Source organism: Marmota monax, unplaced genomic scaffold (genome assembly GCF_021218885.2).
Source record: "Marmota monax isolate L192 unplaced genomic scaffold, Marmota_monax_Labrador192_F-V1.1 WCK01_AAM20220418_F8-fsc00011, whole genome shotgun sequence".
Taxonomy (NCBI): Eukaryota; Metazoa; Chordata; class Mammalia; order Rodentia; family Sciuridae; genus Marmota; species Marmota monax.
The window spans coordinates 21,169,193-21,651,062 of NW_026693082.1; the positions used below are offsets into that span (position 1 = coordinate 21,169,193).

The 481,870-nt window shown below is 38.4% G+C and overlaps 7 protein-coding genes, 3 long non-coding RNA genes, 2 other non-coding genes and 1 pseudogene across 26 annotated transcripts; 6 read left to right on the forward strand and 7 right to left on the reverse strand.

Annotated features, from left to right (window-relative positions):
- Window positions 1-3,255: 3,255 nt before the first annotated feature.
- On the reverse strand, window positions 3,256-55,604 carry Cog3 (component of oligomeric golgi complex 3). 3 transcript variants are annotated; one of them, XM_046454028.2, is made up of 23 exons: window positions 55,434-55,604; window positions 46,817-46,963; window positions 45,036-45,097; window positions 43,678-43,843; window positions 42,557-42,631; window positions 41,357-41,449; window positions 40,238-40,363; window positions 38,858-38,938; window positions 35,988-36,031; window positions 35,410-35,536; window positions 34,706-34,797; window positions 33,527-33,666; window positions 31,502-31,662; window positions 29,665-29,770; window positions 26,051-26,175; window positions 23,567-23,656; window positions 20,267-20,387; window positions 17,777-17,865; window positions 17,538-17,672; window positions 11,549-11,624; window positions 7,106-7,233; window positions 6,132-6,230; window positions 3,256-5,188 (listed from the first exon to the last, which is right to left on the reverse strand). In XM_046454028.2, exons 1-23 carry the CDS (start codon window positions 55,602-55,604, stop codon window positions 5,159-5,161), a joined length of 2,484 nt encoding a protein of 827 aa, XP_046309984.1. In that variant the 3' UTR covers window positions 3,256-5,158. The 3 variants fall into 3 exon arrangements, with proteins under 3 accessions (XP_046309984.1, XP_046309986.1, XP_046309985.1); XM_046454030.2 differs by lacking the exons at window positions 3,256-5,188; window positions 6,132-6,230; window positions 17,538-17,672; window positions 17,777-17,865; XM_046454029.2 differs by lacking the exons at window positions 3,256-5,188; window positions 6,132-6,230; window positions 7,106-7,233; ... (1 more) ...; window positions 17,538-17,672; window positions 17,777-17,865 and adding an exon at window positions 17,872-19,045.
- A 46-nt stretch (window positions 55,605-55,650) lies between these two features.
- LOC124099063 (uncharacterized) lies at window positions 55,651-59,408 on the forward strand. The gene is made up of 3 exons (XR_006853814.2): window positions 55,651-55,944; window positions 58,212-58,293; window positions 59,246-59,408. It is a non-coding gene; the product is annotated as an uncharacterized LOC124099063 (long non-coding RNA).
- A 19,389-nt stretch (window positions 59,409-78,797) lies between these two features.
- On the reverse strand, window positions 78,798-98,637 carry Slc25a30 (solute carrier family 25 member 30). Of its 4 annotated transcripts, none has more exons than XM_046454031.2 (10): window positions 98,481-98,637; window positions 92,834-92,941; window positions 91,118-91,265; window positions 90,299-90,393; window positions 89,375-89,460; window positions 85,962-86,057; window positions 85,143-85,267; window positions 83,201-83,339; window positions 82,800-82,880; window positions 78,798-81,463 (listed from the first exon to the last, which is right to left on the reverse strand). In XM_046454031.2, the coding sequence occupies exons 2-10, from the start codon at window positions 92,895-92,897 to the stop codon at window positions 81,422-81,424; spliced, it is 876 nt and encodes a 291-aa protein (XP_046309987.1). In that variant the 5' UTR covers window positions 92,898-92,941; window positions 98,481-98,637; the 3' UTR covers window positions 78,798-81,421. The 4 variants fall into 4 exon arrangements, with proteins under 4 accessions (XP_046309987.1, XP_046309989.1, XP_046309988.1 ...); XM_046454033.2 differs by having other exon boundaries at window positions 98,429-98,637; XM_046454032.2 differs by lacking the exon at window positions 98,481-98,637 and adding an exon at window positions 98,098-98,345.
- Window positions 98,638-122,132: 23,495 nt separating this feature from the next.
- Window positions 122,133-122,201, reverse strand: Trnaa-agc (transfer RNA alanine (anticodon AGC)). Its single transcript has one exon. It is a non-coding gene; the product is annotated as a tRNA-Ala (tRNA).
- Window positions 122,202-125,025: 2,824 nt separating this feature from the next.
- On the forward strand, window positions 125,026-126,237 carry LOC131424540 (uncharacterized). The gene is made up of 3 exons (XR_009227790.1): window positions 125,026-125,126; window positions 125,296-125,369; window positions 126,134-126,237. It is a non-coding gene; the product is annotated as an uncharacterized LOC131424540 (long non-coding RNA).
- A 35,638-nt stretch (window positions 126,238-161,875) lies between these two features.
- On the reverse strand, window positions 161,876-163,483 carry LOC131424543 (sperm motility kinase 2B-like). The gene has a single exon (XM_058582618.1). It carries the CDS (start codon window positions 163,481-163,483, stop codon window positions 161,876-161,878), a length of 1,608 nt encoding a protein of 535 aa, XP_058438601.1.
- Window positions 163,484-193,565: 30,082 nt separating this feature from the next.
- LOC124099163 (sperm motility kinase 2B-like) lies at window positions 193,566-248,253 on the reverse strand. 2 transcript variants are annotated; one of them, XR_009227769.1, is made up of 4 exons: window positions 247,928-248,253; window positions 220,444-220,602; window positions 211,291-211,396; window positions 208,719-209,696 (listed from the first exon to the last, which is right to left on the reverse strand). XR_009227769.1 is itself a non-coding variant. In XM_046454192.2 (3 exons), the coding sequence occupies exon 3, from the start codon at window positions 195,301-195,303 to the stop codon at window positions 193,753-193,755; it is 1,551 nt and encodes a 516-aa protein (XP_046310148.1). In that variant the 5' UTR covers window positions 195,304-195,334; window positions 220,444-220,602; window positions 247,928-248,253; the 3' UTR covers window positions 193,566-193,752. The 2 variants fall into 2 exon arrangements, 1 of the variants encoding a protein (XP_046310148.1); XM_046454192.2 differs by lacking the exons at window positions 208,719-209,696; window positions 211,291-211,396 and adding an exon at window positions 193,566-195,334.
- On the forward strand, window positions 225,802-227,083 carry LOC124099020 (glyceraldehyde-3-phosphate dehydrogenase-like; annotated as a pseudogene).
- Tpt1 (tumor protein, translationally-controlled 1) lies at window positions 247,665-251,409 on the forward strand. Its single transcript, XM_046454229.2, has 6 exons — window positions 247,665-247,820; window positions 248,092-248,165; window positions 248,707-248,897; window positions 249,186-249,291; window positions 249,890-250,006; window positions 250,876-251,409. The coding sequence occupies exons 1-6, from the start codon at window positions 247,793-247,795 to the stop codon at window positions 250,876-250,878; spliced, it is 519 nt and encodes a 172-aa protein (XP_046310185.1). The 5' UTR covers window positions 247,665-247,792; the 3' UTR covers window positions 250,879-251,409.
- On the forward strand, window positions 250,679-250,808 carry LOC124099287 (small nucleolar RNA SNORA31). The gene has a single exon (XR_006853917.1). It is a non-coding gene; the product is annotated as a small nucleolar RNA SNORA31 (small nucleolar RNA).
- Window positions 251,410-256,326: 4,917 nt separating the features above from the next.
- Window positions 256,327-388,000, forward strand: Kctd4 (potassium channel tetramerization domain containing 4). Of its 5 annotated transcripts, none has more exons than XR_009227771.1 (5): window positions 266,045-268,054; window positions 273,619-273,681; window positions 282,496-282,568; window positions 282,674-282,811; window positions 283,334-283,924. XR_009227771.1 is itself a non-coding variant. In XM_058582584.1 (3 exons), the coding sequence occupies exon 3, from the start codon at window positions 383,806-383,808 to the stop codon at window positions 384,583-384,585; it is 780 nt and encodes a 259-aa protein (XP_058438567.1). In that variant the 5' UTR covers window positions 256,327-256,446; window positions 266,547-268,054; window positions 383,622-383,805; the 3' UTR covers window positions 384,586-388,000. The 5 variants fall into 5 exon arrangements, 2 of the variants coding, with proteins under 2 accessions (XP_058438567.1, XP_046310057.1); XR_006853862.2 differs by lacking the exon at window positions 273,619-273,681 and having other exon boundaries at window positions 266,048-268,054; window positions 283,334-283,451; window positions 283,609-283,924; XR_009227770.1 differs by lacking the exon at window positions 273,619-273,681 and having other exon boundaries at window positions 266,051-268,054.
- Window positions 269,123-271,196, reverse strand: LOC124099185 (uncharacterized). Of its 5 annotated transcripts, none has more exons than XR_006853858.1 (3): window positions 271,112-271,196; window positions 269,682-269,873; window positions 269,123-269,397 (listed from the first exon to the last, which is right to left on the reverse strand). It is a non-coding gene; the product is annotated as an uncharacterized LOC124099185 (long non-coding RNA). The 5 variants fall into 5 exon arrangements; XR_009227773.1 differs by having other exon boundaries at window positions 269,682-270,749; window positions 271,112-271,190; XR_009227774.1 differs by lacking the exon at window positions 271,112-271,196 and adding an exon at window positions 270,893-271,068 and having other exon boundaries at window positions 269,682-270,749.
- Window positions 301,891-464,632, reverse strand: Gtf2f2 (general transcription factor IIF subunit 2). Its single transcript, XM_046454102.2, has 8 exons — window positions 464,374-464,632; window positions 441,707-441,780; window positions 429,534-429,552; window positions 428,271-428,415; window positions 371,068-371,149; window positions 326,528-326,627; window positions 315,481-315,624; window positions 301,891-302,447 (listed from the first exon to the last, which is right to left on the reverse strand). The coding sequence occupies exons 1-8, from the start codon at window positions 464,437-464,439 to the stop codon at window positions 302,328-302,330; spliced, it is 750 nt and encodes a 249-aa protein (XP_046310058.1). The 5' UTR covers window positions 464,440-464,632; the 3' UTR covers window positions 301,891-302,327.
- Window positions 464,633-481,870: the final 17,238 nt, after the last annotated feature.

Consider the following 481,870-nt stretch of genomic DNA (forward strand, 5'->3'; position numbering starts at 1 on the left):
CTCCCTTGTGAGAATTAATAGGCAGCAGTCACCTGCCTCCAATTCCGGAAAGCAAAAAGGTTCAGGATCCAGGTGGAAACCACACCAATAATCAGAACAGGGAAAATGTAATGTGCATTATTACCTGGTTAATAAGAGAAAATTCACAAGAAATAAAAGAGCAGCAAACAGCACCGTTCCCTCTCCCCCTCTCCCCTTCTTTTTCTTCTGCTTTTCTGGCACAGAAAAGACCCTCTGTTCTCTGCTTCTGTACTCAGGGGAGGCATAGAAAACCAGACTGACAGAAAGATCCACACACCACAGGGAGTTAACTTGGCCAACATGAAAGCAGAGGCAGCAATGCCCAGTCCAGGCCCTGCCACAGCAGTGGGAAGAAAAAAAAAGAAAGAAATCCAACTCTTTTACTCAAAAAAACAAAAAAACAAAACAACAAGAAACCAACAATGCTGTGCTCACTCTGGTTCTCCAGCCTCTGGTCTGCATTACGAGGGACAACAGCTCCTTTTCATCCTTCCAAGGTAGTCCTTTCCTGCTCAAGTTAGACAGTGACGTCTTCTGTTGCTTCTCATCCTGATTCAGGAGGGGCAGCAGACAGGGTCGGCTGAACCTGTGCACCAGGCAGAGTTCAAGGCTTTCTATTCCAGGAGCAAGGGGGATGGGAGGTAGCCATCTCTCACGCTGGGGACTGGGCTCTTGTAGTAAGAATGTTACAATATTCCAAGCCAGAAATACGAAAATGAGAGTTGGCCCAGGGCAACTGCTCTGAAACTACAGAAGGAAGGAGGGAAAGAACTATGGGGGGTGGAGAACAGGCAGGACTTGGAAGGAATGGGCTGGGTGGGGAATGCTGAGTGACTTGGGCACTAGCTCCTTCAACATATGCTTATTAGGTACCTATCGCAGGCACTGGTCTAGGTGCTGGGTATCCATGGAGCTTCTAAACTGGGTTGATGGCAGAAGGGCTAGCAAAAAACAAAACAAAAACCCCCTCAAGCAAATTGAATTGTATGTCAGGTATAAGGGTAACCAGGCCAGGTGTGGGGAGCATAGATGCTGGGGTTTGAGGGATGCCATCACATGGAGCAGGGTGTTGCAACCCCTGCACTATTAACATTGTGGGCTGGATAATTCTTCCTGTTGGGAGCTGTCCTGGCATCGTGAGATGGTTAGCAGCTCTGGTCTCTAACCACAAGAAGCCAGAAATAACCACTCCCCCACCATCAAGACAAAATGAATGTCTTCAGACATTGCCACATGTCCCCTGGTGCTGAGACCACTACAATAGACCATTTGAGGGTTTTTTTCTTTTTTCCCCTCCTTTTTAGCCCAACACATATCTACTTTGGCTAAAGTTCCATGTATTTGAAAAAAATATTTATCCTGCAATTTTAAGGTATTTTGAATTTACTAAAGAGGAAACTCAGTAATATCCAGGTATGGTTCATTGTATAAGGTAACTGGTCTCTTGAAGAAAATGAAAAGAACAAGCTCTTTAAAAACAACAAAAAGTCAATGCCATGAAATCAAGCAAGCAAAAAACAAATTAGAAGGGACTAGAGAGTGAAAACCAAATAAAAATGTGTAAACCTGGACTTTTAAAAATGCCGTAAGAGATTTGGGTGGTGGTGGGGGGTAACTGGGAAAACGGAAATCTAGATACTCAATTTTTTCGCTTATTCATTTTTTGCAGCACTGGGGATTGAACCCAGGGCGTTATTCACATTAGGAAAGTACTCTACCACTGAGCTACATCCCCAGCCCCTGAATTTTTTTAAGATGTGAAAATGCTATTGTGATTATGTAAAAGAATATTCTTGTTTGGAGGTAGATACTGAAATATTTAGGAACAAACTGTTAATGAAGACTAAAATTCACTTTCAAATAGTTCAGCAATAGACAGTGTGTGTGTCTGTAACACTGACAAAGCTTACTTTAATTCATTAAAATGTATTCAAGAGCCCAATCGTGTAAGAAAAATTATTTTAAAACACGCATAGAAAAAACCTGGAAGCTGCATTCCAAACATCTAACAATGGTTTACTTCTGACGGCTAATTTATGAAAGACTTGCATGTTTTACAATAAAATTCAAACATTCGTGAGCATATATGTATAATTGCAAAATGTGTTTTTAAAAACACACTTATTATTTAAAAAAAAACAACACATTTATTCTAAAAGGAAAAACGGACATTTAACAAATGACTATTTAACAGGATGCCACTGTCCCACGTTCAGTAGCAGCTTCCTTTCTCCGGGGGTTCATGCCCAAGAACACAGTATAGACAAGTTAGCTAAAGAACCACACAGCAAAGCGCCCCAGAGAGGAAGCAATAAAGTCCCTCTTTTCTGAAAAGGATCTCTCATTATCTTCAGTTCCTTTACTACAGCTTCTTTTTAAGGGTTTAAGTCAACGAGGTTGACTCTTCAGTCTTTCTTATAAGATAGTCAACAGAAGAGAACTTAAAGATATGGGGTTGTTAAGCCAGAGAAAAAACACAAACCTGTTTTTATTATATAGTTATAACACTACTGAATTTTAATACAATTATCTCTGCTGGCTGTGCTCAGGAAATTGGCACTTTGCAAACAAAAAAAAAAAATTTTTTTTGCTAGTTTGAATCCACAGTGACCCCCAAGGCTTGGAACCAGCCCATGGCGCTACTGAGAGGTAATGGAACCTTTAATAGGTGGGAACTAATGAGAGGTCTTTTGGTCATGGGGTGAGCCCTTGAAGGGGACAGGGGGGCCCCAGCCCTTTCCTCCTCTTTTTTGCTTCTTAACCATGAGGTGAGCATCTTTGTTCTCCCTCCATGACATGCTGCCTCACCAAAAGGCCAAAAGCAATGGAGACAACTGATCATGGGCTGAGATCCCCAAAACTGTGAGCCAAAAATAACCCTTTTCTCTTCATAAGTGCTTTATCTCAGATAACTGTAATGCAAAGCTGACTAGCACATCTTTTAACGAAGGAAGTATTAAGATGCTTCAAAAATGTCCTTTCAAAATGATTTATCTTGTCAAAGAAATTCATATACTACAAATAAAACTGGAGAAGTCTGAGTAAAATGGGTAAAGTGTATTGATGCCAATATCCTGGCTGTAATACTATGCTACGGTTTGCAAAATGTTGGGAGGAATTGGATAAAAGGTACACAGATTGCTATTATTTCTTACAACTGTTTATGAATCTGTAAGTTATCTCAAAAATTTTTAAAAGATATCCACATATATACCAAACACACAAGCACAAAAGTAGGAAGCAAAAATCTTTATTTTTTAAAAAAATTCATTTATTAAAAACAGCAATTTCTAGCTAAATAATATAAAGCATTTTAAATTAATTATTTGAAAGTATGTACACTCTTTGTATAAGTAAACACTTGAAACTGTACAGATTTAAACAAATATTCATTTAGCAAACAAGTTGGATCACTATCACCTACTTAGCACTTTGTAAGGTGTTTGAGTGTTTCAGAAACAAAAGATCAGAACACAAGAAAAAGTGCCATTAAATATTTTTATCCCAAAGAACAAATCTGCTCTGTACATCAAACTACACCAGTCATAGTACTGTACAATAATCATGCCCTCATTTCTTTGGAAAGGCTATTTAAAAACCAAATGTACATATAATACACTAGCTGGATATTTACAGTTTCATTAAACATGTATTTAAAAGAGTAAGTGGAAGTAAATGCAATCTTCCTAATTCATTCATTTCACGGCAAAGAAAGAATATGGACCCTTTTTCCTTCTACCTTCCCAAAACATAAGAGTGGTAAGTTCTATCGAGCAATTTCTACCTCTGACAGGGTTGAAAACAGATGACCTGTTACAAACGACAGACATCAGTTTAGGCAGACCACCCGCACACTGTGCAAGAGCCTGCCTTAAGCGCACAAGGAGCACTGCTACAGCCGCACCACCTGCACCACAAGGCCGTTGGCCCCATTCCAGAATCCTCAGCAGTGTCCCACCTCCAGAGTTTAAATGACTCAGAATTCTTTTTGAACCCCACAACAGGTTACATTTCCTATAACAGCAGAGAGAAAACCAATCCAACTCCAAATTCAAAAAGGAATTTGTAGAAACATTTACAGATGTGCACAATTTGTGATCCCTGATATGGTATGGTGGTGCTAAAGTGTGGGCAGTGTTTGTATCCTTGTGTGTGTTGATAACATGTCCCGCTGCAGCAGGGCTAGAGATCCTCAAGGCTGGTGCATAGCATAGAAAACACACAAGTGTTCACATTTCAAAGAATGGTTGGAATCGAAGGTGGTGTGCAGAAGGCTGTAACCCTAAGCTTCACTCCTAAGACAGGGTACTCATCCTATGCACCAGTTTCCCTTCTCATTTTTATGTGCCAGATTTAAGACACCTCACTGGTAATTCCTGCTCCCTCATACTCACTGAGGCTCTGGGAAGCCCATATTAAAGATCCCAAACCTATCTACGCCAGGAGGTTGCAGCTACCTGCTTTTGAACACTCTGCACCTAAGCAGTTCAAGGAGTAGAGATGGCAGGCCTTACCCGAGATCCTTGATCTTTAACCACCTTACATCAAAAGAAGAATGATAACACCCTGAATTCCCAGGAAAGCAAGATGCGTTCTCAGAAGCAACCAATATACTCCCAACTAAATTTCAAAATGACAGGAGAAATATTACATTAAATAGAGTATAGAAATAAGATTTCTGGAAGTAAAAAAATAGTCACTGTGGAATGCTGGGTGGTTAAAAGTGTTGCAGTGTTTCACGTATTAGCAAACCTTACCCTTAGCAGCTTTCTGGATAGCTGGATATCTGTAAAGTTCTTTGCACTACTTATTGTAATCTATTTTTATTGCACAACTTTTGTGAAGAAACATTTCACTGTGAGCCCTCCATGGCTATGTCTTAAAAACTTACATTTCTTGTTACCATAAATAAGGCAGCTATCACTGCTCACCAATTAATCTTTGGCATTTTGATGTTTTTAAAAGGGAAACACCAAACTCTAAACACTTTGTTTCCTTCTGTAGTCAGCACTGAGCAGCACGCATTGAGGTTCTTGGGGACATTTCATGTAGGATCCTCAGTGTCCTGGCAGGCTGCAAGACTTCTCATCCCGTTCCCACCAGACAGACCGCTGATACGTACAGCCCAACCAGTCTGCTATTTAGAAACCGAAAGCAGCAGGTTCAACTGAAAAGCAAGGTGAAGGGCTGTTAGTTCTGCTGTGGGACCACCCTTGAGAGAAGTCCTCTAGAGCCTCAAAAACAAAATGAGGAGAAAAGCCCAAGATTTTTATAGCTACTGGGCCCTGAGCTTCTGGAGGAAGTGTGGGGAGCTACCACCATCATGAAATCCAGGCCCCTGAGTCACTTAAAGTCCAGGGACAATGATGGCAAAACAGAACACCAACACTAACAAATGACAGAAATGGATCTGTGTCACCAACGGCACCTTTTCCTCTACCCTCCGGCTTTCTCCTCCTATTCAACTCCTTAAAAGTTCCCATTCTCCCCAGTCTCTACTCACTTCCACCAGCTCTCCCAGCTTTACCTCTATTCAACATTCTCGTTCTTACTATATACTAAATTTCCAAATTACACTAAACTTAAGACCATAAATAAATATTCTCCCAAGCACTAGGCCACTCCTAATACATAACAGGTACTCGGTAAAAAAACTGCTGGCTGAATTGAATAAATGAATGATAACTAACACAAACTGGACTTTATATTCAATTTTTTATAAATTTAGGAAGAGAAGAAAAAACAAATACTTCAAGCATCTATTCTTATCTCTCAAATAACTTTCATTTTTATCTGAAATTTTCACATTATGAATATTCTGAACAAAATGATTCAGTACATTAAATGCCAGTATTTGAGTCCTCCACAAGAAGGTCATTTGTCTTAAACAGCAATTTTCACCACTGGAAAGGACTAAAATGCAACTGAAAACTCTAAAATCATCCCCAAAAGTTAGAGTAATTCAAAGTTTGAATTCTTGTTTATGAGAATAAAACAGTGTGCAGTTTTTAAAATTAAAACTAAAAACATGTTTGCTCAAATATATTACCTACTGTAGTGAAAAAAACAAGGGGCATAAAACTACTAACGGTTTTCAGTCTATGCTTTACCTGTTCCATGGAAGGACAAGCAATGATCTGGATGTCTTCAGGACTGAACTCTTCCTTTAACAGAGCATGAAACTTCTGGAAGACTTGCTGAATGTTATTCTTAGAAGAGGAGATTACATCAGATAAGTCAGAAAACATGCACATCTTACACATGAAGTACTATGAAAGCTAAATCGTCATAATGTTTGCCAAAATGAATGGAAGAAATCTTTCATAAGATTGCCACTTAATATTTAAGATTGCACTTAATATTTCACATGTCAGCACAACCTGATGAAGACTTACCAGATAACATTTCCTAGAAAAACTAAACTCTAGCAAGCCCTGTCCCCCCAGAGAATAAGAGTCGTCAGCTATTTCTTACATAAAAGATAAAGTTCTAAGACATACAAAATGTACTTTAAAAATCAACCAACGCCCTGGGTAAAGATGTAAGCTCAACAAAGAACTATAAGTTATGAAATTTTCTCTGACATTTATTCCTCGGTGGCTGCCGCACACCATTTATTTCCACCACTCATTAGAAAAACAGGGTTCCTGGAATACTGCCTTCACCAGTGCTGGGCCACAAGCAAAATGTGAGGGTCTGACTTTTTTATCTATTTAATTATACTTTCAAAATTAACATTAAAAGTCAGCCTCAGCAACTCAGCAAGACTCTGTCTCAAAATAAAAAAATAAAATGGGTTGGGGACATGGCTTAGTGGCTAAGTACCACTGGGTTCAATCCCTAGTACCACAAAAAAGACAAAAAAACAAAACATACAAAGTTAACATTAAAAACAGAAGACAAAGTGAAAGTTGGGGGAAAAAAAGACATAATCAGAAGCTGGCTCTGAATGTCTTTCAAGAATCACAGCAATTATTAATCAACTTCACTAGAATAGTATATCAACAGTTTTAAACATCTACAGGAAAAGAAAAAGAACACTAGAAGTCTAGCCAACTTTCAGATAAATTATAGTACTACTCACCCTAACAGGTTTAAACAAGATGAACTCGGTGTCTTTATTGGACAGGTATAACGACATACTTCTCAACGTCAAAGGCAGCTTTGCTTTTATTGTCTTAAAGGCAGTCACCACAAGGTCACTGACCTTTGCTGCAAAGCAATTAACCTGGTTAGGGTCACAAATTCAGAAGGGAAGAAAGAAAAAAATAGCAAAAGTCTCATTTCCCCAAAGAATGTGTCTCATTTTCCTTGTTTATCAAGTTTAACAATTAGCTCTACAAACATTAAGTATCTGCTATACACAAAACTCTAATCTCAACCACTAAGGCAGTAAAGAACTCTCCCAGCATGCTTTAAGACATCCGTAGGGGCTGTAATATATGCGTTTGGAATTTAGATGAGAGATAAGTGAGTTTGTTTTTTAAAGAAGTCATTCTTAGATACTTGTGAGAAACCATACTAAATGAGCTTATCTATCTACAGAACTGACTCACAGTCAGAGGTGCTGTCTAACAGTCTCACTCAGAACACTGAGAAGATATCCACACATATCTAAGGAAAACTAAATATCCATTTGTTGTATTCTTATACCACATTATCAGACAGCAAATAGAATTCTATAAGTTTTTAACTAAAATAACTATTTAACCTGAAAGAGCTACCTGGAAAGGAAGAGTAGTCATCTGTGAGGAAACTACCTAGATAGCTACAGAGGAAAAGATGGTTCCACACATGTTCAACATCACTCAAAATTAAAGAAATGCAAATGAAAGCAGTGAGATATTTACAAATTGACAATGATGTGGGGAAAGAGGTAGTTGGCCCTCCATATCTGCAAGTTCTACATTCATGGATTCAACCAACTACAGATCAAAAGTATTCAGAAAAAAACTGCATATGTACAGATATTTTTCATTATTCCCTAAACAACATCATATAACAACGATTTATATAGCATTCATGTTGTATTAGGCACTATAAGTAATTTAGAGATGACTTAAAGTATACAGAAGGACAGTCACAGGGTTTTTGCAAATAACCCATTTTATGTGACAGACTTAAACATCTTGGATTCTGAAATCTGTGGTGGGGGAATCCTGGAACCAATCCCCAATCAATATGGAAGGACATCTGTATCTTCATCAGTTGCTGATGAGTGTCCAATCTCTCTGGAGGGACACTAGGCAATTTCTAGCAAAACTGAAAATACACATACTCTTTCACTGATTTTCACTGCTAAAAATTTATACTATTTACATACTCACAAAATAAAAAGATGTGTGTATAGGGATATTTGTCAAATAATATATAGAAAAACTGAAAATAATTAAATATCAATTAATAAATTTCTAAAGCTATCATGCTATACTGATGCGTTCCGTGTGTCCATTAAATACAGTGGACACAGAAGGATATGCTGGTACAGGAAGGGCTATAAGACACACAGTAAGTGAAAAAGTAAGAGGTATAGTACAATCTCATTTGGATAACATTTTCTAAGTCCATATGTGCTAGTATACACAATGCTGGGAAAGAAACTACCTTTGAGAGCAGCACTAGTATGCAAGTGGAAAAGAGAGTTATTTTTTTATTTTATACACCTTGAAAATTTTTAGACCATCCAAAAACACTTTTTTAAATTGAGGAGGGTTGTGATAAGACAAGGTAAGAAAGTGCATTGGCTCTTAAGAAGAAAGAGTCCAGAATTGTTTATTTTTTCATTGAAAGCTCTTCAAGACACTTCCTTCGTGGGTTCTGGCTCTGTGTGTTAACAAACACACTTCAGAGATCACTAAATGAGTTTTCAGAGCCCTTGATAAGCATAAAGTAGCTGTGCAGACTAGTGAATATAGTATCCTTTAATTGTCTAGAATCAATTAACAAAACAGCATTCTCTCCTATGAGTTCCTTCATTACGACTTGATCCAAGAACCTGACAGTCTACATAAACCAGTCACCCTGGGTTTCTGGGGCAGAAGAGATTGCTCCTGGACTGTTCTTGATGCTCCCACCCCAACAGGCCCATAAATCTCTTTGACACTGAAGTGTGGATGTCATGCATTACAGATCATGAAAATCCAACTCCACCCTCCACTGTGGCTAAATGGGCAGAAGATACACAAGACAAACTGAACTGTCATCTCTATATACACTAAGATCTCCTCACTAAGAAAGAAACCAAATGAGTTATGTGACAAAACAGCAAACCCATTTCAATCTGTCCTTTTCCTTTTATCAGGGAAACTGCTGCTTACTGATAATTCTAGTAATGCTTAAGGGTCCATTACATCTAACACTGAATTCTATTAGAATTCTGCTTGAGAAAATGACAACCACTATTTTGAGAGAAAGGATCTTTCCAAAAGGGAAAGAATAATATGTTAATTAAACACCAAATCCCTGGGCTTAGTGTACTAAATATGTCTGTGCCTATTTGCTGTTTTTATCTATTTTAAGAAAAATTTATTACATCCAAGAGGTTTCATTTACATAAACATTCAAAATACAAATCAACTCCTATTTCTAAATAAGCCCTATGAGTGGCTGAAACCTTAAGCCAAAGGCTCCAATTCATCCAGAGATCATGAGAGTTGCCTTGAGTTGGGAACTAGGAAGTCTGCTTCCTGACTATGAGGAATAGGTGGTTGACAAAAAGGCAGCCTATGATCAGAATTCCCAATACTATTGGTAAAAAAAAAAAATCTGATTTTCTTTTGACAAAGTGTACTACTCCATCAAGTGTGCTCTGCTTTTAAAAGATGTTTAAGATTTCACTCTCATGCACAATCCAAATGTTTAAAATAATGAAGACAGAATATTCAGTTTCCATTAAAATATACAAAAAGGTATTTGCAATAAAACAAATCATTGCAAACCTGTATTGACATCCTCAAAATGTACATGAGGAACATTTGAAATACAATTCTGTCATCCTTTCAAAGATAATATTTACACATCTTCATAAGAAATACATAGCTATTCTTAATTTCTTGGCCCAACTTCAGATTAACCTGAGGGGTTCATAATAACTGAAAAATCTGTAGGCTTACAAGAGTTTCAATCCTTTTTCTCAAAGGAAATGAATACCTGTCAACACAACATCCTTTCAATAGGAAAAGCAATCATATTAAAAAGTTGATTCCAGATTAGGTACCTGCAGACAGCTAATTTTTATGGGTGCAAAGCCTACTCTTTGGAACTACTTTTTGGAACTCTCACTACAAGCAAAGAGCTACTTTCCAACTTGGGCACTGCTTACACATAATTAAAACTGTTCTTTCACCATTTTGTTCTTTTCATTTTCAAAATATGGGTCAGGGGAGCCAGAAATATGCTTAACAAAATTATTTATTCTGGTTTAATAGCAACTTAAAATGTCACAAAATGTACCAGAACAATCCACAAATTTAGGTTCAGTTTTAAATGTCTAACATATAAAAGTAAAGAACCCTCCCATTAGACTCTGGGTATAGCTTAATGGTACACTGGGAAGCTGGGCACGGTGGTGCACACCTGTAATCCCAGCAGCTCGGAGAGCTGAGACAGAAGGATTGAGAGTTCAAAGCCAACCTAAGCAATGGCGAGGTGCTTAGCAATTCAGTGAGACTCTGTCTCTATAAAATACAAAATAGGGCTGGGGATGTGGCCTGGTAGTTGAGTACCCCTGAGTTCAATCCCTGGTACCAAAGGGGGAAATTAAAAATAAAAGCAAAGGGAAGGGGACAGGGCAAGTAGAAGAGAGAGGGGGAGAGAGGAGCCGGGAGGATAGATATAATCAAAGCATGATATATGCATGTATGGAAATGTCACAGTGAAACTTATTGATATGTACAATTAATAAAAGTTAATCATAATGAACAAAAAAAGTCTCTCCCAAAACAAAACCTCTAGCACACACATACACACAAAAATTTACATTCAGGGAAGTGTAAAATTGGAAACATCTCAAATATATCTATGAATCAGGCAATGATATTGCCTGCCAACTCCCACTGATACCTCAATTTTTATGATTCTTTTTACAAACACTCCAAAATATCAACAAAGAATAGAACTTAGAGAAAATGTGTAACAAAATAGTGGCCCAATATTTCTTCATATACTTGAAAACGGGTGTTTTTCTCTCCACAATTTGACTGTGTCAAATACAGTATTTTCAGAAAGCTATAAACAAATGAATGGCAAGAGTAGAGAAATCAGCAGACTCAAAATGTTTCCATCCATACCAGATTTTACTTTTAACTAGGTAAGTTTATTTTTAATTCTTCCTTCCTTGGAATGCTTATTGAAATACCAACAGTGCTGGCCAATTAAGATCTGTTTGCTCCAAACTGAATCTAGATTAACTCAGATGTAGAACCCCAAAGTGAATAAGAAACAAATCCAAGCTGTCCCTGCAAGGACTATATAAATGCAAATTAATAATATCTTAAAAAAGAAATCCAAAGTAGTAAAATCTGATTACCTGGTTGTGCCCAAGGCTGCTGTGAGAGGGTATACTTGGGACCTCCCTGACTGGCCATTGTTCTTAATGCTGAAACCTAGTGGAGGAGACAAGAAGAAAAGCTTCATTTCACAGGTGACAAATTAAACTGGTGCCACTCTCAAAGGATACAAAACACCATTTAAACCTACTAAAGCATACTGATAATCAAATGTGCAACTGCAACAAAATTGCACCACATCTCATATTCCTTTAGAGCTTATACAATTTTTCAGCAAAACTTTTTGTTATTTCAAGGCATATGTTAGCTTGCAAAAAAAAAAACACAAAAATCATATATGGCATTCTGCCTAAGACATTTCAGGATAGGAAGATAAAATTGAAACCCTAGAGAAATGTAAACACAAAACAGATCTCTCTAAAATGGACTGTTAATATTAAATTATTATTGTATTTTATTAGAAATGTCATCCCAGCTGGACAAAAATCTCCTTTATATACCAAGAGGATCTATTTCTTACTATATCATAGGCAGAGAGAATGTCATTTAAAAAAATAGGATTTTTCAATACCATCAAAAGGCACACTTGACTATAAAAGCTAAAAATACAGACTTGGGAGCCCATCTTCTAGTCATCTCTTTCCATTTCGTAGCAACAATATAGAAAAGTGAATGTAAAAAAGTGTATTTAGCTGCTTGGACAAGACTGTTGTGTCAAGAGTCATCACACACTGTGATGGGAAAATGGGTGGCTACACAGGATGAGAGACAGAAACTGCATAAAACATTTTTTGTTTGTTTTAATGGACAGTCATGTACTGCCAAAGCCTTGGCCCCACTGGAAAGTCTCATTAGAAAAACCTTAGCACAGACTCTAGCTTCTCTTGAAAAGGGGCAAACAAATAGGAGGGAAGAGACAGGCATAAGGTTAAAGCTGATCTCTCCAGCCTTCTTCACTGCTGGTTTCTGTGCTGCCCATGTGCGTGAACTCGCTCTTTCCTCCTCTCAATTCTTCTCCATGTCTTTATTTTTTCATTGTGCGATTTGTTTTTAAAAGACACATTTCACAGAAGATTACAGTTTACTTAGACAATGCTAAAAGAAAAAAAATCCACACTTCAGTGTACATTATTTTGGGAATACATTCCAATTTAAAAGTATATATTCATGTTTATATATTTATAAAAATGAGAATGTATTTTTTCCCACTTAAATCTATATTCTGGACATTTTTCTGGGTCTGACAGTTTTAATTGTAATGGCTGCCTACTATTCCACTGATTGTCCCAAAATTTAACCAATTTCAAGATGATATATATTTAGGAAGTTTGTTTTAAAAACAAATACAGATTTGTACATTCATTTTGTGTTTACTATCCAGATAATTTACTTATCTTTAAATCACACCTCAAGGAGTATTCCCTTCAAAAGTTTTCCTGGGTATGTAGAGTTCATGTCTCCTGAGAAAGAAACCCAGAGAAGGAACAGGAAAAGGAAAAAAATGTCTGGTACTCAGGGGAATAAAAAATGTTCTCCCCAATAATTCTCATCTTTTTTAAAACCCCAGAGATGAACAAAGACCCACTGTCTCATGCTGACATTGCCATATACATTTTAATGTTCAGATATCTTCCTATCTTGATTTCCCACTAGGTTATAACTCCTTGAGAGCAGGAATTAAATTTATAGATCAAATTCTATTACATGCACTACATCAAGAAAAATTTATAGGGTTACAGAGGAAATTAATAACACTTCAAAAGGAATATTAAGAATAAACTTGCTTATTAAACTGCTTGGGAAAAAGTGGTATTTTTTACATACAAGCCTGGGTTTTTAGCATAAACTGGTCCCACCAGAAATACTTATAGCTTAGCTATAAACCTAAAATTATACTTCCTTTAAAATGCCTTAATTTAGACTTTTGGCTAATGTAAAATCTTTACCTCAACTTTGTCTACTTTACTTTAAAATAACATTTCCACAGCACTTTACAATTACAAAGTGCCTTTACACATGATATTATTTGGTCCTTGCAGTAATTGTAAGACAATAGGACGGATTCTACAGTCATCCTGATAGAGGTTAGAAAACTAAGTCTCAGAGGAACAAACCTACTAACAGTTTCATTCAGCAAGTAGAGAAGAGGGCCTGGGACCCCACCTTCTCAACTTCAAGTTTTTAGCTCTTTTCGCTACACCTACCACCATCCCAAGTCCCATTTAAGAGTTTCAAGCAATATCCAGTACCATAGAATTCTAAATAGTAAAAATGCATCAACAGTTTTTAAAATTTGAAAAAAATAATAATCTGACTTAAATATTTTCACATGTACCTCTATCCCCAACACTCAGAGAAAAAAAAAAAAAAAAAATATATATATATATATAGGCCATATATATTTAGGCCATTCAAATACTTAGAGAAAAGGCTATTTTTCCAAGGACAGGAAATAAGAAATGAGCATGTGTATGTTCTTCTTGTACTCATTTTATTTTTCTCAAGAAAAACAATAATTACACCAAAAATCAGGAAAGCAGCAGATGAAAAAGACATAGAAAAGTTATCTCATGAACACTCAGCCACTCCGTGAGACATCAGTTTCTTAGTCTATGAAATGAAGATGGCTTCCCTTGGGAAGCCAGGGTTTGTGGGTAGAACTAAGGAAAATGAAGCATCTCAACAGGAGAGCCTAGAGAGAGCCATATAAAAACAAAAAGGCCAATCTACAGCAGATAAAAGGGCATCAGAATCATACATTGAGTTTTTAGGTTAAAAAGTCTTTGACATACAAAGAATGTTCTCTACACACAAACACAGTTTCATTGTGCCAACCCATATATATAAACAAGCTGAGGACCTTTGTTGATAAGGCTTACATCTAAAATGGTAAGTACTGAGACCTACAAATTTACATTTAAATGAAAAATGAAGTCCTGTCTCTTTTCTATACCTATGGATATTATAATCATTTATCAAGGTACAAGCACGGTTGCCTTATAAAATACTAACTAAATAAAAAAGCCTGAGGTTCTGAACCTGCAGGTGATAATGCTGAGGCATACCTTTAGAGAAAAGCATTTTGAAGTTCTAAAATCTTTTTTCTCCTCTACTACTCAGAATGCTAGAAACAGTCACCAGATAAAAAAATAAAAATGCTGGGTCAACAAATTCTAAAACATAATGTCTTAAATGATCACATATGTCAGTGTGAACTCCAGTGTTTGTGTCTGCCTGCCTGCCTGCCTGCCTATCTCTCTGTCTCTGACTGACTCTATGCCAGCAGGACTGGAAGGAACCTGAATTTGGAATAAGACAATAGAAAAAGGAGGCTCAGTCCTCTACCAGGCTGTGGTGTCTACTAAATACTAGGTCTAGAAACTCAACAAGCAGCAGCAAAGGACAGAGGCAACTGTGTCTGATCTGAGCAATGACACAGTCAACTGACACGTGATGTGACATTGGGCTCTCCGTGATGATAAGACACAAGCCTTTCCCTTCTTTCCCCATAGCGAAGGGGATATAAAAAGAGGTCCATAAGCCAGAGGCTGAGGCAGAAAGATAGCAAGTTCGAAGCCAGGAAACATGGTGAGACCGTCTCAAAATAAAAAATAAAAAGGACTCAGGGTGTAATTCAGTGGTAGAGCATCCCAACACTAGAGAAAGAAAGGGAGTTGGGGAAGAGGTATATGAACAGTTAGCTGTCCAGGGAATTGCCTTTATGTATATACAACATGTCCATGGTAAACTATTATATAATTCAGACTTGGAAGATTTTTTTTCTATAACGACATCCATTTCAGGGCCAGGGCTGTGGCTTAGTAGTAGAGCACTTGCCTAGCATGCGTGAGGCACTGGGTTCGATCCCCCGCACCACATAAAAATAAACAAATAAAATAAAGGTATTGTGTCCGTCTACAACTAAAAAAATTAAAAAAAAAAAAAGCAAAGAAAAAAAAAACCTCTCCATTTCCTTTTTAAATGCTCTTAGTCCAGAGTCTTCCAAAATATACAACTGTCCTGTTAGACCAGATTTATCAAGCTTGTACTAAAGCCAACTTGGACAACTTTATTAATAAATTTTGACTCTCTTGCTTTCTAGAAAAACTAATCTAGAACAAGCATTTAATCCTAGATTTCATTATAATCAACTCACAGATTTCAGAAGATTCATTTGACTGCTATTATTGTATAATGTTTGTCTACAATATTTCCTATCAGTACTAATGTGAATGTACTCTCAGAAATACACATTACAGTTTATAAGCCAATTTTCCTTGAGAATAATTTCAGTAAAAATGATAACTTTTCTGTAAACTATAAACTGTCAACTCTTGTACAATCTCCCTTTTTTAAAATCAAAATTTGGTACAGAATATTTCTACCACCCTTCTTTGTTTTGTGGTAGGAAAAAAATACACAAATATTCTAAATACTTCATATTAATGACTAAAATCCATCAATACAATAAGTATTTAAAAAGTGATTATTTTATCATTTCTGCATTTGCTTTTTGTTCTTTTTATTATTTTTAACTTAAATCTTCTTTTTTTTTTTGGTACTAGGGATTGAAGCCAGAGTTGCTTAACCACTGAGCCATTCCCTCAGCCCTTTTTGAAACAGGGTCTCAATAAATTACTGTAGGGCAGGCCCAAAATGGCTGTAGTTAGGCTCTCTTGCTGAGGCTTGGGGATGGGATTGGGGCTATGATTTTAGTATGAAGCCAAGGCCAGAAACACCCAGATTCAGCACACTTACTCAAGGTCAGAAGCATTTGCTTGTGAGCATGCGCCCACTTATGTAACCTGTTAGTAATGTGACTTCTTTGTCTGGCCTGCATATAAAAAAAAAAAAAAAGGCTTACAGAAGTGGCTGGGGGCTAAATGAACTGGCTGAGGGTTAAATGGGACTGGTTGGGTTCTGTTGCTGTCTCTAAATAAAGAAAGTCAACCATCCCAATCATCCCAATAGTACCTTCTCATCTTTTTTCAACTGCAGGAGTCCCCTAACCTTACATCCTGAGCCTGAGCCACAGCAGTGGCAGGTCAGTTGCTTAGGGCCTCACTAAGATGCTGAGGCTGGCTTTGAACCTAAAATCCTCCTGCCTTAGCCTCCCAAGTCGTTGGGATTACAAACATGCACCACCATGCCAGGCTTAATTTATATCTTCTGTCTATCTAGGCCTCAGGCATATTAGAGTTGATAACCCACCAACAAGTTACTAAACAACAATATGCATAGCTATTTATTGATTATTTTATAGATATATCTTGCCTAACCAGTTAAGACTACCTCAACTTGAAGAAAATGCCACCATGTTTTTATTCTTTTTATGAAGTCCTTTAATACAAGTCTGGGGTAGACACTAGAGATTTAATAAACAAAGGTTAATTTTAAGACTTTTTTAACATCTTTAAGACCTCAGTGATGACACTTTTTAAAAAATAATTAGGTTGAACAAAAATGTTAGAATGACCATGATCTGCTCTGCTCTTTGCCAATCGATAGATTTTCGCTTAGGAGACAGAGAAAGAGTTAGCCTGTCATATATATGTATATTAAATCCACTTATATGACAGTTTACAATGTAGTGATAGAAAATCTTCAATTCTCAATTATGCATGCAAAAATGAAAGGGGCAAATAACAAGGCAAAGCAAGAAGAAAAATAAACCCTCCATTTTAAGTAATAGAAGATCTGCAGTTGTTGCCATGCAGGTGTAGGAAGAAGTGAGCATCCAGGAGACTGCGAGCGGTGGCCCACATGCAGATCACTCAATGCAACAACAGCTATGCAGCATTTGCTATCTTCCTCTTCAAAACAAAAACTCTCAAGCATATCTAAAAGTCCACATAGCAAAGCTCTTGTAATAGGAAACAGAATGATTTCCTAATTACTGAGACTTAGACTATCATCTCCTTCTGCCAGAGTTTTCACAAGAGGGTAATTCAAAAGCAAAGCCAGGGAAGAATGCAAAATGACTTTACCAAGCAGGCACCCCGTCTCTACCTTTGTCATGAACTCCTCCAGCTGCTCTACAAACAGCTTGGTCTGCTGCTGAATAAACTGCTCACAGGCCGATTTCAGATGCCGGTCTACATCTTTTTTAGAGTCAAGATAATGTTCTCTTATCTCAGGAGTACCCTTAAAAAGAAGATGACAATTTCCTCCTGTTTTTATGTGCCGAAATTACCAGACACATAAAGAATGTCATTTATCCCACCACCAATGAAACAGACTCTTCTCACCTCCAACAAGAACTCTATCAAGGCATTGTTGCTATTCAGCCTAAAAAATCTTGGAACAGTCATAGGGTTCAGGATTTTAAATGCTGCATCTGTGAAACAAAATTTCTCATCCAGTAAACATGTCAGTTTCAACAGAGAAGCTCTGTGTAACATCAGTTCTTTACTACCATGAAGCCACAAGGCATTCATCTTCACCAACCCACCTCCACAAATGACTAAGGGTGAGATGAACGTCAAATATGGCCACAGTACCCACATAGTTATTTTCTAGAAGTTGAATTGCAAAATGACTATTAATTTTAATTTGCCATTTACAGAAAAAAAGAAAAATGATAAATTATACTTGATATCATAAAATTTCACTTCTTTATTTTTGGGATGTTAAATGGTTTTTAAAAAACATTCACATACTTACCCAGATTTGTTAAGATCCTGACTGGCACAGAAATTTATTCACTTGAAGGAGTGTGAATAAAACAATGTGTCAGCCAGAAAGAAAACACCAAGAGGACATATTTACCCCTTAACCTCCAGACTAACTAGACTCTACACAAAGTACTAACTGAGGTCTCATTGATGTTCAAATGCAATAAGATATAACATTAGTTGTGAGAGGTTAGAGGCTTAAAAGTAAAGATAGCAATTAAATTAAGTGACAGAAAAAAAAAGGCCATTTCTTTGCTTTGCCCGACTAGAGAAAGCAAAGCATGAAATGCTTCCAACCCTGGTTTTGCAAGCACATGCCACAATAAATACTGCCTTGACCCTGGTCTTAATGAAAAAGAACCTCTCTCTATCAGATTCAGGCTTCACAGAAAAACGTGAGTGACTCTTTGTGTCTGCTATCTTTTTGTAGGATACCTGAAAGATTCTGTTTGCAATAAATAGAATCAAATCACCATCTGGTAGGGTTACATAAGCTTCACAATACATGGGGAAAAACATTCTTTAAACCAAATTTTGTCAAAATCTTAGGATGTTTCATCTTCTCACACCTCAGTGAAACTAGACTAGCAACAAAAACTAAAAAAATAATAAGAAGAAGAATTAGAAAAAAATAAAAATAAAGTAAATTAACCTCTTTTCTATCTCATTACTTAAAACAGACATCAGCAGCCAGGAATTCTTCAAGACAAGAGCACCATTCCCATACCTCACACTGAAAGAAAAGAAGGAAATCACCTGGAGAATTGGGAGGTAAGAGCCTCAAAGAAAATGCCATTTGAAAATTATGCATTATGTAAAGGCAAAAGCCAGAAAATCTGGTTCCTAAAAAAAAAAAAAAAAATGATACACACAAGCTTTATAAACCAAAAAAGTATTCTCTGTGGTGGACAGGTGAGAAATTAGGGGAAAAGAAGCAAATGTTTTAATATGACTCTGCAGGAGCCACAGTGGATCTCAGCTGAGTTAAACCAGACAAGCACAGTAATTAAGGAACTAAAATCCTGCTATATTTGGAATTTCTGTATTTGGGGTTGCTCTGAATCACAGAACACAGAAAATAACTTCAGTGACTACTTTCTCAATTGCCCCCATACATTAGAGAGACAGTTAATTCATTATATAAGCAGACTGCTTAAGGCATAAAAGCATAAACCTTTTAGAAAAGATTAAGAAAAGATAAAGTTTACAAAAAATTTGTAAGTAATTAAAAGAAATGAGTGATGTTTATGGTATATCCTTAATTGCTGAAGACCAACAGCTTGGAAAGTAGCTAATCTTTTAAAAGTCATCTCTCATTAATTCATAGACAAATCATCAGGATGGATGAATCATCTTTCCCACGATGAGTCAATATTTTTTACCAATTCCAAGACCTCATATCTACATGATTACTTATCAACCAGCAGATTTACAAATACTACATAAGCTCACTTTAGTACCCAAAACATGGAAAACACCTTAACATATTTTCATTCTTAATGATCTTGACAACCCAGTTAGAGAATCATAACGAGTTCATTACGCTCGTTTTACCTAGAAGGAAGGTCGGGCAGGGAAGACAAAACACCCATCCAAGATCACACAAGAGCTAGGAAATGATGAACAGGAAAAAAAGAAAATCAACTCTCAGACTCTTAAACAAGTACTCCTCCCATTTTTACTCTGATTTCCTGAATTTTCACAAACTGACAAACTCAACTCCAGGTTTAAAACATACCAATTAGCTATCAGGTACTATTTACTAAGTAGCTATTACACTGATTTTTCATTTTGTAACTGGTTGTAAGTAATATGTGGCAGAGTCTAAGACGGTAATAGTACATCACAAATTGAAATGCTCATATAAAACTCTCTTAAAGAAAATACAGCAAGTTAGAGTAATTAGGATATTGATAGCTCAGCTTAGTGAGAACAAGATACACACTTAGCAAGCAAAGCATGCAAAAACATTGCAGATGAACATAAAATAAACCTATAACCTGTGCTGACACATCTGGACAGGTTCAAACACACCCAGGTGTGCCAGCCAGGACAACAAAGTACCTCTAGTTTTCTTGAGGTCCAGGGAAATTTCCTTAATGGTGAATTCAGTGTGAAATGGAGCAATTTGTTCTCGAAGAATCAAAAGGTGCTTAATTAAGAAAAGCTGTCCATCAATCTGAGTCTAAATTGTAAAACAGAAAAATTAATATTATCACAGATTAAATCAAAATAGGAGCATATAAGACACGTTATTAATCAATACTAATCTACCTAATTTTATAGCCTTATGGCACTAACATGCTTCTAGTGTGCAATGAGCTCTTCCCATGCTACCCATGTTAGAATTACATAGAAAAATCTTGCTTCAAACTCTTTTTTTTTAAAAATGTTGTTCAGTTGTCAATGGATCTTTATTTTACTTATTTATATGTGGTGCTGAGAATTGAACCCAGTGTCTCACACATGCTAGGCAAGCACTCTACCACGGAGCTACAACCCCAGCCCTTGCTTCAAACTCTTAATACCACTTGCTCTACTTAGGAAATCCAAGAAAGTAAATTAGACAAAAGACAATAAACACCAAATGTAGAAAGAGAAGTCAAATCTATTTTCATATGGTGCAGAGGTAGAAAAGATGATGCTATCCAACACTAGCACAGAGCAGGAGGTACATAGGAATTCTAAGTATGAGCATGATTCTGCCCTCTCTTGGTCTTCTAGTTCTTTCTCTTCAGGAAGATAGCTTTCATTGTTTGATCAAAGCAATTTCAATATCCAGAACATCAGACATACTCGATACTTTTTTACAAAAGTACAAAAGGAATCTCTAAATGTAAGATCGCTTGGGGGTCACCATTTTGGATTATCCTGCCACCAAGAGAGTACTAACTACCTACATCCTTGGGAGTTCCATATGCCCTTTCACCCTGTCAGAACCTATCTCTAAGAACCCTGTGTTGCAACTGAGTTCTCAAAGTTCACCCAATTCTAAAAAATAAATAACCACAGCTCTTATTTTCAAGAGTCTGTATCTTAATAAAAGCAAGACCAAATGTGCACTTTCTTGCTGCCTTTCAAGGCAAAATCTTATCTCAAAAATACTTCAAATGAAATATTTTACATTAGAAAAAGTTATCCTTCAGTAAAGCATTATAAATTCAAAGGGATTATTAAATAAAGTGACACCCCATTAATATCTCCCTCCCTACTTCTAATAAGCTTCTAAGTTTGACTTATGCAATGAAAACTCACTTTGCATTCTGAACACAGGGCATCAAATAAGTATAAATGTTACACTTTAAGATACTTTTAAAAGAACTAAGACTTGAGATCAAAAATAGTATCAAATAAATCTCTGTTTTACTAAAGTTATTGTAACCTAATAAATAGTATCATGTGAATTTACTAACAGACTAGGTGATCAACTTAAGAATGTAATAATTATTTCCTGCCTTAAAAACTAGAAAATCTAAGACCCTCGTTGTTATACAAAATTACATATAAGATGGTGTAAGGGGGAAGAAAAAAAAAGAGAAATGTGTTACAGCAGATGCGGTAGAGAGAGGTGATGGGAGGGGAAGGGAGGGGGGCATACGAAGGGGACAGGAAGGGCAGCAGAATACAACAGACACTAGTATGGCAGTATGTATAAACGTGGCTGTATAACCAATGTGATCCTACAATCTGTACACGTGAGAAAAATAAGAATTCATACCCCATTTGAATCAAATGTATGATATATGATATGTCAAGATCATTGTAATGTTTTGAGCAACTAATGAAAAGAGAAAAAAAAAAAACTAGAAAATCTTTCTAGGGGGCTCCAGATGTGGCTCAAGTGGTAGCAATGCTCACCTGGCATGCGTGAGGCACTGGGTTTGATCCTCAGCACCACATAAAAATAAAATAAAGATATTGTGTCTACCTAAAACTAAAAAATAAACATTTAAAAAAAAAAGAAAATCTTTCTAGCACATCAAGCCATTTCATTTTTTTTTTTTAACCAAAAACTAAAAGGCAATAGTACACAAACTCAGCAATGAAAATAAGTAAGCTAATGCTTACCAAATTTAGGGCTTCCTCACACATACCTAAACCTCTTATAATATGTAGGAAACAGAATTAAATAAAAGAGCATGGCCTACAGATAATGAAGACAGAAGGATGAATGATCAAAAGCTTAATAGAGAAGACAATGATACAAGAGACATCAGCACATAAACTTTTTCTTAATTAGACCATTCTTTTCCTTCTGGTGATCTAAGACACATATGCTCCTAAAGAAATGTGTAGGAAATAGGGGCAAAAAGCACCCATAGTCACACAAATGTTTTTACTATCACATATTTATTTTAATACATTTTTCATTATCTAATTAGACTATATATCTAATTTGTATCCTTTCTTTTTGCCTGAACATACTTAAGGTAAATCTTGTCTCATTTTTTAAAAATTTAATGGCTGTATAAATTTCCACCATATAGAATATGCCCCAATTTACTTTACCATTTCCCTAATATTAGATATATTCCTTAATTTCATCTACAAAAAATGTGAGAAGTCAGACTTGCAAGTGCTATTTAAAACTTAAATCTTCCTATCTATATTCTTATTCTCCATCCTCTTCTAGTCCCTTTGTCAAATTTTAATTTCAACTCTCCATTTCTGACTAGAATATAATGATTACAAACAAAGGTAGAATCTGGAAGTCAGAGAGTTCAAATCCTCCAAGCAGTAATGAAATTCTGGGTGGAAACAGTCCCCACAGCTCCCTCCCTAAAGGTGACAGGTATTTTAAGTGAAGAGTTAAGCTGAGCAGTGCTGTTGAACATGCTCTACTTCTTGGAAAAAAAAAAAAAAAAAAAAATCTCAGTGCCATGGAAGAAGCACAGCCAGCAGTTTTCAACATCAGATCCCATCCTGATTGAAAATCTTAAGCCACATAGTCATGGCAACTCCTTCTATTCATACAACCCAAGGTTGACAATTGCCTTTCCTCAAAATTGACAGGCTAACTTCCTCCTGGTAAGACTATTCAACTATTTAAATCACCATTGTGATAGTTAAATTGCTAATATCCTTAAAAACAGTTTCTTGGTATTTCAGGGAATCAGCAAGAAACCTTTATCCTATAGAACTGATAAACTAAGTACCAATTTTGGTTTAGCAAAGCTAGACTCTCTTAGGGCAGTCTTTACTGAGCACTATAATGAAATACTAGCTTCTCTCAAAGGGTCTCAAAATTCAACCATATTAAACAAATCTTATTGTCAAAACAGCTTTAAATTTCTGTGCCTATAAATAAATGCTATATTGCAAAATATTATAGGTAATATAATTTCACCTAACACTTCGTCAAACCTTGTTTTTGCTGATAGACTCTGATGCTCCCAGTAAGGACTGAATGCAGGCAGACAATGCTTCCTGTGATAATCCCTGGAACACCGCCCTCTGGTGGAATAAAAGAGAACATCAGCCTGTGACACTTGACAAAACATATAAAAGGAAAATCCTAGGTCCTGAGGGCAGCAAACCAAATGCATGCTTGCCTTCACTACTGTTTATTACTGATACCATTCCTCTTGGAGCTTTCTATTCCCATGCAACCTTTCTAGACCAACATATAGTTTTGAAATGTGCACTCACGTCTGGAAGCACTCATGTGATCTTTAATAAAAATGTTCTACCACTTCTTGAATGCCATGCTAGATGCTGGGAAGTCATGGATCAAGAGGCAGGCAGGGTACTGACCTCATTCCAACATGATCTCATGTTGTAAAGTGTTTTAAACTAACTGTAAAACAAACCTTCAGTGCATCTACTTCTAAAAACAAATCCCAGGCAATTAGTCAGCACTGCATTTTAAGATTCATACACATTCATTATATATATATATATATATATATATATATATATATATATATATTATAAGATTCATATTCATTCATTATATGGTATTATTTAAAACAGAAAATAAATAAACATAATGGAAATGTTCAATGATCAATGATGGGAGATTGACAAATAAAATACCAGTAAATTAAGTTACAAACTACTGTGCATAAATAAAAAGAATGCTGAAGTGGTAAAATTCTTATAATTAAGTGGGGGTAAAACAGGTTACATATAATTAAGTGGGGGAAATATAATTAAGTGGGGGGAAAAACAGGTTACAAAATGGAATATGAAGTATGAATCCTAATTAGGATTAAATTAAATGGCAGTGGCATGTTGGTCAGACAAGGATTCCCATCAGTTCCCTTGCTGCCCTCCCTGCCTCCTTTCTACCGAAGACATGACATGGTTGTGGTTGGTTATGTACAAGACATTTATTATGAGCCACAGTCCTGGTCCTGGCCCCCTACTTGATGTTATTCTCTCTGTATTGCTTCAACCTGTACAGAGGCTACTATGGGAAGGAAGGATTAGAGCTGTCCCCTACTGTGTCACTGACCTGCCCAGAAACTTAAAAGATGGGCAGCTTAGGAAAATATCCTCTCCCTCTCCTGCTCAGTCTTAATATGGTTTGTGTTGGATATGTCTTTCCTCACTTTCAGTAAGACTGAAAGTTTAAGACTTGGATGTGAGCTGAGTGAAAAAATAAGTAGGTAAGCCTAAGGCATAAAACAAAATCAGGCAGAGTAACTTCCTTAGGCCTACTTCTTATTGGGCTACAGACCCTATTAAGCAGCTCAGAGACTTCATTCATTGGGGTCTGTGATAACAAAAGATTCTGTGTGGAATAGCCTCCTGCACATTTCTCTTGGGATCTTGGCTCCAACTGTAGGAAGTTTAAAAATTCCAGTCTAATGCCATTATTCGATATACCTAATGTGGAGTTTGGGAAAGAAGAGATGCCAAATGTCCACAGTTCCCTCTAAAAGAGATCTGACAAACTATGTAGTTTAAGTAGAGCAGTAGGATTCAAATGCCCCATGTAATACTGTGCAACCTTGTTCAGTCCTAGTATTCTGCAGTACAGAATACCTTTGGCACATGAGGGCATATGCACACTCCTTCTGAAACACATCCTAAAGAAACAGTGGTACCTGGACAATTCACTACATGACTACTATATGTAGTCACTTCTCTCTTTTTATGCAGTTGGACTTACAGCAATCAAATTAAGCAATGAAAAAGTGAATTTCAAATGGTCAAATTTTATGAACTATTTTGGCTTAGAAACAAACCACTGATAGCAAATACAGACAAATCGGCTGTTACAGGGAATGACAACTGTGTATGATTAAAATAACTCTCTTCTAGGAAATCAATGCACAATCTAAACTGGTGCTTTAAAAAAAAAGTACTGCCAACTTTAGCAATAACTAAGTTTACGGCTAAAACCACATGTGATCTTAATTATTTGTTAAGGATATCAATTCAAATTGAGTGCAAAACTAAATTATAGTAACTGCATTTAATACTAAATGTAGATTATAACTACATGATATTGAATATATCACTTTCTGCACCTCTTTTTCATCATTTACAAACTAAGATGAACAAAATGAACAGTGTTTTTAAACTTACTGGTGATCTCAGACACCTTTAAGAATCAATGAAAGCTGAAGTTCTTCTACTTAAAAAGTCACAAATACATATATACAAAATTTAACTATATTTATAAGGCTTCATAAAAGTCCTTTAGTGGATCCTAAGGGCCTACAGAATACTCATATTAGGAATCTCTAGATTGACCTTCAAGTAATCTCCATATCTAAAAATTATAATTCTAAGAATAACAAATAAAATACATCAAGATCTTAAAATAAAAATTTTAAAATATTCAAAGTGAAAGAGTAAATAAATTCACAGTAAAGATAAAAGAATTTACACACATACATCTATGCATCTGTATAATTTGGAGAGACAGACAAGAGTTCTTCGAACTGTAGGATACCACATTCCATGAAGATCTGCTGGAGAAATCGTGGTATGTGGTCTAGGATTGAGGGATTCTGTTGAACCTAAAACCCAAATGGAAAAGAAAACACATTTCATGTACGTGGATGTCTGTCTTACAATAACTTACGTGGAAACTATAAACTACTCCTTCTTGTTGGCTAACAATAACTGGAATGGTGTCAATTTTTTTCTAGCCTTTAATCAAGAATGCCCTAAGAAATCTAAGTGAGGTTTAACACAGTCAATGAGAACACAAGAGTATATACATATATTCCAGTTTCATATATATGCCCAACTCAAATTGCTTATGGAATAAACACAATTCCTATTTTAAAACAAGATCGAGATCTAGATCTGTATGTGATACAGATCTGACAGGGAGAAATGTCAGCAGTGTTGTGGGTTAGTGCTTTCAACTTCCTACTTCATAATTTTTAAGTTTTTTTATTATTAAGTAAGCACTATCTGTATAATTTTAAATCTCTTCCATAAGGCCTCAAAATTTAAAATAAGATCTCCTTTATAAAATTTCTTAAAGAAAAACAATACTAAAACAGATATAAAAGAATATTAAGCATCTACAGTTTTGCTAAGGATTTTGCTATCTGTAGGACCTCTCCTTCAAATAAAGAGCCGAAGGGCTGGGGTTGTGGCTTTGCAGTAGAGCACTCATCTAGCACGTGCAAGGCCCTGGGTTCGATCCTCAGCACCGCATATAAATAAATAAATAAAATAAAGGTATTGTGTCCAACTACAACTAAAAAATATTTTTTTAAAAATAAAGAGCCAAAAAAGTAACCCAAATATAAGTTTAGTGAAATAAAGCTGGAAGTCAACTTTTGTGTTCATTTTTTTTTCATTGTCCTGTTTTAACAGCTGTTGACAAGCAGTGGGGGTTGGTTTACTTCCACAGCAAGCCATCGAAAGACAAGGGTCTCCTGGTTGTCTCTTCTCAAGAGCACAGGTCCTCGTCTATCACCCTTTGTGCCCTCGTCCCCCTTCACTTTTCTACACATAAAAGAAAGCCAGCTTTTTGAAGAGACAAATAATTATTCTCTTTAAAGAATGGTCTCTCCATCAATGTGCTATGTCACCTCGTTCCACCCCAAGAACCAAATCACTAAAAGCCCTCATTTTGAAACCCTCATGATATTATTCTCCCTGACATACCTAGAAACCAGAAAAAGTGGTTGTTATGTATTTCAGAGTTGCTTTTGGTTTGGGCTCTGCATGCCACCTAATTCAGAGTCTTGCTTTCCACCTCAAATTCTATCACCATTCTGGTAACACCAATAAGCATATGGATGAACATATGACCATATGACCTTGACCATTTTAACTCCAAAGATTTTTACTCCCATGATACCCGCTACTCAGAGACAAGTTTTCTTATTACTTTCAGAATTACATTCTCAATACTTTAAACAGACTTTATTCTTACTCCAAATTATTCTAACTCATATTATGTGAAGCCTTCTCTATCCAAAATGTCCTTGTAATTTCATCTTTCTCATTTGTTTCCTCAAATGGCTCTGCCAAGCCCTCCTCCCTGGTTTCAGTCATAACCCTCTCACCTGCCTGTCTCTGATCTCATTGGCTGTTCTTTCTCAGCTCAGTTCACTCCTCTGTCCCAATTTGCTCCTTAATGTTGGCACTGGCTAAGTCTCTCCCCAGACCTCGGCTACAATCAATCGCTCAACTCTATAGAGTGGGGTGATCATATAAAAGTCCAAAGCATCAACTGCTTCTCCATTTTTATCTCTATGCTGGTTCTACTTATAACTCTAGAGCAGTGCTGCCCAATAGAAATATAACATGAGTCATGAATGTGACAGAGTAAAATGCCACATTAAAAAAAGGAAAAGGGGGTTGGGGATGTAGCTCAGTGGCAGAGCATGAGTATTGCCCTAGGCTCAATTTTCAGCACCACCAAAAAAAGAAAAAACAAGTGAAATTAATTTCAATATATTTTCTTTAATATACCCAAAATACCATTTTAACATGCAATCAATATAAGTTACTAAAAAGACATTTTCTATCCTTTATTTCATATTAAGTCTTTGAAATCTGGTGTATTTTTAACACACTTATAGCACATCTTCCACACAGCACATTAGAACGAACTAGTCATATTCTACATACTCAATGGCAGGTGATTACTGTATTGGCCAGCACAGCTCTAGATCCATATAAACAGATCTTCTCAGTGATTCCACATGAACTTCCACAACTCTTCTCTTAGCCCTCACTTCTAGTGTGCATGAAATTCTTTGGACTCAAGACTTCTAACTGTATCCCTCTACTTCACACTTATCTTCACTGGCTCATCAACACCCTGATTCAAATCACGTGTGTCTTTCAAATGGCAAAACACAACAGCCTCCAAACCAGCCTTTACAGTTCTGTCAACATAGCTTCATTGTAATGCCAGGCATGCATTAAAGAACAGGCTTTACTGGGAAGAGAAAACATACAAAGCCAGGGTTGGCAAGACAGGGATATACTATTTTCTCCAATAACTCTTAGAGGTTTACTAGAACCAAGTTATAGTGGACAAAAGGGACACTACAATGTGACATGGTTCTACTCACAGGAGGAAATTTCCCCCATAGTGAGTCTCCCCTTCTATGTGGTAAGTGTGATAAAATGTCTTTATCAGATAGGGAATGCCCAGGTTGCCTGGCAATATGGATTTGGGATCCTAACCATCTCTAGAGCTGACTCAAAATACCTGATAATGCTCTAAAACTAGGGATCTTGGGGGGAGATTGAGGCTTTTTAAAGCCCATGGAGTTATTGTTCCTCCTCTAACCAGTCCCACAGTAAGCTGAGTTTGAGTGTCACCCTTACAGCTGGGGAGGGGGTGTCTTACTTCCTATGCACCTTGTTATCTAGGTCACTCCTGAGTGCTTCTTCAACAATTTTCCTCCTTGCATAACACACATTCTACTCCAAGCTATCCCAAACATTTAACCCCAATCCCAGCCACACAATACACAAAATGCAAATCTGATAGTACAATAACCCTGATACACTATACTAATAGCTAGAAGTATAAAAGCCATGGGACTATCCCACAACACTTACTACAGTCTGGCTTGCCTTACCTGCTTCTTCCCCACAGACAACCTGCGTCCAAACACACTGAGCCACTGCACTTTTCCACAGCAGCCCTAGTCTTCCATTCTAGCATGCCTTTCCACATGCTGCTCTGTATATCTTAGACAACCTGAAGTCACCTGACTCTCACATTCTTCATAAAAACCAAAGCTTTCAGACGCCACACCTCACCCCGACTCCACCCCCTTGAATTCACAGTGCATTCCCTTTGTAATTTCCTTTGCCCCAAAGATTATCCATGATCCAAAAGATCCCTGTGCATCCTCTGAGCATCTCACTCAGCAATGAATTATGTCAATTATAGATCTCCCCCCATAAAGTGTAGGTTCCTCAAAGATATAAACTGTTTCATGCCTGGGACACAACGAGTACTCAGTAGAGGTTTCTAAACTGAATGAATAAATGCTGGAAGTTAAGACATGATTACATACCAGATTTTGTGAGACTGTTAGACTCTGTTTCTTCTAGCCGAACATCTGAAAATGAAGCTTCTGAAGGTAACTTCTTCTGCTCATCTTTTAAACTCTGAGCAATTTGCTGCATAGAGAGATCAGAAAGATCATTATAGTCTTGTTTTGAGGAGTGTGTGGCAATATGAACTGGCTGAAAAGATGTTGGGGAACTCACATAAAATCAAAACATCATCCTATAAGTACTTCCTAATTATAAAGGGGGAAGTATACTTTTATAATCATCACCTAATCATTCATGGAACAACCTGTCATTACGTGCCTTGGATGTACGGAAGTAAAAAGTACACATAAGCTATTTGGCATTCTTACAAAAAATAAATAAATAACCTGAATTTAAGCAAGAGGAAACCATCAGATAAATCTATATAATGTGGCATATTCTACAACAAAGCTGGTCTGGTCTCTCTAAAAAAGTCATTCTATAAAAACAAAAAAACAAAGGAGGTGGGGAAGGAAAGGAGTCTTAATTTGTTCAAAAGAGATTAAAGAGACATAAAAACCAAATGCAACACAGTAAACTTGATGGATCCCATTTCAAAAAGCTTTTGGTCCAGTTATAAAAGACATTTGAAGGACAAATGAAGAAATTTTAATATGAACTATATGTAAATAACACTGCTGAATTAATGTTAAATTTCTTTTAAGTGTGCAAAATGGTATTGTGGCTATGTGGCAACAATTCTATTCTTAGAAAAAGTACTTAGGATGAATTATCAAGATGTCATCAACTTATTTTCAAATGACTGGGCAACAAAGCATACATTCAAAGACAAAACAAATGTGATAAACATTAACAACTAGTGAATCTTGAAAAAATTACAGATTTGACTGGATATTTGATGATAGCAAGGAACTAAAATGTAAACTCATTTTAGGTGTGAAAATGGTATTATGGTTGTGTTATAAATCAAAGGGCTGGGCTGGGGCTGTAGCTCAGTGGCAGAGCACTTGCCTAGCATGTGAGAGGCACTAGGTTCGATCTTTAGCACCACATAAAAAATAAATTAATTAATTAATTAAAGGCATGCTGTCCATTTACAACTATTAAACATTTTTTTTTAATTAAAATGCCTTTTAGAGTCACCTACTGAAGTATTTACATATTGAAATAATGTTTGAAACTTGTTCTAAAATAATTAATGCGAGCAAGAAGAAGTAAGGAGGTACAAAAAAAATGAGACTGCCATGTTGAGGGTTGGGTAATGGTATGTAAGAACTCATAACAGTATTATCTATACTTTTGCTTGTATTTAAAATTTTCCATTAAAAAAGTTCTAGGTTCTAATTATAATATACTAAGCATTCTTTAAACTCTGTCCAAAATTAAAAGAAAATGAAGGTACAATATGGAACAGAAAGACCAGAAGATAAACCTAGGCCTTCAAACCATATATAAGAACTAGACATTTTCTAATTCTGAGATGACTCCATGATTTACGAGAATATGACAGTTCTACAATGTCAGCCAACTACAATGGCTCCTATTATCGACTCTCTTCTATGACACTTATAAAGAAAACAGAAAAATCACAGAAAGCACTAATTGACAATTTAAAAATTAAGAATGCATATGTTCTGGCAAAGGGGGAGAAAACTGAATAGAATGTTTAAAAAACAGAACTTAGTGTTTAATTCTTCAAGGTTTTAAAATTATTATTTCCTATGATTTTCACAGCAAGTTTAACTTGATTTTACATTTTGAGTGAGAATTAAAAAGAAAAATCCTATTTTAACTAGCATGAAACATTCAAAAGCTGTGTGGGGGCAGGAAGGAGATAAGGTGTGGAGCCCCTACCTCCATCATGACTAATTTATCAGGATATGCCAGGTCTCCAGGAGCTGGTTTATAGCCTGTGATGTCTGTCTGAATGTAGATGTGAGTTCGGTACACAAGTCGCTCTTGTACATCTTCCAACATCTGCTTTACTCCAGCTGCAAATGCCCCCAGTTGTTCAGCTAATAAAAAAAAGAAACACATCATCTACTCCTTTAGACTAAGGAAACTATTTTCTTCTCATCAAGCAGAAACAGTATGAACCATTTTTGCTCCAGAGACTGTGGTTGATTCTATTTCAGAATAACTCAAATGACCTAAAATAAGTTTAATAAATGTTTTCAATTTCTTCAATTTTAAAATTGGCCCTTGTATCTCCTTCCTGGGACTCTGCAAAATTATTTTTATTATTAATATGAATAATAAATATGAATTCTAAGAGTGCTTTGGACTCTTCAAAATTCTTTTAGCCAGGCACAGTGGTATATGCTATTATTCCAGTAATTTGGAGACTTAGACAGGAGGATCACAAGTTTCAGGCTAAGCACCTTAGTAAGACCCTCTCTCAAAAAAAGGGGAAGGGGTAGTGGAAAGCAGAGGATGTAGATCAGTGGTAAACTGCCCTAAGTTAAATCCCAGTACCAGAAAACAAAGAAAAAAAAATTATTTTATATAGCTTCAGACTAATCCTAAGAGATAGACCTGGCAGCTTATTAATTGGGTTATAGTCTACATCTTATAAATAAATTGAGTCCCACATATACTGACTTAACATTTTCACAAAAACAAAAAGTAAAAAATAAAAAGACATATGAGTTTATAAAGACTTCTTCATTTCTAAGATGCCATCAATGTTAAGACAACCAGTATTTCAGTAATATCTTTCCAAGGGATAGACAGTTGGAGACAGTATATAATAACATACATAAAACATTCATTTTAATTAAAAAATTGTCTTATGTTCAGAAACATTAATAAGGGAGAAAATGTATATATTAGACTAACTAAATACAACAGGAATGACTATAAAAGAATAACAAACTCATAGAGTCTACTAACAAAAGCCAAGGTGAAGACAATAAATTCTGCCAGTACGTGAAGGGTATTTTTTATAAAGGTATCTAAGTATATGATTAAGAAAATCATGTTTTCTATGACAATCAAACCAAATATCAACAAAGTAATCAGATGGATGGGGCAGAGATGTTCCAGAGAACTGCTTTCCTTTGTTTGTAACTATTTGAGATTATTTGTAATCTCAAAAATAATGAATCATTAGAAAATTGTTTTTGTTATTTCAAAAATTACTAGGTATAAGTCTGCTAAAATAATTCCAATTTTTAATCAAAAGTATGCGATACAGCCAGGCACGGTGGCGCACATGCGTAATCCCAATGGCTCAGGAGGCTGAGGCAGGAGAATCTTAAGTTCAAAGCCAGTCTTGCAACAACAAAGCATTAAGCAACTTAATGAGATCCTGTCTCTAAATAAAATTCAAAATAGGGCTAGGGATGTGCTCAGTGGTTGAGTGCCCTTGAGTTCAATCCCTGGTACCAAATAATAATTATTACTATTATTATTATTATTACATAATATAGTCAATTGCTTTATATTCTGGTAACACTGTAGTAGAAATGCCTAATCCAAAACTAAAAGTCAGTTCTCTCTAGATTCCAGATGCCAGAATGAAAAGTGACTAATTGGGCTGCAATGTAGAAATGGATGGCTTGCCTGCCATGTGCAAGGCCCAGCGCCACAAAAATAATAAACATGATTCTTTATTTTGTTACTAATTTTGCCCAGGTTTTAAAATTCTTTTCCTATTTAATTTGTAACTTTAGTCACAGAATGTTGCATCTTGATTCAAAAAGGGGCAAGGCATCAACCAAACCTTCAAAAATATTTTTTTAAAAATTAAAAATTAAAAAATGCATAAGTATTTATGCATTGGGATTATGGGAGGAAAAAGATCTAACTTTTTTTCAAATTCACTACATCACAGACATAATTAAAAGACTTTTAAAATATTCACTTCTACTTATTTACCATTGTTCTGTACATGATCTTCAAGCACTTCATTTTTAAGAATTCCACAAAGTTCCGACAGAGTCTCTAAGTGAATAACATGAATTATCAGTGGCCTGAAGACATCATATAATGACACACACAGTTTCTCCAAAAGCTCACTAAAATGAAAGAATAAAATATGGTTATTAGCAGTAATCTTTTCAGGACTTTCTAATACTTTAAAAGCTTCATTGATTACTTCTAGCCAATAAAAATAATAAATATCTACTGGAAAACAGCATCTGGGAACATTATAGAATGAGAAATGATAGGCTGAAAGTATTTTTGTGAAACTTTTTTCTTTAAAAGCTCAGAATCAATAAGCAATCCACAAAAGACAGTTCAAATTTAGCTTCCTACAACCAAAAGTCAACCTATTATAACTTTTATTTATTTTAGTAATAATTTTCTGTATGTCCTTTCAAAAACAAAACTATTTCAGTAGAATTCGATTACCTTTTATATTTCACTTCACTGTAAATCAAATGGTATGTTTCCTCCTCAAAACTTTTTAATATGTACAGGTTTAGATAAATAAAACTCAAAGTAATATAGACACATACCCAGTATTTTGAGAAATTTTAAACATTTGAAAAGAAAAAAATTAGGTTGTCTATATTCTTCATATAGTCAACAGTACATTTCTATATATAGTATTTCATCAAAAGTGATCCCTCAACCAAAACCATAAAATACATTTTTTCTCTTCCTCATTACTAAAGTCATAAATAAAAATCTTTAAGAGTCAAAATAGCCAACATGAAGAAACCAAAAGGGACTAACAGAAATGAAAGACACTTTCAGAAAAAGAAAAAGTTATTAAATAGTATCTGTATTTTAAGTACCTTACATTAGAATCATGAAATTTTTTAACTAGAAGGAATTATTTTACTAAGTGCAAACAGGAGATCTAGATTCCTTGCATAGAATTCTTCCTGTTGTACCAAAAAAGTCTCCATAATTATACTATGTCAGCCTTTAAACCACATATTTATTTTAAGAAAATAACCTACCCCATCCATCAATATTCTGTTCACAAACATAAAAAAGTTAAAACACTGCAGTTAATTATATAATACTCCTATAATACACTACTCCATCATGGCCATTAGCAAATTAAGTCTTATCAACAAGAGTTAGATCCCATGTACTACCTACTCTAATTTTGATGTCGGTTTTGTAAAAAATTCATTGTAAAGTTGGTGCTCATCCTGGCATACATGGACCATAAAGGCACAGCCACCGCGAACCTGCAGTAAACACATACACCACCTGCAGTTAGAGACACATAACATTCCAGCATTTGTGATATAAAGCCAACACTTTTACTGCAAAAAAGAGTATGCATACATTTATAAAACAACTTATCAAAGAACAAAAAAAAATGATTCGCTTCCATGGATTAATGCCCAATGGGATTATAGGTGATTTAAATTTTTTATTAATGCTTAATTTTCTCAACTTCTGATAATAACATAAATTTGTAGTTGAAAAACAGAATTTTTTTAAAAACAACCTTTATGTTTTTCTATAGTATGAATTAAAATTGCAACTAGCCAAAAAAGTACTTCTGCAGCACAAGTGAAGCTAAAATTAAACTGTCAAAATAAATCCACTTTGAAGCCTCACCTTTCACAGAACAATACTTACTGATGAATCTTCATACCTCAAAAATAAATTAAAATGAAAATAGTTTGCAAAGTTAAATAAGGCTAATACTAAACTAGATTTATAATAACTGAAAAAAAATTTTTAGTTTTCTGACATGGGAACCAAAACTGATTTACCCAAGTAAATAAGGGGGGTTATCAAAATAGCTCAGAGGAAGGATTAACATTAAACCAAAACAAGGAGAAACTTACCAAGGCACAATGATCTCTGTTATTTTGGCTGGTTAACTCTGTGACAGTACAGGCAATACTAGGGCCCAGAAGGAGCTCCCGCTGATCAAGGTAACACTGGTGGATATCATTAAGCAGTTGCTGGTATCTGGTGGAAAGCAAGTAAGATTGGGATCTGAATCTTTAATTTCTAATATGTAAACTAAATCTGGTCTTAAATCCCAGCATAGGTTATTAAATCTCTAAAAGCATAATGGTCACCTCAGTTGCCTCTCAAACGCTTAGAAACACAGATATAAAATAAACCCATAATTAAGTAATGCCGTAAGCTTCAACTTTTAAAGGATTTCGCTTCCAAGAAGAGAGACATCAGGTCTGCCCAAATGAAAAGGAAATACTGCTTTGGGGAAATCTGCTGCCATTTAAACTTTCCAAATCAGGTCTAAGAACTTGCTCCCCCAACTTGCTCCCCCAAGTAAGTTATATACTGCAAGAACAAGATTGGAGGCTTCTGCTCAGAAGATATCAGTGACACAACTAGATCTGGGAAAAATAGTACAGGAGGAGATAATCAAATCAAAGAACATCTGAGTACTCACTCAGGTATTTTTTCAGATCGCTGTTCTATTTGTTCAATAAGAGTCTGCAGAATAAAGAAAAATACATTGAAAAGCATCTTTTTAATTGTACTTTCAATTACTTTCTGATTATAACAGTATCACACACTCAAAAAACTTTTTACATACAAGTTAAAATAATAAAAAACTCCTGGATAGTACTAAAAAGTAAATACACTTAATATTTCAGTATATAGTCTCAGTTCTTTGTACCCACTGTTACTATATTTTTCTTTAAATGTAACTGGAATTATACCATATATTTGGTTTTATAGTCTGTTTTTTAATTAACACTATTTCAAAAGTATTTTCCTATCAAGTAAATCTGGTATTAGATGAAAATGTATAGAAAGTCTTAGCATGGTACCTGATACCTGAATGAATGAATCATCATTATAAATAAACATTATACAAATTATTACACAATATTCTATACCACCCTATTGAGTAGATATATTCTGAGTCAATTATTCCACTGTTCAACATTTCAGTTGTTTCCAAAGAATCACAATCTACTGGTCAAGAGCCTGAAGTGAAACTTTGGGGGTTTGAGTGTCTGCTCCACATAGCTGTATGAGCCCAAGCAAGTCTCACATTCTGAGACTCCACTCCCTACCAAATAAAACAAGTATCATAAAAGCACCTACTTCTCAGGTGGGGACCCCAACAAAATGGATCAAGAGAGAGATGTATATTAGGCTTTTGGTCTTTTCTCCTAAAAAATTTTTAGAAAGGAATCCACATACATGCCTACCAGCAGTCCTGTCTCACCAAATCCTCAAAAGCACTATTATACCTTAATGTGCCAATTTCTGACAAACCAAAAACAAACAAAAAAAAGCCAAACCATAACTTAATTTTTCATATTTTCTGTGAGTACTCTGGTCTTTTTATAATAGATCTTCATCTTTCTTATACTGATTAATAAGCACATAGAATATTTAAAAATATTGACCTTCTTACCTGTTGCAAACATTCTAGTGTCTGCCTTTGCTTCTGCTATTTAAAATTCAGAAAATTTAAATTTTATATCCTTAATCTTTTCCTAATTTTTTCCAATAATTTTTTTCTGGTTTTTTTTTTTTGGGGGGGGGGGCAGTCTGCTTATTACTTTTTTTCTTTAATTTATGGGTTCACTTATTATAATGTGAAGAGCTTACTTTTTTTTTTCCCCTCAAATACTTAGCAAATTTTCCCAATGTGCCATGTAGAAAACTCCAGTCCTTTTTGATTTGGGATGTTTGGGAACATATAGAAGAAATTCCATTGGAATTTTTACTAGGAGTACCCTCCAACCAATAAGCTACCATGGGAAAGAACTGATATTAAAAAACAGTCTCCCCAACCAGAAACAAAATAGTCTTACCCTTCAGTCTTTCATGATTTTCAGTCTAATTTTATCATTGTCTTCATCTCTGTAATTCCGTTAAGGTTACTGCTAGGTGAATGTTATGCTGTCACTAAATGTATTGCTAGGTGAATGTTATGCTGTCACTAAAATAAATGGGACCCCATGACACACACTAATTGATTTCTAATAGTACATAGGAAAGCATTTTGTAATCACCCACCACACTAAGCTGTGTTATACATACCATTTCTTTCCTAATCACATTTTGTCATTGGTATTTGGCTAATAAACAAGCAATCAATCAGGTACAATCTATATCTCATACTACCAATTAACCACTCTTTATGTCTTTTATTTTTAAAAAAAAAACTAAGTTAAAAAAATTCCCTTTAATTGGCTGACTTTTAAGAAAGAAACAAGAAAGAGAGTGAAGAGTCAGCAAAAAGTAAATTATTCTTTGTAATAACTTCACAATGAGTAAAATTAACTGTATCTCAGATGTGTCATATAAATAACACACATGCACACGCACACACACACACAAACTCTCTCTAGATAGGTAGACAGACTTTTGCTCCCCCCATTTCCAATTGCTTTATCAAGATAAATATAAAGTGAATTCCTTTTAAGGAAGCACATTCCCAACCTCATGAAATATACTGCCAATACAACATCTACTTCTCACTGAATGACTGCAAAAATCTTCCTTGTTAATCATGCCTCCCTATCTCAAATCTCTCTTCAACATAATTCATTTTTATACTGCATCCTTAATCTTATGAATTGGCAAATTTGAACAAATCACTCTCCAGATTAAGACATCTCACTGGGGGCTGGGGATGTGGCTCAAGTGGTAACGTGCTCGCCTGGCATGCACGGGGTGCTGGATTCGATCCTTAGCACCACATAAAAATAAAATAAAGATGTTGTGTCCACCGAAAACTAAAAATTAATATTAAAAAATTCTCTCTCTCTCTTTAAAAAAAAAAAAGACATCTCACTGTTCTCTAATTTTCCTTAATTAGCCTGACATTTAACGTCCCTTGTGAGATGGTCTTTGTTATCTTTATTGTCATCTTTCCCATCACACACCACTAAAGTCCTGTGTTTCAATGAGAAATTGACAATAAGAAATTACATGGAGTCCTCCCAAAATACAAATCTTTTGTCTCTAACAACCTTCTCTATAAAGCCATTCTCTCTATATATTATTTAAAAAAAAAAAAATTCTTTTATCAACCCTCTTAGGTCCACTAAATATCTGAACTTTTTAAGCTCAATTATCACCTTCATCTAGAAAGCTTCCCCAAGCATCATAGAAGAGCTGGGTGTTTCCTGCTCTTTGGACTTCGGAACACCCAGCACCAAGCACCTAAGACACAGTGCTAAAATGTGAAAAGACAATGCCTATATTTCATTCATGTTCATTTTCCCAGGATAAGCAAAGGGCTGGCTAAATAAATGTCATAGCAAAATATGCTACTTATGATAATAGACTTACTCGGACTTTGGGGGCAGCAGTTCGAAATTTTACATAAAATAATGTGAAGGCATTGTCTGCATTAGGTACAGATGAAGGATCCTAAAGAAACATGAGGGAAGATAGGGAAGAAAGATAATTAGCAAACAAATAATTATTCAGAAAATGTAACATTAACCATTTCACAAGAGTCTTGATTGGCCTCTAGAACAATCAAAAGCTTAGAGAGAAAAATCTCAAAGATTACATATTATTATTGTTATGAGAAACAAGTAAGTGGAAATGTCACCTCTCCTCCCTTATTGTCATTAAAATTTGCCTTATTATTCAAATATTAGCAGTAAACAGACCTAAATTCAGCATATGACAGTGGCCAAATTATTTAACCTCATTTTGATTCAGTGCATTCATAAAATTTCCACAATACATACTTACAGAGGTTTTCTGCAGTTCAGTAAAGCACTAGTGTAGTAGGTACTAGTACTTCCTAAACTCACTGAAAATTCCACTAAATAGAAAACTACAGTCTGGCTGTTTCAACTCATCTAAAAGCAATGTGAACAGTAAAACAACCCAAATCACTGGCTTTGAATTCAAAGTTAAAGACACTCCATGTTCTTCAGAAAATAACCTTAAAAAATAAAACATAAACTTTAGGTTTTATTTTCTTAGGAAAGAAATATGCTCAATGAACATGGTCCTAGCTAATTCCATTCTTGTTTTCTAATCTAACACCCTGCTAATTTCCCACTGTAACTAATAACTGCAACCTGTAACCTGTTTCCTTCTTTTACTGATTAATTCTCCTAAATGAGTCCCTTTTGCTACTATTCTCCTGAATATGAGTTCCTTTTGATACTAAACACCTCTTAATACTACCAAGCATTAGAACATACTCAATAAAAATGTTTGGTAAATTTAAAAAAATATAAAGACTATCAAAAAACAGATAATAAGGTAAAGAAAACGATTTGGGGCTGGAGAAAGGGCTAAGTAGTACAGCACTTGCCTAGCATGCATTAGATACTGGGTTCAACCCTCGGCACAACAACAAAATTAAAATTAAAATTATTCATCACACAGACTAAGCCACTTTTACTATTTTGATATATTTTCCAAAATTTTCATGAGAAAGAAATGTTTTAATATTTTTCTCATTTTGTTATTTATTATGTAATAGAATATGCTTATCACACTGTTAAATATTATTTGAAAATAAGACTACAATGGATACTTATAAAATAACCATTTTCCCTGTTATAAATAAAACTGCAGTACAGATTCTTATTTAATAAAAGGTAAAAAAAATTTTGAATAAAGCACTAATTTCAAACAAAGTTTATGGAAGATAAATGTATCAATAATAAAAAAACAAGCTGACATTGGGATCAGTTAACTCACCCTTCTTAGTAACTGATTTGTAAGGGTCTGTAGTGTATTCACAGTATATGTCTTCATGAGGTGCAAAGCTTTAGAAAGACATTGTTTAAACTTCAGTAAATATACAGGGTAATCTTTAAAATTAGGCTGTAAAAGAAAGGGAAAGATTTACAAAGAGGAAACAAATGCTAACAGAAAGCAAACTTTTAATGAAAATCAATGTGTCTTTTAAGTAATATATAAAACTCAAAAGTAGGTTTCATGTAGATCATAAGCTTCACAAAGACAATCAATCTGACTGACTTGGTCTCAGCCAAATACCCTACATCTGGCACAGAAAAGAGGTTCAATCAATATTTGCATTTGTGAGCAAAATATATTTTTATCACCCCAAACTTGGAATATGTAAAGTCCGTATAGAAAAAGGACTTAGGAAACATGAATACAGCAGTAACTCCTTGGGGGATAGGTTAATCAGAGAGTTTTGTCTTTATTTCCCCCAAGTAACATTTCCTGTTTCCAAAGAAAAATCTCACACATCAGGATATTAATAACTTAAAAATGGCTCATCCTTTTAGACAGGATAAAGCTGAGTGAGCCAGGACCCTTTCCATTCCAGGAGTCACCTTGGGAGCTAAAATTATTTTTTATATCACTACTGATACCAATAAATTTACTAGTTTTTATTCAACATGCTACAACACATACAGCCATCCCTCAGTATCCAAGGAGGACTTGTTACAGGATCCCCAAGAATATTAAATCCATGGATGTTCAACTCCTTTATATAAAATGGTATAGACTTTACATATATCACCTTCATACAACCTCCTGTAAACTTTAAATCATTTCTGTATTACTTATAATACCTAATACAATATGATTCCTACATAAATAGTTGTTATACTATATTGTTTAAGACCTAATGGCAAGAAAAAGTTTGTGTGTGCTCAATACAGAGACAATTTTTTTTTCTGAGTCTTTTCAATTCTCAGTTGATTGAATCCACAGGAGCAGAACCCTGGATACACAGAGCTGAATATATTTTTCCCTTCAGGAGAAATAAATATTTTACAACACAAGAAATAACAACAGGAATGTTAAGATTTCTTTAAAAAGATATAAAATACCATGACTTACATGAGATGAGATATATGTTATACAATCATCTAACTTGGCCAGCATAGGTATAAATCCTTCACTATTCACAGACAATGTAGGGGAATTCAATTTCTTCGAGGAGAAAAACAACAACAAAAACAAATAATCAATTGACCAAAAAAAAAAAAGTCACATACGGAAAAGTTAAAAATTACAAATTAGTTTATATATATATATATATATATATATATATATATATATATATATATTCCTTTAGGATTTGATAGTGTCTTTACATTTTAAAAGTCATCAAAATATCCTTAAATATTTTCCATGCATAAGAATAAAGAAGAAACAAACAAACAAAATATTGATTCTGATTATTCCTAATAAGCTCTGCAAAATTAGAAAATATTTTTATTAAACACTGCACAATGTTATATTGAAATAACACATCGAGTATCCAAATTTCCCACTTTCTAGCACTTGACAATGTGTATACAATGTGTATATTTCTACTTTTGAAGACTGATAATTTTCTTATAAAGGTTTAACTAGCAGTCACACTAAATTCAGCAATCATATTATGAAAGTAAAATATTATCAGGCAATTATGTCTTATCTTGAATTCAAACAGCATGGCAATAAACTGTTTCCCATTGCATTTCATTGTTAACTATTAGTTTTATTTCAGTGTCTTTATTAAACTATAATAATTATGATTATTTTAGTAACTCAACACTATTTTTACATAATTATTATGATTAACTTATGGTTAAGAAACATAATTTACACAGCAGTCTTTATTGAGTCTATTATTTGAGATATAGCATATATTATGAGAACTATACATTTCTTCAAACCAAACATGAGAAACAGTTTCTAAAACTTTGACTACCATTTTACAGTAATACAATCACAGCAAGATTTAAAATTGAATATTTCTTATTATAATCCTCACAGTTTACAAATAAGATGTTATAAGAAGAACAAATAAGATTTTAATAACAATAACACAATTTAAGAAATACTGCTTAAATCATGTTTAAAAAATTCTGAATTAGTAAAGGTATCTCCATGGGCTACAGAAAGGAATATCTATCAGTAAGCTATTACCTTAAAATATCACTCAAGCCAATTTATAAGTTTGAAAAGCCAATTTATAAGTTTATACTAAAAAAGGAAAAGATGAAATAAAAATCATTAACTTTATTAAAAAGTAAAAAAAAAAAAACTTACTGTGTTAATAGTTTCCAATTCATTAAAATAAGAAAGCTTTTGTTGAATGTTTTCAGCCAGACTGACAAGTTCCGACTTGCATTTTTTAAAAGAGAAAAATCAATTATTATATGACAACTCTCCAGTCATAAAGTTACTTTCAACAAATTTATATTAGACATTTAGGTTTATATCAGATATAAGATTTCAGAATAATGCTCAAATATTTCTGCAGTCAGGACAAGAATTACTACCAATTTCATATTATAAAATAATAATTATTTTTAAAAACACATAAGCTGAGCACAGTGGCACATGCTTTTAATTCCAACAACTCAAGAGGATGAGTCAGGAGGATGCCAAGTTCCAAGCAGTCTCAGCAACTCAGTGAGGCCCTAAGCAACTTAGTGAGATCCTATCTCAAAGGGGTAGTGATGTAGCTCAGTGGTAAAGTGCCTCTGGGTTCAATCTTCAATACCAAAAAAAAAAAACCCACAAAACACATGGAGAGAAAAGTTTGAGATATACTAACGTCAGTGTTCAAAGTTACAAGTTTAAGTGAAACCTTGATCAACTGATTTTTTCAAAATTTCCAGCATTGGGCTGGGGATGTGGCTCAAGCAGTAGCACGCTCGCCTGGCATGCGCGGGGCGCTGGGTTCGATCCTCAGCACCACATAAAAATAAAATAAAGATGTTGTGTCCACCAAAAACTAAAAAAAAAAAAAAAAATATTAAAAAATTCTTTCTCTCTCTCTTTAAAAAAAAAAAAAACTCCAGCATTAATACAATCACTCTGTTTGAAAAAATGTTACTACTAAAGAGTAGACAGAACAAACTAGTAGTGGGTTTACTAAAATCCATTAAGCTCTGACATTATACTGAAAGCTACAAACTCAAAACCTGGGGAAGCTTGTCTTTGCCCCTATTCACAAGCTTATTTGGAAAAAAGTAGGTTGTTTTCATAAGGACCTGCATATTTGTCACAAGGCCTCATACAGAGCAGGGTTCAACATCTACTCCAAAAAATTAAGGAAACTGTAATTTTATTACATTTATAATACAATAATTTAATATAATTTAATTTACTTAAAAATAAAGTATTTACTATAATTACTGACCCTCTCTCCTATTCCAAATTACCTGTTCTTTTAGGAGCTGTTCACAGGCTTCATGTAGGGTTCCTGTCTTATTGGACACAAAAAGATACTGTTTCTGCAATGACTCCAGATGCTGAAGGGCACTGTTTACATCATTCAATATAGCATCACACTGCTCCTGAAACCCAGACAAGTAATCCCTCATCTGTCTAGAAAACAGAACCAAAAGGGGATTGGCAATAATATTTTCCCCCAATAAACATAGTCAATAAATAACAATTTCCCAAAATGCTTGAACTTTAGGAGGAAAGTATAACCTACTAACAAAAGATTATATTAAAAAATGTAGCAAAAGCTATGTCATAATCTATAAGGCAAATCACTGATACTACAAGCAATGAAAGAAATCAGCCTTGAAGCCATAACCTGACTTTTTACACACAAGGCAATAAAAACTGACAACTTTCAAAAGCTGGGACGCTAAGCCATCCTTAGGAAGCAAGTAGGGTTGATTCTTCAGATCACTGCCACCTTTGAAAGATGATGTGATGTTGTAAAAAGAACTCTGGATTTGGAATTACAAGATCTGGGTACAAGTTCCAGTCTGCTTCAATCTACATGACATTGAGCAAGTTGCTTAATATTCTCAGGTCTCCGTTTGCTCATTTACAAAATAAGAATAGTATTGTCTTTCCTCACACAGCTACTATGAAAATTAAAAGGAATCATACATCACACAGCTTAATATACTGTCTAGCAAAACAGCCATCAATAAATGTTAACTGATAGCCAGGTGCAGTGGCTCACGCCTGTAATCCCAGTGACTTGGGAGGCTGAGGCAGGAGGACTGCAAGGTCCAGACCAGCCTCAGCAACTTAGTGAGAACTTGTCTCAAAATATAAATAAAAAAGGACCTAGGTTATACCTTAATGGTAGAGCACACCAAGTTAAATTGCCTATACCTCAAAAAACAAAATAAAATAATAAAACGTTAACTGAATGTGAGTGTTCAACCTACAGTTCCAAAGTCAGCTAGAAAATTGTACACTGTCCTTTTTTCCCATATACATAAACAGAAATACATAGCTACACTCGATCTAGATGGCCATCCTTAAAGCTTCCTGTAGAGGTTTCTCCTTTTACAGAAAAGCAACAAACACCTTGTAAAAATCCTGTAAAATTCCTACTACCCAGTCTTCTCTGGAGTTGTTATTATTTTTTAATCATACAACTTCTAATGCCAGCTGTAATGACCCAAAGCCTCTCCAGCTATTCTTAAAGAAAATGTGGTTGCTTGGGTTTTCTTTGCACCTTAACGTATTTAAAGACAGAATATGGAATGCTTGAGATGACTATGGACTAAAAATTAGTATATCCAACAAATACAAAAGCCACACATACCTATATTTAGTTCCTTCATCCTGATCCATCTGAGTTTGCAGTTTTGCAAACCATGAAAAAAACTAGAAAAATAAAGAGTATTAGACTGTGAACCAAAGTAAAAAAGATAAAATGAAAAGTGACTAGATACTAAACAGCAAGTTAAAAAGGCAGACGCTAACTCTTACTTTTGAGGACTCAGTCATTTACCATTAACTTTAAGACAAGAGAAGATAAGTATTACATATGTAATATCTATATGCTAGGAAAAGCAAGGAATACTAAAAACATTGGCCATTTCCAGAGTAAAATAAGAGAAAGTATTAAAAATATAATATGTACAAAATAAATTTCTTCCTAAGAAGGTAATGCCTACTATTTTCCAAATTTAAATAGTTAGCATAGGGTTTGGGTAAATATCAATATTAATGTTACCTAATCAGAACTGTAAAAATTTAAACTCAAAAATATTAGAGTGGTTTAAGAACACAGATTTTGGCATCATCCAAACCTTAGTTTGAATCTACTACCAATCTTAAAGAAAATATCTATTTAAAAACAGGTATATGGAGGTGGGGGTTCATCTTAAACAAGCATGAAGGAACTTTCTGGGGTGATATGAATATTTTAGGCCTTGAAAGTAATAATAGTTATACAATCATTTAAATCACTACATTTAAAATGAGTACATTTTATTATATGTAAATGATAACATATTAAGATTCTTTTCTATTTTTAAAGAGAGATATGCAGGTACAAATTTAATATAAATGATTTTGCTTTCAAATAGTCCAAAGTTTGCAGACATGGTGCAAGACTGCCTTCTACAATGCTCAGGGGGGATTCAATGTCAAGGGCATGTAGTTTGGCCGTGTACCTTGGCTGTCACTTAGTTAACGTTTATTGTGTGCCTGCCACACATTGCATTTACATGCATGTAATGCATGTAATTATTAATTCTCACAAAAATCCTATAAGACAGGTATAGAAACATCCTTGTTTTACAGATTAGTCAGGAAACTAAAAACCCTAAAAGGTTTTTTAAGTGATTTGCCTAAGCTCATAAAGATGGTTAAGTGGCTTTCACATGCAAGTCAGAATAACTCAAGAGCCAGAGCTCCCAATTGCTATACATCACTGCCTTTCTTGACTTACTCTAGACACAATTCAGTACATCTGCTTTATATCTTCTGTGGAAAATGCCTTACCTTTAATTCTTAAAAAGACAGAAAGAGAAAACAAGGAAAGCCTATGCATTTATGTCTGAAAATCAGCAACAAGCAGAAACAAAGAAAAGATTACTCATGCTATATTACTGAAAAATAACTATAAACCTTGGTCAAAATAAATGTTCAGTAAGTGGCAGCCAAGGTATGTATTTAGGTTTTTGTAAAAAAAAAAAAAAAAAAAAAAAGCCAATAAGCCAAGGGGTGTGTGTGTGTGTGTGTGTGTGTGTGTGTAAATATGCATGTGCTGGAAGGACAGGTTAACATTTATAATATATGCATTGAGGGAAATCAAATTCATAGTTCATGAAATATTAAAACCTTAATATAATCATGTATCAATATTCAAACTTGGAATATTCTATTTTTAGCTATATTTCCAATATAATTTGGTCATCAATTCATTTAAAACACTTAAGAAACAGCCATAACTAACAGAAAATCATGAATGGTCTAGAAAGATTTGATGTCAACAAGTATCAAATATTCAGACCCTTTAATCAGAACCTTTTTCATTAGCCTATTTTGAGACGTCTAAAAAAATTAAACACCCTTAGAAAAAGTAATGCCATTCACCTGCTGTGCAGTTTCAATTCTTTCTTCTTCCATTCCTAAAGAGGTAAAGCCCTTCAAGAGAATGTCTTCTGTAGATTCAGGCACTACTGAAATCAGCTCAACAGGCAGGGAATGGGATGTTATGCTGCACAAGTCTTCAATTGGGAGCTTGAAAAAGAGAGCCACAAAATATTTAACTAAAAAATTCTCCAAATTTAACTCAAGGTTGGGCTTCCATTTTAGTTGTTTTCAAAGAGAAAAAAAAAATCTCCATTAAATCATATGAGGCTGAATAAATGCTATACAATACAACACTTTTCACTAAGTTTTGTTAAATTTTATTCTCAAAATGTAAACATGACATCAATTTCCCAACATTAGTAAGGTATGATTTTTCAGTTAGCTTTCTAACAATGGACATAAGTGTCTGCTAATCCACACACTTTTTTGTCACTTGAATTTCTTGTGTACCACCAGACAAAAGGGAAAGCCATGGGCTGCTACAAGTAGACTGCTCTCCCAGGCTCTAACATAGAAAACTGATCAACCAACAGAATTAATAAATCACACCCAAGAACTAACCAACAAACTCTACCTCTTCCTATCACTTCCTTCTACTGGCACACATCACCTACCTTTCCTGTTGACAAGTTTTGAAATTACAATGGAATAGGAAGAAATTTTAAATTTCCCATAATTTCATAATAGCCTCACAGATAAGACCTCACCTTGACACCAGTAGACCTAGTACTGTCCTAGTTCTCCACTACTAAAGATAGCCCAGGTATTAATTTACCTGTAGCTGTACAGAAAAGCTGTTTTTAGACCTAAAAGAAAGGGGTAGCAGATGCTGGGGAAAGCAAAAGGGCCAACTGTTTAGGTTCCTTCTAGTTTTCAGCCCCTAGTTCATGGCATTTAAGGTATGAAAGGCATGATCCAAGGTCTTAGAAAATTGCTTTGTCCATTTTTCTAAACACAGACATTTTATCTAAACAGTATTTTCTCTTCCAAGTAAAAATAAGCTAGATGCAAAATATACCACCTCTAATTTAGAAACATAATCCTTTAACATGGAGTTTTGTTGTAGATGGGTTCAAATGGTGCTATACTTCTTAATGGCATGGTACTCTTGTTCACTTATAAACTGTGTGATACTGGGCAAAATACTTGCTGCTTCTTTTCCTCAATTTCTTCTCTTATCTGACACAGATACAGTATTTGTATTATCTAACTATCATGAAGAGCAAAGAAGATAGCACAGATGTGGGAAAATTGGCTTCTTGGGAGTGCTAGGAAGCTACTGACAGGAAGTGATCAGGAAAGTCCTTGATCCACTTTTTCCCCATGAATGAGTCTGACTCAAGAGCCAGGAGGATCCTAGGTGTAGGTAATACGTCTTACTAGGGGATCATTTGTTTATGTAAACTCTTCCTAAATGGCAAAAGAATCTCTGAACCACAGGACTGGGGCTCAGCAAGAATTAAGTTTCTCCACAGCAGTAAGAATATACCTGGAGTCTAATATGTCGCCAGCAACTGTGTGCTACCACTAGGGATTCTGTAGGATAGAGGGAACTGTGCTGAGTTAATGGCATGCACTCCTGCTCTGTGGAACCACCCCAATTACCAAGGAGCAATTTCCTGAGGAAGGGGTCATAATCCCCAGAGACAATGCTGCACGTAAAGCACTTAGTGAAAGATTGCCACATAGTAAATATTCAATAAATTGGATCTACTGCTATGATTAGTATTTTTTTTTACTCTTCTTATTAGCAGCAGCAATAGAGTAAATTCATAAATCTGAATCTATACTGCTTCTTGGGAACGGAACAGTCACTAAGCTATCTTTACAATATTATATTAGTAGTAAATTTTAGGTGTATACAAGCAGACCATAACACAATTCAATCATATAATTCAATCAGCACAGTTTAGAGAATATCTAAACAGATTGAAGGAATCATGGATGAGGACTAGATTTGAAAAGTACACCAGAAAACACATGGAGAATAGGCTAGAATGAAGAAAGATAAAAAGAATGTTGCTTGCAACCTAACAACAGGAAAAAGTCAAATAATCTAGAAAATCCTAAGCATTCTTAAATCCATCAGGGCTGAGGTTACAGAGTAAACTACATAGCTTAAAATCTGGGGAAAGAGGCATTTCCAGGAAACGTGGAGTTTTGGCTCACTTGTAGGAGATCACAGGAAAAATGGATGACAAGCACCACCCAATCAGGTAACAGAATTCAACTAAATTTTTTTCACAAATTTTTTCACTGACAAAACGGGTGTTCACAACCACTAACGTGGTCTCCTCTACAGACTTCCACTGCCCAGTTTGTGAGTGACAATGTAAACACAATGGTACAGGCCTGCAAGAGAGCACTGCTGCTGTGTGGGCAAGCAGAACACAAAGCCCCACCTGAACCTTTCTCTCCAGAGGAACAAAAGCCTCAGGCCACTGGGAATAGGGATGACAGGGCAGCAAATTCTGTCAACTGTAGAGCATCATTACAGTGAAAAAAGGAAAAAGTAAACAACTGCTACTGTGGAAATGGGCACATAAAAGAATCAGTAAACTTGAATGTAGGTCAATAAAACCACACAAGTACATGTATGATTGGATGAATGGTGCGTCTCTACACCATGTACAACCAGAGAATTGAAACACTGCACTCCATTTGTATACAATGAATTGAAATGCATTCTGCTATCATGTAAAACTAAGTAGAACAAATAAAAAGAATAATAATTAAAAAATAACAAAAAATAATCAGAGAAAAAATAAATTTAAAAAAACCACCCAAAGTGAAACATAAAGGAAAAACAGAATACAACATTTAAGAACTACAAAGTGGTATTAAATGATCAGGTATGTGGGTAATTGGAATTCCAAAAGAAGAAAAGAGAAAGCAATAGCAAGAAACAGAAGAGACAATAGAAATATTTGAAGATATAAGAGTCGAGAGTTTTCCAAAACCAATGAAAGTCATGAAATCACAGCTCCAAGAAGCTCAGAGAATCCCAAATAGAATACAACATGCATATACACATACCATGCACGCACACACATACATTTTCTAGATATATTATACTGAAACTCCTGAAAACTAAAAATAAAAATGTCAAAGGCATATATATATATTCTCTATATAATAATGTACATTATTATATAGAGAACAAAGACATGAACAACAGCAGACTTACCAGAAATTATGTAAGTTACAAGAGAGTGCCATCTTTAAAGTGTCAAAAGACATATATGAATACACAACCAGTGTAACTCTAGATCATGTACAACCACAAGAATAGAAAATTATACTCTATGTATGTGTAATATGTCAAAATACATTCTATTGTCATGTATAACTAAAAAGAATTAAAAAATTTTAAAAAATAAAGTGCCAAAAGAAAAACCTGTCACCTCAAAATTCTACACCTAGTGAGAAGACCTTCTTATTTTTGTTTTGGGCATAGAAAAATTGAACCCAGGGCCTTACACATACTAGGCAAGCACTCTCCCACTGACCTATGCCCCCAACCCAAGAATATCTTTTTAACATGAAGGGAAAATAAAGACAGTTCAAACGAACAAAAGCTGAGAAAATGTATGACCAGAAGACCTATACTAGAAGAAAAGTTAGAGGAAGTTCTTCAGGCATATGAAATAATACTAGGCAGAAACCGAAATGAAGGTAAATATGACAGTATTTACTTTTTCATAATTCAGAAAAAAAAATGTCAAAAGGAATACTAGTGGCAATGTATTGTTGGTTCATAACATATGTAAAAATAAAATGTCTGGCAACAATAGCATAAAAAAAGGGAAAAGAAGAAATGAAAGCATTATAAGGTTCTTACACTATACATGAGTTAATATAATATCTAAAGGTAGACTATGACTAATTAAAGTGGTGTATTGCAAACCTTCAGTTCTACAATACCACCCAGGCCTTGAATTCAATCTCTCTGAGAAAAGATTCTAAAACTATCTTTAAAGAATATATAAATCAATGACAAAATCAAATTCCTGGTTGTGATACCACATACTACAGTTTTGCAAAATGTTATAAAAAAAGAAACTGGCTAACATGTACAGGGGGAATTTCTTCATGTAGAATTTACAACTGTTTCAATTTCTTCAATTGAGAAAGTAATGTAATAATCACATTCTTATGAATTCAAAATTCCAGACAAAAAGTAAAATTCTTCTTGTTCCAGAATCATTTGGACTATAAAGAAAAGTGCTTTTAAATGTGTTTATCTGAATAGGTAAAAAATTCTCATAGCATAAAATTAAAGGAAAATCAGTAAAGAGTTTTCTTTCCTTGGACACATTTCCCAGCCATTCACTTCCAAACTTTGAGGCAGGATATCAATGCTACTAGTTTATTATGTATCTTTCCTTTTCTTTAAAAAAAAAAAGTACTTTTTTTTAACCCAAATAACAGTTCACTATACATATCTTGCCTTTTTCATCTAATATGAAGCATTTTCAATTGTCTCTTTAATAAACAATAAGGGAAAGATGGAATTACTTTTACTTTAAATTCATAGTTCTGTCACTAAACTATAAAAAGCTCATTCTTTTAAAAGTCTAAGAGTACAGAATGTTTAAGTAAAAAGTAGAGATCTCCATTCTTCCCCTCTTCCCTATCCTTCCAATTTCTCTCTTCTGAGGCAATACCAATGCTTATAAATTTGAGAACTACAAAATTTGAGGGCAGGATAAAGACTCTAAAAGTAAAAGAAAACCAGAGATAATTTCTAACTTTTATCAATCTTTCTTTCATAAATATTATTGAAAAAACATAATCTTTTAAAATCCAAATCAACAGCAGAGTTAAAATGAAAAATAACATTCTCCCCACCTTCATTTTAACCATTTTCAATATTTTTGATATTCTATAAATCTAAAAAACAAATTTACAGCTTCATGTATAAATTCATCAAATAGGTTCTATCCATTGACTCCTCCCTATGTAAGATAAGGAAATTAGTACCCCTATATTTTCTTCTATATTTACTTTTCAGATATATCAACTATACCACCTCTCTTTTACTGTCAAAATTTATAATTACTCCTTATTCTGTGATTAAGTCTTTGGACTAATTTTTATACTATATGCTTATATATGTTATACTATATGCTTCTTGCCTTCTATAATCTGCCAGAATTGTAGGTTCACTGAGAGCGTCTTTGGTTTTGGTGTGCCACACACTTTTACTGTCATTTCAAAAGGACCCAGGGGTGCCATATACGTGTGCTCAGTGTTATTTTGAATTTTAAAAAGTTTATCTTCTAATTTACTTTAGAAAATAAAATCATGAAAACTCTAGATACCTGAGAAGCTGTCACAGATATTTCAGACATATTCTGTATCTAGATGTTGTTAAGTAAACAACATCTGATTACTTCAAGCATAAATACTACTTTTCAATCATAAGGACTTTAAATATCAGAAACAGAAGGCAGCTTCCTATTCCCTTATTCTCTCTAATATAAAACCATTTTCTCTCCAACCAAGCACGAGAGAAACCACAATATAACTACCTCAAATAAATCATTTTTTAAAGTAGCAAAACAAGTTGTTTATTAACAACATTAGAGAAAATTCCCCCATTAGATACATTTGCCCAGCCGACTACTTTTCTCAAAACAGCTGGGATAGAGTGACTAGTCGAGGAGGGGTGTGGTGGTGTCATGTGGTGATGTCTCAAACCTGTCTGTTCTGACCTCTCATTGGTTCTGAGGAGGAGGTAACTCACCGCTTCTGGCTCTCTCACATTGTCCTGGCTTCTAGATGGGACAGCTACCACAAGAGAGAGAAGAGCATAGATCTTAGTATGGCTGGAGAGCTACAGTATAGCTTATGCAAATGGAGACGCTAACATATTAAATAATGACAAAAAACTATCAAGCTTTGCTTGACCAGCTCCATAAATCCAGGGGGCAAGGAAATAAAATAATAACAAGCTTTACTTCTTTTGTAACTCTGAGTTAGAGAAAAATCACTTTTATAATCAATTGGATCAGTTGACTCCATAAATGAAGCCTGATATTATTTTTTCTCTTTGGAGCAAATCACTGAAGAGCTACAGATGAAATCTCAGAGCCTTCCTCTTCTTACCTTTGGTCTGAGTGACACTTATATCTGCTCAATCTCAGGCTTCAAATCTATTCTCTTAATAAGTCACAAATCATTTGAAAGAAAGCACATAAATAATATATTAACAAGAAGCTTTCCATGTGTACTTCACATACCTGACTGCACTGATATTCTCATAATTCTCCATAAGTTTCCATTTTATAAAGAAAATAGAGGCTGTGTGTCTAAGCCACACTGTCTATAAGAAAACAACAGCTATAACAGTAACTTACAGGTAAATTTCAGGGTAAATTATTTTAGCATTTACCAAGAATTACTAAATTCAGCAGAAATAAAAAGGCCCTAACTACTAAAAACTTTCCCCTGGATATAAGAAACTAGTCTACTGCAATTTTTTTTTTTAATCTATGGGGAAAAGAATATATAACTCCTTTAAAAAAATTTTAAATAAAAAATAAAAAACTCCTTTCCAAAGGAAAGGAACCAAACTTCTAAAGAATTTAATGGCTTTATGATATTTACTGAGAGTTAGCTGGCCTCTTGCTATTCCACTAACCTGCCCAGCTCCAATTGTTCAGGAAGTAATTTATCTTGTGAAAACTGTGAAACACTACAGAAAATTCTTTAGGATATACAAAATGAAAATTGAGGCTTTTTTTTTTTCCAACACCAATGTTAAAAGGATGTAAAGACTTAAAAAATTAATTACTTCCCATCAGACAAACACTTTAGTAAAGGAAATGAGGGCTGCAGAGAACTTAGAAGCAATAGACTATCTATCTCCCCCTTAAAGATTCCAGGATGGGTAAATAACAGGCTGCTTCCTTCTCCCAGGAAGTCAATTCCAAGACTGCATTTTCCAGGGAAACTCACTGAATTTCTGAATTTATAAAGCACATACCTAACCATAACTTGGTACTACTTTCCCCCCCCCCCAAGGCTGGCTTCTTATTTTCCATAGTCAATTCTCACCTTAGACTGTCAATTTCTCCAAAAGGCCTTCCTCATTGTCTAAAAGGGCACATCTCATTCCTTTTGGTCACACTATCATATTTGATTTATTTTTCTTATGTCATGGATCACTGTCTGAACTCACTCTCTTGTTCTTCTTCTTACATGCTCATGATCTCCAAAACTACGTGAGCTCATGATCCCCAAAACTATGTGAACTTTCTTATTTATCTTCCTATCCCCAATTCCTAGTTCAGCATATAATTTAGGTTAAATGATTACTACATGCAGCTAATAATAAGTATCACTGCATAATGTGGAAGAGTGAGGTGGAAATGACAAGATTCCACTTACTTCAAACCTACCCCATGCTCAATACCATTAAAAAACTAAATAGTTTATAACCGCTTACAACAAATTTTCCTGTAGAACATGCCCTCCACGCTCCTCTGGCACTATGAAGTACAAGCATCCTGCTTCGGTGACAAAGTCTAATCAATTATAAACAGACAGGAAAATTTACAGAGCAAACAACTTGAATTATCCAGAACATAAAAGACTGATGGCCAAGTCAAAGAAAATTCCACTGGCTTCCTTATTTATTTCAGATCCACTTCTTGCACAACATCCTAGAGAACCCAAGAAAGAAAACTTATTTTATGGCAGAGCACACAATAGGAAATATGAAGAGAACCTTTCAAATCAAACCTCTAAAGTCTGAGAGCAGAAAAAGTTGAGGACACTGAAGTCAATCTGCACTTGGACACAAATTGTATAAAAAGAATGCTTTCAACATCAGAAGTAATCACGACTTCTTATAAGATAATCCTAAATCTGGCCCTCAAAACTAGAAAAAGTTGATCAAATATAACAATTTGTAAAATGTACTTCCTGCCCTTATAAACAGTTGGACAGAATCCCACATGCAGTAACATGCACAATACCCCCAAATTAATTGGATTAAAAACTTTGACACTAAAACCGAAGAGTAACATTATTTAGTAATGTACTGCCTCAGATTTTAAAAGAAAATTCACTTGCATTGCTTTGCTATGGGCCAAATAAATCTCCCATAATCTGCACTGATCAATGTGCGATGAATGAAAACTGCCACTCAAGACCAAGTTTTGGTCTATCCGAGTCTTCCCAAGGAAAAAGAAAGCTAGATTACTCATTAAAGTGGTAAACGAGCATCAGCTGGAGAAAGTGCAGCAGCAAAGCACCTCAGGATCAGTGCACGTCCTGGGAGACAGTGGACTCACACCAGAGACACCTAGAGCAAGAGGCCAGGGGCAAGGCTCCAGGCCAACCGTCCCACGCCTCTGGGAGCGGGCTGGGTGCTGCCCGGCACCAGCGCCCAGACACTCTCGCAGCCCAACCCCCGTAGAAGCAGAGTCGGGGTCGTCGGAAGTGCTAGGCTGACAACCGGGGGACCTGCGAGGCCCCTCCCACCGGATCCGCCACCGTGGCCCGGGAGGAGTGGACAGACACCCGGGAAAAACGCTGGCGAGGCTGGGGTGGCGCCGGGGCGCCCGAGGTGTCCCTTTGCCCCAGCCCGTTTCGCCCGTCACCTCACCTCGGCCGGCACCGGCAGGTTCTCCGTCGCTGCCTTCAACTCCAACACCGAGTCTGTCTGCCGGTCGGTCAGCGGCGCCGTCGTGTCGGGTCTCCGATCCCACAGAGCCAGCTTCTCTCGAGCGTCCCGCTCAGCTGCCTTCTCCGACAGCAGCAGCGCCGCCTCCGCCATCGCCGCGGCCCCGGCGGCCCTCAGCAGCAGTGGCGTGGAGGGGACCCCCAAAGAGAGGCCAGGACAACTTCCGGGAGAACCCGGGCTTCCAGCACCACAGCGGTGGCGGGGCGGGGCGGGACGGAATGCCCTGACCCCGGAAGTTCTTCCATAGAGTGTGGGTGGGACGGAAACCAGGAACGACGTGGCTTTAAACGGGGGTGCAAATATTTCCGGCTTGGAAGCAGAAGAGAGTGAAGGAGAAAGGTTCTGACGGAAATAGAAATGCCCCTACCGGAAGTCTTTTCTTTAACATCAGTAACTTTATTGTTACGTATTGTTATAATTATTGACAACTGCCGTAAGTCACCTCGCCCGCCGGAGTCTTGGTGAACTCCGGCATCTAGTGCCTTTCTTCTCACAGCTGAGTAGTCTGGGAGCATAGTGTGATTTTCATGTTGGTGTTTCCGCCACTTAGATCAAAACCTATAACAGCAACTTTTCCAACATCCGATAATATCTCTGTTACAAAACCAATTTATGGAAACACATTAAAAAAATTGTATGTGTTGTGTGTGTGTGTGTGTTAAACCTTTTCTCTGTATAAGCTGGTTATCTCAGGAATTTATGATAGTGATGGAAAGACATGTAAAGGGTATATTATTCTGCCACTAAGTCAATGCAGAGATTTGAGCCACAAAATAAATGATGATAGTATCGGATTGTAACCTATATGATAAAATAAATACCCTTTTGTCTATACTGATATAAAAACAGGGAAGAGACAACCTTCTAACTTAGAGAAGAATTTCAAATCAATAAACAAAAAAATTAGAGAAATAGAAAATCATCAATAGGACATCAAAATAATAATTGTAGCAGGCAAGATAGATGAATGGATATTAAAATGAATCAGCAAAAGTTTAAGGAGAAATGGAAATTTGCAAACACCCAAATGATATTGCCAAGGTATATATTAATAGCAAGGGGAACAGTAACTTCAGAGGGAAGAAACCTAGTAAACCACCTTAACCATGTAATCTAAGTCAACATCATCATAAAACTCCTTGACATAACAATTTGAAAGCATGGTATACCTTCTGTGGCATTCCTACCAAAAATGGGAAAAACTTATTTTAATCATGAAAAACATCAGATGAATTCAAATTGAAGGACATCCTACAAAATATGGATCAGTATTCTTCCAAAGGTCAGGAAAGACCAAGGGAATGTTGTTACATATTGGAGGTGACTGGGGAAGCATCCCAATACAATGCGGAATCCTGGATTGGATCCTGGGGCAGAAAAAGGAAGATTGTGGTGAAAATAATTACAAAATACAGAAATTCAAATAAAGTCTGTAGTTAGGTAATAGTATTGTCCCAGTGTTAATTTCATGTCTTTAATTATATCCATGGTTAGGTAAGATGATAACATTAGCGGAAGCTGTGCGAAGGGCATACCTGAACTCCCTGTACAATTTTTGCAACTTCTCTAAAGTCTAAAATTCTCTTCAAAAATTTCATGTTGTAGAAAATGTTTATCTTCTTGGAGAAAAATGACTGGGTTATAATTAAGACAAATGAAATAGTGTGTGGTCCTATTAACCAAAGTGAACACTCCCAAAGCATTAACAGATCGTTCTTTTTTCTTTGTTTCTTGTGTGTGTGTGTGTGTGTGCATGCACACACATTGACTTTTACACTCGAGAATAAGTATGTTAATCAAATTTCCATTACTATAATAAATTCCAGAGATAATTAACTTATAGAGAGAAAAGTTTTATTCTGACTCACAGTTTCAGAGGTTTCAGTCCATGGTCACTTGGCTTGGCTGATTTAGTGAAGAAACACATCATGGAGGGAGCACGTGACAAAGAAAAACTACTCGCTTCATGGCTAGGAAGCCAAAGAAGGAAGAAGAGGAGGCCAGGATCCTACTGTCCCCTTCAAGGTCATACCCCAGTGACCTAAAGACCTCCCACTATGCCCAAACTCTTAAAGTTTGCAGAAACTCCTTAGTCAGATTGCTGTTGCTGTGACAAAATATCTGAGATAAGCAACTTAAAAGGAGAAACAATTTATTATGGGTCATGTTTCTGAGATTTCAATCCATGATTTCTCGGCCCATATTGGCCTTGGGCCTATTGCAAGGTGGCAGGCACATCTCAGCAGAAGTACTTGGCAGAAAGGAAGGAGGGAGAGAAAGAGATCAAAGTGCGTAGGTCCAACTGTCTCCTTGAAGGGCATGCTCCAGTGACCACAATTCCTTTCACAAGGCTCTACCTCCAAATGGCACCACAGACTGGTGACCAAGCCATCAGCACATGGTCTATGGGGAACAAGGCTTCAAAACATGAGCCTTCTGGGAGGACATTTAAGATAAATTGTTAGTTTTTGTTTTATTTGTTTGGAGGATGTTTCAGTCTTCCTGCCTCAAACTTCCAGGTAGCTGGAACTACAGGTACTTGCCACTGAGTTACCTTTTAAATTATTCAACCCAGCTTCAAAACACTATTTCTCTAGCACATTAATCCACCACCACTTCCTAAAGAAAGTCATCTTATAGATATTTACAGACGTGGCGCTATTTGTCTAAATGCCTAAAACTCACTCTCTTTTCTTCCAGGTAGACTAATCTCTACAATCTCAGATATAAGATTGAATTCTGTGAAGACAATGCCCCAGATGTTATCCTTCAAGTGCCAAATGTAAGCATTTTTACAATGTGATTTTGGTTTGGGTTTGGGGAGGTTTGTTTTGTTTGTTTGTTTGTTTTGATACTGGGGATTGAATCCAGGAGTGCTTAATAACTGAGCACCATCCCCTGTCTTTTTTATTTTGAGACAGAATCTCACTAAGTTGCAGAGGGTCCCCTAAATTGCCAAGGCTGGCCTCGAACTTATGATCCTCCTGACTCAGCCTCCTGAGTTGCTGGAATTACAGGCATATACCACTGTGCTGGAGTCTCACAATGTGTTTCTACTGCAGATTTTCCTAAATCCATGATCACTGTATTTTGATCTAAAGATCATTTTTAGTTCTATAAAAAATTTTTTTCAACTGGTGTTTCATAAGGCTAACAGTGGACAGTGCAGATGATGATACCTAGGAAAAGACTTGGGCCAAGGCTAGATAGAGTTCTACTCAGCTACTGTGAAGTCACTTGAGGGGAGAGGAAGGCAGACAGGAGCACAGTGATGCCTGGTCTATTTGTGGGAGGGCAGCAGGGCCTGGAGGATCCACCAGTCACCTGCTGGCTCTGCAGAGAGGAGAAGGGGAGACAGTGAAACAGAGACATCAGGTTTTATGGGGTATTTTTATTCTGTAGAACATTAGCATAGAAGTACAGACATTTAAACAATATGGTGTTGCTCAAAATGTAGTGGAAAATGTGGCTTACCACATACGGTGGTTCACCCTCTGCCAGACTCTAGTGTCTTTTCTGTATGGATAAACATTGTCTAGTCTCTCCCACCCCCAAAATAAAAATTGCCTATAATGGATTCACTGTTATACCAGGGAAGTGAAGGGGAAAGAGTCCTCTTGTATTTTATTTTACTTTATGTGGATGTTGAAATGTCCTTTCAAGAAGGAAATTTGTCAACATCTAGCAAGTGAGTTGTACAAATCAAGTTTCTTATTATTATGTCATTTTTGTAGGTGGTGATGAGCTTTTCCCTGAATCACTGGACACTATAACAGATACAATTACAGTGTTAATTTCCTACTACAATTCTCATAGTATCTTTATTCAAGTGTTGGTAATTGTTTCATAAATCATTCGAATTGATACAATAAACACTTCTATTGCCTATGTCCATAAGTACGAGGTACACATATATATTCATGATGTGTGTGAGAGAGAGAGAATGAGAAGAAAACATTGCATGGCCATCTTCAGGAGAGGACAAAATGAAGTCGGAGCAGTCTCGTCCCCAAGTGATGGAGGTCCCCCTATCAGCAGGAAGAAGAGGAAAAGGAGAGGGGGAGAGAAAACAACAAAAAAAGGAGAACTGACTAAAAAATGTAAAAACAAACAAAAGAGTGACCCCCCATTATTGTGGACAACTTCTTGTTTCTAAGATCTTATTCAGATTTTTGTTGTTGTTGTTTTGATACTGGGATATTGAGCCTCGGGGCTCTTTACCACTAAACTATATCTCCAGCCCTTTTTATTTTGAGATGGAGTCTTGCTAAGTTTCCCAGGCTGGCCTGCAACTGGTAATCCTCCCTGCCTCAGCCTCTCTAGTAGCCGAGATTACAGGTGTGCACCATGGCACCTGGTTCCCAGATTTCATTTTTGGTCTCTTGATCGTAACTATAAGTAGGCAGGGTACGGGTTGCCATCTTCCATTTAGAGATAAGCAAATTAAAAACAGGGAGATTAAAGGAATTATTGAAGAGTTAGGGGAGGGTAAAGGGGAAAGAATCCTATTTTATTTTATGTGGGTATTGAAATGCCCTTTGAAAAAGGAAATTTGCCAACATCTATCAAATCAGAGACTGGAGAAATGGACAGAGAGAGGGAGTAAAAGGGCAGAGCCATTTGATCCTGCAATTCTATCTCTGAGAATGTATCTTAGAAAATCTCATGTATTTTTTTAAAAAGAAGAAGAGGAGGAGGAGGAGGAGGAAGAGGAGGAGGAGGAGGAGGAGGAGGAGGAGAAGGAAGAGGAAGAGGAGGAGAAGGAGGAGGAGGAGGGGAGGGGAAAGTATACACATAGGATACTTTGTTATTGGGAAAAATTGGACATAACCTAAATATTTATCAACAGGGAAAGAGGTTTTATTTTTTTTTCTATTCTCAATTGCTACATAAAAACAAACTCAAACCAAGCATGGTAGCAGACACCTGTAATCCTAGCTATTCTAGAGGCTAAGACAGGAGTTCAAATTTCAAGTTCAAGGCCAGCCTGGGCAACTTAGCAAGAACCTGTTTAAGACAAAATTAAAAGGGCTGGGGATGTTTCTCGTTGGTAGAATACTCCTGAGTTCAATCCCCAGTACCACCAGGAAAAAAAAAAATCACGTCTAAAACAGACACCATTTTACGATTACCCTTCATGATTTTGTGGGTCAGGAATCGCCAAAGGGCACATTGAGAAAGACCTGTCTGTGCTCACAGTGTCCAGAGCCATAGCTTGCGTGACTAAAGTGGCTAGAAGACCAAACCATTGGGGAGTGACGGCCAGTCTCCACATCTTCAAGTGGTCTCTGGGCCTCTCTCCACTTGCTCCCTCCAGCATGAAGACCTCAAGGTATTTGGACTTAAATGGCTCAGAGTTCAAAGAGATCCCAGAGGCTTCTTTTGACATTGACAGGAGGTCACTTATGCTCATTGTCAAGTAAGTCACTAAGGTGGCCCAGATTCAAGGGAGGGAAATTCACTCCACCTCTCAATGAGAAGAGCAGCCAAGAACTTACAGTTCTTTTAATCTGCACAGATCCCATACTTTGAAATCATTAAAGGGAACAAAGATGCAAGAAGATGTGCAAAGCTCTGAGCTCCATCCCCAGAACTATGGAGGAGGAGGAGGAGGAGGAGGAGGAGGAGGAGGAGGAGGAGGAGGAGGGGAAAAGTATGATGTGGGTTCTGCTTCTATTAATCTGCAAATTAACTAGGGACATGAGGAAATTGTCAGAAGTAATGGAAATGTGAGCTTGATGTGGTGAGGGTGTTACAAGGGTACACATATTCCAAAACTTGATCCAAGTGTACACTTTAAATATGGATAAAGTCCATTATACACATGTACAGTGTACTTCGATTACATCTCAATAAAACTGAAAGGGAGGGGAGAATGAAGATCTGTAAATACTGACATGGAAGAAAGTTCACTATATATTGTGGAATTAAGAAAGGGCTTGAACAATGTGAATGCAATCTCATTTTTGGTTCAAAACATACCCTTCCACACACACAAAAAAAAAAGTCTAAAAAGATTCACAGCAAATTTTTTGAGTAGTTTTCCTCTAGGAGAGAATTGGTAGAGCAAGTAGAAGAAGGTGGGACAATGTCATTATTTTGAGATTGTGTATTGGAAAAGGATTGTTATTATGGGCTGGGGCTGGGGCTCAGTGGTAGAACACTTGCCTAGCATGCTTAAGGCCCTGGGTTCAAACCCTAGCACCACATTAAAAAAATAAATAAATAAATAAAGGTATTGTGTCCATCTATAATTAAAAATATTTTTTAGAAAAAGGAAAAGGATTGTTTTTTAAAAAAATGAATAGTGGATTGGAATCAGGCAATGTGAATTTTATTTCCAGTTCTCCCACTAACTTGTAAATTTATTTCCTAAAACAAAACGTACTTGTTTATAGCAACATCGAAACTAATACAATACACCCTCTGTTCACTGAGTCCCTGCTGGCTGAGACCTAGGCAGCAAGCCACCGTCTGCAAGGCCAGAGGGCACAAACAGTCACCTACAGTAGGGGAGCCCTCTGCTGCCCCAGCCCAAGTAGAGCTGGTAAGGCAATATGGGCCTCCCTTCAGCCACCGAACTTGCGTTCTGGGGATTATTTTAACCCACAATGTTCTACAAAATGTGTGCAACTATTGTTGAAAGACCTGTCATAAAGACAGGTTAGAGATGGTTAGAGATTTTTTTTTAATTCTGACATTAAAAATAGTCATTCATTATGGGGGAAAAGATACACTCATACATTGTTGGTGGGACTGCAAATTGGTGGAACCACTCTGGACAGCATTATGGGGATTCCTCTGAACACTTGGAAAGGAACCACCATTCGACACAGTTATCCCACTCCTTAGCATATACCCAAAGGACTTGAAATCAACATACTACAGTGACATGGCCACTTCAATGTTTATAGCAACTCAATTCACAGCTAAGCTATGGAATCAACCTAGGTGCCCTCCAACAGATGAATGGATAATGAAAATGTGGTGTATATACACAGTGGAATATTACTCAGCCATAAAGAAGAATGAAATTATGGCATTTGCCTGTGAGTGGATGGAGTTGGAGACTATCAAGCTAAGTGAAACAAGCCAGTCCCAAAAAAAAACAAAGGCCAAACATTATCTCTGATATGTGGATGCTAACACACAATAAGGAGATGGGGGGGGGGTGGAGAACAGAAGTTCATTGTATTAGACAAAGGGGAATGAAGGGAAGGGAGGGGGAATGGGAATAGACAGTAGAATGAACCAGACATAACTTTCATATATGAATATATGAATACACGACCAGTGTAACTCCACATCGTGTACAACCACAAGAATGGGAAGTTATACTCTATGTATGTATGATGTGTCAAAATACACTCTACTGTCATGTATAACTAAAAAGAACAAATAAAAAATAAAAAAACAACAACAGCATCCATGCCTGTAATTCTTGCTACTGGGAAGTTTGAAGCAAGAGGATCACAAGTTTCAGGCCAACCTGAATAACTTATCGAAACTCTGTCTTAAAATTAAATTTTTTCTTTTTTTAATTTATTCATTTTTATTTATATGACAATGGAATGCATTACAATTCTTATTACACATACAGAGCACAATTTTCATATCTCTGGTTGTATACAAAGTATATTCACACCAATTTGTGTCTTCATACGTGTACTTAGGGTAATGATACCCATCACATTCCATCATCATTTCTAATCCCATTCCCCCTTCCTTCCCCTCCAACCCCTCTGCCCTATCTAGAGTTCCTCCATTCCTCCCATGCTCCCTCTCTCTATCCCACTATGAATCAGCCTTGTTATATCAGAGAAAACATTTGGCATTTGTTTTTTTGGGATTGGCTAACTTCACTTAGCATTATCTTCTCTAACTCCACCCATTTACCTGCAAATGCCATGATTTATTCTCTTTTATTGCTGAGTAATATTCCATTGTGTATATACGCCACTTTTTTTAATCCATTCATCTGCTGAAGGGCATCTAGGTTGGCTCCACAGTTTAGCTATTGTGAATTGTGCTGCTATAAACATTGATGTGGCTGTTTCCCTGTAGTGTGCTGGTTTTAAGTCCTTTGGGTTTAGAGCGAGGAGAGGGATAGCTGGGTCTAATGGTGGTTCCATTCCCAATTTTTAAAAAGGGCTGGGGATAAAGCTCAGGGGTAGGGTGTTCCTAGGATTCACCCCACCTATTGGGGATTGGATGCTGATAGACATTGTGGTTTCCATAGCCTGTTACTGAGCTGAACTGCATAAACTATGAGAGAAGAAAGCAAAGCTGGACTTCAGGGAGTTGAGCAGGGGCTGGGAATTCAGGACAAAGGGACTGGGCTGGTACCAATTGCCCATGCGCGCCTCAGCTTGCAGCCCCAATGCAAAGGAGCAAAAAGTTATGCCTATAAACACGCGAAACTCATGCATATTCACTAGTGGTAAACCTGAGATAACTCGAGGACTGAAAGCGACCCAACGACCCAACGCACTAAAAGCAGGTCCTCCCGGGAGGTCCCACCTCCTCCCAGGAGGTGGGGTGTTGGCAATCTTCCCAGGATGCTCCTGGCCTTCTGCTGCAGAACTAACAGCCTGCCCCGTGAATTTTTTTGTGAGTGAAAACAAAACAAGAAGACAAAACAAGTCATTTCTTTTTCCAAGCTAAGAAACGCTCATTATTTTGTCGTAGACTAGCAGGCAGTTTCCCAGAATAATCTGAGCATCCTTACATCGTGCTTTTAAATTTTCATATGCAAATATCACCACACGTGGCTAGAATCCGAGGACAAGATGGAGGTTCCCGGCTCCCTACCTCACCTCTCCCAAGTCTCAACTTTGAGCTCTTACAGCTTGTCACTCAGCGCCCAGAGATGGTGGCAGGTGAGGTGGCAGGTGAGGACGCTCATGGGTGGCGGCCACCAATTCGGATGGGAGCTGTGACTGGGGCCCAGTGCAACCCTGTCCAGCTGCAGGAAAGGAGCGCAGTGCCTGGGTAGCACCACTTGCAAGGCCTCTGCTGCCCCTGCAGCTTAAGACAGCCTCCGCCCAGCCCCAGCCCAGCTCCTGAAAGGACAGCACCAAAGGGCAGTCAAGCACTGTCCCAGGGGCTCTTTTGAGCCACACCTTTGGACTTGTGAAGCACCTGGGAGTCTGTAAAAGTCACAGAACTCACCACCAAGAGTGCTCCCTGGCCCCCCTCCATGTGCTGACGCGGGCAACTTGAATCTTTGTGCCTTGGGAGCCTGATGTAAAAATGTGCACGAAATAAAACGAAGGACCTGCCTCAGGATGTGGTAAGAATAAAACAAGGTGAAATGTGTGAGGGCCTTCGACCCTAGATCTCAGCTACTGAAGAAGAGAGAAGGAGAGGGAAAGGAAGGGGAAGGAGGAGAAGGAGGGGAGAGGGAGGCAGCAGGAAGGAAAGAGGCAAGAAGGAGAGATCTTCACGTTGTCTGGATTTTAACCCCACTGGAATTCTCCAGGCCTTCTTCCAAAGCTCCTAGGAGTTGGTCCCCACGATGCCGCTGGCTGCCTGTGGGCATCTTCCCAGGTGCACTGAGCAATCTCCAAAGACAACATCCCCAACTGCTTTCCCCCCATTTCCCATGTTATACCCTGCAGGCATTCAGCCCCAGTAGCAGCAGGGGTCTGTGGTCATTGTGGTTTGCCAGGGGCCTGTGTTCTGGACACCAGGCAGCCGACCCCTCCAGCAACAGTAGGGAAACCTCTTCCTGCTCCCCTCTAGAGGGTCAGGGCACCTACAAGCACCTTCCTAGCTTCTCAAGAGTCATCAGGCAAAAGTGATTTCAGGCTTTATTTTGAGAGTATAAAAGGCACCAACCAGTGCCTGGCACGTTCCCAGTTGACGGTTCTGATCTTTTATGGATGGTACTTAGGGAGCTGGGGTTGTAGCTCAGTGGTGGAGCACCTGCCTAGCACACGTGAGACACTGGGTTTGATCTCAGCACTGAGGAGGGCTGCCAGGCAAGTCTCTGAAGCACCCACTGTAAGGATGGATCCCTCCTCTGTCTTTTTTCCTTTCTGCCTTCTTCTGACTTGGAATACCCCTGCCCCCTGCCCCTGAGGCATTTTTTCCATTTCTGGGGCCTATTCTAAGACATTACCAAGGAAAGTCAAGGCTCCAGAATGTGGACTTTCAGACATTTTTCAATTTGTTGTTTTTAAATATACATGACAGTAGAGTGTATTTTGACATATTATACATACATGGAGTGCAACCCATTCCAATTGGAATCCCGTTCTTGTGGTTGTACATGATGTGGAATTGTACTGGTCATGCATTCATATATGAGCATCAGAAAGTTATGTCCAGTTCATTCTACTGTCTTTCCTATTCCATCCTCTGCCCCTTACCTTCACTTCCCTTTGTCTAATCCAGTGAACTCCTATTCTTCCCCTCCCACCCTCCCTTTTGTGGGTTAGCATTCACATATCAGAACACTCAGTTTTTGTTTTCTTGGGGGGGACTGGCTTATTTCAGTTAACATAATATTGTCTAGTTCCCCCCATTTACCAGCAAATGCCATAATTTCATACTTCTGGCTGAGTAATATTTCATTGTGTGTATATACCATATTTCCTTTATTCAAATTTCAGACATTTGTAGCAGATAGTAGGGAAGTTTCACCACTGTATGTGCCTTCAGAAGACTAGTAATAGGATATGGTGCAATATTCTCAAACAAGAGCCTGTAGACAACTTTTTAAAATGTGTATTTTGATTTCATTATACTCTTAAAATTATAATCATGCATATTCTGGATTATTAACATGACTTTTTTATAGGTGAGGATTACTCCATGACTTCAGCTTTTACCCGCCTGTCTGTGCACACAGATTATTTTAATTAAGCTACTAAAAAAGAGCAGGGTTGTTTTAATAAGTACAGGGTATGTACAAGTCAGTAAAAGGCAAAATGATGATCTACTTTGAGTGAAGGCTTCCAGGTAATTCATGTGACTGGGGTGCTGAGCATGTTGCTGGAGTAACCTAAGCAGAGTGAACCCCAAAGCAGCTGTGTGGCCGTATCCACACTGTCTTCATGGTGCCAGCAGTGGTCTAATTTCCAGAAAAACAATACCTGCTGCCTCAGTAATGGGGCTAGTTTGAATGTTTTTGGCTGCACATTGTTGTATATTATGCTTCTGTTGGCATAGAACTTGTAATTCTATTGCGGTATAAACATGCAAAGCTTATGCCAAGTTTTATTATTGCTCATACTTAGGCACCATAATACAATTATGTACCTCAACATTGGAGATCTGCAGTTTTTTCTAAAGGGCTTTATACATCACTTGGAGAAACTTCACTGTAGTACAAAAAACATCTGCCACAGCCGGGATATCTAAGTTCCAGTCGTGGTCTTGACATTGACCTGAAGGAGGCTGAGTTGATCATCTCTCCTCCATAGGTCTCAATTTGCTCATCTGTAGAATAAGGAGATTGGATATCATGATCTTTAAATTCTCTTCCAGCTTGAAATACTACTTCAAAAAGTACCTTATTTTACTAATTTTTTAAAATAGCATTTTTTAAAACATTTATTTTTTAGAAGTAGTTGGACATAATACCTTTATTTTATTTATTTATTTTTATGCGGTGCTGGACACTCTGAAGGACCCTGTTACCCATGGAGTGCTGCCAGAATAGCTTACATTATTGCTTCCAAAGTGCCTCTCACTCTGCCCCTCACTTAAATTCAGGGGGAGGTGGGTGGCTGTTATTATCTCCATCTAATGAATGGAAAAACCAACCCCCAAGATTGTTTGCAACTTGCTCAGGATGACCATTGGAAAAGGCAGACCTGTCATTAGAACCAAGTTGCTGGACAAGACTTTTTCCCCCTCTACACCATTATGGATGCATGTGGACCATGTAACATGGACATTTGACCTTGTTAGAACCTGTTTGTAATGGGGCATGAGGCCTGAGGGTCAGCATTGCAGGCTCCCAGAAATGCCTCTGAGCCCCCGCTTGTGCTATAAAGTACTAATCACGGCACCAACAGGGAGGAACATTACAGCACGCTGGCCTCTACATTACGCCCCATTTTATTTCATTGCTTGTAAAGCAGTGAAATCACAAAATGGAATAAAAAGAAAATATCCTTATACATAGCTGTGTGTTTGCAATGGCTTCCTGGATTTTAAAGCATATTCATTTGAAATTGATGAGTTTCTTTATGTACAATTCTCCCGACTACTATTAGAAGCATTTCTCTTGGTGTTGCTCTTTATGGCTTCATCAAGTGTTTGAAGATCTATTTCCCTTTTCAGATTGTTTCCTTGCTTTATCAAGTCCTCATTCACACATCAGTGGACTGTATACATCATCTTAAACCTGGATCAAAACCACGAATCAAAATTTAGCATCAAGGCATATTTTGAAGAAAGATATAATTGACTTCCAAGAATTTCAACCTCAAAAAGCTCTGAGCTGTACCTTTGCTAGTAATAAAATGAAAACAAATGCAATAAAAATCACATACTGCTGATAAGAATAAACACTGTAAAACATCTTTGAAATGTCTATCAGTAGCTTTAAAATGCTCACTTTAAAAAAATTTCCTCTTCTGGGTATTTTTCATAAATTGATAATCTCAAACATATTTTAAAAAAGCTTTATGTACATCCCAGCTACTTGGGAGGCTGAAGCAAAAGGATCAAAACTTTGAGGCCTGCTGCGCCCCTCCCCTGACTCAGGCAATGGCAAGGCCCTACTGAGGTGGATGGCACAAGGCATCCATCCTCTGGAGGAGCGCAGTATGTTTCTGGGAATGGGCTGGTTTGTTTTTGTATTCCTTTAATAAGTATAGTTTCGACTTCTCATATGACCATTAAGTATGAAGGAAAAAACATGACTTTCCCAATTAATGCAACTACTTCTAAGAATAGATCTGTTTGCTCTAAATGCAATGATTCAGCTGTGGAGCATAAATTGTTAATGTCTAATGAAAAACTCCCTGTATTCCTGTCAAGGAAGTTTTTGAGAAATTAAATTAAAATCTAGAGAAGAAGAATTAATGTTAAGAAGACAGATTAGTGCTCAGTACTGGGCAACTTGTTCTTGTTCCTGTGCACAATGGTTTGTGCTCTTACTCTTGTTTGATTAAAATTAATAACAAGTCAACCACTTGCCGTAACCATGGCACCGGTTCCAGTCAGTAAGTCAAGAAAGAATAGTCAAGGTATAGGCCAATAGTTGGGACATTTCTAACTATTATTAAAAGTTAACTAAACAGAAACAGCTCAAAGCAAAACGCGAACTAAAAGGAAAAATGCTTGCTTATGCATAAGCCAAGATACATTCTTCTATTCTAATTGTAGCTACGTAATATTTTGTTTCTTTGAATAATGATTCCTGTTTTGTAACCACAAAGTACTGTGAGCCTGCCAAAATGAAAAGTATATATGATCAACTTCACAAGTAAAGATTGAGATCAACACCTTCACTTTGGTGTCTGTGTTGTTTCTCCACCTCCCTTTCGCCGACTCCTCACCATCCGTTCATCTCCTGAGACCCCCTGTTGGAGCTGGTCTCCGACAGAGGCCAGCCTGGACAACTGGGCAGGACCCTGTCTCAAAATAAAATTTAAAAAAAGGACTGAAGCTGAAGTCGGTGGTAGAGTGCTTGCCTAGCATTTATGAGGCCACAGGCTTCAATCCCCAGAACAAACAAACAAACAAATAAATAAAAAGCTTTACGTACAAAGATGTTCAACACTTGGAAATAATTTAAATATATAACTATGATAAATTTGATCATTTATTGAAATAGTACTGAGACTGGCAGCAGTGGTACATCCCAGTGACTCAGGAGGCTGAGACAGTATGAGCTCAAGTTTGAGGCCAGCCCTGACAACTTAGTGAGACTCTGTCTCAAAATAAAAACAGCTGTGGGTGCAGCTCAGTGGGAGACTGTCCCTGAGTTCAATCCCTGGTCCTGTAAAAATCATATATATACATACATATATAGTACCTGAGATTTATTGGTTTGGTGGCATATTAGAAGTCATTTAAATTATGTTTACATTTTACTTGTATTGTTAGGATTTTTCACATTTTACATGTGTATGCATTATTTATAATGATGTGCATATATCATCACATCCCTATGTACATTGGTTGCATGTGTTCATGCACGAATGTATATACATGTTGTATAGCATCTCATAACATTATCAATTTCCCATTCATTCACTCACTATTCCATTTACTTAACATTTATTTTGTGCCTACTGTGTGCCAGGTTGCATGCTCACCTGTGTATTCAATACTCAGGGGCACACAGAAGATGGCTTGGCAGAGAGTGACAAGTCCAGTTTTGACATAAAGTATGCCAAGGGACTATTTGTTCACTCACATGTATCTCCTTGTCCATCCTAAGGAGCTAGACCAAGTATCTTCCCCTACCTGAGGGAAGAATCAACAAACAACCATGTCAAATTAACCACTTTTGAGCTTCAAAATCAGTCACACATAAAACAGACACTGGAAAAACATATCATCCATTTTTGTCCTACCTCAGGAAAAGAAGTTGTTTAGAGAAGAATGGGAGTCAACAGAAGGGATCAGGACAGTTTCTTGCTGCAAGTGCTTTTGAGAAGGGGTCTTCCTCTCTGAGTGATGGGGACAAGGGTGGTTCATGAAAGTTCTAAGACTGGAGACAATATATCTCTTCCTAAATATAGTGGTAGAGAACAGCAAAATTCTAAGGTACCCCTAACTCCTAGTGTAGAGTGTGAGTGGTGGGGTACACATGCCTGAGAAATTCTGGAGGCAGCTTCACAGAGACCCTCACAGAGATTCCAGAATGGTACAGGCAACAATCAGATTTGCTCTATTTCCAAGGATGATAAAAGAGACTATGAAGTCATATTTGGGCCCAGAGAGGCCTAGGGTCCAGCAGTTTGGATGCAGCTACAAATGGCTAGGTGTCCCTTTATTCTCAAATTTAATATCTTTTTCAGGGAGGTCTTCTCTGCACCTTGGGTGAGGTTCAGCCTTCATCATACACTCCTATGGAAACCTATACTTACTCCTCTTATAGAATAGTTTCTAGGAAAAATATAGAAGCATGGCTGTCATATGCATATAGAATGGAAAGAGTAAACCAAATAGGGAGAGAAGACTATCAAAAATAACCAAGCAGATTATGAAATAATCCTATAAAAGTATAATAAAATCATAGGTTTAGAAATAAATGTAATATACATTATATGTATTATATATACATACATAGTTTTTTGTTGGTGGCACTAAAGAGCAAAACCTGGGCCTTGTATGTGCTAGGCAAGTGCTGTACCACTGAGTTAAAGCCCCAAGCCAAAAAACTAGAATATGTTTAAAACAACCTTAAAACTGAAACAGATAGTTGGAATTAAAATAAATGGGGAAGCAGTCGAAGAGAGAATTAGTAAACTGAAAGACAGATGTAGAGAAATTTCCCCAAACACAAGACAAGACAAGAGGATAGAAAATATGAGAGGTTGAATCCTCTGGAGGAAAGAATGGAAAGGTTACATTTAACCAGGACCCCATCAAGAAACAGAATTTACCTGAGATGATTCCAATAGAGACTTTAATGAAAGAAGTAATCACAGAGTTAAAGAGACTCAGAGTAATGAATGTTAGGAAGAGCAACAGTGGGAAAAATTACTTCCTGTAGGGCTGAAGAGAAAATAGTGTTACCAGAGCCCTGTGAAAGTTACAGCTGCTGACAGGGAGGCAGTGGAGGAACACATCTATTGCCAGGGACTCAGCAATGAAGATGGAAGAAAATGAAAACAAAATGCCCTCTTTTTCCTCCCCCTCAAATTTCCTACTGGTAATTTTTCATCAGCTAAACTTAACCAGAAGCTAGAGAGTAAGGGAGACCGAGTGATACAGTCTACACCCAGGAATCAGCATCCAAAAGCACCGAGCAGAGATGTACTGGATCTGGATCTGAGTGAAAATAGAGATCAATCACCTTGTCCTTATTAATGGATTCAAAATTCCAGTCCTGGAAGTACGCGTGTGCTGTTAAAGTTCTGAACACTTGGAAGAATTTTCTTTCCAACTATTTTTTCAGTGACACATCTGATCGAGGCTGTCACAATACAGAAGGCCATTTATATCTTGTATATTGTTCAGAACCATCTATAAATTGGGCCTTCATTTTTAATTCCTCTGTGAACTGACCATAGGGAAATCCCCGTGATGCCACAGGGGTGATCTGAGAGAAAGACAGCCATCAGCGGAACTGTGTGCTGTGAGGTTTGAGCCACCTACTCAAGCCTCAGGGAGTGCTCAATCTTACTACTTTGTATACCATACAACTTCCATTTGCTGACAAAGGGATGTGAGAGTGATCTGCCTGTGACATCTGTCACCGTATTGATGGCCAGGGTTGATTTGGCTGATCTGGCTGGCTAGGCAGGAGACTGCTTCCTCCCTCACCTCTCCGCGTGCTTCCCTCCTGAAGCTGTGTGCTCGGTGGAAGAGGACGACATTCCCTGATATAGGAGGACCTTTCTTCTGTCAAGGGTATACGAGTAGCTGGACTCCTCTGCTAGAACCTCCAAACAAGCTCTCAAGGCCCCATTTGCTGACAAAGTGCTGTTGTGCACACCCAACTTCATGGCTTGGGGGATTCAATAGCACCCAGTTCATGGCAGACAGCTCAGGTCATGTGATCAGATGTTGGTTTCTACCAGGGCCCAGTAATGAGTCAAGAGCTGTTTCTCAAAGGAAAAAGTTACTTGCAAAGGAAGACATGGTTTTGTTCCACACCCCTGGAGGTCTGCACTGTGAGTCTCCTATCCCCAGGGCTTGCTGATAGCATTTCTACCTCTGTTAACCAGTTTAGGCAAATGTCCCATGTGATCATGTGATAGATCATCTTGTACAACAGCCTGGACTTACTGCAACCTTTCTCTTTCTCTCTTTCTTTTTCTGGGACCCACTCAAAATCAGCAAGCGTACAAACTGCTTCATGAATGGGTGAAGGCAGCATGCTCAACTGTGCTGTATGTTATGTCCAAACATGACCATCAAGCATTTTAACTCAAGTGTAGGATGTGTGTAGTGCAGCAACTTGGCTTTACTTTGATAGGGGATACCAGCCTCAGGCCACCAGACTCCTACAAATGTCACATGCTCATCATGTTATCTACATAGTAAACCAGTTCTACGTTTTGTGGGATATGTGATTATTAAGACCACCAAAACCTTGGTTATGACAAAGTAGGAGATTTGTCATAGGGTTAAGCCATTCCTGACCCATGAAAGCAGTTTCCAGAGGGGCCTGCTAACCACTGTAAAGGAGAAAAGACTTTTCTAGATCAATAACTGCATCACAAATGCCAAGAACCATCTTGATTTACTCTGATAAGCATAATATTTTTAGAAGAGCAGCAGCAATAAATCAAATTTTCTATACTCTCTAAATGGATCTCATTCTTTAAGACCTATTTGCTTTTGCACAGGCCAAATAAGCAAGTTAAATGAAGAGAAATCACCTGTGTGGTAAAATGTATCATTGTATGCCAAATAGTCTGATTTCCTCCATATGGAACAAGGAGTGCCTGAGTTACTACTTCATTTTTATAAAGGAGCAGTTTGCCATGAGCTGCTCCATTTTGAGTGCAAGTTCTAAAGCAGAATGATGTGGTGACTCATCTGGGCAAACAAACAGATAACCACCAGATTTTGGACATAACAAAATTTATTTATTTATTTATTTATTTTGAGAGAGAGAGAATTTTTTAATATTTATTTTTTAGTTTTCGCCGGACACAACATCTTTGTCTGTATGTGGTGCTGAGGATCGAACCCGGGCCGCACGCATGCCAGGCGAGCGCGCTACCGCTTGAGCCACATCCCCAGCCCCAACAAAATTTATTGAAAAGAATAATCCCCAGTTGCGCAGCAAAATCACAAACCGATAAGTTAATCATGCTAATAAAAAATGACGTGTAAACTTACCGAATTGAATCAGAATCACATGGATGTATGAGGGTATGAAACCCAAATCAAGGAACCCAGACCACCAAATGATACAGCCCCCTCAAACACATAAAAGGAAGGGCTACCTGAGACAGTGGCATGGCGACACACTGACCCATCATCTTATCAGACCATTCAGTGAACACGTCCTGAGGTCCTCAGTGACGAACTTTTGACTGTCCCCGGGGTCTTCAGTTCAGCTTGATCTCCCTGCTTGACGTAGCCCACTTCAAAATTGCCAGCGTTCGACATCTTTGACTTGAACAAGTTCTTTGCCCTGCCGTCCTGTTCTCCTAGGCCAGCTGTCTGGTTTTCTTAACTTTATCTGACCACCTGCAGTGACTTTGCATCTGGATCAGTCCCCTGCCTTTGCTTTCACTTCTTTTGAAAACTTAACTTTCTTAGCTTTTCTGTGACACAAATCATTGTGTGAAGTTAGATGTGTGACTTGAGTGTTTACGGATATTAGCAAAGAAGCTTGGAATGGAATAAAAAAACCTCGGGATGGCTTTAGTCTTGACACTAAGTGAACCATGAGTCCAGTCCGTGTCCTGCACAGGCGGTGGAAATGGGGTTCCCTTCAGTGGAATGAGCTGGCTGAGAAATAAAAGCCAGGACAAACAGAACAACGAAAAAACCACAGGTCACAGATAATATTTCAAAAGCAGGGGTAGGATGGGCATGTCCACCATACGGATCCAGCTTCTATACTATGGCAAAATGGAGCCCACACCTGCTTTATTTATATTGGAAAACATCAAAGGCCTTCCATAGCATGTTCTTCACCAAAAAAGGTTAAAGGTGGGCAGTCTAGTTCCCAAAGGATTACGCCCATCTACTATGAGGGAATCTTCCTAGTAGAGCTGAGAATAAGGTCACGTGCACTGGGCAATCTGTTCTGGGGAGAGCCACAGATAGTTTGCAATTCCAAACCTAAGTCTCCCTGGCTACAATACCCAGAGAAGACCCTCATGTAAATCACGGATGACTTCCTGCACATGAGTATTTTGGTGAATTAAAGCCAATGAAAATTAATAAGACAGTGCACTATAATCAAGTGAGGTTTATCTCAGGGGTGCAAGGTTGGTTCAACATATGGAAATCAATAAATGAAATTCATCACATCAATAGACTTAAAAGATAATAATCACATGATTATCTCAATAGATGCAGAAAAAGCATTTGACAAAATTCAGCATCTATTCATACTCAAAACAGTAGAAAAACTAGGGATAGTAGGACATATTCAACATTGTAAAAGCTATATATGCTAAACTCAAGATCAACATCATTCTAAATGGAAAAAAATAGAAAGCATTCCCTTTAAACACTGGAACAAGACAGGATGCCCTCTTTCACCATTTCTATTCAACATAGTCCTAGAAACTCTAGACAGAGCAATTAGACAGAAGAAAGAAATTAAAGGGATCTGAATAGGAAAAGCAAAACTCAAAGTATCCCTATTTGCTGATGACATAATTCTATATTTAAATTTAGAAGACCCAAAAAACTCCAATAAAAAACTTCTAGAACTCATAAATGAATTCATCAAAATAACAGCATATAAAATTAACATCCATAAATCAATTGTGTTCCTATATGTTAGTGATGAATGAACTGAAAGAGAAATTAGGAAAACTATCCCATTCACAATAGTCTCAAAAATATTTATATTTGGAATCAATCTAACAAAAAAGGTGAGAGATCTCTATGATGAAAACTACAAAACTCTAGAGAAAGAAGACATTACAAGATGGAAAGATCACCCATGTTCTTGGATAGGCAGAATTAATATTGTCAAAATGGCCATACTACTAAAAGCGCTATATAGATTTAATGCAATTCCTATTAAAAGTCCAATGACATTCTTCATAGAAATAGAAAAAGCAGTCATGAAATTCATTTGGAAAAATAAGAGGTCTAGAGTAGCCAAAGCAATCCTCACTGAGAAAAGTAAAGCAGGAGGCATCACAATACCGGACCTTAAATTATACTATAGAGCTATAGTAACAAAAACAGCATGGTATTGGCATCAGAACAGACTTGTAGAGCAATGGTATAAAATAGAAGACACATGTGGCTCAGTGGTAGAGCACTTGCCTCACATGTGTGAGGTCCTGAGTTTGATCCTCAGCACCACATAAAAATAAATAAATAAATAAAATAAAGGTATTGTGTCCAACTACAACTAAAAAATAATTTTAAAAAAATAGAAGACACAGAGACCAAACCCACACAAATACGGTTATTTCATACTAAACAAAGTTGCCAAAAACTCACTTTGGAGAAAAGATAGCCTCTTCAACAAATGGTGCTGATAAAACTGGAAATCCATATGTAACAAAATGAGATTAAGACTCCTATCTCTTACTCTGCACAAAACTCAACTCATGGTGGATCACATTAGACCAGAGACCCTGCACCTAATAGAAGAAAAACTAGGCCCAAATCTCCATGTCAGCTTAGGAATCAAATTCCTCAATAAGATCCAAAAGTGCAAGAACTAAAATCAAGAATCAATAAATATGATGGTACCAAACTAAAAAGCTTCTTCACAGAAAAGGAAACAATCAAGAATGTGAAGAGAGAGCCTATAGAATGGGAGAAAATCTTTGCCACCTGCACCTCAGGTGCATTAGTCTCCAGAATATACAAAGAAATCAAAAAACTTAACACCAAAAAAATCACAAATAACCCAATCAATAAATGGGCAAAAGAACTGAAGAACAAATATATGAAAAAATGTCAACAAATATTTGAAAAAATGTTCGACATCACTAGCAATTAGGGAAATGCAAATTAAAACTACACTTGAGATTCCATCTCACTCCAGTTGAAATGGTAATTATCAAGAATACAAAAAACAATAAATGTTGGTGAGCATTTTGGGGAAAAGGTACACTCATACATCGCTAATGGGACTGCAAATTGGTGCAACCACTCTGGAAAGCAGTATGAGATTCCTCAGAAAACTTGAAATGGAACCACTATTTGACCCAGCTATCCCACTCCTTGGCATACACCCAAAGGACTTAAAATCAGCGTACTATGGTGACACAGCCACATCAATGTTTATAGTGGCTCAGTTCACAATAGTAAAAGCTATGGAACCAACCTAGGTGCCCTTCAACAGATGAATGGATAAAGAAAATGGATATATTGGGGCTGGGGATGTGGCTCAAGTGGTAGCACGCTCGCCTGGCATGCATGCGGCCCGGGTTCGATCCTCAGCACCACAGGGATGGTGTGTCCACCGAAAACTAAAAAATAAATATCAAAAATTCTCTCTTTAAAAAAAAATTAAAATTAAAAATTAAAAAAATAAAGAAAATTGATATATATATATATATATATATGCACACACATATATATCACATGTATATATATACACATATATCCACATCTATACCAATATGTATATGTATGTATACATATATATACATAAATGGAATATTAGTCATAATAAAGGATGAAAATATAATATTTGCCAGTAAATGAATGGAACTAGAGACTATCATGCTAAACGAAATAAGCCAATCTCAAAAAATCATATGCTGAATGTTCTCTGATATGTGGATGCTAACACACAATGTGGGGGAGGGGAGATAGAAGTTGATTGGATTAGACAAAGAGGAATGAAGGGAAGGGAGGGGGCATGCGAATAGGCAAGACAGTAGAACAAATCAAGACATAACTTTACTATGTTCATATATGAATACACAACCACTGAAACTCCGTATAATGTTCAACCATAAGAATGGGATCCTAATTAGAATAAGTTATATTCCTTGTATGCATAATGTCAAGTAAATAAATAAATAAAATTTTGGTTAAATCTCCTGCCCTGGGCATATCTTTTAACTTGAAAATGTGTTTCAATGAGGGTCTCCAGCTACTTTGATGAAGGGATGGTGGTTAAGATCTCCCTGTATCTGTTTGATTTTTGTTGTTATGTATTTTAACCAATGTATGTAGTTGGGAAGGCCTTTTTACGATATAACTTAAGCATAAAGCATGCAGTGTGCTATCACTTAAACTTCATACTCCTGCTTTGGTTTCCAAGTTTTTGATCTTGGTGTTCTCAATTCCATTATTTGCATCTAGTTTGTGAGACAGATTACTACACCAGCTTTGCCTTGCATTCCCCTGCTTTGCTCTAGAATGGATCTCCTTATAATGTGCCAAAAATTTACCCTGTCACATTTTCCCAGCTGCCAGTTTTAAAAATTCATACCCTGGCTTGAAAGCTAAATGTGTCCAACAGGTGGCATCATGCAAGTGAGAGTCCCTCTGTCCACAGGCATTTGAGGCACACCAGCAGCCAGCTGTTCCCACTGACCTTCATATGTAGTCAACCATGTAAGGCTATATCATCCAATTGCTTAAATAGAACAAGGACAAGGTTTTAAACTGGAAATATGATTCAATGGCGGAGTGCTTGCCTAGCATTCACGAGGCCCAGGGTTTGATTATCAGCACTGTAAACACCTCCCTTTTTTAGGGCAATGAGACTATTCTGATAATATAACAGTGATGGATACCTATGTCCAAACCCACAGAATGTACAAAACCAAGAGTGAACCCTAATGTCAGCTATGGACTTTGGGTACTAATGATGTGTCAATGTAGGTTCATCAGTTCTGACAAATATACCCCTCTAGTGTGGGATGCTGATAATGGGGGATGCAGAGGACAAAAGAGAATTTCTGTACCTTCCACTCAGTTTTGCTATGGATCTAAAAAATGAAGTCTAAGAAAAAAATTTCCCCATTTTACCCATTCTGGTGTTTCCATAAACCACTGTTTAATCCAAATATTAAGACAGGCACCTAGAGAATATTTTTAAGTAAAAAAATTAATGAACCAAGTTCACATTCATTCACTGGTTATTTTCTGCCAACTGGGTATCCTTGCCTGGTCCACAGTGGATCAAGGAGCCCCAGTCTTGCTTCTAGCAACACCCAATGTTGGAAGACAGGTTGAGGGGACTTGATAATTCACAATGGTGACCTCAGTCATATTAGTGTTTTAAATGTCCAGGCTGCTGACTTGCCAAACCAGCCGCAGGATCAAGTTCACTGGCCTCTACTGAGCTGCAGGACATTTCATACAATGGAGGGGGCAGGGATGTTCCACGCAGGTACCAGGCATTAAGCAAGATGATCCCTCAACTTCTCCAGCAGAGAGAAATGTCCTTAGACACGGTATCTTCCCCAGCCTTTTAGACTCTGTGTTACCTTTGTTTAAATGTTTCTAATTATCTGAAATAATCACAAACTGTTTTGTTATTATATATTACTCTAATTTATTAAATAAATGAAACAAAAGATTTACACTACATATTCCAACAACATTTAAATAAAGAGCTTGAGATATAGATACTTGTGACGTGTATACTCTTTGAATAATGAATACTATTTCTAGCACATGAATAAATATGAAGAACAGGAGCCATTTTTTATATGACAGATCAGCAACATTTAGCATCAAATTACACAAATCCATAAGCTTACAAAAACATTTTCTTCAACTTGGTTATAAAAACTAGAAATTCTTTTGCCATTCGTAAGCAACATCCAAGGGGTGGGGACTAGTGATCATCCCCTGAAAATAAGGGGATCAAGCCTCCCAGTTCCTTAAGTTGTTTCGTGGTTAGACGCTTCCACAATTGCATTAACTTTCATAATTAAGAAAGAGAAGACTGAAAAAAAAAAGCAGGTTAGGATCCTGTTCTATAAGGCACTTAATAAACCTATGCTACATTTTTGTCTTATACATGAGGTTTTGATTTCCTTTCACCTGGTAGGGACACATATAATTTGAATAAATGTATAATAATGACAGATTGTCCGACATTCACTCTATATGGTTTTCAAAACAACTTGTTTCCATTTTAGAAATTTTACGTGCTTTAAAAAATAAAATTTTTTCAACATTAAACAAAGAGTGGTTTGAGAAAAGCAATCTTTTCAACTCAAAGGTGAAAGTCTCTCTACAGAAGTCTCTCACATTAATGGAATGTCCGCTAAGGAGAAAAAATCTCCTATAAGATAACATTCAGTGCCTGCAGACAGTTCAGGGTCCTCTGCTGCCATCTAGTGAAGCCAGGGGCATGTGGCCTTTCATCTTGGTCTAGGTAGTCAATACCTACAAACCATCAATGACCTTTTTTCTTTCCTTGATTTTTGTGTGTTTTTTTTTTTTTTAAATGACTTTTACTTTTGAAGATAAAATTCTGTTTCACAAAATGTTTTCCAATTTCTGTTTCCAAAATGTTTTCTAATAAAGACGACAAGGTAAAAATGGCTTGGAGGAAAATTGCCTGATCCTTCAAGAAAACTCATATTCCCTCTCTTCCAAGGAGGAAGGAGTCATGGGGCTAGACAAACTGGAAATCTCTCTGGCACATTCTGTAGAAATGGCCTGCCCTGGAGCCCAAGTTAGAATTTAATATGGTTCTTAAAGGTTGAACCAGAAAGGATCCAACCCCCTTTCTTAGGCTATCTTCTAGAAACAGAAAATTCTTGGGGCTCTGAGGGACACTTTTGTTTTGAAAATACAGTGAAGACGAGAAGGAAGGAGAATGATTTACTATAGCACTAAAAAAAGAAAAAAGGAAAATGTCATGTACCTTTTATTGGAAATGAGATAAACAGGTACACTAAAGAAACTATTTTGGGCTGGGGATATGGATTCTCCATGCATGAAATGTCTTCTTCAGCTGTCTTTGAGGTCCTGGGTTCAATCCCCAGCATCACAAAAAAAAAAAAAAAAAAAATCTAAAAAATTTCAAGCAAGTATTTTCCATCCACACTAACTAGGAAGTCTAAGGCAGGAAACATTTTAACAAACATGACATGAACTAAAAGTAAAAGCTAGAAATTGGAAAAATCAACTCAGTTCACTAGCAACATTCTGTTAAGATAAACCTTCATTTATATGTTCTTCTTTTTTAACAAAGGGCTTCACTCATGATTACTGTGAGAAGCCCATGGTAATATGACTTTCTTCGAATCCGCAGACTGTTTAGAGATTAGAGCTTCAACATGATGTAAACATACTTCACTTCAGGCCACATAGCAACACCTGCTCTTTTTTCTTCATTTGACCCCAACATCATTAGATATAATTATTCCCTTTTCTAGATTGGGAAGTCATAAATTTTGCCCAAAATCACAGAGCAAATTACTCACATTACCTAAAACAGGAGGCAAGCACTTGAAAACATCTCCCACCCACAGACCTTATAACCTTGGAAGCCAACACAGCACTGGTATTATTACACTGTAACAATTCCTCACAAAGGTCAAGTCTTCAATGATTTAAAATCACTTATTATAAGTGAAAGATCCAGAAAAGATAGGAGATTATAGAGCAGTGCAATATCCCAAGGATCTATTTCCTCCACTGTCTATTCCTGGGGTTAACAAGTCCAGGTCTCCATGCATGAAATGTCTTCAGCTGCCGAGAAGCAAAAGCTCCCAGCACTTCAGGAACAATAACACTGTCTTGGAGGCTCCACTGCATCATTTCCATGAGCTGTTTTAAAGCAGCAGACATCTGCAGCTATAAGCTGAGAGGAAGCAGAAGCTGCTCTCCCTGAAGAAAACAGCACATGGTACCTGATTTTCTTGCAAAATTTCTTTGTGTATTATCTTTGAAGTTGAAGGGCACTTAAATGGTAAGGACTAGTGTTTGGATGTTACAATTTAGGCCATTAAACACGGATGAAGAGCGTCCGATGCCAACAGCAGCAGTCTGAACCACCCCAGCCTTCTTCATCTGTTGCTGCCATCCCAGAATCTGTGATGAGCTGAGCAGTGAGAAGCAGAGTGAAACACAGGAAGCTCTACCATTGCAGAAGTTAGCATTTTCAGACAGATGTCTTGTGTAGCCCTCACTTGTCACAAGTCCAATTTCTTCAGCTGTTCATATGTCACAAAGAACTGCAGTGATGGATTAAGGCTGCCAAAAAAATGTCATCTTACCAACTTCAATTACTATAAACAGACTTACAACTCTCACACCTGCTAATAAATATGCCCAGGCACAATTAAATATGAGGAGCTACAGCCTTAACCATCTCTCCAAAAGCCTGCCCAGAAGGTCAGCATGGAACAGAAAGTCACTGCTGAGGACTGAGATCTGCAAATCCCCGGTCTCAGCCTCTTCTGGAAAGACACCCACACTGATTATCTTTTGTCATTTTGTATGTGATAATGTGATTTTGATTAGTATGAAGGCTTTCTGGAACAGTAAACTTCTTTGTGAAAGATGGAGACAGTTAGCAATCCCTGGGAAGCTCTCCTCTGGGTTTCTTCTAGGCACCCTTTCTTGTGAGGAAGGAGCAAATAAAGAGAATTAAGAGAAGGGCAAAATCCAACCCTTCTGCTTCTTCATTCTGCCTTTTCACCTCTATTCATGTTTAGACATGTGATATCCCCAATAATCTCATGTGTGAGACAATGAAGAAAACTCAGAGGTGAAATGTTTAGATTATGAGGGTTGCAATCTAATTGGTGGATTGATCCACTGATACAAATTAACTGGGCAGTAACTGTAGGCAGATAGGGTGTAGCTGGACGAGATAGGTCAATAGGGGCATGCCCTTGGGGTTTATATTTTGTCCCTGGTAAGTAGAGCTCTCTCGCTGTTTCCTTGTTGCCCCGTCCTGAGTTGCTTGACTCTGCCATGGCCTTCTGCCTCCTCTGGTGCCCAGAGCGATGGAGTCAGCCATCAATGGACCAAAACCTCTAAAACTGTGAGCCCCAAATAAGCTTTCTTTCCACTATGTTATTCCTGTCAGGTCTTTTGGTCATAGTGATAAGAAAGTCAAATAAAACACACTCCTTTTCTGCCTCCTATTTTGGAAAAAAGGAATAGTGTAGACCAGCCAAACAATTCCAGAGTTGATTTCCTGTTATCTCCAGGTAGCCTCAGCAATAAGCATTTTTAGACCCTGTTGCCAACCGTATCCTTCTCCAGAGCAGTTAGATATAAACTCAATCCTTGTCTCTCTCTGAAATCATAAAATCTGATGAGAAATTTCACTAATCTAATTACCTTTCAATAACACCATTATTAAACTAAGATCATAGTATCTAGCAGAGACTTGAGTAGAAACTAACTCTAAAAAAGAAACTGAGTAGTTATTTCTTACAATGAGAGGAACTCAAAAAGGGTAAGAAACCACTTCCAAATTATAATTGATAATGACAGTTTACATAAGCAATATTCTTTGGCTCCATCTTTTTTCAGATCTATTACGACATAAAAGGATACAATGATATTCCAAGGACCAAGTCTCAACCAATTTGGCCAAAACCCTTTATATAGAGCAAAAAAACCTTCATTCTTCCATGTCTGTTAAAAACAAAAGAAAAGAAAAATGGAATTAACTTCCAACTTTCCAATTATGTCAAATGCATTAATAGTGTTTGCAGCCATCCAACACATACACACACACACACACACACACACACATACACATACACAAATATATATATGAAATAACTAAATGGACCAAAACCTCTAAAACTGTGAGCCCCAAATATCAGAGTGGAAGCATGTAGAAAATGAGCTTTTCATTTCAATATCTGTTTAGATTTTATATTTATAATAGTTTACCCCCATGCAGCACAAAAAAAATTCTCAACCCTGCACAGACATTCATCCATTCTCACCTGTAACAAGCAATCCAGGGTACCCCTGTAGCCAGAGCATCCGCCATCTCTAATAACTCTCTGATTCATCATACGGGTTCTCACAACATCAACAGGGTTTGAGGCCAGGGCCCCCACCAGACCACAGGTGAAGCTTGAGCTATGAAGATTTAATTGGAAAAAAAAGGCCCCAAAAGTTTGTCACCACTCAGCACACATCAAAGAAGGAAACAACCTCCTCCCAAAAGTGAAGAGACATGTAATGACATGAAATATATCAAATAAAAGGTCCATATCTAGAAAGCTAGATAAACTTCTTTAAATACCAGCACTGATTTTATTGGCTTTTAAATTCCAGCCACAGCTAAGAGTACTCTGAGGTTCTGCAAAGTCAAAGAATCATAGAAACATGAAGGAACATACTCCAAGGATGAACTATTTCATCTACTTACCTGTAAGTGGCATCAGAGTAATTCTAGCCATATTATATTCATATTATTCATGAAGATCAAAAAACAAGCTCTCCCTAGTGGAATAACTACCAGGGGTCTTAGGTTCTCCTAGACTTCCACTCTCAAAAGACTACCACAGACCACATTAGGTATTATTCGATTGAACTGTGTTTAACCTAAAGCATCATCTGTACATGACTAACTGAAATCTACCTGCAAACAAACGTGCAAACTAATGTGACAGTCTACTAGTAACAAGTAGCCAAGTCTCAGCCAAACATTCAGTCAATCATAAGCTGAAAGCTGCCAAAACATGTCCAAATAGGGTCAATGCAGAACTGCAGTCAATCAGGCTATTTCTCAATTTATGATGGTGTTGTGTTCCAATAAACCCATCATTAATTGGAAATATAAATTATAAATAAAAAATGCATTTAATATACCTAACCTGCTGAACATCATAACTTAGCCTAGCCTACTTTAAACATGTTCAGAATACTTACATTAACCTGCACTTGGGAAAAACTGTCTAATTAAAAGCCTACTCTATAATAAAGGGTTGAATATCTCATATAATTTACTGAATTCTGTACTCAAAGTGAAAAACAGAATGGATGTATGGGAACACTTTCTTCCCATTGTGAAGTTGAAAAAGACTAAATGAAACCATTTGTATCCCATTTCCATTTCTCTGACTATAAATGTTGCCTGCACACTTTGTGAATCAGAGCTTTCTGAACCACTTTTGGTCATGAGTGTGATACCTGTTTCATGAATCTTTTTCCTGCTCAAGAACTATGCTAAAGGTTACTTGTCTGAGGTGTTTCTTTCAAGAGAATCAATTACTCACAGAAGGTTTCTAAACCTCAGCACTAATCACACTTTGGATGAGGTCATTCTTTGTTATGGAGGCTGTCAGTTGGCTGCCTGGGGAAGCTCTTGTCCACCAGAGGTCAGCAGTGCTCTCCCTAGTGGTCACAGTCAGATCAGTCTTCATGCTTTGCCAAAAGTCCCTGTCAGGGCAGTCACCCCTGCTACTTTAAGTATTAAATAATCTATAATATGTTTATATAACATGATAATCTGAAGCTATTAAAAATAAATTAAGTCTGAAAGAACTGACATGGAAAGATGTGTGCAATTTATTGTTAAGTTTTAAAAAGCATGTACAAATGGCTGGAGGTAAAGTTCAGTGGTAGAGCACTTGCCTGGCACACTCAAGGCCCTGGGTTTGATCCCAGTAATGAAGTACATGTAACATACTTTTGTAGACATTTATATGCACATTTATATACACACAGGTACATATGAAACTGTTAACAATAGCTGCCTATGTATAGGGATAAGAACTTATACTCTGTCCTGTTTGACTTCTGTGCTACACATTTTCAAATGTGAAAATATAATACTTTTATAATAAACTTTCTCTAAAGTGTCTATAAATTTATATTAAGTTGTCACTCTAAATTGCATACCTAAAATATTAATTTTAAAAAAACCCATAAACATACAGGAAGTGGGTATACACAGTGTCTCCCATCAGGCCTGAGAGAATCAGATGCTTCTTGGTGATGTCATAGACTGGCAGCTCCACACCAACAACAATAGCAGCCCTTTGAGCCGTAAGGGACACACCCTGTGTAAAAATAATAATAAGATGATTTGGATAGCCCTCCATAGAATGCAAACGTGCAAAGTTCTATTCCACACACTATAACCACTTTTCATGTGTTCCTCCTGTGGACCGACAGACTGAAAAGACCACAGAGAAAGCACTCCAAAGCTCTAAGGTCTAATTCTGACTCTGGCACCATCTGCACAATTTTGGGCCAGACCTTGGCCAGGACAAGTCACCTCTCAGAGCCTGAAGTCTCCTTGTCATACTGAGAGATCATACTACATGATATTTAGGGTCTCTTCTATGAACAGACAAGTCATTAGAATTCTAGCAAATAGCACTCCACACCAGCACTTGCCTAATATCCAGATTTCACTTCAGGGCCTTGAAACTATGTTGCGCCAGTAGAACTCAAACCTAGATACCTTCTCCATAAGGATTTAAACAACAAAAAGAAAACACATGCTCAACTTTCACAAAATTTCTTACACATGAATTATTCAAAAGGTATTTTAAAATCATGATATATTCTTTACATTTCCATTTTACAGATAAGGAAATAAGGAAGATCATATCTTCGAGGGCAGAAGACACCACTCTTCCGTTATTCCTTTATGCCACTTGGGTTAAAATAAAATGATGGAAATAGGACAAATTTTAAAAAGGAAAAATGGTAAGAACTAAGTCAGCTGGATCTGTTCTTTAAGCTTACCTTCCACAGTCCTCTCGTCCCTTCCTGCTGGTAAATGTTAATGAAGTTGCCTATCATTCCACCTTGAATATTACTGTTTTGTGCTTGCATTCGTATCTAGAGATGATTTTAAAGACCAATAAGTGAAGGAAAATTGCACATTCTCCCCACCACCACCCTTGTATGCCTCTGAAAATCAATCAACTTGATAACCTTAGAAAAAACTGTAATATAAATTATTACTGTAATGCTGCTTAAAAGTTCTCAGTAGACTAAAAACATACAATGATTGGTTCTTGGGAACTCTGGAATCTCCAAAAGGCACCAAGGAGAGTCCAGGAATGAAATACTATATACAGTATTTCATACTATATACAGTATTTCATTAAGTCTCAATAAATTAAATTTTTAAAAGTCTTTGGGAAGGACAGAAAATAGCATATTTCCCTGTAGGTGACTAAGCAGGAAAGAAAGTGATGGCAATTCTAATATAATTAATAAGAGTTATCCAGTACACTTAGCTGCATGAAACACAGGCAAGCATGGGTCTTAAAATGCTCCAAGTCACTACTATTTCCAACCCGCTGAACGAAAAGGTATGCAGGCAAGCTGGCCACATGACGACCACATGATACTGTTAGACTCTGTTACACTTGAACTTAGTAGTGAACTTCAAAAGGCCATGTGATCCACATGACCAAGATTCCACCAAAATATCATGTTTGATGTAGCTCTTTGCCTTCTTTAAAATGAAAAGGATTTCAACTAAAAAAGTGGTTACTCATATTTGTTTAGGGAGCAAACACATTACTACCAGCTTCTAAAAGAAATGGTTAACTGCCACACTAACATGGCAAAATAAACCAAAATATAGGAACTGCCTTTCTCCTAAGCCCTGGGGTATGTTTAAAAAATAAAGATATCCTGCTCTAGCTCTCTTACCTCAAACAGAAGGTAAAAGAGCCTTGTATTTTTTCTTCATACATGCTGTACCTTCACTATAGCACATGTACCTAACATGTGGTATGCTCAACAAGCTGCATATAGCTTTGATGCTTCTTAGAATCTTCTATTAGATTGAAGTCTCTGAGAGCAGGAACCTTTTCTTAGTCATTTGAGATGCTAAGCATGTAGTCTTTGTTAAATAGAATACTTATTAAATGTGGGGATAGGAGAAAGAATAACTCAAGGGGGTTCAGAAAATGATGCATGCCTGTTTTTTTTTTTAATATTTATTTTTTAGTTATAGGTGGACACAATATCTTTATTTTATTTTATGTGGTGCTGAGGATCGAACCCAGTGCCTCATGCATGCTAGAACGCTCTACCATTGAGCCACAACCCCAGCCCCCACTTTTTAAAATATTTTTTTTAGTTGCAGATGGACACAATTTCCTTCCTCCCTCCCTCCCTCCCTCCCTCCCTCCCTTCCTTCCTCCCTTCCTTCCTTCCTTCCTTCCTTTCTTTCTATGTGGTGCTGAGGATCAAACCCTGGAACTGCCTTTCCTCACACATGCAAGGTAAGCACTCTACCACTGAGTTACAGCCCCAGACCCCCTGGATTTTATTTAATTACTTATGCCCTTGCTTATTCCAAAAAGGATTTAAGGGTGCTTGTGGGAGACCAACCTCGCACGTGACTGAGTTAATTCCCCTGCTGGGCAATGTGGCATCAGGCACCCATGCTGCTAGACTGCCCCGCTCTTCGCTCTTCGAGGGTTCGAGTGACTGTGTCTTCCTACAGCCCCATGGGTGGAGCTATGCTCACCTGTTCCTTTGTAATATAACTCCTTACCCTGTTTAGGACAGAATGTTCCTTGGAAGTGCCTTGTGTGTGTCCCCTCCTCTTACTGTGCCATTGGGTGTGGCCTACCCAGGTGTCAGTCAACCTGCTGACACTGGACATCATGAAGATAGACTCAGCCCCCTGAAACCTGACCCCTTGCCTCTTTTGAATAGCTTCTCCTCAATAAAAGGGGTCAGCACGTGTGCTCTCTCTCTCTCTCCCTACAGACCCTTAAGGTCAGAGGAGCCGTCACAGCCCCAAAGAAAAAGATATTTGTGTCTCTTGTGTGGTTATTTTGCGCAGCCCAGTTAGCCCAGTTCAATGGAGCGACCCCTGAGCCTTTTAGTCGCAAGAAGAGAAACCTGGCAGGTGCTGTGTCTCTAGTTGTTATGGTTTAGATATGAGGTGTTCCCCAAAAGCTCATGTGAGACAATGAAAGAAAGTTCATAGGTAAAATAACTGGGTTATGAAAGTCTTGACCTAATCAGTGCATTAATCCAAGTGATGGATTAACTGGATGATAACTGTAGATAGGAAGGGTGTGGCTAGAAGAGGAGGGACACTGGGGGGGAAGGAGGAGCTAATGCCTTTGAGGCTTATATTTTGTTCTTGATAAGCAGAACTCTTTTTGCTTTCTGTTGCCATGTCCTGAGCTGCTTTCTTCTGCCATGATTTTCTGCCTCAGTTTGAGCCCAGAGCTACAGAGTCAGCTGTCTACTGATTGAGACCTCTGAATCTGTGAACCCCAAATTAACTTTCCTATGTTGTTCTTGTCAGATATTTGGGTCACACTGACAAAAAAACTGACTAAAATACTAGTTTCTCAATAAGGTTATCTAATATGTTACATCTAATTACAATAAGTAAATATCTTGTATTTCTTAAAACAAATTAAAAGGTAAGAAAATGCATTCAGAAATAGTTATTAATGAGCAGCTTGCATTTGTAACCCTTTCCTTTTTTTTTTTTGTACTGGGGATTGAACCCAGGGATGCTCCACTGAGCTAAGTCCCAAGCCCTTTTTATTTTTTTATTTTGAGATAGGGTCTCATTTAGTTGCTGAGGCTGGCCTGGAACTTGTGATCCTCCTGTCTCACTCTCCCCAGTCGCTGGGATTACAGGCCTGTGCCACCACACCAGGTTAGCCTATCTATTGTTAATAAACCATTAAGACAATGAAGATTTTTCTATGAAAAAAGAAATCAAATGCATCTATTCAAGCTTAAAATTTTTTCTTGCTCAGTCACCAAGATCCTTGTCTCCAAAATGAGCTCTATTTTTGAGCACATCTCTATCAGTGGGAAATGCACTTAGTGGATATTTAGTCTTTGTAACCTTTACAGTATAAATAGATTTGCATATACACAGAATTTTATATTGACAGATTTTCATTATCTAAAATCTGTTGTTCATATGGCAATATGTAAATCAATGGATGTGTAACTGATGTGATTCTGCAATCTGTATATGGGGTAAAAATGGGAGCTCATAACCCACTTGAATCAAAGTGTGAAATATGATATATCAAGAACTATGTAATGTTTTGAACAACCAACAATAAAAAATTAAAAAAAAAATAAAATAAAATCTGTTGTTCTCAGTAAGAAAATATAGAATGTTCCTCTCAGATGTAACTAGCACTGCTTACTTTCAAAACATCCGTTGGATTAGCAATGGCTGAGGATATGACACCAGAGAGAATTCCACATATGACATTGATCAGTAGGGTTTCATCTGTAAACAAAGACATAGTATTTGACTTTCCATATATACAGAATTCTTCCTGTCCATAACCCAAATAAGTGACTTATTCACCTTAAGATAAATTTATCCTTTATGAATCAACTCATTTTCAAAGGAATTCTGCTAGCTAACTCTTAGTATCTGAAAAATAAGTTTGAATGATCATGCAAAGTGAGTTACCATCTACCAATTCAATTTTGTGTGTAAAGTCAGACCATCATAATTAAGATGAGCTGTATCTGTTAGAAGAACAAAAAAAAGACACATTCCTATGAGGTAACATGGAGCTTTGTTTGGCACAGATTTAGTTTGAAATATGCCAAAGTATTTTCAAAGTGTTTCACCACTCTCATACAAGTGACTGGTACTCATTCCATTGGTGGGGGCGCGGGGAGAGGAAAAAAAAGAGAGAATTCTGTGGATTAAAACAAAGTCATGGAACCAATCAGACATGGAGTATTGGAACTCAAGAGCTCTTAATGCTAAGAACTGTATTCAATGCTGTCCTGAAAAAATGGGTGATAATTCATATGTTTTTTAAAATTTTAAGCTAGATTAAATGGTAACAACATACCATAGGTCTAGGCATTTTGGAAATGAGGACAACTAATTAAAACGTTTATAGAGATGGTTCTTTGTAAGTATTGCTCCTCTCAATTCAGCTGGTGCCTGACTTGACATAGCACAATTCTTTTAGACTTTACACTCAGACTTCTCCTTAGTCATAGTAAAGTCACAAAGAAAAATTCTTTCCAAAACCACTTGAATAAAAAGATCAAAAACCCCATCTGCTGGTGGACCCCAGGTGGAAAACAGATTCCCCACTCACCTTCTGGGCGTTCAACAAACAATCTCTTCAAGCTCTGGTAAGTGCCTATCTTGATGGTGCCATAGGAAGCCTGGCGTAGCATGGCGGGGGCAATCCTGCCAAACCAACAGGCAAGGGGTCACTTGATATCCTCAGGGAGAAACATGCAGAGACACACTCAAACTACACCAAAATGGATTTCTTAAAAGTCAAGATCCAACAAAAATACAAGTTGGTTCAGTAAAATTTGTGCCAATTACCAGTAAGTTCATCAAGTGGAAGCTTGGCCCCTCATATTTAACCTCAATGAAAATGTAAGTGGAGATCATTTGCCCATTTGTATGAAAATGCAAGGGCTTTCCTTTTTCTTCATTTAAACTATCCAAGTAAATTCTGTTTCATGCAAGAACTGACTGAGTAGGACCTTGGCTCATTCACTCTCTCACCCAGCACCTTACAGAACACTGTTTATTAAATACTGAACAGTGTTTAAATAGTGAAAATTAGTTCAATGCAACTCAGCCATACTGTATCATTTTCATGATGGCAAAAAAAAACTAGATAATTCAGAATAGCTAAGGAAAAGGACTGTTCTTTCAAAGTGTGAAAAAGAATACCAAGAGGCTATTGAATACAGGAAAAACACAATTTCACCAAAACATATACTACATAAAATATGTATTTAGAAAACACCATTGAAATTAAAACTGAAAAGTCTACCATGCTAATTGATCTTCAAATATACCTTGAATCTTTACTTTTTCTTGATGAACGCTAGTCTTAGGTCTATCTGTTTGAAATGGTCAATAGTGAAAAATAAACACTCAAAAATTCACTCACCCTGAATACAGAGCCTTCAGCCCTTCTTCTCTGCCTATTCTCACCAATGCATGCAACATTCCTCGATACCTAATTTCTTTAAAGTTGGCGTCATTTGTCTGGCCTTGAATCTGAAGCCGTGTCTTGGTTAAATCAATGGGGAATGTGCCTTGAAATGTTAAAGAAATAGTTCACTTAATAAAAAGAAATTCCACTAAATAAAGTATCCATGGTGATATATTACTAAGGAAGCATTCAGACTATAATATGAAGTCAGAAATATTAAGAAATGGGAGATATTGTGTAATCTTCTATTAAAAAAAAATAAGAAACCAAAAGATTAGCATAACTAAAAAATACACAAATGGGGCTGGGGTTGTGGCTCAGTGGCAGAGCACTTGCCTTGCACTTATGAGGCTCTGGGTTCAATCCTCAGCATCACATAAAAAAATAAATTAATTAAAGGTATTTGTCCATTTACAAATAAAAAAGAAAACAATTACACAAAAAATACACAAATGTATTTTTTTCTTCACATTTTTATTCACACCTCATCTTACTCTACAAAGGGTCTGAGGAGATTGCATTGCTATAGAAAGTAGATAAATAGAATTACTATTACAAACAAGAAATGCACTTAAAAATCAAAGTGACTGGGCTGGGGATGTGGCTCAAGCGGTAGCGCACTCGCCTGGCATGCGTGCGGCCCGGGTTCGATCCTCAGCACCACATACAAAAAACAAAGATGTTGTGTCCGCTGAAAACTAAAAAATAAATATTAAAAAATTCTCTCTCTCTCTCACTCTCTCTTTAAAAAAAGAAATCAAAGTGACTATTCTGTATGTATGTAAAAAACTAAAATTGGGTACAATGTGACTGAAAAGAGGTTCAAAAAAAGTTCATTTTCTAAAGGAATCTTTACTTAGGAAGAAGCAGTGTTTTATAGTCTAAAATTAAATCTAATAACACAGGTAAAGATGTTTCACATAGTATCTAACAGCTAATCCAAACATATAAAACCCATTCTTCAAACAGTAACTTTGACTCACTGAATCAAGATTAATTCATTCAGTATAATGAAACATTCACTGAAATTCATCAATTAATTCATTGAAAGCCCCCCAGCAAAGAGACCTAGGAAACTGGGTTGGGGGTTAACATGTCTTCTAAGGCAACTGAGTAAATGAAGCGTCCAGGCCAGCACTAGTCACACAAAAGGCCTCAATCCATGTGCTGAATGACTGATTCCAGAGAAAAAACCAACAGAATCAGATGTGGAACTCAAATGATGAAGTCATTGATTGATAGGATACAGACAATACACAACTAAGAAGTGACTGAATGAAGTCCATCTAATAAATCAATCTCCTCAGGATCAGAGAAGTCCCTTGAACTTCCCAAACCTCTTTTCTGCCAAATGGGTTAACTGAAAAAGTAGGGGAAAGGGCGAGGAAAACAGAAACAAACGCAATCCAAACAGGATTCGTAAAACTTCTGTCTGGCTGGCAGGCTCAACTTTGTCCCCACTGAACTCTGAACCCTAAACTGCTAATAAGTAGCCAAAATGACTTATCTGTCTTTAAAATTAATTAAAAGGAGGCATTTTTAAATTCTGGGATTAATGTTTCCTAAGTTCACCTTCTGCCTTTGAGCAACATTCACATCAAACAACACATGGCAATTAAAACTCTATCCCAACGCAGTAGGCAAGGTGACTTGGGGACCTGCGCTCCTTACCACATTCAGCTGTGATGGAGGCCAGACCTCCGTAGACAAATGGCTTCCAGTTAAGGGCTGACATTCTTGCTGTCCCTTCTCCTTTGACTTACACAAACTGGGTTTTTCCTGGGCACAAAAGAAAGAGGATGCAATGTAGTAACTTCTCTCACAGACAACTTCTTTTCTTTCCTGGGTTTTATTTGGAACTATCAGGGCTATTACCCACCCCCCCAACAATCCCAGGGTGAGCCTCACCTAATAAAGCAAAGCACCCTGTGTCCTAAGCCCGAAATCAGCAATTTCTAATCTCACTTCATCAGTGGTCTTAATTTTTTTTTTTTGGTTGGGTGGGGGGGGATCGAATCCAGGGCCTACCAATTGAGCTATATCCCCAGCCCAAGTGGCCTTAATTATTACTCCAGCCTCAAGAAGTCATCTGCCAGGCTAATATCTCAATGTGTGCTTATGCATCCAGTGCAAGGCAGGGGAGACTGTTTTCTGAGTAGTCTATTTTATCTTCATGCAATAAATATTTGGTATTCACCTGCCACTATCTTAGCCAGTCCCTAAAGGGAGGCATCACATCCCTCAGGTGCCCTGGAGCAGAAAAGTGTTGCAAACCTGTGTCATATGGTAAAATGATAATTACTTAAAAATCACCACTATATACTTCTTTTTTTAAAAGAAAATTATATACATATTTTTGGTTGATGATGGACATTTATTTTATTCATTTATTTGTATGTGGTGCTGAGAATTGAACCCAATGCCTCACACATGCTAGGCAAGTGCTCTACCACTGAGCCACAACCCCAGCCCACCACCACCTACTTCAAATGTATACTCAGTAAATGCCAACTCAGTTCTCTTGGCCACATGATGTTACTAGCTGGGAGGCAGCTTGGCATGAAGGAAAGAGGCAGACCTGGGTCAGGGCCACATTCCTATTTGTAGGGAAGTTCCTGTTAACCTCTCAGTCTAGGTATTTTCTTTAGCAACCACCACCATCACAATAGCCAAAACAACAATTAAGAGTACAGCATATAAATTTATTCACCAAGATGAATTATATACCAGCTATAGGCCAACTTTGAGATTAAATATATGTGATTATATATATGTGAAAGATACTCAATAACTTTCTTCCCTTTATATGTCCCCACTCAATGTGGTATACACTCACATGCCACAGCCCAGCTCCTGCACATCTGTGGTATGTTCAACAGTTGTTATGTGATCTGAGTTGGAAACAAAGGCCTCCTTGTGCCCATTAACAGGAAACACAAGTTAATACATAGGAGTGCATGTAATATCAACTATAACTTTTATCAGTTTAAAGTAAAATTTCTAATTTATTACAGTCATTACTGGTGGTAATATGTCCAAAGTTTTTATTTTGCATGTGTTTAGGAATTTCCCAAATCCACATGTCCCAGAAGCCTACCCCAAGTCACTACTATCTAGAATGTCAGTTCTCAGCAGAGCCAAGATCAGGGTCACACACCTGATTTACAAAGAGGAGCCTATGTAAATCTAATAATAGTAATTCCTCATTTAGGAATATTAAAAAAATCATAGTTACAAATGAGTAAAGTAGAAGGCTCCTAAGCATAGAACCTGAAGGTCATCATGCTTTTATGTATTTTCATGTTAAAGAGCGAGCTCTGCCCCACCAAATTCCTCTAATCTCCCTATTATCCTTGAAAACACTTAATACCTGCACTTAACTTATTCTTAGCTTCACTAATATAATGATTAACATTATAAGTTATAGACTCTAAGAACACATTAATAATAAATCTAATGATTCATTTTTTATCTTCAACCCATTTGTGGGTTTTGCTAATTGCCAAGTTAAAAAGCAAAACATGGATTACATAACACTGGCATGTGAAATACCATAACTAACAAAATGGTTATGTAAATGATTTCAGTGAATCACCCCAAAGAGCTTGGGGTAGGAAAACAAATATACCGTTCTCACACACAGGCTATAAAACCCAGTTGGACCAAGTTGCTCTCAGCCTAATCCACACAGCAGGTGGGGGCGGAATTGGCCTGACAACCCAGTGTCCAGACTCCAGATGCAGCATTCTTTCTGCTACAGCCTGAGGCTCTACAGTCATAAAGGAGTGAGAACATCTTAAAAATAAAGAACCCATAAGAAGGTTGTGATGGGTAAAGATATTCTCTTAATTTTAATGAGGGCAGAAATATCGCTAAGCAGAATACATCATATAAACAGGATATATCTTATAAACAATAAAATGTGCTTCATTTCGGAGAAAAAAAATCAAAATACTCAGAAGATAATCATTCTAAAAAGAAATTATTTATTTTTTTTCAACAAACAGTATACAAAGATGGTATTCATGTGATTTTTTTCAGCAAGTTTTTTACTGAGATGAAATTCATATAACATGAACAAACCTCTTTGAGGTGAACTCACACTGAGTGGCACTTCAGGATTGTGCAACTACCACTCTATCTAGTCCCAAAATGTTTTCATCATCTCACCAGGAAACCATTTAGCAGTTGCTCCCCTTCCCCTCTACTCCTACCCTCCTAAATGATTTGTATTTCGGGGGATGAGACACCATATACACATCAAGCACCTCTGTGGAACATGGGATTCCTTGGTAGTTCTGAACCTGCCTGCAGAGTTTCTTAATAGGACAGCCACCTAGGCCTCACCTACTGAATGAGGATCACAGGAACACAGCCCAAGGATCTGTGTTGCTACTGAAAAATCAGCAAACTAAATAAATGGTGGCCAATTATACCATGGGACATGGCGATCATTTAAATTCCTGTTTTAAGGAATTAATTTTTCAATGAAGAAATTATAGCTGATTGTCATTTTCACTCACCTTGTTTACAAATGAATTTTTTCCACATGAATACACACACACACACACACACACACACTACAGCCTCCAAAAATTTATGGGAAGTGAGATTATAACCGATCTTTAACTTTAAAAAATTTACCATATAACTTCATACCATCTCACTAATTAATTTATAATTTCTGCCACTACTTTTTTTTTTTTAAAGAGAGAGAGAGAGAGAGAGAGAGAGAGAGAGAATTTTTAAATTTTTTTCCGGAGGACACGACATCTTTTACTTTATTTTATGTGGTGCTGAGGATCGAACCCAGTGCCTCATTCGTGCTAGGCAAGCGCTCTACCACTGAGCTATAGCCCCAGCCCCTCCTCTGTCAGTTTTGATATTAAGTTTTTAGTTAGATTATAACCCAAAGGGTCTGGGTTAATACTCATGCAAATACTCAACTAAAGTCATTGTGCAATTGCCTCTTTGCCATTTTGAATCACTAGGGATGGATCACATCTCATTAGTTTTCAGAAGTACTGCCAAAATAAAACATCTTCCAAAATGGGTGTCCACTCCTGTGTCAGCATCCCTGGTTAAATTATGAGAAAGTTCTTTCTATTCAATTACATTGTGTTTCAAAGCTATCTAGTAAGAGGTTAAAAACAACTTTGTGGCTCTTTTCTTTTCCTAAGGAAAAGAAGATTAAATCCTTAAGATTAAAGGATTTAATCTAAGCAGTTAAGACCACTGGGACGTCCCAAGTTAATGTTTGCTGAAAAGAAAGAATAATTTGGCTTAAGAACCAGAAAGCCTCAGGAGGTCGACAAACATCCAAATAAAATAGGTCCCCGTTAAGGTTAGAATTAGTCACCTGTGTCTGATAACCTGTCCTGGCCATAGCAGTTATTTTGAGCTGGATCTCTGTTCAGTAAACTAACTCATTTCTTTGTTCATGAGCACTCTTTGGAGATCCTTAACTTCCAATAAGTTTGAAAAAAATTCCAACTGTATCTACTAAAACATCTGATAGTCAGATCTTTGAATCGAGTCAAAACAGTCAGAGATGGATGTGTCCTTAGCAGCATCTCAGCCCAAGACCCTGGGAAGGGATTACAACTTTGCAGAAATCTAGGGTTAGGCAGTGTTTGTAGATCACTTCCCATTATGCTCCCTTTGGGTCATACTCTCGAGGACAGACTAAAACCCATTATGTTGCATTATGAACTCAATACTAACAACAGCTGTCATTATTAAACACTTGATGTCAGGCATTGCTACACATTGTTCACACAAAGGATTTAACTGAATCCTCACAACCCCATGAAACAGGTATCATTATTCACATTTCACAACTGAAGCAACACAACCTCTGAAAAGAAAAGTAACTTTCCTCACTCAGGGATACAGGGTATTCAAACTATATGTGCCTCTGAAGATAGTGTGATCTTTCTGCCATGTACTACTTTGCAGCAAAACACTAACTTCCAAAGGCTGTTTTAAAATACTGGGATCTGAGGGTATGGCTCAGCCGTAAAGCACTTGCCTAGTATGTACAAAACTCGGGATTCAATCCCCAGCACTCACTCACACACACACACACACACACACACACACACACACTGCCGTTTATATACATCTTGGTGGGAGGGGAGAGAATTCTACACATTCAGAATAAATGTAGGATTTTTCTGCACGGAAGATAGAAAACCTCTGATTTTTTAAAAAAGTGTTTGCTGAATGAAAATGGCCATACAAATTTTAAAATTCCAAAGATTCTTCCTACACTTAAGATACATGCTAAGTTATCCACCCTCTCTGATGATATTTTCCCTTACATGACTACTTAATATTTATTTTCCCCTGACCTTATTTGTATAGGTGTAAGGAGTGGTAATTAAATATAGCTGTACTTCTGAAATGCTTTTCAAGTTTCTCTAATTAATTCTTGATAAATCCTTTCAATTTCACTTGTGTTTCCTTTTCCATCTGTAGTTTTAAGCTGTAATCAGTTTCTAAACTTTTGGGCTCTCAAAGATCTTTGTTCCCTGCTGGACTGCCTTTTCATGAATTTTTCCCTTTTCCTATTCTTTTTAAAAGTGCAAAACGAAAAATAAGCTCAACACAGTTTACCAAACGTGGAGTTAAAAGGAATCTTGGAAATTCCATCTCATTTCCCATGAATTAACTAAGCCCAAGGTCACAAAGATTGGCAGTAGCAAAGCCAGGACTAAAATTCATGCCTGTCAACTTTCTTACTGCACAAGTAGAGACGAATGTAGAATCCACAGAACAGTTTCAACACTGTTTTGCTCTTCTTGGGCAGAACAATACTACCGACCATTGCGATTGCTTTATATAAAATTACACCTGGAAAGACTTTAAAACCCAGAGCTACCTTAACTTTCTGATCAAATTCATTCGACCGGTTTTTGCAAGTATGAACCAACCTGGCTGATTCCAGGAGCAAGTCAAAGAGTAGAGTGTTCTTTCTCAGCCCACGAAGCCGGCCGGGCTGGGGCTCTACAGTCTAAAGGAGTCCAAGAGGGGAAGAGACGCACCGGCAGGAGGAGCTAACTGCTCCACCAATGGCGCAAACGCTGAAATGCCAGAATTGGTTTCACGCTTGCATCCCAATGACTGGAGAACAGGAATCACTCCACACCAACAACACAACCCTCCAGATCCACGGCAGCAGTAGCCGGGCAGCGGATCCTGACCCCGGAACCTCGCGCACCACGGAGCCCAATCCTGCCTGCGAACCCTAGAACACCCGCAGACCTGAGCACGCCCAGCTGCGTCAGCTCTCAGGAGATCAGGGCCCCAAGGATACCTCCAGTCCTCGGTTCCTGGGCACCACGCTGTAAAGAGGACGTGAGCGAAGAGAAGCTGCCCAAGAACTTAACCAGAGGACCAAGGCCTCCCACCACCTCCAACGTAGGCTCGCACGCGGCCAGATAGGGCGGTGCCGCAGAAGGTGGAGAAAAGGCTGCGGAGCCCTGGGGCTGGTCTAGGAGCCAGAGCACAGCCCCGCCCCGGCCACGCCCCCGCCTCTGGCTCCCATTGGTCGCTGCCAGCACCAGCCCCGCCCAGGACGCAGGCTGCCCGCGAGCCGGGTGTGGAGGGCCGGGGGCGGGGCCGGGGGCGGGGCCGAGTTGCACCCCGATCTCCCCCTCCCGGCTCCGCAGCAAGCTGCCCCAGAAGCCAGGACAGCTCACGTTCACTCTCACATCTCGATTTCGCAGGGAAAGAGAAACCCGGAAGCCGCTAGATCCGCGGATAGGAAGCCTTCTCAGGGGTAGTTTCCGGTCTGCGGGAACCTCCACTGTTGGAAGGAAGTAAATTTGCATTTATTTTTATACCCCAGTTTTTTAGTTTAAAAATCTACGAGCCGACCGAAAAATGGAAAGAACCGTACTATGAAAAGAATGCTCTTTACCCAGAGTTATCAGAATGCTAACATTTTTCAACATTTGCGTTCTCACTATGTATTTTCCCACTGAACCAGTGGAAAGTTGACATCATGTAACAAGACATTAAATATATTTTCAATCATATCAAATGTACCATTCATGTTTAAATTTCCTCTCCTGTCCCAAAATTTCTCTCTCTCTCTCTCTCTCTCTCTCTCTCACACACACACACACACACACACACACACAAACACTCTTCAGGATCTATGGAGAATCAGCTTGATGCAGTTGATTTCACATCCCTAAACTCAGTCTGGAACAATACTCTCACTTTTTTTTTTTTATTCTTTATAGCTTTCACATATTTGAAGTCCAGGTCAATTGCCTTGCAGACTGCATCACTTCTGGATTTATGGAATTGTTTCCTCATGATTAAATTCAGGTTAAATATTTTAGTGAGAAAAGTAGGAATGATGATGTGTACTTCCCACTGCTTCACTTTAGGAGGCCCACAGTGTTCCTCTGACATCATTATACACCATGTCAAGTCCAACCCCTTTGCTTAAGGTTGCTTCTGTCTGTCAACAAAGCTATCTGCTGCATTTGTATTAATATCTGAAGGGATAGGCTGAACCCCAGTGAATATTTGTCCCCATTTTCTGACTCCAAATGCAGCATTTCAAATGCAGCCTGAGGCTCTACACTGTCATAAAGGAATGAGAACATTTTGAAAAAAAAAAAAAAAACCCATAAAGAGATTGTGATGATTAAAGAAATTCTATTAATTTTAATTAAGGAGCACAATCAAAAAGGTACTGCTGATAGGATGTGTCTTCTAAACAATAAAAATGTGCTTAATTTCAGACAGAACCTTAAAATTTTCAGAAGTTGAAGTCATTCTAGAGAACATTAATTTATTCCAACAAATAATATACAAAGATAGCATGCATGTGATTTTTTCCAACTTTTTTTTAAAGGTGAAATTCATATAACATAAACCTCTTTGAAGTGAACCACTGAGTGGCATTAGGGCATTCACAATGTTGTACAACTAAATGACTTCAGTATATACCTATGGACACATTATATCCATTGTAATATGGTGGCTTTCCAACTCCACCATTTTTTCTACATTTTTAGCTGACATTCCAATCTTAAAAAAATGAAAGAGGAGTTCTGCCTTTCTCCCTCCTCTCTCTTTTCTCCCTTTCCCATCCTCTTCCCCTTTCACACTTTCCCTCTTCTTTGTTTTTGAGAAATGGTGTGGACTCCTGGATTCTTTTTACGTTCAGTCCTTACAATCAAATGCCATTATTATTTGTTGGTGCTCAAATTGACCACATTTGACCAGTAGAAGCCCCCTGGCCTGGTTCCTATGTCCTTTCAAATGTCTGAAAATCTTTGAGCTCTTCCTTGCAAGAGATCTACCAGTTCTCCTTAAATTTCCTTGTATTGTGCACTTTTAGTTTTATATTTATAATTTTAGGGTTTTGTGAGCCCTAAAGTTCTTTTTATACTTCACTACAATGAACAGTACAAGCCTTTACCCAGATACATATATATGTGTGTATATATAGGTCTAGAATTTTTTTTTTTTTTTTTTTTTTTTTTTTTAGATTGGGTCTCATTATGTTGCCTAGGCTGGCTTTAACTTCTGGGCTCAAGTAATCCTCCTGCCTCAGCCTGCCAAGAAGCTGGGGCTATAGGTATACACAACTACCACTGGCTTCCCTGATCCCAGGTGTGTGTGTGTGTAAAATATCATGTAACAAGACATTAAATATTAAATATATGTATATATACATTTTAATTTTTTTTTAGTTATACATGGACACAATATCTTTATTTTGTTTATTTTTATGTGGTGCTGAGGTTGGAGCCCAGTGCCTCACATGTGCGAGGCAAGCACTCTGCCACTGGGCCACAACCCCAGCCCCTCAGGTATGTCCCCACCCCCTCTCTACTTCCTCCTTTCCATGTTTGTATCTTCCGTCTCCTCCAGTAAAAATCCTGGTTCCCATCAGCATCAACAAATTTACTCATTTGTTCTATTCTACAATCTACACAAAACTTACTCACCAGTACCACCAGCAGCAACAAATCTTCTAGGTTTAAGATTTCTTTGCTGTTCGTTTTTGTCTTTATAATATATCATTTTAAATCATTCAGTTAGTGTATTGTATTCTGAAATTGCTTGAATTATTATATGCTTTTTAATATGGCTATATTATCAACTTATGTTTTCATTTTTATTTGTGTCAATTTTAGAATTTTGTTTTTTCATCTTCTTAATTTTATTTTTTGAAAGTATAAAACACTCATATAGAATAAAACAAAATCTTATAAAGTTATACTCTGAGAAATCTTACTCCTATTCCCATTCCCTGAACTCCCTTCCTATTCACCCCTATCAGAAACCATCCACAATCAGTAACCATCAGTTATGGTTTGAATATGAGGTGTCCCCCCAAATCCCACATGTGAGACAATGTAGAAATGTTCAAAGATGAGATGAGTAGATTATGAGAGCTGTAACCTCATCACTGGGGTTGACCCATTTGATAGGTCAATAATTTGAAAGAGCTATTGGGCCAGGTGGTAACTATAGGCAAGTAGGGTGTGGCTGGAGGAAGTAGGTTATCTAGGGGCATGCCCTGGGGATTATATTTTGTCCCTGGTGTGTGTGTCTGTCCCCACACCCTCTCTTTCTGCCTCCTGGCTGAGCGGAGCAGTGGTCCTCCACAAGCCTTGTACCATGATGTTCTGCCTTACAGAGCAATGAAACTGTCTGATCATAAACTGAACCTCTGAGACAGCGAGCCCAAAATAAACTTGTCCTCCTCTAAGTTGTTCTTGTCAGGCATTTTGGTCACAGCGATGTAAAGATGACCAACACACCATCTCCTATCAGTTACCAACCACCATTAGTTTATAGATTGTCTCTCCAAAATTGAGAGAGAGAGAGAGAAAATGTGTGTATCTGTGTGTGTTGTGTGTGTGTGTGTGTGTGTGTGTGTGAGAGAGAGAGAGAGAGAGAGAGAGAGAGAGAGAACCCAATGGGAGGGAGGAGGGAGATTGCTATATAACAAATCACTCCAAACTTGATTAAAACAGTAAACCTATATTATCTCACAGTTTCTGCAGGTCAGAGATACAGGAGTCACTTGGGTGGCTCCACATTTCTCATAGGCAACAGTCAAGGTGTCCCTTGGGGGTGCAGTCATCACAAGGCTTAACCTAGAGAGGATCCATTGCCAAGTTCACTCAACCCGGCTGCTGGCAGGCCTCAGAAGATCCTCTTTCAAGCTTATTAGTGGCTGTTGGCAGGACTCAGGTCTTCTCTGGCTACTGGCTGATGTAATAGTTTCCTGTGGCTACTATCACAAATTAACCATAAACTTAAAAAGATCAGAACTTATTCTTTCACAGTTTCAAAGGCTCAAGGCCAGAAATCAATATTTCAGGAATGGCCACATTCTCTCTGAAGACTCAAGGGGAAAACTCCTCTTTGTCAATCTCCTGGCACTTCATTTTCTTGCATCATGAAACTTTCCATAAAATTACAACACAGCAACTTGCCTCACCCTAGAAAGAAAGACTTCAAGACAGGCAGGGTGGCATGTAATCCCAGGAACTCGGGAGACTGAGGCAGGAGGATTGCAAGTGCAATCCTGGGCAACTTAGAGATATGCTGTCTCAAATTGAAAAAAGGTCTGGAGACATACTGCAGCTGTAGAGCACCCCTGGGTTCCATCCTCAGTGACCCTACCACACACATGCACACACAAAGAGAGCCTTCAAGACAGAAATCACAGTCATTTAGTGAGAATGCTGTAGTGACATCTTATTATTTCTGTTGCATTTACTAGGAGCAAGTCAATAAGTTCACCTCACATTCAAGTGGGAAGGAATTATATTCAAGCATGAAGTACAGGAGATAGGAACCTATGGATGCCATGTTAGCGGCCATATGACACATTACATGTCACCTGGAGAGGGCTCCCTGGCTGTATCAAAACATGATGGTGGCATCACATGGTTAGGACATATGGTGGAAGCTCAGGAAAGAGAGCTCACATGGCAAGAAAGAAAGCAAGAGAGAGCAAGCTGAGAAGGCCAAACTCACTTTCCAGCAATCCATTCTCCCAGGAATTAATCTAGTCTCATGAGACCCAACCACTCTTGGAGACAGCATTAATTTCGCCTGGCACGTGTGAGGCACTGAGTTCGATCCTCAGCTCCTCATAAAAATAAAATAAAGGTATTGTGTCCACCTACAACTAAAAATTAAATGTTTAAAAAAATTTAAAAAAGAATATTGGGAGGAGGAGATTTTCCTCCTCAATTCTCAGAATGAGAATTCAGTGCAGCCAACATCTTGATTTCAGTTTTGTGGTACCCTGAGTATACAATCCAATCATGCCAAGTAAGACTTCTGATCTGCAGACTTGTGAGCTAATAAACGGATGTGATTTTAAACTGCTAAATTTCTAGTAACTCATTATGCAGTAATCAAAAACTAATATAGATGGCCTATAGGTTGTTGGCAATATAGTGGCATAATGAACAAGCATATATGTAAGTGTGTGTATATATGTATACATGTACATATACACACATATACACACAATAAAGCTATACCTCCTCGAATAAAAACAATGCATGTATGTGTGTGTATGTGTATATATATATATATATACATACACACATACATATATGTGAAAATATACACACATATTGTTTTTATTGGAGGAGGTACAGTCTCAGGATAAATTGCTGGGAGTGGGATTGCTAGGTCAGAATAAACACATAAGCAAAAACTTTTAACTATGGATGCATAGTGCTACTCTCCAGGAATACATTCATTGGTTCATTTAAGCCAAAGAAGTTTTAGCTCCATTTTTCAGATGAGGGAAGAGAAGATTTAGGTGGTAACTGGCCTATGCCATGGCCAGGGCCTGGAGCCATCTCTCTCCCTTGTTCCTTTCTACTGTTTCTCTAGCTTAGATTTTAGGTTGGGCTAAGAGCCCCTTTCCTGCTCTCCAACTTGAACTCTAGGTGAATCCCTGTGTTTTTGTCCACACCGAGTTTTGATCAATACATCTTAGGTCTGTTTAAGGTATCACCTGAATCCTGACCATAAAAACAAACACAATTCCCAGTCTGTGGGGAAAGTCATGGGAATGCTTTCTTTTCCAGGGCAGGGAAACAAGTACATGCCTCTGTCTACCCCTACATTCCCCTCACCAAGTCCTGACTCTGTGGCACATGCATACAAAGATGCTAGATTCCTCCCTTTCCTCTAGAGCCTTTAGTCACCCAAACTCCACCACCACACTCAGCCCCAATAGCCTGTGCCCATACACACATAGCACAGTACTTTGTGACATAGTATAAAAATCCCTTTGAGAGTAAACTGAATTTCTAAAAATCTCAAAGTTTCTGTAAAATAGATGGTAGTATTTTCAGCATCCGTTATGAAAATGCATATTGAATCTGAAGATCTCCTGAAGTAAACTTGGGTCCCCATGATGGTCTTAGTGCATGGGTTGGAAACCACTTCTCCAAAGACTTGTAACTTGGTTTCGGTAGCATAACCAATTTAGAAATATCCAGAATACAAAAAGCAGTATAATCTAGAAATATTCCTAGTAAATATTTAGTGCTAGTTCCTGCTGGACACAACTTATTTTGTAGCTATTCTTTGCCTTCAATGTTACCCCCATACCAGCTGTGTTTATGTGTGTGTGTATGTGTGTGTGTGTGTGTGTGTGTGTGTGTGGTGCTGGGGGGTCAAATCCAAGACCTTGCACATGCAAAGCAAGCACTCTACACTGAACTACATCTCCAACCCTGTATTTTTTTTATCTAACTACAGTAAACACATCCAGATGGCAATATTAAATGAAGACTTTGTTTCTATTCAGTTCTAGCTACAGCCCCATTAGCTCTCTGACCTTGGTTAATTAATGTCTCAGTTAATTAAAGTTCTTAGTTGCAAAATGGAAACAATGTTTACATTAGAGAATGTTAAATGAGGTAATGTATGTTTGTTAGCATTCTGTCATCCTAACAAATACCTGAGACAATCAATTTACAAAGAGAAAAAGTTGATTTTGACCCACAGTTTTGGAGGTCCCAGTTCACATTGCTTTCAGCCTTCTAGTGGTGTGGGCGGCAAGAAAGAAGGCAAGAGAGAGCAAGCTGAGAAGGAGCATGTGGTACCACATAAGTATGTGGTAGAGCAGAACCACTGCCCTTGTGGCCAGGAAGAAAAAGAGAAAAAGAAGAAGAGTCTGAGGTCCCACAATCCCTTTGAGGACAAACCCTCAACCACCTAAAGACCTCCCACTAGGCTCCACCTCTAAAAGTTTCCACCACATCCCAAGTGCCAAGCTGGGGACCAAGCCTTTAATACATATCTACCTTTGGGAGATATTTCAGATCTAAACTATAGGAGTGTGCATGTTTTGTGAAATGTTAAGTCCTGTAGAAATATCTTCGAAATTTATCTTGTTGTGTCACTTGCCAATTTAAAAGTCTTCAATGGCTCTCCAGTGTGCTCAGGATTATGGTAAGCCCCGAGGCTGCCTTGCAAGCCCTAGCTTTCTAGGCATATAGGGATCCTGTTTCCCATCCTCCTTTCCCTTTCACCTGCCTCTTAACCGTGTATTCTGAAGTCTGACCATTTTGTGGGGAAGCTGGACCTTTAGGCTTCTTTTCATTTAGGCCTTGTGTTAACACACTGTGCATGCCATTATTGGTACAGCAAGGTGGCACAGCTGTAAGCCAGCACTGCATTCCCTGAGGTGGACAGCGGCCATCCCTGTGAAGAGCTAGGCAGTCCTCACCCACACGGTAACTTTCATCATCTCTGCAGCTGCATTTGAACACTGAATAACAAATGCCTTGGAATTAGCTGAAATTTAATAGATGTGTGTCCAACTACATTGGGCTACAGGAATGAAGCTGATGCATTGTAATATGGCCTCCATCTTGTCAGGAAAGAGTCTCTTGGATGTTCCTGGATGCTTGGTGTAATGCACATTGAAAGGCTTTAATCAGACTCCTTTTAGGAGGAGTCTTCAGTGGTTGGTGGAGGGAGGAAGTTGTATCTGACTGAGACATCTGGTCACTTTCTCCCTTTGAGTAATTAGAGATTGCTACTCCTAACAAGAACACCTATACTGACAAGAGTTCCCAGCTGGTGTACTGGGATTGAGCCAGTGAAATTCTTTGTCATATCATATAGAGGAGGTTCCCAATCAGAAGATTTTGCTCCCCAGGAGACTTCTGGCAATGTCTGGAGCTTTTTGGTTTTTATAACCTGGCATCTAGTGGGTAGGGACCAGAGATGCTGCCAAACATCCTACCATGCCTAGGACAGTTCCCACAACAATGAATTCTCCAAATGGAAATATACCGAAGTATGAGAAATACTGTTTTATAGGAATATTGCTTTTGGTAAGTTTTCTTGGTTTCAGGTTCTTTGTTATAAACTTGTATTTATGGTACTAAAAAAATCAAAACAAAACATATATTTATCAGGGTGCTATAGATGCACCTGTGTCCCAGCATTCAGGAGGCTGAGGCAGGAGGATCCCTTGAATCCAGAAGTTCAAGACAAACCTGAACAACAAAGTGAGGCAGCATCCTCATTTTGTTTTTTTAAATCTGTAAGCAGGAATGCCTATTTTGTGTGTGTAGAGAGAGTTTGTAAAACACCTACAGCTTCCCAAACAGGCCAATAGTCACTTTCAGCTGTGGAACTTAGCATATGCTACCTTGCACTTACTGAGTTCTTTCTCTTGCTAATCCCCTCTCATCCTTCAAGCCTGTTGGGACACTATCTCCTCCAGCAAATCTCTCCTCATCCTGGCAGCCTGATAGGACAAACCAGCTGTCAATACAAACTCTGAATATGATTGAGGCAGTTTATATTCTTAGCCAAATTCTCTTGCAGTTTCTATTTTAAATCACAGTATAAAAATCAATTGCACATTTCAAATTAAAATAATAGGATAAATTGTTAGATTGTTTAAGGAGAATATTTTCCACCTTTGCTATTGTATTTCACATAAATAATAAACTCATGCAGATTGTCTTACACTTTATAGCCAGTACTAAAAATATTAGTACTGTGAGTTTAATTTAGATCATCGTTTCTATATTTAATCCTAAACCTTTCTGGAGTTACATAATCATATAACTAACAATAGATTTACCAGGTCAGATCATCTGAATAAATGAATGATGGGGAAAAAAATCAGGATATAGATGAGAATTATTTATTTTGAAGAAATGTGAGAATGGAGCCCAGGATGTGGGAGCAACACTGTGGTATGGCCTTTCTTACAGAGTGTCTGAAACATAAGCAGGAATCTCAGGTCTGAGCCTTTCCACTGGAGTATTTTCTCTCCCTTCACCTCTGGGTACCCCCAGTTATACACTTACCCAATTTGTCTGTGTCCTGCTTTGACCTTTGCAGAATGATTTAGGTGCAGAGAGAGAGAGAGAGAGAGATCACATTTAAAGGATTAAAAAAATAAGAGTAACTTCAAACTTCTCAACAGTAATGCTGGAAACTAGAGAAAAAGGGAGCTATGCCTCAACTTGACGGGAAATTATTGTCAAATTGTAATACCTGCCTACCCAAAGTAGAAATGGGGAAATTAAAAAAAATTTACAGTTAAAGAACTGATTTTTCAGCATTTATCATCAGGGAAGCTAAGGAGCCTATGCTTTCACAAGACTAGAGAATAAACACAAAAGGAAGATATAGAGCTCAGGAAATAGGAGATTACACACGCAGGGAAGTGAGGAATCCTCAAGATGGCAGTGCAAAGAAATCTCAGAGGACAACAGCAAATAGTCCAGACTGCAGCAGGGGTAGATGAGATCCTGGAAATTCATTGCCAAGAAAAGCCATGCAACATCTTCATTACCTGATATCTGTAAAAATATTGATAGGAGAGCTCAAAGATGAATTAGAAATAGATACCTGGGAAATTAAGCCTCCAAAATTTTTTATAATGAAGGCAATTATTAATTCCAGGAAAAAACAGAGGTTATATAAAAAAGGAAGTATAATCATGGTATACTACCTGGCTCAGCTATGAATACCACTTATAAAGTCAGAGTAATAAAAAGACTATATTATTATTTTTTTTTAATTTTTTATTGTTGGTTGTTCAAAACATTACAAATTTCTTTTTTTTTATTTTTTATTTTTTATTGTGGGTTGTTCAAAACATTACAAATTTCTTGACATATCATATTCCACACTTTGATTCAAGTGGGTTATGAACTCCCACCTTCACCCCATACACAGATTGCAGAATCACATCAGTTACACATCCATTGATTTACATATTGCCATACTAGTGTCTGTTGTGCTCCGCTGCCTTTCCCATCCTCCACCATCCCCCCTCCCCACCTCTCCCCTCCCCTCCCCTCCTCTCTCTCTACCCCCTCCACTGTATAACCCTGAGGGTCTCCTTCCATTTCCATGCAATTTCCCTTCTCTCTCCCTTTCCCTCCCACCTCTCATCCCTGTTTAATGTTAATCTTCTTCTCATGCTCTTCCTCCCTACTCTGATCTTAGTTACTCTCCTTATATCAAAGAAGACATTTGGCTTTTGTTTTTTAGGGATTGGCTAGCTTCACTTAGCATAATCTGCTCTAATGCCATCCATTTGCCTGCAAATTCTATGATTTTGTCATTTTTTAATGCAGAGTAATACTCCATTGTGTATAAATGCCACATTTTTTTATCCATTCGTCTATTGAAGGGCATCTAGGTTGGTTCCACAGCCTTGCTATTGTGAATTGTGCTGCTATGAACATCGATGTAGCAGTGTCCCTGTAGCATGCTCTTTTTAGGTCTTTAGGGAATAGACCAAGAAGGGGAATAGCTGGGTCAAATGGTGGCTCCATTCCCAGCTTTCCAAGAAATCTCCATACTGCTTTCCAAATTGGCTGCACCAATCTGCAGTCCCACCAGCAATGTACAAGTGTACCCTTTTCCCCACATCCTCGCCAGCACTTGTTGTTGTTTGACTTCATAATGGCTGCCAATCTTACTGGAGTGAGATGGTATCTTAGGGTGGTTTTGATTTGCATTTCTCTGACAGCTAGAGATGGTGAGCATTTTTTCATGTACTTGTTGATTGACTGTATGTCCTCCTCTGAGAAGTGTCTGTTCAGGTCCTTGGCCCATTTATTGATTGGGTTGTTTGTTCTCTTATTGTCTAATTTTTAAGACTATATTATTGATTTAACCAAAAATTGTGAGGTGCAGATGCTCTTCAATTTACAATGAGGTTACATGCCAGTAAACCCATTATAAGCTGAATATATCACACATCAAAAATGTGCTTAATGCAATTCACAATAGCTAAACTGTGGAACCAACCCAGATGCCCTTCAGTAGATGAATGGATAAAGAAAATGTGGTATGTATACACAATGGAATATTATTTAGCATGAAAAGAGAATAAGATCATGGTATTTGCAGGTAAATGGTTGAAGTTGGAGAATATAATGCTAAGTGAAGCAAGCCAATCCCAAAAAAACAAATGCCAAATGTTTTCTCTGATTTAAGGATGTTGATTCATAATGGGGATGGGGAAAGGAGCATGGGAGGAATGGAGGAACTTTAGATAGGGCAAAGGGGAGGGAGGCAAAGGGAAGGGGCATGAGGCTAGGAAAGATGGTGGAATGAGATGGACATCATTACCCTAAGTACATGTATGAAGACACAAATGGTGTGACTCTACTTTGTGTACAACCAGAGACATGAAAAATTGTGCTCTATATGTGTAATATGAATTGTAATGCATTCTTCCGTCATATATAACAAATTAAAATAAATATTTACCACAAAAAAAATGTGCTTAATGAATCTAACCTACCAAACAGCATAGCTTAGCCTAATCTAGCCTACCTTAAACCTGTTAGAACATCTGTATTGGGTAAAACCATCTAATTCAAAGCCTATTTCATAATAAGAGCTTGAATATCTTATGTAATCTGTTGAATAACTGTATCTGAAAAAAAGGCTGGCAACACAGTACACTGTAGATTAGTGTTGTGTCCCCTGCCGATTACATGGCTGACGGGAGCTATGGTTCGTCTCCATTGCCTACACCACAAGAGAATGTGAAGCTCCATATTGCCAGCCCAGGAAAAGATCACAATGCAAAGTAGGGTTTTTGCTGAATGCATATGGCTTTCACACCATCGTTAAAGTCTGTGAAGGTAAACCAGGGGCCACCTTTAACCAGAATTGGAGGATAGTGAAGAAGTGTCTATGAGTGTGCACATGTGAGCACATGTGGGAGTGAGTATGTACAAGATAAAGAGAAACCACCTTTAGTGAAAGAAAGTGTATTGGTGCCAAGAGATAGGGCAAGAAATTGCAGATACAACAGCTGTTTAGAGATTCTGACCAAGTGCAAGTGGTTCCCTCTGGGAATCAGGAATCAGTAAGGGAGAAGGGTGGAGAAGGCTACTGTTACTTTTACTGTGAACCCTGTAGAGCAATGTTACTTTTAAAACTAAGAACACATATTATTTTTTAAATTTTATTTTATTAATGAAAAAAATACATTTCTCATGTTCCTCCTTGGCCATCCCTGGTTGGACCAAACCTGCTCAGTCTCTCTTTCACTGATCTTCTTTCTATAGATCTTTAAATACTAGAATGCTAAGGTTTCTACTGAGCTCCTTCTCTCAAGCCACACTCTCTCTGATGGTCTCACCTAGTACTGTGGTTATGAAAACACCTGACAGTTGCACATTTAAATCTAGTACTGCTCTGTTTGCTCCTCCACACCCATATCCTTCTTCCTGTTAGATGCCTCCTATTGGGTGTACTTAGCCTCAAACCCAACACAGCTAAGATTCTCCTCATCTTGTTTCTGAAGACTATTCCTTCCACATTGTCTCTTAGTAAATGTTACACCATCCTCTCAAGTGCAAGCCAAAAATTAGACATCATACTTAATTTTTTCGTTCGCTTTCAACTTCAGTATCCATATTTGATGTCCAGCTGGCTCTGCACTTAAAATGCACTCAGGCTTGTGTGTGGTTTAGCGGTAGAACTTTTGCCTAGCATGTGGGACTCCCTGGGTTTGATCTCTGGCACTGCAAACAAAAACAACCTAAGGTCATATCGATTCTGAACTAGATAGCAATATAGAAACATTGTTACTATTTACAAAGCAAAGGCCCTGGGTTGGACCTCCAGTACTGCAAACAACAATTATTGCATCTCAAATCTGGTTACTTCTGTCCATCAATGCTGCAATCAACCTAGTCTAAGCCACCACAATCACTTGTCTAGACTTTTGCAATAGCCACCCCCTGCTTCCTCTCTTGCCAACCATGTACTGTGCCACTCTTCCTCACTATGCCCCTCCTGGTGGCATTAGTTAGAAGAGCAGGTGAAGGCATTGCTTCCTGTGCATACATTCTCCAGCAGACACCCTCTTAGAAATCGAATGTTTGCACAAAAGCGGTTGCATGAAAGGAGTTGCGCCAAAGCTGGTAGCTTGCCATGAACCCTTCCCTAAGGAGAGCCTCTGCTAAGCTTCTGGTTCCAGCCACACTGGCCCCTTTTCTATTCCTGCCAATGTGTCCCATGTTTTTCCCATTCAGGTTTGTTGCATTTATTAGTTTCTTTATTCTGAAAGCTCTTCCCTCTCTCTTCTCAGAACTACTGCTTCTCATCTTTCAGGCCTCAGATGAAATGTCACTGCATCAGAAATGCCTTTCATGAGTACACTTTTTGAAATAGCATCCCTTCTGGTTATTCTGTATTATTTTATGCACTTGTTTCCTTCATAGCTCTTATTAAAACTTGAAATTACTTTATTTACTTGTTTGCTGCTTGTGTATTAATCCAGATTAGCTAACTACCATGAGTGATAATCCTAAAATCTCAATAGCTTAATGAAGTGAAGATTACTGCTCTCTCTCTCTCTCACCCCCACCAATCATAATGGTAATGGGGTTCTGCTACACAGGGTCATTTGGGGGCCCAGGCTTCTTCTTATAATGCAATCATCTTTATACCTGGCATCCTAGATCTCCATAGAATAGGAAGAAAAAGAACATGGAGCACAGACACTGGCTCCTTTTCCACCTCTGGCCACAGTCCACTGGCAAAAGCTAATCATAAAATCTCACTTAAATACAGGACGCTGGAAGACATGGTTTAACCATATATTTAGTGAGAGGAAATAAATTTTGGTGAACAAACAGTCAGTCTATGTCTAACTTTGGTGGAATAGAGTTCCATTGGGACAGGCATATGATAGTAACTAGTAACTCATTCCACTCTTCTCTCTCCTACCCATCTCCACAGCGCAGAGATCAGGATCAAGCTTTCCTGTTGCTAAAAGACCTTTAACAACGTTAAAGCTATTAAGGAAGTAGATTTGTTTCTAGAAAATGAAGTAAAAAAAAAAATAGATTCCCTCAGAGAGTCACCAGAGAGGAACACAGACCTGCAGAATCCTTGGTTTTAGCCCTGTGAGTCCCATTTCAGATGTCTGTCATCTAGAACTAAAAGAAAGGAGGTTTATATTGTTGTAATGCACTGAATTTGCGGTGATTTATTATAGCAGCAATAGGAAATGTATGTACTTTTCCTGCCTCCCTGACTCCCCACCTCTCTGCCATGTTAATTGGATGTACATCTTATTTTCTTTGTTCTCCCTTTGCAGGCATAAATCTCAGTCGGTTCTCTGCACCTTCTGGGAATGAACCTGACCTTCACCTTCACCTTCACTTCACCCAGTTTCACCCTAAACACTTAGAAGACTGTTCCTCCCCGCCCCACACACTCCAAATTGTGTGCACCCAGTGAGTTGACAAGCAAAACAGGCAAGAGGGGGAACAAAAATGTAGAGGTCCCCTCAGGAAAAATGGCCAAGAGGGCTACTCTTGTCTGAATGAATTCTTTCCCTCCACGTAGATTCTGCAAGAGAACTTAGCATTCTAATAGTAAGAAACTTAAGAATACTTACATTCTTTATTTCAGTTTCTTAAAAATGAGCAGTTATACTTTCTTAGGTGGATTTTGTAAGAATTAAAGGAAATAAATGAAATAATTAATAATACTCTGCATATAATAAACATTCCAATGACCATTGTTATTATTACCATTATTATTCCAGATGTCTCTATCATGTTACATTCAATGGATCCACCCTATTTAGACCAGAAAAACTGCTATAAAGAGCTCAATATTTTAATTTTTCTCATTAGTTTATACTCAGTACTGTTAAATATTTTTTTGAGCAGTCCTATTTCAAAAATCTTAGTTGAAACCAAAATATTGTTGTGGTTAGTTATATCTATGAGACATTAAGAAAACCAACCAATCCAACATGTTAAGAAAAAATCAATTTAAGCCTTCAGCAGAGTTGTCTGAATTATTTTTTAGCCTATTATCTGGCTAAATATTTGATTCTCCAACTTTCTGTCTTGCCTTCATATTAGATACTTGCCAGAGCAAACTATTGGACTTAATTTTTTCAGAAACCACATTTAAAAGGCAAATTTTAACCTCCAAAAATAGATGGAAAAATAACTTTTTCCATGAAAAAGAATTTAGGGAACTGTAAGTGATCTGAGATTTGAGACACAGCAGAAAAGGAATTAAACAGGTGGCTCCCATGGGGTAATTTTAGCCAGTGTGCTCTGCAGCATGCCTCTTAGTGTAAGGGAAGTTGGTTAGGTACATTCACAGAACAACCAGGGACAGCAGAGTCAGAACTGATACTATTTTCAACAGTTGGAAAATTGAAAAGTTATATGATCCTATGAGGACTGTGTTTTCAGTTCTTGGAACTTACCCTAGGAATAGATCATCGTGTTCAGTTTTTACCTCTGATAAGAAGTGAACATGAGCTTAGCAGGAGGACTCTGATCATATCAGGGTAATATTGGAAGGATCAAGGAAGCATGCTGAGGCCCAGGGCTGGCAAGGAGGAAAAGTCTGAGCAGTTCTGATGGGGCCATTGAAGTGGCACCCCCTTTCTCCACTGAAAAGTCTTAACTGGGCTTCTCCAGAAATCTTCACCATGGCTGATTTTAGGACTATCAGCAAGAGTCTCTACAAAAGAGTTCAATGTAGATAAACTTCCAATTTTTGTGTTGTCCTGTTTTACTTGGCCACTGGCTGGGAAGAAATCAGCACTCCAATGCTGCACACCCCCTTACTAGTTTTTCACCAACATGTATCTAGTATAGTAGTTTGTAGAAATGTATAAACAAGGCCTCTGGCCTTAAGCTGGGGCTTCACAGAGATGTCTACATTTCTAAGATAGGAGAACTTACCAACTGGGCTCCATGGTAACAGCTGGCAGAGGGAGGAAAAAAAGGGGAGAAGAAGTTCTCCCCTTCTCAGGTGCTGTCCTTAATAGTTCACATAAAAGCAGCTTTTTCTTTCACTTCTGCAGACTGTGAACTTCTGAGCCCCTCCCCTTATATGCTGGGTATAAAATTCTGAAACTTCCTGAACTCGGTGTTCAGGGGATTGATTGATTAGAGCAAAAACTGTGCCCTCTGAACCTGGCTGCAGCCAAATAAAAATGTTTCCTGCTATCTTTGGTGCCTTGCCTTGTCTGTTCCTACAATAATCCTAGCTACTAGGGCACTGAGGCAGGAGGATCATGAGTTCAAGGCCAGACTGGGCAACTTAGAAAGACCCTGTCACTAGATAAATATTTTTTAGAAGGGATGGGGATGTAGTTCAGAGGCAGAATGCTCCTGGGTAATCCCCATTACCATTAAAAAAAAAAAAAAAAGTTGAGTGGCAACTGATCCTCTGCTAACTCATATTGAGGCATTAAGCTGGAAAATTCCTCTTCCAATGAGTAAATGAAAGAAGAGCTTCTGTTTTCATGTCGGACATAGTTACCCATGACCTTGATGGTGACTCACATTGATCATCATTTGGTTTGCTTTTGGGTGAATCTAATTGCTGGCTAAGCCACCATAAAATATTAAACAATAAATGACCAGCAAATAATCTGCATCTTACTGCAAGAGCTATTTGAGAATAGACAGCAAGAGACTGAGAGGGTGATCCTATTACATTTGCTCAGGAAGATACCTTTTCCTTAAAGCCTATCAAGAAGATTAGTTAATTTCATAAACTATACCTACTGGGGTCAGTCTGACAGGCAGTATTGACAGTCTTTTCCATATAGAAGATGAGATCATCCCTAACATTAATACACAAATTCAAAGAGCTTGATCATACAACAGTGTGATGCACTAAATGCCACCAAATTTATGCACTTCCCCTTCCTCGGGTGCTAGGGATTGAATCCAGGGGAGCTTTACTACCAAGACACATCCCTAACCCTTTTTATGTTTAATTTTAAGACCTTATTAAGAAGCTGAGGCTGCCCTTGAACTTGCAATCCTCCTGCCTTTGCCTCCTTAATTGCTGAGATTATACAGGTGCACCACATCTAGCCAAATTTGTGCACTTTAAAATAATTAGACTTTATCTTATGCAAATTTCACTTCAATTTAAAAAAATCCAATGACATCACAGTTTGTTTTATTTTGTTCTGGCTTTCTGGCACTCTGGATAGTAAAAGCAGAAAGCTTTTATGGCTTTAATTTTAAACAAGTAAATAAAGATGAATCAACAGTGGAACCACTGTAATACAAAAACAACAAAACAAAACAAAAAACACCAGCAGATGGCCTAGGGCTAGCCTTTGCTCCATTAGCTCCATTAGCTCATCTGGAAACCCTCAGGAAGCTTAAGTCACCCATGTCCTCTCCGAGAGGGACCAAGAGTGGTTAGACAATTAATCCACCACAACAGCCACACACATGAGCCAAGGAGGCCATTGATAGCAGCTGGAGGTGGCCTTCAGAGCTCTGCAACAGGTGCACCTCTACTGCCTGGTGAAGACTGAACTATAGAAACTCACTTGGGATATTTGCTGTAAAATACAAGGAAAAAGTCTTCTGATAGGGCAGGAGTAGTCAATTCAGAGGCAAAATATTAGGGGCACCATCATGGTGGAGCCCCAGAGCTGGGCTCCACAGTTGTCCAATTCAGAGGAGTCGCCCAATAGGAATTGTGACTGCTATTGGAGTAATGGGGCTACAAGTCCTCTGTGGCCTGGGACAACTTCCCAACTCCTTTATTTCCCTATGTAGCCTTCCAATTGACCCTCATTCCCAGAAATAATCTGAGGATGTAGGTACTTTGAAACCCAGAATCTAATTTACATTTAAATGCCATGAAAGGAAGTAATCAAAAGGATTCTGGCCATTCCTTTATTCCCTAATGGAGGATTGGTGGTAACTTGGTAGCCATTTACTGGTAGGGCAGCTCAGTTCCTATTCCTCCTCTGCTTTGCCAGTCTCCACTAGAAGCAGAAAACACCAAATACTTCTTTCCCAGCATTTCTTGCAGCTAAGTATGGCCAAGTAACAAGTACTGCCCAAGGAGACAAAAGTGAAACTCTTAGGGGGATACTGAAGGGAGTGTTTGAAAACGGTTTCCCTTCTATAGTCACCCTTCCTTATCTGTAACTTCAGTATCCTTGGTTTCATTACCTCAGATTCAACCAATTTGGGATAAAAATTATTTGGAATAAATTCCAGAAATCTCCAGAAAGAAAAACTTTAATTTGTCATGTGCTGAGCACTTGGCTGAATTCAGACAAATGCAGTGATATGTAGGCACACTCTGCTGTGGCCCCTTGGCATTTCACAGGTCCTCAGTCTCTCCAACACTCTTTGGACTCTGTTTGCCTTGAATCTCATTTGTGTACCAGGCAGTTGGCTCTGATAATTGTGTCTGTATTGAGAATGTGCACACTTTTTTTTCTTCTCATTGTTCCCTAAACAATATAGTACGATAACTATGTACATAGCATTTTCATTGTATTAGGCATTGTAAGTAATCTAGAGATGATTTAAGGTATATGGGAGGATGTGTGTAGGTTATATGGAAATACTAATACATTTTATATAAAAAAAAACCTGATCATCTATGAGTTTTTATATCCTACAGGGTCCTGGAACCAATGCCTTTGGGATACCAAGGACTGCATATAAAAGGGCCAGGTACAAGAACAATGTGCCCTGATTCTGCCCCTTCCCCAAACTCCTGCCTTGAACACAAACATGGTAGCTGGAATAGTTGCCACCATCTTACTATTGTAAAATAACAAGCTTTTAGAAAAAAGTCCCAGGAATTAAGAAGTATAGGACTGAAAAATAGCAAGAGTCAAGATTCTTATTGGGCATCTAAGCTAACACCCAAAACTTCCAACCTCCAGAATTCTTGTTCCAAGAGAGAAATACCTGCCTGGATATTGTAAACTTGCACTATACATGTAAAACTAATAAAATATGTTTCATAAATTTATAATTTCCTAAGTCAACTTTTCAGCAAATCACATCATCATCCCATGGTAGAATTTAGTCACTCCAACTATTTCCTATACAATCTCAAGTTTTCAAAAATCACTTTAGGTTTTGTTAAGGAGAGGCTTACAGGGGATACAGCCTTGTCATATGCCAATGCTCAAGCTTTCATATATGCCTGAAAAGGACTGATTTCTATTTGAATGAACCACCTCTTACATGGTGGCCTGGTGACATAGTTTCATGCAATAAGAAAGTGGAGACCTAAATCATACATGCAGTGAAGCCTGCTGTGTCGTTACTCCCTCTCTCATGAATCAATGTCCTAAGCAACTTATAAGAATTGTCACTAAATAAAATATTTTTTAAAAGGCTGGTCAATTCCTGGTATCCCCCTTCCCAAAGAAAAGGTCTTATTAAGCAAGGATAAAAAATAAATAAATAAAGTTAGGTAAAGAAGAGAGAAGCAGGGGAGGAAAGAGGCACTGTAACTTAAAATCTACAAACTCACAAATGCCCTCACCTTCACCCCTCTGGCCTGTTTTCCTCTAGGCCTAAATCCTTAAAAGATCTAAGAAATCTAGAGTACTAAAAGTCCAATCAATTAGTGCCCATATACTTTGTTATCTTACAGAATGTATTTTCAGAATGATTAAAAGAAGCCAACAGGGAGCTATTGTTAGAGACCCAGGATATGGATATAGTCCAAGCACCATATATTAACTTGATAATGTCAACCTTAAGATTTTAAAAAGAACCAGACCTCCATCAACAAGCAAAGGAGTCCAGCTTTCTTTTTTTTTAATGTTTTTTTCAGTTATACATGGATGAAAGGCGAGTGACTCACCAGAGATGGAGATTCAACCAGAGAATTATTGGGGGGCTGCCCAAAGGGGAAGAAAAGGAGGGGCAGAGAGCAGAGAGAGAGGAGAGGAGGAGGGCAGAGAGAAAGAGAGAGGAGAGAAAGAAGAGGAAGAGGGCAGAGAGCATGAGCTTGCAAGCTCTGGCTTGAGAAGGGTTGTGTAGGTGTCCTGCAGGTGCTGATTGGCAGGGTGACTCAGGAATGGCGAGAGAACACCGTGCGGGACCCTGTAAACTTTGAATTTGGTGTTCTTCGGCTTGGCGCCCTTAGGAGAGGAGGGGGAGGGGTAAGGGATTCTGTGATATTCTCCACGAGACAGAAACTTAACTTCAACAGGGAGTCCCCCCGACACCCAACAATGGACACAATGTCTTTATTTTGTTTATTTATTTTTATGTGGTGCTGAGGATGGAACCCAGTGCCTCACATGTGCAAGGCAAACGTTCTGCCACTAAGCCACATTCCAAATCCAGCAGTCCAGCTCTTTAGGCTGTCACCACCCAGGTTTTGCTTGTCATGTTCATCAGTTACAAAGTTTCCTTTAAAAGAAGACTGAGAGCCACACAGTCCCCTCCCCCACCCTTCCTCTCCCAGAGAGTACACACCCTGCTCTGTTGTTTGCTCTCCTGAATAAATTTCCTTGCTTCCCTAAATAAGGCTCTACTTGTGCCTGGTGTGACCCCACCTTGAAATTCTTGTGTTGTGTAGGTCAAGAGCTTGCCACAGCTCAGCTGATACCCTACTGCCTTCTAGGGATTGGTGGAGAAAACTGGGACCTCATCTGGCATGTCTGTCTCTCTCTCTCTCTCTCTCTCTCTCTCTCTCTCTCTCTCTCTCTCTCTCTTTCACACACACACACACACACACACAGTCAATCAAATGGACACAGAGGAACTTTTGGAGACAGTGTTACCCTGATTATGGCAATGGTATCACAGGTATATCACAGTTATATCCTCATCAAATTGCATACCTTAAGTATGTGCAGTTTTTGTGAATCAATTATACCTTGTAAAGCTTTTTTAAAATTAGAATAAAGAAAAGGACCATTGTAGAGTCTAATATGAACATGATGTAAAAAAAATTATTAGGGAGTTGCTCTTGTGGAAATACACAGCTATGCATATATTCACTATCTATCCCAAATGTTCAATATATGTATGGACTAAAGAGTTCATCATAGCTAACCCATGCAGCAGGAGCTCTAAATAGATGGCTCAACAAATGCTAGTTAACTAACAAATTCCTCAGGAGAGGGAAGTTCAGGCAGCAGGCATAGTTAACTGGTGCTTGTGTAGCACCTGACACCAGAATGGTGCTGGGTTTCTTCCCTTATGTCTTTCCCCAAGCTCAAGGTCAGTGCTCAATTGATGTTTCAAGTCACATGGACATGCATTCCTCTTACAGTGGACAAGTGCCAAACTTGTTCTATTGTAGTAGAGCAAAATGGGAACTTTAGCAGTTCAAGAGCTGACAGGGTGGGGTTTTGCCCAATGACACACAGTAGCTCTGCTTACTGACATTTAACCATAGGCTTACAGTGGCTGACAGGTGCCTGTAAAAGATGCAGAAGCAGGAAACAAAGCAACAGGGACAGAACAACCCCGTCTAGGCTTAGTGCAGTACAAGTCCCTTAGCTGTATGAGCTAAAAGTCCCTAGGTTGTTGACAAGCTTGTATTCATATAAGGAATGTGGAATGTACCTTCCAATAGAATTGCGCCAACTCTTTTGCCTTGATGTCCCCAAAACTTTCTTATATACAAAGTAAAAGCCCTGCTGCACTTTTTTGGGGGGAATTATCCCTCTGAGCCATGGCGCCACTAATAGTGTTGCTTCCAGATCTCCGTGTCCTGACCCTCATTTCCCAATACACTATGAGCACCATAAAAGAGTATTGAACTGACAGAGGTCTCCATGTGACCAGGAAGCCCTGTCCAGATTTTGGATTTTCCAACAGCCTGGGAAAAATTCCACAGCTAAAGCTGTAAGTACCCCACGTTACCTCTGTCACTCTTTCACCTATTTACTTAAAAAGGGAGAACAAGACCTTGGCCTGAGGTTATTGATCTAGTTCAGAGACTTTCCTCTGACACAGTATGTATAAAAAAAAAATCCTACCTAAATAAATAGGATAACCTTTTCCCCAAATAAGTTTCCTTTAGTCAGAGTTTATTGAAATACACAAGCTAAGGAGGAGACACGTGCTGCTGTTTCTTGCCATGTGATGCTGAATCACCTCCAGAAATTCCATCAACAGTTGTAGCACATAACCTTCTACTTCTAAAACCAGAGCCAGAATAAACCCCTTTTCTTAAGTAAAACAAGCAAACAAAAAAGCTAAAGAGGATTTGACAAAGTGATTTCCATGTGGTATTCATTGTCCTCATTCCATTTGTTCTAAAAAGAAAAAAAATCTTGATGGGCTGGGCAGATGGCTTTCCCAGGTGTGTCACATGCAGCATGATGTGAGTGCTCAACAAATGTGAGGTGAATAGCAATCAGCACAGCCAATCTGGAAATTGGTAAGATTCAGCTAAGAACAATTTTCTGTGAGAATACCACAGGATCATCATCACCATGGGATTTGTCCATGATGGATGTCTCCAACTTTAGATTCTATTACTTGCTCTCACCCTCCAACAACATTTCACCTTAAAATGAATCACAACAGCAAACTATCCCACAAAGTCAGGAAGGAAGATAAATTGTATCATTGTGGTAATTCTATAGCCAGCCTCAGGAAGGACATAAAGAGACTCTTTCTTCTAGGAAAATATTTCCGATTGTTAACTTTGTCTGGTTTACAAATTCAATTTCCTTTGAATATCTACATTCACTTAATCCTCTGGCTCAGGAAATTAGAATTAAGCACCAGAGTATACCCTGAAATTTTTTTCTTGTGGTGCTGGAGATCAAACCCAGTGTCTTACACAATGCTGGGAAAGCTCCTTACCACCGAGCTCCACCCCCAGCTCTGCCCTGAGTCCTAAGACTTATTTTACTAATGTAGATAATGAAACAGAAACACAAGAGAAGGAAACAGGCAGGAAAAAAAAATGATAAAACTTGTGGAGAAGCAGTAATGGAGACTCCTCAGAAAACTTGGAATGGAACCACCATCTGTCCCAGTTATCTCACTTCTCAGTATATACCCAAAGTACTTAAAATCAGCATACTATGTCAATGTTATAGCAGCTCAATTCTCAATAGCTAAGCTATGGAATCAACATAGGTACCCTTCAACAGATGAATGGATAAAGAAAATGTGGTATATATACACAATGGGATATTACTCAACCTTAAAGAATGAAATTATGGCATTTGCCGGTAAATGAATGGAATTAGAGAAGTGAAATAAGCCAATCCCGCCAAACCAAAGGCTGAATGTTCTCTCAGATACATGGATGCTAACACACAAAGTGTGTGGGGGTAGGGGGCAGGGGGGATGAGATTAGAAATTCATTCGATTAGACAAGGGAAGGAAGGGAAGGAAGAGGGTATGGGAATAGGAAAGACATCAGAATGAATCAGACATAACTTTTTAATGTTCATATATGAATACATGACCAGTGAAACTCCACATCATGTAAATTCGACAGGAATAGGAAGATATACTCCATGTATGTATAATTATTCTAAATATGCTCTACTGTCATGTATATCTAAAAAGAACAAATTTTAAAAATTTTTAAGAAGAAAACAAACTTGTGGAAAGCTGTAGGGAAACATGGAAACATCCTATATATAACCACATAACTTACATTTATTGTTTGGTTTGGTTTTGGTTTTAGTGTGTGGTGATACTGGGGATAGAACCCAGGGCCTTGCGCATGCTAGGCACATGCTCTACCACTGAGCTACTACATCCCTATATCTTACTTTTATGATTGGCTATGAAAACATTACTTTCTCACTTTGTTCACTTATTTACTCATGCATGTGTGCATTTAACAATCATTGAGTGCAGTGCTGGGTATGAAGATTGCAGAGTAGGGGTGCTTTGCCTTTAGAGATTTATGGTCTGTTAGAAGAGGAAAAAAAAGAAAAACTTACATAATGGCCTGAAGAGGCTCTTTGAAAGCTTTCTGGGAAAGATGACTGACACTGGAGCTGACTAAGTTTTAAAGTATAAATGTAGGTTCCCAGTGGAAGAGCTAAATTAAGACAGAGTTAACTGAGGAAATGGATTCAAGACGGTTAAGAAAGTAGAATCTATAAAACTGACTGATCTGCTATGGATGTGGAAGAGAAGTAATCAAGGCAAACATCTGGGTTCCTGGCTTGTGGTGAAAGGTGTCTGATGGAGCCACTCAGAGCACAGATTACAAGAAAAGGGGCAGCTGAGATGTTCTGATGATTCTATTTAAGATATTCGAAGAGACTTTAAGGAGATATGTCTACAGTCAGTTTGCTATATGGGTCTAGAGCTCCAGAAATAGATATGAGCTGGAAACAAATGTAGAATCATTGAAGTTACACAAGCAGAGGGTGAATCCGTAACTCCTGATGAAGGCTCCCAGAGGCAGTGAGATGACCAGCAAGTCAGGAGTCTCCTTAGGAAGTGCCAACATGGAGGATGTGAGCCAGAGAAAAAGAGAGAGGGCTGTGACCCACAGCTGAGGAGGGAGTGGCCAGCAAATCACATATAAAAGGACTGCTATGGGCTGAATGTTTGTGTCCCTCCCAGATGCACATGTTGAAACCCTCATCTCACTGTGATGGTATTAGAAGGTGGGACCTCAGGGGAAGCCAGGAGTGCTTGGTCCTCTGAATGGGATGAGTGTTTATAATAGAGGATGAAGGATGTGTCCTGGTACCGTTCCCTTCCAACTCTTGCACTATGTGAGGACATAGTATTTATCCCTTTCAGCAGATGCAGCATTGAAGTGCCATCCTGGAAGAAGAGAGCAGCTCTCACTGGACATGAAATCTGCTGATGCCTGGATCTCAGACTTCCATCCTCCAGAGCAGTTAGAGAATAAATTTCGGTTGTTTATAAATTACTTAGTTTGTGTTACTTTGTGATAGCATCCAGAAAGGACTAAGACAGAAGGTAATTGTGTCTCGAGGATGGGGCTCTCATGAGATTAATGCCTTTGTAAGAAGAAGCAGGAGAGAGTTGTCTCTCTCTGCTCTCTTCCAGGGAAGAACACAAGGAGAAGGCATCCATCTGTGAGTCAAGAGGAGGGCTCTCCACCAGAGTCCAACCATGCTAGCACCTTAATCTTATACCTCCAGCCTCCAGAACCATAAGAAACAAAGTTTTTATTGTTTCAGTCACCCTGTCTATGGAAATTTGTTATAGTAGCCCAGATTGGCTAAAACATGACAAATAAGGTAAACATTGGGATGGAGGATGTTACCTTTTCTTCTGAGAAGAAAGCAAAGGACAAAAGGAGAGTAAAGGAATGATTTAGGGAGGAAGGAAAAGGTAAATGATAGTGTAAGAAACACACTGGAGGTAAGTTTACAAGGACAGTTCATGGAGTTGAACAACAAAACATTTTCACAAAATACAGGGACCCATGACAGAGATGAGGGTCAGCTCTGTCACTAACAGGCTGGGTGATTCTGTGCAATGGTGAGTTGGAGTGACCTCTAAGTTTTCTTCTTCCTCTAAGAAGTTGGACTCTCTTGTCACTATGCTGATCCAGTGTGCTTTTCATTGGCCTTCTCAAAACCAAGACGGGTCCTACTTGAGCCTCAGAAACCGAATCCTACCAGGTGCAGTAGTGGGTGGGATGAGGTTTGTTCACATGGGTCTTCCACCCCTAAAGAACTTGGAGTTCTGGCATCCTGATTGTAATAGGAAGACCCACCACAGCTGGGCAGGGCCCCTGTCTCTGCAGTTAGAACCCAGGGTATTTGGCTATGTGAGTCATTGCTGATGCAGGCCCCATGGTTTTTGGTCTGCAAAGCTACAGAGAAGCTGGCTTCAAACAGGTGTGACAGTTCCCACATTGCTCTTAGCTTTCATGATGTGCCTCGAGATCATCCCAGACCTTTATCCTGTATATTGTGCCAGGTTCCAGCACAACAGAGACCTTTTATGACCAGAGAGTGAAAGCAACTGACCTTATTTTGTGGAGTTCATAGCTGCTCTGTTAAAAATTAAGCTTCTCAACAATTTCCTTTCACTTGGCTATTAAAAGGATCCAGGTCTAGCTGATCAGTTTGGAAGAAATGATTCAAATGATTCACTCACAATCCTGTAAATCCATCTTGGTGTCTCTGTTCACACCATCATTTTCTTCTTTCCTCCTCTTATTCAAGACCAGGTGAAACTTCCCATCCTCTAGAAATGGTTTGTTCACCATGACACCTAGGTCCTTAGATGCCTACGACCAAATATGTTACAGATTAATGAATCTGACCTCATAAAAGGTTTTGAAGATGCTATTACTTCAGTAATTAATATCATCCACAATCAACATGTCTTGGCACATCTCACATAATTTCACTTTATGTAAGTGTGTAGATTATCACCTAGGGCTAGTGTTGATAGCGTCTCTTTGGGCTTCACTTTAGCATCAGTGAACACAGTATGTTGTTCTTTTTTGATAGAGAAGTTAGAATTTTGCCAAAGGCTTTCCTTCCCCTGGACTCTTTTCAGACTCAGTTTTACTCTGCACTCATTTTTCCTGGGACATTAAACCCAACCCTCTAACAAGCTTCTCTCTCATGTTTAGAAAAACACAGAATGATCCAGAGAAAAAAACAAAACTCAGAAAGAGCAGTTAAATGGAATGAAGCTTCCCTGGGAAAACATTCTGGATAAATGAAAGCATGGTGAGAAGAAATCTTTCAAACTGAAAAAGTCCTGAAACCAAATCACTACTTTGTGCTGTAAACAGTATCATGAGGCACTGTTAATTGGGAGATGACCTTGACATGAATAGTTAAAGCAAAATCGACAGTGGAAGTCACTTCAAGAGATGATTCTTTTAATGTTTTCCAGGGACTTACCAGAAAACCAGGCAAGGCCATACAAAAAACACCAAGCCAAACACTACCTCAAGGAGAGTTTTACAGGTGAGTTTTTGATCAACTTTTATTTCTTATGTATTACCTTTATTAGGTACTTCAGGATTCACCTTGGCCAGGTTCCAATTTTTTTGACTTCTGAATTAATTAGATCTGATTGTCAAGAATGTATATATCTGACATGGCTATTTATAGTGTTATTGATTATAAAATTATTCATACTGTACTCAGTTTAAAATGTATTTCAGCAATTAATTATTAGGCTCACTGAATATATATATTCACATCCACGTGCTATGTGTGTTTCGTGTTATTTTGTTTAGTCCTTGTAACAACTCATGGGAGAAAGGGGTTATTACTCTCACCTTCCAGACATGGAAACTGAGGCTCAGGAGATGAAGTTATTAAGCACCTTGATCTCATTCAGCATTCTGTGTAGCTTTGCTTATTGAGAAAGAAGGCCCTGAGCAGTGATTGTACATTTCTTATCTAGTCCATATTTTCCATTGAACATAAAGTAGCATTCTGGATTTTTATGTTCAGACTCTTGCAAAACTGTTTGATCTGAGCAGTTTTCTGTAGCTAGATCACATCAAACCAGCTCTCAAGATGGGCCAAGCACAAAGTGGTGACATCAAGAGCCCCTGGTCCAACAACACCCATCTCAGAATTTCCACTCAAAGGGTACCAGGCCTGTTGGAACCACTCAGACATACCTTGAAGCTGGACTGTGTTTGACAGCACCAGGAGCACAGAAGTCCATCCTTTGAGGGCTGGCAGGTGGTCATTAATTACTCTGTTTCTTTTTTTAGGTGACTGAGGATAACAAAATTCTGAAAATACGCCTGGTATTGAACTGAACAAGAAGGGCATTTTTCAATCAGCCCAAGCCAATGTGGAATTCATTCACTTCTCTGAATACATGGATTTATCTCCTTTCCTTAACTGCAGACCATGAAGCCTCCAACCTCTGGTCCTGCCTAGGCTACACTGTTCTCTACATCCAAATGGAAAGGTTTTTCAAAAATGAATTTATGTTCATTTCCTCTTCTTTGTGTTTCTCTGATTCCTTCCAAGAAAAATCCGAGTGCCCTAGCCTGGCACCCAAGAGCCTTCTAGATCCAGCCTTTATCTTTGCTTTAGTCCCTCTAAGCTTTAGCTCTGGTAAAGCAGGAGCATTTTGCTAAAATACTGGGCCTCCTCCCACTCCTCTGGCCTGGCTAACTTCTTACTAGATTCTGTGTGATAACTGCCCCCATCACTTCCTTCTTGGGATCCAGACCCTTTACAAGGTGCCTCTGCAGCTTCAATTTGAGAGGTAGAGTCTGTTTCCATGAACCTGGAATCTGGACTGACCTGTGACTTGCCTTGACCAATAGAGTGTGCTAGAAGTCCACGTGTGGACTTCTAGCCTCAGCCAGGCCTTAAGATGCTGGCAGTCACTGTTAGCTCTCTTGGATCCTTGCCCAACCACTGCATGAATCTGAACTTCATTTTTGGACATAAATATATCAGTATGAAATAAGGCTTTAGATATGATTCCTGAGCAGCCTCTGAGGAGAGACTGAATGGAAAAAAGCAGAAGTTCTGGGGCATTAACTGCCCATGGGTGAGCCTTGACCACTTGGGAAACAAAAAGAAGCCAGACATACATATTTCCCCCTCTTCCCCTTTCTCTCTGAGCCATGGGTCTTCTTTGTAACCCTCACTGTGAGTGGATGTACCTGTTGAGCAAACCCTTGGTGTCTCCTCACAGATCACTGCAAATCAGTGGCCAGGGCTAGGTGTGGTGGCATATGCCTGTAATCCCAGTAATTCAGGAGGCTGACCCAGGAAGATTGTAAGTTCAAAGTCAACCTCAGCAACTTAGCAAGGCCCTAAGCAACTTAGCAAGACCCTGTCTCAACATAAAAAAAAAAAAAAAAAACCATAGCTCAGTGGTTAAGCACCCCTGGGTACAATCCCTAGTTCAAAAAAAAAAAAAAAAACATACAATTGAAGATGAAATAAAACCCTTCCATGATAAACAGAAGCTAAAAGTATTCATAACCAGAAAACCTGCACTATGAAACATACTCAATGAAATATTTCATGAAGAAGAAAGGAAAAATAAAAATTTAAAATCAGCATAGGGATGAACTACACTAGAATAGTCAATTAAATGAGAATAAAGTCTGATTTAAACATTACAGATACATCATAATGGCACAAATTAAAGAGCATCTCTCTATAATAACATGGAATATAAATGGTCTAAACTCTTCAATCAAAAGACAAAGTTTGGTGCTTGGGTTGTGGCTTAGTGGTACAGCACTCATCTAGCACGTGTAAGGCCCTGAATTCGATCCTCAGCACCACATAAAAGTAAATAAATAAAATAAAGGTATTGTGTCCATCTACAACTAAAAAATAAAACAAAATTAAAGAAAAAGAGACACAGGTTGGCAGATTAGATAAAAATAAAAAACAAGACCCAATGATATGTTGTTTGCAAGAGACTCACCTCATAGGCAAAGACATCCACAAACTGAAGGTGAAAGCATAGGGGAAAAATCCCATGCAAATAATTCTCTTAAATAAGTAGGACCAATTATTCTCCTATCAGACAAAATGGATTTCAAGTTAAAATTAATCCAAAGAGACACAGAAGCTCACTTCATATGCTTGAGGGAATCATGCAACAAGATATAATGTTTATAAATATTCACGCCCCAAACAATGGTGCATCTACATACATAAAGCAAACCATTCTCAATAATAAGTATCAAATAGACCAGAATACAATAATATTGGGTAACTGTAACACAACTGTCTCATCACTAGATAGACATCCAGATTCTACAGAACTAAAAACTATGATTAATAATGTGACCCTAACAGACATCTTTAGAATATTTATCCATCAATGACTAAATTTACCTACTTCTCAGGAGCACATGGAGCATTTTCTAAAATAGACAATATTTTAGGTCACGAGTATCAACAGTTATGAACTTAGAACTGATATGACTCTTGAAAGTAGCTGCTGTGGAATCCTAGAATTAAAAAAAAAAAATTGCATCCCTGAGAAAAGCCCCACTTGATCATGGTATATACTCTTTTCAATGTGTGCTTGGATTCCATTTGCTAGTGTTTTGTTGAGAATTTTTACATCCATACCACCCCTTGGTTTGCGTGAGGACAGGGCCATTCAGGTGAGCTCAACTGGGTACAGTGCAGCATGCCTGGGGCTGGGTGTCTGCATAGGTGAATTAGTTTTTACTATATATTTTTATTTGTTCATAATGATAGAACATATTTTGATATATCATACATACATGGAGTATAACTTCTCATTCTTCTGGTTGTACATGATGTAGAATTACATTGATCCTGTAATCATATATGCATATAGGAAAGTAACATCCAATTCATTCTACTGTCTTTCCTATTCCCATTCCCCCTTTCTTCCCTTCATTTGCCTTTGTCTAATCCAAAGTATTTGTATTCTTCCCCACTCCAACCCCCCATTGTGAATTAGCATCCTCATAGCCTTTGGTTTTTGGAAATTGACTTATTTCACTTAGCATGATATTATTAGATCTTGCTTAGCAAAATTTTCTTTTAATCTTCAGTTGTGAAGACTCTTACTATCTGAGCAACAAGTTTAGAACACTAAATACTCTTACCAGTGACCCGCGCAAATAAACTGGGTTTAAAAGAACTGGCTGCAACATTAAGCTAAGAGGCAAAAAACCACACAACACAGACAGTAGTTTTCTAATTGAGGGAGGGATGGTTCTGAGACCTTAAGGGTCAGCTTCCACGCTGGAAAGAGCTCTGGAGAAGAGAGCATGCACCTGGAATCTCTTTATTTTCATAAGGGGACTAGCAAAGGAGTTTCAATAAAATGTTCTTCACCAAATAAGGCAGGGGATAAGGTTTCAAGTGTGGAATCTTGCTTGGTGAGGTCTATTGACATCTTGGTGAGTTCACACCCATCTCAGGTGCTGTGTGGGATCTTAGGCAGAGCTTGAGAGGGAGGTCCACCTGCATCATGGGATCTCTCCCTGCAATGCCAGCCTAGCCCCTCATATGGCTACAATGCACAATAGCTCAGGTAAATCTCCCTCTATGCCCATCTCAGGATTCCTTCTACAGAGACAGAGAGGCCTGGGATGTTGAGAATTCAGGCAGCACAGAGTTTGGGATCTGAAGCTAGGTAGGTTTGGCCATGGGTGTCAAGGCATGGCCACTTACAATGAAAGTGGATCATACCAAGGGGAAAGGAGGAAAAAACAACATAGACACTTTAAATTAACACAGGGCCTGGGTTTTAAAAAAAACCTAACCAAGTCTTTACATCTGGACAAACACTTAGAATTCATATTACTTTGCAACTCCTCCTCCCTGCCCTCCTCTCCACAATCCTGTCAGGCTGAATTTGTTGTGTGTTTGCCTTTTTTTAAAAAAAAGATAACTCAGCTTTCAAATATAATTTAGTTACAACATTTCTATAATTGCAGAGAAGCAGTAAGGTCTGTGCCAACAACCTGGGAACTAGTGGCTGGTGTTTAGTTCTTGTTCTGCAACTTAGGAGTTTTGAAAATTTGTCCAAGACTCAAATTACCAATACCTCAGTTTTCTCATCTCTTAAATAATGATGAATCCATATGCCCTCACAGAGTTGTTGTAGATTCGAGTAAGACATGAACCAGTTGTGTGACTCTAAGGAAAGTACTTAAGCTCCGTGGATTTCAGTTTGTTCATCTGCAGAAGGAATAGGTTGCAATCAGACAGGACTCTAATTCATTTCTAGCTTGGAACCTGTTTATAGCTACATTAAGAATGGTTTGAAAAAATGTGAAGTACCACTCAAATAATTACACATTAGAAACATCATGAAAATAAAACAGATGAAAGGAGAACTCATTTATATATTTACTATGCATTTTTGTAAATTCCTGCCATTTCTATGACTATTTTTGTTTGTGTACTTGACAACCACCGACCATCTGAAATCAAGGCAGCAAATAAGTGGCTTGGAAAGAGAATTTAGAATGAAAAGGACAGTGGCCCAGGAGGAAAATGAATCTGCAAAGGAGACTGAGGTGGAGCAGTCAGGAAAGGCAGGAAGAAAATTGGGATGAGATTACCATGGAAGCCAAGGGAAGAATGAGCTTCAAAGCAGTGTGCTGAGTTCAGTGCAGCTCAGGGACCAATAAGATGATGACCAAAAAGGGCACACTGAATTTAGCAACATGGAGGCTACTCATGACATGAGCAAGGACTACTCTGCAGGGGGAGGAGGGGATCAAATGGAGGTCTGGCAGTAGCCACATGTATGGGGACACTTATGTGAAGAGGTTTTGCTGTGAACAGGGTTAGAATTATATAAGTTAGAGTGAGAGTAACAGGAGACTTGATCTTTGGGAACCATGAGATTAATGTCTGAGAATTTGGGGGAAAGTGGCTTGAGGTCTGAAGAATGTGAAGACTGCATGAGACTGTCAAGACTAGGCTTAAAAGACTCCTCCCTTTTCATCTCAAAAGAATTTCCAAATATGCTCCTTGAAATGGAAGTTTTGGGGGTGAATAACATTTTTTTTTTGGAGATATTAAGTGCTAGATGGAAGTGCATGGTCTGAGAAAGAGAAAAGGAGGCTAGATCAGTGGAACCTAAGGCTACTTTCTGTACAAATTGCAAGTATTCCAACATGAGGGCAACTGGTACCTCCCAGAAGTTGAACTTGAATTTCCCAAACAAAAGATGCTTTCATTCCTCTGGGCTTTCACAGCACTCTGTAAATCTCCATGTTGTCCTCTGGGCTACAACAGTCTCATCAATCCATGTAAGCTAGATCCACTGCTAACCCCTAGGTCCTCCAAGTCAAAGTCCCTGGTTCACAGCTGTGTTGCACAGTGTGTCTTCCACTATATGCAATCTGTGAAATGCTATTTAAGTCAAAGAGGAAGTGTCATCGGGTATATGCAGATTAACTTTACACATGACACTGAGTGACATATCTTGCAAGAACAAAGGTCTCCAGAAACAGCAACACAAAAACACTTGGGCCAGCCATGCTTGGAAGCAACATGCTGCCTATGAAAACTGCATGGCCACTCTGTTTTACAATTTTAAGAGAGCCCTGGGTAGCCTAGGAAAGCCTCCATGCTCCTAAACTTATTAGGTACAAAAGCCAGATAATTACCTAAAAGCATTTCCCAAAATGAACAAAATGGAAAAGTGACCTTTGAGTCTGTGACAGCCTATTCACGACATGTTTTAAACATGAGCAAAGCACTGTGAAGGCTTAGAGAAGCTCACAGGAGCCAACTTTTTTGCTCTCCCTTATGTACATATGCCATAAATTAAAAAAAAAAAAAAAAAACTAGTTTACCAACAGCCAGAACCAGAACCCAATGGCTCATAATCACCCTGAGGAGTGATAAAATTCTGCTGCTGGTAGACTTACATAAACCAAGATGGAAAGAATTTTTTTAAGAATATTCCCATTGCTCAATAAACCTTAATGTTTTAAACCTGAAAGATAACTAGACTAAGAAGGAAAAGAAATCCATTTGGCAAGAAAAAGCAATTATTCAGAGTGTTGGTAGTTTAACTGAAATACATAGACTATCATATTTAGAGATTTTGAAACTATGCTTGCTAGTTAAAAATCACTGTTTGTAGCTCTTTACCAATTTTTTAAAATGCACTAAAATGGCTTTATCTAGTGATTCAGCTACTTAATGCTAAAAGTTGGAGCTTCTGTTCAATTTCTGATTTCTCTGTATTCAAAAGAGAAGATACAATAAATTTCAAAGTCTGAAACTTTTAAAAGATTTATCTGTTGTTCAATTGCAACTGAAACAAAAGTACTTCCCCAGATATAATAAGTCAGTCCAGTTGATAATCCTGACAATAATGAAAATGTAGAGGCTTTTTAAAGAAGAAAGTAACATTTCTAATTTGTTGAGGCAACGTATCCAAACTATTTATTGTTTTATTTAAAAAGAAAACCACAAAAACAATTTTTTTTTATTTGAGAAGTCCTCCTACCCAGTCCTAATCTCTGATAACCACTGGGATTGCAACAATTTGCTAAAGTAATAGTACAATTTCTCTTCTAAATAGCCTTTGCTTTGTTCCTCCAACATATGTATACATATATTTCAGTCTTTAGGCACATGCTTGAATGCAGCCAAAGGACTAAGAGGACTGGCAGGGGACTTATGGTATTTGTGGGCAAGGTACAGATAATCAATAGGCTGGAAACATTTTCTAGGAAAAGAATGTTCTAGACCTGCAGTTCTTATGGAAAAAAGGTGATCTTAAAAATTAATGAAACAAAGCAACACTGAAATATGAATTCTATGAAGAATAAGTTCCAAAGCATTTAGAGAGACTTACTGGTTTTGGAAAAATGACAATGCTAGTGTTAATAGATTATTTTACTTAGCAATCTCGTTAGAAATGTAACCGGGCACCTGCTTAGGGTTATACACAGCCTGTCTGGAGCTGTCTGGAATTCTGGACCCTCTTATATGTACTGGCTCAGCTTTTCAACAGTTTCAATGTCTGCTGATTGGGGAGAGGTCTGTCATGCTGTGTTGCTTACTACTCTTTTTCATTTTTTACATCTATTTGTTCTTTTTAGATATACATGACAGTACAGTGTATTTTGAATAATTATACATAGAGTATAACTTATTCTAATTAGGATCCCATTCTTGAGGTTGTACGTTGCATGGAGTTATACTAGTTGTGTATTCATATATGAACATAAGAAGGTTGTGTTCGTTTCATTCTACTGTCTCTCCTATTCACATTCCCCCTCCCTTCCCTTCATTCCCCATTATCTAATCCAATATTCTTCCTCTCCTTGCCATCCCTAGCATCCACATATCAGAGAGATCATTTGGCCTTTGGTTTTAGGGTTTGGCTTAGTTCACTTAGCATGATATTCTCCAGTTCTATTCATTTACCTACAAAAGCCATAATTTCATTCTTCTTTATAACTGAGTAATATTTCATGGTGTATATGTAGCACATTTTCATTATCCATTCATCTGTTGAAGGATACCTACATTGTTTCCATAGCTTGGCTATTGTGAATTGAGTTGCTACAAACATTGATGTGGCTGCATCACTGTAGTATGTTGATTTTAAGCCCTTTGGGTATAAACCAAGGAGTGGTATAGCAGGGTCAAATGGTGGTTACATTCCAAGTTTTCTGAGGAATCTCCATACTGCTTTCCAGAATAGTTGCACCAATTTGCAGTCCCACCAGCAATGTATGAATGAACCGGTTTCCCCACATGCTCACCAACATTTATTGTTACTTGTATTTTTTTAAACAAACTTTATTTTGCTTATTTATTTTTATGTGGTGCTGAGGATCGAACTCAGTGCCTCACATGCACGAGGCAAGTGCTCTGCCATTGAGCCACAACCCCAGCCCCTACTGGGGTTGAAAATTGCCATTCTCACCGGAGATGAAATCTCAGTGTACTTTAATTTGCATTTCCCTAATTGCTAGGGATGTTGAATATTTTTTCATATATTTGTTGACCATTCACATTTCTTCGTCTGCGAAGTGCCTATCCAGTTCCTTTGCCCATGTATTGACTGGGTTATTTGTTCTTTCAATGTTAAGATTTTTGAGTTATTTATACTGGAGATTAATGCTCTATCTGATGTGCAGGTGACAAAGATATTCTCCCATTCTGTAGGCTCTCTCTTCACATTCTTATTATTTCCTTTTCTGTGAAGCAGCTTTTTAGTTGATACCATCTCATTTATTCATTCTTGATTTTACTTCTTGCACTTTGGGAGTCTTATTTAGGAAGTTGGTTCCTAAGCTGACATAATGGAGAGTTGGGCCTAATTTTTTCCTAGCAGGCACAGTGTCCTTTGTCAATGCCTAGGTCTTTGATCCACTTTGAGATTTGGGCAAGGTGGGAGGATAGGGGTTCAATTTCATTCTACTACATATGAATTTTCAGTTTCCCCAGAACAATTTGTTGAATACGCTATCTTTTTGCCAATGTATGTTTATGGCGACTTTGTCTAGTATAAGATATGAATTTATGTGGGTTTGTCTCCGTGTCTTTTATTCTGTACAATTGGTTTTCATGTCTGTTTTGGTACCAATACCATGCTTTTTTTTTGATACTATACCTCTGTACTATAATTTAAGGTCTGGTATTGTGATGCTTCCTGCATCACTTTTCTCACTAAGAACTGCTTTAGCTATTCTGGGCATTTTATTTTTCCAAATGAATTTCACAATTGATTTTTCTATTTCTATGAAAGTGTCTTTGCAATTTTAATAGAAATTGCATTAAATGTGTATAGCACATTTTGTAGTACAGCCATTTTGACAATATGTGTATCTAAGAACATGGGAGATCTTTTCATTTCTGAGGTCTTCTTCAATTTCTTTCTTTAGTGTTTTGTAGTTTTCATTGTAGAGGTCTTTCACTTCTTTTGTTAGATTGATTCCCAAACATTTTTTTGAGGCTATTATGAATGGTATAGCTTTTATATCCCTTTCTTTCGTCTAATTGCTTTGGCTAGGCTTTCAAGGACTATGTTGAATAGAAATGGTGAAAGAGGGTATAACTGTCTTGTTCCAGTTTTTAAAGGATAAAAAATGTCATTCTCCATTTAGAATGATGTTGATATGGGTTTAGCATATATAGCTTTTACAATGCTGAGGTTTATTCCTACCATCCCTAGTTTTCCTAGTGTTTTGAGCATGAATGGATGCTGAATTTTCTTAAATGCTTTTTCTGTATCTACTGAAATAGTCATGTGATTCTTGTCTTTAAGTCTATTGATGTGAAGAATTGCATTTATCGATTTCCATATGTTGCAATAACCCTGCATCCCTGGGATGAACCTCACTTGATCATGATGCACTATCTTTAAAATATGTTTTTGTATGTGATTCACCAGTATTTTATTAAGAATTTTTGCATCTATGTTTATCAGGGATATTAGTCTGAAAGTTTTCTTTCCTGATGTGTCTTCATCTGTTTTTGGTATCAGAGTGACACTAGCTTCATAGAATAAGTTTAGAAGGGTTCCCTCCTTTTGTATTTTATGGAATAATTTGAGAAGGATTGGTGTACTTCTTTGAAGATCTAATAGGATGTAGTTGAGAATCCATCTGGTCCTGGGCTTTTCTTTGTTAGTAGCCTTTTGATGTCATCCTCAATTTTATTGGTTGAAATTGATGTTTATATTTTCTGTGCCCTCATAATTCAATTTGGGTAGGTCATATGTCTATAGAAATCTGTCAATGTCTTCATGATTTTCTATTTTGTTGGATATACATTTTTAAAGTAGTTTCTGATTATTGTCTGTATTTCATTAGTGTCCATGGTGGTATTTCCTTTTTCATCATGAATTTTAGTAATTGGAGTTTTCTCTTTTTCCTTGTTAGCTTGGCTGAAAGTTTATCAATTTTACTTTTTTAAATAACCAAATTTTTGATTTGTTGATTTTTGAATTTTTTTCAATTTTTTAAATTTCAGCTTTGATTTTAATTATTTCCTGTCTTTTACTGCTTTGGTATTAATTTGTTCTTATTTTTCTAGGACTTTGAGATGTAAAGTTAGGTTATTTATTTGGTGACTTTATTTTAAAGAATGAGCTCAGTGCACTTTCCTCTTAAAAGCACCTTCCTTGTGTCCAGAGATTTTGATATGTTCTGTAGCTATTCTCATTTGCCTTTAAGTATTTTTTTTTCATCCCTGATTTCTTCAGTTATCAATTGGTCATTCAATAGCATATTATTTAGTCTCCAGGTGTTAGAGTAGCTTCTATTTTTTATTTTATCTTTGATTGCTAATTTCATTCCATTATGATGTGATAAAATGCAAAGTATCATCTGTATTTTTTATATTTGCTACGTTTTGCTTTGTGGCATAACGTATGGTTTTTTTTAAAGAAGGATCCATGTGCTGCTAAAAATAAAGTGTTTTCAGTCATTGATGGATGAAATATTCTATATGTGTCTGTTAAGTCTAAATTATTAATTGCATTTTTAGTTCTATAGCTCTATATTTAGTTTTTGTTTGGAAGATCTATCAAGTAGTGAGAGAGACATATTAAAGTCATTCAATACTATGGTGTTGTGGACTATTTTCCTGTTGAAATTGAGAAGGGTTTATTTGATATATGTAGATGCTGCATTGTTGGGGCATTATATATTTATGTCTTGTATGTTATATTGTTATGTCTTGTTGATTTTTAGTTCCCTTAAGTAGTATGAAATGTCCTTCTTTGTTCCTTCTGATTAACTCTGCCTTGAAGTCCACTTTATCTGATATGAGGATAGAAACTCCAACTTGTTTATGAGATCCATGTGAATGATATGTTTTTTTCCCCATCCTTTTATCTTCAAACTGTGGATGTCTTTGCCTATGAGGTGAGTCTCTTGGAGACAGCATATTGTTCAGTCTTGTTTTTTAATCCAATCTGCCAATCTATGTCTTTTGATTAATGAGTCTAGGCCATCTACATTCAATGTTATTATTTAGAAATTATTTTTATTCCCTGTCATTTTGATTTATTTTTTATTTTTTTATTTGAATTGGTTTCTCCTTTGATTGATTATTCCTTTAGTGTAGTTCCTCCCTTTGCTGGTTTTCACTTTTATTTTAAATTTCTTCTACATGAAATATTTTATTGAGCATGTTTTGCAGTACAGGCTTTCTAGTTGCAAACACCTTTTTTTTAAAAAAAATCATGGAATGTTTTTATTTCATTGTCAGTTCTGCAATTTAATTTTTCTGGGTATAGTATTTTTTTAATTTTTATTGTTGGTTGCTCAAAACATTACATAGTTCTTGATATATCATATTTCACACTTTGATTCAAATGGGTTATGAACTCCCATTTTTACCCCGTATACAGATTGCAGAATCACATCAGTTACACATCCATTGATTTACATATTGCCATACTAGTGTCTGTTGCATTCTGCTGCCTTTCCTATCCTCTACTATCACCCCTCCCCTCCCCTCCCCTCCCCTCTTCTCTCTCTACCCCCTCTACTGTCATTCATTTCTCCCCCTTGTATTATTTTTCCCTTTCCCCTCACTTCCTCTTGTATGTAATTTTGTATAACCCTGAGGGTCTCCTTCCATTTCCATGTAATTTCCCTTCTCTCTCCCTTTCCCTCCCACCTCTCATCCCTGTTTAATGTTAATCTTCTTCTCATGCTCTTCGTCCCTACTCTGTTCTTAGTTACTCTCCTTATATCAAAGAAGACATTTGGCATTTGTTTTTTAGGGATTGGCTAGCTTCACTTAGCATAATCTGCTCTAATGCCATCCATTTCCCTGCAAATTCTATGATTTTGTCATTTTTTAATGCAGAGTAATACTCCATTTGTATAAATGCCACATTTTTTTTATCCATTCGTCTATTGAAGGGCATCTAGGTTGGTTCCACAGTCTTGCTATTGTGAATTGTGCTGCTATGAACATCGATGTAGCAGTGTCCCTGTAGCATGCTCTTTTTAGGTCTTTAGGGAATAGACCGAGAAGGGGAATAGCTGGGTCAAATGGTGGTTCCATTCCCAGCTTTCCAAGAAATCTCCATACTGCTTTCCAAATTGGCTGCACCAATTTGCAGTCCCACCAGCAATGTACAAGTGTACCCTTTTCCCCACATCCTCACCAGCACTTGTTGTTGTTTGACTTCATAAAATGGCTGCCAATCTTACTGGAGTGAGATGGTATCTTAGGGTGGTTTTGATTTGCATTTCTCTGATTGCTAGAGATGGTGAGCATTTTTTCATGTACTTGTTGATTGATTGTATGTCCTCCTCTGAGAAGTGTCTGTTCAGGTCCTTGGCCCATTTGTTGATTGGGTTATTTGTTATCTTATTGTCTAATTTTTTGAGTTCTTTGTATACTCTGGATCTGGGTATAGTATTCTTGGTTGGCATCCGTTTACTTTCAGAGCTTGGTATATATTATTCCAAGTCCTTTTAGGGCCTGGGTTGAAAAATCAGCTGAGATCCAGATTAGTTTCCCTCTAAATGTGACCTGTTATTTTTCTCTGGAAGCCTTTAAACTTCTATCCTTATTCTGTATGTTAGGCATTTTCATAAGAATGTGCCTTGGTGTGGGTCTGTTGTAATTTTGTATATTTGGGGTCCTGTATGCTTCCTATATTTGATTTTACATTTCTTTCTTAAGGTTTGGGAAATTTTCAGATGTTATTTTATTAAAAAGATTGTGCATTCATTGGTTTGTATCTCCAAGCTTTCTTTTATCCCATAAATCTAAGTTTGATCTTTTCATGTTATCCCATATTTCTTGGAAGTTCTTTTCATAGTCTCTTAACATTTTCTCCATGATCAAGTTTATTTTCAAGATTATATATTTTTCTTCATTGTCTGAAACTCTGTCTTACAAATGGTCTAGTCTGCTGTTGATGCTTTCCAATGAATTTTTAATTTGGTGTGTTGATTTCTTCAGTTTAAAGATTTCTCCTTAGTTTTTTTCCAGAATCTCTATGTCATTTAAGTGATCTTTTGCTTTCTGTTTTTTTCTCCCTTAAACCATCCTTTACCTCACAGATCAATTTAAATATGAATATTCTAATCTCCTTCTCTGACATTTCTTCCACTGGGGTATTGATAGTTTCTGATATCAAAGTATTTTGGTTTGTTTGGGGTGATTTATTCCCTTGTTTTTTTTGTGTCTAACCATCTAACAGTTTGTTTTGAGGCAGTAGAGTTTCTGTCCTGTGGGCTTGCAGTGTCCCTGAAGGTTTCCAGTACCTTACCGTTAAGGGGGAGACAGATAATAACAACAACTGATGCAGCATTAAACCAAATAGCTCTTGCCATGAAATCTACAATGTTGATTGTCACAATAATCAGAAATGATACGGTCAGTTAGTTATTGCAATGGTAAAAACATTAAGTATACAAAAGGTTTTACAATTTCATGTGGTGAACAAGGATAGAACAGAAGTGATGTATGATGTGATGATTATGAGAGAGGAGGAGAGAAAATAGAAGTAAAAAAATGTTAAGGGAGATCAATAGAGATTGGCTGATAGCAGAGGAGAAGGGAGAAAGAGAGTTGAGGGAAACCAGTAAGGGAGAGAAGAAAATGTAAAAAATAAAAATTAAGAAGATTACAATGACAAAACTGATATATACTACTCAAACATCTTAGTCCTCAAAATTTTGATCCATGGCTGGGGCTGTGTCTACCTTCAAAATGGGGTGAAGAGATGCATCGAGGAAGCTCGATCCCCAAAGAAAAGAAGGAGCATATAGAACAGGAGTATGCAGGGTCCTGGTGGGCGCCGCTCTGCTCCAGGCCATGGTGCAAGTGGAGCTCTGGGCTATCCCCAGGTGAGGGCAGAGGCTCTGCCAGGGGTTTCCACCTCAGCAGAGCCAGTAAATGAGGGTTGGGGAAGAAAGGATGTTGCCTGCACTGCTTGGTGGTAGCATCCTCAGCAGCCATAGTTGCATCAGGAGCAGCACAAAGCACAGTGCCAGCCCAGGAGGTGGCTGGAGCTGTTAGTGAAGTCACCTAACAGCTCTTTCTCCCTAGTATGCAAATTGACAAACAACCACACAATAGGGCTCCGCATTTCATAATATCCTTTGAGCTATTTTTCCTCGCTATGCCGATCTGATTTATGCGAAAATATGCCTTGCACGTGTATGTGGAGGACCTGGAGACAGTGGATTCGACCTTTAGCTGTGGTCATCTACCTGGTGTCCATATAGTCATTGCGATTCCCCTATGCGTGTGGGAAATACAGAAACTGGATGATGGAATACATACCAAGGCTTGTTTTATTGCTGGAATCTTGTTGCTGTTGACTGTACCTATATCGCCGTGGGTGCTACTGCAACACCTACTGCATTATACACAACCTGAACCACAAAATCTAATAATGATTCTTTGGATGGTAACCATATACAGTTTAGGTAGTTAGATAGCTTTAAAATATCCCAGCATTGCACTATATGTGATTACCTGCAGAGAATGCTATGAAGCTTATGTCATTTACAACTTTATGGGATTCCTTACTAATTATTTAACTAACCAATATCCAAATCCGGTATGAATCCTTGAAGCCAAAGATCAGCAGAAATGTTTTCCACCTTCATGTTGGTGTCCATCATGGCCGAGAAGTGTTGCTATTTAGGTACAAACTGGGTGTACTGCAGTACAAAGGTGTCAGACCATTCACCACCATCTTTGCTTGAATCCGTGAGCTGCTTGGTATATATGATGAAGGAAACTTCAGCTTTTCAAATGCTTGGACTTATTTGGTTATAATAAATAATATGTCACAATTGTTTGCCATGTATGTCTTCTGCTGTTTTATAAAGTACTAAAGGAAGAACTGAGTCCAATCCAACCTATTGGCAAATTTCTTTTGGCATAAGGATGGTGGGTTCTGCTTCTTTTTGACAAGCAGTACTGCTTTGTTTGTAAAAGTTGATGCTATTTCTGAAAAGCATACATAAGAATGACAAGCTATAGAAGCCATGGCCACAGGACTCCAGGACCTTATTATCTGTATTGAGACGTTCCTTGCTGCTGTTGCTCATGGCTACACATTCTCATATAAACCTTATGTCCAAAAAGCAGGAGGGCTCCTGCTTTGATTCCTTTCTGGACATGTGGGATGTTGTTACAAATATCAGAGATGATATTTCTGAACAAGTGAGGCATGTTGGACGGACAGTTAGGGGACATCCTAGGAAAAAAATTTTCCTGAGGATCAAGATCAAAATGTACACACAAGCTTGTTATCATCATCATCATCATCACAAGATGCAGTTTCTATTGCCTCTTCTATGCCACCTTCATCCATGGGTCATACCAAGGGTTTGGACACAGACTACACAGACTATACATACTACAGCTAAGATATGTGAGGAAATACTTAATGAAACTACTACAGAATAGAAAAAAAAAAGAGGCTTTAGATAAATCTGTGGACTCTTGAACAGTGTGCAAAAGCAAACTGCTACAACCATGCTATTCTATTACCTGGTATCCCTTGGCTCAGGATTTTGTTACTTGGGACAAGCCATAAATGATGGAAATTTTCAACATAAACACAGGTGAAGACCAAGTACAACTATTGGATTTATACATTTTGAGTTTTGTATATCACAAAATAATCAGTCTAAATTTCCTAGACTTAGACTTGATTTCTGAACTAGAACATCACATACTCAAATGATAGAAAATGACTACAGCTAAAATGCTCCTAATGTTTTACTGCATTATCAAGAGGATGGACCTAAATGAAGAAAATTTAAAAATCAGTGCTTCTGACTACTGCTGCATGAATATAATGCTCTGGATAGAAAGCATAAATTCAGAAGTATGAATTAGTAGACTTAATAATCATGTGCCATACAAGCTTACCTAACAATTATTTATCTACTTCCCAACTGAACGTCTTTCAATAAAGAAGAGTTTATCATTTATTTTCTGCAAAATAAAATTGATCCATGAAAAATATCTGCCTTCAAAAAATTCCAAAAATGAGAAAAAGTAAATGAAGATGAATATCTATAAGTATCCTTTAAAAGACAGAGTTCATTAACAGGAAAGAAGAAGAGATGGGGGTAGAAAAGTGTTTTTTGATTTGAGAGACTAATTAGACAAATGCAGAGGAGAGGTAGGATATGTTTATGAAGAAGAAGAGGAAGAGGAAGAGGAGGAGGAGGAGGAGGAGGAGGAGGAGGAGGAAGAAGAACAAGAAGAAGAAGAAGAAGAAAATAAAATAATTAAAGGAAGAGTGAAATAGCGAACACTAGAGTTTGGTTGTTAGGAAGAGGAGAAAAAGGGAAATAGAGTTATGAAACATAAAAAAGAAAATCAATCCAGAAGATACTAATCAAAATCTCTAACCCTGAAAAAAAGAGCACTGAAAAATAGCTACCTTCAAGAAATGCTAAAAATGAAAAAGTGGAAACAAATATGTATGTGTACAAATGTATAAATGTCCATCATGTATCAATCAATACACATTCAAAAACAGAACAACAAAATAAAAACAAAAACAACATAACAGAATAGTCAATGAGAGTATATGCACACTGTCTATGCCAAACTGTCCTTCATTTCTTAGCTTCCTTTGTCAGAGGAATGGTGTGAGGGTCTGTGGAAGACATTTTTGGCTTCACTTCCAGGGTATGGTTGCCTCTGGGTTCTATGAGATGAGTTTCTGCAAATGAAGCTCCCAGGGATGGCACAGGTTCTGGTGTTGCCCCAGGTATTTCATTGCAGGGGAGTTTGTGGGTGTTAAATGAATCAACGTACTTTTAGGACTGTACCCCACTACTCTCCCCAGGGCACCAATTGTGGGAAGAGGGGGTCAGTCCTTCTCTGGTTCTTTTGTTTGGGGACACTGCCCTTTTTGGCCTCTCAGAGACTGTTTTTGAGCACTGAGCTCAGTCACTCCGCCTGTTCAGATTCTCCCTGCTGCTGGTCCTATAGCTGCTGGGTTCAAGGAGGTGGGGAGGACTGGCTTTCTCGGGCCTCTCTGATCTGTGTTGTCCCCCAAAGTAGTGTCCGTGCCAGTAATTCTCTGTGCCAAAGATTCTCCTGATTTTCTAGGCTCAGTTTAGATTTTGTGGTTGGCATTTGCTGGATTCATGTATTGGACTCAGCCTGGAACTCACAGATCTAAGTTCCTGGTCTGAGTTTGTGTGGCTGTCACGTGGAGATACTAAAATGTCTCCAGCCCCACAACAGGCAGACTGTGACGTTCCCACAGCAGTTTAATGAGCCAAAAGTCCCTGGGTTGGCCCAGGGCAGGCTGCCCCTCTGACCCTGGGATTCCCCATACCAAGACCTCCCCACCACTTTTCTTCAGTCCTTTCTGACCTTGTGTAGTAATTTTGCCCACCCCCACCCAGGAGCTCAGCTCCAATTCTGTTCCTTAGCCTTGTCTGATATATCCAAAATTTCCCAGTCTTCAAGGCTCTCTGTCCAATATTGAGTGCCAGTGGGGTGTTTTCACTCACAGAGAAGTAGTTGACTCCCTGTTTGAGTCTGAGTTACTGAGCTTTGAGAAAAGCCACTTCCCACTAATCCGCCATCTTGGAATCCTATGGTTAGATAAGAGAAAGGAATCGGTTGCTCTAGTGGTTTAGAATGACGCTGGGTTTCTAGTCAAATACCCTGTTGCAACTGTGCTTGTGGTCACCTCCTTCATGTTAGTAGGCTTGCTCTTCTAGAAACCAAGATCAGATCCTCTTGTCTTGCTCACTTGAATGGCACAGCAAAATAAGCAACATCTGTATTTATTTACGAAAGGAAAGAGTGCCTCAGGGATTTAGGAAATGTCATAAGAAACACTGAAAACTGCTTTCTATTATTCATATTTTAGGGCATCCCAAAGCAGCCTCACTGCTGCTTGCCTCTGAGCTGTATAACGTTACTTGGCTGCACAGAAACATTGTCTTCCATGGAAACCAAGGTGATCTTATGGGGTTACACAGAGACAAGATTTTTAATGTCAGTAGCATTTTCAGATTTTGGCAGGGTAGACACTGTCAAAATCAGGGTGCACACAGATTTTTGGCTAGTTGGTCACTATCTGACCAAATGGTAAGAGTAGGAAATGCTGCTTGTACTACAGGCCATGATGGATAAAGAGTACAAATTACATAATCACTAATCCTGCTGTATGACCTGGGGCAAGTTACTTAACCTCTCTGGGCCTCAAATTTCCCCAATTATGAATTATACACTTGGAATATTTTCTTATTCCCATATTGATAACAAAGGACAGAAATCTGTTTTTAGACTCTTTAATCAAACTGCTTTTTAAACCTTAAGATTTATAAAATATTAGCTTGAAATAATGTTGTAATTAGTTTCATATTCTCTTGATAATAGTAACAATGAGCAATAGAAGACACAGTAGATGTCACTTACTATTGTATACTATTATTATTCTTGGGCTTACAGCTATCAGGTAATTTTATTTATGTATTTTAAATTTTATTTTTATTTTTGTAAATGAATGGTTTTTTAAAGTTGTTTGTTTTGTATATAGATATCAAATTTTTCCAGCACCATTCATTGACTACCCTTTCTCCATTAAACCGCTTTTGTGGCCTGACTGAAATTAATTGGCAACATATCTCTACGTCTATTTTGGACACTCTAATGTGTTCTATTGATTTGGTTTTTTGTTCTTTTGATAACATCATAATGTCTTGATTATTGGAGTTTCATAATAAATCTTAAAATTGTGTAGTTTGATTCTTCCAAATTTATTCTTCTGGGGCTGGGGATGTGGCTCAAGCGGTAGTGCGCTCGCCTGGCATGCGTGCGGCCCGGGTTCGATCCTCAGCACCACATACAAAGATGTTGTGTCCGGCGAAAACTAAAAAATAAACATTAAAAAAAATTTATTCTTCTTTTAGAAATTGTTTTGGCTATTTTAGTTTCTTTCCTTTTATCTACAAATTTTAGAATCAGCTTGTCTATAGCTATAAAAATGTTTCTGGGACTTTGGTTGGATTGTATTAAACCTATGAGTCAATGTGGAGAGAACTGTCCTCTTTATTATGTCAAATCTTCTGATCTACAAAATCAGTCTCTTTCCACTTATTTAGGCTTTTGATTTCTTTCTCCCACTCTGTAGGCTCTCTCTTCACATTATTGATTGTTTCCTTTGCTCAGAAGAAGCTTTTTTAGTTTGAATCCATCCTATTTGTTGATTCTTGATTTTATTGTTTTTGCTTTAGGGGACTTGTTAAGGAAGTCACAGTTCCTAAGCTGACATTTAGGCCTACATTTTCTTCTACAAGCACAGAGTCTCTAGTCCAGTGCCTAAGTCTTTGATCCACTTGAGTTGGGCTTCGTGCAGGGTGAGAAATAGGGGTTTAATTTCATTTTGCTACATATGAATTTTCAGTTTTCCCAGCACCTTTTGTTGAAGAGGCTATATTTTCTCCAATGAATGTCTTTGGCACCCTTGTCTAGTATGAGATAACTGTATTTATGGGGGTTTGTCTCTGTGTCATCTATTCTGTACCATTGGTCTGCATGTCTCTTTTGGTGCCAATACCATGCTATTTTTCTTACTATGGCTCTGTAGTATAGTTTAAGGTCTGGTATTGTGAGGATGTGGGGGAAAAGGTACACTCATACATTTCTGGTGGGACTGCAAATTGGTGCAACTGCTATGGAAAGCATTATGTAGAAAAGTTGGAATGGAACTAACATTTGACCCAGCTATTCCACTCCTTGGTTTATACCCAAAGGGCTTAAAATCAGCATACTAGAGTGATGCACCACATCAGTGTTTATAGCAGCTCAAGTCATAATAACTAAACTATGAAACCAATCCAGGTGCCCTTCAGTACATGAATAGATAAAGAAATTGTAGTATATATACACAATAGAAATTGTAGTATATATACACAAACCATAAAGAAGAATGAAATTATAGCATTTGCTGGTAAATGGGTGGAGCTGAAGAATATCATGCTAAGCAAAATAAGCTAGTCCCCCAAAAACAAAGGTTGAATGTTTCGTCTGAAAGGCCAATGTTAACTTAAATGGGGGGAGGGGCGAGGGAAGAATAAAGGTGTTTTGGATTGCTCATAGCGCAGTGAAGGGAGGGAAGGATGTATGGGGGTAGGAAGGACAGTAGAATGAATCAGATATTATTACCCTATGAGCATATATGACTACATGACTGGTATGAATCTACATCATGTACAGCCAGAAAAAAGAGAAATTATAATCTGTTTATGTATGATATGTCAAAATGCATTCTACTGTTATGTATAACTAATGAGAACAAATGGGCAAGTGCACGTGTGCATACATGCACACACATAAACACACAAGAAATGCAAGGCAAAAAAAATACACAGATTCAATAACCATCAAAATATCAATGACAAATACCAATGACATTCTTCAGAGAATAGTCCTTAAATTCATTTGGAAGAATAGCCAAAGCAATACTGAATAAGAAAAGTGAAGTAGGAGGCACTACTATCCCCAATCTCAAATTACACTATAGAGCTACAGTAGCAAAAGCAGTATGTATTGGAATCAAAATAGACAGGAAGACCAATGGAACAAAATGGAAGACACAAAAATAACCCAAATTTATACAGTCATGTGATACTTGACAAATGTTAAATAAATAAATGTTGGAGAAAACGCAGCCTGTTTAATAAATGATGCTGGACAAACTGGATATCCATGTATAGAAGAATGAATTTGGATTTTTATCTTTCACCCTGTACAAAAGTCGAATCAAAAATGGATCAAAGTCTTAGGATTCAGACCAGAAACCTAACAATTGCTAAAAAAAAAAAAAAAAAAAAAAAAATCATATCCTCAACACTCTATCACATAATTATAGAAACAAATTTCCTTAACAAGGCCCCTAAAGCTCAAGAGATAAAACCAAGAACCATTAAATAGGATAGGATGCCATCAAATTAAAAAGCTTCTGCACAGCAAACAAGATGATTAAGGGTAAAGAGAGGACCTTTGGAATGGGAAAAAAAATCTTTGCCAGCTGATGGAGGATTATTATCCAGAATACATAAAGAATTCAAAATACTCAATGCCAAAAAAACAAATAACCCAATCAATAAATGGGCAAAAGAACTAAACAGAAATTTCTCAAAAGAAGAAACACAAATGGTCAACAAATATATAAAAAATGTTCAACATCTCTAGCAATCAGGGAAATGCCAATCAAAATTACACTAAGATTTCATCTCACTCTAGTCGTAATGGTAATCATCAAGGATACAAATGTTAAACCACGACGCAAGAAAAGACCACTGACTCCAATTAAAATCAAATTAAAGCAAGCTTATTATTTCGACCAGCGAGGCTGCCTTTCCCATCAAAATCGTGGGAGCCAAGGACAGCCCCAAAGCTTTCTTGCAGCCCAGCTTTATAGCCCAAAAAGTTACACAAAGTGGGGTTACAGATAATAAAACTCTGAGGAGCATAACAGTTAGTTTACATTTTTGCTGGCCCCAACATCAGAATTTATGAAGGTCGTTAGAGCCTCAGAGAGGGTCGTTATTTGGCCAGGGAAGGCCAGGATTTATGAGGCGTCACTAAGATTTAGGAAAGGGTTGTTATCTGGTCAGAGAAAACCAGGCAAGGGTGAGTTCAAGGCACGGGCAGGCATTCCAAGCAGCGTTACAACATCAACTTATGGCCAGGCTATACAGACATCCTAATATTTTTACAGAAAACAGAAATGAATCCTTCATAACTTGTGACAAGCTGGTTTCTGATCTAAAGAGAATTAGGCTAGGTATATCAACAAATAATAATAAATGTTGGCAAAAATGTAAAGGAAAAGGTGTTCTTCAGTGTTTATCCAAAAGAACTAAAATCAGCATTTTGTAACAATATACCCACTACAATGGTTATAGCAACATAGTTCACAATGGCCGAATTAGGAAAAAAATCCAGATGTCCATCAACAGATGAATGGTTCAAGAAAATGAGGTATATACAAACAATGGAGTTGTATTCAGCCATAAAGAAGAATGAAATAATTTGTATTTTACACTTATAGCACATCTCATTTCAAATTAGATACATTTCAAGCACTCAAAATCCACACTTGAATACAATATTATACTGTTCACTATAATACGATATTATACTATTTATTTAGTTTATAAACCAGCAAAGGTGAAGGACAGTCTGAAGAAGGTATGATGTAGAAACTGCCATAGTTAATGTTATGGATCCTAATCACAATGACAGTAATCATCAAGAAGGCAATGCAGTTGTAAACACCTAAATAAAAATGGGATGATCTGGGATGAAGATCAAGCATATGGGCCAATGTCCCCAGAATGGAACTTTTGGAAAGACTTATCTGTCTCAGTTATGGGAAAATGTTTACACAGGCAGCCAAACCAGTCAGTAAATGCTTACCTCTGTGATGCTCTAAGATGTTTCATAACAGACAAGAAAACAGCGGGCATTGGGCCAGAAACTACAACATGCCATGATAATCACAGGAATTGTCAGCAGATTATAAAGCACCATTTAGATCTGATTCACAGGGTCAATCAATGATTAATGAATACTAAAGAGCTGGCTCTGTCCTAATACACCTCAGGATTAAGAAAAGCTTGTACCCAGCATTTCCCCTTAACTTCCCACCCTCCTGGATGCCTTAGCCAGTGTCTGTCCTTCTGAATCAAATCATGTAGCTCCTCCAGCCACTCAAGATGACTCCTGGTGATCTCCTTCAAGTGCACTACCTACTTTCTCTGACAAATCCTCTGTCTCTTAAATGATAGTCTGTGAGCATTTTCTGATTTCATGGTATTAACCAGTATCCTGTGACTCCGAAGACCCATCATAGGCAATGTCCTCTGATGTTGTTAATGTAAAAATGGGTAATGCTCAGTTTAAGACTGGATTGAGGCTAGATTACCACTCTTCAGTATCTATAACTATACACAGAATTACTACCTACAATAATTTACAAAATAATTTACAAAATAATTTCAATGATTTACAAAATAAAGCAAAGAGAAACAGAATTTTTTTGACTCTATATGAGAAGGAGTCAAATTACTAGTAATAGCAATTAAAGTGCCCTATTGAAAGCTATTTATTATAGGTTAGAGAGGTGTGACAAATTTTTAAAAGTCTGAGGACATAACTTTCTGAATGTCAAAAAACAACTCTGGATAGCTGGGCGTGGTGGTACACGCCTGTAATTCCAGCGGCTTGGGAGGCTGAGGCAGGAGGATTGCAAGTTCAAAGCCAACCTCAGCAAAAGCAAGGTGCTAAGCAACTCAGTGAGACCCTATCTCTAAATAAAATACAAAATAGAGCTGGGGGTGTGGCTCAGTAGTCGAGTGCCCCTGAGTTCAATCAGTACCAAAAAAACCCAATTCTGGATAATGTAACTGGCCTCTTATAAACTGAGACCAATGCCAGGTTCCACATGCATTCTATATGAGGCCCATTATTACCTAATACAGAATCTCAGGCCACTTAAGATAAAGGTTTTAGGTAGCAGAAAGTTAACACCCCAAATCCCTACGTAGGATGCCCAATGTCTGGGACCACACTACATGGATGTCATGATGCGCAACTATCTGCAGTGAGCTAATCTCAATAGCTGAGAAAATACGAGCAAAGGAGCTGGCTTCAGAAACAAAGGCCCCTTGTGTATGTACACTTCAAAACCATATCTGGAAATTTAACCAATAAAGATGAAGTCTGCTTTAATTACCTTTAAATTTGAATAAATGAACTACACATCCTTACTTTTGTTTTCTTTCTCCTAAGCATTTACAATATTCTCCCATATCATAAAACTTTTAGTTCAATTGAATATTATAAAAAATTCACTTGGATATTTTATTAGATTTGTTTGTATACACCAGGAGTTAAACATCAGACAGTCTATTCAATCCTAAGTGTCTCTTGTTGCAAGATAGTTTGTTTCATACACAATTGGAATCTAATTCAGTATTTCCATTATGTGCTATAAAGCACATGAGAACAAAACATCAGTTTAATGCAAGTAAAGTCCTATATTACAAACCTCTAATTCATGTGAGAATTTGTGATAGACAAATACTAATTAGCTATATGCATATCTATGTATTCATCAAGGCTTATTAAAGACAGAATGACTTTGTGTTGATTCTTTAAAACTTTTTCTTGGCTCTATTAATGTAAAATACATTGGTATAGGAATTATAAGTGGAAATACAAATGTAGCTGAATTGAAAATTATTTATAATACTTACATATTTCCAGTAGTCAATTTCTCCAAAATGTCCAGTAATAATCCAAGTCCCTGACATCCAAAGCTTTCCACCCAACTGAAAAATGGAAAAGGTGGGGTTATACATTGTCAGTTTTTATTTTGGAATATCATAATAATGCTACATACCCACAGATATTTTATACTTGGCTATACTCAAAATCATAACTATAGTATAAGAACAATACCAACTAGAAAATCATTCATGATTCATTATCTTTGTAGTAGAGTTAGGGCTAAGATGGGATAAGCCAGGGTGAGCAATTCAGCTTGCACCAGCCTGTGAGAGCCCATCTCCTCCATGCTCTGTGTCCATAGCATCACATAGGTAGCTTGAAGTCATCCACAGCCATAACAAGTATTTTACATCTCAGGAATTGTCAAAAACCAGAGCTTTACCACCCATTCTCCAAGATCTGGCTATAAAACATTACCAGCACACCACTGGATAAACCCCATCTTGGACTACATCAAAGAGCAGAAAATGGGTAAATGAATGATGGTCTGTGGAGGAAAGATGCAAAGAAAAACAGATTACTCACAATAATTAACATTAAAAATCAATGCTGTAGGAGAATATCACAAAGTACTGAAATGCAGCTCATTAAATGGTAAGAACTTCATATGTTTCAAATATTAGTTGCTTAAAAATAATTTGAATGAATATTTCCATCCTGACTAAATTACACCTATTCTATAAAACCAATGACCCAATCATTATGTTTAAATAAGTAGGACCTTGTTACCCACTGGACAACAGCTCACCCTGACCCCAGAAAGATTACGTTGGTAAAAATGAATACCTTCTTACACTGGTGACTTGGAAGCCTGACCAATAACTAATAGAATGATAATAATCTGTCTCCAAAACAGTTGGGTGGGGAAGAAAAGCTATCCTAGGAATTTATAGGTGAATATTTATTTGTATAAACGTGTTCATATGTAAGAATTTATATGGTGTGTACACAGTTGAACAGTAAGATATTAGAAACAAATTTTTATCAATAAAAAAGGACGTCATAAAGGAAAAAAAATTAAGTCATGTGTAAGAAAACACTACTTTTTTTTTTAATGTAAGATACAACATTCCCAACTAAATGAGAGTGAAAGTTGTAAGAACAGCATGATATTTGCATAAAAGCAGTCACATACACAGAATAGAGGGCCTAGAAGTAAACGTACAAATTAACAACCAACTAATTTTCAACAAAAGTGCTAGGAACATGGAGAGAAGATAGGTTTTTCAGTAAATGTTGTTGGTAAAACAAGGAAACTCATATGCAGAAGAGTGAAACTAGATTCCTAACCTATCACCATTTTTTTAAAAAAAAAATCAATTCCAAATGGATTAAAGACTAAATGTAAAACCTGAAACTGTGAAACTACTAGATGAAAACATGGGAAATGCTTCAGGACATCACTAATCATGAGGAAAATATATATCAAATCCACAATGTCAAATCCTCAATCTGGTATGAATGACTAATATCAAAAAGACAACATCAAGTGCTGATAAGGACATGGAGTGAAGGGAACCCTTACACACTATTGGTAGGAGCAGCTGGTGAACTCAGCCATCATGGAAACAGTATGGAGGTTCCTCAGAATTTCAAAAACAGAACTACCACATGATCCAGCCATCCCCCTACTGGGATATATCTACAGGAAATGAAATCAGTGAGTCATAGAGACATCTGCACTCCCATGATTGTGCAGCACTATTCACAATAACCAAGATATGGGAACAATCTAAGTACTCATCAGCTGATGAATGAATAAAGAAAATGTGGTACATGTACACAATGGAATACCACTCAGCCATAAAAAGGAGGAAACCCTGGCATTTGTGACAGCATGGATGGAACTAGAGATTATTAAATGAAGTAAGCCAGGTGCAGGAAGACAAAGACTGCATGATCTCACAAATACATGGATCTAGAAGAGTTGATTTCACAGAAGTTGGAAATAGAATGGTGCTTACCAGTGACTGGGGGGGGAGTAGAGGAGAGGAGGGTTGGGGAAATGTTGATCAAAGCATATGAAGTCACCATTAAGATAGGAGCAAGAACTCTTGGGGTGCTCTTGTACAAGACAGTAACTACACATTAACAATTTTGAACTGGGTATCTGCAAAAGCCAGAAGGATTTTTATGTGTTTGAGGAAATAGATATGTTTAACCTGATCTAAACATTTTACAATATACACATGTATCAAAATATTACATAACTTTACATTATGATTTTGTGTTTATGTTCCAAAATAAATTTAAGTACAAAATATACTGTTCAAAATCAATGTTGTTCTTTTTCACTCTGAAACAGGTTTACTGTCTACAAATTTTCAGAATTTCTGATATTCAAAAAAGAAAAAAATTCTAAACAGGAAATTTCTTGCCATATATATTGGCAATCTTCTGTCAAGATGATTTTCTTCTTCTCTGTGCAATAAAGTCATGGAATATCTAATTTAAGAATGCAAATATGAGGCTGGGGTTGTGGCTCAGTGGTACAGTGCTCGCCTAGCATATGCAAGGCTCTGGGTTCGATCCTCAGCACCATATAACAATAAATAAAATAAAGGCATTGTGTCCAACTAAAAAAATTTTTTTAAAGAATGCAAATAAATTGGAAAGATACTCCCTACAAAAGATGGACACCTGCCTGTTGTTATGGCTAAAAAAAAGTAGATGTTGCGAGTTTTCCAATCAAGATGATAAATCAAAAGAGACCCTCATCATTATACAAAATACACGTATGAAGATGTAAATTTGGTGTCAACATACCTTATATATAATCAGAAATATGATAAATTATGGTATAATGGTGTATTAAGAATTTTAATGCAAATTTTTTTTAAAAATTGAAGAGTCTACCCTCCACTATCAGCAAAAGACAGACTGCCTGCAGACATTTCATTTCTTACTTTCATATCTCACTTTGATGTCTCATGAGGATACCTAAGCACCCACTACACTGATTGCCTTGTTGACATCCTATTTTGTATTTATCCCTATTTCACATGCAGAGGAGAAGCTTTAAATCAAACATACATGGAGTAATTTGAAACTTGACTTGGTTGGTATTGAGGTATCTGGAGAATCTGGGCTCTTCAACCTTCTTGTATTAGAACTTCCCAGTGGGCCTTCAATATTTTGTTTCTAGTGAAGTTTCAATCACTCTATATTCAAAGAATATCCATACAGATATCCTAAAGCTAATATAAATGATTTTAGGATTATTAATATGGCTACCACGTTGATTCTATTCATAAATACCTTATACCAAAATATGCAAAATCCATTTAAATTACAATAATGCAACATAAGATGGTATTTCAGTTAATACACTTATGTGTGACCAGCTAAAAACTTTAGGAAAAAAAGCCAATCCCTGTAAATCAGTAAAGCTTTCTGAATAATTAATAACACAACATAGTTATTTAAAATTTATCACCCCTAACATAAAAAATATGACTAATTAATGGGACCTACAGAAGGTCTCCAATCAACTATTTCTAAACCTACTACATAGCTCTCTTTTAACCTACAGAATAGGAATCAATAAAATGAAATTTATAACAACTCATGTATATGTCATATTCTCATAATATACTCATGTATATATGTCAATTCTCAGAAAAAAATTATTAAAATTCCATGTAAAGAGACATTACACCAAATGTCTATATATTTCAGTCTTTTAATTCACTGTGGAAATTCATTTTTCAACCAAAAAAAAAAATCAGAGAGGTGGGCAGTACTGTAAAGACCTATATGTTTGCAGTCCTAACAGAGGTTTCTTGAAATACATAGTTTTCTCAATACTGAAAAAATTTCCATCAGTGTAAGAAACCACCAGAAAAAAAATATCTGTCAACTGATCAATAGATGATCAATCTTCAGGAAACAGAATCTACACCACTTGCTCTGTCAGCACAGCAACATCAGACATTACCCAGGTAAACTATAAAATATATTCATGGAAAACTGAGCACTTTGTTAATGTGGCTTCTTAAAAAAATAGAAAAGATGGAGATCAGTATGACATTTGAATTCGGAAACACCAGAATATTGATAGAATGGTAAATATCAATTTAAACATAATCTGCTGTGTGTGTGTGTTTGTGTGTGTGTGTGTGTGTGTGAGTGAGAGAGAGAGAGAGAGAGAGAGAGAGAGAGAGAGAGAGAGAGAGAGATTGGAGACTGTGCCTACAGGTCCTCTACTGCTGAGCTGCATCCCCAGTCTGTTTTATTATTATTGCTTAATTTTTTTTTTTATTATCCAGGTAGTAGCATTCTTTTTTTTATGTATTTTTTATTTGTTCTAATTAGTTATACATGACAATAGAATTCATTTTGACACATCATACATTGATGGAATGTAACTTCTCATTCTTCTGGTTGTACATGATGCAGAGTTACAAAGGTTGTGTAATCATATATGCACATAAGGTAACAATGTCTGATTCATTCTACTATTATTCCTACCCCATACCCACTCCTCTCCCTCTAATCCAAAGTACCTCTATTCTTTCCTAGCCCTACCCTCTTGTTGTGAATTAGCATCCTCATATCAGAGAAAACATTAGGCTTTTGTTCATTGAGATTGACTTATTTCTCTTAGCAGGATAGTCCAGTTCCACCCATTTACTGGCAAATGTCATTATTTCATTCTTCTTTAAGGCTGAGTAATATTCATTGTGTATATATACCACAATTTCTTTATCCATTCATCTATTGAAACACACTTAGGTTGGTTCCATTGTTTAACTATTGTGAATTGAGTTGCTATAAACATTGCTGTGGCTGTGTCACTGTAGTATGCTGATTTTAAGTCTTTTGGATATAAACATGGAGTGGGATAACTGGATCAAATTTTTTTTTAATTTTTTATTGTTGGCTGTTCAAAACATTACATAGTTCTTGATATATCATATTTCACAATTTGATTCAAGTGGGTTATGAGCTCCCATTTTTACCCCATATACAGATTGCAGAATCACATCAGTTACACATCCATTGATTTACATATTGCCATACTCTTGTCTGTTGTGTTCTGCTGCCTTTCCTATCCTCTACTATCCCCCATCCCCTCCCCTCCCCTCCCCTCTTCTCTCTCTGCCCCCTCTACTGACATTCGTTTGTCCCCCTTGTATTATTTTTCCCCTTCCCCTCACTTCCTCTTGTATGTACTTTTGTATAACTCTGAGGGTCTCCTTCCATTTCCATGCAATTTCCCTTCTCTCTCCCTTTCCCTCCCACCTCTCATCCCTGTTTAATGTTAATCTTCTTCTCATGCTCTTCGACCCTACTCTGTTCTTAGTTACTCTCCTTATATCAAAGAAGACATTTGGCATTTGTTTTTTAGGGATTGGCTAGCTTCACTTAGCATAATCTGCTCTAATGCCATCCATTTCCCTGTAAATTCTATGATTTTGTCATTTTTTAATGCAGAGTAATACTCCATTTGTATAAATGCCACATTTTTTTTATCCATTCATCCATTGAAGGGCATCTAGGTTGGTTCCACAGTCTAGCTATTGTGAATTGTGCTGCTATGAACATCGATGTAGCAGTGTCCCTGTAGCATGCTCTTTTTAGGTCTTTAGGGAATAGACCGAGAAGGGGAATAGCTGGGTCAAATGGTGGCTCCATTCCCAGCTTTCCAAGAAATCTCCATACTGCTTTCCAAATTGGCTGCACCAATTTGCAGTCCCACCAGCAATGTACAAGTGTACCCTTTTCCCCACATCCTCGCCAGCACTTGTTGTTGTTTGACTTCATAATGGCTGCCAATCTAACTGGAGTGAGATGGTATCTTAGGGTGGTTTTGATTTGCATTTCTCTGACTGCTAGAGATGGTGAGCATTTTTTCATGTACTTGTTGATTGATTGTATGTCCTCCTCTGAGAAGTGTCTGTTCAGGTCCTTGGCCCATTTGTTGATTGGGTTGTTTGTTCTCTTATTGTCTAATTTTTTGAGTTCTTTGTATACTCTGGATATTAGGGCTCTATCTGAAGTGTGAGGAGTAAAGATTTGTTCCCAGGATGTAGGCTCTCTATTTACCTCTCTTATTGTATCTTTTGCTGAGAAAAAACTTTTTAGTTTGAGTAAGTCCCATTTGTTGATTCTAGTTATTAACTTTTGTGCTATGGGTGTCCTATTGAGGAATTTGGAGCCCGACCCCACAGTATGTAGATCGTAGCCAACTTTTTCTTCTATCAGACGGCGTGTCTCTGATTTGATATCAAGCTCCTTGATCCATTTTGAATTAACTTTTGTGCATGGTGAGAGAAAGGGATTCAGTTTCATTTTGTTGCATATGGATTTCCAGTTTTCCCAGCACCATTTGTTGAAGATGCTATCCTTCCTCCATTGCATGCTTTTAGCCCCTTTATCAAATATAAGGTAGTTGTAGTTTTGTGGATTGGTTTCTGTGTCCTCTATTCTGTACCATTGGTCCACCCGCCTGTTTTGGTACCAGTACCATGCTGTTTTTGTTACTATTGCTCTGTAGTATAGTTTGAAGTCTGGTATCGCTATACCGCCTGATTCACTCTTCCTGCTTAGCATTGTTTTTGTTATTCTGGGTCTTTTATTTTTCCATATGAATTTCATGATTGCTTTCTCTATTTCTACAAGAAATGCCGTTGGGATTTTGATTGGCATTGCATTAAACCTATAGAGAACTTTTGGTAATATCGCCATTTTGATGATGTTAGTTCTGCCTATCCATGAACAGGGTATATTTTTCCATCTTCTAAGATCTTCTTCTATTTCTCTCTTTAGGGTTCTGTAGTTTTCATTGTATAAGTCTTTCACCTTTTTGTTAGGTTGATTCCCAAGTATTTTATTTTTTTGGAAGATATTGTGAATGGAGTGGTTGTCCTCATTTCCATTTCAGAGGATTTGTCGCTGATATACAGGAATGCCTTTGATTTATGCGTGTTGATTTTATAGCCTGCCACTTTGCTGAATTCATTTATTAGCTCTAATAGTTTCTTTGTAGACCCTTTTGGGTCTGCTAGGTATAGAATCATGTCATCTGCAAATAGTGATAATTTAAGTTCTTCTTTTCCTATTTTGATGCCTTTAATTTCTTTCGTCTGTCTAATTGCTCTGGCCAGTGTTTCGAGAACTATGTTGAACAGAAGTGGTGAGAGAGGGCATCCCTGTCTTGTTCCAGATTTTAGAGGGAATGCCTTCAATTTTTCTCCATTCAGAATGATGCTAGCCTGAGGCTTAGCATAGATTGCTTTTACAATATTGAGGTATGTTCCTGTTATCCCTAGTTTTTCTAGAGTTTTGAACATAAAGGGATGCTGTACTTTGTCGAATGCTTTTTCCGCATCTATCGAGATGATCATATGGTTCTTATTTTTAAGTCTATTGATGTGGTGAGTAACATTTATTGATTTCCGTATATTGAACCAGCCTTGCATCCCAGGGATGAATCCTACTTGATCATGGTGCACAATTTTTTTGATATGTTTTTGTATCCGAGTCGCCAGAATTTTATTGAGGATTTTTGCATCTAGGTTCATTAGAGATATTGGTCTGTAGTTTTCTTTCTTTGAAGTGTCTTTGTCTGGTTTAGGTATCAGGGTGATGTTGGCCTCGTAGAATGAATTTGGAAGTTCTCCCTCTTTTTCTATTTCCTGAAGTAGCTTGAAAAGTATTGGTATTAGTTCCTCTTTAAAGGTTTTGTAAAACTCTGCTGTATACCCATCCGGTCCTGGGCTTTTCTTAGTTGGTAGTCTTTTGATGGTTTCTTCTATTTCCTCAATTGATATTGGTCTGTTTAGGTTGTCTATATCCTCCTGACTCAATCTGGGCAGATCATATGACTTAAGAAATTTATCTATGCCTTCACTATCTTCTAATTTATTGGAGTATAAGGATTCAAAATAATTTTTGATTATCTTCTGTATTTCTGAAGTGTCTGTTGTGATATTGCCTTTTTCATCCCGTATGCTAGTAATTTGAGTTCTCTCTCTTCTTCTCTTCGCTAGCATGGCTAAGGGTCTGTCGATTTTGTTTATTTTTTCAAAGAACCAACTTTTAGTTTTGTCAATTTTTTCAATTGTTTCTTTTGTTTCAATTTCATTAATTTCAGCTCTGATTTTAATTATTTCTTGCCTTCTACTTCTTTTGCTGTTGTTTTGCTCTTCTTTTTCTAGGATTTTGAGATGAAGTATGAGATCATTTATTTGTTGTTTTTTTCTTTTTTTAAGGAATGAACTCCAAGCAATGAATTTTCCTCTTAGAACTGCTTTCAATGTGTCCCATAGATTCCGATATGTTGTGTCTGTGTTTTCATTAATCTCTAAGAATTTTTTAATTTCCTCCTTGATGTCTTCTATAACCCATTGATCATTCAGTAACCTATTGTTCATTCTCCAAGTGATGTATTCTTTTTCATTCCTTCTTTTATCGTTGATTTTCAGTTCCATTCCATTATGATCAGATAGGATGCATGGTATTATCTCTACTCCTTTATATTGTCTAAGAGTTGCCCTGTGACATAATATATGATCTATTTTTGAGAAGGATCCATGTGCTGCTGAGAAAAAAGTGTAACTGCTTGATGTTGGGTGGTATATTCTATATATGTCAATTAAGTCTAGGTTATTAATTGTGTTATTGAGTTCTATAGTTTCCTTATTCAACTTTTGCTTGGAAGATTATTGCTTAATTTTAATATGAGAAAGATGCTTACTATTTTGCTAAAGTTGCCTTTCAAATTGTTATCCTCCTGCCTCTGCTTGCCAAGTCATTTTGGATTATAGATATGAGCCAGACCAGAATCACCTCTTAAAATTCTGTAATGGGAGATATCAAACTCTTCCTGAAATGATTTAAAAAAAAAAAAAACTTCTATGATCAAATTGCACATCCTAGTAGGAGTCTCAATGTAGCCTAAGAAGCAAAGAGGTAACCAAGAAAGGAAAGAGAAAAGTCAGAGAAGGATCAAGAGGAGAGAGCAAAGGGCAAGACTAGAATCACAATGTTCAAATCACCTTTGAATGTTAAAAAGTAGATTAGTCACAATAGCAAGACTGTGGAACCAACCTAGATGCCCTTCAATAGACGAATGGATAAAAAAAAATGTGGCATTTATACACAGTGGAGTATTACTCTGCATTAAAAAATGACAAAATCATAGAATTTGCAGGCAAATGGATGGCATTAGAGCAGATTATGCTAAGTGAAGCTAGCCAATCCCTAAAAAACAAATGCCAAATGTCTTCTTTGATATAAGGAGAGTAACTAAGATCAGAGTAGGGAGGAAGAGCAGGAGAAGAAGATTAACATTTAACAGGGATGAGAGGTGGGAGGGAAAGGGAGAGAGAAGGGAAATTGCATGGTAATGGAAGGAGACCCTCAGGGTTATACAGTGGAGGGGGTAGAGAGAGAGGAGGGGAGGGGAGGGGAGCGGTGGGGAGGGGGAGGGTGGAGGATGGGAAAGGCAGCGGAGCACAACAGACACTAGTATGGCAATATGTAAATCAATGGATGTGTAACTGATGTGATTCTGCAATCTGTGTATGGGGTGAAGGTGGGAGTTCATAACCCACTTGAATCAAAGTGTGGAATATGATATGTCAAGAAATTTGTAATGTTTTGAACAACCCACAATAAAAAATTTAAAATAAAAAGTAGATTAGTCTTTGAAATGCAGTTATTGCTTGCAGAGAGACAGGGTGAAATAAAAGTGTATAAAGCTGTTTCCAACATCTCATTGGTTTTAGGAAGCAAATATAGCCAGTCATCTCAAGGAGCAATGGAGACAACTAGTAAGGTTTAATTTTCTATCACTCTAAAAATGAGACCTATTCTACTCAGTGTTTGTGAAGATGAAAGATATCACATCTGGCTTTCTAGACCACTTCAGATAAACTCCTGTCAGTTGGAGATATGCACTGCCCATACCATCACCTCTTGACTATACTTGTGTCCAACAGGCAGGAAGAGGCAAGGAGGCCCTGGAGGGAACAGGCATCTTGGAAAAGTGGAAAAGCTGGTGTAGGTTGTAAGGATGGAACCCATGGTTTGTGCTCTACTTAACAGAAAGTCCTCAGCATGAAGGAGCTCGACATCAACATATATAAATATTTGAGTAAATGAAACAGCCCTTTCTTCCTACCTAGAGCAGGAGTTACACTGACCCCAGAGGAAAGGCCAACATCTGTTTCTAGGAGCCGCAGGGAGAACACCTGCCTGACAAGTGCCAGCCTGGCCCAGGGGCAGGCCTCGAGGAAAATGCCAGCTCAGGACACCCTGTCCTTCTGCTCCTGAGAACAACCACACAAAATGCAAAAAGGCGTTCCTTCTCTACACTGCCTCTCTCCCGGCCTCTAGGATCCCACACGTCTGTGACTTGTCCCAATGTGGGCCTAGAGTTGTCAACTGGGCCTGGGCTTCCTCCCCAGGCACACTCCTCCATGATCCTCATTAGGCCTCTCCTGCTTCCCAGAACCTCCTGCACATTGTGACCTTTCAGGCAGCTCTTAGGCAATTCCTTCCCTAGGCCAAGATTGGGTCAGAAAATGGCCGTTTCCTGGCTGCACACCTGTGCCCCTGCCTCAAGCTGGGAAGTGGTTTTGCCTTAGAGGGATTCACCACCATTGGGATTTTTTTTCTATATAAAACTTGCAAAGTGTTTCTCTTAAAAATAATAATAATAATAATCCCAAGCATCTGATAATTTCGCAAATGGGGCCCAATTTCAGAAAATGGAAAAAACTACTAAAATGACACATGTGACCTACATTTTTTTAAGGTATCCACACCTGATCATTGAGGGAATAGCAAGAAGAAGCTGCAAGAGAACCCCAAAGCATAGAGCAATTCCATATGAGTACATTTTGCTTTTATGCAAATATCATCCATAGATGGCTTGTCATCTCCACTCTCCAAACCCCATGTGCTTCCTTCCCTACTACCTTCAGCAAGGGCCACGAGGAATGGTGAGGCAGCATGGCAGGTGGTGAGGCACACAGTCAGGGCGATAGGCAGGCCCTTCCCAACCCTTGGCCCTCCTCAGCCTTACTTGCAAACAGTATGGAGATGATGCCATAGAACTCTCTGGGGTTTCCAATGTCTTCTCAGATGTGATTTCTCCAACAGTTGCCACCCATCCCCTCCACACACCTCAGGAATGGATTCCTTCTGTCAAAGGCTGCCAGCTCAAAGTCAGTTATGTCCCATCCAACTGGGTTAAGGGGAGCAAATCTCCAATGGCACTAGGTCAAAGCATGTGAGAGCTAATTTACACTGGCTAGAGGCAAGAGACCCTCTACACTAAGGAAACAGTCCACATCTACATTGGCTAAAGGTGAGCATGTTACTTTATACACAGGCTAAAGTGATTGAGTCCTCATCTGCACTGGTTCAAGGTGAGCAAGTCTATGTACATTAAACAGGAGAGGGAGGCACAGTGTTAGGTCTAGGCGAGGATGCCTGGTGGGCTCTAACACAGACACTTCCCCCTTTTATAGATCAGCCTCTTTTTAAAAAAATTTTAGAATATCAGGTAGACTATGCAATTTCAGAGAAACCAATTTATTAAGAAATATCACTGCATACAAAAGCATGGGAAAAGGCAGGGGAAGGGTCTCAGGAAAAACAGTCTCATCTGATGTCCCCGGCAGGTGGAGGCATGGGAGATGCCTGATGTCCAGGTAGATCCAGATGTGCTCCTGGCTGGACCCCCCATGTGGAGAAACCCAGCCAGTAGGCACTCAGTCCTACAGCTGTTGGAGTCCATGCGACAAATGCCAACATAGTGACAGCATCCACGGAGCAAAGGCTCCTCTGGCTGGCTGTTTCTTCGTTTGGTCCATCTGAACTGTCCATTTATGTAGGAACCACCCGATTTGTGAACCTAGCAGGTTTCTGCTCTCCTGGTGTAGGAGCCTCGTTTTCGCCATCACATGAGGGTGTGCACAGCACAGTCTGCGCAAGCAGGCAGCGATCCTCCGCCTCACCCACTTCCAGCCCTTCCTGTGGCCCCAGGGATGCACTGTGGTGGCATCTTGGGAGACATGGCTGGCTGCTATTGATGGGCAGGGCTGGGGTAGGTCAGACACAGAGTGATGCTGGGAGGCTAGCCTGGGAGTGGGGGGCTTCTCATGTAGGAAGCGGAGTCTAATGGCAGGCACGCTGGCTCTTCTGAAGCCCTTCTGCCCTGACTCTTTGGCCTCCTGAGGCTGATGATGCTCACAGGGCAAGGGGAAGGTGTGAAGGGCAAGCTCACTCGCCCTCCTCTGCGGCAGGGCAGGGAAAATGGAAGGATCCCTGGGGCATGGGCGAGGTGCATCCCTCCTTCCCAGGGGCTTCATGCAGCCTGCCCCCTGGCTTATCTGCTGCTGGATTATGAGATAGGAAGCCATCACCTCATCAAACTTTCTCTGGGACAGCGACACCCAGGTACTGTAAGGGTCGTACTCCATGTCGAACAGCATTGTCAGTACTGTGGGGTCTGAGAGGTTGGGGAGGGGCACATCATGGAAAGGTAACTTCTCCTCACCCTGATTCAGCCATGGGTCCACCAAGATCTCCTCTGCCGAGGGGCTTACTCTGGGGTTCACTGTCAAGATTTTCTTGATGAGTCTTTTGGCTTTGGCTGAGACGTGCCAGGGAAATTTCAACTTGGGGTGTAAGATCTTCCTCAACATCTTCTTCATGCTGGCTGCCATAAATGGGCGCTGTCCAGTCAACATAAAATACAAAATGACACCCAGGCTCCAGCTGTCCACTGGGGGACCCTCGTGTACTTCCTTGAGCACACATTCCGGGGCGAGGTAGTCCAGAGTGCCCCAAAACTGGGTCAGCTTCTTCCCAGGCTTGAACATGATACTGAAGCCAAAGTCGATGATTCGGATGTTGCCTCTGGCATTCAGCACAACGTTCTTGGGCTTCAGGTCTCCGTGCAAGATGTGCATCTTGTGGCAGTAGCACACCGCACACACGATCTGCCTGAAGAGTCTCCTGGCCTCCTCCTCCTGCATGCCCTCAGGCGGGACGAGGTCAAATAAAGATCCCCCAACCCCATACTCCATCACGATGTAGATCTGTTTGTGGGTTTCAATCACCTGAAAGAGCTGGATCACGTTCGGGTGGTTCAGGGTCTTCATTGCCAGTATTTCAGGAAGGACCAAACTCTCCCATATGCTCTTTGGCAGGACTTTCACCGCCACCTCGGCCCCAGTGCGCAGATGGCGGGCTAGGATCACCTGACCAAATGCCCCATGATCAATGTCCTTCACGACCTGGTAATGGTCTGTGAAGGCCTTCTCCTGGCAGGAGCCAGGCCCCTGCGGCACTACACTAAACTCACTACTCTTACTATGCATCCTAAGCAGGAACACCAACTAAGGATGCTAGCTAAAAACAAAATAAGAAATCAAAACAACAAACCAAAATCAAAAAACAAAACAAGATAAAACAAAAAACCCAAATCAAAGAACCAATCGCCAAAGACCACAATCACCAACCGCCAACCACCAAACGCACTAACTAGCTGGGAGTCCGACAGGTCACCACCAAGAGCTTCCTGTACTTATGGACAAAAACCCAGCCTCAGTCACTCTGTTATATACCTGGGGATTGAGACTCCCTCACAATGGCTCCTTGTGAGGTCAGAGCAAGAAATGGCCCAATCATGCTTGAGCATCACCCACACTGGCCATCACCCTTTGGGCCTACAGGACCTTTTCTACTTTCACAGTAATAAGAATGGAATCCAAGAAGTATTTCACTTCAATGGGTTATGGAAACTGACATGTATTTTTTTAGAATTAAAATTTGTACATTGCGCTTGTAGGGGACAGATGATGCAGGGAACCTAAGACAGCAGGAAACAGTTTTATTTGGCTGCAGCCAGGTTCAGAGGGTACAGTTTTCACTGTAATCAATTAATGCCTTGACTCCCAAGTTCAAGTAGTTTCAGAATTTTATACCCAGTTTGTTAGGGGAGGGGCTCAGAAGTTCACAGTCTGCAGAAGTTCACACAAAAGCACATTTTTCTTTTACTCTTTTGGGAAAATTAACCCTTCAAAGACAGTGCCTGAGAAGGGAGAGCTTCTTCTCCCCTTTCTTTCCTCCTCCTGCCAGCTGTGACTCTGGAGCCCAATTGGTAGCCTGTACTGTCTTAGAAGTATAGACATCTCTGTGAAGTTCCAGCTCAAGGCCAGAGGCCTGGTTAAAGGATTTGTCTTTTTTAAAATCAGATTTTGCAGCTATAAAGTACTATATTGGATCTATGTTTGTGAAAAACTAGTAAAAGGGCACACAGCACCAGAGTGCTGATTTCTTTCCAGGGCAGTGGCCAAGTAAAATACAGCAACAGGATAATAGGAAGTTTACCTACATAGAACTCTTCTGTAGAGACTCTTCTGCTGAGAGTCTTAAAATCAATTACGGTGAAAATTTCTGCAGAAGCTTAGTTAAGATTTTCTGTGGAGGAAGGAATGCCACAATAGGATCTCAATGGACTTTTCATTTCAAGTCTAGAAGTCTGTAATAACTTAGCCTTTGAATGACCTCATTATATCTACACTGAAGATATTCAACTTCTTTATTTCCAGCACTGAATAATGAGTGTCAAAAGGATCGTAGCCCCTCACATCATGATACTATATAATGCTCTCTTCCTTAAGATACTCTCACGCATGGTATGCACAGCTATGGGGTTTAGAGAGAGGAAGCACTAAAGAACAAAACACAGCGGGTTCAAACATTCAAAGTGATAAAGAACAAACCCTGATTGCCAAGAATCCTAGAACCAGTAATAGTGTCCTTCCCAGATGGGGAAGACATGGAGGCATTCTCAGGGCCCCTTCATGCTGCTGAAAGCAAATGCCATGGACTGGGTGATTTATTAACAAATTATCTAGTCCCAGATCTGTAGACTGGCAACTTCTAAGTCAATGCAATTTGGTGCTGTGTCCTCATACGATGGAAAGGCAGAAAATGGAACTCATTTCCTCAGAACCCCTCACCCTACATCTTTTCTATTTTTTCTTTTTGTATTGTACTGGAACTCAACCCATCACCCAGGAGCCTCTCACACTTTAAGCAAGTGCTGTACCACTGAGTTAGATCTGTCCCATTTTCATTGTGAGACAAGTTCTTGCTGAGTTGCTTAAGCTGGGCTTGAATATGTGATTCCCCCTGCCTCAGTGTACCGAGCAGATAGGCTTAAGGCACTTGTGGTTTAAAAATGAGGTGTTCCCCAAAAGCTGCTGTGTTAAGGCAGGAATATTCAAAGGTAAAATGAGTGGATTGTGAGAGCTGTACCTAATCTGACCCTATTCGTTTCAATGGATAAATTGGGTGTTAAGGCAGGTGGAAAGTGACTGGAGGAGATGGGTCACTGGAGTAAAGCCCTGAGAGGGTACTTCTTTCCTGTGTCTCCTTTCCTTGTTTGTCCCATGTTGCTATGAAAGGAGAAGCTTGGCCCTTGCCCCAGGATGTGCTGCGTCACATTTCGACCAGTACAATGTTTTTGGCCATCTATGGATTGGGAACTCTGAAATCCTGAGCTCCTAATAAAGTTTTCATCCCTAAGTTGTGCTTGTTGGGTGGTGTGACTACAGCATCAAAGAAAGCTAAGAGAAACATAAATTGGTACTGAGAAGTAGGGTCATTGCTACTAACTGGACCACATTGATCACAAACCATTAAAGCTGGTTTGCACTAAGAATACTTAACAGTTTAGAGATGCAAGCCTCAGAAATTTTGGAATGTAGTAAGCAGAGCTTGATGAGGAATTTTGGGAGGAGCTCAGAAGACCAGAATACCAACAGAAATGCTGACCATACTAATGAAGTTTCAAAGGAAATGGAGACTCTACATGAAACTGGACTAGAGGCTGCTTGTGTTATTTTCTGTCAAAGAACTTGATCGCATTTTGCCCATTTGCGGAGACCCTGTTTTAGGGTGAATTTTGAAGCAAGGAAGTAATTAATAGAGTTGAGGAAATTTACACACAGTACAGCATTTAGTCACTGGCATGGATATAACTGGCAGCTTTTAGCCCAGTTTACTGTGAGAATGGGGAGTGTTGGGAAAAGTATAAACGGCAGCCATACCCCAGAGAAAAAACCCCAACATGGCGCCTAAGCACCTCTTCTTCCTACCTTCTTCTTTTCTGCAGTGGCGCAAAAAGTTCCCGCCCGTGTGAACTCTCCCGCTGGCGCCAATTTCAAATCTCGCTGGCGGGGAACCTTAGCCCCAATGAGAACTAATTCCTGGGCTCCGGAGCTGATATCTGAAAGAACTTGCCAATAAACAGGTTGACTGCCATTTATCTAAACCCTACCATCTCCCCCTTAGTTCTATATAAGCACACAGCTTTTTGCAATAAAATTGGAATTCTCCCGGTGAAGTGTCTTTGCGTGGGGAATTCTTTCATTCTGGTGCCCCATGTGAGGATACGGGTGAGCTCTTTCCAACAAGAGCCCCGTCCCCCGCTCCACCGAGACACTCTGCCCTGGTCCGCTCTTTTCAGACTCCGGCTTCCTGCACTCACCACTGATCTGGCGTAAGTAAGAGTCCCCTGACCCCGGCTCACCAACTCCCTTCGGGCTACCGCTGGGTTTGTGACCGTGATCGTCCAGCACACTCCAGACGCCCGGTGGGGGGGGAGGGAATTCCTCCCACTAAGACCTTTACTGGTTGAAGTGGACCCTCTGGTGATCCGTTTCCCTTTGGGGCATGAGGCTTCTGAGTTTACACGAGAGGCTCTGTGGTTTTTTCCCTCCTCCGCTGCCGCTGCCGCTGCCGGCTAGAGTTGCTGTTTCCTGCGGGGCTGCTGTGTCTGGCTGAAGCTGCCTCTCTGCTCGGGGAAAACTGAACTCCCGGCCTGGAACTGCGTTCTGCCGGAGCCGGAGTTCTGTTTTCATTACTGACTTCTTCCGCTGTGGTCGAAAACTTTCCTGACATCAGGTTGCCCGTGGCTCCGACCCCATTGGGTCTCACAGATCGCACTTCACTGGTGACAACCAGGTAGTGCCCTCTGTATTTCCTCGCGACGGCTGGTCATTTTGGGGATGCCCACCTGACCCCCGTTAGCCCTGAGCTTCCTGGAAGCCAGTCCATCCCGGGTTTTCTCTTTGTCTCTCTCGCTTACTCTTATTCTCTCTCTCTCTCTCTCTCTCTCTCTCTCTCTTCCATCTTTCCCTGTGACTATGGGCACCTCTTCATCTATACCTGAAGCCTCACCTCTCAAATGTTTAATAAAAAATCTGGCCACACTCTCCCTCACACCAGACATCAAGCCCAAACTTCTAATCAAATTCTATACCCAAGATTGGCCTGCATATCCACTGGATAATGGCAATCATTGGCCTCCAGAAGGCTCCTTAGATCCAAACCTCCTCCGGGACCTTTTTAACTATTGCCAGCGTCTGAAAAAGTGGAGGGAGATTCCCTGCGTTGAAGGTTTTAGCCTTCTCGCACAGCACCCTGCTCTCTGCTCCTCCTGCCCTCCCTCTCAGGTCCTCCTTGCTTGCAAACCCCTCTCTTCCCCTACTTCTACTCCTGACTTCGCAGATTCTTCCTCATTTGACCCAGCAGATGAACCCCCACCTTATCCCCCAGCCCCATCTGCCCCTTCTCTCCCGCTATACCCTCCTCTTCCTCTGCCTGATTCCACAGATCCTCAGCCTTCCATTTCATCCCCCTCCTCTCCGCCCTATTCTGCCTGCTCCACCTCCTCCTCCTCCACAGAGACACTCCCTTCCCCTCCCTCTCCTTCCTGTCTGCCGCCTGCCTCTTTCAGTCCTCCTGTTACCAGGTCTAAGGGACTCCTTCCCACCCCCAAGACAATCGCACCCCTTCGTGAGGTAGCTGGTCCCGAGGGTGTCATCAGAGTCCACGTGCCCTTCTCCATGTTGGACATTACTCAGCTAGAGAGGAAATTAGGCTCATTCACCACTGACCCCACCACTTACATTCGGGAGTTTCAATGGGTCCTACAAGCATATAGCCTCACTCATCATGACATCTACATGCTCTTGGCCAATACACTTCTCCCCGAGGAAAGGCGACGGGTCTGGGAGCTAGCCCAAGCCCATGCTGATGAAAATCATAGGACCAATCCTAACCACCCCACGGGCCCTCATGCTGTCCCAGAGCAGGATCCCCTATGGGATTACAACACCCCTGAAGGCTTACAGTCTCGTGACCTTTTTACATCCTGCCTCTTGGCGGGCCTAAAAAAGGCCACCCGCAAGGCTGTTAACTTTCAAAAGGTGCAGGAGGTCATTCAAAGGAAGGAGGAAACACCTTCAGAATTTCTGGATAGACTAACCAAGGCCCTTCAACAGTACACAAACCTCGACCCAGAAACCCCTGATGGCCGTCATGTCTTAATGACATATTTTCTGGCCCAAAGGTACCCTGACATTAAAGCCAAGCTTAAAAAGCTTGAACAGGGCCCTGCTACTCCTCAGACTGAAATCCTCGCTGTCGCTTTCAAGGTCTTTCATGGTAGAGAAGATGAAAGTGAACGCCGTAGGCAGAGGGCTGAAAATGCCAAATTCCAAATGTTGGCCCAGGTCATTCAGAGAAGGTCATCACCACGCTGTCCTAATAAGACACCCCCTGGAGCTTGCTTCAAATGTGGTAAGTAGGGACATTGGGCCAGGGATTGTCCTTCGCCGAGGACACCCTCCAACCCCTGCCCAAAATGCCATCAAAGGGGACACTGGGGGGCAGACTGCCCAACAACCCTGAAGGGAGGTTGGTCAGCCGCCCGACAACCCCAGCCTCTCCTGGGCTTGGCAGAGGAGGATTGACGGAGCCCTGGGCCTTCCCTCCCGACTATTACCATCAAGAAGCAAGAGCCTAGGGTCACCTTCCTGGTGGATGGACGCTTCATTACCTTCCTCTTGGATACTGGTGCTGCTTTTTCGGTCTTGAGGCAGTATTGGGGTCCTACCACACCCTCAAAAACTCCTATTGTCGGGGTAGGAGGTAAACAGATTTTCCCTCGAAACCCCCCCCCATCATGTTATATGCAGGGATCCCTTTTGTCCTTCACACACTCCTTTCTCGTTATAAGCCATTGCCCCATTCCCCTTCTGGGAAGGGACATACTCTCACTATTGAAAGTCACCATTCACATATCACCCCACACCTCTCCTACCTCTCATTTCCTCATGATGTTCCTAGGGGCAGATACACCTCCTTCACGCACTCTTCCACAACTATCTAAACCAGTTAACCCTGAGGTTTGGGACACAACTACACCCTCTATGGCTAAATGCAGTCCTATTCATATTGTCTTACGGGACCCTTCAAGATATATTAGTCAACCACAATATCCACTCACAACCACAGCCCTCCTCGGATTAGAACCCATCATCCAGGATTTATTACGAAAGGGGTATCTTAGGCCTACACACTCTCCTTTCAACACCCCCATTCTGGCAGTTAAGAAACCTAATGGGTCCTACAGGCTGGTTCAAGACCTTCGCCTTGTCAACTCCTCTGTGGTCCCCATCCACCCGCTAGTGCCCAACCCTTACACCCTCCTCTCTCAGATCCCTGCCACTACTACCCACTTCTCGGTCCTAGATTTAAAAGATGCATTCTTTTCTATTCCCTTGTCCTCAGAATCTCAGGATATCTTTGCTTTTACGTGGACTGACCCTCACACCCGCCATTCTCGTCAGCTTACCTGGACTGTCCTCCCACAGGGATTCAGGGATAGCCCCCATCTCTTTGGCCAAGTTCTTGCCCAGGACCTCACATCCTTTCACCCCACCTGTCCTGACTCTACTCTCCTTCAATATGTCGATGACCTTCTTCTATGTAGTCCCTCTTGGGAACACTCTCAATCCCACACCTCCCAGCTTCTCAATTTCCTAGCAGATAAGGGTTATAGGGTGTCTCCCCACAAGGCCCGGGTTTCCCAGTCTTCTGTCACCTATCTTGGTTTTCGTCTTACACCTGGGAAAAAGAAAATAACACTGGAAAGGAGGCAACTCCTCTCTAATCTTCCAGTGCCCCATACGAAAGCCGAAATACTATCATTCCTAGGACTAGCAGGTTATTTTAGGGCCTGGATCCCAAATTATTCTCTTCTAGCCAAACCCCTGTATGACCTAGCAAAGGGACCCCCTAGTGAATCTCTTGCCTCCTCCCCCAACTACCACTTCTGCAGGCTTCAGCAACTCCTCCTAAAGGCACCCGCCCTTCACCTTCCTGATCTTTCAAGACCATTTCATCTATATGTCCATGAAAAAGGGGGACAAGCACTTGGGGTCTTAGGTCAAAACTATGGGCCTACATTTGCACCTGTGGCATATTTGTCCAAACAACTAGACCCTACCATCCGTGGGTGGGCCCCTTGCTTAAGAGCTCTGGCTGCTGGACAAATTTTACACAAAGAAGCCTCTAAGCTGACTTTTGGGGCCCCTTTAACTATCCACTCCCCACATCACTTGAAGGATCTTTTAGCTTATAAGGGCCTTAAAACCCTTCCTCCATCCAGAGTTCTGTCACTCCTCACTTCCTTTCTGGAAAACCCTAATATTACTTTCCTCCCCTGCTCTGCACTGAACCCTGCCTCACTGCTCCCAATGACTCCCACATCTAACACACCAACTCATAATTGCTTGGAAACCTTAGATGATTTCCTCCCCTGTCATTCTTCCATTTCTGAGGGACCACTCACCAAGCCTGACCTTATCTGGTTCACTGATGGCAGTTCCTTTAGGCAGAATGGCACTCATTACTCTGGATATGCTGTAGTTTCAGCCACTGAGATTATAGAGGCCAAAGCTCTGCCTTCAGGAACTACCAACCAGCAGGCTGAACTTATAGCAGCCACTCGTGCCTGCCTTCTAGCACAAGGCAAATCCCTCACCCTTTATACTGACTCAAAATATGTCTTCCATATCTTATTATCCCATGCTGCAATATGGAAGGAGCGAGGCCTACTTACCACCAAAGGTAATGCGATCACTAATTCGGCTCTTATAACCAATCTGATAGAGGCCTCCCACTTACCCACCCAGTTGGGAGTTGTCCATTGTAGGTCCCATCAGAAGGACAGCTCTCTTATCACTGAGGGCAATGCCAAAGCTGACCAGACGGCACGAATGGCTGCTACCACTTCCAATTATGGCCCCCCTGGGGGACATATAATGGCCACTTTAGACAGCTCATCTGAAGCCCCTACTTCTTCCAGTAAGAACAAGGATCTTTTCAAGTTCCTTCATACTCTATTCCATTCCAATTCTCAGTCTTTAACCCTCTTTTTACAGAGCTTCTTCTCCCTCACCCCCTCTGACAAAGCCATGCTACAAAATATAGCCTCTAATTGTCAGATCTGTCAGCGGACCAACCCTCATACTTCTTTAAAGCCCAAACCTTTCCCTTCCCACCAAGCCCGGGGACACATTCCCGCTGCTGACTGGCAGGTAGACTTCACCAACATGCCCACAGTATGGCCCACTAAATACCTCCTTGTCTTTGTGGACACTTTCTCTGGTTGGGTTGAGGCATTTCCCACTTCCAATAAAAAGGCTTCCACTGTAGCTTCAATCTTACTGACAGACATTATCCCCAGGTTTGGTATGCCCACTTCCTTACAATCTGACAATGGCCCTGAGTTTATTTCTAGGATCACACAAAAGGTCTCTCAAGCCCTCTCCTTCAAGTGGCATTTCCACTGTCCATATCGCCCCCAGGCTTCAGGGAAAGTGGAAAGGGTAAATCGTACTCTAAAGGAAGTCCTTACCAAATTGACAATGGAATTAAACTTAGACTGGGTCAAACTCCTTCCCTTGGCTTTGCTTCGAATCAGAGCTCTCCCTAAGAAACCATCTTTACTGTCTCCCTTTGAGATAATGTATGGAAGACCTCCTATATCCCCTGGGCTGGTCGTTTCACAAGGACCTCTCACCCGAGATTTGTCTTTGCCTCTCTTGTTTCATCTCCGCTCGGAACGATGGAAATATCAGGACTGGCTTCTTCCGGACCCAGTCTCCTCTCCAAACACTCCTCCCTTAACACCTGGGAGTCTAGTCTATTATAACACCCCAGAGGAGAAAGGGCCTCTTGCCCCAAAATGGGAAGGCCCCTATCCTGTCATTCTCTGTACCCCCACTGCCGCCAAACTCTCCTTACCAGACAACCGTCTCACTCCCTGGATTCACATTTCTAGGTTGAAGCCATATCACCAGGAGGCCCCACCTGCTGACGACAGGACCACCCCAGAGGAACTCCAAGAATCACCTCCTGAACCTCCCCTTTACTCCTGCTCTCCACACCCATCTCACCCCTTTAAGTTGCGGCTCACACGGTGTTCTCCGCAGCCCAATTCCTCTTAAAGAAGGCACAATGAGCTCTCCCAACACCCTAGTCTTCTCTCTCTGCTTGTTTTTTGTGCTCTGCTTATTTTCTGTGCTCTGTCGGGACTGGCCTTTACCCTCCTTTCCTACCATGTATTTATTCACTCTTCGGGAACGATACTCAGAACATGGCATGCAGAAGGTCCGCGCAGTGGATGCAACTACTTGCTTCATCCACAACTACACCTCTATTTCCCTAAAATTGTCACCTTCAAGGACCTTCGTCCCTGGTAGCTGGAACTGGCCTTTCATTTGCTTCCTTTTTGATCAAACCAAAGACTATTGTCATTGGTGGCCTGAGATATATAATGGGTGCCCCTATTGGTCATGCAGGTTCCATGATGAACGTGGTAGCTATTCTTACCACTCACTTGGTTACCCTGAAGGGTGGACTTCTAGTTACCTAAAGTGGCATAAATGCTCTTCATCCGATAACAATGGATGGTATACTTTAGATATACCTGACCCCAAGGCCAAACGTTGGGACTATGTTGAGTTTGCTGTCTATGCTCAGACAACCTCAGCCAGACCCACAGTGTGGATGACTGTTGGCCGCACCCTGATTATGCCACCTAAAGCAACCATCCAGGTAGTCGAACACATCAAGGAGTCAGAATCAAAACTTCGAGATCTTATCCATAGCCCATCCAAAGAGGATTCAGAGCCTTCAACCCCCTTAGGCCCCCCTTCCACATGGCTCAATTTGCTACACCAAACTCTTCGATTATTAAACTCCACCCCTCTTTCTGTGACTACTTCTCAGTGCTTTCTCTGTGCTTCACTTAGTCGTCCACTTCTAGCAGCGGTCCCATTAGCGGCAGGAAATATTTCAGCAAAAACCTACAATTTCTCTAAGAAAGGACAACCCCTACATGTGACACGTATCCCACTGTGGGAAAGTTATTCCACCAATACTTCATTTCCTTTCATCTGTTTCCACCTGCCAACAATGAATCCTTTACCCATTTGTTCCTTGAGCTATGGCACCCCATTGAGCCCTGCGTTTATGCAGCCTGGACATTTCCTCTGGTGTAACGGGTCTTTAAGTACCTCAACAATCAATGTCTCTGGCACCTGCTTCTTGGTTACTGTAGTTCCTCAGCTGTCTTTGTATACTCCCACCGAATTCCGGCAGCTGGCCCTACCTTCCCACACCCGTAGGGCAGTCTTTCTGCCGGTTCTGGTAGGCCTCACTTTAACAACCTCAGTGGCAAGTCTCGGACTCTCTGGTGGAGCTATAGGTCATGCTCTGTGGGCATCCAATGACCTGTAACAAAAACTGCAGGAAGCACTCGATACCACTGCTGAGTCTCTGGGCTCCTTGCAGCGGCAGGTTACTTCATTGGCACAAGTGGCTTTACAAAACCGAAGGGCGATTGATCTTCTCACTGCAGAAAAAGGGGGTACATGCCTGTTCCTCAGAGAGGAATGTTGCTACTATGTTAATGAGTCTGGGCTAATAGAAAAAAATGTTGTTAAATTGCAGGAATTATCGACCCAACTGCTCAAACCCACCTCCTCTAATCCCATAATGGGGTTCTTCCAATCCTCTCTTGCCACGTACTTACTACCTATCTTGGGGCCCCTTATTGGGATGCTCCTTTTTTGTGCTCTCTCGCCCTGCATAATGAAGTTCCTTCAAACCCAATTGCAGAAAATTTCTAATCAAACTTTCAACCAGCTTTTGCTTAGGCACTACCAGCCTCTGATGACCGATGAACCTCCAACATCTCCAAGAGAACAGTTCACTCAGTGCTGAAGCTCACTACGAGGCACGATGGAATGCAAAGGACATCAGACAGCGGGAGACAATGAGCTCGGAGAACCTCTTAATCTGCCATCCTGGATTCATGAGTCTTTATGTCCTTCTAAGCTTCCTCATGGCCCTTGGCCTCTTCTCTGTCAGTCCCCCAACATGGAACTTCTGCCAAAAATTGACCTTTGCTTTAATTTTTATCTTCATTCTGTTTTTATTCGCTCTGATCTTCTTCAGGTGCTGGTAACGCCATGTCCAGGCAACGCTTCCAGTATTTCCTAGAGTCTCTGTTACAGGACCAGTGGCTGATACCAACAATCTCCTCCATCCAGGACTGGTTCGATGTCATCGACAACTTGTAGCTTCAGGGAACTTTCACAGACTTCACCCCTACGGAAGTAGCTGTCTATAGCCACTGGGTTTTATTTCTGGCTGCCATGATATCCCCAGACCTGCCCCCCGAGCATTCCTCCACTTCCCTTTCTAGGCCCCACAGCGCCCCCACACAGCAGGAAGCAGCCGGATCTGACCAACAACGCCCCACTTCCTAAGAAAACAAAAAGGGAGGAATGTTGGGAAAAGTATAAACGGCAGCCATACCCCAGAGAAAAAACCCCAACATGGCGCCTAAGCACCTCTTCTTCCTACCTTCTTCTTTTCTGCATTGGCGCAAAAAGTTCCCGCCCGTGTGAACTCTCCCGCTGGCGCCAATTTCAAATCTCGCTGGCGGGAACCTTAGCCCCAATGAGAACTAATTCCTGGGCTCCGGAGCTGATATCTGAAAGAACTTGCCAATAAACGGGTTGACTGCCATTTATCTAAACCCTACCATCTCCCCCTTAGTTCTATATAAGCACACAGCTTTTTGCAATAAAATTGGAATTCTCCCGGCGAAGTGTTTTTGCGTGGGGAATTCTTTCAGGGAGTAGCAAGCAGACTTAAAAAAATTTTACAACCTGCAGTTTGGACAGTTATGCACATGGAAAGCTGAGGCTAGAAAAGATGTGCTTGTTGAAGAGATTACAGATCCTAAAGAGATGCTATGTTCATTGCACAAAAACAATAGGGAAGATGTCTTGAGAGTATCTCAGGAATTTGCAAGATCATACCCACTCCGATTGGATCCAAGGCACAGAAGAGAATAATTCTTTGAATACAGGTCATGGGATCCTCTGCTGACCCAATGCCTAAAATGTTGTTTCACCATGCTAAGGTACACAGGCCCTCAGAGGCCACTTTAGCCTTGATTCCACACATAATGCATACACTTGTTATATTCCTGACACCAGGAACCAAGGGAGTTGGGATGCAGATATATATTTGCAGCATTCTGCAAGTTACTGAAGTTATGCTGCTGTATGGTAACATCAGACTGGTTTCTCTTTCTCATGTAAAATGACCCTCATGGGAACCAAAAGAAATACCTGGGGAATATCTTCTAAATGAAAGGAATTGGAATTTAAATGTTTCACTATAAAAATCAACTAGATTGGAAAGAAGATAATTTTGGAAAAATGAAAGGCACAGCAAATTTAATGCTTCCCTAGTCTTTTTATAAGGGTGCAAGACATAGCCAACTTGCCACCTGGCCTGCTCTCCTTATAAGAACACTGGTGCCAATGAACCAGATGCCCATCCTATCCTCAAAAGGTCAGAAGTCCCAATGGACAACTGCCCATCCTGCTCTCCTTATAGGGACACAAGTCCCATTGAACCACTAACCTAATCTGCTCTCTTTATGAGACAAAAATACAACAGTACCAACATCACACCCTGCTCTTTCTATAAAGCAACTCACACTGAACCAAAAGCTTGTCCTATTCCCTTAGGAGCCAATCTTGTGGTAATTACATCATCATAATGCCATTTCCTTCAGTCTTGTTAGAACCTAAGCATGCTTTCCAGGGATATATTTCAACCCATATCATTATATTCTTAGTTTTCTAACAGTTTTTATCCATAGATGTTGAATTTGCCCTGTTATTCTATTCTTATCAATGAAATGTATTATTATATAGGGATTTTCATGTTTACTTTAGGATGGAATTTGAACACTCAATTTTAGGTTTCTTCCATTGTTTATTTTGACACTATAATTTCTAGTTAATGATCTAGTAATGCTAGCCTCATAAAATAAGTTGTGAATTGCTCCTTGCTCTTCTACTTCCCGGAAATGATTGCATAGAATTGTATTGATTCTTCTTTAATTGTTAGGTAGAATTCTCCATCTATACCCAAGATTCCTGTGGAGATTCTCAAATTAGGAACTTAACTTCCTAATGATCATTGAACCCTGAAAGGTTCATATTGTTGGGTAGTTCATGCTTTTCAAAAATTGGTTTATTTTAGTCCATTGTAGCTTATATTTTCTGTTGTTCAGTTCACATTTTCTGATACTCACATGAAAATAACAAGATTTTGCTCTGTTGCTAAGCCTGGGCTTGAACATATGATCCCTCTGCCTCAGAGTTCCAAGCAGATAGGCTTTTAAGCCTTTTGTGGTTTCAAAATTAGGTGTTCCCCAAAAAGCTGTTGTGTGAAGGCAGGAATATTCAAAGGCAAAATGACTGAATAGTAGCGCTGTACCTAATCAGACCCTACTCATTTCAATGGACTAAATGGGTGTTAACTGTAGGCAGGTGGAAAGTGACTGGAGGAGATGTGTCACTGCAGTAATGCCCTGAGGGGGTGCTTCTTCCCTGTGTCTCCTTCCCCTCTCTCTGCTCTGATATTGCCATGAAGGGAGCAGCTCTCCTTTGATTGGCCCTTGCCCCATGATGTGCTGCCTCACTGAGCTCACACTGGTGCTCAAGCAACCTTGCTCTTCTACATCTCCAAGTGCCATTTGTCTCTTTCCAATGCCATCATTTTCCATATTTCTCTATCCCACCCATGGCCCATGCAGGTGGTGGAATTGAAGGTTCCTCTTGGGTGGAATAGGCTGGCTGTGAAATAAAGCTAAGAAAGAGAAAACAGCAAAGAAACTAAAGGACACCGGAAATATTTTTAAAAAGCGGGGTGTTGGGGGGAGGGTGTGGAGGAGGGTTGGAAGGCTCTTATATCTTAGGGACAGAGCTTTCACACTGGAAAGAGGATAAGAGCTTGCATTTGCTTTATTTGTATGGCAGAAATATCAAATGTCTTCCATAGAATGTTCTTCACCAATTAAGATAGGAGATGGGCTGTCCAGTTTCCAACAGGTTACACCCAACTTCACAGCTAGCAGTGCAGTCTCCCTAGCATTGCTCAATCCATTGAGTGAAAGGAGCCACAAAATAGTTTGCAATGCCAAACCTAAATCTCAAGGCCAAGTGAAGATGTTCAAATAAGCTCAAATAATTCACAAATGGCATCCCACATTTCCTTATGTTCCATAACACTGGTTCAGGTACATGAGTACTTGATGCTCTGCAAGACCATTTTTCAACCCTGCAATCCACACAGTGCTGATAATACCAGCTCTCAAACTATGCTCACCATTATGTCAGCTCGTCTCCACATACTTTACATTTACAACTCATTTAATTTTTGCAATTACCTCCCATGGCAGGGACTATTATTCTCCCTTTTCTTACATGAGAAACTGAGACCCAAATGGTTGAATAGTGTGCAAATACCCATACGAATGGTGAATAAATAACCAGGATTTAAATACGTGTGTCCTAGATGCTGATGCACTTCCCCACCCTGACCCCCAGCTCGTCTGTGTCTAAACACACAGTCATAATAGCATTATGACAATAAGGCCAACTGGGCTTATCAGGAAACCACTCATGGTACAGTATGGTGCTTTGAAATGATTAAAAAAAAAGTTAAAAAAATCAACTATTCCTTTTTAAAAAGTGACTTCTTATCCTTATAATAAAAAAAAAATCAGGTCAATTTGTGTAGTAAAATATTACTCAGTTTAGTCCAGTTTCTTTAACTACATCCTCTGGTGGTTCTGTTACCGCTGTTGACCGGTGACGAGTCCTTGCTTCCCCAGATGTTGAAGAATAACACCAAAGAAGCACGCCGAGGCAAGGTCAGAGTAGAAATTAGAAGTTTGTTAAAGGACAGCAGAAAAGACTTCTCCCGGAGGAAGAAGGGGACCCAAGAGGTGGAATCCGTGGAAGGGATGTTGTCTCCCCTTTTTATAGTTCTTTCAGTGATGGAATGTAGGTGGGAAGGCCCGAGGGGTGGGACACAGGTGGGCCAAAGAAGTAATCTGGTCAGGAAGGACTTCTGAGTCAGCACCTTTTTGCTGGGGGCTGTTCATTAACATTTCTTTGAGGTGGACTTTGGCCTAGGGCCTTTTCGGGACTTCATTAACATTCCATGAGTTGTCCTGTGTTTTCCCTGAGTCATTCTCCGCATGGTCTCCATTTTAGATTTCACTCGATATTAGACCGATTTATCTAACTACACTGACTACCTAACTTTAAATCTGGCTTCATTCCCCCCTCTAAGTTGGGAACTCCTTACTGCTGTAAGAAAGGGGGGCGAAGAGGATATTTCTGGCTTCTTCAGGCTGAAAAGGGACGATGTGGGGCAAGCAGTTTGGAGTCCCCCTTTAAAAATCGGGTCTATCGAGTGGTCCATGATAGAAGTCTGATTGAGAAGTAATAGGCTGGAGGGCCATTTGAGTGATGGATGGTCTATAAGAGAAACAAGAATTCATTAGTACTGGAACCATATTGATGCAGCAATAAATGCCATAGCACAGGAATATGCCAATGAGTATGATGGCAAAGACAAAGACTAACAATGTTTTCCACCAGGAAGTACCAAGAACCAGGACCTAAGATATTGTTTCCATGACAAAGTTGCTGAGGACATGGCTTCTATCTGAGCATGTAAATCTTTAAGGACATTTGTCACATTGCCAGAAATGTCAGGGATGTAAACACAACATTTAACTTTTAGGGTTACAGATGGTTCTTTCCCTTAAGATATAGTTTAATAATTTAATGTCATCTGATCTTGCAAAATCCTTTTACTAGTATGACCTCTGTGTCTAATAGAGAAATCTTTAATTCTGTTACTTAGGGCTGGATAACCATACTTGCAAACACTAAGCCTACCTGTGTAGGTTAGAAATAAAGGCTTTAAACTAAAAACTACTCTGGCAGTTCCTTTTGATAGTTATCAGGCATTCCTGTCTGAGAATCTCTTTTGTTAGGGTTAGGGTTAGGGTTAGGGTACATTTAACTATTATTATTATTATTTAAAATGTCCAGGAACAGCTGTGCTTTGGCTTTGACTGTCTTTGCTAAGTGTTTAAGATGAAGCAAGTCAAACTGACTTTTGTTTTTATCTATTGTTAACAGTCAGCTGAGCTTCCCTGGGAGTCCTCGGGGAACTTCACAGCAGCTTCTCAGTTCTGCTAGTGCCATTGCGCTAGGATGGGTCCAGGCCTTTCTTGACCATGTGACTTCCCTTGGAAGCATCAGGGATGTCTCCCTTTTCTGATGACCCTCCTCTTCACAGCAAATGCACTGATTGGCTTTCTGTCCTCCACTGGTCTCATTAATCTCCCTGATTGGGAGGTTATGTGGCCCAGAGTTGCAAAGCTCTTTGGAGAAGTCCCCTATTCCCTGATTCAGACTGACTCAGAGGGCAAGAGCCAAATATTGGTTTTCTTGGCCCTTTTAATTTAACTAATTTTAAAACTTAATCTTAAACATCCAGCAAATAAGTTTCAACAGCCTTATACTAAGAGTACTGGGCTTTAATGTCTATCTCTCTATCCTGTAGGTGATAACTCCTTATCTTAAATTAACCCAGGTTGTGTGTTCTTAAAGCAGTACCTCTGCAAAACATTAACAGGCAATCTTAAATCATTTATAAGAAAACTACAAAATAAAATTATCAAGAGTAAAAACATATTTAGTTCATGTAATAGCTACCTTGAATTTTGGCAGAGTTATACATTATAATCCCTTGTTTGAGATCCTGGTAATTGTGACAAAAACCAACTTTTGGACACAACTTTAAATGTACTGAAATCTGGCCTACTTCTTCCATAGTCACTTTCACATGTAGTGAGATGGGACAGAGCCTTATCTCAAGTAAGGCGGGGCTCTTCATAAATCTTAAGTACTGTAGTTCTGAAACTGATCTTTGCTTTTTAAACATCATTTTACAAAGCCTACATAAATTGTTGCTCAAGTTCACATGAATATTAGCTAACACAATATAATATCACACCTAAAACATGAATTAAAGAAAAGCTGAAAGCTTTTAACCTTTTGTAGAAAAGTAGTAATGTACTTTTGTGTTTTGCAATAAAACCTTCACACAGATTAGGCTCTCATTAACTTAAAAATACATTTAAATTGTATCTCAGTGTAAAAAGTAACATAGAACTTTACATATCTTATGGATAACAAGTCCAGTTATAGAACACAAATGATATAAATAAATCAACATGTTTTTCTTTTTAAATCTAAAATTACCATACAATTTTAGAACACCAGCTTGATATAATGCTCTTTCTAAAGCTTCTACCTTACAGACTTGTATACCTGGAAGATATGGACACATTAACACCACAATTACATTGATGTTTTTATATTAACCAAGTTTAGCTTTTAAAGAAATAACATAGCACAATTCTCTAAAACAGCAGCACTTGTTTGACCAGCTGTTTAATTTCTTTAAGATTACTTGCTCAAAAACTTACACTTATAAGCAACTTACACAGACCTTTTTTATATCATTTACTTAAACCCTCTTAATCATATAGACTCTTATCCAGAAACACATTTTCCCTCTATTAAATCCATATCTAGAACCTTCTAGTTTCTCTTTTTTATCTGTTAACCTCCTTCTGTTCACATTTTGAAACAATACTTGTAAATTTTTGAATTTAAGCAGATTTAACATTTTATTAGGGCCTTTTTGAACATCTAGAAAAACTTATAAGCTTAATTTTAAAGACATCTTTACTTTCATCTGTTTACCCAATTTAAATTGAACCATTTGAATCACGTGAATCAAAAGATATTTGGATCCATTTTTTAATTTTTTATGAGCGCTCCTCATCTGTCAATTGTCATATCACTGCATGATATATGGACATACACACATACAGACATACCGACATACAACATGTAACACAAGTGTAACACAACACAATAGTAAAGGCTTTGTAGCTTTCTCAGGTGAAATCTCATTGCAATGTTTAAAAAAAAAAAAAAAAAAAAAACTCCAGTTGATCAAAAATAGAACTTATCAGAAAAACATTAACTTGTCTGTAGGATCAAAATCATGAGCTCAAAAAAAAAAAAAAAATACAGAATCTAAGAAAAAAAAGTCCTAGAAAAAATTGACCGGCCAGTAATTAGTAAATGCCATACAACTTACTCTTTGGTTTAATCTAGTTTGAGTGCCCATAAAAAGACACTTTTACTCTTTTTTTTTTCTTGGGCCTCAGATCTGTCTCCTACTGAGTGCTCCAGGCTTCTTCTATTTGCATATCAACTTAAGTCCTGGCTGAGGTCTGGAAGGAACTGGGAAAACTGGAATTCTGAGCAGAAACCTCATGCCTAAGGCATTTTAACCATAAGTCACAATTTTCAGGTTTGGATGTTGAAAATTATGATACAAGTTTAAGGTACAATTTACAAAATTTCATACCTTTACATTTTCCTACACTAGAAAAACTTGCTCACACAAAACTGAAAATAGGATCTTTCTTGATAATATAAAAGCCACCATCAGAAGAAATTCCTTCAGGATCATTAAGCTACTTCCTTTGTTCTGAAGTTCCTAAAGTAGTATTAAGTTACATTAAATCACCTGAAAAAAAAAATCTTAAAAGAGAACCACACACTACCATGTATATCCAAAATTAAGCTTTAAAAATTTAAGACTGTTGCTATTCAATGTTATTTCAATAAGCCAGACCAATGTTCCAATTCAACATTTTTTTCCTAAATCTTACACACTGAGGAGAACAGATACCATATCATAATTTACTATCCTTGCCCAAGTTAATGCACTGGTACACCTAGTGAAATCTTCTCAGGCTACCCAGTTCAAAATAAAACTGAATGATTGGGAGTTACTTGCCAACTTGGAAGTAGAATTCTTTTAATTTTCTATCCTAACTATTTAAGTTCTCTGGCATGAATTATCTGAAATCACAAACTAAACAATTACCTAACCCCAACTTTGAACTGCAAGATTATGCAATGCTTCAAACTCATTTAGATACCAGATTGTTACAATAAAAAATCATCTTTTAGACACACATTTAGCCAAGATCATCCCCAAGAAACAATCTATAATAACCTTTAAAATAGAGAGACCAGATAAGAGAAAAATCTCTCCAGGTTTTTAACTTCCATTTAATTATGACTCCTATGAGTGGCACCATAGATTTCCCCATGAGTGGACCAGATGTTTTCACAGAGGGGCAACTATAGGTGTAAAATCAAGGGTCTCAGTGTGACTGACTTTACTGCATTCAGTGTCCCTTCTTTTTAAGTGGACAGAGATGGAGCAATCCTTACAGTGCAGGGAAGAATGAGGAAATTCCCCAAAGCAAAAATGGCTCTGGCAGCTGCTGGGAATCCTCAGTTTCCCTTTTACTTACAGGATTAGCTCCTTTGGATAGATCCAATCCCAGGCAATCTGGCATATCTCCTAACTTTCCAGTAGAGTCAGTTTTTATCTGCCTTAGGTCTTGAAGGGGGAAGGGGGTATGTACTTTGATCTGCCCAAATTTTTCTCTTGATTCTTTTTCCTCAGTGAGTCCCCAAGACTTTTTCTCTTCATGGCAGATATCATAGCTAAGTCTACTTTAGACTGTTGGCATAATTTAGGATTTTCCCTTAGAGCAAAGAAAATCTGAACATACAGCACCTCACACCATTTCCTTTTTTGTAAATTTTATCAAACTGTAAAATTGTATTAAAATTGATATTTCCCTCTGGTGGCCAGGTTTCTCCATCAGAGAGTTTGTATTGAGGCCAGGCCAAGAAAATGAGGCGCTTTTTCTTGAGCATCTGAGGTTCAAATTTATCCCAATTTTTCAATACGCAGGCTAGTGGTGCACCTGGCGTATTGGAGAGAGAGAAGCTCCCGTCTGAGTGAGAAGAAAACAGGACTCAGGCGCCCATGCCGCGCTGGAGAAAACTGTTCTCATTAGGGACGTCTCCCTAAGCTTGAGCTTCCTAAACGGTCCAGAAAACCCGTCTCTCACCTTGCTTTGCCAAGGGGTTTCTGGTCCCCTTTAGCAAAGTGCTAGGGTCTCAGTTTGCCCTGTGCCAGAGACCCTGGGAGGATTCAGACTTAAGGGCATTACTGCTTATCCTCCCGGCCACTAAAAACCCATTGCAAAAGAGAATCGTGTGCTCTTTTGTTGCCTTTGCTCTGTAGACTAAAGGAGCCGCCTAAGTGTTAAGGGATATCTACTGGTTGTAAGGTAGCAGATTACCAGAAGGGTTGATTCTAAAAATGCCTCTCTAGCAGCTTAAGGAACACAACACATTTTAAACATTGGGGCGATAAAACAGACTAGTGAAATTTACCTATGCATCTTAGGGAACCTGGGCAGATTTTGCTAATTATCCCATGCCTTTCTCTCAGTCCTACAACCTGAATTGCTAACATTTCTGACCTGCAAAGGAAGGGGAGCATCCAGGAGGAATGGATGTGAGGTTGGGAGTGTTGCATGGCCCATACGGAGGCAAATGTTATTGGGGCTTTCCCTCAGTGCCATTCATCTACCGATCACCCTAGATACCCCTGAGGGCTGTCAGGAGGGGGCTCAAGAGAAAGGAACCTTAGGAATCGTCTGAGTGTAGCCCAGACCGGAATTCCGCAGTTGTTCCAAACTCCTTCCTCCACCTCCACGCATCTGAGGCAGATCGGGATTCGGGACACTGTGTACTCACGCCAATTGCTCTCCAGGCCCAGACAGAAAAGTTGGAAGCGGCTTTGGCAGAACCCAACATGCCTGCTCTGTATTGAACAGGTGATTGAGAGCTGCCTAGGCCGGGAAACCTCTCACCCGAGTCTTGAAGAGTGGCGGCTGCACTAATTGCGTTTAAGTAGCCGTCGGGTGTCCATCTTACCCTCCAGAAAGAAAGAGAGAGAAAGATGCACCTCAAACAGACATGGGGTGCGTGCACTTACCTCGGTGTAGAGTCTCGGTGGGACCTCCAATATGTTACCGCTGTTGACCGGTGATGAGTCCTTGCTTCCCCAGTGTTGAAGAATAACACCAAAGAAGCACGCCGAGGCAAGGTCAGAGTAGAAATTAGAAGTTTGTTAAAGGACAGCAGAAAAGACTTCTCCCGGAGGAAGAAGGGGACCCAAGAGGTGGAATCCGTGGAAGGGATGTTGTCTCCCCTTTTTATAGTTCTTTCAGTGATGGAATGTAGGTGGGAAGGCCCGAGGGGTGGGACACAGGTGGGCCAAAGAAGTAATCTGGTCAGGAAGGACTTCTGAGTCAGCACCTTTTTGCTGGGGGCTGTTCATTAACATTTCTTTGAGGTGGACTTTGGCCTAGGGCCTTTTCGGGACTTCATTAACATTCCATGAGTTGTCCTGTGTTTTCCCTGAGTCATTCTCCGCATGGTCTCCATTTTAGATTTCACTCGATATTAGACCGATTTATCTAACTACACTGACTACCTAACTTTAAATCTGGCTTCAGTTCCAAAGAAAAATTCATTGCATGTTGAATTATGGAAATGCTTTCAGGCTTCACTGGGGTATTCACATGACTGTATGCATCTGCCAAACTTCATTAAACAATGCAAGTAAATGTTATTTTATGGTATATAAGTTTCAGTTCAATATTATGGCATTCTTTTTAAAGAATGTGGGCCCTGAAAAAAAGATCACACCATGACCAGAACCAACTTTTTAGAGTCCCAAATAGCAGTTCCCTGTTAGAAGTGCTCCTGAGACAGTGAAACATAGAGGTATTGTGAAGAGTTAAGAAGGTAGCCGAACGGCACATACATAGAAACTAAAAACTTGATCTTTCTGCCAAGACGGCAGCCTGAACATTACTTTTCTTTTGTATGTCCCTCTATAACAAGAGCAAAAAGACTGCTCAAAAACAATAATTAAGGATTTAAAGACATGAACCCTAAAGGACAGAAAGGATGGTGTATTTTTCAGGATTCTGTAGAGAAACAGAATCAATAGGAAGTATGATTATGAAAAAGAGATTGACTAGATTGGCTTATACACCCAGAATCAGGATAGCCCACAGTGGCCATCTGTAAGCTGGAGAGCTGGAGGAACCAGTAGCTGTGCAGATCCAAGAGGCTGAAGCCACAAAACTAGAGGGATCAATGATGATATCCCAGTCTGAGATGGAATCCTAGAAAGTGCCTGGAGAATCACTAGCATAGTCCCCTTTAGAAGAGAAAGAATCTGATGTCCATTGGTGATTAAAGCAACTATTAAGAAACCATTCCCCCCAAAAATGGATCTTGCATCTTCCATTGATTCTTTCTTCTTCCAAGCCTCCAATCTATTGGGCTGTGCTATCCCACATGACAAACATTCCTACACACCCCTCAGTTGAGAAACTGATGTGACTCCATTTTTGAAAATAAATAACTGTCTAATTAGGAGCTATTAGATTTATGGCTATGTATTGTTTGTATTGGGTATTGTAAACATTGATCTCCCCTTTAAAGGCAAGGTATTAGTAACCTGTAGGAACACAACAAGATTATAGGGTAGAAACTGTCATATCTCAGCTCTGAACTGCAAGAGAGGAAGACTCGCCAACACATGAAAAAACAAGGGAAGAAAGTGCCCCAAACAAACCAAGGTGATACAATAATAGAATCCATTGACACTGCAGTCGATGAAATGTCAGAGAAGGAGTTCAGAATGTACATAATTAAAATGATATGAGCATCAAAGAATAACATAAGAGAGCAAATAAAGGCAAAATTGATCACTGCAACAAAAAGACAAGAGAGCAAATACAAGTAGCAAAAGATTTCTTAAAGGAAGAGACAGAGATTCTGAAAAAAAGCTAAACAGAAATCCTTGAAATTAAAGAAAAAATAAATCAGATTTTAAAAACCTCAATAGAAAGCATCACTAACAGACTAGATCTTGGAAGACAGAACCTCAGACAATGAAGACAAAATATACAATCCTGAAAATAAAGTTGACCACATAGTGAATATGGTAAGAAACCATGAACAGAATATCCAAGAATTATGGGATAGCATCAAAAGACCAAATCTAAGAGTCATTTGAATAAAGGAAGGCATGGATATTCAAACCAAAGGAATGCACAGTCTCTTCAATAAAATATCTGAAAATTTTCCAAACAGAAAGAATGAATTGGAAAATCCAATACAAGAGGCTTACAGGATACCAAATGTACAAAATTACAACAGATTTACATGTAATTTTATATATAATATATATTGTATAATATATAATAATTAAAATTTACACATTATAATAAAAATGCCTATCATGCAGAATAAGGATAGAATTTTAAAGTCAGGAAGAGAGAGGAATCAGATCACACATAGGGGGACCCCAATTCAGATCTCAGGAGATTTCTCAACCCAGATTCTCAAAGCCAAGAGATCCTGGAACAACATACCAAGCTCTGAAACAAAATGGATGCAAACTAAGATTCTTATACCTAGCAAAATTAACCTTCAGATTTGATGATGAATTAAAAACCTTTCATGATAAAAGAAAGTTAAAAGAATTTATGGCAAGAAAGCCTGCACTACAGAACAGTCTTGGCAAAATATTCCATGAGGAGGAAATGAAATAAACAGTAAAAATCAGCAAAGGTAGGAACTACACTAAGGGAAAGGACAATCAAAGGAGAAGCCAAGTTCTGTTAAAAACCAAAAATAAACCAAAATGCCTGGGAATACAAATGAAAATGAAATACATATTTCAATAATAACCCTGAATGTAAATGGCCTAAACTCATCAATTAAAAGACATAGTCTAACATATTGGATTTTTTAAAAAGACCCAACAATATGTGGCCTTCAAGAGACTCATCTCACAGGAAAAGATATCCACAGACTAATGGTAAAACAATGGGAAAAAACATTCACTCACATGGGCCACATCAACAAGCAGGGGCTTCCATCCTCATATAAGATAAAGTAGACTTCAAACCAAAGTTAGTGAAAAGCAATAAAGAAGTCATTTCATACTACTCAAGGGAGTCATATATCAACAAGACAAAACAATCATAAATATCTATGTATATCAAAAAACCCTTCTCAATTTCAAGAAGCAAACAGACCACAACACAATTAATACTGAGTGTCATTAACACACCTCCCTCACCACTGGATAGATCTTCCAAACAAAAACTAAACAAAGAAACTACAGAATTCAATAATGCAATCAATAACTTAGATTAACAGACATATATAGAATATTCCATCCATCATCGAGTGAACACACTTTCTTCTCAGCAGCACATGGATCCTTCTCCAAAATAGATCATATGTTAAGCCACAAAGCAAGTCTTAGCAAATACAAAAAAAAAAAAAAAAAATAGAGATACTGCCCTGCATTCTGTCTGACCATAATGAAATTAAATTAGAAGTCAATGATAAAATTAAAAAGAAAAGCTACTCCAACACCTGAAGACTAAACAGTATGCTATTGAATAATGCATGGATAACAGAAGACATCAGGAAGGAGATTTAAAAAAATTCTTAGAGATAAATGAGAACTCCAAGACAACTTATCCAAATCTCTGGGACACTGCCAAGGCAGTACTAAGAGGAAAGTTCATTGCATGGAGTTCTTTCATTAAAAGAAGAAAAAGTCAACAAATAAATGACCTGACATAATAGGTAAAAGCCCAAGAAAAGGAATAACAAACCAACATCAACATAGTAGAAGACAGAAAATAATTAAAATCAGGGTGGAAAGCAATGAAATTGAAACAAAAGAAACAAGTTCAGAAAATTGACAAAACAAATAGCTGGTTCTTTGAAAAAATATAAAATTGACAAGCCCTTAGACACTCTAATGAAAAGAAGGAGGGAGAAAACTCAAATTACTAAAATTTGTGATGAAAAAGGAAATATCACGACAGACACAATTGAAATATAGAAGATAGTTAGAAACTATTTTGAAAATTTATAATTCAGTAAAATAGGAAACCTCAAAGACACTAACAAATTTCTAGAGGCATATGATCAACTCAAACTGAGGCAAGAGGACATGCACAATTTGAACAGATCAATTTCAAGCAAAGAAATAGAAGATGCCATCAAAAGCCTACCAATCAAGAAAAGCCTAGGACCAGACAGATTCACAGCTGAGTTCTACAAGACCTACAAAAAAGAATTAATCTCAGTACTCCTCAAATTATTCCATGAAATAGAAGGGAAGAAACCCTCCCAAACTCATTCCACAAAGCTAGTATCATCCTGATACCAAAACCAGACAGAGACACATCAAGGAAAGAAAATTTCTGACTAATTTCCCTGATGAACATTGATGCAAAAATTATCAATAAAATTCTGGCAAATCGCATACAAAAACATACTTTAAAAATAGTGCACCATGATCAAATGGGGTTTATTCCAGGAATGCAAGATTGGTTCAACACACAGAAATCAATAAATATAATTCATCACATCAATAGACTTAAAGATAAGAATCATGATTATATCAATTGATGCAGAAAATGTATTTGACAAAACACAGTACCCTTTCATGTTCCAAACATTAGAAAAACCATAATGGCAGCTATTAAGACAACAGTAAGAACATCCTCAACATTGTAAAAGCTATCTATGCTAAAACCAAGGCCAACATCATTCCTAATGGAGAAAAATTGGAAGCACTTCCTCTAAAACAGGAACAACCCAGGGATGCCCTCTTTCACTACTTCTATTCAACATAGTCCTTGAAACTCTAGCCAGAGCAATGAGACAGAAGAAACTTCAGAACACTAAAGAAACACACTGAAAAAGACCTTAGAAGATGGAAAGATCTCCCATGCTCTTGAAGAGGCAAAATTAATATTATCAAAATGGCCATACTACCCAAAGCGTTATACAGATTCAAAGTGATACAAATTAAAATTCCAACATCATTCCTTATAGAAATAGAAAATGAAACCATGAAATTTATTTGTAAAAATAAGAGACCCAGAGGGGCTGGAGCTGGGGCTCAGTGGTAGCACACTTGCCTAGCATGCGGGAGGCATTGGATTCTATTCTCAGCACCACCATATACAAATAAATAAAATAAAGGTCCATCAACAACTAAAAAATATTAAAAAAAAAAAATAAGAGACCCAGAATAACCAAAGCAATCCTTAGCAAGAAGAATGAAGCAGCAGGCATCACAATACCAGATCTTTTATACTATAAAGCTATAGTAACAAAAAATGATATGGTATTGGCACAAAAAATAGACATGTAGACCAATGGTATAGAACAGAAGACACAGAGACAAACCCACATAAATACAGTTATCTCATACTAGACGTACATTGGAGAAGGTGCCAAAAACATACATTGGAGACGATATAGCCTATTCAACAAATGGTGCTGGGAAAACTGGAAATCCATATGCATCAAAATGAAACTAAACCCTATCTCTCACCATGCACAAAATTCAACTCAAAGTGGATCAAGGACCTAGGAATTAGACTAGAGACCCTGAGCCTAACAGAGGAAAATGTAGGCCCAAATCTTCATCACGTCAGATTAGGCCCCAACTTCCTTAACAAGACTCCTAAAGTGAAAAAAAATAAAGAAAAGATTTAATAAATTGGATGCAATCAAACTAAAAAGCTCCTTCTCAGCAAAAGAAACAATCAATGAGGTGAAGAGAGAGAGCCTACAGAATGGGAGCAAATTTTTGCCACATGCATGTCAGATAGAGCACTAATCTCCAGAATATATAAAGAACTCAAAAACTTAACACCAAAAAAAATAAATAAAACTCAATCAATAATTGAGCTAAAGAGCTGAACAGACACTTCTCAGAAGAAGATATACAATTGATCCACAAATATATGAAAAAATGTTCAACATCTCTAGTAATTAAAGAAATACAAATTCCTGTCTGTACACCCTGTGCCTACTCTAAGAGTTCATCTCATGCCAATAAGAATGGAGCTATTAAGACAACAGTAACTGTTGGCGAGGATGTAGGGGAAAAGGCACACTCATACATTGCTGGTGGGACTGCATTTTGGTGCAACCAATCTGGAAAGCAGTATGGAGATTCCTTAGAAAACTTGGAATGGAACCACCATTTCACCCAGCTATCCCACTCCTCGGTCTATACCCATATTAATACAGTATGTCTCAGCATACTATACTAATATAACAGCATCAATGATGATACATTCAATTCACAATAGCTAAACTATGAAAATAGTATGAAGGCTCCTCAAAATTTCAAAAACGTAACTACTACATGATCCAACTATCCCTCTAATGGGATATATCCACAGGAAATAAAATCAGGGTGTCATAGAGACATCAGCAGTCCCATGATTATGCAGCACTATTCACAATAACCAAGATATGAAAACAATTTAAGTACCCATTAGCTGCTGAACCAATAAAGAAAATGTGTTACATAAACACAATGGAATACCACTCAGCCATAAAAAGGAGGAAACCCTGGCATTTGTGACTGCATAGATGGAACTAGGGATTATTAAGTGAAGTAAGCCAGGTGCAAGAAACAAAGGCTGCATGATTTCACAAATGCATGGAATCTAGAAGAGTTGATTTCAAAGAAGATGTAAATAGAATGGTGCTTACCAGTGACTGGGGAGAGTAGGGGGGAGGAGGAATGGGGAAATGTTGATCAAAGGGTACTAAGACACCATTAAGATAGGAGCAAGAACTCCTGGGGTGCTCTTGTACAACATGACACCTACATATAACAGTTATGAACTGGGTATCTGAAAAATCCAGAGGATTTTGAATTTTTTTACCATAAAAATTTTGTTTTAGGAAATAGGTATGTTTAACCTGATCTAAACATTTCACAATGTACCCATGTATTAAAATATCACGAAACCTCATCGTGTGTATACTTTTTGTTTTGATGTATCAGCTTGAAAAAATAATTTAAGTTCAAAAATACACTGTTTAAAATCCATTTTTCTTGGCTGGCCATGGTGGCCTACACCTGTAATCCCAGCAGTTTAGAAGGCTGAGACAGGAGGATCAGAAGTCCAAAGCCAGCCTCAGCAATGGCGAAGCGTAAGCAACTCAATGAGACCCTGTCTTTAAATGAAATACAAAATAGGGCTGGGATGTCCTTCTGCTCCTGAGAACAAGCCACACAAAATGCAAAAAGGCGTTCCTTCTCTATACTGCCTCCCTCCCATCCTCCAGGATCCCTGCACACCTCTGTGACTGTCCCAGTGTGGGCCTGGAGTTGTCACCTGGGCCTGGGCTTCCTCCCCAGGACACTCCTCCATGATCCTCAGTAGGCCTCTCCTGCTTCCCAGAACCCCCTGCACATTGTGACCTTTCAGACAGCTCTTAGACAATCCCTTCCCTAGGCCAAGGTTGGGTCAGAAAATGACCATTTCCTGTCTGTACACCCTGTGCCCTGCCTCAAGCTGGGAAGTGGCTTTGCCTTAGGGGGATTCACCACCATTGGGATTTTTCTATAGAAAAATGTGTGAAGACTTTCTCTTTAAAAAACTTCCATCTTACAACTAGAGCCCTATCACAAAATAGCAAACTACTAAAATGACACATGTGACATACTTTTTTTTTTATAGGTATCCATATCTGACCACTGAGAGAATAATAGGAAAAAACTGTCAGATAAACTCTGGGGGTGCAGTCCTGTAAAGGTATCAGGGCAGAAGGAGTTAGAGCCTCCCCTCCTGGCCAACACAGTATTCCCACTCTTCATTTGGGCACCCTTTAATTTACAAACTTCAGCATCAAGAGAACCCAAAACAAAGAGCAATTCCACATGGGTACACTTTGCCTTTATGTAAATAGCATCCATAAGATGGCCTGTCATCTGACTCCCCAAATCCCATGTGCTCCCTCCTCTGCTACCTCTAGTGTTATGCCAGATTCATGGGACCCCAATAGACCTCCAGGAGCTGAAACCAGTGCAATCACACAAGAGTCGTTATTGCAAGCTTGAGCCAGGATTCACAACCGTTTCCAATGCAGCAGTCCCAGGGAGTGAGTCCTGGTCCTTTGTTAAGTGAGATTTTATAGGTTTTGGGGGGATACTCTATGCATCACAACATCATACAGCAAATCATTCCATACCGCGGGAAAGTCAAACAACAACTCTTAACATTGATTAGCACATTCACTGGCGGGAACAAGTTGGGTAGGGGTGATTGGTTAGTTCAAGAGGGAGATTCCTTTGAACTGATTGGTTTAAACCACGAGGGGTGTACATACAAAACTACATGGTTTCCCAACATGTTATCAACCACCATAAACTACTGGGGGGGGTCATCTGGCATCCCAGGTATTTTCCCTGTCTCATGCTGACTGGTGGTTACTAGGGGGTTGCTATGGGTCCTCACCTAGCCTGAGTCAGGGACACCTGGCGCTGCAGGTCTCTCATTATTTGCAGACAAGCAACTCAGCAGGGTGAGTATGTGCTTAGGAGTGCTCTGTGGGTTTTTCCAAGGACAAGGGTCATGCCCCCTTCCTGGACAGGCTTTGCTCTGAGATAGAGGCTGGTTTCTCAAAAATGGGGTCACATTAGTTTCTCACAAGCAGGAGCCATGAGGATTTGGGTGATGAGGCAGCATGGCAGGTGGTGAGGCACAGTCACTGCTGCAGGCAGGCCCACCCCTAACCCCTGGCCCTCCTCTGACTTCCTAGCAAACAGTATGAAGGAGATGATGCCATAGAACACTCTGGGGTCTTCTCGGATATGATTTCTCCAACAGTTCCCACCCACCTTCTTCTCCACATACCTCAGAGAGGGATTCCTTCTGCCAAAAGCTACCAGATCAAAGTCACTCATATCTACACTGGCTCTAAGTCAAAATATTCATCCATTAGTTTAATGGGAACAAGTCTCCACTGGCACTAGATCAAAGCAAGTGAGTCCCCATCTACATTGGCTAAAGGTGAGTGTGTTCCCTTGTACACAAGCTAAAGCCAGTGAGTCCTCATCTGCACTGGTTCAAGGTGAGTAGGTCTCTGTACATTGAACAGGAGAGGGAGGCACAGTGGTGCAGGCCTTAGAGAGGATGCCTGGTGGGCTCCAGCCCTCACTCACAGACACCCCCCACCCCGTTTGTTAGATCAGTTTTTTTTTAATCTTTAGAATATCAATTTGACTATGCAATTTGAGAGAAACAAATTTATTAAGAAATATCTCTGCCATAACAAGAGCATGGGAGAGAGGACAGAGAAGAGCAGAGTAGGGGAAGGGTCCCAGGGTAAATAGTCTCATCTGATGTCCCTGGCAGGTGAAGGCAAGGGAGACGCCTGATGTCCAGGTAGATCCAGGTGTGCTCCTGGCTGGACCCTATGTGGAGAAGCCCAACCAGTGTGCACTCTCAGTCCTGCAGCTGTTGGGGTCCACATGACCAATGCCCACATAGTGATGACAGCATCCACAGAGCAAAAGGTCCTCTGGCTGGCTGTTTCTTCGTTTGGTCCATCTGAACTGTAGTAACATAGGATTCTAATCTCCTTGTAGGAGCCTCGTTTTCGCCAACACATGAGGATGTGCTACAGCACAGTACGCGAAAGGAGGCAGCGATCCTCTGCCTCACCCGCTTCCAGCCCTTCCTGTGGCCCCAGGGACACCCTGTGGTGGCATCTTGGGTGACATGGCTGTCTGTTGATGGCCAGGGTTGGGGTGAGTTGAACATAGAGTGATGCTGGGAGGCTAACCTGGGAGTGGGGGGCTTCTCATGCAGGAAGCAGAGACTAATGGCAGGCCAGCTGGCCCTTCTGAAGCCCTTCTGCCCTGACTCCTTGGCCTCCTGAGGCTGATGATGCTCACAGGGCAGGGGGAAGGTGTGAAGGGCAGGCTCACTCGCCCTCCTCTGCGGGAGGGCAGGGGAAATGGAAGGATCCCTTCTCACAGGCTTCATGCAGCCTGCCCCCTGGCTTATCTGCTGCTGGATTATGAGATAGGAAGCCATCGCCTCATCAAACTTTTTCTGGGACAGTGACACCCAGGTACTGTAAGGGTCGTACCCCATGTCGAACAGCATTGTCAGTACTGTGGGGTCTGAGAGGTTGGGGAGGGGCACATCATGGTAAGATAAATTCTCCTCATCCTGATTCAGCCACGGGTCCGCCAAGATTTCCTCTACCGAGAGCCTTGCTCTAGGGTCCACTATCAAGATTTTCTTCAAGAGTCTTTGTGCTTCGGCCGAGACATGCTGGGGAAATTTCACCTTGGGGTGTAAGATCTTCTTCCTTAGCCTCTTCTTGCTGGATGCCTTAAATGGGCGGTGTCCAGTCAACATAAAATACAAAATGACACCCAGGCTCCAGCTGTCCACTGGGGGACCCTCATGTACTTCCTTGCGCACAAGTTCGGGGGCATGGTACTCCAGAGTGCCCCAAAACTGGGTCAGCTTCTGCCCAGGCTTGAACATGGTGCTTAAGCCAAAGTCGATGATTCGGATGTTGCCTTTGGCATCCAGCACAATGTTCTCGGGCTTCAGGTCTCCATGCAAGATGTGCATCTTGTGGCAGTAGCACACTGCACACGTGATCTGCCTAAACAGTCTCTTGGCCTCATTCTCCTGAATGCCCCCAGGCAGGATGAGGTCAAATAAAGTTCCTCTAACCCCGTACTCCATCACGATGTAGATCTGTTTGCAGGTTTCAATCACCTGAAAGAGCTGGATCACGTTCGGGTGGTTCAGGGTCTTCATTGCCCGTATTTCAGGGAGGACCAAAGTCTTCCACATGCTCCTTGGCAGGACTTTCACTGCCACCTCAGCTCCAGTGCGCAGATGGCGAGCTAGTTTGACTTGACAAAACAATCCGTACCCAATGTCCTTCAAGACCTGGTAATGGTCTGTGAAGGCCTTCTCCTGGCAGGAATAAGGCCTCTGCGACACTACACTAGTCTCACCACTATGCATCCTAAGCAGGAACACCAAATCAGGATGCTACCTAAAAAAATAAAATAAATAAATAAATAAATAAATAAAACAAAACAAACAAACCAAAAAAATAAATAAATAAATAAAAATAAAACAAGACTAAACAAGAAACCCAAATCAAAGAACCAATCTCCAAAGACCATAACCACCAACGGCCAACCACCAAGCAAATGTGCTAACTAGCTGGGAGTCCAACAGGTCACCACCAAGAGCTTCCTGTACTTATGGACAAATACCCAGCTGCAGCCACCCTCTTATACATCCAGTGTTTGAAATTTGCTCACATTGGTGAGAAATGTCCTGGTCACGCCTGGACATCACCCACACTGGCCATCTCCCTTTAGGCCACTTTCACAGTAAGAATCAGAAAGGAATCCAGAAGTTTTTCAATTCAATGGGTTATAGAAACTGACATGTATCTTTTTTAATTAAAATTTGTACAGTAGTCAATGGACTTTTCATTTCAAGTCTAGAAGTCTGTAATCACTTTGGCATTGAAAGACCTCATCAGATCTACATTCAAGGTATCCCACTTCTTTTTCTTCTATCCAACACTGAATAATGGGTGTCAAAAGGATGGTTGCACCTCACACACATCATTATAATATAACAATGCTCTGTTCCTAAGACCCTCTAGAGCATGGTAGGCACACCTACAGGGTTGACAGGGAGAAAGGGCTCATCATAATTTCCCCATAAGGTCTTCATCAGATCTCTGCTTAGAAACACTAGAGCACAAAACAGTGTGTTGAAACATTCAAAGTGATAAAAGATATACTCTGGAAGCCAAGAATCCTAGAACCAGTACAAGTGTCCATCCCAAAGCGGGAAGAAATGGAGGCATTCTCAGATGACTGGGTACCTTCCTGCTATGATAACCAAATTCATTAGACTGGGCAATTTATTAACAAATTAATTTGTCCAAGTTTTGTAGACTGGCAAGTTCAAGGTCAAAGCACAACTTTGGTTCTATGTCCTCACATAATAGAAGGGCAGAGGGTGGAACTCATTCCCTCAAAAACCCCTCACCCTTTTTCTTTCTTTCTCCTCCCCCCCCCCAACATACTGGCAACTCAACGCATCAACCCAGAGTATCACATGCTTTAAGCAAGTGCTCTGACACTGAGTTAGATCCATATCCTTTTAATTGTGAGAAAAGGTCTTGCTAAGTTGTTCAAGCTGGGCTTGAACATGTCATTTCCCCGGTTTCACTGTCCTGAGCAGATAGGCTTACAACTTCTTGTGGTTTAAAAATGAGGTGTTCCCCAAAAGCTGTTGTGTTAATGCAGGAATATTCGAAGACAAAACGACTGGACTGTGAGAGCTGTACCTAATCAGACCCTCCTAGTTCCAATGGACTAACTGGGTGGTTAGTTAACTATAGGCAGGTGGAAGCTGAAAGGGTGCTTCTCCCCTGTGTCTCCTTTAACTCTGTCTACTTCATTTTTGCAATGAAGAGAGCAGCTTTCCTTTGCTTGGTCCTTGCCCCATGATGTGCTGCCTCACATTGGGCCCAGAGCAATGTTTTCAGCCATCTACAGACTGTGACCTCTAAAAGCATGCGCTTGGGATAAAGTTTTCATCCCTAAGTTGTTCTCATTGGGTGGTGTGGTTAGTGCCAAATTAAGCTTAAAAACAGAAATTGGCTCCCAAAAAGTGGGGTCATTCCTGTGACAACTGGACCACATGAATCAGAAACCTTTAGAGATGGTTTTCACAGTTCAAAGATGGAAGCCTGAAAAGTTTTGGAATGTAGTAAGCAGAGCTTAATGAGCAATTCTGGGGGGAGCTCAGAAGACCAGAATATCAGTAGGAATGCTTACCATGCTAATGAGGTTTCAGAAAGAAATGAAGACTGTGAAATCAGACTAGAGGTCGTTTGTGTATTTTCTGTCAAAGAACTTGATCATATTTTGCCCATTTGCTAAGACTCTGTTTTAGGCTGAATTTGAAAGCAAGGGGCTAATTAACCGAGTGGAGGAAATTTCAAGATAGCACAGCATTCAGTCACTGGCATGTATATTGCTGGCAGCTTTTAGCCCACTTTACTGTGAGAATGAGGAGCAGCAAACAGAGCAAAAGGATTTTTGAAATTTGCAGTTTGGAGAGAAATGCACATGCAAAGTTGATGCTAAAGAAGATGTGATTGTTGAAGATCTTATCGACCCTAAAGACATGCTAGATTCTTTGCACAAACACAATAGGGAAGATGCTTTGAGGGTATCTCAGGAACGTGCAAGATCATACCCACTGAGAGTAGCTCCAAAGAACAGAATATTTATTTGAATAGAGATCATGGGATCTTCTGCTGACCCAGAGGATGCCTAAAATGTTGTTTCACCAGGCTTAAGTACACAGGCCCTCAGAGGAACTTCATCCTTGACTCTGCACACAATGCATACACTTGTTACATTTCTGACATCAGTGAGACAGAGTACAGATGTACGGGAGCAGCATTCTTCATGTTACTGAAGTTATGCTGCTATATGTTCACATCAGATAATTTCTCTTTCCCCTGTTAAAGGGACCCTTCTGGGAACCACAGAGAAATCCATGAAGAACAAACCCAAAATGAAAAGGGATAGGAATTCAAATATTTCACTAAAAAAAATCAAATAGAATACAATCATAGAAGGATGAAAAGCATAGTGAATCAGAGCTCTCCCTGTTCTTTTTATAAGGGCACAAGTTCCAGTGAACCACTAGCCCACTCTGTTCTCCTTATAAGGACAAAACTGCAACAGTACCAACATCCCACCCTGCTCTCCTTATAAGAAAGCAAGTCACACTGAACCAATAGCCCATCCTATATTCCCTTATGACCCCGTCTTGGGGTAAATACATCATAATAATGCCATTTCTAAAAATACATTCCTTTTTCTTAGGTCTGGGGTTGAAATCTAAACATGCATTGCAGGGATATATCAACCCACTATCTATTCCTATTTTTCTAAGAGGTTTTTAATTCATAGATGTGATTTTGCTACACTTGTCAATAAAAATAGCTTATTATATAGAAACTTTCATGTCTAGTTCATGATGGAATTTGGCCAGTCAATTTTGGGTTTCTTCCATTGTTTTATTTTGGCACTGTCTTTTCTGGTTGAATGATCTGGCAATGCCATCCTCACAAAAATAAGTTGAGAATTGCTCCCTGCATTAATGCCCTGTCCTTTGATACACTGCCAATGAGGAAGCAGAGGAATTCAGAAAGCGTTCATGGCACCTTATGGAGCATAAGGAGTGCAAACAGTAAGAACCTACAATGTTAGTTTGCTTTTAAAAATCAGCTCTGAGTGTGACCTGGGCCTGAGGGATAATTGGGGCAGATGCAGAGGCATCAGCTTTTCCCCTTCCCTCCACCAAGTGCAGCAGAGGAGGTGCAGGGCTTGACAGCCATAGCTGGAGCTAATTAATATGTTCTTGATTCTGCACTCTAATTCCTGATCAAACTTGGCAAGACTAGAAGAGAAACAAGGAGGGCCAATAAATTTTCCTGATGGAATTCATCTTCTAACATCTAAAGCTCCTAACATCTCAACATCTGTTCACTCATTCATCAAACAAAACAAGTGTTATACCTATACAGAATAAATTATGCTCATCTCTTCTGGTTTCCTAATATCTTTAATTAAAACAGAACAAAGTTTCCTAAACTAGTGACTCTCATTCTTCAAAGAACATTTAGAAATAGCAGGAGACATTTTCAATTGATATTACTGGGGGTTCCTACTGCCAAATGCTGCTGCTAAATATCCTACAAGGCACAGGACATCCCCCACAAGAAAGGCAACAGCACTAAATTAGAGAAATCCTGCTCTAAGCAGCAACTGTTCTTCTATCATGAAAAGTTAATGACATGGAAAATATAGGAGGGAAATATTCTAAAATGGGATTATCCAAATAGAACTTTCTGGAAATATTCTATATCTGTGATTTCCACCATAGTAGCCACCTGTTACATATGTTAGCTGAGCACTTAGAATGTAGCTAATGTGAATAAGGAACAGGATTTAAATTTTACTTAGTTTAAATTTCATTTTACTTTGCCACGTGAGCAAATCACTACCATAGCAGATAGAAAGATTCTAGAATACAGCTAACTAAAGAGAGATAACTCAAAGCACAGTATGAAATTCAACTATAATATTAATGGAAAATTAGCCATAATTGATATCTTAGGAGCAGCAATAAAAATGGAATACTAACAGACAATGTTGAATTGTTATTATTTTTTGGTGTGATAACTGTTTATCATCCTCATTTTTATGATAAGCTGAAGTAGTGAAATGTCATGTTCAGAGTGTGAGATTGGAAGAGACTTAGGAGAATGATAACTAAATCCAATGCAAAATTCAATAGCTGTTTCACAGTAGTGAAAACCTGAAAAAAAAATCTATAATAACTGGTATTGCATCAATGCTAATGTTTCAGATTCAATAATTATACTATGATTACATAAGATGTTGACATTGGGGGAAGCTGGGTGAAAGGGATTTGGGAACTATTTCTGCAACACTTCTATAAGTCTAAAATTATGTCCAAATACAAAGTTTAAAAAATTACCCTAAGAGGGACTGGGGCTATGGCTCAATGGTAGAGCACTTGCCTGGCATGTGTGAGGCACTGGGTTCAATTCTCAGCACTCACATAAATAAAGTAAAGGTCCATTGACAACTAAAAAATATTTTTAAAAATTACCCTAAGAGGTAGAGGAAGTTTGCAGGAAAAGCCCAAAATTGTTTGCATATTGTTAACAAAATTTACAATCTGTGCTCCTGCCTCCCCCTCCAGCATGCGTTCTCTCTTTCTCACTCTCCAGTCACACAGGGCTTCTTCTCAGCTATCACACTCACTCTGCACATGATGAGCACCCACCTCTAGAAGACAATCCCTTCCTTATAAAATCTTCCACTTCCAGCAGGCCCCTCAAGCCCAGATTAAGTTCCCTTGCTGTAATGGAGTGTTACTCAGCCACAAAGAATGAAATTATGTCATTTGCAGGAAAATGGATTGAATTTGAGACCATTACATTAAGGAAAATAAGCCAAACCCAGAAAGTTAAGCATTGTTACGTTCTCAATCACATGTGGAAGCCAAAGAGGGAACAAAAAAATAAAAACTAAAAAGATGGGGTGTGAGCATATCTTATTAAAAATCAAAGGGAGATCAGTAGAGGACAGGAAAATTACCAGGAGGAGGCAGAAGGGAGGTAAAGGAGAAATACTGGGGAGTGATATTAGCCAAATTATATGGTTATTTCATGTGCATGTATGAATCTCACCATTATGTACAATTATAATGCACCAAAAGTTTCATTGCTATAAATTTCACGGCATTCTCGCCTTTCTCTTTTTCCTTACATACAAAATCCTTGTTTTTACTTCTGCTTTACTTCTGGCTGATGATTATGTGGACTCCATGAGGGCAACACCATGTTTTTTAAGATTCACCACGGTGTCTGTGTACAATGAATCAAAATGCATTCTGCTGTCATATATACCTAATTAAAATAAATAAATTAAAAAAAAAAAAGATTCACCACTGTGCCAATCCTGCAGATCCTAGTTCCATATTTAAACAAACTCGGCAAGTACGTTAGTGGGATTCACAGTCACATGTCTATAGTTTCTAACTCACACATCTGATACTTACTGAGGCACCAGGATACAGTTGGTAACCAACAGACATGGTCCTTACAAGACTAACTGGGTAAGTGAGTCAGCCAAAGAAAACTAGTTGTAACTGTGCTGCCTGTCGGCACTGTCATCCAACAGAGTAGAGGAAGTCCAGAAAGATTTCTGCTTTCTATTTTTATCTCTTGAAGTAGAGTGCCTGATAGGGGTGAAAGGAATTCCCAGTTCCAAGAGGGAAACTTGCATTTCCAGGTAGAGAAACCTGGCTTTCTAGGTCTCAGCTTAGAAGTGATCAATCCTCGCAGGCTACCTCCCCAAACTCTCTCCAAAAAGGCTGGCCAGCTTCTTGGCAGGTATATTTGTCAGCTATTTCTCTGCTGTAACTAAAAGGCTCAACTAGCACAACTGTAGAAAAGGAAAGGTTCATTTAAGAGCTCATGGTTCCAGAGGCCTTAGTCCATAGAAGTCTGGCTCCATTCCTCAGAGTTCAAGGTAAGTCAGAACATCATGGCAAAAGAGTACGGCAGAGAGAAGCAGCTCCCATGAACATCAGGAACTGAGAGATAAAGAAACTCCATTCTCCAGATAGAAAATATATACCCCCTAACCATGCCCCCAGTGAATTACTTCCTCCAGCCACGCCCCACCTGCCTCCAGCCACCACTCAGTTAATCCCATCTGTGATAAATTCACTGACTAGGTTAAGACTATAACCCAATCATTTCTCCTCCAGGCTTCTTACATAGTCTTACATGTGAACTTTTGGGGGACACTACATCTAAACCATCACAGCATGCCATTCATTCTCTCAACAAATACCTTTTGAGGACCAGCTATGAGCCCAACACTCTTCTAGGAGTTGGAGATAAAACAATGAACAAAACAAGCAACATATCTGCCTTGAGGCTTACAATCTAGTGATGGAGACAGTTAAGGAGACAAATCAGTAAAATAAAAGAGTATTCTAGTAAGAACATGCAAAGAATTAAACATAATGACAGTTTATACAAAGTGTTCATGTAATTGCTTGTGGCCAGTATGGAAAGCTGGGAATTTTCCACAGGGTAACCAGGGAAGACCCCAAGATTTTTGAGTAAAAATGTTACAGAAGTAAAGGAACCAGTCATAGTATGTCTGTGGGAGTTAAGGAGGTGGACACTGGAGGGAGAAGAACACAGGTGCAAATCCCTCAGTCAAGAATGAGCTGGCCCCTTGAAGGTCCAACAGGGAGGCCATGTGACTAGAGCCAAATGCTTAATGGGGAGGCAGCTAGGACTCAGGTCCTCCTGATTTCTGGTCAGTCACACAGCATTGTGGTCACCATGGCCCTTTTATAAATGGGGGAGAATGTACACGAATCTCTTACAACAAATCCCTGTCAATGCATCTTACACAAAAATAATGCACTGTCCACTATTCTGATATTCTTTACTCTGTCATCACATAATAACAGAGTAATCCATTATCCACATTTACTAGGCTCTATTGGAGTGCCACAGCCAGCACAGAAAGCATTCCCCCACTACCACCAGCTCTCTCCTGAGGACAGAAAGTGGTTATGATTAACTTTCAGAGGTGGCCAACCGGAGATTTTTCACCAAAGGACATCATGATGTGTTTCTTGGCTTCGGATCTTAATTTTGTCATTTTTCATTTGTAAAAAGAAATGGAGTTATTCAGTTCAATGTTCTAATTGAACTATCTGCATCTTTTAAAGCTAGAACCCTTTAAACCTCTCTACTGTACCTTAAGTAGAATCACAAATTTCTAGTCCATCCAGGGGCCTTTAAGCACTTCTCCCTGCCCATGCACGGGAGTCTATCTCTGGAGAGCTAGGGAGACGTTACACTGGAAGACGGTTCAGGAAGACAGACACCAGAAGATGATGTCTTTACCAAGTTCACAAACAGATCCAAAGAAATTCAATGAAAAGAAGTAATGCAAGAAAAAGTATCAAACGTTTCTGTGAAGAAATACCCCATGGAAATGCTTCCTGCTGAACTCCTATACTCCATTTCACCTGTGATTTGGAATCTAAACAAAGTGGTTCAAATTCAACTGGAGTTCGAGGTCAGCAAGAATTACCAATGCAAAAATATTCTAAGTTTTTGCCATTTACCTTACAGATGACCTTGAGAAAACCTAGAGAAAAGATATCCCTATTCAAGTAAAATGACCTCTCACAAGGTCATCTGTAGAGGGCCAGTGAGCTCTTCTGCCCAAGCAGCTCCAGAGACCTTCTTGCCATCCTCTCTAAAGAAAAAGACATCAGAAAGAGTCCATGAAATACCTCCTTAGGTCAAGTCAACAAGGCTCAACAGGCCCTTTATGACCCTCCGGAGTGTGCTGGCCACATTGAACACAAACCAAGAGGAGTGGAAAAACAACTCGGTAAAGATGTTTTGTCTGTAGTCTCTCTCTATAATCTGTCATATAGTCTCAGAACAAATTACAATTAAACTACTGCATGTGTGTGTGTCTACACTCACATGAATGGATAGTTTCCTTCTTGCAGCATTTTAGTTATTTTGTCTTTTACGACTTTTGCTTTTTCTTAGAGAATTAGGATGTTTTTATTTACTTTCTGCTATATTTCTCAATTATAGAAATGCACCTCAAGGTTGAATTTTCCTTTTTGAAAATTTGCTTATTCATTTTTAGTACACACTAACTGCACTGGAAAAATGGGATGGTCTAGTCTTCTCAAATTGTAATATTTGATTTTTTTAGTCTCATTATTAACCACTTTAAAATCTTCTTTAAGCCTATTTAATTTTCCATTGCTATAGAATACTTGTACTTAAGGATGTGTAGTCACATTCACAATTTGTCAAAACCTACAATGCCCCGCCCCAAAGCCCATGATAAACAACATGTCAGAAAAATTAAGCCAGAAAAATATGCATAACTTTCCCTTGCCAAAATTCCCTGTGTCCCTCAGCATGCTATTTTTTTCCTTTCTTTATTTTCATAAAGAATCAGTGGAGCCAAGCAGAGTGGCGCACACCTAAAATCTCAGCAACTCTGGAGGTTGAGGCAGGAGGACCACAAGTTCAATGCCAGCGTCAGCAACTTAGCAAGGCCCTAAGCTACTTAGTGAGATCCTGTCTCAAGATAAAATGGGCTGGAAATGTGGTAAAGCACCCTCGGATCAATCCCCAGAAAAATAAAGAAGAAAAAAAAAATTAGTGGCCAGGGAAGCAACATATCTTAGAGTCAATAATTTAGGCAACTTTTCTTGTTTCACTTCCCCTTTTCTCACCTTACTATCCCAGATTTGCACCCCTCATAAAGATGTTAGCATCCTATCCTTTGCCAAATGTCCTGCTTTCTGGGAAACAAGGTGAAGGCAGCAGCCAGTGTGCATGGGTGTCACAGCTAGGAAGCTTGCTTCCAATTCAGATGCTCTGGTATCCACTCCTTGGAAGCAAAGTATTCCCAGAAAACACATGTATTAGTTTCCTATTGCTGCTGTAACAAGTTATCAGGTGTCTAGTTACTTAGTACAAACATAACAATGTCTCTTCCAGTTCTGTAAGTCAGAAATCTGAAATCAATTTCACTGAGTCAAAACCAAGGTGTTGGCAGAGCTGTTCCTTCTGGAGGCTTTGCAAGGAAAATGTCTCTGTTCTTTTCAACTTCTAGTGATACCTTTATTCCTGGGCTTGTGGCTCCTTCCTTCGACTTCCAGGTGTCCCATCTGATCTCTGTTATCATCATCACATTGCCTTCTCCTCTCCTATTGTCAAGTCTCCTCTATCTCCCTCTTATAAGGACCCTTGTGGTTATGATTAGGGCCCACCCAGATAATTTAGGATGATCTCAAGTCTCAAGATCCCTAACCTAATGCCACCTGCAAAGTTTCTTTTGCCATATAAGTTAACATTTATAGGTTCCAGGAATTAGTACCTTGACATTCTTGGGGCCATTATCCAAACCCCTACCGTACACAGAATCCTTTTGCACCCATACATTCACTCCCAAATGTGACAGAGCATTCTCTCTTAATGACTTCTCAGTTATGTTTTACCTCGGTGAAAGGCCCTTATGTAAATATGAAAAGTCAAGTGTATGACACAGTTCTTAGCAAATCTAGACAATGTCCTATCCCATTCTCTCATTATTTCAATAAGTGAAGTCTTCAACAGTGCTTCATGGTCTCTGGTCATCATGACATAAAACAAAGACTTAGTAATTACCAACATAATTTGACCAATTTAGAAGTCAGATGCCCCAATTTTACCCAATCTGTACTTCCTTTTGTGCTAACTATACCCATCTGGTTCTGAAGAAGCAATTTTCCAAGTTCCTAATATAAAATTAGTGCTTAATACAATTGATATCATTCTTAATCTTCTTTATGCCCTGATTTTATGAATTCAGAAAATTCATGATGTACCAAGAATATAAATTGAATGCAGATCAGCAGATTACCCTACTGTCTAGGTCTTATTTCCTCACGACTTTAATCTCATAATCTTAATCTTGATTTAAATCAATTTAAATACATAGAATGGAAAAAAAGTGTGGTGAAAGCCTAGCTCTAAGGTAGGTACCCAGTTAGTTATAGTCTCAAAAAATATATTCTTTTAGATAAATTATACAACCAATGCATATTTATTAATTTCATTTTTATGCCAGCTACTATAGTAGGCACAATCCATGCAACAATGAATAAATCAAAGCTCTTTTCCTCTTGGACTTTGCCCCTTACTTAGGAAGAGAGAGATAATAAACAAACATGTAAGTAAATATTGCCAGTGAGACTTGTTATAAAGAAAAATAAAGCTAGTTGTGTGGCATGGACCTGCAACTCCAGCTACTTGGGAGGCAGGGCAATCTAGCAAGACCTCATCAAAGAGAAAAAAGAAAGCAAGGTAAAAAATAAAGAGAATGATGGCGGGGGTGCTGTGTGTTGGATGGGTGGCCAGGGAAAGGTGTGACTGAGAGGAGACTGAATGGAATGAGAGCACATGTGGATGAGAGCAGAGGCAACACTCAGTTTCTAAGAATTGAGAAATGAGCGCTGGGAAATACAATGGCCCTGAAGCTAGAGCACTTGGGTTGTATGAGGAACAGCTAGGAGACCAGTGTGGCTGAGACTGAAGGGATGGGAGATGTATTAGTCAGGGTTCTCTAGAGGAACAGAATCAACAGGAAGTATAATTATAAAAAAGGGACACAGGCTGGGGTTGTGGCTCAGTGGTAGTGCACTTGCCTAGCACATGTGAGGCACTTGGTTCGATCCTCAGCACCACATAAAAAAATTTTAAAAATAAGGCATTTCTGTATATCAGTGACAACTCCCCTGAGAAGGAAATGAGGAAAACTACCCCATTCACAATATCCTCAAATAAATAAGACACTTGGGAATCAACTTAACAAAAGAAGTGAAGAATCTATACAATGAAAACTACAGAACCCTAAAGAGAGAAATCAAAGAAGACCTTAGAAGATGGAAAGATCTACCTTGCTCATGGATAGGCAGGATTAATATTATCAAAATGACCATACTACCAAAAAGCACTGTACAGATTTAATGCAATTCCAATCATCTATGGCATTCCTCATAGAAATAGAAAAAGCAATCATGAAATTCATCTGGAAAATTAGCGACCCAGAATAGTTAAAGCAATTCTAAGCAGTAAGAGTGAAACAGATTGTATCACTATACCAGACCTTAAACTATACTACAGAGCAATAGTAACAAAAACAGCATGGTACTGGCACCAAAAGGCTAGTAGACCAATGGTACAGAATAGAGGACACAGAGACTAACCCACAAAATTACAACTATCTTATATTAGACAAAGATGCCAAAAACATGCACTGGAGAAAAGATAGCATCTTCAACAAATGGTGCTGGGAAAACTGGAAATCCAGATGCATCAAAATGAAATTGAATCCCTATCTCTCAACATGCATAAAAGTTAACTCAAAATGTATCAAGGATCTAGGGGCTGGAGATGTGGCTCAAGCGGTAGCGCGCTCGCCTGGCATGCGTGCGGCCCAGGTTCGATCCTCAGCACCACATACAAACAAAGATGTTGTGTCCGCCGAAAACTAAAAAAATAAATAAATTAAAAAAAAATGTATCAAGGATCTAGGAATTAAACCAGAGACTCTGCGTCTAATAGAAGAAAAAGTAGGCCCATCTCCATCATGTGGGATTAGGCCCAACTTCCTTAATAGGACTCTTATAGAGCAAGAATTAAAACCAAGAATCAAAAATGGGATGGAATCAAACTAAAAAGTTTCTTCTCAGCAAAAGAAACAATCTGTGAGATGAACAGACAGCCTACATCCTGGGAGCAAATTTTTACCCCTCATACATCAGATAGAGCACTAATTAATCTCTAGGGTATATAAAGAAATCCACAAGCTCAAGCACCAAAAAAAAAAAAAAAACAAAAAAAAAAAACACCAAATAATTCAATCAATAAATGGATCAAGGACTTGAACAGATACTTCTCAGAAGAGGATATACAATCAATCAACAAATATATGAAAAAATGCTCATCATCTCTAGCAATCAGAGAAATGCAAATCAAAACTACTCTAAGATATCATCTCACTCCAGTCAGAATGGCAGCTATTATGAAGACAACAACAAGTGTTGGGGAGGATGTGGGGGAAAAGGTACACTCATACACTGCTGGTGGGACTGCAAATTGGTGCAGCCAATTTGGAAAGCAGTATGGAGATTCCTTGGAAATTTGGGAATGGAACCACCATTTGACCCAGCTATTCCTATTCTCTGACTATACCCAAAGGACCTAAAACAGCATATCAGACACAGACACAGGGACACAGACACATCAATGTTTATAGCAGCACAATTCATAATAGCTAAATTGTGGAGCCAACCTAGATGTCCTTCAGTGGATGAATGGATTTTAAAAAAAAAGTGACAATTATACACAATGGAATATTACTCAGCACTAAAAAAGAAGAAAATCATGTCATTTGCAGGTAAATGGATGGCGTTAAAGAAGTTAATGCTAAGTGAAATTAGCCAATCCCAAAAAAACAAATGTCGAATGTTTTCTCTGATATAAGGGGGGTGACTCAAAGTGGGGATAGGGAGGGAGAGCATGGGAGAATTAGATTATTTCTAGATAGGGAAGAGGGGTGGGAGGGAAAGGGAGGGGGAAGAGGATTAGCAAGGATGGTGAAATGTGATGCTCATTAGTATTCAAAATACATGAATGAAGATTTGAATTTGGTGCCAACATACAAACAGAGATATGAAAAATCGTGGTATATCTGTGTATTAAGAATTGTAATACAAAAAAAAGAGGAATATGTATAATGGAATAAATTGGCATGAACATACTTTATATAAAGAGATATGAAAAATTGTGCTGTATATGTGTAATAAGGATTGTAATGCATTCCACTATTGTCATGTATTTAAAAAATAAAATTTAAAAATAATAAAATAAAATATATTGTGGATATTGTGTCTGTTAGGTGCAGGGCAGGCTGAACTAAGTTGTCTGCAGGGTGGGCTGAAGGAATGTTAGCTGCAGGATCACCCGGGCACTCAAACCCCCCCACCTCTGGTCCTTTCTATCTGTTCTTCTTCTCCTCCTTCTCCTCCTCCTCCTCCTCCTCCTCCTCCTCCTCCTCCTCCTCACTGCTGCAATAAAGATCTCTTCTGAGTGTTGTGGTCACTTTCATTTCAGTGTCCATTTATAACTAAAAATATTTTTTAAATAAGTAAAAAGGGGACTTACTAGGTTGGCTTCCGTCGCCAGAAGCTGTCTAGTCCACAATGGCCGTCTGAAGGCTGGAGAGCTGGAAGAACCAGCAGCTGTGCGGTGAGAGAGGCTGAAGCCCCAGAACAAGAGAGATCAAGGGTGCTCCCCTAGTCTGAGAAGGCTCTGGAGAATCACTGGCAGAGTCCGATATTCTCAGAGGATCGCAGCAGCACTCAAGAAACCGGTAGAAGAGAATCGAGCTTGCCTCTGCGGCTGCTTCCCTGTTCTTCCAACTTTTATTCCAACCAAGCCATCATCCCATTGGTCGGTGCTGCCCACGCTTAGGGAGGGTCTCCATTTCAATTGGCTATCCCACATGCCAAAACCAATCATTCCTAGATAAACCCTCATCAATACACCCATAATCTCTTAATCCAATCAAGTTGACAATTCAAATTGACTATTACTGGAGACAGGGCCAGGTACAGTAGAGGCTCTGTAATTAGGCTCTCACATGAAATCACTGCCAGATGTCACCAGCGGAAAAGAAGTTTCTGCCCACCCCTAATCATCCCCTGAGTTACTATAGAAGAGGTTGCACCTGATGTCATTTAAATACTCAAGGACCAGTCATTCTTCTTCGTATAAGAAGACAGGGACACCAGAGGGTTGCTTCCTGAGTTCTGAACTTGTTTGAGTTTTGCTTTGGGAGACAAATTAGAATACCCAGATGAGTGTTAAGGTTGGGTTCTATTTTAGTTGGCCTTTTCACTGCTGTGACTAATAGGCCTGACAAGAACCATTTTAAGGAGGAAAAGTTTCTTTGGGGACTCAGAGTTTCAGAGGTCGCAATCCATAGGCAGCAATCTCCATTCCTCGGGGCTCAAGGGAAGGCAGAACATCATGGCAGAAGAGTGAATTTGAAGAGACAGGATTGAAACCAGAATTAGACAGGCAGTCAGTAGAGATGGGTAAATCCAGTCAGATTGGATCAAGGAGGCCAATTTGAGTCCAGGAAGTTGGAGACTGTCCCCTGAGGGAATGAAATGTTAATTCCTTCAGACCCCTTCCTGCTTATCAAGAACTTGCCCCCCCTCCAAACTGTTGCTAAAGTAACCTGTCCCAGGGAGTAATAAAGTTGTTTTTTAATGTGTCCCGGGATGCTCTATCCTGCCCTTCCCCCAGCCATCTGCTTCTCACCAGGAAGCATCCCCTAAGCCTAGTCACTTCCACAAGGAGAGAGGTAAGAGGAAAAGGCAGGAGAACAGAGGAAGCCTAGGACATATAAAAAAAGGGCAGAACACCCTGCTTCTGAGGATACCAGGATACCAGCTATGGCCCCTTTTTCTCTCCCGGGAGAAGTCCATGTTACCCCTTTTTAAATAAACCCTGCTTCATATGCTTGCCTCGGCATGGCATGCTTCTCTAGTGTTACACTTCAACATGTGGAGAGGCAGGACTCGTCACCGGTAACCACCAGTGGTATCAGTAACACATGAGGAAGGAGTCACAGGGAGAGATGGGAAGCGACGGAGTGGGAAGGGGCCAGTTTTTTTATAACAACACACTCTAGAGAACTAACTCAGGGTCCTACAAGGACCTTAATCCCTTCTGAGGAGATGCCCCCTGTGACCTAGTGACCTCCCACTAGGCCCCACTTCCTAAAGGTCTCACTGCCTCTTAGCATTGACATACTGGGGACCAAGCTTCCAGTGAATGAACCTGAGGGGACAAACCACATCCAGACCACAGCTACTATGATGTGCCTCACCATAGTTTACTTTGTATTTATTCTGTTGTTTTCCTCAGCTTCTTGTGTGTGTAGTATTGGGGATTGAACTCAGAACCTTGCACATGCTAGGCCACCACTTTACCACTGAGCCTCATCCCTAGACCTTTACTCAGCTTCTTGTATCTGTAAATGTCTTTCATCAAATATGAATCATTTTCTGGTGCACATCTGTAATCCCAGCAGTTTAGAAGGCTGAGGCAAGAGAATGGCAAGTTCTAGGTCAACCTTAGCAATTTAGTAAGACCCTAGGCAACTTAGCAAGACCATGTCTCAAAATAAAAAATAAGGAATTGAGTTGTGGCTCAGAGGTAGAGCACTTGCCTCGCATGTGTTAGGCACTGGGTTTGTTTTTTCAGCACCACATATAAATAAATTATTAAAATAAAGATCCATTGACAACTAAAAAAATATTTTAGAATGAGTAAATACTAAATAAAATGGGATGGGGATGTGGCTCATTGGTTAAGTATCTCTGGGTTCAATCTCTAGTACCGCCCCCCCCCCAATTTTTTTTTCAACAATTATTTCTTCAGCTGCTTTTTCAGTCCTATTTTTCTCTCCTAGTGTTCCTCAAACCCATATGTTAGCCACATGTTTTCAGAATGGAAGCCATAAAGCAGAAACTAACCCTTTTTCTAAGTATTGACTCCTTTCCAGAGTCTTTTGGTTTTGTTTTGTTTTGTTTCACTTTCAGATAGTTTTTCTACCCCTCACCAGGTCAGTTTGACAGAAGATCATGTGGCTATCACCAGAAGTGATCCCTGATAAGTGACCAGCTTTCCCCTCTGGCCTCCCAAGAAGTCCACCAGACTGTGGGGAAACAGAATTACTCTACCTGCAAAGTCCCAATCCCAGCCATGGCCTTGCAATTCACATGTCAATTTGATTTGAGAAGTTAATGGAACAGTTTGTTAGATGGCCCCATCCTGAATCCACCTGTTCTAAAAGATTAAAATTCAAAAGATTAAAATTCCACAGGGATAAAAACAGATTCAAAAGACCTGAGTTGGGCCCAGCTCTTCCAGGAACTAGCTGTGTGACCTTGGACAAAGCACCTTTTCTAAGCCAGCAACATGTGAGGAGCCCATCCCCCCACCACACACACACACACACACACACACACACACACACCTCGCAGCCCTGTAGCCTCATGGGTTGATTATGAAGATCAAATGAGGCAACATATGGGAACATTTCTATACACTGTGTCTGACATTGTGAGTCTACTGTGATTCCCTAAAGTTCAAAGCATTGATTGTATCCCCAGGGCGTGGCACACATATATGTCAACATAATAATGTATGGCGCAAATCCCACCAGACTCTTTTCCAGTCAGTGTCTAGAGAGACAGGACCACTCAGTAAGTCCCAGAGGAAGTTCTGCTTTTCTTTCCTTAAAAACCCAAAGCTGGTGACATTTATTGATAAAATCCAGATTAGAATAAAATCCTAATTTAACTTGTGTCACTAGTTCTGCTGCTCAGGACACCTCCCTTTCCAAGGGGAAACATGAGCTCAGATGGTGTTACTTAATAAGCCAAAGGAGAGGGGACAAGGCATAAACTAGCAGTAGACCTCTACAAAAAAAGGAAACTGGGCTCTAATTTCAATAGGAATGGAAATCTGAGAACTTGACAAGCTGCTGCAAAGTCCCCAGGAGAGCTCAGCACCGAGCTGGGAGGAGAGGAGGTGGGGCTGAGTGAGACCAGGGTGGGAGCCGGGATAGGCTGAGTGGAAAGGCGGTGCTGGGAAGGCACTGAGCAGACGCAGGCAGTCACAGGTACAAATAGGAATAGAGACAGATGCAGGAACAGGAGGAATTCAAGATGGGAGCCACCATTCAGTCCGCCCTACCTTTGGTGCTTCACATATGAAATGAGTTAAATAAATGCCCAGCACCTAAGCCTGGGTAATTATTTTCCCAAAATTTCTAGCACCACTACCACCACCACCTCTCAAGGCCCATTAGCCTCCATGACATTAATCCCAAGAGAAGGGGAAACTGTTCTCCATTTCAGTGTAAGGCCAGCACAGGGCCTTGATCAGCTTAAATCTGCTCCTCCTCCTCCTCTCCAGCTGTTTCCAGCTGCATTCTGAGTCTCCCTCTCTCACCATTTCCCAGCTCTACCAGCTTCCTTCCAGTTCCTCTGAATGCACCAAATTCATTCCTTGGGGCTTTTTTTTTTTTTTTAAGAGAGAGAGAGAGAGAGAGAGAGAGAGAGAGAGAGAAATTTTATAATATTTACATTTTAGTTTTTGGCGGACACAACATCTTTGTTTGTTTGTGGTGCTGAGGATCGAACCCGGGCCGCACGCATGCCAGGCGAGCGCGCTACCGCTTGAGCCACATCCCCAGCCCCACCTTGGGGCTTTTGATGACTAGCCTTTTCCTCTCCCCAGAAATCTTTCCTCCCAGATCTTGGTGCAGTTGGCACTTTCTTTGTGCAGGTCTCCACTCAAATCTCACCTCCTTGGAAAGGCACAACAACCTTATTCCCAGACACTAGCACATCTCAAAGTTCTTGTCCCTATCCAAAATTATTTATTTGTATAATTGTGATTGTCATTTTCTCTCCACTAGAATACCTCTTTGCTCCTTGCAGCATCCCTAGTGCTTAGAACCCTTAATATTGATGAGTGAATGGATAGGTAAAGGTGAGGTTTGAGTGAGATGATGTACCCAAGTCCTTGCAGAGTGCCAGGCACTTTAACAATGGCATCAATTATTATTACAGTTACTATTATCCTTTTTTGTTGTTGTTGTTGCTGGTCAGATAAGGTAGTGATAATGACCCCAAAGTGAGAGAGCAGGAAACCTGCTTTTTCAAGAAAGCCACCATTATTTTCCTCTAGAGGACAAGAAAAAGATTCAAATAGATTCATCACCCCACCTTTCCAAGGCAGAGGTGTGTAGTGGTGAGATCACTCCATGGCTCTGAATTCAGTTTCCCCATTTAAGAAATATAGTAAGTTCACTGGGAGTTGTATGAAATCCCTTCTGATTTGAAACCTCCTCCACTTCCTCTCAACTGTTCTTGCCTGCCTCCTAGAGGAAAAGAGGCAGAGATAGCTAGGAGCCCCTGAACTAAATTTTGTTGTCAATTCCCAAATGACTAGATTGGACAGTGTCCTCCTCCACAGGATAGTGGGCAGAAAGCCCAGGTGACGCACTGGAAGCCCTCCTCTGCCTTTGATTCAGAACAGTGTCTAACTTGCTTTGCACACTTATCGTGAGCAGCTTTACACCGGATACCCTTTCCTACTAACCTTACAAGAAGGGCATCTTTATTGCTTTCCTTTTTAAGTGCATGTGGGGGGAGGAGGGAGGGTAAGGGGACATAAACAGAAAGGTCACACAGTCCTAAAGCAACAGGGTTAAGAGTGGCAATCAGATCTACTTTCTTTTGGCTCTTAGCCCCAAGGAATTCTCACCAAAGGGTCTTAAACCCCTTGATCATCAAAATCAGCAGGGAAGATCTTCAAAGGCTCCAAAGCCTGCCGGATTCCTGCTGAATCTTTAAGGGTGATGAACAGACATCCATCTTTTTCAAAAGCTCTCCAAGTCCCAAACACTCAGCCGGAGTTGGAAACCACCCCATTTCGCTGGGCAGTGAAGCCGTCTAGCCGTTGGGAAGCGGCCAGTGAATGTGCTAATCCTTCCTACTGTCGTCATTGAGAACGTCATTCTATTCTTCCCTGCCGGTCCGGGCTCCGCGCCTGAGTGCACGGCAGCCGCGTCTCGGCACCGCCCTCTACTGGACATACGGCGAAACCTCTACTGCAGCCAAACCCTCCACCTGGAAGCATGCAAGTGTAGAGGCCTCAAGGAATGCTCCCCAACTCCTTTATAATTCCCCACGGTGAAGCGGAGATGAGTGTTAATTATACGCTGCCCCAAAAAATGCATAGTGATCAAGTTATACTAATAAATGCACACAAATAAATAAATTAAGAATTTGGAGCCAGGTTCAGTGGCCCAGGCCTGTAATCCCAGCAGCTCAGTAGTCTGAGGCAGGAGGATCACAAGTTCAAAGCCAACCTCAGCAACTTAGCTAGACCCTGTCTCAAAATTAAAATAAAAAAAGGATGGAAATGTGGCTCAGTGGTTAAACCCCTCTGAGTTCAACCCTGGTACAAAAAAAAAAAAATGTTTTGGCTGGGGTTGAACAGTTGCTTAGCATACCCAAGGCCATGGGTTCAATCCCCAGCATCTAACATATAGATAGATAAATTGATTGAATGATTTTTTTCCTTGTAATTAGAACAGTACTAGCTAAACACTTGGTTGAAAAGAAAAGACAAGTACTTATGTGACTCATTCAGTAAAGGGTCACCACTGGGTAGAGAGTTTCTTCCCTAGGAGATGCCCAGACTTCATTTACTTATTTACTCACACATTTTTTTCAACAGTTATTTACTGAATTCTTAGGAAATACCAAGAACCCTTCTGTCAATAGGACTTTGCAAGACAAGAAATTCTCCCTTTGTGGAGTTTATAGTCTAGTGATGGATACAGATACAGGTATTAAATAGATAAACATCTACGTAAGGGCTATCAAGGAAAAGAACTAGGTTTTTGAAAGTCCTGTTTTGGGAAGAATGGTCAAGGACAGTCACCCTCTGGAGCTAACTTAAAGCCATGAAAAGAAATTTGACATGAAATCAGTCATGCAAAACCGGGAGAGGTCCAGGTGGCTTAATAAGTTCTCGTTTAAGACATTCAGAGGGAGCCAGTGTGGCTGGAGAACCATGAATGGGGGAGGGGGCAGGGTGTGGATTGAGATGAGATTAAAGAGATGGGGATTAACAAGTATTTAGGAAGTGGCAGGCACCATTCCACAAGATGCAGAGAGATTAAATTCTTTGCCCAAAGTTCTGAAGATAGTGGGTAGCAAAACTAGGATGTAAACCCAAACAGTCCTGCATCAATACCCAGGCTCAGTACATGTCCTTTACTCTACCTTGCCTTCCAGGCAGTATTAAGAAGCTTGAGTTTTGATGTAAGTGCAGTGAGATATCTTTGTAAGTCTTTAATCTGGGCTTTAGGCAATCTCTTGTGTTTTGACAGGACGGTGCTAGATGGATAATAAGGAGGCAAGAGTGAAGGGACAAGATGAGAGCTTCCTCTTCCAGACTACCCCACCTGTCTCTTCTATTTTAAATATGTTTACCTCTCTCCCATCTTCATATCTACACTCTTTTCCAAGCCATCATCCTCCCTCACCTCACCTATGGTCCTTGTAACTCTTCTCTGTGTACCTGTCCTCCCTTGATAGTAGCCTTCATTTCTGTAACTTTATCAGTATCTATAATATATATGTTATGGTTTGGATATTGCGGTGTCCCTGGTGTCCCCACTAAGTTCCTGTGTTCATGTTCAGGCAAGGGAGAATAGTGGCTTAGACAAGGGTATAGAGATGGAGATAGGAAAGAGGTGAACAGATTTAAGAGAGAAGTGAGGGTGGGTGGGGCGGGGGTGATATGGGAGAAAAAGCTGTCAAAGATGGCACCTGGGCTCAGGAAACTGGGTTCTGATGTTGTCAACTGAGATGGAAGGAAAAGAAGTTTAGGAGAGTGGGTAGAATTCAATAATGCAGACATTGAGTTTGAGATGCCATCAAACTTAATGTACATCAAAGTGAAAACCAAGAAGACTGTAGTATAAATGACCAGCATCTCAAACTTAATGTGTATAAAGGCAAACTCTTCATTTACCTAATTCTGAAGTGCAGAAATGGAAATATAGGCTAGAAATGGAAATATACTCCCTATAAATGCTGTTAGTCCGCTTTTTGTTACTGTGACCAAAATATCTGACAAGAACAACTTAGAGGAGGAAAAGTTCATTTTGGCTCACAGTTTTAGAGGTTCATTCCATGGTCAGCTGATTCTATTGCTCTGGGCCCAAGATGAAGCAGAACATCGTAATAGAAGGGTGTGGAAGAAGGACACTGCCCTGCTCATGGTGGCCAGAAAACAGAGAGCAAGAGGAAGCAGCCTCAGATAAGTTAAAGCCTTGCAAGGCACCCACCTCATCTAGCCCTACTCCATCTGCCTACAGTTAACACTCAGTCCATTCAAACTAGGATGGGTCTAACAATCATTTTTACCTCTGAACATTACTACGTTAACACAGAAGCTTTGGGTGTGGGGGGGCAACTCATAACAAATGCATTATAGGTGCCATTTTATTCACAGAAATGAAGGATACTATCCAAGAAGAGCATGTCCACAGAGAAGAGTTCCAAGGACCAAAACCTCTCCAACATTTGAAGATTGGATCCAGGAAGAGAAGAATGGATAGAAAGATTGCCAATATCTGAGGAGGGTCAAAAAGGAAGGAATAAATCACAAGCCAGAAGCAGCCTAGGGCTGTGCACATATTGTTCTCTGCAAAAGAGACACCTCATTCCTGTTTCCTTACACATGAAAAGAATTGGCTCAGACTTGTGGAGTTCCTGAGTCAAAGTCCAGGCTAGTGTAGGGAGCCCACATGCTTGTCTCAGTGTAGACTAGAAGGTAGTTGGGTATGCCTGAAATAGAAGTGTTGTAGGGAAAACAAGGCAAGGCACCAAAGATAGCAGGAAACAGTTTTATTTGGCTGCATCCAGGTTCAGAGGGTACAGCCTTTGCTGTAATCAATCAATCCCCTGAACCCCGAGTTCAGGGAGTTTCAGAGTTTTATACCCAACATGTAAGGGGAGGGGCTCAGAAGTTCACAGTCTGCAGAAGTTCACATAAAAGCAGCTTTTTCTTTAACTGTTCTGGGCAAGTTAACTCTTTAAGGACAACATCTGAGAAAGGGGGAGCTTCATCTCCCCTTTCTTACTTCCCCCTGCCAGCTGTTACCATGGGCCCATTTATAACATATCTAAAAAATGTAGACATCTCTATGAAGCCCAGCTCAAGGCCAGAGGCCTTGTTTGCACATTTCTTCAAAGTACTATACTGGATACGTTTGTGAAAAACTAGTAAGGGGATGCCCAGCACCTGGAGTGCTGGTATCTTCTCGGCCAGTGACCAAGTAAACAGGGTGACATGAAAATAGGAAGTTTATCTACAATGGACTCTTTTGCTGACAGTCCTAAAATCAGCCATGGTGAAGAGGGCTTTTCTGTGGAGAAACGGGGTGCCACTTCAGAAGGACAAGTGTCAACACTTTCCCTTTGATTCCTACCGAGAGGAGCGGACAGGGTAAGTCAGCTCAGATGCAGATGCCCACCGGCCTGTGGAAGACAGAATACACTCCCAGAGAGGATGGGTGAGTGGGCTTTATTACTTAAATTCTTCTTGTCATTTCCTGTGGTACTTTTCCTTTTTTTATTCTCTCCCTGCCACCACTTCTGTTTTCACCCTTTCCCCCTCTTTCTTCCTTATTATCTTCCTCCCCAGAAAGCATTCTGATGTTAGCAATCATTTGTCTCCATAATCCCATGATAATAAAAACAGCATCATCAAAGAATCTGCTGATTTAATGGGTTTTTTTCTTCCTTGAGAATTGCTGACATCATGTTTTAAGAGGATTTTGGCTAGGAATGGTGATGCAATGACTCAGGAGGCTGAGGCAGGAGGATTGAAAGTTCAAAGCCAGCCTCAGCAACTTAGCAAGATCCTGTCTCAGAATTGAAAATAAAAAGGATCTGGGAGTGTAATTTAGTGGTAAAATGCCCCTGGGTTCAATCCCTAATGCCAAAAACTTTAAATTTAAATTTAAAAAGAAGTAAATGTTTTAAGAGGATTTTTGTCTGTGTGGTAAGGAGAAAGGAAAAATGAGTCCTCACCCTGAAGCCCAGCACTTGCACAGGGAAAAGCAATTCTATGAAAAACAGTCTCTAGCTTCTTGCCTGACAGCCCAGAAATATGGGTGGGTAAGTCACTGGGGAAATTCTACCATTAAAACCAAAAGAAAACAACAATGCCCTCTATCATTTCCTAATTATAAAAGCAAATTTTGTAGAAAGAGACTTCTCAAAGTGTAATGAGCATACAAATCATCTGAGACTGTATTAAAATGCAGCTTTTGACTTAGGAGGTCGCAGTGGGGACTAGTCACCACATTTCCAGCAAGCTCCCAGGTGATGCTGAGGTTACTGGCCAAAGAACCACTCTTTGAACATCAAGCATTTAGCAGACAAAACATAGCTAGGTATCAGAAATGATTGTGTTAAATTAAAATCTAAGTTTAGTTAAAAAGAAAGGATTACAAAAGCCAACTATAAATGTCTCTTCGGGTGGGACATTCTGTTTCCTACTTGTCCCTCCTGACCCCTCCCCAGCATCACCACCAGTGTCTAGAGAGGGGACAGATCTAGTTGAGGATGTGGAGTCCCTGGGTGTGGGGTCGAGAGAAGGTGCCCAGGGAAGCAGAAAGTCAGAGAAGGGTCTAGCCCTGCTGCTGCTTGAGATAACCGGTCTTTTGCTGCCTCGCCTGAGGCTTGTCAGATGTAGGGTCTGCAGGTTCAAGAGGAGCATCAGTGCAGAGCCAGAGGTGGATGGGGGAGAATGTGGGGAAAAGAGGTGGGACTGACCAGAACCAGGATTTGCCTCTCTACCTTCCCCACTAAACCCTAAGTCTGGAGGATGGTCTCCAAGGGATGCTCCCCTCCCCAGAGCTCACAGTTCCCTGCCTGGAAGGAATAAGAGAAAGCTCTGAGCTTGTTTCTGGGGTGAGATTCTCGTTCTTGGGACTTTCTACCCTAGGATGTATCCACCTCCCTTATCTCCAGGTCCTGCTCTCATCCCAACCCTCACCAGCACTGGCATGCCACCAAAATAAGAAACCGCACAGAAGACTCAATGGAAAAATTGGAATAGAAAATAAATAATGAAATAAAAAACAAAATACATGGGAAAATTGATAGAGCTAAGAAAAGAATAACTGGAAATAATAGAGCTGAGAAATTCTAATGGAAAGAAGGAACAAAGACATTGAAAAGATAAAAGAGCAAGGTGTGGTGGCACACGCCTGTAATCCTAGCAACTTGAGAGGCTGAGGCAGGAGGATCAAAAGTTCAAAGCGGACCTCAGCAATTTAGCAAGGCCCTAAGCAACTTGACAAGACCCTGTCTCTAAATAAAATACAAAAAGAGATGGGGTGTTGCTCAGTGGTTAAGCACCCCTGGGTTCAGTCCTTGTTACCAAAAAAAAGAAAAAGAAAAGTTGAGAATCATGGAAGATAGAAATAAGAGTCTCAACATCCAAGTAACTGGATTCATAAAAGGAAGAGAAGAGGGGAAGGGGATATAGCTCAGTTGGTAGAGTGCTTGCCTTGTATGCACAAGGCCCTGGGTTCTATCCCCAGCATCACACACACATACACAAAAAAAAAAGAAGAAGAAGAAGAAGAAGAAGGGAAGTATATGGAGAGGAGACAATATCTGAAGACAGAGTAGAAATTAATTTCCCAGAATTAAAGAGATGGAAGATCTCAACTAAGAGGATCCAGAAAGGCTAAAGTGGAGACATGTGGGAAAACTGACACCTATACACATTATTGTGAATTTAAGATCAAAGAAATTTCTAAAAATTTTCATTGGGAAAGAGCACATCATTGATAAATACAGTCCCCTTGGTCTCTAACCTCCCACTCAGTGAACATGTCTGTGTGACACTGACTGGTAGGGAGAGAGGGGAGGAGGGGGGTGGGAGGACTGAGGGGGCTCACAGAGGATCCTGCCTGCCAGGGCACTGTGAGTAGACCCCAGGATACAGCAATGATATACAGCATTCTTACCAACAGGACCACCACTCTTACCTGCCTCTGGAAAGGTCAGTGCTCAGCCCTGTGAGGTCAGGGAGTACCCATAGAGAAATGGCATGGACAGGGTCTACCTGCTCTACTCTTCTCTCTTACCAGCCACATGATGCCCCTAAGGCCCTTTTTCTAATCAAAGCTTGTTTCCTCATCTGTAAAATACTATTTTTGCTCAAGATCCCATCCCCTCAGAACACACTGTAGTGATTATAATTTTGTACTTTCAGGCACTTACCGTGTCCGTCAGATGCTGGTGCTTCCTGATTTTAAACTTTCAGAGGCAACCCCGTTGGCCACCCTCCTTTGTTCTGTTCCCTACTGTTGGAAACTGAGGCAGGATCATCACTTTATCTCTGGCCAGTGGCTGTAATCTTATCAATTTCAGTTTCTTCACCTACAAAATGAAGGGACTTGATGACTTTTTAAAATATTTATTTTTTACTTGTAGTTGGACACAAAACCTTTATTTATTATTTATTTATTTATCTATCTATCTATCTAGAACCAGAAAGTAGAGCAAAGGTTACAGGAGGAAGGAGGGAGTGATAAGGAGTATAATTTAACTGATGCTAAGTCTCTGTTTGGAGTGAGAAAAGTGTTCTGAAAATGGATAATGGTGATGGTTACACAATACTGTAAATGTAATTAATACCATGGAGCAATGGCCTTAAAAATAGTTAACATCAGGCAAGGAATGTAGCCTGGTGGTAGAAGTGTACAAGACCCTAAGTCCATTCCCATTACCACACATGCAAAAAAACAGTACATGGTAAATTCTATGCATATTTTACTAAAAAAAAATTTAAATAAATAGAAGAAAAAGAAAAGGGAATATGCTAGATTTGGCCCACACCAGTCTCTGTCTAGTCCAGACTAATGGTTGAAACCCTTCTAGGATTACATCACCAAGTACTGTAAATAATAGAGAACAACAAATCTCTTCTCCCTTTTTTGTTGTTCTGGAGGGTTTTTTGTTTGTTTGTTTGTTTTGGTACTGGGGATTGAACCAGAGGTGCTTTACCACTCAGCTATATCCCCAGACATTTGTAATTATTATTTTTTTAGTTTTCAGACAGGCTTTTGCTAAATTGCTGGGATTGGCCTTGAATTTGCGTATCTCCTGCTTCAGCCCCCTAGTTGCTGGGTTTACAGGTATATACCACAGCACCCTAGAATAACAAGTCTCAAGAGGAAAAGTGGACATGTCTGAATTTTTTATTTTGTTGAGGTAATTACACCTCAAGAAAAATGACAGGAATCATCAAGTGTTTACTTGTGGTATCAATTGTCTCCGAGGAGCAATTATTTTCTGAGCTGCTAGCTACACCAGTTGGTACACCATAGGATTTCAACCATCTTCTCAAGTGAATTTGTAAAGAAAAGTTTGGCTTCTTCAAAGAATTGTTAATATGTTACAGCATATTATCTAATGGTCTACTGTTGTAATTATATAATTATTGATCCCTTTGAGCAATCGATGACACCAAGTAAGAAAACTTCAACAAAACTGTTATGCAAATTTATTCCAAAAACTAGTGTTTTTAGCCCATCCTCTGAACAAATTGGAAACAGTGTGTTCCTCTGTATGTGCTTACCCTGTGACTTAATTGTTTGATAAATTAGGAGGCTTATACCAAAGACCAGTACAAATCTGGGCAGCTTCTGACTTGTGCACAAGACCTGCACCGCTAAGTCATTGATGCCCATCTGCCTCCCTAGTTGCATCTTCCTGAGTTACGTACAGTTTGTGTGTGTGCATTTCACCTCCTTGAGAATTAACATCAGTGGAAATGCTGAACCAACAAAGAGGATAAAGAGTACCTTGAAAGCCAGTAATCCCAGTTACTGATGATGCTGAGGCAAGAGGATCTCAGGTTCAAGACCTGCCTGGGCAATTTAGCAAAACCCTATCTCACAATAAAAAGGATGGGGAATGTGGCTCAATGGTAGAGCACCCTTGAGTTCAATCCTAGTACCAAAATTAAACAAGAGAGATCACCATGATTGATTTTAAAAACTAAATCTGGAAAAGCAAGAGAAGTAGGACTCCTCCACCTGTTCATCAGTCAGAAATATGTAATATTTATGTAATAGGCTGGGCATTTTCCTTCCCCACCATAGCACAGAGCCTGCCTTCAGGTCCAGCCTATGTACCCACAGTTGTCAGCTTGGCCTTCCATAGGAGCAAACTAATCTTTGGAGTATGGCTTGGAGTTCTAGCTAGACTTATGACAGCCCAAGAGATGGTCACCTTACTTGTTCTCTATTGTGAAAATGCCCACCATTCATGTGAAGACATGCTTTGGACAAATATGGTAGTGCAGGAATTCTTTATTTAGAATCCATGATGGGCATTAGAGAGTCCATAAACCTAAATATTGTATGCAAACTCTTGTGACTATGTACATTTTCCTGGGGAAGAAGGTCTTTGTGTTTGATCAAATTCTCAAAGTGGTATAAGATTTCTTTTTTTTTTTAATCAAGAAACTTGAAAGAAATTACAGAATAGTGTCACATGGGTTCCACGGAATCAAGTATCAGTCATTTTCTGACTGAGCTAATGTAAGAAACGTGCTTTAGATTCTCCTCTACTCCTAATCTTAATTTAGCCTCTATTCCCAATGAGAAGCAGATCATTTTAGAAATATCCTTAGCTACTGATTCAGGCTGTACCAGTTTTTTATTTTGTTTTGTTTTTTTAATTTGTGGGGCTAGGGATCTAACAATCCAGGTTCTTGTGCATGCTAGACAAGTGCTCTGCCAGTGAACTGCACCTCCAGTTGTCCTGTACTGTTTTTAAAGGTCCCAGGTTAAGCCCTGCTCACACAATCTTAAGGACCCAAATACTTATACCACACCCAGGCAGAGGTCCTCTTCAGATTTCCCCCAGTGACTTGAATTAGGGCTATAAGTCAGGTGTTTTAATAATAGAATATGTTCTAGATATCACTCAGAGAAAATTAAATGAGATCTCTTACAAATTAAAGCCTATACCTTTGACTTTTGGAGGGGTGCTTGGGATTGAACCCAAGGCCTTGAGCATGCTAAGCAAGCACTCTACCACTGAGCTACATCCACCACCTGTAAAGCTTATGCATTTCATTGAACCATTGTCCATAAAACAATGAGTTAATAAGTGTTTGTTTGAAACAGTCCTTAATGAGTGAATGTGTGTGTGTGTGTGTGTGTGTGTGTGTGTGTAAAGAGATTTTGGAAAGATGGCTGTAAGCAGGGATGGAGTAGTTTTAAAATGTCTCTGAATCTTCAAATAAAATAATGGAACTACAACAAACCAAAAACCTATAGAGACTTTCAACAGAATTAGGAAATAAGATATCTCCATGACACAAGAATATAAGCAGATAAGGGCAAATTTCTGAAAGCCCCAGACTACCTGGGATTTGTATCTGAGCAGGAAAAGGCAGAGTGGAACAAGTGGTGTCTATCAGTCTTAAGTACATTTTATGAGACTAAATAATTCATTTAAAAAGAGAGATTTATTTTGGCTCATGGTTCTGGAGGCTGGGAAGTCCAAAAATGGAACAGCCTCATCTGGCAAGGGTCTTGTACTACTTTGACTATGGCTGAAAGTGGAAGGGCAAGCAGTCACATGCAAGAGACAAAACATGAGGGGTGGCCAACTGTATCACAGTCCACTCTCCTGGTAACTAATCTAGTTCCTCAAGAGTGAGAATTAACTCCCATGAGAGCATTAATCCAAGAGGATAGATCCCTTGTGACCCAAACACATCTTAAAGGTCTCGCCTCATCCTCACACTGTTATTTTGGGGACTAAGCCTCAACATAAGTTATGTTAGGGACAAACTATATCCAAACCATTGCACTGAAGACCTGAAAACAGTAAAATGCCCAAATATTTGCTGGAAAGCATGAAACCTGAGGAGGTTTGCCCACTCCAAAATGTAACAAAGTAAGGAGTCTGCAGTGGGATTGAAGAGACTGGAATGGCCTAGCTCAGTGAAGCGAAGAAATTGGGACATAAGAAACAGCAGGTCCAGGTAAAAGTGAGGGAAGGAAGCAGAGCCAGGAAGTCCCAGATCAAAAGCTGCTATGTATTGAAACCTAACAAAAATAACGGAAAAGGGGTTAAAGCCCACTTCTTTCAAAGATTCAGGAAAATGCACTTCACACAATAATGAACAACAGAGAAGCATTGAGGTAAAATCCTGTACAATGTAATTTGCTGATATTAGAAGTATAAAAATAAGTCAGGCAAGATGGCATATGCCTGTAATCCCATTGACTCAGGAGGCTGAGGCTGGAGAATTGCATGTTCTCCAGCCCTAGGCAATTTAATGAGAATCTTCTTTCAAAAAATAAGAAGGGATTGGGGTGCAGCTCAGTGGTAAGAGCAGCCCTACCATTGCTCTAGAATAAATAAATAAATAAATAAGAGCAAAAGTAAACATCCCGAGCTCCCAATGAAACAATTCACCCTACCTGTGAACTGAACCTGAGTCTCATCAAGCCACTGAATTTAGCAGATCTTTGCAGGAAATACACAGGACAGAAGAGCATGAACCTCACAGATCCAGATTGTATCAGGTCAAATGATCCAGATTGTGAGAGAGACAGGTCAAACCATCTAAATTCTTTCTATAAGCATATTATTCTTGATCTCCTATTTATTTGCTTTGTTTGGTATTATGCTTTAATTTTTAAATGTATAAAGAACCAAAAGTCCCTTCTACTGCTCAGATTCTCCTTGAGGGAACCATCCAATACTTATGATAGAATTAAAGAATGCAATTGTAGTCCTTTCCACTCATTAATTATCCATGAAATGAAATTAGACCTGACTAATTTTTTTAAATTATTTTTATTTATTTTTTTATTTTTCGGCAGACACAACATCTTTGTTTGCATGTGTTGCTGAGGATCCAACCCAGGCCGCACGCATGCCAGGCAAGCGCACTACCGATTGAGCCACATCCCCAGCCCATAGACCTGACTCATTGACTCTTTTTTGTTGTTGTTGTTTTTGGATACCAGTGATTGAACTCAGGTGTGCTTAACCACTGAGACACATCCCCAGACATTTTTTAATTGTTTTTAAATTTTGAGACAGGGTCTCACTAAGTTGCTTATAGCCTCACTAAATTGCTGTCTTTGAATATTCGATCCTCCTGCCTCAGCCTCCAGAAATGCTGGGATTTCAGGTATGTGCCACTGCACCTGGCTTGAATTCTTTAATTGATAAATCAGAGGAGAAAGAACAAAGGAATGAAGGGATGTCTGCAAATCAAGAAAAGCCCATTTTTTTTTAAATAGATAAGACCAAACTATGATGTCTAAGGATACAATTTGGCTGATAAGGACAATTTAAAATGTAATAAAGCAATCACTATTATCAAATCAAGTTTATTTTATAGAAAAGGAGGGATAGAATTAATTGAAAGGCACAAAAAGGTGATATTCTAATTCTACCATTTCTTGTTTTAGTTTATAATTGGTAATTTTAAATTCCTATTTCTTATTTTTAAAGTTACTAATTGGGGCTCTCTGCTCCTCCCCATTCAACAGACAGCCTCATCTTCTTGTCTTATGTGGTGTCAGCAGCATCTGTGACATGATGGTGAAGGTTGGGGTGAACAGATTTGGCCCTATTGGGTCCCTGGTCACCAGGGCTGCTTTCAACGCTGGCAAAGTGGATATTGTCACCATCAATGACCCCTTCATTGACCTCAACTACATGTCTACGTATTCCAGTATGATTTCACCCATGGTAAGTAAGTTCAATAGCACAGTCAAGGCTAAGAATGGGAAGCTTGTCATCAATGGAAAGTCTGTCTCCATCTTTCAGGAACAAGATCCCACCAGTATCAAATGGGGTGATGCTGGTGCTGAATATGTTGTGGAGTCCACTGTTGTCTTCACTACATGGAGAAAACCAGGGCTTATTTGAAGGGCAGTGCCAAAAGAGTCATCACCTCTGCTCCTTCTGCTTCCATATTTGTGAAGGGCATAAACCACAAGAAGCATGACAATTCCCTCAAGATAATCAGCAATGCCTCCCATATCAACTGCTAGCCTCCCTCTGGCTAAGGTCATCCATGACAACTTTGGCATTGTAGAAGGACTCATGACCACAGTCCATGCCATCACTGTCACTCAGATGGCTCCTCTGAGAAACTGTGATGGCCTGGGGCTGCCCAGAATATCATCCCTGCATCCACTGGCGCTGCCAAGGCTGTGGGCAAGGTCATGCCTGAACCGAATGGGAAGCTCACTGGCATGGCTTTCCATGTGTCCACCCCCAATGTGGATCTGACCTGTCAAGGTGGAGTAAGCTGCCAAATATGATGACATCAAGAAGATGGTGAAGCATGCATCAGAAGGTCCCCTGCAGGGTATCCTGGGCTACACAGAGAACCAGGTTATCTCCTATGACTTTAACAGTGATACCACTCTTCCACCTTCGATGCTGGGGCTGGCATTGCCCTTGATGACTACTTTGTCAAGCTCATTTTCTGGAATTACAATGAATTTGGCTATAGCAACAGGGTGGCCGACCTTATGTGTTGGCAACAGGTCCACCTTGGCCCCTGGAGCCCTACCTCCACTAGTTTGTTCTGCATGCCAGTGTGGCCAGCTCACAAGGCCATGGCGAACTTGCGGTTTTTCTGTTCCTGCTTATCCGTCTGAGACATATGTATCCCACGGGAATGCCTTGACCTTTTCTGGTCTGATGGACTTATTGTTAAGGGAGGTTTTGGTACCTGACAATAATAGATGTTGAAACTAAATTTCTCCCCCCTCCCTCCTGCTTTTGGGTAGTTTTCCACTTCTGCTGCTTGGGGTATAAAAAAAGGTGTGTTAGCAATAAAGATTATTATTGACTCCTGGATGAAGAACCTTGGTGTCCTGTGTGTCTTTTAACCTCGCCGTCCCTCGCCGGACTCGGCTCCCTTGGCCGGACGCGGCAATTGGAGGCTCCCACCGAGATCCGGAAAGCAGGGGTAAGCGGACGGGGCTCACCTTCTAAGAAAGAAGGGGGAGGATTGGTTTAAAGATATTTTAAAGAGACAGGGTACGTACCATGGGTAACTCAACAGTGAAGGTTCGTCTGGCCAACGAACTGAAAGAGCTGTTAAATACACAAGGAACAGGAATAAAAACTAAGACTGCAACCGAATTCGTTGAAATTATTGCCCAGGCTTGTCTTTGGTTTCTGACAGGAGGATTTCTTAATAATAGTGACTGGGACCTGGTGAGACATAACCTTCAGAAATTATTGAGGGACGGGGCTCGGACAGTGTCCCGGTTGCCACCTTTTCCTTATGGAGGTTGGTAAAGGATGCTTTATTAACAGATAAAGTAAAGATCAAGGATCAACTTGCTGAATGTGAACAGGCCCTTAATCAGGTGCAGGAAGAGCAAATGGCAGAATCCTTAAAGGATGAAGGTCCTCTTGAGGACTCGGGCTCGGGGGTTAGGAAATGTCTCCAGATTTCTAAGCCCAAAAAGGATCCTGAGGACCTCAGTTCTCTCTCTGAGGAAGAGGAGGGATTAGAAAGGTAGATAGAAGAACTATAACATCGCCTTAAAAGGGCAAATATGAGGGTGCCTAGGGCCCCCTCAATTGCCGCACCTCCTCCCTATAATCCTGATTGGAATGAGGACGCCCCTACTAGATGGGTGGGGTCCCACTGGGGTTCTAGAGCAGCTCAGGTTTTTCCAATGATTGAAAACGTGGATGCTGATGGACAGCCGGCCAGAGCCCATGTCCCCCTAGCCTTCAAGGACATAAAATAGCTTAAGGAGGCGGTCATTAATTATGGACCTCATGCCCCTTTCACATTGACCCTCTTCGAGTCTTTCTCAGCCAGTCAACTGATACCCAATGATTGGCAGCAACTTTGCAGGGCTGTGTTATCTGGAGGGGATTTCTTATTGTGGAAAAGTGAATATCATGAAAGGTGCCACGAGCTGGCTCAGATTAACCTGAATGCGGGCCATCAACGGCGAAATGCTGAAATATTAACAGGAACTGGGCAGTATGCCACCATAAGCCAACAAATTAGTTACGACCCAGGTGTTTATGCTCAAATAGCCTCAGCTGAGGTCCATGCCTGGAAAGCCCTGCCCGTTTCTAAGACTGAAGCAAAAATTTCCAAGATCTCTCAAGGGCCCTCTGAACCTTTTTCGTACTTTATAGCCTGCCTAATGCAGGTGGCTAGAAAAATATTCCCTAATCTGGAACAGGCTGTGCCACTTATTAGACATCTGGCATATGAAAACGCCAACACTTACTGCCAAAATGCTATTAAGTCCTCCCGGGCCAAAAGTATAGATGACATGATTCGAGCATGCAAAGATATAGATGGGTCTCATATTACTGGTCAGGTTTTGGCTGCTGCCCTTTAGACTGGAATGCAAAAATCTGATAACAGTGGAACCCACTCTAAGGGGTGTTTTAAATGTGGAAAAGAGGGACATATAAAGAGAAACTGCCCGGAAAGGAGCGAGGGTGCTGGCAGAGGAATGCCTGGACTTTGTCCTCGATGTCATAAAGGAAATCATTGGAGTAGTGAGTGCAGGTCAAAATTTGACATCCAGGGTAACCCAATACCGTCGGGAAACGGGAGCAGGGGCCCTCCCCGGGCCCCGGAAGACAACGTGTACGGGGCAGTGCAGGAACGAAACAGTGCCCCGGGGAGTGGGCGTCTCTGCCGCCTCCCACTGACCAACCCCTTTCTATCTGGGAACTCCCCAGGGGAACACCAGGAAGCGCAGGACTGGACCTCAGTTCCACCTCCCAAGCGGTATTAACTCCCCAAATGGGACCCCAGATGCTGCCTACTGGGGTTTTTGGACCCCTGCCAGAGGGGACGGTGGGACCAGTGTTGGGACGAGGTAGCGCACCTCAGTGGGGCTTGAAGATTCTTACGGGGGTTGTTGATGCTGATTATCAGGGAGAGATAAAAATAGTAGTAGAAGCTACCCAAGGAATTGTTATTCTTCCCCCCAGGGAGAGTATAGCTCAATTGCTGCTGCTACCCTTAGCTTTCATTCTTGGGCACACCCTCCGTGGGACCCGGGGCGATGGCAGCTTTGGCTCCACTGGAACTCCCCAGGCCTTTTGGGTAGCTCATTTGGATTCGCGTCCCAACCTGACCATTGAGATACAGGACAAGGCTTTCAAGGGAATACTAGATACGGGGGCGGATGTCTCTGTCATTTCTGAAAAACAATGGCCACCTGCCTGGCCCCTCCAGATTCCCTCGGCCATATTACAGGGGATAGGACAAACCCGACCAAAAAGAAGTGCCTCCTTTTTAAAATGGAGAGATGGTGAAGGACATAGTGGCCATTTCCAGCCTTATGTAGTGACTGGACTCCCCACGAACCTTAGGGGGAGGGACTTGCTTCATCAAATGGGGGCTATTCTCACTACCCAGACTTTGAAAGGAAATAATGACTTTGTTAATGATGCAATGCTAGACATGGGATGGATCCCTGGAAGGGGACTAGGAAAGAGACATGAGGGCAAAATATCACCCGTGGATCCAGCAGAACAGGTTACCCGGCGGGGAAGAGACCAGAGAGGACTGGGAAATTTATTCTAGGGGCCACTGAAGTGTGGCCACCTCCACTGTCCATTACTTGGTTATCAGATGACCCTGTGTGGGTAGAACAGTGGCCCCTAACTAAGAACAAATTACAGGCCACTTCCCTATTAGTTCAAGACCAGCTTAAGTTAGGACATGTGGTGCCCTCTACCTCCCCTTGGAATACCCCTATTTTTGTTATACAAAAGGGGTCTGGGAAGTGGAGGCTTCTTCAGGACCTACGGGCTATTAATAAAACTATGCAACCCATGGGACCCTTACAGCCAGGGCTACCCTTTCCTACTGCGATCCCAAAGGATTGGCATCTTATTGTCATAGATTTAAAAGATTGTTTCTTCTCTATCCCCTTAGACCCACGAGACCGAAAGCATTTCGCTTCCTCCTTGCCTTCAACAAACTTTAGGGAACCTTACCAACGGTATGAATGGACTGTCCTACCTCAAGGGATGACTAATATTCCTACAATGTGCCAATATTTTGTAGCTGAGGTTTTATGACCCTTTCAACAGCAGTTCCCACAGCTCTACCTCATTCATTATATGGATGACATCTTACTGGCAGGGCCCAAGAAAAAAAGGCTTCTTCAATCTTATGAAGTCCTCCAATCCTTTCTAAAAGGGGCAGGGCTGGTCATAGCACCCGAAAAGGTGCAGTTTCAACACCCTTACAATTATTTGGGATACATCATTAATAACATAGGAATCTTTCCCCAGAGACACCAGTTCCAGATAAATCAGCTCAAAACTTTACATCAGTGGCAGACATTCCTCGGAGAAATGCAGTGGCTGCGCCCATCCTTTCATATTCCAACTGGAGAGCTCAAACCCCTGTATGACGTATTGCGAGGAGATCCTTCTCCTACGTCGTGTAGAGTACCTACACCAGAAGCCTTACGAGCACTGGGGCTAATAGAAAAGGCTCTGCAGGACATGCAGATTACGCAGATAGATTATTCTCTGCCCTTGTCATTTATAGTTCTACCTTCTAAAATTACTCCCACAGGAGTGTTCTGGCAAACGGGTCCCATTTACTGGGTCCACTTGCCGGCTTCTAACCCCCGGGTACTGACTCCCTTTTATGAGCTAGTTATTAACTTAATTTGGAAGGCTAAATATTTGGGTGATGCATTGTTTGGAAAAACCTTTGACATACTTATTCAACCTTACACTCAAGATATGGTACACAAGTTACAACAAGAACATGACCTTTGGTGTCTTTTCCTGTGCAGCTTTAAGGGTCAGATTGATAATCACTTCCCTAAACATAGACTTTTGGAGGGCTTTAAAAGGTGTCCCATTATCTTCCCAAAGATTATGAAAAGGGAACCTATTCCAAAGGCCCAAACTGTATATACAGATGGGGCCAAAAATGGATTTGCCGTCGTTTTTGATGGATCTCAAATTCTCCGACAACCTGTGTCAGGTCAGTCGGCCCAAAAGGCGAAAGTTGAAGCTTTAATCATAGCTCTCAAAGTCTATAGCTCTATTCCTCTTAATGTATATACTGACAGCTTGTATGTAGCCAATCTGGCTCTAGTCATAGAAACAACATCATATATTGGAAAGCAATCCACCATCACAAAACAACTACAGGTAGTTCAGCTTCTCATTTGGGCTAGACGAGATCCTTTATACATTGGCCACATCCGAAGCCATTCAGGGCTCCCTGGACCTTTGTCAGAGGGCAACGCAAAAGCAGACGCTGCTACTCATGCTGTTTGCCTTTCCTGTGTGACGACCAAATATGATAAGGCCTTACAATTCCATAACAAATTTCATTTAAATGCACAGTCTTTACGCTTCCACACAGGATGTTCACGAGACCAAGCTTTACAGATTGTCTCATTATGTCCAACCTGTGCACCATTTATTCATTCTCCTTCCCTTGGAGTTAATCCAAGAGGACTACAACCTAATGATGTCTGGCAAACTGATGTTACACACTTCCCTAGCTTTTGTAAGCTCTCCTTTATACATGTTTCCACTGACACATATTCTGGCTTCATTTTTGCCACCTTACATACTGGAGAGAAGGCTAAGGACGTAATCAGTCATCTTCTAAAAGCCTTTTCCTCCATGGGCACCCCACGATGCCTCAAAACCGATAATGGTCCCGCATATGTAAGCCAGGCGGTTCAACGGTTTTGCACCCAATGGGAAATTAATCATAAGACTGGAATCCCTTATAATCCACAGGGACAAGCTATCGTGGAACGAGCCCATCAACATTTAAAAACTTATTTACAAAAAACAAAAGAGGGGGAGATATACCGGAATTGTCAGGGACCACAAGCACTTCTAAGCATAACCTTATTTACTTTAAATTTTTTACTCACTGACACTGGAGGGCGCACGGCTGCACAACGCCACTTTTCCCCTCCCACTGTACAAGATGCTCAAATAAGGTGGAAAGATTTATCCACTGGAAAGTGGCAACCCCCGGCTCCACTCTTAGCTAGAGTGAGGGGAGCTGTATGTGTTTTTCCCCCAGGAACTGAGAAGCCCATTTGGATCCCGGAGCGCTGCACCAGACCGGTGAATGAAAATTCAAGACAAAATGAAGTTCCCAAGATGGCTGATCCTGCCGCTGTTGTTCTCACCCCTTCAAGTGAGTGCCGAGACACACCTCATGAGCTGGACCCCTCTTGTGGCATTCCTTCTGGACAGGTTTGCTGAAGGAGGGCTTGACCCCCCACCTGGGAATATTCATGAATATCTTTTTGGAGCCCCTTGTGAGTGTAAGGGAGGGCCCCGGCACTCGGCCCCCTCTGGTTATATCCAGAGCATTGATTGTGGGACTAAAGTAGCCTACATGGCGGCTGAACTCAATGAAAACATCGGAGGATTTAAGCAACCAAAATGGGTATGTGTTAATAAGCCCGGACTTGTTGTCCCTAATCCGACTGAGACTCTTGGAAGCTGTCCCGCCACTTGTCATTACACCCCGGCAATGCACATCTCCTGTTATACATCGGCCTCAATTTGTGTTAATAATCAAGGAAAACAGTATTTTGAGGCCATCCTAACTAACACCCGTGGAGAATGGGGGACCACTTATAATTATATTCCTTTTCTTGGTGACCGGGGAGGGGAAGGCATCACGACTCGGTTAACTGAGGCGGGATGTGAGGGCGTCGTGGGTAAACCTTCCTGCTGGCCCATGCAGGCCCCTATCGGAATCTCTGATGGAGGGGGACCCACTGATGCTATCAAACACCTTCAGGTGATTAAGCTTTTAAAGCCGGAGATCCCTAAGCCTACATACCACCCCTTGATATTGCCCAAATCCCAGTTTCCTGATTTAGATGCCAATACATTAGATATCCTAGAAACTACCTTTTCTTTACTTAACAGTTCCAATCCTACATCATCCTAGATGATGTGCAAACCCTGTCGGGAACCATTAAAGACTTACAAGACCAGATAGACTCTCTAGCAGAAGTAGTTCTTCAGAACAGGCGGGGTTTAGACTTGCTTACTGCCAATCAAGGGGGAATTTGTTTAGCCCTTGGGGAGAGGTGCTGTTTTTATGCTAACAAATCTGGCATAGTTCGCACAAAAATTAAACAACTCCAAGAAGACCTAGAAAAAAGGAGGAGGGAATTATTTGAGAACCCTCTCTGGACTGGACTTAATGGATTTTTGCCTTATCTTCTTCCCTTATTGGGACCATTGTTAGGCCTCCTTCTAGTAGTGGCAATAGGACCCTGCATTGTAAATAAGATAGTACAATTCATTAAGGATCAAATTAATATCTTAGCCTCTAAGCCGATACAGGTTCACTATCAACGCTTAAAGATGGATGATCGCCTCTCTGAGATATACTTCAGACCTATCCGAAGATGAGTGTCCTCCTTAAAAGAAGAACTCCTGCCATATCTTTTCTCTATGCATACCTCTCCCTCTTGCCTTCCTGTACTAGGATCTTTGCTGTCTAATCTCTCGGTCCAATCACATCTGCCATTCGGCGGTGACGGTCATGGGTCCCGTGGGTGGAGACGGTTAAGTGTTTACCGCAATAATGTCTTGATAGGTCATAACACCTTGAGCTGATCTTGTAGTACCCAGTGACGGGCAACTTTCACGCTTGCTGTGCGACCTAAGACAGGGAATCGGGGCCTTCCCAGAGACGGGTAAGCATCGCAAGGGCTGTGAACGACCTAAGACAGGGGCTACTTGATTCCCACTGGCATACAAAAAACAAAAGAGGGGGACTTGTTGGCAACAGGTCCACCTTGGCCCCTGGAGCCCTACCTCCACTAGTTTGTTCTGCATGCCAGTGTGGCCAGCTCACAAGGCCATGGCGAACTTGCGGTTTTTCTGTTCCTGCTTATCCGTCTGAGACATATGTATCCCACGGGAATGCCTTGACCTTTTCTGGTCTGATGGACTTATTGTTAAGGGAGGTTTTGGTACCTGACAATAATAGATGTTGAAACTAAATTTCTCCCCCCTCCCTCCTGCTTTTGGGTAGTTTTCCACTTCTGCTGCTTGGGGTATAAAAAAAGGTGTGTTAGCAATAAAGATTATTATTGACTCCTGGATGAAGAACCTTGGTGTCCTGTGTGTCTTTTAACCTCGCCGTCCCTCGCCGGACTCGGCTCCCTTGGCCGGACGCGGCACTTATGGTCTACATGGCCTCCAAGGAGTCAGAGCCCCTTGTGGAAGGACTCATTGACCACCTGCCCCAGTAAGAACAAAGAAGAAGAGAGAGGCCTTCAGCTTCTGGGCAGTCCCTCTACCAGAATCTCCTGTCATCCCAATTTCCATCCAAGACATCCTGGAGAAGGGGAGGGGCTTAGGGAGCCTTAGTTCACATACCATCAATAAAGTTCATTGTATCCCAATAAATAAATAAAAGTTATTAATTGGTCACCTTTTGTTAAAAGTTGATTTCCTGCATTTTCCTTGGTTTCCCTGGGAGTATGGTTCATATAGAAAGACAGGACATATGCTTAGTGGAATGGGGCACAGGAGGCAGCTTCTGGGGTGACACAAACTGTTCTATTCCTTGTCCTGAGTGATTACAAAAATGTGCAAAGTAGTGAGATTAGTGTGCATGGAGGAGAGGTAGAAGGGAGCCAGCTGAAAAAAAAAATGTTCTACTAATACAGAAAAGCACATATTATCAATGGCATTAATGCATTTGCATAAAACTAATAAGTAGGTGTGGGTCTATCTCAAAATAAATTTTAAAAGAGAGCATCTATCCATGCATGAAGGTAAATTTAAGCATAGCCCACTTAACAGCAGATAAATGTGTAAAATATCCTTTCAAAGTTCCTTTTAGGAGCAAAAAGGGGGTCACCTAAGGTTCCAGTAGTAATCTCAGGATTCTGGATGCATGAATTCAGTTTGTGAAAAATTATTGGGCTCTACCTTTATAATGTAAGCACTTTCTGTAAGCATATTATTCTTAATCTCTTGTTTATTTGCTTTGCTTTTATGCTTTAATTTCTAAAATGCATAAGGAATCAAATGTCCCTTCTACTGCTCAGATGCTCCTTGAGGGAACCATCCCATACTTATGATAGAATTAAAGAATGCATACCAACATGTAGAACTGGAATTGTAGTCCTTTCTACTCATTAATTATCCATGAAATTAAATTAGACCTGACTCATCAGCTTGCTTGTTCTTGACTGGAAGAGAGACTGGACTGTGGTGACTCTACCACCAACACGTTGATCTGGGAGTGACTTAGCACCTACAGGTCTACCCCATGGAACCTAAGAATACCCATGGTTGCTGACTGCTGAGTTCAATCCCAATGAATGGGCCCAAGATGGGAACTGAAGAAAACCTCACTAATGACAGTCTGGGAAGAACAGAGGTCAGAGATTAAAAAAGTAAATAAAATAGCCTCCATCTCTTCCTTCATACTAATGAATTTTGAGCTATGGGCTCTAATATCACTTTATTTTTAACATTTTTTTTGGTGGGGGTACTAGGGATTGAAATCAGGGGCACTCAGCCACTGAGCCACATCCCCAGCCCTATTTTGTATTTTTTTTTAAACAGGGTCTCACTGAGTTGCTTAGTACCTTGCTTTTGCTGAGGCTGGCTTTGAACTCATGATCCTCCTGCCTCAGCCTCCAGAGCTGCTGGGATGATAGGCGTATGCCACTGAGCTCAGCCATAGGCTCTAATATCACTTTAAAGCATAAATTAGCCTATTTTTCATTAAATAACCTCATGGAAATGAAAACTAACCATTAGAATTTCTCTTTAAATTTTTTGATCCTATTAACTCTGAGATTCCAGAGTCCTTCAAAGAAATATTCACCTAATGGGATTTGCTGTAGCTACCATTCTTGGTTCCTAAACCTCATAAGGCTTCTGGGAAAGGAAGTAGCACTTTTTGTTCCCTAAGAATATTGGTCATTTGAGCTCCTTGGCCAAAAAATGCTTTGGAAATACCAAGACTTTCAAAATCTCTCTCTAGGTCAAATACCTTGTAGGAAGCTCTCTGCTATAGTTTGGATCTTAAATACTGCCCCACCCCCACCCACTGCAAGCCAAAGGCTTAGCCCCCAGCTTGCCATTATTGGAAAGAGGTAGGGCCTACTGGGAGTTCTTCTGTTCCCTGGGGAGGGGGGTGCCTGTGAAGGGGATAGTGAGGCCCCAAACCTTTCTTCCTCTCTCTCTTGCTTCCCCACCGTGAGGGGCACAGATGTGCTCTCCCACATGTTCCCCCACCATGGAGGGCTGCCTCAGCACAGGCCCCAAAGCAAGGGGGCCAACTGATCACAGACTGAAAATGCTAAAAATATGAGCCAAAATAAACCTTTTCTCCCCATAAGGTGATTATCTCAGGTTTTGTCCCAGTAATGGAAACTAACACAGTATCTAAGCAACAGTAAATGCGAACAGATGTCAAAAAAGGATCAGCAGCATCGCAGATCTGACCTGAAACCACAAATATCGGATCCCAGCAACAGGCCCCTACTCACTCTCCACTCTCTCCCCACTCCAGACTCATGGTTAATAAGCAGGATCAGGGCCACCTGGGGAGGATTTGGCTCCAAGAATAAAAGCATTTGTCTTCCCCGACCACAGCCACCATATTCGATATAGTCACCCTAGGCCTCCTCCATGACCATAAAGCCCAGGAATGGGTACCTGTGAACTCCCCTTTCATCCTTCATGTATTCTTATCCAAATCCAATTTAAGTTAGCATGTCATATGTTAAGCCTGTGTTCTACCACAGAACTATACCCCCAGCCCAGTGCAAAATTTCCTAAGGTATGGCACCAACTATTTCTCTAACTTCAAAGAGATCCTATTTTTTTTTTTTCTTTTCGTACTGGGGATTGAACACAGGGAGTGCTTCACTACTTAGCTACATCCTCAACTCTTTTTTATTTCAAGACAGGATCCCACTAATTTGCCAAGGCTGGCCTGAACTTATGACCCTCCTGACACAGCCTCCCAAACTGCTGGGATTATGGGCATATGCCAACACACCCAGCTCAAAAAGAGATCCTGTAAAGGATAAAAAAAAAAATACTCTGCTGGGCACTGTGGCAAACACCTATAATCCCAGTGACTAAGGACGGGAGGCTGAGGCAGGAGGCAGGAGGATTGAAAACCCGAGACCAGCCTTGACAATTTAGCAAGACCCTGTCTCAAAATAAAAAAATAAAAAAGATTGAAGATGTGTATCAGTGGTTCAATCATCATAAATTCCCTCGCTTATGATACTTGTACACTGTTAATAGGCCTACCAATAGATTGATATTTTAAGAATATAATTTAAGGTACTTTCCATCATTATCTACTGGATCCAATAATGGAAACCACATTGGCTAAGGATCCTGAGACAACCAGACTGATGTCATCCTTATGAACCTTCCCATGTCCACTCTTCACCATTTGATGAATTGTACCAATTCATCAAATATTTGAAAAGAGCCTGAAAACCCCAAAATTGTCTCTTACTCTCACGATGGCCCGCATTCTCCCTTGAAAGTGGATTTCTTGCTTTCCTAAATAAATCTCTGTGCCTCTACTGATGTGGGCTGAAATTCTTTTTCATCACGTATGTCAAGGACCCCACTTGTCCTGTGTTGAGTTCCCCTTTGGGAACTCCTTGGGACCTTCTGGTGGTATCTCTTGTCTGGTGACAGGTTGTAAGACTCTGAGAAGTCATGGTGAATGACTGATAACATTTTCAGAACAGAGTCACCCAGAGTTAATCTGAAGCTGCACTGCTGTGAAATAAAATGCTTTCTTCCACCAGGTACAGTGGTATACACCTGTAATCCAGCAGTTCGAGAGGCTGAGACGGGAGGACTGAAAGTTCAAAGTCAGACTCAGCACTTTAGTGAGGCCTTAAGCAACTTAGCAAGACCCAGTCTCTAAATAAAAAAAAATTATTTTAAAAGGGCTGGGGATGTGGCTCAGCGGTTAAGCACCCCTGGGATCAATCCCTGGTACCAAAATGATGATGATGATGATGATGATAAAAATGACAACAATGACAATGAAATGCTCCCTTCCTTCCCACCACTGCCAGTGACATGAGAATATAAACATCATGAGGATGCATGCCAACCTTCTTCAGGTGTCATGGAGACAGGACACTCCAGCAGACATCTGTGTAATGAAAAGAGTATGTGTGGTAAACTACTAGAATAATGTTGTCTGTTCCAGATCATAAAATAATTTTATCTTTGGATCAATCCAGACCTCAGAAAACTGTGAAGCAGGATGCCTTTGTTCTGCCTAACAGCAGAATTATTTTTACAGAATTAAAATTTAGGCCTACATTGAAGGAAATAAGAAATAAGCCATGTGAAACTCACTACTAAATTTTCTATAGGGCTCTTTGTTGTTTTTGTTTCTTGGTGGTACACAACCCAGGGACACTTACCACTGAATTACCTTCCCAGCCCTTTTTATTTATTTATTTAGAGCACATTCTTGTAAGTTGTGGGGAATGGCCTCAAACTTTCAATCTCCCTGTCTTACCCTCTCCTAAATCAATGGAATTAGAGGTATGTACCACCTTGCCTGGCTTCTATAAAGATTTTGTTGAAAATAATCATATGATGAGGGCCACTGGGAAAAACTTTGTATATCTCCTTTTCAGAAACCAAAGAATGTTTCCTAGAATATTTTTTAACTCAGAAATTATGGTGAATTTTATAGCTTAATCCTTCTTTTGCTTTGATAGCTAAAAGCTTCCAACCTAATTTAGAGCCCATCTCTATTGATTGTGTAGAACTTGGTGATACCTAGTTTGTCACCATCCTTACTCCTGACCTTATCTTATTTACAGTTTTGGTTTGTACCAATTCATCAAATATTTGAAGGATACTGGCTAAACAGAACTCTAAAAGCTGCTACCACTAAATTTTCAACCAAGGCATAGAGTAATAAAAAGAAATTCATAAACTCTCCAAATTATGTTATCTCTAATTTCCACTCCAGTGTGCTCTTTATTTGAAAAAGTGGAAAGTAGAAGATAAGCTATCTTCTTCCTGCAGCAAGTTGACAAGCATTTATCCACCCCTTCTTCACTACTTCCTAAGAAGTACTCGTTGCCCTTGTAGCAAGAAATTTATGGGTCAATTTTTTAGATCAAAATCATACACACACACACACACACACACACACACAACATGCATGTGAAGTTGTCAAAAAAAGCCACTGCCTGTCAGCCTCAGGACTTAAATATGGAACTCCTTTAGCTCTTCTCAGGTGTGTGTGTGCTTCTTGTATCTTCAAAGCATTTTCCTTCTAAGTTGTCTATACATAATATTTACACTTCCACATGCTTTACTTTCATTATGATGTTTGATATCTATGAGGAAAACAATGCTTTAGAAACTAAATATGAAAACATTCTTGGGGTAAATATCCTGACAATACAATTAGTACTAAAGTTCCCTTTGTCCACTTGCTCTTCCTGAGCCTGGATGCCTTCCAGAGTCAGCCACTGTTGATGCATGTCCTTCCAGATTCATGCATGATCTTGCAAATATATACATCTATAGTAATATGTTGGTTTGTATTGTGTGTCTGTGTTAATCAAATGAATGTTGTACAGGTTGTACTGTTCTGCAACTTGCTTTTTTGACTTAATAAAATATCTTAGGGCAATTTTCCTACTCAAATGAAAGGGGTCTTTTCTTGCCTACGGCCTGTACAGGCAACAGAAGCTGGGTCCCCTGTGTGGAGTGGGTTGGCTGAGAAAATACAGTGAAAAATCACGACACAGAAAATAGTTTTAAAGAGCAGGGGCAGGACAGCTTTAACCTTAAGGGTCAAGCTTCCATGCTGAAAAGAGAGCTTTATTTATATGGGAGAACTTTAAAGGCTTTCTACGGAATGTTCTTAGCCAATTAAGGTAGGATGTAGGCTGTCCAGTTCCCAATGGGTCATACCCAACTCCAGAGCTAGGAGACCTAGCTGACTGAAGACAGAGGTCACACGCACTGCACAATCCATTAAGAGGGAAGAGCCACAAAATAGGTTGCAATGCCAAACCAAAATCTCCTTGGCTCCAAGGCCAAGTGAAGATGCTCAAATAGCTCCAGGGTGGCTCCCCACAGTGTCTTTCATGTTAACTCATCCAAACACATCTGGCAATAGCTGCTGTTCTTCCATTTTTGCTCTTGACTATGGCACTGAAAAACACCTAAGGTACAGGTCAAAAAGGAATGTGGAAAATCTTTTTGGCTGTAATGGGAATTGAACTCAGAGCCTCATGCATGCTAGGCAAGCATGTGACCCCTGAGCTACTTTCCCAGGTTTGAAATTCGGAAAATCTGATTATTCAAGTGTGACTACCTCATAATGTCACTGTGCTGGGATATGGTGTAACCCAATCTTATTTACTTATTATTAGTCTTGGTCTGAAGTTCATTCACTTAACAGTTATTTAGTGGTTATAATAGACACTGTTCCAGGTTCTGAGGAAAGAGCTGTGACAAAAAAATACAATCTCTACTTCCATAACACTTACATTGCCTTGAGGGGAGACAGACAATATAATAGAAATAGTAGTTGGTTAATAGTGCTACAAAGAAAGAAGGAAAAAAAGAATAATGGGAGGGCTAGGAATAGCTCAGTGGTAGAGCACTTGCCTAGTATGCTCCAGGTTCTGGGTTAGATCCCTAGCACAGAAAAAGAAAGAAAGAAAGGAAAGGAAGAATAGGGTTCTCTACTGGGCCCAGTGATGTACACCTGCAATCCTAGCAGCTCAGGAGACTGAGGTCAGAGGACTGCAAGTTTAAAGCCAGTCTTGGCAATTTGGCAAGGCCCTAAGCAACTCAGTGAGATACTAAAATAAAAAATGAAAAGGGCTGTGGATGTGGCTCAATTGGTTAAGCACCCCACTGTTCAATCCCTGGTACAAAAAAAAAAAAAAAAGGAATAAAGAATAGGGTTTTCCAAGAGGAGGCCAGAGATTATAATTTTGTTGTTGTTTTGTTTTCTTTTGTCAGGGAATGGATTTTTATTTATTTAAAAAAAATGGGGGGGGGGATACTGGGAATTGAATCCAGGGGCATTTACCAATGAACTATATCCCCAGCATCCCCTGCTTTTTTTCCCTTTTATTTTGAAACAGGCTCTTACTAAATTGTTGAGGCTAACCTTGGATTTATGATCCTCCTGTTACCAGCCTCCTGAGTTGCTGGAATTATAGGTCTGCACCACTGTGCCTGGACAGGGAATGGCAATAAGATACAAGAAATGATTTGTGCAACTTCTGGGTGATCCCCTTTAAGAAAAGGAATCCCTGTTGATTCCTTTCTTAATGACTAAACAATGAATATGGGTGATGTCTTTTTTGAATGGAGGTGTGTGGGGAGGTGAATGAACTTGTGGATAAGAAAAGAGAAAGTAGGTTTTAATTTTAGCCGTAATATTACCCATTAAAAAAAAAGAAAGAAAGAAATCTTGAAGCAAATATTAAATGTGTTAGCAGTTGTTCATTATGGTTGGTGGAAACGTGAATGCTTACTTTTAACAACTCGTAATCAGGTGCAATGGTGCACACCAGTAATCCCAGCAGTTCAGGAGGCTGAGACAGGAGGATCCCAAATTCAAAACTAGTTTTGGCAACTTAACAAGACTCTAAGCAACTTAGTAAGACCCTGTCTCAAAATTAAAAAAAATAAAAGGTCTGGGATGTGGCTCAGAGGTAGAGGGCCCCTGGATTCAACAGTGCCAAAAAAAATTAAGATTCCTTTAATGTCTATATATTTCTAATATTTATGTATTTATTTATTTATTTTAGTACTGGGGACTGAACACAGAGTCTAAGTCATATCCCCAGTCCTTTTTATTTATTTATTTATTTTATTTTGAGAAAGCATCTTGTTGAATAGCTCAAGCTAGCCTCAAACTGGCAACTTCCTGCCTCAAACTTCTGAGCAATGGGGATTACAGGTATGCAGCACCATGCCTGGCAGTGAAATTTTTTCAAATGTATAAAAAGAAATTATAGTACATTCATCTGCTAGAATGTTTATAATAATTTAAAATAGCATTTCAGGAGAATAGTTAATGGCTGGCTACAGTGGTACATGCCTGTAATCCCAGCATCTCAGAAGGCAGAGACAGGAAAAAGAGGCAAGTTCAAGGCCAACTTAATTAAACATTATCTCAAAATAAAAAATAAAAAGGACTGGAGGCGTGGCTCTGATGTAAAGCCCCCTAGGTTCAAGCCCTAATACCTAGAAAAAATATAGTTAATGATATGGGTTAAACATCTGGCTGATTAGCTTAATAATCATCTATTAGATTTTGGTTGGGAGGATAGTACTGGGGATTAAACCCAGGGAAGCATTACCACTGAGCTATATCCCCGGCCCTTTTATTTGTTTACTTATTTTGAGACAGGATGATCTCATTAAGTGGCCTCACTAAATTGCTGAGACTAGCCTTGAACTTGTGATCCTCCTGCCTCAGTCTCCTAGGTTGGTGGGACTACAGGCATGCGCCACCACACTGGGCTAGATTGTTTTTTTTTTTTTTTAAACTAACATAAAAAGGCTTATTTAACTAATCTATTTTCCAAAAATAGCCTCAACCAGATCATGGAATTAGCCTGCTCATAAATCTCTTTTCTTAGAGCAAGTATGAAACAAAACCAACAAATGCTTAAAAGTCATCTGATGGAGAAATTGCTTTACCATCCATGTGATGCCCTATAAACATATTAAGACAGAATACTAAAATGTTAACAGTAATTATCTGTGGTTTTTCTGTAGTTTAAATACATTCTAAAATATGTATTATTATCTGTATAACCAGGAAAAGTTCATATTTTTCAAAGTTAAAAGAAATATTCAAATTTAAGAGCATCTTAGAGTCTAATGACCATTTTACATTCATCAAAGACACTAAGAAAATTATATTCATTATGATACTTGGTGTTTTTTGCTTATAAGAAAGGAATCGTAGATTCTCAGTGACGTCTCAATGCAGTAGACGTTGTTCTGGCACTCATAGACCTTGGTGCCCCTCTGTTGAATATAACCAATCTCCCAGAAAAATCAGTCTCAAAGGCCACTCTATGACCACAATGTATCAAGATAAAAACAAGACCATATGATGTTTTAACATAGGCAAAAATGTGAACCTTGTCCAACTGGGCTAGAGAATAAAAAATAGTATTTACTAAATCCTGGGGCATTTTTTAAATCATCTGCTGAAACAGAATAGTTAATGCCGCCAAACAATATATTCAAAGAGAGAATCTGACTAAGTCAAAATTTCTGACCTAGATTCACAAGAAGAAATATATTTGGGATTTAGTACATACATACATAAATTTAAACAAAAGTTTAATGACATAATACTCACCTTTACTGTGATTCACCTTTTCATGTGATTCACTTTCTTTTCTATTTCTCTCTTTTTTTAAATTTAACAGTTAATTTTAGCAAAGAATGATTCATGAATGAGGCAACTCTCAGAACCAAAAGAGATTCAGAGAGCTATGCTCACTATTCTATTTCTTTTTTCATTAAAGCTGTTCGCTACTCACTAAATTGTTTTCTCAACCTTCAATTTAAAACACGCTGATTAGGTTTTAGATATAAGCTAAATCCAATTAATTAAGAAGGAAAGAAGGAATTAGATTCAATCTAATTAAGAGAGATGAAGAAAACTTCACTTATTAGAAAACATTTTTTGAGTCAGACCCTGACTCAGTTATAAGTAGTTAACAGAACAAAATCCCTGATTTCATAGATTTTACAGTATAGCTGTGCTGTCCAATACAGCTATTAGACAAGAGTATCTAAATTTAAATTAATTAAAATTAAGCAAAAATAAACATTCATTTCCATAGTCAGATTAACCAGGGTTCAAGTGCCCAATAGCCACATGGGGTTAGTGGCTAGGTTGGAACAGATATAGAACATTTCTAGGAAGAAAACTACCTTATAACTTGACTAAAGTAATGACTTGTTGACATAAAGCCTAAAAGAGAGAGAGAGAGAGAGAGAGAGAGAGAGAACAGTAAGAATTTATTCACACTCTCAGAATGAGAAGGTTCAGACTGCATCTTAGGAATAGAACAGTTTGGCTGGTTCATTCCTAATCACCTCTGTCACAATTATATATTGCAGGGCTGGGGTTGTGGCTCAGTGGCCGACTTGCCTAGCAAGTGTGAGGTACTAGATTTGATTCTCAGCACTGCATATAAATAAATAAATAGATAGATAAATAAGTGAAGCTTTAGCAAGAACTAAAAAAAAAAGCAAACAATTATATATTGCATCCTGAACTCCTCTGCCTAATTCCATATTAATTGAACCACATTTTGGATAACTTACTTTCTTACTACAGCTACAAATTTCTCATTATAAATTAGTGGCATTCTGGTTTACAAATCAATCACTTAGGAGTTTAAAAATGAGCTGAGAATCAGAACCAGACCTCTTTGCACTATGGTCACAGCAGGAACTATCAGCTGCCCATGTTCTTCCTTTATGTAAAAATCCTGATTTTCCTTAGTATAGCCATGAGCCAGTGATAATGAGTTAGAAGACTACAATTTTTGCCTTCCTTGCAACTGCATGCCTCCATGAAATTGCTCTCAGTGGGACCCCTAGAAGAGCTCTTCAAAAGGGACACACAACTTGAACAAACCTCTTATGTCCTTCCTCTCTTGTGGCTGCCTGCAAGAACAATTTGATGGCTGGAATTCCAGCATCTGACACATACCATATGGACAGTGGAAAAGAAGGGAAAAGTCTGGGTTCCTGATGCCCATGGAGATACTATACTTTTGAATTTATTCTACATGAAAATAAACACTTATGTATTTAAACCGTTGTAGTCAATCCTGGATAAAATGAGGAGTCCTTCTAGGGTAATTTTCTCATATGAGGACTTTGTGTGAAGAAGCCAGAAGACATTCTCTTTAAAATCTCCTTAAATGCAAGAAATGCCAAGTTATTATCAGTTGTAAAATTTAGGACAGATATAGATTTTGTTAGAAGTCACTGCTTAAATCATTGTTAAGGAATAATGTTGTCAAAAAACAATTTTTAATGATATGAAAATGAAAGATATTCAATTTAGATAAAGGCCTAATGTTTGCCATTTTGTCAGTGACTTACAATTAGTACTTAATTTTAGCCCAACCAGTTGTATTCCTGGTGTTCTAAATAGGCATTTTCAACTACAGTACAGATTTTCTAAACTGCAGAATGATATGTATAAAATATACTAAAACTCAAATCAGATTCCTGAGATCTTTTTTTTTTAAGAATGTGTAATCACAAAATTGCTGTGAACTATCAAATATGAACCTGAAATAGAAAATCATAAGGCTACAAGTTGATCAGCTATCTGCAATCAACAAGGGGATCAGCAATCCATTATTAGTACTGGGATGAAATAGATCATCTTTAGTATAACATGTATTAACAAAGTCCCCAAAATGTTTTCAAACACCATAGAATTAATGGAATAGTTTCAGGACATTTCTGAAAAGCGTTAAATTTTGGGAAGAATTATGCGTTGAACTTCTAGCAACATTTATTGCTCACCTGTTGAGGATACTAGGCATTTTCTCATTTTCTCAAATTTTTAAAACTCCCTTTTATACTAGGACTCAAGGGAAGCTGACTTTCCCAAGGTCACAGAACTAGTAAAGTCAAGATTTCAATTTAGGGTGCCTTGGTCTCTTCAACACTTTTTCACTGTTTTTATGTATCTTGAAAAAAAAAATGTTTTTATTTGGATAAAGAGCTGGAAAAAGTAATGTTTAAGGGCTCTGTATAAGTGAATGGGAATGTTTTAAATAATGTGAATGTTAAAGCTAATAAAATCCTGGAATAATCTTATTGGGGAGGGTATTGGGGGTGTTGATCTCAGAGGTGCTTTATCCCAGTTCTTTTTCTATTTTAAGACAGGGTCTCATAAAGTTGCTAAGTCGCTAAATTGCTAAGATCTTCCTCCCTTAGCCTCCCCAGCTGCTGGGATTACAGACATGTGCCTCCATACTGGGTGAGGATCCCATTTCTTAGATGACTGCCACTTTGATTTCATCATCCCAATACTGTCCTATGTCCTGTTCTTTTACAGGCTTGCTCTCTTATTCTGATGAATGTCTGCGTTTATGAAAAATTATTAATGTATAATATTACATTATTATATTATATTATTAATGTATAATAATTGCCTGCTTCTTTGACTCACCAGAATGAGAATTTCTACAATCTGGATCTAATCTGTTCACAGTCGCAATCATTCCATTTCTGTGGAAATTCCAGTGCCAGGAATACGGTAGAGCACAAAAATAGAGGGGTAATGGAATAAGCCCTCAAGTTTCATCCAGGTATATACAAAGACCATACCTAAAAAGGTGTGTTTTGGGTTTGTATTGTTGTTATTTTTGTACTTAGTAACTGGGTCTAAAGTCCTTCAAGTAACACGTGGGCAAGTGGGAAATTCCTTATTTTTGTTTGGTAACTCTGTGGCACCGGATATAAAATTTACACTTCATCTTAAATGTGACAATATATCCCTTTTTCTCAAACAAAAGCACATAATTCAAGCCCAGGTCTTCAAGCCCAGGTGCAAGACAGAAAAGATGTCTTTAGCTGTCCGCCACAGATAGATGAAAAATTTTCAAATCTGGGGCCAAATGAAAGAGAGAAAAAAATCCGTGTAAACGCCTATGACACCTTCCTTCCTCACCAGGTCCCTCAGCCCCAGGCCCCGCGGCCGCCTCAATTCCCCCGGGGGCTGAGGTGGACGGCCTGTCCGGGTCCCACCACCAGACTCAGCTCTGCCCCCACAAAAACGTGGATAAGTCCAGCTGGAAAGCCGCTGAAAACTTCTCTGAGGCTCTCGGAGATCTGAAAAGCCAGACAGGCCGCGCGCCCCGCCCTCCACCTCGTAGACAGCTCCGCCGAGATTCAAGGTCCTAGCCCTCCGCACCAGAAATCCCCCTACATCAGCTGACATTTTTGCTCCCAGGGAGGGGGGAGCAGAGAAGGGAAGGTGCCAGAGTGAGCAGCGCTAGGCGTGGGGCGGAAGCCTGAGACGTCATCTAGGCCCCACCCAGGCTCAGCACCTCCAGGGGCTGCCCCGCGGGGTAGGGCCACCACGCCCCGCCTCCCCAGCTGTGCCCCACCCCGGCCCGGGAGCGCCCTGGAGCCCTTCCAACTCCCCTCCCCCGCGCGCTCCTCCCGCCCCACCTCACGCACACAGCCCAACGCGATATTATGTCTCCGCGACAAGTTCCCGGATGCTCGCCTTCCCTCTTGGGACCGCGCCGTAGCCCCACCCCCGCGCGGCTCTGCGTGCCACGTCACCGCTTGCGGCGCTTCCGGAGGCGCAGGGGGCGATGACGTAGAGGGACGTGCCCTCTATATGAGGTTGGGGAGCGGCTGAGTCGGCCTTTTCCGCCCGCTCCCCCCTCCCCCCGAGCGCCGCTCCGGCTGCACCGCGCTCGCTCCGAGCTCCGGGCTCCTGCTAAGCTAGCGCTGCCGCCGTCTCCCTCCAGTCGCCATCATGATTATCTACCGGGACCTCATCAGCCGTGAGTCCTGACTGCACTACCCTTACTGGCCCAGGAGGAACTGGGGTGCGGGTGGGAGCGGAGAAGGCGGACACCGCCGCCGTCCTGGGTCCAGGGACGCCGGCTACCTTTCCGGGGGCGAGGAGGGATCGGTGCCGGGGAAGCGCCCGGGTCTCGAGCGCTGGGGCGGGGCAGGGGGCCGCGTGCGCCTGCCCGGCGCGGGAAATGGCGGAGCCGGCTCCAGGCCTCGGTGCCGGCGCACCGTGATGAGTGATTCCCTGTCCCCGAACAGATGATGAGATGTTCTCCGACATTTACAAGATCCGGGAGATCGCGGACGGGCTCTGCCTGGAGGTGGAGGGCAAGGTGAGTCGGTCCGCCGGCCGGCCGCGCGGGGGAGGCAGAGCCTGGCGGGCGGGCTCGGGTTTCCGCGACTCCCCCGCCCGAGGTTGTGCAATCCTCTCCGCCCCCTCCTGGCGGAGGAGTCGGCTCTTTCCGGGCTCGGGTTTTTCTAGAAAAGTGGAGGCGGAGCTGAGCCTGGAAATAGGTCCGCCGCCTCGGCGCCCATCCTCCTTCCGGGCCTTCCGGGACATGTTGTCTCTGATTTAGGAGCCCCAGACTCTTAAACATTTGCCCTATCATCACCTAACCAGTGGCAACCCAGGAGCCCCCAACTGGAAACGCGTTCCACATGCTTATAGTGAACCCATTTTGTTTCTGGTAAACAGGCAATTAGTTTCTGTTAAACAGTTTTGAGAAACCGACATTTCTTCCCCCCAAAAAATGGTGCTTTTGTGGTTTCCAACAAAAATTAAGAGTATTTGAGAAAGCATAAACTGCTGGCACAGGAGTTATTTTGGAATTTTTTTCCCCCATTTTTGTAACTAAGCTACTTATTCTAATGCAGATGGTCAGTAGGACCGAGGGTAACATTGATGACTCGCTCATTGGTGGAAATGCCTCCGCTGAAGGACCCGAGGGCGAAGGTACCGAAAGCACAGTAATCACTGGTGTTGATATTGTCATGAACCATCACTTGCAGGAAACCAGCTTCACAAAAGAAGCATACAAGAAGTACATCAAAGATTACATGAAATCGTAAGTGATCTTAACACCCAGCCAAAGTCTGGGATCGCTTATTTTAAGTTCTTATGAAAGGCCTGATACTTTGTTGAAAAGCTCACTGACAAGGGTGGTTGCTTTCTGTAAACTACTGCGAGCATGACATTTCTTGAAAGATTCCTTCTGTAAAGTAGTAATATCTTAATTGTGCTATTATTTTGCTTATTGAAAGCTAGGCCTAGTGTTGCAGAATTCTTTGTTGCTTGTACTTGTTACTTTAAAAATTTTTTATATTTTAACAATCATTTAATGATACTGTTGTAGAATCAAAGGCAAACTTGAAGAACAGAGACCAGAGAGAGTAAAACCTTTTATGACAGGGGCTGCAGAACAAATCAAGCACATCCTTGCTAATTTTAAAAATTACCAGGTAAATACTTTCATTATTTGAATCAAATGGGTGTACTGTTTAGCTGCAAAAACAGAAGGTAAGTTTTTAATCTTCCTATAATAATTGTTGTTTGAATTATTTAAATACATTGATACATAGACTCAAATTCCAGTGTCTATGACACTGGCTTTTGGATGCATCTGAGCTTGTTGGACCTGTTATTGGAAAACTTCAGTGACTTCCCTTGACCTCTAAGATGTAATTTTAAAACAACACACATCACAAACTGGCTTTAAAATTTTTTAACTAACTTGTAATTCCATTTGATATACTTTAAATCATTGTCAGCCTGACTACTGAGGCATGCAGGTTAGTTGGAATTTCATGTGGGCTTGATAAAGTAAAAGTTCCTAGAAAGCCTAAAGTGTTCCAGGATTGGTCTGCACTATTTTTATTTATTAGTGCTTTAATCAAGTGAACTGATGTTTGTGAATAATGAGCACTGCTTTTAGGCATCAGAGCTTTTACTTGCTGGAATTGCTTGATTTTTTTTTTTGTGTGTGTGTGGTGTAATAGGTTTGCTTTGATATGATACATTCATATATGGTGGTCTAATTCTGGGTATTTGTTTCCCAAGTTCTTTATTGGTGAAAACATGAATCCAGATGGCATGGTCGCTCTCCTGGACTACCGTGAGGATGGTGTGACCCCATATATGATTTTCTTTAAGGATGGTTTAGAAATGGAGAAATGTGTAAGTATGAGAAAGTGGTTTGAAATCAGTAATTTGTGAAAATAGAGATTTTAGGTATGATTCTTAAGTGTTTCTTGACAGAATGGATTCTACAACAGTACTTTTAAAACATGGGATTTAGTTTGTTTTTCTTTGGGGAGCTAGAGAGGATTGTATTTCACATGTAATAGATTCTTGTGGTATAAAGGCGTAGAATCTTGGTTATCTACAGAAAACAGTGTAGATGATTCAGAGACAACACTATGTTGACCTTCCCCATTAGATATGACTTCCATTTCTTCTATTGTCACACATGCATGAGTGGCACTCTGGTTTACTGATAATTAGCAATTGATCGTTGAAAGTCTAAGACATTATATTCTAGTAAGTAGCTAGAACTGACTGCTAAGAAGATCATTTAGTAAAAATAAGTGTATGTTTGCTGTGCAAGGAACTTCCTGCAAAGAGGCTGTATGGAAACAGACATTGTCCTAGCTTCAGGGCTTCCTATAAATTAAGTAGAGGATATGAGCGAAATAAATGGCACCAGTGGCCTAAAATTAGGGACCGTACAAGATGGTTGACCATTCATACTCCATTTGAGCTTTTTGGTGGTATAATACTGCAAATTGGACTTGATGCATAATAAGATTTTTCTGGAAAATGTGCTACCTCCAATTGGGTAAGGATGTTCTGCATCCACTGATAGACCTTGAACAATTTGCTGTTGTTCTTTTGGTTTGCACTAGGATGCAAAAGAAAATAATCCCTGCGCTTTCTGTCTGTCTGTGTGGCAGTCCAGATTGAATTGGGGAATACAGCTGTAGTTTAGAAAAGTTGGTACTCTTTATTGGAAAAGGTGTTAATGTGATCTTACTTTATTTTTACAGTAACAAATTTGGCAGTTACTTTGGACCTATCATCTGTCATCATAACTGGCTGCTGCTTGTCATCCACACAACACCAGGACTTAAGACAAATGGAACTGATGTCATCTTGAGCACATTTATTTTGACCGTGATTTATTTGGAGTGGAGGCATTGTTTTTTAAGAAAACATGTCATGTAGGTTGTCTAAAAATAAAGTGCATTTAAACTCACTTGAGAGAAGTTCTCTTAGTTTAATACATGTTTAAACTAAATCCAACCTGTAGTGTTGCTGGAGAAGCTAGAGCCTGATTGTAGGCCACCATTAGAAAGCTGACTGTCTTCAGATAACTCCTGCAGTGAAAACTACTTCTGCAACTGGAATCTAAAAAACAAGAATCAAGGTTTTAATTCTGACTTGTAATAAAGGGAAAGACCATGCTCATAACAGTGCCAACATTTGAAGTGTGGAACTTACACATTGCATCACCTACAACGGAAGTAGTTAACCCTGGAAGAGGTTACCAAAAGAATAAAGAGACACTAACTCAGTTGGAAGCAATGTATTGTCTGAGCTTATTTTAACATCAGTAGAATCAAGTTACCTGGAATGAATTGCCAATTCCCTGGTTGCTAGAACAGGGGTTGGCAAAGGGGGCTCATTCTTCTGCCTGTGGTGGTTATATCTTTAAATGTTGCGGGTGGGGGGGGGTGTCAAAAGAATACCTTATGGGATATGAAATTGAATTTTGTGTCCAGTTTTTTGGGACACTAGTAATGTATGTTTGACTGTAGTTTGTAAAATGGAAAAAGCAGTTGAATGTGATGGTTGGACCTTTCAAGTCCTTAAAACCCAGGTCCCTTTATGAAGTACACCAGTCCCTCCTTTGAAAGAAAGGAATAGCTGGTGGCCAGAGGAGAAATGGATATGAATAGGCATCTGACAGACCTGGAGCAATTAAGGTCTGCTGCTAAGGTTTTCTCTATTAGGTGAGAAGGAAAAAATGACTGCACTTTGGCAACCAAGATTGAGAGGGAAAATTCTTATAACAAATGGAATATTTTGCTTGGTTTATTATACCTTTAAAAGGTTAAACATAAAAAAGACCAGTGATTTCATTGACTCCATTTGGACATGTGAGTCCAAAGATCAGACTATGGAATTTACCATATAACTTCAAAGAATGTGATCCTGAGCTTAAGGCTAATAGGTTAATAGTGCCCCCTGGTGATGGAAAGCAGACCCAAACACTGGAGTCTCCAGTTAATTTAAGCATTCTGGCTCTGACATGAAATCAAAGGGAAAAAGTACCAGCCCTATTTAGGCCATTACTGTCTGAAACATTGTAGTTAAAAAGTATTTAGGCAGTGATCAATTCTGTTAAAACCAGGACAATCTGGCAGAGGGGTAAGGGCTTTAAGGGAACATCTAAAGTGAAGTCTGATAGGTGAGCTGGGAAAGTGAAATAGTAAAGGCTTTGTTGGGGAGGTGAACAGGTTTTCCTGCCCCAACATCTCAAAAATTCCTTAGTTGTCCCTTGTTAATCTTTATAGGTATACCCCCCCATCCACGTGAAGAGTCCAGGTAGTTGTTTAAATACTATCCCTTTTTGGGGGGTGGGGGGTCTTTGGTTATTCTAGAGTCAGGTTAAGACATTTTGAGATGAATAAGTGATATATTGCTTCCTGAACGCATCAGAAGTACATGTCATTTTGTTTGACACGAAGTTTGGTACAGGCAGGTTTTTATTGGCCCATGGCCAAGGGTTTCGTTGTGTGTATGGAAAATAAATGAATAGAGAAGGATTTTTATAGTGTCTAGAGAAGGACTTTATAATGTGGAAAGAAGGTCACATTCGTATGTGGGGAGAGGTGAGCAGACCATCCAGGCAAAAGAACACATTCACAGTCTGAAATGTGCTTAATGTGTTCTGGGAACAAAATGGCCACTGTGCTGACCCAAGAAGGTGAAAGGAAAGAGTTGAAGTAAAGAAGTATGATTGCATATGGGGAAAGACCAAGGCGTGCAGGAAAACCACAGTGCTGCTTTGAACAGAAGAGTTATAAGACTTAAATTTTCAAAGATCACTTTGGTTCCTGGGGACCAGGGTAAAAAGTATAGAGCAATTATGCATTTAATGCAATATTTCTAGGCAAGAGATGACAGCAGTAGTAGTAGAGATGGTTGGAAATGAAGGTAGAGGCAGTAAGCTGTGCTGATGTGTGAGGTGAGAGGTGAGAATGAACTTAATGAATGGATTGAGCAAAATGAGTGACAACTGTTGGATTTCAGTAGTGGGGAAGAAAGCCTCGTTAACATGGGCTCCAAAAACACATTCACAGGCAGCACATGGCTCATGAAATGTCATAATACAATTGTGTGCTTGTTATTACATCTGCTTTAAGCAAAAGATATGTGAATGACTCATTTGAATCATTAGAAATTTTTCTCAAAATTTAGTTGAATTGCTAGATTCGTATTGTGTTACCATTCTGAACTACAGTGTATTCAATAATTCGCTACAACGTGAACAGTAATGATGACACAAGATTGCAAGAAGAACAGCAATGAACCTCAATTAACTTGAAAAAATGAATACATGGATATACATGTATATCCTTTGAGTGTATACACCTGTGCTCACATGTAAAGTGGAGTTACCTTGTCTGGTAGTCTATACTCTGAGTAAAATAGAACTAAACTCAGGTGGATTTGAATTCATTGGTGTCATAGTGATTGGTGATTTACAACAGTAGGTCACTACTACATGATCCTCGATCCTATGGTAGAAGTATACAGTTAACAGCCTGCTAATGGGCACAAATCTACCCCCCACCCCCAAAGAGCTCCAGCTTTGTGGCAATTAGCATGTATTTCTGGAGACTTTGCCCATAAGAACTGAGGGTGTAACTTGATATTTTTGGAAACATTTAATAATCATTATTTCAAGAAGTTCTTGAATTGTTCAACATAAAGAAGTAGAAGTCCTGTATACCTTCTACTGAATAAAGCTTAACTGCTGTGAGAGCCACCTCAATAAGCTAGATTATTGGACTGTGCAGATAAGTTAAAAATCATGTTGACAGTTTATATTTATCCACGGAATTCCTCCAAGTCCATTTCTTGGCCATGGCGGCAATGATATACAACCAACCATATGTAAGTCAGATGTCCAAAATAGATCTTGGAGTACTGCAGGTGCATGTTTTTAACTAAGAGGATATTCAGGGTTTTGGGTTGGTTGGTTTTGTTTGTTTTTGAGAGACTGTAGGTCATGAATTCCTCCTGTTATACATGATTTCATATCATTGTGCCTGGAGGTTGCCACTTGCAATTCTATATGCTGGGCCATGAGAAGCTCTGGTGTGGATGTGGTTCTGGCAGGGTATCGGGAGTCACTCTGGAAATACACACCCTTAAGTCCTGAGCAAGAGATACAGAACAATTATTGTGCCCTGCAATAACTTGGGCTTTACCTCCACTTGGATAATGAGGCGTGGCTCCAAGAGTAGGCATCACCCTGTGGGATTGAGTTACACCCACCTGTTCCTTTGTAATCCTACCCCTTTGCCCTTTTTGGGATAGAATGTTCCATGGAACTTCCCCGTGTGTGTGTCCCCTATATAAGAAATAAAGAATTCCAGTAGCTCTCTCTTTCCAAGGACCCCTAAGGTCGGAGAGCAATCCTGGATTTTGAAAAGGTACTTCTGTGTGTTTACGTGCTTTCTTTGCCATTTCTTAAGTTATTGGAACAGTCAGATTTGTGAACACAGCATAGGTCACCAGCTAGGATAGATGGCAATAACAGGGGTGATACAGTTCAATGAGAAAAATATTAAATTGGAGCCTAGAGGAAAATTCTTTCCAAAGTAACTTGTCAATGTTTCCCTCAATTACTGCCTTTCTTCCTCCTGTGATACACTCGGTGTCCGTTGAAGTCTTCATTCTGCTCTTTTATGAGCTTAGAGGTCAAGCAGAGAGCACAGATAGAAAACAATGTGCAATGTTTTTTCTTGTGCAAATAACAAGTTACAGACAAAATGAAAATTAAGACATTGGGTAACTCACTGGAGGAGTCCCCTGACTGGGAGAAAACATACAGAGACAGTTCATATTCAACCTTTAAAGTACAATTTTTCTAGTTTCTGTGTTTGTTTTTTTGCTGGGGCTGTGGGGAGCCCAGGGCTTCTCACATGCTAAGCATACACTCTTACCACTGAGCTACAACCCAGTACCTTAGTAAAGTATTTTAGAAAATAGTCCTGTAGCGCTACTAGACAGCCTTTGGTTCTGACATTCATTTGGATACTAGAAATCTAGTTATGTATGTGGTGATTGTCCTCATGTGTAAAGGTGACAGATAAATCATAGTTTATTATCAAATGCAATTTGCACATGGCCTCATTGAGAGCATAGGGTTATGAAATTATTCTATCCAGTGCATAGTCTGCCATTCTCTAGCTGGAAGAGATTTGGAAATTTGCAGAGAAAGATGGTATTTTCTGGACCACAACTCAAAACAGAGCAATACTTGTAATGTCCCTTTCCTTGAATACATTGATTTGGGGGTTTTCCTTTATCGTGTAAGCAAATACTTGAATTAATATTCAACCTGGGGAAAAAGATGGCTGGTTAAAAAGAAAAAGTACTGTGCATGAAATTAGAAAGAAAAGAGACACCTTTTTTTTTTTGTACCAGGGATTGAATCCAGGGGTGCTTAATCACTGAGCCACATCCCAGCCCCCCTTTTTGGGGGGCAGGGGTGGTTACTGGAAATTAACTCAGGGGCACTTGACCAGTGAGCCACATCCCCAGCCCTGTTCTGTATTTTGTTTAGAGATAGGGTCTCACTGAGTTGCTTAATGTCTCACCATTGCTGAGGCTGGCTTTGAACTTGCAATCTTCCTGCCTCAGCCTTTTGAGCAGTTGGGATTATAGGCGTGCTCCACTGCACCACGCCCCAGCCCTTTTTTGTATTATATTTTGAGACAGGGTCTCACTGAATTGCTTAGGACCTTGCTAAGTTGCTGAGGCCGGCTTTGAACTTGCAATCCTCCTGTTTCACAGATACCTTTTTTGACTACCTCACTGAGGTGGAACAATGTGTCAACAGATGGTGAGTATAAAATAGGAAGCTAAGTCAACTCAGAGGCTGGTGTGATGCATTATAACCTTTCTCCATCGCGATCCTAGCACGCCTTTCTTCCGAAGCCTCCCCTGGTGTATAAACTCGAGGGGAATTCACAGCAGTGAATTTTGTCAGGTGGAACATGGGCTGGGTGACTGCCATGGGATCGGTAGAACGGTAACACCAACTGCTAGCATCTATTAAAAGTGAAAGTGACTAAGCCTCTGAAATGTGGTTAAGTAACGTGCAACCTGTTCCACTCGGCTCAATAGACAAGGAGGGGGGGACTGGGGGTGTGAGAGCTGCACAGACTTCCTCTGGTGGAGGAAAGCTCTTTCCTTACCATCATCACTAGGCTCAAGGCTGAGGACACATTAACCAGAGAAAAGCATGTACTATTTTTTTTTAATGTAAGTTTTACATGACACAGGAGCTTCCATGAAGAAATGAAGACCCAAAGAAACAGGTAAACTTGCCTATGTTTATGCTTGGGTTTTGGGGGTTGGTTTTTTTTTTTTTTTAAGAATATAATTTAATTTTTTTATGCTTAGGGTTGGTGAAGAGTGGACGCAGGGGTGTGAACTAATGGAAACAGATGGGGGGGAACTTAGCAAGGCCTGTTTGTTCAGATTCCCTCAGTGTCCCTGTGTCTTCAGAGATACTGATGTTCCTTTGCTCTGGGAATATGAAGGGCACCTCTCAAATGAGAGTATTATGATCTGTTTTAAGGAAGAAGGACGAAAGGGAAAGGAGGGGTGTCTTCCTGCTGCTTCTGTGTTTTTCAAACGCCAAGATGACATATTTGGGGGTAACATGTCCTGAAATCCCCCATTAGCATCCCAAGAGCAACATGGAGGCTCATTTTTCTAGGCATTCACTAAACCCTATATAAATTGGGTGTGTGAGTTGTGCAAATCGTTCAACTACTGATTAGCTTTCACTATCAAAGATCCTATGAAAATTTTGCTGGATAATTCTTCTCTTCTAATCCCTCAATCTGCTTTTATCTCAAGCCACTTTTTATTACCCTCCAGTCAATCTCCTGCCTGTGTTAACTTTTTTTTTTTATACTGGGGATCGAACCCAGGCCGTTTGACCACTGTGGCACATCCTCAGTCCTTTTTATATTTTATTTGAGACAGGGTCTCACCTGAGTTGCTTAGGGCCTCAGTAAATTGCTGAGGCTGGCTTTGAACTTGCGATCCTTCTGCCTCAGCCTCCTGAGCCACTGGGAATTTAGGCATGTGCCACTGTGCCCAGCCATTTTGCAATTCTTAATAAGAGGATGCTGTATTTTTTATTTTGCACTGGGCCCCACAGATTGTGTAACCAGTCCCAGATGCGTGCCTGGGTAGATGAGAGAGGTATGTGTATATTCTGTTGAAGGTTGGTAATTAGTGGCAGGTGAAGCAAGGGAAGAGGAGAGGCAGAGATAACTTGTTGACAGTGAAGTTCTTTGAATAACAGGACGTTGACCAATGAATGTGATTTAATCTAATAAATTAAAAATGCAGATAAAAGCTTTGAATATATACATTTGGCTCTTCTCCAACAGAGAAATATGAGAATAGTTGAGACTGATATCCCAGACAAATATTTCTTTTTCTAAATCATAGCTAAGATTCCAGTCAAGAGCAATGGTACAGGCCTAAATCCCAACTACTTGGGAGGTTCAGGCAGAAGGATAGCAGGTTCAAGCCCAACCTCAGCAATGTTGTGAGACCCTGTCTCAAAAGATAAAAAGGGCTGGGTATAGCTCAATGGCAGAGCACCATTGGGTTCAACCCCCTGTGTCTAAAAAAAAAAAAAAAAATCATGGCTAATATTCCTGAGCACACAGAGCAGAAATGACCCATTTGATGGAATGACCATGTCGACAGGGGTTATTATCAAAAGGATGTACCTAAATTTCCAGCTGGGCACTGAGCATTGAATGTCTACTTTGTAACTAGGTATAGGACTTGTTAAGGTATAAGTGAAAAGTTTTTTTGAAGTTGTTAAGAAACTATTTCCTTCCATATAAACCTATGATGAAATTCTGTTCAAAGTCCTTCCTAATTGGGCCACTTGCTGCCTGTTCAGCCTTACCTGCTCCCCTCCCATTCATCCTCAGCTGCCAGGTGAAACACAAATGTTCTGACCCTGATTTGCCCCTTGAACTTTCCCCTCTCCTGAAAAATTCTTATTCTTTTCTACCCAGCCTTCAAGGGTGGGTCACTTTATATTTTGTTTTGTTTCATTTTGTACCAGGGATTGAACTCAGGGGTGCTTAAGCATTAAGCCACAACCCCACTCCTTTTAATTTTTTATCTTGAGAAAGGGTCTTGATAAGTTACTTAGGTCCTCACTAAAGTGCTGAGGCTGGTTTTGAACTCAGGATCCTCTTGCCTCAGCCTCCTGAGTCACTGAGATTACAGGCATTCCCTACCATGCCTAGTACCACTTCAACTTGGAAGAGTTTATACATTTTTTTTTTTTTTTGGCACTGGGGGTTGAACACAGGGATGCTTTACCACAGAGCTACGTTCCCAGCCCATTTTGTTAAAATTTTTAATTTTGATACAGGTGCCACAACCTGCATCACCATTGGTTTAGAAACTGGCAGCAGGTGATAGGAGATTAGAGAAAGAGAGAGAGAGAGAGAGAGAGAGAGAGAGAGAGAGAGAGAGAGAGAGAGAGAGAGAGGACCAGGAGGGACACTGTCCTCTGATGGAGCAACAATGATCCAGAGCTAGCTCAGCATGTTTATACATAGGTTTTACCATCAAAAGGGTTTTCTGGGAGGAAGTTTCTTCAAAGCATGCAGGATTGAAGGTTGAAGAATCATAGCCAATTATAATTATCTTTTTGCACTCATAATTCTCTACCCCTGGCAGCTGGTGTCTGAACTCAGGGTCAAGACTGGCAGTCTCCTGACTTTCACAGAACCTCATTAAGCAGGGCATCACCATAGCAACTGGGCTGAACTTGACCTGAACTTTTGCACAAGAAGTTCCCAGCACAAGTGCAGGCTTCTGCTTTGAGACAGTCAGAGATCCTGATCCAAGTCACTGCTTCCCACAGATAGGGTCTCACTAAGTTGCTTAGGGTCTTGATAAGTTACTGAGGCTGGTCTTGAACCTACAATCCTCCTGCCTCAACCTCCTGAGTCTCTGGGATTATATGCATGCACCACCACACCCCCAAGTTCTTTTAACTATCCTACTTAACACTCACAAACAAGTGATATGAGCCCTTCTCTCCTCAATGGAAATCACTGAATTCCCTCTCTTTTTCACTACTCCTGAAAATAGGGATGGGGTTTTCTTAGTCTTCCTTCTTGACCAGTAGAGCACAGCTAGCATTCAGCTAGGATTTACTGGGGAGCAAATAATGAGCTTCATGGGTCCCCAACATGCTTTGGACTGTATTTCTCCCTAGATTGCTCCTGTCTTTTTAGGCTATTTTGAGACAATATCTCACTAAGTTTTTGAGGCTAGCCTTGAACAAGTGGTCCTCCTGCCTCAGCCTCCCAAGTCTCTGGGACTGCAGATGTGCACTACTGCACCTGGCTTGCTCCAGATCTCTCAAGGGCAATCATTAAATATGGATAAAGTGGATAATCAGACGATGTGTTGACCTGAGGAACCACAGGGTTGAAACCATGGTAAGCTCATTTGTTAGTCTCTCTGAAGGCTTTCCTCATGAGCCTTTAGCCATAGTGGAGTTTAGGTTAGGGTACTTCATCTCAGGATAATGTGAAATGCTTCTCTGCTATCTTAATTGTGAAATGACTATTTTTCAAAGCATTTAATGTTTGTAAATGTTTAGCTTTCCTTTCAGTGTCTGGTTAATTTTAATGCTCTTTGCATTTTCTATTGCATAATAGATTTTTTTTAATCCTACTCAAGATTCCAAAGTTAGGTCCAACACACAACTGCTTAGTGGGAGATGTGGCATTTGGCTGAATCTTGAAGGATGCAGCGTCTTTGTCTCATCCCTGGCCTTACTTCAGAACTATCTGCTATGACTTTTAAAAATATAGGTGAAATTCTTTGCAATCCTTATTACAGAGGAGTTTCTACACATTGTTAGAAACTATAAAGGAGCTGAGATTTGACCCTATTTGCAAACTAACAAATGAGCTTACCATGGTTTCAACATATTCCAACCAAAGACATAGACATCTGGGTCAAAGATATAGACGGTTTATTACTCATGCTAAAATAGCAGACAGCAACATCTTGCATTGGTTCCTATGCCCCATCCCCCAAGGGTCATGTGATGGTCAGATGCCACTGCACATGGCCCCAAATTAGGAGACCCTGAGCTTCTATACAGCTGCTAGCATAGCTATTCCCCTGAATGGGGATATTACTCATTACCCTGGATTGTAAACTAATCTCTGGAGCAGACAGGGAAGGTGATTCTGGGTTTATGACCCTGAGATCCCTCTGAGAAGTTACACCTCTAAATCTCCAACTTCTAAGACTATTTGTATTAAAATATGTCCTTTTCCTGAAATAAGGCCTTCACCATGCAAGAACATGATAGATCCATGGAGGATTATCTCCAAGCACTATAAATCAATAAGAAAAAAGACCAGAAATCTGTAGAAAAATGGGCAAGGGGTATAATCAGAGAGTTCTCAGAGCAGGACCTATAAGTACTTGATAAATATATGGAAAAATACTCAGCCTCACTCATAATACAAGAAATACAAATTAAAATCACCCTCTGATACTGTATCTCACCTACCAATGGGCAAAGATAAGACATTTGGCTACCCCTCTGTTTGCAGAGGCTTCAGGGAAACAAGCCCTCCCAGACATAGGAGTGGAGAGTGTGAGAGGGTGGAACCCATGTAGGGGGCATAGCCATTGACACAGTTCTTGGGTTTCTGAGAATATCACTGCCAAAGAATTGGTGTGTCATAGAAAGAATTTCTTTGAAGTACTATTTAGGATAGCAAAGATTGAAATAAGTACTTATCAACAGAAGGCTGTTTGATAAATTATGATACTGTATAAATTGAAATATTCAATGTAATTCTGGGTATGATGGCACACACCTATAATCCCAGACCTCCAAAGTCTGAGGCAGAAAGATCACAGGTTCGAGGCCAGCCTCAGCAACTTAGTGAGATCCTGCCTCAAAATAAAAATAAAAAGGGTTGGAGGTGTATCTTAGTGATAGAGCACCCCTGGAATTCAATCTCCAGGACCACACACACACACACACACATACACGTACACACACACATACAGGTACACACACACAGAGATACAGTTATAAGAATGAAGTGCTCTTTATCTAGTGAATGAAATAATGTGCATTTTTATGTAAAAAGGCAAAGAGCAGAATAGTATGTTGAAAAGAAAAGAAAAAACTAATTGACCAGTCTCTGCATAGAATGTCTTCAGAAAGAAACACAAAGAAAATTCCTGGAAGAAAACTTGAAACACCTCAGAAGAAGATTTTCTAGTCTACTTTTTATGATTTTGAATCACAAATGTATTAGCTTTTCATTAAATAAACTCCATTTTTTAAAAATGCCAAGACCCATACCACACCTGCTATGGCTTGAATGAGTGTCCCCCAAGGACCTAGGTGCTAAGGCTTAGTCCCCAGGGGAGGGCTATAGGGAGGTGATGGGATCTTTAGGAGATGGGGCTTCGTGGGAGATTATTAATTCATTGTGGGTGTGCCCTTGAAGGGGATTGTAGGACCCCAGTCTCTTTCTCTTCACTTCTGGAGATAAGTTGAGGGACTTTGCTCCACCATGCACTCCTACCACGATGTGCTGTTTGGCCAAGCAACAGGGCCAAAGTAAACCTTTTCTCTTTATGAGTGAATTATCTCAGGTATTTTGTTGTGATGATGGAAAGCTAATATAGACACACCATACCTACTGAATCACAACGACCAACTTTCATTTTTTAAATGACAAGTCTCACTATGCTGTCCAGGCTTACCCAGCTTCTGGGCTCAAGTACTCCTCCTTATTCAACATATTCCAACCAAAGACACAGACATCTGGGTCAAAGATATAGACGGTTTATTACTCATGCTAAAATAGCAGACAGCAACATCTTGCATTGGTTCCTATGCCCCATCCCCCAAGGTCATGTGATGGTCAGATGCCACTGCACATGGCCCCAAATTAGGAGACCCTGAGCTTCTATACAGCTGCTAGCATAGCTGTTCCCCTGAATGGGGACATTACTCATTACCCTGGATTGTAAACTAATCTCTGGAGCAGACAGGGAAGGTGATTCTGGGATTCTGACCCTGAGATCCCTCTGAGAAGTTACACCTCTAAATCTCCAACTTCTAAGACTATTTGTATTAAAATATGTCCTTTTCCTGAAATAAGGCCTTCACCATGCAAGAACATGATAGATCCATGGAGGATTATCTCCAAGCACTACAAATCAATAAGAAAAAAGACCAGAAACCTGTAGAAAAAAATGGGCAAGGGGTATAATCAGAGAATTCTCAGAGCAGGAACTATAAGTACTTGATAAACATATGGAAAGCTAATATAGACACACCATACCTACAGACACACCATACAGAGACACATCTACCAAGTAGCTGGGACTCTAGGCATGGACCACTGTGCACAGTTCAGAATGTCCATCATTTTTATAGCTCCTCTGGGAATTCTACCTGTTGAAGGTTGAAGAGCCACTACTTCTGAAATCATGGGAGGGAAATGAGTCCATTGCATAACTTAAAGGAAAATAGCCAGCATGGCTGGGTTGCGGTTGCTGCTCTCTTGCTAAAACAAATACAAAGCACCAGTGTAGAAAAGAGTCTTATAAGTCAACTAATGATCCCACCCCATGCTCAGGACCCTTGATTCAATCCCTCCTAACCAAGTAGTCTTGAATGCCCTGCATTTCTCCAAGTGTGGATGGCCTCCTTTTCCACATAATATCTTAGAGCAATAATAGTTTAAGGCAACCTAAAATTGCTTTTTGGGGGTAATGATATCACACAGATGACTCATATTGAGCTTTCTGATAGCTAAACTCCTAAGTTATTTTTTCATGACCTCTGCTGCAAAGTAGGTCTGTCTCCCATGCATACACCACTGCTGTTAGATTTTGGATTCACACACAGGAACTTGCATTGTGATACCTTTTTCTCACTTTGCACACCAGATGTTTCAGAATCTGATTTGAGCTGTAGATATTTTCTTTCTCAATTCCTTTTTCTTTTTTTGAAATTCCATTTTAGATCTGCTAAAACAAATGAAAGATATCCTTTTGCATCAGTTTGGCAGACTTCTAAGTCTGGAAGAGGGCACGAGGAATGGCTAGAGTGCAGTGGTGTTATTTTGAAATCTGGGTTCTAACTAAAGTCTCACCCCTTTTGCAGCATCTATTCAAGCCTCAGAATCTTCACATAGCAAAGATACTGATACATGCCTTGTTGACTCATTTGGTAAATGGAAGATATATGGGGGTACCTTCACCATGAGAAATTCTAAGAATACTGGTCTCTGCTGTGAATCAGCACAACACACAGGATGCCTGTGCACTGTTCTCTGACTTTGGTGCAGCCACGAAAAAAGGATTTGATAATATATTTTAGGCACCGGGTATGAAGGTGCATGCCTGTGATCCCAGCAACTCAGGAGGCTGAGGCAGGACAATTACACGTTTGAGGTCAGCTTCAGAAACTTAGTGAGACCTTGTCTCAAAATAAAATTAAAAAGAGTTGGGATATAGCTCAGTGGTAAAGGGCCCCTGGGTTAACCCCCAGTACCACACACACATGCACAGAACATGTTTTAAGGGAGAGGGGGATGAAGAAAGGATGGTTAATGGGTACAGGGGTGCAGTTGGATAGGAGGATAACTATAGTTGATGACAATTAATTGTATATTTCAAATAGCTAGTAGAGAAGATTTTAAATGCTCCCAACAGGATAAATGTCTGAGGTGATGGGTATGCCAATTATCCTGATGCGATCATTGCACATTGCATATATACATGTATTGATATATCACACTGCTCCCCATAAATATATAATAATTATTACATGTATACATGTAAAAATAAAAATATTTTAAATTAAAAATATATTCAACTGCTGGGTGTGGTGGTGTACGCCTATAATCCCAGCAGCTAAGGAGGCTGAGGCATCGTGAATTCAAAGCCAGGCTCAGCAACTTACTGAGGCCCTAAGCAACTTAGTGAGACCCTGTCTCAAAATAAAATATTTTAAAAAAGGCTGGGGATGTGGCTCAGTGGTTAAGCACACCTGAGTTCAATCCCTGGTGTCAAAAAGAAAATATATAAACATATACAGATGCAGATACATGTGTATATGTATGTGTGTGTGTGTATATATATATATATATATATATATATATATATATATATATATATAAACTATTTTTAAAAAGAGTATGTTTTATACTAGACAAAGGCACCAAAAACATAGCCTATTCAATAAATGGTGCTGGGATAATTGGAAATCCACATGTAACAAAATGAAATTAAACTCCTACTTCTCACCCTGCACAAAACTCATCTCAAAGTGGATCAAAGACTTAGGCACTAGACCAGAGACCCTGCACCTAACAGAAGAAAAAGACTCCTAAAATGCAAGAAGTAAAATCAAGAATCAATAAATGGGACAGATTCAAACTAAAAAGCTTCTTTTCAGAAAAAAAAATCAATAACATAAGGAGAGAGCCTGCAGAACGCAAGAAAATCTTTACCACATGTACTCAGAGCATTAATCTCCAGGGTATATAAAGAACTCAAAAAACTTAACACACACACACACACACACACAAAAAAAAAAAAAAAAACCCAGTCAATAAATAGGCTAAGGAACTGAACAGACACTTCACAGAAGAAATACAATGGATCAACAAATATATGAAAAAATGTTCAACATCTTTAGCAATTAGAGAAATGCAAATCAAAAGTACTTAGATTTCATGTCACCTCAGTCAGAATGGCAATTACCAAGAATACAAACAACAATAAATATTCTTGAAGATATGGAGAGAAAGGTACACTAATACATTGCTGGTGGGACTGCAAATTGGTACAACCATTATGGAAAGCGTTATGGAGATTCCTCAGAAAACTTGGAATAGAACCACCATTTGACCCAGCTATCCCACATCTCAGTTTATACCCAAAGGACTTAAAATCAGCATATTACAGTGAAGCAGCCACAGCAGTGTTTATAGCAGCTCAATTCACGATAGCTAAACTATGGAACCAACCTAGCTGCCCTTAAACAGATGAATGGATAAAAAAAGGATATATATATAAAAACATATATATATATATATATATATATATATATATATATATACACACACACACACACACACATACTCATACACATACACATAGATATAGATATAGATAGATAAATATAAATCACCTTTGTGATTTGCCAATGCTAAAGACATCGGAGGCCATTGTCTTCTCCCTCCTGAGAGGAGCTAAGAAGATCCAGTCTTAGGGTGCTCCAGATGGACAATAGAAGAATTTCCCAACTACCACCCAGGCTATCCATCAGGCACTGACAGGACTTCCCTGTGAACACGTTTTTTATGGAATGATCAATGTGGCAAAGAGAGAAACCGTTCTGGAACATTTATCCCTTCACAGAGGTCAGGGCTGCATCAAAGCATAAGATAGTAGGTAGTCTTTAAAAAAAATTCCTTTATTTGTTCTTTTTAGATATACATGACAGTAGAGTGTGTTTTGACATATTATACATACATGGAGTATAACTTATTCTAATCAGGAACTCCTTATTGTGATTGTACATGATGTGTAATTTCATTGGTGGTGCATTCATTTATGAACATAGGAAAGTTATATCCAGTTCATTCTACTGTGTTTCCTATTCCAATCCTTCTTTCCTTCCCTTCATTCCCTTTTGTCTAATCCAATGAAATCCTGCACCCCTGCATTTTATGTTAGCATCTGCATATCAGAGAGAATGTTCTACCTTTGGTTTTTTTGGGGATTGGCTTATTTCACTTAGCATGATAGTCTCCAGTTCCATCCATTTACTAGAAAATGCCATAAATTCATTCTTCTTTACAGTTGAGTAATATTCCATTGTGTATGTGTACAACATTTTCTTTATCCATTCATCTGTTGAGTGGCAGGTAGGTAAAGTCTTTGAATCTTGTGACTTGATGGTTTCTCTGGAGACTTCAGATGTTTGCAGTATATCGTTTCCTTCTCTGCTTGCTTGGGCCCTCATTCTATTTTCTCACTGTCACCCCACCCTGGTGTGTCTTGGATTCTGCCTAACCTCCCACTGAGATTTAGTTCCAACTGAAGCCAAACATAATTGGACCAACCTCACCTCCCTCATTATATTGATCAGAGGCAGCTTGTTTATATTCCTTCTTAGAAAAAGATGGCTCACCCAACTTCAACAAAGGCCAGGTTGAAATGTTTCAGTTGGGATAGGTGATACCGGTAGCATCAATGGCCTCTCTGGATCCTGCCCTTTGCAATGAGACTTTGTAACTTTTTTCTCCAAGGCATGAAATCTATTTCTCACCAACCTTGTGACTTGTTTTGACAGTGCGACTGTAACAGAAGTGTTGATGATGTGACGGTTCCAAGACGAGGCCTCCAGAGACCTTGTGAGTCCATCTAATCTCTCTCTCCAAACACTGTCTCCCCACAAGAACACTCCTGGGCTGCCTGCTGGGGAGGAGAGACCAAGCAGAAGAAGACGGATGGTGCCAGCTGAGGAAACCACCCCTGAGTGGCCAGTGGACCCGGTGGGTGATAGTGGCCAGTGGACCTGGTGGCTGATAGCTGAGGATTGTGTAGGTCTTCCCCAAACCACCTGAGACCCGAACTGCCCAGCTAAGCTCAGCCTAAGTTGCTGATCCACAAAAATCTTAAACAAGTGACGTTGTTTTAAGCCACTAAGTTTGGGGGTGGTTTGGTGCACAGCCTTATTTTGGTAATGGGCGACTCTCTCAGAGGAGAAGGAATGGTTCTGATCTTTAGAACTGCAGTGATTGCCACAATTTATGTCACCAGCAAACACTTATTAGCATGTGGTTGTGTGTTGTGAAAAAGACGCTTCTGGGGGGTGTCGGAAACTCTGCATAGCTTCCTGCATTTGTACTATGTTTTATATATGACACACATTTTTACATAATTTATTTCATTTAACATGGTTAAAATCTCCAAAGTGCTTTCTTGACTGCCTGCACAGGCCTGGACCTGGGCAAACAGGGAGACTCCAGTCAGAGGTTACTTGTCTTAGAAGAGAAATTGCTCCCTATGTTTAAAGGGCCGTTTTCTCCCTGATCACCTTTCTGCTTGAAGAATAGACCTATTTTCGTCTTCTCCTCGGGGGTGTGGTCCCTGCAGGCTGTGGGTCATTGTGCAAGGCAGCCAGGCTCCAAAGGAGAGTGTGTGTTGGTATGTTATATAACCACGTGGTGTGCTGTTAGGCACAAAGCCCAAGTCCTGTCACCCACCACGTATGGAGCTCTTACACAGTGACATTTTTCCGCAGTGTCTTATGACATTAGACTTTCCTCTTCTTCCTTATATTTCTTCATAACATTTTCCTTAAGGATACATAACTTCTTAAAACATCTGAAAGTAGTTCTCCCTCCAGCTTATAGCAGGAGGTTAGAAAAAGAAGAAGAAAGCTTCTATTTTCCCCTCCGTTGTTTTGTTCCTTTTTATTTAATAGCAGCCTAGACTTTAATCTGAATATAGAACGACTTTCTGGGAGCACTGCAGGACTTTGAACCCAGGAGGGCTGTATTACTTTGCCACTTGAAAGCCACTTGCCCCAGCTGCTGACACTCCTTCTACATTTCCACTCTGCACAAACCTCAAGTCTCTTTATAGCCAACCTTTTATTTTTATTTAAAAAAAAAATTTGGTACCAGGAGTTGGACCCAGGATTGCTTAATCACTGGGCCACATCCCTAGCCATTTTTCAATTTTTTATTTTAAGACAGGGTTTCACTAAGTTGCTTAGGGCTTTCCTAAATTGCTGAAGCCGGCATTGAACTTGAGATCCTCCTACCTCAGCCTCCTGAGTCTCTGGGATTACAGGTAAGTGCCACCGGGCCTAGCTACAGCCAGTTTTTAATTAACACACTGTTTCTTTCTCAATAATCCTACATAAACTAGAAAGGTAAAACCTTGTTTTGCATTCTTCTTCCTCTTCTTCTCTCTCTCTCTCTCTCTCTCTCTTTTTTTTTTTTTTCTTTTTTGGTACTGGGGTTGAAATCCAAGGCTCCTTTAACCCAGAGCAACATTCTGACCTTTTTAGTATTTTTTGTTTGTTTTGAGCAGGTCCTGCTAAATTGCTTAGGGCTTACAAAATTGCTGAGGTTAGCCTCAAACTTGCAATCCTTCTGCCTCAGCCTCCCTAAGTCCCTGGGATTACAGGTATACACCACTGTGCCTGGCTGCCTTGCACTCTTCTGAAGCTGGTGCTTTCTAAACGGTGTGGTGAAGGGTTGGTTTTCTTTAAATGTCCAATCTGGTCTATAAAAACTGTTTTGTAAATGCAATAAACATGAATTACTAGAAATGTTGGCTGGAAATAAAAACATATAAAATACAGTTTCCAACTTATATTATTAGAGTATTAGATTTCATTTTTAGATTCAATAAACAAAAATTATTCTGTCAAATTTCCTTAAAATCACTAAATGCTTTCTTTCCTGGACTTTGGACTATACATGTTGTGTAACTGTTTGGCCTGAGCTTAGTTTAGAATTTGGAATCTGGCCACACAATCATTTCGCCCTCCTTTTCAAAAGCCTGCAGAACTTTGGCCTGCCTTTCAAAAACCTCTACAATGTGTCCCAAATGTGCCTTTAAAAATCAGCTTTATCAATGGATAACTTATGTACAATAAGTGGCATCCATTTAAAGTGTATAGCCAATGAGTTTCAATGGATTGTTTTTGCACATGAAATGTTTTTACACCATCAAGGTACAGCAACAAAGCCTTTCCATCACTTTCCCCATCCACCTCGCCCCCAGGATTCCCTAAGTCCCCAGTTCTAAGCAGCCACTGCTCTGGTCACTATAGATTAGTTCTGCATTTTCCTCTCATTCTTTATTTTTTTAATGTGTCTTTATTTTGACAAGTCAAGACTGCAGTCAGACTTAACAATTCCAAATTTTGTATTTTTCAACCTTTCTGTACAGAAAATAACGAAACCCCCCAAAACAGCCAGTCTCCCCCTCACACATATTTTTCCATTCACAATCACATTAATGACAGGTGAGGATCCACGTTGCTGGGTACCTCAGGACCTCTTCCCTCTAGACAGCAGTGTGGTGCTCCCAGATGAACCTGCTGCTGTTCTCATTTCTGCTTACTGTGAACATTGTGCATAAACCTTCGAGTGACATGGATTTCATTTCTCTTGAGTAAAAGCCTAGGAGAGGAATGGTTGGGCAGTATGGTAGGTGGATATTTCACTCCAAACCCAATTTTCCAACTCTATTTCCCGTGATTCTTACCCTCCTTTGAGCCGAACGGAACTATTCACGTTTTCTCAGACATGTCCTAGGATCTCCTGCCTCTATGCCCTTCTTTTTGTCATTTTCTTTCCAGATCACACCCAGATCAGCTCGATGGGAGTATTCATGGGACTCCACAAAGACCTCTTTTTCCCCCCAGTTAGAATTGACCGGCCCCCTCAGAAAGTCAGATGTTTACCTCTACCATTCTTATGGTGATGATCTCTTTTATCTTGAATCAGAGTTCTTGTCTCTTCTGCTGGATCCTAGATACTCCTGATCACAGGTTCTATATCCAATTCAATCCCATGATCTCCATAGGACCCACCTACTTCAGTTCTCTGTATATAGTAGGCACTCAGCCAATGTCCACTGAATAATGCAGCCAATGCTATATGAAAAAAAATATTAAAACTTGCCTTCTTTGTATGATTAAGATTTCATATAAGAAGTACCAAAACATCTGTTTCTCTGTCTTCCAAAATAGCTGTGCCTATTGAACTTCTTGTATACCGAAATTCCACTATTAAAATCCATTTCTATCTTGATATTATCAATGAGTAGAAACATTGCAAAAAGAGACAACTAGGTTTTCATGACGTACTTCCTGATGGGGAACATAATGCCATCAACAAAATGGTCCAAAAGATCGAACCTGAATTTGATCAATATCCACAAAGCAAACTACAGCAACTACAGAGATGGGGAAGCATTAAGCCACAAGACAATGATGCCATCACCAAAGTCCTACCTCTGGGGAATTCTAAAGGACAAACAACTTGGGTGTGTTTTTGTTTTAACAAATACATTGAAAGAAAAAAAGACAAAAACTTAAAAGGCAGATCAACCATTGGCATGTATGGATTTCATTTTGATCTTGATTGAAACAAACTGCAAAAAAAAATTGATGATATTATGGGTTTTTTTAGAGTATTAATCTTTCAGATAACATTGTTTCTGAGATTTATTTTAAAACAATATAGAAAGGGAGAAGCGAATGGCAATGTGGATGAGGCCCAATTGGCTCTGAGTGATTAATTACTGAAGCCAAAAGATGAATACATAGGGTATATTATATTATTGAAATTTTCCATGATTAAAAAAATAAAGCCAACTACCTTTGAGCCAAAGTCTTCCAGGCTCCAAAGTCCTTTTAAAAAGTGTTGGCACTCCCAGCAGGTTACATATTAACAGATTATTAATCATTAACATTTTAGTCCTTACAAGTTTCCAATAACTTAACCCATTAAGTCCAAAGTTTTCAATTCTGCAAATATTTCAACAACATTGACATAAATGCATTAAAAGAGATAGGAAACCATAATCTGAAGCTTATATATATTAAGATATTAGTTAATATTATATTATAATTTTATAATATTACACATTATATAATTACATATTACATACTATATTTAAGTTTTTATAGGTGTTCCTCATCTGAGACAATAGGACACATTTTTCCAGCCTCTTCCTTGCTGACCTCCTGCATCCCCCAACACAGCCTCCACTTCCCTGCATCCATTTCTTACTGCTTAGGCCATTTTGCCCCCACCCCACCTCAGGCAGGTGCTCTTCCATGGAGCTACATCCCGCCCGCCCCTCCCCCACCGCCCCAAAGCTATTCACTGTTCAAGATCCAGAGAAATTGCCACTTAGAAGGGCTCCCTCATCCTCCTCAGTCAGGACACACCACCGTACCCTGGACGCATACATCAGAACTTTGGTTAAACTGCTCTTTTATATATTCAGCCCCTTGCTGTGTTAAACTTTAACAAATGTTCTAGATTTTTCTCCAACTTAAGACAAACATGTTTAACTACAGCTATTCTATCTACTCCAATCTCAGTGAGGGCTGAACAGCCTTCACTTAGAGGTACTGTTAAAGTTTTTGGGGGGCCAGAGAAACAGGTCACAGGGGCTACAAACTCCAGTGGCTACTGGTGCTAATGGGTCACATCATGCAATAAAAGCAGGCTGGGATGTGAAAGGTCACAATGAACATCTGCCCTGGGTCACTCCTAACCTAGCTGCAGAGGATTGTAGCCCTGAAAGGGAAAAGCTAGTGATCCTGCCTGGGCCTTTCCAAGACCAAACGTTCATGTGAAATTTACAAATGAAAGATATTATATCTGTTTACCTTGATTTCCTCTCTGTCACTCTCCCTCTGTGACTGGGTGGCACTGAAGTGGCTACAGGCATTTCTGGAATCCAAGGGAAGGGAAGGTGAGCTGAGTACAGTTAGTTGGTGTTGAGTGGGCTCTGTGCACAGGATCTGCAGTCATCCACATGCTTGGTGAAATTATGACCAGCTATGCAGACACAGGAATGATTTTCTGAAATTCTCCTACCACCCACTATGACAAATCACTCAGAAGTGACTTAAAAGGTTAGAGGTCAAGTTGGGCAGCAGTGGCATGTCTGTAATCCTAGCAACTGGAGAGATTGAGGCAGGAGGATCATAAATGCCAGGTCATTCTGGGCAACTTGGTGAGACCCTGTTTCAAAATAAAATAAAAAAGGGCTGGGGGTGTAGATCAGTGGTAGAGCACCCCTGGGTGCCACCCCTAGTACAGGAGTCATGTCAGAGTTCCCTTCATGATATAAACTTCCAAGACCCAGTATAGGAAGTAAACTGGACAGGAAACGAAGTACAAAATAAAACAGATGGAGCCAGAATCTATTATACAGGAAAGTCATCCACTCCTCGTGTGAATAAAATTCCATATAAAATTGTGCTCCAAAGTCATTTTGTATGAATACTGGGAAGAGGGCCCAGCACTGCCAGATCTTTTTGAGTTTTTGAGAGAAGTTGGAACCCCTCTTGCATGGCACATATGTTTTTGTAAATATCTGTAGAATGAAGAGGTGGCTAAGCAGTTTGCACTTTAAAAAGTAGGGAAAAATATTGAGATGTGGTAGACCATTCATAAAAATATTATTTTGTCTTTCTGGATATCTGTCAGTTTTTCAAAATTTGATTTTTTTGTGTGATTTGTTTTCTCCCAGTAAATCAAGGGTTTAAGTGTGTGTGTGTGTGTGTGTGTGTGTGTGTGTGTGTGTGTGTGGCAGTCTGATGAAGTCTATGTACCTCTTCTCACAAGGATGTTTTAAAATGTATAAAATATAATACATATGATTACAAAAGACACCAACTACACTTGCAGTTATCACAATATTAAAGTAACAAATTTATGACATTCTAGTAAATTTGCTTCTTAGTGCACTAAATAGGAAGATTCATGGCAGGCCCTATAACCACTGAAATGTTATAGGGCATTAGTGATAACCCAAGCTTTCTACACCACTGTGCTATCATATGTGATGTCTATTAGTGACAGAGTCATAGGTAGTGCTGTCACAGCTGTGTACTGTTTACATTTATAATTGAAGATAGTGCTAGATTTCTGTTAGAGGCTGATGAAAATTAACATGCATTTTTTTGTCTACTCAAGTGCATTCCTGAATTTTACCCATAGAAGGTGGGAAGGGGAGTCCATGGACCCCAGGTTAAGATTTCCTTGCAATGGTCACTCTCATTCTGTGGATCAGTTTGATATTCATTTCTTCAAATTGGGCTTTCCAGATTATGTCAGCTTTGAGCCCTATAAAACCTGGACCTAGCCGGACAAGGTGGTGTTCGCCTGTAATCCCAGTGGCTTGAGAGGCTGAGGCAGGAGGATTCAGAGTTCAAAGCCAGCCTCAGCAACTTAGTGAGGCCATAAGCAATTCAGTGAGGCCCTGTCTCTAAACAAAAAACAAAAAGCTGGATGAATCTTCAAATGTATTCAGACAATGGCCACTTCTCACTACCTTCACTGCCAATACTCAGGCCTAAGCCACTATCACCTTTCACCTAGACTATCTAAGAGATTCCCAATTAATTCAGTCTGTGCTCTGACAGTTCATTCTCAGCTCTGCAGGCAGAATGAGCTTTTTTTCTCTCTAATTAGTTATACATGACATCAGAATACTTTTCAACTCATTGTCCAGAAATGGAGCACTGTCCCGACCGGCAGGACACATCAACGTGGGCAGCGAACCTAGATGGGGAGGAATGAAGGGACAAGAGACACAGAAGGATGACAGCAAGACAAAAGTTCTGATCAAGCTGCAAACTTTTATTGTTCACACAGGGGTATTTGTATGCTGGGGATGGGGAAGCTCTCTTATCGGCAGTTGCTGGATGTCTGCACAAGGTGAGATAACCGCAGGATGTTTCAGGAAGATAGGTGGCCGCAGGATGTCTCAGGGAGATAGATGGCTGCAGGGTGTCTCCCAGGCAGGATGTCTCCCAGGGGGCTGTTTCTTGTAAGTTTCAGGCTATTCTTTGAAGGAGAATTTCCTTCTAGCCCCTGACAGAAACTTAAAAACTTAAGTTTCATCATGTACTCCTCTACTCACATCTTCCAACAGCTTCTCTTTTCTCTTGTTGTACATGATGCAGAATCACACCATTCATACAATTATACACGTACATACGGTAATAATGTCCGTCTCATTCCACTATCCTTCCCACACCCACTTCCCCTCCCCTCCCCTCACTCCCCTCTGCCCAATCCAAAGTTCCTCCATTCTTCCCTAGCACCCTGACATTATGGATAAGCATCTGCATATCAGAGAAAACATTTGGCCTTTGGTTTGGGGGGATTGGCTTACTTCACTTAGCATGATATTATCCAACTCCATCCATTTATCTCAAATGCCATAATTTCATTCTTATTTAAGGGTAACATTCAATTGTGTATACAGACCACATTTTCTTTATTTATTCATCTGTTGAAGGGCATCCCCTATCTCTCACCCTGCCCAAAACTCATTTGAAGTGGATCAAGGACCCAGGAATTAGACCAGAGACCCTGCTCCTAATAGAAGAAAAAGTAGGCCCAAATCTTCATTATGTCAGCTTAGGACCTGAGTTCCTTAACACAATTCCAAAGACACAAGAAATAAAATCAAGAATCAGTAAATGGGATGGATTCAAACTAAAAAGTTTCTTCTCAACAAAGGAAACCGTCACTAATGTGAAGAGAGAGCCTACAGAATGGGAGAAAAATTTTGCCACATGCACATCAGATAGAGCAGTAATCTCTAGGATATATAAAGAACTCAGAAAACTTAACACCAGACTGAGCTTTTAAAAACTTAAGTTTCATCATGTACTCCTCTACTCACATCTTCCAACAGCTTCCCATGTCACTGAGAACAGAATCCCACGACGTTACCATGTCCTACCAGACCCAGTGTGGTCTGGCACCCTCCTTCTCCCTGATACATCTGATAGACTCTCTCCACCAAACTATAGTCTGGATCCTCGGAATTTTCTTCCCAAATAGACCTCAGCTTTCAGTGTCTGTTCTTGCCAGGCCTGCATAGCCCAATTTTAGCAAAAAGCCTGTCAGTTTAGCCAGAACCCCCACCCCCACCCCCAGACACTTCTTCTTTATCTAGCTACCTTCAATATCTGATCAGGTTCTTTATCCCCCATCATCCCCAAGTGATGTCTGATCAGCCCCCTGTCTTCAGGAAGAATCCTAGGAGGTCTGTTGAGCCAGAATCCCCCTTTACTCTTTGCTCTGGTTTGGGTAAGTGTCTCCCAAAGGCCCATGTGTTAAAAACTTGGTCCCCAGACCATGGTGCTACTGGGAGGTGATGCAAACTCTAGGAGGTAGGGCTTGGTGGGAGGAAGTGAGGTCCCTGGGGGCATGCCCTTGAGGGGCTGCTGGGACCCTGGTCCCTCTCTTCCTCTCTCTTTGCTTGCTTCCTGGTTACCATGAGGTGAGCACCTTTCATTGCATGTTCTTACCATAATGTGCTACCCTGCCACAGGTTCAAAAGCCATGGACCTCCATCATGGACTATAGCTTCCAAAGCAGTGAGCCAAAATAAATCTTTCTTCTCTACAAGTTGGTTATTTCAGGTACTTTCTCTCACAATGACAGGAAGCTGACTAACATACCCTTGATGTTTCCTCTTAGTCAATTTCAATCCACCAACCCCTACCCTTTTCCTTGGCTATACATTCCTACTTTCCCTTGTTGTATTTGGAGCTGAGCCCAATCTCTCTTCCCTGTTGCAACACCCGTTGAAGTAGTTCCTCCTCATGACAATGGGTTTTTTTCTTTTCTTTTCTTTTCTTTTTTTTTTTTTTTTTTTTTTGAGGGAGAGGTACTGGAGATTGAATTCAGGGACACTTGTCCACTGAGTCACATCCCCAGCCCTATTTTGTATTTTATTTAGAGACAGGGTCTCACTGAGTTACTTTGCTGAGGCTGGCTTTGAACTCGTGATCTTTCTGCCTCAGCCTCCTAAGCCGCTGGGATTATAGGCATGCACCATCGTTCCTGGCTCTTTTTGTTTATTTTTAACCTGGTCCTGGGGATTGAACCCAGAATTCTAGAGAAGCACTCTATCACTAAGATTCAACCTTGCCCAGCAACAGTCTTGCTGACTAAAGCCTGTCTTAAAGTGATATTAATTTTTTTTTCTTTAGCACATCTCCTGCATGTTCCTCTCCCTCAATCAGCTCTAGCTGTACTGGCTGTTTCACCCACAGTGGCCCTTCAGCATTTCTCCCAAGGCCTGGCGTTACACTTGCTCTGTCCCTGGATTTCTTTGTGGCTTAGACTCTCAGTTCTTTTGGAGGATGGAAACCAGGGCATCAAACATGCTAGGCACTCTACCACTGAGCTACACCTCCAGCCCCCCACTCTTTGCTTTTAAGGTCTCTTCTCATCAGAAAGGCCTTTGCTAATCAACCAAACTTCCCAAAGACAGACATGTCTTCCCTTACTCTTCCAGACATGTCCTCTCCTGATATGTTACACACTCCTTCTTGTAAGCCCTCTCCTTGCACCCATGAGAATGCAAGTTTCCTGAAAGCAGAGACAAAGGACTTTGCTTTAATTTTAGTGCTTAAGATACATTGGTGGGCACATTTAGTTCATTGTGGACACTTCATAAATATTTGCTGAAAAAAGAACAAAGCAAAAAGTTAGAAGAGTCCAGGTGCCAGAGTGCACACCTGTAATCCCAACAACTCTGGAGGCTAAGGCAGGAGGATCACAAGTTCCTGGCCAGCCTGAGCAACTTAGAGGCCCTAAGCAACTTGGTGAGACCCTGTCACAAAATAGGAAATTTAAAAAGGGCTGGGGATGTGGTGCATGGTAAAGCACCTCTGGGTTCAATGCCCAGTACCAAACCAAACCAAACCAACCAAACAAACAAAAAGAGGAGAATTTGAGCTTAAAGTCTAACAAAAAAATGTCATTAGGCAAAACTTTCTTTCTCTGAAAAAGGGACGTGCCAGGAAAAAGGTCTCAAATCCACAAACCCACAGTTCTGCAGAGCAGATGTTCTACTCCTCAACTTTTGAATGATAAAAGGCCCCAAGGGCCATTTGCCTGGCCCACGGTTGCTTGCCACTAGGACAGACACAATTCAAGACGTTTGTCTGGAAAGAACCGCATTCTGGTGATGCTTTAACGGTGTTTGTCCGTCTGCTTTTTTGATGTAGTGTTAAATCTTCTGGAAAACACTCAATGAACACACACAGACTTTTGGAAGTGACTTGGGACTTGGATCCCCCTGTGGATCACTCCAGAGGAAATTCAAAAACCATTGTTGAGAGGCTCACCCACAGACCTAGGGATGGAGGGCAGATTTTTATCTGATGCTCCTCGCCTCTCAGAAGAGCCTTAGAATCTCCTCCAGTCCTTGGTGCAGGGTCGCCTCCTCCAAGCGGGACCTAGCACCCGCGACACCTCCGCGGGGCTGGGCTCTGGTTGCACGACCCAAAGACCGAGCATCCGGAGACAGGGACGCTCGTGCCCCGCCCTTCTCCGCCCCCTGCGGGTCCTGGGGCCGCTGCGCGCTTGGTAGCTTTCCCGGCACGTGGCGCAACCCGGCCTTTCTGGCCTCTCCTCCATTGCCTTTCCTAGCAGAGTGTACTGGAACGTGTCCAAATTAAAAAAAAAGCAACTCATCGGCATTATCCATCTCCTCCCCCTCCTCCCCCTCCTCCCCCTCCCCCTCCTCCTCCTCCTCCTCCTCCTCCTCCTCCTCCTCCTCCTCCTCCTCCTCCACCATCCTCTTTTCCGGAAACTATGACAAGAAGTGACAAGAAGTGGCATTTCCTGATGACAGAGTGTGGGCCATTGCAATTGCAGCTATTTTATAAGCCAAACAGCTGTTCGCTTTAGTCGGAGAAAATACAAACAAACTTCCAAAATACGATTTGTGGTTTGCAGAGCGTCCCTGCCTCCCGTCTCTCCCCGCGAGTTCGCAGATGGGAGATGTCGCCTGGAGCAGGCGCCTGCTGCTAAGCGTGGCTCTGAGATGGATCGAAGTGACAGTATGTCTGTATTGGCAGCGGTTCAAGGAAAGAAAGAAAAAGGCCAAGAGAAAACAACCGTCCACCGTGAGGGGCATCTTCTTGGAACAGTCGAGTTTCCTGGACAACAGGGACAACCAGGCAGACGCTAGTGTAGTCTGGGGAGGAGCCCAGACCCAGCTCGTTGCTTAGCAACCTAAGTCAGAGTGTTAATAAAAACCGTTAAGGTGAAAACTCACAATAAAAGGCAGGTGGGTACAAAGTAAATAGATGCTGCTGCATCTCATTACTGAAATGCTTGATGGCTAAGCGGCAGGGGATGTCGTCAGGCTTCCAAATTTGTCTTTGCAGGAAGATACCAAACATTCCCTTGGGAATGGAAATAGAGCTTTGGGGACTCTTAAGTTCAATCTGTTATTTGTTGTGTAGGCATTCTAAGATGGCTAACGCCATTCTCATGGCTTATCATGAATTGATTCTTTCAGTAGAGAGTTAAGTACTTTGCAAAGCACATCTGCCTAACTGCCTTTGTTATTACCAAGTCCTTCTTATATACATCGGCAATCACTCTTTAGGATCTTGTGACTACTCTGCTCTTTTCTGCTCCAAAGAAAAGAAAAAGGCAGGGAAAATGATCAAACAGTGGGGACACTAAGTATGAGGGAAGATACTACCTGAAATCATGTCCCCGGGACTTCTGAAGCCAGCAAATATGAAAACAGAAGAGACAAGTCAATCATTGGTATTCCTGCTCTCCAGCAAAATTTAGCAAACTTTGATAAACCGTTTCTCAAAGGTTTCCCATGAATATTAAACTGGGTAATGAGACCATATTATTTTATTAAAATTGGTACAGCCAACAACCAGAACCCATTAGTTGCACTTTACTAAGATATAAATAAATGTAAGAAATGAAGAAAACATATGAAATTGATTAAAAATTTTTTTAGTAATTTTTCTTTTTGAAAATCACACTTTTGGGAAGCTCTTGCATGTATCCTGTTTGTATACAAAAGGGACTTCATTCAATTAACTCATATATGGCTAGCCTATTTAAAAGAGTGCTGGCGGTTTGAGTGATGTAGTTCGTTAGAATGCCACCAGAGGGAGCCCAAGTTTGTCTCCTACAGAACTCCAGGGCCAGTCGCAGTTCAAAAGATAGTGGAATTCAGACCAGAATGGTTTCACTGCGAGGAGGTTCTGTCGCAGGAACACATGGTGGAGAAGCAGCATTGATCACTCAAGAACACTGTTAGGAACGGGAAGATGGCTGGGCTAGTGCTCATGTTGTATGCTGAATTCTTGACCTTGTTTTCAGGTGTAGTTTGATGCTATTGTATAAAAAGGCCCTCAGCCCTCTTCTCCTCTTGTTCACCCCCCCTGGGGGAGGGGACAGAAGGGTAAAACAGCCTCTCATTAGTATTTTCAGAGAAGTCCACAAAGATAGAGCATCAGAAAAGAACAAGAGCTCTTGGAAATGAAAACATTTTAATGAGAAAATTTCTTAATGGAAAGGATTGAAAGATAAAAATGAAAGCTCAGAACAAAATTTTTAAAAAGGCAAAGGAGAGTTGGAGATGTAGCTCAGTGCAGAGTGCTTGCCTGATATGTGGAGGCCCTGGGTTCAATCCCCAGCAGAGAGAGGGGAGTGGGAGGAGATGAATGAATATGGAGAAGAGGAAATTACTAAAGAAATATAAAAAAATTTCCCTGAAATGAAGTAGGTTTTCAAACTAAATGTGGTGTTGTGTGTTAAGCCCAGTAAATGTTAAAAGACTCATATTAGGACATATTAGATATTTTACATTTAGTGAAATATCCGAATGTATTACAGATAAGGAAAAATAGAAAAGTCAAAAAAAGAAAAACATTAATATCAATTCCATGAATTCCTCTAAGAACCATTCCTCTATTAAATCATTTAATCCCTACAGTAGCCTGACGAGTAGGCAGTGTTACTAAGATTCCTATTTCACAGACAAGGAAAACTAAGATCACAAGGCCAGCAAACAGGCAAGCTAAGTTCTGTAGCCTGCACTCTAAACGGTTACACACACTGCTTCTCAATAGTTCACCTCCACGGGAAAGATGCAGATTTCTCCAGCAACAAAAGATGCTAAGTCAAAATGGCTCACTGTTTCTTTTCTTTTTCTTTTAAATTTTTTTCTTTGTTCTTTTTAGTTATACATGACAGTAGAATGGATTTTGACATATCATACATGGAGTATAACTTCCCGTTCTTGTGGTTGTACATGATGTGGAGTTTCACTGGTTGTGTATTATATATGAACATAGGAGAATTATGTCCTATTTATTCTACTGTCTTTCCTATTGTCTTAGTGTTTCTGAGCAATGAAGCATGAGGGAGAATAAAGACCTCTTTAGACATTTAAGACTTAGAATACTTACTTCCCAAATGTCCTTTCTTAGGAAGTTACTTAAGGATGTAAGCCTCAAAAATAAGGAAAAAATGAAAAAGGAGAATTAAGAGAGTGATAAAAATAACTCCTAGGAAGAGATGTATAATGCAATTTGGAGAAATATGACTGAGGATTCCAACTGGGAAAGGGGCCTCTATGGAGTTATTAGCATTACAGAGAATTGATAAAACTTGATGGAATAATAAATAGGTAGAGGGGAAGAAAAGAAAGAGCATTTTAAACTCCAGGAAAACAAAAGGCCATAGAACAAAGTCAGAGTTTGGATAAAGAGTCTGGGAAGGGGAGGCAGGAACAGTAGAGTCAATGCTACTTGATCTTTGAGCCCCACACATGATGCTCTGATGCCAATATTTGTATCTATATCTAGGTTTAATTTTCTTTAAGAGAGTGAAATATTCATAGTTGAGTGGGCTGAAATAACTTCATGTACAAGTTGGGTCTAGAGCAAAATTCTGAAAGAGGAAAAAGTCTGAACTGGTAGCCAGGAACAAGAAGACATTAAACCCTGAGAAAGGAAAAAAATTTATTTAAAAAGTAAAAGTCTTACCTTGAATAGGTAGGAGAACTATTGAGCTATCAGTAAAATTTCTTTTTTTTAAGTTGTAGATGGACACAATATCTTTATTTTTAAATTTATTTTTATGTGGAGCTAAGGATCAAACCCAGTCCCTCACATGTGTGAAGCAGGCTGTATACCACTGAACTACAGCTCCAGCCCCAGTAAAATTTCTTTAAAGGCAGAGAAAGTTCACTGTATGAATACTAGACATGAAAGTGGGGCAAACAGGGCTGGAGGGCTAGTAATCCGCAGGGTTTATAGAAGGACAACTCCTCATGTGTTTTTTTGCAGCAGATCTGCAAACTGTTAACTCTAGGTCCTGAGGTAGAACCAGGATAGTACTCAGGTCTGAGCACACCATGTTGCGACTGCCTGATGCTCATAGAGACACTGGTCCCTTGTTTAAGGACAGTGCCTTCTAAAAGGGTTGAAAGTCACACAAGAGCCCAGGGATCTATGGACAAAGATGTTCACTGCAGCACTGTTTATAGAGCAAAGCAGAATAAAACAAAATCTAAGTCTGGAAACACCTTGAATGCATGTTTGTAGGGGAATATTTAAATAGATTATAATATGTGATTTATTTATTCATACACCATTCAATGGCTGTTAAAAAGAATGAGGCTGAGCTACATGAACTGCTACAGAAAGATGTCTACCATATAGTAAATAAAAAAGGCAACTTGCGAAAGAGCATATATATTATGAGTGTTTGTATTAAACATATGCATAATACACACTGCAAAATGTACTTTTATAATTGAAAGTGCTAGTTAGCAAAATAAACTGCTAGTGAGAAATCTATCTGGTCTCTCACTTTTGGCATCTGCTTCTTTGAGAAGTGAAGCAGGAAGGGATTCAGGGAAGTCGTGAGGGAAGACTGAAAGCCTAGGGGCCAGGGAAAAGGCCAGGGAGGCGGGTGGGTGAACCAGAAAGGGTGGCTGAGGGACTGGCAGTGAAGTACAGTGGTTAGGGAGGATGAGCAGGGTAGAGGATCCCCAGGACCAAACTGTCCTCAGGGAAGCCACCAGCACTCTGGGATACAAATCCCACATGTTTAGCTTTGACTGGGAGCTTGTTCAAACAAATCCTGAGGCATCATGAGCAGCAGCTGCACTGAAGTCTTTTGCAACAAGTGGGCAGCAACCTGGTTGCTGGAAGGCACCCTGTAGGGAGAGAACTTCCTGGTGCTGGTAGAGAGACAGCAATGGGCGATAGTAATGAAAGCAGCTCCAAGCACTGAACATCTAACCATAATCACAGCTACCTCTTCATTGAGACCCATGCCTGTCATTTGTTCTGTCCTATTTGAGGCATCCATCCTCAGACAACGCTACTAGATGCAATTGTCACTAATATGTAGACAGGAAGCTCAGGTATAGGGAGGGGAGGTAACAGCTTTGAGGTTACACAGGTACAGCAAGATGCAGAGCCCAGAATGAAACTCAGAGACCAGAGGTCTCCAAAGAGACTTACTTCTGGTGACTTTTGTTCTGCCTTTATTACACCTGTCTATACTGTTGGAGTTTCCTACAATGGGCATTCCAACCCTCCAAAATTCATGTTGAAACATAACCCTGTTGTGGTGGTATTAGGAGGTGTGGCCTTCTGGGAAGTGACTGCCATGAGGGCAGAGTGCTGAAGGGAACTGGTTTAGACCCTTCTTGACCTTCTGCAACAGGATGCATCGTTAAGGAAAGGAAAGCAGCCAGGCTCTGACCCACTGGCATCTTGGACTTTTGGCCTCCAAAAGGGTGAGAAATAAATTCCTATTATTTGTAAACTATCCAGTTTCGAGTATTTTGTATAGAAGTACAATGAACTAAGACAGAAATACATCCTTTTTTTTCCCCCTTAAGATATGTTACTATGTTGCTGCCCAGTCTGGCACTGACCTCCTAGCTCAAGTGATTCCCCCTCCTCAGCCTGCCTCGGAGCTGATACTACAGGTGACAGCATGATTGGCCAGACATCATTAGTAGGATGAAGAAATCCTAGTAAGTTCCCATGGGGGGAGGGCCTGGGAAGGGAGTTCCTTTGTGCAGCTGAACACAGGGGCCACCATGACGCTGGGGGGAGAAGCTGGGAAGAGGAGCGGGCAATTGGGGCAGGGGAAAAGTAGAAGTTCAGGACAGACACGGAAGGAGAAATCTCTGAGAAGCTAGACATAGATACAGGGCTGGGAAGGGAGTAGAAAGGAGAGAGGGAGGGATTTTGTGTAGGCCCTGGACCTGGCCTGAAGCAAGATCAGGGCCAGTGCGCCCTGCCTGGCCTTCTGCCCACAGTCTGCAGAGCTCTGGCCTGTCCCAGTGTGCTGCCCAGCCCTGCTCTGTGTGTTGACTAATTCTTAACTCAGACACTGAAGGGCGGGCAGCTGGAAGGGCTCATCTCCCCCCAGAGGGCCTCAGTTTCCTCCAACAAAGAGAATAATAAGCATTCTACAAGGGCTAAGAACTCAACTGCATCTAAACGTTTTAATCTGCCCGAGACTCCTAAACTCTCTCTCCTCGGAAACACAGCGGGTCAGTTCTTCAAGCTGAGCTGAGGGAGGAAAAGGTTTGCTCTTCCCAGAAACCCATCTGCAGTGCTCTGGGGCTGAAGAGGGTGTGACCATCACTCCTGTGCCAAGCTTTGCAGGTTGGAATGAAGCAAGTGTGTGTGTGTGTGTGTGTGTGTGTGTGTGAGAGAGAGAGAGAGAGAGAGAGAGAGAGAGAGAGAGAGAGAGAGAGAGAGAGAGAGATCCCAGGAGACCTTCCAGAGGGGAGTGCAGGAGGTTTCCACTCTGTTTCCTCAGGGCCCAGGCTGCTGTATGTCTAATTAAAGACAACATCATCATTACCCACAACAGCAGCCATTGAGTTCTCGGCTTCTGTTTCCTGCTAGTGGAAGTCCTCAACCTAACACCTTCCACCGCTCTCCTCTGGCTCCTTTTCCAGTTCCCAGAACCGACACCTCCACCACTCACTGCTAACTCCAGACCTCCAGCCCCTAGGGCCACATCTTTAACTTTAGTTCCCCGAGTGCAGTTAGGCTACTTTTGCCTGAATGAAAATGGTCAATGCTTCCCTGTATCCACCCACCAGATAGAAACAAATAAAATCACGACTTCATTTTGGATCTTTCTTCTCCTCCCACATGTGCATGATGAACTCAGCCATTCCTTCCTTCAGAACGTCATTGTTCTGCCCTTCTGGTCCATTTCCATCTTAGCTCTCAACTTGGTTATTTTTCAGTGCATTCATTTGGCAAATGTTTATCAAACATCTCTTGGTGGGTCGAGCATTGTACTAAATAAAGGGAGCGAATGCTAATTCCAAATTCTAACTTGGTAGGAGTTGTTCACAGCTTAATAGAGAGTGACACATATCTATGGCCTTCTCATGTGGCAGAAAAGTCTTTCCCTCTGTGTTCCTGGCCCTGGAGAACGTGCCAGTTCAGTTCTTCTGATCTTCCAATAGGTTATCAGAACCCGATTTATCCCCAAGGGCCTGTGTGTCTTAGCAGTGCCCTATTTCATAATTCTTACATCTCCCCCTCTAACTTTGTCACTTTAGTTCCACTTATTTTTTCTCTTTTTCTTTTCTTTTTCTTTTTTTTCCTTCTGAGATGGAGGTCTTATTATATGTCCCAGGCAGCCTCAAACTCCCAGGTTCAAATGATCCTCCTACATCAATTTCCCAAGTAGCTGGGACTTATAGTTATGTTGGTATTGTTGGCTCTGGTGCCATTTCTTAAAGAAATTTAGAATGTTATTAAGAAGAATACTCCCAAGTCCCCTTCCTGCAAATATGTTTGCTAGCAGAGTGACCCCACTGTGTTGAGAGCCAATCGTGGGCTATCATTCATTCATGTTAGGCAAGTGGACTACATTGGCATCGCAGCCTAGTGAATAGGAGAATCTGGTGTCTGGGAACTTCCAGTGGACATTTCCTCTGGCTGACTGCCCAGACACATTGTGAGCCCTATTCAAGCTCTGCCCCAGGTCCCACACAGCACCAGAGATGGGGTGACCTGCTGTAGCACACAGTCCTTCTGAGATGGGTGTGGCCTACCAAGATGCCAATCAACCTGCTGACTGCAAGACATCACAAAGCAAGACTCCACCCCTGAAACCTTATCCCTGCCTTTGATGTACCCCTTAAATAACCACAGGAGCCATTTTCTAATTGTCTAGCTCCAGCTCCTGTGTGGACAGGCTCCATCTTTTGAAACTCTTTCCAACTTTGTCTTTTGTTCTTCACTAATTATTCTTTTTTAAATTTTTTAAAAATTTTCATGGAGAATTTTACTTTAAAAATTTTATTTAATTAGGTATATGTGACAGCAGAATGCATTTTGATTCATTGTACACAAATGCAGCACAACTTTACATTTCTATGGTTGTACACAATGTAGCGTCGAACCATATGTGCAGTCATACCTAGGGTAATGATGTCTATCTTATTCCACCATTTTTCCTACCCCCATGCTCCCTCCCCTTTGCCCCATTGAAGTTCCTCCATTTTTCCCACGTCCACCCCATTATGGATCAGCAACCACTCATCAGAGAGAACATTCAGCCTTTGATTTTTTGGAATTGGCTTACTTCACTTAGCATGATATTCTCTAACTCCATCCATTTCCTTGCAAATGCCATAATTTTATTCTCTTTTATTGCTGAGTAATATTCCATTGTGTATATATACCACAGTTTCTTTATTCATTCATCTATTGAAGGGCATCTAGGTTGGTTCCACAGGGTAGCTATTGTGAATTGAGCAGCTATAAACATTGATGTGGCTGCATTACTATAGTATGCTGATTTTAAATCCTTTGGGTATAGGCTGAGGAGTGGGATAGTTGAGTCAAATGGTGGTTCTATTCTACATTTTTTAAGGAATCTCCATACTGCTTTCCAGAATGGTTGCACCAATTTACAGTCCCACCAGCAATAAATGAGTGTGCCTTTCCCCCCACATCCTCACAAACATTTATTGTTTCTGTATTCTTTTATTTTAAAATATTTTATTAGTTGTTGGTGGACCTTTATTTATTTTTATGTGGTACTGAGAATCGAACCCAGTGCCTCACATGCTAGGCAAGTGCTCTACCACTGTGCCACAACTTCAGCCCTGTTGTCTGTATTCTTGATAACTGCCATTCTGACTGGTGTGAGATGAAATCTTAGAGTAGGTTTGATGTTGAACATTTTTCATATACATGTTGATTGAATGCATATCTTCTTCTGAAAAGTGTCTGTTCAGCTCCTTAGCCCATTTATTGATTGGGTTGTTTGTTTTGGTGTTAAGTTTTTTTTAGTTCTTTATATATCCTGGAGATTAGTTCTCTATCTGATGTGCGTGTGGCAAAAATTTGCTCCCAAAATGTAGGCTCTCTCTTCATCTCATTGATTCTTTTGCTGAAAAGAAACTTTTTGGTTGAGTCCATCACATTTATTAATTCTTGATTTTATTTCTTGTACTTTAGGAGTCTTGTTAAGGAAGTTGGGGCCTAATCTGATGTCATGAAGATTTGGGCCTACTTTTTCCTCTATTAGGCACAGGGTCTCTGATTCAATTCCTATACAGATTCAATGCAATTCCAATTAAAATCCCATTGTCATTTCTTACAGAAATAGAAAAGCAATCATGAAATTCATTTGGAAAAAATAAGAGACCCAGAATAGCCAAAGCAATCCTTATCAAGAAGAATGAAACAGGAGGCATCACAATACCAGACCTTAAAGTAACTACAAAGCTATAGTAGCAAAACAGTATGGTATTGGCACCAGAATAGACATGTAGACTAATGGTACAGAATAGAAGATATATAGAGAAGCCCACATAAATACAATTATCTCATACTAGACAAAGACACCAAAAACATACATTGGAGAAAAGATAGCATCTTCAACTAATGGTGCTGGGAGAACTGGAAATCCATATGCAGCAAAATGAAAACAAACCCCTACCTCTCACCATGCACAAAATTTAACTTCACTAATTATTGTAGACTTTAATACCTCTCTAGAGGTATTTTTAGACTTTGATACTTCTCACCATGCACAAAATTTAACTTTACTAATTATTCTAGACTTTAATTTCTTAGGTGGCTTATATCCCCCTGAGCAGGAAGAAGAACCCCCTAATGAGGTGCTGGATGCCTCCCCATAGTAGGGCTCTCAAAGCGTGAGGGATGTCAAGACTGGAGGGGACAGACATGCTAACTGCCAGGCCTGTAGGTTCTCTAAGCTCAGTACTTGCATCAAATCAGGCTTAGGATGGGTTGTTTCAGAAAGCACAGATATCAGTAACTTACTGTTCCCCCAAAGCTCCTGTGTTCATTCAGGAATGTGAGGAGGTGGAATACAAGAGCTATAATCTAATCAGTCCATCCTAGTTAGAATGGACTAACTGGATGGTAACTGTAGGCAGGTGGGGTGGGGCTGGAGGAGGTGGGCCACGGGAACCTGCCCTGGAAGGGTGAATCTTCCCTATAGCCCCTCTCCTTGCCTTGTCTGCTTCCTGGCTGCCCTGAGATGAGCAGCTTCCCTCCACTGTAGTCTTTCCACCATGATGGAGTTGGCTGACCATGGACTGAACCTCTGAAATTGTGAGCCCTCAATAAACGTTTTCTCCTATAATTTGATCTTGTTGGGTATTTTGGTCACAGTGACAAAGCTGATTAGCACACCTATAAACTACATCTTTGAACTATTTATCCTTAATATAATAAGGAACCCTGGGGCAAATTTATTCTATATTTCACTTAAGACAGTTTGTCACTTACAATTCAAAGGACCCACACTAATAGCAATAAATTACCTTGAACATTTGTATATTACTTTACAGCCTATTGTTTAACCCTTACAATGTTTTCCTAGGGTAGGCAACATAATTGTACCCTTTATAAAACAAGAAAGCTCAGAGAAATAGAGGCTGCCCCTGTACAGCTAAAATCCGAGCAGCTGTTTCCGCCCAGAGCCTCTACCCTTGCACTATAACTCCATTCTTCTTAAGGGTTTTAGGTGATCTCAATTTTTTTTCTGAAAATTAATATGGTTCACATTGCTTATACATGATAAACTGAAGTAGTGCAATTAGGAATTCATTTGGAAAAAATAAGAGACCCAGAATAGCCAAAGCAATCCTTATCAAGAGGAATGAAACAGGAGGCATCACAATACCTGCAATAATGTTTGCAGTAATCACTAAATTGACTATTTCCAGTCTGATTTCTTTTTTTTTGTGGGGACGGGGACGGTTACCAAGTATTGAACTCAGGGACACTTGACCACTGAGCCACATCCCTAGCCCTATTTTGTATTTTATTTAGAGACAGAATCTCACTAAGTTGCTTAGGGCCTCATTAAATTGCTGAGGCTGGCTTTGAACTTGTGATCCTCCTGTCTCACCCTTCTGAGCCTCTAGGATTACAGGTGTGCGCCACGCTCAGTCTGATTTCTTTTTTTTTTTTCAGTTGTAGATGGGCACAATACCTTATTTTATTTATTTATGTGGTGCTGAGGATTGAACCCAGTGCCTCATGCATGCGAGACAAGCGCTCTACCACTGAGCCACAACCTAGCCAGAACCCCAGCCTCCAGTCTGATATCTTTCAAATTCTGGATATTGAGGGCAGATTCAAACAGTAAGTTTGTGAGACCCCCAGGCTTCCCTTGACATAGTCAGAAGCCTTATGGTAATCACTCATTCTTGGTTTAGTGCATCCAGCTTCCCACCCTCCCTCCCAAGTCTAGAAAGAGCTCTTTCTTCACCCATTATCAAGAATCCTGGAGCCAAGGGAGGGAAAAGTGGCAGGTGCCAAAAAAACTAGATGAAGCTCCTTTAAGTCTGACCAATGAAGCTTCTAAAAATCCTTTTGTCAGATATCTGAAAATGATGCTTAGAAAGACAGCCCCTGGCTATTCCTGCTGTTCCTTCTCACCTGTATGATGCCATTCTTCACCATCCAAGCTCAAGGTCAGTCTAGATGATTTTAGCTCCAGTGCTAGAATTGCTATTCAACCCAATTTAAGTTAAATTGGCAAGTCAGTCTTCGTGAGCTGTGGCATTAACCACCTTCTTTCAAGCCCAAAAGTAGATTCTGTGTAGGTGTAGCCTCTACTTTGAAAAATAACAGAGATGTGCACGCATTTCAGCTGAGGATGGAAGGCAGCAAATAGTTGTTTTCAAAATAAGGTTTATTCACCATAAAAAAAAAGAAAAACAGAATAAGTTCCTGTATGAGAAACCCACTGACACAAAGTCACAGTTTGTATTGCCCCCAAATTCATGTTGCAATCCTTATCCCCAAGGTGACATAAGGAGATGGGGCTTTGGAAGATAAGGTTATGAGGGTGGAGTCTTATGAAAGGACCCCAAGATTGCTCTCTTGCCCTTTTCCCCAATCTGAGGGCACAAAGAGAAATATGCAGTTCACAAGTTTAGAAGAACCTCATCATGACCAACCATGGTGGCACCTAGATTGTGGACTTTAAGAAACTTGTTGTTTATAAGCCACCCAGGCTATGGCACTTTGTTATAGTAGCTGAGTGGATTAGGACAGACACCAACTGTTGGACCACAACAAAATGTGCCTAGAGTCCTTGTGGTCCTATGAGGTGAGGGACTCACCAGTTCAGTGTCATGCTAAGGCACATACCTGGGAAGGAGAACTCTGAGCATCAAACATATATATATATATATATATATATATATATATATATATATATATATATATATATATATATATATAAATTTTTTTTTCTGACATGAACCCCAAAGTGCAGAGGATCTAATTGTCATTTCTGGAAGTACTCACCTTCCTAGGAGTGACCATGTAGGGGCATGTGCTCCGCTCACTCCCAATACTCCTACTATCTCCTCAGATGCAGAAGTCAGACCTTGAAAGGCAAGGAAACTCAAGTAGATACTATGGAAGAAGGGACCATGGGACTGTAATCCCAACTGACTGAACCAGTGTTTTGAAGGACTGTCACATACACTGGGGCGACACATACTTTCTCCTCTCCATGTTTCCTGTTGGAATTCAAACCACAGAGGAACATAATCAAGAAAACACAAGAGGTGGGGGTACCAGGGCTGGTTGGGCAGGGGCTGACAGAATTGGGTTGGTGGCTCTGGTGGCCTTAAATGAGGGGACAGAGGAAACCTAGCCTTGGAGGCCCTGAACTCACAGGGCTATGAACCAGTTACAAGGACCCACCATCGTAGCCAGTCAATATTTACCTTTGTAAATCCTAAGCAGGATTTACTATTTGGTCTGTTTGAGAAAGACAATCGCCACAAAACGTTATCAGATTTCCATGGTCCTTGGCTTTTTACCCCTGTTAATGGCTTTTTGACCATCTCCTGTGAAGTGGCTAGAAATGACAAGTGTGAGCTGCAGATTCCCTTGACAGAAGCTCTGAAAGTAGACTCCACAATAAACATTTACTGAACATCTGTGTGGCAGCACAGAGTGAAACCACTTAACACTCTTCTCACATACCTCCCCAGGCACCATTGGGAATGGGTAAAGGATGGTCCTGAATTATGTTGGCTGGGCCTAGAGATTAGTTATACTTTACGATGGTGTGAAAACAGTGCACACTTAGCAGAAACCATCCGTTGAATTTTGAGTTGGAATCTTTCCCTGGGCTAGTGATATGCAGTATGGTGCTGGGCGGTGGCAGTCAGCCACACACTCATGAGGGCAGAGGGTCGACACTCTGCGGTGTTAAGCTGTGCTATGAAGTTAAGTAGATTAGGTGGATTACATGATTTTTTTTGTGTGTGTGCTGGGGATTGAACCCAGGAGTATTTTACCACTGAGCCACATCCCCAGACCTTTTTCATATTTTATTTAGAGGCAGGTTCTCACTGAGTTGCTTAGGGTCTTGCTAAGTTGCTGGGGCTGTTTTTAAACTCGCGATCCACTTGTCTCAGCCTCTTGAGTCACTGGGATTACAGGCAGGTGCCACCACGCTCGGCTTTGGTTACATGTCTTTTTGACTTAGCAGTATTTTCAGCTGGTGATGGGTTTAATCTGGACGTGATCCCATCACAAGCCCAGGAGCACCTGTTCTCATCTTCGGTTTCCAGATGACAACAGGGAAGCCCGTTAAGGCATCCAGGTTCACGCTGTCGGTGTGGGTTCATTCTGGAATTCTCAGGGTGGGGTGTGGTGTGATGTGGACTAGGTGGGGTGCCACTGTGCTTTCTCAGGAAAGCCTTGTACTTTCCTACAAGCTGGTCGTGGCCAGGAAAACACAACCAACAAAACAGCTTTTTTATGTTTCCAGTTGAAAATAAAAAGTTCTACTGTTTTTAGTCCTGACGGATCATCAGAAATATCTGTGGAGCTTTATAGAAAAGAGAGCTGGGGACCCATCCCAAAAGATGTGTCCCAGTTACTCTCAGTGCCTGGCAGTGTGCACTTCACCCCATCCATACTCCCATGACTTTGATGTCTGGGTGGGTCAGAGAATTCTGGTGAGAGCACCTGTGCCCCAGCTCAACCAGCAGGTGGTGTGGTGTGAACACAGTGCCTCTGCCTCTGGTCTGTAGAAACAGGGGTAGAAACAGTTGGTCAATTTTTTGAGATCCTGAAAATGCTATGTCAGTGGACACCAGCCATGTGTGAATGCAAGCAGTACCTCAGCCTTGTCAGAAATGTGGGTCAAATAATTGAAATTGCTGCTAATAGTGTGTATCAATGGTGCATTACTGTGGTTTCTCACTGAAATTTAGGCTTTTTTGTTATATACATCCAACAGATAACTCCTTTATAGGGTGGAATTCATATATGAGCTACTCTTCTACTGGTTGCTTTTGCTGTTCTTTTATGTTTCCATAGGAATCAGGACTTCTAGAACTGGAAGGGCCTCCTCCCCATAATTTCATTACTTGGGATCCACAGTGAGTCCTTTCCCCAGTGCTCTTACTGTCTCCTTAGTTGCAGAACTAGTCATAGACTCTTACCAGAGCAGAATGCAATGGAACAATGACCGTAGGAGTGTCCCATTTCCAGGTGTGCACTCCCGAGCAGCTGACTCACCTGGAGTCTCAGCTAGACACAACTCCTTCCATGGGAACCCTTCCTACCACTGCTAGATGGGGTTTCTGTCTCTGTACCTTCCTATTTCCCCAATAATCAAATTGGGGTGAACACCTGAACCCAGATGGGCAGCACACTGTTGTAGAAGATCTGGAGATGGGACCCTGAATGAGAACCAGTACTCAGCTGTGAATGAGTTGAACGGAAGTCATGTGAAATTGAGGACAGAGTTGGCACCCTGTCAAGACAAATCAAAATACACACTGAGTTACGGGGAAACACAGGCTACGTGGAGTCAAGGAAGTCAATCTGCAGAGTGCAGGATGGAGCGGCTGCACGGAGGCAGGCCAACAGCAGAGACCACTAGGTGATAAGAGACAAGAATTTCGGGGGGCATACAAAAGGGCACAGCAGCATGTGGGCCTGCAGAAGGGGGCAGTGATGCCATGCAGGGAACAACCATTTCCTAGAACACATGTGTCTATCTGGTGCCTGCCTCTTGATCACAGAGGAATGTTGATGTGTAAAATTGAGCCTGTGTGTCACAGATGGCCCCTGCTCTGTGAGAAGACAATACAGCAAGCTCTTTTTCCAGCCAGGCCCATGGTTTAGAATCTTAAAACTCTGAGGGATGTCAAAGATTATCTGTGCAAACCTCCTACCCAGTACAAGACACCCTTTTCTGTTTTCTAGCTTCTCTCCAATCACTTCTCCTAAACCAGGAAACTTCTTCATCCTGTTACTGGTGACAATTAATATCTAAAAACAACCAGCGCAAGTGCTCTCAGCACATATATTGAGAATGTGAAATGCTAATGTCTTGGCTTCTTTTCTAGTGTATGTGATACTTTAGCCCTGAAAAAAACACACACACACACACACACAAAAAAAATTTTTCAGGAGGAACTCAACCAATTGAGCCCAGCTAAGAAGTTCTCTTTTTAAAGAACTCATTTGATATAATCCCATTGGCTGGGGATGTGGCTCATTGGTAGAGTGCATGCTTTGCATGTGCAAGGCCCTGGGTTCCATTCCCAGCAAGGGAACAGGGGAGAAACCCAATGATTGGCACATGCCTATAGTCATAGCTACTCAGGAGACTGAGCTGGGATTGTTCCAGCTCAGGGTTCAGCATGGGCAACATAGAAAGACCCTGACACAAAAAGCAAACAAAAAGATACTGGTTTTCTTCTCTGTTCTTCAGCAGCTGATTGCTTGCTATGCTTTTGCAACACCAACATATGCAACAGGAGAAACCCACCTGCGAGATTGATTCAATTGACTAATAAGCTCACAGGCGAAGGCTTGTGGGGCTTTCGTGTGAACCTGGGTGTGGGTGGTTGTCAATGTGATCTCAGAGCTGGCTGGCTGACGCTGCTAAGGCTCCACTTGCCAGTTGCCATCTGAAGGTGATGAAGAGTTTTATTTTCAAAAAGGATAGAAAGCTTGGTGAGGAATGACTCACTCCCTCCAAACGCTGCACTTGAACAGGAAAATCCTCTTGCCGCCTGGTCCTTCCTTCAATGTGCGTGCAGCAATCCCGCCTTCCTGTGACGAAGTCTTCTGCTGGAGTTTACGGCAAGGCTGGCACCCGCCCTCCTCCTCCTCTCAGATCCCTGGCTCCCGTGGGAAGAAGGTTCCTTGCTCACAGGATGTCGTGGGCTAGCAATTTAGCAAAAGCTGTATCAGCCTGAGCTCAAGTTTTAGCCTTTCACAGTTCCGTTGTGACAGGATCAGAAACTTGCCTTGGGTTTTCTCTGCTTTAAACCCCACAGATCTCTTCTTTCCCTCCTGCAGCAGCTCAGTATTTACTCAAGATCACTTTCTCAAATGTTTGGCAAAACATTAAAGGAGAGATGAGTTTCCTCCTCCCTCAGGGACACTCATATCCCAAATTTACTCTGGGCATATAATGCCTCACTCCATTGATGGCTTTTTGTGGCCTCTGCTGTATGAAACAGAACTTTCTTCCCTTTGTGAGATGGAATTTACCAACAGTAACCCTAGAGGGAGTTTTCAAGGCCACAGAGCAGGCCAGTTCAGAGCAGCAACACTGTAAGAAGAACCTACAGGCTTCTCTCAACTTTTCTTGACAGGAGCCATTTATAGACTCCTGGGTTATGTGGAGGTCAGGAGGCCATCACTAAATGTCAGATGGACCATGTCCATCTCCCTCATCCACATTTAGTCTTCTAAGGAACCATCCTTCCTTGATGGCAGGATTTCAGATATGTTCTAATCCTAAAAGCCTGGTGGGGTAGAAAATGGGGCTGGATGTAGTTTTTGGAGGAGCCTTAAGAAGTTCATTTACTTCATTAAAGGCATATTCTCCTTGGTCAGGAATTTTTTATTTATACACACACATAGGTATGTATTTCACAAATAAAGAGAAATTCCCCTTGTCTTGCCTCCTACTCCAGTCTCTTCTTCACAAGTAAGCCTGGTATATTTCTTGACTTCTTTCTGTGTGTTTGTATGCATAGATGCTCATGTAGAAATAGATGTTTTGTTTTTACTATTATAAAAAGGTCTTCACTATTAATATTGTTTTGAAACTTGCTTTTTATATTTAACCATATGGAATGATTTCCATATTAGTACACACTGAAGTAACTTATTCTGTGTGTGTGTGTGTGTGTGTGTGTGTGTGTGTGGTGCTGGGGAGTGAACCCAGGGCCTTATGCATGTGATGAAAGCATTCCTCCAACTGAGCTGTATCCCCAGCCCTAGTTAATTCTTTTTAAATGTTGTAGACATTACATAACAGACCACAGGCCAGAGTTATTTAGCCTTTCCATGTTAATGGACACTTGCTTCCAGTTTTTTCTCCCCTTTATTTTTTTGTGGTACTGGGGATCAAACTCAGAAATTTGTGCATGCTAGGCAAGTGGTCTACTGCAGAGTTACATCCCCAGCCCTTTTTGATTTCTTTATTTTTGAGACAGATTTGGGATCATCCTGCCTCAACCTCCCAAGAAACTGGGATTACAGATGAATGCCACTGTGACTGGCTTTGATATATTTACTATGAAGTAAAATTCACTTTTAAATTGCATAGATTAGATTCAGGAGGCTGAGGCAGGAGGATCCCAAGTTTGAGGCCAGCTTTGGCAACTCAATGAAACCTATCTCAAAAAATAAAAACAATAAGGTTCAACCCTCCAATACCAAAACCAAAAACCAAAAAATAAAGACAAAAACAATAAAATGTGTAGATTGTCTTAACTTGCATCATATAATCATCACCACAATCAGGATTTTCATCACCTCCAAGTTTCTCTTGCCTGTCTTTTTACACATACCCCAACACCAGGTAAATACTGATGTATTTTTATCCCTGTAGTTTGCTTTCTCTAGAATGTCATATAAGTGGGAACATACAGTATGTAACCATGTGAGTCTAGCTTCTTTCAGTTGGCAGAATGCACTGGGGACTGGTCCAAGTCATATAACTAAAGCCCTCGCTTTCATTGCTGAGTAGAATTCTGCTGTATGACTTCACCACAATTGGTTTTATCTAGCCACAGATGGAGCACATCTGGGCGGTTTCCAGTTTCTGATTAGGATTAAAGTTGTTATAAACATTTATGAATAGGTTTTTATGCACCGAAACACCTTCTTTTCTCCTGGGTAAATTCCTGAAAATGGGACTGCTGGGTTGTTTGGTGTTGTCTAATTTTATAAGAAAATGCCAAACTGTTTTCTACAGAACTTGCATCATTTTGCATGTCCATAAACAATGTATGAGAGTTCTAGTTGCTCTACATACTCCTCAGCACTTGATTCTATCAGGTTTCTAAGGTTTTACCCATTTTGATTGGGTGCAGTGGCACATGCCTGTAATTGTTTTGAGGCCAGTCTCAGCAACTTTAGTGAGGCCCTTAGCAAGATCTTGGCTCAAAGTAAAAAGGGCTGGGAATGTAGCTCAGTAGTAAAGCATCCCGCATCCCTGGGTTAAACCTCCAGTTAAATTTTATATACATATATACATATATATATACACACACACACACACACATATATATATTTTATATATTCTTGTTTTAAATATTCTGTCAGGCATGTAGCATTATGTTGTTTGATTTTAATTTGCATTTCTCTAATGACCAATAAAGTCAAACAGCTTTTTATAAACTACTCACCATCCATCTCTTCTTTATAAAAGATGTTTACATTTATTGCCCATTTTAAAACTGGATTGTATGTTTTGTTACTGTGTTTTAAAAGATCTTTATATAGTTGGGATACAAATCTTTTAATGTGTTTTACAACTATGTTCTTTGTATTTAAATTTTAAGTCTCCCTTTTGGCATCATTGGTGAGAGATCATCATTTATTTCTGAAGGCCTCATCAGCAGAGACATGCCCTAGTGTCTTCTTTGGAGGTCCACACTGGACAGGTGTTCTCTGAACATATGGCCGAGTGAATGCTCACTAAAATCTCAGCTGTGTCTTAGGGGTGGATGTGGGGTCATTTGTGGTCTAAAGGGAAATCTAGGTGGCAGCAGGTTGATTTAAAGATGGGTCTTGAGTAAGAACTCATTTGGTGGCCTGCTACCACTCAATCATTTGTGCCTTGTACAAAGCCCATCTTCTATTTACATCAAATTAATGATTCCTTAACAGTGTTAAAACAGCTCTGTCTCCTCCCATTCTGTGTATACTGTCTTTGAACTCCCATGTTCACTCCCCCAGGGATGAGCACCCTAGGATGTGCCATTGCTGGGAAGTTCAGCTGTCCAGCTTTTCACTACAAGTGTTAGGTCAGACCAACTACCTACAGGTGACTAGTCAGTGACTTTTTCTAGTCATCTCTAGAAAAAGATAAGGGCCTCTCTCAACTCTGGCCTTAGCTCCTAGCTAGGCTTTCCAGCAGAACTAGGAGTGACTGGGCCTCCAATAAAAATGTTTATTACTCAACCCCATTTTGCTTGTGCTCCCCAAGTTATCTTCATTAATCAGAGCTTGCTCTGGTGGAGGGCAAGTGACTGACACTTCAAACCTCTAACACATAATTCTCTCAGGTAGATCTCGACTTCAGCTCTAATTGAACCACAGTGAAGAAATGTATTCAGGAATGAATCAGGCAGGGATGAGTCAAGGTGAAAAAGCCTGCTGCAAATAAGGGCATAACCAAGCTGCTGGCATCAGCAGGCATCTGTGTGCACAGCTTAAGAAGTGCAGGACTGTTTAGGTAAAGAGCTCTTTACCCATTCCACTTGGGCACAGGTGAGATTTGCTACCCCAAGTTCTTTTTTGTTCAGTTTTTTTTTTTTTTTTTTTTTTTTTAAGACAGCATCTTGCTAAGTTGCTGAGGCTGACTTTGAATTTACAATCCTCCTGTCTCAGCTCCACTTGGCTTGACCCTTAAATTCTTGCATCATATTGAGTCAGGGCTCAACTTGTCTGTCCACAATTTTTTACTATTCTCCTGTATCTGCCAGTAAACTAAAAGTATGTGTGGGCTCTCACTTCACCCATCTCATGTAGGAAGGTTATTCTGATGCCCTTAAACTTTTCCCCCTGTATTTCCTGCTTGCTGATTCTTAATGAATTTCTAGACTCTTTCAAAACCCAACCCAGACATTAAATCCTCTAAGAAGCTTTCCTGTTCCTCCAAACACCCAATTAGCCATATTTTACAATAATGAAACTGAAGCACAGAGAGTAAGCAACTTTCTCTAAGTCATGGGCTTTGAATCCAGTTAGCTCTTAAAACATTCTTCCACGTATTTAATAATCTATGTTGCCATGTATCTGTTTCCAAGTCTTATTCAATATCATAAATCCCTGAAGGCAAAGACCTATCTTATTTGTTCATCTCTATATTCCTGCTACTTTGGGGTCTCAAGCTGAGGGACTTCATTGGTGCTCTCTGAGCCAAGGCAAGGACCACCAACTGTGACTAACCACACCAGAAACTTTCTCATGAGCCTGGCACTGAAGAATCACTGGTGGTCTAGGATATAAGTAAATAAAATACATTGGCCACTGGTAATCATTCTTGAGAAATATCTCCTCATGTGGAGTCTACAACAAAAAAAGAACATCATTCTACAAGCAGGAAACTCCACAAACTGAGTAGGAACTGGAAACTGAACCTTTAAGGTGGAACAACTGAGGCATCATCCAGAAGCAACTCTTTGTTGAAGAAACATAACTCTTGAGACTGCTCCCTATGAGTGAGGAGAGGGTCTGGGAAGGTGAATTACTGCTCTGGGCTCTCTGCAGTGTGTGCTCACTACCCAACACACCAATGGTGGCCAGGAGTCTGAGTCCAGAGTGCAGTTTGGGAATATGAATCAGTCTCTGTCCCTGGCTACAGTATAACCCTGGACAAGTTCTTCAACCTCTAGGTGTTGCAGGATTTATATCTAAAAAACAAGGATAAGAGAGCCCATGCTAAACCATTGTGGTAAGAATTAATGAGTTGGCAAAGTAGCTTAAAATAGGCTTTGTTGAAGAAGAGACAATGGAATGGTAATCAGAAGCAAGGCTTAAATGTCAAGAGGACCAGCCCTGTAAACTCATTTGTGTGCGCATGGGACATGTTCACATTTACTAATACCTGTCAAATTAGTAAACAGCCATTGTGTTTCATGACCACCCCAGATTATGATTTTTAGCTTAGTAACATACTCTTGCTGAATTTATACATCCACAGCACAATAAAAAATTAATTCTCTTAAGACAATTTAAATACACATTTCAACATTTTAAGACATGGTACACTTTAAGAACATAATTCTTTATTTTTTAAAAAATATTTATTTTTTAGATGTAGATGGACACAACACAATGCCTTTATTTTTATGTGGTGCTGAGGATTGAACTCAGTGGCTCATGCATGCTAGATGAGCATGCTACCACTGAGCCACAACCCCAGCCCATAAGAAAATAATTCTTAAAAGCCCTAAAACTTAAGATTAAATGACATAAAAGAATCCAGTTTAAATTGGAACCTAAAGCATCTGAATAGTCCTGTTAGTTTATATGGGTTCTAACAATCAGATAAAAGCCCTGATTTGTTTTTATAACAAACATTATGGATGATGACACATACTCAAAGGAAAGGGAGGAGGAAAAACTATGAGTATGGTTAAAATGACCTCTGTCCCTCTTGAGAGGCTGAAGCAGGAGGATTGCAAGTTTACAGCCAGCCTGAGCAGTTAGTTAGACCCTGACTCAAAGCAAGGGTGTGTGTGTGTGTGTGTGTGAAGAAAGTGACCTCCGATCCCTTTTTTAAAAAACACCTTATCCAAATGCTTTCATTAGGCTTCAGGAACCTGCTCTAGACTTGTGTTAGAAAGAAAGCAGAATTCAAAAGTCAAATTCAAATCTCACTATTTCCCAGACTCCTGTAGGAATGCTAGAGAAAACACGGCAGCATCCTGTGAAACAAAGTGGAGTGAGCAGGTGCCACCTGAGCATCTGGCAGCTCAGTCCAGTACCCCTCTGAGCACTCTCCACCAGCAACCTCCACTCAGAGGGCTGTCATACTGGGTCCATTCTCATCCCACCCTCCACTTGAAGTGGAACAGAGATTTAAACTTTAGCAAAAGGATCCTGAATTTAAGGGTAGTCTTCATCCTGTGGGTATGAGACTTGGTGTCTGAATTCAATTAGGGATACCAAAGGTTAAGATCCTTCTTCGAAACTCTCTTGGATCAGCTCCATTTTTTTTGATTTGGAGGTGAAATGAGGTGATGGGGAGAGAATTTGGAAAAACACACTCTGATTTTGCCCCATGGGTAGGATTTCTACAAAGGGGGACCAACATTCTAGAGATATTAGGCAGGAAATGGTTCCATAAAATGGACATTACCTATGCCTCAGCATAATCTTGAAGGATTAAACAATATAATATTTTGGAGCAATTAACACACTACTAGGCACAGAGGGCCTGATAAGTGTTTACTATTATTTCACTGATACGTACCAATAAAGAAAATAAGCTTCAAGAAAAATCTGTTCACAGACCATTAAGAACTGTTGAAATCCTTCAGAGCTTGCTCATGATAAAACAGAGCAAAATCTGTCTTCTTTTTAAATTTACACCATTTTGTAAGTTACTGTAGCAACATGCAATTGAAATCTTTCTAATGCCCAGCAACCAAATCTTAATATTATTCTGTCACTTAAAACATCTCCTAAGCAAGTGCACAAGTTGAGGTTCATCTATGAAATATGGCCTTCCTGTACTCTTCTGATGTGACATTTTATTATCAGCCTTTTTCTCTCTGAATCTCACAGTACTTTTTTATGAGTTTAGGGTTCCTACTTCTTGAGTTTTAGCTGTTGAAAGCATGTTTGTCAGAGCAAGAGAGTCCTGAAATGGAAGAATAAAGGATTTGGGAGCAGTGGTGCATAACTGCGATCCCAGCTATGTGGGAGGCTGAGGCAGGAGGATCCCCAGTTTGATGCCATCTTGAGCAACTTAGGGAGGGAGGGAAGGGAGGAAGAAAGAAAGGAAGAAAGAAAGGGGGAGGGGAGGGGAGGGGAGGGAAGGGAGGAAGGAAGGAAGGAAATGGTAGAGCAGTGGGTTCAATCCAAAAAAATGAATGAGGACTGGCACTAGTCTACCATCTAGATCAATTACTCTACTGAAGAAATAACTGATGTTTTAGAGACCCAAGCAGATGCAATCAGGTATGATGAGGTAAAAAGCAACTATGAGAAGCTAAAGAAAGCAGTTTTATAAAAAATACCTGAGCTGGAATTATGGCTCAGCGGTAGAGCACTCACCTAGCACGGGCGGGACCTGGGTGCGATCCTCAGCACCACATAAAAATAAAGGCATTGTGTTGTGTCCATCTACACCTAAAAAATAAACATTAAAAAAAAAAACAACAACAACAAAGCACAGTGTCAAAGACACAGCTGTGCCCCGGAAACTCGAATGGCACTGCTACCAAGTTCAATTTGGCGAGACTGTCCTAACTAAAGCAAAACAAATACAGAGGAGACGTCTTCTCTGTTTCAGGACAGTATCATACAGCAAAAAAGGGCAAGTTTTGTGGGAAGACCATGCTATGTAATACACCATGCACATGGCAGGTACCCAGAATTCTCATTTCTATAGAGCGATACCTTTATCTGAGAACTTTTGATGACTGGGCTTCCAGTCATCAGCAGAGGAGGTAATGGGCATACCATATCTGCCTCCTGCACCAGAACAAGGTAGGATATGACAACTGAAGTGGGGTGAGGAATGAGACCACCCTCCTTAATCACAGTTGTATTTTATGGTGGGAATGCAAAGATAAAAATTTTCTTAGTACAGTGGCACTCCACTTAAGAATTCTGTTGTCCTGCTGCTAAAAGCAAATCATACAGAATATTATTTCTCTCAATGGAGAGCTATCTCTTTGCTGTAATGATGTAATATTTTCTTAAAATTTTGGCATTTGCCACTTTTTGATTACAAATATCCTAAATGACAAAATGAATTCATGTTTTAAACAACTTTTCACTGTGCTTAGTTTGCTAAAACTCCTTTTTTGGGGGGGTTTTGTTTGTGGGTATGATTTTGGATTGCCTAATATACAACATTTTATGTCAGAAAAAATTTATCATGTACTTATACATTTTATCATGTACTTGTATTGCTCATTTAAATATTAAAGAGAAAGATAAAAGAAACATTTTCATGCCCTAGGAACTGACACTAACCTTTTCGGTCTCCATTGCACCACTACAACCCTCCTTTAGTTGGCAGTGTTACTTGCCAGGTGAAGTCAATATGTACCTGCTGAATGGGCAGTGAAATTCTGCAGGCAAAGCCAGACTTTGTAAAGTTTATAATCTGGCTGAAGAAGATAAATCTTGAAATTTTGGACAGGTATTCAATTTTTACTTATTTTAAAAGACACATGACTTGACAATGATTTTGTTCATTCTGCTTATCAATATCACTAGAATAAAATAAGCTAATGATAAATTGTCATTCTACTATGAACTGAATGTCTTATAAATGTACCAATGAACATGAAATATGATCACTTTTTTTAAAAAGGCAACTTCATTTTTGAACAAGTTCAGAAAAAAGCAGCTTTGGTTATTTATTCCTTTTAATGATTTCTGTAGTTGACCTTTATTCCTTGTATATCATTCACTTTGGACCTGATTTACTTTAGTTTCTCAGATAGGCAGCAAGGACAAAGTCTTCATTTAGCAAACATTTCCAAATCTTAACATTTTAAAAGTTAACATTTAAAATGAAAAGCCCTCTTAATCCCTAAATCCCCATCATGAATTTACAGTTTAATACAAGTCTATAAATAAATTTGTCCTTTTTCAAAAACCACTTTAAGAAATTTTATAGAATTACAGATTTAAAAAATTTACTAAAAGAAACTAAAGTACCAATCATTTTACTCCTTTTAACACAGGATGCTCAAGCTTCCTGGTAACAGGGCTGTTGGTTAGCATCACCACTCAGCTGTTCCATCAGCATTCTGGCTACAAGGCCTCTCAGTCACTCTTCTCTTCTCCTTGATAATGCCTGTACTCTGGCTTCAGCTCCCACGTATTTTTGTGGATCCCTTTTACATTCTGAATTCCAATTTCTTTCAAGATGTCCTTTAGATATCCCTAAAAAAAAGAAAGAAAAAACTTCAAAGATGAGATATAAAGACAGAAAACAAAAATGTCAAAGCACATTTATGAGTAATAAAAATTATAAAGCTAATAAAAGCTCAAGATTTCTTTATAAAGAGATTAAATAAACTGCCTTTTCTCTTGGTACCATGGATTGAACTCAGGGATTCTTAACCACTTAGCCACATCCCCAGCCCTTTTTTATTTTTATTTAGAGACAGAGTCTCACTGAGTTGCTTAGGGCCTTGATATGTTGCTAAAGCTGGGTTTGAACTCATGATCCTCCCGCCTCAGAGCTGCTGCATGTGCCACCATGCCCAGCTTGCCTTTTGATTCTATACCTATGATATATAACACCTCATTAAATATATGTCATTTGCATCAAAGGGGCTGAACTTCCTAAAAGCAACAATTTGAAAACTTAAAAGGAAAAATAAATATGTCTAGAGGAAAATACACTGGAAATTATTGGTGCTCAGGATTTATTAACATGACCTAATACATCAAGTGTAATTTGCCTGGGAGGTCAATGGCTTCAAGGTCTCAGTTTACAGTCAGATTGGAATCAGTAGTTTTGGAAGCTCCTGCTTCCAAAAAAAAAAAAAAAAAAAAAAAAAAAACAAAAAATAAATATATATATATATTTATTTATAAATATGTATGTATGTATGTATTTTTGGAATAGAAAGATAATATTCAATGAAGCAAACATGTGACAGATATTTAGAATTCTCAGTTCTTTTTTATATTTTTATCTTATCCACACAAGATTTTTGGTAAAAGTATTTTATTTATTATTTAACAAGTATTTTTTTTAAGTTTTCTTTCCTTTTTCCACATTTTTATAGGTGCATTATAATTATAATAATGGTGGGATTTATTGTTATTTATTTGTATATGCACACAATATAGCAATATAATTTGGCCAATATCACTTCCCAGCACCTCCCCTCTCCCTCCCTGCCTCTCACTTTCTGGTCCCTTTCCTCTACTTATCTTCCTTTGATTTTCATGAGATCCCTACAACCCTTCTGTCCTTCTTTTCCTTTTTCCTCTCTATCTTCCCTCCAAGAGAGAACATATGACCCTTGACCACCTGAGTTTGGCTTATTTCACCTATTACTAATATATTATTAATAATTTCTGCAAATGACATATTTTATTTTTCTTTATGGCTGAATAAAACTCCATTGTGTATATATACCACATTATCCATCCATCCATTGATGGTCACCTATGCTGGTTCCAGAGTTTAGCTACTGGCTAAAAACATGGGTATGGGTCTGGGGTTGTAGCTCAGTAGTAGAGAGCTTACCTAGCATGCATGAAGCACTGTATTCAATCCTCAGCACCACATAAAAATAAAAGTGTTGTGTCCATCCACACCCCCCCAAAATATACGTAAAAAACATGGTACACATGTGTTGCTACAATATGATGACTTTCCTCTCCAGAATTTATTATTATTTGTACTCTTGCCATTCTGAGTGGTGAGACAAAATTTCGGTGCAGTTTTGACTTGTATTTCCCTAATTGCTAATGATGTTGGACATTTTTCATATATTTTGGTCACTTGTATTTCTTCTTTTGAGAAGTGTTTGTTTAATTCATTTGCTCATTTATTAATTGGGTTACTTAGTCTTTTGAGTTTTTTATATATTCTAGATATTAATCCATAAGAGTAGGTAGCAAATATTTTCTCCCATTCTGTAGGTTGATTCTCACTTTACATTCCAAATTGTTTTCTTCACTGTGCAGAAGCTTTTTAATTTGATGCCATCCCATATATTAATGCTTGGCATTATCTTTTGAGCTTTAAGGGTCCTACTAAGAAAATCACTGCCTGTGCCTATATGCTGGAGTATTGACTCTATGTTTTCTTCTAGGAATTCATAGTTTCTGATCTAATTCCTTAGGTTTTTGATCCACTTTGAGTTGAATTTTGTGCAAGGTGAGAGTTAAGATTCTGGTTTCATTATTCTATAAATGGATAACTAGTTTTCCCATTACCATTTGTTGAAAAGGCAGTCTTTTGTCCAATGTATGTTTTTGGCACCTTTGTCAAGGATCAGATGACTGTAGATGTGTGGGTTTGTCCCTGTGTCTTCTGTTCTGTACCACTGGTCTATGTGTCTGTTTTAATGCCAGAACCATGCAGCTTTTATTACTATAACTCTGTAGTATAATTGGAAATCAGATTTTGTGATGCTTCCAGCATGGCTTTTAAAAAAAATATTTATTTTTTAGTTGTAGTTGGACATAATACTTTTTAAAATTTTATTTATTTATTTTTATGTGGTGCTGAGGATCGAACCCAGGGCCTCAAGCGTGCTAGGCGAACACTTTACCGCTGAGCCACAACCCCAGCCCCCAGCATGGATTTTTTGACCTAAAATTATATTGGATATTTTATTCCTCCAAATGAATTTTAGGACTGTTTTTTTCTAGTTTTGTGAAGAATGTCACTAGTATTTTTTAAAATACACATATTTTTAGTTGTAGATGGGCACAATATCTTTATTTTATTTATTTATTTTCATGTGGTGTTGAGGATTGAACCCAGTGCCTCACATGTGCAAGGCAAATGCTCCACCACTGAGCTACAACCCTAGCCCCTGTCACTGGTAGTTTGATGGGAATTGCATTGAATCTATAGATTGTTTTTGGCAGTATGGCCATTTTAATAATATTAATTCTGCATATTCATGAACATGAGAGGTCTTTCCATCTTATGAGGTCTTCAGTTTCTTTCTTCAATGTTTTACTGTTTTCATTGTAGAGGTCTTTTACCTCCTCGGTTAGATTTATTCTAAGTATTTTGTATTTTTTGAGGCTACTGTGAATGGAACTGTTTTCCTGATTTCTTCCTCAGCAGATTCATTGTTGGTATATAGGAAAGCTACTAATTTTTGTGTGTTGATTTTGTAACCTGCTACTTTGCTGAATTTATTAACTACAGTAGTCTTTTGATGGGAATTTTTTGGGTCTTCTAAGTACAGGATCATATCTGCAAATAGTGATAATTTGACTTCTTCCTTTCCTATTTTTATAACTTTTATTTCCTTTTCTTGCCTACCTGCTCTGGCTAGAATTTCTAGCATAATATTATATAGGAGTGGTGAGAGTTGACATCCTTGTCTTGGTGCAGATTTCCAAGAAAATGCTTTCAGTTTTCACCATTCACTCTGAGGTTGGATTTGGACTTTTCATATATAGCCTTCCTGATGTAGGTTCCTTCTATCCCTAGTTTCTTCATTGTTTTTATCATGAATGGGTGCTAAATTTTTTCAAAGGCCTTCTTTGCATCTATTGAGATGACAAAGTGATTTTTGTTCTTAATTCTATTTCAGATCAATTACATTTATTAATTTGCATATATTAAAAAACCATCCTACCATCCTTGCATCTCTGAAATAAAATCAACATGGATGTGATGTACAATCTTCTTAATATGGTGTTGAACACCATTTGCTAATATTTTTTAAAATTTTTTATTTTGATGGGCCTTTGTTCATTTATCTATATGCGGTGCTGAGGATCGGACCCAGTGCCTCACACATGCCAGGCAAGCACTTTTACCACTGAGCCAAATCCCAGCTCCTCATTTGCTAATATTTTATTAAGCATTTCTGCATCTAAGTTCATCAGGGATATTGGCTTATAGTTTACTCTCCTTGACATGTCCTTAGAATTCTCAGTTTTAAGGTAGGTTCTCAAACTTGCATACCAGGCTACTTATTTTTCCTGTGTTGAAAGGAAAGTTACTATTTGTGTTAATTATTATTATTATTTTTAAATATTTATTTTTTAGTTGTAGTTGGACACAATACCTTTATTTATTTTTATGTGGTGCTGAGGATCGAACCCAGGGTGCACACATGCTGGACGAGTGCTCTACCGCTGAGCCACAACCCCAGCCCCACTATTTGTGTTAATTATTACATGTAAGTTGGTTAAGCTTGCCAAGACAGGGTGAGAAGTGATAATGAGACAAACTAAAACCATGGGGGCTGCAGCTTTGTGTACCTGGCTCCTCCAAAGGTAAGAGTCCATATTATGGTATTTTAGGGCCCTGAAAATTCAATGGACACATAATGTAATACTAAACCCTCACCTTTTGCTTGTCAGTACCCAAGGTATAAGCATTCCACTGTAAACTGACCAATATAAACTGCAATATTTCCTTCTTACGGAGAAATAAAAATTAATTATTTAAAAGTGATTTAAAAAAAAACCCATCCAACAATAATTTTTGTGTGTATGCTTCTAAGAACCTGTTATAGTATTAAGATGACTCATCCCATTGATGGAAAATGTAATTTTAAAAAAATTAACCGAAATGAGGCACTAATTAGAGAAATGGCCAAGAAGCTCTAGTGGCAGCTTCTCACATATGGTATGAGATTACCTGCATCGGAATCATGTGGGAAGCTTAAGTAAGCACTATTTTGGGCCCAGGAATCTGCATTTTAACAAGTCCCTCATTTAATTACATTAAAGGTCCACTATATCTCCTTTAAGGGTTCTTCCAGTTCTGATACTCCAGGACCCTTGAATCTTTGGTGGATTGCTTAGTTCTCAGTCTCATCCCTACTTAATACTGTGTGTTACCAACATAACCTAACGCCATTTTACACTGATTGGTGTAATGCTGTACAATTCATAAAGTTCTTTCAGTTCATACACTGTCATCTAGAAATATGATAAATGATTAGCAATGGAACCACACACATGTTGCTTAGCAGGAAGGCTCTGATGGCTTAGCTCTCTTGGGCAGCCATTCCCTACCAGCAGCCAGGCTGCCCAGCAGGTGGCAGCAATAAACCAAATGAGCCCAGGGTTCCCCCGCACAGCTCGCCTGCCTCCCACACTTTCTACAGTTGGCTTCACTGAAGGACCCATGCGAATGAGTAAGCATAAAGGATTGAGACACCCAGGTAATGTGCATGTCTGCCATCTGCTACTTCAAATTACATTTAAAAAAGGAGACACTGTTCATCAACTATTTTCTAATTAAACTGGATTCATAAATGAAAAATTATGGGTAAGGCACAATAGATTCTCAGTTTAGGTGCCAAGAATGACATCTTTGTAAAATTCCTAAGAATGGTTTATTGTGAGATTGGCTAAGATCCTGTTGCACAAACAATCATACAATTGTGGATGCAGTGCAATGGTCAAAAATGAAAAGAACAATTGCCAGGGGCATTCTGATAGCTTGGAAAAAAAAAGAAGCTCTCTTGACTTCATGTCGTGTGCCTATTTATAATCTAGACACAGAAAGTGAAAAGCCTAAAAAGAGGTAAACACAAATATCAAGAAAATCTTCAGTGTATAAATGCAGCTGCTTTCACATTCAGTGCACTCTCATTCTGGTAATTTAGTCTAATATATGGGATAACTTTTATACAAAGATGTCCCCTCTCTTTCTTCCTTGTGATAGTAAGAAGGGAATGATATAATCATAGCCAGTAGACTTGTCAAGCAATGAAACAGGATTATGATCACAAGGGCCAACCATGCAGATCTGGGAAAAGGGGGTAGTTTCCAACTTTCTGGAAAAAAAAAAAAAAAAAAAAAGTCTTGGATTTTTTAGGATGTTTCAAACCACAACTGAAGATTATTTTACTCTAATCAAATGAATTAGTTTGGCAAGAGAAGAGGCACAAAGCAACAGCAGAGAAAGTAGTAGTGATGATAAGGAAAAACAGGGAGACAAAATCCCTGAAGGGAGGAAGACATGGATACAGAACAGTGAGAGCAGATAATTCCTCCATAGTGTTTCAAAGACATTCTTTTACAGGCATCCATTAAAATCTGCCTTTCCTTTTTGGGTCCTCTTCTGATACTCCACTGTGCATACACCTCCTGTTTCTGGATATGCATGCAGCTCCCCTTCCCTGTATTGCCCATTCCCTTCGCTGGAGTCTGAATCCTCTTATCCTTTGAGATTAGGCTCAAATGTCATTTTCTCAGCCGAACTTTCCCTAACAGTCCCACCCTTGGATTTATACTTCCCACTGCATAGACTTCAATGATAGCTCTTATTACACTATATTCTACTCCTTTCTTACATGCTTCTCTCTCACCTTTCAAACCACGTGCTCTACTACAGCGCCTCCAGCACATCACACAGACTCAGTGTACTTACTCAGAGTGAACAGAGTATGAGTATGCTCAAGAGTGACAAGGTAGTTGAGAGGACTGTTTGTGAGAGGGTGGTGATGAGTGGGGAGCACTAAGAAGGTCCAGAGGAATACGCCATGAGAACTTTTAGTTCTTTTAAGTCAAGAGGTAAGCATAGTTTGAGAAATAAAAGTTGACTGATTAAACAGTATTACCTGTATGTGGATGACATTTATTACTAAAAGTTGTATTATGGTACTAAAATAAGACAACTGAGGGGGAGATTTTAAAGATTCTACCAGGATTGAAATTTAATTGGTAGGACTGAGGTTATACCTCAGTGATAGAGTGCTTTCCCAGCACGTGTGAGGCACTGGGTTTGATCCTCAGCACCACATAAAAATAAATAAATACATAAATTGGTAATATCATTTTTCTTTTTTTTCTTCTTCACATATTTACTCAGATATTTATTCCAACACCTAAAGTGTGCCAGGTGAAGTGGTGCATAGTCAGTCCTCTCTGCCTTATAGAATTTATAACTTAAGACAAGGGTGTAGATAAAGATGTACAAGCAGGCAAGTGTAATAAAGTCAGGAGTGTAGGGGATCATGGGAGCACTTTGACCCAGCCTGGTTGACATGCCAGGTTCCTTGAGGCCAGAAATTTGATCATTTGAACTGAAAGGCAATTTTGTGCAGAGAGCAAGAGAAACTAGTTCTACTCCTCTTACACATTCTAAACATGACTGACTTTTCAATTTAATTTTTGTCTAACCATCTTTATTTTAAACAAGAATTCTAGAACTAAGCAGACTTTTATGTCATGGGATTGGGGTATTTCTTATTACAGAGTATGTGCCATGCTGCAGCACATGATCTGAATAAACTGGCTCAGGCCCAACAATTCTTCAAAGGGATGTGGCAGGCATGTGTGGGAGAGAATTTACAGCAAGTCTGAAAGCAGAGAAAAAGAGTAAAACATCACAGCACCTATGGAAGGAAACAGCAAAGCACATACTTGACCAAAAAGGTCAAGGAATTAGGTCGAGCTTTGCATTTGTGGGTCAAAATAAAATTGTGATAGCCCCAAAGTCAGAAATTCACAGACCAAACTTCCTGGTTTCCTCACAAGACCAAGGCAAACCTATGCAGAGCCACAAAGCCTAGGAAACTACTATTTTAGTCTCTCTGCTCTCCTTCCTTCCCTTCCTCCCATTTCTCCTATCTCTTCCTCTCCTGCTCTGCCCACCAAATGGAAGATTTATGTTCCATTTCATTTTATCAGGCATTTTGGTGATAAGCAATACACCTAGCAATATAAATACAATTTATAAAATAAATCAGCTGTATCTAAATTTCTAGAATTTGATTAAAAACATATCTTTGACAAGGAATTTATCAAAACTACTAAAGCTTTAGGTAAGCCTACTAGGCTTCTAGTCACTATATCTTCCAAAAAGGTTAAACCAAGCTGGGTGCATATTTGCAATATGCAAATCTATACCAAAGACTGCAGAAAGATTCACCAAAGGAAAATATACTATATGCTTTCATAAAGTGATCCAAGCATTTATTGGTTCTATGATAATTTCAAAATGTCATTTCAGCTTTATATGATTTTTGGGTGAATCTTCTGAGATGTCAACAGAAGAGAGGACTTACAGATGAAGCTGTAAGTGGCTCCAAGACATGAAATTCTTTCATTAAAAATAAACTACACATTAGAAATAAACTGTGAAAGAAGGCAACAGATGTTTTCACTACTTAAGATAGAAAAAAAACTGTGAACAGGAAGAGAAGGTGATGCTAGGAATTACTTTGGAACATGGGCTATGCCTTCATTTTTCTCCTTTCCTTCTGGTTTTACTTCCTCTTCTCTGCTAGACCCTGCCCTATCTTCCTCCCAGGGTCCCACTGGCTTAATTTCTTCCTTTGAAATTCCAAAAAACAGACAGATGAGTAATGAAATGGTCAAGCATAAGCCCTGGCCGACCCTAATCCAAACCTTGAAAAAAACATGTTTGCATTAATATTTGTAGATCATCTTATTAGCAATACCTTTTCTGTTTAGCTTTGGCAAATGTTTGAATATTTCAGACAAAGTTTACTTTCTTTGGGAAGTTGCTGGGCTTATAGGTATGTGCCACCAGGCCTGGTTCTATTGATATTTTGAATTTGGGTTTCTGTTTCTTGCAACTGAAGGAATCCCAACCAATTCACAGACCCATAATAGTATATACCTATAAATTTTTACTTTTGATAGGAGAAATGCTCATGTCTCTAATGTTGGTTAAAGACATATTTCTAAACTGCACTAGTTTATTTGCATACTGACTATAGCTTATTCTGGGATATTATAAGGCATTCCAAGGCTGGGACTTATAATGGCTTACAACTGGAAGAACAAGAAAAAAAAAATACATATATATATATATATATATACACAAACATACAGAAAGGTATCCAAGTCTTAACAGATAAAGAAACAAACAATAAATTCCTTTTTAAATGTAAATAAATATTTGCATTTAGAACCATGGCAACTGTTTCATTATTAGTAGGTTTGGTGTGAAGAATAGTTTTGAATGTACAAACAACCAAAAAATATCAATGGCATAGTATTATTTTTCTATTTGAAAATATTATTGAAAATTAAATGGCAAGCAAGGGAGGCTGTAGGTGTATCTTACCAACAGAAAATTTTCAGCAAATTAGTTAATATTTATGTAAAATCTTGAGTTAAGTGAGTATGCTACAAAATTCACCTCAAATTTTCCCTCATTCAGAAATGAGTCAAAGAAAAAAGAAAACAACTGAAATAAACCATATAGGAAATTAAAAGGGAAAACATTAAGTTATAATTAATTTGGTAGTAGATCTAGTAATTATTAAGTCTTCTATTCTAAAGGAAAGCATTAAAATTTCATAAATGTGTTTAAATTTCAACAGTTAATAATTTATTTTAGTATGACATTTCATATCCTAACATTTTTAATTAAGACTCTATTTCATAAGTTAGCAAATAATTAGTTTTTAAAATAGATATATCAAAAAGGGCTGTCATTAATTAATATGCTCTGCTGAGAGACTGGTTGTCTTTTTAGTTTTAGTAGTATCGTTCAAAATAAAAATTTCCACTTACCGGAAAAATGAAGAGAGAAGTAGAAGGGAATTGTGAACAGGAAGAAAATGACACATATTGTTTTTTCAAAAGTGAGGAAAAAAGAAATTAAGTGAAAAGGGGAAAGTTTATTTTAGAAAAAAGCACTATAATCAAAACAGCATATATTAAGTAAATTTGGGAATGAGCATCATATATTATTTTTACTTTTGAATTAGAAATGGAATGAGTAAAGATAAAACTTTAGTTCTATTTTCTACACATCTGACTTAAATTAATTATGATTTTTAAGGCAATGTGATAAAGGATATTCATTGACTGAAGTCAGGATAACTAGGTCTAAACCATTAGCCAATTCCCCTCTCTAGGCCAATAAATTAGAAAATTAAACTAGAAAGTCTTTAAGATACTATTTACATTTAAGATCCTGGGTGAGAGAGATCTATACATCACAATTGGTAATATATATTGTGGAAAAGAAATGGGATACAGGTGTCTGGCTTGAATAACTTGCGGGGAACTGTGGTATCACTTACTGAAATGAGAAAGTCTGGGGGAGTTCTTGGTGAGTGTAGAAATCAGAGTTGTTTTGAACACATTAAATCTGAGACAGCAGAAAAAGTGATTAATATTGATTAGGCACAAACTTTGTACTTAAAGCAATATGGCACAGGGTTTGAGATGCAGTGGGCCTTGGCTGGCGAGAGCACTCCTGGGTCCATCCCCTTGTGTCAGAAGCAGGCATATGACCTATACCAGGTCAATTAGAATCTCCTTTTGGGCTTTTATTCAATTAATCAGCATAGAAATCTTTTTTTTTTTTTTTTTGGGAGGGGGGTTAGGGGTTGCTAGCTGTGAGGTGTTTTAGAAGGTCATTCTGGCTACCATATTGTAAGAATCTACTTAAAAATAGACAACAAATAAGAAAGATGAGAAGATGATGAGAGCTATGGAGAGATGGAAATGGACAGTTATGACTAAACATTAGGTAGATCTGGCTATCTCTAAAGTTACATGCATTCCTGAATTTTCCAAGCTATATGAGGTGATAAAATCTATTTCTTAAAAAAAATTATTGATTGATTGATTGGTTGGTCGAGCTGGGGATTAAACCCGGGGTACTCTACCTCTGAGCTATATCCTCAATGGTTTTTATTTACTTTATTTTTTTAATTGTCAACAGACCTTTATTTTTTACTTATTTAAATGTGGTGCTGAGAATTGAACACAGAGCCTCACACATGCTAGGCAAGTGCTTTACCACTGAGCCACAATCCCAGCCCTTTATTTTATTTTTGAGAAAGGGTCTTACTAAGTTACTGAGGCTGGCCTCAAACCTGTGATCTTCCTGCCTCAGCCTCCTGAGTTGCTAGGCTAACAGGTGTGTGCTTACAGCCTGGTTCTATTTTTATTTTGAATTTGGGTTTCTGTTTCTTGCACTTAAAGGAATCCCAACCAATTCACAGACCCATAATAGTATATACCTATAAATTTTTATTTTTGATAGGAGAAATGCTCCCAGTATTTCAAATTCTCTAGCTATTTTACCCTGTAAAACAGCATAATTTTTTTGTATCTTGATTCCAAATTCTGGTTATTTTTATTTTTACTGTTATTACTTTTATTCAAACCCCTACTTAAGCCTCTCTGAAAATAAACTCTAAATACTAGGTTAATACTACCCAAATGCTGATGCAGTAGGGCAACTTAGTAAGACCCTGTCTCAGAATAAAAAATAAAAAGGATAGGTATGTTGCTCAGTGGTTAAGTTCCCCTGGGTTCAATTCCCAGTACCAAATATATATACATACACACATATATACATAACAGGGATATAAAGTATAGGCACTGATCTGTAGCTAGTTTTTTCCGTAGACTTGAACCTTAACTAAAAGCATGCAAGCTGTTCAATTTCACATTCTGAATTAAAATATGGCCCCACTGGATCAACATGATTGGGGATCCCTGATTTAGAATGGCTAATCAATAATTAAAAACAAACTTCCCTGAATTTTGACCTAAAATTGGGAGGACAGAGAACAGGAAATAAGGTTCAGTTATAATCAGAGCTGATTTTCTTTTTCTCCCCTCTTCCTTCCTCCCTTTCTTTTTCTGTGACACTTTTAATAGAAATGTGTGATTAAAGGAATATTGGTAAATGGGTGCTATGTTTGAAAACTGTGCTAGGTCTCAGAGTGATCTTAGGAGAAGAAAATAGGAGATGATGATGAAATAGGGAGAGAATCACAGATTCAGAGCTGGAAGAGATCATAAAGATTATCTTGTCCAACTCTTTCAATTTTAGGAATGAAAGTGACTTCCCAGTGAGGTAAACAGCAGGGCTAGATTCCACCGCTATCTCCTTCTGCCCTATGTCTAGCTCTGGTCCACCTCCAGCCTGGCAAAGACATTCTACACTTTCTTGACACTGGTTCTTTGTCCCCAACCCCCACCATAAATGACATGAGGCCTGTCAAAATCCATTTAAAGAAAATATGATGGTTCCTGGGGACTAGGATTTTCCTTTTTTTCAGATTAATTAACTAGTGAATTTCTGCTAAGTTTATGCTGTAGAATATATGGATATTTAGGAAAAATTCACAACCCTGCCTTCAAAAATCTGCTTGCTGAGGAAATAGTCTCTAAATAATATAAGTTTGTTTTATAATTTAGATCAGTGGTCCTCTATGATAATCTGATACAAACTATGGATTAGCTGCTGAGAAAAACCCAAACATTTTTGCACATATTCAGGAAGCTAATGGATCCCTTGAAGTCCACCCCTGATCATAAGCCAAAAATTATCAGATTTACTGTGTACTGCCATATAAAAATTATCTATAGAAACAAAATGGAAGCTTTATAATAATATCTTTGATGCAAAATGAATAAATCTTACATTCCTTCTACAGCAAAGAAATTGCATTCCTTAGTATCATCAAAATGTCTCTCTATAAGTGCTTATTTTCCAATGTCAATTTTGTGTATGTTTTATTCTGTAAGAATATCTTGTCTGCTGTCAGTTTCTGGAAGCCATTTTCATGTAGATGCGTTTATATATAAAAATACAAAGATAAACTTCATTAAGACCAGAAGAAATGCAGCTTAGCTAATGAATTATTCTTTTTCAATTTTTTTTTTTTTTTATCTAGCTTGGAATGCTGTTTCTAAGGCTTTGATGCCAAAGGGACTGAAGTCATTAAGATGAGTTGATAATACTGCAGTATGAACACTTTCTGCTCTATTAAAAAAATTATTTAACTCTTTTAGAATTTAATTTCTTAACAAAAAGTGAAAGGTTTATGTACAACAAAATCTACAGATTAATGTCAAGAATAAATCCAAAGGAGGATAATTCCTTTTCTTTGTGTGGAATTATTTATATTAAATGTAATTTGGAATTTAAAACAATGAAGTAGACAAGTGCAGTGGCACACAACTGTTAATCCCAGTGGCTCAAGAGGCTGAGGCAGGAAGGTGACAAGTTCAAAGCCAGCCTCACAACTCAGCAAGGCTCTGTATCAAAATAAAACATAAAAAAGGGGCTGGGGATGTGGCTTAGTTGTTAAGCGCCCCTGGGTTCAATCCCTGGTACCAAAAGTAAACAAATCAATGAAACTGATGTTACAAAAAAATCAGAAAACATGCCTTAACACACAAACTCTCATTAGTATAAGTAAATGTGAACTCAATCATATGCGAAACACACATTTCTACTTAGTAGTACATGTTAACAAAGCAGGACTTATTTAAAGGATAGATATGAACATATACATACCACAGGTTGTTTTGTTATGTCCACCAGGTCCTTAAGATTATAATACTGATGTTTCTCAAAGGCTGAAAACAGCATATCTAGTACATGTTGTTTATCAGCCCGAGCTCGCTTCCCATCTTCTTTCTTTTTCCTTTCATATTCAATCTATATGCAAAAAGAAAAAAAAAAAGAAAGAAAGAAAAGAAAAGCATCAATTCAACATACTCACTTGAAACACAGGCATCTCTGTTTTATATATCTAAAAACGATCAGATTTGAAGTTTTGGGCCATGTGCAGTGGCAGATGCCTATAATCCTAGCAACTTGAAGCAAGAGGATCAAGGCAGCCTGGTCAATTTAGTGAGACTCTGTCTCAAAATAAAAAGATTTGAAGATTGTAGGCAGAAGAGCTCTGAACTGGGGTTCAGAGCCTGGGATCCTCATTGCTCCCTATATCTTCAAGGCTTTAGGATACTAATAATGACAATCAGTAAATCATCTTCAGTATTCCTGAAGCTCTGCATGTAATGTGACTATTTCTCCCCAAGTAAGGTTTCTTTCTGGTTAGCCTGTGGTGATTAGAAACTGTAATTTGCAGTTCCTTTGTTTTTTATTAACTAATATATAGTAAGAGTTTCTGTACTAGACATAGATTGGAAGGTAACACCTTTCAAACATGAGGTCCCTGGGGGCAGGCAGATCATACAATGGGTTCTCTAGGAAGTCAGAAGTTTGGGAAGCAAAGGTTAAAATAAAAAAGAATTCGGGCAGTGCCAGTTCTCACTCTGGATCTTGCTGCCTCCTTGAAGCTGTTTTTTTTTTTGTGTGTGTGTGTGTGAAATGAAGTAGGTTTAGCAAAGGAAAAGGTAAATATATACTTGGCACTCAGACACAAGGAAACCATTTCTCTGAAATCCTCATTTTATCTTAGAACATTGTGTGACCTCTAAATTCATTTGTATAACATACTCTTCTTTTAACACACACACACACACACACACACACACACTATACCTCTTTATCTAAGTAAAAACAATACTCTTGGACCGCATGTTGTGTGTATCCTCTAGTCTGACATATTTTCATGCACACAAATTTGGGAAGCAATGGCCCCAAAAGAATGAAGTTCTCTTCCCCTGTTATCATCCTGGGTTTGTTTATTTGTAAAAAAATTATCTCTCTGGGGCTGGGGTTGTAGTTTGCCTCACACGCGTGAGGCACTGGGTTCAATCCTCAGCACCACATAAAAATAAATAAATAAAATAAAGATACTGTGTCCATCTACAACTAAATAAAAATTTAAAAGATTATCTCTTTATTGAAAATATATAACTTCTATTCACTTATTTTAGTTCAGTTGAAAAAAATTTTAAGGAAGCACTTCATTTTTATAAAGCATAGAAACTTGTTATAGGAGAGAACAATCTCCTGTTCATCAGCTGGAATGATTATAATCTGGGGACTAGCTTAAAAAAATAACAAAATATACTTCAAAAGTAACAACTAAATTATTGCATAAACTCCATCTCTTGCAATGAGGTTTATTCTCTATATTTTAACAATAGAGATTTGTCAAGAATGATAAAATTTAGTTGCAATTGATCTATTGATGTTAAAACTGAAAATACATCTTACATATAATTGAAGACTTACAAATCAGTGGCTAAAAAGGCAACTTTGACAATATTGCCTTTTAATGAAATAAACTTAGGAGCCAGACAAGGGAGAAAGGGGTAACTTAATCAACTTAATTTTTTTTTTAAATATGTACATCTTGGGGATGAAACTCAAAATCCATTTATCTTGCTTGGCACAGTGGTGCATGCCTGCAATCTCAGGAGACTAAGGCAAGAGGATAACAAGTTCAAGGCAAGAGGATAACAAGTTCAATCTCAGGAGACTAAGGCAAGAGGATAACAAGTTCAAGGCCAGCCTCAGCAACTTGGCAAAACAGTGTCTAAAAATAAAAAAATAAAAAGGACTGGGGATGTGACTCAGTGGTTAAGAGCTCCTGGGTTCAATATCTGGTGCCAAAAAAAAAAAAAATTCTATTCATTTCTTTGGGAGATCAAGCACAGACTATGTACTAGGCAGTGCACTAAGATATGGAGCAAATAAGATAGTCTTCTCTTTAAAACAGTATTTCTTTCTTTGGGCTCATGTATTAAAATGCATAGAGGCCCTTGAGCATTTAAAATGTAGTAACAGTAGACCACAGAACTACCTAGGATAAGATCACGATGCTGAAAATAATGCAAATGTACGACACAGATTGCATTCTTGGGGAGGAATGAAATCCTGCCAGGCAGTCTCAAGATTTCCTGGGTGAGAACAGCATAAAAGAGAACATGATGGGCAGTTACAAAGAATTTAGAAGAATATAGGCTTTCTCTAGGGTCCAAAAAAGGATAGAAGAAGATTATATTATTGGGGAGAAAAAAGGATGAGAGACCCGGATAAAACCCACAAATCCAAATATCAGGGTCTTTGGGTTAAAAGTGGGATGATATCATGGGATGTGTAATGGGGTAAATATGTTAAGCCTTTCTTTGCTGACCAGTGACTACAACATATCTTTACTTAGTTTGAATCCTGACATCCCCTTCCATTGTCACACTGCACTTATACAGTATCGGACAACCCAGAAAGTGGGCCTGGTGAAAAGCAGAAAAAAGCCAGGACTGGGAGATGAAGACATTATAATCCTTTACCCTGGTCAAGTGCAGGATAAGAGAAATTTACCTTGGGATCTAGAAAATAAATCAAAGAATCTATTTACATACAGAAGAGAGATGGTAACTGCTTATTCCCTTCCCAAGGGGTTGGGTGGGGTGTGGGATTTCATTTATTGTCAAAAGCTATTGGTTTCCAGGGAAGACAAGACAAAGTGGGGACCCAGGAAAAGATTAGAGTTTAGCTTATTTTCTTTTCCCATCACTGAGCACTGAACCCAGGGCCTCATGCATGCTAGGTAAGAGTGTTACCACTGAGTTTTTATTTTATGCTATTTTGAGGCAGGATGTCACTAAGTTGCCCAGGCTAGCCTTGAACTTCCAATCCTCCTGCCCCAGCCTCCATATCCTTGGGAATACAAGTGTGAGTGGGATTAGGCCTTTGCATCCTTCATATGCAGTCAGACCCTGCATGACAACTGTCTCCACTCCCTTCCCAGCTTTAGTTTATGTTGAAAGAAGATGACAGATATAGATAAATTCAGAAAAAAGAAGTGATTTCTACCCTTTGGAGGCTCTTCATTATATAAAATGATGGGTGAAGCTGGGAAGATTAATAGAAAAAAATGTTTTCAAAGAAACACGCTGGTAAAGCAAGAAGGGCTACTTCAGAGAGGTCAAGATATAATATTCTCGTTGGCAATGGTGAGAAAAACTTTTTAAGGGTTTGTTATCAATTCCCAAACCCAGAGTTAAGATGGCCAGAATTCAAAGGCAAGAATTTAGAATAAATTAGAAAGGAACTTTAAAATCATTACCAGGGATAAGATCAGAAGTTAGATTAAGTTGTGATTTATAATGTTAATGAGTAGGAAGAAAACCACCAAATTCTATCTAGATTTTTTTTTTAAAAATTGGTTTACATACCTCCTGCTCAAATACAGTGACTGCACTGAATGTTGGTGCTTTCCTTCTTTAAAAATAAAGGGGAAAGCAGATAGAAATGTATGCTAATCATTCTATGTTAACCATGTCCACCAATGGCTCAATTCCTTGAGGTAGTGTGGCCTCTTATCTACTGAACAACAATTCTTAAAAGTGTAATCTGAAAGCCCCAACACATTTATTCTTATGTTTATTTAAAAAAAAAAAACAAGAAATGGACAAAGGTATAACTCAGTGGTAGAGGACATGTCTAGCATGTACAAGGCCCTGAGTTTGATCCTAGCACTACAAAAAAAACCCTATAAAACCCCAAAACATCTATTATTGTCATAGTCCTGGTACTATGGGATAACTTATAAAAAAATATTGCTTTAAAGCTAAACTGGTTAAATCTTTTTTGATAATATCTAAGACAGGTCCATAATCCAAATTCTCCTTTGTTGTATCAGGTAAGAAGTTCCAGTATATGTGTAATTATAAAAAGGGGTTTAAATTATTTCCATGTTCATTAAGTTAATAATACCTAATATGCTTATGATAAAACTAAGGTCCTTGAAGTTGACTTTTCTTTTTTCTTTTTAAAATCTAAACAGTACAGAAGTGGTAATCTTAGTATTCAACTTAATCTTGGTACTGCAGGTAAGAGTAATTACACAAACTATAAATAATATGCACTAGTATACTTCAGAGAAATTTATAGTTCTGAGATAATGTTACTTCTGTTGGTTAACTATTTTTCCTTTGGGCACTTTGTTTCTGACACAGGCACCTTAAAGAAACAACACTTGGGCTGGGGATGTGGCTCAAGGGTAACGTGCTCGCCTGGCATGCGCAGGCGCTGGGTTCGATCCTCAGCACCACATAAAAATAAAATAAAGATGTTGTGTCCACCAAAAACTAAAAAATGAATATTAAAAAAAATTCTCTCTTAAAAAAAAAAAGAAACAACACTCAAAGCAGTCAGACTAAATCTAACTTGTTAGCAGCCAATACAAAATATTACTGACAGTTATTAAAACAAATAGTTTTTAAGTCAAGTGAATTTTAATTACTGATCTTCTTCTGTCCTTAATGACCATACATCACTATGTAGCCAATATCATAGAAATAAACTTAAATTCAGGAAGTACTTTAAACTTTTGTCTCCAGTTATAAATTTTTATAATTAAAAAATCTATCATACACAACTAATCTTACTTTTGCAACAGAAAACAAATTATTCAATACTAAAATTCAACAAAATGTTGAAAATCCATTGTGGATATGGTAAAGAGATGTTCAACTGTCATTACTGAAACCTTAATCACTGACTAAAATTATAAATGCCACCCACTACCAATTAAAATATTATAACTCAGATGTCTGTAAATTTTGAGACTGTTGTTTGCAGAAATACTTTGATTGCTATGTCAAGGCAGTCTCTGTGAAGGTTTTTATTTTAACTGCGAAAGTGAGCATGACAGCCTCAACTATCATGGTTTCGCATTTTAAGTCCTTAAGAAAAATCATTTTCCCCCTCCCCTCTACAAATGCTTCTATTTCTGCTTAGTGTGTTACCATCATTTCTTTGGAGGAAATCATTTCTTTAGAATCCACAGTCCTTGGTGTACAAATTCAAATGGATAAGATACAGTATGTACTATATTAGGCAAACACTGCTGAAAAGCCTTTATGATACATTCTTGCAGGCATCCATTTTAATCAGCAAAATTAAAAAAAAAAAAAAACCCAAACTAAATAATCTTATTTCTGAAGACTAAAACAGTTAGTTTCCACACTAAAGAAACAATCTGTTTTATGCATAAGGACAAATTTTATTTCTAGTTCCTGAGGGTTAACCTCAAGGTTCTATGTAACAATTCTATTACTTGAATTAATCACTTTTCTAGTTAAGTGTTTCTGGTTCTCTCTCACTTTCTGATGAAGGGCTAGAGAACACATTGTTTGTCAAACTCAGGAGCAGGGGATAGAGGTGATAAGAAAGACAAGAAGATATTAATTCTTTTTAAAAATCCTGGGTTTGGAAGAAAGAAACTTTCTGATCTCCTCCCTCATATCATTATTGAATCCCATCCCTTCCTCAACAGGAGATGGCAGACAGAACTGTAAAAAGTTTCTATCTCTTTGGATTAGTGGTTGTAAACTAGAATAACCTAGGGAACTTTAAACACCTTGAGATAATTGGCTCCCACATTGGATCAAATGATCAAACTCTGGAGGCATTTTCTTTTTTAAAGCCTCCTGGCTGATTCTACTATCTAGCCCATGTTGAGAACCATTATCAAAGAATACTATGAAATTTACACATGCCAGATGACAACATATAAAACCAGAAACACACAACAATTATGATTGAGAGATGGAGGGAGTTGAAAGGAATCTTGTAAATTAGCTTTCTTCTTTTTCTTCCTTCCTTCCCGCCCCCCCCCAACCCTTTTTTGGTGTGGCACTAAGGTTTGAACCCAGCGGTGCTCTACCATTAAGCTACATCCCTAGCCTGAATACCTATGCTTAGTTTTTAAAAATATTGCCAACTATGAAAGCTTCGTAACAGCAATAGACAATATAACTTAAGGTACTATACCACAAGGCGCATCAAGCTTTAGCTTTAGGCCATGGTGGTTGTGGTGGCAGGGTCCTTCAGGCTATATTTCCAAGATTCCCTGGCTAGCTGGTGTTTGTCAGTGGGAGAATGAAACCAGGAGGAAGGGCAATTCTCTCTGTAACCAGGCTTCTTCTCCCGTTTCCAATTCCAATTCTTCCACTTTGTATTCATAAACTATTTGTATCCAATTCCCTACACCGAATCCCTTTCTGCTACAAATATCTTGAGCTGTTTCTGTTTCCAAGAGAGACAGGGAATGACGAGTCATATTTAAAATGGTATTGATAATTTCCATTTTAGAACAGCCAATCTCGTTCTAAAGAGGATCTGATTCCTCTAAGGATCTGATTCCTTTACCCTTCTTGCTACTTTATAGAGTGACTGACAGAGATCATTTTGAAGCAAGAGAAGTATCAGTTTTTCCACTTTTTTATTCACATGTATTTGCTTTATTGGCATTATCTACAGTTTCTTTGTGGAAATTTTTTAAAGACATCTGCTCATTTTTGAGATTGAGTTTAATTAATAAAAGGTATTATAACCTATATATCTCAGAATTTAGTACCATATACAAAAAGCTGAAAACAAATAAAAATGTGTGGGCACCACAGTTAATTCCTCTGTGCTGTACTATCTCTACTCTTTTGCTAAAAACAACTGATTTTAGGAAGTACATAAGGGTTTGTATAAAGCCAATTCCTGTGGTAAGTATTTTTAAAACTTTTCCCTTTATAAGATGAAAAACAAGATAAATGTAAGTTCTAATGTTTTCCCCTTACCCATTGGGTTCTCTTGTAAACCCTGCTTTGAAGATCCCATTTTTTTCTAAAGTTTGTTTTCCCTACTTCAGAGGATGAGGAAAGGGGAATTGGTGTTTAAATGCTTGCAAAATGCAGGATTAAATAAATTCCTGAAGGTTTCTTTTATTCCCCCACCCCCACCCCGTTTTGTAGTGTTGAGGATCAAACCTAGGGTCTTCTACAGGCTAGGCATATTCTCTGCCACTGAGCTATATCCCAACCCTAAGAGTTCCCAATTTTTAAATATTAAAATATAGGTGTCAATTTTGCAGGGGGAAATATTCAGAATCTATAAGTTCTTTTAACATGAAATCCCTCTATTCAACCCCTGTCCCCTCCCCCCCCCCCCCACACACACCTTAAGGAGACTCTAACAAATCAGTGTTTCAAAATACTTTGGAAAATGCTGACTTACATGAACTGGTTTCAGTTTCTGAAACTTAATGAAAGAGGAGGCAAGGCCACAGAAACATAAGGGTCATCTTCTCATAAAAGGAGGGTTTGCAGGATAATGCTTTCAAGGAAGGGGTGTTCTAAAAGATAATGCTGATTATATAATTCTTTTGGCCTAATGTATGCTTTCTGAATGGCAAGTATGGTGGGTATTATGACACAGACAGTATGTGAACTAAAGAAAAAATTTTAACTCAGTGCTTAGAATAATTCCAAGTACAAAGTAGGAGTTCATATATCTGTATAGTCTCTATGTATATGCAAATTTCTCCATATGCCATAGGTGGGTGAAAATTTTTCTAGGTGTAAATGCAAGGAAGTTTCTTTCTAATCAATGTAAAGATAGGGTTAGGGTTATACCTTGGTGGTCAAGAGCTTGCCTAGCATGCACAAGGTCCTAGGTTTGGTCCCCAACACTTTTTTAAAAAAATATTTTTTTTCTTAGTCATAGATGGACAAATATCTTTATTTATTTATTTTTATGTGGTGCTGAGATTCGAACCCAGTGCCTCACACATGCAAGGCAAGTGCTCTACCACCGAGCTACAACCCCAACACTTTAAAGAAAAAAGATATACTTTTGCAAGTACATATACAATTTTCACCCTCTAAGTTTTGAAGAAATCTCTACTCATTTTTATTCTGAAAATTGCATCCAAAGAACCATAAACATTAAAATGAAAGAATAGGCTTCATGTTTTTACACTTTGCAAAACTTTGTAAATATAATATTGGGCTTAAAAATTTTCATTAAAAATCTTGATTATGCAATGTCTAAAACATTCCTGATTAACTATGTTATTACTCAATCTTTTAAAAAATCAGTGTTTCCTTCTGATATATAAGAAAAGTTTCATATGCTTTGTACAGTAGGCATTATACTATAATACTGAATGTTTTCAAAGCTGTGCAGGTGCTTCTACCCGTTCAGATACACTCCCATAGAAAACAATTACTAAACATTTATTCAAATGCAATGTAATAGATTATAGTCAATTTTTGACTTTATGTAAATGAAATCTTAATCAAAGATTATTATGTGACTCTTTACTATAACGACTCTTGTACATGACAACCTTCACAAAGGTTCGTGCCTTGAAATGAAACATCAATATTAAAGGCTGACAAGGAGTTCAGAATACAAAGCATTTGGACTTATTTACATTTGTTTTTGAGAGAAGACAAACCTTAGACAGCTGAGGTAGGGTGCCATCCTGGCCATAACACTTAGCTTTCCCCCTTTGCATCCTAATAGAATTTTACCGCTTATGATAACAAGTCAGACAATCCACACGCACTGTGACAATTCTAATAACTCAAAAAAGACTTTAAAAAGAGGAAAATTAGAATAAAATCACTCTAGTTCCTACCATCCCAAACCAATGACGTCAGATATTTCACCAATCTCCAATTCTGGATATTTGTTTCCAGTGTTTTTCTATCTTAAACAACATAGAGAAACATTACTGTACATACATTTTTTTTGACATTTGTTTTACTATTATAAATTCCTATATTCAAGATTGCCAGTCAAAGGACAAATCCTTTTAAATAGTACTTTTGATACAAATTACTAAAATTCCCTCCAGAAAGGTTACATCTCTTCACAGCCTATGGAAAGTGCTATTTATCTTATCCTCCCTGTGACAAAGAGTGGAAACTGTATATAGAAGACTGGCCCATAAGAGAAGAAGAGTGGAGTCAAAGGTTATAGGAGAAGCACACCATGAAGAAGAAAGGCAAAGACAAATAAGACCTACATTATTTTAGTTTTCTATTTCCATTAACTCCAGGAAGTTATGTGTACAATTATGTACAGCATAGCAACATTTCAGTCAAGAAAATACCATGTATATGACAGTATTATACAGCCAAAGGATGCAAGCTATACCATTGAGGTCTGTGTAGTACCCTTTATATGTCTGCACAATGATCAAACTGCCTACCAACACATTTCTCAAAACATCTCAATCAGACATTGCATAACTGTGCACCCAACTAGGAGTAGAAAAGGCAGAAGAGGACGAGAAGCAGATTCTTATCTACACCCGACAGAAAAATACCTCTCTTGTATTATCTGACACTATTGTCTCCCTTTACCTTCCTGGTCTTCTTTAGTTTTTTTTCCCCCATAAAGCATAACAAAAAGCTGTGCAGCTGAACTGTGGACTGCCTTGTCTAATCTAATCAGTGCAGCAATTTTTTTTTTTTTTAAAACATCTGAATGTCTCCAGAAGGAATAGGTGTACACAGTTCTTACACTCCCCAGCATTTGCCTTCGTAAGCCTCAGTCTTCTGCTCAGTTACATGCCTGTTTAGCCCTGGAAGCTTTTGCTATGTCTCATGCAAATTAACCACTAGAAACTTAAATACCATAAAGTAGTATTTTGGCAAACACTGTTCTGTGGTACTTAATAAGTCTGGACACCTAAGGTCAGTTTTAAAAGAGGTTTTCATTCTTTCTATGCTCAGTATCAAAAGGGATCTTAAGCAACAAAGTAGGATACAAGAGTTCAACTGTTAACTGCTACTTGACTTGACCTTCATCGAATCATTACATTTCTTGGGCTGGGGTTGTGGCTCAGAGGTAGAGCACTTGTCTAGCACATGTGAGGCACTGGGTTGGATCCCTAGCACCACACAAAAAATAAATAAAGTAAAGGCATTGCGTTCATCTACAACTAAAAATGCATACATTTTTAAAAAAACATTACATTTCTTCTTGCATTACAGGTACTTCAAACCTCCAAACCTTAGCCGTTTTAGCATTGTTAATCCTGTGGCAATAATCATGGTGGTTAAGAGCTTGATTCTTAAGCCACACTATCTAGGTTTTACATCTGGAATGATTAACGACTGTGTGACCTTAAATAAGCTAACCTCCTTGAGTCTCAGGACCTCAACTATAAACTAATAATAATAGTGGTAGTTACTTCATGGGGTAGGTATGAAGATTATGTGTCACCAGTTATAAAGCACTCAGAAGTGTAAACACCAAATAATATGCCAGTATACATAATATATAAGTATTATTATATTATACATTATATATAAGTATGTATAAAATATACTTTAATAAAAAAGGTTGAAAACATATAAGCAGTCCCCCCTTTGCACAGCAGTAAGAGATAGTAAAAATACCTGTGAGCAAAGTGATCTTAATTATCATTGAGAAAAATTACTGTTGTTCCAGGACATTTTAAAATTTCTGAATGATATTTAATTTTTTAAAAAACATTGATAGATAATAAGTGTACACATCTATGTATGACCTTTAATTTTTTTTGTCAATACATTAAGATCTCATATGAACAAATATAAAGGTATAGAAAAATGGGGGGGGCACAAAAAAAAAAAGAATATCAAGAATACTTTGAACAGTGGTTGTCTTCTTAAGGTGTGGCTTATGATATAGGGCAAGCTGTTTTCTATGCTTAGCAAATTGTCATATTCCTTACTATGTCTGGATTAGGTATTCAAGCACCTGAGGGTAAGGCTTATGACTGATGAGTACTTTCAAAACCTAAGAATCTATAATACAGAAAAGAATAAAGACATAACACTGAATAAAGAGAAACATGCAGAAAACTTACATTATATTGATGATTAGCAACAGGCTTGTAATTTGTTGTTACAACTTTCTCCAGTTGTTGCGATAGCCTTACAGGTTTGGAAGATTCTTCTATTTGCAATCTGAAAAACAGAAGGCATTATATACACTTATTTGTTTAGCAGAATGAAACCTGAAGACTTATTTCTGTAATTCTTATTCAATAAATACCAATTAATGTATAAACCTCAGATTATTATACTACCCTTACTAGAACATTCAAAAACCACAGTGAAAATATATGACTATTGTGTTACTTCATTAGTCTATAACTTACTTTTAATCCTATATTGTACAGGCAAATCTTAACTACTAAAAACCAGAAACCAATCACCTGAAAATTTCTGAAAACCAACCAATTAACCAACCAACCCTACAAGTAAAAATAAACTATATAAACTAAAATTAATCAAGTTGCTAATTCAAAATTTCCATTTATCTAATTAGAAATAAAGGCTAACAAAATGGAATAAATCAGCACCTAAGGTCTAGTATCTAGTAATCAGCACCAAAGGTCTCATTGGCTAGTACAGATACAGAACATTTCGGTGATTACAGACTTCTAAAAGATACGAATGGTCTAAAACTACTACAGGACTACATCCAAATTAAAATATAATTTGAAATATTGCCTTTGAGAAAACAGCCATAAAATGCATGACACCGTGTATAGCATATTATAAAACATAATACCTGAACATACATCTTCAAGTAACAGACTTAGGATATTTTGTTTGTATTAAATGTGGAAAGACACATTCAAACATTTATTTCTTACTTTAAGAGTTAAGAGAAATTCATTTGCTAATCAAAAAAACTGTTTTAAGAGGAGAAAAGTGCAGCTTAAAAAAAAAAAAAAATGGTGGGGCCAGGGTTGTGGCTCAGTGGTAGAGCACTTGCCTAGCATGCATGAGGCACTGGGTTGCCCAGCACCACATAAAAATAAACAAATAAAGGTATTGTGTCCATCTGCAACTAAAAAAATTTTTTAAAAAAGGTTTCACTGTATCTTTGGATTTCTCATCAGTAGGGTATCAGAATATAAATATGTAGTATATTTAAGAAAATGCTCATAGGTAGCTAATTTGTAAGTAAAGTGCAAGAATGAAATAAAAGTATTTTTGGACAAAACCCTTAAGACATTTACAGATCATCCTTAAAAGAATTATTGAAAGGTTTACTTTTGGGTGAAGGAAAATAAATCCAAAAGGAAGGAGTGGGATGCAATGGTCACAGCAAAGAAATTGAAAAACATGTTAGAAAATTGCCTACTTAATAAAAACAAAAAGAAAGCATCTTTTTTAAAAAAAGGTGAAATTAACATGAAAGATGAAAAGGAAGAGATCAGTATTAGTGCATTGTAAGATTTCTGTATGTTTTCTAAACTTTCTGCAATAAGCATCTATTACTTTTATAATAAAAAAGGAAGTATACCTAATAAATACAAAATATCATTATTTTTTGGATGGTTAATTTGAAAGCCATAAAATGTTGGTCATTCAAAAATAATACATGCTCAAAATTGTATATTATATAAAATTTGACTCAGACTTTAAATTCATGGTTCAACAGAACAAGTACTAAAGCTAATTTTCATTTAAAATTCAAAAAGACACCTCGAAGTACAAAAAGTACCTATTTTAAAATGTTCTTACTAAATACGGATAAAGATAAATCATTTTGGATGAAGATAATTCTCTATTCTGTTTATTTTTAGGTATATAACAGCAAAATACTGAGATACTCAATGTATACCAACTATTTTTTATATATGAAATTTACATTATTAGGTATTAGGTATACTTTACCATGAAACCCAAATTCAGTATACTTATTTCTATATGGAAATGTAAATATTTAAATTCATTCATTTATTAATCCATACTTAAGCTTTAAATGATTATTTTATAAAATGTTAAAAAAATACTCTGGAAATATCTTCAGAAATTTACCGGATATGCAATCATAAATAGTAAGTACTATATTACTTTTGCCTTTCGTATGTCACACATATTTTCTAAAGAATTTTTTTGTAGCCACTGCTTCCTGACTCAGGTCCATGTGGCATACTTTCCTTTACAGAAAAATTCTTCAGCAATTCTAAAAGTCAGTTTCACCATCCAGACTGGCATGATATATGTAACCTCAAAATATTTAATCTTTTAAATAAAGAAAAACAATGATCATTGCTTTAAAATAAAGAGCTAATATAAAAATTCAACCTTTGCATTGTACTTCAAAAAAGTCAACTTCAAGGGTTTTGTTTTAATAAAAAGAGGGCATCTTATGATTACAAGCTCAAAAGGTTAGGAACTGAAAATACAGCCTATTTTTCAAGAACCAAATCTTAAAATACCTTAATTAACCTTGACTGGTTTAAAATAATTTAGCAGGTTCTTTAATTAACACTAAATAATTCATTTAACATTATCTCATGAAGTGTCAGAACAATTTGCAACTCCATTTCATCACTGAACAATGTACTAAATTAAACATTACTGACCTCAACAGGCTTTCAAAGTCAAAAGAAGGTTTACCTGGGTTTATCAGAATAATATGATTTGGAACTATCTGGTTTGCAAATCAGAATAGCCAAACCACATACAGAGGTGCTGGGCTGAACTGCAAGCAAGCTAAGAGTCCTGACTATTTTTTAAAATGGGCTTTGACTTTTGCAGAAAATTTTAAAATTTTAAAAGCAATATTCTGTGGTCACTTTGTTTTACAAATCTTCTAAAAAGTTTTTGGTGCTGATTCTTAGCATCATTATGAATATGAATATACATATTCATAGAAGGTTAGGATTTAACTGTATCTTTTTACATTTTCCATAGTTGGAGACAAAGTGTTTGGAAATATACATTTATGAGATAAATGCTGTGGCATCATAAATCATACTTATTTTGTCAAAGCATAATATTTTTAAGTATTAAAAATTAAATAGGTTTGAATATGGATGCATTCTAAACACAACTTTATTTCTTTAAAAAAAAAACTTAATTTAAATTTTAGGTAACTGAGAATTATATTCTTGGAAGCTCAAGTTGGTGAAGTTTGCAAATAGTCTCTAAATTATTTGCCTGAGTTGTAACAGCAAACACACTAAACACTTGAGAGAAAATTACAGGTATCTATCTTATACCATAGATTATATTCAGGAAGCTTAACTTTATTTATTTTAGGAAGCTTAAATTTAATCAGAGAATTTTAAAGTAAAAAAGTGACCAGACCTGTGTTTTTAAAATACTCCTCTGACTACTGTTTGCAGGATGGTGTGGAGTAAACATGGAGCCGAGAAACTAGAAAAGCTACTGTCCTAATACAGAGGAAAAATAATACTCATTTGGATGAGGGTGATGCTAAAGAGGTAAAAGTCAAGTTTAGCAAATTAAGAAAATATTTTGAAGAGAGATTCAATAGAAATTGTTCAACTGAACTTGGGTACAAAAGAGGAAGAAAGGCAGTAAGAATAATTGGGCTTAGATTTCTGGCTTGAGCAACTATAACCCAAGAAGAGGGGTCAGACTGTGTTACTATAAAACTGATAGAATTCACTTTACTAGAAAATCTGTATATGAGATGCTCCTTTTACTCTGCTACTACAATTGAAAAAAGATAACTGAAAAACTAACACCTTCTATCTTAAATTCTTTTTTTAAATATTTTTTATTTGTTTTAATTAGTGACAGTAGAATGCACTTTGATACATTATATATAATGGAGTATAATTTCTCATTCTTCTGGTTGTACATGATGTAGAATCACACAGGTTGTATAATTATATATGTACATAGGGTAATAATGTCTGATTCATTCTACTATCTTTCTTACCCCCATATCCCCCCTCCCCTCCCTTCACTCCGCTCTACCTAATCTAAGGTAACTCTTTTCTTCCCTAGTCACCCCCCAACCTTGACCCCACCACATTGCGAATTAGCATCCACATATCAGAGAAAACATTCGGCTTTTGTTTTATGGGGGATTGGCTTATTTCACTTAGCATGATATTCTCCATCTCCATACACTTACTGGCAAATGCCATAATTTCATTCTTCTTTAAGGTTGAGTAATATTCCATTGTGTGAATGTGTGTTTGTGCGTGCCACATTTTTTAATCCATTCATCTGTTAAGGGACACCTAGGTTGATTCCACAGTTTAGCTATTGTGAATTGAGCTGCTATAAACACTGATGTGGCTGAGTCATTGTAATATGCTGATTTTAATATTTCTTAATCAGCAAGTTTTACATAAAGATATGAGTTACTCTCTATGCCTCACACTTAACATTAACATAGATTCAAACACCTAATGTTGAATGGCACCAAGAGCAACTCATTTCTCTGGACAAGAAATAATGACAAGAGAAGTTGTGCTCTACTTGTGTACAGTTTTATGTCAAAATGCAGTCTACTGTAAGATATACTGATTAATTAATTTTAAAAAAGAAAAGAAATAATGACTAACAATTACTATCACTGTATAACTTGGGCCACACAAAATTATTTAGCTTTTTTACTATTTAAGGGAATAGTCAAAATCAACTTCACTGAATTCTGAGTTTAATATTATTATTTAAAGAGTCATTAAAGTTGGATACAGTAGCACATGTCTGTTATCTAAGAAACTCGGGAGGCTGAGGCAGGAGGATGACAAATTCAAGGACAGTCTTAAAAAGATCTTGTCTCAATTTTTTTTTTTTTAATTTTAAAGGACTGAGATGTAGCTCAGTGGTAAAGCGACTCTGAGTTCAATCCCCAGTATCAAGTGGGTGGGGAACTAAATAAAAATAGAGAGCATTATCTCCTATTTCTTCCCATCAAAGAGAAAGTTCACAAGGCCATGTAACCAAAGAGCTAAAACACCAACAAACTGATAGCACATGAAAACAGACATTTAAAAAGCACTATATTGAGGCTGAGGTTGTGGCTCAGAGGTAGAGCACTCACCTAGCACGTGTGAGGCCCTGGGTTCCATCCTCAGCACCATATAAAAATAAATAAAGATATTGAGTCCAAAAAATTAAACAATAAGAAAACAAATAACCCAGTCAACAAATGGGTCAAGGATCTGAACAGACACTTCTCAGAGAAGGATATACAATCAATCAACAAATACATGAAAAAATGCTAACCATCTCTAGCAATTAGAGAAATGCAAATTAAAACCACTCTAAGATACCATCTCACTCCAGTAAGAATGGCAGCCATTATGAAGTCAAACAACAAGTGCTGGCGAGGATGTGGGGAAAAGGGTACACTTGTACATTGCTGGTGGGACTGCAAATTGGTGCAGCCAATTTGGAAAGCAGTATGAAGATTCCTTGGAAAGCTGGGAATGGAACCACCATTCGACCCAGCTATTCCCCTTCTCCGACTATTCCCTGAAGACCTAAAAAGAGCATACTATAAGGATACAGCTACATCAATATTCATAGCAGCACAATTCACAATAGCTAGAATGTGGAACCAACCTAGATGCCCATCAATAGATGAATGGATTAAAAAAATGTGGCATTTGTACACAATGGAATATTACTCAGCACTAAAAAATAACAAAATCATGGCATTTGCAGGGAAATGGATGGCATTAGAGCAGATTATGCTGAGTGAAGTCAGCCAATCCCTAAAAAACAAATGCCGAATGTCTTCTTTGATATAAGGAGGGCGACTCAAAACAGAGCAGGGAGGAAGAGCATGAGAAGAAGATCACCATTAAGCAGAGACGAGAGGTGGGAGGGAATGGGAGAGAGAAGGGGAATTGCATGGAAGATGGAAGGAGACCCTCATTGTTATACAAAATTACATATAAGAGGATGTGAGGGGAAAGGGGAAAAAAAGAGAGAAATGAATTACAGTAGGTGGGGTAGAGAGAGATGATGGGAGGGGAGGGGAGAGGAGGGGGGAATAGGAAGGGGAGCAGAATACATCAGACACTAGTATGGCAGTATATATAAACATGGATGTATAACCAATGTGATCCTGCAATCTGTACCCGTGGTAAAAATAAGAATTCATATCCCACTTGAATCAAATGTATGAAATATGATATGGCAAGATCATTGTAATATTTTGAGCAACCAATAAAAAAAAGAAAAAAAAAGATATTGAGTCCAACTACAACTAAAAAAAATTTAAAAAAAAAACATAAAAAATAAAAATAAAGAGCACTATGTTCTGGAAACTGTGTTAAGAGCTTTCCCTTTATCGTCCCAATCTTACTTTCTTCTTATGATAAAGCCAACAATAGAACTGAAATTAAGATTTTCATTCTATATGGTCCCATATAACAGAATTCAGACCATACATCAGAATACAGCTCATTATTATCCAAAGTACATATATGAAGACACGAATTGGTGTGAATACACTTTGTATACACCCAGAGATATGAAAAATGTGCTCTATATGGGTAATAAGAATTGTAATGCATTCTGCTGGCTCATATAAAAGAATACAGCCTCTAATTAAAATCCCATGGAACTCAGTTCAAAATAAATAATTTCTTCTTGATAGTCATCAGCCTGCCCAAAACTGATCTAACCTTTCTCTCTCTCTCACATACATACACATGCACACACACAAAGCAAGAGTAGACTCTCCCTTATAACAGCCCTACCCCCACACACATCCACACAAAAAATGCCTATTAAGTCAATATCACTAGTTATTAGGATATAATCATGGTCCATAATCACCCTTACCAAAATCATTTAAAGATATTCTTCATTATTATGCTTTATCAAGAGTTATACTAAACTGGAAATTCAATTTTTAAATTGTTTGGCATTATTAAAAAATGAGAGCAGCTACATCCCTCAAATATTTCAGAAGATGAACATTGTTAAAACTTGACAAAATGGAAATGCCAAATTATGGCTCTAAGCTGTTGGCAGATCCGGGAAGTAAAGGCTACAAATTTTAGCTAATACTTATTGGCAAATATATCACAGCAACTCAATAAATATTTGTTGAGCAAATAAATAACACCTTAACTGGACAACTAAATCAAAAAGAAAAAGGTCAAATATCATATTAACAAATGCTATAATAATGTCTGATTTTATACACATAGACTACTTTCATGCCTAAGCAGAAAACCTTATGAAATACTGCCTTGCTAATCTGGTTATCAGCAACAGAATTAAACAACTTCAAACAACACCGAATAACAAATGTTTCCACTAGCAATGGCAAATGTGGGAGTTATTTCATAATGTAATTATCATTTTAGCATTCATCTATCATTTATGCTGTAGCTACATTTGATTGCAATATTTATGTTATTCTTAAAATGACAGGTTTTACAAAAGAGTGTGTATTTTCTTAAATTTAGATTTCATTTTTGAAAGGGAGAGAATGAAGCAATGAATGGAGGTACACAGTGCCTCCCAAGAGAGAGAAAGAGGCTGACATTTGTAGGATGAAAGAAAAACGTCTAACAGCAGATAGAATCAGGAAAAACAGTGGAGCACTGGGACTGCCTGTGAGCAAGCACCCACACGCTCCATCCTGTCAGGAAACAAAAAAGAAGTTCTGGAAGAAGGTACAGCTTGGGAATAGGTAGACAGAAGGCTGAGGTAATAAAATAACCAGGTGAAGGCTGAGCTGATTTACTACTATGAAAAAATTCTAAAGCAGCCTAGCATATTTTAGAAAGTTCCAAAACTGGGGAGTGGAACAAAGACAGTTTCTTAGAGGGACTGCAATAGTAAGTACATGTCAAGACTATTAGAATGTGGATCTGAGTGGCAATGGACAATTTTGGGGGTTGCGGTTGATAAGGAATTAAATTACATATCCTTATCTGGAAGGCCTACTGGAAGGATCATATAGCAAATGTCACATTTCTTGGAAATGTGTCTCCTACAAATACTTATAATTTGTAAGCTTTGTGAAAGCACAGACCCCTTTCATATGCCTAGGTGCCAGAACAGGCATGGTGATAACACACCAACATTCAGATTTGGCATAGAAGAGAAGAGATACACATAAGGTATTAGTATTAATTAATTAATTTTTCACTCTAGGGAAATATATAATAAAGGAAAATACTGCATCCCATATGTGTGTATATAAATTAATTAAAATGGATAAAATTCAAAATTCCGTTTCTCAGACACACTAGCTACAGTTAAGTACATAGAACCATATGTGGCTAGTGGCCACTATGGTGGATAACATAGATACCTCTATCATTACAGAATGTCTACTAGATACTGCAGGACAGAGTGTGTCAGGTAAAGCAGAAAGCAAGAGTGAGAGGAGGGGCTATGGTGAATTGGAAATAGAGCACAGGCTCCACCTCAGGAGGGCTACAAGTGCTCTGCTACAGATGACTGCTATTCTGCAGGAATGTAGGTATGCTCTTCCCAAATTATTTTATTCAACAAAGTGCAAGAGAATCAGAGTTTTATGTGAAACCATCCGACATTGCCAACTCACTCAATTAAGAAAATGGGCAACCCTCTCACCAAAACAAAAGAAAAAAAATCCCTTCCAAAAAATAAACCCGAACACTAGCTATACTAGGCCACCAGTTAGCAGCCCTCTAATCTGTATATCTATATCCCATAGTGGTTTTTTTTTTTAAAAGCAAAACAACAACAAAGACTTATTACTAGAAGCAGCAAAATCATGACAAGTAGGAAAAACCCACCCATTTCAACATTACAGTTTTACTGAAGGAAGGGCAAGTCCTTTGACCTGCATTCACATGTGCCCATCCAGAGGGACAATTCATGAACTGGCTGATGGACTTAAGGGACTGCATTCTAGCTGGTGCCCAGACTAAGAATAAAAGAAAACGAAAAAATCTGCCTCTGTGTAACATAGAAACTTGATAACATTTGACTCATAAAACCAGGAACCTCATATGATTCAACCATTAGCTGCTTCTTTTTTTTTTTTTAGAGAGAGAGAGAGAGAGAGAGAGAGAGAGAGAGAGAGAGAAGAGAGAATTTTAATATTTATTTTTCAGTTTTTGGCAGACACAACATCGTTGTTTGTATGTGGTGCTGAGGATCGAACCTGGGCTGCACGCATGCCAGGCAAGCGCGCTACCGCTTGAGCCACATCCCCAGCCCCCATTAGCTGCTTCTTAATAAAAGAATACTGAATTAATTCTTCTGTATGAAAATAAAACAACTCAAATAACCAAGTTCTAGCATAATTGACACTTGCTCATGATCATACAGCTTATCAGAGATGGGGAGGGTGGTTTAAGATGCCAAGCCAGGCTGATGGCACAGGCTTATAATCCTAGGTACTTGTGAGACTAAGGCAGGAAGGTGGCTTGAATCCAGGAGTTCAAGGTCTGCTTGGGCAACACAGTGAGACCCCATCTCAAAGCAAACTAATAAAAAATTCAAAATTCCTTTTCCAGCATTTATCTCCTAATCATAATTCACCATATTATAATGAAGCAATTCAGACATCTTTTTGAGTTTGGTAAATATATACTATCCCTATTTTAAATATTTATAGTTTTTAAGAAAATACATGATGTCCAAAATATGTATGCCTCTTACATTAGCTAGCAAGGTACCTTGCAAGGGGCCTACAATCAGCAAGGGAACGATGATTCACACTGGACTTTGTTTAATCCTAGACTTTTGTTAGAAACAACAGCCACCCACAAGTTTTAGGTATGTGCAGAGTAAGGTAAATAAATGACGGCTAATGTAATGGAGACTTTTGGCATCTTATTTTTGTTGTTTTTAATTATTGTATAGCTTCTGTTTTTCATCAGAACACTGTAAGACTCTCAGTCCTTTATCTAATTTTCACTTCTCTAGGAGAAGAAAACTAGCAGCAGCCGAGAGAATATCTATTCACCTGTTAAGACAACAAAAAACCTTCACTGAACATTTAGTCCAAAATACAAGAATTTTTCCTCATAGTCTAAACATCTTTATTTATGTAACTCCCTTTTCGCTTATATTCTTTCCTTATGTAAACTATCATCTTGAACTTGAGAGTATGTTTAGTGGCTAGTTTTACCTTAAAGTGGAGCATTACTTCTAAAGTCACTAGCACTCTGCTGCATGCAAGCACTGCAGGTGCCCAAACTGTGGAGGGCAGAGGAAGGCAGCACAGTTAACTACAGTTCTTATAAATGTGAAAATAGGTCATCCAAGATTTACACTGCTTCTTCAAATAATTACAAATTTTAATTATTTTCAATTTACCCATTGCAATATTTTTTCTTTAGATCAAGTCAGGCATGATTTCTCAACCACTCCAATGAAAGCAGACTGTTTTTCATTCTGTAAAGTCTGGATCCACAGGTAAAATGCAAGTGTGTGATAATGGGAAAGGGGAAGGAAGAGTATGGATAGCATTTGATGGAAGAAATCCTTTACTGCTTATGCTTCCCCTGTTAACTGCACACTCTAGTTGCTATTTTATTATAAGCAAAAACTAAAAATATGAGGGGGAAAAAAAGTTGAGCTCATCAGGGACCATTTATTGTTCCTCAATACATGACCAATTAGCTACTCTTTCTCTGTTAGAAATGAAATTACTTTAAATTCCAGTGGACGATGAATGACAAAACACTGAATTTCATTAAGAACTTTTCATTTTACTTCTCTTCTCCGAATACAAACAAAAGTAAAATGTCTAAATAATTTGGCATGGTTCCCAGAAGTGAGGGTAAAAGCACTTCTATCAAAAGGCCCAGTAATACTTACAAAACTCACTATTAGAGGGAGCAAAAAAGGACAGCTTTGGCATTAAGATTCATGCTGATAATTTTACATTTAAAAAATCAGAGATTAAAGTGAATTTATAGCATACAGAAAGGCCTTGAATAATGCTTAGAATAAAACAATGTACCATACCATCACATGGCAAAGTCTGAAACTCCACTCTGATTTTAAGTTCCAGTCAATCACTAGGTGTGACACTGGTCGAGTGAGTCAACTTCTCTAACATCTTGGTGCCCTCAAGGAAAAAAGAGGTTAATAATAGAAATAAATGAAATAGTCCTTACAAATCGACTAACTACCGGATGACCTGTCCCATATAGACTCAGTGTGTTTTAGCTATCACTGTAACTTGTTACCACTGATCCTGATACTCATACTGAACAGAAATGGATGGGAGTTATTTGAGTAAGCATTCCTTTTAATAATTATCTGGTTCACACAATAGTAGAACCAAGACTTATGGAACCTGTGTTCATTCTTTATGCTGTCTGGTAGGGGATATTTGGCTATAAAAACTATTGCCTTTGATATTTTCAAAGATAATTTTTTAAAGTGCTATACAGGTAAAACATGCAATGTTCATGAAATGCAAATTAGAACCAGTAATTTAATCACAGTACCAAAAGACAAAAATTTGTTAGCTTACAGTTTTGAGTAATTATTTATCCCCCTTTTTTGGTATTAGGGATTGAAGCCAGGGCCTCGTGTACATTAAGCAAGAACTCCACCACTGAGTTACATCTCTAATACTATTTATTTTGAGACAGGTCTCACTAATTGTTCAGGATGGCCTCAAACTTGCAATCCTCCTGCCTCCTGAGTTGTTGGGAGTATAGTGCTACCACAACCTGGCTACTTATACATACAATTCAAAAAATTCACTGGATTTTAAGAAAAAAAATTTAAAATTTAATCCTTTGAGGCACTTAAACCAATCCCTGATTCTACTATTTGCCTTTCAACTAATAGTGACAAGAATGCAAGTCTAAGTTCAACAAAAGTAAAAACATGTACTTGAGTGGAACAGTTCCCTGAATTATACAGATTACTCATGATAACCAATTTTTTTTAAAGGAAAAGGTTTGTGTGAGGGAAAAGTGGATTCTTTTTTTTTTAATATGTTTTTAGTTGTAGATGAACTTACAGTATCTTTATTTATTTTTATGTGGTGCTGAGGATGACTGAATTAGCCAACTGCAGGCACTGTGTAATGTTTGGGATCTCTAGGCCTTTGAATATTCTCAAATCACACCACATACACCTTGATTAGAAATATCTGAGAACTAGATACTTATCCAGAAGGATTTAAATAAAATCTAGATAGTGGTATCAAATTTAAGCCTACCAATGAGATTCCTTCCAGTCCCAATTTTTATTTAAAAAAATTTTCACTTTTGTATGTTTTATAACTTTTAAATTACTATAGCAAAGGCTAATACAGAAATTAAAGCATATAGTTCAAATATAATCAATTTTTATTTCACAAACCCCACCCCCCACCTTGCCTCAAAAAGGTACTGGGGATTGAAGGCAGAGCTGCTTTACCACTGGGCTACATCCATAGCTCTTTTTACATTTTTATTTTAAGACAAGGTCTTGCAATGAGATGTATATCATTATCCTAAGTACATGTATGAAGACATAAATGGTGTGAATATACTTTGTATATAATCAGAGATATGAAAAATTGTGCTCTATATGTGTAATATGAATTGTAATACATTCTGCTGTTATACAACAAATTAGAATAAAAAATAAAAAAAAAAAAGACAGGGTCTTGCTAATTTGCAAAGGCTGATCTAGAACTTGCGATCTTCCTGCTTTAGCCTCCCTAGTTTGCTGACATTACAGGCATGTACCAAGCCAGCTGAAATTTCCATTTTAATTTGCTAATTTCATTAGCATTTAAAACTGCAAATGAAACACTAGACACAAAAATAAATAAATTTTAGATGTTTTTACCCCTCCTAAATTTGTCATGAGCCAAGAAGAAAACTCAAAAGGATCAACTCTAATATGTTATTGGTAAGAAAAATTATTAAAGCTTTTTCTTTTCATCAAGGATTGAAATGTGTTCATCAATTTAATTTGGTTTTGAGAGCTTAATCTCACAAATTTTATCTTTTTGGATAAAATTCCTTAAAAATTAAAAAAAAATGCTGGGAACTACAACTAGTACAGTAAAGTTAATTGTTTTAAAACAGAAATGCTGATGGCTTGTATGTTAGCATATTGATAAAGTGCTAAGAGTAACTATTACACTAAGATTCTGTACTTTCACAATTTTGTCAGTTCATGTTGCTAGCCCTCTCAATAAGACAGTCAACTATGACCACCTTTTTCTAACCTCCCCAGAATGTGTACTCACTGACCGATAAATAAGCTTGTGGTTTGGTATAATCTGATGAGGAATTATATAACATTATATGAAGTTACCTGGCTACCATGCAAAGAACCTTCTATGAAGAACTGAAGACAATATTTTTAAGATTATAGAATAACAAATATTTTTCATGTTAGTAGAATCAAGAAGGCATTACAGCTGAACGTGATGGCACACACCTGTAATCCCTGTGGCTTGGTAGGATGAGGAAGGAAGATCACAAGTTCAAAACCAGCCTCAGCAATTTATTGAGGCCCTAAGCATCTTAGGGAGACCCTGTCTCAAAATTAAACATAAAAAGGTTTGAGGATGTGACTCAGTGGTTAAACGCCCCTGCAATTCAATCCCCAGTGCTGTAGGAAAAGGTCTTATAGAAATGCTTCATTCACATCTTCAACAAATGGTGCTGGGAAAACTGGAAATCCATATGCAACAAAATGAAACTGAATCCCTTTCTCTCGCCATGCACAAAAGTGAATTCAAAATGGATCAAGGAGCTTGATATCAAATCAGAGACACGCCGTCTGATAGAAGAAAAAGTTGGCTACGATCTACATTCGGTGGGGTCGGGCTCCAAATTCCTCAATAGGACACCCATAGCACAAAAGTTAATAACTAGAATCAACAAATGGGACTTACTCAAACTAAAAAGTTCTTTCTCAGCAAAAGAAACAATAAGAGAGGTAAATAGGGAGCCTACACCCTGGGAACAAATCTTTACTCCTCACACTTCAGATAGAGCCCTAATATCCAGAGTATACAAAGAACTCAAAAAATTAGACAATAAGAGAACAAACAACCCAATCAATAAATGGGCCAAGGACCTGAACAGACACTTCTCAGAGGAGGACATACAGTCAATCAACAAGTACATGAAAAAATGCTCACCATCTCTAGCTGTCAGAGAAATGCAAATCAAAACCACCCTAAGATACCATCTCACTCCAGTAAGATTGGCAGCCATTAGGAAGTCAAACAACAACAAGTGCTGGCGAGGATGTGGGGAAAAGGGTACACTTGTACATTGCTGGTGGGACTGCAGATTGGTGCAGCCAATTTGGAAAGCAGTATGGAGATTTCTTGGAAAGCTGGGAATGGAGCCACCATTTGACCCAGCTATTCCCCTTCTTGGTCTATTCCCTAAAGACCTAAAAAGAGCATGCTACAGGGACACTGCTACATCGATGTTCATAGCAGCACAATTCACAATAGCAAGGCTGTGGAACCAACCTAGATGCCCTTCAATAGACCAATGGATAAAAAAATGTGGCATTTATACACAATGGAGTATTACTCTGCATTAAAAAATGACAAAATCATAGAATTTGCAGGGAAATGGATGGCATTAGAGCAGATTATGCTAAGTGAAGCTAGCCAATCCCTAAAAAACAAATGCCAAATGTCTTCTTTGATATAAGGAGAGTAACTAAGATCAGAGTAGGGACGAAGAGCAGGAGAAGAAGATTAACATTTAACAGGGATGAGAGGTGGGAGGGAAAGGGAGAGAGAAGGGAAATTGCATGGAAATGGAAGGAGACCCTCAGGGTTATACAGTGGAGGGGATAGAGAGAGAGGAGGGGAGGGGAGGGGAGAGGTGGGGAGGGGGGATGGTGGAGGATGGGAAAGGCAGCGGAGCACAACAGACACTAGTATGGCAATATGTAAATCAATGGATGTGTAACTGATGTGATTCTGCAATCTGTGTATGGGGTGAAGGTGGGAGTTCATAACCCACTTGAATCAAAGTGTGGAATATGATATGTCAAGAAATTTGTAATGTTTTGAACAACCAACAATAAAAAATTTAAAAAAAATGCTTCATTCAGGTTTTCCTAAATATATAAAATATTATCTAGTTCAATTTAAGCCCCCCCATTGGTACTGGAGATTAAGCATAGGGGAACTTAAATCAATGAACCACACCCAACCTTTTTTTTTATATTTATTTTTTAGTTGTAGGTGGACACAATACCTTTATTTTATTATTTTATGTGGTGCTGAAAATTGAACCCAGTGCCTCACACATACTAGGTAAGCACTCTACCTCTAAGCCACAATCTCAGCCCCACACCCAGCCTCTTTTATTTTTTATTTTGAGCAAGGACTCCTCGATACGTTGTGGCCTAGCTTTGAATTTGTGATTCTCCTACCTCAGCCTCCCAAGCTGCTGGAATTATAGATAGGTGCTGCCACGTCTGGTGAAAAAACTAATTTTTTAAAATATTAGTCTTATACAAAGGCAATTGAATTTAGAATATAGTAAAAACATTACTAAACAAGAGGTGAGGAAAAAGAGTCTTGACAATTTATGAATTTACTTGAAAATTTTCTTTTACAAATTACTTCACATTCTATGACTTATTTTTTTAATTTTGTGCCTCACATGTGCTAGGCAAGTACTCTATTACAGAGCTACAATCCCAGCCCTTTATTATTTTATGGCCTATGATTCCACATAATGTTTGGGATATCAGGATATATAGCTCTGATAAGTCATGGGATAACTATAAGTCCAAATGCATAGAAAAATTTTCTGCATCAACATGCAGATGATAAAAAATTACAATATAGGTTATAAACAGCTATGATTGCATGTTCAAGACATGACAGCTATTCATATGATTTGAGTCATTTGTGCACATCTTTATAAATACTGCTTTAGTAAACATCCTTATATTTGAAGTTAATAAAGATAATTTACCATTAAGAAAGCACAAATTCCTGTATCATTTTTTTCCCCAGTATGGTAGCATTTTTATACCAAGTTATTTTCCCTGTTCTCCTTAAAGGTTTATTCAATATTGCCAGCAGAAGGTAAGGACAATCAATGTCTATGTCTTTGGAATAAGCAAGGTAACATGTTCAAATGGCAACTAAAACAACTTTAGAACATTTATATTTGAAGGGAACACAAACCAAAATAGGCCCATTTTTCTTCTGATTCAATATTTAGAACCAACAAAGACTAAGTAAGGATATGAACTTGCTGTATTTTTATACAGATCAAAATGAGAAAAGTGTGCTTTTACAGATTTAATTCAAACTCAAGGTAGAGCTTAAAGTATGGAGAATGTCTGATAAAAGCCATTGAGGTAAGGAATGGACACTGGGGTTTAAGTTATAGCAGATGGTTCAGTGATAATCTTTACATCATTTAAGTTAGGATGGATTCTTCAGACTGCAAATACTATTGCCATAAACTACTTTCTCTAAGTAATGTCTACTAAAGAATGTGTTTTTCTATAAAGGACGTGTTTATACTATGTGAAATCTGAAAGAAACACATTTAAAAAGTACAAATAGTTTTGTGTGTTAGTTTAAATAGTGACTAAAGAACTTAAAAGTGAGTGTGTAGGAGGGAATAAATGAGATAATGTAGTCCAAGGAGGATGACCTAGCAGAAATTAGACAATAGAAGACTTTATAATTATTGTGATGAGAAGTACTTTCCAATTCTCTAATTTATTATACTAAATATTGGAGGCTTATAACCAAAATTATTTGAAATTGTTTAACGCTAAGCACCCAAGATTACTAAGCAGTCTTAATTTCTAACTCACTGATCAATTTGTTGGACTCCTAAAAATGTTTAGGATAGAAATTAAATAAGCTGCTTATGGTGATGGAAGCAATGTTTCTCTAGTCAGCTACTTTGATATATATTGTGAATATGAATCATTTTTCCCAAATTAAAATTTCTATGACCCTATGACTATGTGATGTGTGCCAACAGGATACAGCAGTGGGACCAAATAACTTTTATTCAGCTAATTAAAAAACACCAGTCTGCAACATTCCACTTGCCTCTAGAGTAGAAATCAGGATTATTAGTGTATTTTGTGTAAACAAAATTAGGAAGTTACCCAGGTATATACTAACCAAGACACAGTTGCTATGGTGACAAAGCAAATATAGAAATGGCTACTTCATTAGTGACTCCATTAAACTGTAAATGCTGGAAGAGATGGGAAATTCCAGTATTTGGCCACCAATGAGGGCCAAGATTCAAAGAGAATTTCTTAAAAGAAAGGGTCAATTATAAGATGCAGTTTGAAATATTGAGAAAAGAGATTTTTGTGCTAACTAAAGCCAAATATCAAACCATGGGGAAAATATCACAGAAGAAAGTAGTAGGGCTTTTAAGGGACATAGCTCCTTTTAGGACCAGCTGCTGTGGCACTGATATTGATATTAAATAATGAAAGCCACTGAGATTGCCATTTAGGACTGCAAATAGGGAAAGAAGGACTCCCTACTGATTCCCTGCTCTGTAGATAAGGTTTCAAGCCATATGGTCTTTTTCTCTCTCTTCATCAAGAGGATGCAGAGAGGGGTGAGAAAAAGGATTTCTGCACATTTTTCAACTCAAAGAAATTAAACTTTAAATTGAAGACAATAAAAGCTGGATATGAACATCTGTGAATCAGTGACAAAAAAGATTAATGCTAGAATTGGACTTAACTTGAAGAAGTTCCAATTATCTAACATTCCAAAAACTTACATGCCAAATCTCATAAAAACAAAAGCTGCAAACTAAGAGAACTCAATCTCAAATGCTTTTTTATATTTTCCTCATGAATAAACAATGCCACTAGATCTTTAAGAAGAACCCTTATAACTAACAAAAGATATACTTGTATTTTAGTTGTTAGTTATATTATGAACTTTTGATGACACAATGCCACAAATATAAAATCCTAACTGAAGCTGGGTGTATAATCCCAGCAACTGATGGGGACGACGAGGCAGGGGGGATCACAGGTTCAAGGCCAGCTTTAGCAACTTAGCTGGACTCTGTCTCAAAATAAAAAATAAAAAGAGCTAGGGATGTAGCTCAAGGGTAAAATGCCCTGTGTTCAATCCATAGTACTGAAAAAAAAAAATCCTAGTTTCAAAGTAAAATTCTGTTATAACGATTGAACCTGCAACTAATTATGTTCAGCACATCATTAAAAACAATTAAAGCAGGTCTGGGGCTGTGGCTCAGCGGTAGAGCGCTTGCCTAGCATATGCAAGGCCCTGGGTTTGATCTTCAGCACCACATAAAAGTAAATAAACAAAATAAATGTATTGTGTACAAATAAAAAATAATTATTAAAAAAAAACAAAGCATCTCATATTGGACAAATACCTCAACAACATTCTAGTTAAGATACAACATTAGCTCTAGTTGAGATTTTTCAAAAAACCACTATTACTGTTAAAAAAGACTGGCATTATAACAAACTTTCTGACTTCTAGCAAATATTAGGCAATGCTATGCTTGTTTTTATAAAAGTATAAACACTTAAATGTAAAAGCCTTGCTTACCAAGCACTCAATTTATTATCTTTCTGAATTTGTCTTACTGGGTCCTTTAAATCCTATCCTATTTACCCCAGTGACTTGTTCCCACTACCCCATGAAAGACTATTCCCAATCACCCTTCTCTCTGCTTTTCCAGTACTTCCTATCTGAATATTTTTCTCATCAGCATTTGCTCAATGCATAAAAATTAATATTGGAATCAATTCTATTATCATACTCAAGCACCTAACCACACATGGGCTGCCATTAGTAACCTGTTTACTCTAATTTCCTAAGTGCCTAGTTTATCTTTTATATTAAATTGAAAAACAGAAGTTTTTGGTGGTACTAGGGAATGAACTCCGGTCCTCATCCCTATAGGCCAAGTGCTCTACCACGGAGCTACATACATCCCCAGCCATTTTTACTTAGTAAGACAGGATCTTACTAAGTTGCTCAGACTGACTTCAAACTTGCAATTCTCTTATCTTAGCATCCTGATCTACTGAGATTATAGAATGTGCCACTTGGCTCCTCACTTGTGATTTCTGGAAATTATTAGCTGTTTTTCTAGCCTTCAGCCTCCCCTTATTTACATGGCAAACTTCTTCTTGGACCATCACCTCCCCAGAAAAGCCTTCCTTGTTCCCCATGTACTTTACTCATCTTCTCACTGCAGCTGTCACCAGAGGGGGGACTCTATTCTCACAATCATCAAAGAGTGAACACAAGAATTGTGCTAAAGAAGGAACATTCAATGTGTTACTCAATTACAATCCATTAAATATATCTGGTGTCTATTACCTGTCAGGGACTATGTTAACTACTGATCTAGACTCCTTCCAAAGGTTATTAGCAAAAACTGCCAGCGAAATCTTCAGTTAAAGCAAACAAAGGGAACACTATGGAAGGGAAACCTGGCTCAGGCAAAAGTTTTGTGATGTGATTTTTGAAAAATTATATCGAAGTGTAAGTGACATAATAAACCGCAGATGTTTAAAGCATATAATTTTATACATCTTCATGAAAACATATACCTATGAAATCATGTGCTACTTGTTTCAGAAAACTTGCCCAACTTTAGAATTTAGGGTTCCTCAGTACTGAATTTTGTTTCTCTGTGGAGAAATCAATAAACCAAAGTTATTGTCCATTTTGGATCAATAATTTCAAAAATTTTATTTTACATTTTAATAAAATACCTATGAAAAATACATTTATATAAAACTTGATTATATACTCTTCTAAATTCCATGTACTTTTAAAATGTCAATATACATTTGCAGACAATATAACTATATACCTTAAAAAAAAAAAAGAAATGACTGAACAAATGATACACTGGAAACAGTACAAATATACCAAAATAGCTCCCTGTATTCCAGATACACTACATTTAATAAAGGCAAACCATTGACTGTTGAGAGCCACAGCCGAAGGAGCCCCAGCAAACTTCCAGCTGCCAGCAAACTTCCAGCTGCCGGCTGATGATTGGCTCACAGCGGCCCCAGCAACATCTAGCTGATTGGCTCCTCGGCCCCAGCAACATCTAGCTGATTGGCTCCTCTGTGGTGATGCTCATTGGGCTGTTTCCCTGCCCTTTCAGACCACGGAGCTGCTCATTGGGGGACTTTTTTGGCTCCGCCCACGTGACCCAGCCAATCGGCCTCAAGAGCAGGAGGATTGTGGGAGGTGGAGAGAAGCTTGTGTGGGAGAGAGAGGCTTGTGGAAAGCCGTTGGTGGCAGTTGAGGCTCTGAGGGTTTTTCCTGAGAGGCTTTTTTGTTTGGCGTGTGTGGTTCTAAAAATAAAGTTAGTTTCTTTTGACAAGTGGCTCCTGATTGTGCCCAGCCAGACTGCGGCATTTTGGTGGCTCGCACGGGGAGCGACTGAGGGTAAGTGAACTGCTCGCCCCTGAGGGCAGGGCGAGAGGATGGGTAGCCATTTTAAGATTCTTCTTTTGTTATTTTGTTTCACTTTTGTTTTAAGTTGCCTGTCCCTGGAGATGTGTAAGATGGAAGAAAAACCGCTCACATCTGAGGAACAGATAGGGAGAAAGGACGGATGCACATGTCAGGAGGCTATTATAATGATTTTGTGTTGTTCCAATTTTGTTTCACTCAGTTTCAGTTTTGTTAGGCGTTATCTTGTTGGGTTGTATTATAGTAGAAATACGGGATCAGAAATTAGTAAAAAACAAACTGAAAGAGTGTTAAGTAAATTGTTAGAGGAAGGAGGCATCTCAGTAAAATCAAGAACAATCAGGGCATACGTTGATACAATACAAAAATGTAGCCCATGGCTTTTTAAGGAGGAGTTGTTAAATATATCACAATGGAACCATCATGGTGAAGATTTAAAAAGAATAGAAAAGAAAAGCCCAGGGACTCTGCCAGTTGGCACATTGCCATTGTGGACGTTCATATCTTGTTTGCTTAGTCCAAAGCCTTCAGTTCAGACAATGGTAGAGGAAGAAGAAGACATAATGATTCAAGTAAAAGAGAAGGTCTCTCAAGTTAGTCAGACAGAGGAAAAGATTCAAGTAAAAGAGAAGGCCTCTCAAGCTAGTCAGACAGAGAAAGAAAGTGTAAAACAGAAAAAGCCATCAGGGGGAAAGTTACAACAGGAGACTGCTACTAACACCTTTCTATCACCAGAGGACGTAAGTGTCCAACTAACAAGGCCACCTCCATATGCTGGCAGGTCCCCAACCCCCGCAGTTGATAGTTGGGATCCTGAGACAAGATCTCAAATATTAACATGCCCTGTATTTGAGGCAGGAGGGCAGCGATTTTACCAAGTTTTAAATTTCAAAACAGTGAAGCAGCTAAAAGAGGCTGTAACAACCTATGGTCCTCAAGCACCCTTCACTGTAAGCATGGTCGAATCCATTAACAACTTGAACATGACGCCAGCAGATTGGGCTAATATGTGTAAAGCTGTGCTAAATGGAGGACAATACCTGTTATGGAAGGTTGCCAATGAGGAATTTTGCAAGGAGACGGCTAGGCGAAATGCAGCAGCTGGTTATCCTCAGAGAAATCTAGATATGTTGTTAGGAAAGGGACCTTATGAGGATCAGCAGCAACAAATTGCATATGATCCTGGCGTATATGCACAAATTGCTGTAGATGCAATTAAGACATGGAAGACTTTACAAGGACATGGAGGTTTACAAGGTCAATTATCTAAGGTAATACAAGGAGCTAATGAACCTTATGCTGAATTTGTAGATAGGCTTATTCAAACAGCTACCAGAGTTTTTGGGAATACAGTACAAGCAATGCCATTACTAAAACACCTGGCTTATGAGCAAGCGAATCGTTGGTGGAGAGATATCATTAGACCATGGAAACATGAAGATTTAAACACATATATTAAATTATGTAGAGACATTAATGAACAAGAGCAAGTCGTGGCAGCTGCAGTCAAACAGGCTTTAGATGCCAGAGACATTAATGAACAAGGGCAAATTGTGGCAGCTGCAGTAAAACAGGCTTTAGATGCCAGGCCAAGAACATGCTACAATTGTGAACAAACAGGACATTTTAAAAGGAATTGCCCCATTGGAGGAGGGTTTAACAAAACTAGGTATCAAAGGAGTAGAATACCAGGTATTTGCCCACGATGCCATAGAGGGAGACATTGGGCTAATGAATGCCGTTCTCAAACTACCATAGAGGGTACTCCATTATCAAAAAACGAACAAGGACCAGGTGTTTATCCACGATATCGTGGAGAAAGGCATCGGGCTCCATTGCCAAAAAATGGACAGGGGGGCCCAATGCTCCGGGGCCCAAAACCACAAATATACGGAGCACTGGAGGAACCCAGCAACCCCATCAGGGTAGTGCCCAGGACACATTGTCCATCAGATCCCTCATCAGACAAACCAGACGGAGCGCAGGGTTGGACATCTGCGCCTCCGCCAGAGCAGTACTAACTCCAGAGATGGGAGTTCAAATCATTCCCACAGGGGTGAAAGGACCTCTTCCCAAAGGAACAGTAGGCTTATTATTGGGACGCAGCTCTTCTACTCTAAAAGGACTTATGATACGTCCTGGGGTAATTGATCCCGATTATGAAGGTGAAATAAAGATTATAGCCAGTTCTCCAAAGGGTGTATCAGTAATTTCACCAGGAGATAGAATAGCACAGTTACTAATAATACCCAGCCTACATGATAAATTTTCCAGTCGTACTGTAGAAAGAGGTTCCAAGGGATTAGGCTCCACAGGTGTAGATTGGGCTATGCTTTCTTTAAATTTAGATTCTCGCCCCATGCTAAAACTAAATATTCAAGGACATGAATTTAATGGGCTACTGGATACAGGTGCAGACCTTAGCATCATCTCTCGTCAAGAATGGCCAAAACATTGGCCATTACAACAAGCCACTCAAACGCTTCGAGGCCTAGGAGTGGCGACTAATCCCCATAGAAGTGCAATGGTATTAGATTGGAAGGATCCTGAAGGATGTGAAGGAACTATACAGCCATATGTATTGGATCATCTTCCCGTAAATTTATGGGGACGAGATGTCCTAGATCAATTAGGTTTGACATTAACAAATAACATCAATCAAAATGCACCCACTATTATGACTAGACAAGGTTTTAGGAAAGGAAAAAGATTAGAAAAAAAAGAACAAGGTATAGCAGCACCAATACAAATAGATCAAGGAACAGAAAGACATGGGTTGGATTTTCAGAAAGGGCCACTGAGACAATAAAAATTACTTGGAAATCTGAAAGACCAGTATGGGTTCCTCAGTGGCCCCTGACTAAAGAAAAGATACAAGCAGCCCATGACCTGGTCAAACAACAATTAGCGGAAGGACATATACAACCTTCTGTATCTCCCCATAATACTCCCATTTTTGTCATCAAAAAGAAATCTGGTAAATGGAGATTATTGCAAGATTTAAGAGCCATTAATAATGAGATGGTTATTATGGGACCTGCTCAATCAGGGATTCCTCAGTTGTCTGCTTTGCCAAAAACCTGGTATGTTTTAGTTATAGATATTAAAGATTGTTTTTTTTCAATTCCAATTCATCCCGAGGATAGTCCACGTTTTGCATTTACTATCCCTGCACTGAATCATGAAGGTCCTGATCAGAGATATGAATGGAAAGTACTCCCTCAAGGGATGGCTAACAGCCCAACTATGTGTCAAATTTATGTTAACAAAGTAATCCAGCCACTTAGAAATCAAAATCCTGAACTACAAATATTTCACTATATGGATGATGTATTATTAGCACACAAAGATAAAAACACATTGCTAGAATGTTATGCCACTCTTACAAACTTATTAAAAAATTATAATCTAGAGATAGCAATAGATAAAGTACAATTAAATTTTCCAATTAATTATTTAGGAGTTCTATTATCCTCAACCATGGTCCGTCCACCAAAAATTCAAATACGAGTAGATCAACTCAAATCACTTAATGACTTTCAAAAGTTATTAGGAGACATAAATTGGATAAGGCCTTATTTAGGTATACCAACAGGAGAGTTGGGACCTTTATTTGATATCCTAAAAGGTCCATCAGATCCAAATTCACCCCGAATGTTAACGCCTGAAGCAAGAAAGGCATTAAAAATCATTGAAACATATATGGAAAATATGCATTTGGATAGAATTGATATAAGTTTGCCTTTAGTATTTATTGTACTACCAACAAAAAATATTCCTACAGGAGTATTTTGGCAAGAAGGTCCATTATTATGGATACATTTATCTTATTCTCCTAACACTATTCTTACTAGGTATCCTGAGGCTGTAGGACAATTAATACTCAAAGGAATAAAAGCAGCAAAGGGAGTGTTTGGAATTTCTCCCAATAAAATTATTACTCCATATACTATGAATCAAATTGATGAGTTAGCTAATGAGTTAAATACTTGGGCAATAATCATGTGCAAATCTAATGTTTCATTTGATAACCACTTACAATCTAATCCTTTATTGTCTTTTTGGTCATTGCATCCTGTAATTTTTCCAAAAATGACAAGAAAAACACCTATCATGAATGCTCCAAATATATTCACTGATGGGTCAAATAATGGTACAGCAGCAGTAGTTACCCCTGATCAAACTTTTACATTTTTAGTACCCAAACAATCAGCTCAAAAGGTAGAGCTTAATGCAGTTTTACAAGCTTTTGTGATGTTTAAAGATTCTGTATTTAATTTATTTTCTGATAGTCAGTATGTAGTTAATGCTATAGTATCTCTTGAAGATGCTGGTAGGATTTCCCCTTCTTCTACTGTTTTCTCTTTGCTTTCCACTATACAAAGTCTAATCTGGGACAGAAAAGATCCATTCTTTATAGGACATATCAGGGCACATACAGGATTGCCTGGAGCCCTTAGTTTGGGCAATGATTTAGCAGATAAAACTACACTAGAAGAAGCTATAAATTTTCATAAAAAGTTCCATGTCAATGCTAATACTTTACAAAAGCGTTTTAAAATAACTAAGGAACAAGCTAGACAAATAATAAAACAATGTCAAAATTGTGTGACCTTTTTACCACAAGTTAATCTTGGAGTCAATCCTAGAGGATTGATACCTAACCATATTTGGCAGATGGACGTCACACACTTGCCAGAATTTGGAAAATTAAAATATTTGCATGTTACAGTTGATCCTTCTTCATGCCGGAGAAAAAACTAAAGATGTTATAGCTCATTGCTTACAAAATTTTGCCACTGTGGGTGTTCCAAAACAGTTAAAAACAGATAATGCCCCTGGTTATACTTCTACCTCTTTTAAACAATTTTGCTCAACATTTGGCATTACTCATATAACAGGAATCCCATACAATCCACAGGGACAAGGCATAGTTGAAAGAGCTCATCAAACTATTAAAATGTACTTATTAAAGCAAAAAGAAGGAATTGGGAAGGGGTATATATTCCCCAAAGATAAACTTAAAATAACCCTTTTTACTCTAAACTTTTTAAATTTGGATTCATCAGGACTTAGTGCTGCGGAAAGGCATATGTGTCCAAAAAATGTGCATAAGCCCAAGGTACTTTGGAAGGATATTCTAACAGGACAATGGAAAGGTCCTGACCCAGTAATTGTCTGGAGTCGGGGGTCTGTTTATGTGTTTCCACAGGGAGAACAGCAGCCGATTTGGATTCCAGAAAGATTAACTAAAGCGATTTCTACAGACCAAAAAGAAGAAGATTTGGCTCAAATCCATAACAACTGATATCCAAAACTCCAGTTTGGCTATTCTTACATCTACAACAGAACCAGGATGCTTTTTTCAATATCTATTTTATTATTGCCCTTTGCCATATCATGAAGTTCTATTTTGTTTTTTGAGCTCATACAGACCTAGGTTAATGTTTTGCTGATCAGTTCTGTTTTTTGACTATAGAGTTTTTAAACATTGCAATGGAGATTTCACCTGTAAAAAGTTATAAGGCCTTTACTATAATGTTATGTGTTGTATGTATTATGTGTGCACACTTGTGTTTTGTGTTATATGTTTGAATGTATGTATGTCCATATATCATATATGATGAGCGCTCATGATAAAATGGATCCAAATATTTTTTTTTTCACGTGATTTATATGGTTTAATTTAAATTGGGTAAACAACTGTTGAGGATTGTTTTAATATGTAAACAAAAAAGAAGGTTAACAGATCTGTTTGTTTACTTTCACCTTTCCTTTTCATTATATTTAATAATTCTCTTAAAGATAATGTAAATTGTTAAGAAAATTGTTTTCTTTTAGTGCCTTCTGTAATGTTACATAATTTTTTCTCTAGCCATTATTGCCAGAATTCCTATCTTCATCCCAGTGCCGGTGAAGACAATGTAAATTGTTAAGAAAATTGTTTTCTTTTAGTGCCTTCTGTAATGTTACATAATTTTTTCTTTAGCCATTATTGCCAGAATTCCTGTCTTCATCCCAGTGCCGGTGAAGACAATGTATTGTTAAGAAAATTGTTTTCTTTTAGTGCCTTCTGGAATGTTACATAATTTTTTCTTTAGCCATTATTGCCAGAATTCCTATCTTCATCCCAGTGCTGGTGAAGTCAAAGATAAAACCAATCTACAGCTTCTACAATAGCCATCACTGAACTGCTTGCAGAACTTGCCTGGACACATTGTGAGCTCACCTGTATGCATTGTGAACTATCTGTTGGTGCAGCGACTTGTGGTAGTGTTGGGGTATTTTTGCTGATGATGTCATTGGTGGTACAATTTTTCCAAAAGGAGCCGTCAATTGGCTTGGTGTGTCTTCCTCCCTTCTGCTTGTCATGATCGTCCAGCTAAAATTTGGGGGCCAACAGAGGTGAGGCAAAGAACCTCACCCCCCCACTGGTACAAAGACCTCTCCACAGGTGTGGCTGTATACTGGACCGGTAGTCAGTGACGGGTAAGATCCAATTGCAATGGTACCAACCTAAGGACCATATGTACTATGGGACAACCTAAGGCAGGCACGGTCCCTAAGCCACATGCTTGTTGTTTAAACAGAGAGGGGGAGATGTTGAGAGCCACAGCCGAAGGGGCCCCAGCAAACTTCCAGCTGCCAGCAAACTTCCAGCTGCCGGCTGATGATTGGCTCACAGCGGCCCCAGCAACATCTAGCTGATTGGCTCCTCTGTGGTGATGCTCATTGGGCTGTTTCCCTGCCCTTTCAGACCACGGAGCTGCTCATTGGGGGACTTTTTTGGCTCCGCCCACGTGACCCAGCCAATCGGCCTCAAGAGCAGGAGGATTGTGGGAGGTGGAGAGAAGCTTGGGTGGGAGAGAGAGGCTTGTGGAAAGCCGGTGTTGGCAGTTGAGGCTCTGAGGGTTTTTCCTGAGAGGCTGTTTCGTTTGGCGTGTGTGGTTCTAAAAATAAAGTTAGTTTCTTTTGACAAGTGGCTCCTGATTGTGCCCAGCCAGACTGCGGCAATTGACAATAGCAATGAAGACATAAATACTGACAAACCTTACCAAAAATGTTCAACCCTCTAAGAAGGAAACCACATTATTATAGAAAAATACCAAAGAAGATTTGAATAAATGAAAAGATGTTGTGTTTTTAAATGGTAAGATTAATATTCAAAAAAGCTAATTCTTCCTCAAATAATATCATAGCTTTAAATCAGTGGGACATATTCTGAGAAGTACATTGTTAGGTGGTTTAGTTGTGTGAACATCAGAATGTACTTACACTCATGAAGATGGCTATAGTGTCACTAGGTGATATAATTTTATGGGAACACCACTGTATATGAGGTCCACTGTTGACCGAGGTCATTATGTGGTACATAATTGTAGTTTAAATTATAGATAAAATAGCAATCAGGTTACACGTATCATTATATTGTTCTTGTCTACATACTGAAAGCTGTACTACCTTGTTAAGAGTTCCTTGTATGTCAAGACTAGGATTTCTCAAAATATGCTCTAATGACCACCCATATCGGAATCATCAGGTTGTCTATGAATAATGTCTATTTCTAGTTCTAACTCAGACTTACCAATGCAAAAACTCTGGAATCCTGGTCCTAGAATCTTCATTTTTTTAATGAAGGCCCCAGATGGTTTATATACACACATGAAAGTCTGAGAAAGATGAGGTCCTATGGAACCCCTCTAAACACAGAAATCTTTTTTATGCATTGTAGATACAATACCTAAAAATATATGACAAAGAAGATTTCTTGCCAATGTTGGAGGTATAATGAATGTACATTGGGAATGACTATAAAACATGCTGATATGTTGTCAACACTTAAATAAATTTGAAACTGCATGCTTCATATATGATAGAGATTTGAATAAAGAGCAAGAAACAGCTTTGGCAAACAACAGCTTAATAGAGCTCATTAACTTGCATGATTCAGTTTCACAGAAAAGCACTTGGAAAGATGTCAGGAAATCTAATTAGCAATATTTTATTATATATATGAACTTCAGATAGATGGTACAAGTGTATTACTTTAACAACAAAGACCAAGTGACCTAAAAGGAAGGGTTTTAAAATGAGGTAGTCTACATATTTTCTGCTTTGTAATTTATTAAATACAATGACGTCTGCCCTAAGCAGAACCAAGAAAGAAGGAAGGGGGAAAAAAGGTATCTCAGCAACCAAAACAGATGTCACAAGGCCAAGCATGACAGCTCTGGGCACTTGACTCATAGGCAAGCCTATTAGACCTTCACTCAGAGTCGATTCAGGTTTCTTTTAAACACATTACTCATTCTGATGAAATTTTTAAACTGGATTGCTAGCTCACAGGAAATTAAAAACACTACATCAGAAAAAAGAGAGGGATCCAAGAGATAGTAACACAATCAACATGACAAAATGACAGCTGATAAAAGAGAACTGAAGAACTATATAAAACAAGCAAAAGGACTTACAAACCAAAATACCCTGGGGCCCATCTTGTAAAAGGGGTAATAGCCCTATTCTTGATCATACTTCAAGGCATTTACCACATAATTAAAAAATAGGTGCTTATATGAAAAACTAAGTCAAAAGAGAAGGCTAACCTATTTATGCTCTCAATAAACTCTGTGAGGTATGGATATAGGTAATATATACTATTCTTTAGAAAGATTTTAATTCATTAAAATTAATTAAAAATCTAAAAAATTTTTAAAAGTTAAAAAATGACAAACTTTTAAAGCATTTGATAACTATTTGAAATACAACAATTTATTTCTATAAAGTTCTAGGAAGGAAAATTATTAATGTACCAAACCAACAGAGATAATTTTCAAAACAAAATTGTCTTTGGGAAAAAAGGTCATTTTTTTAACATGTTTATCAATAGTTATTTTACATATTTGAAAGAGAGTCCACATGGTACTGTATTCCATGAACTATTTTCATCGAAAGGATAACATTTTTATGAAAAAGGAACATCTAAAGTTTTGTGTCACAAAAAAAGGGGCTACTGAATTGCATTAATGACAATATAAACAAAGCATACACTGCTAGTCGTTTAATGAGCTACAGTAAAATGCCATATGCTATTCAAGGTAATTATGTAATAAGAATTGAAAATTCTGTGAACAATGGTATATGTGGGTCACTACACCCACCTCCTCTCCAAAAGTGGTTTGCATACCAGATAGTACTGGTAAACAACAGATTTGTACATTAATTTTAAATATTTCATGTTCATGTTAGTCTCATGAGGGGAGCATGTGTGTGAACATTTGCATCTATGTATATGAGAGGGAGAGATAGTCCAAAATGATGCAGTCATATAAAACTATGAAATAAAATCTTAAAAGCTAAAAAAATCAGGACTGGGGTTGTGACTCGGTGGTAGAGCACATGCCTAACATGTGTGACGCACTGGGTTCAATTTTCCACACTACATATAAATAAATGAATAAAATAAAGGTCTATCAACATCTAAAAATTTTTTTTTTTACTCTAGCTAAAAAATCTAGCTGTAGTTCATTTTTGAAACAATACAGAATGATACATATTGCTGCCAGCAACATATGAAAAAACAAACTACCTACAGTGAGTGACTCAAGGGCAAGAACAATGTCTTATTCATCTCTTCATTCCTGGGTGCTGGAACATAACAAATGCTCAAGGTTTACTTAGTGAGTTTACGTAAGTTTGTGCAGCTTCAGCTGTGAAATCTTTAGAATCAAGGCATTCAACTGATTTTGAGGGGAAAATCTTCTCATATCTCAATAAGTAATGACTTCTCTAATTCTCTGTTCAAACTAAGTGCGTTAGCCAACTTTCTGTTACTATAATAAATACCTGAGACAATCAACTTAGAGAAAAAGGTTTGTTTTGGCTTATAGCTTTAAAGGTTTCAGTCCATGATGGGCCCCCAAGGCTTTTGGACCTGTTGTATCCCAACATATCAGAGCAAAATCACTTAACTTATGGCTGGGATGCAAAAATAGAGGAAGATTGAAGGGAAGGGTTCCCACTATTCCCCTTGAGGGCATGCCCCCAGTGACTTAAGACCTCCCACTAGGCCCCAACTCCTAAAATTTCCACCTTTTGGGGAAGCCGGGAATGCAGCTCAGTGGTACAGTGCTTGCCTAGCATACGCAAGGTTCCAGGTTCGATACCCAACACTTTCAAAAAAGTTTCTCCCAGCTGCCTACAGTGTCACTCTGTAAGTCAAGCCTTTAACAAGTGGACCTTTGGAGGACATTTAAAACTAAACTATTGCAGTGTGGTACATGTATGTATCTTATCACATATACCAAAGACATGTTATTTAATTTTAATTATTTTTATGCATGTGACAGCAGAATTCATTACAGTTAACCAGAGATATGAAAAATTGTGCTCTATTTGTATAAAAAGACATATTATTTTAAAAATTAATTTCATTGAAATTCAAATATCAACTACAGAATAAATGAAAAGTTAATTCAATGTTATGAAAACTCAATAAATAAAAATGTATTAGAATTTAACAAAGGGAAAAAATACTGTTAACTTTGGATAACTCTCCAAAACCAAAGAGGCTAAAAAACTGCAATAAATATTTATTAATGCGGTAAATATTTATTGAGCATTATCATGTGCCAGGCACTATGCTAGGTGATAGGGATATAGTCAATAAGTAATAATTAATAACTAGTTAATAAAGATAGTTCCATACAGTAATAAGTGTTAACATAATAAACCTGAATAACGGCATAGCAAATAACTAGGCTGTGGCCTTGGGAAGAAAATTCTTATTTTACCAATGGAAGGTCAGGAAGGGTCTATCTGAGGAGATTCCACATAATCTGAGAACTAAGAATAGAAAGGAGGTGCCACTGGAAGATCTGGTGAAAGGGATGTGCTTAGGCAGAAAGAAGAGCCCTTAGATGGGACTGTTCTTGCTCTATCTGACTTACAAAAAGTGGCCACTTTGGTTGCTGCCCAGTGAATGAGAGAGGAGTATGGCAGAAGAAGAGGTTGAAGAAGCTTTAGGATCAGATCAAAGTTTTTAAGTCTGAGTCAGTCAGGATCTTATAAATTTTATTTAACTATAATAAATAAGCACATATTACGATCAGATCTATACTGATGACTGATTGATTTGTGAAGAATGGCTGATAGAAGGAAGACAGAAAGCCACTAGTTAGGGCCAGCTTCATAGAGGGGTGTCCTATGCAGTCACTCTGAGCTTCCAAGTAGAAGGGTTCAATGAACTATCACCATTTTGAAATTTTTAGTAATTTATGAGCCAATATTTTAAATTTGCTCTAGACTCTGTATTTCATTAGTCATTTCTGAATCTGCATTCAGAAGCAAAGACAGTATCTTACACCCTGTTCTGGTACAGCTGACAAGACTTGAAACCACACTTAGAGTAAAATATATCCAATCAGTGACTTTTATTAGATCAACTCTAGCCTGTTTAGCTGGTCATTTAAATACTCTATAATCAGTCTAACCTATCAACCAATTCTATCTACTTCTTTATTTATCCTTTTCTGGTTTACTGGGATGATTTACTAAGTTTCCTAAAACATTCCTATTGCTTTATCCCTGATTATTCTATGCCATTCCTCTCTGGACTCCCTATTCCCACCCTTTATCTATTCAAAATTCATTAATTCCTTTCTCTGACTTCTTATTTTCCTCAATGTTTTCTGAAATCTAGTATTTACTGCCTACGGTAACCCCTTCTATAGCACAAAATAATGTTAAATTACTAATTACATTAATTTAGTGTGATCCATTTTCCAAAAAAGATAAATGTTATAATACAAAACTGCTTAGTGTACATTACATACTCAGTAAATACCTGTGGAAAAAGTGACACTTGGAAGCTATGAAGTATGAGGAAGTAATAGAATTAGATAAATCATGGTGACATGCAACAGCTTAAAGAGGAATGACTCGTTGTGATCAAAGTCCTGGGCAGCCTTCGAGACATAGAGGTATAAGCCCAGACCTCCCAGACATAGTCATTAGAGATCCATTCCTGAATGAAGCACACATAAAATGCTGTCCCTGTAAAGCCGCAATGTGGTGGGAATACCGTCCACTCTTAGGTTTTGCTTTGGATAAGCTTTCTAGCCCACTTTATCCTTTCCATATTCCTGACACATACACTATTCTTTAGTTTGAAAAGTTTCTGCTTAAACATTATTAATTCCTTCTTTTGGGTTTTCTTCAAATCTGTAACACACTATAAGAAAAGAATTATGGAGATTCTATGGACTTCAAAGTCATAAAAAATCAGTACACAGTATATGATAATTATAATATCTGGGGTACATTAGAGAAGCAGATCTTCAAAATACCACAACTACTTAGTTCAATAAAGCTACTTAAAGAATCCCAGATTTCACACAAAGTTTATAGAAGTAAAACAATGAACCACATAGATACATTAAATCATTTAATATTCTACCTCTCTCCTGCAGATATTCAATTCAACTCTGAAACTCAATTAAGTTATGACATCAAAGTTCACTTTAAAGTTGTAGGATCAGAAATTAGATACAAATTCCAAATTGGAAGAACAGAAGACTTATATGTCTTGTATAAATCTTATAAATGTTATTGAATTTAACTTGTAATATAACAAAACCATAGTACCAGTAACAATATTTGGTTCAAGTTGTGAGGTTTTAAAGCAAGAGTCATCTAATACAAGAGAGGAGAGTACAAGTCTGTTCTCTTTTCCTACAGGTAAGAAAGGTAACCTTTTAAAAATGTGAAAGCTGAAAGATGCAGCCTGTTAAAAATCCCTTGGTATCTATCAGATCTGGATTCAAATTCCAGCTTTACCATTTATAAAGTGTGGGCTTGAATAAATCACATTTTCTGCAACTCAGTTTTCTCTTTTGCGAGAGTGGAAGTAAGGTTTGTGTACCCGCCCCACTCCCAGCAAAGCATAGTTAACTAAAAAGAACATCAAATTCTTATGACATGAAGCCATTTAGGAGTTGAGTGACCCATCATGCATGATGACTTCTTACTGAAAGTCATTTTCTCTAAGTAGTCTTTGATTGCTAAATCAACATCTCTTTGTCTACTTATAAACTGAAAGACTCCTTTAAAAAATCCTATTTGTAAAATAAAAGATTGCTTTTAAAAAAATTCAGTTTTCTTTACAATATATTCCATGACAACTGCATTAGTTTCAAGCAAGAAAGGAAATATGTGTTTATGGTCATGTCTTCTTGAACTCTGGGTGACAAACTGCTAAGAATATTTAAATTCTGATCATCTCAAAGTCTAAATTAGTTCTTCCTAATAGTAAGTTATACTCGTGATTAACAGCATTTAACTACACTAGGCCATTTAGTAGTCCACTGATTCAATGTACTAAATGGGACCCTAATTCTGTAACAGAAGAAAATGTGATACTGGTTGCTTAGTCAAAATGCTTCAGGGAATCAGAGCAAGGCTTGAAAGTTCCAGTGCCTTTAAGGACTAGAAAAAGCATCCTAAACTTCTGAGTAAATTGATAAGAAAACAGGACATGGCAGAGTGCAGCTCCTTCTCAGGTTTGCCTGTTTTGCAGTGAACAATGGTGCCACATGGAAGGCACATTCATATCAAAGACAACAAAGACTCACATTAATTACTGTGACAATTTTCTAGCAGATTGGAGTAATGTCTTGTTTAATAAAATCAATAAATTATAAGCATTTTCTAACACGTAATAAAAACTCTTGAGGAAGGATCACTGTATTCTAATCTGTACAATGGCATCATATGGACTTGTTGGCAAGAGTCCTGGTATTGCTTAAAGGAATTTGGCCACTTCTGTGGGTTGCTTTCAACAATCAGTTTTAATCCCTCAGAACAGATCTCTAACACATGCAAATAGGCTAGACCTACCTATTTGGCCCAGGAAGCATGGTTGTCCGGTGACAAATCCCCTGACAATCTAAAACCACTACTCAATTTTGTGTTTGGAGTCAACCTATATACATGGCATAATTTCAATAACTTCTCCTTTTTTTTTTCCCCATGGTGGGGTAACAATTCTGCTCACTCAAATACCTTGAACCTAATCTAATGGCTTTTATTTCACATTAAAGGTTTAAAATCAAATGCCCAGTTTGACTTATGCCCATTATTTTAAAAATGTATTCAAAATTAACAGAATAAAAAGGATCAGGATAAAAAGTAGATACCTAAGAGAAAGACAGCTAAGGGGGAAAAGAAATAAAAGGAAATGGGCAGATAATAAAGACAAACTTTCCATATTTCACAGTTTTGCCTCAGGTTAGCCCTGTTGATTTTCAACTGTGAGTGAACAAAGAGAAATTGTGTACTGAGGTATTTTTATCCCATGAAGCTGTGAGGCTTTGTACAAACAATACCACATGCCAATATTGCTGCTCAGGACCTAATAATTTTAATCTTAAACACACCTAAATGCATTTTTTTAAAGTATCAATTCTGGAGATTCACTAATCAAGGGATCATTATAAATTCTTAAATAAAATGTTGATCTTGACTAGTGTTCACTGAACATAAAGCTATTAGAACACAGATGAACAAGATACAGTCCCTGATCTCCAGAATCTCACAATCTAGTACAGACACAGTCAAAAGTAATAAAAGTAACACAAAAAGCAAAATGTGATTCAGTGGTTTGTTAAAACCAGGGGCTTGATGGAGATGGTTATTGTACTGTGTGGCGAGAAACGGCTGTGGAGATCTGACATTTGAGCTACATTTTAAGGAATGAATAGGAGTTTGGCTCATAGAAAGCAAGCAGAATGCCACAAACCGCAGGGCAGGAAAGCACACGATGAACTTGGGGCAGAGTGAAAGTGACCAGTTTTGATAAAGTACACACTCGAGTTGGAACAGCAGCAGAAAAAGAAGTGCCCAGAACCCAAAGGAACTCGTTGTTCTCTGGCCTTAAAAAAAAAAAAAGAAAATACACACACACACACACACACATACACGATTATAAAAGATTTACAGGCCCAGGTTTTTAAAACCATACTTTTGGTACCTCAGGAGAGCACCAGCTGAGGAAAGCACAGAAAAGGTGGGGGAATTCCAAAGAAGACAAGATGTTCAAAGAGACAGAACTCAGAAACTAGAAAAACTCCTCCTATTCTCCTAACTAAAAGTGAAAACAGCAGAAGACTTAAGAACAAAATTATATAAAGCTATTGTGTCAGTCAGTACTTTAATTTTTCATAATTTTCTCAGAAGCTTTTACACACATTTGGAAATTCTTATTTCATTATGAAAGTAATCTCAGAGGCAATCTACAGTGAAAAGGCTGTGGGAGAGATGGTGCTATGGTCTCTGGAAAAAAGGGGCTGATCACCACCCCCAAAGACTCTCTACAGAGGTTTCCTTGCACCAAACGGCATTTCCTGTGAGAACTGTTTCAGTCTTTTTAAAATTTTTGGGTAAAACACCTTGCCTAGCTTTCTATGGCACAACTTACTGGTTTTGCAATTTTACTACAGCTATTTATAATATGTTTTATATTATAAATTGTTGCATTTTAACAAAGATATCCAGACTAGTGATGTGGCTCAGTGGTAAGAAACTTGCCTGGCATGCATGAGGCTGTGGGTTTGATCCCCAGACTGCAAAAACTTAATAAAGACATTCAGCTTCTTTCACACCATCCTTCACTTGTGGATGAGTAATTAAAAAGGAATAGTTCAAGAGGAAAAGATGTGGGAACAGAGGCAGCCTATGGCAGAGAAGGCTTAGTTGTCTTCTTTCCCTGGGTTAGCTTTTCAGAAGGACTTTGTTTCCTGATTTTCTTTTTCTAAATCTGTAATTAAAGAAAAAAAGACTCGAGAGACCCACATTTTAAAATTTGTACACTTGGGCACCTCAGGAGAGAGATCAGACACAGTATCCCTGTAGGAGAGGATGATGAGGCTATTTCCAAATACAACCTAGGAAAATTTCAGGATTACTGTCCTTTATACTTTCCAGAAAGGTTCTAAGCATCCAAAAATAGATTAATAAATTGAAATCCCATGTGTTTCTGATACACACACACACACACACACACACACACACCTGACATATATAGAGAGATTTATCAATCATCAAGATGTCTTTAAGGAGGGCTAGGGATATTGTTCAGTAGTCTTGTCTCTTAACGCATACTGCCCCGGGTTTGATTCCCAGGAACCAGTCTCCCCGATATCCCTTAAGGAATATTTTTCCAAGATCATACTGGTAGGAAACTGGTATTTGAAATCTGACAATCTGTTGTCAGAGCCCAACCTCTTAGCTTCTTGGTCCCACTATTCAGAATTGCTTTTTAATAAAATTTTGTTCCATTTTAGAGATAAAATAGTTCTTCTTCAAGGGAAGTGTTAAGGGGTGTGACTTGTCTCTGAATAATGCTTCCTGTCCCTAAGATGCTTTTTGGTAGAACAGGATTGTCATGGGACTTGTGACTGCCTCCCTAAACCTCCACTCCACTTCTTCCCTGAGCACCAGACACCTGCTTTGGATGAGATTGACCCCACCACCTATATACTTCACAGGTGTGCCCTAACCAGTTCATGGAATTGCATCTTCATTGACGCATTTATTGGTTGAGGGATAGACTCAGAATCTGTGTCGGCCCACTGAAGGTAGCGAAGAGTTCTGTTTAATGGTTGGCAAAAAGAGTCATTTAACTTCCAGCACCCCATATAAATAAAGAGGCAGCAATAATAAGAGGGCAGCCATCTTGTTACTAGGAGAAAAGCCAGCCTGGGAATAGCTGAGCTAGAGAAAGACCCATGAAAATGAGAAAAGAGCTAGAGTTCTGATAACACTGTAAACTCCTAGATAAAGGCAAGGCTGAAGCCCACAGTTAACACTGGATTCACTATGTGAGTTGATGATTTATTTTAAGACAGTGTGCATTGGGTTTTCTACTTACAAAGGAAAGCACACTAACTTACTTAAGTACTTTAACTATTAACCTTGACATTCATCAAAATCTATTTCAAATAAGATCACCATAAAGTAAAAATTCCATACTATATTTCTCTGGTCATAGATTATGTGAGAATCAGACAATAGTTTCTGTTCACCCAGAGTATTGTGTTTTCATTGAGAATTTCTAATATAAATTTCCTAACTGCCAGTACTTTCATTATTTGACTCTTCCCTTCCAGTTCTTTCTGTAAAGGGTAGCATTTGAGCATGCCTGGGCTACTTATAATAGAAGTGAGTGTAGGTCCCAGTTTATCTTGGACTGTTGCAGTTTACCCTGTTGCTGTAGTGTGGTGTTCTCTCGGGTTAGTGTCCACTTTCACTTTCAAAGAATCCTGTTTTGAATGATAAATTAGATGATCCCCTTATTTATTTTTTTAGTTGTAGATTAACAAATACCTTTCTTTTGTTTATTTATTTTTATGTGGTGCTGAAGATTGAACCAGTGCCTCACACACACAAGGCAAGCACTCAACCCCAGCCCATGATCCCCTTATTTTTAATTCATCTCTACTTCTTTTCTAAATATAAAGGGACAGATATAAGACAATTATTTGACTATAAGAAAAGTCAGTTGCAGCAAGGTATTTTAAGACATCTTTATTCATATATCTGCCATTAGGAATCTAGGCAGGTACAGCATGATAACTTTTCCCCAGGAAAGAATGTGAATCATAACTTGCTTCCCATGTCTGGTATCTTGACATAGGAAAGAGCTCAGATTTTTCAATTTTCTGCTCTCTACAGGTTCTCCTAAGAAAAAAGTTTTCTTAGGTTTGTTTTTGCTTTTGAAGAAAACCCAAAAATATTGAGAGAATTAAAAATAGCTGGGTGTGGCGGTGCACACCTGTAATCCCAGCAGCTCAAGAGGTTGAGGCAGAAGGATTCACGAGTTCAAAGCCAGCCTCAGCAAAATCGAGGTGCTATAAGCAACTCAGTGAGATCCTGTCTCTAAATAAAATAGGGCTGGGGATGTGGCTCAGTGGTTGAGTGCCCCTGAGTTCAATCCCCAGTACATATGTACGTATGTACATACATACATACATACATACATAAAATAAAAAATTTTTAAAAACTTTTCAGGCAACTATTTTTTAGATGAATTGATGATATAAACATGCAGAGAGATACAAAAGCTATATATTTTCCTATTGCTATGATTTTCCTACAAAAAAGCAAATTAGGATGATGTTCCTTCATATTTTAGAAAGAAGTAAAACAGGAATTATAGATATGGTGATCATATAATTTACTACTCAAAGATTAAGGAGACATTCAAGAGGCAAAATAAAAATTAAACTTAATAAAATAACCCAAATTAGATCAATTTTAATTAGTATATCAGATATGACTTGATATTAACTACATTACCAATTCAAAATAAATCTCCTAATAAAATATTCAGATCAACCTGAAATAATTTCAAATAGGAAGTAATGGAACCAACTGAACATTTTTCTTCTCCATAAGAAAAGTTGGACTGGACTATTAGAACTTTGAGACTAGCAAAGTTTTGTTTTTCTTTTCTCCTTTTTCTTTTCATATTTTTCTAGTGGCTAACTAGATTCTTGCAGGATTCTTTATTATGTGATGGGATTTGATGAAAGAAAGATACAGTGTAATATTTCTTTTCTTGGTCTGAATTTCATTTAATAAAAGAGTTTCCATATTTCTTGAGCTTTCTATAATACTAGTTATATGTTTAATTTCTACCTATATCTAAATGAATGATAGAATCTTACTAAATCACATTTGACTAATATATAATTCTCATAACTGGATAATTCATCAGCCAAAATTTAATAGTGGAGAGCTATAATAAGATTTGATTACTAAAATTAAATTCCCAATGAAATAAAACTGATCATTCTTAAAGAGTATTATTTATAAATACAGTATTTATAAATACTGCACTTTGTAACAGTCATTTTTGTTACTAAGAGTTTAGCTCAGAGGTCATTTGCTAAAATATAACACAGGAAAAACTCACTGATTAAATCTAAGAAATCTACTGAACTATGTCAAGGAGACGTTTTCTGAAAAAAGTGATTTCTCTTCTAATCCTCTGCAATTGGAAGTCTAGTCATTTCTTACTCTGTGTATGATGTACGTGTATATGCATTTTTATTTATTCATTTTACTTTGTATGTGTTTTTTGCTGGGGATTAGGGATTTGCCCAAAGGCCTCACAAATGCTAGGCAAGTGCTCTACCACTGAGACATACTCCCAGACCACTTTTTATGAAATGTTCCTACATTTATTTTTTAATCCCCTTCTCCTCTTCAAGGAGCAAGGGGTGTGTGTATTGTATACATACACATATTTATATGTATAAAACTGAAAAAAATCATAGCTTTCAAGAGTAGTTCTTTGGAAAAAACTCAGAAGCTGAATACCAATGATTTCCATCTTTTCATATATAGTTTTGCCATTTCTTTCTACTTTAAATAATTTCAATCCAAAAATATTTTTGGATATTTATTATTTGTAATGCACTATCATAGAGAATACAAAAAGAAAGGAAGGAAAGAGGGAGAGAGAACAGAAAGAAGGAAAAAATATCACAGTCTCTGCTCTTATGATACTTATAATCTTACAGAAGATACAACTTAAACTCCCTAAACAAGAGAAAACATAAGACATTATTTATATACACCATCAAAGAAGAGTAAGTACGTAAGAGTATTGAAAAAAGGACTGGGCATGGTGACACACGTATGTAATTCCAGAGGCTTGGGAGGCTGAGGCAGGAGAATCACAAGTTCAAGGCCAGCCTCAGCAACTTAGTGAGACCCTGCCTTAAAATTAAAAAATAAAAGGGCTGGGGATGTTGCTCAGTGGTTAAGCACCCCTAGTTCAATCCCCGGTACCAAAAACAAGAATGTAGAAAAGAGGAATGGTGGGTCCTAATGGATAGGGCAATGCAAACTAGGAGATGGTTTTGCTGAGTGACACCTAGGTGTTTTTTGTTGTTGTTGTTTGGTGGTGTTGGGAGTTGACCCAGGACCTGGTGCATGCTGGGCAAGTACTCTGCTACAGGAGATTAGAGGATTTACCCAAAGATCTCACACATCCCAACATGGATTGGTTTTAAAGACGAAAAAAGATCTTAGCAGAGGTAGATCAGAAGTTCTGGGTGGAGAATGAAGCACGAAAAAACAAAGGTATGAGATGGAAAAGTGCCTTGCATATCTAGGATAACGACTCCAAGTGTGATACAACTCTTTTATGTCTACATAAAGGGAAATAGCTGAAAAATGAAGCCAGAAAATGAGGCAAGTGCCAGATTATTAAAAACACTTGAATATCATTAAGGAGAAGGCAGTCATAAGAGTCCTTGAAAAACTTTGAGCATAGGTGTGAAATATTTAGGGATATGATATCTCAAGTACTAACTTGCCAATTCTGTTCTCTCAAACACTTCTACTTTAATGTTACCTACATCTAGAAATCTGCCTTTACATCTTACATTCAATGGCAGCGGGAAATTTCTACTCCTCTACCCACTCTAGCATCAGATAAGTAGATTCCTTTAAAAACCCTGTGTATGTGTGTTTGTCTGGTTCAACAACCGTAAACCCTCTAGAGAAAAAATAGTATCTTGCGATTTTTTTAAAAGAAATTTAAAAAATTTGAGCTTTACCTTAGCCATCACAGTATATATTAAAAAATGTTGAGCAGTTATAAATAAAATACATGAGATACAACTTATAACATTATTTTGCTCTTTTGAGAGTTTAATCATTAGTGTTTTATTGTAACTCTAAGTACTTTCTGCTTCAGGTCTTTTAGGTATATTGCCAACTAGGATTTAAATTAAAATAAACATGGAGGGACTGGGGTTGTGGCTCAGTGTTAGAGCGCTTGCCTAGCATGTGTGAGGCAATAGGTTCGATCCCTGGCATCATATACAAATAAACAAATAAAATAAAGGTATTATGTTCATCTATATCTACAAAAATATTTTTTTAAAAAATGAAACCACAAAAACTTCCATATCTCTCCTCTCTCATTGGTATAAACCTTCTTATGCAATGTATAGGATGGTAGGGTGCCCATCTGGGATAGTCATAGCCTGATATGTACCTAGGCCATAAGAGCCGCCTTCAGCTAGAGAAATCCTCCAGCCTACAACTATAAAAATTTGAGTTAAATACTACTAACTCCACCTCTAAATATCCACAAAACCTAGTTTCTCATCTTCCTTCTGACTGGAACCATGTTGTTTTGTCCTTCAAAAATTTCGTACCTGGGTTATTTCATCAGCATCTAGCTTATCTCCCTGCTTCTAGTCTTTATACTATGGTCAGAATTATCTGTGGAAAACACAAATCCTTTCACATCCCATTCAGCTTAAAAGTTTTCTGTACCTCCATAATAGCTACAGTACACAAATTCTGAATTTCTTACATAAAACTCCTTAACATTTTAAAACTTATCTTTTGCTATTCATTCATTCATCCAGTATTTACTATTTATTATGTGCCATAAGTATTCCAGATATGTGTGTGAGTGAACTAAATAACATGTACCAAAAACTAAAGCCAAAAAACAATCACCAAAAAATCCTGCTCTCTTTAACTGTAGCAGGGAGGGGCTGGCAATAAATACATGTAAACTACACAGTTTTACAGGAGATGATATGAAGAAAATACAGGTACAGAAGGAGGTAGGGTAGCCAAAGTAGGTCTTAGTAAAAAGGTGTATTTAAGAAGAAACTTGGAAAGTGAGGATCCATGCAGTCATTTGGAGAAAGGCTTCTCCGGGCAGAAAAGAACAGCCATTGCAAAGGACCCAATTAAAACCATGTCTAGAGTGCTCAAGGACGTTAGGAGATTAGAACACAGCGAAGGAGAAGGAGGGAAAAAGGGGAGGACAGAGAGAAAAAGTATAGGCAGTGGTAGGGTGACCATCCAGGCCCCTGCTGACCATTATTACAAAGCCTTGGATTTTACACAGGAAGCACTGCAAATGATATGAGCAGAGGAATGGCATGATCTGACTGATTTTAAACAACTGATCCTCCTCTGTGTACTGCGCAGAGAATAGGCTATTGAGGGACAAAGATAGGAGGAGAAACTCTGGTGCAGGTGACTGTAGTAATCCATGATAAATAATGGAAGCACCTGTGGGTTATAAGAAACTTCCAGACTCCAGAGTGTAATATTTTGAAAGTATAGTCAATGAGATTTTTCTGACACACTGAAAATGGGATAAGAGAGAAGTCAAGATGTGACCAAAGTTTTCTGACTGTGGAAATGAGAGGATAAACTTGGAATTATCTGAGATGAGAGACTGTTTGTGATCAGGTTTTGGTGGGGCAGATCTGGAGTTCAGTTACTTACATAGTTGAAATGCTTATTGGACATTCACCCAGGTTTTCATATACACGTCTAGCATTCAAGAGAGAAACCTGGGCTGAAGCTTCTATTGTCTTTTACAAATGCTGCATTCCAGATTTACACAATGACACACAGATCCCTGAACTATTATTCTTCATGTCATGTCTTTGTGTCTGCATGTTGTTTTATTTTTATTTTCTCAATACCTTTATTTCACTTATTCATTTTTATGTGGTACTGAGGATCAAACCCAGTGCCTCACATGTGCAAGGCAAGTACTCTACTACTGTGCCACAACCGCAGCCCCTGCATGTTGTTTTACATTAAATATTCTTTACTCCTGTTTTTTCACGTGGTTAAAAAAAAAAAAAATCTCAGCCTTCAAGACTGATGTCATCATCTATCATCTACTTCATGAAACTCAGATGGTCATCACCTCCTGAATCACCCTGCTTCCTTTCCTAAGTCACTTTAAGGAAGGACTAAAATATATAATGGTTGGACTTCTAGCACACTTAAAAGGCTGAATTATTTTCATTTCCATTTTAGTAAGAAAAAAGCAGCCATTTTACAAACACAGCAGGTTATTTGCCTGCTTTTATCATCAGAAATCTTTAGAAACCCTTTAAAAGAAATGAAGATCACAGAAAAACATATTGGCGAGCAGCTCAGTAACCACATTTTGTGGGTTTTTTCCTATTTCAGTAGTTGTTTGAAGATGATAAGTCTTCAAAAAGTATCATATGATAAACTTTACTAAAACAAAGAATGAAACATATTTTGTTTTCCAAAGCTATTCTCTGTTATAAAATGTTTCATTTTGATTGTCATCCTTTTTCATTTGCTCTGGGAAAGCATATAAATTAGAAGAATAAATAGATAAGAAACCAGTCTCTCTCTGTGCCATTCCCAGGAGACACAGGTTCAATCTAATTGAGAAAAGGGGGGAAATTTAAAAGATGATGTAAAATTTTAGACATGATCAGGTTCATCAACCCATCCTCTTTCAAAAATGAAAATGCTGACATCCAAGAGGCTGCTGCTGCCACTGAGCAGGATGCTCAACCACTAAACAGATGGTGCAGCTCAGTCCACTGAAGTGGAGGCTCTGCCAGGGCAGAGACTATTGGCTGTTCGGTGCACTACTGTTTCTCCAGCTCCTAACTAAGAAAGCACCTGGTAGACAGTAAATGCTGAATGAACAAACAAGTGAACTTATAATTCTAAATCTCATGGGACTGACATACCACAAATAAAATTACAAAGCAGGTATATATAATACATTTCAGGGTTTAGAAAATTGTTAACTATTTCAAAGTCATAATACCCGAAATATTAAGAATCTGCAATCATCTTCTTTAAACATAAATTACAAATGCTACATACACACAAAAGTTGCGGGGCAGGATTCTGAAACAAAATCTCTTAAGAGTACACAAGTTTGTTTAAAAAAAAAAAGTTCTCTATAGATGAAGAAAAAAATTATACTTCAGCAACTATACTTGCTTTATACAGTATGGTATCTAGATATATATATTTCTCTGTGTGTATATATGTGTATGTGTATATATCTATACATACATACTAGGAAAATTATAGCCTTAGAAAATAAAATAGTGCAAAAGACTTATTACATGTCTTTAGAGAATCAGAATTTAAAAGGACAACGAGAAAAAGTACTCTAAAAACTCTGATTCCATAATATATTAACACAGTAGCTTAAAGTACCTCAAACAAACAACCCAGGTTCTGGAAGTTCCCTAGTACCAAAAACACTCTTATTTGGTTTTAAAACCAAACAGTCTTTGAAGCAAACATCTGCAACAATAATTGTGGTTTTCATGTAGTCAGAAGGCAATCTAAACATTTTAAATTGAATCATTTCAAGTTACAAAACACTACCTCTTTAATCTCATGTAGTTTTCACTGGCAGCAGGTCGGCATTCGGCTCTTTGTACCACTATTCCTTCCAGTGAGAGTTTATCTTGAATGAAAGGGGGAAAAAATGTATTCAGAGATAACATTCATCATTTTCAATGATGTAATATAAAATCAAATATAATTCACAGTAAAAATCAGGGAAACTATAAAGTTTACAGCCGTATCACTAGTCAGAATAGAGAAAAACCTTATTCCAGCTAGTAGGAAACTTGACTCATGTCACATTTGTTTCTTGAGCTGCTGTAGCCCCTTGCCAATAACAGCTTTTATAAACTTAGTTCTTTCTAAATAAAGTGACTTAAAAGGGCATAAAATCAAATAAAAACTTTTTGAAGGGCAGGGAGGCTATTATCTTTGGCAAAGAAGTAACTTATGTGAAAACTGCTAGTCTAAACCACTATATCAAAGGTGTGTGTGTGTGTGCGCGCGCTGCGCGCGTGAAAATAAAATGAAATTCTAGAATGAGCTGTGTCTAGAAAAGCCAGTCTGCAAGATACTGTAAAAGTGGGCGGGTCACTGTCTAGGTTATATTGTGTACCAATTTAGCCTGCCTGTTGTTCTGACTTCTTTTTCCCAGCAGAATTATAAATTTGAGTGTGGTCAAAAGTTAATCCGTTAGGAATACTTGCCCAAAGAGAAAGACAATTTCCTATACCACTAGTAATGCTTACAGTGATCCTGACATAGGGGCAGAGCTGGGATTGTAGCTCAGTGGCAGAGTGCTTGCCTCATATGTATGAGGCACTGGGTTCAATTCTCAGCATCATATAAAAAAATAAAATAAAAATAAAATAAATAAAGGTATTGTAACTATCTACAACTAAAAAAAATATTTTAAAAAAATCACATGGGGTAACAGGAAAAAGAAACAAGAGCTAGCACCTACAGTGAACCTATTGGACTCAGCATTTTGATACAGTCACAAGATAGACCTTACCTATTATATAATATGTATATGAATGTCTCACTGACACCAGCTTTACTATAACCTGGAAATGTATGACCATGGTTACAAACAGTTTTGGTTCAATCATATTTCTAAGAGAATTCACCTGGGTTTTAAGAAGAGATTCAGGAAATCCCCTGGCTAATCAGGAATGCATTTATGATTCATCACTTTAGCATGAATGACTTCTTTCATTCCACTAACATTAGCTAAATGTTTACCACACAAAGGGAACCATCTAGGCATTGTAAAACCAATGATTAAGATACAGAACTGTCTTCAAGACACATACAATTCACTGAAGTAGACGGCACTGAACAAAATGCAGAATGCATACAGATTTATACCTGCGTGATTTTTATTAGAAGATCTTTCCTCTAGGGACTGTTCTTGATTTTTGTCTCCAAAATACAAGGGATTCTGTACTACAGCTCCTAAAAACTAATTGCTAGTAATTGTGTGTATTCAATACTTCTAGGGTCTCTCAAGGCAACATATGCAATAAATCTCAAGTGCAGGTCATGAGATGGCTGGAGAAAGCAATGACGAGCAGCAGCATGCCTACCTTATACCAAAACATGCCCGGAAGGAAATAATTAAAAAGCCATCAAATTTTTGTATTAAATTTAAAAAACTAAAAATAATTTCCTCTCATGAGTGAATTTAATAAGATTAAAATTTGAATTTTCTTTTAAAGCAAAAACAAATCTTATATTCAAGTTTGTCTCTTCATTAAAGCTGAAAATTCTATTAAGAAAAAGTCTCAGGCATAAAAATATCATCAAGATTGGGAAAAATTTTAATGTAAAAGTGTATAAAATTTATGAGAAAAAAATCTAGTATTGGGACATAAATTAATATTTTAAAATACCATTGCTGAAAGTAATTTAATCACAAATCCAAGTATTTACTAATGTTGAATACTGAAAGAGCTATCTCTTAATACCACTTGTAAATGTTCCCCACTTATTCAGCAGTATCTACTCCAGGTGGACAGGCTGAATTTAATTTTTAGTTCAAGTTTTCTATAGCCAACCTTCTCTGTATGACACCTGAAAGGTAGAAAGCAGGTTCAAAGCACCTGCCCATTTCAACTTGATTACTACTCTCCTCACTATTCTTTAGTCAGACCTTTACAGGTCACTCCTGTAAAGCAATAAAATTCATCGCCTCAAACCATAATTTTCTGTCCATCATGTCTTCTTTTCAAATCTTAGCTAGCTTCCAACTGCTACTCAAGTAAAGAGGAAAGCCTTAATCATCAGCCATGAATTTTCTGACCAACTGGCTGTTCTTAAATAACCCCACATTTGTTTGCTTCCCTTGCCCCTTCTCTCCTTAAATAAACTTAAAAGGCCCATTTACTTATGATATAGCCCCTAAGTGTGATTTGCCTGCTCTTTTTAAAAGCCAACACATACTTTCTAAAACCTACAGGAACAGATTCTCATATTTTTTTCACTAAACCATGCTATGCTTCTGATTCAAAACATTGCTTAAGTTTCAAGGGAAACTTTTATTTTAAAAGCTTCCACTTGCATACCACTGTTGTTAATTATATATCCCATTCATTAATACAGGAACCTTACTTAAAACTACTTTGTTGGACCAATTTGAAAGACCAAAAATATTTGAAAAATAATCCAGTTTATTCTCACACATTTATGAACTACTTCCCAAGTGCCTATTATGTAAAAGATCATTCAAAGCACATCAGAAGAAACAAAGATAAGCAAAACATGGCATTTGCCCTCAAGGAGTGCATAGCTGAGTGTGGCCATTCTTAAACATGTATTCTCTGTAGCATATATCTTAATAAACATAGCTTTATTTACCATTTCATGGCATATACACATATCAAAACATCCTGTTGACTATAAATGCATACAAGTTTTATTTGTCAATTACAAAAAAACCCCACATACATAAATGAATAGATTTACATTTTTTAAAGTATAGAAATCCTAAAATAATTTTCACTTTTGTAAGTTTTAACTACCAATAGTTGGTAGTTTAAACTACCAATATCACATTGGCAAATAAGAAATTTTTGGAGAATGAGAGTGAAAAAAGCAAAAAGGTTTAGTGGTATTATTAAAATAGTTTTGATCTCATAGACCCCTTGAAAGGATCACAGGAACCCCTCTATCTAGCAGTTCCCAGCCACACTGTGAGTGCTATAGGTCTAAGTAGATCACGAGACAGGTATATTTAATACAACAGAAACACTTTTGATACATCTCCATTTAATCAACTTCCAGATTAGTAAAGAATCTCAATTCCCCACCATTAAATACAGTGGCAGATGCCCACAACTCACTATACACTAGTGGGTAGCAGGTTCATCTCTAGTACTCCCACACACTTCTGCTCAAACTCTGCTAGAACTTGTTGCTGCTAGTTTTATAATTACACAATCTGATTATGTATTACATAAACTCAAATAATGGGTCTAAAAAGGGGAAGATGTTTCTATGAAAACTAGACTGAATGCATTGGTAAGAGCTGATATAAAGGTAAGTTGTTAAAAAAATACTGTTAAATTAGGTAAGGGTGAGACAACTGCAGACTGGAAGACAAGCACATAAATCTAGCAGGATTTGTGCATCAAATACACACACACATGTATACACACACACATACATAAAATACATACTTGTTTCCCAGGGTCTAAATTCTTAATCCTTTTTTGAAAGAAACTCAAACGGAAAATCTAGCCAAATTATGGGTTTGATATCCAGAAGAAAGAAAGCAGGTGGTCAATAAGCATCCTATGTTCAAGACAAATGCCTTATCTTACCTGTGCATAGCAGCTAAATGTACATTTATAAGTTTTAAGATAAACTATCTGAAGCAGGTAGAAAAACATACTGATATCTTTTGTATATGTGTGGGGGGGTGGGGGTAAGCGGGGAATGAATCCAAGGCCTCACACATACAGAAAAAATGCTCTATCACTAAGCTAAATCCTCAGTCTTTTTGAAATTTTATTTTAGACAGAATGCTATGTTGCCAAGGCTGGACTCAGGCTTGTGATCCTCCTGCCTCAGCCTTCTGAGTAGCTGGGATTATAGGTGTGCACCACTGCATCTGGCTTGATAAAATTTTTAAATGATTTCTTACCTGTTAATTTAACTGACCAACTTCTAGTCCTTCCATATGACCTACAGGATTCTACTGTACAAAGGAGAATACAAGTTGAGATTCCAAGTGTTATAAAACCAAGACATGTAGAGGGCCCTGGGATTAAATACACGCATAAAGACATTCTGTCTAGTTGGGGATCAAGAAGAGCTTTGATGGAGAAAGCTAAGTTTGTGTTGGACCTTAAAAACCAGGCAGGATTTAGATAAAGTGGTAGTGGTGGGGCTGAGAAGGAAGAGCACAGAAGGGGGTGGGAACAGCCTGAGCAATGGCCATACTTGGAATTTTCAACTAAGAGACTCATACCACAAGCCACTGGAAGGACATGGTCTTGCTAGCAATCTGAAGAGAAGCCACACAAGCTCATCCTACCGAAGACCTTGGAAATACTGTTTTTATCTTTCTTTTCCTAGGCATGGCTGATCATTTAACTCTTCTTTGGATTAGGGAAAAATTCTAGGATCCTTTCAAAATTCTTCTCCCACCCTAACTGCTTTTTGGGCCAGATTGGTTTGCTAATTGGTTTCTGCTACTTACAGCCAAGAGAATGCTAATAAGTATAAATGGGCAATGGTGTTTTATTTATATATATATCCTGCCACCTAGTTTCAGAGAAAAGCGTGAGAGAAAAATTTAAAGGGTAAGTACACAAATACATCCTATAAAAAGAACTAGTAAGTTTCTAGTTAAGATTCTGTCACTAAATAGCAGTGTTACTTTGGAGAAGTTACTTCACATGTCTGAGTCTCACCATCTATATAATGAAGTTACTGAAATTTCTGACATCTCTTCTAGTGCCTGTGAATGATAAATAAAAACCCTGGCCCCCCCTTTAATTGGGAATGTTTTATTATTTTATCAATGTTTAGTTTGCTTGTTCTAATATTTTCTAAAAGACCTAGGTTTAAGTAAAATTTCCTTGGGTAAAAATTAGAGAAAACTGTTTCTTGAAAGGACAACAATAAAAAGTTAAGAAGCTTGGGGCTGAGGTTGTGCTCAGTGGTAGAGCGCTCACCTAACATGTGTGAGGCACTGGGTTCGATCCTCAGAACCACATAAAAAAAGAATGAAATAAAGGAATTGTGTCCATCAATAACCAAAAAAAAAAGTTAAGAAGCTGCCCAAGACTTGAAAATATTCTAACTTCCCCAAACTGGACCTTCCTACTCTACATATTAATTTGAGATACATTCTATGCTCAAGAACTGAAGAGAAATAACCAAGTGGCACTTTTAACATGATATTTTTAAAAGGACATCCTTAATTTGTTTGAGTTAAACTACTAAGCAAGCAGGAAGGGTGCTTATTAGCATTGGCATGTAAGTAATGAGATCAGACATGTTAGGAAGTCCTTAGGCATCAGGAAGTTATAGGCATTCATTTCCACAGACCACTCGGGATCCAGTGAACAGGGAGGCCTTTAAGAGCACTTCAAACTCTAGCTAAAACAGTTCTATGGGCTAGTAACCAAGACTTTGGACAGATCTTTCAGACTTTTATTAAAGTGACTCTTCTCTTATTTACATCATTCCTGAGTCTATACTCTTTGGAAAAGGACAGAAGAGTATTTCCACAGAACGAGTGCATTTAAAAGGTAAACCATTTTTAATATTCCTAGCAGTCTCCTTTCTTCTCATTTAAAACATTTTCCTAATAGTTTTCTGCCTGTGGTCTCAGGGTACTGCCACCTGGCATCTTAACAAACCAGTTTGGCAAACTTCTTATTCCTATATTTTAAACAGGTGAAAAGATTCAAATTTGTGAACTGATGTTCTGATTTCTATTTGCCTTCAGGAATTTTAGAAATAAAGTTTATGCTTAGATTTCAGTAAACTAACTTACAGGGTTAGTTAGCATGTGATTATTTACCTCAAAGACAACTAATATCAGATATATATATCCTAAAGTTATCTGTTTATACATGTTTTCTTATAATTATGTTCAAATTACAAATATGGCAAATGTGCTGAGAATTCTCAAGTTAAAATCAAAACTAAAAACCTTAATTGGAGGACTAGACTCAGTATCAGGAAAACAACTCAAAATCCTCACCCATAATACTGCCCCTCAACTTCTTCACATGAACAGGGAGAAAAAGAGATTGTATACAAAAAAGGGGATTCCTGTATAAAAGATTAAGTTGTAATGTTACCCAGAGTGTCTGTGAATGATAAGACTAGTTGTGAGAGCAGAAAGTTGTTAACTAAGGTACAAAATGTGTGAAGGAGACTGGATGGTCCTATCAGTTTATGAAAGCTGTACGACTTTTGATTAAAACAACAACAACAACAAAAAAAAAATAGTAAATAAATGAGCATTTTAAACACCACATTTGGGCTTGGGTTGTGGCTCAGTGGTAAAGAGCTCGCCTCGCACATGTGAGACCCTGGGTTTGATCCTCAGCATCACATAAAAATAAATAAGTGAAATAAAGGTATTGTGTTCAACTACAACTAAAAAATAAATATTAAAAAATAAAATAAAATAAACACCATATTTGTATATTTTAATATTCATAAAGCACTTCAGACTATAATCTTCTGTTTTTTCTATCAACATGTAATTAAAATTAATAATAAAACCTCTTAAATACAAATGTGGACATGATGTTGTATAAAGAGGCATTTTTCTATTCTATTCCCAAAGTTGCTTTCAAAAATAACAGGCATTGGCAAAAATAAATAGATTTATACAAACAAGTGCTGTTTCTATAGCATACACAGTAATGCTGTGTTGCAATAATAAAAGAAAAGGGGCAGGGAAGTTATAGTACTATAACACTGGTTGAGTATTCCTTATCCAAAATTGCTTCCAATTTCTAATTTTCCTGGATTCTGGAATATTTTCATAGGCTTTACCAGTTGAGTCCCCTAGCCCTAAAGTCCACAAATTATAACTTCCCCCCAAATCATTTTGGATTTCACATTTTCAGATTAGGGATATTCAATCTGCAGTTTGTTTAAGTTAGACCTTCATTAAAAGATGCTATCTAGCTTTAGTGACAACATTTAAAATAAGAGAAAACCTTAAAACAATAGCAAAAGTGACTGATAAATGTATAGAAAAAGTCTTCTAGAAAGATTGCGTTATCTGAAGTACAGACTTAACTATAGTGCTATACTTAGGTCAAATAGTGTCAAATACTATCATAGATATAATGAGGAACACAAGAAAAATACAGACCCCTGTGCTTAGGAAGACTACAGTACAGCTGAAGGACACAATATTTGTTAAATATTTCCAGAAGATTCAATACCACACATTTTTAAATCAGCTGAATATGAGTCAAATTTTTAATTATGCCTTGAATAACTCTTGTTCTCTTTACCTTGTTTAATTAGTAACAGCAGTCATGATATCATCAACTCGTCATGATATCATGACTAGTTCAGTTAGGATTTTCAATATACTTTGATACTAAGAAATCCTCACAACTACATGGTAGAAATTATTTCTCCATCAAGGACTCCTCTGAGATAAGAGCTCTTTCCTGAGTCCATCAATTTCCTTAATATGGTGTTATGTTTTGTTTTGTTTTGAAACTCTGGTAAATCATCAGAATTACATGGGAGCTTTTAAAAAATAACTGGGCCCACTCCCAAAGATTGTGCTAGAACTGCACTGTGAGGAAAGAAGTAAGTAGTGGCATTTTTATGACCTCCCTAGATAATTTTAATATGCAGCAGCCACATTTTTTCCTGTTTTTCTCTCTTCTTTCTCTCGTCTCCTCTCCTATCTCTCCCCTCCACCCTTCTGTGTTAATTTTATTTTCTTGAAAAATGAAAGGAATAGCTCAAAGAGCTGTTCAAAAATGCCATCAATTGCACTTTCATCATTATCTAATGTACCACTAAGAAAGACAAAATACTAGCATTAAACTTTGACAAGCCAATGATTTTAAGACATACCTCAATTTCAGAAATGTTAAAAGTGAAAAATGTTAATATGAGACTTCTCCATCTCTAATCTATAATTACTCTACTCCACATATGTTCCCTTGAGCTGCCATCTACTATTCTCTCCCTTCAGGACCCTTCTCTCTTCTGCACCATCTCATCACTAAAGACAGAAAGGAACAGTGGAGGGGCAGAGCATTTGGGAGCAGAGACCCTCTTTGTTCACAGATTTCATAACAATTCTACCTTTACATGAGTTTTAAAAATCATGTCATTCATTTATAGGTCATAGGTATATTAACGTAAATAAAATATTTTCTTCCCAAAGAGAGAATAAAATTCCATTTTGGAAAATAGTACTAAAAAAATGAGTTCTATACAATGTTATAATTTCAGTGTTAGTTGATTTGATGGCTCAATGAAGTGCTTTTGCTCATCTGGTTACAATAAAATTTTCAGGTCAATAATAATGCATATGGCTACACTTCAAAATAAAAGCTTCATTTAAAAAAGCATAAAATATGCCTTCTTAGAAAATTATAAAACATGGGCTTTTCCTGAAAGATTAATCTTCCAAGGTATACTCAAAATATGGATTAATATGATTTAATAAATTGTTGTCAAGATTACTTCTGCAGTTAAAAGCAAAGAAATGTGGAATGGAATTTTAGCTGAACTTCTTGGCTAGTCTATCATTTTTATTTGCACTTTTTTGATACACAGTACTGTTTTCTTTCCTCAAATGAGGCTAAAAAATTCACCAATGTAGCCAAGTTTCCTGGGCTTCTATGAAGACTTGATTCAACACTGCAAAACACTTATATGTGTACTCACTTAACTGGAATGACACATTCACATGATCTTTTGGTCAGAGGTTGTGTCCAATGAGTCCTAGGAAGGTTCAAGCATTCTTGCATAGTTCCTGAGATGCTGTGGTCAGTTATATAAGGTGGCTGACATTGTATTTGTCTTAATGTGATTCCAGTCCCAGAAAATATTAATGCAGATGAACTTTATATTACAAAATGAAACTAAGTATTGACAAATAGAAATAGATTAGTTTTGAAAAATTCTCAATTCTTGAATTGTTAATATATAATAGTGTCATTTATTTTTTAGCACACAAAGAGGCTAACAAAATATTCACAGAAATTATCACCTTGTTTCTCACATCTAATGCCTTTAACAGGAGGCTATGAAGAAACAAGCCACATTTCAAAAAGAAAAAGAAACTCATAGGAAGGTCAAAGCACAAGTCAACAAACTGGAAAAAATGTGGGGAAGTCCTAGACAGAAACATAATGCCAGATTTAAGTAGAAACTGATAACTGCTTCTCTAGCTATAGGTAGTTTTATTCTTTCTATGTAAGAGGAACCAATCCTTTCAAAAGACAGGCATACAAGATGCAGGTGACAAAACCAAAAAGATTTGGTAGAGGTGTTCTTATCAAAGGCAGCTCCTAGAACATGTCTTTTCCTTGAAAAGCAGTGGCTGAGTGCAGAGGAGTGATCTGTTCAGTCTAAGGGAACTGTCTAACCAAAAGACACATCTTCCTGATAAGGTTCTACTTCCTTCCATAGCACAGGAATATTTCTGGAATAAAAATGGAGGAAGTACATTATTATGATGATGTCCTGTATCAATAATAATGATGGCAAGAACCTTGTTTCCCCATTAGAAGTTGGCAGGAAAGATGGGAATTATTTTCATTATCCTGGAATAAACTGTGCCTAATGCAGACAGTAAGAGATGTTATCTCATAGTGGAGAGTTTTGCTGGAATTTGGTGAGGCATTTGGCCCAATTGACTTCAGGAGAGGCTTATCATACTAAGGGTTTCTTTAAATTGTCAAAGTGGCTAAAGGGCCATTTTGTGTACCATTACAGTTGTCTAAATTAGAAGCATCTAACTCTTACAAAGAACGAAGGTTCTATCTTTCAAAATTTTGTATCTTTCCGCCTGCAAAGGCAGATGAAATCCCTAAATCTCGTTATCAAATGCACCTAGGCATGCTAACCTTTGAAGTGTGGTTAAGCCTTTCTGATAAAATGATTAATTACAGTTTGTATCTGCAGCAAGGAGAGAAATATAGTCACATAAATAAAGAATGTTTCCCTTGGTGTAGGTACAGAAACACCATTTTCTAGATTTAGGGATGTGTGTGTGAACCTCCTCAACACTACCTACAATAACTATCCCCATACCAAGTGGACAGACTTACGACAGACTTACAAGTAGCCAACATGGCCCTCTCTTAAGGAGCACATGTACAACAACAAGCAGCAATGATCAATAAATCTCTACAATGGAGGTAATGTGGATAAGCTGGGACCTAATGGGGCAAAGACTACAGAAAAGAAAAGTATCATGATTCACAGCAGCTTCTAGTGAGGCACTAAGATCAGGCTTCAGTTAACACTACTGCTACCAAGCCATAGGTGGCAAGCAGGTTTGCAAAAGTCAAGTAGACCAGATTGAAGTGAGGAGTGAGGAAAAGTGATCAAGGGTAACAGGCACATGATGGGGTGGATCAGCATCTATCAAGGCAAGCCTGGAGAAGTGCATTAGTGACTGAAAATTTGGCAGCAGAAACCAGAAGTGAGTTCCCAAGTGTAAGGAATGATGACTGAAGAGGATCACAGTCCCATGCCCAGCAGTCCTACCTCACCTCCTACCTCCTTGCTCCCATGGAAGCCCATCCTCTAGCAGAAAGAGTGTCAAGGCTTCCCCAGAGTCTCATACCTGTCTGTAGACAGGTCAAGCAGGGTATAAAGAAGCAATGCAGCATTACATAGCATATAAACACATTATTTTATTTAACATATGAGAAAATTCTAGCACCGTCTCCATCACTATACTACAGTCATGGTGTATTGATCCTAGTGTCCCATAAAATTCATAAATGAAACTGTTATATTTTTGTTAATTCTACTATTATATTATGCTACTTGTATGTAGTGACCATCTGTAATGGTAACATAAGAATCCATGCCACATTTCCAATCTGTGTCCCTCCTCCAAATCTATTAAGTATTTCTTTAAAAGTTTTATGTATACAAAATATCTGATTCTGAAACAGCAAAATCAATGCAGACATGAGACTGTCAGAATACAAGAGCAAACTCATTAAAATGCTGTTAAGACTGAGAGGAAACATTAGACTAAGTATTGGCTTTGCCATTAACAAGTTGTAAAGTCCAAGATAAAACACTAAAATTGTCTGGAATGCAATTTTAACTTTCGTAAAATGAGACAGTTGAATCTCATCATTTCTAAGCAAAAATTCAGCTCTGAAAATATGCCTCAGTTTTCAAGTCCAAATTCAATGGGCTTTTGATAATCTCAATGATACACACAGTTAAGAATATTATCTTTTATATCTGAAGGAAATCTAACACTGTTGAGAGAAAATAAAAGGTGGACATTTTTAAAGGAATCTAATACTTCTAACAACCTACAGCTGAATAATTTTAAAATACCTTTAGTGCAATAGAAACATAAATCAATTTAATTTAAATTTAAAGTCTAACTCTAAAAACAATGTAATTCTTCAGAATAATTTAGTAGACAGGTAGATCAAGGGTTCACATTTCTCACCACTGTGCTTTTAAATTTTAGAAGTTAAAGCTTCATAACATAAAATGCTTTGGAAGGCAAGTTATAGAGGAATCGGGGGCATCACAGTCACACAGTTCTTTGACCCTTTGTGAAATAAGCCAACAAATAACAAACAAACTTGCCTGTGACATTACTCTGTAGTAGATATTCTGAATCTTCATCTTTCTCCTATTTCCCCAGCACACATGCACACATACTGCATACACACAGTGCCTTATTTTCTACAGTAGTCTTTGTTCAGCACTGAAGCAGGTTTAGGGTGAAACAAACTCATATATATTTCACAGGAAATCATAACCAAAAAAAAAAAAAAAAAAAAAACCATGAAAGAGTACTACAATGCCTATTTTATTTTTCCTTTAAGGTTAAAAAAATAATAATAATAAATTATTTTGTTAAAATATGTTATGAAAATTTATTCCTACTTAACCAAAAACCCCAAATCAGAATCACATGCAAATCCAAACAAATTCAAGTATGATGCCACAAACAACAGGTTTAAATATTCTTACTTGGGTCTCAAAAATGATGACTACACTACTGTGAAATATGTGACTTTTTATAGAAGAGAAAATTCTATACACCTAGGCCCTTTCAGCTTAGTTTCCTACTTATGATTTACTTTTAAAATGACATTAAGGAACATTTGCTATTTATCAAAAAAAAAAAAAAATGACAGCATTATTCAATATTAAGCCTGACTGGCTGAGAAATAATTTAAACATTTTGAAAATGATAGAAATTCACATTTTTGTAGAATTAAAAACATGTAACTGTTAAACTGGTAAGAGGAAAATCAATTTATTCTGAGTAATTCTTAGTACTTCAAAGAATATACATAAAAACCCTTCACAACAATTCCCTGCCCTGATACGGTTAAATGCAAATTCTCTTTTCCATCTTACTCCAGAAAGCTCCTGCATACATAGCCGACACGCCACCTACTGCAAAACCAAGCTGACAGCACAGGCGATGCTGCCAGCATTTCCATTCCATCGCCAGGCTGGGACTGAATAAAGGCGTGTTTGTGTGGTAGTGTTTCTGTTTTAAAAGCCTCAAGCCAAGAAGAACAAGCTAAAATAGCATCTTCAGAAATGGAGCGTAAAATAATCAGAAGAGAAAAAGAAAAAGAATATGAAGGGAAACACAACAGCCTGGAAGACACTGACCAAGGAAAGAACTGCAAATCTACACTGATGACTCTCAACGTTGGTGGATATTTATACATTACTCAAAAACAGACACTGACCAAGTACCCAGACACTTTCCTTGAAGGTATAGTAAATGGGAAAATCCTTTGTCCATTTGATGCTGATGGCCATTATTTCATAGACAGGGATGGACTCCTCTTCAGACATGTCCTAAACTTCCTACGAAATGGAGAACTTCTGTTGCCAGAAGGGTTTCGAGAAAATCAACTTCTCGCACAAGAAGCAGAATTCTTTCAGCTCAAGGGACTGGCGGAGGAAGTGAAATCCAGGTGGGAAAAAGAGCAGCTAACACCCAGAGAAACCACTTTCTTGGAAATAACAGATAACCATGATCGTTCACAAGGACTGAGGATCTTCTGTAATGCTCCTGATTTCATATCAAAAATTAAATCTCGAATTGTTCTGGTGTCTAAAAGCAGGCTGGATGGATTTCCAGAGGAGTTTTCAATATCGTCAAATATCATTCAATTTAAATACTTCATAAAGTCTGAAAATGGCACTCGACTGGTACTAAAGGAAGACAACACCTTTGTCTGTACCTTGGAAACTCTGAAGTTTGAGGCTATAATGATGGCGTTAAAGTGTGGTTTTAGACTGCTGACCAGCCTGGATTGTTCCAAAGGGTCAATTGTTCACAGCGATGCACTTCATTTTATCAAGTAATTACCTGTCTTATGAACAAAGACAACAAGCATGCAGCCAGCAAGCTTCGGAAAACCACAGCATCAAAGGCATCCCAAATAGCGTGCCCAGCTAGCTCTGTACTACAGAGCCCTGCTGCTAATCAAGTACTGTGAGCTAATGGTATGTAAATTGTATCGCTAAAGATGTTCTTCTCTGGGGTGTTCCTGCAGATTGGACTCTTCCACCTAAAATGAAAACAGTAATCTTCTATATTCTATAAATAAAGACTGAATGCTTTTTGCTATTTGTTTATTTTTCCTTAAGCTGTCTTTTAATCAGAATGTCTTGGGTACTTGCACAAAAAATAAGCATGTACATTATCTGTAGTGCATTTCAAATAAATGGTAATAAAATATTTTAAGGGGCTTTTAAGGTTTAAAATCCTTTCTACTTATGGCAGAAATTTACAAAGAAACTGAACTGGTAAATTACCACTGAAAGCAAAACAGATGTGCAGATCTACCTGGAGCAGAGCTATAGTGAAACAAAATGAGATTGTATAAAGCTGTTAAAGCTATTGATTTGATTTTTAATAGCAGGCACCAAAAGCTTATTCACAATTTCTGTATCTCATGCTGGAATTATAGCTTAATTGATAATTTGCTGAGAATTCCTAGAAAACTGCTTGATGACAATAAAAAATAATTAAAAGCACTGCTAGCTTCTTTGCTTGTATTATAATGATAAAAAAGTTACATGTGTCACTTTAAAAACAAGTAGTACACTTGATGATTTCACACATTATTATTTATGCACTGATGTAATCGACCAGAAGGCTATAGTAACCCTGGCTGGTCTTACGAGTAACAAAAATCAGCAAATTCATTTCTTTGCACACTGAGCTCCAATACAGCATGAATAATATTCTCAATGGAGTGCATGGTATTAGAATAATAAAGAAGACCATTTTCACAATCATCTAAATATGTGTTCATTTTTCAAGCTCAAAAATATTAAATGAACATCACTAAACATTATTGTCATGGAAGAACTTTATTGATTCTTTTCAATAACTATGTTGATGCTAAATCTTAGACATGAGAGTTGTGTTGATTTACCCATGCTAATTTTTAAAAACTGTTTTACATGTGGTTGCTTTAATTAGATAATCTACAATCTGAACTCTTTAAATGTGAGTGCATCCCCCTTTCCCCCACACAAAGAACAGCTAAATCATTTCTATGCACTCATTCTTTGGTTTCTAAGAACATATTATATCTTAAATTTGCTCCTTTAAAAATAAAATATTAAAATTGATAACTAAATCTTAGATTTAATGAACCTCAACAAAAGATTTCTGAAAATGTTGACTGGGGTGATACTGTTAAATTAGTATACATACCAAAATTTTGACTACTCATAAAAAGTTAGAATGAATAAAGCTAATACTTATTCACAGAACTATAAGTGATTTTCAGTTACAATATTTAGGGTAATATAAAAGTTGGCTGTGTAAAAGAAATCTTTTTAAACCTATTATCCCAAAAAGTCTTTTGAAAAATTCACACTAAAAACAACAGTAAACTCCACATCAATTACACAGTTTTTCCTTTATGTATACTGAGAGGAAAATGTTTTTGTTAACATAGCAAATTTTCCTACTTACTTTAAATGGTTTAATCAGGACCTAAAGGAACTAAAAAAAAAAAAAATAGGGAAAAATAGTAAAATCTAACAGTCACTATAATTGAAATGTTTATATACTGCTCCAGTGTATGGATTTATTTTTCTTTGGCATTTTACTTCAATACACAAAAAGTGGTAGTAATTTAATGTCAAAGTCAGATTTGCTCTAACAAGATTTCATTACTGATAATAAAAACAGCCCTGACTGATATATTTTACAGGAGATATGGTTGAACCATCTCCTTAGAAGTTATTACAAGTAAGATTTTGCATCAATTCACAAAAAGATAAATTAAATTTTACATAACAAAGTTAATATTTTGAGAAACCACTAAAGAAATCAGATTCATTTTTATATATAACAAGCAAACAAATCATATCTAGATGCATTTAATTTCTCCTCAAGCTTCTGATAAATCACAGTATTATAAAAAATGTAATAATTTAGAAGAAAATTTGACTAGACTGGTTATCCTTGTAACTTTTCATAAATGTACATTATTATTATTTGTGTTATTTGTATGTGTATGTGGCACTAGGAGTCGAACACAGGGCCTCATGCATGCACGAAAGCACTCTGCCACTGAGATGCATCTCCAGTTCTAAATGTACCTTCTGAAATTAAAAATTACTTGTATTTGGACTTACATATTCAAATGCCTGTGATATTGCGCTATGAATAGAAAACACCTAGGTTTTAGTGTTTTCTGAAATTATTTAGAAATATATTCTATTCAAAAAACTCAAGAAATCATACAAAATGCCGACTATAATCCAGAATGAAGCTTTTATCACATTTTGTTTGCAATCAATGAAGAATTTTTCTCAAATCTTATAAGTAAATACTGTAAAGAATAAATCACAAAGTGAATCTTTATCTGTCTTTTGTTAAAGAAAGGCAATAAAAAGGTTACTATATAGTTGCCCTGAGCTAAACATATATTCTCTTGTATTTGGAATTAGTCCATGCAATGATTTTAGCACCAACTTTAAAATATGCAAAATACAAACATTCCTGATGGCTTTTACTATATTTTCAAAATGTATATGGCTAACTAACTTAAGCATTTGAAATGTAATTAATAAAAAGTAACGTCTGTTAAGTGTTTTACTATGTACAAGATACTATGCTATGAACACAATTATCTCAGTTAATCCTCAAACAACCCAAGAAAGATACTGATATTTTCTTATAAATGAAGAGAGAAAGACTAACATGCCCAAGATCATGGAACCAAGATTTAAAACTCATAGCAGTTCCAGAGCCAGCAGTAAGTATTGCCTAGTTTCTAAGGCCAATTATATTTCTAACACCTAAAACATGGCACAAAATAGGCATTCATGAAGTAGGTCTGAATAGAAAATCCCAAAATACAGAATCTCACGATGCAAGAATTCCTAAAATGTTAAGTGAAAAACTGCACTTTGGAAAAGCAAATAATATTTTTAATGTCATGTCATGTCATCTAAAGAACATGAGGTGAATCATCCATCTCACAAGACTAAAGAATATTTCAAATTTGTCTATTTGTGAATCTAGATTTTTACATATCAGGTTTGCTGAAAAGAAGGTTAACTTGTTATGACTTGTACAATCCACCGAACTAATACCTTATGAGAGAAAATATGATACAATGAAACCCACATAGATTCTGGAACCAGACTTGGGTTCAAATTCCACTACTTCCACTAACTTGTTTACAGGATCATAAGCAAGATCCTTAACTTTTAAATTTTCAACCTCTGCACAGCAAAACAGGGATAATAGTAATTATTTGATAAGGCTTTTGAAAGGTTTAATTTAAATTGTGAATTTTATGTAAAGTGCTCACCCTTCACAGACTTTCAATAATAACACTGATTATTGTCTAGTGCAAAGGCACATTCACAGCCATTAAAAATAGGCATAAAAACGCACACTTCATTAATTAGGCTTTCTACTTAAACAGAGAACTTTTAACAAATGCATACTTATTTCTGTGATGAAGTACTATAAGACACAAAAATATTCTTTAAATTACTATAAGCAAACAGATTTCATTTTATTAGTTTAAAAATACATATGAGTTTCTTGGGAATTATTTTTTAGCCTCAGAAAAATCTACAACAAAATAAATATAGCTGCTGTTTTATAAGCAATTTAAAATCAATGGAAGCAATACATGGGATCATGCAATCTTAAAGATACATCCATCTAATAAATTATGATTAAATACCTTAAAATGCAATGGTGTTAGTCATAGTTAAAATTACAGCATTTGAATCATAATTAATTGTCTTGGTAGTGAAGCAGAGACGTAATATGGACTAATCATGCTAAGAAACATATACATTATCTCACTTATATATCAGTGAGAATCTTTTAAAAGTATACACTATTATTAACTATAGTCACCATGTTGTACAATAGGAAAAAATCATACATGACTGATTTATAAAACAACCAAAACTGAAACCATAATACACATGTCTAATTGTTATAATGCAGCCAAAAAACACCACATTAATATTCAGTATATAAGATTCAGGTACTCTGAAAACTGGAAGTAGGATACATTAAAATGTCACTGTTTCCCAGATATATTTCCTTTTCTTTGTGTCCCAGTGAAAATTTAGATTATCTGAGAATCAGGCAGATTGCACTAATGAAGGCAAGAAAAAGGTGGCTTAACTATACCTCTTGCTATTACAGAACAAAGCATTACTGTGTATACTGTAAAGTTCATTAATGATGGATATGAAGAAAATAACAAACTCATGCTTATATAAAATACGTACAGATTTAGACAATTAACACTGAAATGCTTAAGTGAAGCCAAAGGCTATCAATGCATTAAGTAAAACTGTTCCTAATCTTCATTCTGAATCAACCCAAGACCTTCCATTTAACTAAAGGTTGTAATAAAAAATTTCAAGTAGAATTACTTTTAACTCACTTTATATTTTAAACTTAACATGTACCTTATTGTAGTTTGTTTTAAGGGAGGTTCAAGGCAGTGGAAAAGGAAAGCAGTTGGAAGCTTCAAAATCAAAGTAAAAAGAGATATCAATTCTTTAATGTTAGGAATGACTAGTGAAATAAAAGAATAAAACTACTTCTAGAGAAACTAAACGTTTTCCAACAACCACCACCTATCCACCTCTTTCCTGCAAAGAAATCATGTATGCTTGTTTCTGTGTGTTAGAAAAGATCAGCCCTCTGGGAAAGTATGTGAATGAGTCAAAAATGAGAAGAAAAAGTAGAAGATCTGGGAACCTGACCCTTTAACAGAGGAGATAATAAAAACATCTGGCATTTGCTGAAGTGATACTCAGTATCAGGCACAACACTAAGTAATTATATGCTTTATCACTTTCAAAGCACCCAACACAAAACAATCTCATGAGGTCCTGGATAGAGATTGCTAGCTACTTTCCCAGTATCCATTTTTCCCTTCTTTGTTAGAAATCAAATCTAATTTAGGGTGGCAACCATAAGCAGGTTAACTTGCATTTCCCAGTGCTCTATGGCTGCTAGTAGGCTACAGCCAAGTTTATCAAAGTATGACCAATGGAATCTAAGCATAGTGAGACTTTTTAATAAGCTCTTAAGCGTTACAAAGTTATTGAGCTTCTTTTGCCCCTCTTGCTTCCATTTGCTGCCTGAAATGTAGATATGATGGTTACAGTTACAGAAATCGTTCTGGATCACCTTAAGTCACAAGCTAATGAGAGAGTTGCTGATGACCATGGAATCACCTTAGCAGACCTGGACTTCTTACTGTAGAGCTTCCTTTAAAGGGGGAAAAAATATGTTTAAGTCACAGATATTTTGAGATGTCTGTCAGAGTACTATCCAGAGTTGTCTGCTAACAGGTGGATAGTATTAGAACCCTTATTTTACAGATGAGGAAACAGAGACCCACACAGTTAGGCAACTTGCCCACAATCACACAGCTAACAACCTTCAAGTGCCAAGCCCTTAACCACTGAGTGATACTGTCTTCAGACTGGACTGAAAGAACTCAGTGAAAAACTCAATAGAGGACAGGAGGTTTGACAAAGGGCAAGATAATGCTGAAAGAATATTAGTACCTCTACACTTTAGACTAGGACAAGACCTAGCTTAAAATGGTTGGAAGCAGCCCACAGTTAACCAAAAGGATATTCAGCCTAAAGGGTGAGTATACTGCAAGAAAAGACTGGGGCAGAAAATGGTGGGGCTATAATCAAAGAAGTGAGAGGTGGTGATTGGTAGGTCAGGGATAAGAACTCTAAACAGGGAAGAGACCTATATGAACTAGGCAGATTATTGGATTAAATAGAGAAGAAATAGCTATCAACTGGGAAATACCTATGAAACTGATTTCTAAATATGAACTAAGAATTCTTACAGAGAACATCTAAGAAAAAGTAGAATATCTTTAAGCAAATGGGAGGAAGAAATGTATTTATATAGCATATTAACAAAGGAACAACATTACATATTTCTGAGATCCAGTAAATTTTTGGTACTGCCCCAATTGGAGGTAGAAAAAAAGTACAGAGGTAGAAGAAGAAAGGGTGTAATCTTGTTTCCCTACAGTATCAGGCAACTTTTCAAGATCTTATGCAAGACCACAAGGCATTTGAATGCTCTGTTTCAGAGTCATTTGGGAAGTAAAGTATGAACTCTAAAAAATGGAATGGTGGGAGCTAAAAGTGAGAATAGCCAAGTTCTTAGAAACAGTAAGGTATGAATGAAGAAAGGATTTCATAAGGGCTCTCTCCAGGGGCTGGGGGAGATGCTACTGCTTTAACCAGCAGAACACTTTCTTCAGTTGTTGAAATTAACAAACTTATGATAAACGATTCAAACAATTAGACATTTTCCCCCAACAAAATGTCAACAGAAGCATCAAGAAAATCTTCAGTTAGCTCTTGTAGATGAAAATTAAAATGTTGGAGTACTGATGCTAAAACTCATGCTATGTTTGCAAAAACAGGCAAAAAGTGACCCAAAAGACCCTCAGTAAGTTTTCCAGACTCACATAGCTACAATATGATGATCAATTAATGGCAACACACATTCATTCACAGGCAAATAGATTTATATTCACTTCTAAAAATACATACTAATTGTTTTCTTATTATATAGATTCATGACATAAAATGTAAAATTACTATTTAAAACCTTTATGTGCACAGTTACCTTACAGGCAAATATCTATAAATCCTTTAAAGATCCAAGCACAAGCCAAGAACAGTAGTACACACTTGTAATCCAAGCTACTTGGGAGGTTGAGGCAGGAGAATGGCCAAGTTCAAGGACAGCCTTAACAACTTACAAGACCCTGTCTCAAAATTAAAAAAAAAAAAAAAAAAAACAGAGCTGGGGATGTAGCTTGATGGTAAAGTGCCCATGGGTTCACTCCTTAGTATGGGTGGAGTTGGGGGAGACCCAAACACAAGTGTACATGTAAAAATACCAGAAACAGTAAAGTATTTTGAAAATTAGCAAATTAATAAATGAAAAATGTGAACCAAGGCCAATACAGCTAAATCCCTGAAAGCTGTATTAATTAACCAAAACAGAATGAAAACTAATAGAAAAGCTTTCTTACTCTTAAGGACTCAAGGAAGATGCCTAATCACAAAGTTCATCTAATCTTTTATAAAATCACATGGGGGAAATACAGGAACTACTGGCAATTCTTGGTCAATCTTGCTGGATTTAACATACATCTAATTTAAATCGCTAATACCATTTTTTAAACATTAATGGTAGATTTATTTTATATTTTCTTTTAATATAATACAGGCCAAAACAATTCATTATCTTAGGCCCCTATTTTTAAAATATGTCTATAATGGACACTTGTTTAAAAATGTCTTTGTAGTCTTAAGTATAAACTCATACATGTAGAACAATAATAAAGAATACAAGAAAACAAATACAAAAAAAGAAGAATTTTTAAAATTCACAAATGTTTCCTGAGCATGAATTCATTCCAGGCACTTTGCTAAACACTTTTGTTACTGCTATGTTCAATTTACAACTGAAGAAACTGAAACTTAGTAAAGAATGAATCTAAGATTTCAGAGTACATAGTGAAAAATGGAATATTTTAATTCAGCAGTCAGGTTCGAGATCCCTCTCTCAACTACTACAACACATTCTCTCAACCTAACTCTTCCTTTTCCCTTTAAAAAGCAGAAAGCTGTTTCTCTCCATTTATGAAAAACAATATTTGTGAAACATCTTTGTAATATTGATGGGATTCAGAGGTAAGGTTGCTCAGCTAAAACTGTTTTTAAGAACATTAGGAATAAATGTTTATATACGAGTAACTGACACATTTTTAGTTATTCATTCAAAGATTCCCCAAAGGATCTCTCTTAACTGACCTTTTGCATGTATTATTTTAAAGTACTATAGAAATTACTTTTCTTAAAATTACTGTGAATATGCAAATAAATCTCAAGCTCTCCTTAGCTGAAATGAATAGAACTGTCCTTATTAGCACAGCGAATGAGAAGGGAAGGAGATGTAGCTGAAGAGAAATTCATGCCATATCTGAAAAATCACTTCTATTTTTTGATGACAACATATGACAAGGACCACTTAAGACACTGGCACTTACCAATATAAAAATATATCTCTTTTAAAGAAAAATTCTTGTCTTCTTCAAATCACTACACCCTTCTAAAGAAAATATTAAGACATATGGAAAAAGTAATTAGTACAACAAATTAATTTAAGTGACAGAATCAAGTTATAATAAACCCATGGAAATAATTAACAGCACAATCCATTTTGCTACCAATAAAACTTGAGAAAAATAAAACAGCCCATCATTTTTTACATGATATAAGCAATATGAACCAAATTAGACCAGAGTTAATAATTATGACAAAAATATGTACTTAAATTTCAACATCAAAAGGAAGTCTGAGGAAAAGAGAAAAGGAAAGTATAGTTCAATAAATAAGACAATTCTTCAATAGAAGTGTTTATAGTTTATTGTCAACTCAAACAATAAACATTTATTATAAGCTAGAACTGCTTTGAGAAATTAAAACCTACTTCTCTCTCTCTCTCAAGAAAATTAGAAAATTATATTATACATCTAATATAGACACAAGCAGTAATAAGTCTCAAGTGCAGACTAAAATTTTATAATGGACCTCAAAAGAAACTGCTTATTTTGTAAAATTCACTCATGAAAAAAAAAATCGATCTAACATTGAAACTAAAAAATAAAGAACAAAAATAAATAATTCAAGAATAAGACAGTATGATCAAAAGACTAGAAAAATACAAACTTATTTACAACAATAAGGCTAAATAGCAGGGGAATAACTATAGAATGTTAATACTGAAAGCCTTGACAAGGTGATAATACAATTGAGAAAATTGTTTTAAGGAACACAATTTCCTAATATTTCAAACAGAGAATAGACTCTCAAAAGTGAAGCAAGGAGTTTACAAAGTAATGATATAGGGACTCCAATCCTTTCATTCCTCCCCCACCTCCCAACTTTAGAGGGAACTCTTTAAGAATTTATATTTCTTGTGGAAAGAAAGCATTTGCCAGTCAGTAATTCTTTCAGTTCTTTTCCCTCTGTTATTTCAAGTAAATTAACTATAATTATCCCTATTTTCTATAATAGTGGGCTGAGTTATCTAGAGCAAATCTCCCACTGTAAACACCTATAAAAGTTTAATAAAAAATACCACAAGATAATAGGAATTACAAGTCTCATAAATAGAGAAAATCAGAATCCTGAGAGAAAGATAGGGAATCTCCCCAAGGAAAATAAGAACCTTTGTGAAGACAGCTTCCCATGACAAAGGGGTCAGAAATCAAAGGTCAAAACCTAACAAGGCAGAAAATCTAACAGAAGTTCCTTATTACAAAGAATTAAAATCCCAAAGGACTCAAGGTAATAATAAGCAAAGTGGAAAAAAAAAAAAAGAGTGACCACAGGCTATACCTAAGAATCCTGGCATACTTAAACAGAGTTCCTTTTTACTCTCAAATTATCACAGCCTGGATTGTAAATTACATGGCCATCTTAATAACACCTAGTTTCAATCTTCAGAGCTTTCCTATCAAAGAAATCTGAAGCCTTGAGCATGGCTTAAGGTGACTGTGGCAGACTACCTTTGAAAAGGACAGTCAACAATCCTTCCTATTCCTGTATCTGCACACAGCTAGTCTCATCCATAAATGAAACCCATTTTATTTCTCCTCTTCTTGATGTGATCAATTGACTACAACTAAAGTGACCTTAAGAGACCTAGCATCCTGTTGTCTTTTGAAAAACAGCAGCCAAGTAAAGATGTCTGGGCTAGATCACTAAATGATGAGAGAACAGTGGAGAGGCCATACTTAGGAGAACAGAGGCACTAAGTCTCAGACAGTAAGTGAGGCAGTCTTGAACAATGAACTGCAGCTGACACCCCAGATGAATGCAGATCCAAGAGTAACTCAAAGTGATGTCTGTGGAACAGTACTCACAGCTTAACCCATGCAATACACAATTCATACAAATATTACACCACTGTTATTTTAAGACCCAGTTTTAGGGTAGCTTGTTACATGGCAATAAATTACTCAAACAGTGGATCAGAACAGCCTAGTGGGAGCAAGTATAAGTCTTTTTTGGAGAAAAGAACTTTCATTGAAAGTCACATGTTATTCCTATAAATCATCCTACAAATCTAATATCCAACATACAGTCAAGAAACTAGATTCTTTTGATATGAGCAAAAGCACCAACACTAAAGAGACCCTAAAAGACATCAGAGATTGGAATTCTCAGATACAGACAATAAAACTGGCCTATGATTAAAAAACAATAATAAAAGATAGACTTAAAAATACCTACAAGGAAAACTGTCATAGATTTAAAAAGAACCAAATGGGACATCTAGAAATAAAATAGAGTAAGTACAATTTAAACCACTTTGGACAAGTTTAGAATCAGACTAGACAAAAGTAAAGGAACTAATTAGTGAGCTGGAATATAGGAAAAGTAAACTATTTAGGGTGTAGCACTGCAAAGAAAAAAGAAAACAAAACAAAACAACCCAGAACAGAGATATAGAAAATATAATGAAACAGCTGAGCATATGTTCAAAACATTTGTTTAGTCAAAATTTTAGAAAGAGGGAAGAATAATAGAGCACAGGCAACATTTGAAGGGATGGTATCTGAAACACTTCTACAATTGAAGAAAGACAGCAATCAAGAAACAAGAAGCTTAATGAATCCCACACAGCTAAAACAAGGAGAAATCCACTCATAGACAAATCATATTAAAACTGTAGAAAATCAAAGATAGATCGCCATAGTCTTATGAATACAGAAATTGGCTCCATGTCAAGAACTGTAGGGTAAAAATCTACTTAAGGCTAACAAGTTAGCCACAACTTCACAGATGCTAGCAAAAGATATAAGACTCCTGGGTCAAGGGAAAGAATTTTATTATTCTCAGAAAGGCAGATGGCATGAGCATGTTTCTATTAGTTCTTCTTCCCCTCCAAAGCCCCTATGGGAATAATGCAGAGCAGTCCAGGTGGATACAATGAACACAGTCAGAAATACCAAGTTGAGGAATATCAAATTTAGGAAACCCCCAATCTTACAATCTAGCAAACCTACCCAACCTTTGCCCTGTAGAAAGACCTTATTTCTATAATCAAAGGCTTTTTGCCATAGCCCATTCTTTTAAAAAAAAAAATAGTATGGGACAAAACCTGTCAGAAGACGTGTAAAAATGTCATGGAGAATCGACCCTCAACATTCTGTAACAAAAACTAGCCCACAAAGAAAATTACATGCCCAATTAGACTAGACAAACCAGTGAATTCTGATATTTAAGAAAGAAATAAAGCTAATATTACACAAAGTTTTCTGGATAATAGAAAAAAGAAGCACATCCCCACCAACTTATTCTTTGAAGCCAATATAATTTTTATACGAAAACAAGGATACATGAATTAACCACTGGCACAAAGGCTAAACCCAAAAATAGATGTGTGCTTTAGTGGCTACTTGATTTATGGTAAAAGTGGTACTGACAACAGTGGGAAATGATGGTCTTTTTAAAAATGCTACATACTCATCTGCATAGGGTAAAAACAAAATTATACCCCTATCTCACACCATACAGAAAAATAATTCCAGGTATACTATAGACGTAAATGTGAAAGACAATACAAAAAAGTTTCTGGGAAATGATAAAGAAAAATATATTTTGATATTTCAGGAGAGACGATTTCTTGAATGAGACACAAAAAGCACAAGCCACAAAAGACTCACAAACTGGACTACATTAAAGGTAACTTCTGTTTATCCAAAAACGTCTTTTAAAAGAGTGAAAAGGCAAGCCACAGAATAAAAGTTATTTTCAACTAAGGGCTATACCTAGAATATATAAAGGACTAGATCTCAAATGGAAAAAGATGACCAAATAGAAAATGGATAAGAGAGCAAATAAGCATTTCATAAAATAGGAAATACAAATGGATTATCAGTGAAAGGTCAAACTAAACGCAAATGAATAATCATTACATGTTCACTGTAACAGTTAACATTTTTAAACTATCAACTAGAAGTAAAGACTGTAACCATGTAACCATGCTTGGGAATATACCTGTAACCTGTAACCCTGCTTGGGAATATACCTTTAAAAGGTCATGTACCAATGCCCATGCACACAAACATCACAGCATTACTGTTTCTAAGCAAGAATTATAAACAACAAACACTAACATTAAAAATAAATAAATGTGTTAAATATGTACTTAGGAATTAACTAAGGGCAGGTTTGAATTAACTACTGTACAAAATATGAATCAAGTCTTAAAAACAAAGCTCCGTAAAAAACCCACACCAAAAACAATCCACATTGTATGATTCTATTTATATAACACTCAAAATCAGGCAGAGTAAAATATATTGCAGAGGAATGAAGTCTCAAATGATAAAATTATGAAATAAAAATAAAGTGATTATCATAAGTGCCAATAATAATGGTTATCTCTATGGGGAAGTACTTAATTGTGATCTAGGGATACCTGGCAACTTCTGAGGGGCTGAACATGTTTTGGCCCATCTTTTCTGCAGTAGTCACATTTTCAAATTTTTTAAATTATCTATACTTTTGCTTTAAAAAATACTCACTTTGAAATAAGCTTGGCATTTACTTATAAAAAAATTATTTGCTTGAAACTGTCATGACATGCAAAAACATGCTCATCTCAGAGAAATAAAATTTTGTGTTCACACAAAAATCTATACATAAAACATTCATAACTAAAGACTAGAAACAACTCTGATGTCCTTCAATAAGTGATGTCCTGGTACATTCATACCATGGAGTACTCAGCAAAAAAAGGAACCATTCATTCAAACAAAATCTTAGATAATTCTCATGGAATTTATGCCAAGTGAAAAAAATTATATTTTATTTTATTTATTTATATAATAGTTTTTAAATGACAAAGTTAAAGCTAGGCATTATGAGAGGAGCCTCTAACCCAGCATTTGGGAGGCTAAGGCAGGTGAGTTCCAAATTCAAGGCCCTAAGCAACTTAGCAAGACCCTATTCCAAAATAAAAAAATAAAAAGAGGTGGGGATTGCCGCAGTCTGGCTGGGCACAAATCACGAGCCACTGAAGCAGGAACAAACTTTATTTTTAAACTGCAGGAAAACACTTCACACAGCTCCCGGGGAATCCTCCCGAACGCCCACGAGGCTTGTCCAGGAACCCCCAGCCGGAAATATCTCTCCCGGAAATCCCTCCTCCTGCACTTCCCCAACCAATGGGAACTCTCGGGGAATCCCCGGAAATCCCCACGAGAACTCCAAAATAGTGCGAGAACTCAAAAGTTGCGGCAGAGGCGGATAGTAATGCCTCGCCTGTCAATCAATACTGTTGGCAAAATGCCAGGGGCCATACAGACTCCGCCGTGGCTCTCAGCATCTCCCCCTTTTTGTCTAATTAAACAACAAGCAATGTGGCTTAGGGACCCTGCCTGTTAGGCAGTCCAGTTCAACATATGGTCCTTACCCGTCATCGGATGAACTGACCTCTAGGCGTCAGCCTCCTGTCTTAGGTTGGTACCACTGCAATTGGATCATACCCGTCACTGACTACCGGTCCAGCATACAGCCATACTTGTGGATAGGCCTTTGCACCAGTGGGGGGGTGAGGTTCTTTGCCTCACCTCTGTTGGCCCCCAAATTTTAGACCATCACTAGTAGAAGGGAGGAGGATGCAAAATGCCATGACACTAAGCCAATTGAGGGCTCCTTTGAAAAATTGTACCACCGGTGACACCATCAGCAAAAATACTCCAGCACTACCACAATTCGCTGTACCAACAGATAGTTCACAATGCATACAAGTGATACATAGTCCAGGCAAGGTCTGCAAGCAATTCAAAGCAGAGGAATCTGTTAATATGTCCATTTCCTCCCAAAGTAAATCGACTCCTTAATTGAGCATTACTTGTTGAGTTATTATTCATTGATGCATCAGTTTTTACAGTTTGTTGTGATAACTATCGAAGAAGCTGTAGTTTGGTTTTATCTTTGTCTTCACCAGCACTGGGATGAAGATAGGAATTCTGGCAATGATGCTAAGAAAAAAAATTATGTAACATTCCAACAGGCACTAAGAAAACAATTTTTTGAACAATTTACATTATCCTGAACAGAATTATTAAATACAATGAGAAGGAAAGGTGAAAGTAAACAAACAGATCTGTTAACCTCCTTATTTGTTCACATATTAAAACAATTTTCAACAGCTGTTTACCCAATCTAAATTAAACCATTAAAATCACGTGAATAAAAAAATTCGGATCCATTTATTCATGAGCGCTCCTCATATATGATATATGGACATACGCACATACAGACATACAACACAAAACAGAAGTGTGCACACATAACATACAACACTTAAGACAATAGTAAAGGCCTTGTAGCTTTACCTAGGCGAAATCTCCATTGCAATGCTTAAAAACTCCACAGTCAAAAAATAAAACTGATCAGAAAAACATTAACCTAGGTCTGTATGAGCTCAAAAATAAAATAGAACTTTATGATGTGGGAAAAGGCAAATAATAAAATAAATATTGAAAAAAGCATCCTGGTTAATCACTGTTGTACATGTAAGAATAGCCAAACTGGAGTTCTGGATATCAGCTGTTATGGATTTGAGTCAAATCATCTTCCTTTTGGCCTGTAGAAATTGTTTTAGTTAATCTCTCTGGAAGCCAAATCGGCTGCTGTTCTCCCTGTGGAAAAACACAAACAGAACCCCGACTCCAGACAATCACTGGGTCAGGACCTTTCCATTGTCCTGTTAGAATATCCTTCCAAAGTACCTTAGGCTTATGTACATTTTTTGGACACATATGCCTTTCCGCAGCACTAAGCCCTGAGGAATCCAAATTTAAAAAGTTTAGAGTAAAAAGGGTTATTTTAAGTTTATCTTTGGGTGACATATACCCCTTTCCAATTCCCTCTTTTTGCTTTAGTAAGTACATTTTAATAGTTTGATGAGCTCTTTCAACTATGCCTTGTCCCTGTGGATTGTATGGAATTCCTGTTATATGAGTAATGCCAAATGATGAGCAAAATTGTTTAAAAGAGGTAGAAGTATAACCAGGACCATTATCTGTTTTTAACTGTTTTGGAACGCCCACAGTGTCAAAATTTTGTAAGCAATGAGCTATAACATCTTTAGTTTTTTCTCCGGAATGAAGGGAGCCCATCAAAAATCCGGAAGAAGTATCAACTGTAACATGCAAATATTTTAATTTTCCAAATTGTGGCAAGTGTGTGATGTCCATCTGCCAAATATGGTTAGGTATCAGTCCTCTAGGATTGACTCCAAGATTAACTTGTGGTAAAAAGGTCACACAATTTTGACATTGTTTTATTATTTGTCTAGCTTGTTCCTTAGTTATTGTAAAACGCTTTTGTAAAGTATTAGCATTGACATGGAACCTTTTATGAAAATGTGTAGCTTATTCTAGTGTAGAGAAAATATGTATGTCATGTGTAGTTTTATCTGCTAAATCATTGCCCAAACTAAGGGCTCCAGGCAATCCTGTATGTGCTCTGATATGTCCTATAAAGAATGGATCTTTTCTGTCCCAGATTAGACTTTGTATAGCAGAAAACAAAGAGAAAACAGTAGAGGAAGGGGAAATCCTGCCAGCATCTTCAAGGGATACTATAGCATTAACTACATACTGACTATCAGAGAATAAATTAAATACAGAATCTTTAAACATCACAAAAGCTTGTAAAACTGCATTAAGTTCTACCTTTTGAGCTGATTGTTTGGGTACTAAAAATGTAAAAGTTTGATCAGGGGTAACTACTGCTGCTGTACCATTATTTGACCCATCAGTGAATACATTTGGAGCATTCATGATAGGTGTTTTTCTTGTCATTTTTGGAAAAACTACAGGATGCGAAGACCAAAAAGACAACAAAGGATTAGATGGTAAGTGATTATCAAATGAAACATTAGATTTACACATGATTATTGCCCAAGTATTTAACTCATTAGCTAACTCATCAATTTGATCCATAGTATATGGAGTAATAATTTTATTGGGAGAAATTCCAAACACTCCCTTTGCTGCTTTTATTCCTTTGAGTATTAATTGTCCTACAGCCTCAGGATACCTAGTAAGAATAGTGTTAGGAGAATAAGATAAATGTATCCACAATAATGGACCTTCTTGCCAAAATACTCCTGTAGGAATATTTTTTGTTGGTATTACAATAAATACTAAAGGCAAACTTATATCAATTCTATCCAAATGCATATTTTCCATATATGTTTCAATAATTTTTAATGCCTTTCTTGCTTCAGGCGTTAACATTCGGGGTGAATTTGGATCTGATGGACCTTTTAGGATATCAAATAAAGGTCCCAACTCTCCTGTTGGTATGCCTAGATAAGGCCTTATCCAATTTATGTCTCCTAATAACTTTTGAAAGTCGTTAAGTGATTTGAGTTGATCTACTCGTATTTGAATTTTTGGTGGACGGACCATGGTTGAGGATAATAGAACTCCTAAATAATTAATTGGAAAATTTAATTGTACTTTATCTATTGCTATCTCTAGATTATAATTTTTTAATAAATTTGTAAGTGTGGCATAACATTCTAGCAATGTGTTTTTATCTTTGTGTGCTAACAATACATCATCCATATAGTGAAATATTTGTAGTTTAGGATTTTGATTTCTAAGTGGCTGGATTGCTTTGTTAACATAAATTTGACACATAGTTGGGCTGTTAGCCATCCCTTGAGGGAGTACTTTCCATTCATATCTCTGATCAGGACCTTCATGATTCAGTGCAGGGATAGTAAATGCAAAATGTGGACTATCCTCAGGATGAATTGGAATTGAAAAAAAAACAATCTTTAATATCTATAGCTAAAACTTACCAGGTTTTTGGCAAAGCAGACAATTGAGGAATCCCCGATTGAGCAGGTCCCATAATAACCATCTCATTATTAATGGCTCTTAAATCTTGCAATAATCTCCATTTACCAGATTTCTTTTTAATGACAAAAATGGGAGTATTGTAAGGAGATACGGAAGGTTGTATATGTCCCTCCGCTAATTGTTGTTTGACCAGGTCATGGGCTGCTTTTATCTTTTCTTTAGTCAGGGGCCACTGAGGAACCCATACTGGTCTATCTGATTTCCAAGTAATTTTTATTGCCTCAGTGACCCCTTCTGAAAACTCAGTCCATGTCTATTTATTCCCTGATCTATTTGAATTGGTGCTGCTATGCCTTGTTCTCCTAATCTTTTTTCCTGAAACCTTGTCTAGCCCTAATAGTGGGCACATTTGGATTGATGTTATTTGTTAATGTCAAACCTAATTGATCTAGGACATCTCGTCCCCATAAATTTATAGGAAGATGATCCAATACATATGGCTATATAGTTCCTTCACATCCTTCAGGATCCTTCCAATCTAATACCATTGCACTTCTATGGGGATTAGTTGCCACTCCTAGGCCTCGAAGCGTTTGAGTGGCTTGTTGTAATGGCCAATGTTTTGGCCATTCTTGACGTATCCAGTAGCCCATTAAATTCATGTCCTTGAATATTTAGTTTTAGCATGGGGCGAGAATCTAAATTTAAAGACAGCATAGCCCAATCTACACCTGTGGAGCCTAATCCCCTGGAACCTCTTTCTATAGTACTACTGGAAAATTTATCATGTAGGCTGGGTATTATTAATAACTGTGCTATTCTATCTCCTGGTGAAATTACTGATATACCCTTTGGAGAACTAGCTATAATTTTTATTTCACCTTCATAATCGGGATCAATTACCCCGGGACTTATCATAAGTCCTTTTAGCGTAGAAGAACTGCGTCCTAACAATAAGCCTACTGTTCCTTGGGGAAGAGGTCCTTTTACTCCTGTGGGAATGATTTGAACTCCCATCTCTGGAGTTAGTACTGCTCTGGCGGAGGTGCAGATGTCCAACCCTGCGCTCCCTCTGGTTCATCTGATGAGAGATCTGATGGATAATGTGTCCTGGGCACTACCCTGATGGTGTTGCTGGGTTCCTCCATGGTGTTTCTGGGTTCCTCCAGTGCCCCGTACATTTGTGGTCATGGGCCCCGGAGCATTGGGCCCCCCTGTCCGTTTTTTGGCAATGGAGCCCGATGCCTTTCTCCACGATATCGTGGGTAAACACTTGGTCCTTGTCTGTTTTTTGATAACGGAATACCCTCTATGGTGGTTTGAGAACGGCATTCATTAGCCCAATGTTTCCCTCTACGGCATCGTGGGCAAATACCCGGTATTCTATTCGTTTGATATCTAGCTTTGTTAAACCCTCCTCCTATGGGGCAACTCCTTTTAAAATGTCCTGTTTGATCACAATTATAACATGTTTTTGGCCTGGCATCTAAAGCCTGTTGTACTGCTGCTAAGACTTGCCCTTGTTCATTAATGTCTCTACATAATTTAATATATGTGTTTAAATCTTCATGTCTCCATGGTCTAATGACCTCTCTGCAACAATGATTTGCTTGGTCATAAGCCAGTTGTTTTATAAATGGCATTGCCTGTTCTGTATCCCCAAAAATTCTGAAAGCTGCTTGAATAAGCCTATCTACAAATTCAGCATAAGGTTCATTAGTTCCTTGTATTACCTTAGATAACTGACCTTGTAAACCTCCATGCCCCTGTAAAGTTTTCCATGCCCTAACCGCATCTACAGCAATTTGTGCGTATATGCCAGGATCATATTCAATTTGTTGCCGTTGACCCTCATAAGGTCCTTTTCCTAACAACATATCTAGATTTCTTTGAGGGTAACCAGCTGCTGCATTTCCTCTAGCTGTCTCCCTGCAAAATTCCTCATTGGCAACCTTCCATAACAAATATTGTCCTCCATTTAGCACAGATTTACACATACTAGCCCAATCTGCTGGCGTCATGTCCAAGTTGGTAATGGATTCGACCATGCTTACAGTGAACAGTGCTTGAGGACCATAGGTTGTTACAGCCTCCTTTAACTGCTTCACTGTTTTGAAATCTAAAGCACGGTGAATTCGCTGCCCTCCTGCCTGCTCAAGTACAGGGCATGCTAATCTTTGAGGTCCTGTCTCAGGATCCCATCTATCAACTACGGGGTTTGAGGGCCACTCAGCTATCTCCATAGGGGGAGCTGTTGGTTGAATTACGCCCTCTGGTGATAGAACGGTGTTAGTAGCAGCCTCCTTTTGTAGCTTTTTCCCTAATAGCTGTTTCTCCTCTAAGCTTTCTTCCTTTAAATTTTCTTCCTCTGTCTGACTAGCTTGAGAGACCTTCTCTTTTGCTTGATCTAAAATGTCCTTCTCCATGGTCTGAACCTCTAACAATTTACTTAACACTCTTTCAGTTTGTTTTTTACTAATTTCTAATCTGTTATAAAGATAACGCAACCCAATAAGATAACACAAAACAAAACCGAAACAGAATGAAACAAAAACGGAACAAAAAATCGTTGTATCAATTTTCCTATTTTCTTGACATGTGCATTTGTGGTCTATTTCTATCTCTTCCTCAGGGGCGAACAACTTCAAACCTTGAGCCAACCATTTTTCCCAGTCTGCCTGAGAAAATTCTAGGGATAGGCAGCTTGAAACAAACACAAAACAAATCAAAACAAGAACACATTGTTTTTTAAAATGGTCACCCATTCTCTCGCCTTCCCTTAGGGGCAAGCAATTTCACTTACCCTGAAGCTTCAGATGTTCCCCGCACGGGCCGCCAAATGCCGCAGTCTGGCTGGGCACAAATCACGAGCCACTGAAGCAGGAACAAACTTTATTTTTAAACTGCAGGAAAACACTTCACACAGCTCCCAGGGAATCCTCCCGAACGCGCCACGAGGCTTGTCCAGGAACCCCCAGCCGGAAATATCTCTCCCGGAAATCCCTCCTCCTGCACTTCCCCAACCAATGGGAACTCTCGGGGAATCCCCGGAAATCCCCACGAGAACTCCAAAATAGTGCGAGAACTCAAAAGTTGCGGCAGAGGCAGATAGTAATGCCTCGCCTGTCAGTCAATACTGTTGGCAAAATGCCAGGGGCCATACAGACTCCGCTGTGGCTCTCAGCAGGGGATGTGTCTCAGTGGTTAAGTGCCCCTGGGTTCAGTCAACCAAAAAAAAATTTAAAAGTTACAGATATAGAGAATAAGTCAGTGGTTTTCATGAAAAGATGTCCAACATTACTGACAGGGAAATATAAATCAAAACCACAATAAGATGGATCATACTACTAGTATGTCTACAAAAAAAAAAAAAAAAGAGAGAGAGAGACAGAAAGAGAGAGAGTGAGAGAGAGAGAATAAGAACTGTTGGTGAGAACATGGAGAAACTGGAACTTTCCCACAGTGCTAATAGGAGTAAAAAAAAATGGTACCACTGCTATGAAAAACAGGCTGGCAATTCCTCAAAAGGTTAAACGTTGAGTTACATATATACATATAATCTAACATTCCACTTGAGAAATGTATCCAAGAGAAATAAAAACATAGGTTTGCAAAAACTGGGACACAAAAATTCACAGCAGCATTTTCCATAATAGTAAAAAACAGAAACAACCCAAATGTCCATCAGCTGATAAATAAATTCTCGATTCTTATACTTTTCTCCCACGTCCCTCATGGGCTATGAAATTTGGGTTTCCCTTGCATGAAATGTGCTGGCTGAGAAACACGGTGAAAAATCACACAACACAGAAATAATTTTGAAAAAAGAGGACAGGAAGGCTCTATGACCTTAGGGGTCCTGCCTCCACACTGGAAGGAGAGAGAGACAGGAGCCCAAGTTTTCTTTATTTCTACAAAATGGCTTCAGAGGATTTCAACAGAATGTTCTTTTGCCAAATAAGGTTAGGAGGGGGGCTATCCAAGCCCAATGGTTAACACACCTAAGTCCAGAGTCACAAGCAGCCTCTCTAGCAGAAGGAAGACTGAAGTCACCACCTGCTTTGCATAATAAGCCACAAAATGACTTGCAATGCCAGACCAAAATCTCCTTGGCTCCAAGGCATGTAGAGGCTATTCAGATAGCTCAGGGGTGGCCCCCTACAATGGATAAACTAAGGTATATCATCCATACAACAGAATATCAGTTAGCAATAAAAATGAATAAAGTACTAATTCTTGCTTCAAAATGCATGAACCCTGGAAACATTATACCTAGTAATAAATGCCAATCACAAAAGACCAAATTATTGCATGATTCCATTGATATTAACTTTTCAGAACAGATAAATCTATAGCACCAGAAAGTAGATAAATGGTTGCCTATAGCTTGGGAGGGTGGTATATAAATAATGGGTAGAAGATAATAGATATGATTTTTTTTAAATTTTTAATGAGGTGACAGAAATGTTCTGTAATTGTGGTGACAGGTATACAACATTACAAGTATACCCAAACCAATGAACTGTATGGATGAAATGTGAATCGCGTGACAATAAAGGCAAAATAATATAAACACTCCCTTTCACTTATAAGACCACTAAATAACATCAGATTTACTTACAGAAGAAACTGGATATTATGAAAAATTCAGAAATTCAATACCATGGTTAAGCAGACAGGCAGTTTTCATTTTGGAGTTAATTACTATTTTATATTTTTATTTCTAAAATTGGGAGGGAATAGCGCAATCCCTAAAGGAGAAAGATGTGGGAACTATATTCAAGTATCTATGGATTAAGTGATCGAGATTCGCTTTAAAATAATACAGCAGTGAATAAAGGAGATAAGAAAGGGAAATAAAAATTCAACATGATTTGGCCATTTGTTCCCCCTCTCCCTACTGCACTAGGGACTGAACCCAGGGGTATTTTGTCACTGATCTACATCCTCAACCTTTTTTATTTTTCATTTTGAGACATTGTCTCAAATATTCATCCAAATAAAGCAAAGCATACTGATATGAAAATTCTTACCTATTTGTATCAACTATCTGTGATATGATTAGATTGAAAGTAGATGAAATGTGTTTATTACTTTTTATAAAAATATCACTACCCCCAGGTAACAATCTGCATAGTCAATTAAACAATATATTAATCAAGCCAATTAAAACTAGCTGCAATGAGGGCTGACAATTAGCACAATAAAAGAATCTAAAAAGAATTATAAACACTTAAAGTTAATTACTTTCACTGAAGGGTAACTGTATGGAAGGAGGATCATAAAGTGTGAACTTCTTCACAAAGTATTTAAAAGCAAATCAAATTTTAGAATGACAAAGTGCTAAGGAGGCAGAGTACCGTGCATTACCTGAACAAAAGGAATGAGGGATAATACTGGAAAACAGTCTCTATCAGTAAATGAAGCACTTGCCTGCTAGAATGAACAAAGCTAATAATTGTCTCTTGAAGAGTTCTTTGTCCAAAAATGTCAAAAGCATTCCTCATTCATCAGAAGCAATAAAAGAATGAATTCTAAATGTACATACAATATTTATAGCTCTGTGACAATTAATTTCAGAATAATACTGAGTCTCTTATAAGAATATGGTAGCCCAAAGTAAGGATGAATGCTTCTAGAATTATGCAACTGTGTCTGACAAACCCTGGGCATGAAATATTACTTCTCTCCTTTATCCCAACTTTATTCTAACAGCACTGTTGAGTCTTTGAGATGTCTGCCCCAGAGCTCCCACCTCCTGGGCTCCAGTGATATTGCCAGTCTTCAATATCCCCCATGTATTTTCACCAGATTCATACAGATTTCATGAGCTCTCTTTTTGCTTTATCAAAGTGGGGAAAGCAGTCTCATCACAGCTGGACTCACTCCTGTGTACGCATACACCTCTAGCCCCATACTTCATCATGCCGTGCCTCATCCTTTCCCTGGCAATGTTCCAAACTCATCATGCTCTCTCAGCCCTTTGTACACACTACTTCTGCATTTAAGAGGTTTTACTTGCTCACGTAAATGCCTAACTCCAATGCTAGGTATTCAGGGAAGCTTCTCTCACTTGTCACTGATCTACATCCTCAACGCTTTTTATTTTTTATTTTGAGACATTTTTATGTGAGACCCAGGATATTATGGCTGCTTATTCTCTTTTGCTTCTACTGAACCCTTTCCCCTCCTACCCATTTTCTAGACTGAAGGTCTCTGAAGACAAGAACTTTCGTCTCTTCAAAACATTTCATTTGTAAAGCACTGAACAAATAAAATGAGTTTTAAGAGATACACCTGTCTTTTAGATAGTAAAGCACAATGCTTTTGATCCTAATTTATAGCTGGGAAACACAAATATCTCATTAGTCTCTACTGTTGATTTTTATTTTTCTAATGAAATAAACACATGATTCCATTCCTGAGATTAGTTCCATAACTTTCAATAAAGATTCTCCTCCTGGAAAAAGTCCTTTTCTTTCCCCAACTTCATACTGAAAGGAAAGGTTCACTCCAATTTGCTGCAATGGTTCAAAATGAACATCAGAATGCTTGAAATAATCATACAGATCCCCGAATTCCTTAACCTTGTTTTTTCTTTTTTAATGTTTTGTCTTGACTCCTAAACCAACACCTATAAAGTACATTATCATTCTATCCTGTGTCCACAGCATAATTTGGCTTTTAGTCATTTCTTTGCTTCTTATTTCTTTCGATGGAAGAAAGGACAAGAAAATGAGTTAGAAAATGGTTCTCTTATCCTGTTTTCAAAATCGCTCAAAACAATTCTACTTCCTCAAAATAGGAGACTGGACTAAAGTCCAAGGGGGATCTCAAACTCAAATGGTTTCCAGAATGGGGCATTTAGATATGTTAATGAAACAAGTGAGTGGGACAATGGTCATATTCTGGTTTCTGGACAATGAATGATTGCCCTACCCAAAGCATCAATATTCATTAAAAACAAAATCATGTGAAGGCCAAATAAAATAGAACTGCAGATGAATTCAGTTTTTTACTAGTAAACTTGATATCTTTAGGCATGTCCCCTTATTCTCCGTACGCTCTCCTTTTATCTATGCAGCAAAACCACTCTCTTCAATGTCAGTTTACCTTTCCTAGTAAAATGAATTCTCTTTTTGTCAATGGTCCACAACCAACATACATACACATGCCCCAACTTCTCCTCTTCCAAAAGGCAAGTCATCTCCTCTATCAATGTGATAAAATTACTTGTAAAATAGCATCTCTTCTAATTCTGTAAGTATCCATCTCTGTATTACCATCCAATGACGTGGAAAATACAAGAAGACATAATCTTATTCTGCAGAGTCATTCTCAAGTTCTCAATCAAATGTCGTTCCACCATAACTCATAGGGTTGGCTTCTGGAGAAATTCAAACCAAGAAGAGGTAGTAAACTGTAACTATTCTTCTCTCTTCTTTATAAGAAGAGTGAAAATGATGACTTTATAGGGAAAACTTTCACACATGCACTTTTCAAAAAATAATTTCCAAATTTGGTGTTATAATCCTTATCAAAATACTTAGCACCACACTTCACAAATGACCAAACACATTTACACTAGTACTTTCGTGAGAAAACAAATGTGTTCTTTGATTCTCAGCTTTTGCTCTTTGGGTGTCTGTGAATCTAAATGACTTTAAACGCTACTGTGATTTCTAGGAATAATGTCAAGAATAGACATTTAATAGACTCAAATATCCCAAAACTGAGAGTTCTGAATAAAAGCTGAAACACAGTTTTAAACAGTAATTTTTTTCAAGCCTGGATCATGCAAACATTGTTTTCTCTCCTCTAAGTTGGGCCTATGTCTGTGGCTGTCCCATCATTTCCTGTTACCACTCTGGCTGCCCTCCATTATCTTCCTCTACTATCTCTGTGACCCACCCAATGTGACCAGCTATGCTGTTGCTGCGCTTCACTAGACTTTCATCACAATCTCCCCTCAGCCTGCTGTGTTAACCACAGCCTTTTCCTTTCTACCCTTTCTTCATTAGGACTTCTCCAGCTTTTCCATGAAATGTCCTTCTGGTCTCAAGTTGGTTCTCTCAGATGCCACCTCTGATCCTTTCTCTAATAGCAGCCTCTAGTCTTTAATGCGCTCAGATTCTCTATATTTTCCAGCTTTCTGAAATAAAAATTTCAAAGCCCTAGAACCTTTGCCTGATAACCTAATTCACTCAGAAAAACAGTTGCAAGGGGGAAATATTCCATGTACAGAGTATCTCATTAGCTGAAAAAAAAAGTCATTTGTTGGAAACCATTTCATTTCCAGAATATAAAACTCATGAAAAGTAATTCAAATAAATTACCTGCCTCCCTGATTCGACTGACATTCACTTTTCACAAATGCTTTAACTTGTTCCTAAGTCATGTCAGAAGAAAAATAGTAAAAGATGTTAAGTGAGGGAAAGAAATACTATATTGGTAAGTGCTTATGAAATAGTAAGTTTACCAGACTGTGTCTCAAAAAGATAATCATAGTCTCCTACTTATTTAAAAAAGAAAAGAAAAAAGTAAAAACAAATAAATGTTGGAACCATAACTCTTGTTTGAACATGTTAATTCTTAAGAAGCTTAATATCAGCTGGGTGTGGTGGCACACACCTGTAATCCAACAAGGCAAGAGGATCACAAGTTTAAAGCCAGCCGCAGCAACTAAGCTCTAAGCAACATAGTGAGACCCTGTCTCAAAATAAAAAGGATTGGGGATGTGGCTCAGTGGTTAAATGCTCCTGGGTTCAACCACCAGTACCTCCCCTGCAAAAAGGCTTAATATTTCTAACGTTGCAATTTTTCTAACTACTGGCTGTATATGCTTGAAGTTAAAAACAAACAATAATATACATTAGAAAGGAAACAAAATTACTAAGGATATGTAAATGAGATTAGTCCAGAAAATTAAATACTAGATCTATGAATAAAAAAAAAAAATCAGAGCAGAGTTGACAATATTCTTTTATGATCTGGGTAGTGGTTACGTCAGTACACTTCATGAAAATTCATCAAAGCTATGCTTATGACAAATGTACTCTTCCTAAATATAGTTTCTATCTCAAAAATTTTATTAACAAAGCAAAGCACAAGAAGAAAACATGTTTGACCAACTAGACCTTTCAGGTGAATCAAAAAAATAGGTTGCAAGGGCTGCAACGCTATACTATACTATACATGGGGTAGTTGAAAAAACAGAGGTTTATTTTCTCACGGTTCAACATAGGCTGGAAGTCCAAGAGCAAGGGACCCAGCAGCTCTGTTTTCTTCTGAGGCTATTTTCCTTCTCCTGCAGATAACTATCCTCTTTCTGCCTCTTCTCACGGTCATCCCTCTGTACTTGTGTACCTGGTCTCTTCCCATATGTCCAAATTTCCTCATCTTACAAAGACATCAATTGAACTGGATTTAGACTCACACTGATGGATTCATTTTAACTTAATCACCACTTTAAAAGTCTCTATTCGCCAAATACAGTCATATTCTTAGGGCTTCAATATATGAATTTTGGGGGAACATAATTCAGCCAATAACACATGATTCCCGAATTATTAATGAATTCAATAACTCAACTTATTAAAGTATGCTTTATACTGCTTTATGTACAGCATTCCTAGGAATCACAGTAGGGCTTAAAATCATTTGGATGCACAGATGTCCAATGAAAGGCAGCAGAAGGTCAAAGAACAGGTGTGTGCTCTCACAAACATACCAGCATAAACGTTAGTTGTGAAGTATGGCATTAAGTAATTTGATAAGGCTTACAATATCAAATTTATCCCATGTTTTTTTTTTTTTTGGGGGGGGGGGTACTGGGGATTGAACTCTGAACCCTCGACCATTGAGTCACATCCCTAGCCCTATTTTGTATTTTATTAGAGAGAGGATCTCACTGAGTTGCTTAGCGCCTCTCTAAATTGCTGAGGCTGGCTTTGAACTCCTGCCTCCACCTCCAAGCTGCCGGGATCATAGGCGTGAACCACCATGCCCAGCCTAGTCCATGGTTCTTTAAAAGGTACATTTGTGTGCACACTCACGGCAAGGTTATCCCTGTAAAGTCATCGTTTATACTTTTCTGAGTAAAGGAGAGAGAGGTAGAGTTACAGGTCACTATTTCTGACTTTGTTTAGATTCCTTCATAAGCTCACTGAGACAGGTTTTAAAGTTTGGGCAGTTTATTTATTAAGTGATTCTCAAGAATATTGATAAGAGGATTGGGAAAGAGAGAAAGAAGGAGGAAGCCTCGAGTTTTCTACTCATGAAGATGCTGTGGCAGCTATGTCAAAAGACAAAGCAAATATGCAACACAGATAAGATATGTAGAACTCTTCTTGAATTCTACAGCAGGAGCAAGTGGTGGTGCTTATGGCAGCCAAATGATTGGAGGCTTGGGCTTGTAAAACCAGTCCAGTTATGGTGGCCCAGCTAGCCAGCAACTGAGTGGTGGTTATAGAGGAGGCTATGGAGGCCAGAGCAGCATGAGTGGATATGACCAAGTTTTACAGGAAAACTCCAATGATTTTCAATCCAACAATGCATAGGTAGCCAAGGAGCAATGAACAGCAGCTACTACAGTAGTGGAAGCCATGCATCTATTCACGTGAACGGAATGGGAGGGATGTCTAGCATGTCCAAAAGGTGGATGGGGAATATAATTGATCCTTATCACTGACTCTTGGTCAACTTTTTTTAAAAGAAAAAACAAAACTTCAGTTTAACAGATTTTGCGATCCAAGCCTGTGACTTATGCTTACTCTATATGTGGGAATCAGAATTATTCGAAAGATTTAAGGTTCAGTATTTTTTAATACAGCAGTCATCCAGGATGTTAACAGCAAAGTTGAATAAACTATAACTGTTATACAATTTTCAGCTTTTCTCAAGTTAGTTATATTGTAAGTTGTACTTAAGCAGTAAGCATATTTAGGTTAAATCAGTTGAATTATGTTAATGTTGCTCTTATACCATATTACATCGAACACTGTTTGGATGCATGTTGAAAGACATGCTTTTTGTAAAACTCAATATAGGAGCTGTGTCTAAAATTAAGAGTGAAACATTTTGGCATGTTTGTTGATTTTAGTTTAATTTAATAACCTGTAAGGCACGCAAGTTTTAAGCTTTTTTTTAAAAAAATGGGGAAAATTTGAGGTGCAATACCAATTTCTTCAGGATTTCCGTCTTGGTATTTGTATGAAATTCTGAGGCCTTGATTTAAATCTTCATTGTATTATGATTTCCTTTTAGGTGTACTGCGCTAAGTGAAACTTGTCAAATAAATCTTCCTTAAAAAAAAAAAAAAGAAGAAGAAGGAGGAGGAAGCCAATTAAGAGGTTAGTCTAGAAAACCAGAACGAGCTAGGCACCACTGAGGAAAACTGTTTAATCCAGACGCAGAACTCTGGAAGACAATGCAGAATATATGCCTCAGAGTTAACCCAGCTAAGGTTGAGAGAGCTGTGTGTTTATCCACCAACTCAAATCAGATATAGGCTGAGGAGCCACTCCTAGAGTTAAAAGTTAATATTTTGGCATTTCTGGCCTGCCCTTCAGGTGGGCTGAGTAGATGGCAGTAGAAATAACTCTCAGGGAGAAAAAGAAAAGTTGCAATTTAAAAGTTGGCCAGTATGCACAGAAAATGCCAGATGTGAGGCAACAAAGTGTGGGCACCAAAAGCATCTATGGCACTTACATCACAGCCCCTAACCTATGGGAGTCTGTCTCTAATTTGTGCTGCAAAAAACTTCAGCCTTCACCAAGAAACAGAAGAAAAGTGTTGACAACTGTGCTAGGGCACTTTTTTTTTTTTCCTTTGCTAAACAGCAGAGGTATTCCTCTCAAGAAACTATCTAATTATGCTACACAACAAGTTACACAGTAAGGAAAAAAAAATCTCATAAATTATCTGTCATTAAGTTCTACATAGTTATATAAAAGAAACCAAAGCTGTAAACAACCCTGGGCAGACAACTTTTCTTTCTCTCGGAGCACAGAAGGCCATGTTTCCAAACATAAAATAGTCTCAAGAAAGGCTCTTTTAGAGGGAACAAAAACAAAACAGTAGGGTTTTCCCCCTTTTTTCTTTTGGGAATAGCTAATGATAGAGTCTGAATAAGCAAGAAACTTGCACTGATACAAATATATAGTTCTTAAAAAAAGAAAGAAAAAACAGAACAGACTTTAGCTGAGTTTCTTTTTAAACACAGAGTTTTTTGAGACGTTCTGGCTCATTATTAGTGTCTGACCTCTGGCTAGGGCAAAACAGTCTACTTCTACAGTTGGTAGGAATATATAAAAACAAGGTTTCATTTTAGAGTATAAGGCTGTAGATCAGTGGCAGAGTATATGCTTACAGGCACAAAGCCCTGAGGTCAATCCCTGGCAACACACACACACACACACACACACACATATACACACACGCACACAAATAGCATTTCAGAACTTAAAAGGTTTATTAAGTAATTTTGCACAAACAGTATGACCTAATTTTCAAAAGATGTATTTTAAATTTAAACTTAAATGAAGTTGATTTTTCTATTCTTTTCCCAAGAAATTGATATTCTAAATTAAGGTCTGCATATATATGTTATATACAATGTCTCTACTGCTTTTACTGAGATATACTGATATAATCCCTATTTACATCTAATCTATGCCATTAAATAATATTTTTATTCCATTCATTATATAAATTTTTATACCACCTGCTTCTGTTTTACTATAACTTTTTATTTTTAAAACCCTCTATTTCTTAGTTTGGTCATATTGGATTGACAAGATTTTCTTTTTTCTTTCCAAATGTATCTACTTGTTCATTTTAACAGATGTAATCTGAAAATAATCCATTTGATATTCAGTGAACACAGCTTCAGTACTTTGCCCATTACCGTCTCAAGTGTAACATCAGTACCTCGGAATTGCTCTAGAAATGATTTTCTATTCTTTCACTTCTTTATCACTTGAATTTTTAAATAGTTTTGCAGAAATACTGCTTCATGCCATCATAGTAATACTATGATGAACTGCATCTTCCCCAGTGGGTGTTATAAACTGCTTATGCATGGTGACTTCAGATGACTTGGGACAAGAAAATAGAATGTATTTAAAGGAAGAAAAAAAAATCAGAAAATAATGAAATCTGAGCATTAAGTAGTTTCCACTAACTACATTTACAGTGTCATTTTGGAATTATTGTTACTTTTATAGATATCACATTGGTCTATAAATACGTATTTAAAAAAAAAGAATACTTATGGAAACATGTACTGAAAAATTTAAGGCTGGAATGATGTGCTGTCTGAGATTTTCTTTAACATAATCCTGTAAGGTACAAAGGGAAATGGCTAGAGTATAACTGAAACAAGACTTTGATTACCTGAAGTTTGATGACAGGTATATAGAAGTTCATTATACGTATTCCTTTACTTTTGTGCACATTCACAATGTCCCACCATGAAAATTTAAAAAGCAGAATGGGAGGGTGGAAAACAAAGTTCCATTTTCTCTCCTGTTAAGTGTTCTATTTATACTGAAAAACTCTGTAATTCTTCTTTACTAATACATAGGTGAGAAATCAGCCACATTTCAATTTTATAGTACACTTTTCTCTTTATTATGCATGAGTCCTTAAGCTTAAATTAAAGGTGGGTGAGACAGAAGCAGAGATTTTCTTTCCAAATGGAAGAATTTTTTCACAAGAAATAAAAAGTCATATTTAAAACACCATGTATATTGTTCGAAGAATTTTCTTTAGACAAAGCTGCTACAGAATAAGAAAAAAAATGTGCTTCTGTGATTATGGGTAAGTAAATACCCCCAAATTGTTTTACAGGAGTAAGCTCACAAATAATATCTAGTGAAAAAACAGGGTACTTAGGAGTAGAATTTTTAAAAATCATCAATATAAAGTAAAATCTCAAGAATAGTCTCCTAAAAGCACACAAGTTTCTTCCAACATAATAAAAAAGGACAAACAAAAGAAGGCAGAGAGGACTGGAGGGTAGAGAAGGCAAAAAACAACCACTAGGAGGATGAAGAGATACTGGTCATTCCTGTTGGCTCCTTCAAAAAAAACCACCCTTTTAATAACTTTAATACACCAAATAGCTTATCCACTAAAAATAATAGCTTCACTTAAACTAAATCAGGGGTTTTCTACCTGAGCTCTACAGACATTTTTAAGAGGCTGGATGATTCTTTGTTCTAGAACTTTGCCATGAACTATGGGATGTTTATCAGTATACCTTAGCACTAGATACTAGTATGTACCAGTTGTGACAACCAAAAATGTCTCTGGACATTGCCATAAGTCACCCACTGCACTAGATAAAAAATATATTAATGGAAATTTACATCTAGAAAATGTCATGTTAGGAACGACATTCATAATTTGCAGATAATGATAAAACAGATCATTTCTGTTCCTACAGAGAAAACCAAACAGGAAACTTATCAAGGAACTGAGGTTTATAATAAGGGAAGAAACTCTATATCAAGTAAAAATGTTACATAGCCTCTCTAGAACCTTAGGAGATAACATTTATCAAAGCGATGGTGGGGAAGGGGTAAAAACATATAAGGTGAAATTATAGATATCTTTACAAAACTAATTTGCTCCATAATCACTAACAGCACATTAAAAAATCATACCGTAAAGCTAGGCAGTGCTTCATGAAGTTTGTTACATTAGTCTACATCAGAGTATATTTGACATGTTCCAAAATAAAAAGTTGAGTATTTTCCATTTTAATTCTCTTGTTTTGAATGTTACCTAATACCCACAAAACTGATTTCATACCCATACTCTAAAAACCACTAATATGATAATCAAAGACATAGGCTTACATTCTGCATGATATTGGCCAAGGCTATTTAAGACTCAACTGCTTTCATCAATAAAACAAATAACAATACTGTCTACTACACAGGCTTGTTGTATAAAATGAATGAGCCAAATAAGTGCTGAGTAAGTTACCTCTTTTCACTTATTAACGGCTATCATCTGGTCTGGGGCTGTAGCTCAGTGGCAGAGCACTTGCCTAGCATGTGTGAAGCACTGGGTTTGATCCTTAGCACCACATAAAAATAAACAAAGACATTCTGTCCATCTACAACTAAAAATAAATAAGTAAATAAAAAGCTATCACTTAATGATAAATAAATTCATTGCTTAATAAAAATGGAAATATTGTATATTTATATACCAGAGTAAAAAGAAAATTCTTCATCTTTTTCCAAACCAAATTTCTATGAGAAGATAGAATGGTACAATGTACTAAGTATCACAGCCACTGTAATCAAGAAAACAGTTCAAGTCAGAAGTTTGAATTCATTTTGATAACCATTCCTATTCATTGCTATTCTGCGGTGATACAAGTCACATCACCTGATTTTGTCACATCACCTATTGGCTAGCACCGGATATTTAAAAAATGGGACTAGAGAGGTTGGGGGAGAAGGGACCGCTACTTTTTTTTTTTTTTTTTACCTGAAAGCCTTTTGTGCTCTAACTGTATTATTTAAAAATAACAAGTTATGTATCACTTTTAAAAATAATAAGTAAATTTTTTAAATCTTTTTTTGTCAAGGGAATTACTATATTTGTGTTATCACCCTATCAACAGACTACCTCCCTAAGAGATAAAAAAATAAAGGTGATCACATAAACCATCTTTTGTTTTTGTAATCTAAAGCTATGTTGCAGAGAAGAAAAATTAGTCACATGGTATTTTGTTTTAAATTCTGAAGAACTAAGGAAGAGACCATGTGTGGGTGCAACAGAAACCTTGAATGATGTTTAAAAAAAATAATAACAATCATGTTATCTGAAAAATGCAAAGTGGAGGGAAGGGAAGGGAGGGGGCAAAAGGGTAGGAATAATGGTAAAATGAGTCAGACATCATTACCCCAAGTACATGTATGTTTTCACAAATGGTGTGAAAATATTTTGTGTACAATCAATGACTTGAAAAATTGTGCTTTATATGTGTAATAAGAAATGAATTGCATTTTGTCAATATGTATAGCAAATTAGAATAAATAATTTAATAAATAAATAAAAATAAAGTATTTTAATGTAAAATTGTGTCAATGACTTAGTTTCAATACCTCAAGTAAACAATTTACACTTCTAAATTGATTTTACTATGCTGAGTCTGGTTTGTATAGAAGCCAATTTTTCCTAAGAACTTAAATATATGTGAATCAAAACAAAGAACCAGCTTTATAAACTGGAAGCTAGAAAATCAAAAGAAAAAAAGAGAAACATGTTTGTATAGGCTGCCATTCTCTCTCTAGATGTAACAAAACTTTCTAATTTCTTCTTGATTGTTTTACCAAACAAAATGAATGCACTCAATAAAAACTGAGTACCAGGAATTCAGGAATAAGCAAAAACATACTAATAAAAGTAAAAACTTGATGATGATTTTTTTACATTCTCCATAAAAATCATAACAAAGATATACAGAAAGCAGAGACATCCAAAGTAATGTTACTTATTTAACAGTAATCACAACCCAAACTTCAGTAGATTTTTAAGTCCTAAAATTTAAGTGGAACTCATAAATACTGGCACTGGATAATTTTAACTTATTTTAACAAATTCATAGCAATGACTAAAATGGAAGAAAAAAACAAATGTGCCAATATTGCCTGTAGTAGTGTAAATCAGACCTTCTGAGGAAGACTATTCTAAATATTATCTAATTCATATTCATATTCTATCATCAGTGTGATTATGACAATACAGATGAAGAAGAAGCTTACTAAAATAAGATATACAAGCGTGGCAAGTTTAACAGAATTCAAACATCTTTTTTCATCCTTCTGCTCTAGTGATCATTCAGCATTTCACTAGAAAACATGAGGCTGAATTTAAGTTTCTCATTGATAATTACCTTTAATCACTCAAATTATGTTAAAATTCCAGGAAAAAAATTAAATTCTTGTATTAAAGAAACAGAAGGGGGACGGAAGTTTGTCAAGATATAGCCTACAATGAAAAATCTCTATTCAATTCTTCTGTAATTGCCAGAAATTTGGAGGACACAGCCTAAACCATCTCCAAAAAAGCCATATTAGCTTTTCCCAGTTAAACTGTAAAGATGTTTTAGGCAATTGCAAACTAGTCATAATAAGTCACAATAATATACACGAACTCCAGCATAATAGTTACCTCTGGAAAAAGAGGTGGGAGTGGGGAAGCAGGTGGGACTAGGAAGTAAAAACAAAGGAATGTCAATTGTATCTAAAATGTTTTATAGCCTTAAAAACAGTAATGATAAATGTCAATGTTTATGAAATACAACTGTTGGGCACAGGTTATACTATTCTTCATACTTTTCTGAAGGACTGAACTACTTCACTCATTTTAATGAATTTGTGATTATAAAATATTATTCCTTAATATTACCCCATACCCCACTTTCTTCTTTCATTCCTTCTCCCCCATCATATTCAGATTATTAAAGTTACAGCATAAACCAACCTCATGTTTATGCATGCATACTGAACATGAAAAGTACAAATATTCCTGTTACTCTCTTTCCAGCTACTGAATAAAGGAACATTTTCTGCTATTATGTTTATTTTTTCATAGAGCAAACACTGCTTAGGCAGTTGGCAATAAAATCCAAAACTGAACCTCTGTAGTCAGCCACAAACTTTGGTGACGGTTCAGGAAATATACACAATAATAAAGTCATACATTTTTATTTCAGTTTTTTTTTCTCATAATATTGCCAGGAAAGAGTTATGATTCTAAATGTTCAGTGTCATGGTTTCTACACAAAGGAGTAAGCAAAATCAATGCTTCCCTCCTCCTATGGAGGCCTTTGCTTTTAACACACTGGAAGAGAGAGAAAGCCAGCAGAATTGGTAAGGTGCTAGGAGATGGCTGCTCAGTGAAGTGTGAGGGAGACAACCTGGAATCGCCATAGCTTAGAAGCAGGCATCAACACTGGTAATCATAGCAGCATTTCTGTTATCTACTTATAATTCAAGATTGTTTTAACAAAATATTTAAATGTGAGCCAATGGAAGGGCTAGTCTCTTGAGAATTTCTGTCTTCTCATCACATAATGGAGGTCTCCAAAGTACCTCCCTCATGAGAAGGGGAGAATTAAATAATTTATGTGAAGGCAAGTTGTGCACCAATAGAAGTATAATAAATAGATGCTTAAAGGAATTGTTCACTGAAATTCAAATCAGTTTTAAAAATATGTACTATACTCTTAATATCAAGCTTACACACTGAAATAGGCATGCAATTCAGTGCTATGAATGATGCTGCCCTAAGAAGCACTGGAGGGAGGAGGTATCTATTAATATAACTTGCAATCTCTGCTCGTTAAAGTACACTAAATTAGCATTTCTCAGAGTGTGGTCTACAGATCCTTGGGGGTACTCAAGATCATTTGGATATCCACAAGTTCAAAACTATTTTCATTAAAATAAAAATTTAATTGCCTTTTTCACTGTGTTTATATTTGCTTTGATGGCGCAAAAAAAAAAAAAAGCTGGTGGCACAATGGTGGCCACAAATCTATGAAGTGACAACAAACTACACCAAAGTATTCTTCACCACCTCATACTTACAGTTAAAAAAAGAAAATGTCTCTTTCACTTTAGAATGACCTTGGTGAACAATAAAAATTGATTAAATTTCAACTCTAGAATACACATCCTTTAACATTCTGTGACAGTAAATGGGAAGTACACATAAAGCACTTCTGCTGGATACCAAAATAAAAGAGGGCCATGTCAAAGAAAAGCACTTGGACAACTGAAGTGGGAGCTGTTAGTTTTTTTTGTTTGTTTGTTTTAATTAGTTACACATGACAGTACAATGATCTTGACATATCATACATTTGAATCAGATGGGATACAATTTCTCATTTTTCTGAGTATACAGGTTGCAGAATCACATTGGTCATGCATTCACATATATACACACAGTAATAATAACGCCTGTTTCATTCTACTATACTTCCTGTCTCCCCAACCCCTCCCCTCCCCTCCCATCACTCCTCTCTACCCAATCTAGGATAACGCTATTCTTTTTTTTTTCTCTAACATCTTCATACATGTATTTTGTATAACAATGAGGGTCTCCTTCCACTATCCATGCAATTTTTTTCATAGAAGATCACTGATAATTTGAAAGAACAACTGGCAAACTACGGTTATTTAGACTCAAGTATCTGAAAGATATTTTCTCAAATATAAATGAAAAACACCCATCCTTTAAAAAAAACAAACTACTGAACAATATTTATAGCCACTAATAAAATTTAACTTTTCAAGTGGAAATTAGAAGTCCGAAAAACCTGTATCCTTCACCATAAGCTTGACAACTTCCCAATACTTAAGACTTTTATGGTGAACATCAGTGATGCTGTTAATGGAATGTAGATATTTGATACTGTATAAAGAAATGTGTCAACATTTGAAAGAATTGTATAACTTAGTGAACCAAGTCTCCAAATCAGGATGCGTGTTACAAAATCACACAAAGGAAAAAGATTCATTCCAGATGCGATAGCAAATTTTAATATAAAAGTATTTTTAAAATGCACTTATGGATTTCAGATTCCATATTGCAACTAACCTTTAAGAAACTACCATATAAAGAGTTAATTACTCCTCCTTTTTCTGTATTTGTAAGAAGTAGCTTCAGATACTTCAACCAAAACAACCTATTCCAAGAGTGAATGCAGGAGCACAGATAAAAATCCAGCTTGTCTTTTAAGTTAGACATTGAAGAGATTTGCAAAATGCCACTCTTCCCACTATTTTTTCTGGAAAATAGGTTCTTTTCTCAAATAAAAATGTCACATGTTAGTATGCAATGCATAAAGGAATCCTGAGACCAAAGTTTGAGACCGATTCCATTGTAGTGATTCAAAATAATCACAAGTATAATAGACAAGGCCAAATAAAATCCCTCAGAGTCCTACTGTATGGCAATTAGTAATATGCATCCAGTGGTAATTTAAGGAACATCGTGTAATTCATGTTTAAAATAAGTGACAATTTGAGAAAGAAGTAACTGTACCTTAAATGCTAATAAGCATACACACACACACACACACACACACACACACAAAGTTAATTCAAATCTCTTAAAATCATATGCCTGATAATGTTATTTCCAGCAAATGGGGAAAATGCACCAAATTGTTTTCCATAACCACTTAAAAATTCAACTTAAAGTTGGGCGTGGTGGTACATGCCTGTAATTTGAGGGTGAAACAGGAGGATGTCAAATATAAGGATAGCCTCAGCAACTCATCAAGGCCCTTAGGCAACTTAACATGACCTTGTCTTAAAAAAAAAAAAAAAAAAGTAAAAAGGGCTAGATACAGCTCAGTGGTAAAGCACCTCTGAGTTTATCGTTAGCAACCCCGCCCCCCCCTCCAAAAAAAAAAAATTCAACCTAAAAACCAAAAATACTACCTTTATTTATACTTAATTTACTACACTTTCAGGACAAGTACTATATAAGACAGATTATAAATTCTTCGATATCAGGTCGGTTCTCAAATGACCAGTAATTCAATATCTTCAAAGAAGATAGTTATATATTTTTCCACAACTACAAATTAATGCATTTTAAGATGAATGTGTCTGGCATATGTTATCAAAGTAAAGCTTTAAAGTAAACAGGGCAGCCTGCTACCAAGTAGCTTGGTTGCTACTTTACCTAAGGAATATGTCTTATGATATTGTATAGAGCAGCTAACCATGTGTCACTGATAACGGTGCTGAACTAACCAGATTAGCAAAGAAAAACTTTTAAAAAAATGTATTCATGCCAGGAAAAAAAAAATGTATCCATGCCAGAACAAAAATATAATGAGCAAAAAATAAAGTGGGGAACAAAAGAATTTTATATTCAATTCTGAACTTTAAGTGTCTTACGGACAATACTGCTACCTTTCAAAATAGAAGACCCATAATTGTGCATCATTAACAAGTGATCTCACTTAAGAACCATTCTAAAAACACCCTTGGAACAGTAGTTATTCTTAGAAGGAAATAAATGATTGCAACCCATCCACTCTGTGCTCAACCCTGTATTAAATGCAATGGAGATAAGCATGAGACTTACTGCCTAATCACAAAGTTTAATAAGGGGAAAATGAGTAATTACAAATCTTACCACCATATGTGTCTAGATGAAGGAAGAGACACAAAGCCTAGATCATAAAGGGAAAGATGATTATGACTATAAAAGATACACAAATCCCTGACAGAGGAAAACAAAGAGGATAAGAGGTCATTGTGCAAAAAACTGCTGTAAAGGCAGGGGATTCCGGCAGATGGGACTAGAAGACAGAGGTCATGGGTGGAATTTTCAGAGGACTGCTTTGGATTAAGTAGTATCCACTACAGATCTGTGTGATTTCTGCTATAGAAATGACCAAATGAGGCAACTTTGTTGAGGGTCACAACCAAGTCAAGATGGCGCCTGGCACTGTGCCAGGAGGAGTGGTTTGTGAGCTAACACCACCAAGCCATTAAGATGATGAGGATTCCTTAATGACTGACTGCTGTATCTAGATGATGTTAATTAAGTTAAGCTGTGTGTAATTAGTTGGGTATATATACCTCTGCTGTCCCATAATAAAGCGGCTCCCGCTGTTTCAACCTTCACAAGTTGCTTGTCACCCCACCCCCGTTATTTTGCCCAGCCAGTTGTGCCCATTGCGGCACAACTTAAATTTGAGACTAAGAATAATAATAATAATAATAATAATAATAACAATTATTATTATTACCACCAAGTAAATAGAGAGAAATATGAATATACAGAGAATAAGAAATTGAGAAATAAATCTGTTTTCTATCTTTTGGGTTTTAGATGATAAGAAATCCAAGTGGACTATCTATTAAGATAACCAAAGATACTGGGCTGGACATGACCTAAGAGTCCTTTGTTAATGTTTCTACTCTGTACTCTCCCCTGTAATGGCCTCCTGCTTCCATGTTTGCCCATCTTCCCACTGGCTCTTTTCAAGCTACTAGACAGAGCAAATCTTTTAAATGTAATCAGATCATATCACTATTTTGCTTAAAACATTCTTAAGGCTCCCCATTCACTAAGGGTAAAATCTCAAATCCTTATAATGGTTTCAAATTTCTTACTGCACTACCACCCCCATTCCCCTTGTTCCCTCCTAAAAGCCTCCTACTCTTCCCCCTTATTCATTCATTCCACCCACAATGACCCCTTGCCACTTCTTGAATTTGTCAGGCTTGCTCCCACCCTAGGGCATTTGTCATTACCAGCCCTCTGTGCCTTGAAAATTTTTAGCGGATTAACTCTTTTGCCTCTTTCAAGAATGTTCAAATCCCATATTCCTGATGAGACCCCCCCAACCCTGACCATACTACTAAAAACAGTGATCCTCACCCTCATCTAGTACTCCTGATTCCACTTGCCAATTCTTTACCAGAGGTCATTTCACCTTCTAGGCTGTGATGTAATTTACTTATGTGTATTGTTTCTGTCTCCTCTACTAATACAATGCAAGCAAAGGCTGAGATTTTGCTCATGAAAGTACCCCATGCATAAAAGAATGCCCCCAAAGCAAGTAGAAATATCAATTTTTTGAATTACAAACTGCTACAAGGGCAGCAAAGAAAAAAAAAAAACAACACTGAGAGCAAAAGAAGTCTCTGCCTTTCTATATTAGTTTTTACCCTGCCCAGTTCTTCCAATATTTCCTAACTCAGGAAGGTCTCACCATCTATCCAAGATGCTCATGCCAAAAGAGACTGGAAACCATTCTAAATCTCATTCTTCAAAGTCTCCCAAAGCCATCTCATCACCAAAAGCTGTTGAAATTGCCTGTTATCTCTAGAACAAGCAATTTTCTACTCCCATTGCACCAGTTCAAAATTTCTTCATCTTCAAACAAGAGTATAACATCCATGAAAGAGCTTGCACTATTTAATTTTTTTAGATAGATATGATAGAATATAAAAGGCACAAAAAAAGCAAAACAAAGAATAGGATGCTTGAAAACTAGAAAAATAAATTTGATCTTTGCTTTCTTTACTCCTATTTATACACGCTTACTCACATACATCAAGGTCCACTCCAAATATCTCTACTTTTGAAGACTTTCTCAGTTCTCTCAATTACTTGTTTTCCTCTCTGTACATAACTCCATTTGAGCACTTATCATAGCCATTTTTTCCCCCACATATTGGTTACCCCACTGGACAGAAGTCTGATCCTATTCTATCACAGAGCCTGGTACAAAAATGTGTTGAACAGACGAATGAACACTTTTTGTCTAGAATTGACAGTTTTTTTCTTTCTTATTTTTTTAAGGAAGCTTTAGTCCTTTTTGCTCTCACTGCCACCACCACTGCCCACCTGCTTCTGTGGTTCCTTTGTTCAAAATTGACAGTTACAAAGAAGAAAATCTAAGTTTCAATAAAAATAGGGATGCTAAAGACAGAAAAAATAAAAATTATGTACATAGTTACCAATATATAGTAGCCATAATGGGCTGGGATTGTGGTTCAGCAGTAGTGAGCTTGCCTAGCACATGCGAGACCCTGGGTTGGATCCTCAGCACCACATAAAATAAATAAATAAAATAAAGGTATTCTGTCCAACTGAAAATAAAAAATAAATATTAAAAAAATAGTAGACATAAATATCAAGCTGAATACCAAAGGTGGGGAGAAGAAATAAAGCAGAAACACACAAGGCATTTCTACAGAGACATAGGCAATAAAATAGAGATCCCCATGTAATATTTAACAGAGAAATAGATCTTCTGTATTTCTCAGAGAAATGCAGAGATGAAATACCTAACTCAAAAGAGCCCATAAAAATAAAACATTCTCTCAGATAGCAATACTCAACTAGAAACAAATTAATTTTGATTCATAAAATGTTAATGATAAGCAGATTGCTTCAATTAAGCATTATAACGCATAGCACCAGTCCCATACTTCCACCTCCCCAAGATACTCAAATATGTAGCATTAAACCATTAGAAAAATGGGTCTTAAGGAAGCCTTTTAAAAACAAGTAAAATTACATTAACAGAAGGAATAAAATTATTAAAATTAAAGCTCTAAACATATTGAACTCAAATGAGGTTTTAAGTTTTCTTACAAAATTCTACATTTTGTAGGCCTGGTTACTATTAAAAAAAAAATTTAAAAGCCTAAAAAAGCAATGTTTTATAATAAGCAGGTACAATTCTAGGCTTGATGAAAAATGCAAAAGTATTTAAAAATGCTGCTTACTTCATTTATATTTCGATGTAAAATAAACAGCTTACTCTAAAATGGCTTAGTCACTTATACTTTGGCAGGTTCACGACCAATCAAAGCAATGTTAAAGTCGAAGCTCAATAGTTTTCTGGGTCACAGACCCTTCTGAGGCTCCACTGAAAGCTACAGTCCTGTACTATAGAAAAGGATGTATACATACAACATACATCTTGTATTTTAAATGTGCATGCAGCTGCAGAGCCCCTGCAGTCTATTTATGACTTTCTAGAGATTGTAGGAACTGCTGCTGTAATGACTAGATAGCAAACATGTCAGACTCCACAGAGAAGGAGATAAACTGTTAACTCTGGAGCTTTTTCTGTGTCATCCAGGCAACTGAAAAACTTGAATATAAATATCCCTACTCACTGAATTTTATAAAATGATAGATACAAATATGGAGTCAAAATGTCTACATATGCTTTAAAAAGATAACTTGAAAGTTTTTAAATAAAAGGTAATATCAATATTAGTAATAGAAATAGCTAATATTCATTGAGCATTCATTATGTACTAAGCATTGTTCTAAGTATTTTAAATATGCTTATGTTTAAAATAAATATAAATAGTTACTATCCTCATTTCACAACTAAAAGCACATAAAGGTACACAGTCAAGAAACAATGACATGAAAATAGAAATAATTAATGAAGTAGAAAAAAATTCTGATCTACAAAATATTCTACAAAAAATTCTTCAGTTACAAAGCAAGAACATACTGTCCAAACTCCAGAATAAGAATGGCAATCTTGATCATTTTCCATAGTCTGCCAAAATAATTCTTATAAAACCATATTCACTTAGGAATACACTGTAACCAGAAATGAGAACACAAAATGTTCAAAAGGACTACAACTCTAAAGGATTTAAAAGATGAAAACTGAAGATTAATTTTGAGGATAATACATATTAGCTTCCTAAATCATGATCTTTTGTATAAGCACCAGCAATATATCATGCTTTGGAAAAATCAGTCACTTAATAAGACAAAAAAAAAATAACCTTTTTTTACACCTTTTTCTTTTTCTACAAAAGAACTTCAAGTTTGCCTACCTCAAACTTTTATCAAGACTCAGCCTCCTTATTACCATTTTGGTGCCATGCCTCTACTATACCAGGGACAATCACAAAAGAAGAGAACCTCACAAGTTCAACAAGTCTTATTAAATCCCATCAATCAAAAGACAAATTTTAAGCTCCCCTGGAGGTACTATACTATGCCCTGAACAATACAGTATACAAAAAGTAGTTCTAAAATGGCTCAATCTTCTCCAGGTAAAATATGTGTGTTGAAGATATTTTATTTTAACATTTTTTGGTGAAACGAATTCTTTTTCTTTGACCACATGATCTTTTTGTTTTATGCAGCTACTGGTAAAATTCAAGGTAACACAAAAACTTTTGAGGATATTCCTTCTGTAAAACAAGGATGTTCTTAGCATACTATAATTCTTACAGCTTTCTTTGTGATACCTGAGATAAAAATCACAGATTTTTTTTTCCTTTTACATAACCAATAAGTTTGAATTAGGGGTAGGAGAAAATTAGTTCCATTAAATTGAGATGGGATGCTGCTTCAGTAGTAATGTTATGAATTCACTGAAGAATTAAAAAAAAAAAAGAAAGAAACAACGAAAATAGTATCAAGCTAAACACACACAACAAAAATTTCCCTCTATTTAATCCACAACTAAAACAATTGCTCCCAACTGATGCAACTCTTTAAAATACCTCACCACTGTCACACACAATTTAAAAACTAAACATAGAACTTCTTGGAAGACATCAACAATTAAAAGTTAATCTTTTATGTAATAAAAAGACCTTCTTAGTATACAAAGCATAAAAGTACAAAAATTCAGACCAAAATATTCCCTAATATTAACCAAGATTTTTGAAGTATAACTTATACTTGCTGAATGTAAATTTAGCAAAGGTGACCCTATCTTGGCAAACTCAAAAAGTTGTTTCTTTAACATCTTAGAAGGTAGTTTGATGCAACACATTCCTCCATCTACTTTGTGTTGTGTGTTCATATCTCAAATGGAAATTAAACCCTTTTCAAGTAATGGCCAAAATTTCATTAATCACAAGAAAATATAGAACAAAGAACCGCATGACATGAGAAACAGAGCTGACAGAAAGATAGGCGGAATAGCATTGGTAATGACCTTAAAAAAGCAATCAGGAGTATATGTTGAAACAGAAAATCTATATAACTTGTACAGGAATCACATTAGATAATTCCATTCCCACTCACCTGATGAACTCTCAGTAAATACTGTTAAGGTCTGTCCTCCAACACTTTGCAAGACAAATGGATGTTCTCTAGGAGCACTGACTGAAGCTGGTTTTCCACCAATATCATGAATATTTGCAAGATCCTCATTCAAAGTAAATGACACCTAATAGACACATTAACCAGAACGTATTACAATAGACATTTATATTCAAAGTACTTTACAAAAGTTTTGATTATAAATCAAATACTTTTTTTAAAATGTCTTTTTCTAGTCATTTTATTAAACATTTTTTTAAACTCATCAAAAAAATCTCTAATACTTAGTCATAAAAGAGAATCTATTCCCAGGTGTCAGAATGATGGGGCTCATCTATCATTGCAAAGAAAGACAACTTCTAAATATTCTATGGTCTGTAACTGAAGAACCTTTTTCAAAATAGGAATAAAATTACTTTTTCCTAAGATCTCTGAGGTCCGATTATATCTTAATGCCTTTATATCCTTAAGAACTAGCAAAGGACCTGACACAAAAAAGAAAACAATATTTGCTGAATGATTATTTCAAGAATACTAAGAAATCAAAGGTACTTGAAAGGGGAAAAATATGAGCTGTTTACTCTGAAAAGCTTAAACATTCTCATCAACAGTGGTTATATTCTTTTTCAATCTTAATGACCACTGCATGAGTACACAGTACTGCTTTATTTCTGAATATTTTAACAAAACAACTAAATATTTACAAGGGTAACTCAATAACAGGGTTTAGAATTAAAAGAGAGTAGGTGTACTTTCCAAATTATTTTATTATATGTGAGATCCTCTCAAAAGAGCATCAAATTTTGCATTAAAGAGATTTATAAACAATATTGGTCTCCCAATAGCATAAGGGAATCATGAAATATATATTAAATATCTTCTACTGTACCATAGGTACTGTACATGAACTAAACCCAAGGGGTCAAAAATCTAAAGCCCTCAAAAATCTGAGTCAAATGCCTTTGCTATATTGAAGTAATGCTAAAACATTACTGAGTCGTATTCAGTTTAATAGTACTGAGAAAGGGATATTTAAGTCAAACAAGAAAAACGTTGACAACAAACAACTGGAGGAGTCCATTCATTCACACAAGGGTAGCATTTCTAACTTTATATGTTCCTGGTCACCAGCATTCATTTGATTTGATGTGGAGGTTTTTCACAAAGCTAACAGCACCCTCTCTTTACTAATGAAGAGTAAAATACTTCCATGCTTTAAATTTTTTTTCATATAATTAATCTTACCTCAGTCCTTCCTTGATTCCTAAAAGAAAAGAAAAAAATATTTTAAATTATTTAGATTTCATATTGTTTTCAAATATGAGTTAAGAGCTAAAAGAAATAATGCTACTTAATATTTACGTAAAATATTACATTTATAAAGACTAATGTTTACCCTTGGCTTCCCCCAACTATTTATAATCCTATAGGAAAAAACAAAGTTACATTGATCCTACATGATTATTTTAGATATTATGAACTTATATCACATAACACTATTATTACCTGTCCTAATTACATTTTGTCCTAATAAAGATCCTATGATTCTTATCTTTATTTCTGAACATTTTCAGTTTCAGCAGCATGTGAATGTATATTTAATACCTGATCTAAATAGTATTTCATCAAATTTTACTATTTACTTCGTCTATGTGAAAAGGTTTCACTTAACTAAAGTCTTAATGATCAAAAGTTATTAAATTTAACCATATATTAAAATCATAAGAAATTTTCTCCATTGTAAAAAAATATGGCTATTATAAACACTTTTTTACTACAAACAAACCAAAAAAATGTTTTGAAATAGCCATAATTTCACTGCTAACATCTTAATACAGGTAAAAATCCTTCTACACTATTTCACACATATTTGAATTACCCATTTAAATTTTTTTACAAATATGGAATTAATGTGCATCCTATATAAATAACATAACTTTTTTAAAAATATGTATTTATATGTATTTACTTACTACATGCAAAGTACTGAGGGGAAGGTCTCTGCCCCTGACAGCAAAATACATAAATTTTAATGTTCCCTTAAGAGAGCTATGCTGTATGTGCTAGGATCCGATGGGAGAATACAATTTCTTCCATTTTAAGACTTAAGGGATGGCTCAACAAAGAGGCAGATCTGAGCTGATCCTTGAAACACTAAGACTGCAATAATGGAGATGGGAAAATACTGTTTCAGAAGTGAATAGCTCAGCCAAGTCACAGAAAGATCTCATCACAAATAAGTAATCAGATTTGGCTGGTAAAGAGGCAATATAAAGAATGGTGGGTCTGGGGGAATAACTCAGTGTTGTAGCACATTGTTTCCCCCATGCACGAGAGCCTGGGTTCAATCTCCAACACACACATACACAAAAAGAAAAAATGAGAGGCATAGTGAGAGATGAACGGAAGTTAAATCATGGAATATCTTAAATATCATAGTCCAAAGCATGAACTTAATTCTTTGGGCAATGAAGATCCACAGACACTGTTCAAACAAATGAATAAAGGTCAAAAATACTCCAGAAAACTTGCACCAGAAAACGTGTAGGATAGACTAAAGGTGACTAGAGATATGAAGACCAGTTTCTCCACTCAACTTAATTCCAATCTGCCTTTATTCAGTCGCTTAATCATTCATTCTGTCATTACAAGTCTACTATACAATCCTCTAGGCATTGTTGTAGGAGCCTGGTATAGTATGACTATAGGACCTTGTCCTCAGTAAGTTCCAGTATAATAAAAATAGTCAGGTCCAATCCATAAACAACTACAAATAAGGCAATTCATATCTTGTCAAAATGATAAAGCATTATGGCAGAAGTAAAACACACTGTCAAGGAAATGCAGACTAGAAAGCCAAGAAAAGATGAATCTGAGTGCAGGGTGAGATCAACACCATGGGAGCATTCCAGGCTACAGGAACAGCCCACAAGGGCAAGTAAACATCCGAAATGACAAAGTAACACATTCTTTCTGGCACCAGAATGGAAGGCTGGGTTCAAGCAGTCAAGTCTTTTAGACCAGACTAAGCAGTCCAGTTTCTTATACAGATTTATTTAGTATAGGTTTCTCAGTCTTTCACTGCATATTAAAAGGCAGTGTTCATCTTCTCTTAGTTGAGAAAGTATCTAGAATAGAGATGAGAAGATACTAAGAGTTGACATAAAAATGTGAATTCCAGCTTCTCTTACAAGACTGCAAGATTTGACAACCGGCCCCCAATTCCACTTGACAACAATCCTCTAGACATGTGTTTGAGAAAGGCACTAAATCCACCAGTCTCTTCCCTGTCACTCCTGAACTTGGCTTCTAGAGGCATTTAATTTAGTTGCCTTTAAAACAGAAATGCTGTGTACAAAGCAAAGGCAAAGTTGCAAAATGTGCTCTCAAAATGTTTACTGAATATGGAGGCAAATACAAAAATCTACATTAAAAGGAATGAAGGCTTGAATCAGGTAGCTATAAAATGCAAGAAACTTCATGATGGGTCATTAAACTTTTAGAACAGCTTACAAAACTGACAGAAGAGAAAATGACTGGAAGTGGGCAGCAAAGGAAAAAAGATGAATTAAAGATCATGTTGACATTTCCAATCTGGATAACTAGAAAATCATCCAGATGCAATTAGGGAACACAGGAGGGGAGAATAACTTCATTTTCACATATGTAATTATAGCCTAGCTGGAATGATAAAGACATTGATGAGCTCTGGATGAGTTAAATTTCTAGGGAAAGTTAATCCTTTAAGACTTAAAACTTATTTGAAAAGGAAGATACATATCCCCTTGCTCGCATGCATACATGTACAAAATTACACACAATCTTTTGTTGTTCTACATTACAAATATAATACACCCTGTGCACCATGGCCTGTGGTCTAACTGACAAACATCAACTATTATAACATTTCCCCTTTTGCTATTCTTAGTTCATCTGTCAACACTCAACAGCTACTTCTTTGGATTCCAGTCTCATACCTCTTTCTTTTTAAAAAATTATAAATAGTCATGTCTTTCTTTTTTCTTACACTTTTAAGCACTTCTTGGATCTAACACCAATGGAGTCATGAGTTTTTTTTTTTTACTATCACTGATAATAAAGCATCATCCCTTCTCAGTTAAGAAAACCAACCAAAGTTGAGAATGTAGCTCAGTGGTACAGAACTTGCCTACTAGGTGTGAGGCCCTGGGGTTTCATCCTCAGTACCACCAAAAATAAATAAATAAATAAGAAAGAAAGAAAGAAAAAGAAAACCAACCATACATCAAGTTTTCAATTTGCTTAAGGATTTTTGTTGTTTGTTTTGTTTTTAATCCTTATTAATACCTCTGCTTCCAATTTAGGTAAAAAACCATGAGGTGAAATCAAGCAAGTATCTGCAGAGAAGGTTGGGCAATAGTCACAGCGTAAGCTGGGTAAAGAGGATGTCCCTGGATTGAGGAAACAGCCTGAGGCAAGGTACCAAAACCAAGATGGATAAGGAGTGGCTCTTCTGAGCCTAATAAGTAGGAGATGGAATGGAAGCCTGAGTGAGTGAAGCGGTCAGCAAAGATGGGAGCCAAATCAGGGAGCTACAGCCCAAGCAGAGTGAGAAGGGTATTCAAGGGCATCCCACATGCGGTGGGACAGGCAGGGACTACACAAATAAGAACAGAAGCCTAATAAACAAGTAAATATATTAAAGATAACTAGAACCAGGGTTTTCACTTTTAGAAAAGAAAGACAAACAAGAAAAGGGAAAAAAAAACTGGAACATATCCTATAGTGTTGGACAGGAACCAGATAACGGTATGAGGTCATGATTTTCAATATATGTAGATATATAGATGTAAAGGGGTGTGTTTTTGTGTGTGTGTGTGTGTGTGTGTGAGCGTGCGCGCGGGTATATACATGAATGTTGCTCACAGAGAGGCCTGAGAACACAATGAACACCTGGGATATCCAGATCTTGTTTTCTAAATCATTCTCTTCTAAAAGGAACTGGGGCTTCTTATAGAAATGGCTGATCCAGAGACCAAACCAGTAAAATATGAGTCTAAAACATCTTTCTATGTCAAAAAGTAAGAAGTATTCAAAGAATAATGAGGACATGCCAAAAGGTCACAAGACTTATACTACTAAGGCAAGAAGATCTCAAGTTCAAAGCCAGCCTGGGCAACTTCACAAGACTCTGTCTCAAAATAAAAAATAAGAATGGCTGGGGATAGAATAAGAAGGGGATAAGAATGGCTCAGAGGTAGAGCACTTGACTAGTATGTGCAAGACTCTGGGTTCAATTCCCAGTACCGTAAAAAATTTAAATTAAATTAAAAATAGAAATAAAGGGACATGGAAGCCATCTAGAAGAAGTTTCCACTGGCTAAATTTTGGACAATATGAACATCAGAATAAATGAAATGGCAAATTGTGACCCACTGAATAAAATCAGAATCCATGAGTTCATACTAAAATAAATGGATAAGTTTGAAAATTTTGTAATATTTATAGTACCACCCCACAGAATATGCAATGATTACAAAGATGAAAAGAATAAATAAATTTACAGTGAAGCATAGCATGATCAAAGTTAACACCGCCAGTAATGGGAAAAAATGAAAACATGCAAACTTTGCTAGAATACAAGAACCCAGATTCACCTTTGTTTTTGTTTTGTTTTGTTTTTTAAAAAGAGAGAGAGAGAGAATTTTAATATTTATTTATTAGTTTTCGGCGGACACAACATCTTTGTATGTGGTGCTGAGGATCGAACCCGGGCCGCAAGTATGCCAGGTGAGCGCGCTACCGCTTGAGCCACATCCCCAGCCCTCACCTTTGTTATAATCCTGCCAAGGACACATAACTCAAATCTAATCACAAAAATACATAAGAGAAGCTGAAATTTTATAAAATAACTGCCTTGTAAACGACAACTGCATTGACACCTATAAATTGAAAAGTCAAGGAAAAACTTCAGAATGTTGTAGATTGAGTGAAGCAAAGTGCAAACACATAGCAACAGAATGCAACCTCATTCTACCCTGGATCTTTTTGTTATCAAACAATATTAAGACAATTGGAAAACCTTGATTGAAGTCTAAGGATTAAGTAGTAGTACTTTTTTATGTTAATTTACTGATTTGAAGAGGTAAATTGTGATTACATGGGAGAACATCATTGGAGGAAATACATATTAAAATACTAGAGGGTGGCAGGGAATGAGGTCAGTACCTTATTCTAAAATGATCCAGCAAAAAAGACCTTTAAAATATTCCTCGAACATTTCTATAGCTTGAGACTATTTTAAAATAAAAGCTTTGAAGTAAGTTTAAAATGTGTCATTTATTTAAATAACCACTTACTAAGGAATATAAGGATATTGCTAATTTTTCTCTATAACAAATAATACTGCAATTAACATCACTACTTATCAATCTCCACATTACCAACTTATTGCTTCTGAGGGATAAACTCCCAGAAATCAATGGGATTACTTAGTCACAGGCATGAACATTTTATTTTTAATTTTTCTAGCCTTCTCATTTTCCTCACCCTATTCTGCTGGGTATGTTTATCTGTCTCCCTCTAGAATGGCAGCACCAAGAACTAAACATAATGCTTGAGGTTTAGCTGTCAGAGAAAACAATGGGATTAATACTCTGTTTTGAGTAGCAATATTATATATTGCATGTGTGTTTTATATATTATAAACATATACCTCTGTTTTCAGACTGCCTTTTAAAAAAAATTGTACCAATTTAAATGCCTATCAACAGTATAACACTTTTAAATTTATTAAATTTATCAATAAAAATTACATCTCATTGAATTTTTGTTTGTAGACTTTCTATTATTGGTAGGCCCCTATATGACATGGAATAATAAATGTGTTTAGATATAAAACTACAAATGATGTTTCTCTGGGAGAAGTCTTATTTGTGTAGGGTATGATTCATGATTGTCAAAAAAATATAACATAAATCAAACATTTAGAAAACAGAACTATTCTGAGATGATGTAGAAAAAAGCTGGTTTTAAAATTAAAGCTAAAGCAAAACTATAAGCTAATTAAAATGTGGTACATGTCAAAACGCCCAAAGGTATAAAAATAACCCAAGTACGTTTTAGGAACATCACATAGATTGCTTTACACAAATGGCCTAAATGTTACCAACTGTTAAAATAGGCTGTTACTCTTATCCTATTCACAATTGGACTCTCCTTTTTTCAGGTGTTAAGTCAGAACCAAATTTGGGAGGTGCAACACTCCCAGCTGCACTCCCATTCTTCTCTTGCCTCTGCCTCTCCCAGTCTCTCCACCCTGAAGCCCTCTCTCTGCTGGAATGACCCACCATACCTCATAGGTCTTCCCAGCTTCTGGCCTACACTGCACAGCATGCTGCTGCTTAGCTTTGGGAGAGTTGGTGGCAGGAAGTGTCCAGAGTTACATCACATTAGACACAAGCAATGCCTCCTATCTGGATTGTGTGGTATGACAGTAGGTGAACACTACTGAGAACTGTACATACTTTCAATCTACAACGTAGTAATACTTGCTCCTTTTAACAGATGAGGAAAGAGAAAAGGTAATCAACTTTTCCACAACACACAGCTAATCAGTGACAAATCAGAACTAAACCTCGGGCCTGACTCCCTGGTCCATATTCCTAACCAGTATGCCACAGTATGTTTGGTGCCTTTCCAAACACCTCAGTTGTTTTCACTTTTTATCCCAAATTACTTTTTTTTTTAAATCAAATGGGGTATAATTTCTCATTTTTCTGATTGTACAGGTTAAAGAATCACATTGGTCATACAGTCACTTATATACATACAGCAATAATAATGTCTATTTTATTCTGCTGCCCTTCCTATCCCCACTTCCCCTCCCATCACATCTCTCTACCCAATCTAATGTGACACACTTCTTTTTTTTTTTCCCTCACAACATCATACATGTATTCTATATAATGATGAGGGTCTCCTTCCTCTTCCATGCAATTCCCCTTCTCCCTCCTTTTCTCTCCCACCTCTCTTCCCTATTTAGCGGTAATCTTCTTCTCATGCTCTTCCTCCCTATCCCATTTTAGTCACCCCACCCCCCTTATATCAGAGAAGACATTTGGCATTTGTTTTTTAGGGATTGGCTAATTTCACTTAGCATAATCTGCTCTAATGCCATCCATTTACCTGCAAATGCCACGATCCTGTTATTTTTTAGTGCTGAGTAATATTCCATTGTGTATAAATGCCACATTTTTGTAATCCATTCATCTATTGAAGGGCATCTAGGTTGGTTCCACAGTCTAGCTATTGTGAATTATGCTGCTATAAACACTGATGTGGCTACGTCCTTGTAGTACGCTCTTTTTACGTCTTTTGGGTATAGTCCGAGAAGGGGAATAGCTGGGTCAAATGGTGGTTCCATTCCCAGCTTTCCCAGGAATCTCCATACTGATTTCCAAATTGGCTGCACCAATTTGCAGTCCCACCAGCAATGTATGAGTGTACCTTTTTCCCCTGCATCCTCGCCAGCACCAAATTACTTTTTTTAAGCCACAGGTAACCCCATAAACTGGTTAGTTTTCTTCTCAAGAATCAATAGTTGATTACACATCTTTTAGTCTTAAAAACATGTGAAGACAGTTTCCTTGGTTTGTCCTAAATCTTCTCTTAACAGTCCTAGTATCTTCAAACGTTCCACATTCCTCATTAGACACTGACTAAAATAGTTTTCTCATCATCCCTAGTTTCAGTTCACTGAATGAACTGATTTGCCTATGACTCTCTTCAAGAGCAGCATAAAGAACTAAACATAATGTTTACACTGTGAGCTAACCAGCAGAGAAGAGAGTGGGACTATCATCCCACTTCATTCTAAACAACAAACATCTATTAATGGATTCTTTTGCTTACAGCCACATAAATTTGATGACTCATATTATGCTTGAAATAACTAAGATTCTGATAACCTAGTCACACGTACTGCTAAGCCATTCCTTCACTCATCCTACATTGTTTAATAGCAAATCTTGTAATTCACTAAGAATAACAAAAACTAAATTATGAATGTAAACAAGACAGCTTGGAGAATACAGCCAGGAGACCTAGTAGGGAACAAGCTGTTTTCAAGCATTTCCACAGCAATCTTGAGGTACTATTACTATAAATCTGTATAAATACGGATAAATATATTAATATATAAAATATATATATAAATTTATAGTAAATAGTATTATTTACTGTATTATTTACTGCTGTATTAGGCGACTAGATCTTTTGTCTACATATAAAACACATAGATACATGCACACGTTCACAATCTGCTCCTTTTCTGTCCCCTACACTTGTATAAAAACTCCTAAATAAAACAATTCCCTTTTAAGAAAATCTGGTAAGTATACTTTTTGATTCAACTGTATTGATTAAAGTGATATAAATTTGGGAGATTTCAAACCACTTTAACTGAGGATTTTATTTTCAAAAGAATTCAGAAACTAAAATGGGAAAAACAAGAAAGAGAGGCATTGACAAGGGATCCTAAGGAAGACATAAGGGAAAATGAAATAGAATAAACCAAAGTCTTAGAGCTAAATATGAGTCAATGACAAAGAGAAAAAAAGCCAAGTTCTGTGCTATGATCAAAAGTTAGCAAAATGGAGCTTAAAGGGGTTTGAGAAATATTTAGCTATGGAATAAATAAAGATGTTTTAAAACTCTGTCCATATGCTAAGCATCCAAAATAATCTATATGTAATCTGGAAGTTTACATACCAAACTGTCACCACCTCTAAGGACTGTGAATGGGAAAAACAGGTGCCTTTCTCTTTTGTACAAAGGTAATTTTTAAAAAAAAAAAAATTTAAAATATGTACTACTTATGCCATAAAACACACACACAATATTTCTATGGGACTTTGGTTGAACTCCTACAGGAATCAACTATACTACCACATAAAACTGGCAAACTGGCCAGGTAATGGATGGAAGAAAACAAAGAAACACACACACGATCTGTTAATATTTTGGGTAACCATACAATTTACAAAACCAGAAAACCAGTACACTATGGAAAAAGAACAAGAGACCAATTAGTAATTGCATTAGAGAAACATATAAATCGGTAGTATTCCAGGCATTATATGTTAAATGCAATCATTTAAACCATCTATCTTAAACTAAGGAGAAAAAGAGCTTGAAATTTTCTACTAAGCCAGGATTGTCAAGAAAAAATGCAGAACATACTCATTATTGCTTATTTAGCATGTCATCTTTAAGATCTTACTTTAGTGATAAAAGTAATATTTGGGGCTTGCATGGCTTTACTTGAACCTTGGTTCCTTTTACTCTTTTCCCATAAGTCTCCCCTTCCCACACTAAAAGAAAGATTTTACATTCCTCAAACACATATTTTCTTTATACAGAGATTTACAGAAATGTAATGGTAGGAGAAGGAGAACATCTGAGTTTAACCAACTCAAAGCACTTAAGCTGTTTCACTTGTCTTATAAACTCTCTCCCATGGGTGGAGAAGACATTGTTATTCATATTTTACAAGGCAAAAAGATAAGGCTAGAGAGATAAGGCCCCAAACCAATCAACTATCCACAAATACTTGGGATGAGAAGCCAGGTCTTGAGCTCCAGTGAAGTCAGGACATAACATCCTGGAGTTAAGTGGCTAAGGCCCTTCTCCTTTAGCCTGCCTTTCTTTGGTGACATACATTTCTGAGATTTTGGCGGTAGCTCCGATTCCGCTACCGGTAAAATCTAATATAAAAAATTCCAAAGTCTTTTAACAGAAAAGTAGATAATTATCTGCATTACAAAGAATTCCACTTCCAGAAAAAAAAAATAAATAAATCACTACAGATTTCAATTAAAAGTATACAGTGTTTCCTTTTACAGTAAAGGTATGACTGAGGCTAGCTAGGGTAAAGTACATACCTAGCATGAACCAGGCCCTGGGTTCAATCCCCAGCACCACAGAAAAGATAAATGAATAAAAGTATGACAACTACAGAAAATGTAATTTATCTACAACCTTCCAAGAATACATTCATTTTATAAAGTTAAATACAAATAACTACATCCATATTATCTCACTGGATTTATATAAAAGTCCTACAAAACAGGCAACTTTAAGGATAAGAAATAAAAATTCAGAAAAGATTCAGTAACCTGGACAAAGCTTCACTGATAGTAACTAATCAAGCAGAAACTAGAACCAAATGGAATTATCTTACCAATCAGAATTCAAGTCTGTTTCCACTTAAATGTATAGTTTTCATTTACTGATTCAATAACAATTTACCAAATATATACTGTATTAAGCACTGTTCTTGAATGCTGGAGATACAGTAATCATCAAGACAAAAAATATGACTTTATAGTGCTTATACATTAGTAGGAGAAATGGACAATACACAAAACAAATATACAATATGCCAGACTGGCACAGTAGAAGGTGAATAAATTATAAACTACTAAGGACAAACAGTAGTAAGAAAGGTAGAAAATACAGGGTGCTATTTTGTATATGGTGGTCAGAAAAGGTTTTGATGAGCTGTTATTTGACCAGAGACCTAAAAAAGAAGTATGAGAGCCAGCCGCGGAGATATCTAGAGGAAGACTGTTCCAAAGAGATGGAACAGATGAAGTACAATTACTAAGTGTTCTGGTTTTGGTATTGGGCATTTAAGCAAGGGGCATTTGACCACTGAGCTCCATCCCCAGCCCTTTTTATTTTCAGACTGGGTCTCACTTAGTTGCTTAGGGCCTCCCTAAGTTGCTAAGACTGATCTTGAACTTAGAATCCTCCTGTCTCAGCCTCTCATTGCAATTACTAAGTTTGAGATGCATCTGAGACATGTGAAAAGGAACATCAAGGAAGCTACCAGGATTATGAGTGTGGAATTCAGGTGTAGAGCAAAGCTTGAGCTATTTACAGCTAGGAAATCAGATAAGAACACCTTGAAAGCAAGTGAAGAGAGAAGAAAACAACCAAGGACATTTAAATTAGAAGACTGACCTAAGAAGTAGTTAAAAACAGAGACTTAGGGTTAGGGTTGTAGTTCAGTGGTAGGGCACTTGCCTAGCACATGTGGGGCACCTGATTCCATCTTCAGCTCCACGTAAAAATAAATAAATAAAAGTACTTGATGAACCCAGTCTAATTTCATCTTAAGATTGAGAGTCATCTCATCACAAAGTCATGAAAAGTTCTTTTTTACTATAAACAGTACTGTGTCCCTCTACACCTAAAAATAAAAACAGTCAACAAGGGAAAGGTCAAGAGAGTGCCATTTCAGATGTGAAGTTAAAAAAAAAAAAAAATTCCAGGAAAGACGTGATCAGTCATAACAAGTTCTGTAGAAGGTCAATTAAGAAGACTGCTATTTGACGATAGGATTTAGGAATTTGGATACGGCACACTCTGTTTTAAAAAAAAAAAAAGGAACACAAATTCTTTACAACAAATTCTTTGACATGGGACTCTATTACACCACCCTTGAGTTTGGGCTTAGATTTGTGAGTTGCTTTGCTAATAGAACTCCAGCAAACATACACAAGATCAGGTTTGCAAAGTGCTTGTACACTGGGGCTTCCCTCTTTTTGGCTACTTGGAACTCTTTTTCCATTATGAGAATAAATATGCTGGAGATGAAACGAATGGTCATTGCCCCAGCTGTTATCACATCACAAGACACTAAGGATGTCATTTTAACCAAGAAAGCCAGCCAGGTCAGCCCAACTAAAACCAATCCACAGAATTAAAGACAAATAAGATGGTTTTAATTCTAAACCACCAGGTTTGGGGGTTGATTGTTACAAAGCAAACACTAATTGATAAAGGAGAGGATATTGTTAATAGGTAAGAGCTATTTCAATCGAGTAGTAGGCATGGAAAGCTGACTAGAGTTTTGATTAAAATGAATGGATAGAAAGAAAGGAATATGAGACCTTAGGATTACATCAGCTCAGCTTTTGAGGCTTCTCTGTTACACTGTTTACTAGAAGTTCCCTACTTACTTTCAAAGTGCCTAGAAACAGGAATAGTAGAACAGTGGCAAAGTCCTTTTACTGAAAAGCTTTCTTTGGTGCTTCCAGTTATACCCAACCCAGGCACACCTCCACACAAAACATACAGAGGATAGAGGAGTAGGGGAACTATATACTCCACTGTTTCATTGATCTCACATTTTACCAATAAATTGCACCCTATAGTCACACCACCAGTCACTGAAGAGTGCATGTACACAGACAAGAATTTCTCTTTACAAGGCACATAACCATCTCTTTTGACAAGCCTTAGTGTGCTCATTCTTTTCATCTTCCAAGTAAATTCTCTATCTGACCAAGAACTATAATCATATACAAAACATCTGTAAAATTTTTTTAAAAACAACTTTTTAAAATGTTAGTAATATGTAAATAACTTACTTGGCAATCCGCAGTTTCCCAACTTCACCTCTTCCAGGGGCTTTAGCCCATTGCTGTGACAAATATTTAGGAACCTAAAATGAAGTGAAACATTTTACAGGTGATGAGAATGGGGTACTCCAGGATTTATAACTTATCTAGAGTTAAATAATTAGTAAATGATAGAGCCAGGATTCGGATCTAGGCAGCAAAGCTCCAGGATCTGCATTCTTCACCCAATACATTATATTGTGTCTATAACTGTACTCATGCAATTAGAAGGAACTTAATTTTAATAAAGAAAAATGAAATAAAATGCTGAATGTCTATTATATACCTAACCTTGAATCTTTTAAGAAGTAGTATGGACTACATTACATACCTTTAAAGTTATCCTATTATGAAGAGTAAAAAAGATACTATATGTAAAGTTTAAAGTACAATGCCTTATGCGACGCAAGTAGTCAATGAATGTTATGTGTCATTATTTCTCACAATAATCTTAGAATGATAACATGAACATGAATGCATAATTGAGCCAGAGGCAGATGCCAAAACTGGGGGGGAGGGGGGAATCTATGTGGTAATATTTCATTTAAAAAAATGAAATTTAAAAAGGAAAAGAAAAAAACGCTTGACTATTAAATAAATTGCAGTACCTTGAGTATAGTAAAAATTCAAAAACAGAAGGGTAAAAAGAAGAGCCTGATTGTATTTGTTCAATTATGTATGCATTCTTTACACTAGAACGTATTGAATTACTGCTGTGTATCAAACAATATACCAGAGGTTGGGAAAAGAGGAAGGAAGAAGGGAGTCAAAGAGCATCAAGGATCATGCCAGACATTTCATATTCACTATCACGTTTAATCCTTCCAATTAACTATAAAATCACCATCATTCTCCTCATTCTACAGACAAAAACTGAATCTAAGAAGGTTGAAACAATATAGTTAGCTAGTATCAGACATAAGGCTTGTTTCTAGTTTGATCTGATATTCTCTTACTGCCCCACACTGCCTTCCCTAGGGGTACCAACAATAAGAAAAGTATGTAAAAAAAACTAGAGGAAAAAGGACTTTGAAGATTCTATTATCTTAACATGTCAGCTTCGCTGCACACTACTCAAACAAGCTTAAAGGATTTGGCAAAAGCCTTATGGTAATTGTATCTATCCATTAGGAATCCTTTGATCATGGGTGAAAAGAAAACCTACTTATAGAGTATTTATTGGCCCAAGACAACCAAGACAACCAGCATTAAGGGCTTGATTAAGGGCTCAAATATTATCATGAGGACTCACTCTTTCACTGTCTTTCAACTCTTTTCCCCTCCACCCATGTTGACTCAATTCTCAAGATGGCTGAAGCAACTCCAAAACAGCAAAAGTCTCCTTCCCAAGTGGCAATTACTTCCTTGGGTATATTTTCACAGGCTAGCCAGAGTTGATGACATCTTTAGAAAGGGGCAGTAAACACCATTAGAATCACAAAGATTGAAAACAGGGAGTACTAGTCACCATAAGGAAAATCCAGGTGCTATTACTATGTCAAGGTACGTAGATGCTGATTAGTAAACTATAGATGGTGCTGGAAAAACTGGGTATGCATGTGTGGAAGAATGAATTGATATGTAAAGTCCAAAAACAATGTGACTACTAGAATAAAACACAGGGAAACACTATAAGACACTGGAATAGGTAAGGATTTTTTTTAAAAAGACCCTAACAGCACAGGAAACAAATGGAAATACAGGCAAACAGAAACATGTCAAACTAAAAAGCTTCTATACAGCAAAGAAAATAATTAACAGAGTGAAGAAACAGTCTGTAGAATGGGGGAAGGGACTGCAAACCATACATCTAACAAGAAAAGATGAGAAACTTAAAAAAAAAATCCTTAATAGCAAAGAAATCTAATTGTAAATTTGGTAGTAGAGCTAAGTAGATATTTCTCAAAACAAGATTTACAAATGGACAACCAGTATATGAAAAAAAATGCTCAATATCACTAATCATCAGGGAAATGCAAATCAAAACAATGAGATATCACCTTACTTTAGTAAGAATGATTATAAACAAAAAGACAAAAGATAAGAGTTTGAAGATGTTGTGAAAAAGGAACCCTTGCACACTGTTGACAGGAATGTAAGTATTTTAATACAGTCATTACAGAAAACAACACAGAAATTTCTCAAAATATTAAAAACAAAACTATCAAACATATGATCCATCAATCCCACTCCTGGGTATATATCCAAAAGATATGAAAGCAGTATGTCAAAGAAACATCTTTACTCCCATATTTACTGCAGCAGTATTCAAAATAACCAAAAAATGAAATTAACCTAAGAGCCCAGCAATTGATGAATGGTTAAAGAAAATGTGGTACATACACCCAATGGAATATACTCAGGCATAAAAATGAATGTGACAACCTGGATAGAACTGGAAATCATTTTGTTAAGTAAACTAGGCAAAGACAGAAAAGTACTGCATGATGTTATTTATATGTGAAATATTATAAAAGTTGATCCGATAAAAATTGAGAGAATAGAGGTTACCAGAGGCTGTGAAGAGCAGGGGAGATGGATGAGCAAAGTTCAACTTTGGATGAGGAAAGGTACTCACTCTGAGTTACAGGTCAGAAGTTAGTTCTAGTATGCTATTTGAAGAGTGGAGTGACTACAGATATCAATTGTGTACAGTATTATTTCAAAAAAGAAGAAAGGATTTTGAATGTTTTCACCATGAAGAAGTAATAAATGAGAAGATAGATATGTTTAACTGATTACACAATGTACACATGTACTGAAACGTATGGTACTGTATAATATCCATAATCTTTGTTTTTATGTATTTGCTTAAAATTTTAATAAAAAATAAATGAGAAACAAAAAAGATGAGGAAGCAAATGTTCACAACTAAATACAAGATCTCTACAAGTACTGTTCAAAGTCAAATAAAATCTTTAAAATCTTGGACTATGTAAATTATTACCTTATGGCCTCAAATCTTGACACACTACCTCACAAGTAAGTTCTTGCTTCTTATTTTGTCTTTGATTTTTAACTCTAGCGAACCTTCACACTAATTACTCCAATGCAAAAGGAAAACTGCCTTTTCTAGAAGCAGTCCACTCTACTAATCACAAGCCACATTCCCTAGTAAAGACATCAGGGATAAGATGGTATCTTTTCTTTATCATATTCCTAGGCAATGGTTCAAATAAACCCTATTTCAAGATACCTAAGGCCTTCCATAATCTGCATTTCAAGTATCCCTTCCTTATCCTGTATTTCAAGCACCCAATCTGACCATGATCTCCTAACTTCTCAGCTCTTTCCTCAGTACTTTGTGTCCAATAATTCTTCCATCTTTTCAATTCACTAACATCTTTTCACTGTTCCCCATCTGCTTAAGCCTCACTTCCCTCTTTAACGGGCCTAGATTTCATGGCCAGTCAATATAATTATAATCATTTCCTTCCATGCTCCCTCCATCAAATGCCCTGGCAGAACCTTAATCCTTATTAAAGCCTTATCATCTTTCCACATTTGCATCTGAGCAGCTGAAGAAACATAATCCTGCTAACTGGTCTCACTTTAAATACATGACATTAAACCCTGGGTGATGTCTGGCAAATTAAACTCTTCTCCCTAGTCAATTCACTCCCAAACTCCAGATGATTCCAAAGTTCACTTCTCAAATCTACAACACCTCTTTCTTTCCCCTCCCTCCATGCTGATACTCTAACTTCCTCTTCCACAAAGGAAAGACAAAAGAAAAAAGCTGAGTCTACCATTTAGCCACAGGTATTTTTATGCTGCTTTCCCCATTTTAAAACAACAGATGAACTATGGCCAATCCCTCTACTTGTGCACATTCCATCTCTCTTCCTGTTGTCTAATCAAGGACATCTTTCCTTCAATTCTACCTTTTCATTTCCATCAGAATAATAATAGCAGCTAACAGTACATACTAAATGTGGCAGAAAGACTCTAAGTTGGCTCACAATGACTCCCCTGTGCTGACATCATACACTTGTGTAATCCATTTTCCTTATAGACCTGAAACACATGGCAAAGGATGGGATGTCATTTCTCTGATTGGGTTACATTACAACACTGTTTTCTCACTTTGCATGCCTTGATTATGCAAGCGGCCCTGTAGGAGAGGTCCACATGGCAGGGGGAAAAAAAAAAAACAACTAGGAGCAGGCTCTAGCCAAATGCAAGCTAAGAATTATGACTCTAGGCCCAACAACCCAGAGGTTGTTGTTCATGTGGCCAACAGCCACATGAACTTGGAAAGATCCTTCTCTAGTCAAGACTTCATGTGAGAATATGGCAATGGCTAACACTTTGTATCTGTCAGAGACTGCGAAGCAGAAGAACAAACTAAGAGCATGTCAGGACTCCTGATCCACACAAACTGTGAAATAATTATTGTGTTTAAAACTATGAAATGTATGGTGATAACACAGCAGTAGATAACTAATACATTAAATGACAAGCACTCTTCTAAATGCTTTTAAATATATTAACTATTTAATACATAATCCTATTATTTTTTCCATTTTATAAGCTAGGAAACTGAGGAACAGAAAGATTAATTAATTGCTCAAAATCACACACCTACTAAGGGAAGACTTTACAATCCTTTTTACTCACTGTCCCATTTCTCTGCCCCTCTTATATCAAAACTCCTTGAGAAAATTCTTCATGTTGGCCATCTATACCTACTTCTATAAGGTGATATATATGGCCCTTACTCTCCTAAGCTGCTTTGGCAAGTCTGTTTCATCAAATAGCTAGTTCCCCCAACTACTACTCATCAAAGTCTTATTTCTCCCAGAGTAAAACCAATTTAGGGGCACTGTACTGGACACTGCAACTTGACATCCATATTTAGCATATCCCTTTAGCACTGAAGGCCTATTCCCCCAACTGCTGGGAATGTGGCCAGCAGATAGCTCTTTACTGTTAGCATTTTTTAAATAACCTGCCCTGGGATGTAGCTCAGTGGCAGACTGTTTGCTTAGCATGCTCATGGCCCTGGGTTCAATTCCCAATATCTATCTCTATTTCTCTCTCTCTCTCTCTCTCTCTCTCTCTCTCACACACACACACACACACACACACACACACACACACAGTCATTCACTGAAAAAAGCCCCCTGCCCAAGGTCATGCCGTCCTCTCAGAGCAAATCACCACACGTAAAAATCGGTGAGCATGGGGTACAGTTCATGATGACTCAGGGCAGCTCTAGAGGCACCCTGTGGAATCAGCCTTGGCCCTCACTGAGGCTGTACTACAACCTCTGCCCAAAGCTGCTTAAATCCTTTCTTTTCAGAAGTGTGAACTCCAAGAGCACTCCCTAATAAAACCTGGCATGCTAATCTCCATCTCAGAATCTGTTGGTAAAGATGGCGCCCGGAGTGCTTCTCTCCCGGGAGCTCAGGTCCATGACGCACTGAAGGTGCGCAAACCATCACCTCCAATCCCTGTGAATGGCGCAAACTTTGAATGGCGCACCTCCAATCCCTGAAGTGGTGTGAACTCTCAGCCAATGAAGAAGTAACAGCCCATTCACCTTGCTCCTCCTCATCCTGTGTTAAGCCCATAAATATCAGCACCCTGTTCGTGTTAGTTCTCTTACTCTTACTCTCTTACTCCCTCTCCTCTCTCTCCCCCCTCCCCTCTCTCCCCCCTTCCCCCTCTCCTCTCTCTCTCTCTTCCCCTCTCTCTTCTCACTCTCTACTCCATTCTCTTCTGCAACTGACCGTTAGGGTCCTGCTAATAAAATCTTGGACAGGTAAACGGTTGTTTTGGCTTGTTGAGTTTATGGAGCTTTTCCATCGTCCTTTACATTGGTGCCGAAACCCGGGACGGGGATCCTCGTCGCTCAAGGAGGAACCCCATTCCCAAACTCCAAGCCCAACTGTTCCTGTCGCAGTCCACTCCTCTGATCACCTGCCTGACACCCACCACCAGCCTGCAGATTGGTGAGTTCCCCCACTCCATAAGCGCCTGAACCCTAACTCACCAGAACGAGGGAATTGGCCGTTGAGTGTCCAGCAATCCCTCCAGATGTGTTTTAGGGGGGGAATGCACCCCACCCAGACCCATCAGGGTCGTGGTGGACCCCAGGCGCTCTGCTAGGACACCCCTGGGAATCGACCGCCTGGGACGTAGGATTAATTCTCTCTAACTCCTCCATCTCTCTTCACTCTTATCTCCCGTGGACAGGTTAGTGTTATTGCTACAGCCCATCTCACCAGAGTCCGGAACTCCGTTCCCCCCGGAACTCCGTTCCCGATTCTCTCGTTCCAGTCGAAAAACTTTCCTGACGTCAGGTTGCCTGCGGCCCCGGCCCCATTTGGGTCTCACAGATCGCACTTCACTGGTGATGACCGGGTAGTGCCCTCTGAATACAGCGGTCGGTCATTTTGGAGATGCCCACTTGATCCTCCGTTCGCCCTGAGCTTCCAGAAAGCTTTTTTCTGGCCCGGGTTTTCTCTCTGTTCCTCTCTCTCTTTCTCTGACTCCCATCTTGCCCTCCAGCATGGGAACTTCCTTGTCCCTCCCGGCCAATTCTCCCTTGCGGTGCCTCTTAGATAATTTGAAAACCCTGAGCCTGGCCACTGATATTAAACTGAAAAGGCTTATAAAATTCTGTACCCAGGACTGGCCTACATAACCCTTAAACAACCAAAACGTTTGGCCCACATGTGGGTCTCTGGATCCCAATTTACTCCGGGATCTTTTAATTACTGTGAGCAATCAAAGAAGTGGAACGGGATTCCTTATGTGGAGGCTTTTTCCTTGCTTCGATCTCATCCAAATCTCTGCACCCAATGCAAGCCTCAACAGCTACTCCTTGCTCTCAAACCTCCTTCCTCCTCTTCTCCACTCTCTGCCTCCACACCTTCTCCTCCTCCTTCCTCTTCTCTGCTCTCCACCTCCACTTTCCACCCAGCTGATGAACCGCCTCCATACTGCTCTCCCCTGCCCTCAGCCCCACTTTCACCTCCTCCCACTTCCCCGTCTTCTATATCTATAGCTTCTTCTTCGGACACTCCTCCTCCTCTTCCTCCTGATACTTCCACACAAACTCCTCCCACTTCCGTTCCTTCCGTCCCAGTCCCTCCACCTCACTTTGGTCCACCAACCACCCATTCAGCCACCCGTTCACCCACTAATACAGCACCTAACCCACAAGTCACCACATCTCATCACCTGACTCAAACTCCCTTCGGGAGGTCGCTGGGCCGGACGGGATTTTAAGGGTTTATGTTCCTTTTTCTATGCTTGACCTTTCCCAAGTAGAAAAAGAATTGGGATATTACACTGCAAACTCTGTCTCTTATCTTAAAGGTTTCAATACTTCACTCAAGCCTATAGCCTCACCTTTCATGATCTCTATATGATTTTATTTGCAGAGTATTTGCAATACTCTCCTCCCTGAGGAAAGGAGAAGGGTCTGGGACCAGGCTAGGGCGTATGCAGACCAAGTTCATCAGACTAATGCCCACCATCCCTTAGGGGCCCAGGTGGTTCCAGACCAAGACCCCCACTGGGATTATAATGACCTCCAAGACCTGGGACATAGGGATCACCTTATTACCTGTCTGATAGCTGGCCTAAAGGTGGCAGCACAAAAGGCTATTAACTTTGATAAACTCCAAGAAGTCGTCCAGAGAAAAATGAAAACGCCTCAGCCTTCCTAGACTGACTAACAAAGGCTCTCCTTCAGTACACTAATTTGGACCCTGAATCCCCAGATGGGACGCAACTTCTTATGACCTATTTTTTTCTCACAAAGCTACCCCGACATCCGGGCAAAACTAAAAAAATTAGAGAGGGAACCCTTGACTCCTCAGACTGAGGTGTTGGCCATGGCCTTCAAGGTCTATCACAACAGAGATGAAAGAGCAAAACGCCAAAAATGCCAGATTTTGGCCCAGGTGTTACAGGGCTCCTTCCAACCTATGGAAAGGGGGAGACAACAACCCCCAAAACGAGGACCCTCTGGGCCCTGCTTCCAACCTATGAAAAGGGGGAGACAACGACCCTCCAACAAGAACCCCCTGGGCCCTGCTTTAAGTGTGGTGATGAAGGACATTGGGCTAGAGCTTGCCCTAACCCCAGGACACCGCCCAGACAGTGCCCCAGATGCAGACATCCTGGCCACTGGGGATCCGACTGCCCCAATTCCCAGATGGGAGCTGAGGTCAGTCACCCCGCCAGTGACTTGCTGGGCCTAGCAGCCAAGGATTCACGGGGCCCTGGGTCTTCTGTCCCAACCTATTCAATCACCAAGCAGGAACCCAGGGTGGTTATCCGAGTGGATGGGCATCCCATAAACTTTTTGGTAGACACCGGAGCCACATTCTCAGTTCTGAGAGAGTTTTGGGGAACTACCTATCCCTCTGAATCTCCTATTGTTGCGGTAGGAGGTCAAACCATCATCCCGTGCAGAACTCCTCCCCTCACATGCTCCTTATCTGAGTTCTCCTTTTCACACCATTTTTTGGTTATGCCTCAGTGTCTGGTCCCCTTGTGTGGAAAGAGATATATTATCTTGAAGGCCCCCATAACCTTACCCTTATTGTCCTCCCCTACTTATATCTTCATCATGGCTTTACTCCCCAAGGAAGAAGAGACTTTACCCCCTTGTGTCTGGTGTGGAGACCCCAGCGACCACTAGAACACACATTTTCCCCTCCCCTGTAAAATGGTAGATCCAATTGTATGATACTGAAACCCCATCCTCTGCAAATCGCTCTCCCGTGGAAGTGCATCTTAAAGACCCTAATCACTTCCCAAACCAGGCTCAATATCCACTGCCAACTGCCAGTCTTAAGGGCCTAAAGCCAATCATTCAGAGCTTACTAAGAAATAATATATCCATTCAATACCCCAATTTTAGCAGTAAAAAAGCCTAATGGAACATACCATTTGGTGCAGGACTTAAGGTTAATAAATTCTTCAACCAGTCCCATACATCCCCTGGTTCCAAACCCTTATACTATCCTTTCCTCCATTCCTGCAAACTCCACCTGTTTTTCAGTTACTGATTTTAAAGATGCCTTCTTTTCGATTCCACTATCTTGACTCTTCCCAAGACATATTTGCCTTCACCTGGACTAATCCAGAAACTAGACATTCCCGACAATTAACCTGGACTGTCCTGCCCCAGGGGTTTCGAGACAGCCCACATATTTTTGGACAAGTCCTCACTGGAGATCTTGAGGATTTTTTCCCTCTGTGCCCCGACTCAACCCACCTACAATATGTTGATGAGCTCCTCCTCTGTAGTCCCTCATTAGAAACCTCAAAGTCGGACACAGCTACCCTTCTGAATTTTCTTGCTCACCGAGGATATAGGGTTTCTCCGCAAAAGGTGCAGCTCTCTGTCTCTCTCTGAGGTTGTTTACTTAGGGTTCCACATTTCCCCAGGAAAGAAAGCTATCACAACCGATAGAAAAGGCCTTATTGAAAGCCTTCCAATACCAAAAACTAAAGAGGAGATTCTCTCGTTCCTGGGTCTGGCAGGCTATTTTAGGGCATGGGTACCAAATTACTCATTACTTACCAAACCATTATATGATATAGCAAAGGGGAACAAGCATGAGCCCTTGTTACTTTCAGCAGCACCACATTTCAGAAACCTCCAGAAGGCCCTCTTACAAGCACCAGCTCTACACCTGCCAGATGTTAATAGGCCTTTTACTCTCTATGTTCATGAAAACAAAGGGCAAGGCTTGGGGGTGCTGGGACAAATGTATGAGCCTACCTTTGCTCTGGTGGCATACCTTTCAAAACAGTTAGATCCAACTGCCCGGGGATGGGCTCCTTGTCTCCGCGCCCTAGCGGCCTCCTATGTTTTATTAAAGGAATCACAAAAGCTTACCTTTGGAGCCCAAATCACTCTCACCTCCCCTCATCACCTCAAGGACTTGCTACCATACAAAGGACTGCAAACCTTCCCTCCCTGTCGAATTCTCTCTCTCTTGGTCTCTTTCCTCTAAGACTCCTCCATGTCCTTCCAAACCTGCTCCCCTCTCAACCCAGCAACTCTGTTATCCATTCAGGCTCAAGGTCAAACACAGTCCCCAATACATAAATGCAGGGAAATTCTAGAAAACTTCCTCCCATGCCCAATTAATATCACTGAGGGACCTCTAGACCAACCTGATTATACCTGGTTCACTGATGGCAGCTCCTTTATGCGTGAGGGGATCAGAAAAGCTGGATATGCCATAGTGTCCCTATCACGAGTAATAGAAGCCAATCCCCTGCCTGCAAATACCACCAACCAACAGGCTGAGCTGGTAGCTGCAACGCGAGCCTGAGAATTGGCAGCAGGGAAAAATCTTATACTTTATACTGATTCCAAATATGTTTTCCACATTCTTTTATCTCATGAGGCATTTTGGAAGGAGAGAGGTCTCCTGAACTCAAAAGGGCACCTCTTTAACCAATTCCACATACATCACCCAGCTATTACAAGCCTCCCAGCTTCCTAAAAAACTTGGAGTTGTCCATTGCAGATCACACCAAAATGACTCCTCCCCAGTCACACAGGGGAATTCAAAAGCAGATCAGGCAGCCAGGTCAGCCGCCCTTTTAGACGCCATTGGATCTCTCATTGCCATGGGCTCTCCATTATTACCCAATAACGGAGACCCACCTAAACACGCCCTCTTTACTTACCTCCACTCCATTTTCCACACCAGTCCTCAGACTCTCAAAGCCTTTCTCCACTCTTTCTTTACTCTGACTCCCCAGGATAAAGAAGTGATACAGCAAATCACAGCCTCATGCCAGATATGCAAAAGAGTGAATTCCAATACATCTTTAAAACCTGGAACCTTCCCTTCTCATCAGGCTAGGGGCCATATTCCCAGGGTAGATTGGCAAATCGACTTTACCAACATGCCCAGAGTAAAAAATTTCAAATACATACTAGTTTTAATAGACACATTCTTGGGTTGGGTAGAGACCTTCCTCACCTCAAATAAGCGGGCTACCACAGTTGCTAACATCCTCCTAACTGAAGTAATCCCTCAGTTTGGGATGCCCACTTCAATCCAATCTGAGTTTATCTCTCAAGTAACCCAGAATGTGGCAAAGACATTGTCCATCCCATGGCACCTTCATTTTCCCTATCGCTCCCAAGCCTCAGGTAAGGTTGAGCAAGCGAACCTCACAATGAAAGACATCATAACAAAACTATCTTTAGAGACTCATTTAGATTGGGTTAAACTCCTCCCTCTTGCCCTACTACGCATGAGGGCTTTACCAAAAAAAAAAGCCATCCCTTGCTCCCCCCTTTGAGATAATGTATAGTCATCCCCTTCTCCCCCCAGGAATCTCACCAGAGCCTTGGTCCCTCCCCGACCAATATGCTCTTCCCCTTCTCTTCCTTATACGCTATGGAAGCAACAAGATTTGTTGCTTCTGGATCCAGAGAACTCAGCTGCCTCCATTCCGCTCAAACCAGGAGAATGGGTCTTCCCCAGGGGAAAGATCCCCCCTAACCCCCAAATGGGAAGGGCCATTACAGGTAGTCCTGTGTACACCCAATGCTGCAAAACTCCAACAGGAAGGAAAGAAACTAACTCCCTGGATTCATATTTCTAGGTTAAAACCAGTGACAAGCCCTCCAGAGGACAATCCCACTACAGCACCCAACCTTGCAGGACCCACACAATTGCCCAGATTTACCTGTGAGATAACCAGATTTACCTGTGAGATAACCAGATAAACTTCTCAAGCTCTGTTTTTCACAGTCACGCACCACCCTTCATCCCATTCCGGAGAAGTACATACATAAGAATGGGCCTCCTGATAGGATCTAGGAACCCACAGCAACACAGTACACCCATACCCTCTTTAGAAATCAGCAATTGGCACAACAATCCTATTGGGACCTCTTTACAAACCCCCTCAGCTGCTGGATTCTCTCGATACTGGGACCTCTAGTTGGTCTTTTTATTCTGTGCCTTCCTTCCTTGCATTTTAAAATTCCTTCAAGGACAAATTAACAAAATCTCTAACCAAACTTTCAATCAGCTCCTCTTCAGGGATTACCAGCTACTTGCCAATGAGCCGGACGACATGAACATCCAGTCATCCCAAGAAACCTCCACCAAGTGCTGAAAGATGAAGATACCAAATGACAACTCCACCAAAGGACCATCTCTACCATGCCAAAAAAAATAAGCCCTTGGTTTTCAGCTTTATGTTCTAATCTGCCTTCTCCTGCGCATAAGCTTTTTTCTACCAGCCCTACAGACTGGATGACATGCCAGAAATTAATGCTATTTCTTTTCATAGTTGCAGGGCACATTCATGACACAAATGAGAATAGTGATACAATATACTGGAACCTCTGGGATGCTATGAAGACAATTTTTTTTTTATAACTTAATTTTATTTTTATGTGGTGCTGAAGATCAAACCCAGCGCCTCACTCAAGCTAGGCAAGCTTTCTACTACTGAGCCACAACCCTTGCCCCTATGAAGACAATTCTAAGAGGAAAGTTCAGCTATGAGTGCCCACATAAAAATTTTTGAAAAATCCCAAATAAACAAGCTAATTATGAATTTTAAGGTCCTTGAAAAGAACAAACCAATTCCAAAACCAGTAGAAGGAAGGAAATAGTTAAAATCAGAGCTGAAATCAACGAACTTGAGAATAAAAAAACAATTCAAAGAATTGATGAAACAAATAGATGACTTTTGAAAAGATAAACAACATTGATAAGACCTTAGCTAAACTATCCAAAAGAAAAAGGGAGAAAAACCAAATTAATACAATTAGAGATGAAAAAGGAGAAATCACCACAGACATCTCAGAAATCCAGCAGATCATTAGGGACTATTTTGAAAACATACACTCCAATAAATTGGAACACCTAGAAGAAATGGACACATTTCTAGACAAATACAATGTGCCAAACAGAATCAAGAGGACTTGAAAACCTACAAAGACCAATAACTTGTAATGAGATACAAGCAGTAATAAAAAAACTTTCCAAAAAGAAAAGCCCAGGGCCAGATGGATTCTCAGCTGAATTCTACCAAAACTTTTAAGAAGAACTAATGCCAATAGAAATAGAAAGGAACAGAATACTTCTAAATTCATTCTATAAAGCCATATCACACTCATACCAAAACCAGATAAGTACACTTCAGGGGAAAAAACTTCAGACCAATATACCTGATGAACTTAGATGCAAAAACATTTAATAAAATATTAGCAAATCATGTTCAACAACATACTAAGATTCCAGAGATGGTGTTTTGGTGTGAACTAATCAATACAATCAATAAGTTACTAATACTGGTTGTGTAAAGCAATTGCTGTGGTAAAACTACCTGATCACTCTTTGCTGGAGTAGCAAGAATGGAGTCACTATGGCTATATGAACAAACAGGTGTGACGGTAGGAACTCCATCTCAGCTATTCTAGACCCCACGTTAGTTTTTCTGTTATTGCCCTGTGAAGAGACAGCTGCAAGACCCATTTCTAAGAAAACAAAATAAAAGCCATTTTCTGCTAAATTCAAAAAAACATTGTTTTCTGTACTTTGTACCCCACAAAATGTACTCAACCCAGGATATGGTAGTCTTGGTGACCCAAGATTTTAGTAGATTCTCGCCCCCACTAACCACCTACTCAAACCCAGGATATGGCTGTCTTAACACCTGCTTAAACCCAAGATGCAGTTGTCTTGAGTTGCTCTGCTAACTGCTATTTTAGCTTCTATGACTGACTTGCTTGCATGATGCTAAGGAAAAGTCCCTGAGCTGTGGTTTTCATCCTTAAATTCCCAAGAAATTTGCTGTTCTCCCACAGAGTAAGGCCACAAAATTGCTGTTCTCCCATAGAGCTTCAGTCTCTAAGGGAAGCAGTCCTTGGCCAGGTAATAAAGCTCTCTAATTTGTTTCAAATTCAAGTCTTTGAGAGCTTTCTGAGCAGTCTCCCTATAACAATGCAAGGATGGTTCAATATACCAAAATAAATAAATATAATTCAGTAATCTCAATAGATGCAGGCCTTCAACAAAATTCAGCTACCATTCATTAAAAAAAAAATGAAGAAACGGTGACAGAAGAAGCCTACCTCAACATCTCAAAGGCTATATATAAAAAACCCACAGCAAACCTCTTTGTAAATGGGGGAAAACTTAAAACATTTCCTTTAAAATATCTGTGCCAAGACAAAGATATCTATTCTCACCACTCCTGTTTAATATAGTGCTAGAAATTCTAGCCAGAGAAATTAGGCAAGGGAAGGAAATAAAAGGTATAAAAAATAGAAAAGGAAGAAGTCAAATGATCACTGTTTGCAGATGATATGATCCTGTACTTAGAAGATCCAAAAAATTCCATCAAAAAGACTTCTAGAGCTAATAAATTTGGCAAAGTAGCAGGTTACAAAATTAACATACAAAAATCAATAGCTCTCCTATATACCAACAATGAATCCACTGAGAAAGAAATCAGGAATAAATTCCATTTACAACAGCCTCAAACAAACAAACAAATACCTAGGAATAAATCTAACCAAGGAGGTGAAAGACCTCTACAATGAAAACTATATAACACTGAAGAAAAAAATTAAGACTTCAGAAATGAAAAGATTTCCCATATTCATGGATAAGCAGAATTAATAATGTTAAAATGGCCATACTACCAATACAGATTTAATACAATTCCCATCAAAACACCAATGACATTCTTTACAGAATTAGGGGGGGAAAAAAGTCCTAAAGCTCATTTGGAAGAATAAAAGACTCAGAATAGCCAAAGCAATTTTAAGTCAAAAAGAAAAAAAATCAATGCTAGAAAAAAAATAAAAATAAAAAAGCAATGCTGGAGGCGTCACAATACCTGACTTCAAATTACAATAAAGCTATAACTGAATAACTGCATAACTATAACTGCATGGTACTGACATAAAAACAGACAGAGACCAATGGCACAGAAGACCCAGAAACAAACCTGTACATCTACAGTCATCTGATCCTTGATACCAGTGCCAAAAACATACCCTGGAAAACAAGACAACCTTTTTAACAAATGGTACTGAGACAACTGGTTATCCATGAGTAAAAGAATGAAAACAGAACCTCATCTCTAACCCTGCACAAAAATCAACTCAAAATGTATCAAAGATCTCAGATTCAGACCAGAAACTATGCAACTTCTAGAAGAAAAGGGAGGGTCAACACTCCAGCTTTCAGATACAGGCAATGACTTTCTCAACAGGACCTCTAAAGCTCAGGATATAATACCAAGAATTAATAAATAGGACAGCATCAAATTAAAAAGCTTTTGCACTGCAAACAATTAGGATTGTGAAGAGAACCTACAGAATGGGAAAGGATCTTTGTTAACTACTCTTCTGACAGAGTTAATATCTAAGCATGTATAAATAGCTCAAAAGACTTTATTAAAAAATCAAATTACCCAATTAATAAATGGGCAAATTAACTAAACAGATACTTCTCAAAAAAAAAACAAAATACAGTAGCAAAGAAATACATGAAAAAATGTTCAACATCATTAGCAATTAGGGAAATGCAAATCAAAACTACACTGAGATTTCATCTCACACCAGTCAGAATGGCAATCATCAAGAATACAAATAATAACAAATGCTGGATAAGATATGGAGAAAAAGGAACATTCTTACACTGTTGGTGGGACTGTAAATTAGTACAACCACCATGGAAATCAGTATGAGGCTCCTCAAAAGACTAGGCATGAAACCACCATATGACCCAGTTGAACCACTTCTTGGTATTTACCCTGAAGAATTAAACTCATCATACTATTGTGATACATGCATCACAATTCACAATAGCCAAACTATAGAACCAGCCTAGGTAGGTGTCCATCAACGGATGAATGGATAAAGAAAATGGGTATTTATTTATTTATGGGTATTCAGCCATAAATAAAAATGAAATTATGGCATTTTCGGTAAAATGGATGGAACTAGAGAACATCATGGTAAGCAAAATAAGTCACGCTCAGAAGGTTAGGGGTCCTATGTTTCTCTCATATGCAGAAGCTAGAGAGGAAAAAGGAAAACAAAGATGGATATAGATCTCCTAAAAATCAAGAGATCAGTGGAAGAAAGAAACCTCTCTATCCTCAAATTAGTGGAGGGGAAGGAGGAGGGAAGTGCTGAGGAGTGATACTAGTTAAATTATATTGTGTGCATGTATAAATATGTAACAACAAATTCCATCAATGTGTACAACTATAAAGCACCAATAAAAAAATGTGGTGGGGGATCAGGCAGAGATGACTCTTGTAGACATCTCTCACTGTGATTAGCTTCTAACACTAAAACCAGCTTTCTCAGCTTTCTAAGCTACTATTACATTTGCTTTTTCCTGATCAAACAATTTTCACATAGTCAACTACAGAGGCTCTTGTTAAACATCACCTTCCCTACAAAGTCTTACCTCTTCCGGCCAAACATTAATATTTCCTGCTTCAAAACTCTGATATAGCTGTTACTGTATTTATCCTGTTCTATACCTGTCTAGTGGTATAGAATTAATTAATTAGTTAATTAATTATTCCCATCTAGTAATGAAATTAATTAAGTATGTACAAGATAACCCATAAACTTTGAGAAAGCCCAAGAAGAAACTTAATATGTTATAGCAAAGATCAGAACTCAAGATGTTATTTATAATGGTAAATATTAATGTAAAGAAAAAAGTGCTTGGGAGAGGCCTGCCCACCCTGCCACACCATAGCCCTGAGATCACAAGGTCTGCCCGCCACTGCCACAAAACTGGGATACTGCCACTTCTATCAAGAGACAACAATAAGGACCTGGTAAGACGTCACCAAGGTCCCTATGGGCCTGGCTGCACCAGAGGTTTCTCTACTAGGTGTGCTAACAGTTATCCTGTTGCTGAGGTAACAGGGGGGTCTCTCTTGTTTCTCCTACTAACAGCCAACTTCTTATGATTACCCTCTCACTTGTCATATAATCTAATACCTCCATATTCTCACATCCTACTTCATAAACATCTCAGCCAAGCCCCCATTCCCCCCTTCTACCATTAGAAACTGTAACTTATTGACTATATAGGAAAAGATAACCGAACTCATTTCTGATTTTAACGACAAATGACAAAACTGTAAATGTAAAAATAGAAGCTAACTGATATATGGCTGCATGATGGATACAATGAGTGCTGTAATATTGATCTCTCCCTTAAAAGTGAGGTATTGGTAACCTATAGGGATGATATAAGACAATATGGCAGAAGCTGTAATACCTCGGATCTACACTGCAAGAGAGAAAGACACAGAGACATGAAAAAACAAGGGAGGAAAGTGCCCCAAACAAACCAAGCTACTACAACAATAAAATCCATAGATAGCACAGTAGATGAAATGTCAGAGAAGGACTTCAGAATATACACTACTAAAATGATTTTGGAATTAAAGAACGACCTAAGTGAGCAAATACAGGCAAAAATTGATCACACCAACAAAGAGATAAGAGAGCAAATACAGATTGCAAGAGATTACTTCAAGAGATAGAGATACTGAAAAAAAACAAAACAGAAATCCTTGAAATGAAAGAAACAATAAGCCAATTAAAAAACTCAACAGATAGCATCACCAGAAGACTAGACCACTTGGAAGTCAGAACCCCAGAAAATGAAGACAAAATATACAATCACAGTGAAGATGGTAAGAAACCACGAATAGAACATCCAAGAATTATGGGACACCATCAAAAGACCAAATTTAAGATTTTGGGGGATAGAGGAAGGTTCAGAGACTCAAACCAAAGGAATGCACAATCTCTTCAATGAAATAATATCAGAGAATTTCCCAAGCACGAAGAATGCATTGGAAAATCAATCTCAAAATACAAGAGGCGTATAGGACACCAAATGTACAAAATTACAACAGATCTACACCAAGACACATTCTAATGAAAATGCCTAGCATACAGAATAAGGATAGAATTTTAAAGACCTCAAGAGAGAACAATCAGATTACCTTAAGGGAAGACCAATTCAGATCTCAGCAGATTTTTCAACCCAGACTCTAAAAACCAGGAGATCCTGGAACAACATATACCAAAACTCTAAAAGATAATGGATGTCAACCAAGAACCTTATATCCACCAAAATTAAGCTTCAAATTTGACGATGAAATAAAAAACTTCCATGATAAACAAAAGCTCAAAGAATTTACAGCAAGAAAACCTACACTACAGAACATTCTTGGCAAAATATTTCATGAGGAAGAAATGAAAAACCATGAATGATAATCTGCAAAGAGAAGAACTACAATAAAGGAAAAGCCAACCAAAGGAGAAACCAAGTCAAGCTAAATACCAAAAATAAGCAAAATGTCCAGTAATATAATTCATGTCTCTTTCAACCCTTTTTGATAAATTTTTACACATAAAAATTTTAACTACAATATCATCTAATTTTTCAGGTTTTTGTTTATTTTGTAATTTTAGTTTTCCATTTCTCTTCACAAAGTTACACAAATATTTTCTTTAAAAAGTTTAGCATTTTATGTTATATTTTATTATATTATTAATCTGGTATGTGTATACATTGTGTGTGATATAAGATGAGGTATATTTTACTTTCTTATAATTAAAAAACTATTATTCAAGATTCAAGGATGAAAAAGATCAATCAGGGTAAAAATTGTTTAATAAGGTATTTATAAAGGTAAGGACAAGTTGAAGGAAACCAACAAATTTTGTGAAGCACCTTTCCTTCTGTAGACTTAGAGAGGTAGGTGAAAGAAGAGAGCCATTATGAAAACCTTGTTGGAGAAGGTGAACTAAAGTAATTCCCACCAAAAGCATGAAGAAACCAACTCACAGTCTAATAAAATTCTTACAGGGAGGAATAAAGGAACCTCACTCTACTCTTGTATATTTTAAGTTCATCTCTTTGGTGTCCCTTTCTGACAGAATTCAACAAGAAATCACATAACGAGGGAACTTATCATGCAGCCTACAGCATGTCTCACTAAAAGGTGAAAGATGAAGAAGCCAATAAGGCAGCCATTGCCTTACATGAGGCTACTGAGTATTTGAAATGTGTCTAGTCTGAATTGAGAGTATGCTATTCATTAAATAGACATTAGAATCCAAAGAATTACTAGGACAAACAAAATGAACTTGAAATATCTTACAATTATTTTCTTTGCAAATTATGTTGGTAATCCATTGAGTTAAATGAAAATATATTAAAATTAATTTCTCTATTTGTTTAAAAAAAGAAGTAGTAAAGGAGAACAAGGTAACATGCTCTGCATCTTGACTTTAGTAGTATATATCCATATTTATGTAGCCATTTTTTATATTTATATTGTCAAAATTCATATAACTATAAAACTAAACATGGCAAATTGTACCATATATAAATTATATCTCAACAAACATGACTTTAGAAATCTAGTTCATAGGGTGTTTTAACATTACTGGGCACATACTAACCACCTGATAAATAATGGCTATTATGATGATTCATTAAAACAACCAGCATCAGACTGACTCATAATGGGGTAAGAAGGGGGAACTGAGAGGAAGAGACAAACTCTAAATAAGGCAAAGGGGTGGGAGGGGAAGGGAAGGGCATGGGGTAAGAAATTATGGTGGAATGAGATGGACATCATTATCCAAAGTACATGTACGAAGACATGAATGGTTAAGAATATACCTTGTATACAACCAAAGATATGAAAAATTGTGCTGTATATGTATAATATGAATTATAATGCATTCCACTGTCATATATAACAAATCATAATTTTAAAAAAAGAAACTGTGGTATATATACACAATGGAATATTACTCCGCATTAAAAGATAATAAAATTTAAAAAAATAACAGAAAAAAATGCTTGAAATCAGCACGTACTTACATTCACAAATCTGATCAGATGAGAATGCAGATACACTTTGTAAGCAATATGTTACAGTTTAATATCACACAAAGAAAGTTGAAAATGAAATTATGATTTGATGTACAGTTTCATATACTTTACTCCTCTAATTTTAAAAAAAATCTATGTATGATTAAGATATAGGCACAGAAATCACACTGAATACTAATCTTAGCGAAAATGAAATAATCTCAATCTGACAGGTATCTAAGTCAAACCCCACTGTTTTAGGGACTCCTTTAACTAGTACAGAATTAAAACTTGTCAAAGAGAGAACATGGATGGACTTGGGAACCAAAAAAAAAAATTTTTTTTTTCATTTTTTTGTTTTGTTTTACTTTGTTTTTGTTTTGGGGGTTTTGTTTTCCTGGTGCTGGGAATTGAACCCATAGTCTCACACTGTGCTAGGTAAGTACTCTACCACTGAGCTACATTTCCAGTCCTAAAATAGAAAGTATTTATCAGCAATTCTTATTTTCTCTCAGAAATAAGATTGTTGGAGAACAAGAACTGGCCAGAAAGAGAAAATATCCAACACATTGACTTCACACTCTGGAAATACATATTTGCAAGTCTGTTTTTTTCTTTGATACAAAGGATTAGAAAAAGAAACATAGCTTGCAAAAGCAATGAGGTTGGAAACAAAAAATATCACAACTACCTTTTTAAAATGAGAACAAATCACTGGCTTTAACTGAGTTCTTCTATGTATTAAAGTCTTTCCAGTAAAAGTTGTCACCAAATTCTAACAACTTTACTGAAAAAGTTTCAAGCTTTTCAAAACTCTTCAGGCTTCATTAGCATATACCCATGATGCTGTGATTTTTTTCTAATTCTGACTCTAGTTACCCTTGCCTTTAAATTGTATTGCACAATGCAAAACTTACTTCTTTTCTCAAATAAATTTTTGCATCCCTACCCTACTCAAAACTCTCCAAAACAGGCTTATGTATGACCTCAACCTTTATTTATACTATCCTTTTGTTCTAGGGTCTCCTTTGTTTTCCAGGACATATCATTAACATTCATTTTCAGTCTGGCTTTTCTGCCCCTCTCCATATGATATAGTCTATCCATTCATACGAATTCTGTAAGGCAAACACTTATTGGGCATTTACTGTGCTCCCAACACAAATGTATCCTTGCAAGTCCCAACATTTTCTCAAGCTCTTTCTTTCAGTGGGCAAGGGAGACATCCCTAATGACTTTCCTCCACTTAATAGGCAGTTGGAGACAGAAATGCCCGTTTACTCCATCATTTTAAGTCACACTTATAGAGCTGTGAGATAAATCAAACAGACTGAGGCAAGGGTTCCATATTAGTTGAGTAATTACCATATGCCAAACACCATTCTGGGTGTGAAAGGCAAAGATGCTATTCTAAAAAAATGTGGTTTTTCTCTATGTATTTGAGTGTGTATGGTGGCTGAGAACAACAGTGAACACATTAACAAAGAACCACTTCACACAGTGTGACAACTGCTTATAATACAGGTTTGACCACTAGCAAATCATGAGAGCTGTTAGAGAGAGAACAGGAAGGACCACTTTGAGTTAATGGATCCATGTGAAAAATGTTAAACAAAGCATTAAAAAACCAAAAGTTGCAGGACAATCAAGGTAATACATGCTTGTAATCCCAGCTACTTGGAACGCTTAGATGGGAGGATCATGAGTTCGAGGCCTGTCTGACCAACACAGTGAGAATTTATCTCAAAAAAAAGAAAGAAAACAAAGTCCTTACATTTTATCTGAGGTTCAAAGATTTTCACAATCACATTTAAATACACGTAAGTTTTATTAAACTATCCTAAAAAAAAAAAAAAAAAGCCCCAAAAGTAAAGCACAAAAAGCGTCCAAAAGCTAATGATGACTGCTGTCTTCACATAAAATATTTACTGATTGTCAGTTTCCTGATACCTAGTTGTGCTTTAAAAGTATAGTTCAAAGGACTGGAGTTGTAGCTCAGTGGTAGAGCACTTGCCTTGCAAGTGTGAGTTCAATCTTAGCACCACATAAAAACAAATAAAGGCGGGCTGGGGTTGTGGCTCAGCGGCAGAGCGCTTGCTCAATCCTCAGCACCACATAAAAATAAATAAATAAAATGAAGGTATTGTGCCCAACTACAACTAAAAAAAAATAAATATTAAAAAAAATTAAGGCATTGAGTCAATCTACAACTAAAAAAAAAATTAAAAACAAAAAGTATATTCCAAAGTACTCTCCTCTCCCTCGTGAGTTCAGAGCTTTCCCAGCTCTTGATCACTCCATAAGGACCATCAACCTACAGATCAGAACCAGTTTTACGTTCTGGCCGAGAAAACTGCACAGAAAAAGAAAGACACTAACACAAAAACTCAACTACAATCTGTTACACCAAGAGAAGTGCAACGAATTTGTTCTGGGGGTAAAATGCTTGGCTCAAATCAGGGGACACCGGGACTGGGCCCTAGGAAAGCCAGGTCGTGGGAAAAAGAAATCTATTTCAAACAAATTCAGACTAGTAATTGAATGACACTTGGAGTTCCTAGACTAAGCTCCTCATCTGTAAACCGGCGTAACAATAACTCCTGCCTCTCAAAACAAGAGACGCTCTGAGGAGATGGCTGTTCAAGAACTTTAAGAGGCGCACGGACCCGGACGGTCTCAAGTTTCTTAAACTACTTCTCCCAGGAGGAGCGCAGGTAGGAGACTAGCCAACATTATTACCTTGACCAGCCACACGCCCGTGTTCTGCTTGGCGCCGGTTAAGTCGAGTTCCCCGCGCTCGGCCATAGGTCTGTCGCGGGTGGAAGCGAGCGGGCTGAAACAGCGACCTGGGGAGCTGGAGCTGCGGGGCAAGTGTGGAAGCAAAGGGCGAAAAGCGGTAGAAAGTAGAAGGAGAGAAGCTGGGGTCCCTCTCTTACTAGGATACCAGGAACCCGGAGAAAGGAACACGCCGCTGGGAACCGGAAGCCGCGCCTGCGCACTGCTACGTCAGTACGGCGCGCTGCTGTGAACAAACTTCATGCTCCCGCAATTTCTTAGGTGGGCGTGGCTGCTGGCGGTGTGCTTTTGGGTGATTTAAAAGTAGCGTAGAAAAAGCCAAAACGGCTGCAATGCAATTAAAGACAAGTTCTGCATAAATTAAGAAAAATAATGTCAAAACGGAAAAAGGGGGTTCAAAGAGACAAAAGTCCGAGCCAAAGAGAGCGAACGTCTGAATGACAGGATGGTGGTAATAGATTGGCACTCCTGTCAAACTCATGAAGCACAAATCCACACTGGGTCGGACGGAGTAACCCTGGATATGTTGAAAACCTGCACTTATAAACCTGAAAAGAAAGTGGTGTCTCAACTCAGCGGCTGCCCCCAAGCTCTTCTGATTGAGCAAGAAGAGCACATCTCTTTCAAACTCCAAAATCTGGATGCCATATAATTGGATCTGTAACAATACAACATGAAAGAGAGGAAACTGATTATTTAACTTCGTGCTTAAGCCTTTTCTTCTTTCTCCTCTTCCCTCTAAAATAAAAGTCAAACTTCTGTTTCAACTGAGCCCTCTCAGTTTGGTCCCTTTGTATTCACTGTGCTGCACATACAACCGCACCAAATCCATCCATCTCTCTGAACTCATCAGGATCTTTCTCAGCTACTTCAGATCTGGGCAGAGTGCTCTGCAGAGGTCTCCCTTTCCCTCCAATGAACTGTCTCATCCTTTCCCTCACTCTCATCCTTCTCCTTTGGTTGATAAACTTCTACTTTTGACTAATGAAAATGTTACTAATGCAAATGTTACTTCCTATGAGACCTTTTATCAACTCTCCCAAAAGAAGTTCAATAGCATATTGCACTGTAAACATATGCATGGCTACCTTTGTCTTCTAGACTATGAACTCCTCCTAGGTAGAAATACTGCTTTCCACCACCACCACCCAGCTTTATTGAGTCATAAGTGATGAATAAGAAATAGTGCTTTGTGTACAACCAGAGATATGAAAAATTGGGCTCTATATGTGTAATATGAGTTGTAATGAATTCTGCTGTCATATATAAAAAATTAAAATTTAAAAAATAGTGCTTTATTCATTTCATATGTGGAAGGGCTAGCACAGTGTTTAACTATTGTCAGATTTCAGTAGACTTTGGTTGAATGAACATTCACTGGAAAGAAACAAACAGTAAAGTATTGTAAAAATGGCAAGTAATTTATTCAATCACACATGAGAGCCATACACAAAATTTTAAAAATTCTATTTCTGTGCTGCATAGGGCCAAGAAAAGCTGTCAGATCTTTGAGATTGATGGCAAAAATAATAAGAAAAATGAGAGGGACTTGAAAAGGAAGATTGCATTCTTGTGTAACAGCTTGAAAAGGCCCTAAAATTTATAAAGAGCAAGCAGATGAAGGGAACTGCTTTAAATTTTTATCAAGTAAAAAATATAAATTAAAATGTAAGGCCATGAGAGAAGGGAAGTAAAGTAGCCTAGAATACCCTAGGATTGAACTTTAAAGTAAAAGATTGTGAACTTGACCTTTATCTATGGATCATGCAAGGCCTTAAAATGTGAGTATGTGGGGATGAGAGATTGGGAGAGAAAAACCCACTAAAGAAGAAGCTATTGAAGAAAGAAAAAAGTAAAGATTTGAAAATGATTATACAGAAAAAAGGAAATAAATAACAATTTATTCAGCACCTCATCCTTGTATACTGTTGGACAAAGAACAATCTTCCCCTACCTATCTGTCCTTTCTTCTTCTCCTTCTGGTTTGAGAAGGGATGTTTACAAAGCTGTGAGAGAAAAGGAAGACATGACCTCTGTGAGCCAGATTGGCAAATTTATTCTGGAGATCCAGAAAATGATAGACATTACAGCCGGATCTTTCACCTAGATAAGACCTATTTTATGCCAGACATTTGACTAGGTGTTCTATGCATATCATCTCATTTATTCCTTGTAACAATTCACTAGGGTAGGTATTATTATTCCTCAATATAGCCCCATAATTATTAAAGTATCAACTTCCAAGAACCCAGATCATGTCCTAGTTTTCTGCACAGTGGAGTGTGGTATCCAAAAGTCAGTATCTAAGAAAGGTACTTTCAAATTCCTTACTCTCCCACATGGTTGACTACTCAAGTTCTTATCAAGTCTTTTAAAGCACAAATGCAATTGTAGGAGGCAGGGCCCAAAATTCACTGCTGGCTACAACTTTTCCAATAAGTCTAATAGTGCTTAGACCAAGCTGCAACTCCATCTTTAAGACTTCAAACCTTAAGGCAGCCCTCTCTGCATACTAGACCCTGTTTTGTGGGTCTCTAGACTAACTGCAACAGAAACAGATCCCAACCACTACCAAACATGCTCCATTTTTAAAAGAGTATTCTCTGTGTCTAGTACCTCCTGCCTGCATTAGCATTCTCTGAGGGATGTCCTAAAAATGTAGACCTGAGCCATTATCCAGGTAAACAAAATCAGAATTTCCAGAAATGGGTCTGAAAATTGTTATCTTAGCAAGGTTCCCAATTATTTCTTAGGCACATCAAAATCTGACAATCATTATTCTAATCCTGCATCAATAGAGTTTATTCTGATGGAGCCAGCATCAAAGTTCTGAAGCATGAAAAGAAAGCTTACTAGAAATTTGACTTACAGCTAGAATTTCCCCATGTCTTGTAAATTCAGAACTCTACAATTCTATGAGGTAGCCATTGGAGTAGAAGCAGCAACACTACTAGAAGATATGTTACAAGTGAGTTGTGGGAATTTGAATGACATGTTCACAGCACATGTAGACTAGAAGGAGAGTTTTAAATTTGTGTATTAAATAATCACATTAACTTTTTTGTGTGGTACTGGAGATTGAACCCAATGACACTCTACACTGAGCTACATTCTCAGCTCTTTTCATTTTTTATTTTGAGACTAAATTGCCCAGGCTTGTATTGAACTTGTGATCCTCTGGAGTTTCTGGGCCTACAGGCATGCACCACTGTGCCCATCTCAGATTTACATTTTTAAAAGATCCTTCTAGTTGGTTTGGAGAAAATGTATTGGGGGGAACTGGAATGGAAGCCAAGAAGCCAAGTGAGATATTTATTGCACTAATCCAAGTGGGAGGGGACAATGGTTTGGATTAGGGAAATAGGATTAGAGATCAAGAGAAGCAGATGAATCCAGAGCATATCAGAGATAGATTTAGGAGGTAGAATTGATAAAACTTTGTGATTCTTAGCTGTAGCAAAATAGTACCAACTACCAAGTGATAACTCAGTGCAATAAAACAAAACATACACATACAACAACATGGCTCCTTCTGGGGGACCAGACAGGTCTCTGCATATATTTGCCTGATGGATGACATGATTCTGTTGAATTACTTTTGTAAATGCCTTGTGTCTGATCAAACATATGGCTGCTGTGTCCTGCAAGAAACCTTCACTCTCAGTAAGTCAGTTTAATTGCCCATTAGGGATTACTGTAGGCATAAGTGTTAAATAAAGCATGAGAAAATTTAATTTATCATTGCTGTAATGAAATCCAATTTGTTTTTGTGTGTAGTTTATCAAAAACATTTAAATTATACTTTATATATTAAATAAAATTATAGTTAGAAAATAGCACTAATCAAAATGCCCAGATAAAATTCACAAATAACAGTAAGTCCTAAAATACCACATTAAACAGATGGATCCTCACTACTGTTCAGATTTCAAAGCCAGAAAAGCCACGCGGGCGGAATATCAATGAGGAATTATGTCCACTATTCTCCTAAGGGCAAAAAGCTCTCGTTTTGATGGATAAGACTTTCTACCTAAATACACAAACATCAGGGGCAGGAAAGTTTTCTCATCCAGAGTTAGGCGAAAATATTAGATAAATATCAGTGGGTGGTAGCCAGGAAATTTCAATTTATAAAAGCAGAGCTCTTGCCTTATTTCTGTCGGCAAAATTTTCACTTTGCTCTGTGTAAACAACTCAGCTGACATGGCAGCTCTGCTGTACAACGTTGTTGAGGGTGTGGGGACTTTCCATCTTCTATTTCATCATCTCTGGTGTGTTGTCCTGTCTACACAGTAGGCCACAATGCCTGCATTTTCCAGCCAGAAGAAAAGAAGGGGAAAAGCAAAAAAGACTGTTCATCACCTTGGTCAAAGCTTTAAAAGAAAAAAAAAATATATATATATATATATATATATGTACACACACACACACACACATATATATATACATACCCACACACCTACCCACACACATATATATGCACACACATACATATATGTACATACACTGTATATATCGATATATATTATAAATATATATGCATTTGTATATATACAAACACAATTATAGTCTGTTTAGATTGAGATCCAAACAAGGGCCATACAATTTGATTGATTTTTATGTCTCTTGGTTCTATTCCCTTCTCCACTACCTTCTCTCCTTCCCCCTCCTGTTCCTTACCTCCTCCTCTCTATCCTTTGCTCTTCCCCATTGTTGAAGAAACTAGATTATTCGTCCTGTACAGCTTTTTACATTCTGGGTTTTTCTGATTGATTCCCTAAGGTCTCATGTTTGATGTTACTTTCTTCCTTCCTTGTATTTTCTAAACATATGAGTTAGATTTCCAGGCATGATCAAACTCAGGTCTGATTTCAGTGGGGGAAAAAACAATTTACTCATGTGTGGCCTTGTGCACTTCCAGCATGAGGCACATAACCTCCTTCATTCTTTCTATGATACAAGCAGTCATTAATAAGCATTGACCAGACCTAGTAATTCATTAGAGGTTGTAAAGTTGTTATTACTTCTCTGGAGAAATTTTCTCGTCATTGTTCCCATGAGATATAGCATAAAAACTTATGTGAAGGCATGCATGAGAGACTTTCATCATGTGAAGGCTGGGTAGTTGGTCAATGTGTACTTGGATTCAAAAATGCATCTGAGAAGACTGGGATTGTGGCTCAGTGGTAGAGTGCTCCCCTAGTATGTGCGAGGCCCTGGGTTCAATCCTCAGCACCACATAAAAATAAATAAATAAAGATATTGTGTCCAATTACAACTAAGAAATAAATATTAAAAAAATGCATCCTGATCCCTGAAAGAATACCCCAGGGACATCAGCTCTCAATTCATTTGTAATGCTCTGATGCCCATGTTCACATCTTCTTTATCCCTTCATTCCAAAACTAGAGTCTTCTTTGTTTTGATTTTCCCAAAAATCGCTTGATCATTCATCAAGAAAAACTTCCATGGCCCATTATTACAATTGAAGCTCCCAAATTCCCATGTGGTTGATAGTCTAATTGTTTTTATTCTTACAAAATGGATTTCTGTTGCCTTGCCTACAAGAAAATAGCATTCAGACAAAAAGGCACCATCTTTTTTATTCAACTACTTGAATGCTAAACTAGAAGAATTCAAGTACCAGCTAGATGGTTTGCTTGGATACACATTCAACTCCATGGACATAGATAACTCACGGGCTGGCCACTAAGTGGAAATAATCTGGGATGGTCACAAGTCTGCTGTATAACTAGCTGTCCCATGTTGACACATTCCTATAATGTCGCAGGACCAGTAAATTCACATTATACTTTCGAGAACAGAACTGATCAGATAGAATGACTCCTGAGAGGAGACAGTAATTAGTAATGTTTCTGCTCCATTGCTATTTATTTTTATGGCTTCAAGGCTCAGACACAACTATAGTAGGAAAGAAAGCCATTAGTAGTTACTTTCATTTTACATTCCTTTGTTCCTATGTGCCCCTCATTAATAAGATAATAAGAATTTGCCTATTTCCCAAATCCAGAGAGTGTTATATAAATCACATTTTAAATTGATTTTTGTTATATTGATTCTTTTACAATTCCTTGCAGCTTTCCAAGACCTTCAGCAATGAAAGCTATGTTGTGAAAAGAATACTAATTGCTTTCCCTGGGGTCAAGCATCTTCTTTGTAAATCATAAATCCACTAGCTACTAAGAAACCAGATGAAGAATTGGAATTGACCATTAGTCTTACAAAAGTTATAATTGAGAGTTTTTTTTTTTATGTAACTCAATTGCAGATTTGTTTTCAATAGATTTTTCTCCTCTCTTAACATCTTCTAAATGAAATAATTACTGTGACTCTTTAGACTCAGCTTATTCATTATCTTTTTTAAACTTTATGAGGCTTCCTCTCATTATCTTTTCTCAACCTAAAATGTAGGTCACCAGTGGTTTTTCCAAAGTGCACCTAAAATCCTGATTTTCTGCATTGGTTGTGGTACTGGGTTTGGCAGGTGGTAAAGAGACAAATGCTAGAATAAAACTTCCTCTCTGTATCAAACAGATTTAACCAATATCCTCTTATGTGAAGAAGCGGACTAGGGTGAATATGTTGCACCTGCCATAGAACTACTTGAATACAGATGAGCTCTCTATGTGTTATTTTAATTCTACCAAGCAAGAAAAATGGAGACTATAATTCTGTACTTGCTGGCAGAATGATACAACAAGCCACTATTAGACTTGAGTTAATGCCCGTCTTCCTGGACAACTGCCACTACCATTGGTTTGTCTATCAGGTGACTTGCCCCAATTCCCTGATCACTTCTTCCTTCAAAATGTGAAGCCTAGTTTCTCTCCTCTTGATGGGTGTCAGACCTTGTGACTCACTTCAAACACAGAATGTGGTGCAGGTGATGTCACATGAATCCCAAGGCTAGATGGCAACAAGAGTAACTTTCCATCCAATTCCCTCCCTCTCATAAAGAGGTAATTTTTAACTCGGTCTGTTGCTATGGATAGATCACTCCAGACCTGAAGATCGGAGTGTCTCAGAAGGGTGGTTTTACACAGAGTACTCTTGTCCAGTGGCTCTGGGGTTCCATTCTGAATCTTAGGTCCAGTTAACCACTTTGGACCCTTATAGAGATGCAGCTTTTCATAAAGCTCACATAACTAATAAAGGCTCTCTCTGTCAACACGTGGGAGTAACACCTCTCTGCACTCTTAGAAATCTCTTCTTAGAACTCAAGAGGCAAACATACCTATGAAAGTAAATGTACTCCCTCTAGGAGTATCTGCCCAGAGAGGCCTAAATCAGCCAAAGTTCTGTTGGGAGTAAAAGAAATGACAATTTCATAAATGGAAGCAGATTAAGAACTCTCTTTTTTAAATGCCTCTTGGCAACTAAAGTCTGTTCATTTGGTATACAGTCCCCAAATCCTCATTTGCAACGCCAATCGTAACAATCCAATTTTTAAATCACGACTTTAATGAATAAAACAAAACAGCTGCTACATAGGAAAACCCAATTATGTACGTTTTAACATGGAAATACTTATAAGAAATTTGAAGGCTGGGGTTGTGGCTCAGTGGCAGAGCGCTTTCCTAGCACCTGCAAGGCCCTGGGTTCAATCCCCAGAACCACATAAACAAAAATAAATAAAATGAAGGTATTTGAAGAAGAAGAAATTTGAAATGTCTGTTTTGGAAACTTGCAGTTCAAAGTGTGATCTCTGGACTAATAATACAGAGTCAACTTTGTGCTTTGTTAAAAACGCAGAATTTAGAGCCCTATCCCAGACTCACTATATTGGAATCTGCATTTTAACATCCCCAGGTGATTCCTGTGTATATGGAAATTCAAGAAGCCTGGTTTAGAATTCTAGCTCCCCCAATTTCCTGTGAAACTGTAGGTAGATCATTCATCCTTCTGACTTCAGATTTCCCATCTGTAAAGTAGGAAAGAGTAACATGGTTAATTCATATATTCTCATTTCATAAATATTTATTGAATATTCATTGCACTGGCAATGGACCAATGAACAAACTAAAACAAATTTTCTATTCTCTTCCAGCTTTAAAGTTTTATTTTTCTTAATCTGACTTCACGACAGATTGAATTATTTTTCTCTGGCCTTTTTTTTTTTTTTTACAATAGTAGTTATAGAATCTTGTGACTTTGCAGATGAAGACAGATATCAGAGAGAGTAGGGGAAACATTTCCTCAAGATCAGAAACCTACTTACTTAAAATTGGAGTAAAAGAATATACACATACATTAAACACCCACTGCCACCCCCGTCAGCTTGCTACAGATCCCCCTCCGTAAGGATTCAGAGATTCTCTGACTTGACTTTCAAAATTGCTCCACAAATCACTGGGAAATTTCACAGTATTTTAGAAACAGTGAGATTCTGACAGCATGTCAAGCATCGGCTGGGTATCTTCCAAATTATATCTCTAACAATAGCCCTCAGGGAAAGCTAGAAAAAATGGTACAAGTCCATCCATAATTGTGAAGCTAAAACTTGCTGCTATTTGCCACCAGCCATGGAACTAGAAACGTTTTTATCTTTTAAGTTCCATTAATAGGGCCTTGGACAGGAAAAAAGAAAATGGGGAGGGAAACAAAAGAAAGAAGGAAGATAAAGCAAGAAATGGAGGAACAGACACCGGTAGGGCTAACCTCCTTTCCTATTCAGAAGCACCAGGTCTCCCAAGCAGACTGTCTTTGGTCTAGCTCCTTCAGTTAGCAGCCAGGAAAAAAGAAAAAAGAAAGAAAAAAGAAAACAAAAGTTAAAGCTATTATTTTAAAATGTCATTTCCTTTCCTTCAGAGGGTAGATTTCTAAAGCAACTCTTTTCAAAGGCTAAAGGAAAAATTGATTTGTAAGACAAGAAACTTTGTCCTTTTTACAAAATGGCTCCTTTATTGACCCTTGAAAATAGTATTAACTTTTATTCATATGAGAAACAGGTCTTCTTCTGCCCAGTCACATCTCTGGTTCTTTCAATGTATGTAAATGTGATTAAACAATATTGTCCGAATTATTGGTAGAGAAATTTTGTCAACTAATTTATACCATTAAGTATCAGTACTTTTAAGTCTTAATGAGTGCTAGACACATGAATAGAAAAAGCATATCAATAAATATTTGTTAAATTAATAAATGAAATAATGTTCAGAAAAGCAACAGAAAAATAGCATTTAAACCCCCATCTGTCAAGGACTCAGCAGTTGGTGATATGACCAGTCACCACCTGCTCCCTCGGCAAGGCTGTTTTAATGAAAAAGGATAACATTGATTTATAGCCCTTATGCTTCCAGGATTGCTCAGTATTGTGGTCTTTTAGAAGATTGTTAAAAAGCAATTCTGGGTGAAGCAAACACATAATAGTCAAATGGTTATGTGGCTAAAAAAATCCTCCTGAACCAAACATTTACATAATGAGCTTGGTTGGTGAGTTTCAAATTATAATGAAGAGCAGGCAGAGTCTGAAGCCTTAAAGGTGTGTGTGTGTGTGTGTGTGTGTGTGTGTGTGTGTACGCCCATCTGCAATGGCTTCTGAGGCACACTGTATAAAAGTACATGCCTCAAAGAAGCTAGCTGAATGTTTTATGTTCAATACATGCTCATTAGGAGCTGCACCCATTTCTCCTGTTTACTTCATCTTCTTTTTTTATTTTTGCTGATCTTAAGGATGCAATTAAAATCCCAGTGCCTGGTGGTTTCTGCTAAAGAGATAAACAGTACCTGACCCCATGTGATCTGCTGCATGAATAGAGATCAGGATTTCATCTTCCAGCAACTCGATTTTGGATGGTTGCTAAGGAGACTATTGGCATCTCTGTGTCCTAGGTGCCCTATTGCTTGGAAAGAATTACAGCAGCTTTGCTTGTTACTTTCCCAGAGAGAAAAACTGAAAACTCATTAGGGCAGCCGACATTTTAAGATTCCACTCGTTTCTTTAATGTTTTGAGTGCTGCTGGCCTTGGAGGGTAACATGTTGGCATCTTAATGAGTGTGCTTTCATGACTGACAGGTTTGTTACAGAAAAGAGAAGCACAAGCAGTCAGTCTCTGGTACCAGATTCTCTAACCTGGCCTGTGGCAAAGGCCTGTTTTGTTATTTGTTTCCTTGTTTTGCTTTTTCAGATTTGCCCACCCCCTCAAGGTCAGAGTTGGGAGACCAAGATAATCCCAGTCTTGTTTCTAATAAGCTGCACAGCCCTGGGTGGTACCCTCTCTGACCTTCAGGATTTTTTATCCTAAGCAGAAAAACAAATTTTTGTGTGAGAATTAAAGCAGAGAATGGGAACATGTTGTCAAAAGTTACTTGTAAAATGCAAAGCAGGCTGGGTGTGGTGGCCCACGCCTGTAATTCCAGTAGCTCTGGATGCTGAGGCATGAGGATCAGAATTTTAAAGCCAACCTCAGCAGCTTAGCAAGGCCCTAAGCTTAGCAAGGGCCTTGGTGAGACTCTGTCTCAAAATAAAAAAAAATAAAAAGGGCTGGAGATGTGGCTCAGGATTAAGTGCCCCTGGGTATAATTCATTGTACAAAAAAACAAAACAAAAACTGCTAAGCAGGTGTTAGGTACTGTTCTCGGTATGATTTCTCAACTGTAAAGACTTTAATAAATATCACCACAAGCATGTCAATTAAGGAATCCTCAGGATCAGCACTCCTGGAAGGAAGCAGGAGGAAGAAAGATGGATACAGGGAGAAATGGAGCTGTGAGTGGATGCAAAATTCTCAGCCAGCTCTGAAATTAGAAGAGTCCTTCAGGATTGTTTTGAATGGGCCAAATCTTTTTCTCTCTTCTCTTACAGACTGGATAATGGTGTCCCCTAAAATTCATTTCTTAAAGTGCTAATCTCCAATGCAATGGGATTTGGAGATGGGGCCTTTGAAGAGTAATTAAGTTTAAATGAGGTCATGTGGGTAGGGCACCCAGGATGGAATTAGTGTCCTTATATAAAGAAGAAAGGACCTTGCTCTCTCTCTCTTTTCACCATGTGAGTCCTCAATGAGAAGGCGACTGTCTGCAAGCCAGGAAGAGAGCCCTCACCAAGAACCTGACCATGATGGCACCCTGGTCTGGGATTTCAGCTTCCAAAACTGTGGGAAAAGAATAAGTGCCCGTTGTTTAAATTACCCAGTTTATGGTATTTTATTATTGCAGTTCGTTCTAAGATACCCTCCATTAATCAATTATTGGATATGTGCTGCCCTCGGAAGGAGCTTGACCTTTGTCTAGCTCAGAAAATGCTGATCATCTGAAGGGCTCTCTGTGGGTAGCACATTACAGTGCTCAGCACAGTCACCATCACTATTTCTTAGTTCTCCCTAGCAACAACAAAACCTCACTCTGTCCAGCTCTTTTGTCAGCATAAATCACAAGCTCTTTATTGACTTCACATTTTGCTTGTATTTTCCACCACTCTTTGGTTCCATTCCCTTCTCTTTTTGCAGAAATCCCTTCACACAGTACTTCTTAATTACCTTTTCACCCAAAAGACATACAGAGCAATAACCTGCAGCTATTCAGCATGGTGACTTGTGCCCAAGGGAGTTTCCCCAGGAAAATGGTGAGAGGTGGGACAATGAGCTCATTCTTCTCCCATCCATCTCACGTGGCATTTAACTTTTCCAAGTCTTGAGAGCAACTCACTGTTACCTTCATGTAACAAAACCACATGGATTTAAGCAGATGAGTTTTAAGGCAAGATTTATTACACTTAAATGGTGATGGGTGGGGGACTAGGAATTGAGAGGTTATTGAAGAACTTCCAGTTAAATATGGCTGAATAACCATATATTTATATCTTCATCCCCCAAGTTCTGGCTGCAAGAATTCTACATGTATGAAAAAGGACAAAGAGAACAGTGAAGGGGAAAACAAAGAAATAGTTCAGCACTGTTTTAGAAACTAGAAAATAGAAGGCTATAGACTGAGTGTCATGGTTCATGTCTGTAGTTGCAGCACTGAGAGGTTGAGCAGGAGGAATGTGTGAGCCTGGAAGTTCAAGGCCAGCTGGCAATGTAGCAAGACTCTATCTCAAAAATAAGTGAATACATTTAAAAAATAAAATAGAAGAGGAAAACTGACTCAGCAGTGGAAGGCACAGTTTGAGTGCCTAAGGAAGGAGGCTTTTGCATCAGTTAGGGATGCATTCAGCCATGAGTAACGGAATACACGACAAGCCAAAGCTTCAGTATGTAAGGGTTTATTTTCTCTGGCCTCAAGAGGTCTAGTGGAACATGGTTACTGGCCTCAGCTCAACTCTACACCTATGCCAGGCTCTGTCTTTCTGCTCAGCACTCCCCATCTTGCTGACTTTAGTTTGCCTCATGGCCACAGGTTGGTTCTTACAGCTCCATTTATCATATGTCTGCATTGAAGAAAGAATGAGCAAAGGGGAAGCTCAGACTTCTAGTTATAGTGGTCTCTTGTGGCTACAATGGAGCTTGAAAAAGTGTGTGTCTCACCTGAAGCTGGGCATCTGGCTGTCTTAGAGATAATGGATATCTTGTGAGCAAGGAAGAGGAACACTTGACGTAGTGGATATCTGACAGAATTGGCCACAGAGACCTACAAAAGGCAAGTGGTTTGCCTGAAAGGCATTGCTGGAGTCTAGACCCTGAGTGTCCTCCAAAGGCCCATGTGTTAAAGGCCTGGCAACCAGCCTATGGTGCTTTTAAAAGAATGAAACACTTTAGGAGGTGGGGCCTAGTGAAAGGAATTTAGGTCACTGGGGCCATGCCTTGAAGGGGATATTGGAACCCCAAACACTTCCTGTCTCTCTTTGTTTCTAGGCTGCGATGAGGTGAATAGGCTTCTACTGGCATGCACTTCTACCATGATGTACCAAAAGAATAGGGCCAAGAAACTATGAACTGAAACCCTTTGGTTTTTATAAGTTTATTATCTCAAGTGTTTTGTTTCAGTAACATAAAGCTGACCAGCATAGTCATCAGGTTTTATGGAAAGCAGGAAGGATGAACAGGGTGAAACCCCTGTAATTTGTTAAAAATCTATTGGCAAACCAGTTGGATAGTTCTGCAAATTATCTCCCACACGTATCCTGAGAGCTCAACCTTGTATCCTTTCTCACTGTCTGGAGACAAACTATTTTCTAGAGAAATCAAAAGAGGAGACACTGAATCAGGAACACCGGACTCTGTAGAAGGTAGGGATGAAGACCCAAACTGGAAGTGTGAGGGTTGCATTGGAACAGTAGCATCCAAGTAGACTGCCTAGCTCCTAGCATGTTAGCAGCTATCCAGACAGGAGTCTATAGGTTTCCTTCTTGGAAAGAGGGACTACCCCCAGAGAACAGATGTCCTGATACTGCTTGTCATGAAAAACGTTGTTGTTTTAGTAAAACAGCTTTACCAAAGACTTAAGACTTGAGCAAGTCAAGTCAGGCTTATCATGCAATAAGAAGTTGCAAAATAGGGGCTAGGGTTCTAGCTCAGCATAGAGCACTTGCCTTGCATACATGAGGCACTGGGTTTGATCCTCACACCACATAAATATATAAAAAATAAACCAAGTAAAGGTATTGTGTTCACCTACAACTAAAATATTTTTTAAAAAGAAGTTGCAAAATAGGTGATTTAGATTGTGTTATAGAGAAGGCTCAGGAAAAGCACTCTGTGAAAAACACTAGGGTCCAAGAAATCAAACCCATGCTGTTTGGTCAGGGCCAATTATTGTAAAATTTCTGATGTAATGAGCTCTAACAAGAGAACTAACCCATTGGATAATGGGCTGAAAATCACCCGGCCAAGAGTCCTCAGTCCTAAAATGTCAGCTATCAACCTGAATCCACAATGTTGGCCTGCCTGAAAATAAACACTTCTTGGAATTTCATATTAAATCTTTGCTCCTAGAAAGAAATAAAACAATAAGAAAAATAAGGTAGGCTATAGATATGGAGAATAAACAAACATAGGTAACTATAGATACAATAAAAATATATTTAAATACATAGTATTAATAAGTTTTATCTGTTTATTATGAGTATTCTGATTAGTTTTATAATCATTAAGATATTTAAATGTTTTTCTTGTTTTTAAAGTAATTTCTGCATTTAAAGGAACCTAAGTCATTAGACTTTAAGGAATTTAATTGACTAGATTTGCAATTAGTGTTTGCTTGGAGAAAACTCATTTGTAAAATCATTTGATTTATTAGTTATGTTAATAGCTTGTGAATATTTAAAGGAACATTAATTGTTTAAATATTAGTAAATTTAGATTAGACAAAGTATAAGTATAATTGTGTATAATCCTTTCCAGGAAGAAAAATGCAGAGACAGTTCAACACAGTAAGCCTTTTAATCAACTTACACACACAGATTCAATCGGCTTTATTTTATATTTTTGTTGAGGTGTAAGTAATGTATGATAGGGATATCAGAGACAAAGTGCTATTAACATATGTGTACAAGTCTTGATATGAACCTTGTTTCTTTTGGATAAACACTTAGGATTAGAATGACTGGGCCACAGAATAGGTCCAGTACACAGGTAACTTAAAGAAAGTATCAAACTGTTTTCCAAAATAGTTGCTTCATTTTTAAACAAAATATTCCTACCAACAATGAATGTATGGAAGTTTCAATTGCTTCATAATTTTGCAATATTGGTATGGTCAGAATTTATACTTCAGCCATTCCTTGTGTGTGTGTGATACCTGGGATTGAACTCAGGGCGCTTGGCCACTGTCTCACATCTAGTCCTTTTTATTTTTTATTTTTTAATCTTGAGACAGGGGCTAGCTAAGTTGCTGAGGCTGGCTTTGAACTTGTAATCCTTCTGCCTCAGCCTTCCCTTCTGAGTCACTCAGATTACAGGTATGCACCACTGTGCTCAGCTTTTAAACCATTCTTTATACTTTAATATGATTGTAATGATATGTCATTGTGGTTTTAATTTGAATTTTCCTAATGATTAATGATATTGATTATCTTTTCTTGTACTTATTGCCATCTATATATCTTCTTTTGTGAAATGTTTGTTCAAATATTTTACTCATTTTTATTGGATTATCTTGTGTTACTGAGTTGTAAAATTTCCTGATGTATTCTAAATTCCCCATTAATAATGTGCCTTGTGAATATTATCTATTTGTTGCTTGCTTTTTCATTGTTTTGTCTTTTGAAGAGCAAAAGTAATTTTAATGAACTTCCATTTATCAAAACTTTATCTCATAATTCATGTTTTATTGTATAAAACAATTTGCTACACAGGGTCATTAAGATTTCCTCTTGTGTTTTCTCTTAGAAGCTTTATAATTTTTTAAGTAATTTTTACTTATGGTGTTAAATGAGAGTTGTTTTTCATTTTTGTTTTGTTTTTGCATATGCCAATTCTAATATTTTAGAATTGTTAATCAAAAAGATTGTCTATTCCCCCTTTGAATTGTCTTTTTTTAATTTTTTATTATTGGTACCAGGGACTGAACCCAGTGGTGCTTAACCACTGAACCACATCCCCAGCTGTTTTTTAAAATATTTTATTTAGAGACAGGGTCTCATTGAGTTGCTTTAAGATCTTGCTAAGTTGATGAGTCTGGCTTTGAACTGGAAATCCTCCTGCTTCAGCCTCCCAATCAGCTGAGATTATAGGTGTACACCACCATGCCTGGCTCCCCACCTTGAATTGTCAAAAATAGTTGACTATTTGTGTCACGTATGACCAATATTTATGTTGTGTCTCGTTGATCTGTATGTTTACCTTTACTCACTGTCTTGATAACTATAATTTGAAGTCTTTAAATCAAGTAGCAAGGCCTCCAACTTTTTTTTTTAATGAAATTTCTTTGACTAGTTAGTTTCTTTGCATTTCCATGTGAATTTTAGAAACAGCTTGCTGATTTCTGCAAAAAAAAAAAAAAAACTTCTGGGATTTTTACTAGGATTACATTGACTCTATAGGTCAAGTTTGAAAGAATTATCTTCTTGATAATATTGAGTCTTACAATCAATGAACATGTTGTATCTCACTATTTATGTCTTTACTTTTTTCAGTATACTGTTCTTGCAAATGCTTTGACAAGAATTTTGTATTGTGATAAAAGCTTCATTTCTGATGATAGCTAATCCATGTAAAAACAACTGATTTTTTAAATATTGATCTAATATTTTGCAAACTTGTTAAAAGCAGTATGTTTATCAGTAGTGTTTATCTTGTCTGTCCTCTGAGACAGTGTTCTCTGAGATAGTGCTACCTGATACTTAAAGTCTGAAAATCATTGTTATCCATTTTTTTGGTTTGTTTGTTTTAGTAGAAGAGTAAACATGATCACAGTTATTCCATTGTCGTCAGAAGCACAGAAAGCTATCGAGACTTTTAGTGACTCGCTCTTTAGTGAGAATGGACATATAGGGATCACTAAGCACTCTTCAGTTCAGGTCATCAGCATGAAAGACAGAAACCTCAACAAACAGGACAAAAAGGAATTTAAGAGAAAACTTTAAATATTTGAATCAATGTTCTTGGACTAACCAGCACAATCAATATGTAAAGGTATATACCAAGAGTGAATTCTAAGGGATTCTTGGGCAGGGCAGGTGGTAGGTATCAGACCACAAATAAAGGATAAGAAATAAAAATGTTGTCGTTTTCTCCATAGCTGCGTTGGAAGCAGAAGGTAATGAGTCACTGATCAACATTCTGTAAAGACATAACTTCCAAACAAGAGTTCTATTCCCAGCCTAATTATCAATTATTCGGTGAAGAAATAAAGAAACATTCAGCCATAGAAGTTCTCAAAATACAACCTCCCAAGAGTCCTTTCTCAGAGAGGTATTGGAGGATATTCTCCAAAACAGTCTAGCAGAACACCAAGAAGGGGAAGACATGAGATCAGAAAACAGGGGACTCACCACAAAAGAGAGGTTGTTGAAAGTCTCATAATGGCAACTGAACATGTGGCTTCAGAAACGAGTGAGTTTGTTTTGAAGAAGGTTGGAAGGCTGCTGGAGGAAAAACTCCAGGAGGAAAGAGTTCCTCCTGAGGAGTTCTGGCTTGATTTCTCTTCCCTGTCACTCCTCACAGACTCCTGAGTCTATGCTAAACCTATCCAGCCTTTCTCCCGAAATCACATTGTCCTACCATAACAAGTGCCAGAAAGACCACTATATATTGTCACAGGGTGCTATGGAGATGCATGAGTCCAACCTAGGGTGAGGTAATTAAAGAACCCAAAGCTCAAAATTCAAGGAGGTACTCATTCTCAAAGCAGGACCACACCTCAAATCTTCTCCCCAGTTGGTGGATGTCTGAACATCAAGTTGTCTATCTTCTCACTATGATAGACTGAGGCATAATGGCCAGTGTGTGTGTGTGTGTGTGTGTGTGTCTGTCTGTCTGTCTGTCTGTCTGTTTTAGAATTTATATGATTTTTTTATTCAATTAAATTTAAACCATAGTTT

Bases quoted from the DNA above. Each gene is read 5' to 3' on its own strand.
- Cog3 (XM_046454028.2), bottom strand. From the start codon at position 55,604: ATGGCGGAGGCGGCGCTGCTGCTGTCGGAGAAGGCAGCTGAGCGGGAC. The intron at 41,450-42,556 runs GTAAGTTTTTTT...TTCTCCTCGAAG, and splicing joins AATTGGAAACTATTAACACA to AAATTGAATTCCCCTACATT. The intron at 5,189-6,131 runs GTAAAGCATAGA...CTTGCTTTTCAG, and splicing joins CTTGTCCTTCCATGGAACAG to TTGAACCTGCTGCTTTCGGT.
- Slc25a30 (XM_046454031.2), bottom strand. From the start codon at position 92,897: ATGTCAGCCCTTAACTGGAAGCCATTTGTCTACGGAGGTCTGGCCTCC. The intron at 89,461-90,298 runs GTGAGTGGGGAA...CTTTGTTTACAG, and splicing joins GTTTGTTGAACGCCCAGAAG to ATGAAACCCTACTGATCAAT. The intron at 82,881-83,200 runs GTGAGAATGGAT...TGTTTTTAACAG, and splicing joins CCCTGGATTGCTTGTTACAG to ACATGGAAGAATGAAGGTTT.
- LOC131424543 (XM_058582618.1), bottom strand. From the start codon at position 163,483: ATGCATAGTAAGAGTAGTGAGTTTAGTGTAGTGCCGCAGGGGCCTGGC.
- LOC124099163 (XM_046454192.2), bottom strand. From the start codon at position 195,303: ATGCATAGTGGTGAGACTAGTGTAGTGTCGCAGAGGCCTTATTCCTGC.
- Tpt1 (XM_046454229.2), top strand. From the start codon at position 247,793: ATGATTATCTACCGGGACCTCATCAGCC. The intron at 247,821-248,091 runs GTGAGTCCTGAC...GTCCCCGAACAG, and splicing joins CTACCGGGACCTCATCAGCC to ATGATGAGATGTTCTCCGAC. The intron at 249,292-249,889 runs GTAAATACTTTC...TTGTTTCCCAAG, and splicing joins CTAATTTTAAAAATTACCAG to TTCTTTATTGGTGAAAACAT.
- Kctd4 (XM_058582584.1), top strand. From the start codon at position 383,806: ATGGAGCGTAAAATAATCAGAAGAGAAAAAGAAAAAGAATATGAAGGG.
- Gtf2f2 (XM_046454102.2), bottom strand. From the start codon at position 464,439: ATGGCCGAGCGCGGGGAACTCGACTTAACCGGCGCCAAGCAGAACACG. The intron at 371,150-428,270 runs GTGAGTGGGAAT...CTTTCATTCAAG, and splicing joins ATTTACTGAGAGTTCATCAG to ATAAACTCTCACTGGAAGGA. The intron at 302,448-315,480 runs GTATGTATATGT...TCTTTTTTTTAG, and splicing joins ACATAACAAAACAACCTGTG to GGATATCTAAAGGACATCTT.